Below are 502,533 nucleotides of genomic sequence, written 5' to 3' on the forward strand. Positions count from 1 at the left end.
GTAATAAATACAGAACTTCACATACGTTGTTTTCGCTTCCTATTTATTGCACTCGATTATTTTGCGAAAGAAGATTCCACTCGACCACTACGTGGTCTCGTGGTATATATTCTTGCGCAAAATAAACTCCTTCAAAATTCCATAGCACCACTACCCCCCCCCCCCCCCCCCCGCCTGCTACCGACCACGGTCGGGCTGCTGGTGCTCCCTTGCACCTGCCAGTGCAGGCGGTCCATCCTCCTTCCCACCCCCACCTTTTCTGTCCTGGACAAGGCCGGCTCTTATGCCCAGGACAGCCGTGCACTACAACAGCTTGCTGTGAATGTGCACGTAAAGCCCTATGACATGACCTGACCTAACGTATGTGAAGTTCTGTATATGTATTGCAATTCTGTATTGTTTGTACCTGAGGGCCTCAGGGAAGATGAGCCTTTGCTAACTTTTATCCTCATTAAATAAAGAATTATTATTATTATTATTATAATTGGAAGACTGCACTTGGAAAATAACTTGTTAATGCCATGTTGCTGAAAGGAGATCAAACTCTTTATTTGTGTTTTCCACGGAATACTGCGCTAGTAATGCAGAAAGCATCGGTCTACAGTTAAGTGTTATTTCAGAAATGATTTGATCGGTTTATTGTGATTAATTATACAAAGATTGGACAGTAAAGATCAAATATCCTGCTTATAGTATATGAATGGTCCACGGGAATAACCTGTGATGTCACATTTTTAGTTTAAAGTTTCTTGATATAATTTATAAATGTATATAAGTTTATCACTTGTTGTTTGTGTGAATTAACATTAATGTGTGCTCAGTCAAATTATTGCAATATTATTAAGTGTGATAATGGGAGTTCAAACCCTATGCTCGAGAACTTGTTAAATTTATTACTCACCTGGTGAACTTATACAGACCTGTCAAACATCCCAGATTCCGCGGGAGACTCCCAGTATTTGATCAAGTCTTCCAAGGAAAAAACATTTCTACCAGGAAATTGTTATTTTCTAAGCATAAAAAATATTCAAACTACCGTGGCTGTGTATTGACATTCAGTGTTGCCATATATAAAACTATCCAATTTAGTCCTAATAATGCCTCTAACTTGTAAAATGTCTTCCCACTGGATTACATAATGCAAAGTTCTATGGCGGGAAGTGCCAGAGTCGACAGCATGCATCAATACACCATGATAAGTCATATAATGGTGTCGTAACAAAACTGTACACATCACCAGTGTCGAACAGAAGTTATTAATTTCACATGCTAGACAAACCGGCTGCAAGTTTGTAGGTTATTTTTTATTGGTGCCGTTATGTGTAATGAACATGTACAGTGTGTTTCACCTACTCCAAAGCTACAGAATGTTCATCAAATTTTTCAAGTTCAAGTTTGTTTTGTTTAACAACACCACTAAAGCACCTTGATTTATTAGTCCCCTACCAGTCCAACCGGAGGAGACTATAGGTTTCATGTCCATCCGTCTAATTGTCCATCTGTCCCACAGGTTTTCCAGGTGTTTTTTGCTGAAGGCTTTGAGATATTGCACTGTAATTTTGTGTATAGTTTCATCATGTACTGTTACAGATCAAGTTTGACTTTCATGGCGATTTACCCATTGTTAATGGAGTTATGGCCCTTGAACTCAGGAGATGTCAAAATTTGTTTTCTGGACTTTTTTTTCCAAAGACCTTTAGATATTGAGCTGAGATTTTGTGTATAGATTTATCACGTACTGTTACAGATCAAGTTTGACTTTCATGGCTACTTACCCATTTTTAATGGACTTATGGCCCTTGATCGTAAGAGATGTGAAAAACAAATCCAGATTTTTGCAATGCCTGGAGATATCAAGATGAAATTTTGTATATAGCTTTATCATTTGTATATAGCTTTACAGATCAAGTTGAAGTTTAGTGGTGATTTACCCACTTTTCAGAGTTATGGCCCTTGAATTTAGGAGATACGAAAAATTGTTGGGCCCAGGAGGGGACATGTATTGCTTTAGCAGTACTCTCAAAATGCTTGTTAATCATCAGCTATTGGATGTCAAACATTTGGTATTTTTGACATATGATCTTAGAGAGGAAACCTGCTACAATTTTCCATTAGTAGCCAGGGATCTTTTATATGTACCATCCCATAGACAGGATAGCTCATACCACAGCCTTTGATATACCAGCCGTGGTGAATGGGCTCACCGACCGGGATCAATCGCAGACTGACTGCACATCACACAAGTACTTTACTACTGTGCTACACTCCACCCCTAGAACTGATTAATTTACAATGGAGGGAACTGACAGGGATCAATCGCAGACTGACTGCACATCACACAAGTACTTTACTACTGTGCTACACTCCACCCCTAGAACTGAGTAATTTACAATGGAGGGAACTGACGGGGATCAATCGCAGACTGACTGCACATCACACAAGTACTTTACTACTGTGCTACACTCCACCCCTAGAACTGATTAATTTACAATGGAGGGAACTGACAGGGATCAATCGCAGACTGACTGCACATCACACAAGTACTTTACTACTGTGCTACACTCCACCCCTAGAACTGAGTAATTTACAATGGAGGGAACTGACAGGGATCAATCGCAGACTGACTGCACATCACACAAGTACTTTACTACTGTGCTACACTCCACCCCTAGAACTGATTAATTTACAATGGAGGGAACTGACAGGGATCAATCGCAGACTGACTGCACATCACACAAGTACTTTACTACTGTGCTACACTCCACCCCTAGAACTGATTAATTTACAATGGAGGGAACTGACAGGGATCAATCGCAGACTGACTGCACATCACACAAGTACTTTACTACTGTGCTACACTCCACCCCTAGAACTGATTAATTTACAATGGAGGGAACTGACAGGGATCAATCCCAGACTGACCGCACATCACACAAGTACTTTACTACTGTGCTACACTCCACCCCTAGAACTGAGTAATTTACAATGGAGGGAACTGACAGGGATCAATCGCAGACTGACCGCACATCACACAAGTACTTTACTACTGTGCTACACTCCACCCCTAGAACTGAGTAATTTACAATGGAGGGAACTGACGGGGATCAATCCCAGACTGACCGCACATCACACAAGTACTTTACTACTGTACTACACTCCACCCCTAGAACTGAGTAATTTACAATGGAGGGAACTGACGGGGATCAATCCCAGACTGACCGCACATCACACAAGTACTTTACTACTGTGCTACACTCCACCCCTAGAACTGAGTAATTTACAATGGAGGGAACTGACGGGGATCAATCCCAGACTGACCGCACATCACACAAGTACTTTACTACTGTGCTACACTCCACCCCTAGAACTGAGTAATTTACAATGGAGGGAACTGACGGGGATCAATCCCAGACTGACCGCACATCACACAAGTACTTTACTACTGTGCTACACTCCACCCCTAGAACTGAGTAATTTACAATGGAGGGAACTGACAGGGATCAATCGCAGACTGACCGCACATCACACAAGTACTTTACTACTGTGCTACACTCCACCCCTAGAACTGAGTAATTTACAATGGAGGGAACTGACAGGTATCAATCGCAGACTGACTGCACATCACACAAGTACTTTACTACTGTGCTACACTCCACCCCTAGAACTGATTAATTTACAATGGAGGGAACTGACAGGGATCAATCCCAGACTGACCGCACATCACACAAGTACTTTACTACTGTGCTACACTCCACCCCTAGAACTGAGTAATTTACAATGGAGGGAACTGACAGGGATCAATCGCAGACTGACCGCACATCACACAAGTACTTTACTACTGTGCTACACTCCACCCCTAGAACTGAGTAATTTACAATGGAGGGAACTGACGGGGATCAATCCCAGACTGACCGCACATCACACAAGTACTTTACTACTGTGCTACACTCCACCCCTAGAACTGAGTAATTTACAATGGAGGGAACTGACGGGGATCAATCCCAGACTGACCGCACATCACACAAGTACTTTACTACTGTGCTACACTCCACCCCTAGAACTGAGTAATTTACAATGGAGGGAACTGACAGGGATCAATCGCAGACTGACCGCACATCACACAAGTACTTTACTACTGTGCTACACTCCACCCCTAGAACTGAGTAATTTACAATGGAGGGAACTGACGGGGATCAATCGCAGACTGACTGCACATCACACAAGTACTTTACTACTGTGCTACACTCCACCCCTAGAACTGATTAATTTACAATGGAGGGAACTGACAGGGATCAATCGCAGACTGACTGCACATCACACAAGTACTTTACTACTGTGCTACACTCCACCCCTAGAACTGATTAATTTACAATGGAGGGAACTGACAGGGATCAATCCCAGACTGACCGCACATCACACAAGTACTTTACTACTGTGCTACACTCCACCCCTAGAACTGAGTAATTTACAATGGAGGGAACTGACAGGGATCAATCGCAGACTGACCGCACATCACACAAGTACTTTACTACTGTGCTACACTCCACCCCTAGAACTGAGTAATTTACAATGGAGGGAACTGACAGGGATCAATCGCAGACTGACTGCACATCACACAAGTACTTTACTACTGTGCTACACTCCACCCCTAGAACTGAGTAATTTACAATGGAGGGAACTGACGGGGATCAATCCCAGACTGACTGCACATCACACAAGTACTTTACTACTGTGCTACACTCCACCCCTAGAACTGAGTAATTTACAATGGAGGGAACTGACGGGGATCAATCCCAGACTGACTGCACATCACACAAGTACTTTACTACTGTGCTACACTCCACCCCTAGAACTGAGTAATTTACAATGGAGGGAACTGACGGGGATCAATCCCAGACTGACTGCACATCACACAAGTACTTTACTACTGTGCTACACTCCACCCCTAGAACTGATTAATTTACAATGGAGGGAACTGACGGGGATCAATCGCAGACTGACTGCACATCACACAAGTACTTTACTACTGTGCTACACTCCACCCCTAGAACTGATTAATTTACAATGGAGGGAACTGACGGGGATCAATCCCAGACTGACTGCACATCACACAAGTACTTTACTACTGTGCTACACTCCACCCCTAGAACTGAGTAATTTACAATGGAGGGAACTGACAGGGATCAATCCCAGACTGACCGCACATCACACAAGTACTTTACTACTGTGCTACTCTCCACCCCTAGAACTGAGTAATTTACAATGGAGGGAAATGACAGGGATCAATCCCAGACTGACTGCACATCACACAAGTACTTTACTACTGTGCTACACTCCACCCCTAGAACTGAGTAATTTACAATGGAGGGAACTGATGCATGAACTTATTCCACCTACAAAAGGTTCCGGCAATAAATACCATTTCTAAATTTTCACTAACTAAAATACAGTGAAATATTACATTACACCAAATATCACTTTAAAATGTATGGTTTCTGTAGAACCATATATTTCATGGCTATATATAATAAATATATATACACAAATTGAGCAGGAAATTGACTCTTTGATGAATAAATATAATGGGTCTAAACAAAACAAAAGCTCAATTTTATTTCTTGCTGGAGTTTCTAGTAGGAAATACACATACATGATACAGAAACCAAAAATCCAAAAATTATTTAGAAAAGGGAATAATATTTATAAACGATCTTCTTGATGAAGATAGAGATTTCTTTACATTTGAGAAATTAAAAAATATATATATAACGTAAACTCACACTTTTTAGAATATTCATCACTTATAAACAGCATTAAGGCATTTATAAATAAAGCAGACAGTGTTAGAAATGGCCACTTTACATTGTCAACTAATCCTGTATTTCCGGTAAAATTTAATATTATTCTTAAAAGTCAAACAGGTATTAAAGACATGTATAAATTATTAAATCACAAAGTTATTACACCAACATCACAAATAAGATCTAGAAACCAAGGTTTTGCTTTTGACTCGAAAGAATGGGGAAACTATTATAATAAGTCTCAAAGATACAACTTAGATATGGTTTCAATACAGAATTATACACCAGATACTCACAACTAATACTTTTTTTTACATAAAATTAAATTCATAGGTACTAATGAATGTACGTTCTGTGGCAGTTCACCAGAAACATTAACGCATTTATTTTACTATTGTAATAAAGTGACTGATCTGTGGCATGCTGTTGTAAATTGGATTTTGAATAAAATTAAATAAAACAATTATTTTATTTGGACAAATAGGTGATACAAAAGACATATTTATAAACTGGTTGGTAATAAATATTAAATATATATACAAGAAAAAAATGGGAAAAAAATGAAATAAATATAATAGCTGCTCAAAACTTTTTGCAAAATAAATATGAAATAGAAAAATATATTATTTTTAAAAACTGTAAATATGAAGAGTATAATACAATCTGAGCACCATGGAAACAACTCTTCAGTCAAGAAAGTAATTTGATGGAAGAAAATAGAAACAATTATCAAGCGAGCACTCCACGTGAATTTTGACATTATCATCTATCACTATAATTACGACTATAGCTTTTCTTTTTAAGTCCTTCTTTCTAAATTTATATATTTATTTTATGTCCCCATTACATCAACCAGCCTATTTAAATATATTTCTATTGAATAGTCATTTATAATGTGTTATTAATATTACTATCTACATGTACACATGCATTAATTAATATTAAATATATCATCATCTACATTATTTGTATAAGTATTACTATTACTATAATCAGCATACTGCCACAGTATACTCCTAGTATTTAGCGTGTATAATTAACTCCAACCCTGTCATCGTCAAAATGAGCTGAGGACAATAAAATATTTTTAAAAACCCAAAAAACAACAACAAGGACATGTGGTTTTGTCTTTATTACATACCCTAAAATAATTACAAAAAGAACGTAACATACAATGGTATTCAGCACTTCCATAGATGTTGGTGTATAACTACAGCTTTAAAGTTTTTTTTCTTTCTTTCTTTTAATGAAGCAGGTTTTTTGTTGTACTACATAAATATTTGTTTCTATTTTATTAATTTTTATTTTTCTAAGCTCTCTGATAATCTAGGTAAAAAAACATTTAAATCATATATTATGTAACTAAATTCATTTAAACAATAAAAATGTTAATGTCCATTTACAAGATCACATAATTTTATTTGAAAGTTTTAAATTAATCTAATATGAACAGTGAATTATTAACATATTAAATGAAGAGATGGATTAATCTAATATGTACAAAATTAAATGAAGAGATGGATTAATCTAATATAAAAGGTGAATTATTTACATATTAAATGAAGAGATGGATTGATAATCACAAAGTTATAAATCACAAAGATATTGTAAAAAAACCAACAACCCACAAATTCCCAATACCCCCAAAAAACAAGACACCATGAGCTAGAAATCAAAACAATTATTCACATGTAACACAATACTGTCGTAAGCATATCAACTGAGCACGTTTTCATTATTAAAAATTACTGCCACCACACTGCAGCTTTAAATTAATCAGAAATAAAAGGTGAATTACTGGGGAAGAAATGGATTTTGGTATGGAGCCATTCACAATTATCAACACCTCCACACTACTAAAAACATATTGAAACATTGATTTTATAAGTAATATTTTATCATAATTTTTTTGTCTTAAAAGTGTACACTAGCATTAACCTCTTTCACCCCACCCTGGTTACAAACACACAGATAATACCCGTTTTACATTACATGATACATGGTTTTGTCTTCATTACATACCCTAAAAGAATTACAAAAAGAATGTAACACATAATGGTATTCAGCACTTCCATAGATATTAGGGTGGGTTTTTTTTCTTTTAATGAATCAGGTTTTTGTGTTGTACTAGAGTTTAAAGGAATATTTATTTCTATTTTATTTTATTTGTTTTTCTAAGTTAATGAATAGCTCCCTGATATTTTAGGTAAGAAACGTTTAAATCATATATTATGTAACTAAATTCATTGAAACAATAAAAAATGTCATGTCCATTTACAAGATCACATATTTGAAAAATGCCATTCTTTCAGTATTATAAATACTTTAACAGATTTAAATTAATTTAATATGAAAGATGAATTATTTACATATTAAATGAAAAGATGGATTGATAATCACAAAGTTATAAATCACACAGATATTGTAAAATAAAAACAACACAAGAAAGACTCAATCCTCCAAAAAACAATACACATGAGCTAGAAATCAAAAAAGATATTCACATGTAACATAATACTGTCGTAAGCATATCAATTGAGCAAATTTTCATTATTAAAAATACTGCCAATACATTACAGCTTTAAATTAATCAGAAATAAAAGGTGAACTTTTGGAGACAAAATGGATTTTGGTATGGAAAGTTTGTTTTGTTTAACAACACCACTAAAGCACACTGATTGGATGTCAAACATTTGGTAATTCTGATACATAGTCATCAGAGGCAACCCACTACATTTTTCCTAATGCAGCAAGGGATCTTTTATATGCACAATTCCACACAGGAAAGAACATACCACTGCCTTTGACCAGTTATGGTGCACTGGTTGGAACAAGAAAAATCACAGTCAGTTGAATGGATCCAACAAGTTGGTTCAATCCTGCGACACAAGTACCTCAAGCAAGCACTCAACTGACTGAGCTAAATCCTGCCCTACATTTTGGTATGGAGCTAGCTATTCACAATTATCAACACTACCACACTACTAAAAACATATTAAAATGCTGAATTTATAAGCAGTATTTTACCGTAATTTTTTGGTCTTAAAAAGTGTACACTAGCATTAACCTCTTTCACCCCAAACCCAACATCACCTTAGTTCTATGTTGCTGGGGATAATAAACAACTGGAAAACCAAACATTCACACCTAGTGTACAATATTATGCTCATAATAGTTATTGCGAACTGTCCCTAACATAGGCGTCGGAAGATGCTAGCAGCTCAAGAGGCCAAACTGGAGGAGCCAGTTATTAAATGTGACGTCATATTATGTCTTATGCACATATATAGAGAATTCGTCACAAGTGTTTTTTAATATGGAAAATAGCCGAGTCTACGTTAATCGGTATTTGTCAAGGCTCTGCCGAGACCAATACCGATTAACTAGACGAGGTTGATATAATAAATATTAAAAAACACGAGCAGCGAATTCTATGTATCCTATAACACTTCTAAAATAAAAAACATTTTCATTCGATATTAAGTAAATTACAGTACTAAAGTCACTTTCATCGGTAATGTCATCACGATTCGCACAAATTAGTTTGACGTCACACATTTTAACTAAATCTTATGAAAACGTTAGGCTCATTGTTGCCTGGTAAACAAATGACCCATTAACAGCAAGTAGAGACCATATAAATTTGCATAATATACCTTTAAATTTGCATACCATTATTAACCGGGTTAATACACAAAATTATCACATGGGTTTATGACATGGATATCATGGGTCAGTTATAGGATAAATATAAAATTATATATATATTACACACACACACATTTCATGAGGTCATACATATATATATATACAGTCAGACCTCATTACAACGACCACGTTCATTCCTGGGTCACTTTGTCATTATATCGAAATTGTCGTTATATCGATTTATTAATCATCGGCTATTGGGTGTCGACAGTAGCAAGTGATCATTTATATGTACCATACCACAGACAGAATAGCATATACCAATGCATTTAAGATACCAGTCGTGGTGCACTAGCTGGAATGAGAAATAGCCCAATGGTCCCACTGACAGGGATGGATCACAGACCATCATTAAATACTAAGTATATTATTATTAATCAAAGCTCATTCACAGTCGATCTAATCGATTGGCATCTTCATAAATCAAGGCTAATATTCGTTCCTCATATTCAGCCTTGATACATGTCGTCAAGAAATCATGCCACAAAATGCTTAAATTTCATTGGATGCGATGAGATCTGATTGCAACAAATCGCAACGCTCCTTATAGATTCCCTTGTTATGTAAACTCCATGTTGGCGGGCGAACACTGATATTGCTTTCAAGATTGTCGCATGTTACCGATGCTGTGATTGGTCAGAGATGTAAGGGACATAATCGGTGTTACAAATTTTCTTCCAATAGAGGGCGCTAGTAGTGGATATCAGTAATCTTGACTACATGTATCAAGGCTGAATACGAGGAACGAATATTAGCCTTGATTTATGAAGATGATTGATTGGTACCCACTTCGTTTACAAAATTTCATGAAACTAGTAGACTTGATTATTTGAAGTTAATCCTTTAATTGAATGACTAAAGGCTTATGTTCAAAAGCAATACACGTCTAGAGTTAGTCGACATCGGTAACTCAGACATCATGTGACACTGTTGGCTCACGACGTGATCAACGATGACAAATGGCTGTGTGTACTGCCAATGTACTACGGCATCTGTGATTATGTAATGTCGTTGTAAAGAGGTGTTTTTAGACGTTGTGTGCAAGTTTGTTCCTAATTTGCTCTGTCGGTGTCTAAGGTATGAATTCCGGTGTAATAAACAGAATAACATTGGTGTATGTTCGTTCGTTCCTGACAGTTTGTTGTCAGATGGTGTAAATGTAGTAACGACGATCGTTGTAACAAGATCTAACTGTATATATATATATATACACGCACACACATACACATATATATATATATTATACACATCCATATTCACATAATTGCTATAAAACAATTTAGAATGTTTATAATCAACTCTAGCTGTTTTAAAACCATTTCTACAAACATAGAGATTTGTGAGCTACATTCTAGTGAACTGTTGGGAGTTAAAACTAGATATTGTCTTTCATTTCAACTGGGGGAGGTGAAAGAGGCTTGGCCCTTCCAGCTTTAGAATTGTTTCTGATTATGTGTGATGATTCTGTCCCCTATGCATCAATATATTCAAATGCCGATCAAAATAACCAAAAGGAAAATAATCACAGATTCTTCAAAATAACCTAAGGTAACAATGGAAGTTCTTCAATTTGGTCACCAGTGCCTGACTGCTTTTGGTTGGTAGTCTTTGGATCATTTCCTTCCTCTTTGAATGTTTTAACAATAAACTTCCGCTGTGTGGGAACAGCACTTTTGGCACCTTCTTCATTTATAGTAGACAAGGTAACATTGGTTTCCTTTGGAATACTTTGGTACGTTCTTCTTCTCAAGAGAGGTCTTGTTGGAAAGATAAACTTCTGTGATCTTGCAGTCATGGGCTGTGGAGTCAGAGGGATGAACTTCTGTTTGGCTGGATTCAAGACAGAAGAGTTGAATGCGTGTATTGTGTGATAAGAGGAGTTAGAATTTTCAGTTTTTAAGGATATCAGTCGATGAAAGTTTGTTTCCGCTTCATCGAACACAGGAGTCAGTCGGAATGAGATGGGCTGGAAAATAAAATAAGACGTTAATTAATTCATTCATTTCAGCTTAATTTCGCGCTTATATCCAATTAAGACTCAGCTATCTGGGTGACAAACAGTCCAGGACAGTGGGTTAGTGGTTAGTGAGAGAGAAGAGGATATAGTGCAGGGGTGGCGCAGATGGTATGTCTGTACCACTTTTTTAAAAGGTCCGGCATAGCTTTTTGTGGCTTATATTTGTATCTGTGAAAATGTCCTTAACAGTTGAATTTGAAAGGAGAGTCTGGCAACCTCGATCTGTACCACTATTTGTTACACTGTGCTGCCCCTGTAGTGGTATTAAAAGTTGCTCTGGGTGGGTGCCAGTACCAGGCTGTGAACCCAGTACCTACCAGCCTTATGTCCAGTGGTTTAACCACTATATCATCAAGGCTGGTAATAAGGAACATTTATCTTTTATTATCCATATGGTTCAACATAACCGAGTTAATAATAATCATACGAAGCACACGTGTAATAACAAGTGAAATGAAGTAATTGTGGGAAGTGACGTCATAACATGATGTTGCTTCTCCAGTCCTAGGTCAGACTGTGCAGTTGAAATATGATGTCATTTCGTCATCTCCTTCTAGTTGTGGCTGGAACATTTTGAGCTTTGTCTTGTTGTTCATAAAGAAAACAACAATAATAATATGGATAATAAAGAAACTTGTGTCAGGAATCACGTATTACCCTCGCTCTCGCTCGGGCAATACACAAATCCTGACACTCGTTTCGTAAAATCAGTACAACACACAAGCTTGTTTAATAATGTCTATTGAACATGTCTATGAATTATGTACTGTACTATAACTACTAGTATAAAGTATAATTGTCTTAGGTTTTCTGACTTATTTTGAGGTAAGTAAAACAATTGTCTTCTACAAAATTGCTCTAATTGTTTTTAATTTGAATCTCCAAAATATGCACTAAGCTATAAGAAAACCCAATTTTTAAAAACATTTTTTAAAGTAAACTACTGATATATACTGATACAGTGTGTAGTGAACATTTTAAATATTGCCAGTTTAATGAACAGAGTAGCACATAGAACACTATTCATTGAAACAGTTTCACAGTTATGGGAGTGACACTAATCAATACCAAATTACCTTCTTTTCTTTCATTCAAACAATTTGTTATTTGAGAACTACTCATCTCAAAAGAAAAAAGAAAGTCTCTGATACCAGTAAAATAAAAACTTACAACAGGTTTTTTTCCATATGGCACTCGTCGCAAGATTTCTTTTACTTCATAACTCTGTTCCAATTCCTGCCAAAGATGAACAAAATTTTTAGCAGTTAATATTAACAAGATATTTTGATACAAAATTTCTTTTTTAAAGTGTAGATAAGACACATGACTAAAACATGATATGCATACTTCAATAACTAATATATAACTGAATGTAATGCATGTGGGTTGGGTTTTTTTCCTCACATTTCAAAACCAACATTGAGGAATTATTGTTCTAAATTATAAATATTTGGTTTTTAAACATTCATGGTTTCCTTTTGAAACTTGAATAGATCTAAAATAAACAATTAAGCACTATAATGTGGGTCAAGGGGTGGCTGTCTCACCAATTGAGTTAATTTTTTTTCTATTTGTTAATGGTATTTCCACATTTCAACTTCATTGTTTTGAACACTCTATCCAAATGTGTTACAGGTTTGTAGATTAATCAAACTCATAGTCCCATCCTCCTTCAAAAAAAAAGTAAAGTTTGTTTTATTTAACGCCGCCACTAGAGCACATTGATTTTTTATCTTATCATCGGCTATTGGACGTCTAACATATGGTCATTCTGACACTGTTTTTAGAGGAAACCCGCTGTTGCCACATAGGCTACTCTTTTACGACAGGCAGCAAGGGATCTATTTGCACTTCCCACAGGCAGGATAGCACAAACCATGGCCTTTGTTGAACCAGTTATGGATCACTGGTCGGTGCAAGTGGTTTACACCTACCCATTGAGCCTTGCGGAGCACTCACTCAGGGTTTGGAGTCGGTATCTGGATTAAAAATCCCATGCCTTGACTGGGATCCGAACCCAGTACATACCAGCCTGTAGATCGATGGCCTAACCACGACGCCGGTTCCTTTCAAAAACAATTTTGTAAACAATTTCAGTTATGTTTGTCCTTAAGTAAGAAAAAAAGTAAAAGTGTTTTGGAAATAAAAATAATAAAACCTATTTTTATGGGCAATTTAGAAAACAATCAGCTCAGAAATAAATAACTTGTAGTAAATTCCACAGTACGTAAAAAGGCGTTCTCTGTGGGACGGACTATAAGTGTCCATTTTCACAGGTTGAAACTAGGGTCTGTGACTTTAATACAAACTGTTAACAAACCTCAAGAGCTTCTCGACAAAACAACAATTTAACAGAAGAAATAACATCATCATCGTCATCTTCTTCACTCTTGTCAATCTCCTCCTTTTGCTCTTGTTTGTTATACGATTCGTCTTCTTTGTCATCTTTCTGCTTCTTAGCTAACTGGAAGAATAATAAGGACATTAAGGAATTTTTTATTAGCTTCTTTTTTTTTACATCGATAAGATAAATAAAAGAAATACATTGCACTTGTACGTACCTTTTTATACTCTTCACAAAACATCTTTCCTATTTCAACAGATTTTTTTCCTTTCATTGTTACATGAGATTGTTTATAGATCTGAAAAAAAGAAAACTTATATTCATGTAATTGAAAACAACACTCCTTTGTGATACCTCCTGGAATTTAAAATGTTAAACATATTTTTAAAGGAAATTGTCACCTACTTTTTAAAGAATTGTTTTTTTATGTTGTGTAATGTTTCTTAAAAATAATACCACGAAAGCAGGGAAATATCAACCCTCAAGATTGAACTGTTTAATGCCAGCTCAGCAATAAAATTTAATTTTATTTATCAAACATCGCTGATCTACAATTTTATCTCACTTTTATGAAATTCTAAAATAAGTTTATGACAACCACAGCACCTTTACCTCTGGCTTTGGATACTCCACCGTAATTTAAGAAATGTTTAAGAGGATCAACACTGTCAGGAATCTTCGTTAAAATATACTAGGAAGGATACACAATAAGGTGCAGTAAAATAACTTGACTTAATTGTTACTCTGCAAATCATTTAAACATTATTTTTTGACTTGTTACTTGAGGAGTCCGACATTTTGCACTGTAGTGCTCTTGTATAACTGAATGATGTGCTACAATGCCAGACACTGGCAATGATACTACGAATTCAGGGTTTTATCACCTATGTTTCTAGACACCATTCCCCACCATTCTACAGAGGCTATATCATTTTTTATTCACAATTTTGGAGTCAAAAATTCCCAATCTGAATGTAAATCTCATTCACTTGACAAACCTTCCCTCCCCAATAACGTTTTATAATGCACAACAGATTTATTTATTTGAATAAATACAAGTACATGTATATACATATACAGTGAAACTCCTCTAAACCGGACATCCTCTGGACAGAGTAAAAATTCAGGTGTTTTTTTAGAGGTATCCAGTTTAGAGAGGTTCTCTTATGTACAGCTATTTAAAAAGGGCCCATGAAAAACGTCCGGTTTTGAGGGGATTCCGGTTTACAGACGGTCCGATTTTGAGGGGATTCCGCTTTATAGAGGGTCCGGTTTTGAGAGGTTTCATTGTATATAGCATTACTTTTTTAATTCTAACTTGGCTTAATAAGATGTTTTTCAAATCCCAATTTTTGGAAAAACAAACTTAAAATTCCCAATTTCAAAGCCATGAGTGTGAAGCCAAATTTTAGAAATAAAACCCTGAAGATTCCTGATTAGTAATTGAGGAGATGAACACTACCATCATGTCTGTGTGAAAGAATTCTTCTTGCAGTGTAGCTGGAGAAGGAACCACTGCTTTGATCTGTAAACACAAATAGCATATTAGGTACAAGGATTTTCAAAAGTGATGGTAACATTTGTTTTGCTTAATCACACAACTAGAGCACATTAATTAATAATAAAAAGTGTGACAACCAGCACCGGTCTCCCCTAACATATTAGTATTTGATCAGTGATCAGTCAATTCCTGTAAAATAGCCCACTCCCATGTTCAACTCAATTAGAGAATTAGTACCATATAGGACCAACCCAAACATTTAGAATAAGAATTTGTGGAAAACTTGGATTGTTTTCTCTTTTCATGAATACTTAACCTGACCTCAAAGTAATGGTATTTTCCCCTGGAACATCCGAACAGCCAATGGGATGGCATAAAATCTTCCAAAGAGTCCTCTGGTTCCTATTTCGGTCATTAACCAGCCTCAGTGGTGTCGTGATTAAGCCATCGGACATAAGACTGGTAGAGCAAGTTTTAATGACTCCATGAGTAGATGTAAGACCACTACATCATTTTCTCTCTCACTAAACAGTAACCCACTGTCCTGAACAGACAGCCCAGAAAGTCGAGGTGTGTGCCAAGGACAGCATGCTTGAACCTTAGTTGGATATAAGCATGAAAATAAGTTGGAATGAATGAACTGTAATGTTAGTTTGTGGTCCGGTTAAGTTGTAAAGAAATTAGTATAATATATATCTAATTTGAAATATTACCTCTACTTTAGCATTCATAGATTTGTTCTTGGATTAATTAACTCACCTTAAGCATAAAAATTCCCATAAGGATGATGCAGACAATGTTGAGTATGGTAAGAAGAAGACTAATGGCTCCCAAAATGGCTGCCTCAGTTGCCATGTCACAGCTATGAACTGGTACATAGTCATTGTTTTCAAACTTCAGACAGTTCGGAGGAAGGACGGTGACGGTACTGTCTATAACAGTGTTATTAATCCGAGTGCTATTCTGAAAAACAAAAAAGGTTTTTAAAGGGCTATTCAAATATTACATAACACTCGAGGACGTGGGGTGTATGTCATAACATTATGTAGCATTACAGGAAGTGGTGGGTGTACTGAACAGTGTTACGTAACACACTTTTTTATTACTAATTATAGTCACAAATATTTAGGCCTATTAATTTGTTTTTCTTCACAAACTTTCTGTGTCTGTTTAATGTAGGTAGATATAGCTACATGCAGCTGTAAACACACAATAATGATTATAAATAGAGTTGAAATGCGTACCTGCACTTTCCAAAATCGCAAAACAGCACATTAAAATTATATGACACCCATAGTACGACTTGTTTGTGAATGAGAAGGGGGTGATGGTCTCCAAGCATTACGTAGTATTTTGTGAGTGTTTATAGTCTAGTATTGTAGAGTGTTACAGGGGGAAGGGAGGGGGTCTAATTTAAACGGCCCCTTATAACTTTGTAAAAGCCAAATGAAGATTTTTTAAAAATTAATTCTTGAAATGAGAAGACATGCAAAGAGTTTAACATCTGATGATTTAAGGTCATCTCCTCAAGTAGTTGTTTTAATAGGTATTTTTAATATAGTTAATATTATAGTAGAACACAGGTTTCTACAACTAGCTAGTAGGCTATGTATTTGCAGGGGTGGGAATTGATGAACTGTAAAAAAGAGGAAATCTAGAGGAGTCTCGGAAATTCTTGAAATCCTAGGTTAAAATCTGTGCCATCTGGCATATTTTGGAGGAAAGGACGATTACCATGAGAGGAAAACAGCTGATCTGAGGCAAATTCCCACCCCTGAATATGTAATAAAAAAGCAACTGACCAATAATTCAATATTCTCCAATAAACTCACCAGAGCACTAGACAGGTGGTTAGTGGCCGTGACTTGTGGTGGGACAATTCCAGCAAGGATTGCATAAGCCCACAGCATCCCCTACATAATTATAAAAATTGAATACTGTACACACTCATTTCGGTATTATTTCCTTCCTTCCTTTTTTATCAAGTTGTTTTCATTCTATACATGTATCATCTTTGTGGTGTTATATTTCTAATATGAAAAAGTTTTCTAACAAAGTTTACCTCTGCACCTTTTAATTAAAAACCAGGCTTCTGAAAATTTCGAAAACAATCGTTTTGTTTGCGTGTCGTTCACACAAATCTAATTTAGCGTAACCTATTTTCCATTTGCGCATTAAATTTAGGACATTATTTTACATGGACATAACAGGTTAAGCAAAAAATAAATGGGTTACCTGGATTTATTTTTGCATAACCGATAAATGGTTTAAGCAAATGTTCAATTAACAGAGGCCTGAAAATGCTAATCAGGAGATGTAATTTAAAACATGTTTTAATCCTTATGTAATTTAAAACATGTTTTAATCCTGATGTAATTTAAAACATGTTTTAATCCTGATGTAATTTGAAACATGTTTTAATTGATGTAATCTGAAACAGGTATTAATCCTGATGTAATTTGAAACATGTTTTAATTGATGTAATTTGAAACATGTTTTAATCCTGATGTAATTTGAAATGTTTTAATCCTGATGTAATTTGAAACGTTTTAATCCTGATGTAATTTAAAACATGTTTTAATCCTGAAGTAATTTAAAACATGTTTTAATTGATGTAATTTGAAACATGTTTTAATCCTGATGTAATTTGAAACATGTTTTAATCCTGATGTAATTTGCAACATGTTTTAATTGATGTAATTTGAAACATGTTTTAATCCTGATGTAATTTGAAACGTTTTAATCCTGATGTAATTTAAAATATGTTTTAATCCTGATGTAATTTAAAACATGTTTTAATCCTGATGTAATTTAAAACATGCTTTAATCCTGATGTAATTTAAAACATGTTTTAATCTGGATTAAATAGAAATGGGTACTAGGAAAAATACATCCCATAGGACAAAACAAATTTCATTTAGGAAGACAAAATAGCATTTTAGGGACCTAAAGAGTACTTTACTAACAGAATAAAGTCCTGTTCATTACATAATATATTATACATACAGCATTGACTGCAGGAGGCAGTAAAGACGCAGATATTGCCACACCAACCAGCGAGCCTGCATTACCACCGAGAACAGACAGCGCAACCCCAGCTCCAGACGGCAGAGCTATCAGAGCTCCTGACCACAGACTTCTCAACTGTCCTCTGAAAACACCAGAAACAGAATACTGTTACCATATTTTACCATGTATTATGTGCAATGGTGTACAATGTGCACCCTCTACTTTGAAAGTTTATTCCAAGAAAAATAAACCCATGAACAACAATATAATGCGCACCGTTTTATTAAACCGACGGTGAATGCAAGATGTACCGTTTCCCCCCCCACCGCCATCACGAAAGTTAACTATAAGTGAAAGCAGCGATATATTCAAGAAACAAAACTTAAGTACTTGCATATGCAGACCTACATATCACACAAAACATAGGCTAGTATTTGTGTACTTAGATGTAACACATGCATAAATCAAGACAAAATACCCAAACACTGTAAATGACTAATAAATAAATGAAAACAAAAATATAGTATATTACGTTTGGTTCTCGTGCCTAACGTGAATGCGTAAGATTTCTAATTTTATAGTATATTTGCGGTTTGACGGAAACTGCCAAATTAAATCTCATGGAAATTGAAAATATTTACGGTCCATTTTTGTTCACTTTTTGGCGAGGTATGGATACTTTTGTACATTTATTTTACATTTATTACAACCATCACAAGTAAAAAGCAATTTTTCAGAGGGTTTTGGCGTTTCATTGTAATGAACACTGTCAATAACCTGTAAAGTACCATAAACTACCGATCAACAATTTTTTATGGGTGATAACTGGACATTTTTAAAAGATTATTTTTTCTATTGTTATATATAATGGGCACTCCCATTTTCAAATTGTATTTTTATGAGAGAAAAATGTGGGCATAATACATGGGAAAGTACGGTGAACACAACACCATAACGAACATCTGAGAACCAGAAAAACAGAATATTGTTAAACACTACACCATAACGGACATCTGAGAACCAGAAAAACATAATATTGTTAAACACTACACCATAACGGACATCTGAGAACCAGTAAAACAGAATATTGTTAAACACTACACCATAACGGACATCTGAGAACCAGAAAAACTGAATATTGTTAAACACTACACCATAACGGACATCTGAGAACCAGAAAAACAGAATATTGTTAAACACTACACTATAACTGACATCTGAGAACCTGACACAAGAAGTATTGTTAAACTTTACATGGACATCACCAGGAGATTAATTAAAAAAATAAATACTCCTCAGTTTTGACCTACCGTGTAGCCATTTCACTAGTAGGCCACATATTAGTACTTCCCCATGCGGCTCCTTTCAAACCCACACCACCAGTTACCAAACCAAACAGAAAACCTGCAACAAGAAATATAAAATTGAGGCATTGCAAAACAAATCTGGAAAACAAATTTTCATATCTCCTAAGTTCAAGGGCCATAATTCTGTAAAAAATGGGAAAATCGCCATAAAACTCAAACTTGTTCTGTAATAGAATATGATAAAATATACACAAAAGTTTAGCTCAATATCTTATGGCATTGCCCAAAAATAATTTGGAAAACAAATTTTTGTATCTCCTAAGTTCAAGGGCCACAACTCTGTTAAAAATGGGTAAATTGTCATGAACGTCAAACTGGATCTCTAACAGTATATGATAAAGCTATACACAAAATTTCAAAATTAGCACAATTTTAGTCATAATTGGGATTTTTTCAAATTTTTGAACGATTCTGCATTGATCATTACATTTTTGTATCTATAATATCAATATAATTAACAATCTGTAGCCAAGACATTGAGAATTGTCAGTGTACTTGCTTTTAGTTAGGGGACTTTGATGCCTTGAGTTAGTCGATTGTATTAATATAAAGCAACTATGAAGTATAATTTTAATTTGAAATATTTAATGTCATAATTATGTTACTGCTTTTGAATCAGTGTCCTTTTAACAAAAAAAGATAACATTTTAACAACTTCTAAAAAACACTGCATATAATTTTTACAATGTTTGAACTTTTCAACAGTGAATCAGTTTCTTTTTAGAAAATCAAACTGGATGTGTAACAGTACACAATAAAACTATATAAAACATTTCAGCTCAATATCTCAAGACATTGTGAAAAAAACATCTGAAAAACTGTAAGTGTGACAGATGGACGGACAGACACAAACAGATAAACGGACAGACACAAGGACGAAGATGAAACCTACAGTCCCCTGTGGTTGGATCGGTAGGGGACTGATAATAATAGTATAATATACTTGAGACTTACCAATAACAACACAGATACCAAGTCCAATAATCTCTGACTTGAAGCCAAGATTTCGCAATTCATCGTTACTAACCATAGTTCCAAATACACCAGCCAGGATGGGTCCCTGAAAAACAGTAGGCTTCGATGGTAAATAAGTAAATAAAAGAAAAACTTACTGACATTGTGCTTAAATAACAGAAAAACTTACTGACATTGTGCTTAAATAACAGAAAAACTTACTGACATTGTGCTTAAATAACAGAAAAACTTACTGACATTGTGCTTAAATAAAAGAAAAACTTACTGACATTGTGCTTAAATAACAGAAAAACTTACTGACATTGTGCTTAAATAAAAGAAAAACTTACTGGCATTGTGCTTAAATAAAAGAAAATTTGTGACTTCCAAAGTCAAATTAAACACCGGATTTAATTGAAGCATCATTTGTGAGTATAAGTAACAGGAGATTTTCAATAAAAAATGGAATTTGCAACTGTCACATTATTGAATGTAGTGCCTGGGGGTTAACATGCAATGCAATAGTACCAAATTGCTAAACTTTGATGTCTTAGTATAGCAACTGGGTTTTTTTTCTCCACCTGAAATTAATATTAATTATACACACTGGCATCATGTATGGTTGAATGTATGTACCTACCATGAGAGGTGATATGAGCATGCTGGCAACAAGGACCACGGAACTGTTCTCTGCCAAACCCATTCCAGCTATTATACTAGAAACACAAACCCATGTTAACACATGAATGATGACACAAATCAATATTAAAAAAAAAAACTTACCACAAAAGAATATAAAAATTTAAAATGTAAAATTTATCATTCTCCTATATTTCCCAGTCCTTTCCATTATATGCGTCATAGCAATTTGTTTTGTTTTTTACCAATCTTTAATTTATAAAGAAACATTACAAATGCATTTATGTATCAAATTGTTATATATGACTATATAACATTATTATACAACAAATTAGATATATGTACTTGTATATAAATTATATTACTTTGATGTAAGGCCATGAATTCATGGCTCCCCAACCTTGACATGGTCAGAATGGACTGGGGAAAATAAATATTAAAAAAACAACAACAAAAAACAAACATTCATCATTAATCTAGTTTTGTTAAAATAATAATAATAATAATTTAAAAAAAACAAGATTATCAGGTACATAATATTATGCCCGTCAGGAGTTTCTTGGAAAACCATAGATATTAATGAATATGTTACGGGTATGATTCATTTCTAATTATGTGAATATAGACAAATTATTTTATTTATTTGTATCACAGTGACCTAGTAATTGTATATGACACACCACCATCCCAAGTTGTTCCTACATGTGAGGTTTGATGGTCCTGTATGCATCTGTATCCGGACAAGGATTTACTGTTATGTGCAGTAGACCATGAAAAGTAGGTCACAGTGACCTAGTAATAATACGTGACACACTGCTATCACAAGTTGTTCTACATGTGAGGTTTGTTGGTCCTGTATGCATCTGTATGCAAGATATGGTCCGGACAAGGATTTACTGTTATGTGCAGTAGACCGTGAAAAGTAGGTCACAGTGACCTAGTAATAATACGTGACACACTGCTATCACAAGTTTTTCTTACATGTGAGGTTTGATGGTCCTGTATGCATCTGTATGCAAGATATGGTCCGGACAAGGATTTACCGTTATGTGCAGTAGACCGTGAAAAAGTAGGTCACAGTGACCTAGTAATAGTACTCGACACACCACTGTCATAAGTTGTTCTTACATGTGAGGTTTGATGGTCCTGTATGCATCTATATGCAAGAAAAAGTTAACAAACAGATGTACGGAGGGACAAACGGGCAGATGGACAACATCATACTATAATATGACCGACCCATCATAGACGGGTGTATAAAAAGACTTGATAGAATTATACATCCATCATACAAAAATATAAAATGTAAATTTATGATTAATTTAGTTGTATTAAAAACATTTTTAAAAACAATAATAAAAAAGAAAAAAAGAGGAAAAAAAAAGAAAAAGAAAAAACTAAAACAAATCCCAAACAGGAGTAAATCTTTGATGTTAGATACCCATATTATTATTATAAGAATACTGTTGATTATAAGGTTACAGTTTGAAAGAAATGGAGCTAAATGCAAGCACTTAACATGAAACTAAATGTAAAAGTTGTCATCATCCCCACAAACACAGTAACACATATATTTGACCTGATTTCAACGACAGGTAAATTACAGCCAGGCACAAAATAAAAAAATAAAATTAAAACTGCAGTCGTGGTAAGATATTCAATAATCAGGAGGCAAGACAGAAATTCTGAATTGGTTTATTTATATTGTGTTTGTAACACAAATGTCACACGTTTTTCACCATCGAAAAGAATGAAGATTGTGTTACTTACCTTGCTAAAATGATAAGCATCAAATAATCAAATGTAAACTGTGCATTGCTTTCAACAGATTCAATCACCTGTGAAATAAAATTAATTCGAATCTTTGAGAAAGTCACTAGCCCTTACATAAGACTTGGCTAGTGCCCTATGTATTAAAGTAATTTAGTTGATAATTTTTACTATTCCAGACCACAAATTCACCAGGCGGGACCGAAGGCTAGTGGATTTATGGAACCCTGCAAATAGTAAGGACATACACCTGGAGTAATACAAATAGGGAGGACAAGAAAACAAGGACACAGTAATACATGGTCTTCTCCGGTGGTGGGGTGGTTTCACTTTGGTATGTTTTTCTTGGTGGGGGGGTGGGGGGGGGGGGGAGGAAATGGTTTATTTAACAACGCACTCAACACATTTTATTTACGCTTATATGGCATCGGACATAAACCCGCTGTCACCACTTCATGAGCTACTCTTTTCAATTAGCAGCAAGGGATCTTTTATATGCACCATCCCATAGACAGGATAGCACATACCACAATCTTTGATGTACCAGTCGTGGTGCACTGGCTGGAGCGAGGGGACTACCCAATATATCACTCCACTGATTATATTCAGACTCATACTAAACTATGACTATAATACACATTACTAAAACATGAGGATACATGGTTGGACATAGTAAACAAACATCACTTTGCTTCTAAACAGTGTAACAAATCAAAATATTAGTGGCTTTACATTTGCTACCTCATGTTATATTTTATTATAAATAATAATTATTAATAACTGAGCTATAGATAACTATTTACTCATAACAATTATCATACCAAAGAAGGTTTTTAAAAATTATTTTGTCATTGTTATATTGCATATAATTAAAAGAAATTCCACCACCCCCCCCCAAATAAAGAATACTATGTACTACTTTGTTACTGTTGTACTTAAATTATTTTACTATATTAGCAAAAAGACACCCCACCCCCCCAACTTTGTGTATATTACTTTGTTATAATTATATATCATTACAAAGTAATCATTTTACTATTACATATTTACAACAAAGAATATTTTTTCTCCCATCCCTAGCCATGACGTATTCCATGAGGTCAGCCCATGCGGAATAAATCAGTCTTGCATGACCACGTGACTTTTATAGTTTGAGCTGATATTAACATTGGGTGACGTCAGGTAAATGGCAAAATAACGCAAGAAATGCTTTTTATATTTCATAAAAACAAGGAAACCTGCTGTCATAATGAAATTATACTATTATTTTCGGTTTATACTTTTAGTATAAACCATTTTGGGGTATGATCTTTTCAATGGTTATGATTATTTTATTGTAAGATAAAAAATTAAAAATGTAGGTTTTTGACGTTTCCCCAAAATGCTTGTTTTTCATCTACTGGATGGGAGAAAAATAATCCTCCATTATGAATCCATGTGGGACAGGGCCTCGTCCCTGACAACAAATTATGTACCCTTGGGTGGAATAGCCCTGTCCCACGTGGACACATTTGAAGGATTCTTTTAGTATTACATTATTACCATGTACTCATTTATTTATTGGATTTATAACAATGAAACAAATTTGTATCACTGTTAAAGTTATACTTTAAGATAATTACTAAGAAATCACACAAAGAATACTTAGCTTACTAACCTGATTAACAACCAAACGAGACTTGATTGACTTTTTGAATTCACTTTTGTTTTCTTCAGCCAAAGCCTCCAAATCTCTAGAAATTGTATAAATGCTATTTGTTTGATTTTTGAAAATATCTATATTTTCCTTATGGTTAAACTGCACTATAGAGATTACTTTTAAAGACTACAGGTTGAGAGTGTCATATACATTGTATAAAATATTAATGTCATTAGTTTCAGACCCGAAAATCTAAAATAAGTAATACTCTTTAATTTATACCTGCAAAGGGGGGGAAGCAAGGGGGCGTGTGCCCACCCACTGTGTAGCAGCAGCGATGGTTTTTATATATTTTTACATGTATTTATATATATATTTATATTATTTATTTATATATTATTTATTTATATATGTGTGTGTGTGTGTGTGCCGCCCCCACTTTTTGGCACCTTCCTATGCCCATGCTAAGGACGTACTAAGTTTAAATGGCTATATTAAAAACCAGTTTCTATATTTTTGTGTTTCGTTATGGAGTATAGTAATTAAAACAGCTACATCATTTTTTGCATTCAAGTACAATTTGTGTAACATTACCAATTTTAAACTCATTACACAATTTTGTATGGAAATAACATTTTACCATTTTTCAGTGGCAAGCTATTTTTTAAGTCAGTATTATTATTTTTAATTTCAAAAACATAACAGTAAGTTTCACTTAAACTATAAGGGATCACACCGCTATTTCAGCCAATGAGCGACGTGTAGGCGACAAATTTAGTTCCATGAAAAAGAGTACCTCTTTTCTTTATTTTATTATGTTGGTGTCTGAACAGACTTGACAGTATGATTATGGAATATTGGAAGGGTAACATTGCCTCTTGATTTTGGCATATCAAACTGACAGATGCATATCTGCTTAGCTACAAGCAAGACCATTGTTTGCTATGCCTGTGGTACATATATTTAACGAGAGTAGCCTCCCCTCCATTAGCCCATGTGCTTAGGAGAGTGGATAATTAAAATTGCAGGTGGCGAAGTATCAATTTTATTTACTTAAATCCTGTCACAGAGGCTGTTCTCTTCATGTCAGGTAGTATATAGCACCTACTGTTAATAATTTAGTCAGTGCTTGGCTTTATATTTGTACTGTCACCAATGTATAATCAATAGTGGTGAGATACCATAACTAACCTACTAGCTACATATTGGGGTTTTTTGTACCGGCCTTGGTTGTGTCGTGGTTAAGACATCAGAAATATGGCTGGTAGGTACAGGGTTCACAGCCCGGTACCGGCTCTCACCCAGAATGAGATTTAACGACTAAATGGGTAGGTGTACGACCACTACACCGACTTGTCTCTCACTAATCACTAACAACTAGCCACTAACCCACTGTCCTGGACAGACAGTCCAGATAGCAGAGATGTGTGCCCATGACAGCGTGTTTGAACCTTAATTGGATACACATGTAAGCAGGAAAATATGTTGAAATGAATGAAGGAATATTGTGTTATAGTTTTGTATACAGCACGTTTACTATAGACTGGCTTAATAATCTAATATATTGGACAACATAAAGCGTTACAGGAGAAATATGTGTAACTTACACTTCAGGGCCAGTGTCTTCTTCGGAACCTTTTTCACTTTCCAAGTCCTTAACTATGTTGATTGAACTTGGGAATACACTGTAATAATGAAACAGCTATGTAGTAGTACAAGAAGCAAATTAAACTGTAGTTTTTCAAATTTAAAAAACAAATTTAATACTACTAAAACAAGAAGAAAAACATTTACTCTTCTATTCTTGTTCAAATAATTTGTAAAGAATTCATTTATATATTTGTATTAAAAATCAGGTTTTTTCCATTGGTCTCAAAAGATCTATAAATGAGTTGGGCAATTATAATTATGCTAAGAGGCTGACAATATGAATGACTCAAGACAGTAACTTGGTTAATAGTTAATGCTACAAATATATTGGTTTCTAACAATCTATTAACAAGAGAGAGACTCACACACTCACAAATAGAGAGAAAGAGAGAGAGAGATAGAAAGAGAGAGAAAGACAGAGACAGAGACAGACAGAGAACATTGAGAGAGAGAGAGAGAGAGAGAGAGAGAGAGAGAGAGAGAGAGAGAGAGAGAGAGAGAGAGAGAGAGAGAGAGAGAGAGAGAGAGAGAGAGAGAGAGATTTAAGCAATATTTCACTGTATGTACAACAAACCAAACAGAAGAGCCAGCAATCCTTCCTACTCCGACCTCTGTGAGAGCATCCAGGATTTGTTCACATCGGTTTCCAGACTCTTGAATGAAGGTCACCTATACAAGTATTAATTAATACAATGTGTTTATCTAATCATTCTTTAGAAGTTTGAAACTTAATTATCTGCTTCACTGATGCAATTCAATCTCTTTATGTGTGTAACGGGGAATAAATATTTGGCCATTTGTATGTAAATAACATATTTTATCTATTACTATTAATATTTATTTTAGGATTCTATTTATTTTATTATAGGATATTCTCAATCTGCATTGAGAATATCATGTTGGTGCATTAGACAAAGCCTTTTATGGTTGTTTCTCGCCATACTGGCTAGGGACGAGCCATTGGTTGATTCTATCCAATGGCTATGTGTATTTGGTGTACGAGATCTTGAGTCAGGTCCATGCAGCGCTGAGTGTAGACAGTGACAGTACATGTTACATACTTACACAGGGTACAACGACTTGCCTTTTTCTTTTTCTGAGCCTTTCGTTATCTTCAGACTTTCCTTTCGGCACTTACAGGTTTGACTAATATGCATGTATTAACTGTTATAATAATGTTTATCACATTATTTTAGATATATGTAAATGTAATACATAATGTGGAAAAGTGTTTAGACGTCCATAATTAATGCTAAGTAAATATGTTTTAAATATTGAATTCACTCAAACACACTAAACGAATAAATATGTATATGGACGAGTTAACTTTATAAACAGTAATAAAGTAAAGGTGTTGGATATATACTATTAAACGTATAAATATAGATAGAGGCGCAAGTTAACTGTATAAGCAGAATTAGTGATTAGGGTTGGATGAGGAGATGTCTAATTGCTGTATTTTATTATCCATTTGAGTGTTAGCTTATATTTTACCCATTTATTCACAGGATGAAGCCCAGGTACATGTAGTAGTGTTATCATCCTATACGGTTCATCGCCCACAGCGAAGGTGTGTAGTAGTAGTATTGTCTATTTCTGTATTACATGCAATTCTTGCAGCGAAGGTGTTTCATGTGCGTCTTGACCAACGTACGTGACTTGTTTCACCTGCGCTGTAACAGAGTATTTTATGTATATATATTTTCTTTTTGAAAATTGAACGTTCCGGTTTGTATTCTGTAATGGTTTTTATTTTAATGTTTTGTCCTACAAACCCGAATGTTGTTGTTTTATATTGATAGCATTTGAAATGGGGAAGTTATTTGTTTTGTAATCGAGTGACGTTGACAATAATGTTGCCAAGTCTTTACTGTTTTTATAAAAAAAAATTATGACCGCATTTAATTATCTTAAATGCATGTAGTTATTTTGTTGATTGTTTTTGGCACTAATGTCGCCGAAATGTATATGTATATTTTTTATGTAAAGTATTATGCAAATAACTTGGCATAATTGTGTAATAATGATTTAAATGAGTATATATATATTGCTATGTAATATGACATATGTAATTTATTTTTATGATTCAGTTGAGGTTGTTAATTATTATCACTGTCAGTGTATTTATCGTTTGTAATTATTTTTTACAGAACCACGCGTAAGGTGTGATAGAGAATAAACCCTCGAACCCTTCCCAGCCTTGTTGTGTTTCTTTTGGGGAATACTTTTGATTTTTTGTTCATTTGATTTGGCGTGGGGTGTAGCACAATGGCTGAGCTCTCACCTGATATACAATCAATATGTAATAGGATCAAGTCCACTTGGTAGACCCTACAAATTGCTAATTTTACCTTTCTAAAAGGTGTCCAGATGGCTGCCATTTATCAATATGGCTGCCAAATTGTAAGTTTGTAGCTTATTACAGCACATGGTGTAATACAGCACATTTGGGTGTTCATACAGTATTGGGTATTCCAGTATTTTTGGGTATTCCAATGTCTTTGGGCATTCCAGTATCTTTGGGTATTCCAGTATCTTTGGGTATTCAACAGTGTTTTGGTATTCCAGTATCTTTGGATATTCCAGTATCTTTGAGTGTTCCAGTATCTTTGGGTATTCCAGTACCTTTGGGTATTTGAGAATGTTTTGGTATTCCAATATCTTTGGGTATTCCAGTATCTTTGGGTATTCGAGAATGTTTTGGTATTTCAGTATCTTTGGGTATTCCAGTATCTTTGGGTTTTTGAGAATGTTTTGGTATTCCAGTACTGTCTAATGCAGTACTCTATATAGTTTGAGTAATGCTAAACATCCTAATTTTATTTACTCCACCAATAGAATAGTCTATCCTGATCGATACAGCCGACATATGTATGATGCAGTAGCTGGATGTCTCATGTTTAAGGCAGATACTCCACCAATAGAATAGTCTATCCTGATCGATACAGCCGACATATGTATGTCGGAGGTGGAGACCGGGAGGAATGTGCTTGAACCTTCAGTGGATATAAGCACATAAATAGAGCTTTAGTTGGTTGGCAATGGGATGAAAACAAGTAGCCAAAATCAGAGTACCCGGTGTAAATTATTTACATACATGTAATCCTGTGGAAAAGGAAGTACTACTTGTTTACTGACACCTCAGTATATGTTAATCTATGGCTGTTTGCAATGGAAAGGAATGTTTATGGACGGACACCTCAGTACATGTTAATCTATGGCTGTTTGCAAAGGAAAGGAATGTTTATAGAAGGACAACTCAGTACATGTTAATCTATGGCTATTTGCAAAGGAAAGGAATGTTTATGGAAGGACATCTCAGTACATGTTATAATCTTTAGCTACTTGGAAAAGAAAGGAAAGTTTGTTTACTAATACTGTTAACTGTTAGTTGTTTCTACAGTTTAGATGATAAAATTGATGTAAATATGGTGGGTTTGGGTTTGGTTTCATGTGTACATAAAATAATAGATATAAAATGACCAGCTGTGATTTATCTTTAAATTTCAAACATTTCAAGGATTATCCTTACTTGATGTAGGGAGTTATCATGTGTCTTCTGCCAAACTGCATTCTTCACACTTAGCTGCTTCAGCTTTTCAACGACATCCTACAAAACATAACAAGAATATGATCATTAATAACACGGGTGTAGGAAGGTGCCAAAACGTGAGGGGCACACACACACACACACACACACACACACCACACACACACCGACACACCCACCCACCCACCCCACACCCACAAACACAACACACACACAACACACACACACCCACACCACACACCCACAACACAACACAACACACACCACACACACACCACACACACACAACACACACACAACACAACACACACACAACACACAACACACAACACACACACAGACACACACACAACACACACACACAGACACACACACTCACACAACACACACACAAAACACCCCCCCACCCCCCACCCCCACCCACACACACCCACAACACAACACACCCACACACACACACCCACAGACACACAACACAACACACACACACAACACAACACACACAGACACACACAACACACACACACACAGACACAGACACAGACACACATACAGACACACCACACACCCACACACACAGACACACACACCCACCCCCCCCCCACACACACACACACACACACACACAGTGAAACTCCTCTAAACCGGACACCCTCGGGACCAAGTAAAAAAGTCAGGTTTTAAGAGGTATCTGGTTTAGAGAGGTTTGCTTCTGCACAGATATTTAAAAAGGGACCAAGAAAAATGTCTGGTTTTGATGGAATTCTAGTTTACAGAGGGTCCAGTTTTGAGAGGTTTCACTGTATATAAAAATACATGTATAAATATATAAAAACCAGCGCTGTTGCTACAAAGTGGGGGGGGCACATGCCCCCTTGCCCCCACTTCCTACACCACTACTACAACAATTGTCCATCATACAATATTCTATCATTTCCTTTGAACTGTATATGTGTACAAACTACTCAAAAATGTATGAACTCTGCATCAGTGGCCGTTGCCCCGGGTGCAAAATTCTGGACTGGTGGAAGGGACTCGAGGAGCACTAACAGTCCACTGGTTAGGGGGTGCAATACTTTCCTTGCCCCGGGCGCTGGCAACCCACGCTACACCACTGCTCAGCATAAACCTTTTTTAACATAAAAATCACCATCATCATCATCATCACTTGCTGGCAGATGATGATTTTAGTGGCTACTGCTGCAACCACTGCTACCTATTTCCCATGCTTACAATTATACACCTCACTCAACCTAACAGAGGACTACTTTTCTCGAACAGATTCCTAATTACAAAGATGGTGAACACTCTGCAGCAACATTCAGGGCTTCTAGATTATGGTAGCCCCACTCCCTTGGCTAGTGATATTCAATGTTGGGCTAGTAAATAACTACTATTGCCATGCCTGATGGCTAGTAAAATATGTTTGGGTCAAATGTTGCAGTTAAGTCTATTTTGTAAATATGAATATCCTCCCCCATCCCAACCCCCAAATGTTATTGTTTTTTAAGCTCTTTAGGTGACATATCTGATGATTACTATTATTTAGTGAAATTGTATTAACTTAAAGTAAAGTAGGGCTAGTAAATTTTTAATCGTGGTTAGCAAATTTTTTAAATCACTGATCCCATGACTAGTGAATTTTATAAAAATTCTAGAAGACCTGAACATCATCATCATCATCATCAAAACGATCATCATTATCAATCCATTTTATAACCATAATAAGCAGCCACCACAATATTACCTGTTTCAATGAATGAACTGACAAGAAGCGTTTCAAACCAGTTCCTCCATTTGCAATCCCAGCATCAGGTAACCTTCCTCCATCTCCACTATCACCAGTATCAGTGCCATGGTCCCCTCCTGCTCCTCTGTCAGTACCTCCCTCTCCTTCTCCATTACCCCCTCCTCCTCCATTACTTCTTTCTCCTCCTCTGTCGTTACTTCCTCTTCTCCCTCCATTACTTTCTCCTCCCCCTGCATCATCACCTCCACTGACATCTCCAACTCTTGCCGCTGTAACCTCAGGATTGCCATAAGCTGTCTCTGCAAATCTTACTGTGACATTGTTCTGAATAAACACAGGCTCCTCTGTTTCCTGATCACCAGCCTCAGGTGTTTCAGGAACAGCATCAATTTCACAATCAGCAAAATCTAAAACAAATAAAACAAGAATTTTGAGCGTACTGCTAAAGCAATAAATGTCCCCTACTGGGTTCAACAAACTCCCAAGTTCAAGGGCAATAATTCTGTGAAAAATAGATAAATCGACATTGAAAGAATGAAGGAAGGAAATGTTTTATTTAACGACACACTCAACACATTTATTTACAGATATATGGCGTCAGACATATGGTTAAGTACCACACAGATATTGAGAGAGGAAACCCTCTGTCACCACTTCATGGGCTTCTCTTTTCGATTAGCAGCAAGGGTTCTTTTATATGCACCATCCCACAGACAAGATAACACATACCACGGCCTTTAATATACCAGTCATGGTGCACTGGCTGGAGCGAGAAATAGCCCAATGAGTCAAATGACGGGGATCGATCCCAAACTGACTGCGCATCAAGCAAGCACTTTACCACTGGGCTACGTCTCGCCCCCTAAATCGCCACTGAAGTCAAACATGGTCCATAACAGAACATAATAAAGCTATACACAAACTTGACACAACCACCAAAACAGGTCCCTCACCAACACAGGTCCACGGACGATATATAAACAGGCATCCAAAAGGATTTTATGCTAAAAGGTATTAGGAACATATATTTTGGCAAATATCTGTGGAGAATGTTGTCAGCAGACACCATGACAATCATGCAGCTTAAATAACAAGACAAAGTTTTCTTTCAAATTAAGTCTCTGAAAATCATAAAAAGGGTATGTTTATCAGCTTTTAGTGCAATGCGCACATTAAATCAATACTTAACTTAACCACACTTTCTACATCCCTTCAGACTAATCAACTTTATAAGTAGAGAGGCAAGTTCATTCTAGTGCATGGGCACATTAGTAGGGTCTCCACGAGTACTCAAGTACTCGGGCACAGGTCGAGCTAGCAAGACTTGAGTCCGTTCACAGAACTCGAGTACCCATACAAGGTGGAATACAATGATCAACTATAATACAATGAACAATGTAGGCCAATAATTTCAGCAGTAGATAATCAACAATATAAGTTACACACTAATTATATGATCATGCGTTAAGTTTGTCTTTTACTTCACAACCCTGAACATATCCACTGGTTTCTGAATGCAATACGATGGCATGATTTAGCATACATGTTAAGCGCTGGAATTAGGATGCATAATACTATTTTACTTTATTCCTTAGTCGCATTATTATCTAGTGTAAATGTCAGGTACTCGGGTCCGGGTCAAGTGTGACCCTCAAGTGACAAGTACTCGAGTCCAATATTTACCAAGGTAAACATCTATAGTCCGTTTTTTTAACATAAATTTTTTAAATATCGTGCCGGAGACGTTTATCTTGACTCGTGGAGGCCCTACACGTTAGTCAATACTTTTACTATGTACCTCCGGACTAAGTTCAATCTAGTTCATCAAGATTAACTTAATCTTGATGAACTAAGTTCAATCTTGCTTTCTTTATTGGTTTTAAGCTCATTTTTTATTAATATTTTTATGAATGTGACAGACATTTGTTTACTTTCACCACACAAAAATCAAGCCATGTCAGAAATCTTCAAATATGCATACTGTTTCGCGCAATCAACGCATCCACCGAAACAGGACCCATATTCACAAAAAAGTGTAAATTTACGTCTACGACTAGCACTTACGTCTGCCGTAGATTTACGTTTACGTGCAAGAAGCACCTTATTCTCAAAGATGGTCGTAAATGTAAACGTAACTTAGTTGGATGTAAATCTACGATTTAACACTCTCACTGGAGTAATTAATAAAAACACATTAGAAACGATGGCTACCGGGTAAATAACAAATGCGCAAAATGCAATTTTATTTGTCGTCTGCTAACAATAACATTGCGAACAGTGAACCATGGCATTTTGGTATTGGTGGGGATCCGTGTTTTGGTACGAACTTGAGGACATTTCTTAAAAAGGAAAAGATAACTCAGGAGAATTTGGCCGAGTCAAAAACATCCGTTCGATCACGAACAAAAATATCGCGTTCGCCATCGCAAACTGCTTCATTTATTGGAAATACTGCTAGTTTCCGTAAATAATAGTAAATAACGGCGATCGTGCTTGATTTATTATATGTACACAACTTACGTGCAGCGTTAGTTGCAACCCGAGGCACTCTTATATTTACGTCCAACTTTACACGTAACTTACGTTTTCGTTGTTTCGTGAATAGCTCTTCGGTCGTAGATTTACGTTTACGTGTAAAACTAGGCTTACGATATTTTGTGAATATGGGTCCAGGTTCCTAACCAAAACAGGGGAACGGACAATACAAATTAAAATTCTACTTTCGATTTACCAATATTATTGAAGACCTCGTTCACTGGTTCCGTATTTTCAGTTTGCACTTGTTCACATTTAGTTTCATTGATGACATCTTCGTTAGTGATGTATACAACAAATAAAACATAACTAGACATAGCTCAGATTATCAAACGGTGTGGGAAACTTTTGTAGTAAAATGTACACGATCCAAAGTAAAACAGGAAGTAAAAGCACTCGGCAATCAAAGGCTTTCGGCAGTCGGAACACATCGGCCGATTCCGGATTCTTTAGTAGGCCCTATACCGACTCGCCAAGGAGATTAAATTGGTAGAGCATGCCCGGTTTCGTAAATTTGTAATGACATAGGCCTACAGTGGACGGACTACTTAATTAGGTGTGATACAGGGGATGTATAACAGGATGCGCACCCCCACCCCTCAAGAGTTTCAATGTGATTCGACAATTTATTTATTTTGTTTTATGTGAAATTTTAATTAAATGACAGCTTGAATATCAATACCCTTATGGGGCGACATCGTATTCAGCAGATGGAGCGCTCAACGAGGTGCATGGGTCGAAGGATTGAATCCCTTCGGTTCAAACAAATTTTCCGTTTGGGGTTTTCCCTGTCCTAAACCAGTGCTCCACGACTGGTGTATTAAAGGTCGTGGTGTGTGTTGTTCTGTGGAAAGTGCATATACATGTATATATATATATATATATACTCTTCAAAAGAAGAAACGCAAAACCACATTGTCGTAACATTTGGAGAATTGATTTAATTATTGAATGGTGAGTCCGATAATTACCAAATGTTGCAGGATTGTTCACAATTCACTCTAGTCCATTGTGAGTAAGTGATAGGACACACCACCAAGGTCAAGGTCATCTGGAGTCAATACCGGGTGTGGCCTCCGCGTGTGTTGACAACTGCCTGGCACCGCCTGCCCATTGAAGCAACCAGAGTACGGATGACGTCCCGGGGGATGGTGGCCCACTCGGCCTGCAAGGCTGCTGCCAGCTCGGGCAGGGTCTGGGGCTGTGGTTGTCGCTGTCGGAGGCGTCGGTCCAACTCGTCCCATAGATGCTCAATTGGGTTCAAATCCGGTGATATCGATGGCCAAGGAAGGACATTAATGTTGTTGTTCTGTAGGAAAGCCGTTGTGAGACGTGCTGTGTGAGGCCTGGCGTTGTCATGTTGGAACACTGCGTTGGCGTTGGCCATAACTGGAACGATGTGTGGCCGGAGGATCTGGTCAATGTAGCCCTGTGCATTCAGGTTGCCCTGCACGTGGACCAGGTCAGTTCTGCCAGTGTGTGAGATGGCTGCCCACACCATGACACTACCCCCGCCGAATCTGTCCACTTCCTGCACGCAGTTTGCCGCATAACGTTCACCACGACGCCTATACACGCGACATCTTCCATCATGACGTCGGAGCAGAAATCGGGACTCGTCACTGAACCACACCTGTCTCCATCGCAGTTGAGGCCATTGTCGATGAATCTGGCACCACTGCAGTCGGAGTCGACGGTGTTGTGGTGTTAAGATGACACCTCGAACTGGACGTCTGGCACGAATTCCTACCTCACGTAGGCGGTTCCGTATTGTCTGGTCGGATATCCTGCGCAAACCTGGTATTGCTGCGGTTGTGGAGGTGGCAGTAGTCAATCGTTCCCGAAGGTGGCGTACCTGGATGTAGCGGTCCTGCCCGGGGGTAGTGACCCGTGGTCGACCGGATCTAGGGAGGTCACGTGTTGATCCATGTTGCTGGTAACGGTCCCACAGTCTGGAGATGGTGCTTGGGGACACATGGAGTGCCCTGGCAACGGCCGTCTAGTCGGCCGATGGCATTGTTTCTCTGCGGTTCACTGAGACGTGGCATGTCCTGGATTGTCAACTGTCGGCCAGATACAGAGGCCAGACAAGCGAACACCCTGCACTTTTATACTGTCGGTGTTCATGTTGCACGTGCAGACAACGCACGTGCAGTGGTGACATGGTTTGCACGTGGCTGCGTTTTTGCGAATAATCACATTTTGGAACTTTATTGTACAGTAGCTGCGTTTTATCGAATGTAACCGTGGGAATGTGTTTGGGACATGCAATGACCTTATATTCACAAAGCATGAACCGGTAGGAAACATAAAATCGAAGTTATAACCCATTTGTACCCTTTTGCGTTTCTTTTTTTGAAGAGTATATATATATATATATATATACATACACACACACACACACGTATATATATACTGAACAAAATAAGAAACTTCCGCTAACTTTGCTTGAACATGACTTGATGAAAACAAACCGGGGGAATAATTGTTATATATGCGTTTAAAGAGTATTCCATGATGCATCGTTTGGTGCAAAAATCATGGCCATAGGTTAACAGAAACTGGGAGAAATTTTGACCAAGTGTGGTAGGGGTTAAAAAAAAAAAAACCCACTTAATAACGGGTATGACCACCTCTTGAATTGACCACTGCAGTGCATCGCAGGCGCACGAATTGACTAAAGTGTTGATTTCTGCCTGTGGAATATTGTTCCATTCCTGAATGAGCGCTTGACGAAGTTCGTTGACGTTAGCGGGTGGGTTGGGACGACGCCTCAATCGTTTGTCCAGACTATCCCAGACATGCTTGATGGGGTTGAGATCAGGACTTTTAGCGGGCCAGTCATCAATGAAATCAATGTTATTTGTCCTAAGAAAATTTACAGTGTCTCTAGCTGTATGAGAGGTGGCATTATCATGCTGAAAAATCGAGATGTTGGCGTTGTTATGGAACAGAGGAATGACGTGATGAGCGAGAATGTCATCGCGGTAACGTTGAGCATTTAAAATGCCATCAATGACGACTAGTGGTGAACGATAACCATGGGCAATGGCTGCCCAGACCACGACACAACCCCCACCCCCGAAACGATCTCGTTCAAGAACACAACAGTCAGCATAGTGTTCATTTCTCCTACGGTAGACGCGCACCCTGCCATCACCACGTTGTAAGGAAAATCTGGATTCATCCGAAAAAAGAACTGTATTGCAGCGTCGCCGTATTCAACGAGTGTGTACACGTGCCCAATTAAGACGATTTAGACGATCACGTTGCATTAAAACGCATCCGACGTAAGGACGTCGTGCATGTAAATCGTTCTCCTGCAGACGATTACGAACAGTTTGCCCACTGATTCGTTTATTATGAAGCCCAGGTGTGTTAGCAGCAGTAGCAGTGGCAGTTTGGAATCGATTGCGCAAATGCGTGTTCATGATATAGCGGACTTGACCACGCGTTGTAACACGCGGACGTCCACGACGTGGCAAGTCGTTGGTGCTTCCTGTCGTTCGAAATCTTACGCGAAGATTTCGTATCGCTCGACTAAAACTCCCAACATGCCTTGCAACGTCTTCTATCGACATGCCAGCATCAAGCATGCCAATCGCCCGTTCGCGTAAATTACTGGGTATTCTTGGCATACTAAAAATGCTACAATGTAAAAAACGTTAATTTTTTTACAAATTTTGAAGCGTTTTCGTTCACTTGACAACAATGTCAGTAAGACATGTAAAACAAATTGACCGAATACTACATGGGGCATGTCGAACCATGCATGCACGTGCAAATTGAATTTCACGTTGTCGACGATTAACAGTGCAAAAATAATCGATAAAATTCATGAATCCTGATAATACAGCTTAAGGCTAATACTACCTATATAATTTCATTACACAATAAATTCTTTAACACAACAGATACTATATGTACAAATCGGAAGTTTCTTTTTTTGTTCAGTATATATATATATATATTACTCAAAAGAATTTAAGGGTCAAAAATTTATAACCAAATAAGTTTCAGAGTGTATTTAATAAATTTTGGTGTAGTTTACATCATCAATCTAATAATTAGATTGATGATGTAAACTACACCAAAATTTTTATTTATTGTTCCATATTTACAAAAAAACACAAATAAACGTCACTGTATACAAGAAAGTCACATGACATGCTGTCAAAGTTGAAGGTTGTCAAACATGGATTTTACACATTAGAACATTCGTTTAATAGTGTGTGAATCCACCCCTGGCGCATCGTTGCCTCATGCTGTTGATCAGACGTCTGAAGAACTCTGCCACTCTGCCATAAGAAGTTGACCCAGATCATGAAGGTTGGCCGGAGGGGCATGGTTATCCCGAAATCTCCTGCCTAATTCGTCCCAGGCGTGCTCTATTGGGGCCAAGTCAGGCGAATATGCTGGCCAATCCATCCTGGCGATACCTTGTTGTCTGAGAAAGTCCGTTACCACCCTGGCGCGGTGGGGTCTGGCATTGTCATCCTGCAGAACTGCCCCGCCGCCAATCTGCTGAAGGCCTGGGAGAACCAACGGCCGGATAATCTCCTTTGGTGGATAGAGATGCCGCCCCACACTATGACGCTGTCACCACCGAAACGGTGACGTTGTCTAACGTTAACGTCAGCGAAGCGCTCCCCAGGACGTCTGTAGACACGAACCCGACCGTCGTTGAACTGGAGACTAAACCTGGACTCATCAGAGAACATCACTCGACCCCACTGAACACGTTGCCACCGCAGATGAAGTGTGCACCAGTGACGTCTGGCCGTTCTGTGACGTGGTAGGAGTGGTGGTCGAACAGCCTGGCAACGGCAGCGTAGATTATTGGCTCTCAGACGATTGCGTATGGTTTGATCAGACACTCGAGTTCCAGTCGCAGTTCGCAGATTGTCACGTAATCGGCATGCAGTGGTTGTGCGTTGATGTAGAGCCATATTGGTAATGTAGTGGTCCTCTCTATTTGTAGTGCTTCGGGGTCTTCCCGAACGTGGACGATTTCGAACAGAATTCGTTGCTTGGTACCGTTGCCACAGTCGGCCAACGACACTCTGACTGACACCAATTATCAGAGCAACATTTCTTTGCGTATTGCCATCCTGAAGCCAAGCAATAGCCCTTCCTCGATCTTCGATAGTCAGTTGAAGTCGTACCATTGTCGAATTTGGAGTGTGCACCGTACACGAACGCAAGCTCCAATTATACGGAAATTCAGCATTGGGAACATGGAATACACGTGCAAAGCGTGCAAATGAAGCGCTTTGTGAAAAAGCAAGTTATGGGCACTTAGCAGACCTTTCGCTTTCGTCCTAATTTACGTGCAAATGTAAGCATGTTTTCGCCATTAGAACTAGTCGACAGTGTCAATGACAGTGGATTTTAATTCATTTATGGGTTGCTTAGACCCACTTTCGTCAAAATGGAACAATACCATGCGTGACATTATGGTCTAGCTAATATAATTGACATTCAGAAAATAATGTCGAAAATATCGTCTGACCCTTAAATTCTTTTGAGTAGTAGTAGTAGTATATATATATATATATATATATATATATATATATATATATATATATATTTATATACACACAAACACACACACACACAGTGTGTCTCTGGTGCACTTAATAATAGTTTTGTATTAGAAAATCTCTGCAGACCAACGTCAAAGTAAAAATAAAACATATTCAAATGCTTACTCAATTAGCTCTTTTGGTATGCTATACAGTAATAATGCTTGCTAAAAAAAAACCAAGAAACCCCCCAACAAATCATTTTGAATATAGTGCATTTTTATATGCAATAAAAACAACACATAATTTCATCAAGATTTTATTTGTGGATTAAAATATTCACCCCAAATGAACTGCACAGAGTTGTTATCAATGAACGATAATACAGTATCTGGGACTAAAGTAGTGTTGGAAATAGAATAAAAATGATTTTCGTCAATTATTTCTTTCATATTAAACTGACAAGTAAATATTTTGTAAATACCTATTTAATGATACTCTACCTAATTTAGCATTTACTTGTTTTGGCTCTCATTGATGTACAAGGTGGTGTTTACTCTTGAAATTAAAATAAAGTTGTCAGTAAACAGGAGTTTTGTTACCTTTATTGAAACAGACTATAACACATTTTGATGATATGTGTCAATTTCATTTACTCTTAAACAAACTTTTAATTTATAACTTTAAGTTAACTGATTATTTTGAATCGCAGCATAAATGATTAATTATGACCAGCATATTTAGTGAATATAAATTCAATATTAGTACATTAGAAATGTAGGCCTACACAATCTTGCAACAACTTAAAGGTGCTATATCATTGTTATATGTGTGCATTTGTTTGTGATAAAGATTCTCCAATAAAAATGTATTTTCTACTAGTATAATTTTTTTCCCTATAATCATTTACATAATTCATATAGTTAAAAGTGTAGTCCTAAAATGTTAAAGCAAAATGTAATAAAAACATGATTTGTAATAGCTGTCATTATGCAACTTCGAGATAGCACCTTTAATACCAGTATAATAGATCACAAACTCAAAATGGTTCTTGACAGTTTTGCTTAAAAGTTACTTATAAATGTCTACAAATATTTTGTTTTTGAGAGGAATAGGGGTAAACGGTTATCAGAAACAGTCCCTCATATATTGTAACAGCAATGAAATTGACACAATTTATTATAGTCTGTTGAACTCTGTTCCAATAAAGTGCAGAAATCACCCGTTTACTGACATCTTTATTTTAATTTCAAGAGTAAACACCACCTTGTACATCAATGAGAGCCAAAACAAGTAAATGCTAAATTAGGTAGACTATCATTAAATAGATATTTACATAATATTTACTTGTCTCTTTAATATGTAAGAAATAATCCACGAAAAATGTTTTTATTCTATTTCCGACAGTACTATAGTATATATGCTATGGCACATTTACACAGTGAAAAATCAGAACTTACAATCCATTTCATTGTGTCCAACTGACCTTTTTCTGTGTCTTTTCAAAAACACCAAGGTCTCTGGACACAAGTTAATGTTGGCCAGAATCATTTCTGACTGGGAGGTTTTTTGTATAATTTAATATATTTTTAAATGGCACACTGACACAATGAAAGAAGTAATCTGTAAAAAAAAATCAGAAATTAATTTCAAAGTATGTACTTCATAGTGTCCAACTGATCTTTGTTTATGTTTGTCAACAGTCTTTAAAAACACACCAAGGTCACTGAACACAAGTTAATGTTGGCCAGAATCATTTCTAACATGTACTAAGTATTGGAAGGTTATTATTATTTTTTTTTTAATTTATTATTATTCTTTTTATACACGTTTATTTTTCAAAGCACTGGTATTAAACCTCGACATCAGAAAACCACATTTGTGCTTACGAGTCTTACCATATTGCATTTCCATTTCCAGGGGTACTTTTTATTGTGAATCTAAAAACACATTAATAACAGGGTTCATACACAATTACAAACCAAATTCCATGAATTTTCAGAACTTCATGTTTTGCATGAATTTATGTTTAGCATTTTGAAGAATTTATGTTATATTATCAAAATAATATTATTAGAATGTTTTGATACAAATTTGATCTCAATTTGTATTATTTTAAATGAGAAAAAAAAAATCCACTAAAGTAATTTTCATTTCCCATGACATAACATATATTTCATGACTTTCCAGGAATTTGATGACTTGTCTGAACCTTGTAAGAGTATAATATACTTCCAACTAGTTGTTTGACAAGAAACAGCTTTACCCATAGTGGATCCTTGTGCATATTGTTGTGCAACTACTAAAGAGAATCTTTTGAGACATCATTTTTTTTGTATAATGAGAGCAATATCACAATTCGGAATTCTGAAATAAAAATACCATGAAAATATTGAATTGTCTTTTTTATGAGTAACACAGCTTGGAAGAAACCTTTACCCTAGTTGACAGAGTTCTCCTGGGAGTACTGTTTTATTGTGCATCTAAAAACACACTTACAAACTAAATTCCATGAATTTCCCAAATTTCTTATTTTGCATGTCTCCAAGCATTAAATAACTGGTTTCAGGTGACATTTATATATATATGTATTAACAAAGCATAGTGTACTGTTTGTCTTAATCCATAAAATCTTTACAACTTTCAATAATATTATTACCAAAGTATATCATTCTCTCTAAGTTTGCTTACAAATATTCTAAATAGACTAACACAGACAATCAACAAAATTGCAGGTGGATTACACAAGATATAAAATTATTTTGATTATAACCTTTTTAACATGACATACCAGTAATCACACAGACAATGCCTAATTTTTAAACACAAAGGCATAATTTTTACCTAGACTCTCGTTTCAACCCGTAACAATGGACACTAATTTACAAACCTGTAACAGATTTTGATACAACAGAGTGAAACAAGAGTCTGTGACGTTGAAATACCCTTAAAAATATAATAAAACGTGACTCCATAACAGTTACTTCTCAGGCACACGTTTTAAACAAAATGAAAAATGCATTTTGTGGTATTAGAATTACCAGGATAACCAGAAACACTTCGGTTGTACGGAAATGGATAATCTAAACAATAAAATATAAGTAATGTTTGATTTCAGTGATCATAAACGGCTCTAATAGTGAAAAATATGCCTTGGTGTTTAAAAACTAGGGTATGTCCCTTTAATAGTAGAACCGGTAATAGTAATACATTTTTACATTTTAAAATGTAGTAATACATGTACATTTCATAATTCATAAACTAACACTTTGCTTACGAAAATAATAAAAATATACATGTACACCATGAATTGCAAGTATTATTATATATGTGATATACATTAATAATTTGTTAAACAACTTTACATAACATGAAAATCATATATATAGCCAAAGAAAACTGACAAAAGAAGAGAAAAACACGAAATATAAATGATATAAATCTTTCACTAAATTAAAACATTAACATCAAAGAATGTATGAATTACATGAAAATACACCTCCATGTCCGATGGAGAAATTAATATTAGTTTTCCAGTCAACAAGCATGTCTCAACCATTTCACTACATCAATCTGTAGCCACAACGTAACAGCATCAGTAAACTGAAAGAAAAGCAAACAATGTTACTCAACTCAAGTTTTTGTAAATTTATAAATCTTTTATATTTGTTTCAATATTCGACACATTGCAAATTACTATCACTTGCAACTAAAGTGAAACCTCTCAAAACTGGACTTTTTACTTGGTTCTAAGCGTGTCCGGTTTAGAGGAGTTTCACTGTATACTTTAAGGAATGTATTTGAACAAATTTACATTGTTTGCAGTGTACCACTGTTGACAACAGTAATCACAGTAAACTGGATTTTGTGTCATTCACACCCAACCGGATCTTATATTTTATATGCATGCATTATTTTTGTTGCAAATACCAAACAGTTGTTAATGAAATTTACAAGTTCCAAGGTACATATTCGACAAAAAAGAAAAACATGACACAGTATTAAAGAGACAGACCCTAATTTCAGCCCATGAAAATGCACACTAAGTTTAGTTAATCTACAAACCACCAACACATTTGGATAAAGTTACAATTGACTGAAACATGAGTCTGTCACTTTGAAATGGTGAAATACCCAGGGGTGCACAAATGCGAAATTGTGATACTTGCTCGGTGGGCAACCAGTAGCTGAAGTTTGGTTGCCCAACATCATCTCTTGGTTGCCCACATATTTCATAAAATGTTTTATGAATATAATTTTGAACTGTCTTTAAAATGAAACTGAAATTTAAAATGTTTTTATTATTATCATTACTTATCAGTTTAGTTTTATTTCTTTTTTAACATTATTTATCTACAGCTCATCTTCGTTTTGGCTGAAAAAAAGTTTGATTTGTTTAACGACACCACTGGAGCACACTGATTAATTAATCATCGACTATTGGATGTCAAACATTTATTAATTCTGACTCGTAGTCATCAGAGGAAACCCGCTACATTTTTCTTAATGCAGCAAGGGATCTTTTATATGCACTTTCCCACAGACAGGAAGGCACATACCACAGCCTTTGTCTGGTTGTTGTGCACTGGTTCGATCTCGCTTGGGCTGTCACAGTCATAATACTTTGATGAACTCGGGGCTCATCCAGGATTAAAAATACCTGTTGCCAAAAAAATTGCCAAATGGGATTTTTATTTGCCATAATGAAAATGTTTTAGCCAAAATTGTTTTGTGTAGTACTGTATAGAGTATTTATATATGAATATGAAAATGTATCTTTTTCAGCTAATTATGTACAGACTGGAATACTTCTGAATAACAAAATTATCCCCGATCAAAATCAGACAGCAATGGGGGTAGGGGCAGTTAATATATTACTTTGATTTTTCAGTGGGTGAGGGGGATATGCAGAGTTGGAAGCCAATGCCCTCTGCAAATACACCCAAAATTCTAAGGCCTATGGCATTTATAAAAATCTGAGAGCCAATACTCTTCTTCTTTTTTTAAACAGTGCTTATTATTTCTGTAAAATAGCAATCTTTATTTTGGTTTGAACTGCTTTTAATTGTATTTTAAAATAACCCATCTATTCCGCACCCCAACAATTTCGTAATTTGCACCATTTTGTTGATTTCCGCATCGTGTTAAATGCGTGTTGTTGATTTCAGCTTGACAAATATGTAGCCTAAGAATGCTGACTTCACGTTATGATAACTATCTATTTACGTCAAAAGGTTTTGATTAAAAAGAGAATGAATTAAATTTTTTTAAATCTAGCTAACTTTTGAGATGTCACCTCACAGTCAACAAATCTATATAATATTTTATCTCACAAATATCATGATTATTTTTAAATAATTGTATTCAGTTTACGTTTAACCGCAATTTGTATAAATACTGCATGTTCCTTTCCCGCGATCGCGAAATTAACAAAGACAACGGAAATAAACAAACGAAACAGCAATTAAGTATTCATTGATGCGAACAACTATTTGGTGGGGGTTCTCACAAATTTACATCAAGATTTACTTCCGTGTAATCGTATTGTTTAATGTCTGCAACAATGTCTTTTGACACGTGCAACAGTCTCGGCTGACTGTCAAGCGTGACCTATATGCACACTGAGAACAGCCAACGAACGTTTTCCAAACGTTCGCGAACTATGCCATTGGTTCCCGACGTGGACATTGGGTTTAACGTGAAGCGCATAAACCAGTTTAGCAGACGTTTTTGTTTTGCTCGGTCTAGCTGAACTCGGCCCTAACCTACTTGTCTTTGGCCCTGAACTAGCATGTGTATTAAAACTGACACGCAATTTTGGTCCTTTTTTATTACTTTGGCTCAAAGACTTTACAGAGTTAAAATAACACGCTACAGATTTTTCAGACTTTTCTTGCATACATGTTGCAGGTAAAATTAATAACTGTGATTATTAAAATAAGCAAACATTGTTATGCTGAATTCTTGACGACACCGCTTCTCGTTACCAGTCGCGAGATCCCTGTTAATATTTGGTATTATTAATATATGTTAGGTGTCGGATAGATTATGTAACCGATTGTTCACATCGGAAGATAGAAAATGGCTTAGCCAAATTTTTAGAACAGAACTGGATGGTTGTTGGTGTAGTTTGTGGCATTTCACGTCTTGTGCCCTTTGCTAATAGCCATCATTCTGAAACGTATCTGTCTGCATTGAACTTGTCAAAATCATGAACGGTGGACACTGAGTGGATGGCAGCGTTAGGGTGGATATTTATATTGCCTGTCAGTCAAGTTATCAGTTTCGATACTTTTGAATTGCCCGTGACTGTCCGAGTGTCGGGAAGTTTTGTTTTTCATTTTACTTGTTTTATGATTTTCTTGGTTGCCCGTCGGACAACTGTTTGACAAAGATTGGTTGCCCGCAACATATTTTGGTTGTCCCGGGCACGCGGACAACCGATTTGTGCACCCCTGAATACCCTCTAAAAATAGACTAAAACTCAACTCCATAACTGTTACTTCTCAGACGCATGTGCGTTTTTTAAAAATAGGAGAAATGCATTTTGTGATATTAAAAACACCAGGATGACCAAAGCCACTTCGAATGTATGGAAATGGATAATCTAAACAATAAAATCTAAGTAAAGTATGACTTCAGTTATCAACAAGAATACCAGTGAGGTACATGATATGCCCGTCAGGAGTTTGATGGAAAACCATATATATTAATGAATATGTTATGGGTATGATTCAATTCTAATTATGTGAAATTTTTGCAATGTGATGGATGAACAGTTTGTTTTGGACCAACTACTGATGATACTGTATCCATTGGAGAAGGTGCTGTCTAAATAATGAAATTATTGTTCTATATTAGCAGAGAAACAGTTTATGTATGTAATGTTAACAATATAGACCGCCAAGAAATTAGCTGGACAAGGATAAACTGTTATGTCCAGTAGACATTAATAAGGAGGTCACAGTGACCTAGTAATAATACGCGACACACTGCCATCCCAAGATGTTCCTACATGTGAGGTTTGATGGTTCTGTATTCATCTGTATGCAAGATATGGTCCGGACAAGAATTTACTGTTATGTGCATTACAGTATGAAAAGTAGGTCACAATGACATAGTAACAGTATGCGACACACCACCATCCAAAGTTGTTCCTACAAGTGAGGTTTGATGGTCATGTATGCATCTGTATGCAAGATATGGTCCGGACAAGAAATAGTTAACAGACAGACGGATAACACCATACCATAATATGACCATCACAGACGGGCATATAAAAATGGCTCTAATAGTCGAGAATATGCCTTAGTGTTTAAAAACTAAGGTATGTCCCTTTAATCCAGTTTACTGTATATATCTCTAATTTGACATTAAAAAATTACATTTTCAATAATGGAACACATAATTGTGTGCTATTTTTATTTTTAATTTAATAAAAAAAAAGGTTACATTCCATGAATGATTAAATAATCAGTTCATGAATTTACTGTTACATTTAACTTGTTAGAATATATTCTATAGTATCAACATACAAAATAATACCTTAGTGTTGCAACAAGGCCAGCAGGCATAAATTTTCCAGAATTGTAAAATCTAGCTCCCATTACAACAGTCAACACTCCAGTTACAGCTGTAAAACACAAATGATAAACACAACAAATGTCCATGATTATATATACTAAAATATCTTAGAAGCTAGCACATTTTTGTCAGTAGTCCCCCCACCCCCCCAGTCTGAATGGAAGTAAAATAAACAAATCTTAAAGCTGCCACTGAAAATGTCACATTTTTCAAGCAGTAATATTGTTGTTTCAGTGCTTATTGTTGAGAGCAATTGCTCTTGCTTGTGGGTAATTGTACAAACAATTTCCGCTCACCATAAATTTTCAAACAGTAAGCAGGGCTAGCTCTGGCAATTGCCAAATTCGCCAATTGCGAATTTTGAAAGTAGTTGGCGAATTGTATTTCAATTTGGTGAAATAATTTCATGTAATAATTCACATTTTTTAAGAAAATAACTGACAATGTCTGCAAGTTTAATAGACAATTTGGCAAACTGTTTTGCACACCCAGAGCTAGCCCTGAATAAGCACTGTTCATAATAAAAATTACATGTAGTAAGTTTCAAAATAATTTGTATCTTTCAAAAAGACAATAATTTGGCGCTGAGGAACATAGTAATTTAATGCCAAAAATAATAATAACAAGCATTCTAAGAGTACTGCTAAAGAAATACATGTCCCCAACCAGGCACACAGGGCAGGACATAGCTCAGTGGTACCGTGCTTGACTGGTGTGCGATCGATTTAGAATCGATTCCTGTCTGTGGGCCCATTGAGCTATTTTTCGTTCCAGCCAGTGCTCCACAACTGGTGTAACAATAACTAATAATATCTGAAAATTGGCCAAAGCAAAAAATGTTCCTGTGTGAGCCCTGATAAAATGCCCACGTTTGATATATTTTGTTTCTGAATAGTAGCATCTTAGAGAATGGAATATTTTCAGTACTATGAGAATTAAAATTTAGGTTTTTTTTAAATACAAATATATATATAATCTAATAATTCTGTATTAAATCTTACAACTACAAACCTAATGACACAACAACATTTTTTGGATCATTGCTAGTCTGGTAAGCACCGAATCCCATGAGAACTCCACTTGCTAAGCCCATAGCCAAAGACGGAACACTTCCTGGCAAAATAAAGAGTTTCATTGTAAACACAAAATCGCAAAAGAAACAACAGTGGCAAAACCCTTTTTGGGACACCATGTGCTGACCTTTCTTCAATTTTTTTTGTTCAAGTAAGATGGTTAGTTCAAGTAAGATGGTTAAACTGTTAAATGTATGTTTAGCTTTGATACTACAAGGTGGCTGATATGGACAAATACAGCTCACGGCTTAACATTAATTTTGTTGAATGTGAAGCAATTGCTGCTTCTGACATTTTAGTCTGAAAGCGAAATGCTACAAATTGACAAGCAGTTTTATTTACTTGTACCCACATAAAACAAACTCCTTTTATGTAAATTTACATTATTAATTTTTAAAAAATTGGTGCGATATCTAATACTTTAATATTAATCATCATAATGTTGGCATTATGATTAACTTCTAATATGAAGCTGTACCATTCTTTAAGATGGAAAGAAAAAGCTGCTATGAATTTATGATTATGAAATTGATTATCAGTAAGCATACTGTATATTGCATGGGCAATTGGCTTTTGCTCCGTCAAGCACAACCCTGTGTATTTGTTATCTCGGACGGCAGATAGCTATTTAGCCCAAGTACTCTTGACTGTAAGAGAGCTAGACGGACATTTGGACATAAACACGCTCTCATTACAGTCAGAGACCAAGCTATGTATTTTTTGGGCAATTGCCGACAACCAAAAAGTTGTCAAAGATTTCCGCTCTAATACCACAACAATCCTATGTTTGACGTCAAATACATTTACATCGACCATTTTCGAGTTACTTAATTAAACAAAATTCAGATATTAATCACTAATACACACACTACAGAAAGAAACCCGACAGCACCTGCATTCAGCTAAGCTTCGGCAAACTCCGGACAGCAGAATTCTAAGTTCGCCGACCTATATTGTGACATTGCGTCACATGATCACCCACTCAACCATTCCGTCTTCCAGGGGCCGTCTCAAAACGACAAGTGCCCGACAATCACAAAAAAATGTTTGTTTTGTGTAACGACACCACTAGAGCACATTGATTCATTAATCCTCGGCTATTGGATGTCAAATAAATGTCCTTCTAGCTCTCGAACTGAAGAGTACTCGAACTACATAGGGTGCAAATAAACAGAAGGCGGAAATTGCATTGCTGGCCAGACAATTTTATCTTTATAAAAGATTTAACATTCAGCATAATAAATACTTTTAGGTGCATATTTCAATAACTTTATTCAATACATTTCACCTGCTTTCACATAACCAATAATGCCACCAACTGCAATTGTTGCAGCATACGCAAAACTGATGATGTCCAGTGTCATTTTTTTTTTTCTCGTTCAGTTCTTCTTTTGGATTGCACTCCATCCATCTAGAGCACCCATTAATCATTAGTTACATTTAAACTAAAGCCAAAGACGTTGACATATATACAAATTATATTGTTTTACACGATAATATATACTGCTAATAGATACATACTGTGGTCAGGACTACAACCACGCTGCTGGTTATTGTCGGGTTTTAGTCAGGTGTGTTTGTGGTTATTTTTTCAACCAACTAATGTTAATATTACTATCTCTCTCTCTCTCTCTCTCTCTCTCTCTCTCTCTCTCTCTCTCTCTCTCTCTCTCTCTCTCTCTCTCTCTCTCTCTCTCTCTCTCTCCCTCACTCTATGTGTTTCTGTCTCCGTGTCTCTCGGGGCGGGACTTAGCCCAGTGGTAAAGCGTTCGCTTGATGCGCGATCGGTCTGGGATCGATCCCCGTCGGTGGGCCCATTGGGCTATTTCTCGCTCCAGCCAGTGCACCACGACTGGTATATCAAAAGCCGTGGTATGTGCTATCCTGTCTGTGGGATGGTGCATATAAAAGATCCCTTGCTGCTAATCGGAAAGAGTAGCCCATGAAGTGGCGACAGCGGGTTTCCTCTCTCAATATCTGTGTGTGGTCCTTAACCATATGTCCGACGCCATATAATCGTAAATAAAATGTGTTGAATACGTCGTTAAATAAAACATTTCCTTTCATTTCCTTCCTCTCAGTATCTGTCTTTGTCTGTTTTACAGCCCTACCTTTTATAAAGTTAGTGCGCACTCTTAAGGCGTTACAAACGTCACAAACTAATTAAGATGGCAGCCTCCATGACAGAAATCGAAAATACATTCATTCCAACAAAGCAGGTAAATAACAAAGTAGACACCATGACATGTACCTATCTTTTGTGTCAAAATCTAATGTACATTTGTTATCCATACCTCAAGTGAATCCATTCATTCAAAAGTGAGGGATGTAACCGAATTCGGAATGAACCTGAATGGTAAAACGCTCGCTAAGCTTGAGTTGATGCGCGGTCGGTCAAGGATCGATCCCATTCGGTGGGCCCATTGGGCACTGTCACGTATAAAGAACATTATAAATACTTATCATACATAGTTAGGGTTAGTGAGTGCCAAAGGAAAGTCTTTCCCATGTCAATTGAAAATTGATTAGCAACTACTGTGTAGCAATTTCTGAAACTTCAACTTGCATGGCAAATCGCGACACAATACTGAACAAACTGTTTCCTGCTATATGTCAGAATTACCAAATGTTTGTTAATAAATCTATGTGCTGTAGTGGTGTTGTTAAAAAACCCAAACAAGAAACAAACAAACTTTAAAGGTGTATTGTCATTTCTGTAAGCGCCATAAATTGCATAATCATAATGAGGCAAGATGTAGCCCAGTACAGTAATACTTTAAAGCCCTTACCTGGTGCACGATTCCAGCCAGTGCATCACAACTGATGTAACAAATGCCATGATGTGTAATAATACCATAAATACCCCCGCCCACTATTGACCCTGGTCAGGGTTGCTTGTGCTCCCTTGCATTGAAAATATTAAAAATGGTCATTCAGGTTAACACATGTCAGGTACTTTATTCTCCTCAAAATGTTTTGAATAAAAACACCACCACTTAAACTTTGATCAGGTATGTGCTTTTGTTTAAATATAAATTACACAAACAAGTGCAAGTACAACAAGAACAGTGATATGAATGAATGACAAAGTATCGGCATGTTTATGAAAGAATGATAATGAGAATTGTAAACTTCATCAATGTGTTGTAACCTGTGGGTTACTAGGCTTGTGATTCATGGTAACCTGTACATGGGCTACTTGGCACTATACTTTTTTCAATGCCTAATTATATGCAAAGCAATTTTGGGATCAGGAAAACTTGCCCCAAAACCAAGTTGCCTCTGTCACGTTGAAAAGTCTGTGGTTGATCAACAGTTCAATGCTACCCCAGTATGAGCAATCAAGTCACTGGGTTGTTCTTTTAATGTTGTAAGTCGGAAGTCAAATAACTTTAAAATTGGTTATAATGCTGAATAACAGCAGTATGTAATCATGTTGCACACATAAACACACACTATATACAGCACTACATGTTTTTTTCTGAATTATTATTACCCAGTAGTGTTAATCTGACCATGCACTGAATAATGGAAGATAGTTGTACATAGTCGGTGCTTTGTTTACATGGTAGACAATGCTGGCTGAGTGAAAGCAAATAATGTTTAATTTATTTTTATGTACTTTTTTTTCCAGATGGCAAAGATGATAAAATTAAATCAGACAGACATTTTGTGCAGCCATTTCAAAGACTATGATTTTATAATAGTAACTCAGTATCAAAAACTGGGATCATTGGTGAGTATATTGGTAAAGAGGAACAGTGTTATTTGAGCATTATTAAATATTGTTTAGAATAACATAAAATAATGGATATACCTGTAGGCAAGAATTTCATCAGCTGTTATTGCAGCTTGCACTCTGGATGCATTTCCAAAATGACTTACATATTTAGGAAGGGTTTACTAAGCTATGGCTAAGCAACCTCCTAGTTTGAGCCTTAAAGGGACTGTCTTGAGTTTGCAGCTATTGTAAGATGTTTGCGATAACAGAGCCTTGTTGGCGACTACTATTTCATACTAAATACATTTTCTTGTTTAGAATACCAGTGTCTGTATATCGAATGTGTTTGTGGTCGTATACTAATGTTTGTAGCATTGAGAGGTAAAATCCAGTTTGGGCTACTGCAAGCATTAGGACAACAACAAACACCTTGTAAATACAGACACTGATATTTTAAATAAGAAAATGTATTTAATTTGTATGTTTCGTCATCGAAAAGGCTGTATTGGTCGGACACATTTTACAATGGTGGTAAACTCAGGACTGTCCCTTTAATTTGATTTTGTCGATGACAAAAAGTTAACCATGCACAGTTTAGATAATTTAGTATTACACATGTATTACTATTAACATATAAATATATAGGTAGATGTGAACAGTATTTGGATACATCATGTAATATTTATTGCAAGTTTTGTAAAAAAAAAAAAAAGGTGTAAATTTTGGTTTTGTTTAATGTGACTGGTTTACAATAGGATTACATATTACTGTGGTAACTCTTTTAAAAATATTTTATAAATATACCATTTGATGAATTTAAAGTTTAAAAAAACAAATTCTTCGTTTTTCCCACATAGGTTCAAGTATCTCAAGAAATTGTACTTGATGAAATCCACCAAGCCACACCAGTATATTCAACAAAAGTTCTTCTTGGAAAAGATGAGGTCAGATTTAGTAATAAGAAAATTCAGTTTTATCATGTCATTATTATACAATAGGAATGGTATGTCATGGGGAAGGGGCACATGCTGTAATGATGGGGGCACAAGCACATTTTGGGGTTTATATATATACATCGGGGTTCGCACGCATCCTGGAAAACCCTGGAAAGTGCTTAATTTTTTTTTTTACCCTGGAAAGTCCTTAAATGTCCTGGAAAAGTCAGTTTACCTCCTGGAAAGTCCTGGAAATTCAAAATTTAGTTTCTAATTTTTTTTTAGTGATGTTACAAATACATAAATAATCGCGTTTGACTTGGGTACCCCTCCCCCAAAAGAAAGAAAGAAAACCCCCCACAAAAACAATACCTAAACGCATCGATGATTATAATGAGGTCGACTGCCATTGGTCAGTTGTTGAGCAGGAAATACTGTGTTGGTTTATTTGGTCTATAGATAGGCGTAGTGGTGCTCGTTAGAGCACGAGTAGATAATCTTAATTTAGATGGCGACACAATTCTTCAAGCATGGAATCCGGATAAAAAATATATACCAGTATGACATTAAAAAAAAGATGTGTAAATCACTTCTGCGAAAATGCCTAACGGAAAGTGTACGTTTAACGACAGGTGGCTAAAAAAAAGTTATTTTTAGAAAAACAAGCACGCGTCTGACGTCATATAAGTTGACTACTTGCATGTAAATAATTTTATGGACCTGTTAAATCCCGACAAATTCGAGTAACTGAATAAATCCATTTAGCTCGTAAACGTTAATAAACAGTGTATAATTAAGTAGGAATTAACACCTCACAAAGTGAGCTATCGCTTTAACAATGGCCCACCGCTTGGGTCTGAATCCTGTGCGGCGAGTCGTGGCCATGATTAATCATTTGACCGGAAAGAAGCCCATATCTTTAAATAAACCCCATCGATGTAACGTGAGATTAAGAATGAGTTTAACACCATAGAGATTTGCAAAGGTCTCCTTTCAACAATCGTAACAGTGTATAACATTGTTACACTTGTTTCTTTTGATGGTGTCGCCTATGTTTATTCGATCTACTTGAGCCAAGCCAAAACAAAGGAGATGTATATTTCAGAAGGCGCACGTGCAACACGCTTTGATTTAGCAGCTGAGCTTTAGCTGCAAGGATTTAATTGACAACTAATTTACACAAGGAGGCGTGGACAAGACTGGTTTAGATCACACCAATAATTATAAACGTTCTAAGCTGTTTCATACTTGTTTGTGTGTATGTATATATATATATATATATATATATATATATATATATATATAAAATAAAAATAATAATTAAAAAATAAATAAATAAATAAAAAATATATATATATATAAATAAATAAATAAGTGTGTGTGTGTGTATATATATGTATTCTATTTGAGTATTAGATACATATATCACTATTTTGTACAATGTACAACAAATGTAGTTAATAAAATATTTTATTTCAACAGTTTTAGTTTACAACTTTACCATCCAAAAGTTATATCCAGAGTGGGGTGTGACTACTGTAGACTGTGTGTAACAAGTATTGTATGTTGGAGACATAGCAGCCACTGACTAAACAATCTGCTAGGGTGTCCTTAAACAAAAACTTCTTTCCAAGTCATATATTCAGACCCCTGGAAAAAGGTAAAATAGTCCTGGAAAATGAACGAAAATAGCCCTTAAAAGTCCTGGAAAATGAAACCATTTGAAGTGTATGAACCCTGATACATGCACGTGCAGGGGGGATTTTTGGTGTGTCTTCCCCTGCAAGCAAATTTGCATCTTGTTTTTCAATATATTTTTCGGGAGAGCATAACTCGATCCATTTTAAACTTTTCTTACCAGTCTAGATTGTCACCCCCCTTGCTAAAATTCCTGCACACTTGTCTGGTGTATGTAGTAAGAAAAAGAAGGAAATGTTTTGAGACTCAGTTGAGTAGGTGGAGAGGCACACCCTGTAAAAATTCTTTTTATTGGCAAAATGTTTATTTCAAAGAGTACATACACTCACTTACATAGTGACCATTATCTGAAGTGAAAACAGTGCTCTTAAAAAGTTAATGTTTGTTTTCTTTAAAAACACCACTAGAACACATTGATTTATTAGTCATCAGCTATTGGATGTCGAACATTTTGGTAATTTTGACATTTAGTCTTAGAGAGGAAACCTTCTACATTATTCCATTAGTAGCAAGGGATCTTTTATATGCACCATCCCAGGGCATAAAATTTGGCACAACGATTTTGTCGTTTGTCTATTGGTTATGCAAAACCAATATCAACATAAACGATGGATCGTTCATGCAAAAGCTGCAATCGCTCGTCAGAACATCCAAACAAACATGTGTTGGCTAATACTATCAATGTTTTGGAAAACTGCGTGCAGTGGGAAATCCCTGACCTAGATGTACGTGCTTGGTGGTAATGTTCTAACCAGCTTTTCCTCCATCATTCAATGTGTCCAGCTATTTTCTTCATGACCATCGTCAACTTTCGATTTAAAACGCTACCTACGTTAGCACGCCAATGACATATTATTTACTATTTAGGAAAGTTTGCTGAAATTCTCAAACTTCTGATGTCACTATATTCGGTGTTTGTAGCACATCAGAGAATTTTTATGGGTAGTTCTTTTTAGAATATTATATTATATACCGATGCAATTTAATGACACTGATGAAAACAAAATATGTTTTTAAAAAATAATAGATAGCAGTGCCGTAGTTAGGAATTTTTTTTTGGGGGGGTGGGGGCAACTGAGTAGTTAATAGTCTAAAACATCTTAAACGGTTAAGAAGAGAATTTTCTTTAAGTTTCTATGGTTTTTTCCCAAAAAAATCTGTTGCATACACACACACCCCAATTTCTTTCCCCCCCCCCCCCCCCCCCCCCCCCCCCCCCCAGCTACGGCCCTGGACGGGTGTCATAAAAATCTCTCTCATCGGTATTCCAAGCCGATTGGAATAAGTCTTTCGACTAAATCGTATCTATTAATAGCAAACACGATGACATTCTAGTACTGTAATAGCCCTATTAACTTTGTGACTGTCAACGCATGCCAATGCTCATGTGAAGGTACCTGGGCACCTACTGTTAGACTGATTTAGTTTAAAACCCATTTTGTCTGTCACAAGAGCATGTACCATCATATTACAAGCATGCACCATGGTGCGTGAGATCTCGTGCCAACGTCGCGGCAAAAATGGTGTTCTTGTTACAATGAATAGCATTTTACAGAATTTCTAATTTCCAACGAATCGAAACTAACGTTAATAAATTTTGGTGAAATTATATCGATATTTTAAAATTTTGAGAAATGTCATCTACAGATCAATATTACACTAGTTTAAGCCTAAATTGAAATTGGTTAATTTGTTGTTGTTTTTTAAATCTTCCCCAAAAGAGGTCAAAACAGATTTTGACACGGATCGATGTTCGTGGGTCAGTTGGGTTAGGACAGACAAACTTCATTTTTATTTTCACTTGGCAGCTTTCAAGCTAGTCCTAGCACATAAATAGTATATTTTCGTATTTATGATAGGAAATTTGATGGAGAAAAGCTACGAAAATCGCTCATCTTAAATTCTCGCTTGATTATAATCGTTGGCCATTAACCATTTCATTTGTATCTTAACTACTGAAGAAAATCGTTCGTGTAAACACTAAAAGCACACGAACAACATATTGATTGTCTCAAAAATTCAAATTTTATACCCTGCATCCCATGGATAGGGTAGTACATACCACGGTCTTTGATATACTAGTCGTGGTACACTGGCTGGAATGAGTAATAGCTCAATGGGCCCACCAGCGGGGATTGATCCCAGACAGTGCTCTCAAAAACATGCAAGTGACTCACACCTTACACACTAAACTGAAACACTTTCCTTGATATTACTTATTGTAAGTGCTGAAACAAGTGCTTGTTGCTCAAGGTATTATACATGTGCAGTCAGTGTGGTTATAGAAATTATTATTTCTGTTGTGTGTAAAAATGATGGAAGTATTGTATTGTTATATTGTATTTCTGTACATTTATTATTTTCACCATGGATACATTATTTACTGACTATCTTTTTCTTATTTCAGCCTTTCACCCACGTACTGGCAAAAAACATCATTTCGGAGATGCAAATAAATAAACCTATTATTCTGTCTATGGCTTTGAAAGACACAAGTATAGAGACAGTGTCAGTAATAAAACATTTAGTCAAGGAATGTGTGAGCTGACAGTGGAAGGATTGAATTGAACACAACAAGGACATATTACAAGAAAACATTTGGTTAAGGAATGTGCGAGTTGACAGTGGAAGGATTCAACTGGATACAACAAGGAAATATTACAAGAAAACATTTGGTTACGGAATCTGTCAGCTGTCAGTGGAAGGATTCAACTGAATACAAAGAAATGTTAAAATAAAACATTTGATTGAAGAATGTACGAGCTGACAGTGAAAGGATTCAATTGGATACAACAAGGAAATATTAGGTTAACCATTTGATTACGGAATGTGTGAGCTGACAGTGGGAGGATTCATCTGGATACAACAAGGACATATTACAATAAAACATTTGGTTACGGAATGTGTGAGCTGACAGTGGGAGGATTCATCTGGATACAACAAGGACATATTACAATAAAACATTTGGTTACGGAATGTGTGAGCTGACAGTGTAAGGATTGAACTGAATACAACAAGGACATATTACAATAAATAATTTGGTTAAAGAATGTGCGAGCTGTCAGTGGAATGCAATAAAATATGTTTTCAGTCAAGTGAATGCACCAAGAACATACTACAATTCATCTTCAGTGCCATCTCCCATGGCTTGATATTTGTTGAAACCCCATCCCATCCTCAACGTCGTATGGCCCCGTGAACCCACTCACCTACACACATACATGGGCCCGTGAACCACCATCACAAAATGAGCAAACAAACAAACAAACAATTATATGTTAATTATATGTCCCATATGATGATGGTTATTATGGTTATGACATGTTCTCATGTGATGTCTCAGTGTGACATCCTTGTGTACAATATTGACACTCTGTGACGTCAGTTTCAACGTTAATTAAAAAAATGTGTTCAATGTTTAATTTTTGTTCTGTTTAAAGTACCTGTAGTTTGTTAAATGAAACTTAATATTACTATTTCTAGGCATCGATGGCTAAGAGAGTATCAGTTAACTATACATGTAAAGTGTATGGGATGAGTCTGCAAGTAGAACACGGTACTTGGTATAGCTGACGTGTTCAGGAGGTCTGGCATAGGCGTACACGCTCCCATATTTGTAGGGAGCAGGCAGGTTTGGGGCCGAACTAAACAAAAATGTCCGAATCTGGATAATATAACATTTGTTTTCATATTAACATTGGCAAACAGCTATAAAGGGTTGCGAACTAATCTCCACACATTTTTACATGGATTACAACTCATTTTGTGGTGAGAATGATGGAAGGAAGGAAATGTTATATTTCACGACACGCTCAACACATTTTATTTACGGTTATATGGCATCGGACATATGGTTAAGGACTACACATATATATAGAGACGAAACCTATCCCACAGACAGGATAGTACATACCACGGCCTTTGTTACACCAGTTGTGGAGCACTGACTGGAATGAGAAATAGCCAAATGGGACCACCGACGGGGATCGATCCTAAACTGACCACTGTATATACATATAAATGACAAAACCGTAATATGACCAGGGCCCAATTTCACATAACATCGTAAGCCTAGTTTTGCACGTAAACGTAAATCTACGACTAAAACACAGTTCTTATTACTATCATAGTACAACAAATATAGTTTTAAGTATACATAATTAATTTTCTTTTGTCTTTAGAATGCTCTCTTCCGTAATGATGTAATTTTCATTCAGTGTAACATAGATACCAAACGCGTATAAGTGTATGGTCGGTATAACTGCTAGTCGCAGACGTTTACAATGTTTAGTGAAATTGTCCCCTGGGCTGTATCTACATACAATGCGGTCGAATGGGCAAAATAGTAGTTTATTCCACAAATCTCTCTTGTGCCTTGTGTATAGCCTATAGAAGGACAGCCACTCCCGCGGAGATCCTTTACTGGAGATGTTGTCCCTCTTTCAACGCCAGAAAGAGGTCTGTCACTCCCAGGCTAGTTTTCCAAATCAAAACTAGCACCAGAGCTCATTAGAATAACTACAGCCGTGATGACATGATCTCATAAATCGCTGTTATAACAGTTATGATACCAGGTGTTCGCTAAATGTGTGCATATCCTGCCCCACTGGTGGCACCCGTCATGCATAGTGCCACCACAGCTGTCGTCTGTCACTTTATCTAAAACGAAGAAAAAATAATAAATGTGCAAGAGTCCCCCCATTAAACATAAATTCATTTGCTATACGCTGGATTTTTTCGGGACACTTCGAAATTAGAAGATGGTTGCTCACCCCATAACAATCTCTTTGGATCCGAACCTTGAAGTTGGCTTTTAGTTCATGGAATAGACACAATTATCTGAAGGTGTACGATCTGATTAGTATTGCAGAAACAGAAGCGTGAGGTGGCACATTGTCAAGCAGTAACTGTTTTTGTGATAAGGTTAAAATATGTTTGTCTGTAGGATGGTTCATATAAAAGATCCCTTGCTCATGTTGCTACTAATGAAAAAATATAGCGGGCTTCCTCTTGAAGACTAGATGTCAAAGTAACCAAATGTTTGACATCCAATAGCCAATGATTAATAAATCAAAGTGCTCCAGTGGTTTGGTTAAACAAAACAAAACAAACTTAGTCTGTGGGAAAGTGCATATAAACGATCCCTTGCTCATGTTGCTACTAGCTGAAAAATGTAATGGGTTTTCTATAACTATAAGAGGTCACGTCAAAAATGTGCAGGGCCCAGTTGTTCAAAGCAAAGTTAAATTAACCCTGGGTCAGTCTAATATTTTTCTTTTAATTATTTTTCACAAATACAAAATAAACTTTAGATTTGATTATGCGTGGATACCTTTAGTTGTTATAAATCGAGTTTTAAATAACATTGTGCTTTCTAATATTATTTGTATTATTTCAGCCTTGGTTTTGAAAATTTAGGTTGAGCTAACTAACGTTTCATCAACCAGCCTCTGTACTGGTAGCAATTCCATCCAGAACTTTTATTACATTTGTTACGTGATGCTGATTTTCATTATAAATTTTAATTTTATCTATCTGTGATATTTGTATTTTTCGCATAGATCTTTACACTGTGTTTTTATTTAATTGTTGGATTGTATCTTAGTGTTCACTTATACGTTTTGCATTTACCATAGTCTGACACCCAATAGCCAATGTAATTTTCGTGCTGGGGTTTCGTTTTAACATCTAATCTATTCTATTCTATTCTGGTAAAGGTTTGACACCCCATGATTAATAAATCAAGAAATCTAATATCTAGTGGTGTCATTAAACAATATTAAAATACCAAAGACCAGTTCAACACACTCGTCACCTTTAATTGATTTATAACGTACTCGGCAGCAATTCGCTGTGTAATGTTTTCAAAATATTTCACTTTTTCATTATTTGATGCTTTTTTGTTGGGGGAGGGGGGATTTTCAATGCTCGGCGTACATAGCATCGACCGTTTTTCGCGGGTATCTTCTGTCTTCTTTCTATTTCTAGTTCCAACAATTGGTTTAATAAAGACCCTGGTTTGTACTATCCTGTCTATGACGTCCAATAGCCTATGATTAATAAATCAATGTGCTCTAGCATGTATAGCCATTTTTGTATGGTGAGAGGGGCAGGCTTGTTTTTGCCCGAATTATACGAAAATGCCCGAATCAGGATAACAACATTTATTCATAATATTATTAACATTACTGCCAAACAATACAGGGTTGCAAACGAATCACTACGCATTGTTACATTTGCAGGTAAAATTATGGAAATATATGGTAAAAAGTAGACCGAGTACTCCGACTGTAAGAGAGCTAGACGGACATTTGGAAGGTTATACGTACTGCGCGTATAGCATTTCAAATGTCCGTCTATCTCTCTTACAGTCAGAGTACTCGGGCTAGGTAAAAGGGTCTCAGGTTAGTACATTTTGCCCGAATATCTATCATTTTTGTCTGAAGTTGAGGATTTGCTCAAGCTCCAGCAGTTGCGTATATGCTCTAGTGTTTTCGTTGAACAAATATAAACTTTATCCTGTCTGTTGGATGCGGCATAAAAAAGGTCGCCAACTACGAATCGCGAAGAGTAGCCCATTGCGTGGAAACAGCAGCGGGTTTCCTCTCTCATTATCTGTGTTGTCCTCAGCCATATGTCTGACGCCATATAACCGTAAATAAAATGTGTTGAATGCGTCTTTAAATAAAAACTTCCATATTCTTCTTTCTATGAAGGGGGCAAGATTTAGCTAAGTGGTAGAACGCTCATCGAAATGCTGTCTACCTGTAGCATAATGGAAGTGGTATATATATACCATATCTCTCTATTAATATTGAGATTATTGCGCGAGGTGCGATGGGATCGTTGATTGCCCTTGATGGACTTTTTTTCACTTTTTTTTCATCACAGTGTTCCCGCGACAGGCAGATCAAAGGCTAAGCTCATGGGCGGATCCAGGAAATATTTTTAGGGGGGGGGGACCAAAAAAGAAGGGCACATTGACTCGTCAAAAGGGCACCTTACTACAAGTTTTGATATTTACAATTAATATGAATTCCTACAGTTCTACGTCATAATATACTAGCAATAATGAAGTAAATTGGCGTCACTCGCGTTAGAACCTCAATGGGGCCCCTTTGAGACTCAATAACACAGACACATATCTGCAAGCTTGCGCATGTAGGCCTACACAAAAATCTTGATTTCATTTATCTACAATATAATTATTGTTTACTTAAAAAAAAAAAAATTCTACAAACAAAAAGGGCACTTGGACATTTTGAGGGCACTTGAACAATTTTTGGGGGGGACGCGTCCCCCTGGTCCCCCCCCCCCTTGGATCCGCCCATGAAGCTATTTAGGAACTGTGTACATATTGTTCTTGTCTATATAAAAACATGCATATTGAATTGCCCCTTACTTGGTGATGCCTCGACCAGAAGCGGTCAGGCCCTTTATAAGGGCCCGATGGGCAACTTAGGGAGACACCACAGCATCGTAAAGGTCTAAAATTAACGAGCTACTCTCGATTCACTAATATCAAAACCTATATTAGCTCGGCCATTTACCTTTCGACCGACCGTTCAAAATTGCGCCAAAATTTCCTCAACGAAATTGCGCACCACTTTCTCTTTGGCATTAACGGCTCCATTCAAATTCCATAGCACCACCCCCACCCCCACCCGCCTGCTACCGATTCAATCGGGCTGCTGGTGCTCCCTTGCACCTGCCAGTGCAGGCGATCCCTCCTTCCCCTACCCCCACCTTTCCTGTCATGGACGGAAGAGCCGGTCAAGGCCGCTCTTGCGCCCACGACAGGCGTGCGCTACAACATGTCTGTATGTATGATTGTATGTATTTATGTATGTATGTATGTATTGATGTATGAATATCTATATATTGTATGTATGTCGGGGTTGACTATTACATACATAGATATTAACGCACTGGCGCAGGGGATAATTAAATCCTTTCTGGCCTCACAAATTGTCCCATGCCGTTGTTGGGACTCGAACCTGTGGCACCGATTCGCCCGCAAATTGCAAGACTAACCACGATACGCTCTGAGCTATCGAAGCTTCCATAAAAAGGAAGCTCTTTTAACTCAACCATATGCATGGGGCCTACAATCTACGCGGTCTATCCCGCTTACGTGCATGAAACAGTGGGCAGACCTGGCACTGGCTAGTATGTATTGATGTATGAATATCTATATATTGTATGTATGTCGGGGTTGACTATTACATACATAGATATTAACGCACTGGCGCAGGGGATAATTAAATCCTTTCTGGCCTCACAAATTGTCCCATGCCGTTGTTGGGACTCGAACCTGTGGCACCGATTCGCCCGCAAATTGCAAGACTAACCACGATACGCTCTGAGCTATCGAAGCTTCCATAAAAAGGAAGCTCTTTTAACTCAACCATATGCATGGGGCCTACAATCTACGCGGTCTATCCCGCTTACGTGCATGAAACAGTGGGCAGACCTGGCACTGGCTAGTATGTATTGATGTATGAATATCTATATATTGTATGTATGTCGGGGTTGACTATTACATACATAGATATTAACGCACTGGCGCAGGGGATAATTAAATCCTTTCTGGCCTCACAAATTGTCCCATGCCGTTGTTGGGACTCGAACCTGTGGCACCGATTCGCCCGCAAATTGCAAGACTAACCACGATACGCTCTGAGCTATCGAAGCTTCCATAAAAAGGAAGCTCTTTTAACTCAACCATATGCATGGGGCCTACAATCTACGCGGTCTATCCCGCTTACGTGCATGAAACAGTGGGCAGACCTGGCACTGGCTAGTATGTATTGATGTATGAATATCTATATATTGTATGTATGTCGGGGTTGACTATTACATACATAGATATTAACGCACTGGCGCAGGGGATAATTAAATCCTTTCTGGCCTCACAAATTGTCCCATGCCGTTGTTGGGACTCGAACCTGTGGCACCGATTCGCCCGCAAATTGCAAGACTAACCACGATACGCTCTGAGCTATCGAAGCTTCCATAAAAAGGAAGCTCTTTTAACTCAACCATATGCATGGGGCCTACAATCTACGCGGTCTATCCCGCTTACGTGCATGAAACAGTGGACAGACCTGGCACTGGCTAGTATGTATTGATGTATGAATATCTATATATTGTATGTATGTCGGGGTTGACTATTACATACATAGATATTAACGCACTGGCGCAGGGGATAATTAAATCCTTTCTGGCCTCACAAATTGTCCCATGCCGTTGTTGGGACTCGAACCTGTGGCACCGATTCGCCCGCAAATTGCAAGACTAACCACGATACGCTCTGAGCTATCGAAGCTTCCATAAAAAGGAAGCTCTTTTAACTCAACCATATGCATGGGGCCTACAATCTACGCGGTCTATCCCGCTTACGTGCATGAAACAGTGGGCAGACCTGGCACTGGCTAGTATGTATTGATGTATGAATATCTATATATTGTATGTATGTCGGGGTTGACTATTACATACATAGATATTAACGCACTGGCGCAGGGGATAATTAAATCCTTTCTGGCCTCACAAATTGTCCCATGCCGTTGTTGGGACTCGAACCTGTGGCACCGATTCGCCCGCAAATTGCAAGACTAACCACGATACGCTCTGAGCTATCGAAGCTTCCATAAAAAGGAAGCTCTTTTAACTCAACCATATGCATGGGGCCTACAATCTACGCGGTCTATCCCGCTTACGTGCATGAAACAGTGGGCAGACCTGGCACTGGCTAGTATGTATTGATGTATGAATATCTATATATTGTATGTATGTCGGGGTTGACTATTACATACATAGATATTAACGCACTGGCGCAGGGGATAATTAAATCCTTTCTGGCCTCACAAATTGTCCCATGCCGTTGTTGGGACTCGAACCTGTGGCACCGATTCGCCCGCAAATTGCAAGACTAACCACGATACGCTCTGAGCTATCGAAGCTTCCATAAAAAGGAAGCTCTTTTAACTCAACCATATGCATGGGGCCTACAATCTACGCGGTCTATCCCGCTTACGTGCATGAAACAGTGGGCAGACCTGGCACTGGCTAGTATGTATTGATGTATGAATATCTATATATTGTATGTATGTCGGGGTTGACTATTACATACATAGATATTAACGCACTGTATGTATGTATGTATGTATGTATGCATGTATGCATGCATGCATGCATTCATCCATCCATCTATCTATCTATCTATATAATACACACGCACGCACGCGCACGCACACACACACACACACACACACACACACACACACACATGCATACGTACATACCTATCTACCTATCTATATATTATACATCTGAATATCTGTCAATCAGTATTCTTTTTATCTGTCTATCAATCTACCTACTTAGGCCTATATCTATCTGTCTATCCATATATCTGATATCATCTGTTGGGCTCAGTTTTTGTTTGAATATTTTTTAGCTGTTATTTAAAATGTGCAGAGATATATTTAAAAAAAAAAAAAAAAAAAAATAATAATAATAAAAAAAAAAAAAAAAAATAATAATAAAAATCCGAAATCATGGGAAATGGCCCGAGATATTCCGAATACGTGTTAGTTACGACACCTAGTGTGAATAATAGAAACTATCGGAATTTTTTTGACCCGGAAGTACATTCAGTCAAACTGAACTCGGCATCGGTAAGCCACGACGGCAGAGTTGAAAAGATGGTAGTAGCAACATATGACTTGTTATTTTGAGTGACCAAGTTATTTGTTTCTTTTACAATTATGCTTCCTCTTCATGTTGGTGATAAAGAGTACCGACCAGGATGGAAAGCGAAAGAAGCATTGTTTGCTTGGTTGCGGTATGGATAACCCTTATTTCCCTTTAAAACTTAAAATATTGTTTCAGATGTCTTGAGAAGTTATGAAATAATATGTAAATCGTGCTTGAGTTGTCTATCTGTATTCAGTTTTAAAAAAGTCAATGGCAAAATGTATTGTGGAGAAACATGTTTTTAATGTAAAAGTTTAGATTAGCCAAACTCATGGTTACTGCCAGATGTTAGGTAATAACCCCACCACAACACCAGTTATCTCCATCCTTTTCATAAGGCCATGTTAAAAAAACCTTAACTCCATAATGCTTGAAACTCCATGAGGTTTATTTTCTCGCACACATTCCACGCACTGAACATCAGATTTATTTTATTAAGGTTTTTTCTTAACAATTTCAAAGCATTTTCATCAACAATAAAGTTTTAATACATGTACAACAGAAAATTTACATCCACTGAGGTGATTGGAACCATGGACTCTTTGTATGAAAGACCAGTGCTCTACCAACTGAGCTAATATGGAAATTCCCACTAGCACTTAAAGTACCAGTAGAAGCACCTATACCAAATCTACTACATACTCCCCCTCAACTGAAGCTACATCCTGGAGCTGTGGGCCACTGCACTGTTACGGGCCCTGAATGAGTTATAATTGTATTCTTGTGTTAAGAACACACCCAGTCCCTACGTTGGCTCCAAATGTAACCCCCAAAAATCAACCTCCACTGAGCTAATAGGGAAATTCCCACTAGCTATTGCCAGTAGAAGCACTTTATAGGAGAAGCCATGTGTTTAGGGAAGTGACGTCACATATCAGCATGCGCGCGCATCTGGTAGGCAGAAGTCTGTCATAATGGCCATTAGTAACAAAGCGAACTAGCGTAGCGTGAATAGCAAAGAATGGCCAACACGTGCTTAAATTACCGCTTGTAGCGCGGGAACGCTATTCTACATAGCTCCTGTATGGAGGAGATACATGTACTTTTTCCACGCATAAAATTTGACGATTGACCGAGTTCAAAACTATAGCAAACTTCCTTTTTTTTCTTTTTCTTTTCACCTGAATAAATATTTTTAGTCCATGTATTTTTAAAGCATCTGGTCCATATTTCAAGTAAAGCATTACAAACGAGCGCGCGCACACACAAATAAAAATAATAAAATAAAACGAGTAGGCCTATATTTTTTATTTACAACTGTTTAAAAGAAATAATTGGCCTACACTTTGTTAAAGGAAATTATTTCTTTAAACAATTTTAAATAACCCATATATATGTATATGTATATGTATATATATATGTATATGTATATGTATATATATATGTATATGTATATGTATATATATATGTATATGTATATGTATATATATATACATGTATATATACATATATATATATATATATATATATGTATATATACATATACATATATATGTACATATAGATATAGATACACATACACATACACACACACACACACACACACACACACATACATATACATATATATATATATATATATATATATATATATATATATATATATATATATATATATATGAACATTTGTTACAAATGAACAACCAGTAGACAATATATAGACAGTAGTTATATATATATATAACACAGACTTGTCTACTGGTTCATTCGTAAGGCTTTTCATCAACAATAAATTTAAGCAAGTATCTTATTAGAAAACTTTAAAACTATTAATTTTATCAAGTCCTTTTTTATTCCTTAAACTTGCTGATACATATTAACACATTGTATTAAAATGGAGGAACCTAAATTTAGTTTCCATACATGTTCCATGACTACACATACATTGCTCCCTCTAGCTACAACGTCCCTTTTTAAATATTAGTACAGAACTTAGCCTTTTAAACCGGATGCATCTCAAATTTACTTGGTCCCTCACCTTTGTGGTTCCATCTTCAGAACATTTTGTAGCATTATTTTTTATATATATATATATACATAAAAATTGCCATTAATATTTTAATCGCCTAATCCCATGCAGGCCAGGACATAGTTTAATACGCAGTCGATCTAGGATTGATTCCTGTTGGTGGTCCTATAGGGCTGTTTCTCATTCCAGCCAGTGCTCTACAACTGGTGTAACAAAGGCTACACTATTTATTATCCTGTCTGTGGGCTGATGCATATAAAAGGTCCCTTATTGTTAATCGGAAAGAGTAATCCATTGTGTGACAGCAGCAGGTTTCCTCCCTAATATTATCTGTGTGATCCCTAAACATGTCCGACTCTATATATCCGTAATTAAAATGACTTGAGTGCATTGTTAAATAAAAGATTCCTTCCTTTCAAATCTAAAACAGTGTCAGTTACCTTTGACAAGAGGCACAGTTTCAAAGGCTATCACTTTCAACCTGATTAATAAACCAGTTAAAACAACAAATTACTGTAAATGGTAACAATACAATGTTTTAATTTAAGACACACATTAACACAATGCAAATATCATTTGATCGTTGGTTTATAATGATAATAGAAAAAGAAAATAATAAATATGTGTTGTCTATTGTTTTTCGATATAATTTTATTGATTTTGTAAAGTCTGTTTTTATTAGAAAATAGAGATCCTGGTAAAAAAAGAAGATTAAGTCAGTGTGTTATCAATGTCATCATCACATACTGAATAGCCTCAATAATATTGCATATGGTAGTTTGGAAAGTCAGTGTGTTATCAATGTCATCATCACATACTGAATAGCCTCAATAATATTGCATATGGTAGTTTGGAAAGTCAGTGTGTTATCAATGTCATCATCACATACTGAATAGCCCCAATAATATTGCATATGGTAGTTTGGAAAGTCGGTGAAAAAAGTTCTGGTATCTTTCTTATGCACAGAAACATGAGATACTGTAGAAAAGAATTGCTGAATCTGATACCAGTGTTCTCCTTAGCATCCCTTAATTCACCCTAAAACTTAAATGCCCTTAATTCATCGTGAAAGGCCCATTTTTCATCCAAGAGTTGCCGGTTCTCTTTTTGTCCATAAACAGGGATCACTGATACCTAGAAAAAAATAAGAAAATTGGTAAATTTCTATGATATATAAGTATGAAAGTTTTATATTGTGTATATTGAATATTATTGAAATATTTGAATACACATAAATGTATTTGTGAAGACATATTGACATCTGTCACTGATGACAATAATACTTATAAATACAATCAGCTCCCCTTTTCTTTCTTTATTTGCTGCAAACAAATTCAGATAACTTATATAATAAATGCATGTAACATAATTTATGTTTTTAATAAAATATGGTGGCTATCACCAACTTGTGGATCAAGATCCAGTTTTATTATTAGTATTTATTTATTTTTAATCCCAAACAAATGATTTAATACATCTGATATCCCACCCTGAAATGTTTATACCTTTTATTTTATTATTAAAAAATCAACTTACACATTACATATACACCTGTGGATCACTTCTTCAATAAAAAAAAAAGTAAAACATTATAATTAACATATAATATAATTAATAAATGGAAATATTTCAGAACCATTTTCATATGAAACAATATATATATGCTTGATTGCACACACACACACACAAGCACACACACACACACACACACAGCTCCCTGTTATTTAATTAAAAATATAAATACTCCAGCCACCTACATATTTTATGGCATAATACAATATAAAATATATTCAGATTTTTGTTTTACCCACTATAATGGATCTGTCAATACAAACAAAAAGTTACATAAAACGTTGTTTGTCGATTGACTGGGTAGGCCTACTGTTCACAGAGTATCTTTGTTTCCATGTCAGTTTGGTAGGGGCTTTTATTATTATTATTTTTTATTTTATTATCTTTTCAATTTTCATTTCAATAAATACTGACGTGTATTAGTATTATGAATGAATAACATACAACAAACCTTGTATAAAATGACGATCTCCGTTGTGGGATGGGCAAAGTTGATTGTTGTCAGCTTTAACTGTTTAACGTTTCGTTTCCACTGTATTTGATGAAACTAATTTCATAATCCTTACTACAGTGACTTGTGCATCTAACAACAACGTATGAAATTACCATGACAAAATACCATTCATCAAAACTAGTCTACACTGATTTAATTGACGGGAAAAACATTCGATTGTTCATTACTACTAATGCCAGTATTGTCAACTGGTTTCTTGCCTACGCAGTACCACGTGATCAAAACATGTGACGTCACCGTGGCTTCTCCTATACCAAAACTACTGCTTCAACAAGTAAGTAAAACTTCACAAACCACTAAAGTCATTCACATTACATGACCAAGGCATTGAAATAAGCAGTGTCTGGTATCCCATGTACAGCTTTACCACAAATAAAAACCTGGTGACCACCTACATGTATACGTTACCACACATTTGTATAATTTCCACTATTATAAGTATTATTAAAATCCATTCAGAGACGCACTGTTCTCACTACTGATACTGAGTATGTGTATATATATGTATATAGATTCTAAATAACACTTGGCAGGGCTAAAAATTCGCATGAATCTCCGAATCCGATTTGCGCCAGGATTCGCGCAAGCATAAAACATCCGAATCTGTTTGGATTCGCATGAAATATTTCCAAAAATTACCGAATTTAAAAAATAATAATACTAAAATAAAAAGTATGCATTTGAATCCGTGCATATTCGAAATATAGCGGTTTATCGAGACTAGTCTGGCCTGGAGCCAAGTAGTAGTTGGGCCATTTCTATGAAACATGTTGTCAAAGAAGAGAACCGAAAGGAAAATGTTTGTTCAGTTCTTACATAATAACAATAGACAGTAATTAAGTTTTCCAAAAATTAGTAATACATCAGACATTTCTATGTTAGTTCGCTGATATTATGTTCTAAACCATGAATCACCTGCTCTTTTTAATCAATACATCTTTTTTGTCGTTTGTGGAAATGTGTTTCTGTAATATCCATACAAACATTGAACCAATGCGCAAGATACATCGGCAAAAGTATCCCATGCACTGTTTACGAATAAGCAATCTTCGAAAAGTAATGGGCTGCATTCAGCCAGATCGAGCGGAAAAACGTCTGCCCGACTGGTTTATGCCGTTCACGGTAAACCAAATGGCCACATTGGAAACCAATCAAATAGTTTGCAAATGTTGGCGTAACGTTTGCTGGCTGAACGTGGGGCTGGTAAGATACCTAAAAAAACACTTGACTATGAAGAGAAAATGGAACCAACAACTAAAAAACCTGTTTGTAAAAAAGCAACAAAAACAAACAGGTTTTTTTTTGGTGGGGGGGGGGATTGTTTTGTTTTTTGCTTTAAAATTGGATAGACTGTTACTATCAAATTGGTTTTTCTTTCCAGCAAATAGTAAGTTTTTTTTGTTTTATCCATATACAGTTAGTAGCATATGACACAGAATTCTATAAACTAACACTGTTGATAAAATTCTTCTCTGAAAATGTTTAGAATCGGAGGATTGCCGTTGACTCCTTCAATGGGAATCCACATGGATTCTCGTGAAAAAAGCCAAATTTTTAGCTCTGCTTGGTAAAAAAAAATTAGGTTGTAAGGTTTTACTTTAAAATAATAAGATTTTGTGGAGAATGAAATACCATTCTAGACTTATTTGACATGACATCGTGGTTAACTACACATATTTTGATGCCTGATGACCTCCCACATGCCACGACCAAATCATTTAATTTTTAATTGGTGTATTCGATTTGTAATCTATGATATGATGCATTTTTCTACCCATACAGTAGTGAAGAGTAGACATCCATTCAGAACAGTTTATTTTTTTTCTTTTAAATGTATAATTTATTTTGATTAAGAATAAGTTTATATAAAGGGAATAACTAGGTAATGACGTAGGCTATCACTTTTATCCTGTGAAAGTAAGAATGAAACATTTCCCATTCGACCTGAACAAAATAAAGTTGATATTCTATGTCGTTAACTAGTTATTCTTTTTATCCTGCAGTCCATAACTGTTTTTTTTATAGGGAATAGCTATTATATCTGTTATTTCAACTACATGTATATGGAATGATGACCTAGAGGTCAAATGAGATATTTTAGTAATGTAGATATGCTTGTGACATCAGAAGTCTTAATCTACTAGTATATGTTTACGACTTTGCTTTAATTGGTCATCATAATCGGCCAATAGAAACAGTTGTTGCAGAATAAAAGAATATATATATATATACTTTGAACACTATTTAAATAAGCATAGTACGTTATAACATATTTATCACGTTTACAATTCCCCAATTATTACTATAAAGTTTCTCTAGATATTTTCTGATACTACTGCAATTGTCATTGTACTGATACTTTTCTTGCATTTGAATAGTTAACTCACAACTGATCAGACTTTCAGGTGTCTAGTTTTTATTTAAATAAGATATTGTAGAGAACGAAGTACCTTTCTTGACTTTCTTGACGTGTGGTAACCTCCTGGTAACCTAATGACCAGTCTCAACTTACTGCCATGCTTGAACATATTGCCTAGACTTGTACTGATGTCAAGTCTTTATCAGTGAGCAAAAATGAAAAGGTGAACTGGTGGCCCTTAATAAGTTAAAAAATTTATTTAAAAAAAAAATGGTATGTGCTATCCTGTCTGGGATGGTTCATGTAAAAGATATCTTGCTACTATGGAAAAATGCAGTGGGTTTCCTTTGTAAGACTATCAATGTCAAAATTACCAATTGTCTGACATCCAATGGCTAGTGATTAATATATATATATCAATGTGCTCTAGAGGTGTCATACAACAAAACAAACTAACTTCTAAAGAATAGTGATCAATCTGTTTGTTTACTTTTAGAAACATAATTTTCTCTTGTAGTGACAGTCACCTTGTAAGTTGTTTTTCCTAGAGCATGCACAATAATAGTGTTTTAAGTATAACATATTTTCTTGTATGCATTCAGTGGGGTCACTTTTTTGTTTACTATAATAGGTTAATTCTAGCATTGGATCTCGTTATTTTTCATGGGAATATATATCAGATTTGTCTTGGCACAATCGCAAACATTTGTGACAGAGATGACCTGTTGTGTATAAATATTGTCTCCAGCATGTATTGGAGATAGCTTTTGACACTTATGACTGGCTGCTCCACATCTGAAGTGGATTGTTCTGTGATATTTGAGTTAACCTGAAACAGATTACAATATCATGTGTATGCTAACTGCCGCACGAATGTCGTAAATTACATTTTAGTTGAAAAAAACTCTGTTTTTTGAGGATGTGTAAGAAATGAAATACTACATTCGTGTCCGTTATCTAGATACCATTTATCTCATTAAAAACATATCCAACTTGTTAGAAACGTTTTTTAAAACCTTGTAAAATAACTGGTATCCAACAGTCCACTCATAGTATTCTCTATGTACATAATACCTTTGTATGTATTCACATTTTTTTTATTTAGTTTTGAATCAGTTGCTATCAGTGTTTCTGCCAGAAAGAAATTTTTGTTATGGCACTATGGAAGTAAATGCAACCACAGTCAACAGGGGGTATGAGAGGCCTCCCCCAGAAAGAAAATGGTTTAAGTTTAGGGTTATGGTTAAGAAAATAATACATTAATGATAAAGAGTAATTAATTTTGTCAAAAGGTTAACTTAAAAGAAACAAATCTGACAAAAAATCTGGGTATAGCGCCATACCCATTTTACCCTCTGGCAGAAACCCTGGCTATTTTAACTATAGACAGTTACCTACAGGCATTCAATTTTTACTGAATGTGTGTGAAATATTATAATTACAGACTATACTTTTTTGATAATTTCAAATTCAGCAGGATTATCGTTTTGTGACGCCATCGGATATTAGTGAACATTAAGCAATGTACTGGTACTTGTACCCATATTGTATTTTTCTTCTTTACAGTTTGATATTTTCTGAAAAGACTTCACGTAGGCTGTTTGGATTTCTTTTGTTGAATCTCTCGTTTGCATTTGTTGAACTTCTTTATGGAGTTTGGACAAACAGGTAAGTAATGTTTGTTTATGTCTTATAAATCAAATATCATTGTCCACTGTTTTTAACTAGTACTGTTTTTAGCATACAGTCAAACTTTGATAACTCAAACTTGAAGGGGACGATGAAATCGAGTTTTAATGAGTTTGACTTTTCAAAATTCGTATAGCACACCTCAGGACTGAAACTGCACTGCAGATGAATGATTTTATTTCTTTTGATAAGAAACGTGTGGTGCACTGCCCCTCCCAATCTCTGAACATTTTGCATTTCCTGTTGAAAGGCGAATTTATATATATAAATGGCTGCTGACATCTTCTTGGGCCTGTGGCACATGTATTCCTTTTGTGTATATTTTAGATGTAAGTAAATAAAAGAAAAGAAGCTCACTTGAAAGTTGGCGGAACGTAACTAACAAATTAATAAAACGAATGCCGAATAGCACTAAGTATATATATTTTTTAAATATGAAAAATTTAACATGAATCACTTTTTTGAGGGCAAAAACAAGTGTACAGGCACCGACAATCAAACATAGCCTTCACTTTGCTTGGTCAGTGATCCATTATTAGTTTGTATAGGCCAGGACCGTCACTTCAGTTAGAGATATCAGTTTGAGTTATCGAAAATTGACTATTTATTAAACTTGTTTCGTAATTGTGTCTTTATATATTTTTTTAAAGTCAACTTAAAACAGGTCTGTTGGAACCTGGGGGGGTTAAATAAAGATGAAAATGGCCTGTAAAATAAAAAGTCTTCAGTTTACCGAAAATTAGTTAACCTTTTTTCTCCCAGCCGAACTTCTGATTAAAATGTGTTTTCAGTTAACTTTACAATAAATGTCAAGTTTAGTATACTTCATCTCCTTTTAGTTTGGTAGATATAACCATAAATAAAATGTGTTGAGTGCGTCGTTAAATAAAACACTTTTTTTTTTTTTTTTCTTTGTTTGGTAGAGATTACAGTATGGTTCATTTAGGATGTAGGTACTTGCATTTTTTAGGGTATTTTAAACAGTTATGAATATATCGATACATGTATCCCACATGTGTATAAATGGTGTATATTTGAGGCATTTTTTTTATTAACATTAAGAGAATATATTTTTATTATTTTCCTATATTGCCCAACACACTGACCAGTGATACTGCTTTTATGTTTTTCCCATATAATATAATGGATAATTAAATATCTTTATGTTTTGTACTAATCTGTTGCAGCTTGGGACTTATATCTGATTCATTCCACATGTTCTTTGACTGTACGGCACTTCTGGCAGGTCTAGTAGCATCTGTAATATCCAGATGGAGAGCCAACGAAGCATATAGCTATGGGTAAGCAGATAGAAAACATTGCCTAATTGGGGACTGACAGTCAGGTAAACGTATCCCCAGACTAAAGCCTTATTTCTTTTTGAACTTGACTGTTCGAACAGGATTCATGATTCAAATTCGGTTTTCAGACCAGATCAACTGATTTTGAATTATGTGTTAACGATTCACTTTTGATCTACACCTGAAATCTGTTTGAACTGGATGATTTTGTATCTGAATTAATTTCTATGATTTTTTTTTTTAAACAATATTTATTATGTTTAACGTTTGGGATTGACCAACAGGCGATGCCTATATTAAGGTCTCTCCCTACATTTTACAAATACAATTTTTACAAAACATAGCAGACAAAACAATAGTTGTGAGAAAAACAATCACACACAACGCACAAGAAATGAACAGAAACAGGAGGACAGACAGACAGAAAGAGAGGGAGAGAGACAAGACAGAGAGAGAGAATGAATGAGAATTGTCAGATAATGTCAAAGCGTTTGCTTGCAACAATAAACTGTTGAACCATTTTAAACATGTCAACGTTTTTTGGTCATCAATTTTTTTTGATATGATCAATGTTTCATTGTAAACTAAGTTTATGTGACTGTAGTTGAAGGTTTGAACCTATCATATTTGAACCATCGATGAGAAATCTTACCTAAAAGGCAGACTTGGTGATTGAAATAGATAAAGAATGACTTTCTATAGTATATGCACTAGTAACAGTTTCTGGAAGTAGACCTACATATGTTCACACTTGATATAATCAAGGGAGAGACTGGCACATAAATTTTCAATGATGTATTCTGGTTTAAACGATGTGAATCCACTCCTCGAAATAAGCTGTAGCCAACATGACCAATTAATAAGTAAAGTAGTATTTCTCAGTCCTAACTGATTTGGTTACTACTCTATATTACACGTAGTTTCAAAATTTTAGCTAGAAGCCAAAATAGGGTGCTGACCAAAATGCCAATTTTCAGAACTATACTGTACTATCTATTAACACAATGTTGAAAGAACCATAGTTTAAAATGTGCTGTGGTTTTAGTAAACAAATGTTTCCTTTCTTTTGATTTGATATGTTCTTAAAAATTTCATATTTTTTTCTTTCAGATATGTTCGAGCAGAAATAATGGCAGGCTTTGTTAATGGCTTGTTCCTGCTGTTTATTGCATTTTTCATATTTTCAGAAGCTGTTGAGGTAAATAGCTCCCATAATTTGTCAGACTGTTCTTTAACATAGATAATTTGTATCCATGATGGATTGAAAACATTTTATTGCATAAAAAACAAAAGTATTGTGCACAAGTTTGCCAACTTACTAGGCCCTCTCCTATATACATACACTATAATGGCAACAATTGCTTAATTATAATGTAATATTAATGTTTATTACCCATATGGGCTCAAATATAGGGGTTAATATTTTTTCGATCTCTGCACAGTGTGCAGATTACTTCTACAGTCACTGATTGGCTGGCTTTAAATAGACACGATTTAATTGGCAATTACATACTGCCGGGACTACTTTTTGTTCATTCATGATTCCATTAATCGGTCATACTATTACTACGAACTTCAAATACTTTTTTTACGATACGAACATTTACGGAATTAAAAATCAAAATATATGTACAAATATTTAAAAATGTTTTTTTTTTTTGAACTATTCTTTAGTGGATACTGTTTGGTGTGCACCGGTAACGGCGCGTATGAATATATTGTTATGGCTGGTAGAGCTTGTTAGTTGTTACAGCAGCGAGAACGTAAATATACTTTTAAAATCGTTAAAGATTGACAATGGGTAATAAAGAGAATAACCAACTCACTACGAGGAATTACGGATTATCTGTCCCTCGTGAATTAATGCTGTAAAACCCTCCCCAGAGGCTCGGGTTTACAACATTAATTCACTCGGGACAGATAATCCGTAATTCCTCGTAGCTCGTTAGTTATTCTCTAAATAAAATTTGTATACAAATGTATTTTAATAACAATCAAATCGAGAAAAAGAGGGTATTAGGTACAAAGAAGTATATGTACAGTCAAACCATTAAACTATTTTAATCAAAATGATGTTCGTTTCCATGTTAGATTTTTGCTTTCTTTTCATATTTTAGGTTTGTTTTTTGTTTTCAAATCAGTATAATCAAATTTACAAAACAAAATTTAGAATACTTATATTAAACAATTTACTATACAAAATTCTGTAACATTGATAATGTGATTCATTGACATTATTAAAATTAGGTCCAGGTAGCTGATTTAGATTAATTATTAAAATACTAATATTTAATATTTTTCTGATTTTTGTTTTCTACTTACTTTGATAAAATATTGCATTCATAGACAATTTGCTAAATAAGTTTTCATTAACTATTTCCAGTTGTTCTGGTATTATTTCCGTCCACTACATTGGATAAAAAGGCGGCAAATTTAAATTGGTGCATGTACAACATGCAGTGTACAATGTTAGGTGAGATAACTTGCCTGCAGTATCCTAAAATTTAAAACATTTTCTGACTTCAGTGACATCATTTAAAATGTATCCTTTTATGTTTTTCTTTCTAGAGACTAGTGGAACCCCCTGAGGTGAAGCATGAGAGACTGTTTTTGGTTTCAGTTTTAGGGTTTTTAGTCAACATGGTTGGCATCTTTGCATTCCAGCATGGACATTCTCATGGAGGTAACTGTTTTACATTTCCCCTTCCATCTGCCTTGTGAACAGGGCTCGTATTAAAGAATTTGTCTCCCATGGCCCACCGATTTTAAGCATGTCAATGACAATTTTTTTTAAAATGACTTTTGCAGCAAATAAATAAGACTGAAAGGTTATTTTGCTGCATGAAGACATATTTTAAATGTACTGATGTTATATACTGGCAAATAATGTACACCAGGCGTAAATATTTTGCCATCAATGAGGAGCTTTAACGACGGCACTTTTGTGCCTTTGGTGATGCTCCCGACCTACAGCAATTTATATTTCTAACTGCGCCATTGTTAAGTTCGAGCACTGTGTGAATGAAAATAAATATTAGTGTTTTCTCAACGAATAAAAAGTATTTTGATCTTGAAATGTATGTATATATACTAGTGGAAAAAAGTAACTGTGTATGGTTATCATGTTCATAAAAACATAATTTCAAGACATAAAACGATAAAATGATCATATAGCATTATTTATTAGGCAATTAAGCAAAATGTCAATTCATTTAAAATGTCACAGCATCCGTCATTTCATCGGTATTGGGGATGAAAGACATGGGGGGGTAAAAAACCAGTTCACAAAGTTAATAGCGCGTATGGCCACCGTTTGCATCGATGCAGGCCTGGCACCGTCGCCTCATAGAGCCTACCAAATTGTTGAAGAATGCCTGGGGAATGCCGTTCCAGATCTGTACTAACGTCTGACCAAGCGCTCTCAACGTCAGCGGCTGGTTAGGCAGTGCACGTACACGACGTTGCATCTCATCCCAGACGTGCTCGATTGGTGCAAGATCGGGTGAGACCGCAGGCCACTGCAACACATCGATGTTCTGCTGTGCTAGAAAATCCATTACCACCCGGGCGACGTGAGGTCTAGCATTGTCATGCTGAAGCGTGATGTGACGTTGCTGTCCTTGCACAAATGGGATGACGTGAGCCTGAATAATGTCGTCACGGTAGCGTACAGCGTTCAAATTGTCATCGATGACCACAAGAGGTGTTTGTCCAGTTGACGTGATGCCACCCCAAACCATGACACTGCCTCCGCCAAATGCACGTCGCTCCACAACACAGGCGTCACTAAAACGTTCTCCAACACGACGATACACTCTTGAACGGCCGTCACTGCTGTCCAAGTGAAACCTGGACTCGTCCGTAAACAGTATACCCGCCCAGTCACGGTGATTAAAGTGCAAGTGTCTTCTACACCAAGCCAAACATGCTACACGATGACGTCTTAGCAAAACTGAACGGACAGCCGGGCGTCGCGGACGGATACCATGTTCACGTAATCGATTCTGTACAGTTCTGGGATTAATGGCACACAATCCAGGAATGGTCCGCGCTGTCAGACTTGCCGTTTGGAATCGATTCCTGAGGTGCACGAGTCTGATGTGGTTGTCCTGCTGTCGTGACGTCACGCGTGGACGGCCTGCACGTTGTTGGTCTCTGACATTACCAACATGTTGATAACGTCTCCACAAAGCCTGAATACTGTTTATGTGTACACCAAATTGCGTAGCGACAGCGCGATGGCGCATACCAGCCTGGATCATGCCAATTGCGCGAAGGCGGTCATTTTCGTTTAGCCTGGGCATTGCTCTGCTACAATTTTCAACAGAAATAACCTGCTTTTCTGTACCCCCGGTTGGCATGCAATGACCCGACAGTTGAAAAGTCAACAAAAACTTGAAAAGTAACATGTTGGGAGAAAAAAATGGGAAGAACATGTTCATGTCCCAGAAGCAAAACTGCACGTGCATATACGGCATTGACCCAGCTATTGTGTGGCGGTGCATTCACTGGTAACATGTACAAAACATCAGGCTAAAATATTGAGCGGTTTTATTTTCATCCGATTTTTTAGGTTACACAGTTACTTTTTTCCACTAGTATATGTTGACAAAAATCAAAATAGTTTTTATATTTCCATATTAATCCATCTCTGTACCTGTTGATGAAGACCACTTCTTTATTTAATTAAGATTTGATCTCAATTATATTTTGGTTCATGCAAATATGAACTGAAAAAACAATGTGCACACTGTATGACACATTCGGTTCATCGAGATATGAACACAAGAAAATAAGCACCTCTTAGTAAGTAATCAGATTGCTGTAAATTGTACAGACACAAAGAACATTTAATTATTCAATAATAATTCAGATTGTCTTTGAGAATTTTGTTTCTTTACTTCAGAGGAAACTGCCAAAGAGTTACATGTGTGTATTAGTCAAGGTTTATAAACAAAGCAAAAAACATTGTTAAACTTCTTCATTGAAACACCCCCCCCCTCCCCCATTTATAAATTTTTCACTTCGTTAAGATATAGTGTTTTCCCTAGCTTGTTTTAGCATGGTGCAGCACCATGCCTCAATAGTCTAGTGCCATCTTGCCTTAATCAGCACCATGCTGCCCTGAGATTAAACAAGCCTTTTTCACTAATTAATTCTAAAATTGCCTTTATAAAACACTCAAAAAGGTATTATTAATTAATAAAATATGCTTTTTATATCTTTTGCCATTCATTTATTAAAGCAAGCACATAAATTACATTAATGTTTATTTCAATTAATTTTTGTGTATTTTTAATGAAAAACAAGTGCCCCAAAAATGGTGAAAATGCCCCAAAAGTGTTTGGTCTACCATGCCTTGCCAAATTTCTAGGGAAATCACTAAGATAGTTTGACAATTGTGATGAAGTTGAATAGTATTTTAATTCCTCATATTTATTAAAGCTAGATGTTTCAGAGGACAATAGGATATAGTGTAATTTTAGTCTGATATTATGATGTGTACTAAGTCAGATATTCTATTGTGTAATATTGGTGTAATATATCACAGTGCTATTGGTTGTTTTTAATTTCAGGTCATGGTCATTCTCACTCTGCAGGAGGACATGGTCACTCTGATGGTGTAGGTGTGTAATCAACTTCAGTTTCTTTTTCCATTATATTATTATTAATGTGGGAATATTGCATAAGTCTTCATCATACATCCCATTCTATTCCTCCCTTCCTTTCTCCCTTCATCCATCCATTCCACACTACACTATATTGTAGAAACCTGCATCCATGCATTATTCTCCATCTGTCCCTCCATATCTATCCATCAAAACATATATCCATCCCTCCATCCACACCACACCATACTACATTGTAAATACCTTCATCCATGCATTATTCTCCATCTGTCCCTCCATCAATACATATATCCATCCCTGCATCCACACCACACGACATTGTGGATGCCCCCATCCATGCATCATTATATATCCGTTCCTCTCCATCCATCCTACACTACATTACATTGTAGAAATCTTCTTCATCCATGCATCATTTTACTTCCATTTCTCCATATCACTCTTTCCCATCCATCCATCCATCCATCCATCCATCCATCCATCCATCCATCCATCACACACACACCACACACACACCACACCACACCACACCACACCACACCACACCACACCACACCACACCCTTACAGCAGCTTAATTATTATTATTTGATGATGACATCAATGAATTTCTATATTTTGGCTATACAGGTTTACAAGACCACAGTTATAGTCCTAGCTATGTGACCACTGAAAAACACAGCTACACAGGTTATGATCAGGCAGTTCAGGAGACTCACCGAGGACATGGTCACAGTCACGAAAGTCACGGGCATAGTCACGAAAGTAAAAGCCACGGTCATGAAAGTAAAAGCCACGGTCATGAAAGTCATGGACACAGTCATGAAAGTCATGGACATAGTCATGAAAGTCATGGACACAGTAACAAAGAACCTGCACAAAGTTTTGTCGGTCATGATGATCATGGCCACAGTCATGGGGGCCATGTTGAGACACCTTTACAAGTATCGCAGAATCAAATTATGCATGGTGAGTTGTTAATTTATTACTGTATTATCATGTATGATATATTAATATTAAAACACGGACCCTAGTTTGAACATGTAACAATAGACAATACGTTTTGGTTAATCTACAGACCTGAAACGCATCTGGATAAAGTTAAAACAGACTGAAACAAGAGTCTTTGATGTTGAAACAGGATTTATATACCGTCTACAAATAGACTAGAGCTTATCTCCATTACCTTATGAAAAATGCATTTCCTGGTATTACAAACACCAGCACTAGCTATTTCAGATATTTTGCTTTATAATAGTGTAAATATAAAAGTGTCTCTCTGTCCCCCTCCCCCCTGCACTTTTTGGCACCTTCCTACGTCACTGACCAAAATTACCTTTGTGGTGGTAGCAGTGGCAATGACAGCGTGCACTTTTGCATTTTGCTTCTGGCCAAGTGAAGTTGTCAGTTTCGGTCCATTTGTCACGCACTAAATCCTAGACCAATGAAATTTAGTTTATACATGTAGTTGCATCTGTGAATTGTACATCTCAATGCATGCATGTTAAAATCATTTATAAATTAATGATAAAACATAACAACATTTTTTTTTTTTATTAATTTATTTATTGTTATTTTTTGTTTGTAAATTGTTTTTAAGGACTACATTAATCGTGAAGGTTACATCACAAATTATTTCACCAAATTAGTTTATAGTAAGCGAGGCATTTAATTCAGTCGAATTCTTGTTTTCAAACTGTCCAGCACTTAAATCGACAGAGCCTAGTTTTTAAACACTAAGGCATATTTGTATCTATTAGAACCAATTATGATCACTGAAATCAAACGTTAATTAGATTTTATTGTTGAGATTACATATTTCCTTACATCAGAAGTGTTTCTGGGCATCCTGGTGTTTCTAATATCACAATTTTTATATATTTTAAAACGGTTATGGAAATGAGTTATAGTCTATTTTTAAGGGTATTTCCCTGTTCACATACTCTCATTTCACTGTATTGTAACTTTATCCAGATGTGTTACAGGTTTGTAGATTAACCAAACTTTGTGTCCATTTTACGCATGGAAACTAGGGTCTGCTACTTTAAGTGCATTGATTAAATTTTTCACCATCCAGGTACAAAACCATCATTCTAGATTAACTTAGATTATCAAGAATTCTTCAGTCCTACATTGGCATGTCTATGTTAAATACCACTTCATATTATTATTAAAACATAGTGTGTGGTTATAATTCAATCTCATAATCAGTGTTTCTGCCAAAAAGAAATTTTGGGTATGGCGCTATGAAGTTGAATGCAGCCACAGTCAACAGGGGGTAAGGGGGGGCCTCCCCAACAAAGAAAATGGGTTACATTTAGGGTTAGGGTTAAGAAAATCATACAATAATGATAAGAATCATTAATTTTGTCAAAATGTTCAACTTAAAAAAATACTAATTTGGGTATGGTGCCATACCCGTTTTACCCTCTGGCAGAAACCCTGATAATGGTATCGGGGGTGGGATGTAGCCCAGTGGTAAAATGCTCACCCTGGTCTAGGATAGATCCCCATCAATGGGCCCATTGGGCTATTTCTCATTCCAGCCAATGCACCACAACTCGTATATCAAAGACCGTGATATGTGCTATCCTGTTTATGGGATAGTGCATATAAAAGATCCCTTGCTACTAATGGAAAAAGGTAGTGGGTTTTCTCTAAGACTATTAGAAGGGTCCACGGGAATAAACCTATGATGTCACATTTTTGGTAAGGTGATATTTTTTATACGCCCAGCTATGTTAACTTTTTCTTGTCCGGACCATATCTTGCATACAGGACCATCAACCTCACATGTAGGAACAACTTGAGATGTGTCACGTACTATTACTAGGTCACTATGACCTACTTTTCACGGTCTACTGCACATAACAGTAAATCCTTGTCTGGACCATATCTTGCATGCAGATTCATACAGGACCATCAAACCGCACATATAGGGACAACTTGGGATGGTGGTTGGTCCAAAACAAACTGTTCATGTATCCCATTGCAAATATTTCACATAATTAGAATTGAATCATACCCATAACATATTAATTAATATAGATATTGTTTTCCATCAAACTTCTGATGGGCATATCATGTACCTCACTGGTACTCTTAATTTTAAAGTTTATAACTCTGCAATCATGGAATATTTATACGTAAGAAAGCATAATTGACCAACAACTTTTAATGGCCTTCTGTAATTATAGGTTTTTAATTTAGTGTGCCATTTTTACCTTGACCTGCATGACTGTTATAATACTGACTATCTATTTGGACATTATAGGTTATTAGGTTACCGTGGACACTTCATATATCAAAATGACTATATAATTGACATCCATCTGATTAATAAATCAATGTGCTTTAGTGGTGTCATTAAACAAAACAAACTTATAACTTATAAACTTATAAAACCAAGTATTTGTAATAAGATTGTATTTTCTTGTTTTGTTTTCAGGGGTATTCCTACATATACTAGCTGATACGCTAGGCAGTGTTGGTGTGATCATTTCGGCAATACTTATATATTACTTCGGTTGGATGATTGCAGATCCAATATGTTCTATGATGATAGCTACTTTAATAGGTTTCAGGTAAAATACTTCATTTATAATGTATGGTCATTATTTGGTAATGTTCATGTTCAGTGGTTAGTAACTGTATGTGTTCTAAAGCAAAAGAGTAATACGAATTGGAATACGTTTTGAAAAAATAATAATTCATTGTTGTGGTCATATTGCTTTAGATATTTTTGCAAGGTACGGGTAGTTTGAACATAATTACATGCGAAACGTGTTTCTAATATGCTTGGTATGTCTAGAAGAATTTGCTGATACTGATATAATTTTCACGTTTTTGTAAGGCTGATTTGGGTTATAATTTCTGTTTTTACTTATTTTAATAAGACATATTTAGTCAAATATAAAATTTATTTCTGATTTTAATTTGTACTATAAATATATGAACACAATGGATAGCTATTTAAAGATAAATAGTTATTACTGTATAATTACAAATTTTCCTAATTTATACGATTTACTGTATTCTGATTGGCTGACGTCACTAAAAAACCAAGTGTTATCCTTCCATAAACCTCATAAAAATACGTCATCACGGAAGACCAAGATCGAAATAACCGCACAACACCAACAGTCACTACACGTAAACAAAAGTTAATATCAAGGTCACTTTGTGATAGAAAAAAACAAGACAAATCTGCACATGAAATTGTTTCATTTTTTAAAAAGAAGTTATAATAAAGATATATACACTGTTTTTGTTGATTCAATACTTATTTTTATTTTTAGCGGACAATTTCCAATAGTATGTATACATGTATTCCTACGCTTATTTACAGAACATGGTTGACGGTAAGAACGAAAGAAATTATTTTTGAGTGTTTTAAGGTACACTTCTTGTACTGTTTGTAATTATAAGAATTGTTTCTCATTTTTTAGGAAAGTCACAAATGTAGTATAAAATCACTTCGCTACGCTACGCGATTTTATACCATTTGTGACTTTTATACATCGATAAATTCCAAAAAAATGAGAAACAATTCTTATTTACATTTGATATAATTTCAGTGTTCCGACACTATATAACCGTCAATAAAATGTGTTGAGTGCATCCTTAATTAAACCATTTCCTTACTAATTTCAGTGTTTTACCCTTGCTGCGAGATTCTATAGGTATTTTAATGCAGCGTACGCCAAGAGAACTGGAGCCTCTGCTTCCTGGATGTTACCAAAGAGTGAGTTTATTTGTTTAATTTACAAAAAAAAAGTTTTTTTTTTTTTTTATATTTAGTAATAAATGAATTAATGTTTAATGTCACCCCAGCACAAAAATAGAGATCGGCTATTAGGTGTCAAACAAAGGTAAAATTATTTAGAAACAAGACAACTATCATCTAATATAGTATTACTTGTACATATGTTAATCAGCCGTTAGTTTTTAAAAATCACTATTCACTATTAATACTCACTAAAGAGGGTACTTGGCGAGCATTTGATTCTGCCATCATTTCTGTCCATTACATATTTTATGTCTGTAAAGGTACATTAATGAGACATGTTTTTCTGATTTGCAGGTAAGTCAGCTGGAAGGAGTGTACAGTGTACAAGATCCTCACTTCTGGACATTGTCAAGTGAGGTGTTTGTTGGAGCAGTGAAGGTTGAGGTAGCTAATAATGCTGACACCAGATATATCCTCAGCCAAACACACAATATATTTACACAGGTTTGTGGATTTTCTAAAAAAATACAATATGTAGAGTACAAATGGGATACAATTTTCCATATCAGCTTTTTTTGCATTAAATAGTTTTCACAAAGTTGACTGGATTTGATTTTAAACACTGAAAAATTACCTTCATTTAACTAATGTTTACAGTTTTCAAAGGTAATTTTAACTTTAGTTTTTGAAATGGTATCACATCCCTGGTACATGGACACGCCTATTTTCAGTAATGTCAGTTTTGTAAATGCTGTTGTACAGAGTTTTGTTTGTCACATTCTCACATAAATTGTTGTCTTTGTTGTTCAAAACAGCTGATTTCATTGAGTCACATATATTACATGTGTAATCAGTCTTATTTAAATATGTCTCTTGTGGATGTGTTACAATTTGTAGTTAATAATAATTTAGTTTTCCCTAGAATGTGTTAAATAAAGTGTAGTGAATAATTTTGTTTTTTTGATGTGTTAAAACAAAATTCAGTTAATAAATTTGTTTCCCGTGACATGTTAAAGACAGGTCACATTTTAATATAATTTTTCTTTTTATTTGTTAAACAAAGTACACTTAATAATATTTTTTGTTTTTAATTGTTTTTGTTTTACAGGCAGGAGTTCGCCAGCTGTGCGTACAGATTGACATCGCTCCTATGTAGATCACTGCTGAATATGAACTGTGATATCTAGAGTTACAGCTATTACTTGGTGCAACCTAACTGGCTCATGGTGTATACTGTGTAGGCAGAGACTGAGATATTTTATAAATGGAGAATGCTGATTGACTGACACCATTAAAAAATTGGAGTTTGACTGGTTAAAGTCCTGCAGAAAATGGATTATGATTAAAGGAAAGCTCTACAAATGATATAAATGTATTCAGCATATTTATTTTACAATGATATACACTGGATATATGTTTTTACAACTGGTAGAAGAGCATGATGTATGTATTGTAACATATTTAACTGTTCAAGCTTGAATGTGAGACATCGGGAAAGGTTTGTCAAAACTATGCTGTTTTCAACTAAACAATGTTTAAATAAACATCTAAAGGGCATTTTAAATCATATGTACATTACACATTAAATAAAATTATTTTGTATTTGCATAAATTATGTAGATGGCATTACAAGAAAATGTCAGCCAAAAAATGTAAAATTTTACTAATGAAGTCATAAAAATAAAACGGTATTCTATCTATTTTCATTTTCAAAATTATTTAAGTTATTTCCATGTAATTTTCAGCCAGTTTCTTTTTAATATAGTATATATTGAAAATATTTTTAAAAGCTTATTTGGATTATAATAATTGAAAACTTTCTGGTGAATTTTAACTTGGTCTTGACTTTTATTAACTTGAAGTTATAGTACAGTTAAAGTTTCTCTAATGATTTGCAACTTAAAGTATTTATGGATCCATATCAAATATTGTCAACAGTGTTTTTGTTAAACATCCATTCATCTTGGGAAGTAAGCAGCTGCTTGTGAAAAGTAGGCAGCTATATATATACTGATCACAGAGATGTGTGTATGATTGTAAGCATTAAAAGTAGGTGGCAATGACATCAGCAATAGTCACAAAATATTGCCACCTGCTTCATACTAATGAACACTGAGTATAAAGGTTTTCGGTATAAAGTAAAAATGTGGTATACCCTCACTATCCACCCATTCATTCTACTCCTTATTATTTGGCTTCACGGTTAATTTCAAATCTCTATTTTAATTTCAAAATTTTCTGAAAGTTATGGAATCAAACCACCAATTAAAAAATATTGTATGATGGTTCTTGTTTTGATCGTTAAGTGAATTGTCATTAAGATACAGCAGGTGTAACAAATATTAAAATGTGGAAGATAAGCAGTTGATCACCGAAATCTGGTCAATCTAATCTTGGTGACAGTCGGCATTAATAGCCGGTGACAGTCGGCATTAATAGCTGGTAACTGACTTAAAAACAAGAATTTTGTGCATTTAAGTTCTCTGTCTAAATATATTTCTAAACAAATTCAAGATATGGTATTGCACAGTACATTAAATTAGTCAACAATGTTTAATATTTGGCATTTGTCCAGACATTGCAAATAATAGTTGTATAGACGTGTTTATTCTGACATAGTTGCTGAGTGTGTGTGACAACATAATGGTGCTGTAACATACAGTATTGATCAGACCAAATGTATTAGACATATAAGCTGCAATCTCAAGTATTTTTCTTTTTCTCTTTTTGGTTTATTGTCTATTACAGTCCACGTTACATAAAATACATGTTAGCCGTTAATGTGGAATGTTCAGTTAAATATTCATTAAAACAATGTTGCACTAAAGGGCTAGCTCTGGATAAGCAGAAAATTTCGCCAAAATATATATGAAACTTCCAAATTTTATAGATGCCCAGTTATTTTGTAACAAAATATCAAATAATACTTGAAATTCTTTCGCCAAATTAAAATAAAATTCACCAATTGTTTTAAAAATTCACAGTTGGCAAATTTGGCGAGTGCCAGAGTTAGCCCTGCATTAAGACAGTTGATGGTATCCACTGAAAGCAAAAACATGAGTTATGTTAAAACTAGTTACATGTTTGTGTTTCTCATTAGGTAAAGGGGATTGACCAAGTAGCTATTCATTCCTGAAAAATAATGGGGACGAGACCCATCATTTTTCAGGAATGGAGAGTTACAAGGATAATTCCCCTACTTGAAATACACCAATAATTATATGTGCAAAAAAAATGTTTTATGATAACATGTCCATGGACTTTTTGTGTGCAATCAAGAGTCTAGTCTACTGGAAGATAATGGACAGATTTTCAAGGGTTTAGCAGTGCAAGAGTATTTTAATTTTGAAAGATATTGTAGAATGGGGAGGCAAGGTTGCATCTGTAATTAAATATGTTGTGAGCTAGCTACTGAAGCTTTGCTATAGCATCCAAACAATGGTGTAATGTACCATTTTAAGTTTGTATTTTACATTTGTTCTTTGCAAAATCTTTGAATCTCGGCTGTTTGATTTCAAGGAGAGCTGTAGATACTTTTTTTTTTTTTTAATTGATGAAAATGGGGATGTTTTTAATGATAATAAATCATGACATTTGAGAACCCAATTGTGTTGTAACATTTTTATCATTTGGTCTGTTCATACACAATTCATATTTGTTATCGGTGACAAACATGCTGTAAAACACATGGCTATTACAAAAACATCTAACTTTATACTTCAATTGGTGATGAGTAAAACAATGACATATTTTCATACATATATCAAACACTCCTATATCCAAACATTTTATTGTAGGAGTATTTGTTGATGTTTGCTGTTAATAACATAATAGCACGAGAAATACTGAATATATGAACAAAATATAGTTTTTAAGTTCATAGGATGTACTTGACCAAGTATTCTTATTTTCTTGACTGATTCAACATTTTTGAGTACCTCTCAAGACATGACAGGCCAAAAAAATTAAACATGTTGTAAAAGCCAAATATCATGGGTGTTGGACATTTTTAGCAGCGAACATTTTAAAAGATATTGACTTGAGAGGAAACTTATTTTTGACTCTGTTCACCCAACCGTAAACAAATTTATTGGGTACATTTACCTTCAGTATGATATGGACTACAATGTGAGATTTGTACAGGGAAAAAAAGACATATTAATTATTATGAGAGAAGTTCAGAACTTGGTTTGAATTTGGTGGTGCTTAACTTTTGTCCAGGTGTATATATCATCCTGATGGATTGTGATAGATTGCTCATTCTAAACTTTGTAACATTCATCAGTTCTGTCCGCTGTCATTTTAAAGTAGCGCAGTCCATTTATTTCATCCTCTGAATCATGTCATTCATGCAATTTATTCATTAAGATGGGATTCTAGTCATCTTAACATTTTGTCTGGTTATTTTTATATACTAACACTAATCTCACTCCACACTTCAGTTTTACTTGAGAATGTGCTTATAAAACAGTTGAATTCACATTTTGTGGCTCACATCTAGTGTATTATTGTATGTAAATGTATCATTCAACACCATTCTATTGATGTGCAGAGCTTTAACTCAAGCAATTTGCTTCGTTTTTGTGTGCCATATGCTAAAACCATATTTATTTTTTTCACTGTTCATGAAACCCTCTTAATCTTATGTTGGTTTCCTTGTTTGAAAATATATTAAATACTACCACAAGTGTATATTTATTTTACTGTTTGGAACAATTATTTTGTGTGTATTTGTTTTGAGTATATATATATATATATATATTTAATGGTAAACCAGTATTTTCATTGGGTATTTTGACCAATTTTCATCGGACAATGAATGTTTAAGTTATCAGGTATTCATCCATTTGTTGTATTTGCTGTGTATTGTCTGAAACAAATTTTTAGAAACTTTGGTACAGTACTTGGGTATCTACTTTCGAACCCAGATGTTAAATTGTTCCATCAGTATGAAACATTTATATGGCTTCATTATATTAGTTTATCTGCTGATACACTTTTAGATAATGTTTATTAATTAAAATTACCTATTGTCTGGTTGTCAAATCTATCTTTTAAAATATTATATTCACCATTAATAAATTTATTTATTATTTTGGAATTATTTCATACGCAGCATGCACAGGGTACACGCTAAGGTCACATGGTATTCCATTTGGTGGAATGAAAACAGATCTTATGAAGGATCGTGTTTTGATTCCATGATTCCAAGATTTCTAGGGTAATTTTTTAAATATGCAATCTATATCTTGAAAAAAGTAATAATAAAAGAAACAAAAATCCCAATTGGAACAGTTTGTAACAGTAAATAGTAGTTACATGTATGCCAATTCTATTTTAAACTAAACGACTCTGAAACAGTAGACTGATGTTAAAAACAATATTTTTTAGAAATTAGTACCATAACTTTGACAATGTTTTAATTATCTGGTCATATAGAATTTGATATCATCTGCTTAATTTTTCTTTTTAAAAAGTTTGGGGATTGGAGTAGTTTGGAATTCTGGATCATCACATGATGGGTTTTCATTATGTTTATATTTATTTTCATTTTAAACTGGTTGGCAGGTCCGGTTTTCTTACTAATGCTAAGTCACTAAGGTATCATGATCTCATCCTTCTTTTTTTGTCAAGTCTTGTCACCTATTCATAATAATTCTTTATTTTTCATGAAGGATTTTGAACACAGTTATGAAAGAGAAACGGGGGGTGGGGATGGGGTGTTTTAATATTTAAAAAAAAAATTCAATCATATATCTTGGTTGTTATCATCTTTCCTTTTTATCATCTTTTTGCCTTTTTTTTTTTATGATTCTGATGTATTCCTTTTATTTTTCTCTAATTTGTCACACAGGTTTTTTTTTTTAATGTTTAATCAAATATGCTGGTGGTTCTTACCATTCCCATTTGTCACCTTTTTTCTTCTCTTTTTGTTTTTCATTTATGATACTGATATTACTCCATTTTTTTCATTTGACCATTTAGATATATTATACTTATGCACTATTTTAATAATCAAGATGTTGATAGACTGTAAATATTATCCATATGTATTGCTATTTGATCATCAACTACGACAATCTAATTTGGTGGAAGGTCATATGATTACCATCACTGAGTGTGGATGCGTGGGGTGTCATTTCAGATTTTGAACAAATTCTGGTTGGTATTCTCATGTTCAGGTGGCATTTTAAATAAGTTGTAAATATTTAACTAGATGTGACAGTGTATTTGTTTTAACTACATATATCTACTTTAGGCAGTTGTGAAAACAAAATGCTGGTATTGTTAACAGGATTTCAAATACAAATGCCTACAAGCATAAAATTCACTTCTTGTTAATGGTTTTAAAGAATATCTACCACCAATCATCTCAAGCATATATGGAAAAAATCTAAAAATTTTAACATAATGCCTATTCATGTTTTCACAGATAAAGTTCACGCCCTTGTCAAATGATATATTGAGTTAATGCCCAATATATATTTTAAAAACGAGTATACATGTAGTTTGCATTTCATAAGTTTAATGTGGATGTTGGTCATAACAAGAAAGAATGCTTTCACCCTCTGTTGCTATGGTGATAGTACTGAAGTGATATACTGGATCTCAACATGTGTTGTTGTTTGACATGACCAGATCCCAGGCTTATAAAAGAAATTAAAATCTTGATTCCAGGCTTTTGCAAAGTCATTTGCATACAGATAGTATGTACACACTACCAGTGGTTCAAGTCTGGAGACAGCTGAAGTTTTGAATATGGACTTATAAACTTTTGTAAGCACAGGGCCAGATCTTGGACCACTGGATCTTTAGGCTGTAATAATGTGCTCTAAAGGGCTGGGTGATTATCATATTATTTTTGACGAACCTTTTGAGTATCACTGTCATGCTGTATTTAAAAAACCCACTTGTGAATATTTTCATTCCTCCTGTTAGCAGTGATGTATATTGAAGTCTGCAACATGTATATTTTTGTTTAGATATTTATCTATATAATAATGCTTTTGAGATTTTGGTGTATGTAATGCAATAAAATTTCTTGAAAACAGTTCCATGTTGAAGCTGTCTCCAACATCATAAATGTTTCTCCAAGTTTCATATTCATACAAGCAGGGGTCAAAATTAGACGACATTACTCTCAGATATTAAGTCTGGTAAGCTACAAATTCTGCCAGCCCGAATTAAAACCTTCCGGACCAAACATAATTGAATCAAAACTAATGTGTGAATATAATCCTAAAATAACTGCCAGTTCGACACACAAACAAAAATCTCCCAGCCTGTGGTGATGTTCACCAGCAATATTTCAACCCCTGATACAAGTGTGGAACAGTTTATATACACCTGGAAATTAATTAAGCAACACCTAGATTTGACCATGTGACTTGTACTTAGCAAGTGATTGTGAACATTTCATGAATACAGAACACTGAAAAAAAGCTCTGTTTATACAGGATATTGAAAAATATTGACAGCAATTGAGACTGTCATTACATCAATATTTAATGCATTCTAGGGAAAAAGACAAACCATATATGTGCATGAAAATGTATGGCAATTAACTATGGAGCTGGAATCACACTGATGTGCTTCTTAAAAAGTATTTTATTCATGCCATGTCGGTAAATACCCAGTAGATAGAGATGTAAAAACTAAGTTTTAAACCTCATCGGCACGGACAACTATTTCTAGGCTGCAGTGCAAGTCAAATGGTGCTTAACTAATTTCCAGGTGTATACCATTTAGAGATCTGATCAAGTTCATCATTCTATCTCGTTTCTCATTATGTCTGTGTTCCACATTGTCTTTTGACAAGCATAGGTATCATTTTATTTGGTGCACTTACCGGTAGTTGATGCGTCTTTGAAATGCTCGGTACATTCCATGAAAATCTATCTATTCAGGTCTACATTCTATCTTCCATTTAGATTACTCCATAGCATCACATTGGAATAGGAGAAGAAGTATTTTTGTAGCTGTTAAAGTGGAATGTTTAAGATTTTAAATAAGCTGGTTTGTTGTTGTTTTTTTTCTTTATTTCTTTTCATTATTTTTTTTGGGTGGGGACGGGGGTACTTTTTTTTTTTAAATACTGTATTAGGTTTGTTGAATAATAATAAAAAAAAAGACAGAGAAGAATTACACTTTAATTGTTTTCTTTCTTTTTTTTGTTACCATCTACACTTGGTTTTTTTCTTTTCAGATTTACTTTTTATATACATGTACCAGTGTACTTCCAACATAAAATAGTTTTTATTTAATTTGTTTCAAGTGATGCTATGGGAAATTGTCAACAACAACAACAAAAAAGAAGATGTATGTGTATTTGTGTGTACATATATATAGAAAACTATTGTGTAAATAATGTATAAAACCTCATGTACAAAGTTTTGTATTTGGTGCTATAGTATACTTCATTAAATGTTGGAAAGGGTGCTTATTGTAGGTCACCTTCTAGTACTGATTCATTCTGCTGTCTGGTTTGAGGGCTGATTTTGTTTCGCCTATGGAAAATATGATATACAGTGAAACCCCTCTAAACCAGACACCCTCGGGACCAGGGTGGGATGTAGCCTAGTGGTAAACTGCTCGCTTGATGTGCGGTTGGTCTATGATTGAGCCCGGTCAATGTGCCCATTGGGCTCTATCTTGTTCCAGCCAGTGCACCATGACTGGTATATTTAAGACCATGGTATGTGCTATCCTGTCTATAGGATGGTGCATATAAAAAAAAACCTTGCTACTAATGGAAAAATATAGTGGGTTTCCTCTCTTCACTATATGTAAAAATTACCAATTGTTTGATATCCAATAGCTGATGATTAATAAATAAATGTGCTCTAGTGGCATCATTAGACAAAAAACAAAAAAAACCTCAGGACTAAGTAAAATGTCTGGTTTCAAGAGGCATCCAGTTTAGAGAAGTTAAGTTCAGTACTGATTTTTAAAAAAACTAAAAAAAATTCCAGTTAACAGAGGGTCCAGTTTTGAAAGGTTTCACTGTACATATATAAATGTATGTTTACTGATGACAACAACAGCATTCATTATTTTTTTTTTTTGGTCCATTGATTTCTGGTCTATTTTAAAAGTAATGCTAGATATCCAAAGATTTTTTTTTAATGTAAAATTTATTAAATAAATATTTTTATTTGATGGCAACAACAGCATACATTTTGTGAGTTTAAGACTACATAAAAAAAAATTCTTCAGAAATTGTAAGTGCATGTATTAGCTCATCCAAACTTCATAGATACATGTACCACTAAATAAAGGTGTCAGTGTCTTTTCCATGCAATTTATGTTGATTAATCATTGCCTTGTGCATGAAGTACTAGCCCATGGGTGACAGGTGACACATAAATATATTACTCTGGTGCCCTTGTATTGTTGGCGTGTCGGTTTTTACCGACAGTCAACACAGGAACAGATGATTAATTATCTGAAAGCTGCTCATTCCCAATCAACCAATGTCTGCACTGGAAAACGTACCATTAGCATTAATAGCAACGGTGTATATAGTGAATAGGTATAATATATATTATTTTGTTATGAACACTTGTATGTAAATGAAATATTAGTATACTATAGTAGAACATATATGCCGTATTCTATTCAGGTCAGTAGATAATTTAATATCATTTGTCTTTGCCTTCTAAACGATGCATCTGTATGTTGAATAACTTTTATGACTGTTATTTGTAAAAAGTTGCATCTAGTCATATTTCTAAATACATGTAGTGCATTCTCATGACTTAGAAATCTCTTAAGCATACACTGCTCAAATTGGATTTTAATTTTGCTTATATATACCGGACAGGCAAACAGTTAAATATACGTCCATGTGGTTTAATATTATTAGAAGCTGTTGTAAAAATTATTACGTTAGAGGGTGGGGTGGTGAAGGTAAAAAAAAACCCCAATACCCACCATATATTTTTAATTTGGTTTAATTGTATTACGTTAAAATTCAACCAGCAGACCCACCTGGCATACATTTATTATATACCTTCTCACCTCAAAACCCACATATGTAATATTTTTTTTAACAACCTAAAATTTTGAGTTTTCTTAATTTCGTCTTTGGTAACTGGTACACAAAGTGAAATGCGGTTTGTAATTAAAATTGCTCAAGTAGTCACTTATGTTATGTAGGCCATTTGTCGTAAAAGGACACCTTACTATTCCACAAAATATAAAATTGATTGCAAGTTTTCAGTGACCACCAATATTAAGAGGCCACTCTACTGTTCCACCGAATGTCTGATAGGGTACTTGTTGACCTGTATTAATAGCCACCTGGCTTTATCAGACTAATGTATATACAACTATAATGGCACTGTAAGTTAAAACATATTAAAAAAAATACTATTATTTACAGTGGAACCTTGTTAATCTAGTCATATTTCTGGACAACTAAACTACATTTAAAATAGTCTTCCTTAGATCAAAAGCAAAACAAATATTTATGAGTTCTTGTTTCAATCAGAATCATGACAAAAAAAACCAAAAGATTTATATAGTGGACATCGCAAAGCTAGATTCAAAGGAAATTTATTTATTTTATTTCAACTTATTTTTTGTGCTTATATCCAATTAAAATTCAAGCATGCTGTCCTAGGCACACACCTCGGCTATCTGGGCTGTCTGTCCAGGACAGTAAGTTAGTGGTTAGTGAAAATTAAGAGAAAAGGGTTTAGTGGTCTTACACTACCCATTGAGTCGTTAAAACTTGCTCTGGGTGGGAGCCGGTACCGGGCAGCGAACCCAGTACCTACCAGCCTTATGTCCGATGGCTTAACCACGACACCAATGAGGCGGGAAAGAAAATGTGCCAGTATACAGAGTGGCATACGGTATGTCACCCAAGCTATTGTCAATGGATGGGACTTTGAAATGTGCTGATTTATACAGAAATCTGGCTTACACAGATGCTTGGACAGTCCACTATACCAGTGTCTTAATGAAAAAACTAAAATCTAAAATATTGTGTTGTCTGGTTGCACAGTAAAAGGCAAAATAATTTTGTTCCAAGAATTAAGAAAACCCTTTAATTACAGCCATTATGGCTCGAGTCATTTGTGTGACTGGTTTTGCCTGATGTTTAATAGTGATCACAGAGCCAGTTACTTCTGCATCTATTTAGAAATTATTTGCTGTTTTAGCAATATCCGGTTCAAGGAAGCAAGTTGTTTTTGTTTGTTAAATTATAAGCAAAATATTTGGACTAATGATTACATTGACTAAGTGGCCATTTTGTTTGATTGTACAGCCTCTTGATAGGGTTCCTGAATAATCAGAATCTGGATTATCAAGGTTCAATTTTGTGGTAACTTTTATTAAAAAGTAAAATGCTTACTGTTACATGGTTGGATTGGAAATTTAAAAACAAAACTTTTTCTTGTTTTAGTTACTAGTATTCTAGATGTTATTATTGACATCAGAGTCATTCTGTTGGTCCTTCAGTGTTTGTATATGTATTGTGTTTCAGTTACACAGAACATATTTACAATTCTTATGTCATTCACAAAAATACTTGTTGCAGAATATATACTGGTGAAAATGTTGCCACAGAATATATTTTATGGCAGTTTGTGTGTAATTATTTAGTGCCAATGTTTTTGTTATGGTGAAGGAGATATGTAAACAATACATATATGTAATGGGAATGGAATAAATGTTTTCTTTTTTTTAAATTTTGTTTTGTTTTCTGTTAGCTTTTTAGTTTTTAGCTCTGCTATGATGTTCATCGGCAGAGCTTTTCCAACAGTGATTTGTCCATTGTCTGCCGTCTGTCCATCAACTTTTCTTCTCCTAGGGTTTTCATTAGCTCCACTTCATTTTGATAAACCATTCCAAATTATGAAAACTGTGCATGAGGAATCAGCATGGGTCAACACCTGCACCCATGACAGGCGTGCGCTACAATAGCTTGCTCTGAATGTGCATGTTAAACCCTTAGACCAGACCATACCATACCAGGGGTTTCATTTGATTAATTGTTCTGAAACTTGGTACAATGATCCTCCACTGGGGCAATCTTCACAAACTAATTGATAATATTTCTAATCATTTATTTTTTTAAATATTTAAGTAGAAATATAACATTGGAAGTCTGAATTTTTTTAGAGTTTTGATTTGATTGTTCTGAACCATGATACGACGATACTCTGGAGCAGTTTCCACAAACTAAAATTTGTTTCTGAAATTTAGAATATATTTTTTTTAATTCAGTTTTTCAAATTTAAATTTAACATTGCAAATAAAACAAGTCTGTCTTCTAGAACTTGATTAGAAAGTTCTGAAACTATTTATAATGCTTATTGGCCAGTCTTTACAAACAGAAGGGACTATCCTGAGTTTTCAACCACAGCAAAACTTCCATTTGTTCCATCCAACAAAGTAAAAGCCTGTCATACTTTTTTCTTGGTTTTTAAAACACCATCTTACATTAAAATGTTTTAAATATATTAACATTATATCCATGGATATTATTTCAAATTTCATTAGGCTACTGGAAGAAACAATAAATTCATATGTACAAAATTATTTTAGACAAAAATTGATATTGAGATATTACAAAACATTACAATGTCCTGAAATGCATTGGTTATGAAGATATTCAAATCCTATGCAAGAAAATGTAAGTAAATTGTAATTTTAATAATGTAAAAGCTTTATTTTGACGAAAACCTTTTAAAATGGATACAAACTCACAATATTTTAATGATTTTTTTTCGAATTTGTGATTTGTGATTTTTTTATATTAAATTTAAACATTTTAAACAGAAATTTAAGTGAAAATATGAAAGTATCTTCTATAGTTTTGACTGAATAGTTCCGAAACTGTATACCCGTAATTATTTTCAGGGTCAGTATTCACAAACTAATGATTTGAGAAATTTTGAAATTTTATTTAAAAAAAGATTAATTTAAATTGAAAATTTAAAGGTTTATATCTTAAATATTATCTTCTACAGTTTTGATTGGATATTTCTAAAACTTCGTACTATCATTCTTTCGATCAGTCTCCATAAACTAAAAGTGAAATACATATATATATATATATATATATATATATATATATATTATTTTATTTTTTTATATAATAAATAAAAATTGAACATTGAAATTTTGAAAGGCTCAATGAAGTATCATCTAATATGGTCAAAACTAAAAATAATTAGTGGAGCTCTTAGGTCAACACTTAGGCCTACTTAGACGACACAAATGTATGGGTTTTTTGCCTGAATAAAGTAAATTTATGCAAGCAGTTTGACCAGTACACATTTTGAATGCTTGTAATTTAATTTAAAAAAAAAAAAAAATCTAAACAAAAGAGCAAAATGTTTTCAAAGTCGAAATCAGCCGATTTAGTATTCGAAACTGTTCGGTTACGAATGGTCTGCACAGTTACATCCGGAACACTTCGGAGGATACCGATGGCTGTTCACTTCCGTATCTGGGCACATCAAACTCGACAGGTCGAAGAAATGTGAAAGTTGTTATGAACCACTGTAAACAAGTATGTCTGCGATGCACATGGGTGACACGGCCCGTTTTCTTGACATGGCCAGGTACCAGGACTGTACAATTCTCAACCACCAGGTTGCTGAGTCGCAACAGAATGATAAACTATTTCAAACCAAAGCGAGCGGCAGTGCTTTCGAAAATGACACGATACGAGTTTGAGAAACGACTCTGCGACACGAAGACCGAAGAGGAATTAAAAAGACATGTATGAATTTCCTATCGGTATACCTGTCATAGCAAGCGTAGAGAAATTTTTTAATCCAGGCTGGAAATAGTGACTTACGAAACTCCAAAAGCAGTCAATTATTTTAGACAGCCTGATAGGGGGTGAAATAAAAATCCACCTGCTAAACCCTGCCCTAGTCCAATACTCTGCCAGTCGAGAGCTAGACAGACATATGATTATGTATGGTTATAGAGATATGCCTTTAGCGAAAACGTGGAATGGCTGCCTACCACAAGGTAGACAAACATATATGTAGTAATACAAAAAAAATCCTGTTTGATGCTAAATACCTTTACATTGATATATGAATATAATTTTCCAGTTTGCCAATAACAAATATTTTACATAGTAACACACCACAGGAAGAAACCTGACAGCATCCCCTTTCAGTAATGTTCCGGTTTAATTATATAGGCGGGGCGGGACATGGCCCAGTGGTAAAGTGCTCGTCTGATGCGTGATTGGTCTGGAATCGATCCCCTGTCGGTGGACCCATTGGGCTATTTCTTGTTCCAGCCAGTGTACCATGACTGGTATGTGAAAGGCTGTGGTATGTGCTGTCCTGTCTGTGGGATGGTGGATATAAAAGATCCCTTGCTATCAATGGAAAAATATAGCGGGTTACCTGTCAAAATTTACAAATGTTTAACATCCAATAGCTGATGATAAATAAATCAATGTCCTCTAGTGGTGTAATTGGACAAATATCCGTGTAGCTCTCAAATGGCAGAGTACTCGTACTAACCCCTAAATAGCAAACCACATGTCATATTACAAAGAAAGAATTATATAATGAGGTTGACTTCGGCCATCTCAGTTCTAATTTTTCGCTCACAACCATTAACCTAACCCGATTACACTGCCATTCAAGAGCTAGATAGACATTTGGGTGCGAGTGCGAATAATTTTAACATGCTCATATACCACTAGAGTTTCGAGCATGTCCGTCCCGGGGCCTGTCTCTGGATAGCCAGTGACTTGCTCCGGGACAGAACAAAATTAAGGGGACAATTTTGAAATTTACATCCAAAAATTAAATAGTGGGCCTTTAAAATTTTGATGCACATCTCTAATTAATATAATTAATAAAGAAAATTCTACTCATTAAATTTGGTTGCTAGATTAGATTGGGCAGTCAAAATGAAATTAGATAGATAACACGCCTGATTTGGGATGGGGGTGGGGGGGTGAAAATGGACAGAATTTTGAAAATAGCAATTAGTAAAAGAAATTAGTAGGATTAAAATTAGAAAGAAAAAAGTTACAAGCCAAAAATAAAAAGAATTGACTGCTCGGTCGAATATTTATATAATTTGGAGCATTTTGGAAGGACAGTCCAAAAATAAATAAGAGAAAGAAGCGAGGATCGGACTATTTAATAATATTAAAAAAAAAAAAATAATAATAATTTCGACATGAATTTTTGAACGAAGGTCTGAAAGTTTTTAAAGTCTGATCTATACGTCCATGTGAGTGGCCTCGTTAAGGCCGTTAGGTTGTTACGTCAGTGAGGCTGGAGTGTCCCGGAGGTTCGGCAGCAGATGTTGGCGTCGTAACAGGGTACAGACTACCGTACCGTAGTCGGGGCCGCAGACCGCTCGGAACATCTTATGTAGATTCCGGTTGTCCAACTTGTTCGAAAGTATGGCCTGTCTATAGGTCTGCTCCCTCCGGTGCATCACGACTACGGTGTGGTGAGTACCGAATATCTTGCTGTGAAGTTCGTACTCGCTGCCGTCCTCCAGGGGTCTCCAGTCTGCGCTGAGGTAACTGCCACGGAGCTTGGTCGGGTCTGTCGTGTCCCCCTGCATGTACTGATGAAGGTGTTTCTTCAGTCCGCTCACTGCGATGGTCCACTCGGACTCTTCAGGGGGGGGGGGGGGGGGGGGGCGACTACCGGCGCTGGTCTCTCGGTCTTGGCTGGCTGGTTGGTCGGTGATGTTGCCTTCCTCTTACCAACGGCGGCTGAACGGGCCTGTGGCGTGGCGACTGGCTGTACCGGCGATACCGGCCAGTTCTGCCTGGGCCACGTGACGGTCGGCAATGGAGGGTCGTCGTGGGGTGTCTCACACACCGCGGTGTTGAGTCGGTCCCTCTCGGTGGTCGACGGTTTCCACAGGGCTGGTCTCGTCAACTCAGGCTGGGCTGGGGGCGGCGTCACAGAAGGGACCGCCGCTGGCGGTTGAGCCGCCAGCTTTGGTCCACCCCGTGCCGTTCCTGGCGCGCTTTTCCTCTTCCTCCATCTCCTCTTCTTCGTCGGTACGATTGCGTCACCGTACACCAAAGTCACGGAAGCCCGTGACCCAGTGTATGAGACGCGATGCTCCAAAAGTTTTCCATAACTGCATAAGAGCCCCCCCAGGTGGGGGGGGGGGGCAACTCGAGAGTACAAGGCGACACGTCTGTTCTCATCGTGAATCAGTTCGGAAGTCTAGACATTTGGACAGTTAGAATAGCTGTCTGTTGTTAGAGATAATTCTGTAACAAAAATGTGAGATTTTTGCTGAGGCAAAGATTTCTGCTCTAATACAACAATACTATGTTTTGTCATCTTAGTAATATCTTTACATAGATATTTTTCAAGCTTGCTGATCAATAACAGATATTTTACATATTCGCCACTAATTCACACACTATAGAAAGAAACCTGACAGCAACCCCTTTCAGCAATGTTTCAGTTAAATATGTAGGTGGTGTTTGGTTTCAGTTAAATTCCACCCAGCATTAATTATAAAGTCATTCAACTTGATTTTTTGTATTTTTATTGTACTTTCCATTCATTCATTCAAATATGTGGATGCTGTTCAGTTTCTTCCTGTAGTGCACATATTGGTCATTAATGTGTGAAATATTTGTTGAAAATGATCAGTATAAAGTACGTATTTAATTTTAAACATAAGATTATTGTTGTACATTCCCCCCACCTGCTATTGAACAAACACAATAGCAAGCCATATTTCACTTCCTATTTTGATCCCTGTAATAGTACTCTATGGGTACATGTACCAGTATACAGTGTAAGTAAGATTTGTTTACAATAGAAAAAGAATGCTACCAACCATAGGCATCCGCAGGATTTCTTTTTGGAGGGGAGAGTGGCAAGACATAATAAAGTATAGACCATGCCAGGGGTAGGACCCAGGGGAGATATGCCTGACCCCTTAATTGATATAGGCATGCAAAACAAGTTTCAAGGCACGGTGAAAGTAAGTGAACATTTTGGGAGGACTGATGAATATCGAATGTGTAAAGCACCCAATTTTTTAGGGGATTCCAGCGCTTTAGATTTCACTAATTTGGGCACAACGGGGACTGTTGTCTTTTCTGAGTGCAGGAAGGTCATTTTAGTGTGACAGTACTGTCATTAACAGCTGCTGGAGAGTTGTCAGTATTCAGAAATGTATTTCAAGTTATTTTAATGTAATTCAACTTAACATTTCAGTTGGTTTGAGGTGAACTATTTTGAGATCAGCGTGTTTGTACTTAATTTGGGCGTGATTATTTTGGGCAATTATATATATATTTTGGTCACAACGTTTTCGCCTTGACTTTGATGCAGTCTAAAGCCCTAGATTCGGTAACATGCTCTCCCATGAAAATTGAAAACTATATTTTCTGAAATGCATTCCACAAGTATATTACAATCACTGATAATTGCAACACCTTTTGAATGCATTTTTCATGATGTATAAACATTTGTATACAAGTGTATATGCTAAGTATATTATAAACAACATGCCATGTACCAAGTTGTTGGGTCAAATAAAATAATTACTTACATTCTGTCAATTACTTACATTTTGTTACAATTTCAAATACAACACATAAATATAATAACAAACAATGAAATTACTACGTAGGACTTTTATTAAAATATTTAGCTGAACTCTGGTGTGACTCCCTTGGTAGGGCATTTATATCAATTCTAGACCGTTTCGGGGTTATATTCCCATAGAGAATTTTGAAAACTTTATGCCTTCTACAAGTCAAATTCATTATGGCAAATGTTGGTAAATTATGTCAATATTTTATTTGTTCTCCAGTTTAATTGAAATAATCTTGTTAGTTATACATGTTATTGTTTTTATTTTGTTATTTATTGAAGTTTGTATCTGTTTTCAGCTCGATTCCAAAAACTCTGATTATAAAGTTCTGTTGGAACGACACATGAATCACTTCAAGGCTTTAGAGATAATCCAGAAGAATCTAGTGTAAGACTTTCATATATTACCACATTGCACAATATTTCATGAGAACCGTTGTTCTGTTTGCGTGATGGTTACGCAACTTTAAAATCACGAGAACTGCCAATCGGTTACACAGTGAACAATATCATTCTAAAATTATGAAAGTGAAAAATCAATTGATGTTTTAAAATATTTTTGAACCACCATTGTAGCACAAAACCATAGTTCAAGGGTTTTAGGATTAGGTAACTCTATTCACTTAACCTCCAACCAGTGCACCACAACTGGACAAAGGCCGTGGTATGTGCTTTCCTGTCTGTGGGAAAGTGCATATAAAAGATCCCTTGCTGCATTAGGAAAAATGTAGCGGGTTTCCTCTGATGACTACGAGTCAGAATTGCCAAATGTTTGACATCCAATAGCCGATGATTAATTAATCAATGTGCTCCAGTGGTGTCGTTAAACAAAACAAAACTTCTTCCATTCACGTAACCGAACAATCGGTTACCTAAGTAAAACTCATGTGAACTGACTTCCGGTTACCTAAGATTTTGAAATATTGTCCACTGTTACCACTTGCTGCACTGGAAGGATAGCTAGATGAATGCATGTTTTTGTCCATCTCAGCTAGCGTAGACATTGTTAGCTGAAAATGATCATTCACGTTAAAAACAGTACTTAATTTTCCACATCATTTTTGAAAAACACAAAAAACATCGCCTAAATGTGATCAATTGTGTACTGTTTCAATATAACTTACACACATGTGCATCAGCACATTAAGAACAGTGATATGAACGAACAACAATGTTTCAGCTTGTTTGTGATAATTGGGAATTGTAAACTTTATAAATGTGTTGTAACATAAACGTTACCAGGCCCATAATTTATGGTATCCTGTACATGGGTTAATAGGCACTACCATTCAATGCCCCACCAATGGCCTCGGTATGTACTGTCCTGTCAATGGCAAAAGTGCATATAAAAGATCCAATACCGCATTATGAAAAGAATTGCCTGTGTTTTGGCAGCAGGTCTTCTATCTGTTGTCCAGGTGTTAAAGTACTTATGTTAGACATCATGTAGCTGTAAGTTAAAATATACTAACATGTTGATAAACAAATATTCCTTTCCTTTCATATCCTTGGGATTATTGACACGTGAGCTAAAGACGAGTCCTTTTGTCATTGTGCACTGTGACCAAGAAAAGGGCTTGCTTCAGAAGCATTATATCATATGAAGGGACAGGATTTAGCTCAGTCGGATGAGGTGCTTGTGTTGCAGGATCGAACCACCTCAGTGGATCCATTCAGCTGATTTTTGTTTCTCATTCCAACCAGTGCACCACATCTCGACAAAGGCCGTGGTATGTGCTTTCCTGTCTGTGGGAAAGTGCATATAAAAGATCCCTTGCTGCATTAGGAAAAATGTAGTGGCTTTCCTATGATGACTATGAGTCAGAATTACCAAATGTTTGACATGCATTAGTTGATGATTAATTAATCAATGTGCTCTAGTGGTGTCATTAAAAAAACAAAACCCTTCTTCTAGATCATATGATTGATTTCATTCGTAAAAATATCCATTTGGGTTTTTCCATTTCAGCCAATGTGTCATAATTGGTATATCAAAGAACATGGTATACATTGTTCTGTCTATGGGGAAAGTATACAGTAGTGTTTACAATAGTGGCAAAAGTGGTACGAGGCATAATTGTATAGTATTAAAGTATACAGTAGTGTTTACAATAGTGGCAAAAGTGGTACGAGGCATAATTGTATAGTATTAAAGTATACAGTAGTGTTTACAATAGTGGCAAAAGTGGTACGAGGCATAATTGTATAGTATTAAAGTATACAGTAGTGGTTACAATAGTGGCAAAAGTGGTACGAGACATAATTGTATAGTATTAAAGTATACAGTAGTGTTTACAATAGTGGCAAAAGTGGTACGAGGCATAATTGTATAGTATTAAAGTATACAGTAGTGTTTACAATAGTGGCAAAAGTGGTACGAGGCATAATTGTATAGTATTAAAGTATAAAGTAGTGTTTACAATAGTGGCAAAAGTGGTACGAGGCATAATTGTATAGTATTAAAGTATACAGTAGTGTTTACAATAGTGGCAAAAGTGGTACGAGGCATAATTGTATAGTATTAAAGGTACAGACTCTAGTTTCAGCCGGTGAAAGTGGACACTAAGTTTGGTTGATCTACAAACCTGTAACACATTTTAATAGTCTGTGATGGTAAAATGGAGAAATACCCCTGATCATAGACAAGAGCTTGTGTCTATAACAGTTACTTCTCTGAGATAATGCATGTATAGAATTATGAAAAATCTATTTCATGGTATTACAAAAATAAGAATCACCAGAAACACTTCGAATGGTTGGAAATGGATAATCTAAACAATAAAATCTAAGTAATGTCCCATTTCAATTATCAAAAATTGATCTAATAGTGGAAACTATTCAGTAGTGCTTACAAACTGGGGTCTGCAACTTTAATTATGATTATGATTCAAAATAGTATGTAGTGCTTGACTGGTTTATTAGAATTCTGGCTTTAATTTTAGACTTGTTTATTTTCAGAGCTGCAAACATAGATACACGTGTGGTAACTCGTTTTGATTTCAACAGTGATGTTATTAAATGGGCCGATGTTATTTTCACTGCTGGTGGTGATGGCACGTTTCTGCTGGCTGCTAGCAAAGTTTTAGACAAGTCTAAACCTGTCATTGGGATCAATACTGACCCTGATAGGTAAACATATTTTGTTTGTTTTTTAATTTATTAACCAAAAATTTCATTTTACATGTATATGGATATTTGTAGAAGTTTTGAGATTTCTCTGGTTGTTTATTTTAGTTCTAAAGGTTATTTATTATTGTTTATTTTAAAATTGAAGATTGCTTATTGTTTGTGTAGAAATTTTAAAATTGTTTATTCTGTAAAAAAAATTCATATCTGAATGTTATTTATTGTTGTTTGTTTTAGGTCTGAAGGTTATTTATGGTTCTAGATCATAAACTTTCCATCTTCAGATTATTTATAGTTGTGTATTTTTGTTTGTTACATTTGAAGGTTGTTTATTGTTGTTTATAATGAATTTGAAAGTTGTTTGTTGTTGTTTGTTTACATCTGAAGGCTGTTTTATTTCAGCTCTGAAGGCTGTTTATTGCTACCAAAGGTGGAGTATGCAGCTGTTTATTGTTGTTTGTTTACATCTAATGGCTGTTTTTTATATATTTTTTATTTCAGGTCTGAAGGCTGTTTATTGCTACCATAAGTTGAGTATGCAGCTGTTTATTGTTGTTTGTTTACATCTAATGGCTGTTTTTTGTTTTATTTCAGGTCTAAAGGCTGTTTATTGCTACCAAAGGTGGAGTATGTGGCTTTTTAGTGTTGCTTGTTTACATCTAATGGCTGTTTTTGTTTCATTTCAGGTCTGAAGGCTGTTTATTGCTACCAAAGGTGGAGTATGTGGCTTTTTAGTGTTGCTTGTTTACATCTAACGGCTGTTTTTTTTTCATTTCAGGTCTGAAGGCTGTTTATTGCTACCAAAGGATGAGTATGCTGCTGTGAATTTTGAGGCAGCATTGAGAAGATTGCTAGTGGGCGACTTCAGGTAAATTATGTTAATAATGCTTGACTGTCAATTGAAATCAGTATTTATTAGAGAATAATTATGTTGTATTTGACCATTTGCAGACGTTAATTATGGTTTTACTGTTGCAAATTGAGTTTTACCAGCAAGTACGAAGCAGAGACTGTAAAAGAGATATTTGCGACTGTAAAACCAGCATTATGGTGAAATACAATATAGTTATCTCCATTCTAAATCAATTAAACATTAAACAAATTGTTTGTGTAAATAATATTTTTAAAAAAGAATGCAATGTTAACAAAAATCTGGTCACTACTTTTGTCTTACAAAGTATCCACCGTGCAAAATAATTCCCAATTTTATTTTATTATTTTAATAATGACAATTATTATTACTGATTTTACTGGTTCTGGACAGTTATTGTGACAGCTGGTGCTCGATAATGCATACAGAGTGATGATTCATCATTTGGTATAGAACTTTGCTGTTTTTATTTCCTTCAACATTGCTTTAAAATGACCAGTTTCAACATTATATTTCTTTTTAACTACCGTATTTGACCGGAAATTAGCCCATGTCTTTGAATAAGCCCTCCTCCATTTTGATAGCATTTAAGAAATTAGGCCCTCATTCGTAAATAAGCCCACCCCCAACTTCGTCACCTTATAAATAACACAAAACTGCAAGTTTGCTCAAAGTTCATTTAAAAGGTCATACCTCCTGCAAATACTTAAACACACAAATTTAACACAATATTTTACCACCAGTAAGATTTAGTAGTCTAACAGTAACAGTGTGTAACATTGTTTTCAATTTCATGCCTGCAGTATTTCTTTGAAGTACCCAAACCCAAGTCTGAACTAAAACCAATGTCTATTTTTACCACCCCACTGGGTCCGCAGTTAATGCTAATTAGGCAAATACCTTATTCTGATTGGCTAAGAACAATGGCCTAGATTGACAATTCTTGTAGTGTAAGCTGGCTGCCTGTCAGAAACGTGTGTATACACTATTGAGTTTGTTGTTTTAAGTCTTCTCAGCATTAAATTTTGAATGTAAATAAACAGCACTGGTAAGTAATTGTAACATAGAAGGTGCGTTTCTGATAATTAGATACTAGTAAAAAAAAAAAATTAATTAATAAACTATTATTTATTAATAACAAATGGAACACTAATTAATAAATGTGCTACTGGACGTTTTTCATTTTCTTCCTAGTTCATTTAATTATTATTTATTTTAATTATTAGTTTTTTTGTTTTTTTTTCAACAAAACTGGCCCCTTGTCTGGGAATAAGCCCACCCCATGCTAAGCTTACAATGAGTTGTCTTGGCCCCCTGGGCTAATTTCCGGTCAAATACGGTATGTTATATTCATAGTTACATGGTGATGCATCCCAGATTTTTCAGAACCCTTCATTTGGTATTTATCAACAATCTCACTACATTCACACAGCTTTTTAATTTTTCAAATAATATTCTTAACAGAATTATGCAAATTTCATCCCATATTTGTTCCGAACCTTTCATTTGGTATTTATACTCCTTTTAAAATTTTCAAAAAAATCTGTTTCAGCTGGAAGTGGCGTAACCGAATTCGAATCACAATGTCTGGATACCATGCTAATGATGAAGCCATTGAACTCCATGATCAACAACTCCAGTTTATGGAGCACCGTTTCACGGAGCACGTTCAAGAGAATGAAATGCACGAGGTTCGGCGTTCTAGCCATCTACATCACAAACTACCAAAGCCAAAAATTCTCCCGGTCCTAGCTCTGAATGAAGTCTTCATAGGAGAGTCACTGTCATCAAGGTACTGTCACACAGGTCACCATGCAGGCGGTAAGATGGCAGGTGGTATATGCTGTTTTGTCTTTGCAGAAGTTCAGCTAAAAGATCCCATGTTTTTTGGGCATCAAATAGACAATAAGACAGCTAATGAAGTCATTAGAAAGTGGGTCAAGCCAAGTTAACTGTTCAAGGGTCTACAGTTGCAAAAAATACAAGACATTCACATGATTCTGTGAAAAAAAAACACATTTCAGTTTACAATGGATATAACCATATGGGGTTTTTAGATTTGAAGGTGTTATTGTCTATTTGATGCCTGCAGATGTTTTTTTTTTTTTTAACTCATGCTAACACCTTTGAATAAAAAATTACGTTTGCATGTATCAAATAGACAATAACATGCATGACAATAACACACATGAATATAAAATATTCATATGGTTATCTCCTAAGCCAATGATTAATAAATTATTGTGCTGTAATGGTGTCGTTAAACAAAATAAACTTTGTTCGTGTTAAGAGGTGGGACGTAACCCAGTGGTAAAGCGTTCGCCTGATGTGCAGTCGGTCTAGGATCAATCCCAATCAGTGGGTTCATTGGGCTATTTCTTGTTCCAGCCATTGCACCATGACTGGTGTGTGCTATCTTGTCTATGGGATGGTGCATATAAAAGATCCCTTGCTACTAATGTAGCAGGTTTCCTCTCGAAGTCTATATGTCTAAATTACCTAATGTTAGACATACAGTAGCCAATGATTAATAAATCAATGTCCTCTAATAGTGTCGTTAAGCAAAACAACCTTTTTTTTGTTCCTGTTCAGGGTTTCATACTATGAGCTGTCTGTGAATGATATGCCAAGGGAGAAACAGAAGAGTTCGGGAATCACCATCTGCACAGGAACAGGCTCCAGTTCATGGTACTTCAATATCAACCAAATACATGTTGAGGCTGTTAAGGACATTCTCAGCATAGGTAACCAAGCACCACATAGCCATGTAGTAGGAAACATATGGCTATACAGCATTGAAAGTCCAGTTCTTTGTACCAGAGATAAAAAAAATTGCATCTAGCTTTACAATCTGGAAAATGTCATCACTCGACCATGTTTCTGAAGTGAAATTTGTCAGTTTGACCCTGCATTTTTCAACCAAAGAGGAAATTTGTCAGTTTGACCCTGCATTTTTCAACCTCAAATTGTAAGAAAACAACCGGACACTTTTTGATGTATGTAATATTTTTTAGATGACATCCTCATAAGTCTAATGCACAAGAACTTAATTTATATTTTTAAAAATCCTTCATCATGATTGTTATATTCTTTAAAACATCTAGAGCTTTCTTTAAATAATAATTTTCAGCATATTTTAACAACAATATTTTAATAAATATCAAGAAATAGAACCAATGTGCATGTTATGTCATCAGTAATGTTTACAAAATGTTAGTCTACTTTGTCATATTCTTTTAGATATTCGAGTAACAACTTAAAATTGAATACCAGTAAAAAAACAAATACCATGTTTGTTTGTTAGTCTACCATGTTCTAGCATCTTCAGTACTTTTAAATATTATTACAGGTCATAGACTGTAATCACTAACCGACATATTTATATTTTTAACAGCTAATAAACATAAAGACGGAATAAGTCCAGTTGAAGATGCAAAAACGCTTGAACGCATTGCACAAGAATTTAACAGTTCACTCTGCTTTGATGCATCCAAACTCATGATGGCCTACACAATTAGAGATCCAGTTGTAAATGGTAAGAAATAGGAAATTACCGTTATTTAAAAAAAACTAAAATTGTTTTAAATCACTGAAATTTATCATTATAATTGGGGATAAATGTAAAAAGCTATTGAAATTGAAAACTATATTTTCTAATAATATTGGTTTGAAGGCTGAAGCTTAAGCTTAGTAACAGTACGACATTTGACAATGAATCTAGATTCATGTACATAGATTCTGCTTGGTCAGTGCAAAACAAGACGTCTTTAAAAAGAATAAGAACCAGGAGACGTTTAAAAAACAAGAAGCTTTTTTTTCAAGATGTCAAATGAACAAAGTAAAAAGAATAAGAACCAGGAGACGTTTAAAAAAAAAAGAAGCTTTTTTTCCAAGATGTCAAATGAGGAACATAGGGAAATACATTTATTATATTTTACATTTAGTGCTATTTACATTTGCAAAATTTTACATTGAATCTGTTTACTCTTGTAGGTGTTTTCCACGTTTCCAAGCCACGCGGTTTTGCTAAAAGGTAATATCACCAATTCAGTTATTTGCAGTTTAGTGAAATTCAATATAACATAACACTATACAAAATATACTTGGGGCTTGATGTAGCCCACTGGTAAGGCCCTCGCCTGATGCGCGGTCAGTCTAGGATTGATCCCTGTCGGTGGGCCCACTGCACTATTTCTTGTTCCAGCCAGTGCTCCACAACTGGGATATCAACGCCTTGCTATTAATGAAAAATTTAGCAGTTTTTCTCTAAGACTATCAAAATGACCAAATGTTTGATATCCCTTAGCCGATGATTAATAAATCAATGTGCTCTAGTGGTGTTGTTAAACAAAACAAACTTTTAACTATCATTGATTCATAATAGATGACAGATTGTATAGACTGCCTACTACTATGAAGACCACTTTCAAATTTATATCCTGTCACAATTTATTTCATGTGTACGGTTCTGTCCATGTGTCTGTTTGTTACATCGTTTGCTAAACGTTCTAAAAGTCACTTTATCAATTATCGTTCTGAAAGTCTCTTTATCAAATAAACTCTTCATCAATAATTTGCAATAAAATATTTTAATGTAATATTTTATTTTGCTTAAATTAAATGTCCTTACAATGTTAGTTCTATGCATGTTTATAATTGTTTTGGTTCTGCAAACATAATTCATGTATCTGAACAATTGGTTAGCTATGTAAAACTCGCACTAACTGACTTCATGTTATCTGTGAATTTGACAAATTGTCTAATGCAATATCAAAAATTATATTACGAAAATCTAAATAGGCGATGTCAGTGTATTTAATAATTAATAAACTGGTATTTTCTTGTACATTTTACAGGTTGTCAGTTTTGTCACGTATGTGGGATGCATGCCTAGTGGTAGATGGTGGATCTTCTTTCAAGTTTAACGATGGCGCCAGAGCAACATTTGAAATCCATGACGATGATGCTTTAAGAACTGTATCATTTGACTGATGTGTGTGAATGTGTGTATGTGCAAGTGTGTGATTGTGTGAGTAGATAGCATTGCTGTGTGTTGAATATGTCTGGAAACTGCATGGAACCAAAGATATTTATATGAGAACATAATTTTGTAAAATATTACACATTACAAGTACTGTTATATATTTTAGAAAATATTTTGTTATGTAGTTTATATATATAAAAATAAAGTCTTTAAGCTTGAAAGTCCAAGTGATTTTAAAATTAACGTAATTTTCATAATTTATTGTGTTTATGGCAAACTTCAAATATCTCAAACTTGTTGGTTCAATCCCTTCAGCACAGAGAACAAACTTTGGCTTTGTAAACATGTTCAATTTAAACATATTCTAAGTCTTGTCTTCTAAGTCATCAACATGATTTTTTGTTTATAAATCCCGGTTAGCAATGGCAAAAACAAGTTTGATTTTCTGTATGATTTGTTGTATGTAATAGTTGACCTATGTACCTAATAATTCTGTATTTCTATGGGAAAATGCATATAAAAGATCCCTTGCTGCCAATGGAATTTGTTTTAGCAGATTTCCTCTTTTAATGTATGAAATGTAACTGATGATTAATAAATCAGGTTGTCTAGTGGTGTCATTACATCCTAATAATTCTCTATCTGATTCCTTATTTATCCCAGTTAACATTGTCAAAAATGTAGTATATTTTGTATGTGATAGGTACACTTTGCTAATCTACCTGATTTTTTATTCATCCCGGTTAACATTGTCAAAAATGTAGGTTTTTTTTGTTTTTGATAGCTAGACACATAGGATAAAATTACATTCCTTACTTCCACAGCATTAATAATAAGATGCATAGGCGTATGAGCTCCCATTTTTGTAGGGAGGTAGGCTGATTTTTGTCTGAATTAAACGAAAATGCTAACATCTGGATAATAACATTTATTCATATTAGATTTATGCCAAACGAATCACTACGCATTTTTACATGGATTAAGTCTAATATTGTGGGTAGAATGATGGAAATGTATGGTGAAAAGGTTTCAGGCAAGCCCATTTTGGCTAAATATCTATATCCTTTTTGCCTGAATTTGAGGATTTGCTCCAGCCCCGTCCCTGGGTGTTCAGGTGCACATAAACCTCTGGTGAGAGGGAAGTTTTCAAGGGGGTTGAGTTACCCCACCCAGAAAATTTGCTTGGAGTAGGGGAGAGGGATTCGACGTCCAAAAACTCTGGTTTTAGAGGTAATTGGCCAAATTTACATAGCCTGTTTTTGACTTGTACGTATTTACAATGGTTAATATTTACAATATTTAAAACGCCTGGGTCTATATTTTCTAAGCTATCTTAGCGCTACGAAATCATAAAACCATCGTAGGGTGTGATGTCACTACAGCACACGCCATAGTGATGTCATAGTTTATGATGATTTTACGATTTCGTACGCTAAGATTGCTTCGAAAATATGGACCCAGCCTTTAAGAAAGACAAATTTTCGTACATTTAGCCTAGTACCTTTATTTAGTTGGTACAATAATGTTGATAATATTTTCATTTTGATGGACAAAATGACTTAATGCATTAACTTAATACTCTTTAGTGAAACAGGTATTGTATGTTTTTCATGTCATGTTACCCATTGAATGTTTGAAGTGCTATTTAGATTATACAAATATAGCAGTAATTTTTCTGCATTGGTGCAAATTATTTTATGGAATATCTTATGTGTGTTACAAAAATACTTTTATTATTTGGTACTGGTTGAATCTCAGCAGTTTCCCCATGTGATGTATTGAAAATAAAATTGTTTTTAATATAGATGCCTTCTTGTTCATTGTATTTATTTTGAAAAATATACTTGCAAGTGGATGGGCCGAGATTTAGTGCAAATATTGAAGAAGATTATTTGGGGAGCATGATCACACCAATGGAAGGTATTACCGTTTTTAGACCCCTGAAAATAAGAGTGTTAATTTTTCAACATGGTTCATACAGATTATGGGAAATTGTGTAAAGTCATGAAATTTATGAATGTAATTTTCTGGTGCCCAAAAAGTTGTGGAATTTTAAGCTGGATCACAAAAAGTTGTGGAAAATTATAACTGATACAAAAACAGAAAAATATTTCCAATTAAAATAACTCAAGAACAGAGGTAATAATATACTGTTAAACAATCTTTGATAATCTTTTTTTTTTAACCGGCCCCTGTGATGTCGTCGTTAAGCCATCTGACATAAGGCTGGTAGGTACACGGTTCGCAGCCCAGTACTGGCTCCCACCCAGAGCAAGTTTTAACGACTCAGTGGGTAGGTGTAAGACCACTACAACCCCTTTTCTCCCACTAACTACTAACCCACTGTCCCAGACAGACAGCCCAGATAGCTGAGGGGTGTGCCCAGGGCAGTGCTTGAATCTTAATAGGATATAAGTATGAAAATAAGTAAAAAGAAAGAAAGAAAAAAGATAATTTTTTTAAAAGATCATGGAAAATGCCTTTAAAAGTCATGGAATTTGGTTCATAAGGCAGCTGCGTTTGAACCCTCTTCAAAGTATAGGTGGCAAAATTATTATTTTGGAGTAAAATGGCATCACAAAGGGTATATTCTCCTTATCCAAGGTAGAAAATGATTCTTGGTTATGCATAAACAATAAAGGTGCAATGCCTAGGTGTAGTAGCAAGTCATCCACCGATGGAATAGATCAATCCACCTTTGTTGATCTAATATGTGATTTCCCATTCTAACCACATGCACTACAAATGGAATATCGAGGCCAAGGTTTGTTTGTGTTATTCTCTCTGGGGGCAGTGTATATATGTTACCTTACAGAAATAGGCTCTATGACAGTAATAGGTTTGTTCTTATTCTGTATGTACCAAATAACATCTCAACAGTGCCCCGACTTTAAACTGAGCATTTAGTACTCCCAATTGATGTGATATACGTCCATGCAAATTATCTGCCAGTAACATGGGGTCGGGGTAGACAAAAAACCACAACTAATGACTGTTGGTTAGACGATGTGATGAGGTGTTAAAATTACTTCTCATTTCTTCTCCCTTTCCACATGTAAAAGTCATACATTTTATTCTTATAAAACATTTTGGAGTTGGGTTTTTTAGTGAGTACATGTATATTGGTATTGTTTGTAAAACAGATGTTCAAAAAAGTGAAAATTAGAGAATATGGCTATAAGAATATATGATCCAGCTCTGGCAGGAAATCATTATCCAATGATTAAAAACTAGATAGCACAAGATAATTTGGTGTCAGAAGATTTATTTCTGACATGGTATGCTAGCTTTTTAACTGGGTATGAACCGTATCATCCAGTGCAAAATGTCTTAACATGTCACTTTCTAAAGGATGCAAATTTCCTGGAATTATTAAAGAATGCAAAGGACCACCAAGGTCAACTGATGTCATTTGTTTCAGTGTAGCTACAACAATTTTCTGGTTTTCTAAACCAACCCTGGCAAGTCCAACACAGACTGAGTCTTCAGACAAAACTGGAAAGCAGAAAAAACAAATATAAACATAACAATACATTTTCTTGTCTGAATACCAAAATAAATATTCAGCATTACTGAGAACTCTAATTATTATACTGTTATTAAGACTGTTACACATACTTTTTAAAACTTTGCATTTTAGAGCAGTTAGACACAGGAAAAGAGAAAACATAAATTTCGTGCTCTAGAACAAAAATAAATAAGCAGATCAGATTTTTATTTTGGTAATATTTTGCTAACATTATACAGATTGAAACAGTTGAACTTGTTATGGATTCCAAGTTTTCAGATACATTTTAAACACTACTGACCCTGGCTTAATATCAACTGGATTACTTCATGATGATGTAGTGATATAATATACAGTGAAAGCTGTCTAAATTGGATCACACCAGGGTCGTAATATTTATCAGGTTTAAACAGGATCCGGATTTTAGAAGGTTGTTTTATAGAATTAAAAAAATTCAGGACCATGAAACTTGGCCAGGTTTGACAAAATTCAGGTTTGATCAGGGTCTGATTTAGACATGTTTCACTGTAATACAAAACAAATATTTAATTTTTTCAAAACTTCAGTTAGTTCATTTTAATAATATTTCGTATCAATTATAGTCCTTCCCAGCCTCTATGAAAATTGTTTTTATAAATAATTTCAGTTTGATTTGATGTAAGAAGGAAAACAAGTGTTTTGGAAATAAAAAACATCATTTTTGTGAAAACAATCGGCTCAGAAATAAATAACTTGTAGTAAATACCATAGTAAGAGAATGATGTTCCCTGATGGGAAGAAATATAAATCACTTCACAATGCATAACTTTAGAAGTGATTTAATATAATACAAACCACAACTTCCACATTCTTCCCTTCTCTTCTCAATGACTTCCACAATCTGCTCAGCTGCTTGACTAGTCATCATAAATCTAGGTGGTTCATAGATTTTCCGACCTCTGTAAAAAGGGGGGAAATCAGACAAAAGTTGAAAAAAAATAGATGTTTGTTTCAACATGTTATAAATAGATATTAAAATTAAAATGATTTGCAGTATATTACTCCGTAACCCGAACATTATCGACATGACAAGAGAAATGTATTAACCAGATCTGGCAACCCAAACGTAAATCTTTCTACAGCAACTCAAATGTTACATATAATTTAGGGTTTCTTTGAGGTTTTGTTTGGATATTTTGTTTCGAGGGTTTTGACTGAGGTTGGAGTCAAGCAGAATTTGTAAAATCTGCAATTTAACATTTCCTTTAAACACTTATTACATCAAGAACATAATTTTTAAATGTACAATAAGTCAGATAGCAAGAGACAAAGAAGAACAGATGTCATGAATAAAACTTCAGTTTGTCAGTATATTTATATATTATTATATACTCTTCAAAAAAAGAAACGCAAAAGGGTACAAATGGGTTATAACTCCGATTTTATGTTTCCTACCAGTTCATGCTTTGTGAATATAAGGTCATTGCATGTCCCAAACACATTCCCACGGTTACATTCGATAAAACGCAGCTACTGTACAATAAAGTTCCAAAATGTGAATATTCGCAAAAACGCAGCCACGTGCAAACCATGTCACCACTGCACGTGCGTTGTCTGCACGTGCAACATGAACACCGACAGTATAAAAGTGCAGGGTGTTCGCTTGTCTGGCCTCTGTATCTGGCCGACAGTTGACAATCCAGGACATGCCACGTCTCAGTGAACCGCAGAGAAACAATGCCATCGGCCGACAAGACGCAGGCGAATCCAGAACGGCCGTTGCCAGGGCATTCCATGTGTCCCCAAGCACCATCTCCAGACTGTGGGACCGTTACCAGCAACATGGATCAACACGTGACCTCCCTAGATCCGGTCGACCACGGGTCACTACCCCCGGGCAGGACCGCTACATCCGGGTACGCCACCTTCGGGAACGATTGACTACTGCCACCTCCACAGCCGCAGCAATACCAGGTTTGCGCAGGATATCCGACCAGACCGTACAGAACCGCCTACGGTAGGAATTCGTGCCAGACGTCCAGTTCGAGGTGTCATCTTAACACCACAACACCGTCGACTCCGACTGCAGTGGTGCCAAATTCATCGACAATGGCCTCAACTGCGATGGAGACAGGTGTGGTTCAGTGACGAGTCCCGATTTCTGCTCCGACGTCATTATGGAAGATGTCGCGTGTATAGGCGTCGTGGTGAACGTTATGCGGCAAACTGCGTGAAGGAAGTGGTCAGATTCGGCGGGGGTAGTGTCATGGTGTGGGCAGCCATCTCACACACTGGCAGAACTGACCTGGTCCACGTGCAGGGCAACCTGAATGCACAGGGCTACATTGACCAGATCCTCCAGCCACACATCGTTCCAGTTATGGCCAACGCCAAAGCAGTGTTCCAACATGACAATGCCAGGCCTCACACAGCACGTCTCACAACGGCTTTCCTACAGAACAACAACATTAATGTCCTTCCTTGGCCATCGATATCACCGGATTTGAACCCAATTGAGCATCTATGGGACGAGTTGGACCGACGCCTCCGACAGCGACAACCACAGCCCCAGACCCTGCCCGAGCTGGCAGCAGCCTTGCAGGCCGAGTGGGCCACCATCCCCCGGGATGTCATCCGTACTCTGGTTGCTTCAATGGGCAGGAGGTGCCATGCAGTTGTCAACACACGTGGAGGCCACACCCGGTATTGACTCCAGATGACCTTGACCTTGGTGGTGTGTCCTATCACTTACTCACAATGGACTAGAGTGAATTGTGAACAATCCTGCAACATTTGGTAATTATCGGACTCACCATTCAATAATTAAATCAATTCTCCAAATGTTACGACAATGTGGTTTTGCGTTTCTTCTTTTGAAGAGTATATATATGTCATGAACAGTTATGGAACACCATATAACCATAAATAAAATGTGTTGAGTGTGTCATTAAATAAACCATTTCCTAGTTATAGAAAGATGGAAACTTGGCCTACAACACAAATGGGAAGGAACGATAACTTAATTCACACACATTCCAATGCAACTCACTTCATTAGGTTTTCAATAGTCTGTTCCTTCATTTTAATATCTGAAAAATAATAAATAAAATGAAAAAAATGCTTCTAAAATAGTTGTCAATATATTATTGTAGTGCAGTAAATTTTATATTTATCTTATTCCTTGTAAAACAGGTTTTCTTTTAAGAACAAAACTAAAAATGCAGAAGAAAAATAACAACATATGCATTCAAAAGTATATTAATCATCTCAAACTAACAATAAACTTTTTTTCTGAGTTTTGTAATGAACATCCACAGGTGCAAATATAAAACAAGTTTCATTATAGGATCAAATCACTTCAGTCAACCCATTCTCTGACTGGGTTTCTTCCCATCCCAACCAGTGCCTTCACAACCACCCAATAAAGGCTGTAGTATGGGCTGTCCTGTATGTCGGAACATACATATAAAAGATCCCTTGCTGGTAGTACTGGTAGTAAATGTTGCAGATTTTCTCTGAAGACTACGATTCAATATTACCAAATGGTAGACGCCCAATAGCTGATGTCTAATAAAGCAGTGTGCTCCAGTGGATTCGTTAAACAAAACAAACTAGCTTTAAGCTTTTGATCTAGGATTTATAGTTTGTGAGAACTGATGCTAAATGCAAAACATTCAACACAAAATTTTAATGCAAAAATTGATGCCATCACTGCTGCCGCTGCCAGCATCAAAAAGGTAATACCTATATCTCAACTTTTAATTTGTAACGGCAAGACAAAAACCAGAAAACTATAAAGAATCTTGAAAAGTAAGGAGTTCCTGTGAGCATTTCATCAAAGAACGAGAGCTACAATTTTCACGTACCAATAACGCTAAACTCTGGAATTCTAAAAATATTCTAAGCATTTTCATATCTCCTCAAGTAATAAGCCAAATAATTACAAAAAGAAGTGCAAATAATGAAAAACAAAAGAAACACAAATTAAAAAAGAAAAGAAAATGTAAAACTATTTGGTTTGAATTGTATCAGTTTGTCTTGTGAGCATCACAACCAGTGCTGGATATATAAGGGGGCAATTGCCCTGGGGCCCCCTGCCAGAGGGCCCCTCCCCAGACTAAGGACTTCCTTAAAAAAATTTTAACAATTATAAAATTAGTTATTTTTTTATTTGTCATGTAATTTAATTTTTATGTAGAGGGGCCCATGAACCTGAATTGCCCCAGGCCCCCCCAAGGTCTAAATCTGGCCCTGATCACAACAGGTATTTTTACCAAATTAATTTCATCATGAAAATATATATTAAAATATCTGCTAATCTTTTGTTGTTCAGTATAGTAATATGATTTGATTTCTGCTGCCTGCCAAGTCTCTCTCACCTAATAAACACAGTGTGTGCAGTCCTCTCTCCTTGTTTGCTGCAATCTTGTCAAAGAAACTGTGAGGTCGCCATGTGTCTGTCCAAAACACTATTGATACAGTCTCCCCAAATGTGTAGAGCTAGGACATGACATAAAGCATTTCAAATGAGTTTCTCACTTCTATAACTTAATTACCAGGGCTTCTAGAATTTTTATAAAATCCACTAGCCATGGGATCAGTGATTTTAGAAATTTATTAGCCACAATTAAAAATTCACTAGCCTTACTTTACTTAAAGTTAATACAATTTTACTAAATACTAGTAATAATCAAATATGTTCCCTAAAGAGGGAGATAGAGCTTAAAAACACTAACAGTGGGGTTTGGGTGTGAGCAGGATATTCATATAAACAAAATAGACTTAACTGCAACATTTGACCCTAAAAATTCACTAGCTGTTGGGCATGGCAATCGTAGTTATTTACTAGCCCAACACTGAATATCACTAGCCATGGGAGTGGGGCTACCATAATCTAGAAGCCCTGAATTACATAACATAATTGGGGTTACTAAAATATGCTCACTTAATCTACTATTTATGTTTACAACACTTGAGGTAAAGAGATATTGAAGTTGAAGTCTGGTATATTTTTTAACACCTAAGCATTTACAATAGGTCATGACATTGTGTATTTTCTATAATTAGAAGTAAATTATCAAGACATACATACCTGTAAACCACAGCACCCAACGGCATTCATTATAGATGCATTGTGTATCACCTTGTAAGGAATGTTTCTCTCGATTGCTCGTAAAATCAGATCCGTATGTGTGGTTGCACTACATATTAAAAGTAAATAAATAAGTAAACAAGTTTACAAAATTATGTTCCATTACTAAGAGTGATAAAATACTATAATTACTTCTAATTAGTTTATCACACACATGTATGCAAGAAGAATAATTGGTTTTGGAATGTATTATATCTCACTTGGTGGGTTGTAGGATCAATCCTCCTCAGTGGGCACAATGTTTTTCCCAATCCAACCAGAACTGCTATACCAAATGTCAAATTATGTTCTGTTTTCTGGAAAGTGCATATAAAAGATCATTTGCTGTATTGTGTTAAAAAACAAAAAAAATATATTTAAAGATCAACAGACGAGTGCTTCCCACTGGGCTATGTCCTGTCCAAAACTGGCAATAGTGTGGTCAAATGGGTGAAGCGAGCATTTATCAGAACTTATCATGTACTTGATTTATCAGAACATACATATTGACACCTATAACAACGTTTGTATCAGACCACTGAAGTACAATGATAATGTTACAATATTTGTGCTAATATTAAAGGGACTGTCCTGAGTTTCCTGCATTGTAAGATGTTTCCGACTAATAACTTTTTTATCAAAGCTGGCTCACACATTCATTCATCTTTCTCATCTATCACCCTCTGCCTATCATTGTCATTATCTTAATATAAAAAAACTTTCCAATTTTTCTCCCATGATTTCAATCTGTTTTGAACCTTTCTGTCAGTTTCCTCTGACTGTCTTCTGAGCTGTCCACACCATTGTCTACCTGTCTCAACTTCCTCCATGGGTGCAGTCTCTGTATATTTCCCTGCACCCACCTGGCATCTGTGTCCTCTGCCGCTAATAAAGCTGGTCTGATCCACGACACTAACTAACGACCGCCGGTAGTAGGGGTGCATAGTAGGTGGTTACATGTGCCTCTTAACAATGCCAGAAGTAACTACTGAACACTCCCCGAAGTGGTCAGACTAAGCCCAAAATGGCAGAAAGGGGAATGGCAGGTGTGTGGCACAGATAGCCACAAGAAACAAGAACATGTGGTTGGAGAGACAAGGACTGGGATGTGGAGGTGGACAGCGAAAGAAGTTGAAAGATAGGAGGAGTTGCCAGATCGGGACGAAATGAGATGGAATTCAAAAGAGAGAAAGGAAAGGGGGCACTGGGATAAAAAAAAAATCCAAAACATCTTTTAACGTCTAAAATTATGCGTCAAATATATTTTCTTGTTTAGAATTTCAGTGTCTGTATATTCAATGTGTTTCAGGTCGTCTTAAAATTTGTAAGAAGCCCAAACTGGATTTTGTCTTCAAATAATTCTGTACGTAAGGAAAAACTTTTGTTTTTACGAAATGAAATGAAATTTAACCTAGTACAAATATGCCTACTAGAATTATCAGAAACATGTTTAATATATAGCCACTAATATTTTATGCAAAAAAATATATTTGATATGTAATTACAGTTGTAAAAAAGTCTCTGTTAGTCGATACAATCTTAAAAATTGCAGCAAACTCAGGACTGTCCTTTCAAGAAATTTCCATTTATTTTAAATAATAATTTTATAAATAATTGAAACACAAAAATACTAAGAATATAGGCAGCAATTACCCAAGTGGATCCCCTACAACAAGAAACGTGACATCCTCCTCATCTGCTCCAGTCAGCAACTCATCTGTAATGAAAAACAACAAACTATAGCAAGTCCATTAATATATACATCCAATATATTCAAATGTAAAACATTTCATAAATAAATTGAGAGCAGATTGTATGTGAAAAGTGCTGGAACACTTGAAACAAAGTCTGGATGCTCTAAAATATACAGTTTATACAGTGAAATTCCTTTAAAATGAACACCCACAAGAACCAGAAAGAAATATGGTTCTGTTCTGTACTGATATTTAAAAAACAAAAAGAACTGTAAAAAATGGCTGGTTTTCAAGAAAATTCCAGTTACTGAGGGTCCTATTTTGAGAGGTTTCACTTGGCTGTATTTCTAGATCTGTTTTTTTTACACCTGTAGGACTTTACCAACCCCAAGATTTTGAAGTGGGAGGGGAAAGAGTAAAAAAGAAAGAAAGAAGCAAACTAATGTTGTGTCTTCGCCAACTAGCCTGACCTATAGCCATCCTGGACAGGTGGGTTGCTTTTATCATGAAGTAGACCTTTTTGTATTAGAATTTTATTTAGTTCTTTTAAAAATATCAGTTGGTGTCCAATCTGAGTGGGTCAACACACCCACCTGACTCCGCAATGGCTACAGGTCTGACTAATCCAGTCTATCATCCAGAATAGATTAAACACTTTATGGAGACAAATGTCATATTCATTGTACCAGATAAAAAAAATGATGTTGGAGGGTGTGTGGGGCCAAATCAACGAGGATTTTGCTTGAAAAATGTGATCTCTGCCCATCCCACCCATCCTTTTTTTTTTTAACCAGAGTACCGGTGAGTACATGATACGCCCATCAGGAGTTTAGGTCACAGTGACCTAGTAATAGTATGCGACACACCGCTATCCCAAGTTGTTCCTACATGTGAGGTTTGATGGTCCTGCATGCATCTGTATGCAAAATATGGTCCGGACAAGAAAAAGTTAACAGACGGACGTACAGACAAATGTACGGATGGACGTACATGCAGACATACGTATGGACGGACAATGCCATACCATAATATGACCCATCATAGACGGGCGTATAAAAACCAGATGGATATGGGACTTTTTGTGTTATTATGAAATATTTTGACCAAATTAACAAATTGGTGAACAGCCTAAATGATGAGTACTTCATAACAGAGTATTTACTGAATAACACTAATAACAGTGAATAAAAATAATAATAAAAGAGTAAAAATATATACCAGACTGTAGTTCCACTGTATCTCTGTCAGCCAATATGACATCTCGGCCATAAAACTCTTCCTGCAACACAAGGATACATAAGCTGATAACCTATGTAAATACTGTATATATGCATATAATGATACATTTCAATTACAAAAAACCCAAAGGATTTGTAAACTGTTTAAAAAACATACCCAACCAGGGCTAACTCTGGCTGAGCAAAACATTTCACCAAATTATCTTTAAAAATGCTCAGTCACTGTTATTTTCCAACAAAATACCAATTATTACATGAAATTTATTTGCCAAATTAAAATAAAATTCGCCAATTGTTCCTAAATTTTGCAATTGGCAATTTAGGTCTAACACAGAGCAGGGCTCAACCTGTACATTGCCAAATTAGCCAACTGCTAATTTATGTATTTTAATTAAAAATGGCTACATTTAGTTTTTGGCTAATAAAATATTCCTTAAATTAACCACATTTTGAGAATTTTCAAGGAAATACATGTACTTGACATTCATGTCTGATATTTAAAAATTGGCTAAACCAAAATTTGTTCCAGTGTGAGCCCCGACAACGGTTATATACAACTTTGTAGTGGGATGTAGCTCAGTGCTAGAGCAGCTGTCTGAATAGCCCGAGTACTCTGACTGTAAGAGAGCTAGACAGACATTTGGACATAAACACGCTCTCATTACAGTCAGAGACCAGCCTATGTCTTTTTTTGGCAATTCCTGACTACCAAACGGTAGGCAACGAGTCCCGCTCTAATACCACAACAATCCTATGTTTGATGTCAAATACCTTTACATCAATCATTTTCGAGTTAAGTGATACAAAAAATCCACATATTAATCACTAATACACTTACTACAGAAAGAAACCCGACAGCACCCACATTTAGCTACGCTTCGTGACACTCCGTCGCAACAATTGCAAAGCTTGGCGATCTATTTCGAGACGTAGACCACGTGATCGCGCACTGGGCGATTCCGCCTTGTGCAGCAGTTACAGGGGCCGTCTCATATCAAGCGAAGTTACAACATGGAAGAGTTGGCTAATGCTGTTTTGGATGAATTTGGATTTCATTACGTCATTAAACCAAAACAATGACACATTATTGATTCCATTTTGAATTTGAAGGATACATTTGGGGTGTTATCGATAGGATACGGCAAAAGTATGTGCTACGTACTGCCTCCTCTTATGAGACGACCCCTGTAACTGCTGCACAAGGCGGTATCGCCCAGTCTCGAAATAGATCGCCGAGCTTTGTAATTGTTGCGACGGAGTGTCACGAAGCGTAGCTGAATGTGGGTGCTGTCGGGTTTCTTTCTGTAGTATGTGTATTAGTGATTAATATGTGGATTTTTTTGTATCACTTAACTCGAAAATGATTGATGTAAAGGTATTTGACGTCAAACATAGGATTGTTGTGGTATTAGAGCGGGATTCGTTGCCTACCGTTTGGTAGTCAGGAATTGCCAAAAAAAGACATAGGCTGGTCTCTGACTGTAATGAGAGCGTGTTTATGTCCAAATGTCCGTCTAGCTCTCTTACAGTCAGAGTACTCGGGCTACTGTCTGAAGTGCTTCTTCTTGTTTGTGATAAAAAAGGATTCTAAATGCCACAGTATGTTTGGAAAGAAAAATTAAAGATACATGTTCCTCATATGTGCAAAAAAAAATTTATCATCTCAAGATACTAGTAGCATTTATGATAAAAAAAAATATTTTAGTTAAATAAAACATTCCTTCCTTTATGATAGTTTATCATAAAAATATGATTTAATCTTACTCTGATCTATCGCCCTCTATAGTCATAATAGTGCTGAGGCACCAAATAATTTATTTATTTTTCTTTCGAAAAACATTAGTTGTACAAATTTAAATCGTATAAATCTGATACTGTAATGTATTATATAATCTGTTACATGAGATTAAAAAAATAAATTAATTAATCCGTATTCCACTCCCCCCTTCTTCTCGTGGCGGGGGCACACCATTCCAAATTTTAGATACACCTCAACGTGTTTTAGTTACAAAGCCGTCGATCTTACCAAAGCGGCTTGTCCGCCTTGTAAAACTGATGTATATGCTTCTAAATATACTCGTTTTGATTTCTTGACAATTTCTAACCCATGTACTGTTATATCTTTTACATCACCTAGGCCTAAACCCACAAGATAGAACATAATCGCTTTACTTCGGATGTTTCCGTATATACACTAGTTCTCAACGCAATTACTACGCTTATTGTATATAATTAGTAGCGTTTAAGCAATTGCAAAACCAGTCTATATGACAAATGATTGGTTATTCAGCAGGTTCCCGTCGGTAATTCTAACTTAAATCTTCTCGAGGGAAATACAAATTTAAGATCACTTTGTATTAGTAAGTTTATGATAGACCTACTTTATCTCTTTTATGATTCAATGAATGTATATTGTAATAATTTGTATCGCTTTTGGACGTTGCATGTGGCAGTGATTTATGTCACTGCAAACCGCAACACTTTTTAAAACTGATTAAATGAATGAATGAATGTTTAACGACACCCCAGCACGAAAAATACATCGGCTATTGGGTGTCAAACTATGGTAATGCAAATAAATAAAGTGATGATCAACATCAATATAAAAATTCAAGGTTTAAACAAAAACAGTGTAAAGAACTGTGCAAAAATACAAATACAAATATCACAGAATTTTACGGACACCGAATTTTACTCTAAACTTCAATTTGTGCTGTATTGGCCATTCTCAAAGAGAATGTTACACCCCTGCACCACGGTGAGGTTACAGCACGCGCAGGGGAAAACTGATTAAAGAGACAGAACCTAATTTTTAAACACTACGACGTTTTTTGGTGGGTTTTTTTTACTATTAAAGCCGTTGTTAATAATTTAAATTAGGGGTACTTACATTTTATTGTTTAGAATATTCTGATTCATTTTCGTACACCTGAAGACAGTGAAGTGGTTACGGTAATCCAGGTTTTTATAATAACTCAAAATGCATTTTTCATAATCATTATGATAATCCTAAAAACGCAAGTTTTTCTGAAAATTAATTGTTATCGCGACAGACTAAAGTCTACAGAATTTTTAATTAACCCTTAACTACTCATTCAGTAACTTTGTAATACAGAATTAATACTGGTACCTGTCACAATAAAGACAATAACCTACAGTTTACCTAGGTCCTCTAGGATGACTGGCTAAGCTTTAATAATTTTAGACTGAGCCTACAGTATACTGCGTCAGATTACCGGCAGCACCGTCTAAATAATATTGGTATAATACAGTATTAAAATATTTAAAGTCACATCAATCACATCAAGGTTATACAACAGAGCAGAAATAATATTTACCAAGCCCAAACGGATGCGTTCCCTGGAAGCCTTCCAATATGTTTTCTCCTAATAACCCTAGCTATTTATTATAAAATCCCAGTATCGCCTGGGGGTATATCGCGGCACCGAATACCTACAAGTGATATTTCCACAGCGACCAAGACAACAATTTTCCTTAGATGGTCAGACTTGCTGACGCCTAGTCGCCAAAATCACGGTTGTAAAAACCGCACTTGCGGAGGTATTACGTAACTACTGGCAACATGGCCTCCGCACCTGGGCTGGGTGTGTATTAGACCACGGTCGCGCGGAGTTATTATGTAACAAGGTGCCCACCTGGGCTTAAGTGCATATTGGAACTGCACACGGCCCTCTAAAACAATTAATATTGCCACAGGCGAAAACAAAATTAAGAGCATGTTCCATCACAGGTAGCAAAATGCAATAGCAGGGCGGGCCTCCCCACTTAAATGGAGCAGTGAGAACACTGCTGTTTCCACCCTTTCTGTCAATTTCCTCCAACTCTGTCTTCTGAGCTGTCCACACCATTGCCTGCCTGTCTCAACTTCCTCCACGGGTACAGTCTCTGTACTTCCATGCACCCACCTGGCATCCTCGTTCTCTACTGCTAATAAAGCTGGTCTCACCCACGGCACTAACGACCGCCAGTAGTAGGGGAGCATAGTAGTGCCTCTTATCAATGCCAGAAGTAACTACTGAACACTATCCAAAGTGGTCAGACTAAGCCCACGGCTAAAAGCTGATGGGGAATAAAAAGGTGTGTGGCACGGATAGCCACAAGAGACAAGTACCTGTCATGGTTGGAGAGACAAGGACTAGGATGTGGATGTGGACAGCAAAAGAAGTTGAAAGATAAGAGGAGTTGCCAGATCGGGAGGAAATGAGATGGAATTCAAAGGAGTAAAAAGAAAGGGGGCAGTGTGATAAAAAAAAACAAAAAACCTAATAATATTAATATAGCTCGTAGGTGTTCTATAATTAAAAAAAAATTCACTTGCCGTAGTGATTTTGGATTTGAAAATTCACTTGCCCAATTTTAACCGTTGATTAAAAAAACCCCAAAACCCCCAGTAAATTAAAATAATTAACTTTTTAATGTACATTTTTCACACTGCAGGGCTCGAAGTTAACGGTGGCACCGGCGGCAATTGTCGTCGTTGAGATATAAATTGCTGTAGGTAGAGAGCATCACCGATGACACTTTTGTGCAGTCGGTAAAACTCCTCAACAATAGCGAAATGTATGTTATGGTGTATGTTATCTGCCAATATTTAACATTTGCACATTTGAAAGATACCTACAAATAACAAGACAGCCCTTCAGTCAGGTTTAACCCTTTACAGTTCTTTTAAAAATTGCCATGGGAGACAAATTCTTAAGTTCGAGCCCTGCACTGAGATAATGTTTTTAAATCAATGTGTCAGTTTACACAGCAGATAAACTCATTGGGCATACTTTATGGTTTGTTTAGGCGGGACGTAGCCCAGTGGGAAAATGCTTGCTTGATGCGCGGTCAGTCTAGGATCGATCCCCATCGATGGGCCTATTGGGCTATTTCTCGCTCTAACCAGTGCACCATGACTGGTATATCAAAGGCCGTGGTATGTGCTATCCTGTCTGTGGGATGGTGCATATAAAAGATCCCTTGCTACTAATTGAAAAATGTAGTGGGTTTTATCTCTATGACTGTGACAGTGTGTCAAAATTACCATATGTTTGACATCCAATAGCCGATGATTAATAAATCAATATGCTTCTGTGGTGTCGTTAAACAAAAACAAACTTTCACTTTATGGTTTGTTTAGAAATATGCAAATAATTTTTATCAGGTCAGCTTGCCCCTACCAACTCACCCCAGCTCATATCATTACCATTTTATTAATTAATATGCCAATATTTTAAGCAATAATGTGCATTAACTGTTGTTGAATGTGCACACCAGTCAGAGTCCAAAAACCTTGCCTGATCATTCCTTTAAAGAAATAAGGGACAAACTCACAAATGTCATTAAAATAGGCTTCACAGTTCATTGTAATATATTATTATTTATCCGATTTTAGAATCTCCCCAATATAAACACATTTAATAAGTCGTCGTAATAGCGGAGTTTCACTGTAATATTAATAAATAAAATGACACCAAAGTCCATATACGTCCATTTTTAATTTTGTCACAATTATTTATGAACAGTAAAGTTTTGGGCGAGTTGACCAAACACTAGGGTGAGTTGTTTTTGGTGCGAGTTGACCAGCATTCTTTAGAATAAAGTTACCTATTAAAAGTTTAAAAAACAAATTTAATTAATAATTTACACATTTAAAGTTTTGCAATTGTAAAGAAAGAAAGAAATGTTTTATTTAACGATGCACTCAACACATTTTATTTACGGTTATATGGTGTCAGACATATGGTTAAGGACCACCCATATATTCAGAGAGGAAACCCGCTGTCGCCACTTCATGGGCTACTCTTTTCAATTAGCAGCAAGGGATCTTTTATATGCACCATCCCACAGACAGGGTAGTACATACCATAGCCTTTGATATACCAGTTGTGGTGCACTGGCTGGAAAGAGAAATAGCTCAATCATCGAGTTAATGGGCCCACCAACGGGGATCGATCCCACGTCAACTGTGCATCGTGCGAGCATCTTACCACTGGGCTATGTCCCGCCCTGTAAATGATGACATGCGACCTTTAAAACTAATAAAAAGACTGGTTACTGTTTTGCTTATTATATATTTTATACTTTTGTTTTCAGATTTTGGAAAATTTGTGCAGAGGAAGAAAAGCAATGGCTTCTTGTGTCTATATAACTCAACCTTTGGCTGCAGTCACAGACATTAAAATTCTTTTAAATTCTGTAAAGCATGTTACTGAAAAAGGTACGGTTACGTATATATAAAATCTTCATTATATGTTTACACTTACATGAAGCATTGATACATTTTAAAATTATTTTATCACTTGGGAGCTCTCTCCTGATTGTGAAGTGAAAATTATCCTATAATATTAAATATGAATATTAAAATTCTTCATTTTCAAGTAGATTAACAGTCTTCAAAACTAATACCATGGCTCACCCTGTCCATTGCCAAATTTGCCAGTTGCTAATTTTTATACAAAGTGGCTACAACATTTAGTCTTTGGCTAATAAAATGGTCCTTAAATTAACAACATTTAATAATTTCAAGTAAATACTGAAATCTGAAAATAGCTAAACCAAACTTTGTTCCAGAATGAGCCATGAATACATTGAACATTGTACACTGTCCAGAGAAAAATAGACAGTAGGAAAATCTTGTTACACTTAGAAATCATGCTGCAAGTTATGAAATGTTATTTATTTTTCACAGATGCTGTGAAACCACATACATTGCAGTTTCTGGTTCCCGCAAGCAAAGACGATGGTGTTGAATATCGCCTGCCTTCGATCAGCGAGTGGTTTGTCTCTCTGTGTCGGTTCCACAGACTGATGCATAATCCGAGGTTCACCGTTTTGTCACACTACGACATGGCTCATATTGTACAGCTGGGTGTAGCAGAGAAAAACAAACTGGTATAATAGTTAATGTGTGATTTTGGAGCATATTTGGTTTAAAGCTTCAAAGGGACACACCCTAGTTACGGCTAGTTGTTAACCATTACGGCGTTGTTTTTCGCTATTAAACCCATTTTTTCACAAATAAAATTGCACTTTATTTACCATTTATTATTTAGAATATACATTTCCATTCACCTGATTTGTTGTTCATTTGTGAGATTTTTCTTCACAGTTCGTGAACATTTTCAGTGACAATAAAGTTCAGACAAGTAAGTATCTCAATACAAAACATTACAAACCCTTAAAACCAATAATTTTGCTAAGTCCTACGATATCTGGAGAGGGGATACAACCAGGACAGAACAGTTGGAACATGTCCAGGAGAGGTGGAAAGAACACATCCCAAGTCTGTGAAATTTGTCGTGACGTAGGCATTGTTGTGCTTCCAGCGACATCTACCGGTGACATCAGAATACAAACTTTCAAAATTATTTCAAACAATTGGGACCTGGGGATTCCCATGGTATTTATCGATATAAAACCTGCTTTTTCACTCCATTTGATAAAAACGTGATCTAAGTGTGTTACAGGTTTGTAGATTAACCAAATTATAATTTATTTTTGCTGGATGGAACTAGGGTGTGCGGCTTTAATGGGTGCTGGAATAGCTGCTACTATTTTAATTATTATTTTAGTAAATTTTAACTGACTAGAAAATATTGTTACATCCTGCCACTTTCATGGAAGTGATCATATCCATTAGTGTGTTATTAGCATGTTTAAAACATCATTTCTCATTCCAGCCAGTGCTCCACAACTGGTGTAATAAGCAAACGCTTTACCACTGGGCTACATCTCGCCCACTGGTGTAATAAAGGCTGTGGTATGTACTTTCCAGCCTGTGGTATATTACAGATCCTTTGCTGCTAAATAATCGAAAAGAGTAGCCCATGGAGTGGTGGAGTTCCTGTCTAGTTATCTCTGTGCTTCTTAATCATATCTCTGACCATAGTTAAAAATATGTTGAAGCTTTGTTCAAATGCTTCTTTCTCTCTTACCCATTATTATGTACCATGATTACAATATGGATTCTGATGATCACAGGACATAGAACCGAAAATGTGTTTTCTATATAAAAAAATCTAGGGGCCTGTTGTTAGCAACCGGGTGAATTATCTCAGTTGTAAATTATAACTTGAAGCTTAACTTAAACTTAGTTGTCAAGTATAAAAAGGTATTTCACATCCATTTTGACTCCATTGAAACTATTTTAAGAAGAATGATTTTTAGCTCCCTTAGCATTTGAGTGTTTTGTTTTACTCTGTACTACAAACGGATTAAATACCAATGGTCAATATGCATGAGAAATAATGTAATCTTGTTAATTTAAAACATATACATGTATACGGCAAATATGATGGTGTAGTTTATTCATGATAAAATGGTTAAATAAAGAAGTATTTTTGCAGCTTTATATGTTCGTGTCAAATAATAGTTTATTTACCTTGGTGGTGGAAATTTTGTGTGTACTTTTTCTATCCCATATGACCATATATGATGGAGTCTTAATCTTAATTGGAGGAGTAAATCACTACTGTCAAGTTTATTGTATAAGCATTGTTTTGGACAAATTACTTTTACATTGTATTTTAAATCTCAATTTATTTCAGGCTGGTGGTGCATATGATGCTTCAGATGAAGCAGTTCTTGAGATGATGGAGAAAATTGGTCAGTTAAAATTAGTTCCCATGACAACAGAGGACGATGAGGAATCTGATGTGAGAGTTGTGATGGAGTATTACAAGACATTCCTAACGTCCAGTAACCACGTGGATTTGTTTGACGTATATGCAGCTGTTGCCAGGGAGATGGTCAAGGAGTCTGATCTGCAGAAAGATTTGGCTGCAACCATTGTCTGTTGTCTTGGAACACCAACGTCAGTTTTGGAGGTCGGTACACATGTCCTGGTGTGAATTATATTTATGTCGTTATAGAGGTGAAATTCACACAGTTAAGCCGGCCGTTCACTGTCATGATAATTTTCATAAGTGTACAAAGAATAGTAATTAGTAATTTTTTCCAGCTATATTTTTCCATGAGTAGCAAGAGACTTTTTATATGCATCATCCTTGCACTGGCTAGGACGAGAAATAGCCACATGGGCCCACCAACTGGGCTATGTCCAGCTGTTACCGTAATTGTTACAAATAATGTATTTCGATTTTAATTTGTTTATTTATGTTTATCATGCATCACATATTCGCGTTTTTATTATCTGTGAAAGAATAAATAATGTTTTATTATTTCCAACTATTGCTCAAGTTAAAGTAAATATGGATCAAAACCATGAATTGCAATTGCATTTGAAAAACTTAGATAAATTAACTTTAAAAATCGTTCCTTTTTTATTGTTAATATTATGGACATTTCTTGAAACAGAAAAAAATGCTGCAGCTATTGTGTCCTGATGGTAAAAGCACCTGTCTCCAGCTATGTCCAGATAACACTGTTGGTGTATCTGATGATAACTTTGAGGGATCCGAGTCACAGTCTGAGAACCAGCCTTCTCAAGACATCCACCAGCCTTCTCAAGACATCCACCAGAATGTGTATACAACCGCACAGGTGAATTTTGATGGTGTCCATTTGTAATGTTAAATTTTATATATTTTCTCAAACTTTTACTTTTCAAACATCACTGAGAAATGTTTGGCATAGGAATGCAAACTTTCATTGATAAATCAGGTTACCACCAAATAACATCATTATGTTGAACATGTCACAGTGGTCATATTTCACTTATTAGCCCAAATTTTGTTCAGTGACGTGTATTGTAATAAACAAAATACTATATCTTGATCAGAGTTCGACAAATCCGCTAGCCCGACGCCCATGGCTAGTGGTTTTTAAGTTCGGGCTAGTGAGAAACGCAAAACCAGTAGCCCCTGCGGGCTAGTGGTTTCCCCCCTCCTCTCGTCATCGCTCGATCGTGGGTTTTTTTCTTTCTTTCTTTCTTTTTCTCTCGGCTGAAATTTCGTTTAATAAATTTGATTGTGACGTTTGTCATCGAATAATATCAACAACGCAATCAGTATATAATAATAATCCACTTGAGCTAGGTCTGCAAACTGCAGTAACATGCTATCTCTACATCGTCACAGTTACAGCATGCATTGTTTACCTTTCCCTTTCAAGTTTCTGGCACAGGAAATAAAGTCTAATGACATACGTGTTTTGATTGGTTAGACACGTCACGTGGTAGTTAATCTCGCACATATGTTTTAGGCTAAGAACTTGGAAATCGCCAATCGCGACGACAGGTTAATCTCAATCAAATAAACCCCAGCCATGCTTTGAATTTCAGTGTTTGTCTTGTTTACCTATTGTTTTCTAATTTAACATTTCGCTAACATGTGGTTATCGGCAATCAGGAAAACAATTTACTTTAATGGTAACCGCATATGCAATGACTCGGCTTGGCCTATTACGTGTAGCGGTTTGGATAATACGTCACAGCTGCTGAGACAAGATAATACCTTTTTTGTTCATCAATTAACAACAGATTAGATGTCGCCGTTATATTCTTTTGATATCGGTCTGACACGGAATAATGCCCTGTATTTGGCATCACCGTTCCTGGCGACATAAATAGTAGGCCCTAAATATATAACCAACTAGGCCTACCAAACCCGCCCCGGAGTTGGTCACTGGCGAAGTCGGAGGCTGAATCCGGGGCGGGCGTGCCTGAACCCTTGTGGATAGGGGCACGTTAATAGAGTTTCCCAGTTCCCAGGCCTACCAAATACACTGATCCATCTATTACCGTGTGTCACACTGTCGTACCCTCATTTAAATTTAATTATTTTGATAGTGTGTTTAGATACCAACCAAGAGTTTGCTCAATTATTTTTCCCCGGGGGAAGGGCAAAAACGAAAACGGGACAATGACGATGGATCACACTTGACAAAAGACAAAACGTACGACACAACAAAAAACTGAAAGTTACAACATGATTTAAGTGTTTGTTTTATTTTACTGTTATACTCGTAAATGTGTAATGTTACAAAAATTATATAAAAATCCAGTTATAATTGATCAGGAATTGGGCTAGTGCTTTATTTTGGTGGGCTAGTGGTTTTCACAAACCCACTAGCCCTGTGGCTAGTGACTTTTCAAAATATTTGTCATACTCTGATCTTGATTAGTAATATTTCTTGTCATTTGAAAATTGATTAGCAACTACTGTTTAATTTTCTAAAATTGTGTAGCGGTCTCTGAAACTTGCATAGTGAATCGCGATGCGATACTGAACAAAATGTTCCCTGGCCATTCCTGCAAGAGATCATTTATATTATATAAGTTGTGTGTTTTTGATTGTATACACTTTTAATATAAATGCAGGGCTAGCTTTGCCACTTGCCAAATTCGCGAATTGGCGAATTTTATTTTAATTAGGCGAAAACAATTTGTGTAATACTCGTTATTTTGTTAGAAAATAGCTATAGGTTTTGTATTTTTTAGATAATTTGGCCAAATGTTCTGATCACCCAGAGCTATCCCTGTAAATGGTCTTACGAAAACTCATTTAGTATTCTCTATGTGATAGATGTATTAATTTGATTGTCATTTCAGGCCTTTATTTACAAGACAATTCTTTCATATATCCACCTGTTGGTAAACACTCGGAGTGAACTAGCTCTGTCCCAGATATTCAACATTCCTGACCGAGAGCTCAGCCATGCAGCTTTCACAGCTGTCAAAAGAGAAGCCAAGAAGAAAAATCTACCTATATACCAGGTTTTGTATCCAGCTTCTTTCTTTCTTTTTCTTTCTTTTTGTTATACATACTGGTATAAACATTTTTTTTACAAATAATATGGTGTGTGCTGCCCTCTATGTGAAAATGCATAGTGAGTAGTGGGTTCGAATCCCTGACATGAACACATAAAACGCTCAAATTTCATTGTTCACCGGTGTTGATTCTTGAAAAATAATCTACATCTAGAACAATAGTGTGATGTCATAGGTATGGATTAATTTGTGATGCATTTACATTATTTTAAACTTTAACCTCATTTGCGATGCAGTTACAACATTGTGTTAAAGTTTATGCATTTATACTTTTCGTCTCAGGTTATGTATTTACACTATTTCAGACTTTAACCTCATTTGTGATGCGGTTACGTCTCAGTGGTAAAGGTTATGTATTTACACTGTTTCAGACTTTAACCTCGTTTGTGATGCGGTTACGTCTCAGTGGTAAAGGTTATATATTTACACTGTTTCAGACTTTAACCTCATTTTGTGATGCGGTTACGTCTCAGTGGTAAAGGTTATGTATTTACACTGTTTCAGACTTTAACCTCATTTGTGATGCGATTACGTCTAGGTGGTAAAGGTTATGTATTTACACTGTTTCAGACTTTAACCTCGTTTGTGATGCTGTTATGTCTCGGTGGTAAAGGTTATGTATTTACACTGTTTCAGACTTTAACCTCGTTTGTGATGCGATTACGTCTCAGTGGTAAAGGTTATGTATTTACACTGTTTCAGACTTTAACCTCGTTTGTGATGCGGTTACGTCTCAGTGGTAAAGGTTATGTATTTACACTGTTTCAGACTTTAACCTCGTTTGTGATGCTATTACTTCTAGGTGGTAAAGGTTATGTATTTACACTGTTTCAGACTTTAACCTCGTTTGTGATGCGGTTACGTCTCGGTGGTAAAGGTTATGTATTTACACTGTTTCAGACTTTAACCTCATTTGTGATGCGGTTACGTCTCGGTGGTAAAGGTTATGTATTTACACTGTTTCAGACTTTAACCTCGTTTGTGATGCGGTTACGTCTCAGTGGTAAAGGTTATGTATTTACACTGTTTCAGACTTTAACCTCGTTTGTGATGCTGTTACGTCTCAGTGGTAAAGGTTATGTATTTACACTGTTTCAGACTTTAACCTCGTTTGTGATGCGATTACGTCTCGGTGGTAAAGGTTATGCTCCAGACAAATCCTGCACACTGCTGCCTCATGTAAAGGGATTCAGTCTTCTAATGGGGATCATCCAGAAACTGCAGGGCATTGTAGAAGAAGATCTACATATTGGGTAAGATTTTCCTTATGTCTTTTATTATTAGTTCTTTTTTTTTTATATAAGTTATAAGTTACACTGTTATTTCTTTATTATATTCTTTACCTTTAGTTGGCAGTTCCCGAGTGTTAGTTTAAAATAAACATTGTCATACCTTATGTATCTAATAATGTTTTACAATAGCAGAATGAATGAATGTTTAAAGACATCCCAGTACACATGCAGGGAACATTTTGTTTTTTAAATTTTGACTAGTGACAGTTTTTAATCATTTGATAATGGAGTAGCAACTACTATTAAATGTTTTAGAATTGTATAGCGATCTCTGAATTTGTGTAGCGTATTGTTCCCTGACATGATGTACCACACTGATTAAACAAATATATTTTAATGTAATCGATACCACTTATAGATATGTTTTGATGATAGATCAAGCTATTAGTGAGTTAAAACAAATTTATTTAAAGTTTTTTAATGACAAATTTGGTGCTATAACTGAGAAATTCTGTAACATGGTGTGGTTATATCTTTGTTCTTCTGTAGGTGAAATTCAGTCCATATTCAAAGCTGTGTTTGTGCCATCTCCAGGGCTTAAATTTAACAATAGCATCTGTGGCAATTTCGTTTGCTGAGATATGAATTGTTTTATGTCAAGGGCTTTGCCATGACAGTGTTTAGCTGATGGATAAAAATGGTTGCCATTGGTTGAAGGAATCATTTTTGGTTCTTGATTTTGTGTTTATTAGTTGCAAAAGTTATGGGTTTAAAATTGCGCTGTAGGTAGGCTCAAAACAGCCATAGGTAAGAAATTCTGAAGTTTTAGCCTGTGTCTCATATGTGTAAACATACTAACAAACGATGTCTTGCAGCTGCGAAAAACAGGGCTCTAATTTAACGATGGCACCGACAGCACTTGCTGTATAAAAATTAACTTCCGTTGGTAACGCTCCTCAATGATGGCAAAACGTATATACCTGGTGTACATTATCTACCAGTATATAACATCATATGTTAATTGATCAGCTCGATACGAACCGCAGTACAGTTTTGCGTATCGCGATTTTTATACGCTATTTTGTTTCCTTGTATCTTATTTGACTTGAAATAGGCAAACAAACAAACAAACAAAAACCACTTCATTTTATTAATGGGTGATGACAGGAAATGTAACAATCACGTCAAGCGTAGTCGGCTTACTTGTTGGCATACGGAGTGATAGGTCGGTTATACTTGGTTCTAACTTCTAAACTAAACGTCCAATGAAAATAACCAGTTAATGATAATTACAAATAAATGTTTTGTTACTTACACATTATCATTCATTGTTCACTTATGTTGGAATACGGCTACGGCTATCATCTTCAAAGAAATAAACCAACAAATGAGAATCACACTTCGCTGTTTTTCACTGAACTCGGAATACTTCGGCTGATCGTTCAAAATACCTTGGCAATAACTACGGCTCTGGTTCAGTCGATCTGGTGAAACATTGCGACTCAATACGTACATTTCCGTGTCAAGCGAGCAGCAATGGAAAAGCTCAATAGTAAGGATTTCCGAATGTGACAATTTATGAATAGTTTGACATCATCACACCGGTGTTCTAGTAGACTAGTATTGTGTTAAAAAATAAAAATATGGCCTAAAACATTTAGCCTGACAGCTGAAACTAATAAAGATCGTTAAAAAGTTATGCTGTCTGTTTTCATTAAAAAAGACAACCCCTAAATGTTAAATTTAAATAATATCAACTATATTGCAATACATATTGCAATACAGTTTCTTATATCGCAATACGGTTTTGACCGTATCGTTGCACCCCTAGTCAAAACTGTTTGGCATAGAAGTTATTGGAGGGACGTTAGGCCTATGTAATCCAAAATGTAATTTTTAAAATTAACCTTTAGGCCAAACAAAAAAATAGGTGTGTTTCCGGTCAACTGACCATCCCTAGTTTTACCACCACCCCCCCCCCCCCGACCCCCCGAAAAAAAAAAAAAAAAAAAGTAAAAATAAAAGAGGACAACATCACCAAACAAGAGTATTTCCTTCCTTGCACATTGTTTACGTACTATTATACGATACATTTTGCACATGTAATTCCCTTCCGAAAAACATCGAGAAATTATTGAAAAGCTTTTGTAATAGAGTTCCTTCCCCTGATTAGCTACCACCGAACAGCTTAGTCGGTCACAGAAGTAACCGAATGTACGAACATAGCCTTGGTACAGGTTATTTCGATTAAATATAATTGTATCAATTCAGCTTAATTCTCGTCTTCACTTAAATCAACAGGTCTTATTATTAATGCATCTCAAATGTTTGCATAAAGTATTTAAATTAAGAACAACCGAAATTAATACAAATGTCCCATTAATTTAAGGAAATACACAAACAGTGCATACCAATACTACTACTACTACTACTACTACTACAACAATGACAATAACAATAATGATAATGATGATAAATAATAATAATAATTATTATTATTATTATTATTATTATGATAATATTCAATTTAAAAAAAAAAAAAACCCAAAAACCCCTACCTACCTACCTACCCTAATTTTTGGGGGGATGCAATTGGAAACACACCTATTTTTTTGTTTGGCCTTAGACAACTGGATTAATTTTTGATAAAATGTACGTTGAGTGGGTACAGGTTTATAATTTTTACTTGCATATATTCACTTACGTGTTTTATAAATAAATAAAATAAAGTTCATGTTTGAATCGGTAAGTATTATTTTCTTGGTTGTTGGTAAACAATCAAATTTATTATAAAATTAGCTGTCACAATCAGCTATCGATCCCTGAAAATGACTGCGATGTGCTGCCTTTGTTGTCAAGCTAAAATACTTACTCAAAACAACTTTTCAACTCAAAATTCCAAGGTATTTTCCATTGAAAACTGAAAAACTAAAGCAGCCATACTGTCAGTTTTCTGTGTCGTGTGCAAAATGGCATGAAATACGAATTGGGGAATGCACTGTATACAGTATGTCGACTGGCATGATGTTGGGTGAGATATATCGCCTACAGGTTAATAAAAGTCATGTTCAGGTTGTTCAGTTATAGACATCTGTGTGTGTTTGGGGAGGGGGAGAGGGGCGTTTGAGTGTGTATGTGTGTATCTGTATGTATGGGCTCACATGTGTTTATATTATCTTTATTGCTAAAAAAAAATCCCAATCCATGTGGTTGTGATAGTAGGCAACAGAAGTATTATGTAAGTTTAGAGGGGGACCCGGGAGTGGTCTTAGCGTTACTTGTACAAGGAAAAATTCTTGTTGCTGTTCTTTTGAGTTTTGTTGTATTTTTGTAAATAAGAAATATGACTACATTCTGTAAAATAACCTTTCAGTTATGATTATTTGCTGCAGAAGTCATTTAATTTTTTTTTAATGTAGGCATTCTCAAAATTGGCATCTGTGGACCATTTAACCCACAGCGAATTTTACAGTTTTAGCCCTGGTGAGAAAGATTGGTTACCATGTTATCCAGATGACATGCCTGGTTGATCACTTGATTAAATAAAAAGTTGAGTGTGTTAAACAAATGATTTCATTTGCAGCCAGCCAGTGAGGGAGGTTCTTTGACAAGTAGACGTTCTTTAAGGATTTTCCAACAACTCTTGGATTGGACTGCTTCAGGTTCAGGAGAAGACAACTCTAATGACCTTGAAATTAACAGTATTGCACTTAATCCAAACACACCCACTCGAATTCCAAGTCTACTATCACAATTCAGGTTGCAAAAAAATAATAACTCATAATCACTTATATTTATAATCACCGACATTTACACAAGTTTTCAAAGCATTTTTTTTATTAGATACCCCATCTTAAAAGTGTACATCAAAAATGTACATTTTCTACCCATAGAGTATAGTTTATTTGCATGTGAAAATGTTGATAATTTTGAACGATCCCTAATTCATTGTAAGAAATGTTATGTCATGGCCAAAATGACATCAAATTGTTTACTGAATCCCTGCTAACTCATAAAAAATGTTGGTTTCTTTTGCATTTCTTTCCCTAGAAATTGTTTGGTTAGAATGTTTTATGCTGCTGCTGAAGTCAGTTGAAAATAACTTAACATAGCAAGACAAATATTTGAAAATAATAAGTATGATAGGCAATGTTATGCTGTATAAGAATGAATCGGGGTGGGGGGGGGAACATTTATGATTTTATTACACTAAAAAGTGTAAAACATTTAGTTTTTTTGTTTTTTTTTCTAAATGGGGCCATTACATATTTGAAAAGTCTCCTTTTTGTCTTATTCAGAACACTGTTTATTGCAAATAATTGTGAAACTAAAATAGTGATTCACATTTGTGTGATTTGTTAATTATTCCTAGGCATAATGCTGTATATATACAAATATTTGAATCTTCAGACATTTTAAAATTATTTGCAATAAATGGAGTGTTCCGGACAAGACTAAGAAGAGATTCTTATTTGGTTCAATAATAAAATATTTACTATAACCTGATGTGTTTAAAATACATTTTATCAGTTGACCTAATGCAAGGCTGTATGCAGTAGACATATAGACATTTTGACTAGCAGCCGCTAATGGTGCGACTAGTCTACCAGTAAATAATATGTACACCTTTGTGAAATAACTTTCTTGTACAGTGTTAAAAGTGTGATGTGTGTTCTGTGACAGGTCTCCTGTGATATCGGATGACTCCCCGGTTAAACCAGTCAAACAGAAGGGACTGAAGAACTCAAACAACTTAAAGGTAAAGTCAATGTAAATCTTGTGTTTGATGTTTTAACAAACTCCTGTAAATCATGAAATAATTAGCGATGTTAAAATTTAATGAAATCCAAATAAGTGATATATTAGTGGCTTAAAACTAGTGAGGTCAGCCTATTTTAATGTTGCTGTTTTCAATTAAGTGTATATATATTTTTAAGTGATTTTTTCTTCTTTTTAAATAACTAAATTAAAAATAAATTTTACATTACAATTTTTTGTTGTTGTAATATTAATTAATTAATTAATTGATTGATTAAATTTTTTAAAACATGCACCAAGACAAACTTCAATGGATGCAACTATAAGTGACACCGCCTAAGTTTTGTCATTTAGGCGAAACATTTAATTCTGTATAATTCTGGTATGTTAATATGATTGCTGTGAATGTTTTCAGCGGTAGCGCTCGGTGGCGTCGTGGTTAGGCCATCGGTCAACAGGCTGGTAGGTACTGGGTTTGGATCCCAGTCGAGGCATGGGATTTTTAATCCAGATACCGACTCCAAACCCTGAGTGAGTGCTCCGCAAGGCTCAATGGGTAAGTGTAAACCACTTGCTCCGACCAATGATCCATAACTGGTTCAACAAAGGCCATGGTTTGTGCTATCCTGTCTGTGGGAAGCGCAAATAAAAGATCCCTTGCTGCTAATCGGAAAGAGTAGCCCATGAAGTGGCGACAGTGGGTTTCCTCTCAAAATCTGTGTGGTCCTTAACCATATGTCTGAAGCCATATAACCGTAAATAAAATGTGTTGAGTGCGTCGTTAAATAAAACATTTCTTTCTTTCTTTCAGCGGCAGCTAAAACAGGTGGTGCTTCCATGTGGAGAGAAGCTTGGACAGAGAGATTTTGATGCTGTGGTTGTTATTCCTAGGTTTGTGATCATTTCAATATACATTTGTAGGTTATTTATGTGTTATTAGTAACATTAAAGTTCGAACCACATAGCTAACAACTACAATAAATTACTCTCCTGCCTTTTATTACTATTAGCGGTGGGCCCATTGAGCTGTTCTCGTTCCAGCCAATGCACCACGACTGGTATATCAAAGGCTGTGGTATGTGTTGTCCTGTCTGTGGGATGGTGCATATAAAAGATCCCTTGTTACTAATGATAAAAATGTAGCGGGTTTCCTCTCTAAGACTATATGTTAAAATTACCAAATGTTTCATATCTAACAGCCGATGATTAATGCTCTAGTAGTGTTAAACAAAACACCCACATTTTGTTCCAACACAAATGATGAAATTGCCATTACAATGACACAGATTAGATTGTAACCATGTCGTCTGTATTCACGTTGCTGAGATCGCAGACAACAAGCATTTAAATGTTTGGCAGCTGCCATTTTGTTTCTTCTGGGTTTTTTTAAATGTTCTTCAAGAGGGATGGAATATGTTTCTTTGTAATGTTTGTTTTTCTTCAGAATTTATGTTTGGACAGATTGTGGGAACTGTCTAACGGTAATTATAGGCAGGAGAGGAATTGATTGTAGAGCTATGTTAACTATGGTCATGGTGGATCTATACGGAAGGTTCTGGAGTTGTGCACCTCCACTCAAGGGCTATAGAGGCCCCTTTTAGACCTGTACAAATTAAGATCAGTTTAATGGGAAAAACCCCAGAAAGATTGTAAACAAAGGCAAATATTTGTATATCTTTGTTGACCTTCAACCAACTGTAAATAAGTGTATATATATTTGTATATATGTCAATTTTAAAACAAAAAAGTTGGAACAAAATCAAAGGAAAAGATGAAAAAATGCACATTAGCACCATATACTGTAAATCATGAAAATAATGTGTCATGATATTATTGCATTAAGACAAGTACAAGTTAAAATGCATATTTTTATTAATGCGTCTGGCATATACAACTTTTAAAAATCATAAAGCAAAACAAATCGCTGGAATTTGTTTAAATTTTTGGTGAACCGATCAAAGTATAATGTACAAAAACTATTTTAATAACGATTTGAACCTAGCTTAAAAAGAATAAGGTTTTAAAAAAACTTTCTAATGTGGGATGACATTGTTCTGTTCTTTTATTTCTATCTTTTTAGGTTGAATCGATTGCATGGACATTGCTAGCTGATAAATGTAGTTTCACTTTTATAAGGCGATGTAAATATTATTTAACACACATGATAGATAATTGCATTTTATAAGTGGTGATATCTCTAATAAAACATAGTTTCTAATAATTCATTAGGAGTTGCAGAATAAACAATGACAGTAAATAAAAATAATCAATTCTGACCAATTAAATCTACAATTGAGGACAAAATATCAGCGGTCATAAAAAGACAATAGCCGTTCCGATCATGTGACAAATTTGACACCAAATACTGATACTACTTGTCAGTGGCTTTCTCAAATATAACTTTTATTGTGTGTATCAAACAAGCAAATGGACACTGGTATGGGACTTAATAGAGGCTGTTAAAAATACTGGCTAAAAAATACAACGATAAGTTTTCGTTAGTATCCTATTTCCATGGTTGTTAACTGTCCGTCGTGAGACGGATTTCCGTCGTCAGAGAAATTGTGGAAATAATTTTTTCAGTCTTTTTTTTTTTTTTTTTAAATGAGAATCACTTCGGCCGTTTTCGGTTTCCGTAATGTCAACCCGATCACTTCGGCCGTTTTCTTTGCCCCACTGACCCCCATTTAGGTACCTATCGGATGGGTATAATCTACCATACATTTTGGGGCCGATGAACGGCCCCATTCCCCAAACGTAAATTCCACATCCAATATCAAACCTTTTCCCAATTACGACCCAACAGTTTCCCAATAAAGATTCCCAAAGTTGCTCTTATCGCGGATACTTGAACTCATAATTTTTTTATTTATTTAGCTAATTGTATATTTTTTTATTACGAACACGTGACGAACAAGTCTGACCTGGATGTGCAAATTAGTTTTATCCTGTTTTGATACAGTCTGTTGTGTCGTAGTTTTTAGTAATAATGCCTACATTGTCTGATATAATACAGTTTTGGTAGAAGAATACAACTTTTTGTTTTAATTTATCCATTTGCGTTAACACATATATGGGATCTATCGCAACACGTCCAATCCGCTATTTACATAGTCTGAACGGACGTAGAAAGTAAAGTATTGACTTATTGTGCACCCTGCACTATCATTTGCTGTGCTATTTTAAGCAGACGATCTTATTTTGTAAAAAGGTGTGTACATATGTTTCGTACTTTTTTTCTTCAAATATTTTATTATTATTATTATTATTATTATTTAAAATAATTTTTGGTATGGTTTTTGTAATTGAAAAACAAACAAAAAACGTTACTACAGTAGTTGTAAATTAAGTGGGAAAAAACCCACCTTTAATTTAAATGTGCTACTCACTCCCTTTGAAGTAATGGCCGTATCCGATGTCACACCATGTGACGAACAGCACGTGCGAGTGTGAACACTGTTACAATGTAATAGTTCTGCTGGGAGATATTAGATTGCGTATTATAGATATTGAAACTTAATTAAAGTTCATCCGGTCAAATATAACATTTACCGACCAGCGGTATGTTATTTCTTTATTATTTACGATTGAATAATGGGGTTATTCGAGAACTATGCAACGTGCACCAAGGAGAGTGGGAATTATGGGATGTGACAAAACATAAGTGGGGGGTGGAGGGTGGGGTTGTGGTGGTGGTTATTGTGCAACGTAATGTTAATTCATAAAGGAAAATGCAACCAGTCATTGCCATTTTATTTTAACATATATGTATTACTAAAGACCCCAAAGTAAAATATGACACGGTCACAAAACGTTACAAGGGGAGAGGGGTATTGAAACTGCAAGATTTTGCGTTACATATTGTTAAATGACACAAAGATCAACAAAGGACTATTCAACATTAGCGTAATGCTGTATCAGACATTGGCTTTTACCTCAATTTTTAACGACTCCCTCCCCCTCCCATAATGAATTTGCAATAACACAAGGGCCACCTGATGTAAATGTATTTGAATATTTGATTTGCCGGCCATCAGCTAGCGGTCAAGCCTAAATAAATAATATCAGGTTATAATGCAAACTTTAAAAAAATGCCCGTACTAGGGCTGTAGCTTATGAAAGAACACCCCAGCAAATGTCAGCCTAATAGGACTATTTCCCAGTGGCGTAGCCCGGGGTGTGTGGGGGGCAGGGGGCCATGCCCCCCCCCCCCCAATCCCGGGAAATTTTTACCTTTTCGCTTATTAATAATTTTAAAAAGGTTTCTGTGTCATATCCCACTACACAAGTGCCCCCCCCGCCCCCCCCCCAAATACAAAATCATCAATAATCTGCAGGACCCATCAAATTAATGTTTTTGTCCAATAAAAAAAATAACAGGGTGTGGAATGGGAGAAATACATGTTTAAATTGGACTATAATTGTCATATAAAACATTACCATTTTGAATGCCCTATACGTTGAAATTTCAGTCACAACATTTTACTTTTGTTAACAGCCATGTATTTCTGTACACTCGGATATTTTATTGTATTTTTTGGACATTTTTTGTTGACTGTGCCGACCCCTCTTCTAATGATGGTATTTAGAGGCTTGAAAAGTCGACTGATACACAGTGATATATATGTAAAATATCATTTTCATTTTATTAAATGTAAATACACTTGGTTGTTTCGGGGGATTTAGGTGGTATCATAGGTTAAAAATATAATGCGTCAACTGATTATTGCACCGATACATCAGACACATTTTTTCATGATTTACAGTATGCAGTATTTAACTGAGGGTTTTCAATTGAACAAATGATGATTTCCCATTATATACACCTATTTGCATCAGAAAAATAATCCACATTGCTTTTTTGATAACCTTGATGTTTTGTTTTCAGTAAAACCCTGGTATCCGCATCAGAAGACACACAACAACGTCTGAAGGGTATCTCAATTTCTAGTTATGTGAGTCGGGATAAAGAGAATGTGTTTCATCAGGAAAGTGAAGGCCAGAAACCAAGTAAAAAAGCAAAACTTAGTACAGGTTCTCCCAAGATGGCTGTTAGCGTTGAGAACAAGAAAATACACAAAACACAACCGACCAAGAAGAAAGCTCCTGCAAAAAGCTGTCGTCGACGGTTACTTCCACAAGTTGAGGGACAGAAACAGATCACTAGTTTTTTTAGAATTTGATTTTATATATTTATTTTAAATTTGGGAACATAAATTTAAATTCTTCTGAATTAGTTTTGTTTTAACAGTATTTAAAAAGAATACACTTGTTATTAGTAAAACAAAATGGTAAAACATCAAATGTGATCATTGTGAAGATATTTCAGAAAGTCTTAAACATGGACAGAATATGTCTGCACATGACTCAACATCTGCATTGCATATTAAATATACATAGCTTTAAGAAAAGTTCACATGACTAAAGGATTACTACATTTTGTATATTCAGCCATGAATGTAAAATATTGTAGAATATTTAGAGATAAAATGTTCCCAAGACATGGTTTGACAAGTGCTTAAATTTTATTTTCATCATGGAAAGTACTTAAAACTACTGGAAAAAAGAATTTACCCCCAGGAAAGTCCTGGAATTTTATTATTTTTTATATATATATATTTTTCATTTAATAATAATTATTTGGAAAATATATTTATAAATAAATGCGTTTGACATCTGGTTCCAATCTATATCCTTTACAGAACAGTAATTATAAAAGGTCAACAACCATTGGTCGACTGTTAAAATATATACACAGTAAGAAGGCGTGGACATAAATGAACACAACTTGTGATTGGTTGAATAAATTATGTAACTGTCAGCAGTCTTGTTTCTGACGTTTTGAGTTCGAAACTACTGTCAAAGATAAATAATTTAGTAGACGGCTGTAACCAGCACCTTCCAACAAAACAAACACTCTACGGCTTATGTCTGCAAAGCTTCTGTGAAGTGAGACTCCTGCAAAAGTTGAGAACTTGTAGTTAACACATATTCTTTTGATCTCCATTGAAGTCTTAGACGACTCAGTACACACCAAAACGGTATCCACATGTCAAGGCATGTCAACAAAGCGACCAATTAACTAAGTAAACAATTATGGATTAGTTTTGATTGTTTGTGATATAAATTGGAGTCCACTTCAAGAGATTATTTTTGTGCTATCAATAAATAATGTGATTGACATTTAGTTACTCATAGAAACGGGTATAATTCTGGTAAATTTTGTATTTGAAACACTATGTCACTAATGAGTTTAAAATAATTATTAATAAAAATAAAACATGTTTATATGATTTATGTAATTTTGTCATTAGGTACTTTTTAAAAACCACAAATAAATAATGATTTAAAGTACATGTACATGTACTCTAAAAGCACTTACCTATAAACGTAATACCGTAAATGTATTAATTAATGTTTTGACGTTTTGTGACTTACAATCTTTTGTAAAATCTTCTTTTTTTTAAATCTTTTTTTTATTTATTTTTATTTTTATGTGGAAATAATAGATCTGGATAATACTGGTATTTAAACTTTACTATCTTTTTTTTGCTTCATAGTTTGGGGTAGAAGTGATTTTTTTTTAACTTTAACAAATCTGGATAATATAAATTAAATTTAAAATTTTATTTATTTATTTATTTTTATGTAACAACACCCCAGTACATTGTTTATTTATTGATTATTTATTTGTAAAGGAATTACAAGTCTTTAATGGATTATTATTCTATCAAGATTTTAGATCTCATTAATTTGGGCACAACTGTTTTTTTGTTTGTTCTGAGCACTCTTAGATCTTGTTAATATAGTAATGTTATTAACAGCTGGTAAAGATGTTGCTGATATGCATTTCAGGTTATATCAGTCAGATTAAGTTTATTATTGTTGTGGTATTGAAGTAATATATTTTTGAGGTTAGCATATAACATTGTTTATACTCAGTTTGGGCTGGCTTGTTTTGGGTATATATATTTTTGAGGTTAGCATATAACATTGTTTATACTCAGTTTGGGCTGGCTTGTTTTGGGTATATATATTTTGGGCACAATGTTTATCGCATCGACTTTGGTGCAATCAAAAAGCCCCATCTATATAAAGTTATATAATTCTGAATCTTGACCAAAAGTAAATGGATCTTGACCAAAAATAATTGAATGCCTCAAAACAATTTCCTCAATGTGTTTAGATATGTATTATGGCTGTTGAGTGTTTTGCTGTAAGATCCAGCATTGAGACATAGATGCATGCACACATCAAAACAAAATCTGCACACTACAATATTTTTTAATTTATGTATTTTTACAACTTTAGCATCCATGAGATATATCTAGATTAGGTGTAGCTTATGTTTGAGACATAACAACCACTGAATAAACAGGGTCTACTGGGGTGTCGTTACAAAAAGTCCTTTCCAGGTAATGTATTCAGACTCCTGGAAAAAATTAAAAAGATCCTGGAAAATGAACCAAAATGGTGCTTAAAGGTCCTGGAAAATGAAAATGTTTTAAGTGTATGAACCCTTGTTTGAAGTCTGTATACTAGAACAACCTATTACGCCTTACCTTGGTCTGTTGTGACATATTTGTTTCAATGATGTTGATCTCAAATGCCAGTTCCTGATGTTGGGTGAATTATCTTGCGTTATCATGTCTGTATAATATGAAGAATTTTATTTTATTATGTTCAGTATTTAGTATGTTATATTTGACTGGATTGTGCAATATTAATTTATGTAAAATGTTTTTTTAATGTAATTTATGTAAAACTTATATTTATTGATGTTTATCTTTAACACTTTTGTTACATCTGTTACCTCCTTAAAAATTGTTTTGCTTTTTTAGAAGTTTAAACCAATTGTAATTCAACCTTCTTGATTTTCCATTTCTTTTTCCATCTCTATTTGGATTTATTTTTGTTGCAACTTAAAAATGGCTGGGAATAATAGGTTATTGTAGGTAGCAATTTAGCAATAAATTGTGAATATTTGTGGTTATTAAATATTAATTTATTTGATGAGACTAAATTGATGTTGTTTTTAAAATGTATAAATGAATTCAAATATGTCAGTAGTATTTTAAAAAATTTAAAATTGTATATCCAGGTGCTTTTTTACAAATATTGATTTAAATAAAAATATGAATAATAAGCCTTACCTTTTTTAGTTTGATATTGTTTTGTTTGTCAACAGAAGGTTGTGAACAAGTCATATGGAGTCTTGTAGAATATACACTAAGCAGTAATATAAGTAGAATACATAAGTTAGTGTTTAGAAAATCAATATTACTGTTTATAAAGACCCAGAAATGTTTAATGCAACATCAATGTTTACAAGAAGGAAATGTTTTTATTTAACGACGCACTCAACACAATTATGGTTATATGGTTAAGGACCTCACAGCTATTAAGAGGAAACCCAGTCGCCACTTCATTGGCTACTCCTTTCGATTAGTAGCAAAGGATCTTTTATATGCACCATTCCACAGACAGGATAGTACATACCACGGCCTTTGTTACACCAACTGTGGAGCACTGGCTGGAATGAGAAATAACCTAATGGGGCCGACCGATGAGAATCGATCCTAGATTGATCGCGCATCAGGTGAGCGTTGTACCACTGAGCTATGTCCCGCTCCAAATCAATGTTTGACTTGGATATTTAAAATTGTAATTAAATATGTATCAGTACACGTTTAAATATGTATCGGTACACATGTTTAAATATGTATCGGTACACGTTTAAATATGTATCGGTACACATGTTTAAATATGTATCAGTACACGTTTAAATATGTATCAGTACACATGTTTAAATATGTATCAGTACACTTTTAAATATGTATCGGTACACGTTTAAATATGTATGGGTACACGTTTAAACATGTATCGGTACACGTTTAAATATGTATCGGTACACGTGTTTAAATATGTATCAGTACACGTGTTTAAATATGTATCATTACACATGTTTAAATATGTATCCGTACACGTGTATCAGTACACGTTTAAATATGTATCAGTACACGTTTCGGTACACATTTAAATATGTATCGGTACATGTTTAAATATGTATCGGTACACGTTTCGGTACACATGTTTAAATATGTATTGGTACACGTTTAAATATGTATCAGTACACGTTTAAATATGTATCGGTACACATGTTTAAATATGAATTGGTACACATTTAAATATGTATCGGTACATGTTTAAATATGTATTGGTACACGTTTAAATATGTATCGGTACACGTTTAAATATGTATCGGTACACGTTTAAATATGAATTGGTACACGTTTAAATATGTATCGGTACACGTTTAAATATGTATCAGTACATGTTTAAATATGTATCGGTACACATGTTTAAATATGTATCGGTACACCTGTTTAAATATGTATCAGTACACGTTTACGTTGACTACAATATTTATACATTTAATTCAGTTGGTCGTGGTCGGAACATTTTTGGAAAAGTATTGTAATGCTTGTTTTTTTTTTAGTATCCTTTAAAATGGTAATGTTTTGTTTTGGCCCATATGAGTCCTTTGAAGAGTATTGTGTTGCTATTCCAGGGGATTGAATACTGCAGGTATAACTGTTTATAAAACTGGCCTCGGTGGTGTAGTGGTTATTGCATCGGACTTGAAGCTGGTAGGTACCGAGTGAACTGCTAGACTCTATGGCCCTATATACCCAATACTTCACGGGTGCAACTGTGGGTGTTTCCCAGTCTATGACCTCACATGGGGTATGATTACTCTGCATACACTACAGGTTCCATGTACCCTGTGCGTGAGTGATGCCGAGACTGCTCATCTTGACAACATGGAGCACGGCCCAGTCAAGTAGTCCCATACCAAAATGGAAGTATTGTGGCTTCACCTTATGTTAATGTCCAAAAACCAAAAAAAATTGTTATTTAAGAAAACACTGTACAACAGGGCTTTTAGATTATGGTAGCCCCACTCCCATGGCTAGTGAATTTCAGTGTTGGGCCTGACCACTTGTGAAAAGAAATTTGTCAAATGCTGCAGTTAGTCTATTTTGTAAATATGAATATCCTGCCCAATGTTAGTGTTTTTAATCTCCCTCTTTAGGTGACATTCCAATTGTTAATATTAATTAGTAAAATTGTTTTAACTTAAAAAGTAGGGCTAGTGAATTTTTAATTGTGGCTAGTAAATTTTTAAAATCACTGATCCCTGCTGTGCAAGTTCTTTTTCATACTGGGAAGGGAACATCTACAAGTAGCTCAGTGGTAAGATCCAACATCCTCGGGGAAATCCTCCAGTTTTTATTGCCTGTAGATAAGCATGTCACTCAGTTATACTGGGCTCGTGAGAGTGACTTTCCCCTTCAACAACTTGTTTGTGGTATGTGCCATCTTGTTTATAGGAAAGTACATATAAAATATTCCCTGCTATTGTTCAGTCAGTGGCAGGACGTAGCCTAGTGGTAAAACGCTCACGATGTGCAGTCGGTCGGTGATTAAAAGATCCCTTGCTAGTAATGGGAAAATGTAGCAGGTTTCCTAACAATTACCAAATATTTCACATCCAATAGCCAATGATTAATAAAGTAATATGCTCTAGTGGTGTCGTTAACAACCCTCCCCCACCCCCCAACTTTTTCAGTAAAAGCCAACTGGAATGTTACAGGAGGTTTTCTCCCACTCTCAAAGGTAAAAATGTATTTTGTGGATTGGGAAGAATATTTGCTTTTAAAATTTTAAACTGGAAGCAAACATTACAAATTGAGAAGAGGTTAAGAATTGGTCTCAAAATAACACTCCTTGTGAAACTCGTATTGTGTCGCTTTTTAAACAACAATGTGGAAAACTAGTAAAAATGCAGATAAAAGTTTATAATTTTTATTATCACTTTTAAGAATGAAGAATAAAGGAAATATCTAGAATACTCTAAAAAAGAGAAGAAAAAAAAAGAAAAGCAAAAAACAAGTTTTTTTTTTTTTTTTTTTAAACACCACCACTAGAACACATTGATTAATTAATCATTGGCTATTGGATGTCGAACATTTGGTAATTCTGACACATCATCAGAGGAAACCCACCAGAGTTTTTCTAATGTAGCAAGGTATCTTTTTATATGCACTTTTCCACAAACAAAAAAGCACATACCATGGCCTTTAACCAGTTGTGGTGCACTGGTTGGAAGGAGAAAAAACCCAATCAGTTGAATGGATCCACCGAGGTAGAAAAAAGGAAAGCCGATTATCAGGAAGAATATTGTGCAATTTGAGCGGCATTTGCTGCCTGCTCCCTTTCAATCTTTGACTCCACATACAGATCAAGAGTCTGCATATAGCCGATGTGTTGTTAAACAAACATTCCTTTCCTTTCCTTTCCCCATGCTTCAGAGTGAGGAATGAAAGCAAACCAAAGAAACGACACGTCATGTTTTGAGCATTACTTTATTCACTTACTGACTGACATATTGACAGAATTATTATCAGTGATTTCATGACATACAAAATACAAGTTGAGATGCATGCACTGTGACAACACGTTGACAATGGCAGTAGTCTGGGTGAAGAAGCGAATTGTACAGATGCAAATTTTACAAGGCTCTCAATTCTCTAAATATCCAACACTAGATGGCACTATCTACAGCAGACACAGTTGTATGTGCTTTTACAACATCAAACTTTACAAGTCTAGAATTCCCACTAGTAGAAGTTTAACAAATCATTTCAAAACAATTTACTGTTAGAAAATAAACATTGAACAGAATATGAGAGAAAGAAGTATGTTCAATAAAAAATATAGCTATGAAGTCCAGTAATAAATAAAATATAGTTTTGATTAAAAGTTTGTTTAGCATAAAAAAAGAGAAAAAAGAAGCTTTTTGATAATGTTTTGTGTTTACATGTTAACAAAAACAATTAAACCAGTGCAAATTAAGTCGCATCCACACATTAAATGGAAAATTTGATTAACATTTTAAAATTGCTATTTTATAAACATACAAAAAACTGGATATTTGAATGTCTTAATTTAAAAAAACCTAAATTGTGCGATCTTAATTGGTGAAAATACATTTACTACAACAGAAAATATTCTTTGGAGCCGATATCACATAAATTTACATCCTTCGACAACAAACACTTGCTTATAATGTACAGCATATGTGGAATATCAAGAATACTTTTCTACTTCATAAATATGGGTTTCTCTCAAGAGTTCAATAAGTTTCCAATAAAATACTCAACCTATCTAAAACAGGTGGAAATTTAAATGAGGTGAAAATCGGTGTTGTACCTTCAAACTGGTATACATTTTCCCCAGCAATTTTTTTTCAAAAAGATAAAAATTCTGGTGCAACTGCAATCATGAAATACTGGAGACATCCTTTTAAGAAACTGAGCATTCCACCCTCACTACTGGTACTTATTTTATGTTGTTTTTTTCTTTTAGAATTTAAGAGACAATTACATATTTGTTTTTCTTGAGGAAAACCATGTTTCATGTTTAGAAAAGCAACTTCATTTCGGATTAGCTTTTGTTCTAGCAAAGTGAAAACTACCAATGTAAGCAGTACACATATATTTATATGTAGGGTGTGCTGTAGACATCCAAGGTGTACCTATTCACATTATTTCAAGAAAAAAGTTAACAGGGAAACAAAATTTCATAACTGTGTACACTGGGCACATTTCTCTCTAATTCGTATATGCAAGGAGGAATCTGTTCATGATATGGTCCAAATTCTAATGCAAGAAAATGTGACAAAAACTTGGTCCTATTGGAAACATAACTACTAACACATAATTATAATTAGCATGCAGTTAGCAAACACATTCACTCATAAATAAAATAAAATTAAAAAATCGGTGGTATTTGCTGCCTTGTGAATGTTGTAACCATGTTGTTTTAATGCTTACTTTACAAAACTGATTGTCCTATGAAAATACCTGATGACAATTTTTGGCAAGTTATGGTTCTGACATTTATGTTATTCAATAAAATAAAATAAAGAAAAAAGACTGCTCGTTATACTGCAGGTGCATAACATAAATAGTGATATTACATTAACATAGTAAAATTAAAGTTTTTATCAATAGGTTTGCTAGTTTTACTTCTTTTTTTTTAGATGAACAAATAGATAATTAAAAATAAATAATTAAAAAGGAGTAAAAATTGATTCATCTAGATGCATCATTGCATTACAAAAAAAACTCTTTATGTAACAAAATTAAAAAAAAAAAATTGACAACCAGTTATAAAAGCAGTTTCCTAATTGCATATACAGGTTAAAGATGTGCCCCACACATCAATGAAGATATGAACATTTGGCCCCTAAGAATTCAAGATTTCACTGTGCAGTGAACGAATCAAATAAGGATAAATACACATACAGAAATACACATTAACAGTATGCACATACAATAGTACAAATAAATATTTATATATATTTATATATATATTTATGTATATATATATGTATGAATTTTATTAATTTAAAGGTACACAAAACCCATTCAGAGATTCCTGGTCTTCATTCACTTCTCATTGTTAACACTTCATGATTCACTTGTTACTCTAAAACACCTTTTTTCACTGACATGTATCTCTTATTAACCCAACTTGTGATGCATCTTTTTCAACCAACAGAAGCTGGGCCCATATTTATAAATCCTCGGGCCCATATTTATAAATCCTCGAGCCCATGCCAACAGAACCAGGGACCATATTCACAAAACTTGACTCCATGTTAACAGGGTCCATATTCATAAAATCTGACTCCATATTAAGAGGAGCAGGGCCCATATTCATAAAACCCCAACTAGACATTAACAGACCAGGATCCATACTGATAATATCTCGACTCCATATGTGGGCACATATTTGGAGTCGCTGTTTTAATATTGAATTTTAGATTCTTTATAATCCCTGGCCCTGATAACAAAGCTGTAGACTTGTTCAACTACACCACAAGAATTTTGTCATTATTATATTCAGGAAATGATTGAACTATTAAAACAGGCTGTGTTTCAGCACAGCAACATTCCTTGTGTTATTTCCTACTAGTTGGTAAAAGACAAATTTGTACCTTTATACTTGATAAAAGACAGCACTAAACAATACACTTTTACAAGTTATGTTCATAACTTAGTGAGATCTGTGTTTCAAAGATTATACATGATCTATCGTTATAAAACATTAATACAGGGTTCAGAAATCTGTACAAAATTAACTTTAATAACAGTGTAACAAACTGACCAACTGGTTAGAACTGTTTTCTTAACTTCCATTTATCATGCAAAAGTGAGTGAAAGATTTTCTCAGCCTTTTCACTACATGTAGGTGCATCCAACAAATATTTCAATTGCACGTTTCCCCCATTCTTTCATCCAGTCAAAACTTATCATTTTTAACCTTCACATTTCTTTGCTTATTAATTAACCTGTCACTGACCCCACCCACCTGTCAATCACCAGCAGTAACTGTAGTTCATCATGCAGTTCTCCCTGGGGTAAGACAACTACATGTATATTCAAAAGTTTATGATTTTTGATGTTTGTTCTTTTTAACATGTTTGGAACCGAGATTTTATGCTAATGAGATGGGTGGAGCTAGCAGCATTTCAGTGACAGGCTAACTGTGGTGGTACAGCAAAAGGCCAACAGGTGTTCAATAAAATGAGATACTGTGAATTCATTCACATCCTTGGGCGTCCATTTGATCATTTAACAACTAGATTGTCCGCACATTGATACTACTTTGAATATTCATATTAATATTTGTTTAATGGACCAATATTTGTTTTTTAACACAAGTATAATAAAACACCTTTACAATCATTTACAATAAAGAGATTTAAAAATGAGGATTATTTGTAATTGTGAGGTGGGATAAGAACCTTGAAAATTACCTATTGTAAATAATGCCCAAAATAGCACTTGGATATTTAGGACTTTATGTAGATAAAACCTTTGCACAAACATGGACCACACATATTCAAGAGGATGTTTGTTCAAAGTAGGTGACATCTTCCTAAACATTGTAATTAACCTGTAAAACGTCGCCGATACTTGTTAGAACAGCTTGTGAAATGTTCATTACCAACTGAAGATGCCCCCACTATAGTCACGCTCCTATAAATAATTTTACTTTGGTATTACGGTACCTTGAAATCCCAGATAATTGTCGTCAGCCCAGGAAACATAATAAATTCACAGTAATCGGCACAACCAGTTTAGTCAGATTCGTGAACTGACCAAAAAATGCTCATTTAATGACAAACAATGGTTACCTCAACACTTATAAAACATCAAACATGAATTAATTTTGGTATGTTTAAAACATAACACATTTTGATTAACTTCTTGTAGTACGAACAAAATATCAGTCAACTAGCCAAAAAAAAAAAAAAAAAAAAAAAAACCCAATGAAATAACAATATGAATTATATACAATACTTCTCAATGTAACACATTGCAAAATGAGAAAGACAAAAAAAAAAGAGGAAAAGTGTTGCCACATGAAATACAACAAGAATGATAAATGATAAACGGTCTATAATACAATTGATTCAATGCTGGCTAATATCACCAGCAATACGATGACAGACATCAGCACAAATGTAGTAATCTTTATTATTGTCCTGCTCATGAGCACTGCACAAGCAATTTTACACAATGGATCTGCAAGACGGCCGCACCATAGCAACCACCAACGCTCGGCTCTAGAATATGAAACTAACGACGATGACGACGACCACGTTTAATATAGTATAAGTCTATTGCTGAGGTCTCTCCTTAACTAGTTAAAAAGACGAACGATACAGTTACTCAGAGCCAACACAGAGCACCACAATGGAACAATGCACAAGGTACATTAAATTTTGTAAAGTTAAAAATCATCACGTATTATTTTTCTGCTCTCGGCGTAGGCAAGCAACAACTTGGAGGGTGTCACACATGATCACAATCGTTGGAGATGATCTCAGTGAATCTTGGTCATGTGGCGGGATGTAGCTGGAATCTCCGGCAACGTTTTTGGAAGCAGCCTTGAGTGTATTAGTGCCATCAGTCACCATGGCAACCAATTTTTTAAAAAGAAAACCACAACAACAGACACACATCCAACCTGGCATGTAAAATAAGAACACTACAGACTGATCACTGAACTGAAACAGTTCCATCGAATGCATGATCTTTTTATCTATTTATTTTTTTAAAGTCTTTGATCCCAAGTGTGAGCATGCGTTGTCGACAAAATAATATTATCCTAAATATAAATAGTTGATCCACTAACAACGATGGAACAGTGACGTTGGCAGGCTGTGTACGGATCCAGCCCCGCGTCGTCGCGTGGTGACCTGCTATAACCAACACTAGCACAACGAGTGGAAACGACATCCTGGTGCCGCGACTGCCAGCGGTCACCTCAGTTTGCATAGTGGTCAAACGATCCGAGGTACTCTAGTGCTGCTCGATAGTTGAACTGGTACTGATCCTGCCGACAGAAACAAAACTCAAGTGTCAGTTAAGAAAGAATTCTCACGGCCAACACAATAATGTACTTACTAAAAAAATGTATGAAAGAAAAGGAAAACGGACCCTCCCTTTAACCTGCACTATACATACCCAACTTTAGCCTGTTCTGCTAATCTATACTCCCTCCCTCAAAAAAAAAAAGAGCAGCAATTTGCAACTTCCCTATTTTTAAATTGCAATTACAATGAAATAGATGTTTGCTCTATGGTAGGCCTACTGACATTTTGGGGACTTTTATTGATATTATTACAGAAAGTCGACAAACAGTTGGAAAGTGGATTTAAAAAAACAAACACTTTAAGTTGCTTTTTTGGGGGTGGGTGGGAAGTGTATATACATAGAAAACTAAACCTGGTTGGTTCCTAAAAAGTACAGGGGTTTTGAGATTTTCTTTTTTTTTAAGTTAAGATCATTTGCTTTCCATTTGAATCCACAAAGTTATTTAATGAACAAAAGTTCAGATTGTTTGAATTTAGATCTACAGATATGTTTATATGTTTAATGAGGTTGGTTGTGAGTGATCTCACCTCTGTTTGAACCATTGCAGGCCGCTGTGTTCTGAGCATCTTCACTGTCTGGAACATATCCACAACGCCTTCATAACGCATCCGCTCCAACACAATACTGAGAGTGATAAACACGCCGGTACGACCCACACCAGCACTGTGAGATAAATCAAATATGTTATTCAACATCCTCCTCCATTGCTGACATAGACAATTACATGTACGGTACACGCTGTCACTAGTCAAAGAAGTTTCAATTACTTACTAAACATTAAAGATATATATATTTTTTACAGCTCTGTACAATTTTTGTTTACATAATATTGTTTTTGTATTGATGTAAACATATACTTATCTTTTTTGATACCCAACAGCTGATGTAGTGTTGTTAAACATTCATTAATACTTTCAAAATGTTTTTAAAAACCCCCCAGTAAATGTTCATAAACAGTTAAAAACAAAAGGTCAAAAAAGCAATTCTAAACAATGTAGTTAAAATACATATATAATAAACTGATGTTTACTTTTACATATAAAGAAAAAAACCCACAAGGACCACTGACAAGCTTTGAAGATATATGTTAATTATATTTTTTAGAGTAAGTTTCATTGGACATTGTTAAATATATGTTAATCATATGTACCTGCAGTGGACTGTGATTGGTCCTTCTTGTCCAAACTGTTCTTTTGTTTTGTGCACTTGACCAATGAAATCAATGAAGCCCTCGCCTGATTTTGGCACACCTTGTTCAGGCCAATCTGTAAACTGGAATTGACGTATTGTCCGGGACTGACCATCCTGAAAATAAAAAAAACACATTCAATGATTTTCCTTGGCAAAAATGACTTTTAAATGAGGACGACAGCTGGAAGTCTAGCAGTAAGTGTAAGGAAATCATAAAAACTATAAAATGGACTAAATTGAAATAAAAACTAATATAGTAAAACCACTCTAAATTGGACACCCCCCAGGACCAAGTTTTGAGGGGTATGTGCAGGATTTTTTTAAATTGTTCTACATTAAAGGTACAATTTATATACAAAAATAAAACACTAGGACTAGCTTATTGGTCCAATGTTCAATTTAGAAGGGTTTCCAGTTTTTAAGGCTTTTACTGTATATTTCGAAAGTTCAATTTACTTGGGTTTTATGTCTGCACTACTGACATACCCCCCTCCCCATCAGCAGTGGAAACAGCCTTAATATGATACTCCACTAATTATAGCCTCTAATAGCTACAAGTTGTGGGTTTACTACGTCCACAGTAGATGGTAATAACTGGTACAAATACTCTACCCTGGCATCTGTGACCTTGAACTCTCGGAGGATATACTGTGGCATATTGTACTCCGTCATGGGGTCAACCACGAAATACTGATAGCGCGCTGACCGTTCACTCGGCCAGTACTGGTGGCACTTCTCCTGCAAGGTGAGGACACATCATCATTAGAAACACTCACATATACACAAAGCACAGGATAATGTTGTTAAAAACAAAACAAATTTGGTAGATGAGATGAAAATGATTTACGACAAAAAAAATCTGAAAAAGTTTGCTGTGTTCTAAAAAGTAGATTAATGAATAGTTGTCAGTAAGATCACTGTTGTGTCCTTACACTGAAGTCAATACAGTGGCCTTACACCTTAACCATCAAGTCGTTCAAAATCACTGTTGTGTCCTTACAATGAAGTCAATACAGTGGCCTTACACCTTAACCATCGAGTCGTTCAAAATCACTGTTGTGTCCTTACACTGAAGTCAATACAGTGGCCTTACACCTAACCATCGAATCGTTAAAAATCATTCTCGATGGTGAGCCAGTATGCCATGAGATGCAAACCAACACAGTACTGACTTAATCACTACACCACTATGGTCAGTGTAGTCTTAACAAAAACCTTATAAAGCCTAATGCAATTTCTTAAAACACTGCCAAGTGGTGTTTTTAATATAAAGAAAACTATATTTTAAACTTAATGCAATTTGAACCGTAACAAAATAACTAAACAATTAGTAAACTAACTATCATGATTGTGAGTTGATAAACTTGACTAACATAGACAAAAAATATTAACCAGCCAGGGTTTTGTTTCAAAATAATAACAAAGAAAATCTGTTTCTCACCCTGCCCATCTCTCTAAGCTTTGTTAACATGACAATAATGGTGGAATTGTGTTCCCACAACATTCGCCAGAAATCTTCGGTCGTCTCAGCTAGAGGACCTTGTGTGGCAATGTACGCCTTCTTGTATCGGTAACCCTGGTATCAAAGACAATATGTTATGAATATTAAAATAATTAAATTCTGAAAATAAATATTGTAAACATTTTAATTTTTAATTCTATAATCTTAGCTGTAATCAAATAAATAATTAACAAGAATTCCATGAGGATTATTAAATTTTTAATTTTTTTTTTTTAATTTTTTTTTAAAAAGAAATAAACAATTAAAATTGATTTAAAGTGCTTTGAGATGCACATGCACATGTTCATCTATGACAAAATTTCTGTGATCTGGGACTTATTTATTATTAACCTTCTGAGTATTGCAGGCAAGATATCTCGCCCGACGTAACGTCCTTCGACATACTGTATACTGTATACTGTATACAGTGCATTTCCCAATTCATATTTCCCACTGTTTTGCATACGACACTCACTGGAAACGGAAATATAATAAAAGATTTTTTTTTTTTTTTTTAAATGGTGGCTTTGTTTTGATTTTTTCAATTGAAAATACCTTGAAATTTTGAGTTAAAAAAGTAGTTTTCGGCAAGTATTTTTGCTCGACAACAATGGCGGCACGTCGCGGTCATTTTCAGGGATCGATAGCTGATTGTGACAGCTAATTTAATAGTAAATTTTTTCATTTTACCAACAACGAAAATTACAAAATATTGCAATATGAATCGTAGTTCGGGTTTTAAAAAAAAATTCTGTTCAGAAAACCACTGTTATCAGGAATAATGGACATAAATACTGGATAGCTGGCCACAAATGCCCGTAAGTAAACAAAACTTTTTCGATTTTTTGCCTAATTTTAATCACCATTAGCTGGTCTAAAACTAATAAAAATTACAAAGAAACCACGAAAATAATACTTACCGATTCATATATGAACTTTATTTCATGTATTTATAAAACATTTAAGTGAATATATGTGAGTAAAAATTATAAACTTGTAACCACTCAACGTGGTTTTTGTTCAAAATTAATCCAGTAGTCTAAAGGTTAAAAAAGGATCTAACTGCAAAGAACAAAGATTGAGAGAAATATACAATATAGAATGATTAGCTGAACAGAAAACTCACATCAATAAAGCTTGCATTGATATAATCTGAGCCATCCACTCCTCTAATAGGCTGTAGACATACTCTTGTTGACTCATCTGAAAGAAAATTAAGAAATGTCTTATCACAAAGGTATCAGATACTTGTATTTATATGTCATTCAGTGACTAAATCAGCCATTAAAAATACAGATGTCACAGGCAACTAATTTGAGGAATACATTAAAGTAATTATGTAAAACATTTTCTATAAAATATGTCCTAAGGAATGATAAAAATATTACTTTTTACATCAATATATTGATTTTTATATATTGATTCTCAATTAAAGAGCATCTGGTGTTGAAGTGCATTTTAAACAATATAATAATGAATTGTATTAATAAAGCATTACAAGCTGTTCAAAGAATTTAATTTCAATTTAAACTGTACTTGAACAATTAAAGAGATTTATTTTTGATACATATTATATTATAGATATATTATAGATATTCCAACAAATAATGAAAATGTGCTGCAATCAAAACTTTAACCAAATATTGATGGCAAAACATCACTCCTGTAAAGCATTAACTAGCAAGAAAACCTCTACTTTTTAGAAAAAAGAAAGAAAATGATATAAAAAGTTATACTTACAAGGCAGTATGTTGACAAGTCTATTCTTAAATTTGTTGACCGGAAGGTTTGCACTAACAAATCTATTAGGACTAGCCTTCACGTTAGCTAACCTCTGAAATACAATTAAGACCATTTAAAAACACAAGCTAGACTAATAATGATAATCTTGTACATATATTAAATGCTTTTCAAAAGGTTGATTAATGTGGTTAGTGAGGTTTTAGTCAGGACCAAAGCAAATTGCTTCCCTTGGCACAAACAAAACTCATATATTTACTTATATTGACAGCTAAAGATAATGTTGTAACACTGGTTATAATACTGATAAAATATGGATGAAAATACACCTTATTGTAACTAGTACCATATAGCTATCGTACTATGAGGTGATGGTACCAATTCGTATTTACTACGTCATGATGTCTTATTGTTCCAACAGAGAGAAAAAAAAATTTATATATTTGCTACAATTCTTGAACCTAAGGGTCCTACCAGACACATTTTTATGAGTTGTTGTCGAAGATATATAAAAACTATATATTGCTTTAGCCAGGACAAAAAAAAAATCCACTAAGAAAAGCAACCAGCAATTCTCCCACCCTCACACCACAAATGAAATAATAAAAAAAACCCACAGAAAAAAAGAAGAAAAGAAGAAAACAAATGCAGTAGGCATTGTCATCTTGATATGCAGAAATCTCCAACTGTACCTTGAACTCTAGCTCCATGCCCGTGACGGTCTCCCCGGGCTCGGGCTGGGTGAGTTTCTGAATGTGAACAGAGAGGTTCCTGGCGGCCACCTCAGTGTTTCCGCACTGCACCGCCTCGGCCAGCGCGTCGTGAATGAAGATGTACTGGTCCTCAGTCTGGACCATGTAGTTTCGTTGAGCTCGAAGGCAGGTCACGTGCCCGTATATATCAACAGTCTTTTCATGCTTAATCCTCTCTAACATGGCGTCTATAACTATGAAAGCTCCAGTTCTGCCAACTCCAGCACTAGGAGAAAGAAAACATTTGTAGTAATTTATTATAAAAATATGTTTACACGTGCTCTAATTTATATGGCTTGATTAACAAGTGTAACCTGGCATATTTTTCTCAGTACCAAACTATCATGTTGACAATCCAGTAAATGTGGATGTTAAAAATAGTTGTAAATTGATGCTATTGCTGAACATCCTTGCATTTACATGGTCTAGACAAGAGAAACTTCACTACAGGCTCCTCTCCCAATAAAGGCTTTTTCACATCACTTGTCACAAAAGTATATCACATGATTTTTGTTTTTGAGGCACCTAAGAGTGATTGTGCCCCTACACCCCCACCATTCAATTTAAGGATTGCAAAACACTATGCTCATGTTTGAAGAAACCATATTTCTAATTTTTATGATTTCCTTTTTTACCCCCGTAGTTCACCATTTTAATGATTTACTGAATCCAACCTGCAATGATAACAATGATTTCTCCCCGACATTCATCTCTAACATCCATTATTCTAAGAAGTGCAATCCAAATCCTAACACATAGAGGCACATGAAAGTCCATGTCACATACCTATACCACTACCTTTGTAAGAGCACTGGATAAAATTTAAAAAATCTTAAACATTGTGAATCCCATAGAATAAAGAACAGACCACCTCATGATCACTCACCTGCAGTGCACCACCATGGGGCCTGCGTCGGGCGGGTTACATGACTTGACGCGTCTCATGAACATCAACAGCGGCGTGGGGTGGTCGGGGACACCGTGGTCCGGCCAGGCCGTGAACTGGAACTGACGGATCTCGCGCTTCTCTGGGCATCCGTACTGTGGAGCGATAAATACTTTAGTCATCATCTTGTGCAAGTTGTACACCATCACAAATAGCTTTATTTCAACATGTTTACATCTTGGATAACAAGTGCTTTGTTTAAAAACAAAATACAACAAAATAAAGGCTCAGTAAAAACAAAAAATTTGCATTAACGGTAAATTTTTACAACAATCACAGTAAACTGGAGTTTTGTACTGAGACCTTGAAATTAGTTTAAATGCCTTATAAAACATTTTAAATAATTGTTGTTAAATAATGCCAAATTTGCTTATCCCATATACTGTGGGTAATGGAAAATATTACCACTCAGTCATCCAAAATAATTTCAGCTTAAAAGAAATGATAATTATCTTCTACATGTAGTCATTAAGTCCAGATCTATGCTATTTCTGCACTTAATTTATGACCAATCTGACCACTGGTACTATTATTATAATTTTCTTTTTAAATCAATCAAATAATCATTGACAATTCTTAAATTAAAAACAAAATATCACATAGTGAAGTTGATTTCAGTAATGTCCCCTCTGATACAGTGTATACTAACCTTGGCCACCTGGAATGTCCTGATGGTGTATGTAGCCAGCTCGGTGACGTCCACCAGGTGAATGTGCATGATGCCGTACGTCTCGGCACCGCGCACCGGCCAGTACTGGTCACACTTAATCTGTTAAATAACAAGAAAACATCAGAACACGACAAACAACCAATAAGCAACAGTCGTGATTTTAAGTTTTAATTACACCACTAGAGCACATTGATTTATTAATCATTGGCTATTGGAAAGAAAATGAAGGAAATGTTTTATTATTTACGGTTATATAGCGTCGGACATATGATTAAGGACAACACAGATACTGAGAGAGGAAACCTGCTGTTGCCACTTCATGGGCTACTCTTTTTGATTAGCAGCAAGGGATCTTTTATATGCACCATCCCATCCCACAGACAGGATAACACATACTACAGCCTTTGATATACCAGTCGTGGTGCACTGACAGAATTGAAGCTAAAATGACTTTAAAATGCTGGCAGAATTGTACAAGAGACTTACCCGTGACCTTTCCTCCAATTTGGTCATCATCACTATGGTTGTGGACCTCTGTTCCCAAACCATTCTCCAGAAATCACCAAATGTCTCTGGAAGTGGTCCCTGTAACATAAAGAAACAAAATGTCAAACTACATATATATAGAGGAATTTAATATGGAAAATATCAACCGAGTCTATGTTAATCAGTATTAATACCGATTAACTAGACGACGTTGATATTTTACATATTAAAAAACACTAGTAGCGAATTCTATTTATCCTATAACACTTCTAAAATAACATTTTAATTCAATTTTTTAGTAAATCACAGTATTAAAGTTGCCGCCATCGGTAATAAATGACAACATTACGCCCAGGTATACAGGTCTTGTTTGCTTGTAAGCAAATGACCCATTCACAACACATTAACTAGAGACCTTGCAAATTTGCATACCATTATTAACCAGGTTAATACACTAAAATTATCACATGGGTTTATAATGGTATTATTATTACCCCTAGGTATAGCCATGATATTAACAAGGCATCTGAAATGCTACAAAACCCCATCGTGACTGCTTAATCCCATTCCTGTATGTTAAATTTCATGAAAATCAGATGAGAAATAAAGTCGGTAAAACAGTGACATCATATTTCTATCTTAAGTACCGTATTTGACCGGAAATTAGCCCATGTCTTTGAATAAGCCCCCCTCCGTTTTGTTAGCATTTAAGAAATTAGGCCCTCATTCGTAAATAAGCCCACCCCCAACTTCGTCACCTTATAAATAACAAAACTGCAAGTGTGCTCAAAGTTCATTTAAAAGGTCATACCTCCTGCAGATAACTAAACACAAATGTAACACAATATTTTACCACCAGTGAGATTTAGTAGTGTAACAGTAACAGTGTGTAACATTGTTTTCAATTTCATGTCTGCAGTATTTCTTTGAAGTACCTAAACCCAAGTCTGAACTAAAACCAATGTCTATTTTTACCACCACACTGGGTCCGCAGTTAATGCTAATTAGGCAAATACCTTATTCTGATTGGCTAAGAACAATGGCCTAGATTGACAATTCTTTGTAGTGTAAGCTGGCTGCCTGTCAGAAACGTGTGTATACGCTGAGTTTGTTGTTTTAAGTCTTCTCAGCATAAATTTTGAATGTAAATAAACAGCACTGGTAAGTAATTGTAACATAGAAGGTGTGTTTCTGATAATTAGATACTAGTAAAAAAAATCAATTTAATTAATAAACAATTATTATTTATTAATAACAAATGGAACACTAATTAATAGATGTGCTACTGGACGTTTTTCATTTTCTTCCTAGTTCATTTAATTATTATTTATTTTAATTATTAGTTTTTTGTGTGTTTTTTTCAACAAAACTGGCCCCTTGTCTGGGAATAAGCCCACCCCATGCTAAGCTTACAATGAGTTGTCTTGGCCCCCTGGGCTTATTTCCGGTCAAATACGGTAATAGTGACCGTGACCTTTGACACAAAAAGGTGAAATGCCAACTTGTTCAAGGCATCATAATCCTATATATGAAGTCGCTAGAGCAATGATGTTGTGGTATGACATATGCACATATGGGCAACATGCTATATCCCTTCGATGACTTGTCACTATGGGATAATTAATCTTTATAGCTAGACTCTGAGTAATACCTGAGTGGCAATGTAAGCGTTCTGCTTCCTGTAGCCATCCATGTAGTTGGCGTTGATGTAGTCGCTGCCCGGGACGCCGTCGATGGGCTGGAGGATGACGCGGGAGTGGTCATACGCGATCACGTTGGCGTACCGGTTCTTCGGCTTGTTCACCTCCAGGTTCGAGTTGTCCCACGTGAACTGCTGTCCAGGCTCGATCGACTCGTACTCCTGCGAGAACTTGTGGTTATCGTTCGCTTTTAAGTTATCAATGTGCTCGGCCAGTCTCTCTATCGGTATGGGCGGGTGGGAGATCATAGCTGAAGTACGGAAAAAAACAAAAATGATGAAGTGAAAGGACATTTTCTAGTTGTCATATACAATTCTTCAATTAAAACAGAATATAAATTTTAACTATAGTCTGTCCTATCGTCCTATAAAAAAAAAATTTAAAAATAATTTCTGTTTTGTTTGACGTAAAAAGAAAGTAAACATTTTGTGGAAATAACAAAAAAATCCCAACTATTTTTGAGTGAAAGTTACAAAACAATCGGCAACGAAATAAATAACTTGTAATAAATCCCATAGTATGAAAAAAAGGCATTCCCTGTGGGACAGACTCTAGAAATTGTTTTGTCTGTTAATATATTTTTCAAATTTGAAAGACAATTTTAAATCTGACCTTATATTTTACTAGTTCATTAATCTGATGTGTTTCTATATTTATAGCAAAGGTATTCATCACACAAGCATTGTTTACCTATTGTGACTTTTGTCTTCATGGCACTAGGTATTCCAACTTAATGCAATTTGCATTCTTTTTTAGTTGTGTTGCATAAGTTTTTGCCACGCTCATATACCACAGAGTTCAATGTCCGGAAATCTAGGGACACAACCCGGGGAACATATTTTTTAATGCATATTCTGATAATCTGTTTTGATGCAATCTATTTGATACTGAAGTACATCTATTTCACTCACCAGGGGTTTGGTAATGCTGTCGTCGCATTTCCACAGGATCCACCAGGTATGGCGGGATATCCACCATAACTTTAGACTCGGGTTCGAGGATGGCTCCTTTGGAACTGGACTTTTTGCTGAAAAAAACCCACAACATTAACAATTAATTTTAAATTACAAATACAGCTACTTATTCACTATACTTATCAAGACTATTTTTAAAACAGTTTAGTAGTGAGATGATCATTTACATTTTATTTTTATTTTAAATTTATATTGAAAGAAGGAAGACAAAATAGAAGAAAAAAATGTCAATGTGTCATCAATAATCAAACTATATATTTTTTTAAAAATTTGCCTTAGTTCTACTCATCAGTAGTAATATCTAAGATCAGATTACTAAAAAATGTCAAAATTAATTGTTACATTACAAAATAGGGACATTTATTATAAAATGTATACAATAAAGACAACAGCTAATGAAATGTGCCAGTGCCAGCTTCTTATGTCTGGTCCATAGAACAAGAAGTATATATAACCCTAACAAGATATTTTTTTATTAAAAAAGACAAAAAATAAATTGAAAAATAAGAAACAATAATAGAAATATATATATATATATATTCTGTCATGAAATTGTGTTAAAAAAAAGTTTATAGGTTTAATTTTTTTTTATCTCAAAATCTGTGAAAAATAAATTGCAAATTTGTTTTTCACTTACCGGAACATTAAAAAAGCTATGACTGCGCAGATTAAAATAAGAAAAACCCCGCCGCCACAAGCCGGTGCCACGATCATAAGAAGTTTGTTATTTTCATTGCTTTCCTCCACCTCTTCAGGTCCGCCAACAGAAATGGTGTTCTGCCCCGACTTCCCATTGTTCCCACCGGGCTTCCTGTGAGTGTTCGGATTCACCCAAATGGTGGACCCGTCATCAGTTAGCTGGATGAGTTCAGAGTAGTCACTGGATGTGTACAACCGCTGAAAGGTTAATCAGACCAAATATGTCAACAGGGTAATCAATTTTACTAAAAATAATGTACATGAAGTTAAACAACAAGAAAAAGGTTTGTTTTGTTTAACGACACCACTAGACCACATTGATTAATTAATCATTGGCTATTGGATGTCAAACATTGGACTTGTAGTCATCAGAGGAAACCTACTACATTTTTCCTAATGCAGCAAGGGATCTTTTATATGCACTTTCCCACAGACAGGAAAACACATATCATAGTCTTTGACCAGTTGTAGTGCACTAGCAGGAATGAGAAAAAACCCAGTCAGTTGAATGGATCCACCGAGGTGGTCTGATCCTGCGACGCAAGCATCTCAAGCGAGCACTCCACAGACTGAGCTAAATTCCACCCCTGAAGTGAACAAATCCAGAAATAACAAGACTGGGTGGGGCTATTTGTTTGCAGCATCTGTATCTAACACAAAGTCGTTAAATTTATATGCATGAATTATTTCCACTGCAGATAACAAAAGTTATTTGTGAACTTTACAGGTGTTAAGGTGCATATTTGAAAACCACCACCTTGCAATATTAATCTGATTTTTAGTAGTCAAATTCAGAATAAAATTATGGGTTTTAGAACATTTAATATTTTCCTATGCTTTTCAATATAATAATTAAAATAACCATAACGAAATAAAAATCCTTCTAACTGACCATTATCTGGATGGCCTAAATACAAAATATAATGCAGGTCTTCTACACAAAAGATTACAACCCATACTGTTTTAGATTGGATATTAAAACTATTAATATTAAAACCTAACCCAAAAGAGTAATGCTGTAAGTTATAAGCCATATTTTTTTTACATTGCAAATTAAAACTTAATTCCTACCTAACACAAAAGATTGATGCTGTCAGTTACAACCCATATTCAGTCTTAAGATACATGTTAAGGGATAGGACTGTTCAAAAACACTGTTGTACAATTTTTAATTGTAAACTGTTAGGTGCTGAGATCTGCTTTATAAGCTATACAACATATATCATGGTCTTCAAACTACACTCGTTTCATAAAAATGGTATGACAGACAATCTCGTTTAGTATTCTATATGTAAACTGCCGAGATCCGCTTTACAAGCTACACAACACATACCAAAGCCTTCAAACTACACTCGTTTCATAAAAATGGTATGACAGACAATCTCGTTTAGTATTCTATATGTAAACTGCCGAGATCCACTTTACAAGCTACACAACACATACCAAAGCCTTCAAACTACCAGTCACTGAAGAGCACTAGCTGTAACGAGACAAGACAAATCTACAAATGTGTTATCTGTAAGACCACAGCTACTCACAGGATCAACAGAGTATCCCCGTAGGAAGACTCGGTACTGATCTTCAGGGTCCAGGGGTCGGTTGAAGAACGCCTCGTATTCCTGACCATTGCCTAGCTCAAACTCAGACGGCAAGTTCCGAGCATCGAACCGAGCGGCAATGTAGGGATAGGCAGCCGGATTGTCCACGCTTTCAGTGTCTCTTGAAAGCTGCATGAACAAAAAGAAAAACATGTATAGATTATTTTGGGGATGGTTTTTGGGGTGTTAATATTGTCCATATGGTTTGAAAACAAAAAGTGGATAAAATATTGTATATAGGGTATAAGCTGGACCCTCCCACCAAAATGTAGTAAGAAAACCCCCAAACAAACCCAACAAAATAAAGAATCTTTCTTACACACCTGTTATTTATGTCACACTGCAATAACCATGTGGTTATTGGTTTAAAGACATATGATAGGCTACTCCCTGTGGCCACAGACATCAATAAAATAAGTATGATCAAAATTAATTGCTCTATGACATATAAAGTTAACCTGAAACTGCTTGCTTTATGATGCCTAAGTTAACAGCAAGTACAAACATCATAAACAGGCTTCAGTTGGAAAAGATATTTAAAATTATTTTAAATCTGGTTTCTGACGATATGTCAAAAAAAGAGAATACTACTACATTTAATAATACATATCCAACTCACTTTCACGTGTTACATTTTGGAACTAGCATTCACTGATCAAGAAAAATAACCCTGCTAACACAAAATAAATGTTTAAAAGTAAAATGATACCACGTACCATATCAAGTGTAAAGTCCTGTGGAAACTTCTGCAGCGTTTGGTCGTGCCTCTGTGGAACCACGATCACATGGTAGTGACTGATGGGACCGTTCTTCTCAGAGGCCCGCCTTAGCTTCAGCGTGATCGATCCCTTCGAGATCTTGATTATCTCAGGCCGATGCACGTAGTGCGGAGCTGAAAGCAAAAGGAGAAAACATATAAATGGACTGTTACAGACAAAGGAAAGGAATGTTAAATTTTATTAACGACTCTTGAGGACACTTTTAGATATTAGATATATCACTTATAGAACACATGTAACTGTGATACTTGGTCAAGAGAAACTCCATTCAGCTGTCATTCAACACCAGACTACTGTAGAATACTTTATTTTCGCGTTTTTTGCGTGTGAATGAAATTCGTGAAAATATATTCCACGCGAAAATAAAGGCCGACAAATAAATAAATAAATAATGTAGTCTCGTTCAACTATACCACATTAGTTTCCGATGTACGAGGCTAGTAGTAACAAAGCGGTGCTCCCTCCTGTCACCGAACAAACCACAAACCACAAAAGCTGTTTAAAACTTTAAATCAAGAAAACGATGATACATGTAAGTACATACATGATAATAAAACAATACTAACACTAAAAAGCTTTATGCTGTTTTCCTTCGCATGTGCTAGCGATCAGTTCATTATTATTGAATTATTGACACCTGTACTTCGGTTTTTTATTGATGGCGGTTGGGGAATTTGCGAAAATAAATGTTAACGAATTGACCCATTTTCATTAAATCGCGAACATTTTATCCTGTGAAAATAAAGTATTCTACAGTACTTTGGTCAAGAGTAAGACATGAACCAACTGCCTCACAGGCTATTCTTAAAGCTTAGCTGCAAGGTATCTTTCATAAACACTTACTAAAGCCCCAGTCACACTGTCAAGGATCAGGATGCCAGGTTAGCCATGGATACAATCCGGCATCATTCGTGACAATCCGTTGTGGTCTGTAACTGTCCGTATTAAATCCCTGATCAATCGTAGTAGTACTTGTATGTCCGTGAAAATTTTGAACATGTCCATAAATTAATCACGAATCGAACAACCATAGTACATCCTTAATGATCCGTAGAAGAACATAATAATCTGTTCTAATCCGTAATAAACCGTTCTTAAACCGTACTTAATTGTAGTAATCCCTGGCCTCAAGTCCCGGTCACACTGTCAAGGATCAGGACGCCAGGCTAACCATGTATACGATCCAGCATCATTCATGACATTCTGTTGCGGTCTGTACTAAACGATACCGATCCGTAGCAATGCTTAGCAATCTGTATCGAACCGTAGCGCCCCCCATTGTCAACTAACCCCTATCCTTAATAATCCGGGGTCATCCTTGAAGTTTTCATCCATCGTGGATCCTTCCAGATGATCCTTGACAGCATGACCGAGGCTTAATGAAACCCACTGCCTCACAGGCTATTCTTAAAGCTTTGCTGCAAGGTATCTTTCATATGCACTTACTCATACACAAGATAATACATATCACTACCTTTGACATCCAAGTCTCAGAAGACCACTTTTGTTATAGTCAAGCAGTTTTATAATTTATAGTGATGTTGAGAATAATATTCTACTAGACAGAAAAGACAAGAAAGGCATGCTCAATCACACCCCCACCCCCCCTCTTCCCACTCACACCGCTAATGGTTTACAAACAATGGCAAACTGACACTTGGTTTAAACTTGAGATGAAACCTTTCACGACCACAAAGACTGCTGCTAATTAGCAGGAAAAGTTATTTTACACAGAGAGAACAGAACATATCACAGCCACTACCATAGCAACATTTTATAACTGTCAGGATTGCAAAATAACCCCAAGGCTCTACCAAAAGCAACTGTCATTCTGGCTGATAGAAATTTAGTTTTTACAATGTTTTACCTTCAATGAGTGTTTCCGTGGTGATGTGTTGGTCCTCTCCGACAGATCCGTCCTGGAAGATGACGCTGATGTTGAAGTCAAACCTCATCTTGGGCTGCAGATTCTGCAGGGTCCACTGGGAGTACTGGCCGGGGATACGCACCTCCTCCGGGCCCTGGTACACCTGTTTGATGGCGTCATTCTCACGGTAGTGCTTCACACCTTCGTACTTCAGCTGAAAAACAAAGTCATATTGGATAAGTCAAAAATAAACTATCCCATTATTCTTGCCAATAACGGAAATCATGATTAAACAATTAATTAAATTAAGTTCTTGTACCTCAGGCACACACTTTATTAGAAAAGTTATAATATTACCCTACAAAAGTTAAAAGTTTGCATGTTGATTTATTAATCATTGGCTATTGGATGTCAAACATTTGGCAATTTTGACATATAGTCTTAGAGAAGAAACCCACTACATTTTTCCATTAGTAGCAAGGGATCTTTTATATACACCATTCCAGACAGGATAGCACATACCCCCACCTTTGATAAAACAGTCATGGTGCACTGGCTAGAATGAGAAATATCTCAATGGGCCCACTGACAGGGATCGATCCTAGACTGACCACACATCAGGAGGATGCTTTATCACTGGGTCCCGCCCCTTGATATTGGTTAAGTGAAAAATAAACTTTGCACTTTAATCCGATCTCAATATTCTTCAATAATTAATGAAATTAAGATCATGTACCTCAGGGACACACTTTTATTACAAAAACCAAAGACTACTCCATGTCTCCATATACGAAAAGACTATTAAAGTAAACTTACAAGATAAGAATTTACGTAAGGCTTCTCCGGGCGATCCCATGATAACTTCACCATGTTGGAATTACGAAGAGTCACACGAAAATTCTGCACTGTGTCGCGTCGATCTGAATTAAAAATACAATAACAATGCAATCTTCAATAGTGGACAAAAATAGTGGACATCTATGCATAGTGGTAGAAAATAATTTTTGTTCACACAGAAGAAAAACAAGGATCATTTGATAACATAATTGCACTTTAAAAAAAAATCAACTGCTGATTAGCAACAAGTAATCTTTTATATGCACATTCCCGTAAACTGGGCTATACAAAAGGAATGCACAAAATTATATACACAGGGCATTTCTCAAGACAACAAACAGAAGAAACAAGCATCCTAAGAGTACATGTCTCCTACCAGAGTCCACAAACCTCCCAAGTTCAAATTCTATTTTTGACAGAGTTATGGCCCTTGAATAAATTCCCATGAAAGACAAACTTGACCTGGCCATAACACTGTCAAAAAAATGTCTGGAAAAGTATATGTGGAACAGACAGAAAGACAAACAGAGAGGCTGGCAGAGAGACAGACAGACTGATGGACAAAAGGAAGGAGACAAAAACCTAGTCTCCTCTGGTTGGATAGGTAGATGACTAAAAAAAAAAGAAGCAATAAATACCTAGAGTAACTGTCAACACAAAAGAAAAAAAAGAAAAAAAGAAGAGAAAAAAATGAGGGAAAAAGGCTGAAAAAACACCAGAAGCAGCAAACTGTATGTTAATCTCACTTACACGGAGGTATGAAGTCAGAAGTGACCACCTCCGAGAGGTTTCCATAGCGTTCGTCCACCGACTTGGCCTGGACCCGGACTGCGTACACAGTGTGGGGCTCAAGGCCGGTGATTTCGGCCACTGTGTAGGGTCCAGTGTCCAGCGTCTGCCACACGTCCATGTCCGGCGTGGCAAACATGTTGTAGTAGATGCGGTAACCGGCCACCGGGAAGTTCGGCTCGTCCCACGTCACCTCGATGATCGAGGACGACGTGCGGCGGATTTTCACATTCTTTGGTGCTGGAGGCACTGGAACAGAAATAATCAATACCAATAAATGAGGGGAATTCTACAAAACTGCAAGTGCATCACAAAATACAACCAACATGAAAATGAAAGGAATATTTTGTTTAATGACACCTTACAAACTCTGCTATCATGCCCATGGCTATCAGTAATGCAGTGGAACTTTTAATTCTCCATAGCACTTTTTTTTTGCTGTGGACTATAGTCATTTGTTTTCCCATTGCCCATGGCCGTCAGTAATGCAGTGGAATTTTTAATTTTCGATAGCATTTTTGTTTTGCTGTGGACTATATTCGATTTAAGTTTTCCACTGCATGTTTTTTGCTGAAAACATTTTCTTAATTGCAGGGGTTGCCTCAGCACATTTTAAAGAACAGCTATTTGGGGTCTAACATATAGTTATTTTGACACTTGATTGAGAATGGTCCTGAAGTAGGTGAACTAAGCTGCCACCTAGAATGATATCAGCATTTAATCATCTTATGAAATGTAACTATGGGGTATGCATTTGAAACTTGTCTGGAGTGCCAATATCCTTCTGTTGTTCCTGATAGAGTCTTGATATGAATGTACTGACCATTAACAACTAACCAATAACCCATCCTGAAAATACAGCCCAGATAGTTGAGGTTTGTCTCCAAAGACAGTATGCTAAAACTCTAGTGGATATAGCCCCGAAACTCAAGTTTAAATGAAATGAGTTTATAAAGTCTATAATCAGATTTTACAGGATATATAACTGAATTGTAATGCCCTAACTTTAAGTGAGATACTGAGTTTTAATGCATTAACTGAGTTTGTAATACTGTAACTTTTAGCGGAATACCGAGTTGTAATACTATAACTTTAAGTGGGATACTGAGTTTTAATACTGTAACTTTAAGTGGGATCCCCTACTATTGTTATTACACCTACTTCTTCCGAAGGTCCTGAAGTGAAGCTTGTTACTCCAGGGCCCCGAGCCCTTGCTGGTGTAAGCCTTGATGGTGAAGATGTAGTCGGTGTTCATCTCCAGCCCGAGGATGTCGACGAACGTGTCAGTGACATTGAGGTCCTCCTCGTTGATGGGGTCGGACAGCTTGTGGTAGGTGATCTGGTACATGACGATGTCGCCGTTACGCAGGGCACGAGCCGGCAAGTCCCAGGTGAGGTGTACACTCGTCTCACTCAGACCAGTGGCAGTGAAGTTTTGAGGTGCTCCGGCAGGGGCTGAAAACATGCAGAACAGTTTATGGTTTGTCTCAGCAAAAGCAACAAATATGGTAATTAATAAAGAAAAAATAAAGACTTACAGAACTAATCACGTGGTGGATGTGGAAGGTAACAAAATTGATGTCTGATGCCTGGTGGATTTGCTGCAATATTTTCTTTATGGATATGTGATTTAATTGAAATTTTATTCTGTGGGTGGTGTATATTCATGTAATCAACTTTGGAACAGTGACCCGTTTTATGAAGTGATCTTAGTACTAAGATCACCTAAGCGAATAAGGTAGCTATGCACCTAAAGTGATCTTAACACTAGGATTGCTTTGTGAAATGAGAACCCAGTCATAACAAATTTACCAAACAAGAAGTTTTAACCAACAGCAGATATTTATTAAAAGGATCAATTTATTAATTTTGTTTTATAAGAAGGCTACTTTAAGTAAACAGAAAGATTTTTAATGATAACATTTAGTGAACAAAAAATATTAATTTGAGCATAAACCAATATTTTAATCATGTCAAAAAAGACCACAATCTTGTAAAAATGGAAAAGATAATTTCAAACTTTTAAGCATGCATATTCTGTTTCTTTTTTAGGTTTCTTTTTTTTTTTGTACATAATAAATGCAAACATCCCAAATTTTAAAAAAATCCCCAAGTTAAAAAAAATCCCCAAAAGCAGTGAACAAAAGACACACAAAAAAAAGATGATGAAGAAAACCCCTCCATGAAATAAGGTCATTTGCATGGATGTGTTGAAAAATAAACTTTTTTAAAAGCCACCTTCCATCATCAGACCATAACCTACCTCCGTCTGGTGTTTTTATTGTCTGGACATTCCGCTCCCCGTAATCCACATCATTCTTCGCAGACACTCGGAACTCGTATGTCGTACCCTTGTCTGAAATCACATTTAAACTCTTATCTAATGCTGGAAACATAAATTTTCAACTTCATTTTTTGCCTCTAAACACCACATTAAATGTGAACTTGCACCAACACAACACATTTACTACGACGATAAAGACAACATTATGCAAGAATCACTCGTCTGAAATCATATTTAAACTTATTTAACGCCGGAAGCATAAAATGTTCAAACACAACATTAAACATGGACTCACACAAACATACACAGACATTTGCTACTGATATAAGAAACATCATTATGTTGGAGTAATCTGTAACAAACAGTGCAATAAATAACGAAAGCACTGATAGTTTTATGTAACCTTGTCTGACCCGACTTCAGCCTCTTTTAACAACTGTTGTCATATCACATTTTTATGATCTGTTTATGACTGCACTTATGTAGGTGGTAAAATCTGAACCTGGTTTTTTTTAAAACAAACTTGAGAAACATTGTTATGTAAGATATTCTCAATTATCAGCATTTTCACTACCGTACAGACCATATGTTAGAGGAGAGTGGAATAATGCCTGTGAAAAGCTTTAAAATGAAAAAAGATAAGAAGATAAGAAGCGATTCTGCCAGAGGATATGGATAAAATTACGTACCATAAAATCTGGGAAATTAATGGTAAACTAATTTAATATAGATTATAGTAAGAGAGCTGCTGAGCTGAAATTTGTCAAAGTAAATAAAATGCTGTTTCCAATTTGAAAAGATTTTAAAGCCATAACCATCTATTAAGGGCATTTATGAACTGTTTTGTTTTTAAGATGTACCCTAAAATTATTTTCTAGCAAAAGCAAAATTATTTATACATACTCCATTTTGTAAAAAGACAGAGTTCAAGGAAAAATGGAATGGAGAAATGGACAAATCAGAAGCTGAAAAGCTCAATTGTTGACCACCATCGCAGAACTAAAATGACCATTCTCTGTACTCATATGTAACTGGTGATCATTATTGTGAATGATCCCTAAGTAAATAAAAATTTTCAGTAAGCCAATTATCCAATTATTAATAAAGAATTTGTGCAATGAGACTCCATTTTGAAAAAACATATCTTCAACCACACATCAAAAAAACCCCACCCCAATCCACTCCGAACCCCCACCCCACCCTCACCATCAGCCAACAGCCAACCAATCAGAACTTGCTTATATTCAGAATCGATAATGAACCCCCCCCACCCTCATTATCAGCCAACAGCCAACCAATCAGAACTTGCTTATATTTGGAAACGACAATGACCCCCCCTCCACACCCACCATCAGCCCTTGCTTATATTCAGAATCAATAATGAACCCCCCACCCCCCCATAAACGAAAGCTTAGAAAGAAAGTAGCCCTCCCATTCTGCTTACCAAGGGAGTAGGTTACAAAGGAGTAGATATCTGCCGCGATGATCTTCTCCTCATATCTCTCCCCGGACCGCCCCCAGATAATCTTGTAATTCTCCAGCGGGCCGTGCGTCTCTCTCGGCCTCTGCCACGTGACCTTGACTCGCGGCGGGTCTTCTTGGATCAGATCAACATGCACATTTCGAGGTGGTGTGGGAACTAGCAAAGAAACCAAAACTGTTGTCAGAATTTTTGCATACATAAACTGAAGTCTTTTGTTGTTTGTAAAAATAAAATAAAATTAAAGTTAGAATCACAGGCTACTGACGTTAGTTAAAAGCAGATGGATGATTGCTCTGCAGTATATTTGTAAGAACATGCGTAAAAGCTTGGCACTGCGCTAAGGGATGAACGACATCTCCTGCAATTAACCAGCCTCATATTGTGAAGTCCATTAATTGACCGTACATACTATTCCACTCACTGAAATGGAAGTGAAAAAGCTTATTATGTGGTGGTTAAGCCATCAGACATAAGGCTGGTAAAGAAGCGGGACGTAGCTCAGTGGTAAAGCGCTCGCCTGACGCGCGGTCGGTCTATGATCGATATCCGTCAATGGGCCCATTATGCTATTTCTCATTCCAGCCAGTGTACCACAACTGATATATCATGTGCTATCCTGTCTATGCATATAAAAGATCCCTTGCTGCTAATGGAAAAATGGTTTCCTCTCTAAGACTATATGTCAGTATTACTAAATGTCTGACATCCAATATCTGATGATTAATAGTGGTGTCGTTAAACAACAATAAACTTTAACTTAAGGCTGGTAGACTAGCTTCAGTGGTGTTGTGGTTAAGCTATCAGATTTAAGGCTTGCAATGGGTTCACATCCTGGTACAGAGCAAGTTTTATTGACTCATTGGGTAGGTGTAAGAGAACTACGCCGATTTGTGTCTCACTATCCACTAACAACTAATCATTAACTCACTCTCCTGGACAAACAGCTCAGTTAGCTAAGGTGTGTGCCCAGAATAGAGAGGTTAAAATATAACTGGCTATAAGCATTAAAGTAAGTTAAAATGAAACAAGGCTGGTATAAACTGAATTAACGAGCCAGTACTGACTCCCACCTGTGGAGTTTTAACAAATCAGTGAGTAGGCTTAAAGCTATTACACAGCCTTCTCTCCATTTACCCACTAACAATTAACCCAATTAACCCAAAGTCCTGAACAAATAGCCCAGATATGTATGTAGGTGTATGCCGAAAACATTGTGTTTAAAATTTAATTGGATAATAACAAAAAACTCTAGTTAAAAAGTGAAACTGTTAATTTTCAGCAGCTTGAGCTGACACACAAACAGTTCTTATCAATCAGTTATGGCTCCACGAGGAATAAATTGTGGCTATATGACGAATACATGCTAGGCTGTACCAGTTGGTGATTAATCACAAACATGGTAACATTAGCTTGCCTGATGTTATCACATAATATATTTAATAACTGCAAAAAGCAGGATACTAATAAAAGAAATCAAAAGTGAGGAATATGTCTGTTATCCAACACTAAGGTCTGGAAACAAATCCTGATTTTGTCATAATTTCCTTTTGATAACTATAAAAATATCATTATTGTTTTTTCAATAGACATTTGTTTTAAAAATCAAATGATATAGGATGAAAGTTAACATGAAACCATATACCGAAATGACAACTGATACATTTCACTGAATAGCTGCTTGACATGACCACATCTTCTTTATATTTGCAACTGATGTAATAAATATTAATTCTTAATGCTATAAACATGAATTCCATAACATTATAGTCATGATTATATATATTTTTTTAAAACCTGTTACAAAATCATCATGAACTTGTGTGAAATGTACAAAATACAAACAATCCATATAAATGCATGGACCAAATACAGGCGCCAACATTTAAAGCTCGAGCATGCCCAATAAAAAATATGACGCGCTATTTCGCATGCAGCTGCAACAAAATGACAACACTACTTTTAAAACTGCATGAAAATGAAAATAAAAATCTATTTTACAAAATATTCTTATTTTTTTTAACATCTTTACATTTACTTTTTGTCACCAATTTACCTGCACCCTTGGTGGTTATTATCTTAACCCGACTTCGTATGCCGTCCCCCTTCCTCGTATAACCAGCAACTCGAATGGTGTAGCGTGTATCTGGTTCAAGGGAGGTAATCACTGCCTCGTGTTTTGTGCCATCGAAGGTGTCTTGAAATCGCTGAGTTTTGCCAGGTATCGGCTCATCGTTACTGTTAACTTCAGTGTAGTAGACTTGGTAGCCGCGAATAATTCCATTCTGGTTTGAAGGTGGCCGCCATTCGACAAAAATGGCAGTCGAGTTAATGGCCTCCACTCTCACTCTCTTTGGTTCTCCGGGAACTAAAGATTTACGAAAAAATTAAATTCCTCCTAGTTTACGAAAACAAACAATGAAGGCAATGAAAGGTTTGCGTTTTAACTGATCAACACTTTTAAAGATTGAGGCAGGATACAGGAGCAGTTTATACGAGAAACAAAAAACATTAAAATCAAGATTGTTTGCTTCATTTTTTTTCATGCACAGATCTGAAGAAAAATTACAGGAAAAAAAAAAGAACTAAATTGTGATAGACACATGCTAAATTCTAAAAAGGCTAAGAATGCATCATTCAAGATCGTCTTTATTCATAGCAAGTTACCATCTCAGCTTAAACAAAAATGTAGAGTCCACTTTAATAATAAATTAACATGCTTAGAAGATCATATCCAACACAAATCTGAACATATCAAACTTAATTCCCGAAGAATACTGCATGGTTAATAGCATTCAGTCTGTGAATACCTTACTTAGAGCATAAATGCAATCAACAATACTCATTCGATTTTCATCTCGGTTAATAAGACAAGATATCAACAGAAATCATCAGATGCTCTTGCAACCATTTTTTTTTTCATAAAAGAAAAATTTTAAAAATGAAAATCAATAAATTTAAGAAAACAATTTGTTAATACATACAATACACACAGAAGCAGGGAGTACACACTTCCACCATCTAAACTGTCATGCAGTACAGATTACAAGACAGAAACAGTCGTCTAACACCATGCGTTTTCAGTTACAGCATGCAACAAACATGACGACATGTACTTACTTGTTAGAGGTGTTAGTCGAGAAACATTTAATGAAGATTTCCAGTCCTTTGTACATACCAATCACAACTCCCAATATATACATGTGTTAATAAGATCAGTATGATTTTAACGATTATCACAAGAAGGAAAACAGGGATCAGTATGTTAGTCATAGTCACGAGGCAAGATGAAAACTGTATAAAGGGAATTCTGGGAATCTGAATTGTGGTTTGTACTTAATAGTTATTACTATTTTGTTCAAAAATACACGCAAATTTAAGGAAAAAAACCCCTCAATGAAAAGAAACTATTTTCATCAATACTAACTGTACTTTTAACATTTCAGTAATTCAGTAAACTGAATATGTTCAATTGTATACTTTTTAGATAACCCAAAGGATCTATTCAATGACTTAAATTTTCACACAGTAATTACTATTTTGCCATTTCAATTAATGCAAAATTAACAGTGAAAATTAAATATTTATTTAAATAAATATATTATACAAGTTTATTTAATCAAAAGCACCCAGATTTAAAAAAGAAAGAAAAAGAAACATTAAAAAAAATATAATGTGAATATTAAAAAAAAAAATAAATATTAAAAGTACAAAACTCTCCAGAAAATCTAATTATAAGGTAAGTAAAATAAATGTGGCATGCCTAGGAATAATAATAATTAAAAAAAAAGTGTGTTAATAATTTGAAACCAAAGTAACAAACAGAAAAACCCAACTAGGTGTTAAAAAGTGATTGTTAATAATATTTAAAAAAAGAGAGGATTTTTATGAATAAAAAAACAAACGGACAAATAGGATTGTGAAATATTATTGACATTTTAATAAGAAATCCACTTTGGTCAGTAAGCACGCGGAAATATACTGGAAACCAACACCTAGTCGGATTAATGTGTCAATAAAAAAACTTCCACCAGAGTCGAAGATGTTAATGAGCAAAATATTAAAGAGCTCAAAAAGGTCTCATTCCTGGACTACCTACCATCCTCGTCCGTCTGCACAATGATGGGTTGTGAGGGAGGACCTTTGCCAACCCTCGTGAAAGCCAAAACCCAGATCTTATATTTCGTCCAAGTGCGCAGGTTCTTTATTTCATGTTCCCGGGAATCGCCTTTCACGGTTTCGTTCTTGGCATCGGAAAACGCATTGTCACTGCTATCGTTTTCCACATAAAATATTTGATAACCCTGAATGGCGCCATTTTGTTTGTCACGTCGTGGCGGTTTCCACGAGACCTTCAGACGATGAGCATCCACAAATCTGCCACTTACTGCCTGGGGTGGGGCTTCAGGGACTAAAGGGAGTGAGAATTGGGTGAAAAGACAAAAATTAAACAAATAGAACAAAAATAGAAAAAAACTTGAACAGAAATGAAAAAGGAAAGAATGCATGCAGTGTTTTTGCACGAGTGCTCAGTAATCATGCACAAATTATAGAGTGTTAGGAAACGATACTAGACGTGTTATTGGTTTTAATTCAGTTTTCTGCATAGCTCAGAAGTTGTAGCCATTCTTGAGGCAAAGTTTCAGAGATCTCAGATCCGCTAGAGCCATGCAGTTGCTCATCATTGCATCACAAGTGCTTCAACTGCGAGACAAACTATCTAAAATTAAATCTGAATGCATCTTTTTTGTAGTGTAATTTCAGTACAACTACAACAGTATCAACAGAACCGCGGACTGTAAACTCTTTCAAACATCATGGTTCTATACTCAAGGAAACCTAAATTTTACAAGGCAGCAAAATGTTTCCTTAAGGACAAAATCATTCCTGCTACTTGTTACTTTCTTTTCCAGTTTGAGTCTAAAACAAGTGGTTAATTCCACCAAGCAACAAAATTGTGGTAGTATTACGGGCATTCTAAATGTTCAGTTCAAAACAAAATGCTGCTTATGCAGATTTTCAATGCTAGGTAGACAAACAAAGTTCTGTGTTAATAAAAACAATTCTGTTATTTTTTGTTTTTTATTTAACAATATGTGCCAGAGAAAAAGAAATAATTTATTGCCCAAATTAATTTTAAGTGCAGTATATTCATTCATACACTGAAAAAAGAACAAAGTAAACATAAACTGTGAAAACAATTTATAATATGGATGTGTGAGGTTTTGAAATAAAGTGAAAATCATGAAATCAAAATACATGTAGACAACAAATAAAATTATGGTTGAGTATATATGTCAGTTTCTCAAACCAACTTTATTTTTGCAACATTTTTCACCAAAATAAACATTGTAGAAAAGTATCATCAAAAATAAAATATGTTTTAAAATATTTTATTATTTTAATAATTTTAACTGTCATAACTATGCAGCCGTAAAAACATAGCAACTTGAAATGTATATAAACCATGTGTTATTATTTTAGACTTATTCCTTTTAGATTTCTCGTCTTATTCAGGTCAATATTTATTATAAAACTGATTCAACAGCAATACATAATTAGTGTTTATGAAGTATACAAACATAAAATTGAGAAAAGACAAGGAAAACCCTCAAAAGTTTACTGGGAAATATAATTTTAGATGTTAGCTGGTGGTCACTGACATATACACACAAAAACATATGGCATATAGTTAATAATTGTGTAAACATATCTGTGTAAACATGGGTAAACAAATATTTCAATAAAAAATAAATAAATACATCAGTGCAATAACTTTCTGGGTAACACAAGGATAACCGTAATTGATACAAATTAAACAACACATTGCTGGGTATTTAACACAAATACAATCTCTAGCGGGACTATTCTTACAAAGTAACATAATAATGTTTTAAAAATACAAAAAATAAATAAACAATGCAGATCAACTGAGAACAAAATAAAATTATTAAACTCCCTGACATTTAGGATTTGCAGACTTTTCATATATTCTTACAAATGATTACTGTAGTATGTTTATAAAAAGATATTGCTGTGCATTCTAACACCTTTTTTCTGTTAAATATTAGTCGGGAATGTTTTATTTTGTACCCTTTGTCATACAGCTTACATACGAATAATGTTTTTTGCAAATATCCCATCAAGATCCAGACTATAACCGAGAAACAATATATATATAACACCATGCTGCCAACTCTCTCAAAGACAGATATTTTGTCTTGTAATAAATTGAGTTAATAATTATATAATTCTTCACCACCTCTCTTGTTCATTCTTGCCGTTTTCAAGGTAAAAATAAATTTTTAGTTTATTATTAATTATTAATCAAAATGGAGACACTTATATTTTTATACTCGACATTAACAGCTAATAAAAACAGATTATGTTGAAACAAGTTCAGTAAGGATGTAGATTTATTTTTGCTTCAGTAAAGATATTTTAAATGATTAAATAGTGAAAATGCTACATGAAAATGGGACATATTCTACAGGTTTTGCAAAGAATAAAATACTGATTACAAGAAGCACTATATAACGGGAATAATGTTCTGCTGAATACTAGGTAGTTGGGAACTACTCTGATAAAACTACTAATTATGGTATATATTACACATGTACACACAAGTGACTGGGAACTACTCATACAGAAATAAATAATATCTACACGTATCTCAACAACAAAAATAAACGTCACTGTGCATTGGGGAAAAAACTAAAAAATTGCCCCCGTCCCCCACCTCCACCTACAGGTCCATGGGCAAGGGCAAAGGTATTTTCTAAGTTATCATTCATACATACCTGTAACCAAGAGGAACAACTCTGCACAGGCCTCAACCACGGTTCACAACCTCACTTACCTTCACATATACAATATGACTACATACATATATATATATATTCACAATAGCTAACAACCATATAACAGGTCTGCACACTGGACTGACACACGGTAACACAAGTAGCAACATGACTCTGGGACGACTTTTAAAACTAGATAACAAAACAAATTAAAATTTACAAAAAAGCACAGTACATACCATACTGCAGCGTCTTCACTTGGATTGTCGGGGTCCGCGGACCCTCGCCCCGGTGCGACTTGGCCGACACCTGGATGTGGTAGACCGTGTCAGGAGTCAGGTCCGTGAGTTTGTATTTCTCAACGGGAGGGTTGATGCTGATCCGCACGTTCTGACGGAAGTGCGAGTCATTGTAATACAACTCGTAACTCGTAATGCTGTCCACTTCCTGGGGAGCATCCCAAAAAACCTCAATGTCATTGGGCGAAATTGGATCCGCATGAAGATTGATTGGTTGGAAAGGGACTGAAATTAAAATTAAATTAAATGTGGATTAAAAATGCAAGCAAGATTATATCTGGATATTTACATGCATATATATATAAATAAATGTATATGTGTTAATTCAAGCGCAGCAGAAACTGATCTCAAAATAAATTGCTTTGAACAGTTAGCATGCACAGAGCAGTTCAGCGACTTGCATTAATTGTCTTCATTCAACTTAATGCTGGTTTTTAGCGAAAATATATTTGAAAAAATTGTAGCAAATATTTTACTTAGGGTATCTCAAAATAATCTGGTCCTAAATTTTTGCCAGTATTTTTTTTCTTACACTTATCAAACAAATTAATTACTATTTTAAAAAGATCAGATTTGTATACATATATTTTTTTGAAAACCAATCACTCATCTAAGGCTATTTTGTGATGAGTCATGACAGTGATGTATAACATTCAGTTTACCACAGATTTAATTATTCAATATATTCTTTCTTCCTCACCTTTAAATTCATCAGTCTTTAGTACATCATACCAACTTATGAAATAATTATCACTTTTTTGTTTTAATTTATAGAAATGGACAAAATTTCCCTTATTTTATACATATTGTCAGTTGTATCCCCACAACTATTTGTATTGCTAATTAACCCAAGAATGACCAATGTTTGGCACAACCAAATAAAATATCAAGCCATAAATGGAGTATTATGCTGAGATACTCAAATGTAATCTCAATTGGGACCTCAAATAATTAATCATAATTTAACTTTCTTCAACTGTCAAATAATAAAATTCTATTAATAGCATTCTGTTTTGACCCCCAAAAAACCAAACTCCATCCCCCATTTTTAAAATACTTAAAAGGTACTTCCTCCAATTATTTGAAAAGTTGTCTATCCTAATGAAAACCTATAAATTAAAAGTCATAAAATCATTTAGCATAATTTTATGGTCCCAGTTAAGGTAGTCTAATCATGCATCTTGGGAGAGAAAGCTAGATTGGCATGTTATACCGTGCATTATTGTAAAATTTAAAAACACAAGAAATCCTTTTTTATTTAAAGATGATGATTATGAAAGCAATTTAACTTTAATTCTAGGAAATAATTAAACATTCATATTTACAGACAAGAAAAAAATAAAATGACATCCACCCAAAATCTCACAGAAATATCTCACAACACAACAATAAAATATCTCAAACAAACCCCCCAGATTCACTGTAGCCTGGTCTGCATTCATAAATCAGACCAGTCCAAGTGGATTTTGGGGGAGTTAAGGGTTAAACACCATCTAGTCTTCATATATGAATTTTGAGTTTACAAAAGTGTTTTTAAATAAATATTTTAGTGGATATTTCATGCATAAATTTTAACTGTAAAATAAATAAAAACTAAATCTTGTCCAGAAAGTAATTTGCGACCGATTTGCTCAACAAATAATGTGAAAAATCAATTGTGAAAACCGATTTAATTTTAAAATTGCTGGCAAAAAAAATATTTACATTCCAAAAACATTCAATGCAAAATCAGTGATTTTCGCAAATGCAAAAATAAATGCGCAAAAAAATAGAGTGGAAATGTTTTTCCACGCATCACGCCTGCATGAACCCTTCTGGTCGCTATGAACAGAAGGTGTCATGCATTTTTAAACAAAGCTAATCCCATCTTCAGGTACAGAATATTCTACTATTAAATTATTATTTTTTAAATCTACAACATGAAAAATATTCTCTTCAGAAAAAAGAGAAAAAATCACAAACAGCAAAAAAGAAAACCTTTCCTGATATTTTATTTTCTTGAAAATAAAATAATAATTTTCTTTTCTTGAAAATAAAATAATAATTTTCTTTATTTTTTCTATTTTTCTAATTTTTTGGAGGTATATATTAATGTAATAACAAAAAGAAAAGAAAAATAATAATAATAAAAAAAGAAGTAAAAGTAATTTTTAATATTAATCTAATTCTAAAGCCTTCGTGAAGATGGAATACACTTTGAATAGCGCTAACCCGCTATCCATAGAGCACTGGATGATACTGGGTTAACATGCGCATGATGATGAAATGCATGACAGGACAGTGTTGAATCGTCAAACATGAAAGAGATCAAAACATACAAATGAATTACTAGCACCCTCACCTGGGGGCCCCGCTGTTGATGGATGAAAGAAAAGAAACATCAAGATGAAATTAGTTAGGACACATGTAAAACATCAACAGTGACATAATTACATTGGTTAAACACAATGTACAAGATATGGAAAAACAGCGCGCTTGCAAGCGCTTAGTAGCATAAATTAGCAAATAGTAAGTCTGACAACTGCTTAATATGTTAATTAGTGCTCTTTGTTGTCATGCATGACTTTATAGAAACAGTGTCGCATGTAGCAATATATCTATATATATATATATATCTATATCTCTTACATCAGCCAAAACAATTATTAGTGCATATTGTATAGCATAGCAGCATAAATCATATACTAGTATGATAATATATATATATATATATACACATATATACATATATATATAAATAACTAAATATGTATGTATGTATGTATGTATGTATGTATGTATGTATGTATATATATATATATACACACACACACACACACACACACACACACACACACACACATAAAACTAGTATACATATATATGTTTAAAAAAAAAAAAAAATTGTAACAGGTGTATTCTACATAATACTATTACCAATTTAATTAGTGATAAATCTAATGTAAAAGTGAACATATTTAATGTTTATTTATTAGATATAATAAATGACTTCTTTTTAAAAAAACCCAAGATGTGATAAGAAAAAGGTGCAATAAAAATGTGTAGATATAAAGAGAAAATTGTGATCAGGGTGTTGCACCAAAAACGTCCTAGTTGAAACTGCAAGCCGCAGTTCTACTCACTGGACAATGAAGACAAAGTCTGCTTTCTATAATGCTCAACACATATTGAGAAATCGCGCTAACATTTAGCAAAAAATGTACATATTAAAAAAAACAAAAAAACCCACTAAATAAAAAAAAAACAGCCAATGACAGCTAGCAAACAGAGCATGCTCAATGGCTCGCTCAGCGTCAAAAAACAGCGCAGACGGACAAACAACCAGGAAACAAGTGTCAAGAAAAAAGGGAGATAACTGTAAGCCAGAACTAGCTCTGACGAGCCATGATGTCACTCAATGCTTCGGACAGGAGCTCCTAGAACACTGATGAAGAAAAACAAACAAATAAATAAATACTCTGAAATGTTACAACAGACATGCAGTATATCCAAGTCTGGATGAGATTGTTCAATAGTTTAAAACTGGAGAGAAGATTTCAAAGTACATTTCAGCTACACAAATGTTTTTGCAATACCTTGGCTGCTCCTGACTTACCATCGAACACTGGGGCATTCGCTGCAATGACATGAAACAGTCAAGCAAACAATTCCAATATCTTGCCATGGTGACAAATCACCAATGTGGCATGGCGTATAAAATGTTTTTAACAGATTATTAATTGAACTTTAACACACTATTGTGGGACAAATTCTTTTATCATAACAAATAAAAAGAAAAAAAACAATTAACAAAAAATTGTGAAATTAAAAGAAAAATTTGGAATATGCTTTTAACACTGGGTGTTACAATTTACTCTGTGATGAGTGATACAACAACAAACAAAAAGATTTAAAAAAAAAAGGTATAATCCATCAACCCCTAACTTTTAGCTGTCACCAACCAATTTAAATCAACATAAATTGAAAGAAATACTTGTAACCCTCAAAATCAGAAAAAGAAAATGATACATATTAAATCCATTTATGCAGAAATGGTATTTATAAATTATCAATCAAATGTATTTGGGAAAAGAATCCCAAAAATAATGGGAGAAAATCAGGTTGAAAAACAAAAAGTAAAAAATAAATCATATAAAGGTCAAACAAGAGAACTAAAAGGTCTGCAGAAGAAAGTTTGTTCACATTAGATGGGATCAAGCAATATGGAATTATTTAATTACCAGAAATATTAACCGCTTATTACTCACACATAAACTATTAACAACAGCAGTGTTAATCAGGGTCACAAGTTTGTATTTTGGAAATATTATGCACAACTCTGTTCCACATATTTGAAGTCTGTGGCATATTTCAAATAGAGAAGAAAGTGTGATATTAATAAACCAATCATTTGAAGTATGATGATGGCAAACAGACTGAGATAATTACCGTAAATAACTAAGTACATCTCATACAAACTCCACCTTTTCCAAATTTCTATTTTAGGAAATCCTTTGACCAAATTTATATCTTATTGCACATCGAAAGATGATATCGCACTGAAAATAAAACATTGTCCTCCTCAGACAAGGGAAATAACTGACAAACTGGACGTTTAACCACTGCTGTTGTAATAATTTAGAAGAATGATTCTGTTATTTACAAGCTTCTTAATCACCATTTCCTGATGTTTGTCTCATTTCGAAACTAGCAATCCACATGCAGTTCCCTCAGTCATTATGGTAACACGACACATATCATGCATTACCTCCCATGTTTTTTGTAAAAAAACAAAGTTATTAAATACATGTGACGTATCGCATGCTACAGCACTGAAATCCATGCATGGATAATTGGGAATAAACAACACAAAATTAAGTTTAAAAAAAAAAAAAAAAAATCAAATTGATGGAATTCTGCTGAAAGGTGATGGTGATCGGCATTCTTGTCAAAAGCTACCCTGAAAGGAATTCAAGTACAGCATATTCATGCAGGACTGGTAAAATGGATTGGTCTATCAGCTTACCTCCTTGAGTAGTTAGAACTTGAATAGGGTGTGACATGGGCCCTTGGCCAATGCTCGAGTATGCCAGTGCACTTATGGTGTATGTTTGGTTGGGTTGCAGGCCGCTGATTGTCGTCAATTTGTTGTCGTTCATCACATCTTGCGAGTCCCAGAAGAATATTGGCTTTTCAGGTTTCAGCGTGTAAAACACTTTGTAACCCTGAAATGTTTTCATTAATTTTAATACACAGTTTATGTTTGTAAAACATTGTTGAAAACCCCCCCAAAAACCAAAACCAAAACAACAACAACATTGATATTCTTTCTGTATTTTTTGTTAGCCTTTTACAGTTCACTCAAATATCCCTTGGACTTGTGTTTTCTTGTTTTTTCACAATGAATTTGACAATCATTATAAAATATTAAAACAAGTAAAATTCTTAATAAATGGAATACCACATTCCATGTTGTTACTTACTGCTTGTTTCAGATAGTCAATATTCTTATCTTTCATTTGGAATATTATTGGACACAAAATTAGCTTACATTTTATATTAAGTTAACATGCATTTTCCACATCAAATGATTTTTCATTTCCAATGAATTTTATTGCCAAAGTTCAGTGCTAAATAATTTTCCACTTGTTTTCATTTACAAACAAAAATTGCCAGACATTACATTTAAAACACGACGTGCCATGATGTACCCATATGCACATTATAGATCTTTGCGATGCATAGACAATTAATGTCCTAAGCAACAATAAAATCCTATTTATTATCTTCAGATCAGTTTTGTTTGCTGATTACACATACTACAAACACACTCACAAAACCTTCTTTACATTACATAAAGAGTACATATGCACAGTGGCAATGGTTACGAACATTATGAATTCCCTTTATCTCTCAAGTTATGGAAAATTCGAAACAGAACACAAAGCATTTGTGAAATGATGCTTGTACAAAACTGAAGAAATGTAGAAAGAGAGCACCTTTCATATTTGGCAAAGTAACATTAGTGGATTCACATAAGTATGATCATTCCACTGGGACTAACATCACTTTGATGTAATTTGCTAAATGGTCAATAATAATGGTTTGGTTTGCGGTAACAGAAACACCACCCTACAGCTGTATGAAATGGGATGATATAACACAACGTATTTCATACCTCAATTATTCCATTAGGAATCTGTGGCGCCTGCCATGACACGATGATAGTTGTTGAGCTGGCGGCACGAGCACGTACATTTCGAGGTGGACTTCCAGGAGCTAGAAAAAGACAAAAATAACGTTAAAATATTTAAAATTATTTACTTTTTAAAAAAGTAATAAAATTTACCCCTCAGATCCAAACCCAAAACACACGACTGAAACAGAAATGTGTTGACAAAATGAAAATACCTTATTCAAGATGCTAGAAGTTTGTGGAGTCGTATTTTTCCTTGCAAATTACACACAATGCATGATATAATGTCAACAGTACACTCATATATGTCAGTACAGTGTTAAAACATCTATGTAGTATTTTTAACAAAACCATCACACCACTATACAAGAACCACAGATATAACAGGTTAATCATTAAAATCATAAAAACAGTTTTAACAATTTAAGAACAAACTTCTTATGTTCCAATTAATATTTCACTCTAAAATATATGTTCTAAGTCCAGATGACATGACAGCAACAATAAACATTTCATATTAATATATTGGTTAATATATTAGTAAGTAAATTACTGACACAATAGAAAATTATTTAAAAAATATTTGAGTGAGTTAATAAAAATATATCTTGTTTTATTTATATTTATTTTATTGTACTTGAATATGCTTAAGTGAAGTTAAGTATTCATAATATAATAAAATTATATACAGTATATATGGCACAAAATAAGACCAAAATCAATAAGAAGACGTCAATACATGAACATGCAAAAGCTATGTGTACGTCTACAATAACAATAATACAAATTCTGATGAGAAAAATATATAAATAACTAAAATTTACTTGTTCGTCATTAATTTTTAATATAAAAATAATAATAATGTACACATGCACATGTATAATTATAGTAATGGCATCCATGCACATCAATACTTTTCTCTCTTTTTTATTTGTGTGTGCCAAAAATCAAATGGCTATCAAATAAATTTAGAACATGCAAAGGAATTCCAGTCACCTTTTATGGAATCACCAAGTACAAACCGTGCATGATAACAGCTTGAAACAATTCAAAATGGTGAATGATTAAAAAAATAAAATGTTTTATTGATTAGTAAATGAGTGATGTAAAACCCTTATGGGTACTAAGGCTAGCTTCCAGGGATGCACATGAGCCTGGACAAAAAATCTGACAACCTTTGTGAGGTCCTGAGAAGTAAGTGGTTGCTATGGGTTTTTCATCAAAGTTTTGAGGTAGCACTACAATCCAGAAATACATAAACATCATTCGGAATTACAGAGAAAAAAAAATCAGTAATTAAAAAAAAAAAGAAGACTAATGTTATTAATTTATTAATTATTAAATAATATTACAATGCTATTATGTGTATTTCACAAAACAGAACAACCAAGACACATGCAAACATGACATTTACAAAAGCAGGATATTGCGACGATGCTTAGAAAAAGTGATATGTACTGTTTCTTTGGTTAGTACTATACTATTCCCACAAGGAATGCCTTTTTTATATTATGGAATTTATTTCAAGCTATTTATATCTGAGCAGTTTGTTTGTCAAATTGTACACAAAAATAGGTGGGTTTTTTTTTGTTATTTCCAAAACACTTGTACTTTTCTTCTTATCTCAAACCAAACTGAAATTATTTACAAAAAGCATTTTTATAGGCAAATGAGATAGACTATAGATGCATCAGACATCAATAAATGTATTACATATTATATTAAATCAATACACAAGTAAATATCGAACAGAATTAATGTTAATGCAGATTACATTTTAAATACTGATGGACTGTAAAAAATAGTAGTTTTTTCTCTAAACTTGATGTGTTTTCAGATTCCAAAACAAATATGAGATACATGTTGGGTTTAGTATACTTTTTATGTTTAAGGAAAGGAACTGCAGTAAACAGGGAAGTTTGGATGTGCAGGAGAAAAGGTAAAAAAAAAACCCCAACTCTTGGCAGTTCAAAGTCCTTTAGGTATAAACATCTCTGCCAAAAACAGTATCTTTATTGCCACTATTAACCTTACCGCTTGTTCTTTCCACTTACAGAAACTGTTTTATTCTTGTCGGCACCGACAAAACACTACTTCATTTGTTTACACTTGTCCCATTCAATAGACACCAATGGCCTGATAAAAAGTGTTTTTCTGTCCAACATGTCAGCCTGTTATCACAATGATAGAAAAAGACTTCTCTTTTTTATTTTCCAATCTGCACTAGAGGTACCCTCTTTCAAACCCGCTATGTCAGTGAGGAAACCGTTTAGAACTGACAAGTCTCAGTTTTCAATATGCTTTTCAGATTCACAATGGGTTTTTGTTTGTCTATTTTAGTTTGACCCATATAAGGAAATGAAAGAGAAGTGTTCATTAGAATTCTATGTTAAATGTATTTTAAAAGTTTATTTTTGTACTACAGTAATGTATGAAAAGAGAAAAAAAGAAAGAAAAAAAAAAAAAAAGACTTCCATTTTTTATCTTATCTAAATGATGTGTATTACTTTATTTTATATATAAAAAAAAATACATATTAATTTGTTTTCGATTATGCACAACTGCAGATTATGTTTCTTATGAATATAGAGCAACAAAAATGTTTCTGGTTTATTTAAGTACAGGACATGAAAATTAAAAATCTGGTTTAACTGGAGTGTTTACATAATTCAGTTAGGTGAATCACATTTGTGTAACTGGTTAGTGGTCAAGCATGAGAACCTAATGAGGTACATGGTAACCAGTGTATTGGTCTAGTCATTTGGAAGTTGCATAAATGGCACATGAAACTAAAATGAACACCCTTCTCCCCCATAACAATGGCCAGTTCTCACTGTGTTATTTTAGTTGCCACGTTTGGTGACTACATCCCATCTTACATGCCAATCAGTAATACTTTATGTAACAACAGTAACCAAATAATCTCCAATAAAACACTGTATAACTGAATTCTCGGATAACCCTATCATTAACAATTCCACACAATGTTATAACAGAATTTCCCAAGTACAAGTTAAATTTTTTTTAAAGTTTGTTTTGTTTAATGACACCATTAGAGAACATTGATTTATTAATAATCATTGGCTATTGAATGTCAAACCTTTTGTAAATTTTGACATATAGACTTAGAGAGGAAACCAGCTACATTTTTCTGTTAGTAACAAGGGATCTTTTATATGCACCATCCCAAAGAGATAGCACATATACTAGTTGTGATGCACTGGCTGGGATGAAAAATTGCCTAATGGGCCCACTGAAGGGGATCGATCCTAGATCGACTGTGCATCAAGCGAGTGCTTTACCATTGTTCTAAGTATCACACCCCGAAGTACAAAATAATAACAGCAAACAACGCACTATGAAAGGCTTTAGGTAGAGATCAGAGCAGCATGTTCTTCTCAACTTGACCTTTAGTAAACATTTCTTCTCAAAGACTTAAAACAAAACCACACTTGTATAACACATATACTCTGTGACCGGAAAACCAGGTCAACCCGGCAACAGAGAAAGATAATAAATCAAACAACAAACAAATGGAAATCCAATTTCTCCCAAGCCTCCAATAATATTACACACAAATATACCCAGACAGGAAAAATGAGGCCAAGATGTAGAAGGGACGCATTAACCAATATGCCAAAATATCGACTATTTTACCTTGTTTGTTGTTTAATAATGCAGCTAGCCCATACATTAGCATGGGAATGATAATAATAGAGATCCATAAAGAGCATGACAAACACAGGACATTCTGTTTTACACACAGGTCCGGTTTCTATATTTTACCTTGTTTGTTGTTTAATAATGGAGCTAGCCCATACATTAGGATGGGAATGATAATAATAGAGATCCATAAAGAGCATGACAAACACAGGGCATTCTGTTTTACACACAGGTCCGGTTTCTATATTTTACCTTGTTTGTTGTTTAATAATGGAGCTAGCCCATACATTAGGATGGGAATGATAATAATAGAGATCCATAAAGAGCATGACAAACACAGGACATTCTGTTTTACACACAGGTCCGGTTTCTATATTTTACCTTATTTGTTGTTTAATAATGGAGCTAGCCCATACATTAGGATGGGAATGATAATAATAGAGATCCATAAAGAGCATGACAAACACAGGACATTCTGTTTTACACACAGGTCCGGTTTCTATATTTTACCTTGTTTGTTGTTTAATAATGGAGCTAGCCCATACATTAGGATGGGAATGATAATAATAGAGATCCATAAAGAGCATGACAAACACAGGGCATTCTGTTTTACACACAGGTCCGGTTTCTATATTTTGTAGGTGTATGTCAATAACTGTATTGGGAAATAAAAATAAAAATTGTTTTGATAATACATGTAAGTAAATATTTATGTTCTCATACATAGCTATTGTAAATGAACAAACCGGTAAATGAGAATTTCACACTAGCCTCCACCCACCTACCAAACATGCTTAGGGTAAAATGACAAAGAAAAAAAGAAAGAAAAAAAAAGTCTTGCTTATGTTAGGATCAGACTATCAACTGTCACGATGGAGTTGGCCAACTTGATAATTGTGTTGTAATTCCTCCCCCCAATTATCAACTTATGATAGATGTGCTCAGATTAACTTTTAATTGGTTGTAGGAGTTGTATATGATGAGAATAGAGTTGTAAGAGTGCTCAAACTGGCAACTGGACCATCACAGAAGTCTGAGTCTAGCATTAATCTATTCAACTATCAGGCAAGGAAAGGAATGTTAAGTACTGACATTCCAGCACATATTTAATCAGCATCTGTTAAAAAACAAATGGTCATCTTTCACCGTAACAATTATTATGGTATAATACTTAAGACAAGACAATATTTCCACTTCAAAGAAGAGGCTTCTTATCTCAATGGAAGAGAATATGAGTTAGAACCTATAGCAGAGCATTCAGAGCTATCACTTGCGGAACCATTGTTGATGGTCGGTCTGATAATTAGATCAAAGGGCTTGCATACTAAATCAAAAGGTGCTTGCCACTGATGCTTGGCAAAAGTGATAAAGGCACGACAACCGCAGTTGTTTATTTAACAACTGTACCTTAGTCACAGGAAGTTACCATGGGGTAAAAGTGTTTTCTTTCTCATCTTTCTTACCTAAATCAGATATTTTAAACCAGTGTGGCATGGTACATCAATGTGCAGTGTGACACATGATGAATGATAAGAAATATTTTATTTAATGATGCACTCAACACATTAGTTATATGTCTGAAAGAGGCAACCTCCATGGGCTACTCTTTTCAAGGTAACTTTTATATGCACCATCCCACAGTCAGGATAATACAATGTACATACATACTACAGCCTTTATTATTATACCAGTTGTGGAGCAATGCCTGGAATAAAAAATAATCCAATGGGCCCACTGATGGGGATCGATCCTAGGACAAGCTTTAATTCACAAAGCAGTAATTTTTATATCTAGAACGAAAAAGGTGATTTTAGCTGTTGATTTCAGCAACTATTGAATAAATAAAATAAAATACAGCTGCAGTACATGACTAAACTGAAAACTGTGCCCCCCAAATAAGAAAGGTCGAGATGCACTGTTCTAAATTATCCCAAATACATAGCACTGGTGTTAAGGTGTTATGCACATAAGGTTCTCTGGGTTGGAGCCAGTGCTGAAATTTGAACCAGCCTCAAAGCAGATGGCTTAACCACTGTACGGACCATCAAGCCAGTCACATGCACAGAGTGCAGTCTGTTCAGGATATTAGTACCTACACTTTGACATTTCCATCTACCTGAACAGGTTCTAGCAGGTGTGAAGGTCATCATGATTTCAAATGCTGCCTCAAGATGGCATACCGATCGCAAAGCTATCTGACAATTTTGGCAAACATACAATTTAATTTCATGTGCAGCATTAAAAAAAAAATATCTTGTAACATGTTTGATTTTTTTTTCTCTTCTAGTAAATCAAATGCTTTACACATAACCAGAAGCTACAGATCTTGGTTGGAAATGAAAGTATGTTGTTTCTTCAGGATGTTTGCCAGGTACCTGACAGCTAAAGGCGTCTTAATAAGATCCACTCACTACCAAGCATCTAACCCTTCACCTTCTTCTTTTTTTCTTTCTTTCTTAAAGATAATCAGTTAACAACAGCCAAATAAATAACAGCAGTAAAACAAGTTGTCTTGTAATCTTTTGTATAAACACATGCATAAAAAAGTGGGGCTCACTTTGGCCTAATTTCTACTCTTAAAAACATATTGTGAGGTATATTCTAGGAATGCTTCATGCCTTGCATTTCATAAAGAGATAGCAGGAATTATTCAAGATTACTGCCTCTACATCTTGTTACCAACATAATTGGACTATTAGCCCAAACAACTGATGCATAAGATCAAATACAGTAAGAGCACCTTCATGTGTGTGTATATTATGAGGAAACATAGACCAAAAAAGTGCACAGTAACTGTTTTACTGTAAATCAGATGACACGAGATAAAAAGTTGGAGGTGGTGAAATGACTGGCGCCAGTGGCCAAGCATATCCAATGAGCAGGAAGACCAGATCAAAGCAAGTCTGGTTAGCTATCAGGCATTGGGTGTTCTCACTTAGTGACAATGGGCCAAATGTGAAGCATTTCCACGGCTACTAAATCTATCACTTCCATCAAACATACAGCATGTTTAGATAAGATGGCACATAAAAATTATGTTACATTCCATTCAAGTGAAAGGAAAACAACACCATGATCAAACCACAAGGGAAAACCCCCACAAAAAACATATCTTGCTCGAATATTGCATGGATGAGGTCTAAGATGCCAAAAGACTGTTCTGATGAACAGCAAGAGACTCAAGTTTGTAACAGCTGAATACCATTGTGTTTGTGTCACTATAATCCGAGATAATCTTCTTCTTTTTTCTTTAATTAAAAGACAAACAACTGGTCATGGTAAACGAAATCTTCAGTCATCCGATACTAACTTATTAGACCTCCGTTTATCATTTCAATTCATCAGGACAATTTTCTACATGACAGCTTCTGTTGGGACACCAAAGTTATATTAAATGGTTTCCAGTCATCAGAACCAAACACTGGCGTAGGAAGTGTGTGTGTGTGTGTGTGTGTGTGTGTGTGTGTGTGTAGATATTTTGCTTTATAATAGTGTAAAAGTGTGTAAATATCAAAGTGTGCTCCCACCCCCACTTTTTGGCACCTTCCTACACCATTGCGACAAAACATTATGAATATATTTTGAAGTAGGACTAACTAACTGCTTCAACATAAATGAGAATGAAACCAGAATGTTTTTTAAAAATAAGCAAAAATATTGTAATCTTGCAAATTTCACCCACTTATATCTCGAAATGAAAATTGCAGAGAAACCCCTAAAAAACAATGTCACACTAATATCAGCAATTCTCAATCAACATTGAGCCTGAGAAGCAATGGATAATAGGATAATTCCTATCTTAACTAGTGCCCCATGAATGGTATAAATATATATCAGCATGCTGCATATAAAAGAAAGCTTGTTTCTCAATATGTGGAAGCTTTGGGTTTTCTCTCTCACCATCTACACCAAGTGTCACATTAACTATGTTAAACCCCAAAACGGCTGTGGTTTCGGGTATCATTAAACAAATAGTTCTTTCTTTTACTGTCTATCATCACTGAAGAAAATAAATCATTCTCTTCTTTGTAAGAAAAATCAAGATAAGCTTGTAGTAATTTTGATGCAAAATGTATTCATAGTTAAGACAAACCTGGAAAAGAAAGAACGAAAAAACCCAACCCCAAAACACAGTTTGCAAAATAAACAGCTTATTTAAGTAGGACATATCAAGTTCTGTTAAACAGAATGTAATCTTCACAGCAGATGGCCAACATAGAAAACAAAGTTGACATAAAGTAGTATCAAATTTTAGTTTGAACAACATGTACATATTTTGTAAAACAACCAGGTTTTTTTTGTAACAATATATATATAAAAAACCCCAGGCTGAATTAAGAACTTTCAAACCATAAAATTGAATTACTACATTAGGTGCAGATATGATTATCAATGATCTTTTCAAATGAAACAAGTGACACAAATCATGAAGTAAAATCTGCTGGGGGACATTAATTAGGAAGTTTAAAATGTAGAAAATGCATAATCATTTGTTGTAGGGTAACAAAATGAAAATGAAACTTTTCCTACAAATGGAACGGAGGCAAATTAAATGTAGTAGTTACCCAATGATAACAATCCACTAAAATAGTTAGACCTCAACTTTCAGCATGTAGAAATATTTCCATCCAACCCAAACACCATTAGAATGACAATGTGTCTTTAATGTACTTGAAGGCAATTTAGACCATTAAAAATTTGCATTTCTTCAAAGCTTATCAGTTACCATAACAAACACATTTCACAATTTTTACGAAATCAAACTAGAAATTCTTTAATAAACAAGACTTCTGCAAAATAAAATTTCTCACCTACCATAAACTTTATCAGTGCACTGAGATAAAAAAAAATGCAACTACAAACCATGTTTCATTAGGACTTATAGTTTGAGAGATACTGATCTTAACATAAAAATTTATCACAAAAGTTGATGCTGTCACCACCGTTCGAAAAAAGTAGTGCATATATCTTGCCTTTTTACTTCGTCATGGCGAGACAAAAATCAGACTATAATCAACTCCTGGAAAAGTAATAATACACATGTCAAGCTTTCTGCCAGAAAATAATTTGAGTGTACATAATAAAAACAAAACAGACCATAAGTGCTCCTACGAGGTGGTTATGGGTTTGAAATCTTTTTAAATTCAACACTGTATTTTATTTACTTGGAAATTTTTTAAACAGCTGTTCTCTTACTATATAATCTTTCTAAAAATTAAAATTTAAATGTATCCATTAATGTCCAAGATTAAGGTACATAATTTTACCCTTCGTGTCCTCTGGCAGAAACCCTGAATGTACAGGTATGTTTGTGTGTGTGTATTCATAACAGTCGAGAAGAATGTTTCCACATTCATGGTTTCATATATATATAAAAAAGACAATAAATAGTAAGTGATGAATGGAATATGATTTAACAGTTAAGAAGCATATTTCTTTACATGACACTAATTTTTTCTTTTCTTGGTACAGTCCATTTAACAAGAGCAGAACATGGCCCAATGTCCGTCACACTACATGGTAAAGCTTGGCAGACATTCCATGCTGATACCTGCAAATTCAAGGCATGTTGCAAGACATGTCATGGAGTGAAAGTAAGCATGAGCAATATCATCACAGCAGATACCATTGACTCATGATGGTATTCAGCTGGGAGGAAAAGGATGTTTGACATTACCCCACTGCACTGTTTAATCAGTGATGCTTCGTAACTTTGTAATTGTCACATGTGGTCTTGACTTGAAGCAAGACCTACTGCTGGCTCAAATATGCTACTGCCTATTTGGTAGGAAATGCATGGTCTTTATGTGCATTTTCAAACAGTCTGTACTTCATAACTTTATGTTTTATCTGCGAGTCACTGGTTAGAATGGGAGTCTCTTCCCCAACTGGTTTATAGACAATGACACCTACCTACCTATGTACCTACTTCTCTTCTCTCTCTCTCTCTCTCTCTCTCTCTCTCTCTCTCTCTCTCTCTCTCTCTCTCTCTCTCTCTCTCTCTCTCTCCCTCTCTCTCCCTCCCTTACACACCCACCTCTCCCTCCCTTTTTTACATGCATGCTTGTGTGTACACACACACACACACACACACACACACACAAAATGGAAACTTACTGGCTAATGTGTTTTATAACCTCAAATTCTACATCAATAAGATCATTATGCTTGTATTTATATTTATAATAACATTATTAATCAAGCTGGCATCAACCTGAAACAGCAGAATCATATAACACAAGGCAAGAGCTACAAATGTCTTCCTTCTTTTGGCTTCAGCGTTATTACTTACAGCTACGATCATTAGTTGTGACAAATCTTTGTAGCTCATTACTGAAGCAAAGTACTGATCTTGAGAACTGAAGTGCTTCAAGATGAGTCTATCAAGGGGAAGGAGAAGCTGCAACAAGTCCAATAATATTGTGTCTCATTATACAATCCAGTAGATGTATCATTAGTGAAAGATACAGGATTAGTCATACCATCAAGTAACGCCAGGGTTTTTTCATGTCTGGCTACTTTTTTTTTGCAGTACTTGTGACATAGATGCGATCAGCTGAGTAGGTCAGTGATAGACCACTCAATTGAGGTGTGATGAGTCCTAGGATCAACCCAAAGCTCTGTAAACCAAATCAGCCATCCATAAAATATGTACACCCTGATTTACAGAGAGTAGGGGGGGGAGGGAAGAGGTTTACTGGTAGTACATACTCCAAATATTAATTGTATACAATGTACTTTTCAGTATGAAAGAACGATGTATGCCTGTACATGGGGGAGGGGGTAATGAGCAAACAGACAAAAGGTGTACATAGGTGGATGGAGTTTAACAATCCAGGATTTTGTGCAATGGACCCCATTGGGTTTTTCTCTGTCCCAACCATTGCGTCATGACTAATTGCTTCTCTGTCTGTGGATAGGTGCATATAAAACACCCCTACAGCCATGCAGTACGATAGTCCATGTGGTGGAAGCAGGTTTCTTCTCTTAAACTTTAAATCAACTTTAAGAAGAACAAGGTTCATAAATTTGGCCCTTAAAGTCATGTAAGTGTGTATATATGTCAGTGCAAATGATTATTTTAATAATCACTACCTTTTACATTTTAAATATAACTCCAGTACAGAAATCAATTCCAATATTAGTTTGAGAAATACTGTAAATTCTCTATTTATGGCATCATATTATTAATGCATAGGTTTAAAATAAGCCTTTTTAACATCTACCCAGAACATACAATACTACACATCAATATTAAAATGGTAGATAATCAACTAAACACAATGATTAAACAAGTATTTTTCATATTAATTTCTTGCCCACAAACCTTTTTTTTCATTATTTACAGTATTTAATTAAGTCTCGTTCCTTATAACCACATACTACTTTTGTCATAATCATAAGGTAAATCCACATGAAAGATAAGCGGCTTTGAAGAGAATACTTACAAAATTATACAGATTCAATCAATGGTCAAAACCAAGCAAACTGTAAGATTGTGGAGCCACCTGTAGCCATATGCTTCAGAAGCTGGTGGGCTGAGAAGCCATGAGGGTATTTGCATAACCTTTCTTCTATTAGCACAAGTGTACAGAGAAACAACAAACCAGGCTGGTACCATCAGGTTTAGTGGAGCATGGTCTCAGGACTGACAAGCTAGGTCATTAGTTCTAGTATCAGGTTTCCTCAAACAACAAATGTAGCAAACAGTACCTATGAATTTGTAAATTTTCCCCCTAGTATTTACTTAACAGAAGAGATCAGAAACATCAGCATCTGGTATCTATTGGGCATAATGGCTAACTAGACATAAAAAAAAAAAATGTAATTACATCACAAGATAAGCTTGTTAAAGTTATATAAGCATTCAGCCAGATAGTATCTTCTGCTGAAAAGGTAGATTTCTATTGAAGTCAGAACTTGTGCTAAAGACACATATGCCTGACTCTTATGGACATGGGCAGGCTACAACGTACATGACCTGACCTATAATTTCATGTTTGTGTACCAAAGCATGCCTAAATTTAGTTTTCCAACAACAAAAATGGCCCATCAGGGCCCTTGGGCCATTTATAGATTGTTCTAGTATAGTGGAAGATCTGGCACTGACCTACATGTACATCTCTTATCTTCCAAATAAGGTTCAAGCACACTGTTCCGGGCCATGACTCACATGTCTGGCCTCAGATTACAGTTATCTTCCCATTTGGTTGTCCAAAATCCGGAAGTTTCACCGCGCAAGTAGTCTGCTGTTTGACTGTGATTATTTCATGGCAGACAGCTATGAAGTGGCAACTGTTTGACTGAAGTGACAGGGGATAGCATGTAGTTTGTAAACATGTGTAACTTGTTGACATTGAAGACTTGTTTGTGGTAATTCCGGCCCATGCAAAAGTAGTGCTTTTTGTGTAAAATGGGTGTACTCCGGCCTGGTTTAGAGGGTGTGTCTGTTTAAACCAATATGCTGGGAGAAAGAGCTGGACAACAGGGGTTGTCCTTTTCAGGGTGTGTGTCCCCCATGCAGGCAAAGGTACATACAAAACTTCACGGGCCTGCTGATATTAATAAAAATGTTATAGCCACTAAGGCTATATAGAAACATATAGCGAAATTAATTGTGGTCTGAGGCCGTCTGGGTCATTCAGAACAGAGACTAATGGAGTAGCGTGTGAGAGATAGGTAACCTCCAACCAAACTACATCTCATTACTCTTGCTGCATACAGATTCCCATAGATTGATCACAACTAATGGTTTCTGCATACACACATTATTATATCTGGCCAAATTAAAACTCATCAAAAAACTTCTTTTTTTTTTAAATCAAAAAAAAATCAGGATCTTAGATAAAACACAAGTACTGCACCATACTGATTAATATTACATGTACTGGAAATTAAGGAACGTGTGTGATTTTTATTTGAAGGTTCAAAGACTTACTTTAAAAAACAACCTACGGCTAGATCTACTGCATCTCAAACCTATCTAATCAACTCAAGATTCTGTCAACCAAAATCAAACTGGTTCAAAACCACTGACACAATACTGCTTAGTATATAGCACAAAATGGAGTACATGAAATTTGATGAGAAAGTTGAAGAACTATCTATACTGCTTCGCATATATAGCTGAACGTGGAGTACGTGAAATTTGATGGAAAGGTTGAAGGACTATCTTATTTGGTCTAAATGTTTATCTTGTGTACCACTTACCCTACCACCTGTGTGTAAATGATATATTAGGTAATCTGTGCTATCAGTGTTTAGCAAGCCTTGTAACTGAAGGTTATCACAGGATAGCATGCAGTGGATGGTTCTCACAGTTGTTATGCATCTTCTGCAGCTAGGAGACATGCAGCCCAGGTGCTTTTAACATTTCCCAATTACACCACTGTACAAACATGCACTCTATACATAAAAAGTACTGTTCCATTACATTACCGCTCCCTTTTAGAGAGATTTTACTGTCAATATATATTTACACTCTGAGTAGAAGTATTGTAATAATAAGTATCCAGTAAACACTGGTTGGTACTGGACTCACCTCCTGCAAGGTACTGGATCAAACCGTGAGTGAGTTTAACAACTCAATGGGTAGGTGTAAGGCCACAAAACAGACGTCTCTCTAACCAATAACAATTAATCAACTAACCCACAGACAGTCCAAATAGCTGAGATGTGTGCCCACAACAGTGTGCTTGAACCTTAATTGGATACATAAGCACGAAAATAACTATAAATGAAATACATGTATACCGTAAAGTAGGTGGGTCCAGCAGTTTCTTAAATGAATGGGATGTTTAAAGGACACAACAACACAGTTATTAGGTAGCTATATGGTGATTGTGTCACTTAATCTAGAATGTTACACCAATGTACAGCAAGGAATCTTCTATTAGAACTGAATGGACATCACCTTTGATATACCAGTTGTAATGTATTGATTGGAATGACTAACCACCCAATAGTCCACTTACAGGAATACATAAAAATGAGCCTTAGACACAAGTCGATCTTTAATTTAATGTAGAATAGTCTGTACTACGTTACTTTATTTGGGATAATGGTCAAGTGGCCCCTTGAGACAAGTAGCTCCTTAGTACATATTAATGTATGTTTCCAGGCCCCATAATTTGGTGTCCTCTCAAGACAGGTGCAACCCCTGCAATTGCCCGTAACAATCAGCAATGCCATGGGCTATGTTTGAGCCCCCCCCCCCCCCCCCCCGACTGGCATGTGTTTTTTTTTAATTGCAGATGACTAGTTAATGGTGGTGCCTCTGTATGATGGTTTAAATACTTTAACTTCACAAAATGTACATTTGTAAATAGGACATCAGCTAGCACCTTGCACTCGGTTTGTAAATAAGGTATAAGTATCTCAGTAAGCTTAGCTAATAAAAACAAGCACTGCTAGATGGATGGCGGTGCCAAGGATAACAACGTTTTATAAGCAAGAGCTGGTTTTCCAATCTAAACCCTATATTATCATAATCCAACATATGGAACTATAACAATTAGCGTAGCTTCAATACAGTACTTGTATTTACATTATAATAAGATCTTTTAACTTGTTTAATAGTGTGTGTTAATTACAAATGCAGTAATACGCTTATATTAGCATAGCTTCAATATGGTACTTGTATTTACATCATAGTAACATCTTTTAACTTGTTTAATAGTGTGTGTTTATTACATACACAGTTCACATCAGATGAAACCTATAGCTGACCTGACACTGCCATCAATGCACGTTAAAGAACCTATCCTCCCTGCTTGTATTTAAATAAAATTTATACACTAAATTTATACAATATACAGAAATGATACACAGTGAACACTCTCTAAGCCAGAGAACCATAAGACTGCTTTCTAAGCCAGAGAACCATGAGACTGCTTTCTAAGCCAGAGAACCATGAGACTGCTTTCTAAGCCAGAGAACCATGAGACTGCTTTCTAAGCCAGAGAACCATGAGACTGCTTTCTAAGCCAGAGAACCATGAGACTGCTTTCTAAGCCAGAGAACCATGAGACTGCTTTCTAAGCCAGAGAACCATGAGACTGCTTTCTAAGCCAGAGAACCATGAGACTGCTTTCTAAGCCAGAGAACCATGAGACTGCTTTCTAAGCCAGAGAACCATGAGACTGCTTTCTAAGCCAGAGAACCATGAGACTGCTTTCTAAGCCAGAGAACCATGAGACTGCTTTCTAAGCCAGAGAACCATGAGACTGCTTTCTAAGCCAGAGAACCATGAGACTGCTTTCTAAGCCAGAGAACCATAAGACTGGTTTTGTGGGAATTCTGGTTTACTGATGATCTGGTTTTGATGGGTTTTGCTGTATTTGGAATGACAAAAAGAATGGATTTCAATAACAGTAAAAATCCTCATGCTTGAATATATTTATAAGCTGAGGTGCATGTTGTGTATGTGCTTTCCTTGAGTTTTCCTCTTCATATTATTGCATGTTACTATACTACTTGTATTAATTAGTAGATGGAAAATCATAATGTGCCCCCCCCCCCCCCCAATCAACTGCTATACAAATAATTATGTTAAGCATATATGGTAAATTGAAATAATATTAGTGTCTACAATTTTAATTTAACATTAATATGCAAAGAACATAAATCAATAGTTAAAGTTAGAATTTAAACTATTCCCCCCCCCCCCCCCCAAAAAAAAAAAACCCCACACCAAAAAAACAACAACCCCAACATCTACCACAAAAAAACCCCACTCATTGATGAAGGACAATTTTGTCAAATCTATTTACGTTCCTTTTTTGAAAGAAATCAAACACCGTATGTCCTAGCACATAGAAACTTTGCTTATCTTTTAACAAAATTTATTGCAAGAAAACTGGTGGGGTGTTTTTCAAAAAAAAAAGAGAGAATCTTACACCGTTCTTTTACCGCTTTGAAAAAGCCGTAATGTTGTTTAATAGACATGTTGTGAGGGCCAGAGCACTGAAGCAAAACGATCAAATGAACTGCCAGATGTTAGGGCCATTTTGTATAGCTTTTTCCCCGGTATAAAAGGAGCAGTCTACTGCTTTCTCCAACACTAACAGACAAAGAATGTGTTATCTACATGCTTGTAGGAAAACTATGGCAAATGTTTGCTTAAATTCATATTTGTGTAATTTATAGTGCCTAATAAATTACATGTACACCTCCAGATTCCTCCTCTTAGCTGTAGTAGTTATTGCCAGTTCCAACCTGTGTTTAATTATTGTTTTATTAAAAGCCAAGGCATGTGCTGACCTATCCAAAAATACTCCTTGCTGTTAAATGAAGATGTGTACCCTAACAGGATCTGAATTCTGACAAGTTTAGAATCTTAAATGGGCATTATAAAGAATATCCATCCATCCACACATTGAAGATATCCAGTGATATAGTTCATTAGCGTTAAGGGTAGTAAGTATTGGATTCGCATCCCAGTCGAAAATGCTAGGGATAACATGTTTACTACTAATTAATTCAGGGCTTCTAGATTAAGGTAGCCCCACTCCCATGACTAGTGATATTCAATTTTGGGCTAGTAAATAACTACTATTGCCATGCCCGACGGCTAGTGAAAAAAAAGTTACATAAAGATAACATCTCTGATTATTGCTACTAGTAAAATTGTATTACGTAAAGTAGGGCTAGAGAATTTTTAATAGTGGCTAGTAAAAAAAGTTAATCACTGATCTCATGGCTAGTTGATTTTGTAAACATTCTAGAAGCGCTGATTAACTAAAAGAAAATTAAAGACAGCAGCAGATAGCTATAGGCTCAAGCGATCGTAAAACACTGTGTGTTCTATTGATCAAAAACAAATACACATTTAATTAAAGACAGCAGCAGATAGCTATAGGCTCAAGCGATCGTAAAACACTGTGTGTTCTATTGATCAAAAACAAATACACATTTAATTAAAGACAGCAGCAGATAGCTATAGGCTCAAGCGATCGTAAAACACTGTGTGTTCTATTGATCAAAAACAAATACACATTTAATTAAAGACAGCAGCAGATAGCTATAGGCTCAAGCGATCGTAAAACACTGTGTGTTCTATTGATCAAAAACAAATACACATTTAATTTACACATACATTGTGCAATAAGTGAGACAAATGTTTTTGAAAAATCTGCTGAGCAAGCAACGTTTAGGTTTCTTCCACCTCCATGTACAGTAGGAGAAATGAAGCTGCTGTTGTACGTGTTTATCATATTAGATCAAACATTAGCATCTAGGAACACCACCGTAAGGTTTCAGCCAACAGATATGCAACTCCACTCAGCTTATATAATACTCCAGTTATTAAACTCAATATATATATATATATATATATATATATATACAATAAGACACATGTTCATTCATAATCTCTTGTGCAGGAGAAACTGTCATTGTGAAAAGTTCAAGTACTATTCACGGAAAGGAACATCTGTGTAAATAACATCCCAGAAAATTGTTTAATCAGCAATTTGCTATTTATTATTATATAGAGTCATAGCATGTGCTGTCACATCTGTGGGAAAATGTTGCTAATGGAAAAATATAGCGGGTTTCCTCTGAAGACTGTCAGAATTAACAAATGTTTGACATCAAATAGCCGATGATTATTTAATCAATGTGCTCCTATAGTGTCTTTCAATAAAATTAACTTTTAAACAAACATCACTTTAGTGTCTTAACGAAGTAATCATTTCTTCCAATAATATGGAATGACTGAATATTTTATTACAACCCAGTACAAAAAACTCCCAACTTATTAGATATTGGATGTGAAACCAACTTAATAAGATGTGAGCCAAGGATTTTTATGCACACTGTCCCACAGTACAACACCAATCTTTGATATATTTATGATGAAATACTTCTCCCAATGGACTTGAAATAACCTAATGGGTCCATAAAGGGGAACTAACTCCATCCCAGTGCATCCCTGACAAGCACTCTAATCACTAAGCTAAATATCAAAATATTTCTTTCCAAATTGATTTTGTTATTTATAAATTTATCTGTAAGTGCTTCGTGCATAACCTAAATTGTTTTAGTGTTTTATTACACTCATAATAAGACCGGCCATTAGTAGGATCAACAGCCAGCTACCTGGAAGGAATGTTTGTGTATCTTTTTACCAAAGTGCCACGCTCAGGTTTTACCAACAGCTGAACTCCTGAACCTTGTTATAGCCAATTCGAACAGGTTCACATCACAAATATACAAAAATAAACACATCGCTACTAGCTGTAAAGAACATAGACTATAGAGATCCTGTCAGGGTATACTGCACTAAATCACTCGTCACTTGTGGGAGTGGGATGTAGATTGGCTTCAGAGATTTGTGTCTCAAGTGTGATGGATCATAGAACTGATGCCCATCAGTGGATACATCTACCAGGTTTATTTAATGACACCTCAACACATTATGACCTATGGCTATGTAGCTCTATCATTATATATTTATAATTATTAGAAATGTGTGTGGGTTTCTATGAATAAATCTATAAATATGCAATTCCACTCACCCACCCTGATGAATAGCAAATAGCTTAATTTAGTCGAAACAATGTAAAGAATTACTGGAAGTTTCAGTGGTATTTGTTTTCAAACAGTATGCAAATAATTAAGATTTACGTCTTACATTTATCCATTATGTACAGTATATTGAAAGGTAAAAGAAAACCTCTATCCAGAAGTACCAAACACCTGGGAATTAGTTAAACATTTCGTCTGTAATGTCACTGCATTGTAAATTTTGCCAGTGCTTATCAAAAGAACAATTCTACATCATAACCAAATCACAGCCTGTTATGATTTTATTGATATTTTTTACATGTTCAGTCATCCATCTTTAACACATTTTTAGTGAGTAAATGCCCAATTGATACGTACTGTATGTAACCTGGCAACCATGATCCGTGTTATCTTATCAACATATATACTATAGAGAAAAAATAGCAGGAATGAAGCCAAACAACCAACCGAGATCTGTTTTGTTGGAACATTTCCAGTAGATAAACTGAATGCATCTACATCACTCAAATGTGTCAAAAACAGAAGCTCAAAATTACAAAATGATTTGTGTTGGGCTGTTTTGAAATGGACAGACATTTTTCTTCAACACCTCAGAACATTGTTTAACTGGCACTGGCTATTAGCTATCAAACATATGTATAAACATTTGTGGTAAATACCAAGTCCACTGACATCACATTTCCACAATAGTCCTTCTCATTAGTGTAATCAAGAACTGTGTTGATGGAACCAAAACTAACATTACAGCACATGCCAGGGCTTTTGATCTACCACTTGTGAAGCACTATCTGAAATGAGGACAATCCAATGTGTCTACAGAGGGTAATGAATCATACGACTCACTGCGATTCAGCTGAGCACTCTTCCACAGACCTACATTGCATTCTCTGTTCCAAACATGCATGACCACATGAGTTTGACATCAAACTGTTATATAATGACTGCTGGCTCTGTTAGAATAAATTATATTTGTAATGCCAATAAAGCCTTTTTTTTTACTATGTTAGTCCGTGGGTGATGGGTATTGAAGAAAAACCAATAGCTTGGACTATCATTATGTTATTTCAGTTTAAATAAATTACAATGTACATGTTATAATTTCAAGTAATTTTATTTATTTATAGTTTAATATAAATGTGGGAAACAATAACAGGATTACTAATGCCTCAAGAGTTTTCTTTAAAAAAAAACACCCCAGAATCTACAGTAGCAAAAACAAAGTAGGTCAGTGTAAACTAAGAACTCACGTTTAAATATCAAGTTTCCCCATATAATAAAATGCTTAGTAATGCACACAACTTTAACCTAGTCTCTGATGTAGGTCCCCTGTAGACTTCAATATGTCCATCTGTGGTAATAAATAATTTAATTTGCTCTCTTTATACAGGCCATGTGTTGCATTTCACTTGCAAGAGAGGTGGCCAAATCAAACAACTGGATTAGTAGAGGGACCGATCACATCTGGAGGAATTAAAACTAAAAGACCAAAATTATGTGTTATTCCTCATAGTGTTTGTTTTCTAATTTCACCATTTCTAAGTAGATTGTAAGCAGTGTTATTTGACTGGTTTAATGAAGGCCATGTTACATATACAAAATAGGAAGGCATGCTGGTACATATATGCACCAAGGGCAGTTCCAACAATACTGCAGGAATGGGCAGCTCAAATTTTACAAGACTTGTGAAGCTTTATTTTTATGTATTTTATGTGGAAATTTGAAATGTTTATCACTGAAATTGTATCTGTACATGTGTATGCGCTATCATGTCTACGAGAAAGTGTATATCATATGATGATGCCAGGGGTTATCCAGTTTAAATTAATAGGGCCCCATTATCATATATATCTAGTCTTTGACAATAGCAGTTCATATTACACTGGGTTATTATTGGTGATATTACACATACAAAATCATTATACATGTCTAATACTATAAAGTGTATATCATATGATGATGCCAGGGGTTATCCAGTTTAAATTAATAGGGCCCCATTATCACATATATCTAGTCTTTGACAATAGCAGTTCATATTACACTGGGTTATTATTGGTGATATTACACATACAAAATCATTATACATGTCTAATACTATAAATACTATTTCGAGTCAGTATAATGGTTTGTGTTCGTGAAAGCAATTTGGTTCTTATACAGGGCCTAAAATGTTTCAAGTTTTATATCTATTTACAAGTTTATTATCAAACAGAGTATAACTCTACATGGTTTTTATATCCACATATTTTATATACACATGCTAATCATGACTAATTAGACTTTTCAAGTTTGAAATATACAAACTGGACTCAGTTTTGATGGTTTCCACATCTTCAACTAGACTGGTAAAGATATATCTGGAGTCTGCTGTTGAAAAAACAGTTTGTTTTGTTTAACAACATCACTAGAGCACTAGAGCACATCAGCTATTAGATGTCAAACATTTGGTACTTTTTGAAAGTCTGCTTTTGAAGGTACAGATACAATTTTAGTAATGAACATTTCAAATTCCAGAAAAAATACATGAAAATAAGTTTTAAGAAATCATCTAAATTTGAGCTGCTCATTCCAGCAGCAGTGATTCTGCCAGAAAGAAATTTTGGGTGTGGCACTATGGAATTCAATGCGACCACAGTCAACAATGAGTATGGGGGGAGCCTCCTTCAGAAAGAAAATGGGTTACGTTTAGGGTTAGGGTTAAGAAAATAATACAGTAATGATAAGATTAATTGATTTTGTCAAAAGGTTAGCTAAAAAAATAATAATCATCAAACATTTTTGGGTATGGCGCCATACCCATTTTACCCTCTGGCAGAAACCCTGAGCAGTATGTTTGAACTGCGCTTGCTGCGTACATGCACCAGCATGCCTCCCTGTTTTGTCTGGCTATGAGTAATCGCCCCCTGAGAGAGGATTAGGAGATCTCTTCTGTCAATCGATGCTCATTACTTGGTGACCAGTTTTACTTAGTGATGTACTTATTTCACGTCCCCATGCAATCGCGACGATTAGTCTGTGAATGGGGCGGAGAGTCAGTCATGTAGTTAGTGAATGAAAATAAAAGTCAGTCAGCCGGAACATACTGAAGATGAAAATAAACACTGTTTGCAACTTTGCCGGTAAAGAAAAACATTGTATTTATTAGTAAACTGTGGTGCTTTAGCTTTTGAAAATTATTATTTGTCTTAATTTTTAATAGTTTTTTTTTTAAAAGGTCAGACTATTTACCAATGTATTTTAGTTTGTAAACAATGTATTTTAATTCGTATTTAATTTAAAATGTATTTACTGCAAGATCTAGATTACAAAATTCCTTAATATAATGTAAATGTTCTTATACGTTTCTACATGTATGCAAATTTGTTCATGATTATACATGTATTGCCCATAATTAGTCCTTATTTAGTCATTAGAATAGTATGATGTTTGTTTATGTCTTGTTTATGTTGTTTATGTCTATATACAATAAAGTTTTTATTTTTTATCTTTTGTAGTTACACAAGCAATTAATGCAATCACCCGTGTTAAACTCATCTATGTAAATCTACACGTGTGGATAGGAATATCTACAGAGAAACTTACTACTATGAAACAGACAATACCCTTTCTGAAAAAGAAGCAAGGGTTCTTTTATGTACAGAATGCATCACATCTGACACAAACGGAAGATTACAGCACAGTGTAACCTTCAATAAGGTGGGTTACGGAGCACTTGTAAATAAAGAACTGCATTGGAACATTACATGTTATTTTTGGCAGGTTTACATTGATGTTACTGAAAAAAACCATTCTGTTCCACTGGTTCCACAAACAGTTGAAATACACCTGTTCAAGTTACGACCCATTACAATCAACTCACTGGGAGGTGGCACCATGCATGCCGTTTTCACTGTTACACATCCACCATGAAGCTCTGGATAAAAGCCTGTGTTAGTATGCTGTGCACAGATCAAATCATTCTAATATTGGCAGAAAGGAAGAAACAGAAAGGAACAAATGTTAACAACATCTCAGCATATGTACCAGACTAATATGCCAAAAGAGACATGGTAGTCTAGAAACTGAAAAGAAGATTCAGTTTAACCATTTGTTCACTTCCTTTAAGTCCAAGAATACTTAGTAAATGGTCCAGGAATGTCCCAGACCTTAAAAGTAAAAACTGAAAACTTTTTATCTATCAATGAATCTAGCTCAAGCCAATGCAGGATTTCCTAATGTCAAAATGACCAAATCTTTGACATCCAGCAGCTGAAGATTAATAAATCAATGTGCTCTAGTAGTGCTGTTAAACAAAACAAACGTTTAACTATCAATAAATCATAATAGATGAAAGATTATATAGACTGCCTATATGATTTATAAAAAGTGTGCATTGTCAATGTAATTTTCAACTTGAAAGTAGTTCAAAATCTGTAATAAATATCCCATGGCACAGTATCTCAAGCAAAATCACTTTTCTCTCTTATCACAGATACAACTCCTTCTCATCCACCTGCTCTGTTTGTCTGTCTTTCTCCAGGTAGCAATAAAATACAGAACTTTGATTTAACACAAGCAAGCTACTAGTTTATACAAGTACATGACCTGTACTTATCATACTCAAGCACCGTAGCTCATTCATTTTTTATTTGTTATAATTACCCAACCTCATATTTCAAACAAAACAATCATTTATGTTGCAAATATTAATTTTGTGCTCAATTTTTCTTAATGCATTTATAGACAATGGTATAAATACTTGATTGTATACATTATGGAAATATGTGTATGTGAACTATTCACTAGAAAGGAAACAAGTCATGTGTTTAATAATGTTATGGTAAATCCATTTTTCCCAGGCAGTTAGTTCGAAGTGAACTTGTACATGAATACTAATAAAGTACTTACAACAAGCCATTGAGATGCAAACGATGTTGATGTTGTTGTTTTTCTTCATACCCTATTGAACTCTTCAGAGAATCCTTACATCATGAATACTACAATTTAGCTGCAACTGATGTTGCTTAACTGGGACATATACTGAAAAAAACTGAGTATTCCCAAAACTAAAACAACCTAATATCAATTGACGGTTCAAAGCAAGACATTTTTCGTTCCCCACTCCAGATTAATGATTTATTTTTTGGATGTCATATATCTGGTTATGTCATAATTTTCAGCTATGCAATACTCCCTGATAGACCTGCACCTGTTGGAATGTGGCATTTTAATTTAAACATGGAACTACATGGCTAATGAGAATCCAAGACAGGCTGACTGGCTGAGAAGGCAAGCATAGTTTTCTTAAACCAACAAAGAATTAACATTTCTGTATGCTTCAGCTGACTCAAAATTGACTTCTGTAATTTATATGGTGAAGTGTTAACCGATCTACAATGTAATCTGCAATTTTGTCAACATGCACATCTACACCGAGATAATTTACAAATTAGGAAAAGGAAACTTAATCTTGAGAACACAACTGCATCTATGGTTTTTGTACAAATTGATTTTCCATCCCATATGTAGACCTACATACATGTACATCCAATAACGTAGGCTAACTTGAGGCAAATATTAGTGAAGACAGAATGTGGGGATAATAACATGACAGGAAATAGATGTGATTTAGTAATGATGCATCTCTTAAATTATGGTTATTTTTAATGTTCATTGTTAACTATGACTTTCTTTACTCTTTCTTTACTCTTTAATACATAAATGTTACTTCACTGTCATTTACAAGTCAGGTCAGGTCATAGGGCTTTACGTGCACATTCAGAACAAGCTGTTGTAGCGCACGCCTGTCCAGGGTGCAAGAGCCGGCCTGTCATTTACAACAGCACAATACTTTTATACTGCCTCCCCACCCACACTTGGTTGCAAATTAAAACAAACAGCTGGACAGAACATTGGTTTCATCATGTTCATAGTGAATAGAAAAATCCAAACTATTAGGAGTGCATTATTTGTTTCTTTGTTACTGGCTAATTGAAATGAACAAAGAGACCAGTGGAACATGAACTATTTGGCCAAGCTGTCTGATTCTGAAGAGCCATCCATGTGTTGGGTTGCTCTTGGCTCTTTGATCCCAAGTCTTGTCCATCTCTGAGCCACACACAGTACATATCAGAACATTTGCACATCTTGGATTTCAAGCAGATGGCAATGTTGCCCATTTCCACAGCATGTTTCCTTGGTGCTTCTGGCTTTTACTGTAAAGAAATAGCTGCCATCAACTACCAAGAGGAGCCTGTGTTTTGACTAGGCAGGGAAACATGTCTGTAACAGGTTTTTCCTCCTGTTTCATAAATCATTCATACACATTTTACACCCCTGACATTCATAACTGTACATTTGTTTTTCATTTGGTTCTTATTTGTTCTGTCTGTAACACTTAAAGTTGTTAAATTGGCATTACTGTTGCAGCATTTAAACATTATGGCATATTAATAACCACTTAAGTGCATGTAGAACATACATAATTTATAAATTAGGGTTGGAAGTGTGATGGTCAGTCATATATAGGCATTTCAAAAACATCTATTAAATCAAATATTCAACCAGCATTAAAAAAAAACCTGTTGATTTTTTTTCTTTTTCTTGTGATGTCATTTGAAAACAGTATATTATAAGAACAATATATTAACTAAAGTCTATACTTCATCTACAGATTCACATGTACCTGTAACTAGTTATCAAGAGATGTTTTTACATTAGCATTTGTTTTCTTCTTTGGTGTTATTGTGTTTTGTTTGTTTTGTTTTTTTAGTGTTTATGTTGTTATGTTTTTCAAAATGCATTAGATTCCTGAGAAGGAATTTGGCTGTTAATTTATACTGGAATCAAGTGCATGTGCACATCTACAAATATTATTACAAAGTTCTTCGAAACCCCAAAGCGTCTGGCAATGGGAAAAAACCAACCACTTGATACTTTCATACTATGTTATCATTGTTTATTCTTGTTTTGTCTTTACCCTCTGCTACAGTTATCATTACTTATTGAGATAATATATCTAGACAACAGTCCTTGAACTAATACACCCAACGTCCTATCACCAAATACTAAAACATTTAACCATTCAATCTTTTTCTTCTGCGACATGGGGGCATGAACATTTACATGTATATGTACTATAAAAATATGAAATATTTGTTTTTAAAGAGAGAGCTGCAGAATTGCAATGAATTCCAGACCGGTTTGATGGAATGGAAAATGTATTAATTATCAACATATATCACATGGTATGAGCCCAGTGCAATTATAAGCAATCATTTGTGAGACTCTGCACACGCTCATTAGGGTCTATTAAAAATGAAATAAAGCACCAGGGGGTAAATGAACTAAACTAGAATGGAAAAGTATACAGGTGTACTTCAATATTATGGAGCGCAGAATGAGGTGTACTTCAATATTATGGAGCACAGAACAAGGTGTACTTCAATATTATGGAGCACAGAACAAGGTGTACTTCAATATTATGGAGCGCAGAATGAGATGTACTTCAATATTATGGAGCACAGAATGAGGTCTACTTCAATATTGTGGAGCATGGAATGGGGTGTATTTCAATATTATGGAGCACAGAATGGAGATGTTAACTACAAATACGAGTACAACACTTTTTCAAAACCTGCTTGCAGCTGGAGCATATTTTGGCACAAGAACACCTAGCTCTATGACAAATGTAAATACTTTTCAGGAAGCAGTTTTTAGCTGAGACATGATATCACCTCTGAGCTGTATCATCTGTTACACGTAATGTAAAAAGCTATTTTCAAATCTAAATGTTATCACTGCACCCTGTGTACAAAGTGGGCACTGCACTGCGTCATAAATCTACATGATGTCTTCAAAGACTTTTAAAGAGAGATTATTTTTGTTTTATGATCATCTGAGAAGTAATACTAGAATAACATTTTGAAATCTTCTATCAAATGTTTAGAGTTTCTAATGTACTCACAGATTCCCCACACCCACTAAATGTTTTAATGCATTATTAGATTATTCCATCTTAATTAACTTATTTTGCAAAGAATGACATTAACTCTGAGCAACCTTGAGTTGCAGTAATGAAATGCAGAAGCTTACTGAAATTATTACCGGAAATGTTAAAACAAGCATGTCCTCCCAAACAACACACAAGTATGTAATAAATGTATGCATATACACAAACTTACAGGCATACACACATGCAGAGATGCCAACCGTAGTTCGAGTGTCATAGGAATCCAGGCCTTCAAAACCAGGAATCTCACCCTCCAAAATAGGAATGTTATCAGTGATGGCTCAGGAGAGCGTTTTTCGACATTTTGGTAAAGTCAAGTTAAAGGCCGTACCCAATCGGCAAATATTGGGGCTGTTTGGAAGATTGATTGTTAGACTGGTTTATTCTATATCACCACACTTGCTATGCTCGTTATTCAGAATCCATAAGTTTAGAGAACAAGGAAGGAAACCAATCTACGATTGTTGACGGTGAAGAGGGAAAAAGTTCCATTTCTCTGGTGTTAACAACATTTGTACCTTCCAAAATACGATCTGACACCAAATACGCAAAATTATGAGTTTCATTGTAAAAATCGGAATTTCGAACAAGACAATCGTAATAGCATAATCTAAGCTTTAAATATGTAATGATCCCACCAAATTTGTAATGGTTGGTATCTCTGTGCATGCACACACAGACACACACGTGTGCGCCACACATTAACCAAATGTTATGGGCCAGAACGGCTAGCATTTAAAAACAAAAATATCCTTCTTAAAATAATTACTAGTCAACTTTTATAATATATACATTAGTGACAAACAATGAGTACATCATGCGGTACTGCCCGATATACAATCTTAGCATGTCACAACTACTACTGGTTAATTTTAGTCAGTGTATATTATTATTATAAAAGTCCTGTATATTTTATGTTACATATTTTTCAACAAATAATGTATTTATACAGTAAATAAAATGAATGTAGCAAGTAGCATTTAACAAGTTTTCAATATGTGTCAACAGAAAATTATCATTTACTTCAACAAAAGAAAAGCCAGCTATCTGGTGCCAAGATGTGTGGCCATAAAACTGATCCGTGGGCTTTGTTGCCAATACAGACACTCCAGAAGGCAATAAAGAAGAAGGTCAAGCCTTTGATAAACCCTTCTGATGATCCTCAAGTACGCTACCACAAAACTAGACCTAACAAGCCATGTGCCATGATGATAGTCCACAAGAAGCACATTTCAGATCTCCTATCTTCCACAGCATTAGATCACCAGGACACCAAGCTGATGATCTTACAGTTCTGATCCAGTTTTAAAGCTTTAAATAAGAAATAAAACAGCAGCCAAGATGTTGGTTAGATACAGATAATAATAAAACAAAATCTTTGAACACTTCAAAGTTCAATATATTATAAGTTATAAAAGTTTTGGAATAATAAGAACAGCCATTTGGTAATCTCTAATTATAAGGCTACATACAATATCAGTGTTTGAGATTAACGGTATCCCGATATCCCGGGGATACCAGAATTTAATGTTGGATACCAGACTTCAAGAACCCAGTATCCCACCGGGATACCATATGATACTAAATTCTCAGGTGGGATACCAGATTTTGAAATGTTAGTATCCAACTGGGATACTGCCCAAAATTTTAATCTCGAACATTGAATATACACATGGTTCAACATAACCAAGTTAATAAAAACCATATGAACCACACATGCAATAACAAGTGTTATCACATGACCAACCAATTAAGTACTATTGTGAAGCCACGTCATAACAGTTGTTATCGTTATCGTATCTTAACATGATGTTGCTTCCACAATCCTAGATCTGTGCATGTGAAATATTAGTAATCACTTTTCAAAATGACGTCATTATATTGCTCCTAGTTATGTTTGAAGAGTTTTGGATATTAAAGAAATTATTACACTGCATGTGAGTCGTACTGATTTTTTAAACTCATGTCAGAATTCATGTATTACCCTTGTTCTCGCTCGAGCAAAACAAGAATACTGACACTCGTTTCATAAAATCAGTATGACATATAAGCTCATATAATATTGTATTCAAGAAACTGAAACTGATGCCACTGAAAAGAATATGGTAATAAGATATTTCATTGGCAATATGGTGTACTCTTCCTTATGCACACTGCAGAATTCGCTCCTCCAGTAAATTAATTATATTTTTACTAACAAAGCATATATACAGTTGTAGGAATTTTTTCCATGATGTGTTTGAAAAGCAGATGTTAGAATACTAGGACTCATTCATCTGAGCTCAACAAAGACGTGTACATAAGACTGCTGGCTAATGAGCATGACACAATGCTATTTTATCACATCTGCCATCGCTACACAACATGATGCCAAATCCATTTTCTGTGTTTTTGAAATGCAATACTGTCGCTTGATACTCCTGGCTTCACAATAATTTCATACTCTATTTAACTTTTGATCTGTGGAATTTGCCAATGAAATTTAAGCATTCGCCAGACGCCGAATCTTGTACATTGCAAGGCTAATGGACCATACAACTCATAATACAATATCAACATTTACTAGTTTTTGTGAGCTGAGGAATGTAAACATGATTCTATGACCAGGGTACAAAGAAACAGATTTTGCAATTTCCCAGCAATGAGGATGACTTTATGGCACCATTACATTTAATGTGAGATGTTCAAAGTCCAAGCAACCTATATTTTCACCCAAGAGCAATAAAGAATCATGCTGAAAAAATCTGATTACAAAAAGGCAACAAACCCTCAAGTGATTTATTAACTAAAACTAATGTCTACCATACATCTATTCACTACACCGCTAATCTACATGTAGCTGTATAAACAAGACATTGATGAGGGGCTGAACTCTTCAACTGAATCTACATGTACTTGGGACTGCAATAAAACAGAAGTTCTTTATCTTAACTAGAAGATTATGATCTGCAGTATGTGTGGCCAACTTTGTTAATTAATACAGATCTTATTTTTAATTTTAGTTAACATTTATTACGCAAGTTTCTTACACACCTGTTGGTTAAAACACCATGTGTTATTTATGATTACTCATATTTGTTGACACATGTGCGTGTGTTAAAAATTTCAAGACATACTACTGGCTGCTCCAAGGTGAAGACCAGGTCACCAATGCCATATGTCCAATAAAAAACCAGCACGATGAAAATAGATTAGACTATGACGTATAGTTAACCTGACAATCATGTGTCTGTGACGCGCAAGTCAGCTACAAGTGCAATGGCTGTAAATAACTTTTAGTCGAAAAAGATGTTAAAATTTGCTTAAATCCTGGTTTTTGAGGATATGTGAAAAATAGAATAATACATTCATGTCCGTTAGATACCATTTATCTTACAACTCATTTAAAAACGTATTAAACACTCTTTTGCTCATTACATATATTTTAAACAACTTGTCATATATTATTTATAATCTAATATTTCCTTTAAGTCTGCCTTCTCAGTGACCAATATATTCATAGATTTGTTTTAATATTGGTACAAGAGCTTAGGCGTTTGGTTTTTCTATGTCTTTTCACATTTATGTATAATAATATAGGAACATCTCACTTGGTCCCAACATGTACTTTTTTTTTAACCCCCCCCACCCCCCCAAATTAATGTAAATTTCATAATGCCATCAAATCTGACACGGTGAAAATGCAATCCCTTAAAGCAATCACAACTAAAAATAGATCAAAGAACCAGAGATGAACAACAACATATATCTTTTTAATATGCTTTACTCTACTACATTTTAAGCCAACCATAAAAACAAAAACAAAGATTAAAACAATTCAGACACAGTAACCCATTTGAACCAGTAAAATATGTCCTTATGCTGGCTGTAGATCTGTAAGTATAAGACACTGTAGCTGGAACTACACATAAACGTTACTGATATATTGCCCTTCCAGACACCACCCTGAAAAGATGTAAAGCTTTTGTGTGTTGACCGCTTTGTGAACATGATGTATGGAGCAGAAGACGTGATGGCAGGTACAAGCAATCATAAGCCATTTGTAATGGAAGGTACCCATTTGTAGGCTGTTTACAGACGAAACCTAGTCACTTGTGTATTTAAATACTGCCAAGCAAATCATCTGTACAACTGACTCAAACATGATGGCTTTACCATGAATCTGCCGAACAGCATGGTCATTCTGTATCAGGTTCTGAAATCCGTAACAATTCATTTCGTGGTTCAACTTCTTCTAACTGAAAGGCTTAACAGTTCATTCCATGCAGATTTTAAAGCAATACCAGGGCTAGCTCTGCCATTCGCCAACTGTGAATTTCTGGAACAATTGGCAAATTTTATTTTGATATGGCAAAAACATTTCATGTACTAATTGATGTTTTGTTGAAAAACAATGGTGGATTTTGCATATTTGGCAAATGGTTTTGCTTACCCAGAGCTAGCCCTGAATACCATTTCATTCTGTAACAGGAATGAGATGTTTTATTTAACGACGCACTCATCACATTTTATTTAAGGTTATATGGCGTCAGACATATGGTTACGGACCAAACAGATATTGAGAGAGGAAACCTGCTGTTGCCACTTCAAGGGCTACTCTTTTCGATAAGCAGCAAGGGATCTTTTATATGCACCATCCCACAGACAGGGTAGTGCATACCATGACCTTTGATATGCCAGTTGTGGTGCACTGGCTGGATTCTGTAACAGATGCTATTATATCAGGTTTATTTCATTTAAAGATTTTTGTTGTTGTTGTTGTTGTTGAAAATCTCTTAAAATAAAAAAGTAATTTCTGATGCAGTTCCCAGTGCTTATTTAAAAATGTTCATCATTCTGGTGAAAATATAATTGATAATTGGAGGCACCTTTTTCCTGAGGCTGTGATATATAGTGTATTGTTATTGTTATTGCCATTAACAATGTTTGGTGGGAAATGTGTTGAAATATCTTTTGACCCCAGAAAACAGTGGTCGATTTGTTATCCTCCCAATATTTATTCTCCTACTAAAGTTTACGTACAAGTAACACAAATAAACTTGGCGTAAACACACCTTCATTTTGTGTATAATATCACACTCATATTCTGACACACACACACACAGGCTGATAAAAATTGTAGGATGTTTGCCAAGAGTTGTATTTCACATATTCGTCTATTACTGAAAAAAAGTTTAATATGTTGAATTCACTAAATCTGGCAAGTCAACAAGTATGGAAAATATGGGTTATGAATGATTCCCAGACATTCTTGGCAAGTTCTGTATATTTTTCTAGAAAGGGAGGGATTAGTAATGCACAAATGTCTAAATTTACACATATGCATTCAATTTGGAAATTTGAGATTTCAAGGAAATGGTGTGAAACATGATATTGCTTTTTATGACATTAGAAATGGATTCTGCTTAAAGTATACAGTGGACTGAGTTAGTGAACATCTTAGTTACATAAAACTCTTGAAATAGTAATTCAAAGCATTCATAAAATCAACAATACATTGTTTTGTCTATCAACCGTAGTACTTCTAAATCCATCTACCAACTCCTAATATCCAAATAGTCATCATGAAATAATTTTCTTGAAAGGTAGCTTAATCTGGTCAGCAATAAAGAGTTGGAAAACTAAAATATATTTTACTCACTGACCACCACTGAAATGGAATGGAAAATTGTTTAACGTGCACATTCAGAGCAAGCTGTTGTAGTGCACGCCTGTCCTGGACACAAGTACCACCCTCAGCCAGTTCTTCCATCCAGGACAGGAAAGGGTTGGGGTGGGTGAAGGAGGGACCGCCTGCACTTGCAGTCCAACCATAGTCGGTAACAGGTGGTATGGTGCTATGTAATTTGGAATGTCCCGTAGGATTAAGCCAAAGGGAAATAGGTGTGCATTTTGATGAACGTTCTAAAGAATAAAAGGTAGGGAGCTATGTATAGGTTTGGATTTTAGTAGGCCGAGAGTAGCAAGACTTAAACCAATCTAAACTTCTCTTATAAAATGGTCTTTCAATGACCATTTTGAAGCAGAATTGGAAGCTACAATCATTAGTCTTTAGTCTTTAGTAAAGTAACAAGACTCCATCAAGTCTTCATGAAGTGATCTCTTTAGTGGACCAAGCAACTACGATATAACCATTGTAACAGTAAAAAAAAATCTAGGACACCCGCCCACCCAACTACTAGCCACTTTAATGATGCCAGGGTATGTTTCCACCCATTTACTACATTTATAAACATATACCAGGTTATACCTTTACTCATTAACAAACTTAACGAAGGCAAGAATTTTTTTTTTTTTTCACTTTACCCATTGATCACTACAGAAGCAGGAACAGTAGCTTAAACCAAATAATCAAAGAGTAAAGAAGCTAAATATACTAGTATCTTTACCAATGACCTTTTAGGATATACCGTAATTCCCAATGGCATCACATTAGAAAGAAAGTTTGTTTTGTTTAACAACACTTCTAGAGCACATTGATTATTAATCATCGGCTACTGGATGTCAAATTTTTTGTAATTTTGACACAGTCTTAGAGAGGAAACCTCCTACATTTTTTCATTAGTAGCAAGGGATGTTTTACATGCACCATCCCATAGACAGGATAACACATACCATAGCCTTTGATGTACCAGTCGTGGTACCCTGGCTGGAGCGAGAAATAGCCCAATGGGCCCACCGACGGGGATCGATCCCAGACCAATTACGCATCAAGCAAGTGCTTTACCACTGGGCTACATCCTGCCCCTACATCGCATTAGAAGCTAGTACTGATAGTGTTAGATCAAGCTTCCCTCCTGGGACTGTGTGATGGAGAATAACTTTATGCAGAATGGGAACCAGATGACAGGCTCGGTCACAACAACATACAGAAACTCTTATTCCCATCACATAAAGAGATGGTTTATGCATCACAGAGTTGACCCCTCAATACATGTGAATACCATTTGAAACACATCTAATGCCAGTTTGGTAAACAGACAAGAAATGACTTTAACACTTCTGAAAAAACCTAATACCATAAGCAAATTGTTTAGAAAAACAGTAAAAGATTTGTTTACAAAAACAGTAAACGGATGTGGTTTACTTAAATATTAGATTTATTTAATGTGTTCCAATCTTGTAGAAGCTAACTGTAATATAGTGGCCAAACTATGTCAAAGTGGAAACAATAGAAATGGCTAGATCTTCAGTATAAAACAGTTTTAACTTCTCAGCAGATGTTGCATCAGCTTAGATGTGTTAAAATCCAAATACCAATAGAATACTGACCGTATACATCTTTAAACTTTCTTTAAATGCTAGTAATGCAGTTCTTATGGATACTTATATACCAATTGTCTTTTAAAAAACAAAGCAACTCTTTTTGGAAAGTCAAATTGGCGAAGTATGCTTTAAAACAATGATAAAGTATTGACAATAAAGATGGATAAATAGAACAATTTTATAAAGGTAGCATATGAAATGAAGTAGTAATGACTGAAAAAAAAAAAAAAATGTCTACAAGAATACAGATTTTCTTTACAACAAAGAAACCCATATATAGCTCTTCATGTATGTCTAGAATACATTTCAAATACTGGAAATGAACTACTCCTGATTACAGCTAGTTGCAAACAAAGTGGGATAAATTAAGTGTCTAAATTTAATATTTGCTAGGGAAAATGCAGCATGCACTAATAACATGTTGCTGCTTGTCAGTTCCCAAGCAAGGTTTAAATTTTCTATAGAGCCAGAGCCATTCATTAGCCTATGGTAGATAGTGTACAAATACACATGGTACACACACTGGCTTCAGCTGTTTTCAATTTTCTCTCCCATAATGAAAGGCAATTTAGCCACTGGTGCTATTAATGTGCTCATTTGTCTCAAAACATCCAGACTTTATAGCAATTACTTCCCATAGATTTCAAAAAGAAAGAAAAAAATCACAAAAAATCATTTACTTATAGCAGATATCTGATTATCACATTCGGAAATCAATTTATGCTGAGGGGTCGTTAAAGATTGATTTATTCAGATTAGGACTCTTGATGAAATGCTTCCCACCTTTGTTATGTGATTAAAAACTTAACATTTAATCTTATTTTATTGGTGATAAGTACTGGACACCTTTAAATAAGTGTAAGCCAAAATAAATCTCTAACTCCCATCCTCCCAATCATTTTCTGAAGCTAACTATCATTTACTTATTTGGATATACAGTAGAATCTCGTTGGGTTGAACTCGCAACACTCAAACCAAAATTGAAGTCCTGAGTTACACTTACGCATTGTTGACCGAATGGTTGAACTACCTGATGGGTCGAACACTTTCTCAAGTACCACGGGGTTTGAGCCAATGGGATTCAACTGTATTTTACATTAATTTTAACTAGTAACTATCATGTCATGCTAACCATCATGTAACCAAATCCTTACAGCAGTAACAAAGTCATTCTCCATACATGTATGGACTTAGTGATGAGCAGTACAGCAAATACTGTAATCTTTTTTTTAAACAGGCAATGTAGTGGTTGGAATAGGAAAAACTGAATGATTTAGTGAGTGAGATTTAGCCTACCAACTATGTGCAAATATTTTACAAGAGTCACACTTGCATAATACAATACACCGTATTATTTACCTAATTTAAGACAAAAGGAACTGGAAACAATAGTAACCTCCACCCCCATCTCAAATTGTGCATCATGTGTTTTGAATATGCTCGACACCTGAATAAATCACTGTGCATTCAGAGAATGTATTTAGTCAAGGCTGGTGTCTGTACTCAACGATAGTGATGCCGCGATGAAAAGATGACACTAACAAACGAGCCGGCACCTGACACGGAGATGTCGAGAAGATGTCTGCAGACAACAGATCATTTCCTGAGGACTTCGGTGTAGATTATAACCCATGGTGGCAGGATGCACTTTGTACACCATGTAATTGTTCTACCAATATTGATCCGTGGCACGGCACTCATTACAGTAACTGACGGTGTGAGTCCTCGTCGTCTCAATGCAAGGCTTGACATTATGTATATGCTTGTCAGTTGTCAAATTATTAGGAAGTCATAAGATTGCTGTTTTAAAAAAAAATTATGTCAGAATAATTGGATGGTTTGTGTGTATTCTTAAAACAAATTTATCTCAGAATAATTGGATGGTTTGTGTGTATTCTTAAAACAAATTTATCTCAGAATAATTGGATGGTTTGTGTGTATTCTTAAAACAAATTTATCTCAGAATAATTGGATGGTTTGTGTGTATTCTTAAACTAGTCAGTTCATAAATGATACTCCAATATAACCAGTTACTGAACATTACTCCAGAGACAGGATATTTCTCATATATCTCAGATACAGTTTCTTTGTCATTAAATCTTTTTGTTAAACTATGAAGAAATGCACATATGTGTGTGTCAAGGCTCAAAATTCATTTTGTGGATTGGGATACAATCTTTGCTTTTCAAATTTTAATCTGTCGAACCATACTGTTATGTTAAAAACAGTTCGAAAAATTAGTCTTGAAATTAAGAGTCCTTATGAGACTCATAACAACTTTTTAAACAATGTTAAAGGCATATAAAAGCTTTATGACATTTTACTATGACTCTTGAAAATATGGAATTCTGGATATATTTTTATATAGCACATGAGTATTTCCATCAGCATTAGCTCCCTGTCAATTTCAAGCCTCACATGTTTATTTGAGGCAATGATGAAATGGTTAAAATGGCCAGTGACCCAAATCCCCCACACCTTAGACAACTGAGGAACTTGGTGGCCACATGATACACATTATACTAAAAGCTTATATAAAGATAACATTATTGATTGTAATATTTAAATACAATTTTGGAATAGTAATTCATTTAAACATCAGCATTGAAAGCTGGAGGTTATTTAAAGATCTTAATTATAAAATATACCCCAACAGCAGATGTAACAGATAACTGATTCATATCACCTCAGCATGGGTGATAGGACACGTTTTAACTTCAAAAGACTTTGCTGATACATTTAAAAAAAAAAAGGATTGCTTTCTTTAAAGATAGCCCGATGATGGTTACATAATTCTTTTCATGATTTTTTTTTTCATTTTCTTACTGCTACTTTCTGAGCAAAATATCTTGCTTCAAAGATTTAAATCAAATTTAAGCTAATAACATGGTGCTAGTTCCACCTACATTTTCTCAAAGTCTGTTAAAAATACTAAAGAAACCTACCGTACTCAATTTAATAGAATGAACGAAAAATTACATTTGCCAGTCTGGATTCATTTAATTTTATAGTTTCATCTTCATGAAATCAAACTATGTAATTAGCTAGTCTGATGGCAGCCACATTTGCAACTTATTTTTATTAGTTTTAATTATATTTAAGTACTGTTGGAGTGTGTTTGCAATAACTTGAATTAAACCTTATTCAATTACTTATTTTGTGTCAGTTGCTCTTAACTGCTATTGTGGTTATTATTGAATGGAATCCATCAGGAAATGTTTGAAACAAATAGATTGGAATTTCTTATTATGTATAGTTGTTACATGCTTACATCTTCTTTCATGAAGAAACTTTTAAACAATGCATTAAGTTGTAGGAAAATTCTAAATACAAATTGTAAACTATGACAATACACACAACATGCAAAACATGCATGATTTACAGCAAATTATAATACAAATGTTTTTGTCTCAAACCAGTCAAGAAAGCACTATGACAGTTATTGAAGTTACTGATAAGAAACAAAATGCTAAGAAAGACAATACGTCATAAATTATATAGTAGACGATGAAATCAAATATGTTAGGTTTGAATTAATATTTAATGACATGGTGTCATGCTATACCTGGTGTATTCATAATCTTTCAGGCTTTTTCTAAACAGATAATTTACATTTTTCTGTGCATTTTATAAATTAATGTGCATTTTTTACATATTTCTTTAAATACACCACTGAGGAAGTTAATCCAAAAATAAACGTGTGCTTTTGGTTAACCGAAAAATGCCAGAAGCTAAGAATAGTTACCAATTATGATTACACAAACATACACATATGTAAAGAAAAACGTGTCCAAAACCACAAACACATACATTTGACAGTGAACACACATACACTGGGCCCTGCACCAAACATAAATAAAAATAGGGTGAGGTGGTTTAAGCATGCAGAAAATAAATCATATGAACATAAAATTAAATAAAATGGTTTAAAAAAGTGCAACTAAAAACTGAGGATTTTTTTTTTTTTTTTTTTTTTTAAACTACGGAAAAAAAAGAAAAAGAGAAAAAAAGCAGCGGGCATTACAACATGGGTTATTTATATTTTGTTTTCAACACTGACCTAGTTCTCCGGTTTTCACTGCTATGGGATTGCTTGGGGGTCCGCGCCCAACTTTTGTCACAGTAACAATTCGAAATTCGTAATTCGTGAAGGCATCCAGGTGCCTGACTGTGTACGTGGTACTTCCGATATTGGTTTTCTCTTTATAGCGAGCTCCGGGCGAGTGTTTCGATTTGAACTGCACAATATATGAAGTATCAGGCGTGGTCGCAGCCGACTCCCAGGACAGTTTGACCGACGTGGCGGTTACCTCCGAGACTTTCAAACCTGTGGGTGGGCTCGGCAAAGCTGTAGTAGAGCAGGAATAAGGGAGACAACTCAGTAAGCAGCAGCATACTAAAATCCACCGCAAGTGTGTATTAACGGCGCTGAAATCAAGTGAGCGATAGTGGTGCCTAGAGTTAGCCATGATCGAAGGTGTGAGTTTCTCTCACGGCCGGCCCTGTGTGTCGGAAAGCCTACTACTGCATTGCACAGAGTGACGAAAGAGTGAGACTCAGCTCCCCAAGTCGAGAGGAGAAAACTGTACGACTACTATGTTTTGTGCATGTACAGCACTAACAAGTGAGAGCGAAAAAACAATTCTATGGTGCTGTAATGCAAGTAACTTAAAGCACGGATCCCGTCATTAGTCCAGTGATGTGGCAATTTAAGCAACAAGTGCTCCAATGCTAAAACTTATCCACCGATGCTAAAACTATCCAGGTGCCAGAATCAGGTGCAGAATCGTTGTTTTTGAGATGATTTTTTTTCTGCTGTCAGCTCTATATTAACTCCAGTTATGAGAATATGCCAGTGATGGGGGTGAGAAAAACCAAAACAACTTTAGTTAACTTTTGTATACACGTTTTCTAGTTAACTTCCACCATACACACCAACACAAAACTTCAAAATTTGACCTGTTGTGTGGCTTTATCAACACCACTTGTAGAATGCTTAGAATGAACTGTATCACTAATCCAATCCAACTTTCAGTGCCAAAGTTTGTATGACTTGAGTAAGAGGGAAACCAAGTGGTCTGCAATAACTTTATGAGTATCTGAGAGTCACTATGCTGTGCTCTCTTTAGCTGAGACAGGGAATTGGCATGTGATCTACAGGCTGGTACAACGAGCCATCTGATTGGCTGGGTGAGCCCTGTAGCAGGAGGCACTTGTCTCATCTTGTTGCCAAGGCAACAATACTGCTGCTGAACTTATCATGGCCAAACCAAATCAAAAAGAAGCAAGCAGGTAATTCAGACAAAAGATCACCCTCTGCCCCAAACAAAATAACAAATGACATTAGGGCAATAACCAAATGGATGGAGAAACGATGGAAACTGAATATAAATGATGGCCAAGTAATAACAGGATATATCAACATGCATTACTTGAGGCTAAATGGAATGTCAATCAATAAAAGCTAGTTGATGGATTATGCACACAGATATAACTTGACGACAACCATGCACTTTCGTCAACAAAACATTAATAGGAATATAGACATGGTAAAACTCACACAATATTGATGTAAATATTTTAATGTAAACAGATATCACCGACTCCACAAAAAGGAGCTAAACACAATATGCTACAATAGTCTTGCTTTGGAATGCCAGTGAAAATAATCAATACTAGAGAGTTAAAAACAAGGTAATTCTGAAACCATTAGTAGTGTATAAATACTTAGCAATAATACGGCAGAGCTGCTATCTTATTATGAAGCAATTACTAATGTCAAGTCAGTAATATTAATGGATATACTAACAGGATGTCCACAGGTGACTTCCATTTTCATTCAATAAACTGACAGAATCATAATATTAAATAACTATGCATATTTCAGGCATGTACACAATCAAACGAGGAATACCAAGAAATAAACAGTATGTATTTTTTTTTTGGGGTGGGTGGGGGGGGGTTGGTTTTTTGTTTGAATTATCAACACATTTCTTGGATAAAATTAGAAAAAGTTTTATTTTAAAACTTTAAAAATTAAATTTTAATATTTGGGGGGAAATTTGGAAAACAAATTAATCAAACATTAAAGATCTCAAGATATATTTCTTTAGTAGCCTTCATAAAACTTGAAGAAAAATATAATCAAAACAGGTATTGTGTACTTAAGTTTTATATTTCAATATTCTGTTTGAAATTAAGATATCACCTGTGTACACATCCTTGTGCTTATCATTGAATAAATATGATGTTTTATTTAATAGCTTCCACTGCAATCAGGAAACGACAAGCACAAAACTGACAAGAATAGTCAAGCCTCGCTTACCTTCAACAATAACCGATGCTGTTGCTTCTATGTTTCCCAAATCTGAAGACGCAATACAGGTGTAATTCTTTGACTCTTTTACTTCTTTGAGCTGTAAAATATTTCTACCAATCGGAATTTCATCCTCATTTGTCAGTTCTCGTGCCCCTTCTCGCCACTTGACATACGGCATTGGCGATCCTACTGCAACGCACGTGAGGTTGACATCGGCATTCGGCATGATCTTGGTGTCCTCTGGTGGGATTGAAAAATGAGGAGGCACACGACGAACTGAAATTATAGAAGCAACTAATAAATACCCAACTAATAAAGAAAAAAACCTTCTGTGAAAAACTTACATGTATGCATTTTATATACATAACCACACCATACCAGGTGTGCTGGTAATTTTTCATATCATCAGAGTAGACGTTGCTTAGTAGTAGAACACTTACCTGAAGTGTAGAATCTATCACCCTTGATAGGCTCAATTGTTCCCACAACTAGTACATCAAAGGCTGTGCTATGCACTACATTGTTTTTCTCGAAGCAGTGCAGAAATAACCACATCATGTAACCCACCAAATAGGAATAATTTAAAATGTGCTGAGGTATCATTAAACATTCCTTTCTTTTCCTTTAAGACCATTAAACATCTTGTATATCTTGTAACTGGGTATATATTTTAACTATGTGGTGTCAGTGGCATTTTTTTCTCTGATTTTCAAAACAAAGTATTGATTTTACAGTGTCAAACATCTAGGACAAGCTAATTAAACAAAGTACTGGGATGTCATTAAACAAATATTGTTTACTTTTTCAACATAATGACCGAACTAAGCTATAGACAGTTACATGCTTGTTATTTGCGACCTAGCTGTTTAATTAGAGATATGGATCAACATGTTTCCGCCCCCACCCCCCCAGCAATTTAGTTACAAATATGGGTTAAGTAAAACCATGCACTTTAATAAAATGCTTGGCTAAGGGCTAATTTAATCACTTGACCTACTCCAGTTGTCAAAAGGTGAGACATAAATTGTTTTGACATTTGGTCAGGTTACTATAACCCACATGGTAAAAAGCAAACTTGTGTCAATCATTAACTACAACTGCCAATTATTAATACCTTGCGAGTAATGTGTCTGCTTTATAATAATATGAAAGGTTGTGAAAAATGTCAAGAACATACTTGTCCTGTTCTTAGCCTTTGTAAAGATCTCGCACATGCATTGTCTAAAAGTGATTTACCTATCGACACAATACCGGCAACCATATAATTTATTTTTAGAGATAAGTGTGAGGTACACCGTAAGAATTTAGCTACATATACATGCATTACTCACAAACACGAACATACACATACATACGCACACATACATGATGCTTTATTTTTAACAGTTATTCTGTGTTCAAGGAAAATGGGGTTCTAGATCCACAGATTCCAAATAACAAACAGATATCAAATATACCCGGTTGATTACAGGTTACCAATTGTCAGAACGTACTTGTCAACGCTCTTGACCATAACAATACAAATTAAGTATATACATTCTTGTTACGTTAATCACAAATTTTACTATTTACTTTATGGTAAGTCAAGGCTGACCATAAAATTTGTATGCACAGGTAATAAAGACATCAGCTATGTTTACATTATGTAGTAATGGACTTTGCTTGTTGATCTTCACTGTGAAATGCATCCATGCTGACCTCTGACCTTAGCTATGTTGAATGCCAAACTCCAGTCATCTACATTTTTTTATGGCAGTGTAGTAAGTATCTGACATTTATGTGCTTCACATTACATGAAAATACATCATACTATGTTTCTTACAAACAAATCATCATGAATTTGTTCCTGGATTGTTTAAACAGTTGCTAGCTTAGATGTTTAATAAAACAGATCCATGTTAGCATTTTTTTTTTTAAAAACCTGGTTCTGGTATATATTAAGTAATGAATCTAAATGAAGAATGGAAGGATTTTTTTTTTAACAAAGTACTCAATGCATTTTAATTTGGTTATATGGTTTTAGACATATTGTTAAAGACCACAGATGTCACACTGGCGTAGGAAGCGCTGGTGTGTGTGTGTGTGTGTGTGTGTGTGTGTGTGTGTGTGTGTGTGTGCCCCCCTCCCTTACTTTTCAGATATTTTGCTTATATTTGCTTTATAATAGTATAAAAGTGTGTAAATATAAGTGTGCCACCCCCCCCCCACCCCCCACTTTTTGGCACCAACAGGAATTGATCCTATATGATCCGACTGTGCTTCATGGGCTTAATTCACAAAGCTAAAGCAACACCGCATCATCTTTGTAAGTCTTTTTGCAAAGCAATGCGAGATCACAAAGTTGATCACAAAGTTGCAAGAGTTTAGAAAATTAGGCTATAGCACTATACCACTGAATCTATATAACATCTAAGACCGACACAACTTTTTTGAATTTACACACTGCAGGCACAGGAAAAGGCAGTTGTGAACTAAATGACCAGACTACGCTGACAAATCTCACAGGTGAACTTGTGCTCAGCTGTTAGAAAAACTCATCACCGCTTATCTGAAACAAGGGGTGGTCCCCCTGACCAATCTTCTGTAGTCGATATCGCATTTCACCAGAACTTGGGAGTCATATTAGAAATCTTCACACCGTGACAAAGAACACAGCTATGAAGGGAATAGTTCCAGAGACTAGGGAACCATTATTAGGACTGGTTCATAGCCATAGAGCTATCAATCTACAGTTTGGAAAATGAGCAGTACTTCTCGGCAGCAGAAATGGTCATTCTCTGCCAGACAAAGTAGATTATATACAGACTGGACATCTACTATAGATCATTACAATGTGCTTTTGAAATGGCTACCTATTGATTAAGAGACAAAGAAAGGAACATGTAGATTATGTATACAATGTAGACTGAATATACTGACCAATAGCATACAGTCTTTGATATTTCTTCATTTCCACTAAAAGAAGAATGTCATTTTAATGATACTTCACACTGGCGTAGGAAGTGGCCATAAAAGTGCCCCCCCCCCCCCACACACACACACTTTCTGGCACATTCCTATGCCACTGCTTCAGACTATTGTTTAATTAGTGGCTATGCTACTGTCCGACTACAAGAAATGTTTTTGCTTTAACAAACTTGACAATGTATACCAATTTTATCCTTTGGATATTATAGTAAGATGTGAGTGGGTGGGAGAAATACATTAGAACAAAATTATCCTACTGAATATTGTCAGTTTTATGTGACGTCTTCCACATAAAAATATTAAGTATGAGGCAGACCTTTTATCATTTACCACTGATATGGTATTGCATTTTTACAAGTGTAACAATCCTCACCCCCAACACACAACCATACACTTTCAATGGTGATGCCAAGGTACATGTAACAGCTTACTCAGACCAGATGCTGAGACATGCCCAGAGGTCCTCATCAGAAAGATGGCAGACTGACTATGTAATGAGGGTATAGATTTCTCCTCTCAGCAGAGGCCTTTTACTGTTAAGACCAAGTGTAATTAGCTGTGGCTCATTAGCTCAGACTTTGTGAGTGCAGTTGATTCATACCACCTCCTTCAACTCATTCATCTCTCAATAAGCTCATAGGTATTGTTACATGCCTGTAATATTTGAATATAATTAACATTTTTGGTCTTAACTAGTTATTAATGTGTAGACAAGGTTTTTTTAGTTAGGCCATGTAAGAAAAAATTTACTTGGAAAATGTTCTTTCCTCAAAAACGTGTGTGTGGGCATTTTAAATTTTTATATTTATATAAAAAAAAAAAAAAATACTCTACCATGTAACAGCTTCACTACAAGAAGGCTTTCTTCGATATTTCATGTTGGCAAATCGTTCTGATACGTGATATTTCATGAGAACTGCTATTTTCAGCAAGTTTCTACAATGTCTTTAGTTCTTGAATTAAAGAACTATCAAAAGATAGTATATAACAACATACAATAAGTAAGGTCTATACATAATCTATATACATATAACAGGTATACATATTTATTTGCAAATGGCAATTCAGTACAGTATCAGTTTATAAAGTTCTTTTAAAAATCCTGGAATTAGTCTCAGTCATTTAGTTCATGTTGAAGATAAAAACTGTTATGGACAGTAATGGAATCCAGACTTGCCAAGAATGAGAGAACTATAAAATAATGATATCTTGCAGATATCAGCATATTGTCAAACAGTGCCACGTAGAATGCACCAAGTCGGCCATAAATCAACTTTAGTGTACCGACTCTCTGACAGGTTAAGAGTTAAGATGCAACCAATCAGTTATCTGCACACATCAGGCTCTGGGCTACCAGACAAACCACAATTTAAGACACAGCCAGCTTGTGTGTCAATCTTTAATTGTGAGATAATTTATGGAAAATTAATTCAATCGGAACAGACTAATTTGTCATTACACAGCCTAATGATGGTTAGTTTCCACTTGATTAGCACATGTATGCTGGTACACTACTGGACATTAACAGCTGCTCTGTCATAAAGAGCCATATCACAGTTATCAAAAATATCATCAAACTGCAGGCAAACATACTGCAACATGTGGATGCTAGTTTTTAAAGTACATGTATATGTATGCAAATATTTTTAATTCTTTATTTTCCCAGTAGTAAGTTTTGACCACAAATAAGTAACGGTACTCAAACCTGATACAAAAAGGACAATTATCTTATATTTTAATCAGGAACCAATGGCAATATTTAAAATTAATGTACAAAAAGTAAAATGTCTTTAACCTTTCAAGTTGATTTAAAAATAAATAAATTAAATGTTATACTGTGCATATTAAAATACAATAGAAATACAAAAAGATGTACAAACTATTCTTGGAAGAAATAATAAAAATTAAAATTAAAAAACAAATCTGTAGGTGAAATTACTTTAACAAACCATAAAGACATCACAAGAAAACACACACAAAAAACTATTAGTACCGGTACATATATACATGTATAAACTTTTAACAAACATAACAGCAGTGTGTTTCTGTATGCATCAATAAACTATTCCTGGCAGTTAAGTCGTTTTTGCAGTGTTGAACTGTTTTGGGTGCAGTAGATGCTTTCTTCATTCAGTGATTCAGTGATGACACTCTTAAGGAACCGGATAATGCTGCTAATTGAAACACTACCAAGGGGAGGTAAATTAGGTACTAACATAATACGACCAATTGAGTAGGCATGCTCGGGTTTAACCTGTGAAATACTATCGTCAAGCGAATACCTCAGTATGATAGTTGTTTTGCTTTAGAAGAATCTTGGCATGATAACAAGTTGAACTGTCATTCAAACATTTCTTGTAGTAAAAAAAAATTCCCTAACATGTTACAGCTTCATGGTTTCCCCTGATTAGAAAAACACCAACTATTCCAATATATATATAGTTAAAGTTTGTTTTGTTTAACGACACATCAGATATTGGGTACATTTTGACATATAGTCTTAGAGAGGAAACCTGCTACAATTTTCCATTAATAGCAAGGAATCTTTTAAATGCACCCTCTAACAGACAGGATAGCACATATGTCAGCCTTTGATATACTAGTCATGGTGCACTGGCTGAAATGAGAAATAACCCAATGGGTCACAGAAGGGGATCGATCCTAGACTGGCTGCGGATTATGTGAGTGCCATACCACTGGGTTACGCGTCATGCCCATTCTGACATACAGTGTATGGAGTATGATGGCTTCAGCATTGTAAATACAGTGTGTAATTAGAATCACCAATAACGAGTTAACAAAACAAACGTGTAAATTAACAATCAAGTTAAAACATCATACATGTAAAGATGGCTTTTATTAATTTTTACACTACTTAAGCAGTTGTTAGATAAATTATCATTTTATCTTATGACGAGTTAGTTGTTTCAATATGTATCTAATAAATGAAAATTATTTAGATAGGTTTTTAAACAACAAATTGTAAAGTAAATGGTATCTAATGGATTATATTTCTTCAATGATCAAAAACCAGGTTTAAAAGAAATTTTAAAGTTTTGGCCTTATAGAACTTATTTATGGCTCTTGTGTTTGCACAGTTAACTAATGTAATACAATGAATGGCAACTGCTTTCAGTAGTGTTAATTTCAATGGATGATTTAGCTTTATAAACTACATACATTTGTGTTGTTGTACTGGCCTCGGTGGCGTAGTGGTTAGGCCATCGGTCTGCAAGCTGGTAGGTACTGGGTTCGGATCCTGGTCGAGGCATGGGATTTTTAATCCAGATACCGACTCTAAACCCTGAGTGAGTGCTCCGCAAGGCTCAATGGTAGGTGTAAACCACTTGTGATCCATAATTGGTTCAACAAAGGCCATGGTTTGTGCTATCCTGCCTGTGGGAAGCGCAAATAAAAGATCCTTTGCTGCTAATTGGAAAGAGTAGCCCATGTAGTGGCGACAGCGGGTTTCCTCTCAAAATCTGTGTGGTCCTTAACCATATGTCTGATGCCATATAACCGTAAATAAAATGTGTTGAGTGTGTCGTTAAATAAAACGTTTCTTTCTTTCTTTTTGCATACATTTGTAAGACATTACCAAAGAGCAGCCAATCAGATATTGTTAAATCAGTCTCCAACATATATTGGAAACACAAATCTCCAGTGGGTTCCCTCCCAACGAGTGTTTAAGAAAATGTCGGTGCAGCCAAACAATTAAATGGATGAGCAAGTTAATGCTGATAATTCAAGAAACTTTTAAATGCCTTATGCTTATATATACCACATTAAGACTGAAAAATAATATTTTCATCTTCAAAAGCTTCCTTTTTTAATACCAAACTATATAACAAAATTACGAGTAAGTTATCATTTTTTAAATTCCAAGATGTTAAAGTTCATTCAGCTCTAATTCATCATAATTCTGACATGAATGTACAAATAAACTAATTAGCGAAGATCCCAAGCATACAAAACTGTATGTTCAACCATGTATAATGCAATACAATTGCTGCAGCATTGCTGAGGTCACCAAGTTCTCTTACACCAACTGCATCTGAAGCCAAGAAATACATGGGTATCCTCTAACCATGCTAACAGACGAGATGAGGATCACGTTATTCTACTATCTTCCTCAGAATCCACTACAAACTATTTCTACTCTTTCTGCACCTTGTTTATTTTTCCTTCTGCTTTTTTTCTGAGAGAAGAAAAATGTCATGATTGCTACATGTGTGAGGTTTTATACCTTGCTCTATTCTTTAGTATGAAAAAAATGCATAACCTGGTTTAATTATTTTCTAAAAGAAATGGATAGTGTAAGTGAAACTGCTCTGCTGCCTGCATAGTATCAGATATGTGGTGCAAAAAGTATGCAAAGCAAAACAGTTTTCTATTTATTTTGGTTAAAAAAAACTGAAGCTAGGAATGTATGTGCATGTAATACTTCTGTACATATAAGCTGACATATAAGATCTATATGGTAGACTGGTCATGGTGGGTGGTAATCCAGTAAAATGAGAACCATCTTCTCGTGGAAAAAACACCACTATCTGTTCTCAAGTCCAATAAAAGGGATTAATTTATCAATGTAAATAAACTGATTAGACAATTGCTTATTTGATCTAGTTAAAAGGAACTATATAGTAGCATTGGCAGTTGGTTGGAACTACATCAACAAGCATTTGTTATACATGTAATTGTTTTTGAATTATTGAATTATTAGAACTATTCACCTATTGTCATGTTCACAATTGGCTTATTTAGACTTTAATCACGGTCTGTTCTCTTAAATACTCATGAAAACAAACCAGACCCTTGCATATTTCATATTTCATCATCTAGACTGCAAGAACAAGAATTATGCAGAATTGTCTTGCCTAACAAAAGCGTTTGTGGCACTACTATGAACATCCATAGGTGCAACTATAAACCAAGTTTCATTGACCTAGCTTGTGATAAAGTTATCTAAATGTGAAACTTCAACATAAAACTTTAGTGCAAAAGTCGCAGCCATCAGAAAAGTAATACCTATATCTTGCCTTTTCACTTCGTAAAGATGAGACAATTTCATAACAACTGATCATGGATTTCATAATCGATCATCACATCTCTAGAACCCAACCAACTGATAATTGTTTAAAATTATAATGGATTACTGGAACATCATTACTGTAAAGTGATTGCAGTCTAGTAAAAAGCAAAGTCTTTGGTAGAATGGTGTTGAGTCTGGTACGGGGGTGGGGGTGGGGGGTGGGGGTGGGGGTGGGGGGGTGGGGGGTGTGAAGATCAAGCTAACTGGAATGGAGCTGATCAATGGAAAGGGTCTTCACTTTAACATCAAAGAGGACAAATTCTATACACATGGAGAACTGTTTCATGGCAGCAAGAATGCCATGTTTTAACACCCTACACTGGCTATACACATCAAAACCAAACAACAGTGTTACTGATACACTTAAAATTCATCCTTGTATAATTGTAGCTTGTCTTTGTGACAGCTGGAATTAGCAGTCATCAAATGGGCAAAACAAATGCTTTAAACACTTGGTCAGCTCCCAGCCTTTAGAGTGGCCTACAGATGACCTGCAGATAAACAGCAGTGGAAGGTACCAATACCTACATCAGCAATCATGTCTAGCCTGTAGGGTATTCCTCTTCTTTTAATCTTTCTCTCAAATATTTCTCATTTGTAATGGAACACTGATGGACATCACTACTGAATTCCACCTCTCAGCCACGTGTGGACAGCTTGAAAGTGAAAGCAACTACAAACAATTATATTTTAATGTTGTCGGTGGGTGTTTGTTTTGTTTTTTTAAATAATAATAATAATAATATGTAGATTTTAAAAAGTATATGATTTATGGAAATACCATATCAAATGTTGTGTATGAAAAAACAGTGAACTACTTTATGTCAAGGAAAATTAATTACTTTAATGAAGATTTAAAGATACAGACAGATGTTTGTATATTTTAGTTTAAAATGCAAAATGTTACAGGATAAATACAAAATTAGGCACAGGTGTAGATAAGAAAAAGCACAGCCATCTTAATTAAGTATAATCCAAGTCTGTTTACATTTCTGCAACCTGTGTTTATGACATTAAAATACAAACCAGTCATTAATCAACATTTTCCAAAGATAACGTAAATTTTAATTAAGTTAGGATTTCATTAATGAAAATCTTAAAATGTTTATTTTCAGTGAAAACAAAATCCTCCAATATCATACAACTACAACATGCAGTTTCACTTCAAATATACAGCTAAGTAACCCAGAGACTTGCAAGAAGAAAAATTACCCATAGTGACAAAGGAGTCTATAGCTGGCACACTGTGGCAACAGCACATACTTTATCAGACACTTGAGTTGGAAGAATGTGGCAAGTGCTGGTCAGTGATAACACTAATGGGGCTCTGCTAGCTGTGATGTGCAGCCTGCAACTCTAGCAAACCACACTGGTGCTGCATCATACAGGAAAGTTAAACTGCAGGCTTGTGTGCAGAAGTGGAGTTTCAAGGGTTGAAACCATCCCTGGTCAAAACCATGTATTTTTTAGCATTTGTTGTGATGAATTTTACTTGTAGAATATACAGGAAAGTGCATTTCAGGACACCTATTTTAAAAACATTTTCTGCATGAGCGTGCCCCCAAAATATACCCACCTCATGCCCTCAATCGCCTCTAACAATATCCATATAACCAAGAAGTACTTTTAAATTTGTTTATTTCTTCTAGATATTTTAATCCAAAAAATAAAATCAGTCATTCTTGTTGATAGCTAAGACATTTTCTTTCATTTCTAACAATACATTCCTCCAAACTGATCACTTACTGAAAGTTGAACAAAAACATTAGTCAGTTTTATTTTCCTTTCTTAGTAATCAACTACTTTTGTTTTATTTCGTAACAATGGGGGAACATCTTTCTAAATATAAAATATCTTACAAATTAAGTATTTGTGGCAAGCTCTTACATACATACCAACAACCTTAAGTCTGTAATAAAGAATTTGAAATTGTGTTCTGTTTCCATTAGTTTAAGATGTAAACAAAGACATACATGTATGATCATTTGATGATCATGATACTTTACTGAATAACTTTGCATGCTGTACCTGGAAGATAACAATAACAGACCATCAGGTTTATGAATTCAATACAAGTTGACCGACATAAATTGGCACATTCAACAAACACATTGATTATACGATTAATCACTTTAGTGCTAGTGGCATGAAAATTAACTCAATACAAACAGCAGCACTTAAATGACCTTTGTGAGCAACAGTAATCTATAGAGGTGTCCAAGGAAACATAATCATCTTTTTTTGCAGACACATGAAAAATAACAATTAAAATTATAAAGAATATATCCATGTATTGATTTATACCTGCTTCCAGTTCAAGATTTTATCTTTAAAACATACATTGGATGTGCTCTGACTTAAAGAAAGGCTATCTAGCATAAGAAGATGTGGGGAAAAGAATCAGTCAATAAATTAATCAATAGTTTCATTGTACAATTTTAATATCCTAATTGGGCTGGTATAAACTATAACTTTCTTCTTTTAAAAAAAAAATATAGTCATAAATAAGTAATAAATTTAATAAATAACATCTGGTTTACTTTTTAAAATATAATTTTTTTCAATTTGATGAAAAGGTGGTCTGTAACATGAGATAGCTTGTACCTGTACCTGTGTGTTGTGTTCCAACTTGCAACTCAAACTGGTTGCAGTGATATATAATTATAGGCAAATTATTACAAGGTACAATTTTTTTTCACATACAAAATAAAAACAAAGGAAAGGAATGTTTAATTACACCCCAAAAACATTGGTCAATCTGTGGCTGTTCAGTGTCTAACATGATGGTAAATATGATGGTTTAGAAACAAGAGAAGAATCCCACTGATGCCATTTAGGCTTTTCTTTCCAACTGGCACCAAGAAGTCTTTTATAATTACATCCACTAATCCTTGTAAATTTAAGCAACATGGAAGATAAAAGAAATAATACCATGGGGATTGATGGTATCTTCCATTTCATTTATACTGCATGACCAGCATTAAAAAAAATTAAAAAAAAATTGGTTGCTTTTATTTTTAAAAATACACATACAAAAATATATATTGTCACTGAATAATAATAATAAAAAAAGTGTTATTTTATCTCCACCTGGGTTTTTTTTTTCTTTCAGTCAGTACTGTAACTTGCTGAGGTAGATAGTGTGTGAGAAGTGTTGATAGGTATAAAGAATGGATGTTGCCACCTATGTCAATCTGGATAACATGCTACAGGGGTAACTGAGTATCTTATAGCTGCAGGTGTCCAGTCTTGGCATTTACTGGTCTAATGTGAACAATGGTCATTACTGTAACAACCTGGTCTAGTGCTTAATGTAAAATAATGTCCTCCAGGACAAACATCATTAATTTACTACCAAAGGCAAAATAATAGTTAATGAAAATCTTAGTTTTGTTAGCATTTTGTCTGATGATTGTGAACATTGCTAATACAATCTTGCATTCAACTTTGACATCCAACAGCCTATGATTAATAATCAATATGCTCTAGTGGTGTCATTAAACAAAACAAACTTTAATTTTTTAACTTCATTAAAGTGCAATTATTTAATACAATATTTATATTCAATTTATGTGTTCCTAAAATATGATAAATTGAACATATGAAGTGGTTTTATTGCAACGAAAATGTGCTTTTTTTGTTATTATTGGTTGTTGTTTTTTTTGTTTGTTTTTTTTCTTTCTTTTTTTCTCTTAAAGAGTTCATGCATTTTTCAGACATTTCTGTCTCTTCAGCAGTGATAAGTTGAACCTAATATACCATTAGCAATTTGGCAAATGTGGTTGCAGCCAATTCAGAATCAGTCTTGAGTGAAATATGTGACACTTGATAAGTCTACATGCAAATTCTCAAATGTAGTTTTTTTCCTCTTCTTTTTGACATAGTTATTAAGAAATACATCTGCCAGATTCTACTCCAGTTCTCTGGCAAGCTGGCAACTTCATAGGTTGCCATCAGACACAGAAATGATCAAGTTGAACATGAACAGACGTAAAGCTGTTACATCAGACAAAATATGCCACGCTCTATGGAATTTATCGGGGTTTTTAATTAAAAACAAATTCTTATTACCGTATATTGCTGTGTATTAGCCAACTTTTTAAGCCTCTAAATACCAACAAGAGAAGAGGGGTCGGCCAAAACACGGAGTCAACAAAAATGTCTAAGAAAATACAGCAAAATATTGGCGTTTACGGAAATATGATACTAAAGAAATCTCGATCGGATATATCTATGTTTGCCAGTTTCAACTATGTAAAAGTTGAGTCAGCTTATACATCATACCAACCTTTTTGTACCAGATATTGAGGGGCAAACTGAGGGGTTGGCTTATCCATAGAGTCGGTTAATACACAGCGCTATACGGTATTATTTTATTACATTTTTTTTGTATAAATGATTGTATTATGATGATGGTACATACTAAAAAGTAAGTTAAAGGTAACTGAAAGAATTATCATAAAGCTTGGAATCTCTTTACAATAGAGCACTGGTACAGCAGGTAAACAGACGTGAAGCACACAAAAGACCAAAACCGAGTCAGTGGAACCAAATGGAACTCCTGGCATGCTTTTGCTAGGAGGTGAGCATTTCAGAATAGTGTCAGATAAAAGAATAAACAGAACAGAACAGGATGATGTACTCCATACAACTGCTTATAGTTGAATAAAGCTTCATGCCATTTTGAAAATGCGCCTACTCAGAATCTCAACAGATGTACACACTAATTCCTTGAAATGGGGGGGGGGGGGGGGGGGGGGGGGGGGGGGTTATATATCACCTGTACATCTGTCATCTTCATCTTACCAAATGTTGGCAGGGAGGAGTTAATGGGTGGAAAAGGGTGTATGGTTTGAAAGAGAATATGGATGAAAAAGAGTGCGAGGGTTAGTGGATGGAAGGTGTGTGTTGATGGGTTCAAATCAAATTGACACAGGTGGAAGATCAAGTAATGTGGCAGGTGGATAAGAAGGATGGGGAGAGATGATGGGGAGGGTTATGCCGGGTAAGAGATGTAAGTGGGTTATGGATTAAGAAAAAATCTGAAAATTTTAATATTGGTGGTCAGATATTGATAATGGCCTTAGGGTTAGGTTTAAAGTTTATTGACACCACTAGAGCACATTGATTATTAATCATCTGCTATTGGATGTCAAATATTTGGTAATTCTGACAGTGGTCCTCAGAGAAAACCAGCTACATTTTTTGTAATGCAGCAAGGGATCTTTCATATGCAGTTTTCCACAGACACCCAAGCAGTTGAATAGATCCACCAAGGTGGTTTGATCCTGTGACACAAGCACCTCAAGCGATCACTCAACCAACTGCGCTAAATCCCACCCTAGGGTTAGGGTTGCACAATGGTCTAAAATGGAGGTCCCTGTTCAGTGTATCAGCCAAAATTTTGAATAAATAGTGGAAAATCAAGAAACACTAAACAGATAATTAAAAATATGTAAAACTTTCATCTGTTTGTTATTGAGAAATAGGGAAGAGATTCAAAATAAAAGTTGAAATGATCTCTAAAAAGTTAGAAACACTATTCACACAGCTTAAATTGTCATGCCACGACCTGGGCAACCTAGGGAGACACCAAAGCATCATAGAGGTCTAATTAACGAGCTACTCTCGATTCACTAATGTCAAAACCTATATTAGCTCTGCCATTTTCCTTTCGACCGACCATTCAAAATTGCGCCAAATTTCCTCATTCAAAATTGTGCACCTTTTCTCTTTGGCATATTAACTGCTCCATCCAAAATTCCATTTCTGACCCAACATGTCATTAAAGACACATGCACGTTTTCTTTCTGACCCAATATGTCATTAAAGAAACCTGCTCCTCCTTTTCTTTCTGACCCAGAATGCAAATAACAGTGAACTACTGGGAAAAGGATAAGCTAACATTCTATCTGACAGCATCAAAGATGCTCCTTAAAAACTCTTTAAAAGATTGAGCAAAAGTTCTATCACCAGACGACCATGCTGTATCTGTGATCTGTGATCATGACGTACCATACATGGAAGATTTCAAAGGTGCAGGAAGCTGTGCGGTAGGTAAACATATATGGGTTATCAATGCCAGCCGGCCGTTTTACCTCAAATCACAAATAAGCCATTAATACAAAACAATCTAACACGTTCACCGTAAGTGGGAACAATCTGAAGTTGTGCTAAAATATTTTTTATGTATTTGATAATGTGTATTTTATATTAAAAAAGAGAAAACAAACTCAATGAAATTGTGTTTTGAGATGAAAACCACATTCATCTTGGGAGAAGAAACCTGGAAAGATTTCAAGAATTTACTTTTGTGAGGTTTTTTTTAATATATATATCTGAGAAAGACAAGCGGTGTGTGTTTTTAATAACGATAAGCTGAAAGCCATATGTAAATTATAAAAAGAATTTCCATTACGCACTAAACACCAGCTTAAACATGTCATGTTTAACTCCTACACAATTTCCCTACCACACAAAACTACTATTAGTGATGTTAGCACATAAAAGGAAATTAATCAAAAAATATACTGGCCAACAGAAACCTGTAAACTGTGGCTGAAAACATCAATATCTAAAAAAAGGTAACTACTGTAAACCATTCATTTTTAACAAATTCAAGAAGGATTCATTTTGGATGAAACAAAACACCCAAGATCTACACTTATGCATAACTAAGGTTCAAGCAAGCTGTACTGGGCATGCAATTCTGCTTTCTTTTCATCTTCCCATGACAGATGAATGAGTTAGTATATTGAGAATATGAAAATGCTATATCCACAATATCAAGAATACGAAAATCATGCTACATCACTGCATTTGTCTAGATTTCAAAATGATAATTATATATATATATATTTTTTTTAATTGCTCTGCAGTAGATTGCTATATAAACTGAATGTCAGAAATTGTCTCAAACATGCCGAGTGTTGAACTATAAAAATTGTCTGCATCCATGTTAATTTTGCTCGTTACTGACTCTGGTTGGACTGCCCGTGCTCCCTTGCACCTTCCAGTGTGGGCGATCCCACCTCCACCCCCACCCCTCTGTCATGGATGGAACAAACTCAATCCTCCACAAATTGCAGGAATGATCATTTCATTTGTGTATCAGTTAGGCAACTTTATTTAGCATAACCAATTTACCATTACCTATAAACATTTTCTGAATGGCCAGTCCCATTTTGTTTTTCTATGTTACAAAAAAATGCAAACCAAAATACACGTAGGTCATACAGATTGTTTTGGCAGAACTCCTTTTCAGGTAATATAAATTCTGAATCTGCAAAGACCTGAAAGAGACTTTAAGACCGACCGAGCATTTGAACATTTACGGTAATTATTGGACAGTGTCCTTGGCCAAGATAGTCTGGTCTGCAGTGATCACAGAGATGACATCATTGTGCTGTCTAGAATAATTTACCTTGACCAGTTTGGCTTCTTCTCCCCAGATTAACCAATGCAGCAGAATCACTGTCTCCAGGGACTGACACATATTTTTTTATTAATTTATTTTTGTGCTTATATGCAATTAACATTCAGCCAAGCTGTCCTGAGCATACAACTCAATTATCAGGGCAGTTCATCCAAGTCAGATTAGTTAGTGTGAAATAATGAATGAATGAATGAATGAATGTTTAACGACACCCCAGCACAAACAATACATCGGCTATTGGGTGTCAAACTATGGTAATGCAAATAAATAAAGTGATGATCAACATCAATATAAAAATTCAAGACTTAAACAAAAACAGTGTAAAGAACTGTGCAAAAACACAAATATCACAGAATTTTACGGATACTGAATTTTACTCAAAACTTCAATTTTGTTCTATATTGGCCATTCTCAAAGAGAATGTTACACCCTGCACCACGGTGAGGTTACAGCACATGCAGGGGTGTGTGAAATAAGTTCTTCCCACTGTGCCATATTGGAGCTGGTTTTGAGATTTGAACCCAGTACCTAACAGACTTAAATAGTAAGAAAGAAGTCATCCCCACTTTGCTACATGCAGTCACTAAGGGTTGTAGTTGGTATTGAACCCAGTACCTAAAAGGCTTAAATAGTGAGAAACAAGTCATCTACTCTATGTCATGAAATCGACAAAGGATGGGGCTGGTATTGAGATTTGAACCCAATACCTAATAGGCTTAAACATCGCTTCGTCAATGTTTGAAAATGCTTTGATGAATTCAGGTGACAATATGTTTCATTTACAACAAGATGACTTTATCTTACACAAATTCAAAACATTTTGTTTTAAAATGAAACAATATCATCAACCCTATTCCAAAACAACAATTTTGTTTGGCAAGATTTTTTTTAGTGCTGTGAGACAGATCATGGAAACAATAAAATGATTCTGTCTGCCTAATTTGAATAATTAACGGAAGAAAAAAACAATTTCACTCAGTGCACCAGGAACACACTGTATAAATGAACTGAAGTTAAAAGGCATTTACATGTAACTGCCCAAACATTTCTTAAAATATTTTCTACATATTTATAATAATATATGTTCATAGTGTGAGATCGATAAAACATCAGTAACCCGGCAACCAAGTCTAATTGCCAGTAGCATCACATCTGAACAGACTGAATACAACAGCTAACTGTTTATAACAGCTACTATGGATTCTTCCCATGCATTTAGTTCTTCAAAGAAATAAAGAAATGTTTTATCTAACGATGCACTCAACACATTTTATTTACGGTTATAGGGTGTCAGACATATGGCTAAGGACCACACAGACATTGTGAGAGGAAACCCGCTGTCGCCACGTCATGGGCTACTCTTTTCGATTAGCAGCAAGGGATCTTTTATATGCACCATCCAACAGACAGGGTAGTACATACCACAGCCTTTGATATACCAGTCGTGGTGCACTGGCTGGAACGAGAAATAGCCCAACAGGCCCACTGACGGGGATCGATCCCACACTGACCGCACATCGAGCAAGTGCCTTACCACTGCGCTATGTCCCGCCCCTTAGTTCTTCACAGAGACATTTGCGTAATAATTATCTAATCAATTACACACAGAAATATTTCCATGTTAACAATAACCATGAACATTGTGATTAGTATAAATCACATGATGGGGAGGGGGAGCATCCTGTTTTTCTTGGCATCACTGAAAAGTGATGTTATGTATTTGAAGCCGAAGAGGAAGTGAAATGATGACTGGTAGAAGAGACATGTAAAAGCAATGGTCTCTGCTTAATGATGAACGGTAAATGATATACAGGAAAATCTCTTTTCACAACTCATTTTTAAATATTTAAGAATGTTGAGTGACCAAATTAGAATACACAATTTTAGATCATGTCCGGGCACATAACTGATTATCAACTAAAACCCCAGCAGTTATTCGACTGTCTCATTGCAACATTCTTGATTTTTCTGTTGTTTTCTTTTTCTTTTGATAAATATTAGATGATTTAGAAATAAATGTCTAATGATTAGATGTGAAGGAATGATTATTTCAGACAAGAAACCAAGTTTTAATAACAAATTCAATACAATGTTATACCAGGAACGAGTAGGTACCTTTGATATCCAAAATGCAAAAAATTAAATAAATAAATAAAAAAATCCAACAAAAAACAAACAGAGCCTCCAGGAAATGGTTTGCATGTAAGCACAATCACACTGAAAGTAAAAAAAAAAAAAAGAAGAAGAAAAAAATAAAGCTCCTATAAAATTGCATAAAGCTTTGTCAATATTTCACAACTCCTCATTCATAAACATTCTGACATCGTATTGAAGATTAGGTTAATAGTATACTGTTTCTAGCGCGTGCCATTCAAAGTGAGTAATGTTACAGAATCTTCACCTCTCTTATTGCTGGTTTTATTCCACCTGTTTACCGTGATACATCAAACCCCGTCCCAATAAAGATCTGCTGATCACTGATAGTGCAATACTGGCCAATTGGCTGTACAGATTACTCAGCTGTTAACTAGCCCAGTGGGAGCAGTATTAATCTTCCTGCCCATCCCTTTATGTCCCAGTGTACAAAGACATTTCCAATTTATTTTTACTTTATGTCAACAGTGCCTGCAGCCAAAGTAACCATATATATATATAGGAGATAAATGGTGCACATAAACTGTTGTCAAATTTCGGTTTAATGATACAGGTGAAGAGAAAACTTACCACACTTACTGTGAACAACCTCTTTAATAGTCGAGATACGCTACAAAACAACACCATGAACAGCAGAGATGTATCTCAGTATTAGACAAATGTGGGCAATATTTTCATGATACATCAACTGGTACTCCTATCCTTTTCATGTTTTAGACTTATTTAAAAAAAAGGTTTAACGGATATAACATTTGATATTTAATTGTTGGGACCAGTAAGATTTTCAGAACAACAAAAAAAAACCCCTCAACATGGCTGCCACTTTATTTTTTCATCCAATTAGCAGTTAGCAGTATTTATTTTATTATTTATTTCCCCACACAAGACAGCATATATCATACAACCTGTGATATATTAAGCACACCGGTCACAGAACACGAGTAGGAATAGGAAGAAACACAACTTATCCACCAAGGTAAATCAATCCTATGCCTATGGCCTACAACATCTTAGATAAGTGCTGTACCACTGTGCGGTATCTCGAAAGTAAAACAAAAACAAAACAAAAAAGGAATTTTTATCTCATCATCTTTCAAATATTTTTTAAAAGTTAAGTCATCTACCATATCAAAAAAGTAACATCAGGAACACCCTGCCCTAAACAGATAGATTTATTTTTGTGAGAGACTATCTCATGAGAAAACCGTGGCAGATTTTGGGCAATATTTCTGCAGACAGGAGCACCTGTTTTTGTTGTTGTGCTAGTCATTTCTCTGACATTTCACCTTCACAGTGGGCTATGGGAAGGGAGTTAACAGAATTCAAGGAATGGAACGGTGATCCACTTCAAGTGAATGAAAAATGCATCAACTACAACACCTACTGAAGTACATTTTGTTCTCATCAAAATCCATGAAAGACCCTGATCAGGGTCACCGCAATCAGTTCCATCAAGTGTGACATCCCGCAGCTTAATTGGGTCATATAGTCAATGCAAAAATGAATTTAATGGGAAATCTGGTTTCTGAATTAACATCACGTCATTAAAATAGTTTTTGCCTGTGAACATACACGTATGTAACACTAACAGCAGTAAGACTGGTCTATTTTCCTACGGCATCTTCACTGATGAAATTCTAAGGTTACATTATTTGAGTACGGTGCTGAAAAATCATTTTATTAGACAAATTAGTAACAAAGAAAGTTAGTTTTAATTTTTTTTTTAATTAATGTAGTATTTCCAAAATCAGTTCCAGTCCAATAATCTTCACCAGGATAGATCATGCTCACCTCCACACAAACCTGGAAAGTTTTTTTCACAGTGACAAATAGATCACCTTGCGATAAAACTTTTAATACATTTTATTTGAAACTTCATGTGATTGCTCACCTAGCATGACATTAGGGAAGTGATTTCAGTTGTCTTCATTTTACTGCAATATATATTAAATGTGAAATTCACCTATCAAACATGGCAACAGCTATACTACATTCACACTGTGTCTGAAGGTATACAGAGTATGTGGACATGCACTGCAGCAAAGGCGTTTGATGAGTGTCAGAAAAAATAATTAAAATGAAATATGTCCTTTGAGTATTTCTTTTCACATTATTTATAAAAGATATCATAGAAACTCATAAGATTTAATCTCATCTCAAAAAGAATCAAAGCAACAAAAAGCATTATCACGTTCAAAACAATAAAATAATGGATACTTTGACATAATCCAGACTATAAGATCTTTACAAATCTGTACGTGTACATACAATGAATATGGGGGGGGGGGGGGGGGGGGGAGGAGAGAGAAGAGATAGATGACATAGCCCAGTGTAAAGTACTCGCCTAATGTGCGGTCGGTCTAGGAACAATCCCCATCATTGAGCCCACTGGGTTATTTCTTTTTCCATCTAGGGCACCATGACTGAGATATCAAAGGCAGTGATATGTGCTATTCTGTCTGTGGGATGGTAGCAGGTTTCCTCTCTAAGATCATTAATCAAAATTACGGAATGTTTGACATCCAACAGCCAATGATTAATAAATCAATGTGCTCTAGTGGCATCATTAAAGAAAACTAACTTTAACTTCTTCTTCTGCATTAAAGCTATAGTTGATCATGCTAAACTTTAACATGTATACAGACTCGGTCCTCGGGGCAACAACACATAGATTTATATGACAGTAGCATAAATGATTAAAATATGGAACTAAATTTTACATCTGGGTCTGTCCTTGAGAAAATTAATAGTATCAATGTGTCAGTGTCAGGCTGTGTATTTTCAACCACTGTCTGGAAACTGGACACATTTATCTTGCTTACACCCTTCCACAGTTTAACTCTGGACAGTGTTTAATGTGTCAGCAGGCACAAGATACACCACAATCTGTGCTGGGAAGATATTATGTTCCCAGTTCAAGACACAGTGCGTCCACCGACAAGGAAACTGGGGCACTCTTTTGATAAGGTAGATTTCCTTACATTTGAACTATTTGAAAATCAGTTAAAAAACTAACTCTGTATCTAAACATCTTATCCTTTTTGCTGTTGAACGATTGAATGTGGCACCTTTTTTGATAATATAAATTTGTTTGATAAGTAGATTTGTGTAACCTTGAGACTAGTTATCTAATTCCACCCCACAAGACAGATAAGGTAAATTGATGATAAGATGGAACAAGAAAATGTTACTTGTTTCCTATTACAAGCTGGGGGGAAAGTAGGGTACATAGGTAGGACATTTTTTTAATTTTACTTTATTTAGTATACTGATTACCACAATACCAAAGTGATTGTTTTGTATGTTTTTGGAAATTGTTTTTAAAAAGATTAGGGACGGCAAGTTAAAATTAGGGTCAGTCAGGAGACTGGAAACAAATATATTATGTTACTCTTAAGATAAATCTGAATAAACTTAAATTAGTTGAAAGCAGTTATTTATAATAAACTAATTCCACATCAAGAGACTTTAAAAAAAAATGCTTTATGCTGTTAAATAATGGCAAAGACAGAACTCAGTGGTTGGATATGCTGGTTGCCAATAAGGTGGTATTGGCAGATCACCCATACATGTTTATATTCTGGGATGATTATTTATTTGTTTTTCTATGGCATATAATACCTGCTTGGTGGGAAGAGCTCATTTGTAAAGTGTTTTTATCTTTTGTGTTTGGGGAACACAGACATGATACACGCCAGCTGGTGGGTAATTCATGTAAATAAGAGTCTATTTCTTTGGAGATCTTCTTAAGCTTTGGAACAAGAAATGGTTCCAATCTTAGGAACAATTTGGTAGATCTCATTTGCTGATACCTAATAGCAAACAAAAATGAAAAAGGAGGAGTGGTGCAGGTACACCCCTGTCTTTATACAGAGAACTGTATTTATTCCAGTGGCACTGTATAACCTCTGAATGTTTTTGAACAGAAAACAAATCCTTCCTGTAAACTAGACATCAGGAAATAAACAATTTGCATTAAACAAGTATATATGCAATGATTTGTATTCTTTAAAAATAAAAAACCACTAAAACATGCTGATTTGTTTTCTTTTAAAATGTGAATGGTCAATCCAACAAAGGATATTAATTTAAATTTAACACTTGAATATCTGTGGAAGCTAACAATATTTCACAGGAAAATATATTTTGGTCTCAAGCAATAAAAACCTTTAAGAAACAATACATAAATTGTCCATTACATTCAGATTCTACTTTTCAAATCTAGTATGGAGATAAATCCACTATGAGTGATCACAGCTTCTGAAACATTAAGGCACAGTTATTCAAAGCATGGTTATGCTGACCATGAGTTAGTCTAATATTTTTCTTTTCAATATTTTTGCATAAATACAACATACAGTTTGGATCTCATTTTATGTGGTTACCTTCAATAGTTCTAAATCAATTATATATAACAGATCTCTTCAATTACTATTTGTTTTGATTCAATATCTGGTTTGGAACATTTCTACTAGCCAATGGTTTAAGCTAACAAGACATTTGAACTTGCTCTTGCTATTAGGCAATCTAGTAGCCACCAACTAACCACTGCCTCTCCAACAGACATTACACAGAGACTCTTGCTATAAGGCAATCTAGTAGCCACCAACTAACCACTGCCTCTCCAACAGACATTACACAGAGACTCTTGCTATTAGGCAATCTAGTAGCCACCGACTAACCACTGCCTCTCCAACAGACATTACACAGAGACTCTTGCTATAAGGCAATCTAGTAGCCACCGACTAACCACTGCCTCTCCAACAGACATTACACAGAGACTCTTGCTATAAGGCAATCTAGTAAGCCACCGACTAACCACTGCCTCTCCAACAGACATTACACAGAGACTCTTGCTATAAGGCAATCTAGTAAGCCACCAACTAACCACTGCCTCTCCAACAGACATTACACAGAGACTCTTGCTATTAGGCAATCTAGTAGCCACCGACTAACCACTGCCTCTCCAACAGACAGTACACAGAGACTCTTGCTATAAGGCAATCTAGTAAGCCACCAACTAACCACTGCCTCTCCAACAGACATTACACAGAGACTCTTGCTATTAGGCAATCTAGTAGCCACCGACTAACCACTGCCTCTCCAACAGACATTACACAGAGACTCTTGCTATAAGGCAATCTAGTAAGCCACCGACTAACCACTGCCTCTCCAACAGACATTACACAGAGACTCTTGCTATAAGGCAATCTAGTAGCCACTGACTAACCACTGCCCCTCCAACAGACATTATACAGAGACTCTTGCTATAAGGCAATCTAGTAGCCACCAACTAACCACTGCCTCTCCAACAGACATTACACAGAGACTCTTGCTATAAGGCAATCTAGTAAGCCACCGACTAACCACTGCGTCTCCAACAGACATTACACAGAGACTCTTGCTATTAGGCAATCTAGTAGCCACCGACTAACCACTGCCTCTCCAACAGACATTACACAGAGACTCTTGCTATAAGGCAATCTAGTAGCCACCAACTAACCACTGCCTCTCCAACAGACATTACACAGAGACTCTTGCTATAAGGCAATCTAGTAAGCCACCGACTAACCACTGCCTCTCCAACAGACATTACACAGAGACTCTTGCTATAAGGCAATCTAGTAAGCCACCGACTAACCACTGCCTCTCCAACAGACATTACACAGAGACTCTTGCTATAAGGCAATCTAGTAGCCACCGACTAATCACTGCCTCTCCAACAGACATTACACAGAGACTCTTGCTATTAGGCAATCTAGTAGCCACCGACTAACCACTGCCTCTCCAACAGACATTACACAGAGACTCTTGCTATAAGGCAATCTAGTAGCCACCGACTAACCACTGCCTCTCCAACAGACATTACACAGAGACTCTTCCTATAAGGCAATCTAGTAGCCACCGACTAACCACTGCCTCTCCAACAGACATTACACAGAGACTCTTCCTATAAGGCAATCTAGTAGCCACCGACTAACCACTGCCTCTCCAACAGACATTACACAGAGACTCTTGCTATAAGGCAATCTAGTAAGCCACCAACTAACCACTGCCTCTCCAACAGACATTACACAGAGACTCTTGCTATAAGGCAATCTAGTAAGCCACCGACTAACCACTGCCTCTCCAACAGACATTACACAGAGACTCTTGCTATAAGGCAATCTAGTAGCCACTGACTAACCACTGCCCCTCCAACAGACATTATACAGAGACTCTTGCTATAAGGCAATCTAGTAGCCACCAACTAACCACTGCCTCTCCAACAGACATTACACAGAGACTCTTGCTATAAGGCAATCTAGTAAGCCACCGACTAACCACTGCCTCTCCAACAGACATTACACAGAGACTCTTGCTATTAGGCAATCTAGTAGCCACCGACTAACCACTGCCTCTCCAACAGACATTACACAGAGACTCTTGCTATAAGGCAATCTAGTAGCCACCAACTAACCACTGCCTCTCCAACAGACATTACACAGAGACTCTTGCTATAAGGCAATCTAGTAAGCCACCGACTAACCACTGCCTCTCCAACAGACATTACACAGAGACTCTTGCTATAAGGCAATCTAGTAAGCCACCGACTAACCACTGCCTCTCCAACAGACATTACACAGAGACTCTTGCTATAAGGCAATCTAGTAGCCACCGACTAATCACTGCCTCTCCAACAGACATTACACAGAGACTCTTGCTATTAGGCAATCTAGTAGCCACCGACTAACCACTGCCTCTCCAACAGACATTACACAGAGACTCTTGCTATAAGGCAATCTAGTAGCCACCGACTAACCACTGCCTCTCCAACAGACATTACACAGAGACTCTTCCTATAAGGCAATCTAGTAGCCACCGACTAACCACTGCCTCTCCAACAGACATTACACAGAGACTCTTCCTATAAGGCAATCTAGTAGCCACCGACTAACCACTGCCTCTCCAACAGACATTACACAGAGACTCTTGCTATAAGGCAATCTAGTAAGCCACCAACTAACCACTGCCTCTCCAACAGACATTACACAGAGACTCTTGCTATAAGGCAATCTAGTAGCCACCAACTAACCACTGCCTCTCCAACAGACATTACACAGAGACTCTTCCTATAAGGCAATCTAGTAGCCACCGACTAACCACTGCCTCTCCAACAGACATTACACAGAGACTCTTCCTATAAGGCAATCTAGTAAGCCACCAACTAACCACTGCCTCTCCAACAGACATTACACAGAGACTCTTGCTATAAGGCAATCTAGTAGCCACCGACTAACCACTGCCCCTCCAACAGACAGCTTCCACAGAGACTGTCATTATCTGGACATCTCGGTGGCAATTCTGTCTGGACCATAAACCCCCAAGTCATTTTGCATTGATTGGTCAATGTGTTAAAATGCCGTCTTGGTAAACAGAAACACCATTAATGGAACATGTCCATCTCAAACAGCGCCACAGACTCAGTGCACCAGATATTCTATCACAGTTCACATTTTCAATATGGCCCCTCGGTCATTTATTGGTACAGGCTTTAATAATAATCAGCATGGCAGTCTGGGCCATGTTTGCTTTCACAGTCCAGGCCAGGTTTATTATTGTAACTGTCAGCAGAACAGGAGTTCCAATGATGATGATGATGATTATGATGACATGGATATGTAGGTGTACAACAGAAAACAATATGGTGATCTTTACAAGCACCAAGATTTCTGAACATTGTTCTATTTGAGTAAAAATATTTACAAGTGAATATAATACACATTGGGTTGGGGGTTTTTAAAATCAGTTCACAGGTTTTTTCAAAGGCACTGGAAACCCCGAATTCTGAAGATGCACCCCAAGTTGAAAGACAAATTAAAATATAAGTGCACCCTTACCCTAAGTCACTGACATTTTCCGACACCTATGTTTTAAAAATAAAATAAAAGTGTCTTCTTTTTTGAGCATGTAGTGCTGAAAGGTGAAACCACTCTTTAATCATCCAGACTGACTTTTTCAAAAAATGGTTGAGGAAAATAGTTTTATTTTAAAATAACTTTAGATAAAGTAAGGCACTAGTTTTAAACTGATTACTTGGGAATACCTCAGGTAGATGCATATTAATTTCCCACATATTTCTTCAATAATTATTTTGAACCTATCTAGAAACTGTTTTTGATGTATTCTCTTAATAATTGGTTAGTTAATGTTTGTACATAGGTGATTATTACATGGTCTACACCATATGATCTACTTCCACCACATACCAGTTAACTCATTCAATACAAAACTGGACTTATAAATAAATAAATATAAATAAATAAATAAATAATAAATATATATATATATATATATATATGCACCATGTTACCATCCAGACAAAAACAAAATATGATCATCTTTAACAAGTCAGTTCGTGCATTGATTAAGGTAGGTTTCAACAACCCAGGGGGAGACATGACTAGGCAAAAGGACATTATGCAAAGTCCTGCAAATCAGCATCCCTTGCAGTGTCTGTCAGTAAATGAAAGACAGTCTTTATTCTAGGGTATGATGGTCTCAAACTCAATTTACCACCAATCAATATTATCACTCATGTTACACCAGGATCCAAAGACATCTTAACGAGTCGAGTGTCTGCGAAAATCTGGCCACAAATACGTCATTGGTACATCCTGTGCGCCAGGCTCTTAAATTAGCACTGCCAATTAAATTATGACCTGCATTTCTGAAATGCTAAATTTACCACTATTAGCCTGAGGCCGTGCTAAATGTGACACCATTAGAACAAATTTAAGGGTATAAGGGTATGGAGTGCAGAGATTGGAAACAATTACCAGAAAGCCAGAAAAATGCTTTGACAACCAGAAGAATGATGGAATGTGTACACTGCTTTATGTTTGCTGCTGGGTTGCCCTAAATAAAAAAGGATCTTGACAGAAATATGTAAATACGGTAATCAGCTTACACTGTTAGAAGAATACAATCTGGGTAAATAATTAACATCCAAAACAGCTGAAGACAGCCCACACTGTAAGTAGTGTTATCACTGAAAAATGTTTCACAAGTACTGGTTTCAGAAGAAAAGAAAGGAAGGAATATTTGTCAATGATACCTGTGCACATTTTAAACTATGAGTATGACTATTTGGTCTAATTTGACACTAGGCATGTAGAGGAAATCTATTGCTGCCACATAAGCTATTCCTATTAAAAAACCCAAAACAAGCAAGGATTCTTTTATAAGCATTTTTTCATAAGCACAACTCTTCATACCACAGCCTCTCATATACCAGTTTGGACCCCCCATCCCCAGCACCCAGATTGAAGATGATTTTATTTTTGTTGTTTGTTTACATTCATATCACCATCTGAAGTAGAAATAAACTTTTATAATCAGATGAAAACCTCAAAAGTGTTTTTTGTAGGTTTTTTAAACTGGAGTCTGAAATAAAATGTTTATGCTCCTGCAGCTAAGAGATAGGCCGTCTTACCTTTGACATAGAGCATGGCTGCAAAAGAATAGGCAACCCCAAGGTTGTTTTCAGCAACACATTCGTAACGGCCTGCATCAGATTCCTGGCTGTTCTGTATCTGTAGGTATCCTGTAACCAACAGTAATTTGTCAAAATACATCTTTCTTTTAAAAAAAGAAAAAAGAACTGTAATTAATTTTGTTTTTCTATAAGATATATACAAATAAATAATATAAATATACATGTATAATAATAAAATTTTAAATGTTAATGATGTTGAAGCAATAATCCTAGTGATAGTGATAACCTAGAGAATTTACTCATGAAATAATCCTTTTTATTTCTGATTATAGCAATTAAACAAAAGCCTTTAAATATAGTGTACTTGAAATTGTTCAAGTAGTTGAAAGAAAGAGCCATTCCAAAGGTAAAATACTGTTTGCTGTAGTGTGCATAAGAATCAGCAGACACATGCAATACTAATGTGGTTCCGAGTTTGGTAGATAAAAGTGTATGTAGTTCATTTTATGTGATTAGCTGGTGACAGAATTTTACTGGACTGGTTATCCTAGTATACCAGGAAGAATTATCTCCCATGAAGTATTATTTGGATATCAGATACTGCTACATGTAACTAAATTTAAATAATGTTACTATTTAACAAGAATATTTATAAGATTAATACCAGTATTTTAATGGTTCCCTATAATCAATACAATTTGTTCCGATTATCTAAAAAATACCAAGTGCAGCATAGTTTTGCTGCTATAAAAGCCTGTCAGAAATGTTACGTTGAAGTTACGAGTTTATTACTAATATTCTATTAACTTTAGATTAGTTTGAAAGAATTTGTGATTATTTAGTGAAATGTATATTGTCAACGTCCCTAACTGCATTATGCTTCGAACTTCTTTCAGTTTTATTTTTTGTGTGCATGGTTTGCACAATCATTTGTGAGGTTTTCTTCACAGTTCTGGAACATTTCAATTATTAAAATACTTCAGACAAGTAAGTATATAAATACAAACCCCTAAAACCATTAATTTTATCAAGTGAATTTTGTTTATTTCTTACAATAACCAATATCTGGACCATTTGACTTATAGAAATTGATTTAAAATGGAGGAAGATGAATTAGCATTCGGTGTGTGTCACATGACCTCACACGTGTTGGATCAACATGGTCAAATCATTTAATTCTTATGATTTTCATGTCCCCTGTAGTCCATTCAGAACAACTGTAAATAAGTTTGAGTGTATAAATTGTTTTAATTAAAAATCAGTTCGTTAGAAAACTGATATTTTAAAAACTACCGTATATCTTCGCCTATAAGTCGAATTTTTTTCACCCAAAAATTGTTTTATAACTTGGGGGGTCGACTTATAAGAGGGTAAAAAAATTTCACCCAAAAATATTACCGTTTTGGGGATTATTTTACAAGTTTTATTGTTGAAGTATGCCCTGTATTTATACTCAAATATGTTAATTTGACACATTTATTTTTTTATAACCTATTTTTTTGGCATTGTAATGGTTTTGGTTATTTGAAAAGGTGTGCGATCTCACTCACATGCCAAGACAACAGTCCACTTAGTTAAAATAATAGTCATCGCTAATAGCAAAAATATAAACAATACTAACTACCTGTTGCCTGAGTTTATTTTGAAATCTGATCACTGGCATTAATGGTTGTTCAAACAATGTTTTGTCGGTGATTAACTTCATGAATATTACTGAGCTTTCCCTTAAAATAGACTTGATCTCTGCAGTTCACTAGAGCAATAGGCAAAAACCAGTGTACTTTCCAGAGTTATCCTCCTTACATGTATTAATATGGCGGCAAAACATGTGATTAACTGATGATACATGTACTTTCAGTTTTATCGTAGTGATCTGTTGTCAGTGTTTATAAATAAAGTTGTTGTCTTTGCACAAAACCATGCTGTACAGTGCCATACAGTAACAGTCAAACAGCTTTCACTCTCAACTAAGGGAATATTTCGTTTTGATGCTATAAAGTTTTATTGCGATGTACAAAACGTGAAAAACAAAGTGTAAAATAATTTTCTTTTGTTCAAATATTGTACATTATTGTTCTCATGTGCTGAAAATAAGAAATACTTCAATATTTATACGTTGTTTTTCATGGGTCGACTTATAAACATGTCAATAAAAAAATATGTTTTCAAGGCTTGAAATTAGGGACTCGACTTATAGCCGAGATCGACTTACAGGCGAAGATATACGGTATTCATTGGTATGAACATAATGCTTATCTGTATTGATATCAAGTGTTTTTAGCAATCATGGGCAAAAAGAGGTGAACTGACTGATATTGACAAACTGCATGTTATCTTTAAAAAACCCATATTAATCAAAGTGTTCGTCCACTGTGTATATTTTAGAAACTTATATTTTATCTTGTAGTGGTTTTAACAATTGAAAATAACGAACCGTGCATGCCCATAAAGGTTTTTTTCCAAATGCATATGCTGAACGCAATTAAAAACGACCACACTTTGCTGTTTACTGTACGGTGTTACACTTTTGTTTACTAGAATGGATTCATTTTACATTCACGTTGTTGATTTGTTTCGTTGGCCGATTGGAATATATTTTATTTCATATACCGTAACTGAAAAATATAGATTATTTCTGTAAGTATTGTATTTGTCCTTTTGTCGTTAGCCAAACGCAGTTTGCGATGTCAATGGTATTTTACAATGTACAACAAGATTTTTTCTTTTTCATTCATTACATGACACTAGCCCAATATTTTCTATGCAAAATGAATAGATATATATTTGTAAATAAGAGTTGTTGTTTTTTCTGTAATTTTAAACACTAACCAAATATATGAAGTTTTTACCATGGTAATATTGGATGTTAGTATGTTAAAAGCAACACTTATTTATTATTATCAACTAAAATTGGGGTCGAAAAAAATTATAAAGCCAAATTTACAAAGGCTGTTTTAAGCTGGACGCCAAATATTAAAAGCAATTCGGCGAATTTGATCAACAAATCTCTAGCCAAATTCATGTAACATTTAGTAACAGAATTATTTTTAAAAATAGCTATACACACACGTTTTTTTAAATTGCTTTTTGGCAGATTGGTAATTTGCCAAATTTAACTTTAAATTACATTTGGCGATTTGGTGAACAACAGTTTAAACCTTGACTTATATTTGTCACTACATGCATTGACAATGTTAACACCTGTGTAAATTTGGCCCAGAGTTTCCAAGACTTTCCAGCAAGTTATTTTTCTTTCTTCTTTAATTACTTTATAGTAAAAACTGTTAAAAGTTGTTTCTCCAACATTTTCTGGTATTTTTCAGGATACAAAAACCGACATCGTGATATATCCCAGCACCAAACTGTATTGAAGGAAGAATGTGTTATTTAATAACAAGATATTTTAATTATGGTTAACTGGTGTTGTACCTGTATCGAGCAGTGTTATCCGTGGATCACTCATGTCCACAGGCACGTGATCCTTCAGCCACAGAATCGATGGGTCGGGGTCAGCCGCAGCCTCACATTTCATAATCGCATTGTGACCTTTCTCAACCGATTTCAAACTTGGGTTCACCGTTATCCGGGGATAGCCACTAGGGAAGTCTAAAACATAAACTGAATTGTCAGATTTCCTGAAACACGTAATGGCACATCAATGAAATATTAAATATGGGTAATTAGCAGACATTCATAAAAACAAAGTACATCAATGAAATATTAAATATGGGTAATTAGCAGACATTCATAAAAACAAAGTATTTTGTGATCAATAAAACAAAAGACAGTTTATTTGTGTGGTATTGAACAGGGAACATTAAACAAACATATAATAGTTGAGGTGGTGATTTTATGGTTTGACATACATGTTATTGAAAATTGCAAAAAGGCTATAACAACTGAGTCTCTACGAATGTAAATTGTTACACTGTCATTTGTTTTAATTGGATTTTTTCCTTTTTAACAAAATTTCTGGAATTTTTAATAACTACAGGATTTAAATTATAAAACAAATATAAAGCCAATAAATAAAAATTGCCAAAGATAGCTTCTGATATGTACTTTAATAAATCAAAATATACTTTCATTAAAAATTAAAATGACAATTGTAAAAATAACATTTGTCAAAATGCTATAAAAAAAATGACTGTATTTAATGGCAAACTATTTTAAAATCTGACAGTGTAATAAATGTACATTATAATGTTTATTCAAATTTAAGAAATCTGTACACATTGTTTATTCATAAATTGTATGACAATGGATAACACACACACACATAAAAATGTGGAAAATATGATTCTGCACTGAAAACATGATGCCAGTTTGTTTAACTTTTGAGTATATGTACTTTTACAAATATTTGTTTTTTGAGACTTTATCACTACCAGTGATAATTTACAGACACAAAAGTCCATTCATCCACACACACCAAAAGACACAGTGTTCACAGATTATGTCACTTTCCACTAAACATGTGGAATGCACAAGGACAATAAACATAAAACATGTAGTACAATATTGACAAAGTTAAGAAAAAAATATGTAAAGGTTATCTTGATTAAATACTCTTTAACTTTTGATATAATGTTTGTAAATGTTTTATTTAATTCACTGTTAAGTGATTTTTATTTTCTTGGTCAAGAATCCCTTGTATAGCCATGACTCAAGTCTTTGAAGGTGCTCAGAGCAAAACCTCATTAATAAAACACTTAACTGTCAAAACAAAAACATAAGGTAAAATAGCTTTGAGGTGGTGAAGTAGTATCTTTTATTTTTTTATTATTTTTTTTACATATATATCAACATCTTGTAAACATTTTGGATTCTGTAAACATTTTGTCTATTTAAATAATTTCTACATTTAAATTTATTTATTTTATTATTATTAATTTATAGAGAAAATTAGGAATGGGGGGGGGTCATATGGCTCAGTTGATATTTAAAATTAAAATATACATGTTCCCTTGAAAAAAGATTTGGAAATGCATTTCACATTAGAAATAACATCTAACTATTAACCTTTTTTTCTTTCTTTCTTTTTAAATTATTTTAGAAATAAATTATTTCTTTTTTAAACTGATATTAAGAATCACAGTTAATTATATTTTTCTGTACACTTAACATTAGAGCTCAATATATATTTTTAATTAGCCACATGAAGTTTACTAATTTTCCTTTTGATAGAGACAACCTTATATTAGTTAATTAGTGTTACTGATAATCTACTACAACACTGAAGAAAAGACTGAACACACACACAAATGGACAGCTGAATGGACTGCTACAGAAACAAACAGGAGTAAGACTTCTACACAGAAGCTGAAGAAAATGTTAATAATGCCACTTGTAAACTGAAACTGTATATATATATATACAAGCAGCTCAAGAGATCACTGGGGGAGAAAAAAAAAAAAAAAACGTGTCAGGGGAGGTAACTCTTACAACACCAAAGTGGCAGAATAATACAAAAAAACAAAATGACTGGCAACTGGCTATGTTCAAACATTACCTTCATACTTAACTACCCAGGGGTTACCACCTGTTGAGTTAAGGAAAAATCACATGTTAGTCTACATTCATTATAATCAGGAAAAGCTGCCTCAACAAACACGTCAACATGAAGCACAAGCGGTCTTTATAGGAAACACAAAACATGTCCAACACAGATCATTTGCCTGGGATTTAGAGAAATATAAAAATGTTATTATATTTTTTTTTAGTTTTTTTTTTTTTTAAAAAAACAGATTTCTACATTCCCATTTTACTGCATGAGCAAATTTATGTGTTTAGGTTTTTTTTTAACTCGAACAAGTTAAATAATACTGATTACATATAAAAATACTTTCATTATTTACAAGAAGGTATTTTGGTAACATATACACATGATTTAGATTACATATAAAAATGTTTTCATGATTTACAACTAGGTATTTTAGTAACACACACATAATTTAGACAAGGATAGATTCGCCCATATGTCAGAACATTGGACTATGTTGACAAACACACATGTAAGACAATTTGTTTTCTGTGAACACACAAAGTCACACAATACAAAGAAAAAATAAATAACATACTACAACATTTTGTGTGTAGATTTGTAAAGAGTAATCAAAATGTGATTAAGCAATAAACAAGTCTTCAATGTGTAACAAAAAACATTTAAAAACCCTAAGAAATAACTCTTCTTTAAAGCTATAGTCTTGCCTCACAAAATTATAACATTAATTCAGGACTTTAGATTCCACCAAGTCATGGCAGCAAGCACTGTGCCCAAAATAATTGTGCCGAAATTAAGTGCAAATAACCTGGCTTCAAAACACTCCACCTCAAAACCACTGTAACGTAGAGCTTTAATTGGATTAAAATAACTTGCAATGTTTCCAAATTTCTAAGGGCGGGACTTATCCCAGTGGTAAAGTGTTCGTTTGATGCGCGGTCTGTCTAGGGTTGATCCCAATCGGTGGACCCATTGGGCTATTTCTCATTCCAGCCAGTGCTCCACAACTGGTGTAACAAAAGTCGTGGTATGTACTATCCTGTCTGTGGGATGGTGCATATGAAAGATTCCTTGCTGCTAATCGAAAAGCGACAGCAGGTTTTCTCTCTCAATACCTGTGTGGTCCTTAACCATATGTCTGACGCCATATAACTATAAATAAAATGTGTTGAGTGTGTCGTTAAATAAAATATTTCCTTTCTAAATTTCTATAATCTTTCAGCAGCTACAAAAGATCTAGCCGTGCTGAAAACTCCCAAAAATCTTGTGCCCAAATTTGTGAGATGTTAAGTCCTACATATACTAATTGGAATAGCACCATACTTTTTAATGTCAAAATGGTCAATAATAATACAAAATTGCAACGTAATAGCAAGCATAGCCCGATGGTATCAAAGAATGATGTGTGATGGTACGAAAATTAATGTACCTGGTAAATGATCTTTTTTATATGGAGTTAAATAAAAAATATTCACAAGACTGCTGCTTTAAGATAACGCAAACTGACAGAAAAATGTTGCTTTTGTTATTTATTTAAGTATATCTGTTTTTGTTGACCGAGATCTCCACTCAGTGAAACAAAATCCTAAATATCTGGAACATTCTGAACAATTTTATGCAATATAAACCATTAATAAATGGCTTCATAAATACAAGAAAAATAAAATGCATGTTAAAAAGTAATATAGACAAAGCTGTATAAATGTATACAAGGTAAATTTTACAATTAAAATGCATGTGACAAGTTTGGTTCAAGTTATTCAGTTCTACACTGAAAGAAATCACATATTCACAGACAATTACTACAATAAGATGATAAGATTATATATATATATATATATATTGTATTTTTGTATTCAAGCAGATTAAAACTTCTTATTTTACTCTGCATGAAAGACAGTAGATAACCACTAGTTAAACATCAACAGGCACTTAAAAACTAGTATGGCAAACACAAGATCATGTTAATGTCCTATTAAACATTTATTTTCTTTGTTATATTACTGTATTAATGATATGTATTGTGCAATGTAATATAATATTTATGGAATTTTTGTATACAACCTGCTAAAAAAATTATCTTTTTATATTTTTTTAAATTATGTAGCAAGACAAACTTTTCTGATTTAAACCCTCCAGGGCAATTAATTCATGATAGCACAAAGTTTAAATTTATTTAATATATGTAGTATCTAAATTATGCACCTTCATAAATTATTTGTTTGTATAATTGCCATTAAAATATTATTTTGGAATGGTGTTTCAAAGCTCCTCCCCCCCCCACCCCATTATTTCACTTTAAAATTCAAAATTGCCACATTTAATTAAATACCCTTCTGTCCCAAGTCCAGCCACTGGTCATGCAAGAGACTGGGCTTGGGATAGACGTGCCAGAGACTGGGCATGGGATAGACATGCCAGAGACTGGGCTTGGCATAGACGTACCAGAGACTGGACTTGGGATAGACGTGCCAGAGAATGGGCTTGGGATAGACGTGCCAGAGACTGGGCTTGGGATAGACGTGCCAGACAATGGGCTTGGGATAGACGTGCACTAGACTGGGCTTGGGATAGACGTGCCAGACACTGGGCTTGGGATAGACGTGCACTAGACTGGGCTTGGGACAGATGTGCCATAGACAGAGCTTGGAATAGACGTGCCAGAGACTGGGCTTGGGATAGACGTGCCAGAGACTGGGCTTGGAATAGACGTGCCAGAGACTGGGCTTGGAATAGACGTGTCAGAGACTGAGCTTGGGATAGACGTGCCAGAGACTGGGCTTGGGATAGACGTGCCAGAACCTTCAATAGGACATGAGCACCTAAATCGAGTTCACGGTCAAGGGATTACACAGACAAGATGAGCCTTGAATATCTTAAACACAATGGATATAATTATAGTACTGTTGCTGATAAATGACACTGATACACGAAAGCATTTATACTGAATGCTCTAACAATAATGTCAGTAGGGCAAATAAGCAATTTAAATTCTACCTGTCTTAAACAATCATCTATCTTAAATAATCACCAGTCTTAAATGCATCATCAGACCTCACCATGAAGAAAATTAAAGAGAGTGATTAATTGGTCCCCATACTTAAGATTATTGGGAGATATTTATAATTATCAGACTGACATCATGTAAATTCACATGCTAATAGAAACTAAAAATTTCTCTCGTTAACTACATGTAGGCTCAGTGAAGTGAAGTGATAGGGAGCGAGTGACTTATCCTTTTTAAATAGTGAAGTCTGATCTTACACCATGATGTCCAAGACAATCAGCAATATTAGGGGCGGGACGTAGCCCAGTGGTACAGCCTTCGCTCGATGCGTGGTCGGTGTGCGATCGATCCATCAGTGGGCCCATTGGGCTCTTTCTCGGTCCAGCCAGTGCACCACGACTGGTATATCAAAGGCTGTGGTATGTACTACCCTGTATGTGGGATGGTGCATATAAAAGATCCCTTGCTGCTAATCAAAAAGAGTAGCCCATGAAATGGCAACAGCGGGTGTCCTCTCTCAATATCTGTGTGGTCCTTAACCATATGTCTGACGCCATATAACCGTAAATAAAATGTGTCGAGTGCATCGTTAAATAAAACATGTCTTTCTTTCTTTCTTTTATCAGCAATATTAAATAACCACTCATCATAAATAAAGTTAATTTGTTTTGTTAAACAATACCACTAAAGCACACTGATTAATAATTAATAACAGGATACTGGATGTCAAATATTTTTGATGATTTTGACATCTTTAGTGCAAACCCACTGGTATTTTTCCTTTAGCAGAAAGAGTCTATCATGTACCACAACCTTTTATATACCCCATCTTATGCATGTAGTAACAACAAATATAGTATCTATAGTCATTCCCATCAGGGAACATCGTTTTTGTACTATGGTATTTACTACTATTACTATGGTAATTACCATTATAGTGGGGTTTTTTGTTTTTGTTATTTCTTCTTACATCAAATCAAACTGAAATTGTTAACAAAAAACAATGTTCATGGAAGCTGGGAGGGACTATAGTACAAAATTACTTATATTACTTTTTGTTACTTTATATTACCAACATCTAACAAAGGACTGACTATATATGTGTAAAGATATTACATCTACATGTATGACCTTTTTACCGTGTCAGAATATCCGTCAGTGTTATGCCTTGTCACACAAACACAGCATGCACAGAGTCCACTACAGTCAAAGTCATTTAAATATGCTCTGGGTTTTTAGTTAGCTAATCAAAGCAGAGTTTCTGACAGAGGGTAAAATGGGTATGGTGCCATACCCAAAATGTTTTACAAAATTAATTACTCTTATCATTACTGTATGATTTTCTTAACCCTTACACTAAACCTAACTCCATTTTCTTTCTGGGGGAGGCCCACCATACCCTCTATCGACTGCTGTTGCATTCAGCACACACACTGTAAATATTCAATTTCATAAAAAAAATTAAAAGTAGGTTGACATAAGAAGCTGTGTTCTTAATCTGACACATTCAAGATAATTTCCAAAAAAATTTAAAAACAAAAAATAATTCCCCTCTTTTTATATTATCCAAATAAAAATAATCCACATCACATACACTTATGCGTGACTTCAACTTTTTAAAGTAAATAAACGACTACACATATGTAAAGATATGCATACCTTTAGAATATGTATACAGTGAAACCTCTCAAGACTGGACCCTCTAAAACTGGAATTCCCTCAAAAACTGACATTTTACAGTCCTTTGTTTTATTTTATAAAAACAGTAATTAACCTCTCTAAACCGGATCCCTCTTAATACCAGACATTTTGATTGGTCCCAAGGGTGTCCGGTTTAGAGTAGTGTCACTGTATAAATTAATATGAAATTATATATATAAACAAAATTTAATCCCTTCTAAAATACTTGCTATAAACAATTATAATGCTATTAAATGTTGAAACATACTTTCTAAACAAGTACACCACCACCACCATCTTTCTGAACAGCATTTTTCTTTTCTTTTTTTTCTGTTTCTTTAAAAAAATCCCAACAAAAATATTTTATTTCTATTTTCTTCTCCTTTTTAAAATTCTGTAATTAAATTTATTACTTCAAAATTGTTTTGAAAATTAATAACTATGTTGTGGTTGCATTTAAATTGATCTACACGTTGTTTAGGCTGTAGTTTAGACTGTTACTATCGTACAGCTATACAAGTAAATAATAAAAGGTTATCTTCACAAATGCTTTATCTCTTTAATCACACACATTCTTCATTAAATAAAGAAAATCAATTTTAACAACACAGAAATAGTTCTGTTGCTAATGTTTCCACCAGCAGAACAAGCCAGGTTCATGGGAACACCGGGACTGTAGAACTTTTAAGTCTGTAAAATGCTATCATGGGTCACATCAGCTGGATGGCAGAAATATTGATCAATGGCATCAGTTAAATGTTGCCATGGAAACTATTCTCTCACTTATTCATCAAATGCACCCATCAATTTTTCTGCATTCTTTGCAGAAAGGGCACATAAGATGGCCAAGATATAGGTCATTTCCTGAAGATGACAAGCTGACTCCCCAATCTGCTTAGAGGGTCTGACTTTACATTTAAGTGTTGAACTGTGTATAACACAAAGCAAAAGGGGCTTACTTGCTCTCTACTTAACTGAAAACATGCAATGCTTTTTATGCATTTACTTGGCATTTTGCATCTTATATTGGAATATGGCTTTAGGGATAAGTATCATGCTCATATAATATAATAAACAAGGGGCCAACTTGTTCCCTATTTAGGCTTTCTACCAGAAAATAATTTGAGGGTTTTACCCTTCATACCCTCAGGCAGTAACTATTAATTTCAGACTATACAATGTTTTGTTTTTTTCTCTCTGTTTTTTGCATTTCTGTAATAATTTATAAGTTCTGTTAGGGAATGTCAAATAACTGACAAGGTATCAAACCTCATTCAAGACTTGGTCAAAACATTTCAAGTCGAACAAAAAACAATTGGCTAAATTGGAAAATGCATGGCTCACTCTGGAAAGAATTATATTTGACAGAATTTTAAATATTCATGAAATATTATTGAGAAGTGTCTAATTTAACTTTAGTAAAATATTAATGCCCAAATGCTGTATTTTTTAGCCAGTCTGTATAAAAATTGGCAATGGACTAATTTGGCTACTGACAGCATGAACCTTGAAACATACCTCATTATTGTGAGGAAGACAAGCATGTAATGACATGCCCTAGCTTGTAAATGATTCTGTAAGGATGCCCAGTATTCACAGCAAATGACTGTCAGTGATGATTAACACATCAATTCCTCTCACTGACATCCAACAATTTCTTGGCACCTTTTATTTGCCACAATTAATGAGTTTTTATGTTCAAGTAAGCTGTTCTGGGCATACACCTTAGTTATATGGACTAATGGCTTGTGGTTAATAGCAGAGAGAGAGAGAGAGAGAGAGAGAGAGAGAGAGAGAGAGAGAGAGAGAGAGAGAGAGAGAGAGAGAGAGACACACACACACACACACACACAGACAGACAAAGAGACATGCAGACAGGGACATAGAGATTTGTAGAGGCAATATTCCTTCCCATTGAACTGGCACTCATTTTGTACTATGATACAACTGTGCATATGTCAGCTTTAAACCCAATGGCTTAGCCACTGCACGACAATGGCCAGTCCTCTTCACACTTAATGGAAAAGGACTAGAATAAATCGTGGTAGTAGATTGTGTCAATGGTAACAGATTTTGTCCATGGTCTTCCACAACGTGAATGACAACTGCCGTATGTAACTACCACCTGGCAAGAAGTCTCAATGGTAATTCTGGCTTTTACTGCTAGGGGCAAGACATTATCTCTTCTGTACTTGTGCAACCAGATGAGTGGTCAAGATGATGGTCACTACTTAAGATTCTACACACGGGCAATCAGCTGATGATGACCCCTTCGTTTTTTTTTTACAGGAGTGGCATCTGTTAATAAAATTCATTTCACCCTCAATTTGTGGACATAAAGTTAAAAGGTGAATCTGGGGAAATCAGACCATGGAAGTATAACCAAAGAGTGGCACAATAATGTGCTTATGAAGAGCATCCGTTCACATACAGTGGGCAGCAAATTTAATACATTAACGCCAAGAGAATCTATATTTATGACTCGGGATGATTAAGCAATCTGACTCTGGTCATAAAACATGGTTTCCAGATATGAAGTGAGCTGTTAACAACCACAGAAGGTCCTGTATTAATTAGGGCAGATGATAATGGAAGTATGTGTTTTGGATAACTTCAGAATGAACCAAGTTCTTCAGCAATAGGAACATGACCTAGATCTAACATAAATAAGATAGTTTGACCAAAGCCAGTTCAATAACATCTGTTCTGAGCATGTGAATCTAGCAAGTCAAGGCTATAAAGCATAATTTGAGAATAATGGTTGGGGTTTACCAATATAAACATGGCATCTATCAATATAAGTTACTTGGCATCTATCAATATAAGTTACTTGGCATCTATCAACATAAGTTACTAACCATAATTATAAAACCAAAATAAAGACAACTGGATGATTTAAAGGTCAATGTAGTCAAACAATTCATGATGTCTCTGTCCATATTGTTTGACAAATGAAACTTTTGAAACCTTTGACAGGAGCAAACATATTATTGTCAGTGTCTTCAGTGGCCCAAAACCAATGACTCACTAATGCATTCTGAAATGTCTAAAACAATTAACACAAAGCCATTTTACAAATCCTGTCACCTTGTTAATATTCTCTCAACTTTAATGTTCATTGATTTTCTGAAAACATATCTGACAATTAGAATACAATACACCATAAATGTCACCGAAAAATGGGATGACTTTCAGTAGCTGCAGGGCCGGGACATGTTCGAGCAAAACCAAATAGCCTGTCCTCTCTGTGACTCTGTCATGTTGGATGGCAACAAATCTTCGAGACATGCAGGATGTGTTATTAAATTTTCCCACAACTAGACAGGATCAATATTAATCTCAATTACATGAACAAACACTGGCAAGGCAGTTACAGGCCTGACAGCCCACAACAGATGGTTCAAGTTTAACATGCTGAATGGAAAATCTGAGATAACATGCATCATCTAAAAGGCCCTTGAAAACTGTGGAATTTGCACACCTAACTACATGTACTTCAGACTGTTTTATCGCAAAATTAGTTATCAAACAATAAGATTCAATATCTATTTACATGTAGTACCAAGGATGTGGGTTTTTTTCTTCTGTTATCAATTGTTTAATGTCTATCAAACATAATCCATTTAACAAATACACAAAATGTGAGAGATGAAATGTCTGGTTTCCGACAAAAAATATCTACTACAAAAACAAGAAAATACAACCACACTTTAGCTCTCAATATCTACCATACTAATTACAAAGTGCCTGTTGATGTTTTGAAAGTGGTAACAACCTTTTATTTCAGATGTAGTCTAAAGGTGACTGTTTAACTTTGAAGAATTAAAAAAAAAAAAAAATTCTTTATACAGTAGAACTCCTCTAAACCGGACACCTTCGGGACAAAGTAAAAGGTATCTGGTTTAGGGAAGTTTCTTCTGTACAGATATTTAAATAGGGACCCCAAAAAAACCTGTCCGGTTTTGAGGGGATTCCGGTTTTCAGAGGTTTCACTGTATACAGAACAACTTGATTAAGCAAAGACTAAATTCTTTATATACAGAATTGAATTTTATTAAGCAATAGGTTATTCCATACTGTGTTATGTGATTCAAAAAAGTATTATATACTACCTTACTCAACTCACAAATAGTCAAATACAGTACACATTGACCTGTATTTCGCATCGGCCTCTCTTGGAGGCCATATTTTAAAAGGCCTTTAGATGGCTGCTGAACACAGGTTTGTCTGGATGTGCATCATTTTGGAATGTAACATTAGTACTAAGTAAAATTAGAACAATAAAAATGACTTACTGTTTCCATCTTCGACTTTCTTATACACATGAAGGGTGGCATTAGCACGTGCCTCCCCCTGTCCATTGTTAGCAACGCACGTGTACACTGCATCATCCCGCTTGGCTTTAACAGGTTCTATCCGTAACACAGATAGGTGGGGCACTTCTGTAATCACATATCTATTCCGGCGAGTATTTATACGTTTAGTTCCTTTTTCCCAGTGAAAGTTAGGCGCTGGGTTTCCTGATGCCTTGCAGAAGAAGCTAACTTTGGTCTCCTCTGCAACTTTTTGACTCTTGGGTGCCAAGGTAATTCTTGGTGGGCCTGAAAGAAGCAAAGACAACATATAGAATCTTGGACACAAATTATCTGTTACGACAACATCAAAAGCATAAATAATAAATGTTGCTATTGTAAAACAAAAAGTCACTAGCATGCAGTTTTGAGGATCTTGTATGACACTGAAAATAAACAAAAATAAATACATAAAAAGATTAGTCCTGAAGATAAAGACAATGCCAGTGATTTCAAGTCCTCATTTCAGAATGTAAACAATAATAAATGTCTGTTATGTAAGTGTAAGTGTAGTCGAACTCATTTACAGTAAATTCATCACAAATGATCACTGTAAAATACAATGTTCATATGCAACAATCTTATCTTCAGCACCAATGAACACCTACATTTATAATACTGAAATAAAAATATACATCAATAACAAGAATGCTAAATCAGAACTCAAAATGCTGAAAAGAAAAGGAAAATATTTAGAAATATAACATTTGTTCACATTAAAAAAAAAAAAAGAGTACATTAAACATACATGCCAAAAAATAAAAAAATAAAATAATATATTTGTTTTAATGAAGGACAGATTTGGCTTTCAAGTATTATGACAATTTTATCAGATGGGACACAATTTCCAAGGTACACACATGAACTAAAAGAAACATGGAGCAATTGGACTTAAAAAAGAAAGAAAAGGGAACAATGGAAGGAAAATGAAGGATCAATGGATAAAGACAAACATAATTTCAAATCCATCATAATTTGATAGATAGTTGTCTTCATATGGATTCTTCATGGGATCTGCCAAAATGCTTATCCTTGTGTCTGTTGTTACATGGTAAAGCATGCATACCAAACTAATTATGTGAGACCGATTCTTGTTGCATAGAATTACAAAACAATTCACAGCCAGGAAACAGTTTTTGATATAATGTATATATATATATGCATTAGTCAACAGATTAAAATCAATCAAAATATTAAATGCTACAAATCTTGTCATGTGTCTGTATGGGTCTTATACTCTGTATGTCGATAATGAACTGATTTGGACTTTAAAAAAAACACACACACACAAAGAAAAGAAAAAGAGTCCAATTTAATGTGTGTTCTTGGGGTCAATGACAAAAAAATAACCTTCTTACTTTTGAAATGTGGAGTATCAACTTTTTAATAAAATCAATTTGCTGCATTGTTTTGTTTTTTCTTTTGTCTTTTTTGTTATTGTTGTTGTTGTTTTTAAATAAAAATTGGCTGCTTAATATAGAAATGTTATTATTTATAGCATCATCTCAAAAACTGTTTTTGTCTGTGAATCTGTCTTATACATGTAAGCAACAAGAAAACAAGAGCACATAATTAACTGAGCATGCCAGCTTCCATGCAGCCAACAACACAAATGACATTATAAGGACTTGTTTTGTTCTTTACCATTTTTCTCAAGGATTTTGACCAGGCAGAAAGGTTTATCATTAAAAAACAATCCCCTTAGGTAAAATGTGTTTTGTTTGCGACAAGAACTCTGATTACACTGATTTAACATGAGAAGAGGTTTTTTTTTTACAACTTGGAAATACACTACACCATGAGGTGGAAAATAAGGGGGAAAATTCTAACAAATTGCATGTAGTACACAGACTCTTGATGGAACTTTTAACTTTATATAAAATAGATTATACCAAAACAAATTTTGGACATTCTAATGATCAATTATAATAAAATAAAAAATTCATTGTTGGACTCTACTGACGTGACGATTCATAAGAGATTGTCATGGAAAATAACAACTGTAATTGTTTCTACGGTTTAGATGGTGGAATTGAGGTAAAATTAATAAGGTGGGTGTTTGGTTTATTTTCATGCGGGCAGAAAGTTAACTAATATTAACAGGTATTAAAGGTAAAATTTGGCATTTGTAGAGTCTATACCGATGAACAAGACAGTAGGTGCATGATCTTATAATTCAAATCCTCCTTAGGTTTATATATTTCTAAAATCAAAAATTGATAGTTTAGTGTAAACCACATATAACATGTAACTGAAGATGAAATTCCAGCCGATTCCCAACACTAGTCTTCTGCTTTAATGTTTTCAAGAGTAAAGTTAAATTATGCTTACATTTACCTCAATTTGCACAAGTTCTGATATAATAATGATGAAAATATATTTTTCCCAATATCCATAACTGGACAGAAAGTCGTAATATTTGAACACAATCTTACGTAGCTACTAGATACATGTAAATGTTTAATAATTATAAAATAACTTAATGGTATTTGGAAATGTGAATATCTTTTTGAATAGATTGTGGGGTTTTTTTTTCTGCCTGGTCAAAGTTACTTACTGGACAAAAACTCGATGTACCGGAATTGGTACGTGACATTATCAGAACCTGTGTGATAAAATGTTTCAATTAGTTGGAATGAAGGTTGGTATATAAATAAAATTCAGAAATATTACTTTCGCCAGGCTATGTTAAAATGTCATCTTCAAAACTAGTTTTTAAATATTTTTTTGTTTGATATGATGTACATTCACACAACATAGTGAATGCTAGCATAAACTGGAGTTTAATTAGAATACAGTCATCATATACAAATGTATTTCTGAATTTTATCTAAACACTTAAAGTAACAGACCCTCGTTTTTAAACACTAAGACATATTTTTCACTATTTGAGCAGTTGTTTTTGATAATTGGAATCAGATATTAGTTGCATTTTATTGTCTAGATTATCCATTTGTGTATTGTTTTTGGTCATTCTAGTGTTTCTAATACAACAAAATGTATTTTTTGTCGTTTTAAAACCGCATATACTTCTGAGAAATAAGGGTTAAATAGAGACAAGCTCTAGTCTATATTTTACTGGTATTTCCCCATTTCATGGTCATATACTCTTGTATCACTCTTTTAAAACGTTTTCCAAATGTGTTACAGGTTTGTAGATAAACCAAACCTAGTGTCCATATTCACGGGTTGAAACTAGGGTCTGTGACTTTAATGTAACATAATGAGACTGAGAAAGAAAAAGGCTGAACCATAACATGATCATGGTTCAGTTACTATGTATTCAAGTAAGTAGTAGTTACTCCAACTACAGTGAATAGTGATTCTTTTTGTTCATCATTATTAAATTGCAGCTTGATAATGTGTCAGGTACAATGTTTGAAACAAATACTTTTTCAACTAGATTTGATAACAAATAGAATATTCATTTAAAACATTTATGTATGCCTACATTAATTAAAATGAAGGTGAGAATAGTCTGCAATGACAGAGTTCATACTGTAACCAATGTCATTTACAAAAGAAAACCATTAGACACTATTTCATTTTTGATGCCTTCACAATTGCCCCTAATACAGAAGAAAATCTAGGCCACACTTCCAGTTAAGAATCACTGATTTAACCAACACTCATCCCCTGTCCTGCCAATGCATTCACATTTTATGTATGTCACTGTATATGTATAATACCTGAAAATATATATTCATTGTGTTCATAAGAATGGTGCCATCTACAATGTCATGTGTATAAGACTACTGACAACTACAAAGTGACATTGCAATAGTAGTGTCACCTACAAAGTAACTGCTGCCACCTACAAAGTGACCTTTCAGGACTGGTCCCGCTTACAAAATAACATTTCAAGAGTAGTGCCACCTACAAAATAACATTTCAAGAGTAGTGCCACCTACAAAATAACATTTCAAGAGTAGTGCCACCTACAAAATAACTGGTGCCACCTACAAAGTGACATTTCAAGGAGTAGTGTCACATACAAAGTGACTGGTGCCATCTACAAAGTGACATTTCAAGAGTGATGTCACCTACAATGTGACTGTGTTCAATAAGACTGGTGCCACCTACAAAGTGACCTTTCAAGAATGGTGCCAACCATTCAATATAATGCAGCTGTATAGCACTGTGAATCCACCTGAAATGTTACTGTGTAAAAGCATGGTGCCACCTGAAATGTTACTGTGTAAAAGCATGGTGCCACCTGAAATGTTACAGTGTAAAAGCATGGTGCCACCTGAAATGTTACAGTGTAAAAGCATGGTGCCACCTGAAATGTTACAGTGTAAAAGCATGGTGCCACCTGAAATGTTACTGTGTAAAAGCATGGTGCCACCTGAAATGTTACAGTGTAAAAGCATGGTGCCACCTGAAATGTTACTGTGTAAAAGCATGGTGCCACCTGAAATGTTACAGTGTAAAAGCATGGTGCCACCTGAAATGTTACTGTGTAAAAGCATGGTGCCACCTGAAATGTTACTGTGTAAAAGCATGGTGCCACCTGAAATGTTACAGTGTAAAAGCATGGTGCCACCTGAAATGTTACTGTGTAAAAGCATGGTGCCACCTGAAATGTTACTGTGTAAAAGCATGGTGCCACCTGAAATGTTACTGTGTAAAAGCATGGTGCCACCTGAAATGTTACTGTGTAAAAGCATGGTGCCACCTGAAATGTTACTGTGTAAAAGCATGGTGCCACCTGAAATGTTACTGTGTAAAAGCATGGTGCCACCTGAAATGTTACTGTGTAAAAGCATGGTGCCACCTGAAATGTTACTGTGTAAAAGCATGGTGCCACCTGAAATGTTACTGTGTAAAAGCATGGTGCCACCTGAAATGTTACTGTGTAAAAGCATGGTGCCACCTGAAATGTTACTGTGTAAAAGCATGGTGCCACCTGAAATGTTACTGTGTAAAAGCATGGTGCCACCTGAAATGTTACTGTGTAAAAGCATGGTGCCACCTGAAATGTTACTGTGTAATTGTGTCTAGTGCAGCATTTGCTCCCATCAGCATATCGATCAAGCATTATGAAGACGTCATGCCGACGAGTCCTGACATTTGCCTTACAGTGGCTGCACGTTCACAGATTAAATTCATCCCACAGGAACTGTAGTCATAATACCCTACACTATTTCAACAAACAAAAACAATACAACACGATATGCTTGGATCATTAAACGTATCTCTAATGAGGAAGGACACAAATGAATGAAAGCTATTATGGAATCGACAAATGAAACTGAGCCAGTTACATGATTCACTATGGAGATACGCCACATCTCCACAATAACGTATATATACATTTGCTTAAATGTCCATCCACACATGACTTACTGGTGAATTCAGTTGTTTTGTTTGTATGCATGAATTTTCATGGTCCTTTAGAAATTCATGTACTTTGTTGTTAAAAATTAACACGTTTTTATTAACTAAAATTTTTGTATTTCTGTATTAGGATCACCCCATTATTCAGAACAATTTTAAGTCCAACAGTTGATCTTTAGGCCCTTTTGTATATACCCAGTATCCATACCATTCCATTCCATTTGATTCCATGCATAAATGAAGATACAATTTCTAGTCATTATACAAGGACCACATATTAATTTTTTTCCTTTTTCTTAAGCATTGTAGTATTACTTCAAATGCTTTCAAAAATCGTTAAATTATTTTTTATGACTTTATAATCATAATGGATGACTTTCTTAAGATTTAATATTTGATATTACAAACATTGTCAGACTCATGACAAAGTTGCTAGAGTTATTTGTTGAGCAAATGATGCTACAAATGCACATGGTGAAACAGACAAGCTTTACATAAAATAATGTGAAATTTCATGAAAATAGTTGAGTATGGTATGCAGAGTGGAAATTATAACAAATATGTTTACATATGTATACATATTATATGAACAAGTATGTGTATTATTGCAGTTGTGTAATTACTTATCAAACACTGGCCGGAAAGTTTATTAATTGCAGTTGTTTAATTACTTATCAAACACTGGCCAGAAAGTTGATTAATAGATGTGAGAGATTTAATTCATCTGTACATCACCAGGTGTGACTAGTAATCAGATTTTGCCATTTACAGATATCATAGTAGTTGTAACATATCGACTTACAGTAACCGACAGATAGATCTAGAACAGGACTTGTATTACTGATTAACTACATATAATCACTTGTCATTTTCTTTGTCACTTTGTTGTTTTGTAAAATATGTAAAGAATACTGTGAATGTAAAGTGTAGAAAAATCCCAAATGTATTAAAACAGAACCAAATATGGTATTTGAGAAAATACTAAGAAAAATACAACACACTTAGCTTATTCTTTTCTAAAAAATAAATGTATGATTTAGAAGAGAAAAAAAATTGTAGTTAACATATTACCCTAAACTGGGGGATAAAACACAATAAATTACATCATTAATAATCAATAGTTACTAACCCCTATGTGAATGTTATAAAAATGTGCATCACTAGCCCCAACCTCTACAAGCTTGATATGCAGTAAATCAAAAACTGTTTGTGGAAAAACTATCTCAATTGCTAAAAAGATAATAAACTTGAACAAGGGTCACTACTCTGTAAACAAAAATTAATAAATCGCCATGAAAGTCAAACTTGATCTGTAATAGCACACGATAAAGCTATACACAAAATTACAGGTCAATATTGCGACACATTGTGAACTTAAGTCCAAAAAAAAATAATTCCTATCTTCTAAGTTAAAGGGTTATAACTCTGTCAAAATGCTATGAAAGTCAAACTTGGTTTGTAACTGTACATGATAAAGCTATACACAAAATTTCACATAAATGTCTTGAGGCAGTGTGAAAATAAAAGTCTGGAATGCTATATGTGGGACAGACGGACAGACAGAGAGACAGAAAGAAGGAAGGAGATGAAACCCATGGTAACCACTGGATGGACCAGAAGGGGACTAATAATGAAATACCAATATTTGTATTGAGTGAATATCATAAAACCTATCCTCCTCCCCTACCCCATCATCCCCAAATCTCTATCTTCTCTAATTTTACCTTAATGCATTGCCAAGAACTGACATAGCTAGGTTACTGGCATAGTGTGGAATACACTTGTATTGATCAACTTGCCAGCCTGCATACAAATGTCATCATCCAGCACTCGACAACCTGCCACTCTCATAGAAGCAGAGATAATGTGGTCAATAAACTAAAATCAACAGCACACGGAAACGTACTATTTCATAGTCGTGAGCACATACCTACTGTACCACACACAAACTGAAATCAACCATGTAGCGTATGATTCATTCATTGTCTATGTAGAAATCAAAATAACAAAAAAAAAGTTATTGAATCAAAAATGGAGAAAAAATAGGAAAAGAAAACCTGACGAGAACTTAATGAACCAATTTTTATCCAATTTTCTAATCAGGGATAAAGTAAGTGCAAGATTGTCTGATATACGCGAACACGGACAATATTACATTTGGTGAAGCAGAGCCAACTCCCTGCCAGGCATGAATAAAGAAATGGCACCAATCGATAAATGCATCATGTATGGTCTTATTCCTGGAAATCTCCAAAGCAGATCCATAGGCCCATCCCTTTGTTCCAGATTATATATCCATTAAAGAAGACATCTTTCCACAAAATATAAACCAAACATGGCACCTGTAAGTTAGGCATACTAACAATTACAAGTATTTGCACCGATTTAGATTTATGGAGTGCATACATTTGATGATGCCTATGTGTAGACAAATGTTTGACATCCAATAGCAGATGATTAATAAATCAATGTACTCTAGTGATATTGTTAAACAAAACAAACTTTATATGCACCACTCCACAGACACTGTGGTATATGTTGCAACCTTTTATATACCATAAGTGGTGCACTGTTTAGAACGAGAAATAACCTGATGGGCCAACTGACGAGGATCGTTCCCAAATCAACCACACCACAGGTGAGCACTTCAAATCTGGGCTACATATTTTACCAATTCACACGACTGGCATGTAAAATAGAGAACACATAGTCCCCTAGCCCACCCCAGTTCTACATCAAAATGGGGTTAATTGGGGGAAGGTGGTGGTTCACGTGAATTTAATTAATGTTTTAATTAGTATCCCTCATTTATGCTTTAAAAAATCAGTTCCATTTTTGGGGGGTACCCTGCACTGGTTTCATTCTCTAATGTATACTGCACAACAATTGCATACTGGTAACAACTGTATACCAAATAAAAGTGCATTACTTTACTGGAAATAGGTAACAGTATTTGCAAAAATAATTCAATAGTCCCCTTTTACTACTAATAGTTGCAGCTGCTTATATACCATAAATATTTGATAGTGAACCTCAAATTTTTATGTGCAAATCTCTGATTACAAATCGTTATATGGAGTGAATCTCCCACTTTGTAACCAAACCATGGAAAGTTCAAGTTTGTTTTGTTGAACAACACCACTGGAGCACATTGATTAATTCATTATTGGCTATTGGATGTCAAACATTTTGTAATTCTGACATGTAGTCATCAGAGGAAACATGCAACATTTTTTCTAATGCAGCAAGGGATCTTTTATATGCACTTTCCCACGTACAGGAATGAACATACCACAGCCGTTAACCAGTTGTGGTGCACTGGTTGGAACAAATAAAACCCAGTCAGTTGAATGGATCCACCGAGGTGGTTTGATCCTGCGATGCAAGCACCTCAAGCAAGCACTCAACCGACTGAGGTAAATCCTGCTCCAAACCCTGAAAATAGTCTGGGAGATTACTTGCTAATTTCATCTGTGAATCATAGCATTACTTTTGGGCAGGTGGGATTTTTTTTAAAAGACAAAACAGACCCATTGGTGAAACTGTATAGTTTTAGAAATTAGTAGCAACCTGGATTCAAGCTTCTAGTCGGTTATCCCTCATTGTCAGAATATGCTGATGTTTGACACATACATTCCTGACTCACAACAGGCTATGGCAGCTTGGTGAACTGTGCATCCACATTCCTTTAAACACTGATTTCATTATGATTCAGTTTCAAGAAAATGACCAATATCGTATTATCAAGCACTGATGAGGTCATTTTATGCATTTACTGCATATTCAGCAGAGCTCAAATTATATTACTGGATTTTAACAATGCTTAAAGGATTTGGTTTGGCGCGTCATTCTTATTAGGCCAATAAAATTAAATACCTTATTTCTTGTCAGTCATGTTTTGAAATTTAGTGTGGGTTTTTGTTTTTCATTATTCATTATTACAAAAAATACAACCCTTACACCCACACAAACCACCTTTAAATTGATTTTAGCTCCAGGTACAGTCTTCAGGGTGCATTCGGCATTAAAATCAATTCAAAGAATTACTTTTGTGACTGAATCATCTAAAATAGAAATGTGAAGAAAAATAAAAGGTATTTAAAAAGTATAAAATTAAATTTTATGACTCATGAAGTTGATATTCAGTGTATGAAGCATATATGATCTCACAAAAGATGCTGGTGAGGAAAAAAGAAAGAAATGTTTTATTTAACGACGCACTCAACACATTTTATATATGGTTATATGGCATCAGACATATGGTTAAGGACGACACAGATATTGAGAGAGGACACCTGCTGTCGCCACTTCATGAGCTACTCTTTTCGATTAGCAGTAAAGGATCTTTTATATGCATCATCCCTCAGACAGGGTAGTACATACCACAGCCTTTGATATACCAGTCGTGGTGCATTGGCTGGAACGGCTGGCGAGGAGGTCAGACATGGATGACAGAGAAAACAGATCAGCTAAAGTGAAGTTTTTCACTTTGGAGTTGGATTTTTATCATTTTTATTTAGGTTTTTAAATTATTATTATAAAACTTTCATTTCATTCTTTATTTTATTTATTTATTTTATTTTATTTTATTTTATTTTATTTTATTTTATTTTATTTTATTTATTTATTTATTTATTTATTTATTTATTTTTTGGGGGGGGGGGGTATTTTGGGGGCAAAATATATATATATTTTTTTTAATAATAATGAAATTTTATGATGCGAGGCCAAAATCACACACAGCCAGGGACAAAAAAGTAGTAATCTATTTCACTGACCCTATTAGAAGACTTTACGTATTCAACAACACACGTTGTATTGGTGAACCCACCAGACGCTAAAGGATACAATGGTATAAAATCTAAAGTATTTGCCTATATACTGAATGCTTCAGTATTAAAAATATTGGGGGCTTTAGTATAGTTATCATCTAATGAATACTAGTATAGTGTATGAGGTTTTTTTGTGGGGGTTTTTAACAAACGCTTTTTAGATTATACATCCATATTAAATATATTAATCAAACAGAAAAAAGGTCATAATCTAAACAGATGGCTTCCATTAAACAGTCATTTTTAGGGTTAAAAAAACAACAAATCTAAACTGCAAACAAACTTCAATGTGTAATTAGTTTTTTTCTTCTATCTTTAATGTTGAAGCAGAAAATTAACCGATAGCCATAACAGGGACTGATTAGGCGGCTCTCAAAAGAACTATATTCCTTGCATCTCTATGGTAACAGATTCGTAATCCACTGTTGCTGGCTTTGAGAAAATGGTTTTGCAGCCAGACATTGATCTGCCGAATCAAGGCTGCCCATCTTAAATAAGGTGAATCATCTCCTGTGATCTGCATCCCCAGCCTGTACGTGTTGGGGCAATGTTTGGTATAGTTATTGAAAACGTACATGGCCAAAAATTACATTTAGTGTTTGACTCAGGCAAACTAAAAGTGCAATTACTGCAATCATCAGAGACAAGGTTTTCTATTACAAAAAAAAAAAAAAAAAAAAAAAAAAAAAAAAAACCCATTTCCAACACAAGTGTATGTGGTCTTGTTCTATACTGCGAGTTACAATATCCCTTAGAAAAAACTTTCCATGTTCAATGTAAACTTCAAACCAGGTAATTGTACTGTCACTATCAATATTTCTAGGACAGAATTGGTAGTTTCTAAGGCTATATCTTCATCCAAAGATGTCTGGAACTTTTTTACCTGATGCCAAGATGTTTTTTCTTCTTCTTGGTTTGGCCTATTACTTTTAGTATCAGTTCTAAGTCAATAAGTCCTTTCTTTAGTTCAACAAGCTGTGGCCTATTTCCAGTGACTAATTCTCCAAGAAACAAATTTGAAGATACCTTCTAACAGGGCCATCACTTGTTACACATACATTTGTATATTGTATAAAGCTATAAAAGTAGGTTATGAAAATTGGATCTTAAGAATAATTACCCAATTTAGAGAACTTTAGCAATCACATGTACCAACAAAAAAACAGATAGAACATTTTACAATGCTGTAGAAAATTCTAAATAAACTGGTATAGAAAACCATCACAAACAAAAGCAAACGCAATTCTATAGTCCTGGTCTGTTTTCACGCAAACACTACTCAAGCAAAAAAAATCAGTTAATGCTTTTCTTGCCACTGAAATCTTTTAATTTAATCTAAAGCCAATAATATTTGCATCAAAAGGCTGACAAGAAAAAAACCTAATGATCCAATTAACAAGGCAACAAAGCGTGCCATGTGCCACTCAAAGACACAATGCTAGTGCCCAGAATGATATCCTCTTTGCAATTGGAGTAAAATCCACTGTGAAGAACAGGTTCAGCATGTAAGATTAACAACACAGACATCAAGCCATTCTTTAAGCAATGGCATTCATATAAGAGATCAATCATAGGTATATTGTTGTAATACTAACAAAGCATGTCAGTCTTTGACCAATATTTTCTTCATACGGAAAGTATGATTAACAGGTTCATACACCCACAACGTTTGTCCAGAATTATCCAGATCTGCTTATACGTTCATCTGAACTCATGTGTATTCATTTGCATAACATCCTTTTATTAACATTATACTAATGCAGTGGAACATGAGGTAATAATTAATGAAGCAATCATTAAAGTGCCTAGTGTATTTATCCAGATCAACCAGCAATGATTATTTATTCTTAGGTACAAAATTATTAATGAAGGAATTGTTAACCAGCTCACTAAAAATTAAATAGACTTTAGAATACATGCTATTTTATTAGGACATACAACTGCATTTGATTTATTGCCCCAACCTTTTCAATTGGATTATCAGCCTTCTTTCCTTCAGATTATTCCATTCTAGCTAACTAATGCTCCACAAGTCAATGTATGTACTAGATGTCCTGTTCTGTTTGCAAGAAATTGCATATTATAAAAGATCCCTGGTAAATAACTGGGAAAAGTAGACAACATTGCAGCATCAGAAGCAGCAGCAGATTTATTCCTCTTAACACACATGTCCAAGAATCAAAATTACCATGCATGCATGCATGTCAGAATTTAAATCTGCATTTATAGGTTTACAAGTAACCCATTTCATTTTGTGTAACGTTTCAACCATGAGTATGACGTCCTGAATTGAATATGAAAAATGGGTTACGTAAAACTAAAAGTTGGGCAAGCACTGGACAAATAAAACTATTATTGTGGCAATTTTTAGTGGACATTTATCCGATACCAAATATAGGTAGCACCTATTAAACAATATGCTGAGGCATCTTCAACCTAGCATCTCTATCCTTTCTCATTTGGACAGTAAGCAACCTCAGCAAATAAGAAAATGTCAGTGACAAAAACACATGCGATGGAAATAGCCAAATATAGTCCACAGAAAAAAATGTGCTATGGAAAATGAAGCAATCCATAGCATTGTCAAATGCTGTGGGCAATTGCAGGGGTTGGTTGGGTATGTCATTCTGACACAACCCTACTTTAAAATGTGCATGGTTGTGTGACATGTCTAATGGCAGCTCACTTTAAAAATCAGTCTATATTGTATCTACATGTGTTAAGAATACCAGCTGACATGCTTTGCATATTTGAAATGCACCATGTCACAACTATTTCACAACTCCTATGCATTTGTTAGAGAACTGATGAAATAACACAGTTATGTACTTAGTTGACTTGTCGTCAGGCAAGCGGTTCGGTTAATCATGGTAGTGAATTAACCCAGTCAGCCAGTCAGGTGACAGATGGTCAGAGTTTGCTACTTCTGTCAGCTCTTGTAAACACGATTCAGACAATGGAAACTCCCCTCAGAATTAATACATGCACTTACTGCCTCAGGAGCAGACCCACACAAGTTATTAATCCAATTCCAAAACAAAATGAATTTTTTTTTAATGATACCCCCCGAAAAAACCCAACAAAACAAATAAAACAAAAAACAAATAAAACAAAGGTATTTAAATGATACAATGATGCTTGCATGATTTTAATGGGCATTGTAAGGGTATTTGGATGATCACAATATAGCCATTTAATATGTTACATGTTGGACAGTCATTTTTTTCTTTTCTTTTTTTTAATTAAAAAAACGAGAAGATTCCTGAGTAAAATTGGTATGTGGGTGTGTGTGTGTGTGTGTGTGTGCATGCACGCATGCCTGTGTGAGTGTTTGTGTGTGTGTGAGCGCATTTGCATGTGTGTGTATGTGTGTCAGGCATGTCCATTAATCTTGTTGCTTGGAAGACAGAATATAGTTACATGTGTACTACTTTTTTTTTTTTTAAGGTTAACAACATTGATCATGCAATATGGATGTCGATACTGTGCCAGTGATGTTGATAGTAAGTCAACAATGTCATATAAATAACTATCTCTCCAAGTGAAACATCATGTGAGACAATGAGTGTGGATCACGCGAAATACCGCGGAGAAATCATTACAGATAGAAACCCATCCAATTTGTCCAATGGACAGATAATGAACATTAGGTAACCATGTTCTGCCTAATGACTTCCAAACAACTTGGCTTTGTAATGCTCACACAACATTACGCAGTGGGCCATTATGTTAACTATTTCCATGCAATGATGTCATGCATCTACTGCCACTGGCCACACCAGAAGGGAAAGAAATAAATGTTTGCTTAACAACACCCAATCAATTTTTAAATCGGAAAGATATTAGGTGTATAGTATATATGGTCTTTCCTTATAATTTTAAAAAAGAATTATCTTTTTATTTGGCTCTTAATACTGATTTAGAAAAAGGGATCTATTATATGCACTTTTCCATAGACAGGACAGCACAAACCATGGCTTTTGTTATACTTGTCATGTAGAACCAGATGAAACCAAAGTGAATCAATCCTACAACCAACTGCACCTCAGTCAAGCAGTCCTATATAACCAAGCTGTATTTTACTTCCCAACACCAAGGGTAATACTGACCGGAATTTCTGCCAGAGGGTACGGAGGGAAAGGAAAGAAAATGTTTTATTTAGCGACACACTCAACACATTTTATTTACAGTTATATGGTGTCGGACATATGGTTAAAAACCACACAGATATTGAGAGAGGAAACCTGCTGTCGTCACTTCATGGGCTACTCTTTTCGATTAGCAGCAAGGGATCTTTTATATGCATCATCCCATAGACAGGATAGCACATACCACGGCCTTTGATGTACCAGTTGTGGTGCACTGACTGAACCGAGAAATAGCCCAATGGGCCCACTGACGGGGATTGATCCCAGACCGACTGCGTATCAAGCGAACGCTGTACCACTGGGCTACATCCCACCCACCCAGAGGGTACGGAGGGTAAAATTACGTACCCTCAAATCTTAGAAACGAATGGATACATTTTTATAATTTTTAGACAGATGACAGTAAGAGAACTGTCAATTAAAAATCTGTCAAAGCACATGAAATGCTGTGTCCAATTTCAAAACATTTCAAACTCATAACCACTTAGTTTGGGCACTTATGGTCTGTTTTGATTTTATTATGTACCGTCAAATTATTTTCTGGCAGAAAGTCTGTCGACCACTATATAATGTGGCCATTATACTGTCAGTCTCTATCTGATTCCCAACTCAATTTAATTAGAACTGATCACTGTATAAATCAACATATTAATGCTAATTTGAGGTTTAGAATTTACATAGGCCTATCAAGTGAAAGCCAAGTTTTCTGGTCTTTAATTAAACACTGGTTTTACTGCTACACACACACTAGTTAGTTTTAACACTTGATGGAGTAATTATTGGTACTTTTCCATTTACTAAGACAGATCCATATAATGACAGCGAGTCAGCTGTACAATTACCGGTACCAACAAATGTCAAGTTTACTGGAAGTATTAGAAGACCAATACAATACAACATGTAATTAATAGTTTGTTCGACTGAAGAATAATTTCAAAATGGTCAAGTAAAAGGTACTGGTATTAGGCTGCATGGCAAGTATTGTGCTATTATTAAGAATATTACAAAATTAATTTTAAAATGTGTAATTTGTTGATTCTTAAATGTCACTTGCTAATTTTTAAATTCCTTTTTTATTCTTAAATATCACTTGCTCACTTTTTATTAAAAAAAATTTCTTGCAATCTAATAACATTTTCTGTTTTTAATGACTATTTAATTCCCAGCAAGGTAATTAGTAACGCACAACAGACATTTGCTAATAATTTGAATTAACTGAATTATGAATGGTTTCTTTGTGTTTTCAATAATGTCTACAACAATAGTCATGAAATTCTAAGTTCTAATGCAGATTTAACATCGTGCCATTAAAATTTTCCACAATGAAACAATGCAGGCTTGAAAAGAATCTACACTTAGGGTAAAATGTAACTCAGAACTAATTGTGACCAAATATGAAAAGTGTATGAAATATGAGATGTGATATAACGCTAAACCAATAAATCCACTTGTCTAAAGAGAAAAGGAGCCGAAAAAACTAAAGTGGACCATGATCGATTTGCAGCACCATCAAATGAGGTGCTGAACAAAATCAATACGCAGAATTCAAATAACTGAGTGCATGGGACGCGGAAAATCAGAACACTGTCACTGGGACTTTGTATCACGGCCTTGACGACATTCTACAAAACAGATCAAGCCAAGCGTATTTGTTCCTGTAGTTATAACACTAATAAATATTAAGTTGCCGTCTGTACAGATAACAGACTGCTTGACCAAACTAAACAGGTTCTATGGAGATGTCACCCTTTTGTGCACGGGATCCTGACATCAGCAATATTATTATTGTGACAATGAACTCTGCGCTGCCACGCTTTGCATATGAATGAAACTTTAGTATCAATGAACTTGTGACCAAAACTGTTATCAGTTTAAACAGCGGGTCATCTCAGTTAGGGGTTGGAGCAAAGGGTGGACACAGAAAAGCCCATCTCTTTTAATTATCTGATAATGATCAATAAAACACTAACATCAATAACCTAGATGCAAGATGGCTGGGTGTAGGAGGCTAGCTGCTGTAGCACCAGCAAAGATCTCTGCAGTGTTTCACGAACACTGTGCAATATCAACTGCTCATCAAAATCAACATTGCTGCAGCAGGCACGATCTGCAGGCATCGGTGTACTTAAAACAGTTGAATGTGTTCTGATTGTGGAGTGCTTTATGTTAAATATTTCTAAAAAAAAATTGATTTTCTTTATTTTTTTAATTTGGTTTTTGTAAAAAAAAAGAAACTCCCCCAAAAACCACAAAATATTTCTTTTTCTTTCTTTTCTGGGTGGGGGTAAAAAAATAAATTATTTTAATAATACCCCCCAAAAAACAAACAAACCCCAAACAAACAATAGCATTCAGTGTTTTTAGTGTAAGTTTTATAACCTATCTTTAAGATAGATGCCAAGTTTAACCCCTAGTTATAAAAATGCCAAGTTTTCAATCTGTGTGTGAAAAATACCTCCTTTAATATATCTCTTCTCATACAAAAGAATTGTGCACAATGCCATTGAATGGGTAGGCAATTAAGTAGGAATGCCCAAAATCAATATCTCCGACTGAAAACAGTGTTGGTGTCATACTAACCTGCTGACAGCTATACAAATGATTACTTTAATACCAATCAGGCTTATTGTGATATATTCAGAGTTGTAGACTACTTATGACCGCTGATTAACACATGATTCTAAATTTAACGGCAATGTCAGCAGTATGATCTCAGCCTGTAATGCTGAACTAGGAACCTCTATCAAAATATACAAAATCTATAACTCTACACTCTATAACCTAGTCATAATCTAGGGCCCATTTCACAAAACATCGTCAGTTTACATCTGCGACTAGTAGTTGTACCGGTCATACCGGTCATACGTGTTTAGCATCTATTTCATACAGACAATTACATCACTGAGGAAGATGGTGAATTTTAAGGACAAAAGAAAATTAAATAAGTTCTACTGTTAATAGTAACGAATTGTAGTTTAGTTTGTAGTTTACGTGCAAGACTAGGCTTATGATGTTTTGTGAAATTAAGCCCAGTATATGAGCTACATGTAGCCATCATGATGAATTTTACTTGTAGAATGCAGTTGAAAACTGCATGTTCGGACATCTAGGTTCCCTAATTTTTTGGAAGGAATACCCCTAAAAACCTGTCAGTCACTCACTATGGTTCAGCTCCCCTACCTCTCTGCCCAATGTTGACTTGCTTCCGAATGCTTGAAGTAATCCTTACCCTACCATGGAGACAATACTTCAAAATACTAAGTAACCGGTACTCGGTTCAAATGATTTTCACCTTGGAAATTGATTGTTTCGTTACACAAAATATAATTAGCATAGCAAAGTTCTGATGATCCTAAAATTTATTAAATACTTTTAATTTTAATGGTTTACCACATAACAGATTGGCAGTTCATGTGATTTAATTGTGTAACCGACACATGAATGATAATTTGCATGAAATATTGTACCCTGCTATCAAACTGTAATGTTAATACTCTAGCCATGCAATTTATTTATTCAAATAACATACATACAGCTGGCAGGCTGGTTTACAATTATCACACTTTTTAAAAATTAGTTTCCAGAATAATATCATGTGGTTTGTATTGTCTGCATTTAGTTTGCAAATTTTGTTTAACCAATTTCATTACTTGCTATTTTTCTCTCTAAATTTTAATACCTTTACAATTTACAGAAATAAAATCTTTAAACTGGCAATAGATGCCACACACCTCCAGCAATAAATCAGCATTATAATAAAATCATACAGCACATGTGCAGCGCTTGAATTCACTACCTCATGAATCAAGTTCAGCAAAATATTGGTCATTAATAACAATTTCCCATGATAATTGAGTTGATGTATTCAAAATGCCATTAGCAATATCACAAAACAACTCATCGATATTTGTCAGTGATTTCTAATGTATGTGAAACAAAACAAAATACAGCTTTGGCTGACAACCTTGCAAAAAAATATAATTAAATGAAAATTTAAATGTGCTTTCAGGCAATTGTTTGAAAATATAATTTGGCAGAGATACATTAAGTTTGTGGGGTTTTTGGGGTTGTTGTTTTTTTAAATATGAGTACTGTACTTTCATCTTTAAAAATTGGGATATAATTTTTTTGGGAGCTTTTTCGAAGTTGTGCACAAAATATTTATATAGAAACAATAAAAACAGAATTGAGTATTAGAAATAAAAAAAGAATGGTGGTTATAAACCAGCTGATTAGATTATCAAATTACACTGTGAGAAAAAAAAAGAAGAGAAAAATATCAACAGGAGTAGATAACCTATTTATTTATAGACACATTTCTGGGTCATACACGTAAACAACATGCACACTTAGTGATAAAACCTGGAGCATTAGCCCACCCAAATGGCAATAACAAGACTGTCAACAAAGCTAATGCATGGATGTAAGCGTTGTCGTTCTTGTGCACTTAAAATCAGGTTACTTTAACTGGACAGAGAATTGAAGATTTTTGGTGAAGAAATAAAGCTACCTTCCTTAAGTTAATCTCTGAATTCCATTCAGGAAATAAAGCCCAGCTCTGTGTAGTTAATGTCCTATTAGCAGGTCACTTAGAAGGATTTTTTATTGACCAATTATTGATCACCATTTGTTCAGGCCAGTTTTATTAAAAGATCGCAGAAGTCATAAAAGATTTTAAAGGCTCTTGGATAATCTATTGATAATCATTGTGTTTTTTAGAAAATGTAACTGAAAAGGAAAATCCTTTTACAGTTTTTAAGTGGAAATGAAGGTTACACAAATTTTCTTTAAAAATCTGCATTGTGTACACACAAAAGCCTTTAAAACTTGTATGTGTATTTTACAAATTAGATTATTAATTTCCTAACATTACATTTCAACAGTTAAATGAAAAGTTTAGCAAAAAAGAACCATTTTGAAACCCAATATAAAATTTAGTTGTATCTATTACTTTGTTACAAATTTGTGACATGTTTAGATGTTCTTAAACAAAAAACAAAAATTAAAATAATAATAAATGACCAGTAAATAAAATATTCTCGAAAAATTGATGTACTAGCTGTACGATGAAAAATTTAACACTGACTTTTTCAGCTGACTATAATTTAAATTATATTTTTGTAAATTATCTCATGTACCTTGAAAAGTCAACATTTACAGGTATTGTTTAAGTCTCCAGCATACAAAATATATGTTTTGTTTAATAAATACTGTATATGTACATGTGTGTGCCGACTCCAGTTTACAACACACATCTGTCGAAGCCACTAATTTGCTATCATTCATTAATGAAGGGATCAAGAGTGACTGATGCACCTTGTACATAAAGAATGAATTGCCAGTATTGTTTACAAAAATCAATACACCTCCAGCTAGTATGGTGTGAACTATACATACTACAATTAGATCCTTCATTACCCATACTGAACATGTACATCACAATACGTCAACTTTCCTGATAGTTTTGTTTTTTTAACATATATTCATATGCTTTTAGTCTAGATTTTAAAACTCTGAACACTAAACATAATTACAGGTACATTTAAATGAATATATGAAACTACACCTAATATTTGATCGCAGTTTATATTAAGCTATAAACATTAACATACCAAGAGCTCTATAAAATGAATAATAATAAAGTTTTATTTAGGGTTTTCGCAAGAGGGTAAAATGGGTATGGTGCCATACCTAAATGTTTTTTTTTTTTTTTTTTTTTAAATTTTAAGTTGATCTTTTGACAAAATTAATGATTCTTATGATTTTCTTAACTCTAACTCTAAACTTAACCCATTTTCTTTCTGGATGAGCCCCCCCCCCCCCCCCCCCATACCCCCTATCGACTGTGGTTGTATTCAGCATACACATTGTAAACATTCCATTTCATAGTGCCATACCCAAACACGTCTTTCTGGCAGAAACATTGTTGGTGAAGAGTGTAATTGTCTCACTACACTCAACACTACTATGTATATGGCCATTTTTATCAAGCTTATCTAAAAAATCAAATATCTTATATGCTTAATTGTCAGATGAAAAAAAAGAAAAAAATGCTTCTGTGTATATATAAAACATTCCAAAATTGACACCATCTACCTTACTTATGTTATTTCATTCTGGAAGTCATACCAATTCTTTCAATTCTAAGTTAAAAAAAAGAAGAAAAGATGTTCAGAAAAAAATGAGCATGCAAATAGCTTTATAGTGCTCATGAATTAATGATTAGCCAGAGACAGGCGATTGTGGCAACCTGTCAAATTCATTATTCACCAGTCTTCTCCATACTATACACAGAGGTGATGTACTGGGCTGAAAATTAACCTTGGCAACACACCAGTGTATCTCAGACATATATATCACTGCAGACTATTCTCAAAATTACACAAACATACAAGTTCATAAAACACTCTACGTGACAACACTTTTCCACACGACTTGGCCAGGGTGTATTGGCAATCTTTTGTTACACCGGTCCTACTTTGTCTAGGGTCTGTCTAGGACAACACTGCACCCATTCCTTATGCTACTATCAAGAAATGTTTGTAATAACTCATAGACCGGACCTGTCATGGACTATTTGAAAAAAAAAATCAAAAGGATTAGCTATGCATGTGGGGGGTATCCCATGGTGTAATATGAATACACAGAATGGGGAATACACAATGGTAGTGAAGAAATGTGAAGCATGCAGTCCTAAAATCTGTTGAATCATGTATATACTATTATATAGTATTAAATTATTTAAATATTATTCTTCAAAGTTACTAAATCTTTTGTAACTGTCAAAATGTGTAAGTATGTAGAGGTAAGAAAAGATATTTCAGTATACATTAAGCAGCAGCCCAGCTGCTCTGTATTTATAAGTACTAAGGGTATTTATTGTTTTAATTCAGCACCTGACTAACTTAGATGTCTGAAATACCTTCAGAAATACTAAATAAAATTTTAACAAGCTTGTATGTATTATATAAACATTATTTGATTCTGTTTTTGTTTGGGGAGTTTCAACACATTTTAATCACATTAATTATATTCAATAATTTAAAATTTTACCAATTAACTTTAAAAAAGCCCCACAAGAATTCCATGGGATTAAATGTCTCGCCTACCATAAACATATTCAGTGTTGCTGATAGTTGCATTCATAAGGGCTTCTAGATTATGGTAGCCCCACTCCCATGGCTAGTGATATCCAATGTTGCTGATAGTTGCATTCATAAGGGCTTCTAGATTATGGTAGCCCCACTCCCATGGCTAGTGATATTCAGTGTTGCTGATAGTTGTATTCAAAAGGGCTTCTAGATTATGGTAGCCACACTCCCATGGCTAGTGATATCCAATGTTGTGCTAGTAAATAACTACTTTTGCCATGTCCGACGGTTAGTGAATTTTTTTTTGTCAAATGTTGCAATTAAGTCTATTTTGTAAATATGAATATCCAAGTACCTATCTTAAGTTTTGTTTCTTGAATACACTGCTGCTTTCGCTTTTCGTTAATTTTGGCAAAATTAACGAAAAGCAAAAGCAGCTGTATATTCAAGAAACAAAACTTAAGTTAGGTACTTGATTACCAAAATTTTTGGTGACAGAGGAAAACAGTACATCTTGTATTCACCGTCGATTTTGTGGTTTTAAAAAATGGTGCGCATTATATTGTGGTTCATGTTTTTTTTCTTGGAATAAACATTCAAAGTGGGGTGCACATAATACATGGGAAAATACGGTAAGACAAATAGTTTGTGAGAAATGGAATTATGAAACTTTATTGTTGAGATAAATGCAAAAAGTTATGCATTCACTGCATTCAGAAAAGTGATATATGTATTTAAATGTTTTTGCTTTGTAAAGGTGAAACAAAAAACAAGCTACATGTATATGAACAAAAACTTAATAAAATATTTATTACTATATTCCTCAGCTTAATTATCCTAATATTTCTTTACAACTAATATGCAATATAGCACTTACATTCAGAGATTCTTTCACAAATCAAGGCACGATCATTACCATGGCGACCAGAATAAAAAAAAGATAGTAACGTAGTGTAAAGCATAATATGGTTTTAAATTGCTTGAAGTCATTATTTAACACAATGTTATTGGAACTCACGACCCTTTCTTAGCAAATTAATGACATCATTAAGATTTATAAATATCCCAAATTGCCAGCAAAACAAAATGATAGTGGATGAGGAAACTGTAATGGATTCAAATTCTTACTCTAACTGGAGACAACAGACAATCCAAATATGGCATCAAAGTCAATCTGGTGAAGAGAATTTGTGCTATCTAATTCTGTCTTCATTATATTTAGGGTCTGTACCAAAGACTTGTATAAACAGTACGGAGTGTGGGTGCACCAGATAATGTTTTCTCTTTACAACTAGACATGAGATTCAACTATCCAACCAAAATGGAGAACATGCATGCAATGAAAGTTAGTTTGTTTTGTTTAATGACACCACTAGAGCACATTGATTTATTAATCATTGGCTACTGGATGTAAAGCATTTGGTAATTTTTACATATATAGAGTAATATATGAAACCTGTTACATTTTTCCATTAGTAGCAAGGTATCTTTTATATGCACCATCCCAGAGACAGGATTATCACAGGCTTCTATAAACCAGTCATGGTGCACTGGCTAGATCGAGAAATAGCACTGGACACTACATTGGCTACTTCTTTCAATTGGCAATGTCAGGCTTTTAATATTGGAAAACTGGTTGGAATTAGAAATAACCCAGTGGGCCCACTTAAGGAATTGATTATTTGACCCAGTGACCGTTTACATAACAGGTCAAGGCTTTATACCACTGACCCACATGTTTCATCAATGTCAATGACAGACTCACATTCTGCTAGTAAAGCAATTCTAATACATAAATATTTTTATTGGTTTCAATTTTTTTGCAAAACAAAATATTAATTACCCCCAAATAATTATTTTAATACTTGGTAAATCGTTTTTTTATAGGGTTTTATTCCATGAAAGGACCTTTTTGTCTGAATTAAAAAGACTATAACAAACAAAAATGTATGTAAGAACATTTAAAAAAACTGCTCCATACAGACTGGAATGATGAACATGTCGTTTTTAGTTGGCCTTAAAGCTGTAAATTGCTTGTCACAAACTACTATCTTAGCACGAAGGTATCATTATGCACAACCACAAAGCAACCTTTCACGTTAACATTTTTTCTTTTCTTTATTTTTACTCTGTGACATTTTAAGTACATGAAATAACATTTGTTTTGTGCATTTAACACCTTAGAAAAGCAATTAACATTTAGGTGGAGGAGGAGACAGGTAAAAAGATTTTCAAAATCAGACACAGGTAACGCTTGCATATTATTTAGACACTGAGCCCTACTTGTTATTTTCTGAAAGGAAAGGAATGCTTATTTAACAACACCCCAGTACATTTGTAGTCAACAGCTCTAGAGGTATCTAACATATGGCAATTGTGACAGTTGACCTAGACAGGTAAGAAAACCCAGTCACCATATTAATGGTGACTAGCAAAAAAAGGCTCTTTTATTTGCACTTTTTCATAACGGCTCTAATGTCAATGGACCGGCCTCGGTGGCGTGGTGGTAGGCCATCGGTCTACAGGCTGGTAGCTACTGGGTTCGGATCCCAGTCGAGGCATGGGATTTTTAATCCAGATACCGACTCCAAATCCTGAGTGAGTGCTCCGCAAGGCTCAATAGGTAGGTGTAAACCACTTGCACCGACCAGTGATCCATAACTGGTTCAACAAAGGCCATGGTTTGTGCTATCCTGCCTGTGGGAAGTGCAAATAAAAGATCCCTTGCTGCTAATCGGAAGAGTAGCCATGTAGTGGCGACAGCGGGTTTCTTCTCAAAATCTGTGTGGTCCTTAACCATATGTCTGACGCCATATAACCGTAAATAAAATGTGTTGAGTTGTTTCGTTAAATAAAACATTTCTTTCTTTCTAATGTCAATGGACAAAAAAAAAATCAGAAGTCTTTGGATGACCTTAAAAAATAAGAGGTTCCTACAAGGATTTCTTCAAAGAACACAAACAGCAACAGTTTCGAGTAGCTTTAAAATCTGTAACAGTGTTCGAGATTAAACATTTTGGCCAGTATCCCAGTTGGATACTAACATTTCAAAATCTGGTATCCCACCTGAGAATTTAGTATTATATGACATCCTGGTGGGATACTGGGTTCTTGAAGTCTGGTATCCAAAATTAAATTCTGGTATCCCCGGGTTATCGGGATACCGTTAATCTCGAACACTGTGTAAATATGGAAAAATCAGGAGGATTTTCATTTGTATATTCATCTGTCACTTATGAAAGAATGTTTAAAAAAAAAAACTTGCCAATGACTTAGGTTTACAACGTCTATTCACTTGGGACAGATAATTCATAATTCCTTGTGGCTCCTTATAGTTATTCTCCAACTCTTCCCTAGACAGGATAGCACATACCATGGCCCTAAAACATTAGTCAAGGAGAACTGGCTACAATGGGAACTAATAAAACCTACTCTGCTGACAAGGATTGATCCTATGAACCATCACACAATGATCCAAGTGGTCTATTTACCACTGTGTGTGATGCGGCATACACCGATGAAGGCAAGTCTCAGGCATGGAGATGTTTGGGTTTATAATGTAATAAAAGATGTCAGTTTAGAGGTGTTGGCTGAAACATCCATCTTGTAGCTACAGTAAAATTACTACAGATGCCAGACAGCATGAAAGCGGTGTTACATTAGAAATGAGTGGTAATTAGAAAGTGGTGTTGACAGTGTTATATGGTAAATCTGAAGCATATATGAATCAACAATTACAATCTTTTTCTCTTCTTATCAGTGTACCACGACTGGTATATCAAATGTTGTGGTATGTGCTATCCTGTCCATGAGATGGTACATCCTTTGATACTAAGGAAACAATGTAGAGGGTTTCATCTCTAAGACAATCATATGTCAAAATTACCAAATGTTTGACATCCTATAGCTGATGATTACTAAATCAATGTGCTCTTGTGGTGGTGTTAAACAAAACAAACTTTAACTTTTTTCTTCTTAACCAAAATTAAAACAGAAATATTTTTTTATTTAGCCTTTTGGGTAAAATATCGGCCTGGTATACCCAACCTTCAATAAATTATTAAAATATACAAATTTAGTGTTTAGCCCCATATAACATTACTTTTTTTTTTAAAAGGAAAAATAAAAAGCTGTAAATTATACCTCATGTACCTACACTACTTTCTTTTAATTTCATAAATCAAACAGTGGGTGTGGGTAAGTGGTTAGCAGACATCTTTAAGAGTGCATGAACCTATGTATGACCTTTTCACAAGTCACTCTGTCATTGAGTTACATTTTGCTTCCTCAGTTTTTCGCCAAAAAGCTGAATTGATGAGAAGAATCTCACGCAAGACCAATTTTAATTGTACAAAGAACTTGCAATTTTGAAAAAAAATGTTAGAAGAATTTGTCCATGGGTTACTGGGCATTATTATCCTGGGGCATGGTCTGACATTATCTGTGACAGATTTACACAGGTCAGAAGAATTATAATAGCATGTTATTTTCCCTCTGCCTTTGTCAGCGGACAAAGAAGCCATAGAAATGTTTACTCTTTTTTTTTCTTCTTCTTCTTCTTCTTTTCTTATGACAAAGAACTTTGACTTCTTTTTTTTTTTCAGCAAAAAACCAATAACTTTATTTATAAATCTTTATATTTTATTTAGAAATCAGGAGTAAAAGTAGACATTGATAATTTCTTAGTTACTAGTATGAAATCTGTTTTGTTTGTGGTGGACTAATTTTTATATAGCTCATAGACTAGTGTAGTCAATGAATTTAACAACACAAAGAAAATATAATACATGAATAAATATATACTACAAATTTAGATATTACCTTTTCGATCCATGAACTTAAATTATATTCAACAAAATGTGAGGTTTTGGTATTGTGTTGGGGGTTTTTAACAGCACCACAAAAAGATCACAAAAGTAAATGATTTTACTTAATAGAAATTGGGAATGTTTTATTAAATTAGAGCCTACATTACATACCTGGACAGAAGACTTCTCTTTAAAGAGCTGGATGGGGCAGACACTATCTTATTAATATTAGTATAAAATTCTGTTCTAAATAAGTCAAATGTACAAAATAAAGAGCTGTAAACAAATTGGCCACATGTACAAAGCTTGTTTTTGTCTTGTGTGTTGTGTACATGTAGTTTTATATTTAAATGCTTAAACACCTGTGTTTATGAAAACCTGTCTGGTTGCAAATTCGGCCTAGCTATAGGACTGATTATATGTCCGTGCATACACTGATGATGAGCTAGCACACAACCTAGTTCAGTGTAAATATCACACAACTATCCAAATGCAGCTGTCCATTCACATATGTATGAAGGGCTTTGTGCCACAGTCATTACAATAATCATATATATTGGGACAGAAATTATTTTAATGTGTATCCTAGGACACGGTAATTACAATTTACGTCTCATCAAATATATGAATGCAGCCTAAAATATCAAATGAACTGTACTGTATTCTACTGTACTGTATCATACCATACCGTACCATACTGTACCGCACAGTATAATTCAATACAGTATTGTACTGGTGTGGACTGGACTAGGCTGAACTGTACTGTATCATATCATACCATACCGTACCATACTGTACTGCACAGTATAATTTAATACAGTATTGTACTGGTGTGGACTGGACTAGGCTGAACTGTACTGTATCATATCATACCATACCGTACCATACTGTACCGCACAGTATAATTCAATACAGTATTGAACTGGTGTGGACTGGACTAGGCTGAACAGTACTGTATCATACCATACCGTACCATACTATACCGCACAGTATAATTCAATACAGTATTGAACTGGTGTGGACTGGACTAGGCTGAACTGTACTGTATCATACCATACCGTACCATACTGTACCGCACAGTATAATTCAATACAGTATTGAACTGGTGTGGACTGGACTAGGCTGAACTGTACTGTATTCTACTGTACTGTGTCATACCATACCGTACCATACTGTACCGCACAGTATAATTCAATACAGTATTAAACTGGTGTGGACTGGACTAGGCTGAACTGTACTGTATTCTACTGTACTGTGTCATACCATACCGTACCATACTGTACTGCACAGTATAATTCAATACAGTATTGAACTGGTGTGGACTGGACTAGGCTGAACAGTACTTAATTATAAATAAACAACAAAATGATTCCTTTTAGTAAATTTGTTTTTAATTATAGAGATATAACATTTGATATATGGTCAGTGGTTAAATGGTAATTTTGACTCAATGTCAGACAATCACCTGCAGGACAACTCATAACGAGCCGGTACTGGTGAAATTCTCACATTCATACAAGTGCACACAAACATTAAATACTGGCTATATTTACACATGGACAGCAAACACACAAATTGGCCACCAGAGCCTTTTGGGTCTCAATTTTCCCAGGTGATCTTGCTTTCATACTTTTTCTTTTGTCCGAGTACTTAAAGCTTGACCTGCTAATAGATGGTCAAAACAGAGACCCCTATCTATATTTAAATAGGATATAATTGATTTTAAACCAAATGCACTATGTACAGTAATTTTGTTCAATATCTTTCTAAATGATCAATTTATTTTTAAGATTACAATGACAGTAATGCTTACATACATGTACAGCATTTTGTTATTACAATTATGTTTATGTTAAGGGTTACTGGACTAAAAAAAAAACTTAAGTCACATGCATTAACCAAAAATGTCGAACTAATAATATTCACCATGGACAAATTATAGTAAACCATTTTTTTTTAGTATTAAAAGGACAAAGGTTTCCTGTTCAAAATGACCAGTTAGTTGTCAATGTATAATTTTTATGTTAATTTGGAGCATTCTACATGGACCAAATTATCAAGATTTTCTTTGTTATTGCATGCACATAAGCTTGTATAGAAATGAATGTGTTGTCAAATGACCATGCATAATCATTTTATTAACATGATTTCATAAAATATTTTTTGCACAAAACATTTGGCCAATTTTTTTTTTTACCCTGGAGATCACAGTGGAAAAATGTTGTACTGAAAGGTTGGGAAAAAGTTATAAAAATACAAAAATAAAATTGTTCTTACCTGCTGTCCATACTGAGTTGACTAGAGCCACCAACAGCAAAGGCAGGCTCCGTGAAAACAGCCTCATAATGCTGTTATTACGACATTCCAACTCTTACCTGTTGAAAAACATGGAAATACCTCATTAAAAAACCCTGAAAATTCCAATGGCAGCAAAAGTAGACACGAATCCCCCAAATGTGCCCTGCAGAAAGGAGTGACACAGAAGAAAAGCAGCTTGGTGGTGTTAGTAGAGCCCAGGGGTTCTCCTGTGGTGTTAGTAATAGTATCCAACATTTAAGGAAATATATTCCAGCTTTTCAAAACCACCTGGTCAAAAAACACAGCTCCTGCCACATCCAAAGGTGCCCAAGAATCAATTTTTGTATGGTAGGATGTCCTTCAGGTCACAAATAATCCATGTTGCATGTGACTATTGTGTGCAGAATAGTTCCGACTTAGTATGGTGACATGCTCATGAAAGACACACACATACACACACACACTACTTAGCCATGCCCCTAGTGCAATGGACCTTCATTATCCATTACCCGTGTGACTTGAAGCACAGTAATGGTCCTCGAATCTAGCCAATCAGAGATACTGTTACAAATATTATCAGCAATCGGTTGCCTGTTGTCCCATTGTCAATGAACAAGCACATGGCTACTGTACACAGTTCACCACAAGCAACTGTTATGCAAACTGAAAGAAAACTAGAAATTGTGTTTGTGCAGAGAACAAGGGAGGCAAAGACAAACGTTGAAAATAAATCACTTACTATAAAGGCAGTCGTGTTACTAATAGCTGAAGTTAGTATTCTGCCTGCATCAGGTTTTATATAATATATACATGTACATGTGTGTGTTTCACAGCCTGTGAGACCAATGACCGTGTTTACAGTATAAACAGTGGCTGCATACCTATCTGCACACCTGGTCTACCTGGCCAACTGCTTTTGTCACCCTGTCAACCCTCTGTTCCCTCATTAGGATGCCCAGTCTTTTGATTAGGGTTATTCTAAACAGGTTAAGAGGGGTGATCATGGCTGTTATAGGAGGCCCCACTGATGCTTGTGACAACAGTTCTGACAAAGGTGTTGGGGTCAACAGAAGCTACACAGATAACGACACATAACTCATCTCTTTTGGATGGAAACTAACAGATTATGTAACTGAGACTCTTTTTTTTTGTTTATTGTGAGGAATGTATACACAAGTTCTTTGGACTTTAAGATTATATGCTGCATACATTAAAATGTCAATGACCCTTTAATCATCACAAAACAATTATTTCAAAGGCTGTACAGTACTTTTATATAAGCTAGTATACAAAGCATAATAGATTGAATATTTCACATTAAATATAAGCTTCTAATTAACACATAACGATGACTATGATATTTTTTATTAATAATATATCAATTATTTATAAAAAAAATAAAAAATAAAAATAAAATAATAAAAGCTTATACAATTTGTTTTTTTTTACACTAAATAATAAAACACATACATGCACATATATGATAATGCTGAAGGATGACACAGAATCAATCATATTCAGGTTTGTTAGAATAATCTGGCAACTGTCAACTTACATCAGCTGCCAGATATAGAATTTACACATTAGACAACAGGTTAATTACACGGTTTAAAAATACAGTGCTTAACATAGCTGCCTATTTTTAATAAACATAATCTACTTTAAAACAAAGTATAAAGCACACTATAGAATAACTTTTAATGCTATATTAAAGGAGCAGACCCTAGTTTTAAGCTAAGTTTAGTTAATTTACAAACCTGTCATTTGGTTAAAGTTACAATAGAGTGAAAAAAAGAGTCTGTGACGTTAAAACAGGAAATATCCTTAAAAATAGACAAACTCAAATCAATAAACTGCTACTTCTCAGATGCAAGTGCGTTTAAAAAAAAAAAAAAAAAATGCAATTTTTTTTAATACAAACACCAGGATGACCAGAAACATTTTGGTTCTACGGAAATGGATAATGTAAAGAATAAAATATAAGTAATGTTTGATTTCAGTGATCATAAACGGCTCTAATAGTGAAAAATATACTGTAGTGTTTAAAACGTTGGGTCTGTCCCTTTAAAGTTTATTTTCTGTCAGTTGACCATTATACTTTATAATCCATCCATCCATCCATCCATCCATCCACCCACCCACCCATCCACCCACCCTTCCTTCCTTCCATCCATCCACCCATCCACCCACCCACCCTCCCTTCCTTCCATCCATCCATCCATCCACCCACCCACCCACCCACCCTTCCATCCATCCACCATCCACCCACCCACCCCCACCCACCCACCCTTCCTTCCATCCATCCCATCCATCCATCCATCCATCCACCCACCCACCCACCCTTCCATCCATCCATCCATCCATCCATCCATCCATCATTTGAACAACAATTAATATTCATGAAGTAATACCCAATAGTTGTTGATTATTTTAAAACTTTTTTGTTGGAAGTTGTTTGTTTACTCATAGTTTATTTTATATACTCATGGAAAAAAGTTCCTGTGCATGTACTGCACAAGGTACATGAAATATATTTAACGGTACTGAACTAAAAACCAAATAGTTTTCCAGAAATTATTTACTGGCTATTCTTAAACATGAGATTTGCACAATTATGGAATATCAACACAAGACAGAAGGACCTTTTTTCCATGAGTATGATATATAAAATAATTTTGAAGCAAACAGAACTAAACTATCTAGAAAAGACAGTTAAAACATAAAAAAAAGAAAGATTCAAGTTGTAATTATTACCCTGGCCTTTCATCAGCCTTTCAAATGAAACATCACACAACCAGAAGATCTGATTAGTATGAATATACAAGGCTGAATGGGATGTCATGTCTCTGAGAATTGAAAATGCGCATACGACATTCAGGGGCCACTCGCCAAATTCGCCAATTGCAAATTTTAGGAACAATTGGCAAATTTTATTTTAATTTGGCAAAAACAATTCAAGTAATAATTGGTGCTTTGTTGGAAAATAACTGGGTTTTGCATTTTTTAAGATAATTCGGCAAAATGTTCGTAAATTCAATGTGCGGGTTATACTTGTGCAAGCGACACGGAAACGAAACTATCGCCATGGTAAATTTTCAGAGGCTTGGATGTACATATATTCAGTGAAAAATCCGGTGCTTGCCTCAGATGTGACAGGTTGCAAGATTAATTGTCCTCGATATTCAGGTTTTTCCTGTCCAAATCATACACAGGGTTCATAGTCTTAAATACCAAATAAATTCAAAGACTTGCAAAGACTTTTACCTACCATTTTCAAAGACTTTTACACAGCAGTCAAAGACAACAGAATGCGATCAAAATACCAAATCAGTTCGTTTACGTTGCTGTCCATGGCAAGATTTTTTTTTTTTTTTTTAATTTTTTAATTTTTAAATCCATCATGACAGGTTAAACCCTGTAAATAAAAGTATTGTGTTATGACGTTGCTATGCCAGCAGAAGGAAGGTCAGAATATTGATATTGATTGTAAATGAACAATAAAATAAAAGAATAAACACAATACGAGAATTTAAAGACTTTTATTACAATTTAAATACTTTCAAAGACCTAAAAATTATTTTTTTCAACTTCGAAGACTTTCAAGGAATTTAAAGACCATTACAAACCCTGATACAGTACCGGTATCTGACTAATAGAACAACGACCATTACAAACCCTGATACAATAGAACGACCATTACAAACCCTGATACAGTACCGGTATCTGACTAATAGAACAACGACCATTACAAACCCTGATACAGTACCGGTATCGGACTAATAGAACAACGACCATTACAAACCCTGATACAGTACCGGTATCGGACTAATAGAACAACGACCATTACAAACCCTGATACAGTACCGGTATCGGACTAATAGAACAACGACCATTACAAACCCTGATACAGTACCGGTATCGGACTAATAGAACAACGACCATTACAAACCCTGATACAGTACCGGTATCGGACTAATAGAACAACGACCATTACAAACCCTGATACAGTACCGGTATCTGACTAATAGAACAAAACTGAATTTAAAGACCATTACAAACCCTGATACAGTACCGGTATCTGACTAATAGAACAAAACTGAATTTAAAGACCATTACAAACCCTGATACAGTACCGGTATCTGACTAATAGAACAACGACCATTACAAACCCTGATACAGTACCAGTATCTGACTAATAGAACAACGACCATTACAAACCCTGATACAATAGAACAACGACCATTGATTAACTGTTACATGTTTGTTTGTTTTGTTTAATGACACCACTACAACACAATGATTTATTAATCATCATTTGTCAATTTTGACATGTAGTCTTAAGAGAGGAAACCTGCTACATTTCTCCATTAGTAGCAAGGAGTCTTTTATATGCACCATCCCTCAGCCTTTGATATACCAGTCATGCAGTGGTGCATTTGCTACAACAAGAAATAGCCCAGTGGGCCACCAACAAGGATCGATCAGAGACCGATCGTGCATCAGGCGAGAACGTTTTATCACTGGCAATGTCTCATCTATAGGGAAAGTGCAGACAGAAGATCCCTTGCTGCTTTTCTGAAGGAGTAGCCTGAATGGTAGCAGCAAGTTTGTTTTATCTCAAATAAGTAACGAAACAAGCATTTTGAGATTACTGCTACCGGGCCAAAAAAAAATTCAATTCTAGATCAAGGGCCATAACTCTGTGAAAAATGGGCGAATTGTATGAAAATTAAACCAGATCTGTAACAGTATTTCATAAAGCAATTTATCATCCATTAAGGGCTTTTGTAGGAGATATCGCTGGTACTATAATTTGCGATATCTCCGCTTCTTATAATCTTGATTGTTCAAAGTTTCATCACAAGACAATGTTTTATTACGTCACTCACTGTTTGTTTCAGCGCTAAACCTACCATTAGTGACGTCACGCCACTGCCGTTCTGCTAGTTAACGAGTCTACCGCTAACATTCAACCCACATTACTGACATTGTTTACAACTGTCGCAAATGAAAAGAATGATAATGGATGATAAAAAAAGAAGTATACCCCCCCCCCCGTCTTGTGATATCATAATTTATCAGCACTCGTTGATAAAAGTATAAAAGTATAAAATCCTCAACAAGCCTCAGATTTCATACTTTTATCAACTTGTGCTGATAAATTATGATATCATAAGACACTCGGGGAGTATCCTCTCCCCCCCCCCCCCCCCCCCGATCTACAAGGTATTATGGGAAATCTGTACTAAATGTATATAAAGAGTTCAGATGCAAAAAACAATAAATCCATCTTAGTAATTTTCTGCAAAAGTTTTTTTGTTATGCTTTCTATATGAAACATATCAAGTCCACAATGGGCGATCTTAAGTTGAAATAAGTAAAGTAAATAAAGGACAGAATTAAAAAACAAAAAACCAAGTTTTAGAATCAGAAGAACTTAATGCCTTTTAATGGAGTAATGATAGTAGAAGTCAATTTTTAGATAAAATGGTGTTTATCATTCTTTGCACAAGAACTCTTCATATATATATACAGGGGCCAAATATAGGACAGACCTATTTGGAATTTTATATTCCAATCAGTACTCCACAAATGACATAATAAAGCCCATAGGTTGGTATTATCCTCCCTGTGGGAAGTGAATTCTATAAAAGACGCCTTGTTGCTAATCAATAGTAACAGTAGCCTTGTGACAGCAGCAGGTTTCGTCTTTCATTTTCTAGTCCAAATATTGCCATTTAAATATCAAATAGCTGTCATTTAAAAAAAATTGAGAAAGTATGCTGAGGTTCTATTCCTTTCCTTTCCAGAAACAGAATTTGATGCTTAACAATGCTGTAACATTTCAGCAGTAGCCACATTCCAAAAGTAGGTCACTGCATGATGTCACAGGATCTCAAACAGCAATAAAAATGATGTACTGAATGTTAGCAAACTGTGGTAGATGATCCATGTCACTGTTGATAGGAAAGTAAACTTCATGATCAGGAAAATCTATAGCAAATGTAAGCTCTATGGGATAATTAATTAGGCATACATGTGATACAGATGGATGGAATCAATATTTGTCTTCTGTATCACATCTTCAAGTGCATGATTATATTTAAAAAATAAAATAAATTTTTTAAAAAAGGAAGCAAAAAAGGGCAGATTTGACAACTGATTAACTTATCAGAGCTATGGCTATGGATTTTGAACTACCCTAACATTAATATTGTTTTGACCCCATGTTTTCCCCCATTAAATCATTCAATCATATACTTAATCTTACGGGTAATTAATGCAAAATCTGCACCGAATGTTATTCATTTTGTAGAATAAAATGTTGGTTCTGCATTAATTGTAGTTAATCAATGAAAATAGGTTTCTTCTGTAAAACATACAACAATATTATGTATAGTTTTTATAAAATGTGACAGTTAACTTGATCTGTGGCCTATAGTATTTAATTTTTTTTTTTTTTTATATGGACCATAATTAAATTATTGTTTTAACAAAATATGATTAGTATGGTGGTTATGTAGATGGTTGAATAAAATACTTTTAGGGACAAACCAACATAGGTCAACAGCCTGTGACAATATGCCTTTAACATTCCTTATTTGTAATCCCGATTAATTATAAAGGTGCTACAAACCAATAAAATGGCACATTTTGGGTAAAAAGAAATATATGTATGGATTAAGTCTGACATATGACAGGTCTGGTGGCAAATCGAATAGCATTGTATCACACTGCCATTTAGTCAGTTAATCTTAAAGTGCCTGATCAGACTCAGTGGTGCAATGGTTATGTCATCCAGATCAGACTCAGTGGTGCAATGGTTATGTCATCCAGATCAGACTCAGTGGTGCAATGGTTATGTCATCCAGATCAGACTCAGTGGTGCAATGGTTATGTCATCCAGATCAGACTCAGTGGTTCAATGGGTATGTCATCCAGTTTAAGGACCAGACTCAGTGGTCTAGTGGTTATAGGATCAGACCCAGTGGTGTAGTGGTTATAGGACCAGACTCAGTGGTGTAGTGGTTATAGGACTAGACTCAGTGGTGTAGTGGTTATGTCATCCAGTGTAAAGATCAGATTCAGTGGTGTAGTGGCTACATCATCCAGTTTAAGGACCAGACTCAGTGGTGTAGTGGTTATAGGACCAGACTCAGTGGTGCAGTGGTTATAGGACCAGACTCAGTGGTGCAATGGTTATAGGACCAGACTCAGTGGTGCAATGGTTATGTCATCCAGTTTAAGGACCACTCAGTGGTGCAGTGGTTATAGGACCAGACTCAGTGGTGCAGTGGTTATAGGACCAGACTCAGTGGTGCAGTGGTTATAGGACCAGACTCAGTGGTGTAATGGTTATGTTATCCAGTTTAAGGACCAGACTCAGTGGTGTAGTGGTTATAGGACCAGACTCAGTGGTGCAGTGGTTATAGGACCAGACTCAGTGGTGCAATGGTTATAGGACCAGACTCAGTGGTGCAATGGTTATGTCATCTAGTTTAAGGACCACTCAGTGGTGCAGTGGTTATAGGACCAGACTCAGTGGTGCAGTGGTTATAGGACCAGACTCAGTGGTGCAGTGGTTATAGGACCAGACTCAGTGGTGCAGTGGTTATAGGACCAGACTCAGTGGTGTAATGGTTATGTTATCCAGTTTAAGGACCAGACTCAGTGGTGCAGTGGTTATAGGACCAGACTCAGTGGTGTAGTGGTTATAGGACCAGACTCAGTGGTGTAGTACTTATAGGACCAGACTCAGTGGTGTAGTAGTTATAGGACCAGACTCAGTGGTGTAGTGGTTATAGGACCAGACTCAGTGGTGCAGTGGTTATAGGACCAGACTCAGTGGTGTAATGGTTATGTCATCCAGTTTAAAGGAAACATGACACGAGACCATATTATAGCTCATTTTAAAAGAAAAATGATATAAAAATAATATACAAATAACTTTATAACAATAAAATACGTGTAGTTAACTTAAAATGAAGAAATTACGCTAATCAGTATCAAAGTACGATTTATGCATATTTCTTCGTGAGCATTCGGAAAAAAAGGGAAGTGACGTCAGAGCCGCTGTACTCTTCCATTGTTGTTAACTGTTTATATATGGAGTAAGGGGCTTACGATCTTTTCAGTCCAACAGTGCCGTACTGCGCGGCCTTTGGGTGTAAAAATAAACAGTTTAAACGATCGGGATTGTCTTTTTATGGTTTTCCAAAGGATTGTATCCGAAGAAAGACGCGTGTATTTTATCGCAAAAGAAAAGATTGGACACCAACACCGCATAGTACTTTGGTGTCAGCCTATTTACAGCCCGGAGCCCGAACGTTACCCGGAGACAAAAACAGTACTCGGTTGCGAATGCCGAGGTGTACATTGTACATATTTGGCACAAAGATACACCTCAGCATGATGTATTTATATATGTTAAAAAAAAAAGGTAGAATGTTTTATTTATTTATTTTTTTGGAAAAAAAAGAAGATTTTTCATGTTAGGGCTGTAGGCCTACATAACAAAATCTGTATTCACCGTCCGAAGAAGGAAACGTCAACAAGTAATTAAATATGGCATATACAAACATGGGATTTGGCATGAGGATACATCTCAGTACGATGTATTTAAATATGTTTTTAAAAAATGTGTAGAAAACAATAATAATTTTAAATAATGTTTTTAATCTTCGGGCGGAATACGTCACAAAAACGTTCCTCATCGCCCGAAGCCCCAAAGCAACACGAAGTTCAATACAAAATAAACCACTACTGTCGGTGTCGAAATAACTATTATGTTTCATCCACGGGCTGACTTGAGAATCGGAGTGTTGTTTTAGTTAATTGGTCCTTTCTTTCCGTGGCCTGCACATGTGATTCCTGATTGGCAGGTGTATATTGCAGGGTATCGACCAGGTAAGTGATTACCACGGTCTAGACATACGTACAAAATACGTGCCAGTTTTTTTAAGATCACAGGGTATTGTGGCGTAACCTATCGCGACTATAGTACAATGTTAATGGACATTATCAGCCGCCCTGCTTCATTACTGTAAATAATGCTGTAAAACCCTTGATTAAGTAGACTTTCCCATCTAAAATTACAAAACTGACCAATTACGTAGTACCAAAGAAAAGAAAATTATCACTTGGGTATCGTGAGTGGTCGTTTTTACTCTAACGCACCCTACCAATAGGCCTAATAATATGCTACTTTTTTATGAGAGAAAAATACTATAACCCCATTTCGTTCTATTGATGCAAATAGAAATATATTTAGTTTAAAAGTTGATTATACTCTCAAGTCATTTATGTTGTTTTACAAGCCAGGTAATGAAAGTGAAGCGCCTTGTCGTAAATTAGAGCGTTTGTTTACACTGTGCATACAGATTTCATTATGTACAGCCCGAACATAAAAAATGCGATATTTTCTAAAAAAAAAAAACCCACCAAAAAATGTTTGTCCTACATTTATATTTTTTACATATTTAAATACATCATATCGAGGTGTATCTTTATGCTAAATATGAACAGTATACACCTCGGCATTAGCATCCGAGTTTTGGTTTTGTCTCCGGGTTACTTTCGGGCTCCGGGCTGTAAATTGGTCGACCGGTCTGGTCTGGCACCATCAGTTTCTCCACCCTCCGACTCGCTATCCGTTTTTTCACCAGTATCACTGTTGTAAGTAAATGTGTGTCTTTCTTCATTTACTAACAGCTCATATTGATACGGCAAAACGTTTTGCGAACGAACACTCATTGTTTTGGTAAGCTGTGCAAGTCTTAGATTCTTTATGAGTGGTACGGACTAATGCTTTTAAGTGTAAGGCTTCAGATCAAGCGACGCGTCTCTGACGTCACGGACCTCGTGATTGCCCTGCTCATTAAAGATCGGCAATTTCCGCTAAGAGCTCGTATCTGGGGTTCTTTTATGGAGATATTTTAAGTAATTAATTTTTTATAATTTTTTTTTTTAGGTGATTCAATTTATAATTAATTGTACATGGTTGGTTCCAAATATGGTTTACGTGACATGTTTCCTTTAAGGACCAGACTCAGTGGTGCAGTGGTTATAGGACCAGACTCAGTGGTGCAGTGGTTATGTCATCCAGTTTAAGGACCAGACTCAGTGGTGCAGTAGTTATGCCATCCAGTTTAAGGACCACTCAGTGGTGCAGTGGTTATAGGACCAGATTCAGTGGTGCAGTGGTTATGCCATCCAGTTTAAGGACCACTCAGTGGTGTAGTGGTTATAGGACCAGACTCAGTGGTGTAATGGTTATGCCATCCAGTTTAAGGACCACTCATTGGTGCAGTGGTTATAGGACCAGACTCAGTGGTGCAGTGATTATGCCATCCAGTTTAAGGACCACTCAGTGGTGCAGTGGTTATAGGACCAGACTCAGTGGTGCGGTGGTTATAGGACCAGACTTAGTGGTGTAATGGTTATGCCATCCAGTTTAAGGACCAGACTCAGTGGTGCAGTGGTTATGCCATCCAGTTTAAGGACCACTCAGTGGTGCAGTGGTTATGTGATCCAGTAAATAAGGACCAGACTATATGGTGCAGTGTTTAGTTTAAGGACTAGACTCAGTGGTATATTTTTGTGCCGGAGTGTCATTAAATATTCGTTCATTCATTCATTCCAGTAAAAAATTACAAGATTCAGTGGTGCAATGGTTATATCATTCAATTCAAGGACCATACTTAGTGAAGCCATGGTCTTTTCAACCGGTTTGCACCACATTTTATGAGTGTTAGTTGAGAAAATTTTATGAGATAAACCATATGCATTGTTGTGAAATATGAATCAGTAGCTAGGTTATCCACATTAAAATATATTTTAGAACACATACGCTTTAGTTGTTCTCCTTCAATTTTATCAATCCTTTCTTCTTTTGTGTATTTATTTCTTTGCTTTTAATCTAACTAATTTAATTTAAACTATTAGATCAACACTGATCTTTAACTCACAATATAATAACCCAAAGTCTTGAGATCTTGCTTGCTATTCATATGTAAATCTATTTTAAAACCACAGTGCCCTGCCAAATCAATATTAAACCATAACTGCAATGTAGGCTAATATCCAGTTACGGTATGCTTGATTAAACCAAATGGTATCTGCAGACATCAACATGTTTCTCAAAATAAAGCAGTAAAATAGTTTCATGCTGAGTTTAAAGTAAGACAAAATAAGCATAACAAGTACCATGGTTTACCGTCTCCGACAGGGATAACAATGTATAATAATTTCATAGGTACAAGGTTTATTATGACCTGCACATTCCCACTTGCAGGCCACAATAAACCTTGTACCTTATAATATCGTATCGATAGAGATGTGAATGTGCAGTTGAAATACTCTCACTTAATGAACAGCCATACCAAGTATTAAAGTTATTAATTAAACAATTGTGAACAACTATACTAAGTATATGTAAGTGTTTCAGAATTAAATGTAGTTAAAAAAAAAAATGCTGTATAATCAAACACTTGGGGTTATGCAGTTAAAAGATCATCATTGATGAACAGCCATGCCAAATATTAAAGCCATCCAGTTGGAGAAACTTTAAACACATTTCAACTGAACATTATTGCCAAGTTAATGATGCTTAAACTAAATAAAATTCAAAAATGTATCACAAAATATTCCCAGTAGAAATGGAAATGTGGTCATACTTAAACAAACTTTAACTAAATGTTGATGGACACATTCTCCAAGTTTTCCCCCGTCCCAACCAGTGCCCCACAACTGGTACAATATATATCAAACTCCATGGTATTTAATGTCCTGTCCGAGAAAATGCACACAAAATATATCTTGCTACTAATGGAAAAATGTTGTGGGTTTCCTCTGAAGACTATGTTTGAGAATTAGCAAAAATTAACGTTTGACACCCAAAGCCAATGATTAATTTATCAATGTTCTCTAATGATTTCGTTAGACACAACAAACTCTAATAACTAACCAACTGTTGATGTATTCTAAAGGCCAGATGGAAATCATCATTCTACTGACTTGCATTGTGTGTTTCATGTGAGCCAACAGTCTATTCCATGATACAATCTTTTGATACTATCATTAATTACAGGTACCTGTTTGGAAGGTGTTTGCTATATGTATGTCAACCAAAGCTTCAAGACTGTGTTATGTGCTGTTCTGTCTTCTAAAGATAAATGTAAAAAACATTATGTAACTAGTATGAACACCATCACTGATCATGCCGTCAGGTTTATGGTTGTTACATTCTGAGTTCAAATCTTAGTACTAGCTCCCGACACAAGAGTATATGCAAAGTTCAATCTGGGTGTGCGTGCGTGTAATAATGCTGATATATACTGATTTCTTTCTCACTGTTGGCCTCAATGCAAAACAGACAGTTTGGATCTTAACTGACTGAATATACACACAGGAAACAAAATCAATCATCAAATTAAATTGCAACTTAAAACCAGAGTCAAATAATTATATAGTAACTAAGAACTCTAGTTATTTTGAAATAATATGTTTTAAAATGGTCGTTTGTTGTTTTAAGAGGGTAGTGTTTATTTTTTAGTTTAGAAATAACACCAAAGTAATTGCATTTTTTTTTAATAAGAGCTTTAGATTTTACTTATGGCTAAATATAAAAGACAAACGAGTCTACAATTTATTTCATGATTTAGAAATGTAATATTATATTGGCATATTTTGTCATTTACAGTTAGTTAGTCATTAAAGCTAAATTTATAATGCAATTTACTGCAACAAATTTATTAAACCCTCACAGCTTGTGTGTATGAGCAACTACACTTTTGATTTTCATCACGGAATGTGCAATACGTCAAATCCTCCATCAGAAGAAAACGAGATCTTCTCATTTAATACGGGGAGTGACAAAACCAGTCGCAATGTCATTGTGAACACAAATGTATTGATTTCCAATATCACGGATATTTCCCCATAATTGCAACACAAACTAAGCCTGGAGCCACCAAACCCTAAGATCGTACATAGTAATTACAAAACAAGGACCATTCTCTATCATGGTCCAGCAAACACAAGTAAGGGCAATCCCCCAATTTAAACTATTTGTGACACTTGCCAGTGCCGTACAATGGTGGAATCTGTGCGCACTGCCGAGTAAGATTACAATGGTTGTGTCAGACAAACGTAGAAGCCGCGCAAGAACTTCCCCCAAAACGTCAGTAAATAGCGGATAATTTGCTAACGTTTAATAAAGGTGGCTCATATTGCACACAGCAAATTGTTTCACACTGTGTCACAGCTTGCAGAAAGAAATAATAAAGGCAATAAGCAATGGAAACAAATCTGTTTAAGGCACCAAGCAAATAAATTGCAAATCTTGGAGGGACAGACCAGACTCAATGGCACTGTTGTTAGGCCATCAGTTTTAAATATCTGTACTGAGTTTTGTATCCCTGTAACCCTGGACCTACACCAACCCAGAATGCACAGCTCATGAACCATTAAACCCATGCATTGAACAAATACCCAGATAGCAGAAGTATCTGTTTAGAACAACTACACCTTAATTTGATAGAACAACAAAAATAAATTGCACATTTCTTCCAAGAATGCTCAAGACTCTAAATACTGGGTGATAAATTCAAGGTAAAACATAACAGGCTGAGTGAACGGATACAAGAGCTGATGTAGATGTGGGAGGCTGCACTGAAAGTAGGGTAGAATTGTATTATGTGTCATAAAAAATTCTGCAGTTCAATTTAAGGAAAAGAAAGAAAAGGAATAATGGTTTTCTAACACCTCAAAACATTTCAAACTACTGCTATTTCGTGTCTAACACAGTTTTCACCACTTCCATCCATATTTGCCTGGAAAATTTTAGGAAAGTGGCAAATTGATCACCTTGCAATAACATTTTAAAAATAAATTGTATTTAAAACCTCATGTGGTTGCTTGCCTAGCACCATTTCAGAAGAATGATCTTTAGCTTACCTTGATTTTACTCATAGCAAAGACTATAACATTTGGTTCTTGTGATTGACAGATTGGAAAAACACTATCACCACAGGGTACTCCTTCCAAAAAGCAGCATGGAATTTTTTATGCACTTTTCCATAGACAGGACATCTAGGTTTTAAGCTTCAATCTTTTTTCTCCCAATACAAATATAACTGAGCTGTTTTAATAAATGTGTGTGTTTTTGCTATCAATGTAAATGGCCAACTGCCTTGATTAAACACAGAGACTGCTACCTGAATGGCTATTACATATCATTTATCTCACAAGTTGTTTCTAAAATGTTTCTAACAAGCAAAAGAAAGTTATATAGAATTTTTTATATCAGCAAAATCAAGTCGAGCTGAAGACAGATCATTTTCCTTAATGATGCCAGGTGATGAATTTTCTAAAAAGTTAGTTAAACACTTTATTGCAAGGTAATTAATTTGTAGCTTTTCTAAGACTTTCCAGGCGAGTGTGGTGGGAAATGGGAGTGATCGCTTGTCTTTACTGGTGACAACTGGGATAGATTTTTAAAGAACAAGTTCTAAAATAAATATTACCCAACGGACACAAGTTTAGTATTCTATTTTCAGGGTTCTTAAAAAAAAAAAAAGGTTTTAAATAAATTTAAATAACTATCCCAACTAAAGCTTATTTATGTTTACAAAGCAATTGTGCTTTCATAAGTCAGCATGCATCACGGAACAATCAGTTTCATTAGTATTCATTTCATTTGGCTTCCAAGTCATCACACTGAAAAAGTCAATCAGGGGCCTTATTCACTAAACTGTCGCAACTTTACCATCTCTCAGTGCAACGCAAAAATACTTGCAAGGACAATGCAATGTTGCTTAAGAGAGCTTAAGAGAGTTCAGTGAATTAGGCCCATCATGTCTTTAAATCTTTTTCACACACACATGACATCAAAATTTCACCAGGTTCTCTCTCCAGTGGGTATGTATAAGAAAAACACATTTTCTGTCATGTTGTATATAACATTGTTATAGAGATCATTAGAGAATTCACTCATGGCGAATCAATACTTTTTATGTGATCTAGATTAATGACTGCACATAAAGGTTATCAAAGAATGGTGTGTCACTGGAAGAAAAATAATGGTTGATAATCTATTCTGAAAGGTCAAACGATAAAACTATTCTTAAAATTGTAGCTTTACCTGTAGATTGTGAACATAAGAAGTTCTATAGCTGAATATGGGTAATATACGTTTAAATATCCAATTATATATCATTGTAAAAAATGTTTAACTAAAAGAGAATATGTTAATAGTAATGGAGAAATTTTACCTTATTAATCTTTTATCATCAGTAAACTTTTATATTTAATTTCTATCGGGGGGGGAGGGAAAGAGAGTCTTCAAATGTCGGGTGATCAAGCCCAGTGTGAGTATAACTTGTGACGTTTTAAAACACGATCACAAATATTTGTGCACACATATGCACATAATACCCACACTCACCCACCCACCCACCCACCCACCCAAACACCCTCCTTTCCAACTTCCTGAAGAAACCAAACTGCTGGTTTCTGTTTCATATTCAGCAACTAATGTTTCATTAGTGCTGACCAATAACCCACTAACAAGGACCAAGTGCTACTGGCTTTGATGAACTCTGTGACCGTCATAGGCCCTGAAAACACCATTAGAATAGCCAATTACATCATTAGAATAGCCAATTTTATTTAGCAGATGACTCACATGAATATGCATATATGAATCTGCTTTTAATTTAAGGTGCTTCATTATAAGTCTGATTGTTCAATATAGAGTATTTAATATTACGTCTTGGTAAGACAAGTAAATATTTCCAGTGTAACAGCTACTTTATCTCCCCATCTCCTTAATTTATTCAAATTTCATACAGATCGTATAAATGAAAAACCAAATTACATCCAAACAAATGTAAGATGAGCTCATGCCACACATGGCTACCAACCACTTCAAATTACTGACTACATGTAACATTTTAAACCACTTTAAGCTTCAAAAAACAACTTCAAAGTTTTCAAACATACTAAAATTGCAAAAACAATAACTTTTTGCTGGACACTCAAAATTGTCTAGCCACAACCATGTTTGGTTCAATGTTTCTTTTTTGAAATCTCTGTACAATACTTCTACAGAATTTTCTATATGAATTTATTTACAAATGCTTTGATCTGTATGGATTGACAAGTTAAACTGTTTCCTCAAGATACATGTATACAGAGGAAAGCAGAATATAGGTGTCAATAAATATATTTGAGATGTTTCTACATGTAATTTATACCATGTGGAAAGTGTTCAAATTAATCCACTTTAAAAAATGTTTTGTAATAAAAACAAATTAGAAGCAAGCAAACCGGATTATCCATCAACAAAACTAACAGGCATAAAATGTCATACCAGTGGGAATTTATGTCATCTAGAACAGCTCTCTATTTTGTGACCAACTTGGTCAAATATACCAAAAATGTTTTCATTTGGCTCCTAGACGGAAAAGCTAACGTCGTAGAGGGCTGTAGAATGAAGCTATTTTATGAAACATTACTACAATTCTTTTGCATGGGAATACTTGAGCAAAGAATTTAATGGGTTTTTTAGAAATATTCTATAATGATTTTTATTTTCAAATGTGACTAATGCCGTTGGCACTCTCCACATAAAAATGTGATTTTGTTTTTTTTGTACATTTTCTTTTTATATGTTTTTAAATAACTTTTTTTTAATGCAATATATATCCCAAGTACAACAATAAATTATTCTACAAAGTTAAACTTAAAAGTTTGTTGTGTTTAATGACTCCACTAGAGCACACTGATGTCTAACATTTGGAAATTTTGTCATAGTCTTAGAGAAGAAACCCACTACATTTTTTCCATTAGTAGCAAGGGATCTTTTATATGCACCATCCCATAGACAGGATAGCACATACCACAGCCTTTGATGTACCAGTTGTGGGGCACTGGTGGAGCGAAACATAGCCCAATGGGCCCACTGACGGGGACCGATCCCAAACCGACTGCACATCAAGCGACCGCTTTACCACAGGGCTACGTCCCGCCCCAAAGAGCAAAGAATTTAATCTTTTACAAGAAATATTCTGTAATGATTTTTATTTCTCAAATGTGACTAATGCCATTGGCACTCTCCACATAAAAATGTGATTTTGTGGTTTTCTTTGTACATTTTCTTTTCATATGTTTTTAAATAACTTTTTTTTATGTAATATATATCCCAAGTACAACAATAAATTTACTCTACAAATTTAAAAGTTTGTTGTGTTTAATGATTCCACCAGAGCACATTAATGTCTAAAATTTGGTAATTTTGACATGTAGTTTTAGAGAGAAAACCCTCTAAATTTCTTCCATTAGTAGCAAGGGAGCTTTTATAGGCACCATCCCACAAACAGGATAGTATTTACCACAGCCTTTGATATACCAGTTGTGGTGCACTGGCTGGAATGACAATGGCCCAATGGGCTAATCAATGGGGATCGATCCTAGACCGACCGCGTATTAGGCGAGTCCTTTACTGCTGGGTTATGTCCTGCCCATTACTCTACAATGGGTTTTGTCTCTTATTATTTAATTATACATGTAGATAGACAATCAACAGTTTATGCCAATAAAATATATATTTCAAATGTTTCAAGAAATTCCATATGACATAATGGACTCAACTAAATGCTTGCTATATAAACTAATCATCTAGCTATTTGATTTCAAAAATATGAAAAAGATTTTTTTAAATATTTAAGAATTATTTTGTTTCCCTTTTAAAATCTATAACACTGTAAAATCACATGACTGAAAATAGTGTTTTGCAGCACACAAAGGTACTAGCTGGCACAAGTACAAAAAATGCCTTTAGCTAAATATTGACCACATTTGGGGTTTTCTAGAATGCAGACATACATTTGTTCATCAAAGATTCTCTGCCCTTAGCACAGTCATCTCGTGGCATAAATAATTCAGACTTAGGATTTTTTTTTTCTCCCTCTTCGGCTGAATGTTGCATAGCAAGGCCAAGCTCATTTACAATACAGTTCCCTGCTATGTGCATTATGTTAATGGCAGTATTCTCTTTGCACTCTAATTACATGAAGAAACAAGAGAAAACATAAATAGGTGGAATGGGCCCAGCTAACGTTGAAGTACATGTCGTGCACAGCAGTTTTATCATTAAGACTTGTATAAGCTGCTGCGTATTCAAAAGCCTCAGAAGCAACAACAAGAATATTGATTCTTAACCAACAAAATGCTGAGTGGGTGTTCGTCAATACACTTTTTGGCTAATTTATTTTTGATTGGACATCTTGGCTAAATCTAATCCTCGCACCAAAATATAATGGTGACCATCTTTGTCTACGTACACCTAAAATAAGCAATAATGTTTTTAGACAATATATTTTCTGTTACTGAATAAGCAATCACTTCGAAAACTTTGACTGATCACATATACAAATCTGCAACAGACACAAGCATCTCGATACCAAAAAAACAAAAAAACAGAAAAAAATTAGCAAAAAAAGAAAAATCGGTATGAACAGATTTGGTTAGTAAGATTTACAGCAACATGATAGCTAATAGCATAGAAATAAAGAAAAACAACTGGAGACAGAGACTGGTGGGAGAGATGTGAACATTTACCCTGTTTGATACAGGGGGGAATGTTAAACATGGCACAGCTCTAGAGGCAGGCCAAGTAAACTGACAGTGGGAAATGTCATGGCACTTGTAGTGATTTCCTTGGGGATTGTCAATGATATAAGGTGGTCGTATGTCTGGTCCCTGGCTTCCAGCTGTCAGGAATAACGACAACAGCGGAATAAAAAAACATGCACCATTTACCTACAGATTGCCAATGTGGCTTCATATATCTACTTACTCAACAGTTGCTAATAGGACTTCAATTTCAAGGACTTTTAAATAAAAAATTTAAATTATCTACTTTGAAAAACCAAACATACAAAAAAAACCCCACCTTTTTATCATGTAAATGTGGGAAGAGATTTGTGATAAACTGCAACAATTATTTGGAATGTAAAACACATTGGTTGAATTACTTAAAGCAAAGATACTCAAAGATAAAAACAGAAATTCATTCAGCTGAAACACTTTCTTTTTTTTTGCTCTTGCTCCATATTTAACACGAAGAGCATTTTTCACCAATTCTACATTAAAGGCTAGCTCTATCTATTTATATATGTAATAATACTAATTTTAAAAAATAAATATTAAAATTTTGGTGACTGTGGAAATTACAAATTGTAAAGATAGCTTTAATTTCCAAATTGCAAAATTTATTCCTGCGAATAATACCTCTTTAACAGTAATGTTAAAAATATTTTTAAAATAGAAACAATTTCAAAAAACTCTTTAGACTCAATCTTTTTGGACTTTTCGCATTTCTGCATGATTGCAAGCAACACTATAATAATCCATTTGCACCAAAAGGGAAATGGCATTTATATCTCTATAATAAACAGTGCTAAAACTCATATAAAAACATATTATTAAAGGTACTGTCTGGAATTTGCAGCTTTTGTATAATCTTTCCAAGTAACAGAATCTTTTTGGCCACTAAAATTACACGTTAAATAAAAAAACATTCTTCAGAATAACAGTTTCTGTATATATAATGTGTTTGTGGTGGTGCGCTATGGTTGATAACAGTCAGTTTTCATTTATCTTTGTACTATATATTTTTTAATATGAACAGAGTTATTGGAAGTAAAATCTAGAGTTTGGGCTACTACAAACATTAGGACGACAACAAACACCTTGTTTATACCAACACTGATATTCTAAACAAGAAAATATCCTTGCTATATCAGTTTAGTCATCAAAAAGGAGCATATGTTGTAATGTTACTGTGGCAGCAAACTTTAGAACAGTCCCTGCATGTTTTAACCCCATATCAACTCTCATCACATTTTTACAACAAAATTATATGAAAATAAAAACAGTTTCATAACAAATTGCTACCAAACTTTTAAAGATTAAATTTCATTTTCATACAGAGGTGAAGACAGGCAAGGTATGCACCTTTACCTGGATTCTCATTAGTAATTAATAACGCAGTATAGACAAAAGGCAGAAATATGTGTGGACTTGCTTTACCCGAGTTGTTCCATCAGTTGCATTCATCCTTGTATCAAAACCAATTTACCCTATGCAATTTGTTTAGTTTTGTTTAACGACACCATTAGAAAACATTGATTTATTAATTATCAGCTATTTTAATACCGTATTGTTCCTATTTGTAGCGCCCGGGCGCGATGCAAAACACAAAGGGGGCGCGCTAATTAGAGTACTAGAACACGTTTCGTAATATGTGTGAAAAATCCTCGTATCAAACTGTCAATGCGTCTGGCTCGCTGAGACATCAAAAGCTTTGCCGCCGAGTCACTCCACCAGTGACGTTTTCTTGTTGAAATGACGTAGCGTACCGTACATCGTCAGCTGATTTATCGAAATACATGGTACTGTGCACGTAGGCATATAGGGCCTGCGGAGTGTATTTGAAAGTGGGGTGGGGGAGGGGTGTGTGATTGAGACCCCTCATACTCGCCCACTTCATTTTGTCACCCAGTCTGAATATATTTTTATTTAGCAAAAAAAATTAAAAAATAGTCGACTCCCTGTCTGCTCTTTGCAAACATGGTGAGCACTAGTAGTTCAATGTCGCGCAGGTCTTATACCGCTGCGTTAAAATGAAAGTAATTTCCGTTGCTGAAGAAAAAGGCAAGCATCATGCTGCAAAATTGTTTGGTGTCCACCGCAAACGGGTCCAAGATTGGTGTAAATCGAAAGAACACCTTAAATCGACAAAGAAAACAGAAAAAAGAAAGGCAGGCGCCGGAAGACCAGTTAAGTACACTGATATTGAAAACACTTTGCTGTCTTGGTTTAATGAGCGTCGGTCGGCGGGTGTGCGCGTTACGGGTAAGGCACTCAAATATGAAGCCTTGCGACTTCATAAGATTAATGGCAACCAGTCATTCAAAGCTTCACAGGGTTGGTTTTCAAAATTTAAGAAACGTCACGGTTTTACTTTTCGGCGCACAACCCACATTGTCTCAGCATGTTGCTGCTATAACTGACGATAAAGTGGACAAATTTCTATGTTTCGTTATCAAGTTAAGGAAGCTTCGCGGATATGATGACAGAGATATTATTAATATGGACGAAACCCCTGTTTGGCTAGAAATGCCCGGAAAATCGACACTCAATGTAAAAGGTGTTCATGAAGTTGCTATGTCGTCAACGGGCCACGAGAAGCAGCGACTACAGTGACATTAGGTGCATATGCTGACGGCACAAAGCTTTCACCACTAGTTCACCTACCAGGGCTTAGGCCACTGCCCAAGAACGATGTCCCTAGTGGAATCATTGTATACATGTGCGGGGCTGGAAAGAAGTCATGGGCAGACGAGACTAGTATAAAATTTTGGTTGAGCAAGTTGTATGGTCTAACAATCTCCGCCGTCGTCTACTGGTGTGGGATGCCTTTCGTGGGCACCTCACTCAATCTGTAAAATCGAGTGTGAAAACAACGTACAACACCGACATGGCAGTAATACCAGGAGGTTGCACTTCGAAACTACAGCCTGCCGATGTGTCCTGGAACCGCCCTTTCAAGGCTCGGCTTTCGGAACTATACGACGAGTGGTTATTCAACGGACCTGTTGAAAACACTCGATTCGGTAATCGTAAAGCTCCGCCTAAACCGTTATTGCTACGATGGGTGAAAGAAGCATGGGCGGCAATCACCCCTGACATCATCAGAAAGTCTTTCAAGAAGTGCGGCATCACTAGTGCCTTAGACGGCAGTGAAGACTACCTTTTTAACTGCATTAACGATGATGACAATGGTGACGACCAATTTGACGGGTTTTCCCCTGAAGATGTGGAAATGGACGAACAGTTACTGGAAGCTATGAACACGCCAGCTGTTCTATCCGACGACGATTCCACAGACGACGAGGATCATCAGTCAGACAGCATAGACTACGATAGCTCTGGCCGGTAGTTTGTAACCGACACGTTTCGATTGTCACTGTGTACACAAATTATTGTCATTTGACTCCAGTTTTAAGTTTAGTTAAAGTTAAATTGTTGACATTTGACTCCAGTTTGCAGTTTGCAGTTTAGTTAAAGTTATCAGTTTGCAGTTTGCAGTTTAGTTAAAGTTATCATTTACCCGTTTTTTAAACGGTGTTACGGTGTCGGTGTAAATACCTACCGGTATGTTTGTACTTCCGGTTTTGAACAGCGTTAACGGAGTGTCGTGCGTTCATTCTGCGTGGAGATAACAGCGACATACATTTGATAAACGACATGTGTGACATACTGTTCACCCATACTAGTGTCGTAGTGCTTCACCTGTTTGGATTTTATTTGTTTACCGATTATAATCATTGCAAGTTGGCAGTCAGGTAAGCCAGTTTTATTATTTTACGGGTACCGTTTCATGATACATTTCTCGTGATCATAGGGGGCGCTTATATTAGAGGGGGCGCTACAAATAGGAACAATACGGTATATAGTCTTAGAGAGGAAACCCACTACATTTTTCCATTAGTAGCAAGGGATCTTTTATATGCACCATCCCACAGACAGGATAGCACATACCACGGCATCTGATGTGGTGCACTGGCTGAAACAAGAAATAGCTCAACGAGTCCAATGATGAGGATCAATCCCAAAACGACAATGCATCAAGTGAGCACTTTACTACTGGACTACCTCCAGCTATTAGTAACTTGTAACGGAACTTTTTATTTACTGGGTACACAGACATTTTTTCTTCAAAAATAGTATACGAGTTGATATGGGTTTAAACATAATATATTTTTATATGAATTTGAATGCTATTCATTATTGAGCTACTTGTCAGTTCATTGATTCCCTTTTGACACAAATAAGAAAATATGTAAGTTATGAACTGTCCATGTCAATGCCATATATTAACAAGTTGCATAAATGTGTAATTAATATTAGAGTTATAAAACTGACAATTAGTTTTCAATGTTAACATCATAACTTTAGTTGTTCATTTAGAATCTCAGTCTTGAACTGTAATTTACTACATGTGATTTCTTCTTACTTAAATTGAGGTCACAGCTATTTCATTTTAATCTACAAAAATGTCTTAATGAGCACTGGGACTTGTAACAGTAAATTATTGTGTTTAGATATGAACAGTAAAAAAGCTTGGAAATCTACAATAATAAGACTAATAAAACAGTAAACATGACTTAACTCAATATACCAGGGTACTCTGTTGTTTTTATTGTTTTTACATAATTAAATGTCTTATTTTAAATTTAATTCTATTGATATACCTTAAAAGTCAATGTGTTATTTTGTGCTCGTGTGTCGTTAAACACACGGAAGGGATAGTATGTACAATGGTCTATGATACACCAAATAAAATGGAAAACCCCCAATTGGATCTATATATTGAGAATGATCAATCATGAGCCGTAATGCACCTCAGGTGATCAATGTCACAAAGCAGAGCAGTCAATATCGGGTTTCAAACTGCCATTTCAAATAATTAGTCATACTGGAGTTATCTTTCCTATCACACAACCAACAGGCTTGTTTTCAAACACACTCAATAATTTGTCGTTAACACTCCGGCTTTTCTCACCTTGTTATTGTGGCACTCAATACGAACATACACAAATTACCTCTGACTCATACTTGGGTACATTTATAACACATGTACAGGTGTGTATAGTAACTCCCACAAAGTATACTAGTAGATATATATATATATATCGGTATATAAGTGCTTCAGGCAAATGACTAATTCTCAATGTGCTATTTTTGACTGAAATTTTTAAATTGATGTCTCAAGTGACTTCATATAAATAGTTTATATATAGTAAACCTATTACTGGACACATGAATAAGAAATGGCACACCATTAATAAATGTCACATCAAACTGGTTTTAAATTCATTTTTGGTGTTAAGAATATTTAACAATAACAGTTTTTGTATACATTAATATAGGTCAAATTCTTAACATTTCTCAAAAAGTCACACACATTTTTTTAACTAGTTATATGGGGTTGGAAATTGAAGGGTAATTTATGCATAAATGAAAAAAAAACCCACATAAAAACCCCAACAACTATGGTTTCCAAAATTTGAACTAGCATAATCTGTGATCTGCATGCACATGTAATGTGATATAAACTTAAGAAATGTAACTTGATATTCTAGATAATAACCAGAACCAGTCTATTGTTGATAATCATCAGAACCAGTCTATTGTTCATAATCATATTGAGACTTCAAAGGGACTGTCCTGAGCCATTTTAAGATGTTTCTGACTAACAGTCTTTTTGTCAAAATTATATATTAAATACATTTTCTTGTTTAGAATACCAGTGCACTTCCATATCTGATATGTGTGCAGTTGTTTGCTAATGTTACAATGGTTGCAAACTCAAAATAGTCCCTTCAATAAGTAATTCAATACCAATACATAAATATTCAACAAATGCATGTGCATTACCTTTCATAATCTATCAATAGCAAACAGGAAAATCTACTTACCAAGGTTTCTTCATATTTATTTTTTTATCCAATCTGTATTAAGTCCATCATTTGAAACAAATATAGGTAATCCAATAGTTAATCTGGAAAACAAAAGAAACAATAAATAATTTTCTATTTTGTAAATACCTACAAAAATTTAGATCGGACAGAAATATAAACTCATAATAGCAGAAATGGAAAATTAAGCCATAGTTGTATACAATGGGTTACTAAGGTAATTCTGAGGCTAATTAGGAATGAACGGTGTTCAAGGCACAATTGTGCGAGACCAACAGCTAACCACCCAATACAGAACTGGTGAAGCAGGTATCTCACAGAAACAAATTCAGAACATCGTGATGAATGTGCGGTTCATGATGAAGGTTTCAACATGGTGGGAACCAAAACTTCTGATTTCAGGACAACACACCTGCTCACATGTTGCTATGGCTGAACTGCATTACTGTGGCTTCGTTCTTATCTTTGAATGCTTGCTCGAGGTGCTTGGGGCACAGGATCTAACCACCTCGGTGGATCCATTCAACTGATTGGCCACAACTGGTTAAAAGGCTGTGGTATATGCTTTCCTATATGTGGGAAAGTGTATATAAAAGATCCCTTGCTGCATTAGGAAAAATGTAGCAGGTTTCCTCCGATGACTACATGTCAGAATTACCAAATGTTTGACATCCAATAGCCGATGATTAATTAACCAATGTGCTCTAGTGGTGTCATTAAACAAAACAAAGTTTTTCTATCTTATCTATCACCCATCATATTTCCCAGATCTAGGCCCATCTGACTTCTGTCTAGTTCGACCGGCCTCGGTGGCGTCATGGTTAGGCCATCGGTCTACAGGCTGGTAGGTACTGGGTTCGGATCCCAGTCGAGGCATGGGATTTTTAATCCAGATACCGACTCCAAACCCTGAGTGAGTGCTCCTCAAGGCTCTATGGGTAGATGTAAACCACTTGCACCGACCAGTGATCCAGCGCAAATAAAAGATCCCTTGCTGCTAATCGGAAAGAGTAGCCCATGTAGTGGTGATAGCGGGTTTCCTCTCAAAATCTGTGTGGTCCTTAACCATATGTCTGACGCCAAATAATCGTAAATAAAATGTGTTGAGTGCGTCATTAAATAAAACATTTCTTTCTTTTTTTCTGTCTAGTTCCTGAAGAAGTAGTTAGCTAGCAGGTATTATGCAACGATGATGAAGTCAAACTGGTTGTTGAGGGATGTTTTAACTTGCAGGAATATCAAAGGAACCCAGACACTGCGACACCATTGACTACATAAAAAATTAACAGCTAGGCATGCCTTAAGTGTAAGTTTGTCTCAGTTAGGCCAACAAATTTTCAGTTGCCCCTCGTTCAATTAATTTGGCAAAAATTGTAACCACAGCTTTAATTATCGCAACATCATAGAAATGTACAACTTGAAGTTCAAGTAACAAAAGGGGAAATATTTGTTATGTGGAAATTACAATAATGCAATGAATACTGCAGAAAGTAAAAGTGAAATGTACAGGTAGGATAGACTGATATCTGACGAGAGGAGATACACTTTTGGGTTTACTGGGAGGTTTTTAGGGAGGTTGTCGTCTTTGTTTGTTTGTTTGTTTAATTTACAGGCTACATCATTGGTATCATGCATACTTCATCACCTTTCTTTTAAAGTTGTGATTTGTTTGACATGAATGTCTACATTTATAGACTCATACACAACTGTTCATCTATAAACATATATAACGGTGTGGTAGATTTAAAGATTTCACTTTTAGGATATACAGTTTATCATGTCCGAACAACAACAATGTGATCTATCAAACTACAAATGTTAACGTGGCTGCTGCTATCTCCAAGTGTTTTTTCTCACTAAAACAAACTGGTCTATCACAATCCCACTACATTTTGATCAGCTTATGTTATCTGATAACACTACCAGAAAAACATGACTCAAAGCACGTAACTTGTAATCGTAAAAGACAAGCAATAACTTATTCAAAAGAATGTGACATAACAGTGAGAAATGTTTTAAAAAGATTGTTGTACAGTTTGCATAGTTTTCCCAAGTGCATTCTGAGTGCAATGCATGAATCATAACTGTCTACATGGAGAGCCAGTACAACAGAAAACAATGAACAATATTTAAGTGGTTCAAAGGTACATGTAATAAAAATTATATTGTGGTGTGCCTTAATGTGCATGACTCAATTTCCTTTTCAGAAACGACCAGTCCAGAAGACTTCATGATTACTTTTGTTCACTTATATTAGTATCATGCATCTACTACAAATGGCATTAAATGATTAGTAAATTGTGTCTTATTCATGGCTATCATATTGGTTGTATTGAGGGGAAAATCAACCAGCAAAGTAAAGCAATTTCTTGCCCACTGGACTAAATTAGCCAGCTTTTGCATGGTGCTATATAAATCTGTCTAGCACCCCACATAAGTGTGACATCATAACTCATGTTTTATGACGATTGACGTCATAACTCAAGGTTTTCAGATTTCTGTTTGCCATTTCATGTTGTATCATTTAAAAAAAATTTTTTAAACAAACTAATATTTTCTACTTTATATTTATTTGTTAAGTTGTTACATTTTTATGTCGTCACATAATGTAAACTATATTTTTCCATGTATGATTAAATTTATAGGTGAAATGTTTACTAATCATTCTACAATAAACAAACCATACGTAGCTTACAAAATTAATGTTTTTATACTGTAATTAAATGAACAAGCAAAAGAATCAATCACAGTTGTGAGGTACAGATATGGCAATTCCAACCCATGGGACAAAATGTGTAAAATGTTTTTGTAAGGGCTGAGGTTTCACAAAAAACATTTTGTCCCTCGAATAAGAATTGCCTTACAACAGTGATAGATTAATCTGATATATTGTAGCCAAAATGAATTTAAGTACCAGTACCAATTATAGCTGGAATGGGAAATAACCCAATTAGTCAATCCTTTTAATTACAATTATAATGCATCAGGTATATGGTTAAGGACTACAAAGATAATTAGAGAGGAAACCCACTGTCACCACATCAAGGATTTCTTTTGGAACTTTCTATTCTTGTAGTGTTTCAGACTTCACTTTGTTCATTAAGGGGCAGAACGTATCCCAGTGGTAAAGCGTTCACTTGATGCGTGGTCAGTCTGGGATCGATCCCCGTCGGTGGACTCATTGGGCTATTTCTTGTTCCAGCCAGTGCACCACGACTGGTATATCAAAGGCTGTGGTATGTACTACCCTGTCTGTGGGGTGGTGCATATAAAAGATCCCTTGTTGCTAATAAAAAAGAGTAGCCCATGAAGTGGCAACAGTGGGTTTCCTATCTCAATATCTGTGTGGTGCTTAACCATATATCTGACGCCATATAACCGTAAATAAAATGTGTTGAGTGTGTCATTAAATAAAACATGTCTTTGTTCATTAAAATATTCTTAACCATCTCATCAAAAAAAGAGTTATAATAATATATAAACTACTAAGATAAAATTAAACTATGTATATAAAATAACACCAGGGGGCTAACCATTTGGGCATTTGTCAGTTTTAACTACATTCTTTGAACCATGAGTCATTGTTTGCCTGCACACTGTATTAGTGTGTATCCAAGGTGCAGAGACAGCCCTTTACTATTAACTGTCACCACCTCTTGTGATAAGGTGATCTGGCAGTAAAAACAGAGGCCTTCAGAAAGAACATACATACAGTCTGCCACATCTGCTGTCAAAGTCAGTTTCACGGCAGATGTATCGGACTAGAACAAAAAAACCCATTAAATTTATTGTGCACACCTCTAGATCTACTATGACATAACAACTATAAACTATGATTTATTTTCATGTTCACAGTCACGTAACACTGAAGCATGCTGTTCTGGAAACATACCTCAGCTGTCTGGATGGTCTAATCTGGATGATCTTGTTAATGAGAGATAAGTGCTAGGGTTTAAGCTGTTGCTCATCAAACTGCCAAATGCAAATTAATGTTGAATTTAGCAAGTTAAATTTAAATTTGGTGAACATATTTCTTTACTAATTCGCCAAAAACCCAAATTTGCTAATATTTTATGGGCGTCAGCTTAGACTGAAGAAGTCATTGTGGTTACTATTTCCCCCACTGAGAGTAAAACTCACTGCAAAATGAAGCTGGTACCACCTGGGATGTGAGCCCAGCATCTATGAGTCTTGAAACTGACGGCTTAATTAACCAGTGTGACACCCAGTCACCAAAATATCACACCAAAAAATCATAACTGAATTAAAACAAGCATTCTGAGGTTACCCCTAAAGCAATACGAGGTCAAACAAATTTCCATATCTCCTAAATTCAAAGGCCATAACTCTGCCAAGAAACCTGATCTGTAACAGTACATGATAAAACTATATATTTTTTTATATCTCATATATTCAAGCATTGCCAAAAAAAAAAAAAGAATAAAAAAAAAGTCTGGAAAACAAATTTCAAGTTCAAGGACCATAACTGTAAAAAATAATTGATACATTGCAATGAAAGTCAAACTTGATCTGTAACAGAACATGATAAAGCTATACACAAAATTTCAGCTCAATATCTCAAGGCATTGTGAAAAAAGCATCCCAAAAACTATATGTGGGACGGACAGACAAATGGACAGAGTCTTAGAGGTTGACAGTTCTTCCTTTTCTCTGCCAATGTAATTATAGAGCTTCCATGTTTATTCTTGAAATAATTTTCAATTGTCATAAGCTTCAATGAAAGACAATGAATTTTAAATACAATTGGCAAATTTTACTTTCAGTTAGCAAAATAATTTCATGTAATGATTTACTTTTTGTTGGAAAATAACTCAGTTTCTGTAATTTTTTAAGTTTAACAGATAATTTAATGAAATGTTCTGCTCACCCACTTAAAACCGTATGAGTAGTAATGACAGATATGTGACGGAAGTTATAAATACACATTTCCAATCAAAATCCAATGACTGATGTTCTTTAACTAGATTAAAAACTGATTTCTATCTGCAATCTTGTGGAGACCAGACCAGACAACAGTTTAACATCATGTTCTACATTTTCCCATTCAAAATCACAACCATGCATCCCAACACTGTTATATCTGAAAGCCTTATAAGCACACATGCATATATATTAATGCATCTATAGAAACTTTCTGATGGGACAAGTAAAGAAAATAAACAGAACATGAGTGCTCTCCATTTGTGCAGTGTGTAGCGGAACAAGGTAAGCAAAGAGGGGTATTTTATACCTGTCAAATCATTGCTAATGCTTACCCATCCAAACAGAAAATTACTATTCACCGATTGAAATTAGTTTTCAAAAGAATTAAAATTGAAGTATATTAGACTTACATTAGACTTTGCAACAGGCGGTGAAAGAAAAACAAATTAACACTGGCGTGGGGGGGGGGGGGAAAGGGGCATGTACCCCCCACTTTTCAGATATTTTGCTTTATATTTGCTTTATAAAAGTGTAAAAGTGTGTAACTAAACGTGTGCCACCCCCACCCCCCCCCTCACTTTTTAGCACCTACCTATACCACTGAATTAAGGAAGCTCTATATCATCTACTACAGTGATTTTCATTTTATTGCTAAATAAAATAGGGCTGTGTCAATAACTGCATTAAACTTTAAGCTGGAATACAATGGTAAACAGCTAGATGTGTAATTTTGTGGCATTGCACAAAATATGACACATACAGCATAACATTCTTGTAAACAGGATGCATACATATGTATACCATACTGGCATATTAGAGCACAAGTCAGTGAACAAATATTTTGTTAAAAATATGTTTGTTATTCTCAATGAATGAACAGACACAGCACAATATTTTATCATCGTTTTGTCAAAACCTTGTGGCCCGCTAAAAAGTCAACCTTGCCCCACAGCAAAATTAATTGGGTTAAAAAACCAGAAAGAAATCTGCCATGTCATTCTCTCAATTAATATACAAAGAACTGGCCATTTTAAATAAATGCTGACCTAATTTTATGACAGTATATTTACTGTTTATACAGTGACAAGTAAATGGGGTACTTCAACAACATTAGGAGTCAATTAAATCACAGAAATAGCAGAGAAATAGAGCAAGAAACCATCTCCTTTGTGTACAAGTACAGAAATAAAGTGAGTACAACTTTAACCAAGTCCGGCAGCTCAACTGTGAAATGTGTCAATCTCCATTCCCCAGGTACTGCAGACACCAAGCCATGTATATATCCATTGACCGGGTCACAGGTGAAGGAGGTCAAATACTGACCAGCAGACTGGTTCTTTCTTTACTTTCATACCTTCCAAACAATGATGGGTAAAGAAAACTGCTACTAAAACCCGTCAATTTTTTAAATAAATACCTCAAATAGTTCAATCCTTGGTTTCAAAACTATATAACTTCCCATCTTTGAAATTACAAAACAAATGAATGACTGTATGTATGAAAGAGTCTGAAGTCCAATCTAAATGAAACACTAACCTCAACACTTTATAAGAAGCTTTTTTTTTCTCTGCTGGCCACTTCAAGATAATAACAAGAATTTCAGTCCTTCAACACTTTGCAGAGACTTATGCAATCGCAGCATTCTTTTTAGTTCAGTAAACCAAGTCAGTGTTGTTTGTGTTGTTTTCCAGCCCAGGCTGGATGTGTCCCAACTCTTACCTGTAACCAGTACAGGTCCAAAGCCAAGAGACCCAGTGCGAGAGATGGACAGTGTAAACGATGCACAGGTGTGACACGGACTCAAAACTACACAGCTTGATGTGAACGGTCACACGCTCGTCTGTCTACCTGTCCTCATGTGTTCATCCCAGCTGATTCGTGGACATGTCTCGGCTATGAGTCATGTGCCAAACAAGTTATATTTACACTGAACGGGGTAAACCTATGGTACAACCGGTACAACCGTCTGTCAATAACATTTCAACTTTAACATAATTATGAATGCACTCAAAAAAAATAAAAAAATCTAGTCTGGGCCAATAATCAAATCATTATGATGATTTTAATAGATGTCTATAAATCTTGTCTAAAATAGATAATTCCTAGTTTAATTAAGGGGCGGGACGTAGCTCAGTGATACAGCACTTGCCTGATCCTGTTGATGGGCCCATTGGGCTATTTCTCGTTCCAGCCAGTGCTCCACAGCTGGTATAACAAAGGCTGTGGTATGTACTATCCTGTCTGTGGGATGGTGCATATAAAAGATCCCTTGCTGCTAATCAAAAAGAATAGTCCATGAAGTGGCAACAGCGGGTTTCCTCTCTCAATATCTGTGTGTAGTTCTTAACTATATCTCCGACGCCATATAACCATAAATAAAATGTGTTACGTGCGTCATTAAATAAAACATTTCCTTCCTTCCTAGTTTAATTAATACTATTAATATTTGTATTTAAATTTTAACATGATGGTGGAGGAATTGATTTAACTATAATGATTTACTGTTAGTTTAAACATAATTAGAAGCCAGGGAATTTAGTTTCAGAAAGTTGGTCTGCTCTTTATTGTTTACCGGGAATGAAATACAATGTGTTCAGGCTTAAATCAGTTCATTTCATAACAATGAAATGTTTTGACTTCATTAATTACATGATGTTAGTAGTGCACTGTGCTAAGGGTTGAAGTACAATAACCTACTTTGCCTTCCTACTTTGAAACATCATAAGCATCCTGTTAAATTAACTATATTTGTTCACAAGTATTTTTGAATATATTCAACTTGTAATTTGACACTAAACCAAATCTGATAGACAAATTGGACTCCATAGACAAAATTATGAACCTCCCCTCCAAATAATAATTAAAAAAATACTGAATAAACTTAATTAACACACCCAAATATATTCATTTCTGGAATGACACCCCAGCACATTGTTTAATTAGTGGCAACTGCATGTTTAGTTCCAATTTGTGTGCCATTCTTTTTCCTTACAATCGAATACAATTTCGACCTTTTCACACCAGACTTTATAGTGCAGCACATGATTTCATTCAATTTAAGGATGGTAAGTACATGTTTCATATACCATTACCGATTCCCACACAACAGTGACTAGGTTCAATAACAGTTAGTTTGTTTTGTTTAACGATAACAACTAGAGCTCATTGATTTGATATGCCAGTCATGGTGCACTGGCTGGAACGAGAAATAGCCCAATGGACCCACTGGCAGGGATCGATCCCAGACTAACCGTGCATCCGGCAAGCATTTTACCACTAGGTGGTGGTTACATTCCTTCCCCAATGAAGTGTAAGCTGCATAAACTAATCTATTCATTTACCAAAGCATGTGGTACATGTTTCTGTTTGTAAGAAAGTGATAATGAAAGATCCCACGCTGCTAATTGGAGTAGCAATGTGCCAAAATCAGGTTTTCTACCACTATAGTTTATATACATGTATGTATAATCAAAACATCACTATTATAAAACTAAATTGATTCTCATAATTCATGTTTGAAAAACTTTACTTATATTTTTATCGATACAGGTTTTACACAAACTTTTCTTTTACAAACAGAAAATAATGTATGTTTTTGAAATCTTATAAAAAGGTCCTTTACTGTATTATATACCCACAGCTTATGAAGTAGCCAGTATATGTAGTTTCATAGATGCAATACAAATTTACTACTTAAACCTTTTACATTTTCTTTCATCTTCAAGCACAATCAGCTAATAAAGCAATTCTACTGCACATTCCTTTTATCACAGCCCAAATCATTAACAAACCCGACATCTGATATAAAGTAGGGAGCCACAAAGCATGCGACTGGAGTTGATAATGATCTGCAATATATACTAGTATACCGTAAACTGTGCACGCACTAATGCGGTGCACACTGGTGAATGACAAAAAGTTGAAATGTGTACTCCCATTCCAAGTCAAAAGGGTTTTATGTTTGACAACTTTTACAACTGATGAAAACTTAGATAAACATGTCAAAAAATCAATAGGGTTAACAATGAGTCATGCAAGTTCATTATAACAGCCTCAATTTTCAAAATTCATTCCCAACTGAGTCACCATACAATGGTGGCATTTAAAAACACATTTATTCAAACGTGAAGTTATGCTGTTTTCAAAAGTTTATTGCACCATTTAAAGTGTAATTTGCTGATAAATATTACTTCAATTTCTCTTAAACGCTTGGAAAAAGAAAAGGTTTTCCAAGACTGTACATAATTAAAGCACAAAATCTTTGAGTACATTTTTACTATTTTAAGTATGTAAATAATAGTTAAACCAATAAAGATATTCTTCCTGGTCAAGATCTTGGGGTGGGATGTAGCCCAGTGGTAAAGCACTCGCCTGATGCATGGTCGGTCTAGGATTGATCCCCATCAGTGTGTTTCATTGGGCTATTTCTCATTCTAGCCAGTACACCACGACTGGTATAAAAGGTGATGATAAGTGCTATCCTGTATGTGGAATGGTGCATATAAAAGATCCCTTGCTACTAATGGAAAAATGTAGGTTTTATAAGTCCTGTATGTCAGATTTACCAAATGTTTAACATCCAATAGCTGATTATTAATAAATCAATGTGCTCTACTTGTGTAATTAAAAAAAGACCCAACTTTATCTTTGATCAGGATCTTTACCTTTGTCCTTATGGCAAGAATGGAGGCATGATGCAACCCAATGGTTGAATGCTCAACTGAGGTATGATCGTAGGATTGGTCACCCTCAATGCACTCTGGGAGTTTTCCAGTTCCATCTATTGACCCATGACCAGGGTTTTCAGCATACATTTATTCTAGGGTACCAGCCTAGCAGTACTCATGCCAAAATTATGGTCATTTTAAAAAATTATTTCAACAATGTCATAACATATATACAAAGTACAATAAATACTCTGATTTAACACTCTTTTGTGTCTTTGTAATAAATTATGTTTAAAGTCATACAGGAACATTTAAACAACTTTTTAACAGAGTACCGGTGAGGTACATGATATGCCCATCAGTAGTTTGATGGAAAACCATAGATACTAATGAATATGTTTTGGGTATGATTCAATTCTAATTATGTGAAATGTTTGCAATGGGATGGATGAACAGTTTGTTTTGGATCAACTACTGATGATACTGTATCCATTGGAGAAGGTCATTTTCCTATGATGTTCAGAATATAGACAAATTATTTGATTTATTTGTATCACAGTGACCGAGTAATTGTATGTGACACACATCCATATCAAGTTGTTCCTACATGTGAGGTATAGATGGTTCTGCATGCATCTGTATGCAAGATATGGTCTGGACAAGGATTTACTGTTATGTGCAGTAGACCGTGAAAAGTAGCTCACAGTGACCTAGTAATTGTAAGTGATACATCACCATACCATGTTGTTCCTACATGTGAGGTTTGATGGTCCTGTCTGCATCTGTATGCAAGATATGGTCCAGACAAGAAAAAGTTAACAGACGGATGGACAGACAGACAACACCATACCATAATACGACCCATCATAGATATGCGTATAAAAATATATCTCTGAAAATGTACGGGTACGCATCAGTACCCTAAATATATTTTAGGGTACGCATCTTTACCTATTTTACCTTCTGGAAAAATCCCAATGGCTGTGATATGCAAGCTCAGATTTTGGGTCAGAAGCTAACATTATGACACGGAATCCTAAAATATCTATATTAAATCATGTTTATGATTCTGGCGAAATCCTTAAAACCAAAAATCCCCAAATTCAATGGGTATGTACTGTCTTGTCTACTGGAAAGTACATATGAAAATATCCTTAGCTACTTTTCTGTCATAGCAGTAGGTTATCTCTCCGTCGACCAAGTGTCAAAATAAGTGCACGTTGGACACTAAATAAAAAAATAAAAAATTGCACTAGATGTAAAAGTAAAGTTTGTTTTATTTAACGACGCCACTAGAGCACATTGATTTTTTATCTTATCATTGGCTATTGGACATCAAACATATGGTCATTCTGACACAGTTTTTTTAGAGGGAACCCGCTGTCGCCACATAGGCTATTCTTTTATGACAGGCAGCAAGGGATCTTTTATTTACGCTTCCCACAGGCAGGATAGCACAAACCATGGCCTTTGTTGAACCAGTTATGGATCACTGGTCGGTGCAAGTGGTTTACACCTACCCATTGAGTCTTGCGGAACACTCACTCAGGGTTTGGAGTCGGTATTTGGATTAAAAATCCCATGCCTTGACTGGGATCCGAACCCAGTACCTACCAGCCTGTAGACCGATGGCCTAACCACGACGCCGGTGCACTGGATGTAAGACAGATTACGACAAGGCAAATTTTGCGAGTTGAAACTGCCATTCACATGTAACTAACTACTGTAACACTGACATTGAAAAATGAAGTTTGATACCTTTAGAGGTATGGAACAAAATAAAATTACTCCAATTGAATGTGAGAAGCAGTTATAGCATACTTTAGCTAGACACACAATCTGGGTGGTTCACATACATAATATAGGACAGCGAGAATTTATTATTTCTCAAGTGTTTACAGCAGAAATAATAAAGAAATAAAATAAAAATAACACATAAACAGAGATGTGATACCCATTTAAAAATAACATGATCTTTTAAAAGCTGAAACCTTTATACTATATCTAAAGAAAGGTCAATTTTCGGTATTTCAGATCAAATTCAGTCTAATTTGTTTAACAAAAAAAAAGTAGAAATAGACATAAAAAGCTGAAAATCACATCTGATAAAAACATAATTAAAATAATTCAAAACGTTATGACTTACGTTTCTTGATCTATGGCATCTTCTATTTATTTTTAAATTAAGTCATCTATTTTTTTTTTTGGTCGAGTCTTTAAAAAAAATCTTTGCACTGCATTGAGATAAAGATCGAAAGGTAAAACTATTAACAAAGTGTCACTAATCTAGAACTTATAGTGTGTGAGATACTAAATGCCAAAACTTCATGTTGAGATAAGAGAACTTGCAGACCCTTGCCACCATCATGTCCAGATTTACAATGAGCTAACTCCATCTACCCTTACCATTACATGTATATCCAAACAAACTCTGTGAAAAATAGGTAAATCGCCATGAAACTTTTAAAGATTTTATTGTTTTTGTATTATAATAACTGGTTTTAGACATTTGATTGTAAGTTAATTTTATTTTATTCCTTATCTAATTCTGACCCCATAAAAATATCAACATAACTGTTACTTTATATCAGTATGTTTAGGCCATAATTAATTCATTAATTTACTGGCCAAATTAACTTCAGATTTCCAATTACAAAATATCTTCAGGCAATAAACCCTCTGCAGGACGTCCAAGTATCAAAGCTTATGTAATAAACAAACAATGGCTATGTACTAAACATGATAATCACCAAACTGCAGGGAAATATATATGTATATGTATAAGTGCTATATGTATAAGTACTGTTAACACACTAAAGAATCCACCATGTAGAACAGTAAATTCTGAAGTAAGCCAACACCACCCAGTGGGTGGGGAGTTTAACGGCTGTGTTAATGATTCTACTTTATAAAAAGAAACCTACATATTGTAAATCATTAAGTAATGGGAGCTAGCATAATAAATATGTGCATTTAATGAGGCTTTAATGAGGCCTTAATGACTCGACACAGAATGTTAACATTGCATGAAGTTAAAGCTGCAATCTCTAGATAATAGTTAAGCATGTTCATGTATGTCTTCTTTGATGTGCCATGTTTCTATTTACATTGTTTATGTCCGATTTATATTATATACACAGTAAAAATACAAAATACCATACAGTGGTGTAGGGAGGTGCCAAAAGAGGGGTGGGGGTGGGGGCCCCACACTTGTACACTATTATAAAGCAAAATATCTGAAAAGTGGGGGGCACGTGCTCCCCTTGCCCCTCCTCCAGCCCCCACTTTCTACGCCAGTGCTATGCCATGCCATACCATGCCATACCATACCATACCATACCATACCATACCATACCATACCATACCATACCATACCATACCATACCATACTGAACCGATGCTTTTCAGCTGTTGTAATAAAATTTAATCTTTTTTAATATTAATAAAATAATTCTTATATAATTTGAAGTACAACTACAGGACTAAATCTATAACAAGATGAAATAAGAAAAACAAAACACATGTCTAACACTACAGAGCTTAATGTGCTGTCAAGGGAGTATATAAGTTAAGTCTTTCTAAACAAATATTACAAATTCTGTAACCTGTAACTCTGTTCAAAAAAAAAAAGCAGTAAAAAAAAAGAAGCCCAGATACAAGACAAAAATCTATACACACATTCATTGTTGTTGGTTCTCATGGCTGATTTACCCAATCATTCTCCATTCACTGTACAGAGTATTTACCCAAAGATTTACAATTAACAGGTTACAAACCCGAGACAGCTGAAAAATGCACAATCATCCACTTTTTTACACTCCACCATTGTTGTGAATGCGTTCAGGTTTCAGCTGTAATCTTGCAAAGTGTCTATCAATAGAGGAATCATGTTTTAGCTTACAGGTACAGGCAATTTCTTATTACCTACAAGGTATAGAAATCACGAAGATAGTGTCTACGGTTTCCTGCTTTGATCTTTGAGATCAGGTGGATTCATTGGAATAGAATTACACCTTGCCTCGGGTATATATACATGAAGTCAGCAGAAATTTTCACCAGAACAAGATAACTTCAAGATGAGGGTAAAATGTCACTTGAAAAAATAACATTAAAAAAAATCAAGTTTTTACTTCTTTCAAATTACTCAAGGTTTTTTTTATTGATATATTATGTGCCAAATTATGAAGCTATGGATGAAGTTACTCATATGTAATACATACTGAATGGGCAAACATAAAGCATAAAGACTGATAAGATTACACTTACAATATTTGACAGTTACCAAACAGCTTAATTATCACTACTATAGTCATGTCAAAATACTGCTTTGGGCTCCTACAAATATTAAGACAACAAACCCACAAAAATGTGCACAAAGCACTGTTTCATGGTATAGACTATAAACACTGTAACAGTGATGCTTGTATTTTTCTTACATAGATGGATTTTGTAAAGGAATCTACAGACAACTCAAGCATACATGTATTAGGGATGGGTACTGTAAGAATTTTTGTATTGTGATATGTCACAATATGGGTTCCATGTATCATAATACGTATCATAATATATTATTTACTGCAGCGTCAAACAATTTTAAAGGTGGCTTGTAACAAAATAAAGAAAATGCATATCATACATGTTGAAGTTTATTATTTAAAACATCAGGGTTTCTGCCAGAAGGTACGAAGGGTGAAATTACATACCTTAAAATTTTGGAAATTAATGAATACATTTTTATAATTTTTAGAAAGATTATAGTAAGAGAACTGCTGTTTAAATTTTGTCCAAGTATATGAAATATAGTGTTGAATTTCAAAAGATTTCAAATCCAAAACCACCTGGTAGTTATGGTCTGTTTTGTTTTTATTACATTATTTTTTTGCCAGAAAGCCTTAATGTGGTTCACTTCAACATACAATTAGTTAATATTGTGGTTGGTAAGTCATTTTGTAATACCAATATTTTACTAAATGGACATTGTTTGATTTTTAAAACAATTAGTTAATATTGTGGTTGGTAAGTCATTTTGTAATACCAATATTTTACTAAATGGACGTTGTTTAATTTTTAAAACATTTTTAAAATTTAAGTGGAAGAATGATTGACGGTTATGCTTGGTTGTATGTGGTGATACTTAGTATATATTGGGTTGCAGCAAGCAATACTTTACTAAGCATGACTGTTTATTTTATTATTAACCCATCATGAATGGTGCTCAGTGTGACTCAGGCAAATTATCTACTACCTAGATAAATCTTTCTCATTTAGATTAAAGGTTTAATTCTACATACCCATAAACCTGACACCATACTGTCAACATTGAAGAAGGGCAATAAACAACTGGCCTGCAAGGACAAATTAAAAGGGCCTCAGTGACGTTAAGGTTAAGCCATCAGACTTAAGGCTTGTAGCTACCGAGTTCACTCCTGGTGTCAGGTCCCGTGCACCTAACAACTCAGTGGGTAGGTGTAAGGCCACTACACCGACTTCTCTCTCATTAACTACTAATAACTAATCACTAACAGACTGTACAGTTAGGAAAGCTGAGGTGTGTGTGCCCAGGTCAGTGTGCTTGAACCGTAACTGGATATAAGCATTAAAATGACTATAAATGAATGAATACTGTGAACAAAAAAGAAGGGCAATAAACAACTTGACCAAAACGACAAATTAGATATCCTTGAGGCTCAGACAAGTGTAGATATTTTGTAATCGTTGCTATAAACTGCTGCTAAATTTCTTCCTATAGGAGTATTATTATATATAGGCCTAATTCTATTTCAGCTGATAGTCCGAAGTTATGATTTTCAATCTTTAAGTTAAAAAAAAAAAAAAAAAAGTTTATGTTATGTGACCGATTCGCTGTTAGCCTAACATACTTCAGGGAATCTGAGGGGCACGGGGGCAGGACGTAACCCAGTGGTAAAGCATTCGCTTGATGCGCAGTCGGTTTGGGACCAATACCCGTCAGTGGGCCAATTGGGCTATTTCTCACTCCAGTCAGTGCACCACGACTGATATATCAAAGGCTGTGGTATGTTATCCTGTCTATGGGATGGTACATATAAAATATCCCTTGCTGCTAATCGAAAAGAGTAGCCCATGAAGTGGCGACAGCGGGTTTCCTCTCTCTTTATCAGTGTTGTCCTTAACCATATGTCCTACTCCATATAACTGTAATTAAAATGTGTTGAGTGCGTCGTTAAATAAAACATTTCCTTCCTTGAGGGGCACGAGGCAAGTACTAGCTATCAGCTAATTCACAAAGTTCCTTTAGGCTAGCAGCACTGTACCATCTTTGCAAGTCTTTTTATACTGCACAGCACTGCACTGCACTGCGAGATCACAATTTAGGGAATTAGGCCCCTGGTGAACACTGCATTTTGGCAGCAGCAGTTTTCCCTCTATACCCATTAACCTCTGTCCTAGACAAACAGTACACTGAATATTTCAAACGTCTAAGTCTTATTACTCCTCAACCCCCTAGCCTGGGGAACAAGGAGGATGTGCCTGTAACAGACAAGAGTTGAACCTTCAAAGGATGTAAGCACAGGTCAAATGGTTGATGGATGGATTCACAGACATTAATGGCAGATATGTGCCAAGGGCAGCATGCTTGCACCTTAGTTGGATATTATATACAGTTTTGCTTCTAATTTATTGCACAAGTTTATTGTGTACCAGAATATATATATATATACCACAAGACAGCACAGCAGTTGAATGTGTTAGTGCACATGATAAAAAAGTATAATAAATTAAAAGCAAAAATAACATATATTACATTCTATATTTACCCAGTGCAATATACCTTTCCATTATTCAAACCAACTGCATGTGACATATGTATGTTACAGAAAGGTACTCCTATCCATTTAAGGTTTAGACATACTTGTCCCAAACATGACTTTAGACATGTGCAAGAAAACATACCCAGGGCAGATCCACCAACATATACAATTCCAGGCCCCATTCCACAAAGCAATTTTAGCACTAAGATCGCCTTAAGTGCAAACCTACATTATGCACTTAAGGTGATCTTAGCACTAAGATCGCTTCTTGGTACTGGGCGCTGGTCTTATACACAATATATATATATATGATTAAAAGACTTATTATTGCTATAATAAGATGAAATGAATATGTAAATTAAAGCATGGAAACAATATTATCAATAACAATTATTTTACTTTTAAAAAGGTAGTGTAATATGCTTTTTGATGACTACAGATTATTCAGTTGTAAACAACAGGTCTGTGTGCATTTAATGGTGTTCATCACAGTGATTTTGCAATCATTGTCACCACACTAGGGGCCACAATTGTGTACCACTGGAGGAAAATTGTAGAATGACCAGAGTTTCCTCCCTTCTGTCACACTATTTTTATGATTGTCCTTGAATTGACATTATTTTGGAATTGTACATAAAATAAAATCTCTTCATAGACATACAAGCTCATTGTATATATATGTATATAAAGTTTATTGCTAGCATTTATTGATTTTAACCGGCCTCGGTGGCGTCGTGGCAGGCCATCGGTCTACAGGCTGGTAGGTACTGGGTTCGGATCCCAGTCGAGGCATGGGATTTTTAATCCAGATACCGACTCCAAACCCTGAGTGAGTGCTCCGCAAGGCTCAATGGGTAGGTGTAAACCACTTGCACCAACCAGTGATCCATAACTGGTTCAACAAAGGCCATGGTTTGTGCTATCCTGCCTGTGGGAAGCGCAAATAAAAGATCCCTTGCTGCCAATCGGAAGAGTAGCCCATGTAGTGGCGACAGCGGGTTTCCTCTCAAAATCTGTGTGGTCCTTAACCATATGTCTGAAGCCATATAACCGTAAATAAAATGTGTTGAGTGCGTTGTTAAATAAAACATTTCTTTTTTTCTTTCTTTATTGATTTTATTTTTGTTGAAAAGGTAAGTAACTAGTGATATGTACTGATGTCATGCATTGAAACAAAAGGATTGGATATTTAATAGGTTAAGTTTGATTAATAATTATGATCTTCTATTAAAAAACAATAACTTTATTTGATTGTAGCTATATAGTAAAATTGTTAGAATACACAAATAAAATAACATAACATGGCCAAATGAAGGTCTAAACAGGATTTGTTTTTAAATATTCTGAAGATGAACAACATGTAGACAGTGCAGACTGATATAATTATAAGTGTATGAAAAGTTAACGTTTATTTTGTTTTAAGACACCACTAGAGCACATTGATTTATTAATCATCAGCTATTGGATGTTAAACATTTTGGAACAAAATCTTAGAAAGGAAACCTGCTACATTTTTCCATTAGTAGCCGGGGATCTTTTATATGTACCATCCCACAGACAGGATAACACATACCACAGCCTTTGATATAACAGTTGTGGTTCACTGGCTGGAATGAGAAATAGCCCAGTGGGTCAACTGATGGGGATTGATTCCAGACCGACCATGCATCAAGCGTGCACTTTACCACTGGCCTGCATCGTTTTAATGTGGGGCGGGACGTAGCCCAGTGGTAAAGTGTTTGCTTGATGTGCAGTCAGTCTAAGATCGATCCCCATCTGTGGGCTCATTGGGCTATTTCTTGTTCCAGCCAGTGCATCATGGCTGGTATATCAAAGGATGTGGTATGTGCTATCCTGTCTGTGGGATGGTGCATATAAAAAAATCTCTTGCTACAAATGGAACAAAATTTAAACTATATAATTTGTCAAAATTATAAAATGTTTGACATCCAATAGCCGATGATTAATAAATCAATGTGCTCTAGTTGTGTCGTTAAATAAAACAAACTTTAACAAACTTTTTTCTTTTAATGTGTATCACCTGGTACATATATCAAATAACAATAACTTACAAATTATATGATTCTGTTATTTATTATTTTATTATTATTATTTTAAAGAACCTTTAATTCATTTCTTTATACATTAAAAAAACTTAATGATCTATCAAGGCAAATCCCCACACCCATGACATATATATTTAATTAGCTACAAATATTACACCATATACTCTCAGATTCAGTATATCTTTTACATAAATGCTAATAAAAAGCTTTTTCAGTTTTTCAGGATTTGCCCAGCTGTGAAGCAAAATTAATGACATGGATAGACTAGATGTCTTTTTATGTGAATGAACATAGTGTGTTTTGTGGTGGCTTTGTAAATCAATTATTGGTGGTGTTCTACAACATGTATTGCATCACATCTAAGTCAATGAGATCAAACCACCTCAGTGGATCCATTCAAATGATTGGGGTTTTTTCTTGTTCTAACCAATGTACCACAACTGGTCCAAGGCCATGGTATGTGCTTTCCTGTGTGGAAAAGTGCATATAAAAGATCCCTTGCTGCATTAGCAAAACTGTAACGGGTTTTTTCTCATGACTACTTATCAGAATTACCAAGTGTTTGACAGCCAGTAGCTGATGATTAATTAATCAATGTGCTCTAGTGAATGATGTTGTAAATCAATTGGTGGTGGCATTCTACACACCGGTATTGCATCTAAGTGAATAGTTTTGTATATCTATTGGTGGTGGCGTTCTACACACATGTATTGCATCTTAAGTGAATGGTTTTGTATATCAATTGGTGGTGGCGTTCTACACTGGTACTGCATCTAAGTGAATGATTTTGTAAAACAATTGGTGGTGGCGTTCTACACACATGTATTGCACCTAAGTGAATGGTTTCGTATATTCTACACACATGTATTGCACCTAAGTGAATGGTTTCGTATATCAATTGGTGGTGGCATTCTACACACCGGTATTGAACCTAGGTGAATGGTTTTGTAAATCAATTGGTGGTGGTGTTCTACACACTGGTATTGCATCTAAGTGAATGGTTTTGTAAATCAATTGGTGATGGTGTTCTACACACTGGTATTGCATCTAAGTGAATGGTTTTGTAAATCAATTGGTGGTGGTGTTCTACACACTGGTATTGCATCTAAGTGAATGGTTTTGTAAATCAATTGGTGATGGTGTTCTACACACTGGTATTGCATCTAAGTGAATGGTTTTGTATATCAATTGGTGGTGGCATTCTACACATTTGTATTGCACCTAAGTGAATGGTTTTGTATATCAATTGGTGGTGGCATTCTACACACTGGTATTGCATATAAGTGAATGGTTTTGTATATCAATTGGTGGTGGCATTCTACACACTGGTATTGCACCTAAGTGAATGGTTTTGTATATCAATTGGTGGTGGTGTTCTACACACTGGTATTGCACCTAAGTGAATGGCTTTGTATATCAATTGGTGGTGGCATTCTACACACTGGTATTGCATCTAAGTGAATGGTTTTGTATATCAATTGGTGGTGGCATTCTACACACTAGTATTGCACCTAAGTGAATGGTTTTGTATATCAATTGGTGGTGGGGTTCTACACACTGGTATTGCACCTAAGTGAATGGTTTTGTAAATCAACTGGTGGTGATGTTCTACACATTTGTATTGCATCTAAGTGAATGGTTTTGTAAATCAATTGGTGGTGATGTTCTACACACTGGTATTGCATCTAAGTGAATGGTTTTTTAAATCAATTGGTGGTGGCATTCTACACATATGTATTGCATCTAAGTGAATGGTTTTGCATACTGGTGTGCTGATTAAGTGAGTGGTTGAGTGCATTGAGTTCTCTATTGATGCGACAGTAATAAAAAGAAATGAATCGATTTCTTGTACAAAACATTTAATATTGATGTGCTGTTAAGTTCTGGACGTTCCCATCAATTTTCCTCCTGAAGGATGGACGAATGGTAATGATTTCGCATGCTATAGGTTACAGAAAAACATTGTCCTATTTTTCTTTCCTTTTTTTTAAAACCTCCTAACTAAATTTCCTTGGATGAAACAGGCAATTGATAATTCTAGTTTAAAACTGTTGCTTTGCATATTTTTTTCTGCAACTGAGCATTTGTAATGATTGTAAGTCAAATAGCCCTGCAAACAGGAGAGTGTGACAACTGGTTAAAGAGGGAGGGAATTGAGTGCATCATGAGTTCATTTAATAAGAACACCTGGCAAAGGTTAATTATTAAAATGTGACTTTAGAACATTTTCTATAAAATATCAGGAATTTAGTGTTAAATAAAATAAACAGTTTAAACAGTTGGTATATTTCAGTCTACTGTTTGCTCCAAACTGGATTTAAGTTGAATGTCCATGTATTATTCATAAACAGTATTAATCTCCATAAACAGTTCAGTTATGGATAATATTATTTACTGAATGCACAACAGCAACCTAATTATATATTCAAATCATAACAAATACAGACTCTAAAATAACTAATAAAATCACTACTTTATGGACTCAAGATTTCCCCCTACCCTCTACCCCAACCATTGCTTAAGACTGACCAGGGGCCTAATTCACAAAGGTCTCTTAGGCTCTGCTAGACAATAAAGCATCCTCTTTGCAAGTCTTTCAGCATTGCTCTGCGAGATTGCAAAGTTGTGAGACTTTAGTGAATTAGGCCCCAGTACCTCAAAAACTATTGTATGTCCTGTCCTGTCTATGGGGAACTGCATATAAAAGATTCGTTGCTGCTTTTCACTACAAATAACCTATGTGGCAATAGCAGGTTTCCTCTATCTAATAATCATATGTTAAGACACCAAACAGATGCTGTTTAAAATGTGCAAACATGTCATCAAACAAACATTCCTTTCTTTTGCACAACATAATGTTTGGGCAATAACTTCAGTTTGAGGGCAAATCCTATTTTTATATTAGATAAATGAAATCATAACAAATGTGAAAAATCTATGACAGTCGTTAGTTATGAAGTATTAGTTTCTGGTCCGATTGTAATAATACATTTTGTGTTTTTAAACTTTAAAAAAAAGTAGAAAAAAGTGTATTAAACTGACCTGTGTCACCAACAGCTTGCAAAACATACATGTACAACAATATCCTATGCAGTGATAAACAAAATATCCAGTGATAAACAAAATATCCAGTGATAAACAAAATGAATGTATCCAGTAATAAACAAAATATCCAGTGACAAAGTCAGTGTATCCAGTAATAAACAAAATATCCAGTGATAAAATGAATGTATCCAGTTATAAACAAAATATCCAGTGCTAAACAAAATGAACGTTTCCTAGTACAGTGAACTACAAAACACACATACCCACACACACACACACATACACAATTCCTTCCTGTACGTCAGGGAAAGCTATGACGGTTTTAGCTACAGCTTCAGAGAGAAAGTGAACAAATTGTGTCACAACACAATGGCTTTGTTCCCCACATGCTCCGATGTGTCATCTCCCTCAGACATGGAATAAATTCAGTATACCGAATGACAGATGTCCTCACTGGCTCACAAGACAAAGACCCTGCAACATCACACAGTTTTGCAAGTGTATAACTCCCAAAGGGATGTGGGACACAGTGTGTGGAACCAAAATCCTTAGGGATGGGACACTTATACAATCTGGGTTAATTAACTGAAAATGATAAATAGGTGGGACAGACGGAGAATTGAAGCAGGCCAGTTGGAAAGAGACTGTACTGGGTGACCATAATTCGGTATAATTAATTAATGCCAGCTGCGGTAATTGTGCAGGCAGCTAATTTAAACAAAAGATAATATGCTGTAAGGACATGAACTAAACAGTTAAACATTGCTTCATTCTGAAACTACATTCTGTAATTTTTACTTTTAATGTCTATATCTGCAATTAAATTTTAAAATACATTATTTTACAAGAATAGCAAGTTTCTTGGAACTGGATGGATGGATGGATGGGATGGATGGATGGATGAATGGATGGATGGATGGGTATTGGTGGGTGGGTATATGAGTGGGTGGGTGGGTTAATTGATGCATGAGATGGAATGGATGAATAGATAAATATCAAAATAAAAATTGGTGGGATTGATAGGTAGATTAAAATATTAGGATGGATAGAGAATTGTCAGCCTCACTTTATGATTTTGGGCTGTCCAGCACACCCTAAAAAACAGTAGAACAACAGTAAAAATGAAAATATATAATAAGTAGGACAAAAAATAGGAAAATAGAAGGAAAAAGTAGGACAAAAGTAGGACTGAAACAGTGTGTAGCAACATTAATCATGCTTATACTGGGAAAACGAATGTGTTAAAGGGACAGACCTTAGTTTCAACCCGTGAAAATTAACACTACGTTTAGTTAATCTACAAACCTGTAACACATTTGGATAAAGTTACAATTGAGTGAACATGAGTCTGTGATTTTGAAATGGTGAAATACCCTCTAAAAATAGACTAAAACTCGACTCCATAACTGTTACTTCTCAGACGCACGTGCATTTTTAAAAATATGATATTAAAAACACCAGGATGACCAAAAACACTTTGAATGTATGGAAATGGATAATCTAAACAATAAAATCTAAGTAAAGTATGATTTCAGTTATCAAAAACGGCTCTTAAAGGTAGACTAAACTCCAACAAGAGCCTTATGTATTGAAAAGATGCATACCCGGACCACTAACACATACTGACACTTTAACAAATGAAAAACGTGTAATTTTAGAATTAATAAAAAAACGTGATTATTCCTGCTAACTGGGGGCAGCCATTTTGTTTAATTTTTGTGACGTCCTGTGGTATAGCTTGGGGTGAAGTGACGTCAGCTCAGGTCCAACTTCTCTATTATGCACAGTGTAAACAAATGCTGTAATTCACGACAGGGTGTTTCGCTTTCATCAACCTGACTTGTAAAACAACATAAATGGCTTGATAGTATAATAAACTATTTAACTAAATATATTTCAATTTGCATCAATATAACGAAATGGAGTTATAGTATTTTTTTCTTTTAAAAAATCCAAAGAAAAAATGCATATTATTAGCCTATTGGTAGGATATGTTTGAGCAAAAACGACCACTCATGATACCCAAGTGATAATTTTCTTTTCTCTGGGACTACGTAATTGGTCAGTTTTGTGATTTTAGATGGGAGTCTACTTAATCAAGGGTTTTACAGAATTACTTACAGTAATAAAGCTGGTAAAGTCCATTACGATTTCAGGTCATCACACAATACCCTGTGATCTTAATAAAAGAGGCACGTCTTTTTAGTGTGTCTAGACACAGTGTCTAGGGACCGTCTAAATATACACCTGCCAATCAAGAACCACAGGTACAGGCCACGGAAAGAAAAGACCAATTAAGCAAGAAAACATTCCAACTAGGTATTATTTCAGTACATGGGTTAATTTATATACAAAATATAATACAGTTATTTCAATACTTTGACAATGGTGGTTTATTTTGTATTGAAAAATAAACCACATATACACGTTGCTGTGTTACTGGGATAGATATTATTACAGAATATTGCGATGCATCCGCAAAAATCAGGTATGTTTTGTTTTTTCAGTTCGAAGACTAATTCCTGACGTGACACGTTAGGTATTATGTAACCACCAGCTCGCCAGAGGGCATATTCACTGGGATGGTACAAAATGGCTGCGCCCGTTATATATAATAGCCGTCACATTTAACCGTTTTATTAATTAACTATACAATTATACTTGTTGATATTAAGCAATAATGTGCATTATGTATAGTTGAATATGCACACCAGTCCAAAAGCCTTGCTTTAGCATTCCTTTAATAGTAAAAAATGTGTCTTAGTGTTTAAAAACTAGGGTATGTCCCTTTAAATCCAAAATGTGGTATTACTGAGTATAACAGTTTTAAAAAAGGTTTATGTTGTGCTCAGTTTGTATATATCTATTTTTAATTATATCTAAAATAACATGAATCTTATGTAACAAAAAAAATCTCATCTCACATTGACTTACAGGGTGTAAATTTAATATGTTGACAGGCATCGAAATAAGCATTTACAGGTTACCACAAAATATAGCCTAGTAACCTATAGGTTACCACAACTATATGAGTTAAAATTGAATTCCTGTTATTGGTACGACTAACAAAATCTGGAAGTAAATTTATCTAGTGGGCACTGCTTAAACGTGGATTGCTGAAATTGCTTTGAAATTGCACAAGTGCGCATGACCATCGGTGCAATTTCGTACGAGAAAATGAAACGCAGAAGTAAATTCATCTAGTGGACGCTGCTTAAACGTGGAATGACTACAATTGCTTGCGATTGCACAAGTGCACGCAAACATCGATGCAATTCCTTACAACAAAATCAAACACGGAAGTCCGGAATGCATTGTCTGGTTTACAATCGGAAACGAAACTACCGTTTTTGAAACTTTTGTCAAGAACGAAACACGGCTCAACTTTTCTTACATGTGGAAACCTCCCAGTAACCTGAACGACCGTTCTCGACTTATTTCGATGCCTGTGTTGAGATTATATGGTGCCGCAAACTGGAAGACATATCTTGCTTAAAAAACAATTTCCCTAACTGTGGACTTTTATAACAACACAAAGAATATGTACACTTTAACTTGAAACAAAAAAGTAGGAAAAACTACATGTAAGTATTTTGAAGATAAAGTAGGGAAAATAGGAAAAAGGCAAAAAAGTAGGAAAAAGTAGAAAAGCAGGATCACTGGACAGCCTGTAATTTTCAAGAACACAGCTCAAACTAATGTAGATAAATCACCATTCAGTACATTACAAAAACAAAACCACTTTCATTAAAAGCAACAACATACCTTCCACTGAAATAAAAGTTTAGATCTGGAAGAACACAAGAATAATGGCATTACAGCAATACTCCCATGCACAGTGAAAGAACAGCAAGAAATGCATACAGGAACATAAATCCAAGAGTTCCAGCAAACAACTCCAGTGCCTCTTGAGCATCAGTGAAGTGCAAAGACAGAACTGCAGATTTTCATAGATTATTTATCAACATCATTTTGTACAGTCTCCACGTGAATCATGTTTCAGATATATGTATTCCACACAGGCATCCGAGTGCCTAATTCTATAGACATGCTTACAAAATCAATAAACACACTGGACGGGACTTAAAACTATACCAGGCTGGGGGTCTGTGTGTACCTCCTGAATGGCTCCACTTTTTTGAGATGCCGGCAAGAACACTGTGCAACATGGAACACTAAATTGGATCATCAATACCATTTCATAAATATATATCTTACACTCGATAGGAAAATCAATTTCTCAATGGCATCAGTGGGGAATTGCTAAACCAGCCAAATAGGTCCACTCTACTCATCTCGGCGGGGCAAAGCAATCTCGTGGAGAGAAGCCACTCTTCTCATCTGTGCTGCACAAATATCATAATGCGATCTGGGCCTGGTCTTCGTTGTGGACACACAGCCGTTTCAATCAAACAAAAACAGTAAATCTTTAATTTCATTGCTTAGCATAAACACACATAAAGAGGGGTTTATCCCACTTCACGGCCCATTCGCTTTTGTCCCAGTGTATCGCTGCATACCAATCAAGCTGGAAATCATCAGCCGTTTTCCCCCCTCATCTCGGATCCAGCTCAAACCTCGGTCTTTTAGAGTAGGATCAATAGACAACTCCATTAGCTGTTTCCGCAACTATTCAGGTCCCATCAGGACTAGACGAGTCGACAGATTTTCCAATGTAGTAATGATCTATACCAGTCAAGCCCACAGGAATACCAACAAGTTAATCAAGCCTATTTGACTGAGGAGGAAGAACGCAGACATGAACTTGTTATAAAAATATAATTAAGTTGATGAAACGATGGCCGTCTTTTCTTTCTAATGACATGCTCTACTTTTCGTTTTACATATGTTTAAGACACATTTGTATTTCTTTGCATTGTTTGTCTGCACTTGTTTTGTTTTTTGTTTTTAAATTATCTTCATCAAAATTCCACAATAATAATTTTAAACACACTTAGAGATTCACAAAACAATGGTCAGAAAAATGAAAGCACTACCCCACCCTTATCCTTTCATAACCATAGATTATAGAATTCCTTTTTTCCTCCCTACCAATGCTCCACAACTGGTATATCAAAGGAAGTAGAATTTACCGTCCTGTCTATGGGAAAGTCAATATAAAGATCCCTTCTTGCTAATAGAAAACAGTTGTGGGTTTCCAGTGAAGACTACATGTCAAAGTTACCACAAGTTTGACATTTAATAGCCAATGATTATTTTTATCAATGTGCTCTAGTGGTGTTGTTAAACAAAACAAACTTTTTCTGAATGTCCCAGAAAAGATATGTTTAATGCTTTTTAAGCCCAATGTCTTTTGAATGAGAAGCTATTAAAATGCAGTACTGGAAGATGGCCTACATCAAGATGTGGAATAGGAAACTGAAATTAAATGGGGTTTTTCCCACATTAAAGCATATAATAGTATCATGGAGCAATGCTTGGAATGAAGGTGGGAGAGGAGGCGCCTAACATTTATTTACTAAAGGATCATGGTTTTAAACAATTAACCAGGCTAAATTCTCTCTTCACAGAACATCTTGGTAATCTGTTCAGTTATACTTGGTGCATGCAAGCCATCAGCTAAACCATCAATATCCAATAACTGCTTAGCTACCTGCCAGAATATGCTCAACACACACTTGTCCGTTACTCACACTGAAAGTGCATGGAGCATGACTCTCACAATACGTAACCCACTCCAGATAATTATCAATAATACTTGTAAATGTGAACAAACTGCTGGTCCAGCCTCTGAAATGACCAGTCAGCCATGCTTCCATTCACCAATCACGATTGCATCATAATTGCTTTCTAAATGCAATCAGATCATTATTAATACTGCTGAGTGCTGCAAGTAATGAAGCATTGATATTCCGTCAATCCATCGCCGTGGTGACGTGTTTGTCTAATCTATCTAAATGTGACAAACTCCTGGAAATGGTTAAGAGCATGCAACCTGGACTGCAGTGCCGCTGACGTTGATGTATGAGATTCCAATTCTGTGACTCTTTAGACACTTTCTTTAGTATGCGTGATTTCCTATCTACATCTATAACAAAAACAGACAGGGCACCATGAACCATAAACAAGAAGCTTTAAAGTCAGGCTTGAGGTGCTCAAATAGATCAATCTTTACCAGGTGCTTATTCATCAAGATAGGGGCTATTTTCCTACATTTTTAAAACTCCAAAATAAGAAAAGAAATGATTGATGAGACAGCTATTAGGCATTTAACATAATAAGTATGACACTTGCTACAGAGAATGCAAGAATTTTTTATTTTTTTTTAAAACCCAGCTCTGCTAATGCCACATTGGCTACTACATTCAGTGAGCAGCAAGAGTTTTTACTTACATTTTCCCATGCATAACGGTAGTAGAAAGCAGTCGTGGTGGACTGACTGTAAAGGGAAATAACTCAATGAGTCGAGTGATGGGGTTCGCTGCTATGACTCACTGCACCTCTGACATGCAAAAGCTTTTCAACTGAGCTACATGCTGCTCCCATGAGAAGGCCAGTGCAGCTCTGTATGATAACAATGGACCTATCAGTTCCACCCAGATGCAATAAACCACTTCATATTGCATGCTGTACAGTCAGCTGCGGGATTATGAATATTGATTTTAAAACCCCCCCAAAAAACCCGACCTGTACTGAGTTAATTGTAGAACTATGATATTCTTGACTTCAAACTGCATATTTTATTTTAAAAAGAAACATTTCCCTCTGAAACACATTAATGATGTGTAATATTTTTTAGTTTAATGATAATTTTACACAATATCATGCAATCGATATACAGAAGACAACTGTGGTCATATTAATGACATTTATTTTGCATTATGTCAGTTCAGTCAATTAAGACTTGGGTAACAATGTATTGTTTGTCTTGATGCAATCATATATTTGATTATCACTTGTCTTATTGCCAGAGCACAAAATTACCTTTTAACAAAACAATAACATTATGTAGTTTGTTTTGCAGCAAAAATCTTGATTGAACAAGATATTTATTTGTCAGAAACACAGGGAACATTTTGTTAAATTATAATTTGGATTAGCTGTATTTCTAGTCAATTGAAACTTGATTAGCAACTACTGTTTAATATTTTAAAACTGTGTAGTGATCTCTGAAACTTGTATAGTGAATCATGGCTCGATACTGAGCAAAATGTTCCCTGAAACCTGATACATAATTTATTGAACTGTTTTTTAAAATGTACTTAGCTAATAACTGTCCAACTACTAGCTGCAATATATACATTACCTATAATCCAACAGTGTTCAATATTAATTCAACCTTTCTTGAATCTTATTCTTTTTTTCAGTAAACATCCTGTAATTACATCGCAGCCACAACATTTCACAATACCAATCCTCAAAAGAGAAACATAAGGAGTAAAAGTGTCTTGAACAAACAGCTACTTCACCTCAGCTACTTACTCCCAAGAAAACAGAAATCCTGCAAATAATCCAATACCTTCACAAACATTAGTAATTTGTTTTCTGTATAACATTTTCACCTTTAGGTGTTACACGAAAAAAAGACCCACCCAATTCCTGCTCAACTAATTGCAAGATATGTATCACGTGTAACATACCGGTGGTCATCATGGATTGATGGTCTCAGTATTGTTTTACTGGCCAAGCAACAGTCTGGGTGTAATCTGGACAATGTTCAGTCGACAAAATGTATTTACCGGTAGACAATTCATCTTTATCAGTAAGAATTTACTACAACCCCTGGAGTATATATGTTGTATAATATATACTCTCCAGGGAAAAGGCAAAAGTGGAAACAGCTGAATGTGTGTTCTGTGAAATGTTACACAAAAGGTTAGAAGTTGCAGTATGTGGTAACATGATTGGAATGAACTGATACCTCAATGTCTGGATATGTACACAATCACTGTTTTTTAAAGTAACAATTTCACAGATTCAAGAAACTGAAATTTCAATATAATTAAGGTATCAGGGGTAGGAATTGGTGAATTGTAAAAAAGAGGAAATCTAGAGGGGTCCCGGAAATTCTTGAAATCCTAGGTTAAAATCTGTGCCATCTGACACATTTTGGAGGAAAGAATGATTAAAATGTATATATTTGACAAAGTGTCTTTGGAAATTAAACACTATCTACTGAATTACAACAGACTGCCATGACATAATAAAAAGACATGTAGATTTTGTATAATTCTCCCATAGTCACATTTTTCTATTAACAGCAACAAATCTTTTAAATGCACTCTTCCAGACAGGATAGCACATACCATGGCTTTTGAAAAAACTGCTGGCGACTATTTAGAATAGGAAAATCAGAAAATGATCCACTGAGTAGCTTGGATTCTACAACAAAAGCACCTCTGGCAAGTAAGAAAAATAATTGGAAATATTTTACCGAGATAAATACTATAGCTCTTCTAAGCAATTCCATGGTATATTTTTATTTTCATTTAATATGCGAGTCTTGCCATGACTCTAGGATATATCCAGAATTAAAAATAATGTTAAAGACTTCATGAAACTAGTCAGTTAGGTACCAAAATGTTGTTCTCTACAATGTACTGAATCCAGTGTAATAAAAGAAGGAATAGTTGTGCTCAACGGTAATGAAATTCAGATGCTATCTTGATGACACATGCTGAAATACTCTCCCTTAGTGTCTGCAAATGAACTGTACAATAATGAAAATCAGATGCTACCTTCACAACACCTGCTGAACCAGTCTAGCATGTATCTCCAAATGAACTTAATCAGACATATCACTGCACTCAAACACAAGCATCACCAGTAACATGGGGCTAGATGCCAGACTCGGCAGGATGCCTTCATCACCACAATAACTGGATCGGTCAAGGCTTAGTGGAGAAATGTGTGCTCTACTGTCCATTCCATGTTCTACACAAACCGCTATCAGTAAATGACACCATCATTAGCATTCAGGCCATAGTTAAACAAGTCTTTAGAAAGGAATCCCACTGGGTTTAAGACCCACTCTCATTTACAAACATGTAATGATGTGGCTATAATGATAGACTTCAACCATGAGCCCAATTATCAACTTCTCAGGTTCCAACCTGAAAGTCAAGACTTCCAAGTTATGCCCAGTATTTTATCTCCACACCAAAAAACAATATATTTTTTGGCATCTTTCCTCGTGTTTTAGAATTGTTCAATCAATAAAATAAAGAGAAGAAAAACTGACAAAAAAATTAGTCAAATATTGTTAACTTGATGCTGAAGGGACCAATCCAAGGTACCCATAGTCAAGATAAACACAGCAGATTTTAGCAACGTTTCTGTATATAATTTTTTGCCAATAACCCAAATATATATGCAACACTTAACATTGTTTATTATTTTCCTAGGACATTATGACAGTAGCACCACAACTGGTTTATCAAGGGCTGTAGTATGTGCTATGAAAGATCCCTTGCTACTATTGGATAAATGTAATGGGTTGCCTCTCTAAAACTAGGTCAGAATTACAAAATGTTTTACATGGATCAATAACCAATTATTAATAAATCAATGTGCTCTAGTCGTATCATTAAAAAAACCCACTTAATTTTTTTACCTCAGAGGTGTCTAGACATCTAGGTTCTAAAATTAATCCCTCCAATGGATCAATTGGCATTTTCCCCAAGTAAATGAGTATTGGATCAATTGGTCTTTTTCTCAATTCAATCAGTGGTGACCAACCAGAATACAAGGACTATGACATGCATTTATTTGAAATATTTCTTCCTTCTAACTAAAAGGTTTCATGTTATATGTGTTTGTGTATTATTGCTCTAAATGTGGTATCTAAATGATTATGTTGAACATCTAACAACTTTTTATCAAACTAGTACAGGAGTGTAATTAAATATCAAGGTATTGTTTTCATATGTGCATATGCACATGCATACATTTATGCATGTGCTTGCTATTTTTACAAATCAGAATGACTTGTTTAAATAGTGGCAGGGGATTTCTGCACAGGGTTTAGTGTCACAATTGTTATATTATCTAATAGTACACCCAAAGATGTGCTGATATGTCACGAAGCAAACATTTCTTTACAGTTTTTATATGTCTTAACTAAAAATACCCTCTTATTATCATCTTCAATAAACAGGATGTGAACTATTAAACTGGACAACAAGAAAATTATTTCCCACTAAGCAGGAAATTAGTCATGTCTATGTCAGCAAAACTGAGTAAACAGAGATAATAAGAGAAAATATGCAATATAAACCAATAGGTCTCTTTATATAATTTTTTCTTCCTGTAAACCCCCCCCCCCCCCCCCCCCCCCCCCCCCCGAATCATTATTTAAATTCTTAAAGAAACATTTTGCATATAGCAAGAAAATGTAGTAAATGTGATAACATTTTACATATGGAAAGCATTCATCAAGTTAGTTATGTCATAACAAACATTATATATTTATGATGTGGTTGTGGTTAATTAGAACATCAAAGAAATCTGCTGCTTGTTGGCATAAAGGTTACGTCACTTTATTTTTAAACATAATTGGTAGAGATTATGTTTTATATGTCCAGTTTACTGCAGCACAGATAGAATAGAAAACAAATCGAAAATAGATCTAAACTTTAAAAAAATATATAGAAAAATAAAAATGAACAAGATCAATATTCCAATTAATTTTTTAATGTTGGCAGTTGCTGGAACAAAGTAGAATGTCCAATAAAGAAGTCTTTTCAGGTACCTGTGTTCTGGTATTATGCCAAAACAATAGTGCTAACACATATAATTGTCTGTTTTACTTGTTGATGGTATCGTGTCACAATGGTCAATTACTGCGATTTCCTTGTCACAATGATTAACCTGTTTTGGTTGCCACAGTTCACATCCCCATTTAACAAGGCCTACACCAGGGGCATTGTGGTGAATCAAGCGAGTAATGTATTTTAACATAGTTCAAACCATGTCAGTTCTGGTGTTTCGCAGACTCGAAACAAATAAAAAAAAACCCAACCCAGATCAGGCATGTGACAGATATGGTACAAAAGAACCAGGTCTCACTAACAAAAGGCTAAAAATATTAATCATTACAGGATTTGTAGGCTGGTGGGGGTTTTTTTTGGGGTTTTTTTATTTTTTATTATTTTTTTGAGGTGGGGGTTTGAGGGTATGGGGGTTGTGTTTGTGTGTTGTTGGTGGGTTTTTTGTTTTTTTTGGGGGGGTGGGAGTTTTTCGAATGGGTTATTATAAATTAAGAAATTCAGGGTTTTATGACAAAATAATAATGAAACGATCATTTGCACTTAAATGGTACTTTGACATGCGAATGCATAATTTCTGTTGTGCACGTGCAGCCTGCAACCCAGGAGCATAGTCTGTTCAGTGTGTAGCTTGCAAGCATGTCAGCAAGACGGAAAAGGAGAATTTCGAAGACTGGTTGGTACACTGATTGGTTTTAATATGAAATGAACAAATGCATGAAATGTACCAAATACATCCTTTTCACTGTAACATTTTGGTTAATGAAAAGTAAATAATGAATCCCAGCAATTATGTATGACAGTTTGTCATTTTGCTATGAATTAAATATAGGAAGCCTTTGCAAATTCAAAATTTGCATAACCCAAAAAGGCAAAAAGACAGCCATCTTGGATTTCAAACCAGTCCAAAAAGTAATAACACTGTCATGGCCATAAAAGGATCATTTGGACTAAGTTTGGTTGAAATCTGCCAGATGACAGAAACAACAGTTGATGGGACGTTAGTTGATGGACAACAGATGCCATAAGTTCATGTAATTATTCAGGCCATGCGAGCTAATAATTGGTAAGATCTTCTGTAATAAAACATTTTCAACAAGGTTGTTTTGTGTCTTGGCTATATGTATTTAAAGTGTTGAAAGGCATCAAGTTAAAATTGCATAACATTCTATTTACTAGCTTAATTCATCTTTAAAATCTATGGCAGCAATAAAATTCAGCATTTGGAAAGCTGAACTATTCGTCCGACTTGCAAGTACATTTTGAAGAATTAAAAAAAACCCACATTTCTTCTTCACTTTTAACATTATAAAATACATTCTTCAAAAGGTTCATAAATAATGAATAGGAACATAAATTTTGCCTATTCAGTACATTGTCAGTCTTAAAAAAACAAAGACTTTTTATTCTGCACTATATCTTGTCTTGTAATTGCACTAGTAAATAATTTAAAACTAGTAGTGTTTTACAATGAAACATGATTAATTAAGCCCTCAGCTGACGGAGTGGAAACACTTGTAGCAGATGGTAAGTTTATGCTGTGCACATGAGAACTAATACCCCCAACATCAAGCCATGCAATGAATGAGGGTTAATGGGCTGCAAACAGCATATTTAATATTTGACACGTGAAGCTAGGAAACAAATGCTTCAATATCTCACACATGCATAAAACAGATAACACGAAGTTCAAACATGGACTAATGAAGTCATATGTGGTGGCATATTAAACATAAATAGATGTGTTGAGACAGATCAAGTTCTACCATAAACTAATGGAATCATAGGTTCTAATACCTAAGGGATAGCAGGTGTGTAGGGTGGGTGGAATAAAACTCTTCTCCTCAAACAAATGTTTTTGTTTTTAAATGTATTTTCCGGCGACAACTTAATTATGCTTGATCTTTTAACAAAAATAGTTGGGAGAAACAAGCAGATTTCAGACAGAACAAGAAAAACTGGAGACACCTACAGGACAGGATGATGTTCAGCGCTAATGCATCTTGGCAAGCCAAGGTACCATTCCATTAATGTAGAGTCCTGTCATATGTTAGTGGGGACAGGGTTAAAACAAACCAAAAATGTTTATAAAAATATTCATTACAAAATCAGTTGTTTTGTACACTTTTAAGAGGGGGAAGGGAATAACCCCTCCCCCCAAAACAAACAAACAAACACAACCTCCCCCTCCCCAAGAAAACCCCAACAACAACAAAACCCCTCAAAGAGTATGATTTGTATTCTCATGAAAATATTGATAATCTCAACATCCTACCTACAATGTTGGTAGCACCCAGTTTCCAATATTAACCGAGAATAGCCATATGCTATTATTGATCAACAACACTCATCTTCATAACACAACTATGGCTTGAAAGGATATTATATTGCATGATCAATGATATCAAACCAGTTCCATCGTACAGGCAAAAATATCAAGTGCACACTTTAAAAAAGGAACAGACTGTCGAAATGATATTTATTAGTTAAAATGGCATATCAGTTAAAAATAGGATGGGATGGGATGTAGCTCAGTGGTTGAGCACTTGCTTGAGGTACAGTGGGTCGTAGGTTCAGTTATCATTGGCGGACAAGTCAGTTCCCAATGACTGATATGTACCATATACTATGAGAAAATAAAAGATCCCTTGCTACTATTCAGTAGGAATAGCCTCTGTGGTAAAAGATTCCCTGTCTCATTGTTTAGAAAATGTTCTGAAATGACCATATGTTAAATACCAAATAGCCATAGTTTAATAGGTGCTAAGGCATAGTTAAACATCACTTTTGTTTCTAAAATGAAAGAGATTATATGTAAAAACTTAATTTAAGAAAAGAAAGTTAGTAACTTTTTTTATTGTCAACCACCATGAAATCACTTCATAATAAAAATGTTTTCAAAGTTAAAATTATGTTTTTACTTTAAGAACAAACTGATATTTAAATGAATGAATGAATGCTTAATGACACTTCAGCACAAAAATACATCAGCTATTGTGTGTAAATAGATATTTAAGGCCAAGATATGTATTACATCATCAGTCATTATTTACCGGCCTCGGTGGTGTCATGGTTAGGCCATTGGTCTACAGGCTGCTAGGTACTGGGTTCGGATCCCAGTTGAGGCATGGGATTTTTAATCCAGATACTGACTCCAAACCCTGAGTAAGTGTTCCGCAAGGCTCTATGGGTAGGTGTAAACCACTTGCACCGACCAGTGATCCATAACTGGTTCAACAAAGGTTTGTGCTATCCTGCCTGTGGGAAGCGCAAATAAAAGATCCCTTGCTGCTAATCGGAAAGAGTAGCCCATGTAGTGGCGACAGCAGGTTTCCTCTCCAAATATGTGTGGTCCTTAACCATGTCTGACGCTATATAACCGTAAATAAAATGTGTTGAGTGTGTCGTTAAATAAAACGTTTTTTTTTTGTTTTTTTCGTCAGTCATTAATATAGCACATAGTGTGTTTTAACACCAAAAACATGGTATAAATAATCTTATATGTAAGCTTTTTAGGTCTGTAACTATAAAGTATGCTAATCAGAGGAAACCTGCTACATTTTACCTAATGCAGCAAAGGATCTTTTATATGCACTTTCCCACAGACAGAAAAGCACATATCACACGAGAAAAAACATAATCAGTTGAATGGATCCACCGATGTGGTTCAATCCTGCGATGCAAGCACCTCAAGCGAACACTCAACTGACCGAGTTAAATCCCGCTTCCCCCCTCCCCCATTTTGATTCAGACAAACAACAAAAAACAAAAAAAAACTAATTTACTTTTGCTGTACATAACCTTCGCCAGGGTTTTTTCTTTCTTTTTTTCTTCTTGTTTTTTGAGCGTGTGTGGTATAGTTTTCTCAAATAATTATTTACCCGATGCACATGTAAGTAGCTCTTTACACATTGTTTTAAAAACACACAAATTGTTAGGTAATAGCTTACAAGCACTGATCCATCAACCAGCTCATTACCTACATACTTGATCTCTGTTTCTATCCTATGGGGGGGGGGGGGGGGGGGGGGGGGGGGGGGGGGGGGGGGGGGGGGGGGGGGCGGGGGCGCAGAGCGAGTTTTTCAACACAATTAATCCATCATAGCTGGCGATGAGGCGAGAAAATAAATGATCCACTTGACAGATGGTTGCTGGGTGACTCAAAAACCAGAACTAATCTGTATATTATAGGAAAACCGCTTCTAGACACATCCCAGTCCAGCAAGATTCACCAGCAACCAACCATCTCTGGCTCTGAGTTGCTCTATACACTGTTAAATAACGTTACAGCGCCATGCTGGAATTATGATGTGCTAGCCACGGGTTTGGTAATAAATCAGCAGCTAAATGGAAGGCTGTGTCTTCCCATCATTTGAGGCAATTAACTGAGACGAGATGGAACTGTGTGCTTGAATATAAAACCTTTCCAAATATTTGCCATGGAAGGGAACATCACATAATGACCAAATGACTTGGGCTAATTACAAGTGTTATGTTTGCTGATGGGATACGATACTGGAGAACTTGCTTTTGTTGTAATGAGATTGATAAGAAAGTGCTTTATTTGGAAACCATTGAAGGCCGGTTCAGTTACGCTGGTTGTAAAGGACTGACCTCAATGGCGCAAGCAGGGCTCTACATAATGCTTGTCCGCTAGTCCGTTACACAGTTTTTTGGTTGTAGGACCAGTAAATTGTTGTAACATCTTGTCAAACCTGAAAAGCCAACTGAAAATTACAATATATTGACAAAAATGTTCAAGTATTCGTAACTTTGATGCTGTGATAGGTGTTGTTGATGGGGATTGGTGGTGTGTGTGTGTGTGTGTGTGGGGGGGGGGGTTCCCTTTTTTTAATTATAAAATGACATCATGCTCTGTTGCCCAACAGACTACACAAATATTGTAATATTTTTTTATCACAAACATTTTCAAGGAACAAATAAATTCAGATAGAACATGTAAAAATGGAGATGCAATTGTCCTGTATGACAAATTGATGTTGAGACTTAATGTTAAAGATGCTGGCTTCATATAACTGTAGGAGGGGCGGGACTTCGCTCAGTGGTACAGCACTCGCCTGATGCACGATCGATCTATCTAGGATCGATTCCCATTGGTGGGCCCATTGTGCTATTTCTCGTTTCAGCCAGTGCTACACAACTGGTGTAACAAAGGCTGTGGCATGTACTATCCTGTCTGTGGGATGATGCATATAAAAGATCCCTTACTGCTAATCGAAAAGAGTAGCCCATGAAGTGACGACAGCTGATTTCCTTTCTCATTATCTGTGTGGTCCTTAACTGTATGTCCTATGACATATAACCTTAAATAAAATGTGTTGATAGTGTGTGGTTAAATAAAACATTTTCTTCCTTTATATCCCTGTAGGAGTTGGATGTAACTCAGAAGGTACAGCACACACCTGAGGTGTTTTCAAGAGTCAAAGAATCAAAATCCTTAGTGAAGCCATTCTCCGATTGGGTTTTTCCCTTCCCAACTAGTACCCCAAGACTGATACATCAAAGACATGGTATGTGCTGACCTGTCATTAGGAAAATGCATATAGAATTTAAGATCCCTTTCTCCTAAAGAAAAAATGTAGTGGATTTCCTCTGAAACCTACGTGTCATAGCTACCAAATGTTTGACATCCAAAGTTTAAAATTTGTTTTGTTTAACAAGGATAGACCACTATAAAGCAAATTTTATGATCCTGCCTCATAGATATGACAGAACTTCCTTATCTGATAAAAGTTCAAAGAAATATAAAAAGTGCAAATAATATGTGGAATCAGTGCTCTGGTTAATGTACCAATAACCAAGCTAGCAAAAGTTAAAGTTTGTTTTTGTTTAAAGATACCACTAGAACACATTGATGTGTTAATCATTGGCTATTGGATGTCAAACAATTGGTAATTCTGAAATAGTCTTAAAGAGAAAACCTGCCATTAGTAGCAATGGATCTTTTATATGCACCATCCCATAGACAGGATAGCACATATCGTGGCCTTTGCTGTACCAGCCGTGGTGCACTGACTGGAGCGTAAAGCAGCCCACCTTGACAACATGGCTAAATGGGATAGTGTAAGATCACTAAATCAACTTTTCTTTTACATAACCTCTACACTGTTTTTACCAGTATTGTCCAATAAGCAATGAAAACAGATTGCAAACACAAAATCATAATTAATGTAACAAACCAGTATAAAATTTAAAAACTGATACTGTTATTCTTTTAACAGTTTAAAATCTATTGCAGGCAAATAATAATCTTCCACAACAGGAAGTCCCCACCATTTGATTGCAGTCTTCCAAATGAAAAAGGGAAACGTAAAACCAAACATTAATTCATGTATAAATAAAAAAAAAAAAAAAAAAAATTAAACAGATCATTTTGTCGAATTAGATAAAAACATTGAACCTGATTTTGTTTAAATTATGCAATGTACAAACAGTTTTAAAAAAACCCACTATTACTCATAGAGCCTCAGTGTCTCCAGCACCTTTCGTCTGTCCTATAAAAAACCATTTAATCAAATCCCATGACAGACGATTGTTCATGTGCTACAGCCCATTACATGGTCACCGTTGTTCTTTTTCGCTTATCACTGTCCCATATGGTTTTAGTAAAGCCAGAATGACATTTGTAACAGAGTGCGAAATGTCAGGCACTTGATCAAATACAAATCAGACTAATAACAATAAGGCATATCATCCCTATGGAGAGAAAAAAAAATTCCAATATATTTTCTTCTTTAGTGGCTAGCAGCTATGATATGAGCAAGAGCAGACCATCTCTAAGCCTTGCAAATGCAAATCAAATTGGCAATCATAGACTATTTCAATACAAACTTGTTTCCCTAATGCTCCAAACTGCCGCATAAATATGGAGACCAGTAAATCGTGTGAAAGGGGCCAAATGCAGTTTTAGGACAATTGTCTCAACGCTCAACAGTTCATTTGTATAAATATGGAAAACACACAAATCCTGGGCAAGTGCCTGGTCTGTTATGACCACTTTTCGCCTTTTACCCAGTATCGCTGGAATGAAAATGGAAATAAGTAAATCCCATGAAGTTAGCAAGATTACTTCAATCATCTCCGCAGCCCGATAGCTGTTCGTGGCTATCTCTTTAGCGACGATTCGCTCAGCACGCATGTAAGAAATCAATATAGCACCGTGAGGGCAGTGTTTGGTAAATGGTGGCAATGTGGTTCTTTATGTCGGACACTGTGTGTACACAAGTCCTGAACATAATTATTTCTGTTGTCAAATAATATAATCACATGATATCTAAACATGTTAATATATATTTATGATTCACAAATTTAAAAAAAGTATTAACGAGTTTTTGGTTGTCACTTTCCAGTTTACAGATAGCAAAATGTGTTTTAGTTTCCCATAAAATGAACTCAATATTTTAATCTATGACACTGGACACTGCACAACTGTTTATATTAACAAGAATTGTCTTTTATGTAAGAACCAATTTCCTTTATGCAGAGATGAAAGTGAGTTACGAACAAAAGACAATGTAGAAATTTTAATATTGGTGATCGGGTACTGAGACTGGCCCTATGGTTAGGGTTGCACAATATTTCAAAATGGGTTCCCCATTTCAGAATCTATGCAAAGTAACAGCCGAAACCAGATCGTACATTTTCAACAAAGACCATAGAAAATGTTTTGATGAAAAGTCCATAAACTGTATATACAGATGATTAGAAATCCAGAATTCCACAAAAATCTACAAAAAACTTTCATGTCTGTTTAATATGTTCTACAAGACCATATTGCATCAGTAACTGAAAAGAAAACCTGCCTCTAGATTAAGTCATGAGTTGCCATTTTAAAATTGAACCTCAGTTTCAGGAAAAGTTAGTGGATTTTAATCAAATGGGTTCTGATTATAATGTGTTAATGGCAAACCCATGATTAGGTGCATTTTGTTCCAGTTTTTGTACAAAGCATCACTTGATTATAAGATTTTGTTTGATTTGCTAACACCACTAGAGCACAATGATATGTTAATCATTGGCTATTGGATGTGTGCGTGTGTATGTATGTATGTGTGTGTGTATGTGTGTGCATGTGTGCGTGTGTTAAGTTCAATGATAAGAACTACTATGTATGTAAAGTAAACTGTTTTCCTAATTTACTATTGATAGTAACATTTTTAAGACTCAGAATCTCATAGCCTGTATAAATACCTCAATCAATTGTAGGAAAAACAAGAAAAAAAACTATATTGACTTTTATCAAATCTATCATACTGGCACCATTTTTATGCCAGCAAAAATCGATCATGATGCTAAATTTGCACAATTAGCCAAATCATACAACTCTGTTTGCACACATCTCACATGTGTGGCATTTGTATTTGCAATGGCTATATGATTTCTAATGGCGCTGCATCCCATTTTTTAATTCTTTTTCTCTTTTTTAATGTATTATGGTACTGGAGGAAAAGTTATTGCAATTGATATAAATGAAAACTTGCCATAAAGCCCTTTGATAGAACATGACGTGGTACAACTAAATATTCATCATCAAGAATTCTGCAGAATTGGATGTCCTGCCTACCATAAACTTGTATGATGTCAGTAACAATTGCATCCACGGATATTTATCTCAATGCATATTAAATAATAATAATAATAATGATAATAATAATAATAAACTTTAAAAAACTTTAATTAAAAATAAAACTTAAATACAAATTCATTAAAAAAAAAAATTCATTAAATGTTTTACTATTTCTTCAAAATGGAGCTAAATGTGAAACTTTTAATGTTGAACTACATGCAAAAGTTGATGCCATCCTGCCAATGGAAAAGTAAAAAGGTAAGACAAGGACTGCCCAAGCAGATAGGCACCCAGAAAGTGAGCAATACATGTAAATGGGGTGATGATATTTAAAAATAATTAATAATGAAACAAACAAATGACTCATGAATATGATCATTTAAAACAAGATCATGAATTGTGTGTCTGAAATTCACTAAAAGCATATACAGTACTTCAAAATAAATTTATATTTTTCACACAACATTCATAATATATTTACAAGTACAAACAAATACATTATCATTAATTTTGTTATTATTACATTTTAAATGGCCATACATAATAGATTCAAAATCATAATTATCTAATAAACATCCATGGTTTCTGCCAGAGGGTAAAATGGGTATGGCCCCAAATTGTTTTGTAGATTTTTTTTTTTAAGTTCACCTTTTGACAAAATTAATTACTCTTATCATTACTGTATGATTTTCTTAACCATAATTCTAAACTTAACCCATTTTCTTTTTGGGGGAGGCCCCCCATAGCCCTTGTCGACTGTGGTTGCATTCAATTTCATAGCGCCATGCCCAAAAATGTCTTTCTGGCAGAAACACTGATATCATACATAAAAGTTCTACAAATTACCATCTCCATCAAAGTGAAGTTTTAATACATCACAATCTGTGGAATATGTCTTTTGCTGACACTTGTGAATAAAAAACTACACCTAATACAGGTCACTCGGATGTTAATGAAATGTGATAGTATCACCCTCATATCATGATGCTGGATACAGTTACTACATGTGGAATACAATTACTGGCACTATATTAATTATTAACACTTACATAATATCTTAATTATCTTGGATTACTGAACATGTATACTCATTGTTTCAAAGTCAATTCAAGATGACAATTATTAAACCATAATCTATTAGAAAGAAAAATCTGATTTGTTTATTTAAGATACTGTTAGGGTGTTCCAGTAGAAGTAAATATACTTGATAATGGATAATAACGACTTTTTATTTGTTTTAATTTCTCTGGTGTTTCATTTGGCATAGCATTATGGATCACTGAATGAACAAAACATTTTTAATTACAGAATTTATGATATAAACTGAAGAACAGATTTTAAAAAATTAATTATTGATAACGTAAGCAGCCTTCTTTCAGGTGGCTTCAGCCACAGAGGTTCAAAGATTGATAAAAGAAATTAAAATTGTAAAAATCATCTTCAGTACATTAACTCTCATTCTTACTTCAAAAAATCAAATTAATCTCCAAGTTTACTCAAAACAGGTCCTATAGCCCTCAAATCTATTTTAAAAACACATTAATCCTTATATGTTATGTTATGTTATAGGTATTAACATGCACATTAAGAGCAAGCTGTTTTAATGCATGCCTAAAATAGGCACAGGTGCCGGCCTCGGTGGATTCCCCCCCCCCCCAGGTCGCTTGCACTGGCAGGTGCAAGAGAGCACCAGCAGCCTGACCAGAATCGGTAACAGGTGGGGGGGGGGGGGGGGGGGGAAGAAAGGGGTGTGTAATTTTTGGTGCTATGGAATTTGGAATGTCCTGTAGGATTAATGCCATTGGGAAAAGGTGCACAATTTGGATGAAGGAAATTTAGTGCATTTTTGATTGGTCCTCCGAATTGGATCCTTATAAGTCTTAAACCTATTTAAATACATGTTAACCCTTAAGACTACTTAAAAACTCATTATTCCCCAAGCATAATGCAAAGGTTTTTAGACTGGTCTTAAAATAAGTGTCATCACCAAAAGCACAGGTTGTTTGAAGTTAGTGTAAAGTATTTTTATTATTGTATTTACCCAAGCTGAAGGAGTGTTTAGTTATTGTTGTTGTTTTTCCTCCTTCAAATGATTAGTCACAAACATATAAATCATTTTGTTCATTAATTTTGAGGGGATCTATTCAAGATCTGGTGCTCAGAAACAAATGCTTCATTTATCCACAGTAAGATCCACCACTACTCAAGCCTACTTAAAACACCTACTATAATGTTAAAGCCTTCTTTAAAAAATGTACACTATTAGCCTCAATCCAACTTAAACTCTATTGATATATCTCATTACAAACATAAGTCAAGCTGACTTAAAAGACAAAGTACATGAACAAATGGTCAGACCACCCACTGTTATTCTTAAGTATATCTGCTACATATATACAGAACATAATAATTTTTAAAAACCCTATATTCTGCAATCTCCACTACACTCAGCTTTTAGATATCTCTCTCTGTGTATCAGCTTGGTGCCTCTAGGATCTGCCCACTTCTTTGCCCAGCATCTTCAGTTTTTCAACCGAAAGTCACATCTTTAACCAGCTGATGAAAGGGCAATACATTTCCCAGAAAAAATCAACAACTTTACAGCTCAACACCTTCTTTGATGTAGCAGGCTGCCCAGGGAATGAAAACATTACTTTATCTGAGCTGCTGACAATTGCCACCTTGCAAAATAACTGCATGTCACCTTGAAAGTAAATCATTCTGTACCCAATATGAAATGTCTCAAATATCCTTAAGAAAAACACCAAAGATAAGTCACTCATACAGATGCACTTATTACAACCTGACCAGTTTGAAGAAAGGTGGAGAGATGCTAATATATAAACTTTACAAATTTAAAATAATGGTTTTTTTTTAGATATCATTAGTGCAATACAGTACATGATATGACACTTTAGAGGAAATGCAGTATAGAGGATGTGATATACTAGCACTCAAATTTACGGAAGCAATCCTTTTTGCTCAGTATTGTGTGAATAGCAGGTCATGCTTAATGATCCTTCGTAATACAGTAACTGTATGAGAAATACTTGTGGAACAAGTTTCATTTTGTGTTTAATGCTGCATGCATGGAAAATAGGTCACAGTGACCTAATAATGGCATTAATACACCAGCTACTTAGGATATACTACCATAAAAATCAGATGAGTATGGAAAATGATAGCTGGACAAAACTTTCCTTTACATGTATGTAAAAAGGTGATAGCCACCTAATTATGTGTGTCACACTCCATGTTTATTATCCTGCCTAATACAATATATATGGGTAAAAAAGTGATGGTCACCTAACTCTGGAATGTGACATACCCTGTTCCCAGGATAGACCACTATAGTACAGAGCTTCTAGAATTTTTATAAAATCCACTAGCCCTGGGGTCAGTGATTTTAAAAATTCACTAGCCACGATTAAAAATTCACTAGCCTTACTTTACTTCAAGTTAATATAATTTTACTAATAATCGGATATGTCACCTAAAAATGAAGATAGAGCTTAAAAACACTAACAGTGGGGGGTTGGGGTGGGGCAGGTTATTCATATTTACAAAATATATTTAACTGCAACATTTGACTCTTTTTTTTCACTAGCCGTTGGGCATGGCAATAGTAGTTATTTACTAGCCCAACATTGAATATCACTAGCCACGGGAGTGGGACTACCATAATCTAGAAACCCTGCAGCAAATTTGATGACCCTGCTTCATAGATATAAAAGACATTTCTCATCTGACAAAAGTTCAAAGACATATAAAAGTGCAAATAATATGTGTGGAATCAGTGCTCTAGCTAATATACTAATAACCAAGATAGCAAAGCTGAACTTTGTTTTTGTTTAAAGACACCACTAGAGCACACTGATTTATTAATCATCGGCTATTGGATGTCAAATATTTTAAATTCTGAAAGTCTTAGACAGGAAACCTGCTACATTTATTCATTAGTAGCATGGGATCTTTTATATGCACCATCCCACAGACAGAATAGTATATACCATGGCCTTTGATATACCAGTCATGGTTCACTGGTTGGAACGAGAAATAGCCCAATGGGCTCAGAGATGGGGATCGCATCAGGTGAGCGCTTTATCACTGGGCTACATCCCAACCCTCCAAGATAGCATGCATAGTCATTTAGAGTTAAGTTACTTAATAATATAAATGTTAAAAACCCCCACCTCCTACTGATCTAGTTTAGATAGGATTACCAGTGGTTTGCTATAGTAGTAGATTCACCATAATTATACACATTGTATTGATCAAGTCGAGACAAGATTCTGCAATCAATCGTACACCAACATGAAGGGATGGTCCCCAGTGATATAAATTTTATCTTTTTCCTGGCATTCTAACCAACACTACTGAATAACCGGCTGATTAATTATGCTATTCACCATAGGTGTGGGCTCTAATTGCAAGAGATTACCATGTGTGATAACTGTTGCTTGTTTTCCAACTGATTAACTTTTAAAGGATCACGTTTTCCTTCCAAGTCCATTAGACGAAGAGACACGTTTTTCCCGGTCGATTACAGCTAGAAACACATTTAGTAATTGGTGAAAATACACAAAGCATGACTCTCAACAAAAGAGGACCACAGACGACAAATGTTCCTTCAAATGTGCAAAATTATTAATGCAAACAAATTATAACGGCAGTTTTATCAATATGGTAATTCAAAAAACTGTGCACACCAATTTTTTTTTTTAAATTGTATTTATTTTTTAAATTATTATTTTTGTTGTTTATTATTATTTTTATTTTCATTTCGGCATTGCTGATTTACAGCTGATAGGGAAATTAAAAAAGAAAATGCTATCAAATGCATTCAATAGCATACTTATTAACTGTTTCATGTGTCAACATCACATTATACATAGATGTATATATAAACTATTGACAAGTGAAACGCTTAACTGTGGTAATTAATTCAAGTCTGTTAATAAAGAAATCCACTGCTTTCATCTTCTTGCAGACATCACCAGTCTGTGAGCTAGCTCAGAATCAACTAAGTACTGGCTTAAAATGAAAATAAACCAATGGCTGTACTGACGGAAATCAATCCTATCTAACTAAAATCAAAGACTACTGGCCACTTCAACTTTTATTCTCCATCAGTACAAATTAAAACCATTGTTTTGATAATTGCTTAACATAGCACCACAATTGGATAAGCAGTCTCCAACCTTGAAACATAACGAACACTCTGCTTACCACCCAAAATATATGGCAGACCCTCAAACATGCTCGACAGCTACAGATTAATAGCACTATTTTGAGAGGTGCTTAACACAGCTACAAAATTTAAGTAAGTAGTTCCCCCCCCCCCCCCCCCCTTACAAGCCATGGAAGACTACCAAACACCTTCTTATACAAAAGTATTATAGTCCAGTTATAAGCTAGCAGCCGAAGAGTTAAAAGATTGAGAAGGGTGTTTTAAGAAACATTTTATTTGTTGCAAATAAAGCAGACAAAATTCAAAGAAGGACAAATTCAATGCTCTTGGGGTCTCTTGAAAGCCAGCAAGGTAATTAAGATTCTGAGAAAAGATTCCAAACTGCCATTTTACATTAAATAATTAATGAATACAGCTTCCCAAGAACTGAGGATTCTGCAAAGGTTGCACAAAGTGAGAGAGATCCATTAACCCTCATTATTTTTTCAGACTGGCCTCTTAATGGTTTTAAACTTCATTGCACGACACACTGCACCTATGTTTATAGTAACAACATTCCTTCTGAATACAGCAAACAGCCAGAAAGGAGTGTAAACATAACAAAAAGGTGAAATGTTCATACTATTGGTAATTATATTTTAAAGACATTATAGCAAAACAAAAACCTGCATGTCTTTTGTGAACTACACTTTTTTTTTAGCTGCCATAGTTGTATGAATTAAAATTATTTTACATAATAGTTAAAAGCCAAAAAGGCATTTTGTTGTGTTTTAATTTGTATTGCAATCCATATAAATTCATACCATCAAATAACTTACATTCTATTTATCCCATGAACAAAAAAATTTTAAAATATTAATCCGATTGTATTGAAGAAAATGAAAATAAAATAAATCATACACTGTGGAAGCAAATGAACAATCCTGGCTGAACAACCTGATAAAGGATGAGTCAGCAGGCGCTGAACAATATTCAATAATTAGTTGTGTCGTAGCTAGCACAGTCCAGGCCAACAGACAAGAGGAGGATACCAGTAACTCCACCAGCAGCACAATGGGAGATTAATTCATTATTGTGATCAAAGAAAGCGGTCAGCACCAATGGGTTAAAGTGTCCTCCATTGTAATTGTTATGAGTGACTGCTTCATGATGCCACATTAGAGTTTACTCAAAAATTGATTTCTCGTTGCGAAAGTAAGGCAAGTCAAATCACAAAGGAAAAATGCCACTGCAATTTTGAGATATTTATCCGTGCATGATCTTCTAGTGGTGTGAGAATACTATTTATGACAAAGGAGAAACAAACTAGGTCATTATGACATTGTCAAAGTTAAGTTGGATTCATAGAAAATTAATATTCTGAATGCAGATGCATATTGTAGTCTCTGGAGCTATGTCACCACTGATCAGAAACATGATCATTCATAATTGGGAAAAAAACAATGGCCATGAAACTTTATGAAGCAAAAGAAATGATAAAATCACAGAACCATGACTAATAACATATGTAAATGGGATAAATAAATATTTTCAATAAAACAAACGTTAAACCATATATAATAAAATTATATTTAAACTTTTGTAAACTAAACATATTAAGGAATCAACCCTATAACCCTAATGACCTAAAATAATCATCAAATTAAAAATCAGACCTGTATTCTACAGTATACTCTTCATATTCTCTATGCATCTTTTCTGAATAAATTGCTCTATGCAGTTATGGTGCATGGTACAGGGTTAATACTTAAGATTGTGTTAACAACAGATTATATGTGATGGAAAATTACTTATGAGATTTGGCGTTATAACTATGGCCACAAAAACAAATATTTACTTTGATAACAAAAACTCAAACTGATTGTCATTTCAGTAACAAAAAATAAAACAAACACAAACACAAACACAGATACTCTACAACCTTCTTATATATATATATATATATATGAGAATCATTTCCATTCATAATTTAATCAAATGGCATGTAACTTGCAACTCAAACAAAAGTATCATCACCAAGAAAAAACAAAAGCAACTATTTACATAAACCCCAGACGATTCTGACATGATTCTGACACGAGATAGTGAGTCAGACATTAAATTAAGCCAACCACTTTATTCATACATCCTTATAAATGTGCCAACCTCTTTATACATGTCCATCAAAGGAATGATCTCATCACAAGAATTCAGAGCTTTGAAGAATTTTTCTCCCCGGAGGCATCTTTCTTAGGTACCAGACAAATCAGGCCAATTGTGGTCATCTAAACATGTCAATTAGACTTGTTTTTCATTCTCGATGTTATATTTTTTTAAAACAACGACTATATGAATTTTAATATATTATTATTATTTCCCCTTTAACATATCTGATTTTTAAGAATGATTAGTCTAGAAGGAAACATTTCAACAATACAACACTGAATTTAACCCGCTAAAATTCAGAATTTATCAATAGTATTTATAACATTTGGGAGAAAAATGCATGTCAAAAACACTTGATATAAAAATAGTTTTAAAAAGCATATAAAAATGTATATTGTAGATATTGTAGTTACCAAAAGCAAACAGCATAAAAGTTAACATTAAAAATAATTACATTAAAAACAAAAACAAAACAAAAAATTAAAAACAAAAAAAACACAATTTTACTTTTGACAGTGGAACATAGTTAAAATAACCTCATTTAGCAAGAAATCTTAAGATTTAAATTTATTTCACTGTTAATTTTTTAAAAATGTTTTCAGAACACAAAGAAGATTAAAAAAAGTGACAAACTGAAGAGGAACAGTTTACTACCGACTGTGTGGTATAATTTAAATGATCTTATCCAGCAACAAACCTCACATTCAAATTGCCTCACTTTATTCAGTGGTAAAAAAACTAAACAATTTTGTATGTTCCTAACAACACAGAAAGCATACTATTAAACTAAAAGTAACAAACTGAAGAAAAAAAACCCCACAACTGTTTACCACCAAGAGTGTGGCGTAATTTTAAATGACAATATCCAGCAACAAACTTAAGATTCAAACTGTCTCACAATATTCTGCAGTTACTGAAAAGACGACGAAGAAGAAAAAATGCCATAAAACGTGTACTATAGTTATGTACTTACAATAATTCAGTTGTAAGTCTCCTTCCTTCAAACGACATGGACCGCTGCTCTCAGTACAATCCAAACCCTAGTGAAAATCGATTGATTGTCTACGATGGATGCTGAAAGGAGGAAAAAAAAAAACCCTGATGGCTTTCAGAAAATTAACATAAAGGTCATGGCAGGCAGGCCACAATGGATGTGTTAATCTTGTTCTATGTCCAGAAATTCTCCAGCTTTGTTTTCATGGACTGATGACCATATCAATAACTATATGGATCTCATAGACTAGGAGACTGGAACAAAACAGCCTGACTGGCAGTAACAAAAGCAGATGGTATTGTAAGCTCCCCGTTGTAGGGAATGTCCACCACTGGGATAACGGTATTGATCATGGGTGGAACGAACACAATTAAAACTTGCAGGCAATGTCAGGAACTTTGTGTGTTGGTCTGTTCAGTGCAGATACTATCACAGAGACCACCAGTGGTTGTGAGTCTCGCTGAGTAACCCGGTCATACTAACAAAACTCTTTTCCAAAACACTGGCACCTCCTCTTCCTGAGAATACAATTTTGGTTAGCAGTAACCAAACATTAAAGTTTGTTTTTGTTTAACAACACCACTAGAGCACATTGATTTATTTATCATTAGCTATTGGAAGTCAAACACTTTACAGGAAACTGGCTACCATTTTTTCATTAGCAGCAAGAAATCTTTTATATGCAGTTTCTCAGACATGACAGCACATGCCACAGCCTTTAATATACCACTTATAGTGCACTGGTTGGAAAGGGGGAGATCCAATCAGTGAATGGGTCCACCGAGTTAGTTCGATCATATGATGGAAGTGCCTCAGGCGAGCACTCTACTTATTGAGCTAGAACCCAACCACCCCCGTAACCAAATGTTCCAGTTTAGTAGTTGGTCAGTGTTTTATTTATATGTCACAATGAAACTAAAATGGCAAGGCCATGGTGGCTCACAAGATGCACATTTTATACCAGTTGATGCCTCGTCAATAGAGCTGGGTGTGTTTGGTATCAGTATTGGTATATTGGGTTAATTTACCTCATTGGTACGTTATTTAGTATTGACTCAATACCGATACTGATACCAATATCGAGCGGTATTTTCAATATGTATACGCGGCTTTAAATGTATGCTTGAGTTAAGGCTCACCATCTAATTTCATACTTTCCATGCTTTTCTGAAGAACGATGTCCATCTGCACTTATTTTAAGCCATTTTGTGTATTCAAATACACTGTTGCTTTAGTAAATGGCGGGGAATCATTTTTCAATACCAAAATAATAGTATTTTGATATTTGCTCAGTACAGTAAATCAGTACGGACATGATACCGATACCGAACAATATATACGATTATACCGCCCAGCTCTACTGGTTAAACCATTGCTGTGTACAGAAATGTGCCATTCAATTGTCACACAATGAATTCACTTCAGCTGTAAGACCAGAAGGTGTAGTCAGACAGTTAACAGTGAGTCTAAAAGCTTTTAATGGCCATTGGAGAATTCAACAAAACACGCAGATTAATCAAGTACATGCAACTGATAAGTTACTCAATTGAAACCTAACAAAATAAAGTGATTTCACTGAAGTTGGATTACAGTATCATTTTTAGAAATTAGTAGCAGTACAAAAAAAAATGACATATGGACTATTATTAGTAGTAGTAAGGATCTTGAACAAATGGAATGATCAAATATAATTTTGATGATGGTTTCGTCAACATATTTAATGTAGATGTAGAAAGAGATTTTTACTAAAGATAATATAAAGTCATAAGTTATATGTTTAAAATATTTTTAAAACCATAAAAGAAATGGTAAAGTTGGTTGACTTTTGCTATAATAATTGTGTGTGGGTAGGACATTTTATATGCACTTCCTCATAACAGAACAGCATATATGACTTATTATGTATAAACCAGTTGTAAAAAAAACCCGAATAATGAAACTCCAACATGACTGCTTTAGTTATATAATCTCTTTTACTATTCTGGGTAAATGCTATACTGATCATAGTTATATTGCAAGATCATAGTGAATTTTAAACTGACCTAAATGAAAGGATTTTTCTTTTTTATGACATCTCAGTACACAGTTTTAACAAGCAGCTATCAGGCACCAACAGTAGCCTTGACATTTGATCTGGAGAATTAGAGATGAAACAGATGGCTGCCACACAGGCTACTCTTTTGAACTAGCAGCAAGGATCTTGTATTAATTATAGATTTTGATACACATGTATCACTTATAGGCATGGTTGGAACATGAAATAACCTCATGCAAGAGTTTTAGCCAATGGTCACACTATATTTTGTCCCTCAACTTAAAAAAGCATTCAAACTAAATAGACCTAACAGAAGGTAAAAAGTACTGAAAAGTTCGTTAGTTGGGTTTGTTTTATTTTGTTTTGGGTTTTTTTTTAAAGATGACCGGCCTCGGTGGCGTCGTGGTTAGGCCATCGGTCTACAGGCTGGTAGGTACTGGGTTCGGATCCCAGTCGTGGCATGGAATTTTTAATCCAGATACCGACTTCAAACCCTGAGTGAGTGCTCCGCAAGGCTCAATGGGTAGGTGTAAACCACTTGCACCGACCAGTGATCCATAACTGGTTCAACAAAGGCCATGGTTTGTGCTATCCTGCCTGTGGGAAGTGCAAATAAAAGATCCCTTGCTGCCTATCATAAAAGAGTAGCCTATGTGGCAACAGCAGGTTTCCTCTAAAAAACCCAGTGTCAGATTGACCATATGTTTGACGTCCAATAGCCGATGATAAAAAAAAAATCAATGTGCTCTAGTGGCGTCGTTAAATAAAACAAAACTTTTACTTTTTTTAAAGATGAGATATATCATACTGAACAGGTAATTTTGTAAGCTAAGAAGATTTCAACGAAGTAAATAGTTGAAGGAAAGAAGAAAATGTTTTATTTAACGACTCATTCAACACATTTTATTTACGGTTATATGGTGTAGGACATATGGTTAAGGACCACACAGATCATGAAAGAGGAAACCTGCTGTCGCCACTTCATGAGCTACTCTTTTCGATTAGCAGCAAGGGATCTCTTATATGCACCATCCTATAGACAGGATAGCACATACCATCGCAATTGATGCACTGGATGGAACTCGAAATAGCCTAATGAGCCCACTGACGGGGATCGATCCCAAACTGACCGCACATCAAGCGAGCGTTTAACCACTGGGCTATGTCTCGCCCCAAGTAAGATGAGCAGACTACATGTTAAGAGCACAATAAATTTACTGGGCTTGGTGAACTGACCAAATTCTGCTATCTGCCATGGCCATGTTGTTTATTGTGCCCACTGAATCGTGTGTGATACATGTACATCAAGGGAAAACGTCACGCACTGCAATCTGGCTGCTAATTCCTTAGGCTAGAACATTGAAGTAATCGTGGCCCATTTACCGAGTTAAGCTTTCACTGTGAATAAATTATTAATGAAGTGGAACTGGGAATATGAATTTAGTTGTCAGTTGAGTGCATTACATTCTAGACTGGCTGCTGGCAACCAGAACACCCAGATTCTGTTGATAATACTGGAGGCATATAATGCAATGAATTAAGGATAATGACTTCTGCTAGCACCGCTGCAAACAGTCTACTTAAAATAATTTCCTAATAGATGGTTATTTGCTCTTATAGAATCAAATGAAATTTAGCAATTTGCATGTTAGTAATAACACTATTCTGCTGTTTGGTTCAGTTAGCCGATAAAATAAGGCTAAAATTATAACTGTAATGGAGCAATTAACTACATTAAAACACAATAAAACAAGCTAGGTAAATTGACCCCTTTGTTTAAGATTGAAATGTATGGGAAGTATGGTAGTATTCAGCAGTTACAGATGTGACATTTGTACCAATTCAAAATAGGATTGCAAGAAAATAACCAGCCTTGGTGGTGTCATGGTTAAGCCATCGGACATAAGGCTGGTAGGTACAGGGTTTGCAGCCCGGTACCAGCTCTCACCCAGAGAAAGTTTTAACGACTCAATAGGGAGGTATAAGACCACTACACCCTCTTTTCTCTCACTAACCCACTGTCCTGGACAGATAACCCAGATAACTGAGTTGTGTGCCCAGGACAGCGTGCTTGAACCTTAATTGGATATAGGTACAAAAATAAGTTCAAATGAAATGAAATACAATAAAATAGTTTTTTTGCTTAATGAGGTATACTACAGTAATTTGCACAACTTAGAAACAAGATTTAAAAGTCCAGATGACTATTATCTTTTTATGTCATGAAAATATGACCAAATATTTTATTTAAATGTGCAGGTATGGCGCTATGGAATTGAATGCAACCAAATAGGAAAATGGATTAAGTTTAGGGTCAGGCTTAAAAAAATCATACAGTAATGATTAAGAATAATTAATTTTGTCAAAAGGTTCACTTAAAAAAAATTCTGCAAAAATATTTAGGTATGGTGCCATACCCATTTTACCCTCCGGCAGAAACCCTAGTGTGGGATCGGGTTAGTATAAAGAAGGTGGTTGGCAGTACAAATCAAATGAGGAGAAGCAGTCAGAACAACGGCCTTGGGTATTATGTTATAGATGTCTGAAACCTACTATAGTTGCCGATTAAAAAAAATAAGCTTGGGGTGTTTTTCATAAATATTCCCATCCTCTTGATTTGATGGTATCCACTACAACAACATATCCTCCAAATACACTGGTGAAGGACAAAAGTAAAGTTTGTTTTATTTAACAACGCCACTAGAGCACATTGATTTTTTATCTTATCATTGGCTATTGGACGTCAAACATATGGTTATTCTGACACTGTTTTTAAGAGGAAAGCCGCTGTTGCCACATAGGCTACTCTTTTACGACAGGCAGCAAGGGATCTTTTATTTGTGCTTCCTACAGTCAAGATAGCAAAAACCATGGCCTTTGTTGAACCAGTTATGGATCACTGGTCAGTGCAAGTGGTTTACACCTACCCACTGAGTCTTGCGGAGCACTCACTCAGGGTTTGGAGTCGGTATCTGGATTAAAAATCCCATGCCTTGACTGGGATCCGAACCCAGTACCTACCAGCCTGTAGACCGATGGCCTAACCACGACGCCACGAGGCCGGTGGTGAAGGACAATGTCAATATGTAAGTCACTATCCACCAGCAGCATTAAGTAACAATGTCATGATTCAGCTAGGTGCATTTTCATTACAATACTTCATTAATCATTCACTAACATTGATCGATCACTTTATTAAGAGTTTTCACTATTCGGTGGACTCTTCTGTAAGTAAAAGCTATGGCATCTGTAGACTCAATCAGACACAACATTTTCCCAATAACTTTCCATGTGGCACTCAGTTACCTGAAAGGCAACTCTAATTAAGGTTCAAAGCATACAAAACACATTCAGCACAGGGTATAATTACATGTATAACCAGTGCATGTAAATGTAGTGATTTACCGTGTTGTAATGCTTACAAGTTATTTGGTAAAGATTCAAAATCTTTAGTATGTAGCTCAGCTTAATTTTGAACAAACTAGATAGTTAAAACTTTCCAAGCAGCCACGTCTGTCAAGAGACTGACCACCTTATAAATGTTCCAAATCAGCTGAAATACAAACACCTGCCACTACCTATCTCAATCAATAGGCCTGGTTTTCACACTCCTTTAGGTGTCTAGGTTTGAATGCTTATATGGGTTGTATAAAAAATTATAATAACTGATTATGACCATCCTTTCCACACCTCCCCCAACTGTTCCATTTCTAAAGTACACACATTGGATGATTCCTGTCTCTTAATTCATAGCTACTATTAAAGGGACATACCCCAGTTTTTAAACACTAAAAAATATTTTTGACAACTGAAATGATACTTTACTTAGATTTTGTTGTTTAGATTATCCATTTCCGTACATTCGAAGTGTTTTTCGTCATCCTGTAGTTTTTAATATCTCAAAATCCATTTCTCATATTTTTAAAAACGCACATGTGTCTGAGAGATAACAGTTATGGAGTTGAGTTTTAGTCTATTACACTACCTCATACAAAAATTTCACACATTAGTATAGCTAGGGCTTTACTTACCTTAAAACGTTTTATGATTTACTGTTAACAACACCTTTAATGTATTTCACAATATTTCATATCTAGCAAATTTAATGTACAATTTTACCTTTGGCCAGCACGATTTAATTACCTCAACACATGTACATCAATTTAAAATGTGGCAGGTATGTATTTTGCACATTTCTGTCTCATAAATTAAAACAATCTGAATGATTTTCAGTCACCTGACCTAAATTAATAGAGTCTGCAACTGCAATTTCCAAGCCTCTTGTCAAAATAATTCCATTATTCAAATATTCTTCCTTATAACCAGCTGGTCCGAACAGTTGGCCAGCTGTGAGAAAGTCTCAAACACATTCAAAGATGGAAGAACACATGTTCCTGGCATAAATATCTAAGCACTTATATAGCATTCTGCTAACAGTTCACAGGGTCAATCCATTGAGTAACCTCAAAACAAAAGCATTTCACCCTCCACAAGCAAGATGGATCAGTGTTCTTGGAATCTGCCTTTCCAATCAATTATGAGACATTTCAGCCATCATCAGTTTTACTTGCAAATGGACAGAAATTTCAGCCTTAAAAAGATGACAGTTATATGGGTAACACTACAAAGTTCCTTTTAAAAAACTTATTTATAGTGTCCAGACCACTTAACACAGTATAAAGTAGTCCAACCCAGCCCACAGCAAAAAAAAATCAAAAAAAATCATGTAGAATAGGATTGGGATGCAGGAATAAATGGTAAGTTGACAGTAAGAAAGTGATGGTATTAAAAGGCAATAAAGAAACTGAATAAAATAAAGAAAAAATAGTAATAATAAAACCACTTTTAATGTTTTTTTATCTGTACCTATTATACTTTTCATCTGTCCAACTAGCTATTTTAATACTAAACTAACTTTCAACTAATAGAAATTAACCTACTATATTTTTGTTGCTATATTCAAATTAATATTGACAATTGATTACATAAATTATTATATATGCTATAAAAAACCCAGCAGTTTGTGTTATGGTATTTTCCAGGAACTTCTGTCACAACCATGATGAAGAAACTTGCACTATATAAAACAAAAGATCTTCAGTCTTAGTTATGAAAATTACCCCAGAAACTAACAGAACTAATATTGTCTATGTATAAGACTTGTCCGAAATAGTGTTTATACTAGAACCAGTATAAACATTGCTCCCTTATTAAATGACTCCAGTGGTCGCCATCATGGCGGCTACGAACATTCTTTTCTTTCCTCTTTGTTATGATTCTACAATCAGCCATTATCTGGCAGCACAATTGCTGAAACAGTTTGTCTGGTAATGTTTGCTACCATTTACATATCAAAAACAGCCAGACCAGTTGTAAAAATTATTCCAGTCTGATAAAATAATTCAACATTCTGACATATCAAGTTAAACTGCAAAGACTGTACAATATATCACTACTACTAAGATGAATGTTAACTTTATTACATAGCCAGTTAATCTTATTGCAGTAATAAAGACCTTGTTGACTCAACAGATAATAGACATTTTTATTCAATGTATACTGAATACAATTTTAAGTCCAGGACTAGTTTTTTTCAGTTTTTAAATGGAATTCACTGTTGATGCCAATGCATTATCAGCAAGGTTAAAGCAGTTCAGATGAGTATGTTATAGAACATTTATTTTATGTAGATTATGCAATGAAATGCTTAAAACAACAAAATACCACCAAGACATCCACTAATAACAAAATTACACCCTCCCCTAGTTGACTGTATTGGTAAACTTTCACAATAGAATGTGGTTTGTTTATGTTTAGAATTCTCATACTTTTTATTCTTAAAGTCCTTCACAGAAACACTAATACTGTTATTCATTCACATCACTATTGTCAATGTCTAAATACTTCAATGTCTAAAAATTTAATAAAACACAACTGATCGAAACTGATCAAAGTACTGTTGTTTATATCTAGACTTTACTGACATGTGATAACATCAAACACCATTCTCAGCTTATTTTGATGCCTGTAAACATTCTCAAATTGGCTATATAATAAAAAAGAAAAGAAAAGAAAAAGAACATTAGTAGAAGTCTTGCTACCTCTGGCCAAAGGTCAAAACCTGACCTTGTCCTTGCCTTTCATGTAAATATATATAAACACAAATATCTTGTGATGTTATTTGATTCATTTGAGTGTTATGAAGTCAGATTAAAGGAAACCGAATATAAACACAAAAACTTTAAAGTGTTAAAAATGCACCAACACCAATTGCCAACAATCATGGGAAAAGTAACACCTCTACTTGCTTCCAACCTCTATCATGGAAAGCAAAACACAAATGGGTGTGTGAAATGTAGCAGTATTTTAGAGTCAGCAGTTGGGTTCCATCTTCTCCGTTATCATTCCTTCTTGTTAAAACACACTGCAAGATAAAATCAGTGCTTTTGATGTGCTATCTAGTAACACATTGCATAAATGTTGGAGGAAACTGCTTACAAAAAGAAACCGACCCAATTGGTATAGGTCAAGCTGGAGTGTCAAAGATACAATACCTCCAGTGATTGAACAGATGCTGGCTTCTTAAACGACTTGTAGATATGATAAACCTGGGTACATTTGTGCACAGCTATCTGAGATCTACCAAACAAATATTATAGGTTCCAGTCTTTAATGTTACAAGTAAGTGCACAAATCCAGTCAATCTCCAACAACATTCCAGGATTAGGTGAAAAAACTAAATGTACATAAAATGAAGACAAGGCAGACACAGAATATGATATCAGTAGGTTAGAAACTTTATTTATTCAGGATTAGATGTTTACAGACCACCCACACAACACCTGGCAGTGTATCTCTAGCCACTGGAAAGATATCACTGATAGATGTAATAGTTTATGTTGCTTCAACACCTGCAACGTGATTCCTACAAGTTGTACTAAGTGCACTACCAGACCACAAAGGATTGCAAAACATCACACTGGAGGCAGAAAGAGAAAAACACTGTGAAATGAGTTTAGATTACATAGGGTAATTAAAACATGTTAACAAAGATTCACAGGTTGAAAAAAAGAGAGGTTTTTTCCCCACAATTATGAATGTTTTACATTCTTCTCACCACCAGCACCATCAGTAATTTAAATTAAAATCCAACATATGTTTTAGCAAACTTGCAAATACAGTGAAACCCCTAAAACTGAACCCTTTATAAATTGGAATTCACTCAAAATCAGAAATTTTTCAGTCTCTTTTTAAATATCAGTCCAGAACAAAACTTCTGTAAACCAGATATCCCACTGTGTATATATCAAAACCAGATATCCCACTGTGTATATATCAAACCAGATATCCCACTGTATATATATCAAAACCAGATATCCCACTGTGTATATATCAAAACCAGATATCCCACTGTGTATATATCAAAACCAGATATCCCACTGTGTATATATCAAAACCAGATATCCCACTGTGTATATACTCTTCAAAAGAAGAAACGCAAAACCACATTGTCGTAACATTTGGAGAATTGATTTAATTATTGAATGGCGAGTCCGATAATTACCAAATGTTGCAGGATTGTTCACAATTCACTCTAGTCCATTGTGAGTAAGTGATAGGACACACCACCAAGGTCAAGGTCATCTGGAGTCAATACCGGGTGTGGCCTCCGCGTGTGTTGACAACTGCCTGGCACCGCCTGCCCATTGAAGCAACCAGAGTACGGATGACGTCCCGGGGGATGGTGGCCCACTCGGCCTGCAAGGCTGCTGCCAGCTCGGGCAGGGTCTGGGGCTGTGGTTGTCGCTGTCGGAGTCGGTCCAACTCGTCCCATAGATGCTCAATTGGGTTCAAATCCGGTGATATCGATGGCCAAGGAAGGACATTAATGTTGTTGTTCTGTAGGAAAGCCGTTGTGAGACGTGCTGTGTGAGGCCTGGCGTTGTCATGTTGGAACACTGCGTTGGCGTTGGCCATAACTGGAACGATGTGTGGCCGGAGGATCTGGTCAATGTAGCCCTGTGCATTCAGGTTGCCCTGCACGTGGACCAGGTCAGTTCTGCCAGTGTGTGAGATGGCTGCCCACACCATGACACTACCCCCGCCGAATCTGTCCACTTCCTGCACGCAGTTTGCCGCATAACGTTCACCACGACGCCTATACACGCGACATCTTCCATCATGATGTCGGAGCAGAAATCGGGACTCGTCACTGAACCACACCTGTCTCCATCGCAGTTGAGGCCATTGTCGATGAATCTGGCACCACTGCAGTCGGAGTCGACGGTGTTGTGGTGTTAAGATGACACCTCGAACTGGACGTCTGGCACGAATTCCTACCTCACGTAGGCGGTTCCGTATTGTCTGGTCGGATATCCTGCACAGTATACGGTTGTGGAGGTGGCAGTAGTCAATCGTTCCCGAAGGTGGCGTACCTGGATGTAGCGGTCCTGCCCGGGGGTAGTGACCCGTGGTCGACCGGATCTAGGGAGGTCACGTGTTGATCCATGTTGCTGGTAACGGTCCCACAGTCTGGAGATGGTGCTTGGGGACACATGGAGTGCCCTGGCAACGGCCGTCTAGTCGGCCGATGGCATTGTTTCTCTGCGGTTCACTGAGACGTGGCATGTCCTGGATTGTCAACTGTCGGCCAGATACAGAGGCCAGGCAAGCGAACACCCTGCACTTTTATACTGTCGGTGTTCATGTTGCACGTGCAGACAACGCACGTGCAGTGGTGACATGGTTTTCACGTGGCTGCGTTTTTGCGAATATTCACATTTTGGAACTTTATTGTACAGTAGCTGCGTTTTATCGAATGTAACCGTGGAAATGTGTTTGGGACATGCAATGACCTTATATTCACAAAGCATGAACCGGTAGGAAACATAAAATCGGAATTATAACCCATTTGTACCCTTTTGCGTTTCTTTTTTTGAAGAGTATATATCAAAACCAGGGCCAATTTCACAAAACATTTACAAAAAGTTTACATCTACGACTAGCAGTTATACCGAGTATAAATTTGCAGGTGTTTGACATCTATTTCATGCAGAAAATTACATTATTACAGAAGATGGAGCATTTTAAGGACAAAATAAAATGCCATATGTGTACTTTTAACTATATTTGTTGTACTATAATGGTATTAAAATTGTGGTTTAGTCGTAGATTTACATTTAAGTGCAAAACTAGGCTTACAATGTTTTGTGAAATTGGGCCCTGAACCTAAAAGTGAATTACATAAGTTAATCCTTGGGCCATGTCTAGATAATCTGACTAAAATCTATACCTTACCTGCATTTAATTGTAAATCCAGTATGACTATCTTCCCTTCACAGTTCATCGTCCATATAGTGGTGAATTAATGACCATGTAGTGAATTAATAGGAATTATCACCTGTGTGTAAGTGTATAATCCAATATGACTATCTCACCTTGACCATCTCTACAGTTCATCAGCCGTGTAGTAGCAGCAAGCCACTGAGGTTTACTGCCAATAGTGGCCAAGATGAACATGATACTGATCGGAGTGATGGCCACTGGAAAATTTGTCATGGTTCATAAACATTTGTTTGACAGCTTGCAGGAAGATCTCCACACAGATAGATGTTCTCTTGACCAGGTGGAGACTGAGTGTGTACATACATCATTAACAACAAACACACACACACACACACACACACGTGCACAAGACACACACGAGCATGCACAGCACATACACACACACTTTAACATAATCCACATGCAGTGCAATCGAATTAATTATTTGAACTCTTTAAACAGAGATTCAGTTTTATTTAGTTCCACAATATTCATGTGAAAGTAAAGTTTGTTTTATTTAACGACACCGCTAGAGCACATTGATTTTTTATCTTATCATCGGCTATTGGACGTCAAACATATGGTCATTCTGACACTGTTTTTAGAGGAAACCCGCTGTCGCCACACCTACCCATTGAGCCTTGCAGAGCACTCACTCAGGGTTTGGAGTCGGTATCTGGATTAAAAATCCCATGCCTCGACTGGGATCCGAACCCAGTACCTACCAGCCTGTAGACCGATGGCCTGCCACGACGCCACCGAGGCCGGTTCATGTGAAAGAGTCATTTGCATGTACTTTCTGTGCTCTACACATACTTTTAATATTTTGCTCAGCTCTGGTTAGAAAATTATTATTTTCAGTTTATAATATTTGATGATTCATTATTGCCAAAACCATACTCCATTTTATTTGTTTCAATGCCTGATGCCTAGTGTTTTTGCAAGAGATAAATGTTTGGGTATGGCACTATAGAATTGAATGCAATCACAGTCAAAAGGGGGTATAGGGGGGGCCTCCCCCAGAAAGAAAATGGGTTAAGTTTAGGGTCATACAGTAATGATAATTTGAGTAATTAAAATTTTCATAATCATAATCTGCAAAAACATTTGGGTATGGCGCCATACCCATTTTAACATCCTGTAGCAACCCTGGTGCCAGATCACCATTGCAAAAATTGTATTACATACCCATCAAAAATGGATATAAAAAGTAAAATATATAACACCTCCCCCACCCCCCCCCCCCCCCCTCCCCAAACCACTATTAACATGTGGCTACCGTAAATACAATGGCTATGGCTTAATCACCTCTGTGGTTAAAATACAGTTACAACATAAAATGCTGGTACCATTGTAATATAAACATGTTATAATATCTTGAAGGAAAAGTATACTGAGAAGCATAAATAATTTCAGCGATATTTTCGAATAGAAATGTTATGTCATCTATATTAAGCATGTTCATAAATGACACAAATGGCAACAACTATAACTGAAAGAAGATATTGTTCAAATCGGGATTTTTTTTTTTAATAAAATGTGTTTTCAAACAAAAAACATAACTTGGGGGGGGGGGGGTGCAATAAAATATTACTTATTGTGAAATATCCATTGTGTTATTTATGTGTCTCAGTATGTCTGTCGTTAACACAGAGCAGAAAAGTAGCTTTTGTTCAATAAATGATTCTGTTTAAATTAAATAGCAGACATTTTAATGATATCTTTGATTCTTTCATGCTTACTTAGACATATTAATGCTACTTTAATGCACACACACATATTTACAGTCTCCATAATTGACCACTTATAGATGTTTACGGTTTCCTTATTACAAATAAACAAAACATTTGTGACTTCAGTCTGATAATATTGCCAAGAATCTTGTTTCCTAGCTCTATATAACAGTCACAGTTGGCATAATAGCAAAATCCTATATTAATTTTCAAATCATACTCATACATCCTTATGAAAAGCCACATGATGATATTATCAGTGTTTATGTGCAATCAATACAGAGTACAAACCATGTGCAACAATGAAAGGTCATGTCCTGTTCATGATATCTCCACGTTTCTGGCAGGCCCTGATATACAGTAGATAGTGAGTGAGTAACAAGAGAGAACGTCAGAGATCATTAGCGTTTTGTTAAAAGTTCTGCACCAAGACCACCACCACAGGGATGGCCCACAGAGGAGCAGGCTGATAAAGTGGCAGAGACCTCTAAATGACACACATAGACTACAAGTCCAGCCAATGTTCTTTGTCAGCAGAATGTAAAAACAATTCAATAAGACAGACAGAAATGTTGTCACATCGCAAAGGGAGTAGAGAAATATAATAGTTTTAGTTTAAAATATATATACAGTCGACCTTCGATAACTCAAACTTCGATCTTTCGTAAACGTCGATCTCTCGAAGTGAAACGGCGGTCCCGGCCGAACTGCTATACAAACTAGTAATAACAGACTTCGAACACTCAAACTTCGAACATTCGAAAAACTCTATCTCTCAAAGTAATTTTGTGGTCCCACCATAAAAAAATAAGGGATATTGCACTTCCAAAACTCGAAGTTTGTGGAGTGACTGAGCCTTTTAACTGTACTGGTAATACTTTAAAGAAAAATGAATTGTCACCCAAGCCAAGCGTGAGTGCCCCGACTGGTCTCGGCTATCGATGATACACGCAGTAATTACAGAATAATAGATCGCCGACTATGCGGAACGAAATGATCCTACATGCCTGCATTGGGTTGTCGGTGTTTGTACACGGCAGCGGGCCTCATTACACAAAGTACGGATAGTCTTGTAATCTTCAAAGAACTGTTGTAATAACAATTAACGCTGTTTGTTTTTTCTCTTAAACGAGTGCAAAAAAGTACATAACCTAGTGCTATTTGGCATACAGCGTTTTGATTTGTTATGTTATATCTCGCTATGTTAGTGAGGGTTTTTAAAATGATTTTTGTGATTTACAATAATTTTGCTATTTATATTGTGTATTTTTTATTTGGTAAACAAACGTACTTAGTGCTAATCGACATTCAGTATTTTAATTTATTACAACGTTACGTTCCGCCTTGTTTTGACATTTGAAAAATATATCAACTTTAATTTATCACTTACTTCCGATTATATGTAAGTACGTGCTTTCAGTTTTCGTTGTGTGTTTTTTACCTTTACTGTCAATTAATACAATAAAAGTACATAGAGATGTACGTCAAATTGATCGGATTTATCTCGTTTCTGTTAATATTTACTTAGTTTTATCATATACACAGAAGAAATGTGCTAACATCCGATATCAACGAAATGATAATACTGCAATGCAGTTTCACTTTGAGGTCTGCTGTACGAATTTCGAACACTCGAACTCCCTGAAACTCTAACTATTTCGTCGTCCCCTTCAACTTCGAGTTAACGAAGTTTGACTGTATATATTTTTTTATTTTTTTATTTTATTTTAAAAACAACAACACTGTAGTAAGCCATACCCATCCAAACCCTATAGCCTAGTGAAAAGAAACAATCATAAGACCAAAAAACACAACCCACACCACACACATTCTCTCCAACCATGGTCATAAAGTATTAAAACATCTGGCATTTTACATCAGATAGATAAACATAAGAGACATTTTTTTAGCCATGCAGAATCATAACTCATTCTCAAGTAAACACATATGTGTCCACTTCAAACAATGAAATATCAATTGCAGAAAGTGGTCAGATAGTGCCCACCGTAATTGACCAATTGTTACCAAAGGTCAAACCATATCAATGACTTGCAACACAGAGTTGAGCTTTTGAATTGGCCACCGAGAAGCAATGCTTTCTCCAGTAATCTATATAGTTGAAAAATAAAAAAACACCACTAGCAATGAATAGGTATTCTGGAGTACAAAAGAAAGGAGAATATCTTTGATCTTGCAGCAGTTATTGCAAAAATATCACTCACAAGTGCCAATGTTTGTCTTTGTTCATGGAATGCGTCCAATATATTATTAGTGCGACAGTTATTGTCAGTGCAGTGTTTTCCCTAGACAAACATAGAATGGTAATGATTTTTTGATAGCCTCTGCATGCAACCATGCAGTTTGATTTCACGAAGAATAGGACGGCAAGCATTATTATTGCATTTCTTGCATCCTATAACTACACAAGTTAGCTGATATTGCAAAAAAAAAAGCCAACTTTGAAATCACAAGACTTCGGGGGGTAATATAATACACTGGGAGAACCACCAATTTCCAGCCGAGTTATTTTAAATCTCAACCAGAAAGGATTGTACCCTGTACATGTGTATCAGTTATTTCAACCGTATCTATATACCACTATAATTATACAGGGATAGAAATAAGCAAATAATTTTTGTTTTCCATTTTCAATGCTCCAAGAACTTTTGTTTTCAAGAACAGTTTCATAAATTTTTCACTTTTAATCCAATATGTTACACAAATTATTCTATGAGGGTTTTTTTAGGTGTTTTTCTGTTTTGGTTTTTAATTGTAGAGTTTTTGCAAAAAACAAAAGGACTACAATTCAGTTCAATATCAACATGTTCTCACCTTCCTAAGTTTACAACTAATTATCATACACGCAACATAACATATCTTATTATGAGTGCCAGTTGTTGTACATTTTCACACCAATATTTTTGAAAAAGAAACAAGAACTTGAAATAGATGAGAATGTTATCGTTTCAGCTGCCAGAAGGTAAAACAGCTATGGCGCCATACACAATTATTTTGCAGATTTTTTTTTTTTTTTTTTTTAAAGTTAACTTTTTGACAAAACTAATTATTCTTATCATTACTGTATGATTTTCTTAACCATAACCCTAAACTTAACCCATTTTCTTTCTTTCTTGCATTCAATTCCATAACCCAAAATGTCTTTCTGGCAGAAACAATGGCTCCATATACTTTATATTTCACAACTACTCAAAGCAAGCATTGGAGATAAGAATGGTTACTAGGGGAAACCCAGTCATCATAACTATCTTCTTTATGAATGTGAATTTCAGCTCCATTAGTTCATATTTCATAACTACTCAAAGCAAGCATTGGAGATAAGAATGGTTACTGGGGGGAAGGAAACCCAGTCATCATTACTATCTTCTTTATGAATGTGTATTTCCCACCCATCAACTTGTCTTGAGTATGGCTAACATCATCAATTATCACTGAGGTCGCCACCAAGAAGGAAACAACCACTCCACCGTTCCACAACCCTCTCAAGATAATAACATCACATCTCCTCCAGCAAGCAACCACCGCCATTAAAACTGATTTCACCTCAAAGCCACCATGCATTCTCAGCAATTTTAATAATGTCTCAAGTAAAAGCCTACGGCCATACTGATAGAACATCTTCCAACTATAATCAGACAACTTATTGGATATTATATTACACAAAAAAAGAAGAGGAAGAAAAAAGGATGATGTTTTGTAAATAATATTTAACAAATATATGTTTGAAATAGTTTTGCATACTATATTTGTCATTAAGAACAGGCTAATACTTGAACTTAAAAAGAAAAAAAGTTTTTTGTCTTTTTCAAAACAAAGTTTGATCAATGATCAACATCAAGTCTAACATATGAAAGTTAAGAATTATATTACAAAAAAACACAACAAAAAACAACAACAAAAAAACAGATGAAGTTTTGTAATATTTATCAAATATATGTTTGAAATAGTTTTGCTTACTATATTTGTTATTAATCACTAGTTTTGGAGTTTTTTCAAAACATATTTTGATCAACATCAAGTCTAACATACATGTGACCTAGAACATGAAATAAGTAACATTTTGCAACTACATAAGTTACTCCTTCCAATTAGAAGCAAGGGTCTTCCATGTCAAATTTACCACAAACTGAATGGCATAAATGACAGACAGTTGTAAAGCAATGTGTGGAGTGGTGTAAAACATTTTGGTAAAAGCATGGATGGAAATTTAGCAATGAACTTGAAGTTTACAAATATATTAATTTTACTTGCAAATGACAACTTATTATTTACATACAATTCTGAATGTATATGTATAGAGAACAAACATTATCTAGTTATTTTTTTAAGAGCACAGACAGTTACTTTCAAAATAACACTGCTTGTTTATTTTACACAGGTGAAACCAACGATTCCTTGGAGCAATGAAAGTAACAAATTAAGATGGTCACCTCTGATAACTGCATAATTTACAGACTACCCAAGTTCCTGCTCAAATGTATAGCCGTTCTGACATACTGTTTGTTGATATGAACCGGACAATCTATAAATGACCACTTACAGTGATGTATATCTGACACTGGAATCAGAAAACGGATACAAACAAACTTACTGTTACACAATTATATAGGTTTATCAAGTTTAGGCTGGCAGGATGAATGTCTGCAGTGTCAAGGGTCAGAGGTCAAATGGGATATAATGTTTCTTTTTAAACCTTACCACAAACATAACAAAAAAACATTTCCATTACAATTCACTTGATTCAAAATAGAATTTAAAAAGGTCAGTTATAAGGGAATATTTTTCAATGTTTTGGTTACTGTAGGAGGAAAAAGGATATATTATTTATAATTTTGGTAGCCTTTGGCTGCAAATGTCTTTAAACACCAACAAAACAAAACTGTATTGGATAACCAAATGCCACTAATATTTCATTAAAAGCTGTCAAATAAATAATTTCGATACTGACCGTTCGTAGTTGAAAAATCAATTAAACATATATGCATATGTTATCACAAATGTTACACAAAGCAGTGAAATGAAGGAAGGAAGGAAATGGTTTATTTAATGACGCACTCAACACATTTTATTTACGGTTATATGGCGTCGGACATATGGTTAAGGACCACACACAGATATTGAGAGAGGAAACCCGCTTTTGCCACTTCATGGGCTACTCTTTTTGATTAGCAGCAAGGGATCTTTTATATGCACCTTCCCATAGACAGGATAGTACATACCATGGCCTTTGTTACACCAGTTGTGGAACACTGGCTGGGATGAGAAATAGCCCAACGGGCCCACTGACAGGGATCGATCCCAAACTGACCGTGCATCAAACGAATGCTTTACCACTGGGCTACGTCCCGCCCCCAGTGAAATGATGTCTCATCCATAAAAATCATTAGCATCTATACACCCAGGACTATGTTAATGCACCAGCCTTTATGGCACAGCACGTAATCCACTAGACTGCTAGGTGCTGAGCACTGGATTCCTCAGGGCTTTAGATTACACTAAAGCTGAGGCGATAAAGGATGTGCCCAAATTAAGTATACCCAAAATAAGTAAGCCCAAATAAAGTACAAATATGACGACCTAAAAACATTTCACCTCAAAATCGAGGAATGTTAAGCTGTAATTAGATTAAAATAACTTGAAATGCATTTCTGAATGTGTACAAGTCTTTACCAGGTATTATTAACAATACTGCATTAAAAAGACTTTGGTATATTTAAAATAGACCAAAAGAATCTTGCTGTGCACAAATTAGTGAGATCTAAAGCCCTGTTTTTATCCTAATACCAATTCAAACCACAATGAATGTACAACTCAGTGAACAAGTGTAAAGCCATTGCAGCAAATTCTCTCTAACCACTAGAGGGCAGATTGTGTAACTTGGTTGTACGATCGGTTGTAGGATCAAGCACCTTCCATGGACTCATGCTTTTTTTCTCATATTGCAACCAGTGCCCTATGACTGACAAATCAAAAGCCATGGTATGTCCAGTCCTGTCCACATGAAAGTTATGTACTGTCCAATATATGGGATTAATGTGCATACAAAAGATCCCTTTTTACTTTATATAGACATACCTTACGTGGCACAAGCAGGTATTTTCTCTCTCACTCTAGAGCAAGTGTTAAAATAACCGTAACTACTGTTCTATTTTTCTGGCACTAGGTTGGTGCAACAGTTGAAAAGGAAGACAAAGACTGGTGATGTAAGAGTGCTGACAGTACACAGCTTCTGGAATATTTTGCCTGTTAATGTAAACTTTTTAATTTTTTTATTAATATTTAATTACCCAGATGACACTGGTTGTAACTCACATGTCTAAAACTGACACAGCCTTGGGAGCTGATCTCTGGTCAATGTGTAGCTCATTGCAGACTTTACACTTTCATGTCAGATGTTTTATATGACCTAGATTTGATTTCAAATATCACACATTTTGCAAGCATGGCATGATCATATGCAGCATGATAAGACATAATTTTGAATATGGTGAGATATGGAAGGCATTAACCTGCTTTTGGAGTTTGAAAACAGGGGTGTCATAAGACAGATAATCTTTTATTTTCCTCTCACCACTATTAACTGTTGTCACAACAAACAGTCCCGAATGACAAATTGTATGTCCATGACTGCATGTTTGAATCTTAATTTGATATATAAGCACAGAAAGAGAACAATAATACGCCAGTGTGAATAAACCACCACTGGCATTTACCAGGAATTATCATGACTTATTTGAACACTAGTGACCTGTCAGAGGGGACTAAAAGCCTCTGAAAGCTTAATTCCAGAAGTGGCTAGTGCATTTTATAGCATTACGTAGTAAAGTCCGACATTCTTAGTATTTTACTGCCATTAGTATGGGAGGGAAGTAAAGATTACACAGCTGTCACATTATGGATTGTATGTCCCCACATAACATGCACTCACAATATGAAATACATCCATAAATGGGCTTCAAAGAAACACATGATTACCTGTGTAAATCAATGTGCATGGTATTAATGTACAGCTAAACTATATATAAAATTAATGGAACCATGTATTACAACCTACAGATTTGTTGTATAGAGGTATAGCTGCACAGAGTTTGTAAGTCTATGCAGATTTTAATCAGACAGCTGTTCTCCACAAAACATTATTCTGCTTTTGTAGCAGACATGTACGGTATATAGGAACACTGGTGAATAAATCATACAATCTTGTCAAAATTCATCCTTTCAGCTATATAGAAGTTTTCCTTCAACATATGCAAATTAATTTATCTTCCTTTATTTTGTTCTTTTGTTACCTGCACACTTTTTATACCGCTGTAGTGCACGGATAATTATAACTGACCAACTAGTGTGAAAATGTACTGGCCAACCAATTCTTTTTAGGTTAATGCACAACTGACATGGATTTTGACTTTTGAGTTCTCATCCAAGATTTTAAAAATGAAAAGAAATACAAATAAAAAAGTGGGCTGTAGAAATAAGTTTTTAAAATTAGTGAAAAAAGACAATGTAGAAATGTTGGAATAAGTGTTCAGCTGTTGAGATGTATCTTCAGCTCCACTTCCTGTACTGAAAGACTAGCAATTTCCACCCTCTGTAAGGGGCCGTCCATAATTTTCAACCATTTCACGAACACAAACCGTATGCAGGGGGGTGGGGGGTGGGGGGGGGCCAGCGTACACTTTAAAAAAAAATGAAATGTAACATTTTTCATTTGGGGGTGAGGGGGGGGGGAGGGGGGGGCAAAAAGTGTACGGTTTGTACGCTCATGAAAATGTTGAAAATTAATTCTGTGCTAAAATTCCATAAAGGTTCAAACAACCTGTTCTGAGCATGCAACTCAGTTGCTTGAACTACCTATCAAAGATAACTGTTCTTACTTGCAGCAAGGGATATTTTACATACAAAAACAGGATACTAATACATATCAGTAATATAACAATCATGGCACACTGGTCTGTGTATGTGACTCACACCCAATTGATGTTAATGATATAATGTGTATCTAATATGATGAGCCAGTAATGGACTATGAATCCAGTACCTACCAGCCTTGATCAGGATGGAATTTCTTATTCCAGCCAGTGCACCACGACTGGTATATCAAAGACTGTGTGTCACGGGGATCCTATAATACCCGTAACTAAATGAAACACGATTATCCAAATATCTCTCCTAACTGTATATCTATTAGATCTCTCTGTATCGGGCAGTATATAGAGGGGATGATTTTCCATTTCAGATTTTGCCACATTCTGTTTCAGATTTTTGCAAATTCCGGTTTTTTTTCCGTTTTTGTCTTCAATTAGTGTCATGTTTCATTGTTATAAGCTATATACATTTGTTTTATTGTTCCAGCTCTGAGCAGGTTTGCTATTGCTATTTTTTTTTTAAATACCTGTAAAAAAAAAAAAAAAAGTGTATAAACCGCACCATTTGGTTCCCACCTTCATCCGTAAATAAACCGCACCTTTAAATATGCCGCAGTTAAAACAAAGCCACAAACTTAATTACGGTTAATTATTGTTTGTATTTAATAGTAATAAAGATATCCATTCTCCTTTAAATTCAAACAATAAATAATTGTTATTGTGTGGCTTTCAGTTTCATTTCATCTGATGGATTATGGGTAAGTTTCATTTGTAAACAAAACACACTGTTGACAAAGTCCGCTATTTTCACAAAAATATGAACAAGAACTTTGGTAATGCATTGTTCGTAATTGCCAAAAAATATGTATAAATAAATAAATAAATAAATAAATAAATACATGACAACATTTTATTAGTTCCAGTATGATTACAAAGCGTGAACCAAAAAAAAAGAAAAAAAAGGGCACACGTAAGAATTACTAGTACTCACTCGATTACATACGTATGTTTCTCTGTAACCTAACTAGCTTGCCGTGTGCACAAATTACATATTCAAACAAGGTCGGGTCAATCTGGATATAAGGCCAGTGGTATAGTGAACCGAAACTAAGCACTGTTCTGTCGATCGTTTAAAGCTTCGACATTGTTTTATAACTTTAAAAAATATATATTTGCCTAGAATTATATATTCAGAGCCGGTTTAAAGATCAGCAGGGCTTGTAGCACAAATAATAGCTGGGCCCAATTCCCAAGATATATATTTTGCAACCCCCTCGGGGAGAGGGAAAAATGACCTGGGGAAAATGTACACAATGCCTCACCGCGGGACCCCCTGAACCGCAGGGTCTGTAGTACGTGCTACATGTGTAACAAACATAAACCGGTGATAAGAAAAGTAAAATGCTATTTTTGTGTGCAATTTAGAAAACAATCGGTTCAGAAATAAATAACGTGTAGTAAATTCCGTAGCATGAAAAAAGGCGTTCTCTGTGGGACGGACTATAAATGTGAAATGTTTCCATACAGATTAACGAATATGCCCGAAGTTTTACGAAATTACGTTTTCCAATGAAAGCGTTGTGTAAGTTGGCTATGCTTATGAATCATAATAAGTATTATTGAAAAATATCGAAATTGAACGTACTAGAAATCTTATTATATAATCAACATTCTAAAATTGTATTAGTACATGTTTATTTTTATATTTCAAGTTAAATTTCACTGTGTAAAGTGACACGGGTAAACAGTCACATGCTTTGTTGCAAGCATACGACAATTAAGCGTAACTTCCGAGAATTAACGGTTCTGAAAATATTTAGGCATACAGTGCACTCCATGAAAGTTCGCATACCAAAACATGCGTATATTATCAATATAAGTCACATCAATCACATCAAGGTTATACAACAGAGCAGAAATAATATTTACCAAGTCCAAATGGACGCATTCCCTGGAAGCCTTCCAATATGTTTCTCCCTGATATCTCTAAAACCCTAGCTATTTATTATAAAACCAAATATTGCCTGGGGGTACAACGCGGTCCTGCCCCTATCAAGTGATATTTCCACAGCGACCAAGCCGGCATATTTTTCTTAGATGGCCAGACTTGCTGACGCCTAGTCGCCAAAATCGCACTCGTGGATGTATTACGTAACTACTGGCCACATGGCCTCCGCAACTGGTATGGGTGTGTATTGGGAAGAGCACGACCACCGTCGCGCAGAGGTATTACGTAACAAAGTGCCCACCTGGGCTTAAGTGCATAATGGAACTGCACACGGCCCTCTAAAACAATTACTATCGCCACAGGCGAAAACAAAATTAAGAGCATGTTCCGTCACACCGTGGTATGTACTACCCTGTCTGTGGGATGGTGCATATAAAAGATCCCTTGCTGCTAATTGAAAAGAGTAGCCCATGAAGTAGTGACAGCGGGTTTCCTCTCTCATTATCTGTGTGGTCTATAACCATATGTTTGATGCCATATAACTGTAAATAAAATGTGTTGAGTGTGTCGTTAAATAAAACATTTCTTTCTTTCTTTCTTTTGATCAGGATGGCATGAGGCCTGTCGAATAGATCAAGTTATATTACTTATACCTTTCTATACTCTACACCATTTTTTAACTGGACAAATACTAGGCTAGACCGAATAGGTTTAGGCATGATAAATACAAGGGTTGGTGGGTCTGCAAGTTGTGCCCATAGGAAAACATTTTCTCCTGCTTTCCCCAATACAATCTTTTCTGCAACAACCCTTCCACCAAATTCTTCCTTTTTAAAAAAAAACCAAAAATCAATTAATTGTGAAATAGAAAGAAAAAAAAAAACCCTCCTACCTCCTCCATTTTATCATTTGTGAAACAGACCTCAATAAAAAATTCCATTCCATGCCCACTACAGAGAAAGCCATCAAGCCAGCTTCTTAACTGAGCCACATAATCAGGCCAATTGTCTTACCATTATTCACTAAACACCTTATGAAGACCAGCTCTGCGATAAGAAAAAAACACCTAAAGATTTCTCTCTATTACCCAATCCTGGTCATCAGTATTAAAGGCTGGTAATGGATCTGATGCTGGGAAACCTGTCAGACGGAGCGAAGCCATCAATACATCAACACCCAGTCTCAAGCCAGGAGAAGCTAGCTGCTTCTTTACTGGAATAACCAGTCTTAAATAATTCATGAAGTTCACTCTAGTGGTAAATGCACAGAGCATATTCATTCGTCTCCTGCATTTTTCAGTCTCTTAAAAACTTCTATCTTTTTTTTTTGTATTATTGATTTCTTGCACAACATTTCCAACAAATAAATTTCAGCCATACCTGTTTTGTTTCAATAATGACACCCATGCATATATTTATGTTTTCTGCAGAATATATTTTGATTATATTCTTTAACCCTTCCACCCCTAGATTTTTAACCTGTACCATCTCTTTTGTTTGACGTTGCTAGTGGAAAAGATCAAGGTCTACATCGTCATCAGGTTTAACCTTTAAAAAAAATTATAAGTTATAACAGAATATGCTGGTGTCATATAAGCAATAAGACTTATATTCAAAATGGATAAATCCACTCAATGGCATTTGAACAATGCCCATATTTTGGAATTATTTGTTATAATTTTCATTATTATTCATACTTAAGAAGATTAACAACAACAACAATGCTAAAATCCTTATTATTATCTTTCCAGGAAGACTAATTTTCCTTATCAGCTGTGTGCACATCCTTTTAGTATACAAGTAAAAAATATCCTCTTCCGATTTTGCATTTATTACTAATTTATTAATAATAAAGTTACTGATTTTTTTTTTTAATGCAACTTCCATATTATAACTTTAAAACCTGAACTAGTATTTCTATGGATTGTGTAAACTGTGATAATATTAGTTTCCAAAGAGGGTCATCTAATCAAATGTTTAATTAAGGCTGGCGAGAATGATAACTACACTGTTCTCTTTGACTGCACAAATTATAGTCAATTTGCAAAGTATTTAGTTCTTTGAAACTATAATAAAAAACTGAATCTCCTTGGGTCTTTAAAGCCTGGTAATTAACTGCCCACAAGAAACTGCTTTTCACCTTTAATCAGCTGCTCAAACTACTAGTAAACAATGGTCCTGATGGCACTGGTCACGTCATCCTGTCATCCTGTTTGAGACTGGCAGGAAGTGGAGTCATATTCCAATATCAGCTCAGGGTTCGAAATAAGGCAGCTTGGGATAATAAAAGTCAACCCTTTAATTTTGGCTCCAAAATCTTTTTTTTTTTCTTCTTTTTTTAAATCACATGCATGACTGCCAGAAAACCAATCATCTCCTGTGGTGAAGGACATAGGTTGAATTTTAGATTACGTAGCAGGGTAATTTAGAAGGGAGCTAATACAAATTAATATAATGTACCTGGGGTATTCAAGACTCAAGGCCATGTGATCGTTATGGAAGCTAATAAAAATTAATGTACAATAAACAGAGTAATGAAGATTAATAAATTATGAGTGTGCCAGCTAACAATTTAGCACTTTCATCAATGACTTGCTCCATAGCCTTGGATTTTCCAAACAAATTCCACTTTTTTAGATAACCAAATATTTTTTAAATAATTATTCTTCCAAACTTCATTCCGATGATTGATCAGTTCAGTCTCCATTTAAGACCTGCTTCTAACTCAGTGATTTTGCACTACTATAGATTTAGTAGGGAAGTGCAAGTCATATACATTAACAAATAATCTATGACCAGTATATTATAGGGTGTGGTATGTACTATCCTGTGTCTGGATATAAAAGAATCAGTTGGAGCATAGCCCCAAGGATCAGCAGATTTTTCTCTCGAAAATAAACCATCTGTTCTTCTGCAAGATCCTATATTTACCAGGTTGTGACTTCAAAAGTAACACAACAGGTCTTGTAAAAACAAAGAAAAAAACATTTAGCCTTTTTATTGACATCACTCAGAAACAATATACCTTATTACTTTAGACACTTTTGAAATGGGTAATGCAAGTACAAATACTCTAGAGGGATGGGGTTTCATATTCCATAATTCCAATATGGTCGAAGTATCTGGTGTCCATGTTTCATGGAGTATAGGTATTAGTCATGACACAGGCACTGTAACAAGAACAATAATAATGGCATACAGAAATTAACGTCACAAGTAAAAGCCAACAAGAAAGCATGCCATTACATCTTTAAGAAAACAATGGGGGTACTTATTCCATATGACACAGGCAATATAGCAAGAACAAATGTGTACAGACAAACGAACCTTATCAACATACCACATAAAAACCAATAAGGAAACCTGCTGTTAAATATACAAGAAAACAATGTCAGGCCTGTATGCAGAAAAGAATGTGAATAATAGAGAACACTTTCCATCTTGCATTGCAACATGTGAACTGTGACTTAAGAAGAAACGGAATGCAGCGAGTAGACAAGAAGCATTTGGTTGGGATCAGACAGGCTGAGCCAGTGTGCCAAGGGCTTGTGTCCAAATACACACTTCAGGCCAGGCTGAATTTATAGAGCCAGTGTGCCAAGGGCTTGTGTCCAAATACACACTTCAGGCCAGGCTGAATTTATAGAGCCAGTGTGCCAAGGGCTTGTGTCCAAATACACACTTCAGGCCAGGCTGAATTTATAGAGCCAGTGTGCCAAGGGCTTGTGTCCAAATACACACTTCAGGCCAGGCTGAATTTATAGAGCCAGTGTGCCAAGGGGCTTTTGTCCACATACACACTTCAGGCCAGGCTGAATTTATAGAGCCAGTGTGCCAAGGGGCTTGTGTCCAAATACACACTTCAGGCCAGGCTGAATTTATAGAGCCAGTGTGCCAAGGGCTTGTGTCCAAATACACACTTCAGGCCAGGCTGAATTTATAGAGCCAGTGTGCCAAGGGCTTGTGTCCAAATATACACATCAGAAAGGCTGAATTTATAGAGCCAATGTGCCAAGGGCTTGTGTCCAAACACACAATTCAGAAAGGCTGAATCTATAGAGCCAGTGTGCAAGGGCTTGTGTCCAAATACACAATTCAGAAAGGCTGAATTTATAGAGCTGGTGTGCCAAGGGCTTGTGTCCAAATATACACATCAGAACAGGGTGAATTTATACAGCCAGTGTGCCAAGGCTTTGTGTCCAAATATACATTTCACATAATAGTAAACATGTACTTGATATGTTATATTCTACAAATTATTATCATACGTGTATTTCACAATAAAAACTAAATATTCAACATAATCAAACAATATTGAAGCCTAACAACACATAAATTTAGTTCCAAAATCACTGAATTCATGTTTGTCCTAAATAATTAAAAAGGTTAGCCCTAACCCATGTTTACTGTTCAACAGGTTGTTTTCACATGTTTATTTTTAAAAACAAAATAAAACACACACACACACACACACACACACACCCTCGTTTATCAATGCCACACACATACACAAACTTGCTTTCTCAATGAATAACAGATTGAAATATTTCATTAAAGATCCAGGTTAAATTTGTATGAAGTTATATCATGGCAGTTCTCTGATATGTGTATTTATTATAGATCACCAGTGATTGTTAAAAGTTAACAGATAAAAGGTCAAGATTATGCTGAAATTATATTTTGTTTATTTCTTTAATACATACACTCTACTCATTTTCTCTAGTAACAAGACATTCAGTTTAAACATTGCTTGTAGAGGATAGAGATTGTGGGCAGGACGTAGCCCAGTGGTAAAGCACCCACTTGATGTGCAGTCGGTCTGGGATCGATCCCTATTGGTGGACCCATTGGGCTATTTCTCATTTCAGCCAGTGCACCATGACTGGTATATCAAAGGCCGTGGTATCCGTTGTTCTGTCTGTGGGATGGTGCATATAAAAGATCCCTTGCTACAAATGGAAAACATGTAGCAGGTTTCCTCTCTAAGACTATATGTCGAAATTACCAAATGTTTGACATCCAATAGCCGATGATTAATAAATCAATGTGCTCTAGTGGTGTTGTTAAACAAAACAAACTTGAACTTTTTAAGAATAGATTGAAGTAATTTTAAATTGTATAAATAGTTACATTATTTTAGTTTAAGTTGTCCGTGATCATTTTATTTTTGTACAGTATGCCCTTATTCAACCTCTTTTTTTTAAAAATCTTACTGCCTCCTTATTCTACCTTGAGTTCCATTTCATGGTATTATTGATGTTTATCTATAGGTAAATAATTAAATTTAGTGTCTTTTTTTAAAAGCATACAATTATCATTTTATATCAATAAGAATAATTATTTTCCCCCAGTACCAAGTAAATCATTCAATGATTAAAATACATGTACTTATATATTAGCTTAGCTTGTTAATTTTCTTCTACACAATGCCCTACTTAACTAAACTTAGTTACTGTAGCAACCAGTACAACAAAAAAATGCCTCATATATGTTACACAAAATTATTATCTTGTGAAAATTATATCTGATATCAACCCCCCCCCCCCAAAAAAAAAAAGAGAAAAAAACAAAACAAAACAAAATAAACACAATTTAAAATTATTTTTATCAGTATATGATTAAATAAGGTAATTAAAAAATTGCAAAGAAAAAACCAAACACCCTCACCTGTAAAACTTCCTCACAAAACACCTCAAACTCCATCTGATAATACTAAACATCCTGTAATTCTATTTAATTTCACTGTTATTAACTACACACCTAGAGCAATACATTTAAATCATGTCATCAAAATATAACAACACTTCAGAATTAATATGACAACAAATAAATACCACAAATAAATAGTACAACAGAATGCGGCAGTTAATTAAGAAAAATCCAAACCTTTATGAAAAGTATTTTCCACACAGTATATTCCATATGGCTGCCTGCTTCCCCAGTCGACTGCGGGTTATTATTATTTCCAATCACCTAAAACAATGATAATGTGGTAGGCTGAACCCTGCAATATTAGCCATACATCACTGTCATAAAGCTATGGCGTATTCCCAGAAAACGATTGTTTTATGGACCGGTTCCGACGTCTATGGCTGCAATTTGATGTCCTGGGCTTGAGTACTGAGCTGCAAATGGACTACAATGTGCAAAGCGGCAATCCCGTAATTGTGAGCCGCGGACTGCTGGAGAGAGTGCCACCAATATTGAATATGTGCCAGAATTCAATGAATTGGCTTGACAAATGTTTTTTTCTGGGGCAAGGTACAAACACTAATCATTTTGTTTCTGCACACCAAGTAATACCAGATGAGAACAGGAGCAGGAGTGCAATGAAATAACTGTCTGTCGAGAATGTGTCTCTGTTATTAGCGACAATCATGTCATAAACATACGAGATGCTATCTACTTAGTACATTGGGAGGTATTACGTCTTCATTTCCAGATCTATTAGTCTCCCTCATAGTTAAAACAACGCAACATGGAATGTTGGTTTTTGTCTCTGTAGATTTGCTTTACCAAATATTTAGAAAAAGAATGTTACACAGTTAACAACTGTTCAGCAACATTTAGAAAAAAAGAACATTACATAGCTAACCACTATTCAGCAAAAACAAGAGGGTTTTAATTTTCATATCTAAGATTATTATTCTTAAAAGCACAGTTGTTTGTTTGTTTTGTTTTTCTCTTAAAGCCATTTTAACGAAAAGGAAAAGAAAGAGATACTTAACATATTTTTTTGTTTGTTTTGTTTTTGTTTTTCTCTTAATTAAACCCATTTTCAAAAAGGAAAAGAGATACTTAACATATCAGCACATTGTTTTATTACGATTTATTAAGATGTCTAGGGTGTATTATGTTTAGCTTCATGATACATTCGCTTGAAGTGATTTTTTTTTCACATCTCAAGCAGAAAAGTTTGGTGTTTTTACAATTTAAAAGAACATTACACATTTAACCACTATTCAAGACCACGCAACAAAGAGGGCTTTAATGTTCATATATGATCATTATAGTAAACAGAGTTTTTTCTTTGTCCTTGCACCCAAAGACTGTGATATGTGCTGTCTTGTCTGTCTTGTGCAGCAAGAGTAGCCCATCTGGTTGTATGGGTTCCTCTCTCATTAGTAATGCAAAATTTAAAAACCGAACTTTAAAATGTGCCAAGGTATCATTAAACATGCATTCTTTTCATTTATTTCAGATGTCGAATGTAAGGTAAATGTGACACTATTTTTCCTAGGATTTTGCACCTACACATGTATAGTATTTGAGAAAAATACTGTAACAGATTTATTATAATTTCAAAAATAAATTTTTTTAAACTTCATTTAGCATCGTATAATTTTAAAAGATATTTATATTTGAAGTTATATGTATGTATAACCATCACTGTGCCACAAAGAAATCTAAATAATATTCTAAACAACCAACGTTCTTTTTTCCCCAACAATTAAGAGCTCTATGCAATGTCCAGTTGGTGGTTTCTTCCTTCATGCTGATGGTATGTACGTCCATAAGTGATGAAGTAAATCATAACCAAACTAATATAAAGATAACCATTTGCACTCTTTGTCTGACAAGGGCCATCCATCTTTTTACATTCTGCTGGGTACACTGCAGAAAATCATCATTACTAGTAGCTAGCACATGCATACCAAATTCACAAGCCCCAAGACCATTTGCTCAAACAATGTAACTGATGGCAAACCACCGACTACTAAGACAATGTTAGGGCATGCCCTATCATACTAACAGCAGGCAACACGAAACCTGATACAAACATTCTGAGAAGGTCATAAATATACATAATAGACTTGTCAATGTTGTTGCTAGCAGTATAATAACATACACAGATGTGTATGATAATGTCCGGTGTGCCAGTGGTGATGTCCGTTTATGATAACTAAACTATATAAGTACAAAACAAACTACCCCCAAAAGCTTTACTGATAATGCATTATTTCAATTGTATTTACAAGTCTTCTGCCAATCCCATATCTAAGCCCAGACCTGTTCTAAACACCCCTGGGACTGACATCACTAGTAATAAATGGGTAAGAACAGTCAATGGTCTGTTACTGTACATGCAAGTTTCTACTTCATCATGTGCTAATATATGCTATGTTTCTGATTTCTCAATCTGTCAAACTGACAGAACCTATAAAACAATTACTGTCCAGTCTTTGCCATGAGCAAAACCAAGGCGACCTGAAGATCACTCTTCTGAAATGGTGCTAGGAGGACAATCACTTGAAGTTTCAAAGTATGTGTATTAAAATGTTTATTGCAAGGTGATTAATTTGCCAGTCTTAAAACTTTCCAGGTGAGTGTGGAGGAGAGCAGGATCGAGTGAGAGAAGACTATAGTTTCTACCTATCAATTACCTAGCATGTGACACAGCCATAGTACATACAGTATGACTAAACTCTGAAGACAAAACTTACTCCAATCTATTTTCACATATAGAATTCTACTTTCACATGTAAAATAAAACATCAATTACTTAGCATGTGACACAGCCACAGTACATATAGTATCACTAAACTGATCTGAAGACAAAACATACTTCAATCTATTTACAAAAATAGAAATCTACTTTCACATGTAAAATAAACCAATCAGCCAATACCTTTCAAAATATTTTAACACAGTTGCAATTTCTGTCTTTGACAGAGTGAACAGAACCTGCCATTTAGATTCATCTATAAATCTGTATGTCACAATTTGCCTATTAATACCAGCCACGTTCACCTGACACGCGAACCCGTATCTTCATTAAGAAGTCAATTACCACCGAACCACATGGCATGGGGTGAAACATGTGTATTGGCTATAAAACTAGAGGGCTGCCAAAAACAATCAAGCAATGCGATTGAGAAGCTTGGTGTAATGTAACATTGGCTCAGCCAACACCTCACATGGATATTTGATCAGCAACAGGCCCCCCAAAGAAAAAAAACCTGTGATGATTAGAGATGTTGAAATGGATCTTTCTCTGTTTCACCTGAGCCACACCAAGTTGATTTGATTACCACTAAAACCACCCATAATGGTGAACACCTTTTACCAAAACACACTGGTGAAGTCTTCATTCACAGTAATGTCTTGTGCAAGGAAAAAACCTGCACCAAATTTATACCAGAAACTCCATTATGCTCATACCACTCATGTTTGTGTAAGAATAGTAGACACATGCCATTTTGTTTTTCTTCTTTTTTTTAATGATAAATATTTTCATTCTGTAATATACTCTTCAAAAAAAACGAAACGCAAAAGGGTTATAACTCCGATTTTATGTTTCCTACCGGTTCATGCTTTGTGAATATAAGGTCATTGCATGTCCCAAACACATTCCCACGGTTACATTCGATAAAACGCATCTACTGTACAATAAAGTTCCAAAATGTGAATATTCGCAAAAACGCAGCCATGTGCAAACCATGTCACCACTGCACGTGCATTGTCTGCACGTGCAACATGAACACTGACAGTATAAAAGTGCAGGGTGTTCGCTTGCCTGGCCTCTGTATCTGGCCGACAGTTGACAATCCAGGACATGCCACGTCTCCGTGAACCGCAGAAAAACAATGCCATCGGCCGACTAGACGCAGGCGAATCCAGAACGGCCGTTGCCAGGGCATTCCATGTGTCCCCAAGTACCATCTCCAGACTGTGGGACCGTTACCAGCAACATGGATCAACACGTGACCTCCCTAGATCCGGTCAACCACGGGTCACTACCCCCGGGCAGGACCGCTACATCCAGGTACGCCACCTTCGGGAACGATTGACTACTGCCACCTCCACAGCCGCAGCAATACCAGGTTTGCGCAGGATATCCGACCAGACCGTACGGAACCGCCTACGTGAGGTAGGAATTCGTGCCAGACGTCCAGTTCGAGGTGTCATCTTAACACCACAACACCGTCGACTCTGACTGCAGTGGTGCCAGATTCATCGACAATGGCCTCAACTGCGATGGAGACAGGTGTGGTTCAGTGACGAGTCCCGATTTCTGTTCCGACGTCATGATGGAAGATGTCGCGTGTATAGGCGTCGTGGTGAACGTTATGCGGCAAACTGCGTGCAGGAAGTGGACAGATTCGGCGGGGGTAGTGTCATGGTGTGGGCAGCCATCTCACACACTGGCAGAACTGACCTGGTCCACGTGCAGGGCAACCTGAATGCACAGGGCTACATTGACCAGATCCTCCGGCCACACATCGTTCCAGTTATGGCCAACGCCAACGCAGTGTTCCAACATGACAACGCCAGGCCTCACACAGCACGTCTCACAACGGCTTTCCTACAGAACAACAACATTAATGTCCTTCCTTGGCCATCGATATCACCGGATTTGAACCCAATTGAGCATCTATGGGACGAGTTGGACCGACGCCTCCGACAGCGACAACCACAGCCCCAGACCCTGCCCGAGCTGGCAGCAGCCTTGCAGGCCGAGTGGGCCACCATCCCCCGGGACGTCATCCGTACTCTGGTTGCTTCAATGGGCAGGCGGTGCCAGGCAGTTGTCAACACACGCAGAGGCCACACCCGGTATTGACTCCAGATGACCTTGACCTTGGTGATGTGTCCTATCACTTACTCACAATGGACTAGAGTGAATTGTGAACAATCCTGCAACATTTGGTAATTATCGGACTCACCATTCAATAATTAAATCAATTCTCCAAATGTTACGACAATGTGGTTTTGCGTTTCTTCTTTTGAAGAGTATATTATAAATTCAGGCAATAATTTGGTATACACTACAGAATCTCTTATGCTTAAACTGTTTGTTAAAAAGGACCATGTGGTCTGGTTGTAAGTTTACTAAATGTGTATAACACCAACATGATTTTTTAGCACATGATGTTGGTAGTCATCAATTACATTTATAAAGTATATATGGTACAAAAACAATGGCTGTAAAAATATGCTGACCAGTTTCTGGATACTAATGCATATAACTATCTTATAGCTTTGACACAAATGGAATTTGAATTTCATTGCAATAATTATGCTTGATGCATGAATAGCTCAAAATTATCATTGGGACATTGAAGATGTCCAAAGAAAAGGTATTAATATCAGAAAATAAGTCTGCTGTACCCTGTATAGAGGCTGTAATCAGTATTACATTTAAGATATTACATTTTAAAACAATGAGTAGTCATAAATAATTCACAGCTATGTTCACCAGCTTTACTTAACTTACTTATCTCAAAAGATCTTATGAATCTTTTTTGTCCATCGTGTATGAAAACTACACAGAATCATTGCATAAGAATGGTATTGAACTGTAAATGGTGTGATTTGCTCTGCATAATCCACTCACCACTATCCCTGCCAACAACTGATTTTCATAAATAATTTGAGACAGGAGAAGAAGCACTTCTAACCTCAGAATCACCGCAACTGTAATAGCAGCCTGCTGTTAAAATCCAAATGCAGGTTCAATCAAAAGGTTGGGATAGCAACTGCTGGTTTCCATGTCAACAATTCCATTTGTGCAGTTTAATTTAACTCAACCTCCACTTTCTGGTCAAGCTATAGAAGACCATACTGAATATTACCAGAACAGTCAGTGCACACTGTGTAACCAATTAACACTTGTTTACCACCAAACCTGTTTATAAAGAACACTGATAATAATAAAATCACACTTCATGAGCAGATGGCTTTTGGTGAGGCCATCTATAATAATGTATGCAGTGTTCTTTATTGACAGGTGGTCATTATGCTGGGTTTCTTTTACGACAGATTCCTTTGTCAGGCTTTTTGTCAGAAAATAATTTGAGAGTACATAATAAAAAGAAAACAAAACCTACTAGGTGGTTATGGGTTAGAATATTTTGAAATTGGACATTGCATTTTATGTACTTTGACAAATTTTAAACTGCAGTTCTCTTACAATTTTTCTAAAAAATAATAAAAATGTATCCATTAATTTCAAGATTTTAGGGTATGTAATTTTACCCTTCGTACCCTCTGACAGAAACTGATTGTATACAGCTGTGTTTTTCTATGTGAAGGGACAGATTGTAGCTCAATGGTAGAGTGCTCACAGGATCGATCAAGTATCTTAAAGGGACTGTCCTGAGTTTGCAGCCATTGTAAGATGTTTGCGATAACAAAGCCTTGTTGGCGACTACTATCTGTATATTGAATGTGTTTGCAGTCGTATTACTAATGTTTGTAGCACTCAGTTTTTACTTTAATTCGTGATATATATTTTTTCGTATGTACGAAATTATTGGGAGGTAAAATCCAGTCTGGGCTACTATAAGCATTAGGACAACAACAAACACCTTGTACACACAGACACTGATATTTTAAATAAGAAAATGTATTTAATTTGTATGTTACATCGTTAAAAAGGCTCTATTGGTTGGAACGATTTTACAATGATTGTAAACTCAGGACTGTCCCTTTAATATTTAGGGGGCCCCCCCCATCTCAATCAGTGCCTCATGAATGGCACATGATACTGAACTGTCCTGTCTTATGTTAAAGTCCATACAAAATTTCCCTTGCTGCTTTATCAGAAGTACCCTGTGTGTATGTTGTGGTAGCAGACTTTCCTGTTTTCTTTTGAACAAGTGTCAAAACAGCCATAGTGTAAACTGTACTGAGCTATAGTTAAACAAAATATTCCTTTCCTTTCCCCAGTGTGAAGGCACACTAAATTATGGCTAGAAATTTCAAGGTACACAAAAAGATATACTAATAAAAGTATTAATTATGTGTGTACAATATGTAAAATGTTGCATTACTTAAAAATCAATGTCATGGCATACCTTGGTCAGCATTATAGCATACCATTTGAAACACCAGTATATGGTATTACAATGAACCATAAAGACTATATACATTATCATGAATTGAAAGTGATAAAGAATGTTTCATATTTTGTTTCTGTTAAAGGAAAAGAGTTTTTTCAAGTCTTACCTTTTTCATCCATAAGAACTCAGAAATCACCTCAAAACTAAAAATGTATTCCAGGAACAGCAAAAACAAAAAAACTAAAAGATATATACATATATATACTACTCCTAACAAATTCCATAATCTTTGGTTTGCAAGTCATTCTCTGAGCACTAAATGATTAACAGTAAAACTTCTGAACAAGTAACTCTGGGCTTGCTTTAACAATGCACGTAATTTGAAACTGTTTACTGTGGTGTGCCAATTGCATAATTGGAGGAATTTTATGACTGTTCGAAAAAAAACAGACAAAGAAGAATGTTCACTTTTATTACTTCTTTCCGCTCAAGAATACTCTGTTGCTGCATAAACAATTACTTCAGTCATTAAAAGAGCCGAGATGAAATTGGCAAGCTGTGCAAAGTTCACATCAGTTTAAAAAACATGCCAAGGTATCACATAATTAGTAAAACTGGGAAACCATAAAGTGTTGGTACATGTAGCTATTAGTATGCTTCAATGAACTAACTCCTGTAAATTGTCTTTTCTGAAGCAGCTAGTAAATTATCTATTCAATCCAATTAGTATAAATCATCTATCTTTTTTTTTAACCAAACACATGATTAATGTTATTTACAGTCAATACTAAAAAATAATGTATCAAACTGTGCTTTGTAAATATTAAGTATCTTAGAATTATTAGCCAATTAACTGCAGCTGACAGTCAAGCTAATAATAAATTAATGTTACTTAAATCTAGAACTTCCTTACTTTCTTCCTTTCTTCCTTCCTTCCTTCCTTCCTTCCTTACTTACAAGTATTTGACATGTCTATATCCAATTAAGGTTTACAGACACTGTCCTGGGGATGAACTGCCTCTACAGGACAGAAACTTTAATAGCAAAGTATATGCATGTATATACTCTTGGCAAGGTTTCCAAAACATGAATGAATTCATGTCATGGCCAGACGTGCCCAAACCTTAAGTGGACTGGGTCATGGAAACACAGTATACCCTATCACTATCGTCATTAATGTTTCTGACTAACACAGTATTATGGAAGACAAACCCAGGTTCTAATTATGATACCTAATTTTAGCAATGTTTGGCTTGGTTAGTTTTTGGATGGATGATTGCCTGAGATTACCAACTGCTGTAGACCCTGCTATAGTCCGTCCCACGGGGAACACCTATTTTCATACTATGGAATTTACTATAAGTTATTTATTTCCGAGTCCATTGTTTTCTAAATTGCACACAAAAATAGTATATTTTTGTTATTTCCAAAACACTTTTACTTTTCTTTTTACGTCAAACTAAAATTATTTTTCAAAAACATTTATGTAGCAGGATGGACGGACTATAGTTTATCATCACTGGTATATTTCTGATTGAAATGGGGAAAAAAGATCTCTTGTGATTCCATAACAAATGTTGGTTGGGGGGGGGGGGGTTTATGGGGGAGGTGTGTGATATCAATGATACCCCTAGAGCACATTGATTTATTAAACATCGGCTATTGCATGTCAAACTTTTGGTAATTTTGGCTCATAGTCTTCAGAGGAAATCTGCTACATTTTTCCATTGGCAGCAAGGGAACTCCTATACATGCACTTTTATTCAGGAACAAGGACAATTCTTATGGTGACAGTAGGACATAAACCTTCTTTTTGTCCTGAATGACCAACACAGGCAGCCGATATGCATGCCCAGGGTAGTATGCTTGAACCTTAGTTGAATATAAGCTTACAAATAAGCAGTGTTCAAAATAAGCACTTGTCTGTTTGTCTTGACAAGTGAAAATCTGCTCAGACAAATAAAATGTACTTTGGTGGTTGTCCAGTGGACAAGTAAAAATGTTCAATGAAAGAAAAAAGAAAGAAAGAAATGTTTTATTTAACGACGCACTCAACACATTTTATTTACTGTTATATGGCGTCAGACATATGGTTAAGGACCACACAAATTTTGAGAGGAAACCCGCTGTCCCCACTACATGGGCTACTCTTTCCGATTAGCAGCAAGGGATCTTTTATTTGCACTTCCCACAGGCAGGATAGCACAAACCATGGCCTTTGTTGAACCAGTTATGGATCACTGGTCGGTGCAAGTGGTTTACACCTACCCATTGAGCCGTGCGGAACACTCACTCAGGGTTTGGAGTCAGCATCTGGATTAAAAATCCCATGCCTCGACTGGGATCCGAACCCAGTACCTAACAGCCTGTAGACTGATGGCCTAACCACGATGCCACCGAGGCCAGCATGTTCAATGAAGTTTCATTTTGAGCAATGAGAAACATAGTCCTTGTACTTGAATAAAATAAACTATTTATTTGGACAAGTAAAAATATTGTCGGACAACTCGATTTCTAAATGTGTTTGTCCAGTGGACTAACGAAAAATTCTGTTTATTTCTATCACTGATAAGTTATATTGTCACTTCTATATGGACAACAACAAAAAAAGAGAAGAAAACTACTTATTGTAGTATTTCTTTGGGTGGCCTATATAGGGAGGCTCCGCCCTCACATGCACATTATTACTGGCCAGTTTTAACTACTTTGTTGAATTTAATTTTATATAAGTATCTCTCAAAATGTTCACGAATGTCTGCATCACAAGTGTTTCTCATTTCCCTGTTAATCGTTAGATCTGTAGACGTGTTTATGAAGCAGAGGATTCTCCAAGAGTCGATATTTAAATGATTGCAAGTTCCACTCAAAATAACTCTGAAGCTCTTGAAGCTAATACCCCAGCAGGATTTTGATAAAGCTGTTTCGTGTGTAAGTGCATTTTTATTGTGCAAGCCATGAAATGAACTTTTGCCGAGGAAACTTGAAATCCACCTCTGTGCAGTCAGGTACTATATTATATTTCTACAACAGTGGGATTCTATTCTAGTGTCCATTGATCTTCAAATGATAAGAGCAGTTTTTTTAGTATTAATAAATAACAGAATAGTAAACAAGTTTCTTGATTAAATCACAAGGACACATGCAAAATTTAACAAAAAGGAAAAAGGTACCATTGTACTGCTAAAATGTTATCAAGTATTGATCAAGGAAGTCTCAAGAAATAATTACATGGCTGTTCTGATTCAAGTTGCCAAATTAGATGCTTTTGGGCTGGAGCAGTGTTTTAATCTTTTCTTTCCCCACCCCCACATTCTTTTTCTTTTTTAGTTTAAATGTTATTTTTTCTCTTCTTTTTTTCAATTTACATGTTTTTGGATGGATTCAAGGTTTTTGACATTTAATTTTGTTTATGTTTAAAAAAAAAAAAAAAATTTATTACAGTTTACATGTTCTTTGAAATGATATATCATTATGCCTCAGATGCATTAGCAACCAGTGTTTTAAGCTCTGGAAGTCATTTCCATTTATTGTTTTAAACATTTATAAATCAATATGCCTAAAAGTTTCTCCACCTGGAACTAATTTTACTTCTTTCTTTTTTTACTTCTTCTTTTTTGCTCTTTTTATTTTCATGTAAAAGCACTGTGAAATAATAATGTGAGTTATTAATTTAATTTTTTTTCTTCTAATGATTTATCAACAGAATCATGCAGAATCTAGGCAATGTTGTAGTTGGTTTTATTTGTTTTGTTTTGATGGTGGGTGGGGTGGGGTGGGGTGGGGTGGATGTCGGTTAGGTTTCTCTAATTTCATTGTGTCCATTTTCTGATAATACAACTGAACTTGACTAATGAAGAAATATCACATATTCTCAAAACTAAATAAATACAATGCTTCAGGATACAGACATTATTAGTTATTCATAAATAACATTCACTATTCGTTTTAATTAAAAATCTCCACATAAAATCAGACGAAATTGGGCTGTTTCACAGCACTGTGGAGAAATCAATAGGGTCTGTGGGGCAATGACTCATACCTATATTGTAAGTAATAATGGATAAGAAATCCTGCAGCTGCCCAGATTGCATTAACTACTGACCATCACCATGCCGATCAATTTGTCAACCATTTTAGTAACAACCAATTTACTTATTAGTGTGAAGAAAGGGTAAGGAATCCATATATAATTTTCCAGGGCCCATATTTTCAAAGCTGTCTTAGCGCTATGATATCGTAAAACTGTGCTAGTGACATCATAGCCTACAATGGTTTTACCAAATTGTAGTGCTAAGATAGCTTTGAAAATCTGTAGTGAGGATTTTCTATCAGTCTCCACTGTACCCATCATGTCTATAAGGGGGCGGGATTTAGCTCAGTCGGTTGAGGTGTTTGCATCGCAGGATCGATCCACCTCAGTGGATCCATTCAGCTGATTGGATTTTTTCTCATTCCAACCACCACACCACAATGGATAAAGGCTGTGGTATGTGCTTTCCTGTATGTGAGAAAGTGCATATAAAAGATCCCTTGCTGCATTAGGAAAAATGTCTACGAGTCAGAATTACCAAATGTTTGACATCCAACAGCCGATGATTAATAAATCAATGTGCTCTAGTGTGTCGTTAAACAAGCAAACTTTAACTTTCCAGATATTTCCCTCACCAACTGACTATACCAATGAACTTATCAGTTCAATTCCCTTTGTATGTAAATATAAGATAATATGGGCTATATTGTTGAATTCCAAATGTCAATATTTTAAAATTGTCATTTAATAAAGTAATAATCCCCCTCCCCCTTTCAAATACACTGGTAGACTGCAAAATTAACACGATTCTGTGCTTCCACAAATCCAGATTTTGGGTCACAAGATTAAGATTAAGAGATGGAATCTCAAAATATCTATAAAAAATCATGGTACTGGCAGAATCCTAAACAAAAATTTCCAAGTTTATAAAATCCAGAATCCCGTCTTTAGAAAGTGAATCCAATTAGTACACTATAGCAGTGGATCCAGGGGGGTGAATAGGGTGGCTAGCCACTCCCTCCCTTCCTGGGCATTTTTTGTTCAGGAAGATGCATATGCATTCTGTTAGCGAACATAATATGCATCACCTTGTTGTCATTCAGGTGTACAACTGAACCGAGTATGACAAAATTAAATCATTTTCTATATACCGTATACACAAATATTTTTGCAGCTAAAATAATTTGCGATCGAGCTTTCATTTTTAATTTTCGTGACTGTGTCCTCCGATAATAAAATCAATTACCCATATTTCATTTGCCAAACTCTTTTCAATGACGATTTCACACACACACTTGGACATGTTACTATGCTGTCAGCGAGATGTCAATGTTGTATGTATGTCTGATAAGACATGTTATCGATAGAACACGCACATGTGATACAGAAAACTGAAAAACGCAAATATCAGAAGAAATAAATTTTAATCACTGATGGTACCCACAAACTTCCATTCAAGGTTGCAAAGAAAACAAACAAAACTGAGATTATATAACAACAGACTTACACCCAACTGTGTGTCACTTCGATCAAATCCATGTGACCATGCAGGTTTACAGAACCATGTGACCTTGTGGATAATTTGGTGGTAAAGACAAAGTGCATACGAAACTCGGTATAATTTAACAGGTACCTCTGATTGCTTGTCTTTTGTATCCATGAAAAGTATACCAAATCGGAAATAACTTTGCGCGTAATTAAATTCACGGTGCTGTCAACGTGTTCGCGATTTTCGCGGTATATTTATTCGCAAACATTTTTGGTGTGAATCAGGAAAACGCCAAAATATTTTCAACTTTACGGAATTATTAATTATGAATTAGATCTTCAGTAATCAGTGAAATAAGGCTCTAAAAGGTCCAGAATGCTGAAACTTCAGGGGGGCTTTGCCCCTGGAACCTTCACCATGGTTCAGCCCCCACCGGTTCACTCCATCCCAGTCCAGCCACCCCCTCTTATTATTTTCTAGATCCGCCATTGCACGACATCCTTTTATTAATATTAACCCTCACAATCTGCATGCTTAATTCACTAAAGATATTAAACAAATATATATACACAGAGAAACCCCCAAAATCAGACTCCCGGTAAATCAGAAGTCCCTCAATACTGGATGTTTTATATGATCCTTTATTAAAAATTAATACAAAACAGAACCCTCTAAACCAGACACCCATTAAAACCAAATGATTTACTTGGTCCCATTGGTGTCTGGTTTAGATGGGTTCCGTTTTGTATTAATTTTTAATAAAGAATTGTGAAAAACATCCTTGCTCTATCTCATTCTAAACTGAAAGGACAACATTCCCACATCCTGATTAGTATCTATAGTAGAGCAAGGTCAAGTTGACATCATATTTACATTATCACAGTTCTATATACCTGCATTTTTTATTATTTAATCATCAAATATTTATACTGTTAAATGTATTATTCATTCTTTTGTTGATATACTAGTCTTGGTCTCGTCTAGTCTTGCACCATGCACCTATTATTGTGTTCACCAGGATATACTCTACAAATTGCTAATTTTACCTTTATAATCGACATCACTGCTCTTTCCGACACCCAGCGGCCAAAGTTTTTCTTTGTGTCGACCAAGGCCTTTTAAATTTAATACTAAGTAACCATTTTAAAATTTTTACAATTTGTGACATTTGAAAAAATAAGCTCCAAGTTTTGTCAAACAAAATGTAAGCTCAGGAATAGCAGGAAAATTGATTTTCAAAAGGTCATCAGATCTCCCAACCTCACCAATGGTCCACTGGGAATCAACAGGTCTATTTTATGAACACTTCAGTTTTAAATTCCTGGCAAGACTACTGTGTGACTTTAGGGCATAATTTTGGGGAGAAAACTTCAAGTGTCATTAGGAAACTCTGTTGGCAAATATAGTGAGCCCGACACCAATCTAGCAAGTCAAACAGTGTGCCATAATAAAACACCATAATAATGACATGTCTTTTAGTAAACTGTCTACATTATTCTCATATTTTATCATGAATCTTGCATTTTGTTTTGTTATAAGACAAGTATTCCTCAACAGGTTAGTAGAGTAGTATAAACCAATGTTACAAATGACTGTGCCCGATTTTTACTTGAAACCTTTCAACTAATTATATGTTATGAATAAAATCTCAAATTGACATAAACTGGGAAAACAATATCTTCTTTTTTTTTCTGTACAGTACATTTTTTCTTTTCTTTATTAAATTAAATTTCAAAAATGACATTTTACCATCAGACACGATGTAGGAGACTGTCATGATGTAAGAGACTCAAATGTAATAAATGTTAAGAGCATTCAGTGTGGTTTTTTGTTACTCTCCCAGTTTTGTTGGTGGGCCCATTGGGTTATTTCTCATTTTATCCAGTGCTCCACAATTGGTGTAACAAAGGCCGTGGTATATACTATCCTGTCTGTGGAATGCTGCCAATCTGAAATAGTAGTCCGTAGTTGTGGGTTTCTTCCCTCATTATCTCTGGGGTTCTTAACCATATATCCGATGCCATATAACCGTAATTAGAATGCACGCATCAAGTGTGTTATTAAAAAAACATTCCTTGCTACTTACCTGCTATTCAGACGACTGGTCTAAAGACAAGCAACTTTAGTACTCCTGATCAAACTGACAAGCTAATACACTAGTTGTTGATGGACAGCTCTACTCTGTACATGTGTCCATCGTTCCAATCCATCAAAAGGTGAAGACAGAGTTGATAAAATATCCACTGAATATCTGCATTTTAACTGCAAAGACAGAAACAAAAAAGGTATTCATTTCTGGATGGCAGTACTACTATGATGATAGACAAGTCACCATCATGCTTGCTTTCATGCAAAATACTGGAGGCCCAAATTATTTTTACTTCAATGACAGCAATATTAATATCCATGGCAACGGCTACTGTAACGAATGACAACATTTATGTTGAATGCATTTCCTTCAGTGTACCTTCTTTCTTTTTTTTCCTTCAGTGTACATAACAAAAACACATAAAATCTACTTTGATTTAGTATAAATTAATAATTTACCAATTCTTACCTGTCTAACGACTTAATCCTATTTTTGATTGGTGTCAAAGTAATAGTGTAAGATACTCTGGACAAAAAGGGTTATTATGGATATAGAAAACAAAATATTTATTTAGTTTTAATTTTAAAAACACCAACCCCCAACCCCTCCCCCACAAACAAAACAAGAAAACCCACACACACACAAAAAAAACCCCACATGGTACTTGTGTCCATGACATTAGTATGAAGAAGAAAAGAAAATCAGTTTTGTTTACATATTTTTTAACTCTAATAAACTTATTAGTAAAAAGTAAATAGTGTTTAACTACATTCATGTATGAGAGCTTTTTTAATTAGCAAGGTTAAAGGAGAGGACAATTAAGGCATTTGGCCTGGTATTCATATTCAACGATATATAATGCACATTATTGCTTAATATCAACACGTATAATCGTATAGTTAATTAATAAAACGGTTAAATGTGACGGCTATTATATATAACAGGCGCAGCAATTTTGTACCATCTCAGTGAGTACGCCCTCTGGCGAGCTGGTGGTTACGTAATACTTAACGCGTAACGTCAGGAATGAGCCTTAGAACTAGAGAAACACAATCTACCTGGTTTTTGCGGGATGATAAATAGTCATACATTGCAAATGTTCTGTAATAATACACATCCCAGTAAGCCAGCAATAAGTATATCCAGCACTATATATATTATTTTTCAATACAAAATAAAATACCATTGTCAAAGTGGCTACACAACAAGTCGAAATAATTAACAATGTTTTGCCCATGCATTAACCTACGTACTGAAATAATACACGGAGTGTTTTCTTAGTTAATTGGTCTATGCTGTTAGTTGCTTCTACCTGTGATTCCTGATTGGCAGGTGTGTATTTGATTGGTAACCAGACAAGCCAATTAATTGACGCTGTCTAGACACAAAAATACATACCGGTATTGTGGAATATTACCTGTCGCCCCTAAAATTGTAATGGACATGGTTTATTACTGTAAATAGTTCTGTAAAACTACTGATTAAGTAGACTTTTCCATTTAATACCACAGAACTGACCAATTACGTAGTCCCAAAGAAAAGAAAATTATCACTTGGGTATTGTGGGTTGTCGTTTTTGCTCCAATGTAGCATATCAATAGGCCTAATAGTGTACATTTTTTCTTTGGATTATTTAACAGAGAAAAATACTATAACCCCATCTTGTTCCATTAATGCAACTTGAAATATATTTAGTTAAATAGTTTATTATATTATTACGTCATTTATGCTGTTTTACAAGTCAGGTTGATCAAAGAGAAGCGCCTTGTCGAAAATTTCTGCTTTTGTTTATACTGTACATACAGGAGATGGTCAGGAGCTGACGTCACTTCGTCCCAAGCTATCCCACCGGACGTCACAAAAACTAAACAAAATGGCTGCCCCCAGTTAGCAGGAATAATCATGAGTTTTTTATTAACTCTAAAATTACGCGTTTTTCATTTCCTAAAGTGTCAGTATGTGTTGGTGGTCCGGGTATGCATCTTTCCAACACATAAGGCTCTTGTTTGAGTTGACCCCACCTTTAAACAAAATGTCACACTAAATAGTAATAACCGTTCCAATCAATATTTTCTTGGTTATGCAAATGTTCATATGTGTTAAATAAAATGGCTAAATTTCTGTTTTTATGTGTCACGGTGGTCTCATTAGAAATTGTATACCAACAAGTAGCCTCTTCATGGAATAGTCCAGATTTGAATGGAATCAAACTAACTGATCAGTGTCAATAAAACTCCATTAAATCAAAACCATTAGCAGCTTCTAGACACCTATCAACACACAATTATTTGAAATGTAAAAATATTTGTATACCAATCCCCCATCCATGAAACCTGCAATCTATATAACTTCAAGACTGGCTTGTAAATGAAAGACAGGAGTTTGGCTGCCAGAAGTGTCAGAGTTTGCAAAACCTTTTTGCTTTGGCCAGAAGGAAAGAAAAACACATTTGAGCACAAGGAAATTGTTTGTGCCATGTGGAAAAGATGAAATGTAAAACAAGACTGGCGGAGCTGGTTGTTACTTCCTAGAAAACAGGGCACAAACAGCTGTGTCAAGAAAATTACCCCTAATGGTAAAAATAACCATGATCTTCATAATATATAACTGAGTTGGGCACCCTGAATGTCAACAGAGAGAGCACTTTTTAAAATTGTTTTCTGTAATCTGCCTTAATAAAAATTATCCTAATTTTTCTTTTTAGCCATATATATATCTTATCATGTTTTGCTTTTTGCTAGTATAAGAAAAGAAGAAAACAAAAAGCATGTTAGGATGGCACAAGCAAAATAATTTTCAACAGAATTAAATAAATTTATAACTACATGTAGGTCTTCTATTTTTCATTTATGCATTTTTTGTGTGTGGTGCATTAGAAAGGTTGACTGGTTATCAATATGAGTGTTTCCATTGGAATAGCCTGTGATGTGCCCAAAACCACACGAATGGCAAATGGCTCTTAGAGTGGAGGAAACCTGCTACATTGTTTTATTAGCAACAAGGCATCCTTTACATCACTTTCTCACAACCAGGACAGCACATATCACTGCTTTTGATATACCAGTTATAAGGCACTGGTTCGTAAACTCAATACACCCCACCCCACCCACCACATATCCACACTCTTTGAATAACACAGTAAGAGTTAATGTCAATAAAGTATTAAAGATCAGTTTTGAAATATAATAATTACTGATTATCCAAAATATATTATACCACTACGAACAACAAATATTACCATTAATCTAAAACACACAAGCAGGTCAAGGATGTTAATATTCTTTATTTAGGACCATCAGGAAAATGCTTGACACCTGATCATGTTTAATGAAAATTCTTGGTTTATAAAAATCCACCAGCATTTTACAATTGCTTCCACTGCAGCCTATCAATTCTCAGAATCACATGAATTCTTATATCCAAACACAATCTGTTGAAAAATATAGTATAGCCAAGAGGAAACACAAAATATTTCACTCAGCAGTCCTTGAAGTGGTGTCCGATAGCTTTTTTCAGCACATCCAGCATTTAAGAAGTATTTTAGAATGAGAATTGTTATCACCAACAGGCAGAGAATGTTTTGTATCAACAGCCCCAATCTTTGCATGGACAGGCACCAATTTCTAGTGTTACAATCATGTTACTAGCATGGCACATGCAGACGCCAAGTCACAAACACTTGCATCCACGTCTAGCAGGAAATGCAGAAAATAATTCATCATGGAAAAAGATAATCTGGATCTGCTTCACATGTCTTCAACCATCGCAAGACAAATTATTCACATGTGGCAACAGCCATGCTGCCAGTGCTGTAAGTGGCAAAGTAACATGAAAAACATGCAAGACAGGCACAGGTTAGAAAAGAAAAGGTAAAAGAAAATTCTTGGGCAGTCCGACCCCCCAAAAAATATATACATGGATCTCATACAAATATGTGCCCCCCCCCCAAAAAATGTTTTAATATAAATCATTGTTGGGAACAGAAGCAGACTTCATGTTAGGTAATTAATATACTGTTTAAGATATAAAGCCAAACATGCTGTAATGACAGTTTGTCAGATATATTGGTTATTGGAAATGACACTTTTAACCTTTATAAAATCTTCTTTTTTTAACATCAACTGTCACATGGCAGTCAAACTAACAACAAGTTTAAGAGTCACTCTGTCAGCAATAATTCTTTATATATGTAATACTTGTACCTGGTAAAACAGTTTTAAAATATTCTCTATGTGTCACCCTTTTTAAAGGTATGAATCCTACTCTTAAACTAACCAATAAACTAATGTCTGTATTACTTACTGAGAGGTTTTCAAGAAAATGTAAAAGTATAACCAATGGTTACATGCAGGGTTTCTGCTAGAAATTTTTGAATATGGCGCTATGGAATTGAATATTTACAATATGCGTGCTGAATGCAACTGCAGTTGACAGGAAGTATGGTGGCCTTCCCCCAGAAAGAAAATGGGTTAGGTTTAGGGTCAGGGTTAAAAAAAAATCATAATTGTGTCAAAAGATTAACTTTAAAAAATTAAATCTGCAACCATACCCACTTTACCCTGTGACAGACACCTTGACATGTACACTTCAGGGCCCAGTTGTTCAAAGCATGTACTTAAATTAACCCTGGGTTAATACAAAATAAACTTTAGATTTGATCATAAATAAATTCCTTTTAATTATTTTTGCAGAAAACCCAAAATAAACTATAGATATGATCATATATGGATACCTTTGGTTGTTCTAAATCAAATTTCAACATTATGTTTTCAATTCTTATTTGTATTGATGTAGTCCTTGGTTTTGAAAATTTATGTTAACCACTGGTTAAGCTAAGCAGTGTTTGAACAACCCAACCCAGGATTATAAGTTGACAGGTACATTTACTGTTAGGTTTCAGGGTCCTAGCTTCCATATACGCAGGTACGCAAATGCATACCACCTGAGATTACAAATATTTTTTTTAATTAAAATATATGATGTAAATACGTATATGCTCTATGCCAATAGCGTTTTATTCCATCACCAAAAACATCTGCGTACCATCTGAAAATCCCAAGCTAGGCCTCTGAGGTTTACAGTAAGGTTTAGGTTTAGGTATTGTTTTGTCTTGGCAAATAAACATTACATGCAAAAAGGCAAAATCACTAATTAGAGCCCAATTAGACATATTAAATTTGAAAATGATGCATAGGTAAATTATTTAGATAATAAAATATTCATAAATATTTAGTTTAATGTTTTTTCTATGCTTATTGACACCTAAATTTAGAAGTTATCTTTTTATGAATCTTGATAAAATTCTCACAAAATGCATTATGGTGGCAATTTAGTGATTTCCTGTGTCAACATTTCATGGCTACAGTATTTCTATTTTCATTCAAGTACCCATTTATCATAGATTATCAGTTATTATGGGTTATCGTGAAATGTAGAAGTTTGACAGTTTGATTTCTATTGGTATAATATAGTGCAGGGAATCTGGTAAAAAAAAAAAGTGATCGATTATCAGTTTGCATAATCAACCATAATCATTTAAATGTGCATTATGCTTTGGAAATTAGTATCTGTATGTATATACGTAAAGAGTAGGCCTATCAATTACATGTAGCTGTGTGTTAAATAAAAACATCGCTGTTTCTCTATGAATAAAAAATAAAAGTAAACTGACTTTAACAGTTAAATGATTCATTAGTGCACCCTGGACCATAGAAAAAGAAGGGAAATAACTCTATTATACTAAATTATAAAATATGTAATCAATTACAATAATTAGTCACTTCGGTCAGCTTGATCAATGAGTATAATTATGCTTGATTAACAAGTTACCAGTTGTGTATTATTGCAACACATGCATCACTGTCTATCTCCATGGTTATGTTTTCAGTGCATTATTGATACTATCATGAAAAACTTAAAAAGAAAAAAAGCATTAATAATTTTTAAAATTCAAAATTCAAAATTTTAAAAATTCAAATAAACAACCAAACAAACGCAACCAAATATCTATCCACAAAAAAAGCTCACAATGAACAATAAAACCACAAAAGAAACAAGTAATAGTGTTGTCTGTAAATAATTAATATCAATCACACCAAAAAAAGACCAGTTCCAATTGTTAATGGTCAACAAGAAAATGAAATACTGTTCTCTTGAGACATGAATCATCTGAGCTGTTAATCCGAGAATGGGGCTCTGTGGTTAGAGTGATCACATGAGGTGTGCTGACTAACACTGTAAGATTCATCCTCCTTAGAATACCAACTCATGCAGTGGGGTTTTTGGGGGGGTTTTTCTATTCCAACTTATTTTCCATGACTGGTACATGTATATCAAAGGTCATGGTATGTGTTATTCTGTCAGAAATTCCATATAAAAGATCCCATGTTATGACTAGCTACTTCAATGGCATAGGAAGGTGCCAAAAAAAGGGGGGGGGGGGGGGGAGACACTTTTATATTTACACTTTTACACTATTATATAGCAAATATAAAGCAAAATATCATGCCCCGCTTGCCTCCCACCCACTTCCTATGCCAGTGTACTTGTAGCATCTTAATATAGTCTGGTTCAGGAAATAAGGTTTTCATTTAAAACTTTGATGATTATATGTAGGTTGACCATTGCACTATTTAAATAGCCCAGTGTTTTGACTTCATTTGATGTTTTTACTGTTAACTAATAACAATTGTGCATGTTGTATTTTGTCACTTGAAAATGGGTTATGTAACAGCAAGACAATGTTCTGGTTAATAGTGCGCAATTCAAAATGTATGTGGTTAGTCTATATTGATTTTGTGCATGTCAGTTACCAAGTAGTTGTACTGAGCTTTAGAATAATGGCAGACACATTTTCTTTCGATATATATTATGGCACAGAATTTATTCTGACAGAGTAATTCATTGAAATGCATGTAAAACTGAATGGTGGTATGCAACCAAATTTGGGTAGTCAGACTTAAAACAATGTGTTAAAAGGTGGGTGGGGTGAATATTAATTAATTTTTGTCAGAATAAGGTCAGAAAGTGGTAGTGGCATCAAATGTTTTCCTTTAGCCTAGGTTTGGCAATTAGCTCCTATCATGGCTGCATTGTGAATGTTTAGCTTTATGTAAAGGTTTTCGTATTCAGCTGTTTTTCACAAACTACTGGTAAGTTGTAGAGCAACAAAACATTGGTCATAGCTGCACCTATGTTCATGGTAATTAATGTATATTATTAATAAAAAATACTTTTTAGTAGTAGTATTTTAAAGAACTAGATGAATTTTACATCACAAATTACACCAAACCATATTGTGGTATGGCCATTAAAGGCATACTGTCACAGATTTAAGGACCTTATTTCTCTAATAATGAATATAAATCAAAATTACATTAATTTTTACAGACCAAATCTAGCTATTGCATCACTTTAACTACACCATGATGGCGTGAAATCCATGTCAACCCTCTCAGCAATGTTAGTTTTTGAATTATGGACCATTGCCATAATTCAATTATTTTTATAAAATATCACTAATAAATGGAATATGGTGGTTACATAGATGGTTGAATAAAGTACATTTAGGGACAAATCAAATATATATATTTTTAAGTAATACTTTGTTAGACCATGTAATAGGTCAGTGGTCTGTGACAATATGCCTTTAAATGTTCCTTTATCTTTAGGTAAATTATATGTAATATACCTCTTTTCTAGTGAGTTCACATGTATTTAAAAGAAATGTTACAAATAACTGCAGACTATACACATTTTTTTTTTTTTATATATCTATCTTCACTAAAATAAAATGCAACACAACAGAAACTTGACACACCATAAATCCTTCTGTGCATTACTACACCCCATTTAATCCCACAACTCCGAAACATCCATAAACAAAAAACAAGCATCAAACCATAAACAATTTACAAAAAGCTCATGCATTATTCCACAACAGCACGAGATAGATAATTTTTAACACCCTGGCTTCAACACAGAGATTCTGTGAACAAAACAAGTTAATTTTGAAACAATAATAGGGTACACAAATACTAATGGTACAATGGTTTTTTATGGGGGTTTTCACAAGTGTGTTGAAAAAAAACACCTGAACATTTACAAACACATCTTTTTAGTGTTGCAAAGCAACATAAGGTCCATGCAATAAAAAGAAGCATCCTCAGTAACATTCATACTTCATCAGAAAACAACAGGTTATAATACCTTGTTGCCATTTTTCTCGCAAGTATGCTGAAAGGGGGAAAAACGTCTATGTTTATACTTACACACCTCTTTAGCACGGTAAAGTCCATACAATAAAATGAAGCAGGCGAGATAAAGTGCCCACAGACTCGGAAAGCTCACCACTATCAGCTGTGAGATTCTCGGTGCCAAAACTTTGTAATGCAGCACAGAACCTGTGCATTTCAATCAGCCCAGCCGAAGATCCTGGGCAGTTGACATGTGTGTGTGTGTGTGAGGGAAGGGCTTACAAGAGTGAGAGTGTGAGTTTTGTACTGATGACATTTCAAATGAAAACAATAGATAGTGCTGTACTGATGACATTTGAAATTAAAAACACCACTTGGGCTGTATCAGTAGTAGAAACATTAAACAACATTCATCTATTTCACACCCAGACACCCATCACCTTTGGCAGACATGGGCAATAACAACTAGAAATACATACATGTACATGCATGCTTGGGTGGACATATCTTTCAAACAAAGGTCAAAGTTGAAAATAATGTTTTATGAACTTTATCCAAAACAAAATGTGGACAAAAATTAGTAGTTTATAAACAAATACCAATCCAAAATATACACAGAGATGTCACAAATTATATTAGGACATTAAAGGTTGTATTTGAAAACAAAAAAGTTTTTTTGTAAATAATTTCAGTTTGGTTTTATATAAGAAGAAAAATAACAGTGTGAAATTTTAAAAAACAATCGGCTCAGAAATAAATAGATTGTAGTAGATTCCATAGTATGAAAAAAGGCGTTCCCTGTGGGAAGGAGTATAGTTCTGAGGACACTTACAAGTTAATAAAACATATCTCTACAGATTTCTTATTCACAATTATTTAATGTTATCATTAATTTTTAGTACTTTGACACATAAAAAAACCCCACATCTGATCTCTCCCTGCCAAACCCCACCTAACAATATTCTGATACAGCTCTATACTGATTAACTATAAATGATCAAAATTACATTGTTATAAAGACATAAAATTATTGGAAGCTGTAAGAATGGTTTTTCATGAGTTGACACGTTTCGTAAGAATGGCACTGGACACTTATAACCAATAACAACTAACCCACTGTCCTGGACAGACAGCCCAGATAGCTGAGGTGTGTGCCCAGAACAGCGTGCTTGAACTTTAGCTGGATATAAGCACGAAAATAAGTTGAAATGAAAAAGGACACAACTGTGCAGCACCAGGGTTTCTGACAGAGGGTAAAACGGGTATGGTGTCATATCCAAAATGTTTGCAGATTTGTTTTGTTTTGTAAGTTAACCTTTTGACAAAATTAATGACGCTTATCATTACTGTATGATGTTCTTAACCCTAACCGTAACCCTATCCCTTAACCTAACCCATTTTCTTTCTTGGGGACAGCAGGTGCATGCAGCACACACATTGTAAATATTAAATTTACGCCTTACCCAAAAATGTCTTTCTGGCAGAAACCCTGGTGCAATTAAAGGAAGTAGCTGGGTAATCGTTCCCCATTGGGGTCATACTCTTGGGAGACATGCCCATAACGGCATCTGTAAAGTGTGTTAAACTCTATTTAAGTGGCTTTACACATTGAGTAATTTTGACATATAGTCTTAGAGAGGAAACCCGCTACATTTTTACATTAGTAGCAAGGGATCATTTATATGCACCATCTCACAGATGGGATAGCACATACCATGGCCTTTGATATATCAGTCATGGTACACTGGCTGGAATGAGAACTAACCCAATAGGCCCACCAACAGGGATCAATCTCAGACTGACAAGCATTTTACCACTGGGCTACGTCCAGCTCTTGGGATTTTAAATGAGTTTTAAGATAAATGTATCTTCAGTAGGTAAAGACAGACTTGTAAACTTAAAATAAAATATGTTACCTAACACTGGGTGAAAAAAGACTTGTATCCACCGCTGTTCAGTTGACGATCTGCATTTCTGAAGTAATATAATCTAAACGAAAACAGAAAAGAAATATTATACAGTGTTCGAGATTAAATTTCTTGGCCAGTATCCCAAATGGATACTAACATTTCAAAATCTGGTATCCCACCTGAGAATTTAGTATTATATGGCATCTCAGTGGGATACTGGGTTCTTGAAGTCTGGTATCCAAAATTAAATTCTGGTATCCCCAGGATATCGGGATACCGTTAATCTTGAACACTGTTATATCTGTTTAAAGTTGAAATAGAACATTTAATTTATAGAGAACTTAAATAACACAGGCTGTAAAACAAACAATACAATTGTGTATGCAGCAAATGGCACTATTACACCATTAGACCGACATGTGTACAACATCTCATGAAGTTATCTTGTACGGTTTTGGAGTGGTGCTCTGGAAACACTATCAGACAGACAGACGGATGGATGAAGAGTACCCGTTTTAATATCCCCACAAATCACATTGCAGGGTGCAAAAAGGGACTTGGATGTGGAAGTGGATAGCAAAAGAAGTTTAAAGTCTAGCTATTAGTATGGTGAAATATCAACAAAATTCCAAGGTGAAATGGGAAAGGGAGCAGCAAGATTAAAGGGGGGAAAAAAGCACTTTAAAGCCTGGATATACATGTTATTAGAATAAATAAAGGGTTATGTTTAGCCTATGTACATCTTTTGATGTAAACATTAGTTATAATTTCAGCCATTGAAATCATTACCAACAGCAGCTGTCTGCAGATATCACTGTTAAACACAGATATCACAACTATTACACAAATGAAAACAAATAATAATTCAAACAACAGCCAAGTACAAAAGATATTGACAAGATCAAAGAATAATTTTTTGAAAATGATGCAGGTAAGATTTCACTAATAAAACAGCAACCTTTCCTACATTGCATTGTAAACACAGACTCATTGGCAATATCAAACAAGCTTCTGGGTATTATCAAAACAAACAGTTAAAATGTGTGCCGATCAGCAAGGTTCAAGTAAGAAAACCACACCCAGTCATCATATACTGTATATCACTTTCAAATTTAAAATATGGCTGAGAAAGGTCAGCAACATTACAAGGATTTAGCAAGGACAGTTGTAGAATATTAATCTTCATCATTTTGACTTTCCACAGGACATAAATTTAACATGGGAAAGCCATCCCTCCTCCCTCCCTCGTCACTGTTAATATGCTGAAAGAACAATCAAAATATGCATCAACTCTCTATAGAAGATAGTTGTAGGGCTCATGTCTGGCTCCAAGATAAAAATTCACAAAGAAATGTTCTACAATAAACCTTTGTGCAACATTTCTTTGTAAATGTCCATCTTGGAGCAAGAGCCCTACCCCCATCTTCTAATATTATGTTCACACGAAGCATAATTAATATCAGAGGCATAACAGATATCAAACTCGTACCAAGGTAACATGTTAACCATATACTGAGTGAAAGGTATGCACATGCAGCAAAAAAAAATGCACATCAGCAAAAATAAATGCACATGCTTTTCATGTTCATCAAAATTAACCATCTACACAAAGCATATTGCTGCATTTATTAAATACAAATTGTTTTATTATTTTTGTTGATTTTATCAGGACCATTGGTCATCATATATAGAGTTATCAAGGATTGTTTTTTGCATTTGCTTATTAGGCACAGACTTTACAACAGTGAAAATTATGTTTTGTTCATTAAATCGTATTATGATGAAATGCATTTATATATAAAATATATTTACAGACCCTCAACTTGTTTTGAGTAATATATTGAACTACCAGTAATTCACAGCTAAAATGGTGGGTCATGTTTCAGTCCTCAACACAAGGACATAGCCCAGTGGTAAAGTTTAGGATCAATCCCTGTCAGTGATACCATTGATTTATTTCTCATTCCAGCCAGTGCTCCACAATTGGTGTAAGATGTATGTGATGTGAGTGTGTTATTTCACATTCAGACTCAAAACAGCTGAAAATTATCAGTTCATGACTTCTGTTAATATATTCAAATTAATGCTGATCTTTACATCATACGTACTCTACATCTTGTCCATGTGCTACCACTGTGATACTATAGAGGGAATCTGAAGAATTGAGTATGCTTATAATTTCATGACATACATGTACAATGTAAATTGAAATTATAACATTAATTTGCATACATGTATGAAGACTACCAAACAATGTAAAAATTAAGCTAAAGGCAAAATTTACCCAAATGTTCAAAAATGAATGGCGAACTTCTACATGGTTGTCTTCACAATACTACAGATCTACAAATATGGAACAAAAGTACAAACAGTTTGGAGTATATATAAACCACGGCTAGCTGCTGTTCACAGATTTCTCTGAATGCTGTGCAGATTGTGATCTCCTGTACTGATTGTTTACATGCTATTTGTTTATACAGTTCCAGAACTAGTCTACGAAGAAGCCCACATGGCAGGCCTGACCTCCTACCAGCATGACCCCTGGGTCACAAATCTTTGTTTTTCTTCCAAACATATGGCTATCAAGCATACATCAAAATAGCCTATCATGTTTTTCCTTTACATTCATCCACAAAATAAATATTTTAGATTTGCTCTAATTTATCTGATGGAGAGTGATTAAGTCAACAGGTTTAAGGACAGTAGATGCTGGGATCATATCCCAGAAGTGATCAACTGACTCTAATTTAGAATAAATATAGTTCACTGGGTGTAGGCTACAAGTACGATACTACAATGATTTCCCTCTCCATATCTACTAATATGCTGTGAACAGATAACACAGACAGCCACAGTATGCTCAGGACAGCATGCATAAACCGTACTTGGATATATTTCAGTATCAGATGTGTTGAAATTATTTTTTTTACAGTATTAGTTGTTGAGGAAATACAGGCATACCTATAAAACTGAAGAAAATGAAGAGACTTGGTGCATGGGTACAGCTTTCTACAGGGAAGACCAAGCTCAAAACACCAATTTCAGTTATAAATGCAATGGATGTAAGCAGGAAAAAAAGTATAAATGAAATGAAAAATTAATATAAATGCAAAGTCCAAAACACGAACACATGTTTTTAAATTGAGAATATTAAGGTGGTGATGAACAATGATTAATATCATATTTGTAATTCTTCCCGAAGTATTCTGTGCAGACACATATTCAAATATAAAAAGTGACATTCTGTTCATGTTTATTTTGTATATGGAAACTACGAACATAAAGAATGCCAGACAAGAAGGTCTGCTTATATTAAACCCAAATGTATTGCATGAATACTTTGTTCTGGCTGTGTAACTTTGTTCTCGCAGTTACAGAACTTCCTTCAGAGTTGCAGCATCCCACTGCCATATGGTGGTGGTAACTCAAGTGGCTGTGTTACAGTCAGCACATGATCATAATATATTATACTGGTGTTTGGGCACAGTTCATCCTTTCCCTTGTGGACTCATTACACTATTCTTTAGTCCAACATGTGCTCAATGACTGTACCTCAAACGCTATAAACAATGCTGTCCTGTCTATGATAAAATGTGCAGACCTCAGGACATGGAAACAAAAATTGATGGTAGTGATTAATTGCTCCTCCAACTTAGATTATAAAGAGCCATTTAAAATATTACCTTACAACCCATGCAATTAAGAAAATGTCCACAGCAAAAAAACGTGCCATTGAATAAACCCTGAATATAGTCTAAGGCAAAAGAGTACCGTGGAGAATTATAAACTCCACAGCAATCTTCACAGCATTGCCAATTGCCATGGGCAATTGCAGGGGTTGCCCTATTGATACGATATAAATCCACGTTTTAAAGGGAGCTAAATATTACTCTTTTCAAAACTAGTCTCAGGGGACTGATGAGGAGCATGTGATGGCTCCCCATAAATGACAATGTCTGAAAGAGCTCTTTTTGCTAGACAGTGTTAGAAAAACTACTTTTCGACACCCACTAATTGCTGATTAAACACCATACTGAGATGTCATTAAACAAATATACTTTTCTGTTACTGTCTGTTGATTAAACAATGTGCTAAGGTGTTGTACATTTTATTTTTTATTTTTCAAGTCATCCATATCTGGCATCCAATCAGATCATCCAGTATGAACATCAATATGCCATAAAGCTTATTCTTCATTGTAAAGGACAAATCATAAGTCATAATTTTGATTCCTCACAAGGGCAACTTTTCATTACAAACAGACCATTTTGTAATTTGCATTTTCTCTCCAAAATGACCATAAAATGCAACATGCTGTGTGAAGCCTGTGGATATAATCAATAGAAAATTAAATTAAACTGAACTAACAGTTACATTTATTCCGTTTGTTTCGACTCAAATTATTTTCAAGGGAAATACCTCTACTTAATAATATGTAAATTAGTTTTCATGTATATAATCCAATTAAGGTACTGTCCTTGGCACATACCACAGCCATAATCTAGGCTTACTGTCCAAGGTGGAAGTTTATGTGGTAGAGAAGTTAAATGTAGTGGCTTTACTGAATTGTGGATTCACAAGCCCTGCAATTGCCTACGGCAATCGGCAATGCCATGGGGATTGCTGTGGGGGTTTTAGTTCTCCATGGCATTGTTTGCCTTTGACTATTCAGGGTTTTGTTTTCAATGGCATATTTTTTGCCATGGACATTTTCTTCATTGCAAGGGTTGTATTCACACTGAGTGGGAACCAGAACTGAGATTTGAAACCATTCCCTACTAGCTTTAAATTGTATTGATTAAACACTACTCAAATGATGTATGCCCTTTTACATACATGTACTTGCTGGTAGGTTTTACTTGTAAACCTATAATAATGCTGAATAGTGATTGAGGATTTTCCCCCACCTTCTCTGTCTCTCGGTTTTCATTTAAGCGGCATTGTTAAACAACAAAATAACTTAAACACTTAATCTTATAAATACATGTATTTACTTTAACTAATCTTCAATGCAAGAGACATTTTAGCAGTTCTGCTTTTCTATAAACCAATTACACATCAAATTATGTTTTACCTAACATTGATAATGCATTAACAGAGAGACCTATAAAATGGTGACGTGTTAATAAAATGCCAGCTTTAGGAATTACAATGTATGAATGAGTATTTTGAGCTGAATTAAAGTAACCATTAGGAATAATTTTATAAGCAACAAAACATTTGTTTCATTTGAAACATCAGAAGAAGAAAATATGGTTTTATAAATTATTTATTGTAACAATTCAGTGGGTTTTTTTACCATGACAAATAATATATTTCACACTCATTTCAGAAACATGTCACAATTTTGTCAAAATATTCCTTGTACTTATACCAGTACAACTTGAAATGAATTAATGGTTTTATAAGTTTAATTACAATCAACAATTATTATTTTCTGAAATTCTTTATTCATAATAGGAAAGAAATATGTATCATTTATCCAGATGGCTAATAAATCTAAGTTTATATGATTCATGATGTCTTAAGTTTCTTCTTGATGTCCTAAGTTTCTTCTTGATGTCCTAAGTTTCTTCTTGATGTCCTAAGTTTCTTCTTGCTACAATCATCTGAACCTAAGAATGCCACATTTTTAGAAACACTGGGTAAAATATGCTTTTTAATAAGCTCAACATCTCTGATAAATATTTGTAAAAATCCACATAACAGCTATATAGCACCACCTATAAAGTGGTCAATGCTAGCAATATTAGATTGTTACAAATACAAATACATTTATGGATTGCCTGCCTGCCGCTGACCTACAAATACTGCAAAATGTATCAACACAACCTCCTTTACCCCAAGGACAAGAACGGGTCTATAGGAATTTATTCCTAAACAAGATCAATTTTCCTCATCTAGATACCAGCACACCTTCAGAATATTGGTACACTGCTTCATTGATTTCTACCATTTACTATTCAATGGAGACGTATTAAGCTCTAGGGTAGGGCATTCGACTGGCAATTGCTGTAATGAAAACTCAATGCACATCTCAGCATGTTAAGAGCCTGACAAACATTCGCATCAATTCTGGCTGGGCCGAAACTATGATGAAGCGCATTTCATTTCAGCAGCAGCCGAGACGCAGGCTAGGATTGGAGGTAATATATTTTGCTGAGTTACCGTCAGAAACTGATCCGCTAATGCTGATGAGTTTGGCCAATAGTACTCCATAACAAATGCAACCACTACAAGTTGTATTTCAACAAGTATGTGTTTAACAAGAAATCAGATGCAATTAGTCATGGCACTTACCATCAATGATCCCAGATGAGGCCATCTCCATACAAAACAATTTTACAACAATGTTCTGAATCAATGGTGATGATCACCCAATTAACCTCAAACAGTCCTCTTCCATCATTTGGACAACACATTTTGGCAGAACTCTTAAAAGCTTTTTATCACTAAAAACCTGTTATGAAATGTTTTCCTTTGAAAGTGGATGTGGGAGGTGGATATCAAAGAAAAAGGCCCAGAAAAAAACAAAGCTATTAAATGACCAGTGCTCTGGTGTGCCAATGGGAAAATACATGATAAGGAAGATTGTGAAAACTAACTCATTTACCAATGTCCAGGGAAATAAATACATTTTTCATTTTATCTCAGTTACCCTGGTATTGTAGCAAAAGAAATATATGACATATTCTGAAATGCTGATTGTATCTACATACATGTATTAATAGTAGCACCTAAAAAGTCCTTCTATGCTAAATGGTAATTTCAAAAGATGTCTAATAATCATGAACCAGACAACATGTTCCAATTCTACTGCATCTGTTTATACAATGGCATCCAACAGTTGTTAAGATATTCCTTTTTTTATGAATCCAAACAGATTTCAAAATAATGTAGCTTATACACCACCCCACCCCCCACCCCCCAAAAAAGAAAGAAATCTATCGGCTAATTTTTAGCGCATGACTGTACGGCAACCAACTAATCCCCTGAATCAATCTTCTGAAACTGCAATTAAAGTGTAAATTGAATTTCAGCATGTACGAAAATATGTATCTTAGTGTTGGTTGGAATTACATCATCAATCATTGGTCATAATCGGTTGGCACCAACTGATCAAATTTCGATTGCACAATCAGTTAGAATTATATGAACATAAGAAAGATTTGAACTACAAGAACCATTCACCTATTCTCATGTTCACTGTGCTCAATAGACACTACAAGTCACAAATGACAACCATTTTATATATTTTTTCTTTATGACAATAAAAACAAACACCAACCCAAACATATTTACATCAATTCCATATCTAAGTTTTCCCCACATAATCGATTATGAATTTTATAATCCATGATCACATTGTTAGAGCCTAATCGATCATAGGAACATCACTAATGTACCTATATGCCAAGGATATCCAAGAGACCATGTGATCTTTTATGGATGCCAATAAAGATCAATAGAGCTTTCTGAAGTTGTTTTCACTGCAACATAAATGTCTTCCACATACCTATTGCTACACATTAACAGGGTGTAATGTAAAATTATTCTAGCCTGCCTGATTCTAATCTTTTTTAAAAACAATAAACTTAGAAAATAATAATTATAAAATTAGTTGGAATCGAGACGAGTATATACGGTCTGCCCATGCATGGGTGCACTACATACATCCAGCAAGGGGAGACAATTCTGCAGTGGAAGTTATGACTCAGGGTCGTATAGCATTGTTGTTGTGCTAGCACAGTAAGTTGAATAAGACTAAAAACAATATATTTGGTGTTGTGGTCTGATGGTTATCATATAAAATAATTTTCCAAAATGAAATATTTTTCCTACCTAGCCTACTGTTTTTAATCTTGCAATAGGAAACAGCAATTATTTTGGTTCAGCCTGGTCAAATCTAAAGAGCTAACACAGCCTTCAAAGACCGATTTCAATGTGGACTTTTAGTACAGGTCAATTTGTACTAAGTTAAGATGATTTGGGAGAATAGTATTTAAATGCAGGTAACTGCTTAACAGAGGTGGTCACTTGAGCAGATTTTACCAATTTTTTATTGGGGTTTTTCCATTCCAACCTGTGTCCCATGACTGGTATATCAAAGGTCATAGGTATGAGTTGTCCTGTATGTGGTAAAGTGCATATAAAAGATCCTTCGCTGTTAATGGAAAAATGTAGCGGGTTTCTTCTGAAGACTATGCATCAAAATTACCAAATGTTTGATATCCAATAGCCAACGATTAATAAATCAATGTGCTCTAGTGGTGTTGTTAAACAAACAAACTTTAACTTTTGAGCAGGTTTTAACTCTAAAAAACAAACATTTCTGACAATGTTTGTTAAAAAAAACAAAAACTAACATGCAAAATACAGCCCATTTTCTCTTCAACAAAAACTAGATGAGAGAAAAAAAAACATCATGTCTTTTATGATCATTTAAATGGTGTATATGTACATAGCAGATGGTAATAATAACAACAATCAACATTCATATGTAGGTATGACTGGCATGGTGGGTGAGCATACATACGTATATATAAACACACACCAACACAGAGCACCTGGAACAGGGCAAACAGTTTACACATTTATTCAACCCAAAAGATGTTTGCTTGACTATGAACACTAACCATTAGTGGTATTCTCCAGTGCATTTAACTGCTCATCAGCCAGTAAACAAATGCAGGAAAACTGCAAACAAACACACATTCTATCTCAACATGTTCTTGCTGGCTAGGAGGAAAAGATAACATCAGTATGTTTCACACTGTTTTCCTGTCTCATGCATAAATGAAAAGGAAAGGAAACCTCAGTTCATTGTTTAATCAGAAACTACAGTGTATTGTGTCTACATATATTTATTGCACCAATAACTATAAAACTTGTTCTGTGAAAGGCTAAGAAACTAGGCTACTCATTCCAAATGCCAACAATGGATCTTTCACGTTGCATTTTGTCACATATACCACCACTGAATGGAATGGGATCTTTTATATGCACTTTCTCACATATGCCCGTCTCTGCAACATGGTTGGAATGGGATATTTTATGTGCACCTTTTCACATATACATTGTACCTGTCACTGAGCCATGGTTGGAATGGGATATTTTACATGCATATTCTCACATATACCTGTCTCTGAGCCATGGTTAGAATGGGATACTTTACATGGACTTTCACATCTCTGACCCATGACTGGAATGGGATATGTTACATGCACTTTCACATATACCTGTCTCTGAGCCATGGTTGGAATGAGATCTAATACATGCACTTTCACATCTCTGACCCATGACTGGAATGGGATATTTTACATGCACTTTCACATCTCTGACCTTTGGTTGGAATACAATCTTTTACAAGTACTTTCACATATACCTGTCTCTGAGCCATGGACGGCCGGAATGGGATCTTTTAAATACACTTTCAAACATATACCAGTCTGTGAGTCATGTTTGGAATGGGATCTTTTAAATGTACTTTCTCACATTTACCAGTCACTGAGTCATGGTTGGAATGGGAAATAACCCCATGTATCTACTGAGTGGATCACTGTTCTAGCCTATCACATCTCAGACACACCTCTAATCAATTAGCTACATTTCACATTCATTATATAAGTGTCATGCAAAATAAAATTGGTGTTTCTTTTTCTTCTCTCTTTTTTAAATTTAAAAATCAATACTGCTATTCAAGCTTTTTGTAAAATACACCAGTAATTTATTAGGCAACCCTGGCCATGGAACTAGCAACTTTCCAGCTAGTCAACTGATGCTGGGCTAATCGTATCCTGCTGAGTCTGTGACCCAACAATGAAACAGCTTTACAACTGTGATGAAACAGTATCAACTATCCTGGTCTTTAGTCATGGGATGGAATCAATACGAATCCTGTGTGATTAGTCTGATGGGCAGATGTCAATGTGCACAGCAGTTCATCACCGCGTCGTGGTGCCAAACACTTGAAAGCCAAATGAGAACAGAAATGGGATTTTTCTCTTCAATTTGGCAGAGAGTAATTAAAGATTTTATTTTTCATGTGGGACTGAAAAACCTAGACAATATCCTGGTTTGCCATGTTATTTAAATTTTCAGCAAAGTGTCTGCATGTTAAGTGGAACGCCCCTTTCAGACGATGTAAAATGTTGGCTATCATGTAACTCAAGGTTAAGCTCTTGGCAATTGATTTTAGAGTCTTCAGTAGCAATTTTTTAAGCAAGATGTGACACCCTGCATCTTAGTATTATGGCTCACATACTGATTACTCTTTCAGTTCTTAACACAGCACACTGACCTAGTTTGAGCTGTTGTTCCTAAATTGATACATTAGTGAAAATTGACAACACCTAATGAATTCTTTCCTTGATGCAAACATGGATTACCACTATCTATTTTTAAGACAATATTAAAGACCTAATATAGTAGCAAATATTAACTCTGAATACCACCATTCAAGAGAACATTGGCATTGCTGAATAATTTAATGAGGGTTTTCATCATGTAGTGGGTGTTTTTAATATTAGTGATTTAAGTGGTTCCATATGTGATGGCTCCGTTGAAGAACATATATTAATTAGTGCAGCCAATTTATTAAACTCCAATTTTTGGGTTGTAAATTTTATCACAAAGGTGACATGCTTCGTTAATTTCAGATGTAAAGCCGGCTACATGTAGTCTTAAATTATTGCTTTACAAGTTCAGTCGCATTATGATAAGGGTCTGGCATGCTTTAGTAATGCATTTAACTTGCACATGAGGGTAACAGACTATGGCATTAAATTATCATCTTAATAAGCTAAGATCAAATGTAGGAAGATACCTTAATATGAGAATCACCTGTTCATCAATCCCCAACGTTAATAAATATTGTTTTTAAAAAGGAGAAAACGATTTTGAAAAAAAAGAAGAAAAAAAAAAAGACTAAATAAAAAGTTTTAATGATTAGATTCCTAAATCAAACTACACTTGTTGGCTTCCATTCATGAATTTGGAGATTTGTACAAAATTTGTTGGCATGGAATCCATTTAAATAACTATTTGAAATAATACCACAAATAGGAACCAATTTAAGAAAATACCTGATGTAATTTCAAACTGCGCATGAAGGAACTGGTTATCTTTTCATTTACATAAGGAAGTAAAACATTTGCTGTAACAAAATAATTGGAAATGCTCTAGAAAGAGTTACGGCCATTGGGTTCTCTCATGAACATGTACATGAATGTTCTGATATACTTACCGTATATTGTCGTGTATAAGCCGACTTCGTGTATAAGCCAACCCCTTAGTTTGACCCACAATAACTGCTATAAAATGATCGGTCCCGTGTACAAGCCGATACCAAATTTTTGCAAAAAGACAAAAGTAAATACGGTAGCTGACCACTTATTTTACTATGTAAACCTGTAAAAATATACCGGTATCCCGGGATTGTCTCATTCTTGTTGGTATCGTCAGCTGTTTTAGCATGTAAGAGTGTAACCCATCCCTCATTTTGATTATACCGTCGGAGACACCGGCGGTGTCAATGCAATTTACTACCCATAATATAAATACTGTATATGTATATGTGCATTTTGAAAAAAATAACAAACGCTAGATGTGGTTTTAAAATAATTATTCATGAATAAACAGACACATTTATAAATATTTGTAATACATTTATCACAGAAAGAAATACACAAATTATGTATTTAAAATGTCAGTAATGTCTGATAATGGTTCATTCACTGTCGTCGGTTGGTATGTCGGTTGTCTTGTAGCCTTCAAATTCGGAATCCGAATCCTGTGATGAAATAATTTTCCAAATCGTTTCATCAATGTTGTCTTCATAATAATCGTCAATTTCCGTGTTTTTTTCAACATCGGCTTCCGCGGTTTCTCGTGCAGTTGCTGGTTCGCCGTTTGTCTTGTTGGCGTGTATTGGTAACAAGTGTTCTGCAAACAGTGCATCGTCTTCTGACCCGTCCATGGCGTTTGAAATTCCAGTCTTGAGGAAGCTGCGTACAACCATTGCTGTAGGGATCTGGTCCCATGCGTCCTTTATCCACTGGACGACAGTTGTAAGGGGTGCTCTGCGACGACTGCCGGTTTTGGTATAGCTGTGGTTTCCGTCCACCATCCACTCGTTCCAGGCATTTCTTACGTTTGATTTGAACGGCTTGTTCAAACTGACATCTAATGGCTGCAATACTGATGTGCATCCACCCGGAATGACAGCCTGTCGAATCTGCATGTCCTTTAACTTCAGTTTGACGACATCTGTCAGATGGGCGCGGAACATATCCCAAACAAGAAGTGATCTGCAACGACGTGGGCCACCAGGTCTCATCATCCACACCTCTTTCAACCACTGGAGAACGAGAGACTCGTTCATCCATCCTTTCTCATGGACTGCAACCACAACACCCTTTGGGAATTTATCTTTCGGCATCGTCTTTCTTTTAAATATTACCATTGGCTTTAGTTTAGTGCCGTCAGCCATGCAAGCCAGAACCACCGTAAAGTGCTGTTTTTCGGCGCCGCAGGTCTTCACCTGAACTGTATGTGTTATGAAATACTGTACACCAGTATTTATATCATTTTCATATATTACTCTCAACTGATGTTTTGACTACTGTTAATGACATGAAACAATGCCGCCATTTTATGATTCGAGAGGCCACACACGCGGCTTAATTAATCTTTCACATATATATACAGACATATCTTTCTTCTCATCTGTTGGTCATTATTACAAAAAAGACTTTAATGCCCACCACGAGAGGCCATAGTAATGTTCATTGTAATATAGCACCAGCATATTTACGACTGAGTAGTAACAATGCATCCGTGCATTCAGGTAATTAACATTATTAGTATGACGGCAAAATATCAGTTCAATTGAACTCAGTATACATTTAATCCCTATTGCTCAGCCTCATCCCCCTCCCTCACCCACAAGAAATCTACAGTTAGGTCACAGCAAAAAGTAATTAACGGCTTGGGAAATGGTTTGGAAACGTGGTTTAGCTAAGCCGACAGTAACAATGTTAGGATTATATTGATATCATTCCACTCCGGAAAATACTAGTAACTAAAACTAAACTAAATAACTACCGGTAAATACAAACAACAAAAACATTTCAAGTACGAAAATAGCAATACTTAGGCCAAATATTGATCGATGCTGTCCAGTACAGTGGAAGAATCTACGTCGAACGAATAAATGGCAGACGAGACGCGAAAGAAACACCACGTGTTTTTACAAAAAAAATTAACACACAATATAGAAAAAGAAAACTACCACTATGTGATGTTTTATTTATACATTTTTCCCCACACATGACTGCCATTTACGTGTAAGCTTTGAAGCATAAACGATCAGTCGTATCAAAAGTTGAAAGTTGTAACCACATTAAACCAGTTTTCGTTCATCGGCTGTTCACGATTTTATGTATTGAATTCTAGACTCCCTGTATAAGCCGACCCCCCTTTTTAAGAAGGTATTTCTAGGCTTCAAAACTCGGCTTATACACAGCAATATACGGTATACCATCACAAGTTGTTACAAGTTTTTTTTTAAGTTTTTCAGTTTCTCAGGTCACAAAACTGAGCTTAATGCTGAAGTGAAACATGGGAGGAACCTTTGTTTTTATAAAGAACATATTAATAAATACTGAGCTGCCTTAATCTTCATAATCTTTAATAAACAAATCCCCACAAAATCTAGGAAGCTATATGCTCCACTCACAATGTTCAAACTAGGAAATGTTTTAGGCATATCTTGTGATTATGTCTATATTACTGGTCTAGAACATGATGACATTAAAACAGAAAATATGTTTTGAAACAAGCAGTTAAGATTTGACATTTGATTTTTGGAAACTCTTAATGAAAATCCATTATTAAAAACAAGAATTAGAAAAAACAGTTGAAAGCTACGTGTAATAAAATAGTGATTTAAATTAATATTGAAAAACTTGAACTAAAGTAGCCTCATTGATTTTATATTACAATAATTAAATTTGAAGAATGAAAGGTGTTTTTACCTTTATTCTAAATCCAGGTTAATTAATTATTAAGTATTAATCAGTCGTTAATTAACAGGTGCAAACTAATGATCGATGACAAGATTTTATCTGATTTCCAACACTAGTACAGGTGTAATAAATACTTACTAATCCATTTGGTTTATTGTAAAAATAAATATAAATTCTTTTAATGTTTTCCCAATTGCCTTCATTCTGTCACATCTGGATTTAACCTTGTTCAGCAGTATACAAAGACAAAACTTCAAATAAATACTCAACACCTCATAAACACATTTCTTTATGCTCACACCCTAAACAAAACTATAAATAAATTCCCGCTGATTAAGAGTTATCCTGTGATGTCCTTAAAATGTGGCCCTAGATACAATAATCTCTAGAGTTCACTCACTGCATCCAACACTTCTGCCCACTGATGATAAAACATATTATCAGTAGGCAACTGCCAATTTGTCACCTGTCCTCCAACGAACATGAATCTTATGCTGAACGATAAGCCTGGTTTTAAATATCTTTGGAATGAAGGCTTGGAGCCATTAAAGTGATCTTTATGTCCCACCTGTGATAGTATGTTTTAAAGTGCAAACATTTTTGCAAATACTATATGGCAATGCTGAAATCTTAATGTACTTTCTGTCAGCAGCGATTTCACTACACATAAAAGAAGAAGAGCTACACCACAGTATCAACATTTTTAAGCATATCTTGTAATATAAAAGATTGTCTTTTTCCGTGAGAATGCCTGCTAAAACACATGCAAATGGTTTCAGAAAATACTACATGTTTTGAAGGATTGGGAGGTGCAGGAGGGAGATATTTGTCACTGACCATGTGTAAACAGGAAATGTAGTCATCCTCATGCTAAATTTTTTTAAATTAATTTCAGTTTTGTTTATAAATGCAATATAATATAATATAATACAGATATACATTTACAATATACAAGTTCCGTGGCCCAACTGGATGTACAAAAATCACTTAGTCAAGTACTAATAGTATTTGATCTTAAAATTATAGTATAAAGATGGAAAGATATATATGGGATCACTCAAGCAGATACAGCACCTGTCCTGGACAGAACTCTCTGGTGAGGTCAGAGGTTGTGCCCATGACAGGCATGCTTGAACAATTTTCTGATCGAAACACACCAAAAATGTGACATACCCATACCCCAGTTACAACAAACATTGACTGCAATCAAAACCCTCAACCATAGTGTCAGGAAGCTAACCATGTTATTGACATTCAAAAATAATTAGCAACATTCAATCCCACATTAAATGTTTGTATTTGATACAGACGTAACCACACTAGTAATTAATCACATTTTATCTAAAATGTCATATGTTCCCATATTTCTTTCCATATAATATGGAATATGATATTAATTTCAAATCAAAGTGACTGCATTCATTTTCCTTTTTTTATTACATAAAATTAATTATCTTGTTATAATGTGTGACTGATGGTTGTTATTGGTCTTATTTGCAACAGACTGACAGTGATATGTGAGAACTGGCTATTTCAACATCAACAACATGCAACTGAATACTATCAATTGGAATACAGTACAGAACATGTTATTGGTTTCATGTCTTCACAATCACAAATATTAACAAGATCACTGCCTTGTATCAATTTCCTTTACTTATTAAGCAGTTACGGTATTTAAGAAAATTTAACTGTACATATACTTGAATTTTACGTCTGCTTCAACACTCAGTTGCTATCATTTTCTTGTAATATAATTTGTATGTATCAGTACTACAGAAAAAAAATTCAGAAAATTCTGTACAACTTTAGTATGCATTTTATTTGATAACAAAATACACATGAAAGTCAAAGAGAATATTTTCTACCTTCTACTTGGACATACTGCGAGTTGTACAATAAATTGACATTTCTTTATTCAACTACTGTAGTGCACAAGCAGTGAATATTTATTCGGTACAAACACATGAATTTACAATCAACTGGCATTCAAGACACTAAATTAAAATTTAAAACATACGGAGGAAAAAACAACCCAGAAAGAAAAAGACCATGACAGTTGAAATGAACAAGATCCTCAGTATTAACATTATCATGGGAGAAATACAGTATTACTGGTTTTGGGGGCGGGACGCAGCCAAGTGTTAAAATACTCGCCTGATGCACATTAAGTCTATGATCAATACCCATCAGTGGGCCCATTGGGCAATTTCTCGTTCTAGCCAGTACACCATGACTGGTATGTGCTATCCTGTCTGTGTGATGGTGTATATAAATGACGCCTTGCTACTAATGAAAAAATGTAGGTTTTCTCTCTGTAAGACTATGTCCAAATTACCAAATGTTTGACATCCAATAGCTGATGATAACTACATCAATGTACTCTAGTGGTGTTGTTAAACAAAGTCAAAGCGATAAACACTGTGCCCAAAATAATCACGCCCAAATTAACTACAAACATGCTGACCTCAAAATGTTTCACCTCAAAACCACTGAAATGTTAAGTTTAATTAGACTAAAATAACTTGAAATGCATTTCTGAATATCGACAACTCTACAGCATCTGTTATTGACAGTTCTGAAGTAAAACGACTTTCCTGCACTCGGAAAAGACAAAAGTCCTGATTGTACCCAAATTAATGAGTTCTATAAAGCCCTGCTAGGTTGCAGACTGTCAATTATTTTTGTCTGTTACAGCTGTTTTACCATTAACTTCCACAATGCTTACAACTTTTTGTTTAAATGTTATAAACTTTGGCAAATCCAACCTGTTTCACATCAACTTGCTATTTGTAGTCGCTCAAAATTAATTATATGTAAAACAAAAAAGGGCATGTACCTCAGACACTAGGGTGAGAGGTTTTAATAAAAATACAAAGTTTCCAACAGTTCCTTTATAGAGAGAGTGCCACCTGAATCATAAGAAAAATATCCATCATCTTGTTAAGAAATAACTGTAAAGCTCATTATAACCAACTCAATGTTAATTCCATTCCACAGCCGTCTGTTCAGTGGCAGAGTGAGAAAGAAAACTATATTTTACAACTCCACTTCATATTTCATAAACAACTGACGAAAAATGACAGATATTTGTAATACAAAAAACTGCAAATAGATAAATATGTCTGACAAACAAGGGCGAAAACTAATGGGATTCAAGTGTAATTATATACAGATAAAAAACCATCATACTTGATGAACTGTTCCCCTATCAGCCATGTCAATTTTATTTTTAGTGTATAGACTAAGATGAAAGTCTATTTGAGAAATTCTTTAACTATCTTGCAAGTATAGCCTAGGAATGATGACCAGCCTAGGAATGATGACCGGCCTCAGTGGCGCAATGGTTATGCCATTGGACTACGGGCTGGTAGGTACAGGGTTCACAGCCCGGTACCAGCTCCAACCCAGAGCGAGTTCTTAAGTGCTCAATGGGTACCGGTAGGTGTTAGGCCACTAACCACAAACCTAATTAACAAACTAACAACTAACCCATTGTCCTGGACAGACAGCCCAGATAGCTGAAGTGTTTGCCCAGGATAGCATGCTTGAACCTTAATTGGGTATAAGCACTAAAATAAGTTCAAATGAATGAATAGGAATGATGGCACTGAGAAAGTTGGGAGAAATCAGGGATGTGGTAAGTGAGGGAGTGATCAAAACAGACAAGATAGGGGTGGAAAAGGAAATGGTATGGGGGGGGGGGGGGGGAAGACATTAAAAACGTATGTTTATATTTATACACTGCAATATTTGGTAGAATTTGATCTGTATGGTTGCAGGTGTATGAGCATGAAATTGTAGTGATTAAAGTTTTTAAGTGGGGGGGGGGGGGGGAGGTTGCTCCCCAGAAAAATCACCCTCCCCCACCCCGCCCCTGCACACATGCCTGTGATGGAGTATAGATAGAAATTTCCTTTTTTATATAGGGGTACCTTAACTAAATGGTTTTAATTGTTCTGTAGTTTTTTTTCACTTAAATATATACTGTGAGTGCAGACTTGGTTTATTTGGTATTTTTTGTGTTTTTTTAAGGTATCTCTCAATATACATCATGATCAACATGTTTTTTTAAAGATACATTATACAAAATTTAAACTTTAAAATTATTTTTTATTGAAATTTTCTGTAACATCCTTCCTTTAGTATTATGTAATTGGAAATCCAGCTAGGGCAAATGCAATCATCCACTTTGCCACTGTCAATTATATGATACTCTCTTACGACAATCTAAATTAAAAATTAATAATTCATGTTCAACATAATGTATTGTTTAACTTCACTTCATCCTTTGTCCCAAATCATTTAATCTGACAAACAAACAAAAACTGAATGAGTAGTGTCACTTTTTAATAGATTAATTTTGTAGCACAATTTTTTTTATTATTTAAAAACATTTAATGTAACATTTTTGCCATCAACTGGTTATATTGGATATATAATTCTGTTAAATAATGTATTATTTTCTAAAGAACATATATTTCAATAACTGAACTTGTTTTTTGAAGTGGAAATTGTTTTATTACAATTTGTTCTAATATCAACATAGAACACATTTGATGAACCGATCGGAAACAAGGTCTCACCTATTTGTTTTCTATTTTAAATCTAAGTATGACTGTAAAATAGCATGCTGGAACAAATGGTTACAATAGGAACTAGACAAGAAACATTGCCACAGTTATATGCCTTGTTAAACTCAAGACTCGTTTTTCCTTATCTGAGAAGACAAGAGGAAATTGTGTAGACCTTATCAGAATCACAATGAAAAGCCGGAACAGACTTGTATTGTATTCAGATAAGCTCCTAAGAAGTTTCTAGGTCAAATAGCCATGCACTGGAGTAATAACAAAAACAGCCAGCCATGTGTAGTAGGTGCTGGACCATATTGGTAAAATAAACAAGTTCAATGGGAACAGTTAATGTGAAAAATGTTTTATTGTAATACATGTACCATAATTTTTTCATTTCATTTCATTTTTAACTAGATTTTATTATTCATATGAAATGATGGTCAAACACACTGTCCTGGGCCTATCTTGACCATTTGACCAGAACAAGGGATAATGAATGGTTGCTGGTCATTACTGGTTAGCAGGGTTTCTGCCAGAGGTTAAGGAGGGTAACATTGCAAACTCTAAAATCTTGGAAATTAATGGATATATTTTTATAATTTTTAGATAGATGATAGTAAGAAAACCTCTATTTAAAATTTGCCAAAGCACATGCAATACAGCATCCAATTTCAAAATGTTTCATACCCATAACCACCTAGTAGAAGCATTTATGGTCTGTTTTGTTTTTATGTACCCTCAAGTTACTTCCTTGCAGAAAGTCTAATTAGTGAGACAGGCGTTGGTGCGGTGAACTGTTTAAACACACCTCACTGAGCTATTAAAGATCACTTGGAGTTAGCTAGGGCCCCAGAACTAAGATGCAAACCCAGTATCTATGGCTTGATCACTACACAGGGCGGGACATAGCCCAGTGGTAAACGCTCGCCAGATGACCCATTGAGCTAGTTCTTGTTCCAGCCAGTGCACCATAACTGCCAGGGTATGTGCTATCCTATCCGTGGGATTGTGCATATAAAGGACCCCTTGCTACTAATGGAAAAATGTAGCTCTAGTGGTGTCTTTAAACAAAACAAACTTTAATCACTACACCACTGAGGCGGCTATTATCTTCTTTCATTTTTTTTTATCCTTTATTTTTTTATTTTTTTTTAAATAAGATTTTCTCACTATGCTTACAGGTGTTAATTATTCAATTTTAATTCAATAGTAAAACGTTTAAGATGAATGTCAAATATGAATTTTATAATCGAGATTATACTGCAGGTTATTAGGTAAAAGATCAGTGTTCAATAAATATTAGCATTTTTTTTTTTTTTTTAAATACAAAAGGTTTCATAACCACGCTAACATTATCCTCATTTTCTTACAATACACGAATCAAGAATGGTGAAGAGATTTTCTGATTGGACAATCCTACGGACACCAAGCCAACCATTCACTAACAATGTTCTGTGAACTGAAGACAAACACTGGAACAAAAGTACCACGAGCAGAAATAATCTATTATGTTTTATGGTATGGTTTCTGGTGTGGGAGGAAAAAAAAGATACAGCAAAGAAGAGAAAATTTCCAAAGGTCGATGAGCCCATATATATGTATATATATAGCTGCAGCAAAGATCTCCAGGCCCAGGCGATGATCTCATCGGTGGTCAATATCGCAAGGGCCACTTGAGTTGCCTCCGATCAATATCCAGTTCGGCATGGAAATCATTTCGTCTTCTGGAAGGATGACTCGATGAAAATTGAGAACATCGTATAAAAGCTGCTAAAATTGACTTTATACTGAAAAAAAGGCAATTGAAATGGATTGTTGGTGGATCGGGCAAGTCCCAAGAAATCAAATAGTTTAGTTTTATTTGATAGAAAGGATTTGCCATGCAAATGGCTGAGCTGCCCTCCAAACATGTCAATGAAATTTTCTTTAAAAGAAAAAATCATATAGCACATGTTAAGCCAGGAACAAACTGTTCTATGGAATACAGTTGTGATGAAAGCCTACCTAATTAGTATAATTATTAACCTGCTGGATCTTCTTGAAGATGGTAGCAGAAAAAAAAAAAATAACAGTCAACAGGAAAGATTAAGAACTTTTTTCTGACTCTCTTGATTAGACATTAAATGGTGTCAGTTTGCAACTTTGAAGCTATAAACAAATTTATGACTAAGCCACCTACCGTATATGTAAATATTTTCGCGGCTAAAATAATTCGCGATCGGGCTTTCATTTTACATTTTCGCGAGGAATTATTTTCGCGATTGTGTCCCCAGATAATAAAATATAAATTACCCACATTTCATTTGCCAAACTCTTTTCAATGACAATTTCACGCACATGCGAGACGTCAATGTTGTATGTACATGTGTATGTCTGATAAGATATGTTATTGGTGGAACACGCACATCCGATACAGAGAATTGAAAAAAGCAAATAGAAGAAATAACTTTTAATTATTTGTGGTACCCACACACTTCCATTCAAGGTTACAAAGAAAACAAACAAAACTGAGGTTACGTAACAACAGAATTATGCACAACTGTGTGTCACTTCGATCAAATCCACGTGACCAGGCAGGTTTATAGAATCACGTGACCTTGCGGACCTCTGACTGCTTGATTCTGATATGTTTGATTTCATTATTCTTTTAAGCAGTACACCAAACTGTTTGTAAACCACCTCAAATGTAACACCGTAGGTGTTCTGAATGAATAAAATTCTGTTCTGAATTGGGCATGTAGAGATAAGACTATATATTATCAGGTAAATAATATTATACCAAATCGGAAATAAGTTCGCGCGTAATTAAATTTGCGGTGCTATCAACATGTTCGCGGTATATTTATTCGCGAACATATTTGCGTATACAGTATATATTACTTAAAAGGGAATTAGTCAAACAAAACTGTGGGTTTTTCCCTTTCTTTCATTCTTTCATTTAGGGTTTGAATAAATCACAACATATGTACATGTAACTTCAAAATCACTTTACTTCCCCCCCCCCCTCCCCTTCCCGCCTAAAGTAACTAAATATTTTCTATTATGTTGAAAATGAAGAAAGCAATTATCAGAACTGGGCGGTATACCATATATGCCGTTCATATCAGTATCATATCAATACCAATTTACTGTATGGAGCAAATTTCAAAATACTGAAATTTCGGCACTGAAAAATGTTTCCCCGCCATTTAGTAAAGCACTAACAATATATCTGATGAACGCAAGATAGGTTGGGTATAAATCAGACGATTGTGTATGGAATTTAATTATATTTAGATGAAATTAGCGGGTGAGCCTTAACTCAGACATGCATTTAAAACAGAGTGTACTAAAAATACCGCTTGATATTGTGCCAATACCAAATACCATACCGATACCGAGGTAAATCACCCACAAAATACCGATATCAATACCAAACTTCAAATTTTGATACCACCCAGCTCTAGTGATTATGAATAAAATAATCACAACAGAGGATTTATACAATAATTTTGGTTTACAGGTAACAAAGAGTTTTTCAAAGAACAAAAAATAAGACTTTAACTGGGTTGCACATGTAACTAGGACCTAAACATAAATCTTTGCTTCCGATTTAACGGAAATAGGAATATCAATTTCTTTCTTCGAGCACAGAATAAAAGCAAATCTTTAACTATCACACATGCAATTCCTTTTTCTTCAGCAGTAACGGATTAGTCCGGGAGCCCAGAGAGGTTTAACTAGCATTGCAAGTACAAGAAGATTTGAGACCTGGAATATGTAGGTGTGGGCTGTGGGACCCCCAAACGGCCTTTCTTAAGTGTCATCTCCTGTACCAATCCGAGGGGCCGCCCCTCAAATAAAAATACCCCAAATTTTAAGTTTAATTAGCATGGTTGAGTACACCAATCAAACCTACACCAAAATGTTCTCTGTTGATGTACTAATTAAGATCCACCATTCTTAAGTGTCATCTCCTGCACTTAGTCCACTTAAGAACACCCCTAATTAGCACTAATTAGAAGTTTAATTATCATACTGGACAGACAGGCTAGCAGTTTTTATGTTGTACACATGCAAAATCACAAATTAAATTAAATTAAATTAAATTATGAACTGAACAATTATTGACAATTCTATGTTCACAGTTCATCCATTTTCTTTTCTGCTGCACTTTATCACCGACTATCTCACCTTGTTTTATCAACTTGCAATTCTGAGAAAGACTATAAAGTGAGATACTCCTGACACCAAGTTTGAAAAAAACCAATATAAAGTGAAAGACTATAGCGACAAGTAAAATCAATCACAGAATAATTGTAACCTGCTGCGTGTTCTTCACCTCCATGTGTCCGGACGTGGTAATTTTACACACTACATTAGAAGAAGATACATCACACTGGAAACAGAACAGAGCATCCTGCATCAGCCCATGTGCCCACGAGATGCTTTCAGGCCAATCCTCAAATCAATACTCGGTAAACTCCTTAACATTTAATTAAAAAAAAATAGTCCATTTGAGGAATGTTTTCACAATCAATATGTACAATTTTTTTTTTTTAATTTCCCCAGTTACATTTGTTTTTTTCAAGTGTGTTTGATATTTAAGTACACAATATGTAAATATGGTCAATGGTGATATTGCAAGTACATCTGTACCAGATGTTTTGCGTTGGTTTTCTGGTTTGGTAGGTGCTGCTTTCTTGTTTGTTGGGTGGTGGTGGTTATTGTGGTGTTGTTGAGGGTTTTTTTGGAGGGTTGGGGGTGGAGGTTTGGTTCTGGGTTTTTTTAAAATTATTATTATATTTGTTTTACAATCTTCCAAATAATGGTACATGTAACACAAATGATCTTTCAGGTCCCTTTTAAATAATGTTTTATGCTCTATTTCCGCATTACAGAGAAGTCAAAATGAAGTAAGTCTTAATTTTGTTTTATTTTTCAGATATAAGTTATAAATTTAACAGAGGGATTTTTCAGAAAAACATTTAGTCATGCTAGTAGCTGACACGGTTTAAAAGACAAGGACTGAGATGTTGGAGACAGCAATGAAATGGTAATGGAGAAAAAGGAAAGGGAGATGAAAAAGAAAACAAAAACCCAGGTACATCATACACTGGGACACTGTTAAATTAAATGGTTACTGTAGGGTCCAGAACTATCAGCAACCATTGGGTTTCGGGGTGGGACAGAGCCCAGTGGTAAAGCATTCACTTGATGCATGGTAGATCCAAGATCGATCCCCTTCGGTGGACCCATTGGGCTATTTCTCGTTCCAACCAGTGCTCCACAACTGGTATGTACTATCCTGTCTGTGGGATGGTGCATATAAAAGATTCGTTGCTGCTAATCGAAAAGAGTAGCCCATGAAGTGGCGACAGCAGGTTTCCTCTCTCAATATCTGTGTGGTCCTTAACCATATGTCTGATGCCATATAACCATAAATAAAATGTGTTGAGTGTGTCGTTAAATAAACCATGTGAGCTCCGTGGTCTAGTGAATAAGCTGCTGGACAATCAAGCTGATGACAGTGGTTCAAATCCCGTCAAAGCTGGCTCACACATTCATTCATCTTTCTCATCTATCACCCTCTGCCTATCATTCTCATTATCTTAATATAAAAAAAACTTTCCAATTTCTCCCACGATTTCAATCTGTTTCGACCCTTTCTGTCAATTTCCTCCGACTCTGTCCACACCATCGCCTACCTGTCTCAACTTCCTCCACAGGTGCAGTCTCTGTGTATATCCCTGCACCCACCTGGCATCCTCGTCCTCTGCTGCTAATAAAGCTGGTCTGACCCACAGCACTAACTAACGACCGCCGATAGTAGGGGTGCATAGTAGGTGGTTACAAGTGCCTCTTAATAATGCCAGAAGTAACTACTGAACACTCCCCAAAGTGGTCAGACTAAGCCCACAGCTAAAAACTGATGAGGAACAGGTGTGTGGCACAGATAACCACAAGAGACAAGCACCTGTCACGGTTGGAGAGACAAGGACTGGGATGTGGAGGTGGATGGCGAAGAAGTTGAAAGATAGGAGGAGTTGCCAGATCGGGAAGAAATGAGATGGAATTCAAAGGAGAGAAAGGAAAGGAGGCACTGGGATAAAAAAACAAAAAACAAAAACAACCCACAACCTATTTCCTTCCTTCCTTCCATTGGGTTTCAGTAATTAAAGTAACAGAATAAGTTGTCAGTCATAGTCTTATATAACTATCAATTAACACTGAACGGTATATCAATGGTGCAGAAATAGAAAATATTTCACTAGCTCTCTGGACCAGAACCAACTAAAACGTACTAGCCCATCAATATTTCTACTAGTCCACCAGCCCATAGAACAATATATTATTGTTTAACAATATTATAATACACTTCAAATGATAGATATAAATTTGATAAAAACATTAATATTAATGACACTTGGTTGGCCAAGTGATCAACATCATGTGGCAACAAAAAAAATCAAGTCCACACACCCCCAAACCTTGATTAACAAAACAATTTTTAAAAAATACTATTTTGGAAAAGACTAAGTTTTTCACATTTCTTCTCAATGCAGTACATGTGTATTTCGTCATAATTCTGAACAATTTGTTTGAATGGTTTGGAATTCTGACATGGCTGATGTGGAGTTGCATGTTCAATGGGGAGGTAAGGGGAAGGTTTACGGTTGTCAGAAAAAGACAGATCGCCCGTCGGACTAATAGTTGTATTTTTTTTAGCAGTTAGAACTTTAAACCAATGATCAGATCTTTTCAACACAGAGTAGACCGTCTCCAAACCAACATCTGTGTAATCCAGATTTGTGTGTAGAACAGTATAAGTGTATAGCTTGAGTGAAATACTAATATATCTAATCTTTCACTCTGTATTTTTAGGTGCATTTCATATTAAAAGTTTGATTTATTTAATACCACCACTAGAGCACACTGCTTTATTATTCATTGGCTATTGGATATCAAACATTTAGTAAGTCTGACATATAGTCTTAGAGAATACCTGCTATATTTTCCCATTAGTAGCAAGCAATCTTTTATATGCACTTCCCCACAGACAGGACAACATATACCATGGCCTTTGATATACAGTCATGGGGTACTGGTTTAGACCAGAAAACTCCAATAAGAGAATGTGTCCACAGAGGTGATTTGATCCTATGATGCAAGCACCTCAAGCAAGCACTCTACTGACTGAGCTAGATTCCACACAGTCCCAGTTGAAGAAGTTTGTTTTGTTTAATGACACCACTAGAGCACATTGATTTATTAATCATTGGCTATTGGATGTCAAACACATGGTAATTCTAACTCATAGTCATCAGAGAAAACCCGCTACATTTTTCCTAATGCAGCTTGGGATCTTTTATATGTACTTCCCACAGACAGGAAAGCACATACCACAGCCTTTGATCAGTTGTGGTGCACTGGTTGGAACAAGAAAAAAAACTAACCAGCTGAATGGATTAACCGATGTGATTTGAAACTGCAATGCAAGCACCTCAAGCGAACACTCAACCAACTGAGCTAGATTCCACCTAACAGAACTTTTTTTTTTTTTTTTTTTTTTTATATTAACATAATTATACTAATACAATATAGCTTCCCTGCACATCATTTTCCATACTGAGACTTATCAATTAGCAATTACAGGTCTTAAAATCCACCATCATGGATGAAATCAATGACACTCTCACCAGTTGCTTGGTCTAGTTGCTATGGCAACTCAACTCTTTTGAACAAGGTTTTCACCTGACCTTTTATTGACAGATTCAGTTTGTATGGATTAGCAGGTTCAAACATGCAGATAATCCTTTTACTTTGTACAATTCGACTATGGTCAGTGGGCAAGCGTTGTTTAATGAGTAGACCTGAAGACCGACGAAAACTGAAAGCACCAAGTCCCAACTGACCTGCACACATTAACAAACACCAGATCAATAATTACATGAAGCATGGTAGTTACAAGTCTTAACCAAATCATAAACATGGCATTCTAACTAGATGAACGTAATACAATGTTCTCAGTGCAACACTAAATGAACTTGCTGTAGGTCTTGTATCTTAATCAAGATTCAAGCATATTCTGTCCTGTACAACATAAGTTTAAGGGTTAACCAGAGAGAAAACCCCCACATATATCTGGTCCAAGGAATACCCCTACCAAATTGAGTCGAAACAGTATTTATGTGTCCCTATCTATATACAGTTTAAACATGTTCACCCTGGGCTTATTCTCTGTCTTCACCAATGACAAAGTCTAGGGCAGAGCCTTACCAAAAGCAAGGATTATTTTGATGAATGAATGAATGAATAAACGAATGAACAAATGAATGAACAAACAAACTTGTAAATGGACGGATGGACGATCGAAGGAACGAAGGAATGAAGGAACGAAGGAACAAACGAACGAACGAATGAATGTTTAATGAAACACAAGCACAAAAAATACATCAGCTATTTGGTGTCCAACTAAGGTAAATGCAAAAATAAAGTTAAGTGATGATCAACATCAAAATACAAATTCAAAAATTAAATTAAAACATAGTGTAAGGAGCTGTGGGTTTGTTTTACATGGAAATTAAAACAGGATTGTAAATATTTGTATTATGTGACAATTTGTTTCCTCTCGGTTTCAGCTGATTTTGCTGTCAATGAGCAAAACAAGATAATTGGGGAAATACCCTCTAAAATCATTACTTCTCATACATACGTACGTTTTTAGAACATTTATGGTAAATGCATTTTCTGGTTTTACAAAAACTTGGATAACCAGGAGTATGAAAATGATTACAAATAATAAAATGTAATTTAAATTATCAAAAAAAGGCTTTAAAAGTGAAAAACTAGGGTCTATCATCTTAATCTACATAAAAACTAAGTTCAACATTGTTTAATGTAGAACAGCCATTTTAATCAAAAATCACCATGGAAATGCAATAGATTATTAATCAATCATCGATCAGTTGCTGTAAACTGATTCCATTCCAAACATTTATCACTAAGGCTTGTACCATATAATTTTGTGTGTGTGTGAATTCTACCAGAATCACTATTGAGTAGATATCTATGTTACAGGACTAGAACCAGCCCCAAACAATATTTTGTTGTCTGGAATTTTCCATCCAAGTCTAATTGAATAAAGAGAAATCTAGGAAACATCTTCCATGACATCTCTGGAGATATGTCATGTGTAGCAGCTTCTGTATCATGATCTACATATTATTCTCAGGACCTTCAGTAAGCAAATGTTACCATGGAAACAAAGCACACTCTCTTCACCACAATGGCAGTTAGTTGTACCACTGGGGAAAGGTCCAGTATAGAGCTGCTCTGTATCTACATATGGCTTGCATGGGCAACCTTGTTTTATGTTCTGCCAAAAAACATTCAAATAAACATCCAAAACAATCCCTACAGACATCTTGTTATGGTCTAAATAGCTCATCAGTACTGCACTTTCAAAAAACCCACAAAAAAAACAACAACACCCTTATAACAATGCTAATGGAATTATGGGAAAACAAAATCAGAGCTGATAAATGGATTAGTTTCTGGCAGAAAGTAATCCTACATGCAGTTAATTACTGATAGATTGTAAGGGTTTGTCGTTTATTACAAATACCAGCAGAGTTTTTCTCATTTCATTTCAATTTATTTCCAATAAAGATTTAAGCATGCTGTCCTGGGCACACACATCAACTATCTGCACATGACAAGACATTAATGGTTATAATAGTGCTTAATGAGAGGAAGATGTGAAGAGTTCATTTCCAAAATGTGATGTATCCATTTAAAGTCTTTTTGAGAACAAAAAATAGATTTTGCTGCATCGTGACATATAGTGTTTATTACACAAAGGAAAGCTTTAACGACACACTCAACACATTTTATTTTCAGTTATATGGCGTTGGACATATGGTTAAGAACCACACAGATATTGCGTGAGGAAACACGCTGTCACCACTTCATGGGCTACTCTTTTCAATTAGCAGCAAGGGATCTTTTATATGCACCATCCCACACAGCCGTTGATATACCAGTAGTGGTGCACTGGGTGGAATGAGAAATAGCTCAATGGGCCCACCAATGGGAATCGATCCTAGACCGACTGCACATCAAGCGAGTGCTTTACCATTGGGCTACGATCCACCCAGGTTTGCGCCAGAGGGCATAGAGGGTAGAATTGCGTACCCTAAAATATTAGAAATTAATGGATATATTTAGAATTTGTAGAAAGATGATAAAATATGTCAAAGCACATGAAATGCAGTGTCCCAATTTCAAAACATTTCAAACCTGCAGTTTTTAACCATCTAGTACGGACACTGGCAAAAAGCCTGCAATGTAAGACTGTCGATTTGCATTTATTAAATAACCATCATTAAAGCAAAATACTTGCTTTTCTTATTATACAAACTTATATATAATAGTGTACAAAAGTGATAGTGTCAGAAATTACATGATGTAATTGTTAAACAGCCCAACTGTGCTATAGCCATTCCAGAAACAATCATTTTAAAGTATGTTAGTTAAAGGTAAATTTTCTAACAGAGTAAAGTTAAAACCAGACAAAGAAATCGTTTGACAAGTTGTAGTCAAATATCAGGCGACATCACGTGTATATTTATATCCAATAAAGGCAATTTCAATTTTATAAAATAAAAATTTGAAAATTTGAAAATTTAGTAAGAGGAATAAAACATTTCACTATAGTTTTTGGGTATACAAAGTTTAAACCGTACAGCTCACAGGTCGTAATCTTATTATATAGTTAACCATTAAGCATCATTAATGGGGTATACAAAGTTTAAACCGTACAGCTCACAGGTCGTAATCTTATTATATAGTTAACCATTAAGCATCATTAATGGGGTGGGACATAGCCCAGTGGTAAAGCGCTCTCTTGATGACGGTTTAGGATCCATCCCCGTCAGTGGTCCCATTGAGCTATTTCTCATTCCAGCCAGTGCTCCACAATTGGTGTAACAAAGGCCGTGTTATGTACTATCCTGTCCGTGGAATGGTGCATATAAAAGATCCCTTGCTTCTAATCAAAAAAGAGAGTAACCCATGAAGTAGCGACAGCAGGTTTCATCTCTCTATCTGTGTGGTTCTTAACCATACGTCTGATGCCATATAACCGTAAATAAAATGAGTGTGTCATTAAATAAAACATTTCCTTCCTTCCTTCCATTAAGCATCAAGCAGATTCATTATGTACAAATAAATGATTGTGGTTTTTATCACCACATCTCAAGGTGATGATTTCCAAAACCGCCGTTATGGAATCTAGTGAGTGTTGTAAATATAAAAAAAATCTACAACAAAGTGAACACTAAAATTTAATATAATAAAATAGAATTTCTTACCTTCAAATACAGGTGTGGAAAATTTCAGTTTTCTAATATTTCTACCTATTGAAAATAAATAATTAAATATTAAAGAGGCCCTTTCAAAGTTTGAAATTATATTTTCTCAATTTTTTTATTTTATTATATCAACAAAATGGATCTCCAATTAATAGAAAGAGTAGCAAAAGAAAAATCAAATATAAGAGTTTAGAAAAAAAAATATTTATTTCCAACACCATGAGTAAATTACATTGCTTGCTATGGGCGAGTACTGCTGTTTTATTTATACAATGACCAATGTTTTTATAAATTGCACATAAAAACAGAACAATTTTGTTGTTTCCAAAACACTTTTACTTTTCTTTTCACGTTAAATCAAACTGAAATTACCGACAAAAAACACTTAAAATCTTTGTGTGTACATGTAGAGTTTGTGGAGTTTTTTGGTGGGGCTGTGCTTCTATAAACCAAATTTTGTTCAACCCATTTTAAAACAAGCATTCTGAAAGTACTGCTAAAGCAATACATGTCCCCTACCGAATCTAAGAATTTTATGTATCTCCTAAGTTCAAGGGCCAGAACTCCCATCAAAAATGGTTAAATTGCCATAAAAGTCCAACATGATCTGCATCAGTACATGATAAAGTTATAAAAAGAATAATTCTGCTCAATATCTAAAGGCTTTCTGAAAAAAGTCCGGAAAACTAATTTTCATATGTCTTAAGTTCAAGGGCCATAACTCCATACAAAATAGTTAAATCTCCAGAAAGTCAAACTTGATCTGTAACAGTACATGATAAAACTATACAAAAAATTTCAGCTCAATATCTCAAGGCAATCTAAACAAAACATCCGGAAAACTATATGTGGGACAGATGAACGAACAGACAAGACAGGACGGAGATGAAACCTATAGTCCCCTCCGGTTGGACCGGTAGGGGACTAATAACAGAAAAGTTAATTAAAAATGTTCAGAATGTACCCTGGGGTGATTAGGTGAGTGGACTGGAGGAGTATATCCTCAACAACACCAATTAGCTCAAAGTGTTGTCTTAGGGCTGTTCTAGGGTTGAGACGTACCATTTTTTTAAATTTATGCCTGGTGGATCGGCAGCATTTTCTTCTCTATAGATATTAGATTTAAGTAAAATTTTATTTTTAAAAATTACTTCCCACCTCCACCCATGTAATTCATTTTAGAACTGCCCTTACTAAAAAAAAAAAAATCATCATCATTTGTATTTATCGTCCTCCAAGTAAATAAATCTCTCCAATGGTCCTGCTGGTTGCAATGAAAAATGACTCTTATGGAAGTTGAGATAATTAATGTATGACCATTTGTTATAGCACCAAACGAACTAACAACATTTTAAATTCACAGACTTCAGAATTATGTTATGGTAATCACCACGGATGGGTAATAGGTCTTCATGAATAGTATATCTAATACAGAAGACTGCAATAATTCTAAGATTTATAGAATTCATATACACTGCGCATCATTAAACATGACCAGTGGGATTAGATGGGACTGATCAGCATCAATATTTCATTAAAAGATTCCCTTGTTGAACACTTTCTGTTAATTCCCATTGTCTATACATCTCGCCGCAGGCTTAACATATTCTGTAATTGCAACAATCGAGTGATATTTTCTATATCAATATCAGAATTCTGAAATTTGGTTCTTAATCATAATGCTCTGAAGGTCTTCATTTCTCCAGCACTACATGTAGTTTTTCTTTTTCCTACCCACATTTCAAAATGACAGAAGCAGCTCATTTAAAATTTGCCAGAATCCACAATTAAAAATATGGCAATATGTGGTTAAAAATAATAAAAAATTTTGTCATATTGCATTGCACTATGTACTACCAATCGACACCAAAGAAATGAAATAGTGCCATATTTTTCAAGCATAAAATAATCTGGCTTCAATGTAATTTCACTCCATCTGATATATCAGATCCCAGTTCAATTTGATTATACTTAAAGTTTGTTTTGTTTAACGACACCACTAGAGCATATTGATTTATTAACCATCAGCTATTGGATGTCAAACATTTGGTACTTTGACATATAGTCTTAAAGAGGAAAACTGCTACCTTTGTCTCCATTAGTAGCAATAGATCTTTTATATTTGTACCATCCCACAGACAGGATAGCACATATCATGGCCTTTGGTATACCAGTCATGATGCACTGGCTAGGACTACAAATAGCCCACTCTGACTGCGCACCAAGCAAACACTTTACCACTTGGCTACATCCCACCCGATCAATTTGATTACAAGGGTTAGGATTAGGGTTAGATTTAGACTTGGAATAAACATTTTGGAGGGTTTTTTTAAATTTATTACATACTCATTTATTCTTACTATAATAATAAAGACCATTCTAAAAAATATTTTATTCAACATACATATATGTGCAATACAAAGTCTTGCATGTCTAGTTACGTGTTCACTCGAATGACATCATGTCCCTAGCTCATCGTTCTGTAAATTCCACAAAATTCAAGCAACTTTCCAGACAAAAACTTGTTATTTAATTAAAACTTTTGTTTAAAATAACATACAAAGGTGGTAAGTAATAAGAACCACATACCAATTGCTTTCTCTCGTTATTTATTGCACTCGTTTATAGTATGTTAGAGGGGAGTGATGTAGCCCAGTGGTAAAGCGTTCGCTTGATGTGGTAAAGCATTCGCTTGATGTGCGGTCAGTCTGGGATTGATCCCAGTCGGTGGGCCCACTGGGCTATTTCTTGCTCCAGCCATACCACAGCCTTTGATATACCAGTCATGGTGCACTGGCCAGAACGTGAAATAGCCCAATGGGCCCACCGACGGGGATCGATCCCAGACCGACCGTGCATCAAGTGAGTGCTTTACCATTGGGCTATATAACCCCCATCTGAAATAAGGTTGGTAGGTGTTGGGTACACAAACCACTTAAAAGCTCCCACCCAGAGTTTTAATAAAGGTACTGAATCTTCATCATAATATTGGCTCCCACTCAGTCATAATTGTTTTCCCTAACCACTAAAAGCAGCCAAGAGAGCCAAGTTGTGTGACAGTCTGTTTGAATCTTAATTGGTTATAAGTATGAAAATGTGAAGGAAAAAAAATTAATTAAAATTTTCATGAGAACCGTAATACAACATGGAATGTATTGAATGTATTGTTACTTGTAAGGGTACAGTGGCAAACCAAGTGCGTAGGATAATGACAGCATTTTTCTTGCTGCTGACAATGTCCGATTTTCAGGAAGTAATGAGGGGAACCACGACATGGAACCACTGTCATGGTATTTTAAAATTCAAACCCTGCAAAATTTGGATATAGCAAGTTCTGTAATGTATTAGTTATGGAGACCTGACTAAATGATAATCTAAATGGAGAAAATGTAATGGCAATTGATCCTACAGTCTATCACACATCATGCCAGCATGCTATCACTGAATTACATTATGCTTCCCAATGTACAAGATAAGAGACATCAGACATTATTCACATACAGGTCACACATGATATGGCAGCTTTTTAAAATTGTGTGCATGCTGTTTGCTGTTCTGTATTTACAACAGATGGAAATGACATCACAGACTAATTTTTTTAAAAACCCAATAAAAAACCCCATGCAGGGCCTTGAAGAATAGGGGGTTACTGTGCACTTGGAACAGGAAGTTTTTAGGTGCTAACATTTGGTTTTCCAGCAAAATCCTGAGGTTTATACCCCTGATTTATAAATATATTATATATAATATTTATAAAATATTTAAAGACGAACCCGTTTTAAAAATAAAAAGCAAACTTCTACTACAGGTTTACAAAAATAAATTAACAATAAAAGATAAATAAATTATTCAAATAACATTAACAAATACATTTTTATTTATGCATTACATGAACAGCACCATCTAATGACTACACCACTACCTGTCAGTTCCAAGCTGTACTTCTTTTAATACTTAAGTGAAACAAAATTACACTGAAAACCTACTTCCCAAATAATAACAAAAAGTTTTTATTTTACCTCAAAACACAATCTAATTCCTACCTCTCTACATCAAACACGAATATTCTTCTTTCATAAAAAGACCTCTTTCCTAATTGCAATGAATAAATGTCGGCAGCAAAACTTACAACCACATAATAATAATCCAGCAGCCTCCTTTTCAATTTAGAATTTCTGTCGGGCTCGCAGATGTATTGTCACGTAGCAGGGGGCTCGCAGGAATCGCGAAAGATGACTGTCCAATAAGAAGCGAGCTTGTCCAATAGTGATCAGACCAGTGAAAGAACCCAATGATGCAGCATCGCTAGATACAAACATACTTGATAGATCTGGTATTCAATCAATACGCTTTGCTCATTGCCGCGGCATGGAGAGGACACTGAGGCATGCAGTGGAATTGGTCTTTTTATTAATCTGCAGTCGGCCTCAAGCTACTTGAGTATCTTCAATACTACCATTTTTAATGGATCGGGATAATTTTTTCTTTCGTTATTCCCGACTACATTTCAGATTTTAAAAAACTTAATTTATAACACAGAAGTAGATTATTCTCTGACTTTGTGGTTTGTTGGGAGGGTTTTTGTAGGGTTTTAAAAAAAGAAGAAAAAAAGAAGCTAATGGGCTGAATTTACAAAGCCTGTTTATGTTTACACGCATGAAACTACATTCATTTGCAATGCTTAAAAAGGCTTCGTAAATTTTGCCCAATAAGTAAACAAAAACTGGGATACAATGCTAACAAGTGACAAACAATGCCCACAATTCTGGAATAATCTACTGTTATGTGTGTGTGTGTGTATATATATACAGACAAATTTCATTATTTCGATGTTGAAGGGACCAAACTAAAAACCTATTTTAAAAAAAGGTTTGAAATAAACATAGCAGTCGCTAATGAAAATGATACCACAGGACAATTTTTCAGTCTCAAGAAATCCTGTGCTCAGGTCATTAAAAAAGGTCAAAATAACAACATTCGACAGTGCTGCAACAATAAACCAGTATATTGCTATATCACAATGTTTCATAAACTTAAAACAAACTCCAGTACAGTTTTGCACATCACATTTTCGTCTTAATGCAATGTACAAGAAATGGGTCCATGTCTTTGAACAAGCCCTGCCATCTTCAAGGAATTAAAGAAAAAAAAAGCCCACAATAAGTAATAATTACTACACCTTTGGAAAGCATAGACCGTCGACATTGACACCATCTGACTACAAAAAATTGTCGGGAACAAATGTACATCAGAGTTAATCTGTTCATTACACCGGAATTCACACCTTCCAACACCGACAGAGCAAATTAGGAACAAGCATGCATCAGAGGTCTGAAAACACCCCTTTACAACTACATTACAAAATCACAGATGCCCTAACACTTTGGCAGTACACACAGCCGTTTGGCATCATTGACCCCATCGGGAGCCAACAGTGTCACATGATGTCAGAATTACCGATGTCTGCTAAATCTGTAGAAGTGTATTGCTTTTGAAAATTTAGTCATTCAATTAAAGAATTAACTGTGAACAAGCAAGTCTACCAGCTTTATGACATTTTGTAAACAAAGTTTTAACCAAGGAGTTATTAGATTGACGGTCAATGCGCCTTGATAAATAATAATATATTTAAAAATGGTATTTGATCAATCCCCGTTGGTGGGCCCATTGGGCTATTTCTCATTCCAGCCAATGCGCCACAACTTGTATATTAAATGTCATGGTATGTGCTATCTTGTCTGTGGGATGGTGAATATAAAAGATCCCTTGTTACTAATGGAAAAATGTAGCAGGTTTCCTCTCTAAGACTTCGTCAAAATGACAAAATGTTTGATACCCAATAGCCGATGATTAATAAATCAATGTGCTCTAGTGGTGTCGTTAAACAAAACCAATTTTTATAACGGCAATTTCAATATAATGGCAATTTCAATATAATGATAATTTCAATGTAACGACAAAGTAACCCAGGGATGAACGTGGTCGTTGTAACGAGGTCTGATTGTATTTAGAACAACTGGTAACAGCACAGAGGTCAGCATTAAATCCATAAGTAGTACTGGTAGGCATGCTCATTTTGTTGAGAGAAAAAAACAACCGGACCAAATGATAAAAGTATGTCAGCTGTAACTAATATGCAAAGTTCAGTAAAATATTTATTCCTTCAGCTTTCATTTGAAAAATACTGACATTCAGTCCCACATTATATCTATTTTAAACAAGCATAACTGTATGTCCTTTAGTAGCAAATTCCATTTGGTCTCAAATACTATGTGTTGCCGTATTTCTTTCCATCAGTATATATGAGCTATTTTCACAAAAAGGAGCAAAAAACAGTAAAGAACTTTTAAAAATACAAAAGTATATATTTTTTTTAAATGTACATAAAAATATTTTTGTGCTTCTGTTTTACCCTCAATTCTAAGGCATAAATAATAGTAAACAACTGTCTTTACCATTATGTCTTAATAATGTCTTATTAATAGCAAAAAAAATTAATAATGATAAATACTTTTATAATGTATATAGATACAATGTGCCTATAAATAATTGTTACTAATATGTAAGATGTAATGATAGACTGGGACGATTGTGAAAAAGTGTCTTTTCTATTATTTAACACTGATAACGGTAAAGACAAAAATTATAATGGCAAAGACACATGACATGGTATTTGTGCTGCAATGTATTTCAGTTATGCAATGGCTTTTAAAAACAATTTACTGAATGAAAAAATATCAATGATGGGTTTCTCATGCTTCCAGGATACTTTATTAAACTAATGGTAAACGAAAAGACAACAAGTTTGACATTGAAAAAAGTGTTTTAAGATTTAAAAATAACTTGCCTATAAACATATCCAGTTTGTATTCAATTACTTAACATGTTGACCTACATGTAGATGTGACAGTGGCATCTGGTGGATAACTTTCAAACTAATCAAAATGTTGGTCCTTTTTGTAGATAATATAACAGTAAAGACAATCAAATGAAAAATAAAATGTGCAACTTATGTACTTGTGAGTGGTTTACTAGTACTTACATTTTGCAGTTTAAAGGCAAACACTTAGTATTTGAGAGAGTTTGCGATTCCACAACAATAACATGAGCTTTTGTACATAACAACGGAGTGGACATTTTGGGTATATAACTTTAACCACAAACTTATGTAATGCATCTACATAGCCAAATATCATATCCAGTGCATCAAGTGACAATGCTTTTTGTGTGCATGCCTGTTTATTTACACATTATATGCTGTTTTGTGTAAAATATTGGAGCTACAATGTCTTTACTGTTATTTGCCCCTTTTTGTGAAAATAGCCCATATGTAGTTCCGATGAGTTTAAATCCATGCCACAGTTGTCAGTGATTTTACATACATGACTACAGTTAAGGTTTAGTTTTGTTTAATGAAAGTAAAAGTAAAGTTTGTTTTATTTAACGACGCCACTAGAGCATATTGATTGTTTATCTTATCATTGGCTATTGGACGTCAAACATATGGTAATTCTGACACTGTTTTTTAGAGGAAACCAGCTGTCGCTACATAGGCTACTCTTTTACAACAGGCAGCAAGGGATCTTTTATTTACGCTTCCCACAGGCAGGATAGCACAAACCATGGCCTTTGTTGAACAAGTTATGGATCACTGGTCGGTGCAAGTGGTTTACACCTACCCATTGAGCCTTGCAGAGCACTCACTCAGGATTTGGAGTCAGTATCTGGATTAAAAATCCCATGCCTCGACTGGGATCCGAACCCAGTACCTGCCAGCCTGTAGACCGATGGCCTAACCACGCCGCCACCGAGGCCGGTGTGTTTTGTTTAATGATACCACTAGAGCACATTGATTTATTAATCATTGGCTATTGGATGTCAAATATTTGGTAATATTGACATATAGTCTTACGTTTTTCCATTAGTAGCAATGGATGTTTTATATGCACCATTTCAGACAGGAGAGCACATACCACAGCCTTTGATGTACCAGTTGTGGTGTACTGTATGGAGTGAGAAATAGCCAAATGGGCCCACTGACAGGGACCGATCCCAGACTGACCACATGATTACATATGCATACTTATTATAATTGTAAATCTATACTGGTCACGTACATGTACCTGTAATTATAACTGGCACTTTGTAAATTTGAGCAGACTAAATTTTCAGGTTTTATTATAGTTTCGTCTTAGATAAATGGTTTGCTTCCTTGCAACAACGGAAATACATTCTATTTTCCACTCGATCTAATGAATACCCAAGCACTGTTGGGAAATGTCAACCAGTGCATCACTGTGCATGCAAATCAATGTGTACGAGTGAAAAATTCAATATTACATTTATTACGACTCACGTTCAAATCCTTGCTTTCTGCAAGCAGATTAAGCACCATTTTATCTGTATCATTCATTTTAATTTATTTTTATCCTCATATTCAATTGTGGTTCAAGCACTTTCTTCTGGCATACGCCCAAGCTTCAAGATGTCTGGTTCCAGACAGAGCTTAATGGTTAGTGAAAAACATCTCTGTTCAGGACAGAGGTTTAACTGTGGATTGTACAAAAGATTTTGGTGTATTGGCTACAGATTTTTGAAGCCATCTTAGCACTGCAATATCGTAGAACTATCATGGAACATGATGTCACTACAACAAACACCATAGTGACATCACAGCCTACTATGGTTTTACAATATCGTTGTGCTAAGATAGTTTAAAAGATTTAGTCCCTGGGCTGGATTCAGAACACAGGTTTTATCTCTGCTAATAATGTGACTGGTTCTCACCTATCTCATCCATTTAAAAACCAGGCTAGCAAGCATGCCCTAATATTATGCTATGGATTGTTTGTGTCAAGTTTTAATGTTGTGCAGGCTTTACACCTCCCCAATTAGTTCATGGTGGAATATGAACCCAGGACATACCATACAAAACGCCCTTGTGTTTTACTATTACAGAGTACAGGACAGCCACCTGCCACATAACATAAATGTGGAATGACAAAACCTGCACATCTCATACAATTATTGTATAAATACAATGGTAATCAAGTCATTACAAAAACGACCAGATGCAGAATTAATGTGAGTTTTATTTTCCATGCATTTACCTCGGTACTTAGGTTTTACATGGCAATCATTTAAAACCAATATTTTTCACTTCATTTGTACTTACTTACCCAGGTAATATACCATTCATTTATTACATCATTCGACAGTTTAAAGTCATTCCCACAAGTAGTTCTGTTTAGTGCAATCATTGCTGAATAATCAATAGCATCATTTAACAGATTTAGTTTGGGTGTTTTATTTTTCTACAATCACATTTTATCTCTTTTTTTTTAATGAAGTATAGTAACCTGTTTTCCTGAATAGCAGTAAGTAATGATCTTGCCATGGGAGATTCACATTGAAAGAGCATCAACATATAAAAAGAGAGAAACAAAATTAGTCATTTTAAAATGACAAAGGAATGTTTGTGTAACAACTCGACACATTATTTAATCAGTGTATAGCTGAGGTGTGTGCCCAGGACAGCATGCTTGAACCTTAATTGGATATAAGCACAAAAATAAGTTGAAATGAATGAATAATCAGTGTAAAAAGGAACCCTGCTGCCATCTCTCAGAATTCTCTTTTCTAATATGGGGGAGGGAAACACCAGAGCAAATTAGAGGGCAAGGCCATTTAGCCCAGACCAATGGAGATTTGTTCAGGGCATTATCACCAGAAAGCAGAACAAGGCAAACTTTAACAAGTGTCTTAATATAACAGAGCTCTCAAGTCAGAACTTTCACAAGGAGTGAGATTTTGTCTGGTCGGAGTCCGACATCGTGAATCCGAATAAACCGGTGAGGGAAATAAGTGCGCTGACAATTGGTCAAGGTTCGAGATTCTGACCAATAAACAACGTGGACACCTATTTTAGAAATTCTTTTTCTAATTTTCATTATTATTCATACTTACCTAGTACTAGCACAATAAAAATGCTATACGACCCCGAGTTATAACCTCCACTGCAGAATGATCTCCCCTTGCCGGATGTATAACCTACACCTACGCATGGGTAGACCATATATCCTCGTTATCGATTCAAAGTCCGAATGACTGAATAAAAAAAGACCTCCCTCGGGGCGGGTGGGAGGTAACAGTTGTTGTTCTAGTACTAGGTAAGTATGAATAATAATGAAAATTAGAAACAAATTTTCTAATAGTCTTATTCAACTTACCGTACTAGCACAACAACAATGCTATAACAGACGTGATATAACACTGTTAAAGCACGAGAATTTAACATTAAAGGGAGGAGGTAAGAAAACAAGGAGGACTTACCCATTCAACCAGTAGTGTGCATCTCAAGTAATGATACAGTGAAAAAGTAACCCACATCATACGAGGTATAAAATGTCAAAGTGACTTTTAAATTGAAGAACTACAACCCCAATTAAAAGTAAACCAAGTTAACAAGGTGAGGAAACCTGCACACCAAGTAATGGTAACAGACACTCGACTGCCCCAGATAGTCAACCATCCACCCCCCCACTCTCCAAACAGGAGGTGGAGAACTATCTCCCAGAAAGACTGCCGCTAGTGACCTGATGAAATAAGGGTCACCCCCTACTCGTGGCCCTGCGCACCGAAATGACTTGCTGCCCTGCAATGACTGATTGAATCCGCAGAGTTCCGTCCGGACCAACAGCCATATCACGGAAATAAAACCGGTCAAACGTGTGTCGACCTTTCCAAAACCCCGCACTCATGACCCTGAAAATGTCCAAAGAATCATGGAAATTAAGGGAAGCAGAAATCGCCCGAATCTCATGAGGTCAAACGGAGAAATTCCGCAGAACATGATCACCCGCCTTCTCATATGCCAGTTTGATGGTTGCAGCATCCATCTCGACAAAGCATTCTTCGTAATGTCTCCTGGTTGGCGTGTGAAAGAGATAAACAGTTTCTTAGTGTTTTGCCGGAGATTTCTAGTACGCTCCAAATAGAATTTCAAAGCCCGCACCGGACAAATAAGTCTATCAGAGATATAAACACTGAATGATGGCTGGAAGAAACTCTTCCCCTGGCACCTGGTTCTTAGCCACGAAAACAGGATCAGTACATAACGTAACTGACCCGTCCGTATTGTAATCCACCAAATCATGCAAAAAAGCATGAATCTCACTAATACGACGGCAAGCCGCTAGTGAGACCAGAAACAAAGTTTTCCATGTCAAATGACGAAGACTGGCGAATTTCAAAGGCTCGTAGGGCTTGCCTTTGAGTGCATGCAGAACCAGAAAAACATTCCATTTAGGCAAAATGGAAGGCTTCTCAACCGTGTTTTGCAACGACTTAAGCAAGTTATGCAACACGTTGAAAAATCTTGACGTCCACACTGCCTCAGAGTAGTGAAAATGACGACCGGTGACTTCTCACTTCTCCACAGGGATCAGATAACTGTGAAGAAAAGTTGATTTCTTAACAGGTGGAGGCTTAAAAGTAGATGCCGCCTGGCGCTTATGAGCAGTTCGGGACTGAGCAGCAGGGACGAATTTCGCCACTTCTTGGTCCATGACCAAGTTAAAATTGGTCCCAAAAAGTAAGGTTTCTCTTACTGAGCGACTACGAAAGTAGGTTTTAACCACACCCGTCGCTCTCAGTCCCACCAGGTAGTGATCCCGACGCAGAAGTAGACTGTTGGCAAAAACATGCCCAGCAAGCTGAGCGTCGTGATGAGAGGCTTAGAAGCCACCAACAAACAACCCTTAGCCATCGGCGGAAGACCCGTGACTGCTTTATCTAACCCAAATAGGAACGTACCTAAATGGTTATTGACTTGAAAAAGAAGTTTAGATAACCTCTACAAAGTTTCTAAATCCGTAAGTGGCACACTGACATTAGGAGATAGGTGGCAGTCTGCCTTCACCCTAGCGGAAACGACCGCTGGATGTGAAAGGAAGGAAGCTCCCAATGTCTTATACAAAGACATGGACAAAACCTTCGCCGCAGACAACAGTTTCCCGGTAGCTAACGCTGCCGGAAACTCTTCCACCACCGCCCCCAAAATACAATCGCTACCCGCAATCAAAGCATCAATCTCCGCAAGAGATTCATGCGCCTCGATCACTAACGGCAAGCCGAAATCCTGCCACAGAGCGTCCGTCGCTAAAGGCCGGTTTCCAAACGAAACACCCTTGTAAGACTAACAGCCTCCTCCGACGGAATTGCATCCGCGCACACCAGTCGGCCCTGTTCCCGTACAAAACCAAGAACCGCCTGGTAATCATAATCGCCGTCTGGCGTACCATCGGCCAAATTGGGAATCTCGTCAAGCACCGAACCTGGTGCCGACCCTTCCCCCGAACCACACACTGATTCAGAGGGAAAATCCTCTTCCAAAGAAGAATTTTTTTCAAACGACGTGCCATGCGCTGACCGTAACGGAAACAAAACTGCATGGGCAGGACGATGCGGACCGGCCGAATCTGCAAACTGGTCCAACCCCGGTCTCGCTGGAAACCCCGGCGGTGGAGGGACTGGTGGAGGCGATTCCCCTAGCCAGGCCATGAAATTCTCAAAAAGAGAAACATAGTCCACTCCGAGTCTGCCCCTGAGGGCGACCCGATAACGCCTGGAACCTCTACCCCGATCTGACAGGTCCGAATTGACCATCGGTGTAGACACAGGCGCACCCAAGAAAGCTGCAGTTTCCCTGATCCCTGCCAAAGCAGACAATGGGACTGGTGGTGTCGGTTGAACCGGACCGTCAGAAAATTCTGTGCCGAATTCTGAACCCAACGTACCACGTGTGGATTAGCCAACCCAGTTGACTTAGCCACATGCGAACGATCTAAAAGTTGATGACGCTGTACAGGCGCCCCAACAACAGAAGGGACGCCCACTGGCGTCGCACCCGAAACAACGCCACCCGGCTCCGTAACTGAGACAACGTTGTGAGACTTCACGATTTCGCCAAATGGCTCGATCACCGAAGTAGCGCCGAAAGACGCGTTGGCCGAAACGGCACCCTCGGATGCCACGACCAACCCTACACCAGAAATCTCATGAGACAAACGGCGCCGCAAAGCGGGCTTCATTCTAGAGCTAATCGACCCCTCCACAGAAGGACCAATAACAGCAAGATGGGAGTCGGAACTGAGAGACACAGTCGTTCCTGCCACAACTGCACTCCCTCCGACTGACACCCCCGTTACAACCGTAACATGCGCCGCCTCCACCAACGGAGGCAAAAGCAAATCCCCAGGTGGAACGGAGCCCAACCAAACGGCCGCTTCGGGTTTACTGGTATCACCAGGAAGATGGCTAACAGACGAGGAGGAGCCCTTGCGCCTACCACTTGTCTGCGAACTCTTTGAACTGGACACCGACTTGCCGACCGACGGCAAATCGGTATGGAGCACGACCCCGGAGGTTGCCACTGTGCTCCGCCCGTCCCGTTCACGTCTAATCATCCTCTTGCGCTCGGCGTCTTTTGACAGCTTCTTAGCCTTCCCCCACGTGGAGGGGGACCAATTTTCACAGATATGACACTGGCGTTCAAAACAACAAGAACGACATAACAAATGCTGATCAAACTGGGGCAGTCGTTTAAGACAACCCCCCTCGGCACACACAACCAACCGGTTGGAGCCCGAGGAAGCAGTGTCAGACATTAACCCCCTGTGTAAATCACCCAAAAGACATCGTATGACAGAGTAAAACAAAATTACAAATTAATAAACAATTTAACAATTTGACAAAAAATTTACTACAGAATTCGAACACGACTGCAATGGAGGACTGCAGAATAAAAAAACGAGGATATACTGTTTACCCATGCGCGGGTGTAGGTTATACATCTGGCAAGGGGAGATAATTCTGCAGTGGAGGTTATAACTCAGGGTCGTATAGCATTGTTGTTGTGCTAGTACGGTAAGTTGAATAAGACTAATATGATTTTAATGCCTTATGATGCTTAACCGGGCCCGCCTGGCAGTCGCAGGCTTGTTTGTTGGTCATCGAGATTGAATGAACAACAAAAAATATATATGTATAAAAAAAAAATTGCTATGTTTAAAATGCATGAGAAAATCATGTATCGGCGTGAGAGCGTGACACGACGTTCAAATGCACGAGTTTCACACCGAATGCTTGAGACTTGACAGCACTGGTATAACACTATAGCATCCATTCAAAATAAAGAGTGAGGGTTTCATGTTTTCATAATAAACCAACTTTCAGGAGCTGTGTTTGAGTATGATGACCAGTTACTACCATGTAAAATAAGGCACGGCCAATTTGGCCGTGAGACTATGTTTAACTTTGAGTGCATCGAGGCAAATGACTAGAGCATTACAGCAATTTGCCGCATGACCGCCATTAAATTCGAGCCCAGAAACTCTATTATAGCATGCCCATACTCAGTGATAGTCAAATAGAAATCTCAATCACCAACACCAGCAAAACTTTTGCATCACTTTAAAACATCTGGAAAGCAAAAAATGTCAGTTTGAAAATCAAAATACACCTATTTAAAAGCAAGGTCTTGAGCACTCTGCTATGAAGGAGAATCTTGGAAACTAACCATGACCATCAGACAGAACTTGGAGGAGTTTAAAAATTGATTCTGAATATCTTCTGGCCCAAAACCCTAACCAAAGAAGAACTTCATAAACATACTCTGACACACTCAATCGTAGGCGAGATCAAATGTCGAAGATGGCATTGAACTGGCTGTATAATCAGAATGCCTCCAACAGCATTACCAAAAGTGGCACCATGATGGACCTTTGCTGGGAAAAGAAAAAGGACAAAACCAAAAGAAATATGTAGAAGAACTGTAGAGTTAGGGACTGCTGGAAAAATCTGTAAAAAGAAAAGGCATCAGATAATTCCATTTATCTTGTTTAGGATATCTACAGTATATAGTAGGACGTTTATGGAGGAGGATTACTTTATTGTGGAAAAATGGCTAGTAAATCTACTCTTCATACTCGTTTTGAACAAATACTGCAGAATCCATCTGGTTCATACAAAGCAACATGCAAGCATTGCCATGTTCATATCTTGGCCAAGAAGAAGACCACATCAAATCTTTTAATGAATGAAATTAGTATGATTGTGAAATAAAGTGAACAATTTCATGTTGGTAACATCTCATGAATATTTGTGGAAATGTAATCATGATTTTAATCAAATTAAAATATTTATGTTGATACTACCTGGTAGTATTTTCTATTATGAAACAAAACTGAACATTCAGTTCATAGTGATTTTTATGTTTATAAATGTACAACTTTGTTTGTTTATGCAGATAGCAGCCTACCAAATGGAATTACGCCAGACGACTAGAAAGTGACGTACACCATACTTCAAACCGGTATTTATCTGCCATCTTGTAAAAAATAATTGTACACCATAAAGATATTTCTAAAATAAATTTTGTCATTTTATAACTTAACTCAGTTTGTCTTGCCTTTGTGAATCTTTATCCCTCTTCGAGAAAGAATCTGGCACATTTTGACATCTTCCAACTTTTAACTTTACACTCAGTTTTAAATATACTCTGTCAAAAAGGAAACACATAGGTGAAATATTCATGGAATTATCTCTTTAATACAAAGTGGCATAATTTCGTTATTTATGATCTTATCACAGTCAAATTTGACATGAGTATGTGACAACGTGGAATCCTAGCCCATTCTTCCTGCAGTGCATGTGACAGTTGCGCAAGCGTTTTAGGCTCCAGGTCATGCTGGCATACACGTCTGTCCAGTTCATCCCATAGATGTTCAATGGGGTTGAGATCTGGCTATCTTGATGGCCATGGCAGCACATTAATGTTCTCATTCTGTAGGAAAGCCTTTGTTACACGTGCCTGTATGCGGCCTGGAATTGTCCTGCCGAAAGAGTTCTTTCTGTCGATCCAAAATGGGAAGCATGTGACGGCGAAGAATTTCATCCCGGTAGCGCACAGCTGTCAGGTTGCCTTGTATGAACACAATTTTACTTCTGCCGGTGTATGAGATGGCTCCCCACATCATGACACTCCCTCCACCAAATCGGTCAACTTGGGCGACGCAGTTGTTGGCTAAATGTTCATTGTGGCGTCTGTAAACACATTGTCATCCATCACGTTGCTGTAGAAGGAAAAGTGACTCGTCGCTGAACCATACTCGCCGCCAGTTTCCCAAGTTCCACCCCTGTACATTCGGGCACCAGCGACCATGTAAATTTCGATGTTGACGTCGCAGGACACGGCTGAGACACATACTATCTCCTAGCCCGTAAACTAGTTCCGAATGGTTTGTACAGACATCCTTCTCAAACCAGGTATGCGTTCAGCAGTGTTAGTTGCTGTGACAGTTCGGTGACGCAAGTGCAGAACCCGGATGTAGCGATCTTGTGCTGAAGTTATGCGAGGTCTTCCACTTCTGGGCCAGTCTTCAGCCGATTGAAATTGCTGGTACCTGTCCCAGACGTGTGAAATGGTGCTCTGATGGACGTTCATGTGGCATGCGACTGCTGACTGCGATTCACTAACTGGAGGCGTTCTATTGCAATGTTTTGATTCGGCACGTTTAGTCTTGACATCTTGTAACTCATCTACGTTGAAATGGAAATGAGGCATCATTGCGAGCATTGCAGCTTTAAATACCCATCACTACCCCAATCTTTTCCCCCACCCGAGTTTCACGTGCATTCGCCAAAATCCGACCATTTCACGCCGATTTCCTGCAATTGTCTTACAACGTGCGTTAAATTTGTTTTAGGGTGCATTTGGGCATGCTGTCCCATTCAAGGAACATTAACAAACATGGTCATACAGCAACATTGTACAAAAAAAACAATATTTTGTAAAATCAAACACTTTTCTTCTTTCCCTATCATTTCTTTTTTGACAAGAGTATATATTAGCAATATTAGCTTTCCATTTTTTAAGGTTGCACATTACCGGAATATTAATTTTTAAAGGTAAAAATAACGGCAGAAGCACCTGTTTTTATTCTGGCCTCAACAATTGTGGAAGGTTATTTCTGCAGATATTTGAAGCAGATTTGAATCCTGTCCAAACCAGACAACTTGATAAGAGCTGAAAATGAAGCTCACCTTAATCTGCAGCCAGACAAACCGAAATATCTGTAAACCTCTGAGATATGAATAATTACATTATTATGATAGAACACCAAAATTAGTAACCAATATTTAATTTAAATCTACAAATAGTATAATTTTAACGTAATCTTATATTCCAGTTGTAAGAGGAAATTAAGAAGGCCTTAGTTGTGGCTAAAACAGGAAAACATAATTTTCTCCTTGTAACACTGATTGTGCTGTTAATACTTGCATAGACATTAACATTGTTCATTGATATAACTTTAAAAGTGGTACAAAGCCCTTTCGTACAAATGCTATTTGTACATCACTTTGAGAAAAAAGGGTCCGGTATGAAACAGAGTCTACTCGCATTTGTTTCGACACCTTCAAAACTGTGCAAGACTTTCAACAGGACTCGACCTTAGTGCTAGCCCGGGGTGTTTTTGGCTACTGATTTTTCACGCAGGCTACCTTATGTCTAAAGCAAGTAGTCCGCCGGGCTACTAGATTTTATTGTGTACGTGTATCCAGTTACTCTGCAATCAACAAAGACACGTAAACACCTAAAAAAAACCCACACCTAAATCAATGTTTAATAAATAAAAAAATAAATGATTTTGCTTTTATCTCTTTTTAAAAATTTTAATTAAAATTGTGGGCCTATCAATTTTTACTGAGGGCTACCACTGAAAAAAGTTAAGGTAAAGGCCTGCTTCAAGGTTATTTTATTGAGATGACTGGCTGGCATGTTTAGCCACCTAGTAAAACTGATGACATCATATGCAAGTGGATGATGGAATGATATAAGGCACCTTTTTGCTGGTCACTATTATTGTATACTGGTTTAGAGCATGAAAATGGAAATATTAAAATGTTGTCACAAATATGCCCTAGCTGCATTGGTACCTTGGAAGAATTAAGAGCAAGGTAAGAATCAAGCACCTTTTCTACTGGTTGCCAAATGTCATTAGTGTTAGGCAAGACAAAATGCTACACAGGAACCAAGAGCTGTACTCGAAGAATATCAGTGTATCACACCAATGGATCTAGTTCAATTGAATATTTGTGGCCTTTTTTCGAATTTCTTCCAAAGGGAATAAGTTATTTAGATCATCACAGGCCAATTCACAAAACTGAATCACGAGTAAGGCATACATTCCAAATCTGAATACAGAAACAATTGCAAAGACTTTTGTTGAGAGTTTCTAACACAGTTTGGGTGACCCCTCTGGAATAGCATACAGTGATATATTAAAAAACTTTATAAATTCTTGGATGTTGCCAAAACAAAAACAAATTGATTACAAGAATAGTTCAATAAACCTTTATTACACATAATCTGTTGCTACTGTGATCAAGGCCATAAGAACTGGGATCTAGTCATCTTGCACACTTACCTGACGTTTACAGAAGTGCTCCTCATTCAACACAGGATATCTCTCCCAATCAATTAAATGGTTGGCAATGAAAAAAAGAAAGAAATGTTTAATTTAACGACGCACGTAACACATTTTATTTACGGTTATATGGCGTCAAAACGACGAAACCCGCTGTCGCCACTTCATGAGCTACTCTTTCCGATTAGCAGCAAGGTATCTTTTATATGCACCATCCCACAGACAGGGTAGTACATACCACAGCCTTTGATATACCAGTCGTGGTGCATTGGCTGGAACGAGAAATAGCCCAATGGGCCCACCGACAGGGATCGATACCACACCGACCGCGCATCGAGCGAATGCTGTACCACTGGGCTACATCCCACCCCGGTTGATAATGAAGTATACTGACCAGAAGTTAGCGTGCATGGAGTGCTAAAGGTCCATAAGAGAAATTATGACAACTTGGATGTGGTTTTGGAGAGACACCACCAGTTTGCAAGGGAAGCTTTGAAGGCAGCTTAATGTAGACAGGTTGAATGAGAAACATTTAAACAAGAGGATTTAGTATTTGTGAGAGATTCAACAAGAACAAAAGGAACTCAAGCAAATTACAACCTGGATGGAAGGTTTTATATGTGGTCATGAAAAAGCTGGGTCCAGTATTATATGATGTACATGACAAACAAAGCTGAAGCCATTATGTTTTAGCTTCTCTGGTCATGCACTTAGCCCTCTTGATGGTTACCATTACTGCAAACAGGTTTGGACCAGTGACTGTTATATAAACATTGCACACAGATTGAGCAACTAACATTTGTAACGACAGCCATGATAGAAGATTAGCAGACATTACAATAATTTATCATAGGTAGGACAACACTGTAACGAAGTGGGTCCGGATTTTCCCTCAAATCATTTCAATTTGCAAAAGACATAAGAATAATACTAGGAGAATTTGCCGAAAAAACACCTTGTCTATGAATAATTTTTTCTAAAACTGATATAACAGTTGCAAATTTTCCCATAGGTTTTTGAAAGCTTGCTGGATGTTTTGCCATAAATATAGATTGTACAATGTTCAATACTTTGTACTTGATTTTAAAGCAGGTAAATTATTATATTATGTAACATTTATTATAAAAGAAAATATATTATCAATTAATTGAAGTGGAGATGATGTAAAATTCATATTTTATTGACATTTTAATTACCAAATGCATGTTCAAATATTGTTGCATCAATTTTAGGTCTCTGTGGAGCCATTCAGAGTGTATTCCCTGAATGAATATTCCACATGGTGATGTGTTTAACACTGTCCAGACTAAATGTTGTGTGGAGAAGTGTAAAGTTAGGTTGATAACATAAAACAAAGCCGAGTACATGGGTTTGTTAGAAAATGTCTGGCTCTTCTTTCCATAAACTAGCATTTACAGATCTGCGACTCAACAAATGACCTACATCTTGAAATCCTGGATCCGATTTTCTGTTTGGTCAACAGCCAAATTTTCTTGCTTCAACCAAAGTGTTTTTAAACAAATCACCATGTAGAAGGTAGGCACCATAGGCTCAATGGTCAAACAGGAAGGGAACAGGTATCAATTTTATCTGTTAGCACAACCACTCTTCCAGAAAACCATGTTAATTAAAATCCAAATAACTTTAGTTGCAGAAAGACTGCTAACTCACCATCACCACACTGCATCCAAACAAGGAAAGGTATTTGGTAATGGGACAAATACACCAATAGGGAATGTCAAACCTCTTACTAGAATGTGATACAGAAAGAAGTGTTTTATTTAACGACGCACTCAACACATTTTATTTACGGTTATATGGCGTCAGACATATGGTTAAGGACCACACAGATTTTTTTAGAGGAAACCCGCTGTCGCCACATAGGCTACTCTTTTTACGACAGGCAGCAAGGGATCTTTTATTTGCACTTCCCACAGGCAGGATAACACAAACCATGGCCTTTGTTGAACCAGTTATGGATCACTGGTCGGTGCAAGTGGTTTACACCTACCCATTGAGCCTTGCGGAGCACTCACTCAGGGTTTGGAGTCGGTATCTGGATTAAAAATTCCATGCCTCGACTGGGATCTGAACCCAGTACCTACCAGCCTGTAGACCGATGGCCTGCCGCGACGCCACCGAGGCCAGTTAGAATGTGATATATTGCAGTGTCGTAGGAAGGTGCCAAAAAGTGGGAGGGGGCACACTTTTATACTATTATAAAGTAAATACAAAGCAAAATATCTGAAAAGTGGGGGGCACATGCCCACCTTGGACCCCCCCCCCCCCCCCCCCCCCCGCTTCCTATGCCAGTGTATTGTATGGTCTGTGTGAATAACTTTTGTTTATATTATATTTACACATACAGAAAACATTTTTTCAAAATCTCGATTAGTGATATTTCTAGTCAAATAATAATTGATTAGCAACTATTGTTTAATGTTTTAAAATTGTGTAGCGATCTATGAAATTAGTGTAGCGAATCGCAACACAATACTGAACAAAATGTTCCCCGATGTATATAGTATAATATACATGTATTGCAGTAATTTGTATAATTTATAGCTATTATCAATAAATTGTGATACATTATTTGATTCTTCCATTTGAAATGGTTAATTTATTACTGTATTTTTCGATATCTGTAATACTAAAGCTTTGAAACATTTATTTTAACATTCAAAGGCTTCATATTACAAATACCGGTACATGTACTTTCATTTCATATTTAACCTTTAGACTACTGGGTTAATTTTTGACAAAACACATGTTGAGTGGATACAAGTTTATAATTTTTACCGACATACATGTATATTCACTTAAATACATAAAATAAAGTTCATATATGAATCGGTAAGTATTATTTTTGTGGGGTTTTGTAATTTTTATGATATTTTTGATCAGTTAATGGTGATTAAAATTAGGCCAAAAAAAATGCAAAAGTCACATTTACTTACGGGCATTTGTGGCCAGCTGTCCAGTATTTATGTCCATTATTCCCAATAACAGTGGCTTTCTGACCAGAATTTAAAAAAACAACAAAAAAACTATGATTTATATTGCAATATTTGGTGATTTTCATGGTAGGTAAAACGATCAAATTTATTATCAAATTAGTTAACACAATCAGCTATCAATCCCTGAAAATGACCATGATGTGCCGCCATTGTTGTAATACTTGCCGAAAACCACTTTATGAACTCAAAATTCAAGCCATTTTACAGTGAAAAATCTAATTTTAAAGACACGGGAAGCTAGGTTGTCTTTTGTTTCCCGTTAATAAATCGTTTCCAGTGAGTGTTGTGTACAAAACGGCGGGAAATATGAATTGGAGAATGCACTGTATATAGTGTACATACAGTATGTCGACTGGTGTGACGAAACAAATGATGACCTACATCTTGAAATCCTGGATCCGATTTTCTGTTTGGTCAACAGCCAAATGGTCTTGCTTCCACCTAAGTGTTTTTAAACAAATCACCATGTAGAAGGTAGGCACCATAGGCTCAATGGTCAAACAGGAAGGGCACAGGTATCAATTTTATCTGTTAGCACAACCACTCTTCCAGAAAACCATGTTCATTAAAATCCAAACAACTTTAGTTGCAGAAAAACTGCTAACTCACCATCACCACACTGCATCCAAACAAGGAAAGGTATTTGGTAATGGGACAAATACACCAATAGGGAATGTCAAACCTCTTACTAGAACGTGATATATTGCAGTGTCGTAGGAAGGTGCCAAAAAGTGGGAGGGGGCACACTTTTATACTATTATAAAGTAAATACAAAGCAAAATATCTGAATAGTGGGGGCACATGCCCACCTTGGACCCCCCCCCCCCCCCCCCCAGCTTCCTATGCCAGTGTATTGTATGGTCTGTGTGAATAACTTTTGTTTATATTATATTTACACATACAGAAAACATTTTGTTTTCAAAATCTTGATTAGTGATATTTCTAGTCAAATAATAATTGATTAGCAACTATTGTTTAATGTTTTAAAATTGTGTAGCGATCTATGAAATTAGTGTAGCGAATCTCAACGCAATACTGAACAAAATGTTCCCCGATGTATATAGTATAATATACATGTATTGCAGTAATTTGTATAATTTATAACTATTATCAATAAATTGTGATACTTTATTTGATTCTTCCATTTGAAATGGTTAATTTATTACTGTATTTTTCGATATCTGTAATACTAAAGCTTTGAAACATTTATTTTAACATTCAAAGGCTTCATATTACAAATACCGGTACATGTACTTTCATTTCATATTTAACCTTTAGACTACTGGGTTAATTTTTGACAAAACACATGTTGAGTGGATACAAGTTTATAATTTTTACCGACATACATGTATATTCACTTAAATACATAAAATAAAGTTCATATATGAATCGGTAAGTATTATTTTTGTGGGGTTTTGTAATTTTTATGATATTTTTGATCAGTTAATGGTGATTAAAATTAGGCCAAAAAAAATGCAAAAGTCACATTTACTTACGGGCATTTGTGGCCAGCTGTCCAGTATTTATGTCCATTATTCCCAATAACAGTGGCTTTCTGACCAGAATTTAAAAAAAACAACAAAAAACTATGATTTATATTGCAATATTTGGTGATTTTCATGGTAGGTAAAACGATCAAATTTATTATCAAATTAGTTAACACAATCAGCTATCAATCCCTGAAAATGACCATGATGTGCCGCCATTGTTGTAATACTTGCCGAAAACCACTTTATGAACTCAAAATTCAAGCCATTTTACAGTGAAAAATCTAATTTTAAAGACACGGGAAGCTAGGTTGTTTTTTGTTTCCCGTTAATAAATCGTTTCCAGTGAGTGTTGTGTACAAAACGGCGGGAAATATGAATTGGAGAATGCACTGTATATAGTGTACATACAGTATGTCGACTGGTGTGACGAAACAAATGATGACCTACATCTTGAAATCCTGGATCCGATTTTCTGTTTGGTCAACAGCCAAATGGTCTTGCTTCCACCTAAGTGTTTTTAAACAAATCACCATGTAGAAGGTAGGCACCATAGGCTCAATGGTCAAACAGGAAGGGCACAGGTAAAAAAAGCAAAAGTCACATTTACTTACGGGCATTTGTGGCCAGCTGTACAGTATTTATGTCCATTATTCCCGATAACAGTGGCTTTCTGACCAGAATTTAAAGACAACAACAAAAAACTATGATTTATATTGCAATATTTGGTGATTTTCATGGTAGGTAAAACGATCAAATTTATTATCAAATTAGTTAACACAATCAGCTATCAATCCCTGAAAATGACGACGTGCCGCCATTGTTGTCAAGCAAAAATACTTGCCGAAAACCACTTTTAGAACTCAAAATTCAAGCCATTTTACAGTGAAAAATATAATTTTAAAGACACAGGAAGCTAGGTTGTCTTTTGTTTCCCGTTAATAAATCGTTTCCAGTGAGTGTTGTGTACAAAACGGCGGGAAATATGAATTTGAGAATGCACTGTACATAGTGTACATACAGTATGTCGACTGGTGTGACGTCGGGTGAGATATCTCGCCTGCAGTAGTCAAAAGGTTAAGTTACTTGTTTAACATATAATAATCTTTAATAGTCCGATGTTTCTGTATTAACTCGTGCTTCCGAGTTATTTATCAGTGTACTACTAACACTTTAGGTAGTGATTATCAAGCAATGACAAATACAGCTTTTGAACATGTCAATAAAAACATAAACATAACTGTTCTGAGTTACGTAGCTAAGTATACTACTCAGTTACAGGTAGGTGACATTAGACATTGATTATGTCATATCGTCGATCAGGAAAGAAGGAAGGAAATGGTTTATTTAACGATGCACTTAACAAATTTTATTTACGGTTATATGGCGTCCGACATGGTTAAGGACCACACAGATATTGAGAGGAAACCCGCTGTCGCCACTTCATGCACTACTCTTTTCGATTAGCAGCAAAGGATCTTTTACATGCACCATCCCATAAACAGGATAGCACATACCATGGCCTTTGATGTACCAGTCGTGGTGCACTGGCTGAAGCGAGAAATATCCCAATGGGCCCACTGACAGGGATCAATCCCAAAGCAAGCGCTTTACCACTGGGTTACGTCTCGCCCCCTACTGTCGATCAGAGACAAAAAATTATCATGCAATTATCTATCTGACAACTCACAAGAAGTGTACAGCACAGTTTGGGTTGGAGTAATTTCTGATGTACTTCCATAGAAAAAACTGTCCAAGCCCTTCTGTTGTGAGAACAACTTTTAGCTTCACCAGAAAGTTCTATCCAAAACAAGAGTAGTGGTTCACAAGTCTAAGTGTACGCTTGGAATATTCAAGATTTCTGACATCTTTTTAGCTGAATGCTGGATTAATGTAAACACTGATAGTTATGAAAGTGAGTCATTTTTAATGGCAAAAAAAACACAGAAACAATTAGAATTATTAACAGTACTGATCACTTGGAGGGACAATTCAACATACATGTAGGGCCTATATATACGGTACAACAAAATGTTTAGGGTATAAGACAAAACATCAAATTTTTACCCGTGTATTTATATCACAAAATATTCAACAGAAAAAAACATCAAATACATTAGTTGCATGAAAATGTTGCCTCAATAATATAAAGCCTCTCAAAAACTCAAAAACCAACAACAAAAAACGTTGAAAAAAATATTTAACAAGCTCACCTGTATATGAAGCTAATATAAGATCTGGCTCTGAATGAAAAATTTACATAGGCAAGTCAGGGAAACTGTCAAGCAGAGATGTAACAACCACATAAGTTCTTCAATCAGAAAAAAAGAAATGTTTTATTTAACGACGCACTCAACACATTTTATTTACGGTTATATGGTGTCAGACATATGGTTAAGGACCACACAGATTTTGAGAGGAAACCCGCTGTCGCCACTACATGGGCTACTCTTTCCAATTAGCAGCAAGGATCTTTTATTTGTGCTTCCCACAGGCAGGATAGCACAAACCATAGCCTTTGTTGAACCAGTTATGGATCGCTGGTCGGAGCAAGTAGTTTACACCTACCCAATGAGCCTTGCGGAGCACTCACTCAGGGTTTGGAGTCGGTATCTGGATTAACAATTCCATGCCTCGACTGGGATCTGAACCCAGTACCTACCAGCCTGAAGACCGATGGCCTACCACAACGCCACCAAAGCCGGTTTCTTTAATCAGATTAAATGTGAAAAGAATACAGAACACTCCAAACATATATGGGAACTAAAAGGCAAGGGTACTAAATACAATGAAAGCTGGAAAAAGTCCAGCACACTCATGCTTAACTGGACAATGTCATTTGTATTTAGAAAATACCATTTTGTGAAGAAAAGGAGAAAACACTCAAAATGTGCAAAAAGTTTCGTTTTCAAAACATTAGGCAAATTTCAATCTGAAACTGCTATTAAAATGTTTTTGTTTTATGACTGAATCAGAATGCATCCATGAATTCTGGAGTGTTGCCAACAGAAAAGTATACAGCCATGTTTATTGGTTTACTAGTACTTTTACTTACCATACATGTCCCATGACCCAATTTACATCTAATTTGCATTTATCAAGATCTAAAATTAAATGATCTGAATATTACATATTATACCATTTGATATGCTATTATTATATAATAAATATATTTATTAGTCATTTTACAAATATAGTATTACTCAACAATCAATACACATATGATATCTGGCCAATTGCTAATTTATACAAAGTGGCAACCATACAACCCCTGCAACTGTGCAAGGCAATCGGCAATGCCGTAGAGATTGCCACAAAAGCTTTTAATTATACACAGCAATTTTTTTGTCTTGGAATGTATTCAGTGGGGGGTTTTCTATGGCAAGTTTTGTTTGCAGTGGAAATTTTGTATGATTTGGCTCATAAAAACTTATTTAAACTAATCACTAATTAATAATTTTTAAGGAATTACTCTACATACCTGATAATTGGCTAAAACCAAAACATGTCTAGTGTTAGTCCTATATTTATTCTAAAAATAAATATAGTTAATCACTAGTTACTAAGAGAAAAATTCCATCAAAAACATGTCTGGGTTATTTTACTGGAAATTAATTTGTTACAAATATGTGGAGAACAAAAGATTTGCCTGCTGACCTAATTATCCTGTGTATCAATTATTTAAACCTGGTGAACTGGTTCTGTATATACTCTCCCGACTTGTATTGACCTAAATTCTTTATATACAGGAAAATCCAAGCAACTAGAAACACTACTGCAGACTAGTATCATTCTTGGCACTCTGTGTTTGTTTTCTCAACGACAAACCAACCAGAAAATTGACATTATATTCAATTAAGTTTCTTGCTCCAACGTGCCCACTTTGTACAACAGTTTTCCCTGTATCTCATGGGGCATGGATTTTCAGGAACAGTTCTGATATGTATTACAGGCTGCGCCTATGGCTCTATAACAAAGGATTTTTCTTTTTCGAAAGAAAATAAAAAAGTCTAAGGACACCCTCAGTATAACTGGCCATTATAGGTGTCCAACATATAGAAATTGCAAACAAAGCAGAACTATTACCACCATATAGGTTATTCCTTCCAAATAGCCCTTTGGTAGTTCATATGCACTTTCTCGGACAAAAAGTACATGTGTACCATGGCTTGTGATACCAGTTGTGGAGTATTGGTTGGATTGGAATAACCAAACAGGTTCAATAAGGGTTGATATTGTGACCCATCACACCTAAGACAAAAAACTGAGCCACATCTCACTCTTCAATTCTTGGAATAAACAAATCAATCAACCAGTTTTCCAATTAGCATCATTCATGTGACTCCACAGGGGGCTGTAGCAGCAAAAAATATACACGATACAATAATCTGAACCCGATTTTCATCTACAATTGTTGGAAATGGATCTTGCTACAAACTGTCATTTGCTTTACATTCTCCATTCAACAAGTACGAAATCACTAGATTACTAAAAATACTTGCTTGCCAAATAATATTTTGAGGTTCCTGTTAAACATTCTCTTTTTTCCCCGGTCTCTTTTTTCTTTTTTTGAGTAATTTCCTGCTGAATAAAATCTAACTTGCAGAAGGCGGATGCTTGCTTTCCCTTCTTAAATATGATTATAGCTACACCTCTCATGAGACTTTGTGGCCGCATGTGCCTCATGTTGGAAGCTTGTACAGCATTCAGTATGACTGCACCAAATGGGCAGAGCGTGGCTTGCATGCTGATCCACAGCAGGGTTAGGAAAGCAGTGGCAGCAAGAAACTCCATTACAATTTATTTGACAGGAGATTCATTGTGTATGGATCAGATGAGCCTTCGTCTCAAGAAGTTGTGCTGGATGGTGGAGACAATTTTTCACACAGCTCTTTGGGAATACTTAATCAGGCTTAGTAAGGTCTCTCCACACTTCCTGCTGGATTTCGCTTGGTATTTATCCAAGAGTAGTTTTTTTTCACATTTTAGTTTTTCTGTACACCAAAGCCAGAGAAGGTAAAAAGGAAAGAGTAATCAAGAATAATCATGAAAAAGTGGTCTTTACACCAAGGTCAAGAGGTTGCCTGGACCTTTATTGGATATAGGCATGCAAATATGTTATCCTTATAAAAGATAATTTATAGAAAAACATTACTTGAAGAAATTATTTTATCCCAATGAAACCGACCTAGCCCTTTAAGTATAAAAATTCTACACTAATCTTTAGGTGTTCTTTTATCTTTGAACACAGGGGTTAGTAGGCGGCTGTATCTACTGAACACAATGAGAAATATATGTGGCAGAAGTGGCCGTTAAAAATTGTTGCCTGCTGCCTTCAAAAGAACAATGGGGTGGAACACAGCCCAGTGGTAAAGCTTGATGTGCGGTCAATCTGGGATCGATCTCCATCGGTGGGCCCAATGAGCTATTTCTCGCTCCAGCCAATGCACCACAACTGGTACATCAAAGGCTGTGGTATGTGCTATCCTGTCTGTGGGATGGTGCATATAAAAGATCTCTTGCTGCTAACTGAAAAGAATAGCCCATGAAGTGGCGACAGCAGGTTTCCTCTCTCAAGATCTGTGTGGTCCTTAACCATAAATAAAATGTGTTGAGTGCATCGTTAAATAAAACATTTCCTTCCTTCCTTCCAAAGAACATTATACAGTTCCAGATCACTTCAAACAAAATTGTGAATTATGTCAACATGTACGTATACGACTTTAAAAGAAATTCTTGGCAATAAAGACAATCAACCATATAAATAAACAGTGATATAAAATGTAAATTTAGGTGAACATTTAACACCAAAAACAGCATTGTTCGAGCTGGTGTACTTATGCCAGTTGCGGATCACTTTGTCCAGTTGCAGATCACTTTAGAAATTAGACGCTTACGCCTTCAAAAGCACTATTTCCAACATCTTAGCACTTTCTGTACGTTCGTGGATCCTGCCTTACATATTTTATGGTCATCTGCAACTCCATGAGGTACCCACCCCCTGATTACGCCCCATATTAGCAATTTCTAAAATCAATTGAAAATCAATGATGGCGTCCCATGACGTCAGATATGTGGGGCTCGTGTCAAAAATAAAAGTGCAACTACGATCTTTATTATTTTTGTTTTGTACTTTCAACAAGTACAAATTATATTCGATTTCTGGCATTCTATTATATAATAATAATAATTTAAAAAAAACATTTCATTCATTACTGTATATATCAACAATAATAATAATAATAATAACAGGGTAAAAAAAATAGTAATATGGCCATGGCTGTACCGTTTGCGCCGCCCCTGAATAATAATAATATTATTATTATTATTATTATTACTATTATATTGATGACTTTTAAAAGTCACATTTTCTTTGTGAAAGGAACAAAGGCTTGAAAAATCACTCCTTTTATTGGAAATAGAAAGAAATGACATATCCGAAAAATATCAACTTTAGGACTGTTTAGTATTTATCATAATAATAATTAAGCAAGTAATTTTGAAGCAGGACGGTTAGACCCCTAGTTAATATTTAATATTAATATAGTGATACACACTAAACAGTCACAAAGTGGAATTATTATTATTAGTTTTAATTCCTTCATTGGGATGCCCTTTTAATGTGTTGTTCCATTTGTCCTTTTCCAGTTAGTCCCCCACACCCGCAAAATGTCCTGGATCTGCTCCTGAATGTAGAATTATTTTCAACGATGGTCTAAAGGCTAGGGCTAGCTCAGATTGACCTTGCGAATACACAGGTCATTTTCCTGCATCAGAATGTGATTGTATAAAACAAAAATCCCACTGAAAAAATTAATCCACCATATAGTGGTACAGACTGTTGAAATGAGAAGCCGTATAAAGAGATTATAAGAGGATCCTTCCCTCCGTGCAGTCAAGTATGTGAAAAGCACGTGCAGTGGCACATGCAAAACAGACCACTGGCATTGGCAGGATTTTATAAAGGTCCTCTAAGTTGTCAAACTTGTGCCGATTCTTTTCTTTGTACAGTAAAATGTTGTTTTGTTTTTTTCCTCAATAAATCAAGCAAGTAATGGGGTGGACGGCTCTCACACTGAGAGGGGTGGGACAAATATGTAAGACACGTGTGCAGCGATTTTAGCAGAGATGTGGGGTCTAGACTGGTGATCTAACATAGGCTCCCATTTTTGTAAATGGGCAGGGCAGACTGATTTTTGCCCGAATTAAATGAAAATGGATTTTAAAAAACATTTTATTTATATTAGCATCACTGTTGAATGACTGCAGCCGTATGTGTATGAATGGCAAATTACATGTACAAATATAACGTGAGAGACAAGTGGACGAACACTTAAAATCGTAGTTTCAGTTTATAAAATAGGCCTACGTGTCTTTACATCATATACATATTGTCATTACCTGTAGAAAACAAAAATAAGAAAAGAAAAATAGATGGAACTACAACTATTAATAGAATATTTTGCAGAGGACGACTGGCCATGGAACGAACCGTCTAGGGCTACTACGATATGGGTCCAACACATGCAGGGTCAAATTATTATAACTAGTGGTTGAAATGACGAATCCAGAGAGCTTTAAGAAAATAATAATTAATAATAATAATAATAATAATAATAATAATATTATAATATTATTATTATTATTATTATTATTATTATTATTATTATCATTATCATTATTAAGTAGGAGAGGAAAAGTGGGAGAAAAAATGTCCATTGTGTTCAATGTTTTCGAGTCTTGAGATAACCCCTGCGTTCATTGCAGCAATTACAACATAAATAATTCCGTTTTAAAAAATCCGCAGCTGGTGTATCAAGTGTGTCCCCTTTGAGGAGTTACGGCAAGCTGTTTGTAGCATCACTTTTCATAAAACTTGCCATGCACAATCTATAATTATCTGTTTCCCCTACATGTACTATAAAATTTCAAAGGATATAAATAGAAAAACATCAAAAACTTTATCTCTCTTGTTAAACGTCTTTTAATTTTTATGTCGTCTGCTCGTGTACATTTTTAACAGTAGTTATGTATCAGCATACAAAACAAAACCAAGACTGTATATTGTTACTGTTTTTTTACGTACAATTTTAAGAAACATGTATTATTTGTTTGTCGGAATATTTATTTTAAATGAAATTTACATCAGAAATGACTAAAAAAATTAATATACGGACAGACTGATCGGTAACTACAGGTGAACCGGAAGTGATCCAGAACTGGCACATCACCTGTACATATTTATGTCTGCACTGAAGAATTTCGTACTGAAAAATTTAAGTATCACACTTGACACTTTTTGAGAAATAAACATATAATTTCATTGATTTGTGGTACCTGTTTTAATTTTCTCTTTACAATTTCAATGCATAAAGTGCAAGACTAAAAAAAAAAGTATGTAAGACTATAAAGCATATTGTAATAGCCCTCAAACTTGATAACAACACCCAAGTGAAGGTTTAAAATTTTATTTATAAAACAACTTTAATAATTATTGAATTCATCAAAGTCACACTCAATCTAAAATAATAATACTGAGAACTAACAGGATTACATGTATAACAAATGATGACTTGAAATAAAAACACAGGTGTAATACTAATAACTGATGGCCTGAATGTTTTCTAAGTTACTAAGTTATAATTATTACTGGCTGCAATTCTGTGTATTTTCGTTTTAAAAAAGAAGATTCTCTTTGGACAGTCGTATCCAGTGGTCATCAAGGAATTCGCCAAGTGAAAACACCTCAACCCAACCTCGTCACCCGAGAACTCATTGGAACTCCATAGCCAGGAACTTTCCTACCAACCTCCTTTGCCTCCATGAGTATGGACTTAGTTAAGACTTTAAACTTTTTGGCCGACATCTCCAAAATGTTGTTTATTTTTTTGTAAATAGTCTGACACCCTTTATTTTTGGCAGTCCGTCTCAATTGCTCTAATCACCTTCAACTTTGGATGAGCGGTCTAATTTTTCATTTGGCCGTTTTTTTTACCAGACATTGGTATTTTTTGGACTTGTAATTTTTATTCCAAATTCCACACACCTCAAACTTACCCTCCCTCCTGCCCCAGAATTGGTCACTGGCAATGCCAGAGGCTAAGTCCCTGAACCTCTGTGGATATGGGCACGTTAAAACAATTCCCATTCCCATTCACTTTAAAATATTTCTAGTGTATAATAATTGTATTTCTTAAAGCTGCACGCCCTAGTTCCATCCAGCGAAAATAAATTATAATTTGGTTAATCTACAAACCTGTAACACACTTAGATCACGTTTTTATCAAATGGAGTGAAAAAGCAGGTTTTATATCGATAAATACCATGGGAATCCCCATGTCCCAATTGCTTGAAATAATTTTGAAAGTTAGTATTCTGATGTCACCGGTAGATGTCGTTCGAAGCACAACAATGCCTACGTCACGACAAAATTTCACAGAGTGCGCACAGACTTGGGGTGCGTTCCTTTCACCTCTCCTGGACATGTTCCAACTGTTCTGTCCTGGTTGTATCCCCTCTCCAGATATCTTAAGACTTAGCAAATTTATTGGTTTTAAGGGTTTGTAACGTTTTGTATTGAGATACTTACTTGTCTGAACTTTATTGTTACTGAAAATGTTCACGAAATGTAAAGAAAAATCTCACAAATGAACAACAAGCAAACGATAACAAATCGGATGTTGATTGCGCGAACCATGCACGAGAAAACAAACCGAACCAAAATGATAACGGTCACGTGGTATACCAACGTCTTTGACATTGAAATGGGAATATCCCCTCTAAAAATAGATTAGACCTTGTCTGCTCAACGTTTTTTTCTCAGAGGTCCGTGGCATTTTATGAAATACGAAAAATGCATTTTGTGGTATTACAAACACCAGGATTACCAGGATTACCAAAAAACACTTCAGGTGAATGGAAATGTATATTCTAAATAATAAACGGTAAGTAAAGTGCAATTTTATTTGTGAAAAAATGGGTTTAATAGCGAAAAACAACGGCGTAATGTTTAACAACTAGGGCGTGTCCCTTTAATATAAACAAACAGTAGTTTATTTAATTTACCAAAAATAATTTAGAATGCCACATAAAGTATTGGGCAGGACAAGGAGAATGCATTGGCTGGGCTATCTGCCATTTTCACGCATTTTTACTCAAGAGTAAGTTTTGTAAGTATTCACAATCGAACTTGGCTTCCTTTTTATATCCTAGCCGGTGGGACAGACCAAATAGGTTAACAAACGGAACACTCCTTGCGTGGGACAGCTCTGAATGGATTCCTTAAATGGAATGGTGAAGTACAAGGGGTTCAAAAAGTTTGTTTTGTTTAATGACACCACTAGAGCACACCGATTGATTAATCATCGGCTATTGATGTCAAATACAAGGGGTTGAAGGCAGAGTTGGATGGCCAACTGAAGATATTAACAACATTTGAAAGGACTAGAAAACTGGAAAATAATCTATGATACATGTATTACAAAATACCCTTTTTATTTTGCAGTATAAATACGAATAGCTATGTCACAAAGACATTAATCGGGCAATCCTCGAGTGGTGGTATTGAACAATGGGTCATGACTACTCAAGACTTAAAAACAGAAAATTATGGTGGGACCCTGCATATTTCAAATGGGACGAAAGTGTAATTAACTATTTATAACTGTACACTTTGCAGAATCACAATTAGTTTGTACATAGGTCATGGTGTCAAAATAATACAGTAAAATCAATCGAAAAATCAGGTAACGCTTGATGTATAATGTTGGTTTCATGAAATCTGAAAAACAAAAACTGTAATACATGGTCAGGGCCATATCTGTGCACAATGCAGAGTCGAATGGGGATTTGGCAAAATAGTGGTTCATTCCATGAATCTCGATCTAGTGTCTCATCTACAGGACAGCCATTCCCAAAATTCTTTACTGGAAATGTCATCCCTCTTGCATGGCCAAGAGACCTGCCACTCCAAGACTAATTTACTAAATCAAAACTAGACGGAGCTCATTGGAATAAGTACAGTTGTGATGACATGCACTCATGAATCACTGTCATAAAAGTGATGACATCAGTGGTTTGCGAAAGGTGAGCATATCCTGCTCCACTGGTAGCACCCATCATGAATACTGCCACCACACTGTCATCTTTCACTTGATCTAAAACGATGAAAAAAAAAAAAAAAAATGTGCAAAAGTTTCAACAAAAGGATGAAAAAGTTTGTGCTACCAGCACACACCTCTCACCTCCTACAGCTGATGGATATTTGATTGTTTTGGGCTGTTTGAAAAGATGTATTGCAACATGCGACACAAATATATTCACAAACATGTTACAGAGGAGTAGACCGACATTCCATTTGCCATCTGGACTGTCGTGCATAGGCAGTGGCTCTAACACCTGCAAATTTTCAGTCTGCTTTTAGGATATGTGGAGTTTTCCCATTTGACAGAAATGTTGTTGATGTGGTGAAGTTTGTCCCAGCACAGGTTTTCAAAAGGTCATGTGACAAGAATGCCAAAGCTGATTCGTCTGTTATATCACCAACAGCAAATGTATCCTCTTTCTTTTCAAAAATTGATGACAGAATTTTTTGTGATCCAAAATAAACAAAGAAGAGGAAAATTATGAGTACTATAGTAGCTGGTCAAGCCATCACAGACAATGATGTTCTTGAAAAGATGAAGATCCATGAAGCATTACACCCTCCATCTAAAAAAAAATCACTTGTAGCCACAACTGCCTCAACATCCAGTGCTGTGCCAAGCACATCAGGCATTTTCAAACGATTCACTGTCACTGTTAAAGGGACATACCCTAGTTTTTAAACACTAAGGCATATATTTTACTATTTGAGCTGTTTCTGATAACTAAAATCATACTTTACTTAAGATTTTATGGTTTAGATTAACAATTTCCTTACATTCGAAGTGTTTTTGGTCATCCTGGTGTTTTTAATATAAAATGCATTTCTCATATTATTAAAAACGCACGTGTGTCTGAAAAGTAACAGTTATGGAGTTGAGTTTTAGTATATTTTTAGAGAGTATTTCACCATTTCAAAGTCACAGTTTCACTCAGTTGTTAATTTTCACAGGTTGAAACTAGGGTCTGTCCCTTTAATAACGAGTCTGATTTAGTCATAATGACAACAGTCATTTATTCACCCCCAGATGAAGTCAGGAACTGTATATCATTGGTTTTTGTATCCTGGGCTCAGTGTACACATCCACAATGTCAGCACTTGGATCATTTAAAATACTGCACACCTGTGAAAGTTGTTCCAACCATGCTAAATTATCAAAATTCTAGAAGCCCTGAAAGTGGTTACAACATTTACTCTTTGGCTAATAAAATATTTTTTTAATTTGCCACATTTTAATAATGTTCAAGGAAATCCTCTACATATCTAAAAACTGGTCGAACCAAAATTTGTTCCAGTGCCAGTGACACCGAGTGACGGATCCTGAATGTCAGTCGTCAAACTTAGAACAAATTAATTAAACAGTTGATGTCAATGAAAATAATTTTGTTTTTTAAAAAACACAAATATAAACTATATAAAACAATGTACCAAGCATTACTCACAACAAAAACCAAAGCCAATGGAATTTCAAATTTACCACATGTAAAACACGAATGAGAAAAATGGCGTCACTATTTTTCTTCTTCTCTACTGGTTGTAACAGAGCACCACACTGAATGGAAGTAAATGTGATTTTATTCAGTTTGGAGTATAGATGATGTTGTACATATATAATTATGTTCATTCCACGTACAAATATAGTGCTAAATATTGCGTACAAAAATTAATTCCATGAATACAATCATAAGTAATGTATGCCGCCAAGCATTGGGCTATTTCTCGCTCCGGTCAGTGCACCACGACTGGTATATCAAAGGCCGTGGTATGTGTTATCCTGTCTGTGGGATGGTGCATAGGCCTATAAAAGATCCCTTGCTGCTAATCGAAAAGAGTAGTCCACGAAGTGGCGACAGGGGTTTCCTCTTTATATCTGTGTGGCCCTTAACCATATCTCTGACGCCATATAACCGTAAATAAAATGTTTTGAGTGCGTCGTTAAATAAAACATGTCTTTCTTTGTTACATAATTCACAAGTGACTATATAAATGGCAACCGTATATATAGCCTCGCTAATGAGGGCTGGCTATCTACACGGCGGTGATATTTTAGAGAAAAGCCTAATGTAAAGCAACCATACCTACACTAAACTATCCCGTGTGTTTATGGGTTACATTTAGTTTTAAAATAATACAAAATAGTTAATTTAGTTTTGAAATTTTTGTTTGGTGATTTTAAGAAGGTTGATCTCTTCAGTAGGCCAAGCTTTTTTAAACAACCTATTACGTTGAAGTTACTTGTTAATATTTAGGACTAACTGATAAAGTGTGCTAGCTGAATTCTGCCACTCTTTTTACCAAAAAAATAAAATGAGGCGGTGCTATGACATAAGTATTGCAAATGTTGGTGCTGTATGTTGATTTTCTACAAGGTAGTTGTCAAGGGGAAATACGCCCTAAAACTAGCAGTCAAGTAGTCCTTTCGATATTATTGTATTTTTCACAGAATATATTCTAATATTGAGATTTTTTTTATTGAATTTCAAACATTTAGTCATTCTGACATAGTTTTAGAGAGGAAACCTGCTTCATTGTTCCATTAGTAGCAAGGGATTCTTTGTATATGCACTTTCCCACAGACAGGAAAGCACATACCACGGCTTTTGACCACGTGTGGTGCACTGGATGGAACAAGAAAAAAAAACAATCATCTGATTGGATCCACCTACGAGGTTCGACTCTGCGACACAAGCACCTCAGGCGAGCACTCAACCGACTGAGCTAAATCCCGCTCGTGCGTAGAAGGAAGTCAAAAAGTGAGGGGTAGCACAAATAACAAACAAACACGCGCGCGCGCACACACACACACACACACACACGTATATATAAATATATAAAAACCATCGCTGTAGGATATCTTCTTTTTACAGTGTTTCAAATTACTGTTTAAAATATTTTATTATTTTTGTGTTTCAAAGACAAGAAAACGTTTTGATGTATCATTCAGCAAGGCAACGGATGGTGGGTAAAAAAGGAAATATCAAAAGATGGTACGCACCTCAAAAACATCAATATCAGCAAAAGGATGGTGCTCACCCCAAAAACATTCAAAATCAACAATGAAAGAATGGTGCGCACTCACACAAAAAAAAAAAATCAATATCAAATAGCAAACGATGGGGTATACTCCATTAACATTCAACATCAACAACCAAAGGATGGTGCGCACCCCACAAAAACAAATGTCAAAATTAGCAATCAACGGATGGATGCGCATCAAAGGACGGGTGCGCACCCCAAAAACATTCAACATCCACCAACAATCAAAGGATGGTGTGCACTCCATAAACATTCAACATAAAACATCAAAGGATGATGCGCTCTCAAAAAACATTCAACATTAGTTAAAAGTACATTCCCTGGAATATTTTTATTATTTAAGCATATAGAACAGAAAATCCAATTACGTTTGGTGCATATATGACGCCGCACTCCGCATTGGTTTCACTACGCTGGCTTATCCAGGTCAAAAACAAAGCCATGATTTTGAAAGTGGAACACTTTTGACGGGCTCGTACCGATCTCGGTTTTCATTGGCTTATTACAAGTATAGAATTCCCCAACAAGAGATCACGTGAGATCTCGCAATTTTTGAACAAATTTAACTGTCTTGATTGAGGGGTCGTCTCATATCTCCAAAACATATTTATATCCATAGAGGTATGGTACAACGCCTTTCCAGGGGTCGGTGAGTGGGGTATTTGCCTTGAAATTTTGACAGTGGCCAGCTGTTGGCATACGCATTACATGTAAGGGGGTGTTATTAATTACGTAACGCTCTAGGTGTAGAGGAAGAGGGTATTGTGTTCGATTTACGTAACATTTTTCAAGACTATATGTTATTTTTATTCATTACTTAGACCTAAAAAGGTTTTTTGAAAATGCACGGTCAGTCTAGGATCGATCCCCATCGGCGGGTATACAAAAATACCATGGTATGTGATATCCTGTCTGTGGGATGGTACATATAAATAATCCCTTGCTAAAAAAAAATGTAGCGGGTTTCCAAGGTGCGTGTGCAGGGATTTCAGCGGGGTTGGAGTTATAGATTGTTAAGCGAAGTTTATATGGGGCCATGCTTCCCCCCCCCCCCCATTTTTTTTTTTTATATACATTTCAATTTTTTTTTAAGCTTGGTCAAGTAAGGGTTTCGACCTCCAATACCCTCCCCCTACACATGCACCCGATTCCTCTTTAAGATTATATGTCAAAATTACCAAATGTTAGATATCCAACAGCAGATGGAAGGAAGGATAGGATATGTTTTATTTAACGACGCACTCAACACATTTTATTTACGGTTGTATGGGGTCGGATGATTATTAAATCACTATGCTCTATCTTTGATGTCGTTAAATAAGCCCCCCCCCCCCTCCCCCAACTTTACCTTTTCCAAACGAAATAATATTTATTTGAATTTGTCGATTTTAACACGTAAAATTAAGAAGTGAAAACGTTCATTGTCTACTTTAGTACATTTTATTTAAAAAATATAAACATGATTAATGTGTTACTAGTATACAAACTAAACTTTGAAAGTTCTACTAACACTTTATAAAATATAAATTCTGAAATAAGAAGGTACGACTGTCGATAATACGTTGTCAAGATCAAACCGGTTTTAACTACAGCGCAAGATTTCTCTTTTAATATTTTAAGACGAACCCTACAATTTGAAATCGGCAAACGCACGTGTTAACTGAAACTGACAACAGGCTTAGATACCATTTGTCTTACAATGAGTTGTTTTAAAATGTATCTAGCGAGTTTGATACGTTTTTAAACAACTAGTTGTGATATAAATGGTAACTAATGGACATGAATGTATCAATATTTATTCAATTTTTTACATATCCTCAAAAAACAGGTTTTAAGCAAATTTTAACATCTTTTTCGACTAAAAGTTATTTACAGCCGTTGTACTTGTAGCTAACTTACGCGTCACAGACCCATGATTGTCAGGTTAACTATACGTCACAATGTAATCGTGTAGTGTTTCATTGGATGTATGGCAGTGGTGACCTGGTCATCACCTAGAAGCAGCCAGTCGTATGTCTTGAAATTGTTAACACACGTATATGATGTGTTCTCAGAAATAACGCATGGTGTTCTCACCCACGGATGTGTAAGAAACTTATAGCTGAACCATCTGTGCGAGAAATAAATGTGCGCGTTGACACCATAACCCACCACCACCACCAGTTTTATATCGATTTCTATTGAATAATAATTTTGCTCTAATAAAAACGTTTTGAAACACAACATGTGTTGTTTTTCAATCAACGTTTTTGGTGTTGGGGGTTGTTTGTTCACATTGTAATTTATAATGGCCAATTGTCGTTTGTTTAATCTTCAGATTAGTAGTAGTGGGCGTGGTTGTTGTTTCTTTCACGTTATGAAACGGACAGTGGTTGAAATCAAGACACATCCGTGCAAAGCCAGCGAAATATAAAACAAATTGGGTCGCCTTAAGACAGGGGCATAGGCTGCGTCGGGTAGGTGCCCAGGGAAAACGTAGACGAAAGGGTCAGTTTGGTTCATATTCGAACCCTCCCCCCCCCCCAATCACACCACACACACACACACACACACCACCACCACCACCACCACCACCGCCACTCCAGGTCCAAACCATGCTATGCGCCTGTAAGAAAATTTGCTCGACAAATCAAACATAAATTAATTTAAAAAACTTGGAAGAATGGAAATTTATACAATACTTCTTTATTTAATTACGTCTTTACTATATTTCCAGTATCAATAGAGACCACTCAATGTACATAACATGTTTTTATTGGCTTTGTCTGTACAATTGTTAAATATTTTTTTATTCATGTGCCTGTATAGGAAATTATGCAGGTGGGGATCTAGACTGGTGAGCGAAGTCTCTAATAAAATTTGCATGGAACAGGAGGGTTCGACCCCTAACTTCCTCCACCCCTGCCGCCTGCTTTTCTGTATTTGTGTGTACCCATATAGATCTATATATTCCCTGAAGGATTAAGCCAAAGGTAAAATGCGCATTTTAATTTATTCTGCTGATTGTACGCTCAATTTGGACGGTTCGGTCGAAAGGAATGTATGAAGATAAGCCAAAAGAAAGGGTAGCCCGATTTGAACCTGGTTGGTTATCCCTTAATAACTTATAGGATGCACCATTGGTCCACCATTGGCCCACCATTGGCCATCAGCTGCATTCTATCTGGGCAGTACTTAACGTTTTGAAAATGTACGCTTGTGCATCAGTACCGCGTGTATGTGGTTAGTAGCCTTGGACCTAAAAACTATAATTACATTTTGTTGACAAACGGTTATAACTCGACTGGTTAATTATTGATGGGATATTTATGTTAATTAAGTACTAGTCTCGCCTGGAATAAACAAACTCACCTATACAGTATTTAATTTGCCATCACAACAGCATGCAAATGGCTAGTGCATCAATAATGGACAATTAACTTAATGTCAAGGTTTTTTAACATCTTTATGTAGCTCAGTGGTAAAGCTATCGCCCGAGATGCGACAGGTGGTGGGGTCGACCCCACTCGGTTAATATCCGTTTGTCTTTTTGATTTCCAACCAGTGCTTCATAGATATGAACCAATAGGAACTCTGTGTGCATGCGTGCGCGTGTGTGTACGTGCGTGTGTGAAGTAGGAATAAGCGTACAATAACGGATCAGCACTGCCAACCCTCTGCTGAAGCAAAAACGATGGAGACGTTCGGGTAAAATGAGATTGCCTGAAAACTTATCACCATGTATTTTCATCAATCTACTCACACTATTAATTACAAGTAATCCATGTAAACAAAATGCTTAGTGATTAATTTGGGACCTTGTATTGGCATATAGCTATTTGCATTTGTAGTGCTGCAAACATGAATAAACGTTATCAAAATAAGTATTTTCGTTAAATTTTCCCACCTACCAAAAAATGGAAGCCGTACGCTTATAGAAGTAGGGGTATATGCCCGGGAAGAGGTGGAGGGGGAGGGCAAGCACATTAAAAATTTTAAATATTATAGTACACGAAGAAAAATGTTTTATGCTTCAAGTGGAGTGGCATATGTTTTTCATCCACCCTTCTTCTACAGGTCTGTGATATATCAAGGACTGTGATGTAATACTCTGTATATAAAAGACATTGCTGCTGACCGATATAAAGAACAGTTACTCCGTATCGGGCTGCAGGTTTCTTCTCACATTTCCAATGTCAAGTGTCGTAACAGTATCTCGTATCGATTACCTAATAGTAACTGATTATGCAGTATACTGGGACCCCTATCTTGAACATATCAGCCAGGAAATGTGGAGGATGTGCCAGAGACAGACATGCTTGAACCGTCAGTGGATGTAAGCATGTTTTAATTGAATGTGTGTCGATGATTTTGGTTCTGTTTCAAGATTCTGTATATGTACAATCAGAAAAAAGAACAAAAAGTAATACTATTTAAAAAACAAAACAATAATACAATACAGCATAATTTATTTTCATGTTCATATCAAGCTCCCAATAAGTCTGAATCAAAAATATTATTGGTAGTAAATCTTAATGAAGAGATGCATTTTACTTGTAGAATGCAGGAAATTGCATTTCGGAACATTTAGTTTTCAAACTTTTACGGGAAAGTATACCCCCGAACCCCCTAGAAACGTTGTTTTGGGTCATCGATCTCATCTCCCACCCACCCCCACCCCTCAATGTCCATTTGCCTCCGTTGTGCCTGCATATATGTTTCATTCAACAATATTACAGTCTAGTTAAGTTAACCAGCAAACACATTCTGCAATATTGAAGTGTGCCATGACATCATGCCTACGTTCAGCCAACCGTGTTTCGCAAAACGTTTGCAAAATATTTTGACTGGTCATTCGGTTTACTGTGTTAGCAAAAAAACAACAAAAAACTCCAACCCTGAACATGCCCCAGGTCTTATCACAAGAAACAAAGACATATGAAAGCCTCTGTCAGTCGGTCTGTTTGACTCTCTTTGGCTCTATCTGTCTGTCTGTCTCTCTCTCTGTCTCTCTCTCTGTCTCTCTCTCTCTCTCTCTCTCTGTTTATGTATGTAAGAGAAACGGTTGTATGTAAGAGAAACGGAGAGAGAGAGAGAGAGAGAGAGAGAGAGAGAGAGAGAGAGAGAGAGAGAGAGAGAGAGAGAGAGAGAGAGAGAGAGAGAGAGAGAGAGAGATGTATACATATGCGTATATACATTCAGACTGAAAGACTCTTAATTTAAATTATATTTAGGATTGCTGGTTTGTTTTTTCAGTGTGCAACTAAGGCATATAAATTTGTATCGGACATCCATTTTGAAAATCACAGACGATTACGCAAACACATAAAAAATGTCATTAGCAGGATCTTACTTCAGTAAACTGACATAAAATCGAAACTAATTCTGCATGTATCTGGGTCTACGCGGGGGTGAGAATTTTCGTATTCTTTAGAAACCTATTGCAAAATATAATTGAAGAGTGCGGTATTGCCATGGAAACGGAGAACTGCAGATGGAAAATAAAATTGCAATGAATCTCAAAGTAGAGTCAAGGAACAACCCAAGGATGACAAAATCATGATGCTGTTGTTTAAACAAAATGGTTTGGACAAATAGTACCTATTAAAGCTACATGTAGTTACGTGAAATTATGAATATCCACTCTTATTAACAACTGACATCCAATAGCCGATGATTAATTAATCAATGTGCTTTAGTGGTGTCGTTAAACAAAACAAACTTGTTATTATTAACAAAATCGGGAATAGTTTAAACATGAAACAAAACTTTAATATGGCGGATATTACGATTTTCGTGCTAGCAAAATGCATCATCTCAAAAACATGTGATTTTGTTCGTTTCGTATGTATTGATTCATATTGAAGTGACATTTTTTAATTTAAATGTACCCTTTTTGTCAGCTCGAGAATCTTTTTATTTTTTATTTTTTTATTTTTTACCGCAACTCTCTTCTAGGCACCGCCCTGTTTAGGGTACCAGTAAGGTGTCATATGCATTTGTTTCATCTATATAGCTAATGCAGTAAATTAAAAGGTTAACACCAACTAAAACTATCAGTCACAAGATACTATTAGTAAGTCTAACCGGATGTGACAAAGCTGGCTTCTTTGATGCAGTTGGTAATTCATTGGTGATTGCTGGGTTTGCATCCCAGTACCGGCTCAGTTCTAGAATATATTTTAATGACTCAGTGGGACCGACGGTATAAGGCCAGTATACCGATTTCTTTCATTAACCAAGGGGCAGGAATTAGCTCATTCGGTTGAGCACTCGCTTGGGGTGCTTGCGTCGCAGGATCGAGCCACCTCAGTGAATCTGTTCAACTGGTTGGGTTTTTTTTCGTTCGAGCCAACTGGTCAAAGGCCGTGTTATGTGCTTTCCTGTCTGGGGAAAGTGCATATAAAAGATCCCTTTCTGCATTAGGAAAAATGTAGCGGGTTTCCTCTGTTGACTACGAGTCAGAATTACCAAATGTTTGACATCCAATAGCCGATGATTAATCAGTCAATGTGCTCTAGTGGTGTTGTTAAACAAAACAAACTTCAACTTCTTTCATTAACCATTAACTCGCTGTTCTGGATAGACAGCCTGAATCAGATATAAACACGTAAATAAAATCATACAAGGATATTGAAGATACCGATTAGGGCGTAAAAATAAACATACTTGAGATTATAGCTTTAAGATACGACAAAGAAAAATAAAGAAAAGAAGAAAAAAACCCCACAAAAACCCAAGAAATAAATGAATCATAGTTCTCCAATGACATTGCCAAACAAACGTGCATAAAGACGGCCTTCAACTCTGATGAGAACAAAAGCAAGGATTTGTTTAAATTATGTTTGATTAAACTGATGACTCACAAAAGAAATATTTTTTTTCTTTTAATTTATGAAGCGACTGCTTCATTCGATATAATTAATATCCTTTTGTGAGAAGAAAAATATTATATCTGAAAAATTAAATAACTCTAATTCGTCCCACAGGAAACGCCTTTTTTCATGCAAGTTATTTATTTCTGAGCCAACTGATTTCTAAATTGGACACAAAAATAGTTGTTTGTTGGTTTTGTTTTGTTTTGTTTTTGGGTTGTTTTTGCTTTTTTTCCAAAACACTTTTACTTTTCTTCTTACG

General features: G+C 35.4%; 8 protein-coding genes and 1 long non-coding RNA gene across 16 annotated transcripts; 5 read left to right on the forward strand and 4 right to left on the reverse strand.

Moving 5' to 3' along the window:
• Positions 1-8,608: 8,608 nt before the first annotated feature.
• On the reverse strand, positions 8,609-34,602 carry LOC121376516. Its single transcript, XM_041504411.1, has 18 exons — positions 34,431-34,602; positions 31,697-32,106; positions 29,932-30,009; positions 26,974-27,068; positions 26,357-26,434; positions 24,768-24,843; positions 23,111-23,178; positions 21,342-21,417; positions 20,702-20,807; positions 19,691-19,784; positions 18,378-18,522; positions 17,204-17,284; positions 16,131-16,334; positions 15,333-15,395; positions 14,088-14,168; positions 13,847-13,990; positions 12,697-12,762; positions 8,609-11,475 (listed from the first exon to the last, which is right to left on the reverse strand). Exons 1-18 carry the CDS (start codon positions 34,549-34,551, stop codon positions 11,053-11,055), a joined length of 2,409 nt encoding a protein of 802 aa, XP_041360345.1. The 5' UTR covers positions 34,552-34,602; the 3' UTR covers positions 8,609-11,052.
• An 8,280-nt stretch (positions 34,603-42,882) lies between these two features.
• Positions 42,883-49,816, reverse strand: LOC121376015 (transmembrane protein 14C-like). Its single transcript, XM_041503776.1, has 4 exons — positions 49,705-49,816; positions 48,355-48,456; positions 47,305-47,392; positions 42,883-43,362 (listed from the first exon to the last, which is right to left on the reverse strand). The coding sequence occupies exons 1-4, from the start codon at positions 49,778-49,780 to the stop codon at positions 43,323-43,325; spliced, it is 306 nt and encodes a 101-aa protein (XP_041359710.1). The 5' UTR covers positions 49,781-49,816; the 3' UTR covers positions 42,883-43,322.
• A 707-nt stretch (positions 49,817-50,523) lies between these two features.
• Positions 50,524-58,187, forward strand: LOC121374962 (proteasome assembly chaperone 3-like). Its single transcript, XM_041502117.1, has 4 exons — positions 50,524-50,635; positions 52,051-52,152; positions 52,995-53,081; positions 57,178-58,187. The coding sequence occupies exons 1-4, from the start codon at positions 50,585-50,587 to the stop codon at positions 57,316-57,318; spliced, it is 381 nt and encodes a 126-aa protein (XP_041358051.1). The 5' UTR covers positions 50,524-50,584; the 3' UTR covers positions 57,319-58,187.
• Positions 58,188-65,035: 6,848 nt separating this feature from the next.
• LOC121375343 (zinc transporter 7-like) lies at positions 65,036-92,342 on the forward strand. Its single transcript, XM_041502752.1, has 11 exons — positions 65,036-65,616; positions 73,509-73,610; positions 74,819-74,932; positions 76,043-76,130; positions 77,501-77,615; positions 80,509-80,559; positions 81,192-81,530; positions 84,010-84,145; positions 85,215-85,305; positions 85,645-85,794; positions 86,399-92,342. The coding sequence occupies exons 1-11, from the start codon at positions 65,540-65,542 to the stop codon at positions 86,444-86,446; spliced, it is 1,311 nt and encodes a 436-aa protein (XP_041358686.1). The 5' UTR covers positions 65,036-65,539; the 3' UTR covers positions 86,447-92,342.
• Positions 92,343-98,720: 6,378 nt separating this feature from the next.
• LOC121375457 (NAD kinase 2, mitochondrial-like) lies at positions 98,721-113,660 on the forward strand. Its single transcript, XM_041502925.1, has 9 exons — positions 98,721-99,031; positions 103,175-103,263; positions 105,834-106,004; positions 106,780-106,869; positions 108,425-108,664; positions 109,465-109,616; positions 110,267-110,407; positions 110,866-110,905; positions 111,729-113,660. Exons 1-9 carry the CDS (start codon positions 98,801-98,803, stop codon positions 111,862-111,864), a joined length of 1,290 nt encoding a protein of 429 aa, XP_041358859.1. The 5' UTR covers positions 98,721-98,800; the 3' UTR covers positions 111,865-113,660.
• A 583-nt stretch (positions 113,661-114,243) lies between these two features.
• Positions 114,244-125,586, reverse strand: LOC121375442 (diphthine methyl ester synthase-like). The gene is made up of 8 exons (XM_041502898.1): positions 125,433-125,586; positions 123,387-123,447; positions 122,128-122,191; positions 120,436-120,544; positions 119,723-119,843; positions 118,393-118,432; positions 116,199-116,302; positions 114,244-115,351 (listed from the first exon to the last, which is right to left on the reverse strand). The coding sequence occupies exons 1-8, from the start codon at positions 125,565-125,567 to the stop codon at positions 115,140-115,142; spliced, it is 846 nt and encodes a 281-aa protein (XP_041358832.1). The 5' UTR covers positions 125,568-125,586; the 3' UTR covers positions 114,244-115,139.
• Positions 125,587-125,690: 104 nt separating this feature from the next.
• On the forward strand, positions 125,691-136,928 carry LOC121374441 (PCNA-interacting partner-like). Its single transcript, XM_041501543.1, has 8 exons — positions 125,691-125,766; positions 129,509-129,632; positions 130,104-130,306; positions 131,962-132,240; positions 132,731-132,916; positions 134,925-135,089; positions 136,242-136,396; positions 136,925-136,928. The coding sequence occupies exons 2-8, from the start codon at positions 129,542-129,544 to the stop codon at positions 136,926-136,928; spliced, it is 1,083 nt and encodes a 360-aa protein (XP_041357477.1). The 5' UTR covers positions 125,691-125,766; positions 129,509-129,541.
• Positions 136,929-139,595: 2,667 nt separating this feature from the next.
• On the forward strand, positions 139,596-149,240 carry LOC121373927. Its single transcript, XR_005958156.1, has 4 exons — positions 139,596-140,134; positions 141,059-141,134; positions 141,945-142,024; positions 146,022-149,240. It is a non-coding gene; the product is annotated as an uncharacterized LOC121373927 (long non-coding RNA).
• Positions 149,241-152,548: 3,308 nt separating this feature from the next.
• LOC121376524 (tyrosine-protein phosphatase Lar-like) lies at positions 152,549-476,890 on the reverse strand. Of its 8 annotated transcripts, XM_041504420.1 has the most exons (41): positions 476,735-476,890; positions 472,920-473,032; positions 458,247-458,291; positions 428,298-428,370; positions 418,184-418,359; positions 374,851-374,951; positions 325,715-325,797; positions 301,146-301,243; positions 272,593-272,898; positions 261,537-261,713; positions 258,105-258,215; positions 230,988-231,257; positions 228,723-229,010; positions 191,200-191,300; positions 190,048-190,246; positions 187,384-187,395; positions 184,983-185,267; positions 182,043-182,354; positions 180,000-180,311; positions 177,908-178,102; positions 176,443-176,535; positions 175,341-175,634; positions 174,141-174,428; positions 173,370-173,473; positions 172,554-172,767; positions 170,624-170,799; positions 169,848-170,036; positions 168,248-168,507; positions 167,548-167,663; positions 166,588-166,886; positions 164,937-165,035; positions 164,430-164,549; positions 163,721-163,875; positions 162,775-163,060; positions 162,083-162,176; positions 161,469-161,545; positions 160,283-160,417; positions 159,454-159,579; positions 158,801-158,955; positions 158,178-158,313; positions 152,549-157,609 (listed from the first exon to the last, which is right to left on the reverse strand). In XM_041504420.1, the coding sequence occupies exons 8-41, from the start codon at positions 301,210-301,212 to the stop codon at positions 157,541-157,543; spliced, it is 6,120 nt and encodes a 2,039-aa protein (XP_041360354.1). In that variant the 5' UTR covers positions 301,213-301,243; positions 325,715-325,797; positions 374,851-374,951; positions 418,184-418,359; positions 428,298-428,370; positions 458,247-458,291; positions 472,920-473,032; positions 476,735-476,890; the 3' UTR covers positions 152,549-157,540. The 8 variants fall into 8 exon arrangements, with proteins under 8 accessions (XP_041360354.1, XP_041360353.1, XP_041360358.1 ...); XM_041504419.1 differs by lacking the exon at positions 472,920-473,032; XM_041504424.1 differs by lacking the exons at positions 187,384-187,395; positions 472,920-473,032.
• Between the last annotated feature and the right edge of the window lie 25,643 nt (positions 476,891-502,533).

The sequence above is a fragment of the Gigantopelta aegis genome, chromosome 6 (assembly GCF_016097555.1).
Source record: "Gigantopelta aegis isolate Gae_Host chromosome 6, Gae_host_genome, whole genome shotgun sequence".
Classification (NCBI taxonomy): Eukaryota; Metazoa; Mollusca; class Gastropoda; order Neomphalida; family Peltospiridae; genus Gigantopelta; species Gigantopelta aegis.

Coding starts and splice junctions, on each gene's coding strand:
- LOC121376015 (XM_041503776.1), bottom strand. CDS start 49,780: ATGACACTGGACATCATCAGTTTTGCGTATGCTGCAACAATTGCAGTT. Junction 48,457..49,704: donor TATTGGTTATGTGAAAGCAG/GTGAAATGTATT, acceptor TTATTTTGCCAG/GAAGTGTTCCGTCTTTGGCT. Junction 47,393..48,354: donor AAATGTTGTTGTGTCATTAG/GTTTGTAGTTGT, acceptor TGTGTTTTACAG/CTGTAACTGGAGTGTTGACT.
- LOC121374441 (XM_041501543.1), top strand. CDS start 129,542: ATGGCTTCTTGTGTCTATATAACTCAACCTTTGGCTGCAGTCACAGAC. Junction 129,633..130,103: donor AAAGCATGTTACTGAAAAAG/GTACGGTTACGT, acceptor TATTTTTCACAG/ATGCTGTGAAACCACATACA. Junction 132,917..134,924: donor ATGTGTATACAACCGCACAG/GTGAATTTTGAT, acceptor TTGTCATTTCAG/GCCTTTATTTACAAGACAAT.
- LOC121375442 (XM_041502898.1), bottom strand. CDS start 125,567: ATGTTCTATCTTGTGGGTTTAGGCCTAGGTGATGTAAAAGATATAACA. Junction 118,433..119,722: donor GCACACACTGTGTTTATTAG/GTGAGAGAGACT, acceptor ATTATTTTTCAG/ATATTAAAATGAAGGAACAG. Junction 116,303..118,392: donor ACTATTGAAAACCTAATGAA/GTGAGTTGCATT, acceptor CCCTTTTTACAG/AGGTCGGAAAATCTATGAAC.
- LOC121376524 (XM_041504419.1), bottom strand. CDS start 301,212: ATGAGGCTGTTTTCACGGAGCCTGCCTTTGCTGTTGGTGGCTCTAGTC. Junction 261,714..272,592: donor GAAAGTCGAAGATGGAAACA/GTAAGTCATTTT, acceptor TTTATGTTTTAG/ACTTCCCTAGTGGCTATCCC. Junction 158,956..159,453: donor TCAAGGTCACAGATGCCAGG/GTAGAGTATTTG, acceptor TTTTATTTTCAG/GATGGTCAGTCCCGGACAAT.
- LOC121374962 (XM_041502117.1), top strand. CDS start 50,585: ATGGCAGCCTCCATGACAGAAATCGAAAATACATTCATTCCAACAAAG. Junction 50,636..52,050: donor CATTCATTCCAACAAAGCAG/GTAAATAACAAA, acceptor TTTTTTTTCCAG/ATGGCAAAGATGATAAAATT. Junction 52,153..52,994: donor ATCAAAAACTGGGATCATTG/GTGAGTATATTG, acceptor TTTCCCACATAG/GTTCAAGTATCTCAAGAAAT.
- LOC121376516 (XM_041504411.1), bottom strand. CDS start 34,551: ATGTCTAGTTATGTTTTATTTGTTGTATACATCACTAACGAAGATGTC. Junction 21,418..23,110: donor ATGCTTATCATTTTAGCAAG/GTAAGTAACACA, acceptor TTGTGTTTCTAG/TATAATAGCTGGAATGGGTT. Junction 11,476..12,696: donor CATATGGAAAAAAACCTGTT/GTAAGTTTTTAT, acceptor TTTATTTTCCAG/CCCATCTCATTCCGACTGAC.
- LOC121375457 (XM_041502925.1), top strand. CDS start 98,801: ATGAACCACTGTAAACAAGTATGTCTGCGATGCACATGGGTGACACGG. Junction 109,617..110,266: donor TAAGGACATTCTCAGCATAG/GTAACCAAGCAC, acceptor TATTTTTAACAG/CTAATAAACATAAAGACGGA. Junction 110,906..111,728: donor CCACGCGGTTTTGCTAAAAG/GTAATATCACCA, acceptor TACATTTTACAG/GTTGTCAGTTTTGTCACGTA.
- LOC121375343 (XM_041502752.1), top strand. CDS start 65,540: ATGCTTCCTCTTCATGTTGGTGATAAAGAGTACCGACCAGGATGGAAA. Junction 77,616..80,508: donor GCATGGACATTCTCATGGAG/GTAACTGTTTTA, acceptor TTTTAATTTCAG/GTCATGGTCATTCTCACTCT. Junction 85,795..86,398: donor CACACAATATATTTACACAG/GTTTGTGGATTT, acceptor TTTGTTTTACAG/GCAGGAGTTCGCCAGCTGTG.